This window comes from Muntiacus reevesi, chromosome 2 (assembly GCF_963930625.1).
Source record: "Muntiacus reevesi chromosome 2, mMunRee1.1, whole genome shotgun sequence".
NCBI classification, from domain to species: domain Eukaryota; kingdom Metazoa; phylum Chordata; class Mammalia; order Artiodactyla; family Cervidae; genus Muntiacus; species Muntiacus reevesi.
The window spans coordinates 207,294,313-207,871,028 of record NC_089250.1 but is presented as its reverse complement, the minus strand read 5'-3'; the positions used below and the strand labels follow the sequence as shown (position 1 = coordinate 207,871,028).

Sequence of the window (576,716 nt, the reverse complement as noted above, 5' to 3'; positions counted from 1 at the left end):
AAACACAGGACCTGAGAATTTGCTTATCTCAAGGCAGAAGCCATTGGATACCATATAAACTGGTAGAAGCATTAAACTAGATGTTTTAGTGTTTTGCTGGAGGCCAGATATGGACTAGGGCTTCTCTGGTGGTTCAGTGGGTATAGAATCTGCCTGCAGTGGGTTCGATCCCTGGGTTGGGAAGATTCCCTGGAGAGGGGAAAGCCTACCCACTCCAGTATTCGTGCTTGGAAAATCCCATGGACAGAGGAGCCTGGCGGGCTACAGTTCATGGGGTCTCAAAGAGTCAGACACGACTAAGCAACTAAGAGATACAGACTAGTTTGAGAGTGTGAGGCTCTGGGGGGCTGTAGTCATGTGGGCAGAGATTCTCAGCCTCTTTTGGGCTTTTCTTCCAAGAAACCCGCCAGGCTCTCACATGAAGGTTGGGGAAAATTTAGAGACACTGGCTGTAGGAGGGGAATGACAGGCACTGCTGAAACTCCACAGAGGCTTTTCTTCCTTACAAAACAAAGTGTTTTATTTGCAGGGGGATGCACATTGCCAGAGGCCACTCTACCCAGCCTCAGCCTCCAGGTCTCACTCCGGGGAAATAAAAACTGGAACTTAATTTGCAGGGATGTTCTCTTCGGAGACATAGATGGAAGATGTTGGAAGCTATTTGCTGCTGCAAGGGAAAGGATGGGGTAGAGGGATAAGACAGGGGAAGGGGGACAGAAACCATTGCTAAGGCTATGATCCAAGATAGGGCATACCCCCTGCAACTCCAAAGACTGAGACTTCAACAGAACATCAGAGAAGGCTCTCTGTGCTCCATACCTACCAATGTGCTAGCAAGCTTCGGGTAATAATGATAGTAAGTAAATAATAGTCAGCACACAGATGGGCGAGCTCAAGAGGCAAAGACAAAATCTTGAAAAGAACTGCAGAGGGAGAGAAAGAAAGAAAAAAAAAAAAACCTTGCTAACAGAGCAACAGGATATGGCAGTTTTCTCCTCAGAAGCCATGCAAGCAAGAAGACAAGGGAAGAACACCTTTAAAGTGTTGAAAGAAAAACACCTGCTGACCTAGAATTCTATATCCAGTGAAAATATGCTACAAAAGCAAAGGAGAATTGAAGACGTTCTCAAACAAAAACAGGGAATTCCAGCAGGCCACTATACAAAATATGTCAAAAGAGGTTCTTTAGGCAGAAGGAACATTATTAAGAGAGAAACTTAGATCTGCCCAAGGAAATGAAAAGGACTGGAAATAGGATAAAGGTAAAATACAATATTTTATCCTATTTGTAATTTCTCTAAAAAAACTGTGTAAAGCAGTGAGAACAATGATGTATTGGTGTTTATATCATACGTAAATGTGAAATATTTGTCCACAGTGACACAAAAGAAGGAAGGAGCAAGGAGCATTCTAAGGTTCTTTCACTACATGTGAAGTGATATTATGATAAAATATCTTATTGTGATAAAATTATTTAAAAAGTTATACTGTGAACCTTAAGGAAACCCCTAGAAAAGTCAAAGAGAAGTATAAGTAATACGTTAACAGAGAAGATAAAATAGAATCATAAGCTCATAAGAGTGTTTAATTAAAGACAGAGAAGGCAGGACTTCTCTGGTGGCCCAGTGGTTAAGGATCTGCCTGCTAATGCAGGGGACATGGGTTCAATTCCCGGTCTGGGAAGATCCCTCACGCAACCAAGCCTGCGTGCCACACCTGCTGAGCCCATGGGCTGCAACTACTGGAGCCCAGGCACCCTAGAGTCTGCTCTGCAACGGGAGAAGACCCTGCAATGAGAAACCAGGCCCCACCGACTCGAGAGTCGCCCCCACCTGCCTCAACCAGAGAAAGCTGGTGTGTCGCAATGAAGACCTAGTGCAGCCAAGAATAAGTGAATAAAGTTAAAAAACAAGAAAAACAGAGAAGACAAAAAAGGAGGAAACGAGAAACAAAACAAAAAGAAAACAGGAAGCAAAAAAGATAGATTTTAATCCAAATATTCAATAAGCATTTTAAATGTGAATGGTATAAACACACAGTTAAAAGACATTATCAGATGGGACTTAAAAAAATCAAGCTTCAACTACATGCTGCTCACAATAAACCTATCTGAAATATAAAGACAAGAATAGGTTAAAAGAAAAGGGGTGGAGAAAATCATTAATGAAAACATTAATGATGAAAACATTAACCAAAAGAAAGCAGAAGTAGTTATATTAATTTTGGATAAAGTGAACTTTAGAATAAAGATTATCAGGGATAGAGAAGGATATACATAACAATAAAAAGGTCAATTTTCTAAAAACAAATAACATTCCTGCACGTGTATGAACCTAACAATGGAGATTCAAAATCAGTTCAGTTCAGTCAGTTGCTCAGTTGTGTCCAACTCTGCGACCCCATGAACTGCAGCACACCAGGTCTCCCTGTCCATCACCAGCTCCTGGAGTCCACCCAAACCCATGTCCATTGAGTCGGTGATGCCTTCTAACCATCTCATCCTCCGTCGTCCCCTTCTCCTCCTGCCCTCAATCTTTCCCAGCATCAGGGTCTTTTCCAATGAGTTAGCTCTCCATGTCAGGTGGCCAAAGTATTGGAGTTTCAGCTTCAACATCAGTCCTTCCAATGAACACCCAGGACTGAGCTCCTTTAGGATGGACTGGTTGGATCTCCTTGCAGTCCAAGGGACTCTCAAGAGTCTTCTCCAACATGGCAGTTCGAAAGCATCCATTCTTCGGCACTCAGCTTTCTTTATCATCCAACTCTCACATCCATACATGACTACTGGAAAAACCATAGCCTTGACTAGACCGACCTTTGTTGACAAAGTAATGTCTCTGCTTTTCAAAATACTTAAAGCAAAAACTGATAGATCTGCAAGGAGAAGTAGCAAATCTATAGTTATAGCTGAAGACCTTAGCACTCCTCTCTCAATGATTGCTAGAACAAGTAGGCCAAAGGAAGAAGACAGGAAGAAACTTATCAACCAATTTGACCTAACTGACATTCATAGAACATCTTAATGACAGCAGAACACACATTCACCTCAAGTGTACATGGACCATTCATCAAGACAGACCGTATTATGGACATGAACTAAACCTTAATAAGTTTAAAAGAGTTTTTCTAGTCTTTTAAATATGTTCTCTTGTGTCACATCAAAATTAAACAAGAGATCAATGACAGAAAAATACTAGGAAAAGTCCAAATAACTTAAAAAATTAAATAAAATCCTTATAAATAGTCCATGGGTCAAAAAAGAAGTCTCAAGGGAAACAAAAATATATTTTGAAGCAAATGAAAATACAACCTACCAAAATTTATAGGATGCAGCAACACTGCAGGATATATTAAAAAGTATAAACATAGCACTTCTTTTAAACAAACAAACAAAAAATCATAGTATACATCCTGTTTTATCACTGCCTCTTCCAACTCACAGTATATTGTGACCGTTTTTCTAGGTGCATATTTTCAGTTGCGCTCTGGGTTGAAACCAGGATTGTGAGGACTCAGGAGTGAGAGAGCAAGGTGGAGGCTTGGAGGTGTCTGGACTAACTCCTCCACGAAACTCACTGCTAACAGGAAGGAGAAACATGGGGCGGCAGCCTGAGGACCCGCCAGATTGAGGAGTCATATTTTAAGGATGGATGAAACCATCCTCTTGAAGAGCAGAATACAACTGGGAAAGTGAGACGGGACTAAGGGGAGGAGGGAGGAGGGAGGCAGAGGGGAGGGGTGCTTTTGCCAGGAGATGAGAGTGAAGGAGGGCAGGGTGGGTGAGGAGACAGAAAAACTGATGCAGAGGGGATGGAATTTAAAGGAGTTTACTTTGTGAGATTCCAGTCTCCCCGAAGCAGATGAGGTCACCAGCTGACTGCAGTTGAGACCCATGCGTGTTTGGGGCCTCCAGGAAGTGGAAACATTGGAGCAGGGGCTCTGGGAAATGCAGCAGGGAGCCAGCCAGAGCAGCAGTGAGAAGCCTGAAGAATCTAAGCATCCACCCGGTTCTTTCCAGGACCACTCCTGACTTCCAGGGTGGGAAAGATGAGAGGGAGGCTTGGGCATGGCCAGGGTGCAGACAGCAGGGAGAGATGGGTACAGCACAGCCGTCTGGCCAACAGGAAGCACACTCTGGTGTCTGGAACCAGAGGAGAAAAGCAGGGGAAAGCTGGCTTTTGTGAGCACTGAGGTCTGCCATCTGGCAAGAATACTGGAGTGGGTTGCTATTTCCTACTCCAGGTGATGGCCTTCCCCTCCCCACCCCCCTCCATCCCCACAATCTATTTGGCCTTGCCTGGCTACCATCCTCATCAGTCCATCCTCCTCTTACCTCGGGGCTCCTGGTCTCCAGGTACAGACCCTCTTCATCCCCAGATCCCAGGGAGCAGGGAAATCAAGCAGTGACCCCCTGTATCCTTGAATTCTTCAGCAAGGGGCTTGGGTTCTCCACTGACCCTGCTCAAAAATGTTCAGACAGCTTCCCATCATCGCTAGGTCCCACCTGCACCACTGTTCAGATTGACAACGTCTTGAGCATCTTGGGAGTCAGGCCCTTTGCTGGGCGCAAGGGGTGCAGAGATGGATCAGCTCAAGCCACTGCTGGAACAGAGACAACAGGGGTAACCTCTAGCTCATCCAAGCAAACGATGCCAGCACAGCAGTTTCCAACACGACAGAGGTCTGCGGAGGCCGGCCCTAGAGGGGAGCCCCGTAGCACAGCGGGAGGGAACTGGATGAGTAGAAGGAACCCCAGGAGTAGAGGCTCAGATCCAGACAAGCCTGCAGTGTGGGGTCACCAGGATCAGGGCGACTAGAGCCCTGGGCTCCAGGGGCCTCCACCCGCAGGCTCGCATATGCTCTGCTGTGGGCTGGGCCCTGGTCCTGCCACACGAAGGTGTGACCAGGCAAGGCTTCTGCTTGGTCTTAGATGCTGGCCCTGCTCTCAGGGCTGCTCAGCAGTGCGGGGCCTAAGCCTCTGGAGTGGGCGCTGTGCTCTGCGTCCCCTCACCTGTATTCCTGCCTTCCTTTTCTCAATGCCGTCCTCCTGCCAAGGCCTACTGACCGTGGCGCGGGCGGACACCGGCATCCCTCAATCTGAGTTTAATGGAGTGCATTTCCCAGCAGGGCCGCTCCCTCTGCCTGTGTGTCGATTTCTTCACCCTCCAGGGAGAGAGGGGGCCCCCATTTGGGTTCCTGCACCCCCCAGTTTGCCCCACCTCACCCTCCCTCCTTCCCTCTGCTGAGCCTGCAATGTATCCTAATTCTCGCCAGGGGGACACATTGTGTACCACCGTTCATCCTATGCTAATAATGTAATTATGCGCTTATAGGATCAGGTCAGCAGAACACCAGTCAGAGTGGGGAAAAAAAAATCAAAGCTGGGTGTTGCAGAGAGAAGGTCCAAAACGTCTCTTCAGCAAGGCCTCTCTGGGCTCCCAGCCCGGGGCATGAGGCCCCTGGACCGGGGAGGGAATTTGATGCAGCTGCCTGGCTGTTAAATGGAGGGAGGGGTGGGTGTGGACAGAGCCAGCCCCTCCCAGATCAGCCGCCCTGGGGTCTAGTCGTCAACCAGCATGGAAAAATGCGGTCAGCCGCTAAGTGTTCAGCGACTTCCCTTCCAAGGTGGCCTTGATGTTTGTCTGGTGTGGTCCTCAAACCCCTGTTAAAGAGAGTAGAGAAGCGCCCTGAAGTACACTAACTTGTTAGTTAGGCATACTAACTAGCGCCTTAGTGCTTGACTAAGGGACTAGACCCTGGTCTTCTAAATCAGTTTTAGTTGCTCACTTGTGTCCAGCTCTTTGCGACCCCATGGACTGTAACCCACCAGACTCCTTTGTCCATGGGATTCTCCAGGCAAGAATACTGGAGTGGGTTGCCATTTTCTTCTCCAGGGGATCTTCCTGATCCAGGGATTGAACCCATGTCTCTTGCATCTCCTGCATTTCAGGTAGATTCTTTACTGCTGAGCCACCAAGGAAGCCCTCTAACCCCAGAGAGAAGTGATTTTCCCTCCACTCAATGTCTCCCCCAGTAAATGCCCATCGGTCTGGTTCCTTTGGCGCTAAAGAATGGCAGGGAGGAGATATGGATGCTCCTGCTGGGTTCACCCCCACAGGGTGCACGGACTCCCTCAGATAGCGCTTTTGATATGGTGAGTAACTGAATACCCATGACATCACTTTTCAATAGGTATCATTCTTCTGATCTCGTATTCATGAGCAAATTGAAGCCTGTGTAAGTAATAAGGTTGAATAAGCAATAGCTGACTCCACACACGGGACCCTGATCCTGCAGTCTATCTGCTGGAGTTGACTTTACGTCCATCCTGGGACCTCTGGCATTGCGGTGGCCTGCGCGGACCCACCTCCACCCTGCCGGGGAAGGCAGGCTTTGGTAGAAGTGGGTGGGGTATTACCGGAGGATGCTTACTCACCTGTGCCCCGTGTTTTCTGCGGCTGGCTTTCACAGATGCACAGGGACCGCCTCCCTCTCAACTGTGGGAAAGACTTGCTTATGGAAAAATGTAGCTTCCCTACAGTGAAGTGTTGGCTTTGAAGGGAAGGGTTCTTTGGGGGATGGCTTCAGACTGAAAATAAGTGAAAGCTGACTAGGAGAAAAGAAGAGAAAAAAATTCTAAGCACTGGGACTTCCTTGGTGGTCCAGTGGCTGAGACTCCCTGCTCCCAATGCAGGGGGCCCAAATTCAATCCCTGGTCAGGGAACTAGATTCCACATGCTGCAACTAAAGATCTTGCATGCCAACAAAGATCGAAGAGCCTGCATGCCACAACTAAGACCCATGCAGCAAAAAAAAACATAAATATTAAAAAAAAAAGAATTCTAAATATTAAGGAGAAATGAGTAGGCAGGTTCGGGGAGGCCCCTCTACCTCACCCTTGTGGCAGCTGCGAGCTTGGCCACAAAAAGCTACTCCTCAGCAACCCCCCCCCCCCCCCCCCCGTGACCCTGAGAATTCCACTCCAGGGGGCAGCTACAGAGGGGTGCTAAGCTGCTGATTTTTAATCACTAACTTTGGGGTTGAAAGGGGAAAGAAAGAAGATGAAAAAGAGGAAGAAATAAGATGTGGGGGTGGGTAGACAAGGAAGGAAGCAGACCCCCGTGAAACAGGCCAGGGGTACAGAGAGCTAAATAATAGTCATACCCCACTCATCGAGGCCCCTCACTTTCCTGTCTCTACTGGCAGGATGGGCTTTCCAAGGCCGGGACCATGAGCGAAGGATTTGTTCATGGAAATCCAAAGGGAGAGATAATGAGACTGGCCAGAGGCCCCCTCTCATCTCTTTTCTGGAAGCTCTCACTCCCAGGGGCCCCTTTCCCCTCCAAGAACCTCCCAGGGCCTGGATTTCATTAAATACCAGGAGGTAAAACACTTTCTAAGCATCTGTGAGATTTGAACTCTTACAGGCCCACATCAGTGGTTCTCAAAATACAAGCCTTGGATGAGCACCGTTGGCAGCACCTGGGGGCTTGTTAGAGCGGCAGAGGCAGCTGGATTCAATAGCAGTAGATTGGAAAGCATCTCTCCTTCAGTAGCTACCCTCGTCTGCTGATGCCCAGCTAAACTGCCCTTGTCCTGCAGAAGCAAGGACAGACCAATATTGACCAAGCACATCACTGTGCCAGGGATGGCGGCAAGCACCTCATTAAGACACCTCTGTTCTGCAGAGGTAGAGGCTGAAGGTCAGAGAATTTCAATGGCTTGCCCAAGGCTGCACTGCTAGGAGGTAATGGGGCTGGTGTCTCTGAACCCAGGTCTGACTCCCCTCTCTTCTGACTTACAGTTTTTCTAGAGAAGCTGTCTTCCTTGGGGGATCCTCACCACTGGGAAACTGACTTCAGGAGGCTGGTCAGCAGAGGTAGTGTCTTAAAACCCTTAAGGTCCTTTGAGCAGAGCAGCTGTTTTCATGTCTTTTGATTTGGGGGTATCTTTGCATTCTGAAAAATTATCCTGGACTTCAAAAACCTTCTTTCACTGTGTGTGTGAAACCCAGTGATGTTTGCCAGAGTAGAGACTGCTGCTACTGCTGCTGCTAAGTCGCTTCAGTCGTGTCCGACTGTGCGACCCCATAAGTGGCAGCCCACCAGGCTCCGCGGTCCCTGTGGTTCTCCAGGCAAGAACACTGGAGTGGGCTGCCACTTCCTCCTCCAATGCGTGAAAGTGAAGTCGCTCAGTCATGTCCGACTCTTCGCAACCCCATGAACTGCAGCCTACCAGGCTCCTCCGCCCATGGGATTTTCCAAGCAAGATGACTGGAGTGGGGTGCCATTGCCTTCTCCGAGAGTAGAGACCAGAGCTAAGCAATTCTTAAAATACTAATTAATTCAGTGAAGGCCTGATGCTGAAGCTGAAGATCCAGTACTTTGGCCACCAGATGCAATAAGCTAACTCACTGGAAAAGACCTTGATGCTGGCAAAGATTGAAGGCAGGAGGAGAAGGGGGTGACAGAGGATGAGATGGTTGGATGGCACCATCAACTCAATGGACATGAGTTTGAGCAAACCCCAGGAGATAGTGGAGGAAAGGGAAGTCTGGTGTGCTGCAATCCATGGGGTTATAAAGAGTTGGACACGACTTAGCGGCTGAAAAACCACAAACAACAATAAACCCATTAGATACCAACATAAGTAATGTGTTGGGGAAAAAAAGCAAATTAGATTTTTTTTTAATAGTGAGAAAATGGCATTGTTTCACAGTTTTGTAAATCTCTTAATATCTGGCTGCATTCTCATAACTGCATTTAATCTGTTGTGATATCCAATGTCATTTAGCTTCTAGAAAACTCTACTGTAGGCTTGTGAGAGAATGAAAGGGCAAACACATTCATATTACTGTCAAGTAGTTTTGAACTTGCAGACCCCCTGAAATGTCCTCAGGGACCCCAGAGCTCCCTGGACTACACTTTGAGTAGGGCTGGACTAGAGAACAGCTGAGGAATCATCTCGAGTGCTTTCAGATGTTCACCTTTAGACTCTATCTTTCATAAATAAAGACTGGATGATGGTCCCCAGTTTGGCTTCTGCCAGATTTTTTAAAAATTTTTATTTATTTTTGGCTGCATTGGGTCTTGGTTGCTGCACGTGGGTTTTCTCTAGTTGCGGTGTACCAGCTTCTCACTGCGGTGGCTTTTCTTGTTGCAGAGCGCAGGTTCTAGGGCGCATGAACTGCAGTAGTTGCAATTCATGGGCTCCAGAGCAAGGCCCAATAGTTGTGGTCCATGGGCTCAGTTGCCCTGTGGTATGTGGGATCCTCCCCAACCGGGGACGGAGCCGGCTTCCCCTGCATTACAAGGCAGACTTTCAACCACTGTACCCACCAGGGAAGCCCTCGGCCAGAATTTTATTTGGAGACTGAGAAAAGGGCTGCAGATGAGAGAGGAGGCAGGCAGTGCTGGGTCACAGAACGTGATGCTGCCCTTCTGAGCTGGGTCACCGGTCACCACCAAGAAAGAGTGGGTGGCTGGCAGCCTGCTGGGATCTTTGCAGGCCTTCCCAGGGATGCTGTCCCTGGAGGAGGGATGCCCAGCCCAGATCCAATGCCCATGACCTAGCTCTGGCCTAAAGTCCATCCCAAGACAGGCGTGTGTGGTGGAATCGCAGCCTCTAGAATACACGAGCTGGGTGGGGCCCAGCATCGGGGAAAGTAAGGCCCGAGGAGGACCACCTGCCTGAGATTTCACAGTGCTGTTCCTGGGAGAACTGACTGGGAAACCAGGGGCTGCTTCTGCCTGCTGACCTGAGGGACTCAATTTTCCAGCTGGGTGCATGCCTTGGGGGAAAACCGCTTCTCCGGGGGCAGCTCAGAGTCAGAGGAGAGAGAACTCTAGCCAAGGCTATTGTGACCATATGATATATATCGAAGTAACCTGTTCCTCGGGCTTCCCTGGTGGCTCAGAGTAAAGAATCCACCGGCTAATGCAGAAGACACAGGTTCAATCCCTGGTCTGGGAAGATCCGCTGAAGAAGATAATGGCAACCCACTCCAGTCTTCTTGCTGGGAAATCCCATGGACAGAGGAGCCTGGGGGGCTTTAGTCCACGGGGTCCCAGGAGAGTCAGACACGACGTAGCAACTGAACAGCAACAACCTGTACCTTCGACTCGGTTTTCCCTTCTTCATACTTTACCAGTATCTCTGGGGACAAAATGTCATTTCCACACTCAACCAAGTCCAACACATCACCGAGGCAATAAACAGAGAGAAAGCTTCAGGCCTCCCTCCGTGAGGTTCTTGGCTCTGCTGCGCCTCCCGCCCCCTGCACCCCCACACCCACGTGCCCTCCCCTCTTCACCAGGCGTGGCCCAGGGCCTGTCCTTCCTTCTTTGCCTCCCCTGGGCATTTGCAATGTCCCTTCTGCCACTGCTGCGGATGCGTCAACAGCTCGCGGTCCACGCCCTTTAAAAGCCCGTGATGCCAGTGGAGAGAGGAAATTAAAGGAACCATACGGATAGGGTGTGATAAATATTCCCCAGGGATAAGCAGGAAACAGACAAGGCCAGGCACTCAGCCAGCTGTGAGAACTGGGGAGATTCAGGGCACTGGAAAGCCCACAGCCTGGAATGTGAAGCCAAGGGGGTGGGCGTGGCTGGAGGGGGTGAGAAACTGGGGGGCAGGGGTGTCCCATGTCCTCACGGTCAAGGAACTGGATCCTTGGTGATCTAGGCGGCCCAGGGCTGCAGGATCATAACACCTCCTGCAGAAGAATTCAGTGTGGCTTCTCTAAGTTTTAACAGCCACAATGATCTGTCTGTCCCATTGCCGGGCAGGAGTCTGCCTGTCCCTTGCCCCTGGTGAAGTAGGGATTCTCCAGAGCCTAGACTGGGCTGATGGTGAGCCTTGTTCCAAGTAAGAGGAGATGAGGGGAGAGAAAGCTGGAAAAGGAGGGGCAGCTGGATCTGGAGGGAAGACTGATCTGGGCTCCGCGATGATTGCCTCCGGGTTAATTAGCACCTCTGGGCTTGTTATGGTGCCTGAGCGGTGCCCCTGCTCTCGGGGGACCTGGATGTAGGCCTCCCTTGGGGACTTTCAGAGCCAGGGCAGGAGAGCAATCTGCGTCTGGGTTGCTCACATCCCACAGTCCTCTCTCTCTCTCCACCAGGCATCTCCTTCCCTTTGGGTGGGATGATGGGGGAGGCTCCAACATCCTCCTTGGATGGAGCTCTCTCTGTCACAAGGGTTTTGTTCAGCTGTTTTTCCATTTCAACCTCTTTGTTTCCAGAAAGCTGTAAATTAAACATGCTTAGATTTACCCTGTTTTGAAAATCCCCCCTGGGTTAAGATGATCACCGATTACAAGTGTTTGGAGAATGAAAGTTTCTAAATCCCTGCCATCACGTGGCATCAACACTGAAATTCAACGGTGGGTTGTGGGGAGCTGAGTGTGGGTGCTTGTAGAACATGGGCAGAACTGGAAGGCAAACCCGAGGTTGTGTGAGTCACCCTGCCCCTCCCGTTTCACAGACGGAAACCTGAGGCCCCCTTAAGGAGGTTAATGACAGGTCCAAGAGCTTGTTGAGAGACGGTACAGGACTTGAAGTGGATCTCATAGCTGGCTGCTGCAAGGGCAGTCTCTGAGCAATATTAGGGGTCCCTGTGCCCTTTGAAGCCTCCCCATGTTTGTTGGGGGTTGGGCCTGACAGAGGACCTGTTGGCCTGATCCTCTGGACTAGTCTGGACTTCGGGGGCCCTGGTTCTAGACAAACGCAGTCCCGGCCCGAGGCTTCTGTCTGCCTTCAGTGTCTGTGATGGCTTCTTAGCAGAAAGACAGCCACCGCCCACAGTATCAGCAGCCACAGCTGTCACTCCCTGCCCACCTGCTGTGTTCTAGACACTCACTCTCTACTGTCCCCAAACACTGGACACACGCTGTCACAGGTAATTCTTACAACCCCATTTTGCAGCGTTGGAAATTGAGGCACGAAGTGGCTACAAGACTCACCTCAGATCCCATGTCAGTTCAAGGCACAGAATTGGAGTTGGATTCCATGTCTAGCCCTAAAGCCTTCTTTTATTTTTATTTTCTTTTTTTGCCATACCATGCAGCATGCAGGATTTTAGTTCCCTGGCCAAGAATCAAACCTGCACCCCTTGCCCTGGCAGCACTCTTAACCAATGGACCACCAGGAAGTCCCATAAAGGCTTCTCTTTTAATTGAAGAGTTGATTTACATTATTGTGTTAGTTTCAGGTGTGCAACAAGTGCAGCAAAGAATATAATATAAATAATATAAATATATTTATAATTTATTTATATTTATACACTTATTTATATTTATGTATTATTCATATTTATTATTATAATATAAAGAAATGAATCTGAAAAAGAATATATATATAAGAATATATATTCTTACATATAAGAATAAGAATAATAAAAATAAGAATAATTCTTATATATAATTCTTATTATAATTAATTATAATTATATATAATTATATATTATAATTCTTATATATAATAAGAATATTCTTATATATATGGAATATTTATATTCTTTTTCAGATTCATTTCCATTTTAAGTTATTATAGACATTGAATATACTTCCCTGTGCTATACAGTAAATCCTTGTGGCTTATCTGTTTTGCATATAATAGTGTGTTTCTATTAATCCTATACTCCTAATTTATTCCTTCCTGGCTCCCCTTTGGTAACTGTAGGTGTATTTTCTATGTCAGTGAGTCTCTTTCTGTTTGTAAACATTAATAAATTCATCTGTATTTTAAGTGATACCTAAAGCCCTGCTTTTAACGACTATGATAGAAGCCTCCCCCCCAGAGCCCAAGGAGCAGAGGCGACTCCCGGCTGGACTCTCGGGTGCACGTGCATGGGGACCTCGGGGCTGTGTAAGGCTTTCACGCCGCAGCAGCCTCATCACTCAGGGTCCTCCAGGAGCTAGACACCAAGACAGGACCTAGACAAGCAGATTATGGGGAAATGCCCAGGAGGGAAGGTAGGAAGGGAGTGGGCACGGGCTGGGGAAGACATGAGACTGTAAGGCAAGCCTGACCCCATGAAGCAGAGAGATGGAAGGGAAGAAGGAAAGAAGGTAGGTAGGTAGGTAGTAGGTAGATCTGGGGCTGTGTGTGGTGTTAACATGGCTCTGGCGAGGCTGATGGGGAGACTCAGCCAGGGTGCCAAGTCTCCCAGGAGCTAGCCTGCCTGAGTGTCCCCAGAGCACTCAGATGGTTAGAAACAGGCTTAGTGTAAAGGTGGTGATCATCTCTCTCAGAATGCACCAGCTGGGGCCCCAGAGGGGCTCTGCAGGGGTGTTTTCATGGTCACTCCAGAGCAATGCCTTTGCTGCTCAGAACCAAAGGCCTCTTGGGTTTGATGCACAAGGGTGGTGAAACAATCGAGCCGACGTACACAGGCAGACACAGTGATTCACCCAGGAAACCACTGGGCTCCTTTGCTTTCAAGCTTCAGTTGGACTCTCCATGGGCCCCGGGGAAACGCACCCTCTGAAGCTGCTCACAGGAGGAGGGCAGTGTTCCTGGGGACGATGATGGGAGCTGTCACACTGCCAACTGCCAGGTGAGGAGAGAGATGGATGCGGGACCAGCCACAGACATGGAGAGAACACCAAGTCATCCGAGAAGAGAAGGGAGCATGCCACCCAGGAGGCTGAGTCATGAGGAGGTAGGATAGGAAGGGGGTCCAGGGATATGGAGAAGCTGAGTCAGGCGCCAGGAGGAGAACTCGATAGTTGGACCATAACTGGACTGGAAAGCCAGGAGAAAGCAGGAGTGAGAGGCAAAGTTGGGCTTAGTGGAGACACACCAGGACACCCAAGGCTGACCACTGAACGCTATTCAGGCACATACACCAGAGAGAAACTGGTATGAGGCCTCATGGTATGTGTCCCCTCCTCAACATCTGGGAAAAACAGAAGGGCCTTCAATGGTCTAACTGCAAGTTCCCCTCCCTACTCTGCTCCTGCAGATAAGATGCCCACAGCCAAACCACCTTCCTTATCAAAGTGACCAGGCACGGTTCCTATTTATCCCAAGTAGTGGATTTCTGTTCCCTCCAGCTTATGGAATTATTCAAACAAGCCAATCACACCTTCCTGTGGGAACCAGGGTTCACCCCCACCCTCTTGATACTATAAAGCCTGCCTGACACAGCCCTTCCTTTTTCATTCAAGTGCCTGGTACAAGCCCCATGTGGTCCTGTGTGGTGTGAAATGTCCTCTCCCTCCATGCTGTGAGTACAGGTGATTCAGAAACTGTTGATCTCACCTGCTCAGTGTCAGATATTGAGTGCTTAACCAAGTCTGTAGTCCAAGGGCAGGAATCCCTCCTGCATCAATTGGAAGAATAAGAAAAGGGAACCCTTTTGCACTGCTGGTGGGAATGTAATTTGATACAGCCGCTATGGAGAACAGAATGGAGATTTTTTTAAAACTAGGGGAAAAACTACCATGTGACCCAGCAATCCCATGTACTCTACTTGCCATACACCCTAAGAAAAACATAATCCAAAAAGACACAGCTATTCCAATGTTCATTGCAGCAGTATTTACAATAGCCAGGACATGGAAGCAATCTAGATGTCCATTGACAGATGAATGGATAAAGAAGCTGTGGTACATATAGACAATGGAATATTAATGACAAAAAGGAACAAATTTGAGTCAGTTGAACTGAGGTGGATGAACCTAGAGCCTGCTAGACAGAGTGAAATAAGTCAGAAAGAGAAAAACAAATAGCATATATTAAAGCATATATGAGGCATATAGGTTCTTCTGATGAACCTATTTGCAAGGCAGGAATAGAGACGCAGATAGAGAGAAAGGTCTTCTGGACACAGCGGGGGAAGGAGAGAGTGGGATGAACTGAGAGAGTAGCACTGAAACATATATATTACCATGTGTCAAACAGATAGCTAGTGGGAAGTTGTAGAGACTTTGGGGAACATTTGAAAACTTCCAAAATAAAAAGTTAAACAGAAGCAAACAAAGAAAGCAAATTGGCAAATAATTATGAAGCTAAGGCCAGGGAACTACCATATAGGTTAGGAAACAGAAAACTGCCAGCTCCCCAAATCCTCTGTCAGACCCTTGCCAGACAGAACCATTATCCAGCTTCTGTGATGATCATTTCCCATTTCTTTATAGTTTCACTAAACAACAAAATCCAGTGTCGCTTGGACACTGACTCAATAGTCATGTAAATGGAATCATATAGTCTGTGTTCTGTGACAAGAGGAAGAAGGATGTGAAGATTGGGGGAGAGAGCAGGGCTGAACTGGGAATGGTTTGAGTCTGTCGTTGTATGATTTGGGAAACTGAAGTCCAGAGAGGTGAAATTCTCACTCCTGGGCTCACAGGAGAAAGAGGCTGGACACGAGGTCTCCTGACCACAGGGCAGAGCTATTCTGCTTACCTAACGTTTTTATTCGGGGTCATATGTTCAGCAGGAGGACTGGAAGAGGGCCATTATAACAGCTTGAGTAAAGTTCACGAGGACTTCTGGCCACCAGGTGGATCTTATGTGAGGCAGGTTGCTCAAGGTGGATTCAGCTCAAAGAGGTGTAGTTTGTGAAGGACCAGAATACTGTCACACAGAAGTGACAGAGAACACGGCCCCCAGGGAGCAGCCTTAAGGACAGGATCATAGGAAGGGGAGCCAGTGCTTTGCTTTACAGACTTGTACGTGGTGCTAGCACATAGCACCTCACAGCTCCCTCACAGCTCAGTCGGTAAAGACTCTGCCTGCAATGCCGGAGACCCGGGTTCAGTCCCTGGGTCGGGAAGATCCCCTGGGGAAGGACATGGCAACCCACTCCAGTATTCTAGCCTGGAGGATCCCATGGACAGAGGAGCCTGGCAGGCTACAGTTCATGGGGTTGCAGAGAAGTCGGACACGACTTAGCAACTGAGCACACAGCTACAGGTGCTGCTAGGAGTAAAGAATCCACCTGCCAATGCAGAAGATGCAAGAGACTTGGGTTCCATGTCTGAGTAGGGAAGAGTTCCTGGAGGAGGAAATGCCAACCCACTCCAGTATTCTTACCTGGAAAATCCCATGGACAGAGGAGCTTGGTGGGCTACAGTCCATGGGGTCGCAGAGTCGGACATGACTGAGTACATACATACATGCGATCTGTAACCTACAATGTAGGTAGGCTGAATAATGGCTCCCAAGCTGTCCATATGCTGATACCTGGAATCTGTAGGTATAACTTTAGCAAAACCTATGCAGGTGTCATTAAGTTGAGGATCTGGAGATGGGGAGATTTTCCTGCATTATATGGTGGTCCATAAATGCAAGCACAAACATCCTTATAAGAAGGAGGAAGAGGGATCACAGACAGAAGGGGAGAAGGCATTGTGATCACAGAGGTAAAGGTTGGAGTGATACAGCTGCAAGTCAAGGAACACCAGCCTCACCAGCGTAATAAGAGGCAAGGAATGAAGCTTTCTTAGAGCCCGCAGAGAGAGCACAGCCTTGCCAACACCACCTTGATCTGGGCTCAGTGAAACTGATTTCAGATTTCTGGAGACCTCTGGCCTTCAGAACTGGTGAGAGAAGAAATCTGTATTGTAGGCTACCAAATTTGTGGCAATTTGTTACAGAGGATGTAGGAAAATTATACAGGTGTATGTGTCAAATATCTATAGTTCTAGATACTTTTAATAAAAGAATAAATCAGCCTTAGCCCCTGATGTCAAGAATTCTAAATAGTCTGATGGGAGGAGAGATATGTGAAGGAAGGCTTCTTGGAGGAGGTGGTGCTCGATCTAAATCTAAATCCAATCTAAAAAGGATAAGCAGGAGTTAGCCAGCTGAAGAGAAGGAAGCACATGCCAAGGGGAGGAGCAGAAGCTATACTGTGACGATGCACAGAAGCTCAGGAAGGTCTGAGAACAACATGCAAACAGGAGTGATCCTCAAGGTTGCACTGTACAGCGGCTCCATGGAGACATGGCTGTCACAGTATGACACTCTTCCTACCCCTCCCCTGGGGACCGCATGGGAATCGACTCCTCGTGAATCAGGAATCAGGATTCAAAGTGCAGCTGCCACACCAGCTGCCAAATGACACCAGGTGTCCCCTGCTTCTTCACATTTCTAACTTCCAACTGGGAGCCCAGGCAGGGCACTTCTCTGAGCCTGGATGTGGTTCTAGGACTAGCTGCAAGGGAAGCAGGGAAAGTAAGTATCTTGCACTTTCAGCTTCTTGATAAAATGTGGGCTTGATTAAGAGAGCTCAGCAGCCAGAAAGAACAATTACCACAGGACTGGAAATGAGCGGATGGATTTAAATGGCTTTGCAGACTTCCTCAGAGAGAAAGTGCCTCAACAAGTGAAGGAAATTAGGAACTCCTGGTCATTAGGATTTTATTAACTCCTAAGGAGAACCCTCCACTGCTAAGCAGATGCTCTGGCCCTGCAAGTCGAATGCTGCTCTCAGCCATTGCATGATGTTTTATGATCACTGTATGTGAATGTCGTCCTTTAAAGACCACTGGCCATTATTGAAACAGTGAGTGTTTTCATCATCACTGCTTCTCTGATCAGTCCAACCTGACATTTCAAGCATTTTCTATTTAAACTGAGAAGGCCATGGTTCATGTCTTTATCCTGAGCATCTCAGAAGGCTGAGGAGATGAATCTGGGGGCTGCATCTTGCCTAACAGGGATGTGGGAGACCCTGGGGGCATCTTGGGTTACTCAGTCTTTGTTAGGAGGCCCTGGTTCTTAGAGAGATGCTCTCCCTGGAGGTGAATCTTTTCTTGCATCTCCTTCTGTGATGATTTCCTCAAGCTGAGACATTTGGGAAAGATTACCCTTTTTCCAGAAAACTTGATATCATACATCATCTTCATCATTGTTATAATAATCAAGTTTCATGGCTCAACAAGGACTATAGCATTCCTTCACATAAGACCACAACAGCCTTTGGAAGGCATATATATTGTAATTCATTTCCCTGGTGGCTCAGAGGGTAAGGAATCTGCCTGCAATGCAGGAGACTCAGGTTCCATCCTTGGGTTGGGACGATCCCCTGGAGAAGGAAATGGCAACCCACTCCAGTATTCTTGCCTGGAGAATCCCCGTAGACAGAGGAGCCTGGTGGGCTACAGTCCATACAGTCTCACAGAGCTGGACACGATTGAGTGACTAAGATAAACACATTGTAATTCACTACTTTTTTTTTGGTTGCACTGCAGGTCTGGTGGGATCTTGGTTCCCTGACCAGAGATCAAACCCTGGCCCCCAGTGAAAGCCCTGAGTCCTAAACACTAGACCGCCATGGATTTCTTTTTAATTCACATTTCAGATGGGGAAACTGAGACAATGAGAGATGATTAAGTGATTTAGGTAATGAGGGCTCCAGGGTGTGGATCAAGGCCAGAGAGAATTGTCTCTCTACATACTGAATCTCAGCTCCCGTCCCTCACAAGGACATAGCAGGGCTCCACACTCAGGTCCTGCTACAGTGACATAAAGAAACCCCCTGGGAAGGTGTGAAGAAATGCAAGGGTTTGCAGCAGCGAGATTGCAGTTAGACCCCTGACACCTTGAGAAATATTGACATCTGCTGTGTGTGTGTGTGTGGCGGGGGGGGGGGGGGGGATGGAGGGGGGAGGATGAAAGGAGGGGAATTAAGCAAAAGCCAGTTCCATATTCAAGACTTGGGACACAGGAACAATGGCCTCTTGGTCTTGAGTGGCAGAAGGGGCCATGGCCCTGAGATGCCAGCTCCTGGACAGTGGAGACTGGTCAGCAGGCGTAGGAACGGGCAGAGTCAAGGACAGAAGCAGCAATGCCAGGAGCATGGAGGGGCTTCTATCAGCTGTGAGGACTCTGCTCACGGCCAGGCTGGGGGCCCAGTGCCGCAGCCCGTGGGCGGAGGGTGTTGGTGACCCCTCTTGTAGCCACAGGCTGGCAGAGGCCGGGGTGCAGGCGGTCACAGCTGTGCTCCCCTTCCTCCTCAGTCTCTGCCGGCTCTTCTGTCTTTCTGCTGTGTCCCTCGCATTTATCTTGGCCACTCGCCCTCTGTGGTGCTCACCGCTTGACCCCTCTCAGACATAAACATTAATGCTGTGGGGAGTAGTTATTAATAGCTCTGAGTTGTCACACGGCTAATTTAGGGGAGATAAACGGCTTCGCAGCTTTCATCTTCCCCAAATGAGAGAGAAAGGGGGAAAAAAAAAATTGCCGGTACCAAAATAGATATTTCTGGATAGCAGCTTCTAACATGAGGACGATGCTGAGATTTCCCATTTATTTTATGTGCTGTGAAGTCAAATCATTTATAGGCAAAAACAAACACATTACTGAATTTAAAAAACAGATTATTTTAAAATGCTCTTTATATCTGGTAAAACTAATTGAGCAGGAAGAACGTGGGGGGAAAACATAACATCTGCATTTCAGAGGATGCTGGGCCCAAGGCAGGTGAGCTCACCAGGGTCTGGAACGTGCCCATCCCACCCACTCTGTCTTTCTCACCCTTCGGTATTCTCTCTGGCCAGTCAGCTCATCACTGCCACAGCTGGGTGCTAAAGAATACAGCAGGATACAAATCTTGGCATGTGGAAGGCATCCTGACCCACTGCCTGCTGGTGCTCTAGGCTTGGCCTTTAAGCCTCATGTGCCTTAGTTGTCAGTGGAGAAAGTGTTTCCCTCGTGGAAATAAATCAACACAGAGATGCTCCCTAAACCCAGAAGTGACTCATGTGGTGAGTTCCTTATGTCTATTTATTTTAAAAATTTTATTTATTTATTTTTGGCTGCACTGGGTCTTTGTTGCTATGCCTGGGGTTTCTCTAGTTGCAGTAAGCACGCGTTACTCTCTAGATCTGGTGCTTGGGCTTATCACTGCAGTGACTTCACAGTCTTCAGCAGTTGCAGGATACAGGCTGAGTTGCTCTGAGGCACATGGAATCTCCCCAGACCAGGGATCAAGCCCACATCCTCTGCATTGGCAGGCAGATTCTTAGCCACTGGACTACGAGGGAAGTTCTCTTATGTCTCTTAAGAGTGGAGGCCTTCCTGCTCTTCAGCCACAGCTTGCAGTCCTAGGCACTGCAGACCACTTAACCCACCTGCACGCATATGCTTCCCTAGAGGAAAAAAAAAATCACTCATCAAAATGAGAGAAAGGGCTCCTGCGGCTGGTGAGACACCAACAGGAAGCAAACAGTGTTAGCCTGTTGATTCGTTTCTGAAAATAAAGATGAACATAGCCAAATCCTAAACACAAGCCATGTTGCTGGGTCAGGAAACAAAAATAATAGCTGCCTCATTAGTCTGGGCTTTTTCTGTATGAGCGTGATGTGTTTCAGGAGACTCAATTTAGAGGCCAGCCTGAGGAGCCTCTGCAAGACTTCTGTGGACATCCAGGTTCCGCGGACATCCTGTGATCTGTGCAGCGTGCAGAGGCCATTAGCAGTCTACACGGCTGCAGGCTTGGTAATCACTTCTCTAGGGTCTTAGCTGAAAGTCTGGAGATGTGAGCCCTGTTTCAGACATGCCCACTATGGGAGCCAATTCCGCCAGAGCGGATTAAAGGTGTGAGTGGTAGGACAAATTTCTTCCTCTGTTAAAGCCATCTTATCCTTGCCTTTTGAAGATGACACTGCTAAGCCACAGTCATCAGCATGTAAACGAGGAGATGTTTTCCCAGGAGTGGAGGGGGATTTATCCTGTTCTGTCCACACGTTCTGGCCTGCTGCTTCTGCAAGATTTGTCAGGCACCTGGCCAAGGTCAAGAGAACTGTCTGTGCCCCAGAGCCTGGGATTCCATAAACTGGCTGAGAAGGGAGGTGTTGCTATGGGATTCTGAGCCAGCCTGGCTCATCAGACCCCAGAGGTAGAGGCAGACATGGGGAGGGGGAAGAACCCCTGGAGGAAAAACAGGTGACCCTTGGACAATGCGGGGTTCATGGGTGCCAACCCCTCGTGCAGTCAAAAACCTGCATGTAATTTTTGACTCCTCCAAACTTAACTGGGCTTCCCTGGTGGCTCTGGGAGATGGTGAAGGACGGGGGGCCTGGTGTGCTGCAGTTCATGGGGTGGCAAGAATCGGATACAACTTAGTGACTAAACAACAGCAATGAACTTAACTATTAATAGCCTCCTGTTGACCAGAAGCCTTACTGATAATATAAACAGTCGAGTAACACACATTTTGTACTTTTTTATATATATATATAGGTCACAGATTGAACCCACGTCCCCTGCTTTGGCAGGTGGATTCTTATGCACTAGACCAACCAGGGAAATCCCTTCAATGTATTTATAGAAAAAAAACTGGTATAAGTTGACCCACACAGTTTAAACCTGTGTTGATGAAGGGCCAACTGTACCCAGATTTGCTTCATTGTGAAACTCTCAAAATCATTCATTTTAATCATAGCAATCTCCATGCAGCTTTTAATCAATGGCCTCATCCTTCTTTTTAATAACATCCTTAGCACCTTTTTTGGTGAGAATGCTAAATGGACTGAGGAATAGAGGGACATCATGGTGCTGCTGATTGTACGAAATAGTCAGCACTAGAGAAGTTTTAATAGAAAAACAAATAAAGACATTTACAAATAACTCTCCCACACCACACCTCATTCTACAAAGGCTCTGAGGTAGTTCGCGTGCATACTCAGTCATGTCCAACTCTTTTCGACCCCATGGACCATTGCCCACCAGACTCCTCTGTCCATGGGATTTTTCAGGCAAGAATACTGGAGCGGGTTGCCATTTCCTTCTCCAGGGGCTCTTCCTGACCCAGGGATCGAACCTGGAGTTACTGCATCTACTGCATTGGCAGGGGGGTTCTATACCACTGAGCCACCTGGGAAGCCCTCTGAGGTAGCCTACAAGAATATAAATAATATGATAAATAAGATAAAATTTTAAATTATAGCTGGAGAAGGAAATGGCAACCCACTCCAGTACTCTTGCCTGGAAAATCCCATGGATGGAGGAGCGTGGTAGGCTACAGTCCATGAGGTAACAAAGAGTCAGACATAACTGAGTGACTTCACTTCACTTCACTTTAAATTATAGCATAGGAAAATATAGACATAATAAAGAGATACATCTCGTAGAAACACAGAGTTATATATGATTAAATAAAGCAAAAAGTTAACTATTAAAATTGGGGAGAGTTTCCCTTTACCAAAATAAATCACAAATATAATTTATCACAAATATCACTCTTTTGATCCCTTTCCCTTGAATTATATTAATTCTTCAGGCTAAAATTTTCTGGACCAGTGGGTCTAAAAATTTTTTTTGCCACATGGAACATCAAGGAAAAGACAAAACAACGGGTTCAACATCACGCCTGTAGTAATGCAGAAGTGGCTTTGTGCAGTAGCTTCTCATAACATTCCTCGATGTGAGCAGAGGGGCCACTCAGGAAAGGCTGTTTTACAAATCATTGAGCTGGAAGACAGAGTGGTGGAAATCACTGCCATAGAACAGAATAAAGAAAAAAGAATGAAAAGAAAAGGGGATAGTTTACGAGACCTCTGGAACAATATTAAACATACCAACATTCACATCATAGGGGTCCCAGAAGGAGAAGAGGGAGAGAAAAGGCCTGAGAAAATATCTGAAGAACAGAAATAGAGTCATAGACGTAGAAGACATACTTACGGTTACCAGGGGGTGAGGATAAATTGGGAGATTGGGATTGACATATACACATTACTATATATAATATAGATTACTAGTGAGAACCTACCATAGAGCACGGGGAACTCTACTCTATAAGGACCTACATGGGAAAAGAATCTTACGAAGAGTGGCTATATGTATATATATAACTGACTCACTTTGCTGTACACCTCACACTAACACAACATTGTAAATCAACTCTACTCCAATAAAAATTTTAAAGAAAGAGATAATAGCTGAAAACAAAGGAAACACTCACTCAAGTCAGGGAATCACAGACAGTCCCACATAGAATTAACCTAAGGAGGAACACACCGAGACACTTAGTAATCAACTGACAAAAATTAAGACAAAGAGAAAATGTTAAAAGCAACAAGGGAAAAACAACAAATAACACACAAGGGAACCCCCATTAGACAAGCAGCTGACTTTTCAGCAGAAACTCTATAGGCCAGAAAAGAGTGATGTGATATAAAGTGATGAAAGAGAAAAGCCTACAACCAAGAATACTCTACCTAGCAAGGCTCTCATTCGGATTTGACAGAGAAATCAAAAGCTTTAACAGACAAGCAAAAATGAAGACTCTTGAGATTCCCTTGGACTGCAAGAAGATCAAACCAGTTACCCTAAAGGAAATCAACCCGTAATATTCATTGGAAGGACTGATGTTGAAGCTGAAGCTCCAATATTTTGGCTACCTGATGCAAAGAACTGACTCACTGGAAAAGACCCTGATGCTGGGAAAGATTGAAAGCAAAAGGAGAAGAGAGTGGGAGAGCATAAGAGGGTTAGATAGCATCACCGACTCAAGGCACATGAATTTGAGCAAACTCCAGGAGATAGTGAAGGACAGGGGAGCCTGGTGTGCTGCAGCCCATGGGGTCACAAAGAGTCGGACACAATCTAGCAACCGAACAACAGCAGCAACAAAAGCTAGAAGGATCCAGGAAAGGCTCTTTTGCTGCAGGAACTAAGTAATATGTAGTTCACCACTGGTTTAGGTCGAAAGTCCCCAAGTACACTTGGTGTACCTAATGTAGATCAGAATTCTCTGCTAACTTGTTTAACAATATACGCAGATGCTCAGATTCAGTATCTTGTCATAGATTCAGACTCTATGAATTGAAGTGAGCGTCTCTATTTTTAATATTCTCCCCAGGGGCCTCTTACATCTTCCAAAGATTGAAAATCACTGCTCTGTTCTGGTCCTCAGACTTCATGAGCCTTGCCAGGGTTCTTCTCTGGGGCTTCTTTTTAGATTTGCTTAACATATTGAGACACTTTGGGTAATTGCTTCAAAAGACACCCCACTGGACTTCCCCAAGTCAACAACCAAATCAATAGTCTCTAGACATTTAAAGCTTTACTTTTATATTCCAGATCAGTGAGTGCAAGGAAACTTCGCCCGTGTCTTGAATTCTAGCAGATTTAAATTGTATTGCGTGAGTTAAAGTTGTATTCATTAAACACCAGGAAGGTAATTATGTTTGGGAAGATGTAAGTGCTTTCCCCCGTGGGTAGGAAGAAAGGCATATTAGAATCTCGACTGGATTCATTTTCCCTTCTCCTGGTAACTTTTCCCTTCCCAGGATGTTTTCTTTGTGTCTACATGGGGCTCCCAGTTCAACAATTTGGCTGAAATAGCTGGCTGAAAATGAGTTAGTTGGGTTAACAGAAAGTTAATTAAGTTCGTTTCTTATTAATTAAATAAACACATGTGTTTAACAAAAACTGGCCTTCAAAACCTACAGAACTATGACATGTACACAAAACTGTTCATTGAATCATTAAATATGTTAGTAAAATATACATTTAAATATTTATGAATGAAATTGGTGGCTAATTAAATTATGTTGCAGTCACAGAATAAACACATGCAGTCATTAAAAGTATTCCATTCATCATAAAAAGGAACAAAGTACCGATGCTTTGTGAATGAGCCTCAAAAATATTATGATGAGAGAGGGGAGTGACGTTAACAAAATGGCACAATAGGATGTCCCCAGCTCACATCCACACACACAAGTAACAATCTGTTGGCCGTTCATGAGGTGCCTTTGTGGGAGCTTTAGGAAGCAGGTAGAAGGCTGCAAAAACCTAGTGATGCCCAAGACCCAAGAGAGCTGCTTTGAGAAGGCATGTCCGTGTTCCAGTGGCAGGCTTACTGAATGTGGTCCCAGCTGCAGACTTTGGGGTTCCCTTCCTTTGTGGACACAGCTCTAGCTTCTCTTAGTCATGGACCTGCAACCAGCCCCAATTGCCAAAAGACCATGCCCCTGGTAAGAAGCTCGCTGACATTGGTTCCAACTGCAGATTCTGAATCAGTCCTGTGACCCAACTGCAGTCCCCATTTGACCATAGTCCACAGTCAACTCTGTCTCCCCTGGGATCCAGTGATGCCAGTCAGATGCCTGATATCAGGCTCACAGACCTCAGTCCTGACTGTGAATCCTGAAATAGCCCTTGGCCAGCTCCACCACCACTGTATTGAAGTCTCAGACTCAGTTCTGCCTGCCCAGGAGCCAATCCAGGGACTTGGGAGGACCTGGCAGGAGCCACATTCATCTGTGTCCCTGGGAACAGGCCTGCGTGCCACGCACCCATGGCCTCAGCAGCAGCTATAAGTCCATGCTCCAGCCCCACTCAACTGATCCCAGAGGCCATCTCAGTAGGAGAAAGCCTTTACCTGCTAACATCAGCCTATAAAGATGTGTTTGCTCCTTCAAATGCACAGACATCAGTGTAAGGTTACACGGATCATGAAAGAATCAGGCAAACATGACACCACCAAAGGAAACCAATAAAGCTCTGGTAACTGACCCCAAAGAAACAGAGATCGCTTTGGGATCTTTTGGCTAAAATCAAGTGTAGTACCTGGGAGCTTACCAGGTGGCACAGAGGTAAAGAATCTGCCTCTTAATGCAGGAGATCCAAGAGATGCAGCTTCGATCCTGGGGTTGGGAAGATCCCCTGCAGTAGGAAATGGCAACCTGCTCCAGTATTCTTGCCTGAAAAATTCCATGGACAAAGGAGCCAGGTGGGCTACAATTCACGGGGTTGCAAAGAGTCAAACATGACTGAGCTACTGAGCATAGCACACACGAACTGCCTGACAAAGAATTCAAGGTAATTTTCTGAAGAAGTTCAGTGAACTGCAAGAAAACAGAGACGAGTCAACAAATCAGGAAAACAAACAAAATGAAAATGTCCTCAAAGAAATAAAAATTCCAAAACTAGACAAACAGAAAGTCTGGAGCTGAAAAATACAGAAATGAAATGGAAAAATGCAATAGAGGTTTCAGAGAAGATGAAATCTGTGAAGAAAGTAGAAGAAAATATCAGCGAATCAGAAGACAGATCATTTGAAGTTATCCAGTCAGAGGAAAAAAAAGGAGAAAAAAAAGGAATTTAAAAAGTGAAGAAAGTCAGCAGTCGTGTCCGACTCTTTTGTGACCCTATGGACTGTAGCCTGCTAGGCTCCTCTCTCTGTCCATGGAATTTTCCAGGCAAGAATACTGGAGTGGGTTGCCATTTCCTTTTCCAGGGGATCTTCCCAGGCCAGGGATCGAACTCGAGTCTCCTACACTGCAGGCCAATTCTTTACCTGCTGAGATACCTGGGAAGCCCTAAAAGAACCATAAAGTAAATCAATTTAGTGATTATGAGATTCTTGAAAGGAGAAAAGCAAGATGAAGGAGCAGAAAGTTGATTTAAAGAAACAGTGGCTGAAAATCCTCAATCTTGGGAGGAATATGGACATCCAGCTTCATGAAAGTCAAAACTCCGTAAACCGGATCAATGCAAAGACAATTATACCAGATGTATTACAGAAGTATTGAAAGTCAAAGACAGAATTTTCAAAGCATCAAGAGAAAAGTGATTTGTCATACACAAGGGAACCCTGTAAGTCTACCAACAAATTTATCAGCAGAAACCTTGCTGCCAGGAGAGAGTGGGATGATAGAGTCAAGTCCTCAAGGATAAAACTGCCAACCTGGAATACTACATCCTGAAAATACTGATGCTACGCAGAGAACATAATAGATAACTGAGAACTTACTGGACTGTTCGCTGTTGTTGTTCAGTCATTCACTTGTGTTCGATTTTTTTTACGACCCCATGAACTGCAGCACGCCAGGCTTCCCTGCCCTTCACTATCTCTCCCGGAGTTTGCTCAAATTCATGTACATTAAGTCGATGATACCATCCAATCACCTCCTCCTCTGTTGTCCCCTTCTCCTGCCCTCAATCTTTCTCAGCATCAGGGTCTTTTCCAATGAGTCTACTCTTTACATCAGGTGACCAAAGTATTGGAGCTTCAGTTTCAGCAATCAGTCCTTCCAATGAATATTCAGGGTGGATTTCCTTTAGGATTGACTGGTTTCATCTCCTTGCTGTCCAAGGGACTCTCAAGAGTCTTCTCTAGTACCACAGTTCAAAAGCATCAATTCTTCAGCACCCAGCCTTCCTTATGGTCCAACTCTCACATCCATACATGACTACTGGAAAAACCAAAGCTTTGACTATATGGACCTTTGTTGGTCAAGTAATGTCTCTGTTTTTTAATAGGCTGTCTAGGTTTATCACAGCTTTTCTTCCAAGGAGCAACCATCTTTTAATTTCATGGCTGCAGTCACCATCCACAGTGACTGTGGAGCCCAAGAAAATAAAGTCTGTCACTGTTTCCACTTTTTCCCCATTTATTTACCATGAAGTGATGGAACTGGATGTCATGATCTTAGTTTTTTGAATGTTGAGTTAGCACCAGGAACTCTATACTCAGCGCTCTGTGTGACCTAAGTGGGAAGGAAATCAAAAAAAGATGAGATGTATGTATATGTATAGCTGATTCACTTTGCTGTACAGTAGAAACAAACAGCATTGTAAAGCAACTATAGTCCAATAAAAACAAGAAAAGAAAAGCTGTCCTACAGAAATGAGAGACAAAGACTTTATCAGATGAACAAAAGCTGAGTTCAGTTCAGTTCAGTCACTAAGTCATGTCCTACTCTTTGCCACCCCATGGACTGCAGCACGCCAGGCTTCCCAGTCCATCACCAACTGCTGGAGCCTGTTCAAGCTCATGTCCATCGAGTCAGTGATGCCATTCAACCATCTTATCCTCTTTTGTGCCCTTCTCCTCCTGCTTTCCACCTTTCCCAGCATCAGTGTCTTTTCAAATGAGTCAGTTCTTTGCATCGGGTGGCCAAAGTATTGGAGCTTCAGCTTCAGCATCAGTCCTTCCAGTGAATATTCAGGACTGATTTCCTTTAGGATTGACTGGTTGGATCTCCTTGCAGTCCAAGGGACTCTCAAGAGTCTTCTCCAACACCACAGTTCAAAAGCATCAATTATTCGGGACTCAACTTTCTTTATAGTCCAACACTCACATCCATACATGACTACTGGACAAAAATGTCATTATCATCAGACCTACCTTAAAAAATGCTAAAGGGGGTTCTTCCAGTTGAAACAAAGGGATATTAATTAATCACATGAAAATGTATGGAAGTATAAAACTCACTGGTGAAGGTAAGCACATTGGCTATATAATATAAAAAGATGTAAATTGTTACAACAATAATATAAAATGAGGGGGGAGTAAAAGTATAGAGTTTTGTACACAATTGAAGTTATAAAATTAACACAGACTGTTACAGTTTATTATGCTATTTTATGTATGACTCACGGTAACCACAAAGGAAAAAAAAAATCTCTAGTAGATACACAAAGATAAAGAGAAAGAAGCCAGGAACATTGCTAGTAGTCTAGTGTCTGGAACTCCATGTTCCTAATGCAGGGGGCCTGGGTTCAATCCGTGGTCAGGGAATGAGATCTCACATGCCAAAACTAAGACCCAGCACAGCCAAATAAATAAATGAATAAAAATAACTATTTAAAAAAGAGAAAGAAGTGAGAAACATACCACTACAAAAAATTACCAAATCACAAAGGAAGACAGCTAGAGAGGAAGAAAGGAATAAAAGAACAACAAAACATTCAGAGAACAATGAACAAAACAGCAATAGTAAGTCCTTGCCAACCATTAATTGCTTTAAAGGTATATGGATTAAATTCTCCAATCAAAAGATATACAGTGACTGAATGGGGGGGAAAAAAAAACAGATCCAACTGTATGCTGCCTATAGGAGACTCACTTGCCTTAAAGAAATAGGCCACTATTCTTTATATCCCTTTCTTGAAACTAAAGGGATGGAAAAAGATATTCTATGTAAATGTTAACCAAAAGGGAGTGAGAGGGGCTATGCTGATACCAGACAAAAAAGACTTTAAGTCAAAAACTCTCACAAGAGAGATTTCCCAGTGGTTAGTACTCTGCTTCTGCTGCAGGGGGCCCAGGTTTGATCCCGGGTTGGGGAACTAAGATTACATGTCGCACGGTGTGGCAAAACAAACAAAAGTGTCATAAGAGACAAAGAAGGTCATTGTATGATGATGAAAGGGTCAATTTAACAGGAAGATATAAAATCATAAAAATACATGCAACCAGCGTCAAAGTACCTAAACGTATGAAAGTATTCTCTAAAGGTAATCTGGACTTGGAAAAATACATGCTGAACTGAACTCAGTGTAGAGAAAAGAATACCACATGGTGGGTCAGGGGTGGGCTCTGTGGGGTGGCACTGGAAAGAACTTTAGCCCCTCCAGGCCTTGGTTTCTGTATTATTCAAGCTCCTCCCCAGAAACAGAATCAATAGGAGATACATATTACATACATAATACTCACATACCTATGAAATCATATAGGAATGGCTCATGTGATTATGGAAGCTGAAAAATTCCTATGACCTGCCATCTGCAAGCTGGAGACCCAGAAAAGCCTGCAGTGTAATTCAGTCCAAGTCCAAAGGCTTGGGGACAAGGAAACCCGGGGTCCTGTGGCAAGAGAAGGATGACCCAGCTTAAGCCATGAGAACAAATTTGCCTTTCCTCTGACTTTTTTATCTACTCAGGACCTCGATGGAATGAATGATGCCAGTCTGTGTTATTCAGTCCATTGATTCAAATGCTAATCTTTTCCAGGAACATCTTCACCGATATAGCCAGAAATCATGTTTCACCAGCTAACTGGGTATCCCTTAGCGTAGTCAAGTTGACATAAAATTAACCATCACAATCTCCTTTCTTGTAAAATGATAAGGTTGGAATTCAGTGATCTATAAAAGTTGCTCTTTCTGGAGCCAACATTCATTCTGTGGTTCTAACTCCACCACCCAGAGTGTCCTGCTAGCCCTGATCCTGTCTATTTGCCCTCGTCCCGCTCCTGTGTCCACCATCACCAAGAGCTTTACAAACTTACGACCCCAGTTGCATGCTGTTGCCTGAGTGTGCTACGTCTGCTCACTCTTCTGGGCCTGCTGCCGTTTTGTTCTTTACATGTCTGTGAGAGGAGACGGGCCCATGGATGGATCAGACAGCCCTTGCTCTGCCGACCCAAAGTCTGCCGCTAGGAAAATCACAGGTAGAGCCTCTGACAGCATCATTAGTGTGAGTCAGCGTGCTGTTGTTCAGGCCCAGGACAAAGGGGGGGGGGGAAGGGTGTAATTTCCCTAAACACGCGCTCTCCTGCAGAGTAATTACTTGGCAGCCCACATACTTTTGGAGGGCCAGAACTCCTCTTGAACCAAGCACAGCCTTCTTTGTCATATTCTGTCTGAAGAAAGACAACTGCTCCTTAGTCGAGGATGCAAGGATGAGAAACAAATGGAAAAACAAATAATGCGGGGAGGCAGGATTTTTTTTGCATCGTGTGCTGCTCAAAGGCTAAGTAGACACCCACATGCTTCACTGTTCTGAACTTCAGTACAAGCCCAAACAGGAGACCTCTCTAGCTTCCAAGCAAGTCAGTTTCTCCAAAGGACAGCGCTGCTGATGGCATATGACACTTTTACCTGTACATGTGTCTCCCAACCTTTGGAAATATGCCCAAGATTTCTCCCCACCCTTGTTCTATGTTATGGATCTGAGGTTTGGTCTGTGGGTTGACCACCTCAGGCCCTGGTTTCCTCTCTTGTAAAATAATAAGGTTGGAATAAACAACCTGTAAAATTTGTTCCTTCTAGAGCCAACATTCCATGGTTCTATCTCCATTGGCTAGGGTGTCCTGCTGACCCTCATACTGCCCCCTTGACCCTTTCCTATCCACTGTAGTTGAGAAGGGTGGATATTTGAAGACACTAAAGACGTACCACCATGGTTTCAATGATTTAACATAATACAGGAACAATAAATACCAGCCCAGTGAAGTTATTCCCATTACGCTTCCTTGACTACTCATATAGTAATGGATTTTGGGCTTCTGCTTTGGGCATGGTCTTGGAACTGGGCTCTATGAAACTGAAAAGAATCAAAGGTTCACTTGAAGATATTCAACCCTCATGAACTGAGCGGGAATGTGTGGGCTGACACAAGAGAATAAAAGAAGCCCAAAGAAGTGAAAGATACACATGGACAGAGGTGGAGAGAAGTACTTGGGAGCAAGGTGGGGTTGCAATTGGGCCTTCAAAGATGGGTGGGACCTGGATGGGCAGAAAGAACCCAAGAAAGAGGGGGAGGAGGAGACATTACTCGTGTTTAGGTGGCAGTAAAGACCCTGTCCTGTGATATTTGGAACAGAAATTACATGTTGGAAATGAGGTGAAGTAAAATAGAGGTGGTTATAATTATGCACATAAAGCACTTGGCCCATTAAAGAACTCTGTTGTTCAGTTGCTCAGTCGTGTCTGACTCTCTGTGACCCCATGGACTGCAGCACACCAGGCTTTCCTGTCTTTCACCATCTCCCACAACTTGCTCATTGAGTCAGTGATGCCATCTAACCATCTCATCCTCTGTCGTCCACTTCTCCTCCCACCCGCAATCTTTCCCAGCATCAGGGTCTTTTCCAACGACCCAGTTCTTCATATCAGGTGGCCAAAGTACTGGAATTTCAGCTTCAGCATCAGTCCTTCCAATGAATATTCAGGACTGATTTCCATTGGGGTGGACTGGTTGGATCTCCTTGCAGTCAGTCCAAGGGACTCTCAAGAGTCTTCTCCACACCACAGTTCAAAAGCATCGCTTCTTTGGTGCTCAGCTTTCTTTATAGTCCAATTCTCACATCCATATACAACTACTGGAAAAACCATAGGTTTGACTAGACAGACCTCTGTTGGCAAAGTAATGTTTCTGCTTCTTAATATGCTGCCTAGGTTGGTCATAACTTTTCTTCCAAGGAGCAAGCATCTTTTAATTTCATGGCTACAGTCACCATCTGCACTGATTTTGGAGCCCTCCAAAATAAAGTCTCTTACTATTTCCATTGTTTCCCCATCTATTTGCTATGAAGTGATGGGACCAGATACAATGATCTTAGTTTTCTGAAAGTTGAGTTTCAAGCCAACCTTTTTACTCTCCTCTTTCACTTTTATTAAGAGGCTCTTTAGTTCTTCTTCACTTTCTGACATGAGGGTGGTGTTATCTGCATATCTGAGATTATTGCTATTTCTCCCACCAATCTTGATTCCAGCTTGTTCTTTATCCAGCCCAGCATTTCACATGATGTACTCTGCATATAAGTTAAATAAGCAGGGTGATGATATACAACCTTGATGTACTCCTTTCCTGATTTGGAACATGGAACATGTTCCATGGAACATGTTGTTCCATGTCCAGTTCTAACTGCTGCTTCTTGACCTGCATGCAGATTTCTCAGGAGGTAGGTAAGGTAGTCTGGTATTCCTATCTCTTTAAGAATTTTCCACAGTTTGTTGTGATCCACACAGTCAAAGGCTTTGCAGAAATAGAGGTTCTTCTGGAACTCTCTTGCTTTTTCAATGATCCAACAGATGTTGGCAATTTGATCTCTGGTTCCTTTGCCTTTTCTAAATCCAGCTTGAACATCTGGAAGTTCATGGTTCACGTACTGTTGAAGCCCAGTTGGGAGAATTTTGAGCATTTCTTTGCTAGCGTGTGAGATGAGTGCAATTGTGCAGTACTTTGAACAATCTTTGGCATTGCCTTTCTTTGGGATTGGAATGAAAACTGACCTTTTCCAGTCCTGTGGCCACTGCTGAGTTTTCCAAATTTGCTGGCATATTGAGTGCAGCACTTTCACAGGATCATCTTTTAGGATTTGAAATCGCTCAACTGGAATTCTATCACCTCCACTAGCTTTGTTCATAGTGATGCTTCCTAAGGCCCACTTGATTTCACATTCCAGGATGTCTGACTCTCAGTGAGTGATCACACCATTGCTATTATCCGGGTCGTAAAGATTTTTTTTGTATAGTTCTGTATATTCTTGCCACCTCTTCTTAATATCTTCTGCTTCTGTTAAGTCCATACCATTTCTGCCCTTTATTGTGCCCATCTTTGCATGAAATGTTCCCTTGGTATCTCTAATTTTCTTGAAGAAATCTCTAATTTTCTTGAAGAAATCTCTAGTCTTTCCCATTCTATTGTTTTCCTTTATTTCTTTGCATTGATCACTGAGGAAGTCTTTCTTATCTCTCTTTGCTATTCTTTGGAACATTATATTCAAATGGGTATATCTTTCCTTTTCTCCATTGCCTTTAGCTTCTCTTCTTTTCTCAGCTATTTGTAAGGCCTCCTCAGACAACCATTTTGCCTTTTTGCATTTCTTTTTCTTGGGGATGGTCTTGATCCCTGCCTCCTGTACAATGTCACGAACCTCCGTCCATAGTTCATCAGGCACTCTATCAGATCTAATCCCTTGAATGTACTTTTCACTTCCACTGTATAATTGTAAAGGATTTCATTTAGGTCATGCCTGAATGGTCTAGTGGTTTTCCCTACTTTCTTCAATTTAAGTCTGAATTTAGCAATAAGGAGTACATGATCTGAGCCATAGTCAGCTCCGTCTTGTTTTTGCTGACTTATACAGCTTCTCTATATTTGGCTGCAAAGAATATAATCTTTAGGCTATCTCATTTAATTCTTCTATCATCCCTCTGAGTGGATCTTACTATCTCTTCTGTAAAGGAGAAGAAACTGTGACTCAGAGAGGTTATATAACTTGCCAACAGTCACACAGCTAATACTAGAAGGAGGGGTCATGGCTTCTGAATTTAAGTCCCTTTTCTTCTGCAATGCTTTGACAGCCAGGTTACAGCAGTCATTTACTGATAAGCCAGCCAGCAGGAGGGAAGGCCCGAGACTCCAGACTCACAGAAGAACCATTGTAACTTCTGTTTTCTCAGGTCGTCCCAGCCATTTTTACCTGATTGCCTGACTTGGCATAGAGCCACGGGCTTCGGAGAGGACAGCTGGAGAGCAGACAGGGCAAAACACATGTCCAACATGAAGGATTGGTCTGACTGGGAACTTGGAGGTAGACTAGACCAACAGTGGAGGAGAAAAACTCAGTTGGAGGAAGTTAATTCATGGAGAATGCACCACTTCAAGATTCTTTTCACACAGTAAGTGTTTTATTGAGTGCCTGCTCTGTGCTAGGCACTAGGTCAGGTACCATTTTCTCTTCTTTAGTGTCATGGTCGGCCACACCCAGAACATCTCATCATCTTTCAGCACTTTCCCTCTGTGCCCCCCGACTGTTCTGACTTTCCATCATAAATTCATTTTTTGATCACCTATAATGTAGTAAGTGCTATGTTAGGTTTAGATGAAACACACGCACAAATCACCTGCTCCCAACTTCCAGTAGGAAAATGAAAAAATTAACCAATGGGATAGAGTTAAAACTAGATGTCTCTGAAAAAAAACCAGAAGGCTCTGAAATAGACACAAAATAAATATTGAAATTTGAACTGTAATTGGAATGGCATTTAAAATTATTGGAGAGTGCTAAGATAGTACACAAATTGGAAGGCCTTAAACTTGGATCCCTAACCTATACAATAAATTCTAGATGGACAAAGAGTTAAATATAAAGAAGAAAACCCATAAGAAGAAATTGGAAGATCATGTTTCTCTCCCCTGAGGATGGGAGAGACTTTTCTAAGTGTAAAATCCAGGAAAGAAATCATATAAAAATATCAATAGATCTAACTTCACAATTTTAAAAAAATATACACACAAAGAAAAATACTATAAACAATATTGATGGAGGTCTTTCAGGGCAATTTGATGCTGTGAGTTCACGGTTGAACGATGTTCTTTGCGAGAAACTCAGCAATGATGGATAAAACACAAAAGGGAAAACTGAAAGATGGATTGGGGCTCAAATACAGGATAAACATCTTTGTGGATTGGACACAGCAGAAATACAAGCTGAAGCCATGGGCTTGCTGGATCCCGAGTCCAGAATCAGGCTGAGAGTGGGGTGTCTAAGCTAAAATCACTGCTCTGTTTAAAAATAATTGCTGAAGAGAGGCTTACAAACATCACAGAAGCAGGCTGAAAGCAAAATGCAACAGAATACTGCTGAAGGAAAACATTTTCAGGTCCTACATCTGATAAGAACTGGCATCAAGATCACATAAATAACTGTTATAATCTAACAAAAAGACAAATAGCAATTATACACGGGCAAAGGATTTGAATAGCTGTTTCTCCAAAGAAAATACTCCAGTGGCCAATAAATAAATGAGAAGGTGCTCAACTTCTCTCTTGAGTCATCAGGAAAATGCAAAGCAAAACTGTTTCATAGTCATTGTTACTGTTGTTTATTCACAAAATCCTGTCTGACTTTTTTGTGACCCCATGGACTGCAGCCCACCAGAGGAGCCTGGTGGGCTGCAGTTCATGGGATTTCCCAGCAAGAATACTGGAGTGCCATCTCCTTCTCCAGGGGATCTTCCTGACCTGGGGGATCAAACCTGGGTCTCCTGTGTCTCCTACATTGCAGGGAGATTCTTTACCACTGAGCCACCAGGGAAGGCCCCAATTAGCTTATGATTCTGGAATTCCATTCCTAGGCATATAGCCAAGGTGTAAATTCCCGTGTAAAAATGTATACAGAAATGATCATGGCAGGTACTGTGGACTGAACAGTTTCCCCCAAATTCATATGTTGGAAGCCCTATCACCCAGTGGGAGGATATCTGGAGATTAAGAAAGACTGAGGGCAAGAGGAGACGAGGGGGGTGGATAGAGGATGAGATGGTTAGATGGCATCATCGACTCAATGGACATGAGTTGGATTAAACTCCAAGAGATAGTAAAGAACAGGGAAACCTGGCACACTGCAGTCCATGGTGCCACAAAGAGTCGGACTCTCAGTGACTGAACAGCAACGAGAGTTGCGCCTCTCTGATGGGATTAGTACCCTCATAAGACACATCAGGAGAGCTTGCTGTCCATCTCTGCCATGTGAGGACCCAGCAAGAAGGTGGCCAGGGACTTCCCTGCTGGTCCAGTGGTTAAGACTCTGCAGGGGGTACAAGTAAGATCCCACATGCCACCCAGCACGGCCACAAAGTTGAAAAATAAAAAAAATAAATAAAATTTTTTGAAAAAGAGAAGGTGTCCATCTGCAAGCCAGAAGGGTTGTTTTCACCAGAACCCAACCAGGCAGGCACCCAAACTTAGAACTGCAGCCTCCAGAATCATGAAAAAGAAATGTGTAGCTTTAGCCACCTACTCTAGAGTATTTTGTTATGGCAGCCTGAGCTAAGACAGATTTTTAGAACTAAAAAGTGGGATGCGTGATGCCTGTGTGCTCAGTCGTGTCCGCCTCTTTGTGACCCTGTGGACTGTAGCCCTCCAGGCTCCTCTGTCCATAGGATTTTCCAGGCAAGAATACCAGAGCAGGTTGCCATTTCCTCCTCCGGGGGCTCTCCCTGACCCAGGGACTGAATCTGTGTATCCTACATCTCCTGCATTAGCAGGCAGATTCTTTATCACCAAGCCACCAGGGAAGCCCAAGAAGTGGGGTGCTGCTGTAGCAAATAGCTAAATACATGGAAGCAACGTTAGAACTGGGTAGAAGCTAAAAGAGTTCTGAGTAATGGGTAGAAGATAAAAGAGTTCTGAGGTCCATGTTAGAACTATAGTCATTATGATTCTGACATTCATTCCAATGTGTGGGTTTGTTTTTTTTTTTAACCCAAACCAAGCCCAATCAATTCTCTGACACAGCAGGGTGTCCTACAATTTAACTCGATTCTGATACTATCTACCTGGAAATAGAATCAGACCTCACAGGTTAAGGGCTCAGTTCCAGAAGACTGCTCACAATTCAGACGCCAATCACAAGTACAGGTTGTTACTTGTGCTTCTGACTGTAAATCAAAGGTTCCCAGGACCCCTTTCTCAGGTCTGACTCATTTGCACGGAACTTAGGAAACCAGTTTATACACTAGATTACCAGTTTATTACAAAGGACATTAAAGGAGACAGCCAGATGAAGAGAAATATAGGGTGTGGTTCTGAACAAAGAAGTTTCTGTCCTCATGGAGCTGGGGGCCTGGCATGGCAGCACATGGATGAATTCTGGTTCACCAACCTGGACATGCCCTGAACCCCCTCCTTTTGGGTTTTTATGCAGGCTTCATGACATGGACACGATTGAATAAATCATTGGCCACTGGCAGTTGAACTCGATTTCCAGCCTCTCTCCTCTACATGATGCCCAGGGAAGGGACTGAAGTTCTAATCCTCTAATCACATGGTTAGTTCTCTGTTGATTGGCCTAAGGTGACCTAACGGCTTTCCAAAAGTCACTCAGTTAACATAAAAAAGACACCTTTAAAGCTCTCCTCACTCTGGACATTCCAAAAATTTTAGGAACTCTGTTTCAGGAATAGGGATGATGATGAAATATGTATTTCTTATTACAAATCACAATATCACAGATGTTCATGGTGATTCTGGTGAGGAACCTGATGGAAATGAGGACCATGATGTTGAAAACTGAGGAAAGGCAAGCCTTGCTTTAAAGTGGCAAAGAACTTGGCCAACCTACGTTCTAGAGTTTCATGGAAGGTAGAACTTGTGAATGATGAAGCTGGACATTTAGCTGCAGAGATCATTCTAAGCAAAGAGTATAAGGAGCAGCTTGGTTCTTCCTGATTCCTTATAGAAAAATACAAAAGGAGAGAGAGAAACTGAAGAAACTGTTAAGCCAAAAGGAACCTGGCTTTGAAGACTTGGGGCATTCTCAACTGATACACATATTGCAAAACACGAGAAAACTTTGTTCTATAAAGAATACTAATGGTGTGACGGAGCAACCATTTGATAAAGAGATCATGAGTGCAACTCATGAATATAATCAACTATCTTGGAAGAAGCAGAAAAATAGAGATGGTACTATCCCGGCAAAGAGACTGCCACTTTAAACTAACAGGGACAGAGAAAGTGGGACGGAATTAAGGCAGGCTTTCCTACTTCTTGGATTCTACAGAACTAGACCAATATTGAAATACTCAGCTATGAACACGCACTGTTCTTCCTTTAAAAAGGAAGAATGACCATAAAGGCCATTCGGAGATCATCAGGACTGCCTCCTTGGTTTCAGAGTGAGGTCACTGCCTCAATTTCAGCTGGCTGGACAGCCTCCACTAGGGTGGAGGGCTGGATTGACAAGAACCTTGGAGGCAAGGCCTGAAGAGCTGGGGAGGCATGATTGCCACCTGAATGTATCATAAGGTCGGGACTGCCACCTCAGTGGGTTCATAGATGGGGTAACAGGCCAAAGAAGATTATGGGCCTAAAGATGGAATTTTCTTTGCAGAGTTTTGGACTTGCTTGGGACCTGTACCCCTTCATTCTTTTCTACCTCACCCTTTTAGCACAGCAATGTCTACCTTATCCCCTAATTATATTGCACATAATTTGTTGGGTTTCACAAGTTCACAGGTAGAAAGGAATTTTCCTTGACTGTGATGATATTTAGATAAGTCTTTAGAATTTAGACGTTAAAGTTGACGAATGAATTAAAGTTTGGAGGCCTGTTTAACATGAAATGAATGTATTTTTCAGGTAAGGAAAAAGTTGAGTAACCTTAATGCTGAGTAACGGTATTAAGAGGTCATTTGCAAGAAGAAGAATACCAATGACTTATGAACTTATGAAAGCAAATTTAACATCACGACATAAATGCAGATTGAAGCAGCAATGAAGTATACCTTTTTTTTTTTAAACTACCAAATTCTAGGCATTTTCCCTTAGGAAGTGGCTAGGAAATCTATAAAACTTTATTTTCAGAAATATTATTCATGGTTCATTAGAATGATGAAAAAAGATACAGCAATAAAGTGCATGCATCTGTCTAAACCAGGTATCTGGGAGAATTTTTTGATTCATGTTATCCTTTTACTCCCCATTACCAAATACTGATAGTTCTGCTCGCTAAATGCAATGTCACACGTTTTTGCTTCACATTTTAGCATCTGTGAAATCGGGGCATGTATTACAGCCACTGCCGGCCAGGGGACAGTCATGATGGAGTTGTCATCGTCTACAGGTGCTCATCAAAGCTTGTAGAAATAAATAGGTGTCACTTTCTTTTCATAAGCTTTGTAAATGCTATATAAACTTCACATGTGCAAACAAGCCGAGAAATGCATATTCATCTCAAAAGCACTGTCTTAGTACAAGTTAGAGCAAATTAAGATGAATCCAAGCAGGCTACATGCCTGCTAAGTCACTTCAGTTGTATCTGACTCTTTGTGATCCTATGGACTGTAGCCCGTCGGGCTCCTCTGTCCATGGGATTTTCCAAGTCAGAATACTGGAGTGGGTGGCCATTTCCTCTTCCACGGGATCTTCCCAACCCAGGGATTGAACCCATGTCTTTTTTTGTCTCCAGCATTAGCAGGTGGGTATTTAACCACCAGCACCACCCAACCCCTAAGCAGGTTAAGTGAAGCAATGTCAAAATCACACATTTATATCTAAGGTAACTTCCTAAGGTGGCACAGGACAAATCTGAACAGACTGTTTGAAACAAGCAAAAAATTACATTTTTAATTCAAATGGAATGGGAGTTAGGGTGAGCTTAGACAAAATTAAGCAGTTTGAGTCAAACAAGCTCAGAATCTATCAGTCTTCTTAAAACCAATTCCTTATGAGGCTTTAGGGCAAGTTCTAGTTGACTCTAAACAGTTTATATGAAACCAAGCTCAAAATTCCTTGTTCACATCAAACAAAAGCCCTCATTGCTCCTTAGAACTAATTAATATGAAACTAAATAGTTTATATTAAACCAAATGCAGACTCAAACATTCTTTTCAAAAGTAACATCCTAGGATGAGTTAGAGTGTGTGCCGTTGAAAATAAGCACTCTATGTGAAATAAGGCTCAAAATTCCCGATTTCAAACAAAACTTCTAAGCTTCATAAAGTTATTATGTGCAAACAAGACAGAAAAAATGTCTGTTGCCCTTCTTATCAAGGGGTCACTGGATATAGTGACCATGTGCTTCCCACCCCTTGGAAGTCAGAGCTGGATGCTTGGATGAAAGGATAATCTTAGCAGCTCCTTGAGGAAAGTATGTGAGGGACATGTTAAGGAGGATGGGTAGGTACCCTAAAGCAGGCATCGTCAACCTCTGGGATCTAATACCTGATGATCTGAGGTGGAGCTGATGTAACAAATAATAGAAATAAAGTGCACAATAAATGTAATGTGCTTGAATCATCCCGAAACCCCCTTGGTCCATGGAAAAATAATCTTCCACAAAACCAGTCCCTGGTGCCAAAAAGATTGAGGATTTCTGGTCTAAAGGAATGTACAAAGAGTGATGGGACAAAAAGTTAATATCCTCACTGTGTAAAAGGGCTAATGAGAATCTGTAGGAAAAACTGTGCGTCTCCAATAGAGGAGCCGGCCAAGAGCAGAGCTCACAAAGAAGGAAGGGTAATCAGCCAAGAAATATCTGAAACATATACAACCTCGAAGGAAATCAGAAAACGCAAACTAGGACAAGGAGTTAATTTTGCTTCTCAGATTACCAAAGATTGAAATGATAAACTCTCATTGTTGCTTCGGTTCAGTTCAGTTCAGCTCAGTCGCTCAGTCGTGTCCGACTCTTTGTCACCCCATGAATCGCAGCATGCCAGGCCTCCCTGTCCATCACCAACTCCCGGAGTTTACTCAAACTCGTGTCCATTGTTGCTTAGGTTACAGTAAAACAAAAAAACTGTTTTGTCCCCCTCCTGGGAGGGCTCATTGAAGCAGTCTGTCTGGAAACCCATTTGCTAACACACAAAAGGAGCCTGAGACACATCCAAACCTTGCTTATTTACGCAAAAATAAAAAATCTAGGAAGGATAAACCAAAAAGTAACCAAATTGGTTATCTATGGAGGGGGGGAGAAGTATAAAAAAGGGGAAAGAGGAAGGACATCTTAGGAACAGGAAGAAAAAGACCCTTGAATGAGTATATGTACCTTTTATATAGTTTTGAACTTTAGAAACAAAGTAATGCTTTACATGAGTTTCCCTGGTGGCTCAGTGGTTGAGAATCTGCCCGCCAAGGCTGAAGACATGGGTTCGATCCCTGGCCTGGGAAGATCCCCTGGAGAAGGAAATGGCAATGCACTCCAGTATCGCTGCCCGAAAATCCTCATGGACAGAGGAGCCTGGTGGGCTACAGTCCTTGGAGTCACAAAGACTCGGACACGACTTAGGGACTGAACAACAACAATGCCTGACGTCCCCCCAAGTTAATAATTAAAAATCATCCAGGATGTGGGGAGATTCCCAAACAATACAGATAGCAGCAAATGAATCTAATTATATTACAAATGATTGACCATACTGAACACAGTAGGGAAGAGAGGCGCTAACCTTAGTGACTCTGGAAAATATAATTTTGACTAGATATTGTAAGACTGAAGACCCAAAGAATGATACATACACTGTGCTCAAGTTGGTTAGCGTGTTTCCCTCAGGGACATGGGGTAACAACTAGGAAACTGTGTGTATACTAGGATGGGAGAAATAAATAAATACACTGCAGACAGTATCTGCAGGGCTTCTCACTGTCAGAGAAAGAAGTTGCAAATAAGGAAAAGGGGAAGACAGAATTAACTCTGGTTTGGGCTTGCAATGGGAGGTATCAATATGAACTCATAGTACTCAGACAGAAAAATGCAGAAATAAGATGAAATTGTTTGTATGTGTGGATTAGTATAGCTTCATAAAATTTCTAGCTTTTGTCCACCAAGAAGGCCTAGAGGCAGTGACACTCTGGTAGCAATGAGAACAATTAGCAACGAGACCTTCTCTTCTAAATACCCAGTGAAGAGAACCAGACTTGTTGGAGAAGTGAATGATTCCAGAACTGGGGCAGGGAAAAACGTAAGAGCCTGGAGCATCTTGCATTGCCAGAAATTAAGGAAGTGCTCAACAGGAAAGAAAACACTGAAGAAGCCTCTAATAGCCAAAGTTAGAACAGACGTAGCAGCAAACTCACCAATTGTTGGATTTTTAACTCTTAGAATGAAAAACAAAGAAACAAAGGAAAAAAAAGAAAACCTATGAGTCCAAAAAACAACTGAATAAATAAATTAATAGGAGTAAAAGAATAACTCCTTTTTACAGAAGAATTCCAATCCATGAATGTAAGAGGAATAAAGACAATTTTAAAAAGGCAAACACCACAGTAATAATTGTAAGTAAGTCCCACCAACAGATGCTAAAATTAGCAGAAAAAATTGACATTAATTGCACTTTTATACACTAGCAATAGGCTTCCCTGGCAGCTCAGTTGGTAAAGAATCCGCCTGCAATGTAGGAGACCCCAGTTCAATTCCTGGATCAGGAAGATCCGCTGGAGAAGGGATAGGCTACCCACTCCAGGAGTCTTGGGCTTCCCTCGTGGCTCAGCTGGTAAAGAATCCACCTGTAATGCAGGAGACCTGGGTTCAGTCCCTGGGTTGGGAAGACCCCTGGAGAAGGGAAAGGCTACCCACTCCAGTATTCTGGCCTGGAGAATTCCATGGACTGTAACAGTCATGGGGTCGCAAAGTGTTGGACACAACTGAGCAACTTTCAACAAAATAAAAACACTAGCAATGAATCATCTGAAAAGGAAATTTTTATAATAGCATCTGAAAAGAATTAAATGCTTTGCAATAAGTCTGCTCAAGGAGGTAAGAAATAAAAAAATATTTCCTAAAATGAATATGGAATCTGAAGGGGCTCAAAATAGCCAAAGTCATTTTGAAAGAGAAGAATAAAGTTGATGGACCCACACTTTTTGATTTTAAAACATTAAAAACCTACACTAAACAAAAGATACAGACAGACACATGGACCAATTGAATAGAGAGTCTAATAATAAATACTGAGTATATGGTCAAATGATCTTTGATAAGGGTACCAAAGCGACTCAACAGAGAAAGAAGTCTCTTCATACTATGATGCTATGGAAACTTGATATCTACATTCCAAAGAATGAAGTTAGGTCCTTATCTTATACAATTATTAACCAAAACTGAACTATAAAAATTCATTTTTAGTACAAAGTTTATCTAAAAATGAATTAAAGACCTAGATGTAATATTTAAAATTATAAAATACTGTTTTTAAAAGAAAATGTAGGGAAAAACCTTCATAACATTGGACGTGGCAATGATCTCTTGGATATGACATCAAAAACACAGGCAGTCAAAACAAAAATAGACAAATGGGACTGTATCAAACTTTAGAAACTTTTATGCATCAAAGTATACCATCAATAGAATGAAAAGGTAACCTACGGAATGGGAGATAACTGTCAATTGTATCTCTGATAACGGGTTAATACTCAGAATATATAAAGCACTACAACTCAACAACAAAATCAAATTGATCAGTTTAAAACATGGGCAAAGGACTTGAATTGAAATTTCTCCAAAGATGATACACAAATGACCAAGAAGCATATGAAAAGACAGTCAACATTGCTGGTCATCAGGGAAATAAAAATCAAAGCACAGTGAATATTACCTCATACCCTTCAGGACGGCTATTATTTAAAAGACAAACAAACAAACAAACAAAAAGCAAAACAAAACTGGAAAATAACAAGTGTTGACAAGGGTGTGGAGAAATTGAAACTTTGTACACTGTTGGTGAGATTACAAAATGGTGCAGCTGCTATGGAAAGCAGGTAGATGTTCCTAAAAAAGTTAAAAACAGAACTACAATATGATCCTGAAATCCCACTTCTGGGCATGTAGATTCAAATGAATTGAAATCAGAGTCTTGAAGAAGAGATATCTGCACACCCATGTTCATAGAAGCATTATTCACAACAGCCAGGAGGTGGAAACAATCCAATCAACAATCTGTTGATCAACAGATGAGTGGATAAACAAAATGGGGTATATACAAATAATGGAATATTATTCAGTCTTAAAAAGAAAGGAAAGCCTATCACATGCTACAACATGGATGAACCTTGAGGACATTATGCTAAGTGAAATTAAGCCAGTCACAAGACAGGTACTATATGATTCCACTTATATGAAGTGCCTAAAATAGTCAAATTCATAGAAACAGCAAGGAGAATGTGGTTACCACGAGTTAGGGGTGGGTGGGAAGTGGGGAAAATGGAGCTATTACTTAATGAGTTTAGTTTCAAATTTGTGGGAAAAAAAGTTCTGGAGATCTGTTTCACAACAGATGTGAATATACGAAATGTGAATGTGAACATACTGAACACTACTGAACTGCACACTTAAAAATACTAAAAATGGTAACTTTTATGTTGTGTGTTTTTTACAATGAAAAATAAAATTTGAGAAGAAAGAGGATATTTGCATAGAGTTAACAGATAAATGGGCTTCCCTGGTGCCTCAGTGGTAAAGAACCCACCTGTCAATGCAGGAGACCTGGGTTTGATCCCTGGATCAGGAAGATCCCCTGGAGAAGGAAATGGCAACCCACTCCAGTATTCCTGCCTGGGAAAATCCCATGGACGGAGGAGCCTGGGGGGCTGCAGCCCATGGGGTCGCAAAAGAGTTGGATACAACTAAGCACCAGAGCACAAGCACCTGTGTATCATCTGTTAAGATGCTGGATATGCACATACACACACACATTGACGTCAATTTGATTTTTCCCTTCTGGTTCAGAATCAAATCTAGGGCCAAATATTGTATTTGGTTGTGTCTGTATAGTCTCTTTCACTCAATTTGCCTCTACTTTTTTATGCTGCTGACTTTTTTGAAGAGCCTGTGTTCTTCAAAGATCCCCCAGAGCTGATCTGTCTTGCAGAATGCATTACATTTGCAGAATGCAAATCTGAATTTGTCAGATTACTTCCTTATAGTGGCAGTTGACTCTATCTTCCTTGTTTTCCTTCAGCTAGAGTTTATTTCCAGAGCCACACGGTACAACATGGTGGTTACTGGCCCCATGTGGCAACTGGGCCCTTGAAATGTATCTAGGGTGACCAAGGAACTGAATTTTTACTTTTCTACAGCTTTAATTAATTTAAAAACAGACACTTCTTACATTCTTTGGGAATTTTCAAAGTAGCATCACATAGTCACATGTGGATCTAGTTTTTTTCACTGTACATTATGAACACTGATTTGGTCATCTGATTCAGGTACAAAATACAAACTGAATTTTGAAGACTTAGAGATGAAAAGGAATTCATCCATCCATTCACAAATCTGAATTCAAATCGTGGTTAAGAAATGTAGTAACACACACAATTTAAAAAGTCAGAGAGGCATAGGCAAAAGCAGGCTGCAAAATGAATCACCAGGTGGGAATCCTCTATCTTTTACTCACCAGTGTATCTGTACTATCTGCATAATACTGGCATGGTGTGGGTAATGGATATTTGTGGAATAAATGAGAAAGAGGGAGGGAGTGGCCAAATCGTCTGGCCTTCAAGTAAGGAGGAATGGCTTTCTATCTCAGAGAGCTAAGGGGGCCCTTCCCAGTGGCCCAGCCAGCAAGAACAGGCCAACAGTGATGCCCTCATGTTATTATTTAAAAAGTGACTTGAAGGACTTCTCTGGTGGTCCAGTGTTAAGACCCCATGCTTCCACTGCAGGTTGCACAGGTTTAATCTCTGTCGGGGCACTAAGATCCCACATGCCGTTCCGTGAAGCCAAAAAAAAACACAAGTAACTCAAGTGAACAGAGGCAAGGAGGGCTGGGAAAACCTGGCAAAAGCCCGGGAGAGCATTCAGAGTCCCTGGCACTGACTCTGCCGATACAGCAGGGCTGCCAAGCGGGGCAAAGAATGTAATGGAATGAAACAGGACCTGGACTTCGGACGTTCTTAGTGTGGGCTTGTTTTGGCTAAAAAGACCCCTGGGGTGGGGGCAGCCCGGTGGGGTCTCCACTTGGGACATGGCTCCTGGCAAGCAGGGATGCAGGGTGACACTTGCACTGGCGAGTGACCTGGCCTGGGAATGACTCCTGGCGAGCTGCATCTGGCCTGCCTGTGCCCAGAACAGACACACACACACACGGACAGCAGCAGAGACCCTCCTGTCTCTCCTGGGCACCACGCTTGTCTGTCTTTCCTGATGGAGGGACTGGCAAGTTGGGAACATGTTTTATCCCAAGGGTTTACTGTGCCAAGTACTCGTGCTCCAGATCTTCTAATCCTGATGCAAACCTTGCAACATAGGTATTATTAGCCTCCGTTTAGAAAGGAAGACATTTGGTTTCAGACCGGTTGAATAGGTTGAATAATTTACCTAAGGTCACAAAACTGGTCAGGGTCTGTGCTGGCTTCTGAGAGTAGCTAAGCCCCAAATTGACACTCTTTTTTTTTTTTTTAATTCCCTAGCTTTCTTGAGGGAGAAGACTATGTAATTACAATTCCTGTCTGGGTTGTCTTTGCACAGCTCTGGTATCTGTGCCCTGCAATAATTCTGTCTTATTAAGTTGTGCTGCTCTGGAAGTATATTTGCCACTGTCTGCATTTATATCTAAACATAAATATTATATATGTGTATACTACATATATATTGCAGTTTTTCTAATTATATTATAGGAAGGAAGTCTTGCCATCCAAATGTCTGGTTCACATTACTAGAAGTTTGAGAGAAAACCTATTAAATCATAGCTCAACTGACACCAAGTGATTTCTCATAAAAATGTTTTTCCACATTTGAATCAAATCCGATCCCTCGAAAGGCATGGGAACTGTCTTCTTGGAAGACCAGCGTTTCCAATCTGTGTCAGGCCTTATTGTTTACTACAAAATTGTAGCCTTGGCTTGAGCTGCCAAATTCTGGGAAGGCAACACTATGCCTGTCTAAGTGCTTTTATCTAAACATTCTTCCACTGAAAGGTTGAGTGTTTCTGTTTGAGAGGACTTCAGTTTTATAATGATCAGAAAGGGGAGGGGGGCATTGACGCTCCGGCTCCCCCACGAGGAGCATGATCCATGGAGAGCATTTAAGAGACACTGAACAAGATCCACTTTAGAACCACAAATAAACTTCGTGGTGATGAGGTCTGGGAAAACCGTGTTTTGCAGAGCTCTTGAAGACTGCTACGTTAAAATGTGAGTTGAATGCCTACACTTATTTTCACTTCCTTCCTCAATCCCGCTGAGACTGTAGAAAAGAGATTTTAAAACAAATATGCAAACACAAAGGTATGGGGAAAATAGATGAGAGGATAGCAAAAAATATTTTGGCAGATGGATGGAAGCAGATGTATGTTTGGAAACCGACTTAGGAAATCCAATAAAGCTACATCCTAAGCCACGGGTGGGCAGAGCTGTGAACAATGCTGATATGTCTTGCAAAATTCTTAAGAGCTGCAGAAAGTGGTACCTCTGAGTGCAGGGGGAAGGCGGTGTCCAGAGTGAGAGGACTAGATAAAAACCAAAAAGATCCAAAAGGAGGGAAGTGGAGGAGACGTAGCTCTGGGACCTACATCCTCGTGTGTGTAGAATCCAAGGCCAGCCTGAGAGGGCTAAGCGAGGCGAAGCCTCCTGTGCACTTCTGTCCACATCGGTCTAACGTTAAACACACTAAGGAAAATTTGTTAAATGTCAAAAAGCAACTTTTTGTAAACAGAATGAGACTCTGTAGATTAACCATACATGTATAAGAGTTTGTGTGTTTTTCAAATACCGTATGGTGGCTCAGTGGTAAAAGAATCCTCCTGCCAATGCTGGAGACGTGGGTTTGATCTCTGGGACAAGAGGGAAGAACCCCTGGAGAAGGAAATGGCAACCCACTCCAGTGTTCTTGCCTAGGAAACCCTGTGGGCAGAGGAACCTGGTGGGCTACAGTCCATAGGGTCGAAAAAAGAGTCAGAGATAACTTAGTGACGAAGCAACAACATAGTAATGCATGTATGTGGAATCTAGAAAAATGGTCCAGATCAGTTTGTAGGGCAAGAAGAGAGATACAGACGTAAAGAATGGACATGCAGACACAGCGGGGGAAGGGGAGGGTGGGATGAACTGGGAGATTGGGACTGACACATATACCTTCGTGACACATATAGTAGCTCAGTTGTGTCTGACTATTTGCAATCCCATAGACGTACTCCACTAGGCTCCTTTTGCCCATGGACTATTCCAGGCAAGACTACTGGAGTGGGTTGCCATATCCTACTTCAGGGGATCTTCCTGACCCAGGGATCATACCCATGTCACTTGTGAGTCCTGCATGGGCAGTCAGTTAGTTCAGTCACTCAATCATGTCCAACTCTTTGCGACCCTACAGACTGCAGCACGCCAGGCTTCCCTGTCCATCACCAACTACCGCAACTTGCTCAAACTCATGTCTATCGAGTCAGTGATGCCATCCAATCATCTCATCCTCTGTTGTCCCCTTCTCCTCCTGCCTTCAAATCTTTCCCAGCATCAGGGTCTTTTCCAATGAGTCAGTTCTTTGCATCAGGTGGGCTAAGTATTGGAGCTTCAGCTTCAGCATCAGTCCTTTCCATCAATCCTTCCAATGCATTGGCAGGAGGATTCTTTACCACTAGCTGCTCCTGGAAAGTTCATATATGCATGATCCTGTGTAAAATAGATAGCTAGTGGGAACTGGCTATATACACAGGGAGCTCAGACTGATGCTCTATGAAGAGGAGTGGGATCGTGGGGTGTGTGGAAGGGAGGTGCAAGAGGGAGGGGATAGGTGTACACATGTAGCTGATTCAGTTTGTTGCATAGCAGACTAGCATAACACTGCAAAGCAAATATACTCCAATTAAAAAAAAAAGAGTTAATGTGTTTTTGTCACATCAGGTTAAATCCTTTCACTGACTCTGATGGTTGGTGGTGGGAAGTTTCTAAAGTATAGGACTCCGGGGAATGTCTCACATTTCTTACAACTAAAAGAAAAATCTCCACCTAAAGGCCACACAGCTGCTGATAGAAAAACTGTCAGCTTCCTAGAATTTCTTTCTTGCCACCAACTGCTATAAACGCCTTTGAGTGTTTCTGAAATTCATCAAGAATGATCTTCTAGAAATAATACTGAAAAGTCTTTGTCTGGGCTTGGCGGTTTGATTTTTCAGCTCTCTGAATTTAGTTCCTGGTCAAATATAGCAACCTGCCATAGCATCAGCACCAATGTTATTATCAAACGGCATGGAAATAATTTTTGTGACAGGTGTGAGTAGCAAACAGAGAAATGGCTTAGTGTGGTATAGCATTTTCTGATTTTAAGTAAAAGAATCTCCTTGAAAGGGAGATTAAAAAAATACCTTTCACATACCTCAAGCATTGACTCAGATTATTTTTTGTTACTGAAACACATACAAATGTTAAAACAAGACATGAATTCTTTGTGTTTATAGCTCTTAAGCTATATATAAAGCCTAAAGAGATACTCAAATGTGAACAAAATAGAGTAATTAAAAAAAAACACACCCAATACTTTTAAATTGATGGAGTTCTCTCTAGTTTGGATATAGAAGGTCATGGCAGGACTTCTTCCCTGGAGGTACAGTGGATAGGAATCTGCCTGCCAATGCAGGGGACATGGGTTCAATCCCTGGTCAGAGAAGATTCCACATGCTACAGAGCAACGAAACCTGCTGGCTGCAACTTTGGAGCCAACATGCTTCAACTGCGAGGTCCACATACCCTAGAGCCGGTGCTCCACAAGACACTGCAATGAGAAGCCCGAAAGCAGCCCCTGCTCGCGGTGACCAGAGAAAGCCTGCACGTCGCAACAAGGCCCAGCACAACCAAAAATAATAAAATAGATATTTAAAAAAGAAGGTCATGGCAGGTTACTGCTCTTGTCACAATGACTAGACAATAACTGGATAAAGGGAAACAACATTTTAAAGATTCCAGAGAGCTGTGAGTGCAAATAAATTTAAAAGAATAAATTCCAGGAAGGAGAAAGCCCTTCCTAGGTGAGCAGAGATCAGCAAGCTTCCTTCCTCACGGAATCTGCCAAGTTTGATCACAAGCAGAGGTTCCGGTTTACCAGAGGCAGGTAACTTACCAAAATCCATGTGGTGGAAAACTGGCAGGTGAGAAAAACCATCTTCCACTTCATGACAACCCACAAGGTCATTAAAAATTTCAATGGCTTCTCTCTTTCTCATAAAGTTTACTAGGGTAGTGGTTAAGACTAGGGTTTGGCTATAAAGGCAGAAGAAGAGTCCCTACAACCTTCTCATTTTGGGGAAGGACAATCATTGGAGGGGGTGACCCTGAAATAAACATAAGACAAGTCACACCCTCAATATACTTGAAAGCAAAAGAGAACTTTAACTGAACCTGAAACACAGACCCAGTGCAGCTCAGATCCTTCACAGAGAAAAGAGCATGTTTTGTCTGGGGAAAATAGCTTAGTCACGGTCTCTATGGCTCTTATACACAACATCTGGCAGACAATAAAGAATAAGTGATTTGCAAGGAAACAGTAAAATATGGCTCATAATCAAGAGAAATAACATTCTACTGGAACAGACATGCAGACAATCCATGTTTTAGAATTAGCAGAGGTCCTTAAAATAATCACAATAGATTTTTTTAAAATAAAAATTTAAAAAAATCTAGACAATGATGGACAAAAAGACAGAGAATTTAAACAAATAAACATAATCTATGCCATGAACCAAATGTTATCCTGGAACTTAAAAAATACAATATTTGGAAGGAAGAATGGAAGGGGAGGTAGGCAAGAGGGCAGACAGGGCTTCCTAATTGGTGGAGTGACAAGAATCAGCAAATCTTCTCCCCAAAAGCAACTCTAAAACTGGGCACAATTATCAATTACTGGACTCTGGAAATTGGCCAAAGTTACACAAAAAATTGAGTTGCGTTTTCTTTTTATTTTTTTACTGAAGGATAATTGCTTTACAGAATTTTGCTGTTTTCTGTCAAACCTCAGCATGAATCAGCCACAGGTACACATAGACGCCCTCCCTTTTGAACCTCCCTCTCATCACCCGCCCCATCCCACCCCTCTAGGCTGATACAGAGCCCCTGTTTGAGTTTCCCAAGCCAGACAGCAAATTCCCGTTCGCTATCTACGTTACATATGGTAATGTACGTTTCCACATTTGAGAAAAACAACTGGGCTTCAGGTGAGAACACCGGGAATCTATGGTGTTTCAGCCTGGAGCTTTTGTGCTGAGTTGCTCAGTCATGTCCAACTCTGTGCAACCCTATGGACTGTAGTCCAACAGGCCCTTCTGTCCATGGGCATTCTCCAGGCAAGAATACTGGAGTGGGTTGCCATACCCTCCTCCAGGGATCTTCCCAACCCAGGGATCGAACCCAAGTCTCCCACATTGCAGGCAGATTCTTTACCATCTGGAGCCACTTCCATATGCCATACTTCCCTCCTCAGCTCTACCGAGGCAGGCCAGGAAATCCTTCAGCAAGAAATCCTGCTGAAAGGGTCTGACTTGATTTGTGGTTAACACCAGAAAACTCCACACCCAGGGCATTCTTGAAAACTACAGCAATCATGGTAGCAAACCGTCAGAAAAAGCCAATGTTTTAATTAGCCTATTATTGCACTGAGAAACAGATGAGGCATCTTAGCCAGAAAGTGATCCAGGGAATGAGACAGCCATAATGGACTTTGATGAGCTTGCTAATAACCTGGAAATTTGTATGCATCCTCAAGAATGCTCAGAAATTCAGGAGAGATTGGGGAGGACCCTAATGGTCTCCCCTACATGTATAGAAGGCCCAGGAAAAAGTATGAACTAGGACCAGGACCAGCTAGATAATTTACAGAGCCTGTTGCAAAAGTGAAAATGCAGGAGTCCTTGTTAGAAAATTAAAATGAATTTCAAGATGGCATTAAACCATGAGGCCCTTTTGAGCAAGGGACCCCACGTGACTGTACAGGACACACACTCATAAAACTGGCTCTGGCTGGAGCTTTCATACAATCTGAGCTTTGATGTGTTTCCCAAACCATACAGAAATAGGTAAAAAGTAGATGATTTACTGGCTAAATGTAGGCTTAAACATAAATATAAACAAACGTAAAGCACTGAAAACTGAGCAAACACACTAGTAACTACACAGTCTATAAACTAATATGGGTAAATCACTAAGCAAACAGAAACAGCAACAGGATCTCAGGAGAGAACAGAATCCAGATTTGCTGCAATATATTACCTAAAATGTTTAGTTTTCAACAACATAAAAACTATGAGACATGCAAAGAAACAAACTGTGACCCATACCCAGTAAACAAAGAAGTCAACAGAAACTCTCTCTGCTAGGTTTAACTGCTGGTATTAGCAGCTGAGACTTGAAAGAAGTTACAAATAAGTTAAAAGAACAAAAGGAAACCAAGTTTAATAAAGTGTAATGACAATTTCTCAAAGGAATATCAATTAAAAAGACTTAAAAATAAAACACATGAATAAATAAGAACATGAAAACTCTGGAGTTGAACAGTCCTGAAATGAAAAAAATTCATTAGAGGGGTTAAAAAGCAGATGTGATATGAGTTGGCAGAAAACAGAATCAGTGAACTTGAAGAAAGACCAATAGAAATGATCAAAATTTCAGATAAGAATGAAGAAAACTGAACAGTGTCTCAGAGACCTGGGGAAAACCGTCAGGTAAAGCAAAGGGAGCTCCAGGCACAGAAAAGAGAGAGAAACGGACAGAAAAACACACTCAAAGAAACAGTGGATGAAACCTCAAATTGCATCAACTACATCCAAAAAGTTCCATGAACTCTGTTTATTATAAGCACAAAGATATCCAAACCTAGGTACATCAGAGTGAGGGAAATTAAAGATCTAAATAAATAAAGAGACATCCCATATTCATGTATTGGAGTATCAATATCGTTAAGATGACAGTTCTCCCAAGTTGTGCAGTAAATTCAATGCAATCCCTATCAAATCCAAGCAGGACTTTTTGGAGGAGAAACTAACAAGCTAATACTAAAATTTATAATTAAATTTTAAAAACTTAGGGTAGCCCAAACAATTTTGAACAAGAACAAAGTTCGAGAACTTCCAGTATTTCATAACTTTCATAACTTTTTATAATCAAGAAAGTGATATGTTAATGCAAGTATAAAAGTGAAAGTGTTAGTGGCTCAGTTGTGTCTGACTCTGCAACCCCACAGACTGTAGCCCACCAGGCTTTTTTGTCCATGGGATTCTCCAGGAAAGGTAGCCATTCCCTTCTCCAAGGGATCTTCCCAACCCGGGGATCAAACCCAGGTCTCCGGCATTGCAGGCAGATTCTTTACCATGTGAGCCACCAGGGAACATATATTAACGGGACTGAACAGAATGTCCAGAAATAAATCCTTACATTTACGGTCAATTGATTAGTGCATGCCTTAAGTGCGGGCACACTCAGCTTAACTAGATGCTTGTCTCCCCTGGTGGTTGGAGGATCCAGGCCTCTGCCTCAGTGGAAGCTTTGCTGGGAGCATGGACTGGGCTGCTGCCTGTGCCTAGACCATGAGGCACATTCAATATTTGCGCCTCAGTCAGACAGAGTGGGAGTTTGGCTGTGGCTCTAAGCAGATGGGCTTCCCCACTGTTAACCTTCCAGAAAAGCAGGGATCAGCTTCTGGTTCATGTGTTACTGGCCATTACTATGGCTGTACTGATGCAGGTAACTGAGATGTTCATAAGATGATAGTGAGTCTAGGAACCTACACTACAGTAGTATTAAAAGTCCATGAAAACTCCTAATACTTAATATATAAACAGGAGTCTATGGAGAAAATCCTCAGTGTGGCCACTTTTTCTGTAGTGTTGGAGAATGTTTAATACTACAGAGTAAAAAATATATATTAAGGATACATAAAGAATAGTCTGGGCTTCCCTGATAGCTCAGCTGGTAAAGAATCTGCCTGCAATGCGGGAGACCTGGGTTCGATCCCTGGGTTGGGAAGATCCCCTGGAGAAGGGAAAGGCTACCCACTCCAGTATTCTGGTCTAGAGAATTCCATTTACTGTATAGTCCATAGGGCCACAAAGAGTCGGACATGACTGAGTGACTTTCATTTTCACTTTCAGAGAATAATCTAGTTGTGTCGACTCTGCAACTCCATGGACTATAGACTGCTAGGTGCCTCAGTCCACAGAATTCTCCAGTCAAGAATACTGGAGTGGGTTGCCATTCTCTTCTTCAGGGGATCTTCCCGACCTAGGGATTGAACCCAGGTCTCCTGCATTACAGGCAGATTCTTAACCTCGTGAGCTACCAAGGAAGCCCCATTAGCCCATGACATATAACCAGAATTCCTAAGGAATGTGAAGTTCAGATAGCAAATAAGCAGGTAACCTGAAAGATATTTCCTCTGGAAAAAAAATGCAATACTTAGAAGTGTTACTTACGGGGAGAACGGGATGAAAGGAGGTACACATAGTGCCCACATTAGTATGACCGCTATTTTATTCCCAAATTGGTTATTCATTGGTGTACCCCACGTCTGACCCACATCTACTCTGCCCAAGAGATGCAGATGAAATTTCACAGGTGTTCATTACTCTAGTTGGCGCCTCAGCTGTAGGTGGGCATACCTGTCCCTGATTTTCCCTCATAGAGCAAATAAATGGGCTTTATTGACCCCAGGTTCCTCCATCCTCTTGCTTCCTCGTATGAAATGAACTGTGGTCATAGTAACCACAGCATGTACTGGGAGGGTTGATGTGGGAGAGAGAGGATGAGAGAGAGAGAGAGAAAACAAATGAGTAAAATCAGATTTCATGCTGTATTCTTCTCTACCATCTCCATCTCTTCTTCCTGGCTGCTTTCTGGGTGTTTTAAGCATCTTATTCTGGTCTCTGGGCCTTTCTGTTCTGTGACCTCTGGCAGGTTCTGCCAGATAACTCACTTGAGTATCATTTCCTCAAAGTAATTTCCCACATGACACCACTATTGGCCACCTCAAGCCAGAAACTATTTGTGATTGTTCAGACTCGCTTATTTTAGCAACTCAAGATAATAGGGAACTAAGATAGATTTACCAAACCATGAACAGATTTGCTGAATGTTTGAAACCTAAAAAAAATAATTTCTTCCTGGTTTCTCACTGCTGAGAAAATATCTTATTTTATTTGTTCACTGTTATCATGTTTCACTTCTCTCTCTACAGTCTAATTCTTGGTTATATTTTTAGACTGAAACAATTTCCTACAGTTGAAATTCATTTAAATGATATAATGCAGTATATTTTCAATGTTGTATTAAGCCCATATTTTAAGAGTATTAAGGAGATCAGTTTAAAATCCAAGACACTTTGGTTTTTCTCTCTCTCTCTCCTTTCCTTCCTTCCTTTCTCTTTGCTTGCCTAAACAATTCAGTCCTGAGGCCGTTAGATAGAACATAGCAATAGAGATGTCCATGATGAAAATCATGATGGACAGACTGGGGTGGGGAGGGTATCCATACAGGGATGGCCAGAGTGGGATATCAGAGCCCTAACAGGTTCATACATCAAATTTGATTCTAGGTTCATCATAGAATTAAATGTGAGAAATGAAATAACAAAACTTCTAGAAAATAATACAAAAGAATACTTTATAAGCTTGGAATATGGAAACATTTCTTAATCAGGGCCATGAAACTCACTATCATATTAATAAAAGAGATTAAACATTAAAAACAAGAACTTTGTTCAAGAAAAAGCACCATTAAGAGAACAAAAAGGCAATCAACAGAGCAGCAGAAGAAATTTGCAATACAAATAAACAACAAAAGGGCTTGTGAAAGAATATATAAACAACATCAGCAAACCGTTAAGAAAAAGTCAGGGAAAAGAAGATAAAAATTGAGAAGGGTCTTGAAGAAGTACTTCAAAAAAGAGTACTGATGAATTAATTTTCAGGGCAGCAATGGAGAAACAGACATACAGAACACACCTATGGACATGGGGGGAGGGAAGGAGGGAGAAGGGGAGATGTATGGAGACAGTAACAGAAATTTACCATACCTTATGTCAAACAGATAGCCAATGGGAATTTGTTTATGACTCAGGGAACTCAAACAGGGGCTCTGTGACAGGCTGAAGGGTGGGATGGAGAGGAAGATGGGAGAGAGGTCCGAGAGGGAGGGGACATGTGTGTACCTATGACTGATTCTTGTTGATGTATGACAGAAAACCACAAAATTCTGTAAAGCAATTAACCTTCGATTAAAAAAATTTTTATAAGAGTATACCCTCCAAAGAAAACATATATATGGCCAATAAACACATGAAAGGATGCTCAACACCACTCATTATTAGAGAAATGCAAATCAAAACTATAATGAGGTATCACCTCATACCAGTCAGAATGGCCATCATAAAAAAAAAATCTACAAACAATAAATGCTTGGAGAGGATGTGGAGGAAAGGTAATGCTTTTGGACTGTTGGTGGGAATGTAAATTGATACAGCCACTATGGAGAACAGTATGGAGGTTCCTTTAAAATGTAGCAATAAAACGACCATAAAATGACCCAACAATCCCACTACTGGGCATATATGCTGAGGAGACCATAACTGGAAAAGAGACATGTACCCCAGTGTTCTTTGCAGCACTATTTACAACAGCTAGGGCATGGAAGCTAGATGTCCATCAGCAGATGAATGGATAAAGAAGGTATGGTACACATATGTATGCATGCATGATCAGCCACTCAGCCATATCCAACTCTTTGGGACCCCATGGACTATAGCCTGCCAGGATCCTCTGTCCATGGGCTTATCCTGGCAAGAATACTGGAGTGGGATGCCATTTCCTTCTCCAGGGAATCCTCCCAATCCAGGGATCGAACCCACGTCTCCTGCAGCTCCTGTGTTACCAGGTGGTTGCTTAACCGCTGAGCCACCGGGAAGCCCCATGGTACATGCATACAATGGAATGTCACTCAGCCACGAAAAAAGAATGAGGTTGGGTTACTTGTAGTGACGTGGATGGATCTAGAGGCTGTCATACAGAGTGAAGTAAGTCAGAGAGAGTAAAGCAAATATATGATAATGCATATAGATGAAAACTAGAAAAATGGTATCGATGAACCTATTTGCAGGGAAGGAATGGAGATGCAGATATAGAGAATGGACTTGTGGACAGAGCGGGGGAAGGAGAAACTGGGACAAACGGACAAAATAACACAGACATACATACACTACCATGTGTGAAACAGATAGCTGGTGAGAAGTCGCTGCATAACACAGGGAGCCCAGCCAAGTTCTCTATAATGATCTAGAGAGGTGTGGTGGCAGGGTGGGGGGGGAGGCTCAAGAGGGAGGTAATATATGTATAATTAGGGCTGATCTGCGTTGTTGTACAGCATAAACCATCACAGTATCGTAAAGCAATTTTCCTCCAATTAAAAATAAATTTTAAAAAGGGCAAACTTAAACATCCAGTAATCATATGAAAAGATATTAAATGTCACTAGTAATCATGAAAATGCAAATTAAAACCACAAAGTTATACCACTACATATCTACCAGCATGGCTAACGTTTAAAAGTCTGGCAATAACACATTTGTTGGCAAAGACGTTAAGTAAGAAGAATTCTCCTACACTATTTGTGATGGTGTAAATTGTTAAAACAACTTTGGAAAATAGTTTTTTAAGATACATTAAATTTAAAGACACACATGACCAAAAAAATTCACTCCTAAAAATTCAACCCAATATGAATGCATCCTTATGTGTGCTAAAAGACATAAATAAGAATGTTCTTGAAAGCATTACTCATACAACATGCTAGTAATAAAGAACCTATAATCAAACTATATATAAATTCTTATGCACCAAGAAGAAAATAACCAACAGGAAAAGCATATAGCAGATAAACACTTTTCAAAATAAGATATACAAATGGCCAATAACATCTGAAAAGATGTTAACCTTGTTGATCATCAAGAAAATGCAAATGAAAACCAGCACTCAGTAACACTATCTACCTACTTGACTAGCCAAAGGCAACCAGACAAATTTGATTTGGTTTGACACTGAAACCATTTGAATGGTTAGAGCTCTCCTACATTGCTGGTGGGAGTTCAAGCTTCTCCAAATCAGATTGAACTGAAGTTAGGCACCAAGATATGTATCTCCCATGACCCTATGACACAGTTATTCTTCCACTTTTAGGTACAGACCTAAAGGAAATATGGACACATTCATAGCAGCCTTATTTTTGTGATGGTCCTAAAATGAGACAACCCAAGTCCCTAGATAAAACAGTTGTGACACAGTGATTCAGTGGAACACTTGACAGCAACAGAAATGGACAAACCAGACCTAAATACAACCACCCAAGTGACCTCATAAATATAATGTTGAAAGATGCAGACATGAAGAACACGTAATGTATGAACTCAAACAAACAGGAAAAAGGCCAAAAGGCTTTGCAGGCAAATTCTATCATTTAGAGAAAAGTTGATAACCTATCCTTCTCAAACTAGTCCAAAATTTGCAGAGGAAGGAACACTCCCATGTTCATTCTACAAGGTCATCATCACCCTGATTACCAAAACCAGATATCACACACAAAAAGAAAATAACATGCCAGTATCACTGATGAACACAGACACAAAAACCCTCAACAAAATACTAGCAAACCGAATTCAACAACACATTAAAAGGATCATACACCATGATCAAGTGGGATTTATCCCAGGGATGCAAGGATTCTTCATCCTACGTAAATCAATCAATGTGATATACCACATTAACAAATTGAAAAATAAAAAGCATATGATCATCTCAATCAGTTCAGTTCAGTCACTCAGTTGTGTCCGACTCTTTGCGACCCCATGAACAGCAGCATGCCAGGCCTCCCTGTCCATCACCAACTCCCAGAGTTTACTCAAACGCATGTCCATTGATTCGGTGATGCCATCCAACCATCTCATCCTCTGTTGTCCCTTTCTCCTCCCACCTCCAATCTTTCCCAGCATCAGGGTCTTTTCAAATGAGTCAGTTCTTTGCATCAGGTGGCCAAAGTGTTGGAGTTTCAGCTTCAGCATCAGTCCTTTCAATGAATATTCAGAACTGATTTCCTCCTCAATAGATGCAGGAAAAAGGGAAATGATGTGATTAGGGATGTGTGATTAGGTGGTAAAACTGTAAGAAAAAACAAGGAAGTGCTTACCATCAACAAAGACTGTCTCCTTGGCCAAACTCTGGCCGGGTTCCTAGGAGCCTCGTTTTGACTTCATCTCAACCTTGGCTTATAAAAACTGCAGACTGTCACTTCATTCCCTCACATTCAAAGGCTTCAATAAATACAAACATAGCTTCTTGCAGCAAAAGGCTCATCCCTAAGGTGACCTAAGTCCCCTTAAAGTGCCTGCCTGAGAAAGTGCAAGGCTGCCAAGAGGATTTACTGTTTGTTCTAGTCAACCCCTGAAGATAGGCCCCCAGCCATGATTCTTACAGCAGGAGCTAAAAATCCTTCCTCTGTTCCTTTGAGATGTATCTGTGTCTTTTACAGCTCAGAGCTGTCCTTCTCAAGCATCTGAAAGCCATTCCTTTAAAATGTGATCATCACAAAGCACAGAGGCCCAGTCTCGTGGGAGGAGGGGAATCCTAAGGATAATTGCCAGTGAACAGACACACCTGCCCTAATCAGCATTGACACTAACCAAGCCTTTGTAATGTTTCACTCATCTGACTCTATTGAGCCCCCACTTTCTCCCTACTCACTCATCCTTGCTTTAGGGCAGTGGTCCCCAATATTTTTGGCAACAGGGACCACGGAAGTTTCATGGAAGCCCATTTTTCCAAGGTCCAGAGTTGGGGGGAGGGGGGAGTTGGTTTTGAGATGATTCAAGTGCATTACATTGATGGTGCACTTTATTTCTATTATTATTACACTGTGATATACAATGAAATAATTATACAACTCATCACAATGCAGAATCAGTGGGAGCCCTGAGCTTGTTTTCCTGCAACAAGAGAGGCTGTAAATACAGATGAAGCTTCACTCACTCACCCGCCGCTCACCTCCTGCCGTGTGGCCCGATTCCTAACAGGCCACGGACTGGACCCCTGCTTTAATAGACAGTACCTAGTCACCTCGGTACAAATCAAACTTAAATTCCAGCTGGGCCCTCTTTCCTGCTTCAATAGCATATTGCTGGTCAAAGTCTGTCCTTAGCACTTTAATTGGTGTCTGGCTTTGTTTATCTCTGACATAAAAATGGGGGTAGAGGAGGCGGAGAGGGATGGCTAGGGTGCGAAGCTAGCTCCTGAGGCTGAACTTCTAGGTCTCAACTAAGGTGTTGGTGACACAAGGGGCTGCTTGTTGTTGAATCCTTGCCCATTTTTGATTTGTAACCACTTCTGTAGGTGTGCTACATTTCATCAGTTTTTTTTCTCTTTTGATTTGTTTTTAATTGAAGAATAATTGCTTGACAATGTCATGTTAGTTTCTGCCATACATCCACACAAATCAGTCATAGATACACTCTCCCTCTTGAATTTCCCTCCCACCTTCCCACCCCATCCCACCCCATCCCACCCCTCTAGGTTGTCACAGAGCTCCAGGTTGAGCCTGCTGCATCATACAGCAAGCCATTTTTGATTTGTGACCATTTCTGTAGATGTGTTATGTTCCACTATTTTAAAAAAGGATATAAAAAAAAAAAAGGCAAATTGACTCTACTTCCCCCTGGGAAGCTGGTACACAACCAATAGAATGTAAACACAAGTGCTGCTTATTATCAGCACCAGGAGAAAAACTGAGAGGATTTGGGTGTTGCTGATATGATTTACAGTAAGGAAGAATTAGATTTTTATGTATTTGCAACACTTCTGAGAAGCCACTTAAACTGTTGCTATTGACTCTTTCTACACATTTAATGGTTTCTTTACATTTCTTGAAGTGTGTATTACAGCATAGGAACCTCCTAGGGACTAGTATCCTAGTAAACCTTGGACTGTGAAGGAAGTTGTGTCTTGCTGTTATTCTTTGTTTTTTCTTTAAATAATCACCTCTTCTCACAACCACAGCAAAACTATCTGTAGCACAACCATCATTGAAAAAGACCAAAACCTATCAGAAAAGATCTTCTACAACTGAAGACGTAAAGACACCAGTCGGAGGGATGGAATCATGATATAATCAAGTCCCATAACCCCCGAGTGGAGTGACCCACAAACTGGAGAATAATTATAATGCAGAGGGGCTTCGCAAGGTGGCGCTAAGTGGTAAAGAATCTGCCGGCCAAGTCAGGAGACGCAAGAGGCACAGGTTCCATACCTGGGTTGGGAAGATCCCCTGGAGTAGGAAATAGCAACCAGTTCCAGTATTCTTCCCTGGAGAATTCCATGGACAGAGGAGCCCAGCAGGCTACAGTCTGTGGGGCCACAAGAGTTGGACACGGCTGAGTGACTGAGCCCAAGGAGAGGTTCCCCCACAGGAGCGAGAGTTCTGAGTCCCACCTCAGGCTCTCAGGCCTGGGGGTTCGGCCCTGGGAAGAAGAGGGCCCGGAGCGCTTGGCTCTGTAGGCCCCTGGGGCTTAATTTCAGGAGCCCCAGGGGACTGGAGGAATAGAGATTCACTCTTAGAGGGTGCACACAGAATCTCACACACAGTGGGACCCCAGGCAGAAGCAGTAACTTGGTAGGAACCTGGGTCAGATCTACATGCTGGTCTTAGAGGCTCTCCTGGGGAAGTCGGGGCAGCTGCGACTCGCCCTGGGGACACCTACCGTGGCGGCAGCCATATTTGGGAGCTTGTCCTACTGCGCAGATGCCGGCGTGGGCGGGGCCTACGGCTCAGTAGCAGCGAGATCTGACCCCGCCCACAGCCTGCTGGGTGTCCACCTGGGTGACGACACAGCCCCACTCATCAGCAGTTGTTGCTGTTCATTCACTAAGTCGTGTCTGACTCTCTGTGACCCCACTGACGGCAGCACGCCTGGCTCCTCTGTCCTCCACTATCTTCCAGCGTTTGCTCAAATTCATGTCCGTTGAGTCGGTGATGCTATCTAACCTCCTCATCCTCTGCCATCCCCGTCTTCTTCTGTGTTCAATCTTCCCCAGCATCAGGGTCTTTTCCAATGAGTCGGCTGTTTGCATCAGGTGGCCAAAGTATTGGAGCTTCAGCTTCAGTGTCAGTCCTTCCAATGAATATTCAGGGTTGATTTCCTTTCGGATTGGCTGGCTTGATCTCCTTGCTGTCCGAGGAATTCTCAAGGGTCTTCTCCAGTCCCACAGTTTGAAAGCATCAATTCTACCGCACTCAGCTTTCTTTATAGTCCAGCTCTCACATCTGTACATGACTACTGGAAAAACCATAGCTTTGCTTATATAGACCTTTGTCAGCCAAGTGATGTGTCTGCTTTTTAGTACGCTGTCTAGGTTTGTCATAGCTTTCCTCCCAAGAAGCGTGCGTCTTTTAATTTAATGGCTGAGGATGCTACCTAAAGTCTTCCCAGGCCCACTGCTGCCTCTGGATCTGTATCTAGAGGCAGCCCTGCCCACCCATCGGCCAAGACCCAGTTCCACCCACCAGTAGGGAAGAGCTGCCCCTGCCCCCCAGGAAGCCTGCTCTAGCCACTAGACCAGCCTCATCCACCAGGGGGCAGACACCAGAAACAGGAAAACCACAGTCCCACTGCCTGCAGACCAAGGCTGCCCACAGTAGTCTAGACCTTGCCCTGGGACCTGCTAGGACTGGCTATGCCCACTAGAAGACCAACACAAGCTTCAGTACACCCTGTACCCAAGTGTGTCAGAGCAACTCTGCACCCCACCCCCGCAGTGATCTGACACCACCTCTGGCATCCCAGGGCGCTGTAGCCAGACTCCAGTGTGCAGCTCTGCCTGCCAGTAGGCCTGCACTAACCCCAGGACCTGGCTTCACCCCCCTGTGGAGGGGGCGGGGAGGATCAGCCCCGGAGTCTTCTGGACCCTGAATCCAACCAACAATGATCCAGGACTATCCCCAGGGTTCCCTGGGGTTCTGCAGTCAGCCACTTCATGACCGAACCCTGCTAACCATGTCAACAGCATCCATACAAGGTATGGCCTGACAACACAGCAGGACAGGAGATAACCAAGCCTACCAGATATATTCACATTATAGGAGTCCCAGAAGAGAGAGAAAGGGGCTGAGGACATATTTAGAAAAATAATAGCTGAAAACTTCCCTACTCTAGGAAAGGAAACTGTCACCCAGGTCCAGAAAGTGCAGAGTCCCTTACCGGATGAACCCAAAGAGGAATACACCAAGATACATTGTAATTAACATGACAAAAATGAAAGAAAAAATATGAAAAGCAGCAATGGGAAAACAACAAATAACATACAAGGGAACTCACATAAGGCTATCAGCTGATTTTTCAGCAGACTCTGCAGGCATGGCACAATATATTCAAAGTGATGAAAGGGGAAAATCTACAACCAAGAACACTCTACTCAGCCAGGTACTCCTTCAGATTTGATGGAGAAGTCAAAAACTTTACAGACAAGCAAAAAACTAAGAGTTTAGCACCACCAAACCAGCTTTACAACAAATAAAAGAACTTCTTTAGGCAAAATAAGAAAAGGCCACAACTAGAAATGAGAAAATCACAAAATGAAAAGCTCACCAGTAAGGGCAAACATATAGTAAAGGCAGGAAATCGTCCACAGGCAAAGCTAACTGGGAGGTTAAAAGACAAAAGAGGTGAAGTTCTCCATGTTCACAATAAGCATTAAGGGATACACAAAACAATTGGATGTAAAATATGATGTTAAAAACAGTAGTTGTGAGGGAAGAAGTGTACAAATGCAGGGATTTAAAAACTCACTAGAAATTAAGAGATCAGCAACTTAAAATGTCACAGTGGCTCAGTCTGTCTGACTCTTTATGACTCTATAGACTATAGCCTGCCAAGGCTTCTCTAGCCATGGGATTCTCCAGGCAAGAATGCTGGAGTGGGTTGCCATGCCCTCCTCCAGGGGATCTTCCTGACCTAGGAATTGAGCCTGAGGCTTTTGCATCTCCTGCATTGGCAGGCATGTTCTTTACCACTAGAGGCACCTGGGAAGCATATATATATATATATATATATATATATATATATATATATATATATATATACACACACACACATATATATGTATATCACTATATTAAAACCTCATGGTAATGGCAAACCAAAAATTTGTAATAGATGTACACACAAGAAAGACAAAGGGATCCAAAGATAGTTGTCATGAAAGACAGTTGTCAAATCACAAGAGAAGAGAACAAAAAAGGGGGAGAAAAGACCTGCAAAAGCAAATCCAAAACAACTAGCAAAATGGCAACAAGAATACACGTATCAATAATTGCCTAATTATGATCTAAATGCTCCCACCAAAACACATAAACTGGCTGAATGGATATAGAAATAAGACCCCTATTGTTCTGCCCGTAGTCCAAGTCCCCGGTCGGGAAAGAAGACTTCTCGAAACAATGCAACTTGCAATAAGGGAATTTATTACTGCCTCGAGCCAGGGCCTCCCGCCCTCACCAAGGGTGTGAGGACGAAAAGGCCCCAAGCCCCAGTTCTCTCGGGTATTTATTAGGTCAAAAAAAGCAGCAGGTAGTTGGCGCAAGCGGATTGGTTACACAGTTGCAAGGCAATTTTTGTTGGCCCAACGTGGGCAAGCGGATTGGTTACACAGTTGCAAGGCAATTTTTGTTGGCCCAACGTGGGGCTTTCAGCTTTCCCCTGATAGGTTCCCTTTTTCTTGCTAGGCATATGTTGATTGGCTGGCTCCAGGAGGCCTGATAATTATGTTACCCTGGAAAACCAGGCCTACACCTAATCTAGGCTGCCTGTCATGGCGTTAACATGAGAATGAAGATAAGGGGATGCGAAAAGGTATCCCATGAGAACAGAAACCAGAATAATGCCAGAGTACCAAAACTTAGACAAAACAGACTTTAAAATAAAGACTGCTATGCCGCAGCATTATTTACAATTGTCAAGATTTGGAAGCAGCTCAAGCATCCATCAACAGATGAATAGATTAAGAAGATGTGGTATGTGTACACACAGTGGAATACTGCTGCTGCTGCTAAGTCACTTCAGTCGTGTCCAACTCTGTGTGACCCCACAGACGGCAGCCCACCAGGCTCCCCCGTCCCTGGGATTCTCAAGGCAAGAACACTGGAGTGGGTTGCCATTACCTTCTCCAATGCATGAAAGTGAAAAGTGAAAGTGAAGTTGCTCAGTCATGTCCAACTCTTAGCGACCCCATGGACTGCAGCCCGCCAGGCTCCTCCATCCTTGGGATTTTCCAGACAAGAGCACTGGAGTGGGTGCCATTGCCTTCTCTGCAGTGGAATACTACTCAGTCATAAAAAAGAATGAAATTTTCCCATTTGCTGCAACATGGATACTCTTGGAAAGCATTATGTTAAGTGAAATAAGTCAGACAGAGGAAGACAAATACTGTATGGTATCACATATATGGAATCTAGAATACAATAAACTAGTAAATAGAGCAAAACAGAAGCAGACTCACAGACATGGGGAATAAACTAGGGGTTGCCAGTGCAGGAGGGAGAAGGGAAGGACAATATAGGGAGAGGGGAAAAAGGGGGAGTGTTACATGAAATCCCCTGGATAAGGGAATGGCAACCCACTCCAGTATTCTTGCCTGGAGAATTCCACAGTCAGAGGAGCCTTGTGAACTACAGTTCATGGGGTCACAAAGAGTTGGATACAACTGCGTGATTAACACTTTATGTGAAATCGTGTGTGTGAAACTTTTGAAAATTGTAAAGCACTATAAAATTTAAAGAATCTTTTATTCTGTGAAATAAAGCACATGTCAATAACTGCATCAGTCATGCTTTCATCTCTGTGGACACATGATCAACAGCCATTTGTTGGCTATTGGGTTGGCCAGAAAGTTTGTTCTTTCAGAAAATTGCAGATTAACTTTCTGACCAACCCAATACTTCCATCAGTCTGCCCTCAAGTTTAACTAATAATATGAATTGAGTCCATTGTCAGAAGTCTTGGGTACTCTAGCCCCTTCCAAATTTCTAGCCAGCAATCATTTCCCTCCCCTTTTGCCCCCAAGGCCTGTCGTGGACCCCAGCCCCAAACAGCAAATAAACTTTGGATGAAGTTTCTGAAAACAGCCTTAGACTTTCCTTCGGGCTATATGCCTCAGGACCATTACAAGAGAGGGCTCAACCGATCTGTCCTGCAAAGACAAAGGAGAAAGGACTACTTGACTTTCAAAACCTCTGTTCCAACTGTGAGATTCTGCAGTTTCCTGATTAGACAGAATGAAGGATGGAAGCCTGGCATTTACCCATTAAAGCAATGACGAGTAGGTCTAATTTGTGGTATCTCTAACTGATAGTTTGCATTTTAAGGTTAAGATATTTTATGGCTTCCAGATGGTCAGCTAACTTCCAGCCAGAGGAACATTACTGCAGAGTTTAAGAATAGCTATGATGCAAAGAGAGATTTTAATTATCATGTAAAGGAGCTAATTAAAAAGACATACAGTAGTCAGCTTTTCACATGCTCAAGCCTATAAAAATCAGTAGTTTAAAAAATTACCTTAAGGAGGAAATTGGAAAATTATTCAATTTCAAGCAGAGACACTTGAGGAATTTCTCAAATTAGGGAACTGGAATTAGGTTAACTGCTTGTTAGTGGATGCCTTGATTTCCATGTTGTTCCTTCTATTCTGTTTTATGGCACAAACTCATGAAGCTTCTTTGAGTTTTTTGCCTCTTTTTTAGAAAAAAAAAACATTTATTTGGCTGTGTGAGGTCTCAGCACGTGGGCTCTTGCTCGGGTCACATAGGATCTTTTGTTGCATTGCACAGACTCTGCAGTTGTTGCGCATGGGTTCCAGAGCATACGGTTTCAGTAGCTGTGATGCTTAGGCTTATTTGCTCCATAGCATGCGATACCTTAGTTCCTTGACCAGGGATTGAACCCCTGCATTGAAAGGTGGATTCTTTTTTTTTTTCCCCCTGGCTATGCCAAGTCTTACCCCTGATGGCTCAGAGGTTAAAGTGTCCGCCTCCAATGCGGGAGACCTGGGTTCGATCCCTGGGTTGGGAAGATCCCCTGGAGAAGGAAATGGTAACCCACTCCAGTATTCTTGCCTGGAGAATCCCATGGACAGAGGAGCCTGGTAGGCTACAGTCCACGGGGTCACAAAGAGTCAGACACGACTGAGCACCTCCACTTTCACTTTTTCACTTTATGCCAAGTCTTAGTTGCGGCATGTGGGATCTAGTTCCTTGACCAAGGATCAGACCTGGGGCCTCTACATTAGGAAGATGAAGTTTTAGCCAGTGGACAAACAGGGAAGCTGCTGCAAGGTGGATTCTTAACCACTGAACCAGCAGGGAAATCTGTCTTTTTGCTTCTTTGTTAGTTTATTTCTGGGAAAAGGCAGAGTTTCTTCAATCGAGCAAGCAAGCAATTGATCAATTTCTATGTCTCTGAACTTGACATCTGTATTCAGATCCAGATTCTTCCACATACTGGATGACCTTGGGCAAAGCACATAACATCTCTGAGCCTCAGCTTCCTGGTTTTTAAAATGATAAGCCCTCTCCTTAGGGTTTCTGAAGCATACCATGAGGCAATAAAAGTTAGACACGTTGTCTGCAGAACTTTAGTATTTGCAGCTATCTACAGATGAGTTCAAGGACTGCAGAAGAGGGGTAACTAGTGGGTGGAATTCTACAGGCAGATATCCTACAAGGCACTGTCTTCTGTGTGACTTCCTCTCCTGTGACTTCCTTCTGCAGCACAGAAATATTTTGCAAGAGCATCAGAGGTTGCTGTTTGTAGGAGGGTTGGGCAAAAAATCTTGTTGCAGTGAACTGAACTCTTTGGATTCAATGATACAGAGCCAGAAACTATTGAATTGTGACACAGTGACCTTGAATCAACCCTGTCTCCCCACTTCCCTACATGAGACATCAAGACCTCCTGACTCACCCATCCCATTTTTTCTGTTTGGCACCTTGGTGCAGTACTGGAACAAAAAGCTAAAAATGGCCAGCAAAGTCAATTTAAAATAAATCCCATTCGTACTTTTTAACTTTGTGGACTCCAGTTGTCCTTTCTTTTTTTTTTTTTTTTTTGCCTTTTGTAAAAGTTGTAATACAGTTGATTTGCAATGTTGTGTAGTTTCAGGGAAGAGCAAAGTGACTCAGTTATACGTGTGTGTGTGTGTGTGTGTGTGTGTTTGGGTGTGTGTGTGCTCAGTCACTCAGTCGTGTTCAACTCTCTTGTGCCCCATGGATAGTAGCCACCAGGTTCCTTTGTCCATAGAAATTTCCAGGCAAGGATACTGGAGCGGGTTAAAGTTTTCTTCTCCAGGGGTTCTTCCCAACCCAGGGATCAAACCTGTGTCTCTTGCATCTCCTGCATTGGCAGGCAGATTCTTTACCTGGGAAGTCCTTTATTTTTTTCTTCAATTCTTCTCCATTGTAGGTTATTACAAGATATTGAAATAGTTCTCTGCGCTACACAGTAGGTCCTTGTTGTTTATTTTATTTGTGCTAAGTCACTTCAGTTGTGTCTGACTCTTTATGACCTCATGGACTGTAGCCGCCAAGCTCCTCTGTCCATGGGATTCTCCAGGCAAGAAGAGTGGAGTGGGTTGCCATGTCCTCCTCCAGGGGATCTTCCCAAGCCAGGAATCAAACTCTTGTCTTACCACTAGCGCCACCTGGGAAGCCCATCTATTTTATATATAGTAGTATATATCTGTTAATCCCAAACTCCTAATTTGTCCCTCCCTGCCTTTCCCCTTTGGAAACAGTAAATTTGTCTTCTGTGTCTGTGAGTCTATTTCTGGTTTGTAAATAAGTTTCTTTGTATCAGGCCTCTGGGTTTCTGAAAGTCGCTCTAGCCTCTCCATGTTTCCTTTCCCCGCTCCCCATTGCGACTTGACCCAGGGAGTTCATTTAACCTGAATAAACCTGAAGACCCCAAATATGTCAGTCCTGTTTAGAGGCTGATGTTTCTACAACCCAGTCTCCTCCATAGTTCTGCTAAGTGCAATAGGCTTGGCCAGATACTATGAAAGGAAAAACATCCCTTCTCCTCTTGCTCCTTGTTGGAAACCCTAATTTATTTGAGCCTAATTTATTTGAGCCTTCTTCTTGATGCATATAAGCCAACTGACAGTTAATCCACAACCTGTGGAATCTTTATGTTTCTGTAGGGTGGGGTGGTGGTTGAAAGCTGGAGGGGTGATGCTGTGGTGCAGAGGTGTAATGGACAGCACAGTGACTGGAGTTAGCAATCCTGTACTGAACACTGAACTTTACTAAAAAAATAGATTTCAGTTACTCTCATCACAGGAAAAAAAGCATATGAGGAGAAGTGTTAATTTGCTTAATTGTAGTCATCATTTCCCTTGCTATATATACATATATTGGAGAAGGCAATGGCACCCCACTCCAGTACACTTGCCTGGAAAATCCCATGGATGGAGGAGCCTGGTAGGCTGTGGTCCATGGGGTAGCTAAGAGTCGGACACGACTGAGCAACTTCACTTTCACTTTTCACTTTCACACATTGGAGAAGGTAATGGCAAACCACTCCAGTGTTCTTGCCTGGAGAATCCCAGGGATGGAGGAGCCTGGTGGGCTGCCATCTATGGGGTCGCACAGAGTCGGATACGACTGAAGTGACTTAGCAGCAGCAGCAGCAGAGGGGTGAGATGGGGGTGGAGGGAGGCCCAAGAGGGAGGAGATATCTGTGTACATGTGGCTGATTGACTTTGCTGTACAACAGAAACCCACACTACATTTTAGAGCAATTATACGCCAATGAATAAAATTAAAAAGAAAGAAAGAAGGAGTGAGAAAGAAAGAACAGGAAAGCACAACTCTGAACCCAAACCCATACACACAAACCAAAAATACTGCTAAGATTTCTGAGTGGGCTGAGGAATTACCATGGGGGAAAGGAACTAAAACAGCGAGAAGGCAACTCACCTGTACCAAATCAGAAATATTTCATGTTTCTTCGGGAAGAATTTTTTCCTTCCAGGAGAATTTTCCCCTCCAGAGTCATTCACATGCAGCTGTCTTTCCCCAAATTAAACAGTGGTCTGGCTGGTAAAGTTTGAAGGACAGACAGTGGTTAGGTGGTTCTCTATAAAATTATATCTATCAAGCTCAAGTTACTTGTAAGTGGCAGAAGATACAAGGAAATCAGGGATTTCTGAACTCAGAAAATGCCAGCTAACATCCCTTTATAGGTCTGCACTGAGACATGAATATTCTAAGCTTAGTGATGTTCTTGTGGGTCTGGAAGGCACAGGGCAGATGTTGGCTTTATAGATACCCACAAAGAAGTTCTCCCATGTATTGAACATAAAAAGACTTTCACCTCCCAGGAGACTCAAAAATCTCCTTTGTTCTGTTTTGTAGGAATAAAAACCTGTACATACAACAGCAGACACAAATCAACTTCCAGTGGAGATGCTCTGTATTTCAGGCTGAAGAATATAAACAAGGGCCACTGTGGGTTAGCCTTATGACCCGTTCAGACCAGGGTCTGTTCCTTTATTTCTTCCATTCATTAATTCACTTACTTCTTCACCCAATAAGCATCATGAAACCACTGTATGCCATGTGTCAAAGAGACAGGACATGGCTCTGACTTAAAAAAAAAAAATGTTCTTTATTTATTTTTTTTTATTTTGGGCTGTGCTGGGTCTTTGTTGCTGCACACGGGCTTTCTCTAGTTGCGGTGCGTGGGTTTCTCACTGTGGTGGTTTCTCTAGTGGAACACGGACTCTACAGCGTGTGGGCTCAGTATGTGGCACGTAAGCTTAGTTGCTCCCTCGGCTTGCGGGATCTTCCCGGGCCAGGGATCAAACCCATGTCTCTTGCATTGGCAGGCAGATTCTTAACCATTGGACCACCAGGGATGTCCCCCATTCTAACTTTAAATCTCTCACCGTGTGTTTGGTGAGAGCAGTGTGAACAAATAATCACCATGCAACATGATCACCGAGGTGAGCATCCACAGACCTGTGGGAATACAGACAAAGGAGTAATTAACACACTCTAGGCAGTTAGGATGATTTTTCACATGCAGACCCACACAGACACGCACACAAAGATACTCATCTGACAGAGATGTCTAGGACCAGTTTGGTGAGAAGCCTCTGACCTTCAATATTCCCTTCAACAACTGCAGTGAGTACTGTAACCAAGCAGACCCTAGGAGGCCTTCCCAAAAGACACTCCCCCGCTTTGTCCTCCACCTGCCTTTTGTCTGTAGAAAAACTTTAGTCAAAGAATAAATTTAATCAGAGAAGTGTGAAAATGCAGAAAGAGAAACAGTCAAGCAAGACAAAATAATAATAGTTTAGCCATTAAACAAAGTCAAGGATGCTTAGTTCTTCCTTGAGGACTATAGATAATATTCTGAGCCAAGTCCTTTTGAGCTGTTTTGCTGATACTGAAACCCCACCAGGTGGAAGAAGTTAGCTGTATGCTGCCTACAAGCACATAGACCCCTTTGCAACCCCATGGACTATACAGCCCATCGAATTCTCCAGGCCAGAATACTGGAGTGAGTAGCTGTTCGCTTCTCTAGGGGATCTTCCCAACACAGGAATCGAACCGGGGTCTCCTGCACTGCAGGCGGATTCTTTACCAACTGAGCTATCAGGGAGGACTTATGTAGACAACACTACCCCCCCACCCTGCCCAGATCAGTTGAAACTGGAAGGTTAATGATGCTATCTCCCAATTACCTCACTACCAACCAATCAGAAGAAGGTCCAAGAGCTGATCATGCCCTGCTCCTTGAACATTGTAAGAGGGCTCATTACCCCGTCCCCGGTGGGACACACAGTCTTGAGGGCATGAGCCTGCAGTGGTCCCCTGTGCCTGGCAAATAATAGACCCATTTCTTTCTAATTCACCCCAAACTCTGTCTATGAGATTTAATCCAGCCCCAGTGCTTCACGGGCCAAATTTTGGCAACAGTGTATCATCCGTGGATTACTCTAAACCCACCTAAACCTGAAAATAACAGAAAAATAAGTAAAGTTGTTCAGAGTGTCTCCAATTCCAGGATGAAGAGGATGGACAATCCTATTTCCATCATCATGTTGAAGCGTAAACCATCTTTTGGGTATGAAGAAAATAGCACTGTGGTATAATTTATTCATTCAGTTATTGTGTGTGGATGAACTTATTGATTCCCATTATGCAATTACACAGATACATTTCCCCCTAAATCCACAAGATGCTTGGATTTGCTTACATCATTCTTGACTTCCATTCTTCTTTTTGGCTTTCCTTTTCTCCTTTTTTCTTTGACATAACTTCAACCTACTTGTCCTTCTAGGCAGTTTGTTGTTGTTTAGTCGCTAGGTCATGTCTGGCTCTTTCAAAGCCCCATGGACTGTAGCTCACCAGGCTCCTCTTTTCCTAGGCAAGAATACTGGAGTGAGTTGCCATTTTCTTTTCCAGGGGATCTTTCTAACCCAGGGATCAAATCCACGTCTCCTACATTGGCAGGCAGATTCTTCACCACTGAGCCACCAGGGAAGCCCCCTCCTAGGCAAACAGGTCAATAGAAAAAAACAAGTCACTTGCAAATTTTGCAGTGACATTCTGAAAATGCAGGTTAATGATAGAGGACTCTGGAGCTGACTGTGTAATGGAAGAGGGAGGGTCCCACTCTGCCCACGGGTTTCTCCAACAGTGACCCACGGCTTCCAGCTGTAGATGCTTGATGTCTCCCCAGAGGCTCAGCTCCTTTCCTGGGGCTGGGAGCCAGCCTGGCTCTGAGTGGTCAGTGAGAGGCCAGGATGTGGGGGGGTGTATGGAATAAGGTTCAGGGACTCAGTCGGCATCTGGTGGGCCACGCTGCTGGTCTGGACACGCAGGTCAGCCTCTCCTTGCCCTCTGGTTCTCTCTCTGATCCCTGCCTGGTAGCTGTTAGTTCAGATGCCCTTCTTTTTTCCTGGTCGATCTTCTCTCCCAGGGAAGTAGTCAGGCCCCCGTCCTCCTAACCTGTGGCCAGGGATCTATGACCTGATAACAGACCCATGTGGTATGGATCAGATCCTTGACTATATTTCCTGTCCCCACGTGATCTGGGACTCAGGTACTGGACCTATCACGATTCCTTGGATACTGTGTTTTCTCTGCCTGCCTGGGCTTCCTCCATCCCCTGCTGTTGATTCTGCCCACTCCCTCCGTGCCTGCTGCCACACCCCTCTTGCCTCCCTTGAACCCTAGGAACACCATCCTGTGAATGGCACGCAGTCCCATCTCCACCAGAAGACTGCCCTCAGTCTGCCTGCTTCCCCTGGAGTTGGGTCCCCTGTATAGTGATGAAAAAGAGTTATTTGCAAGGCTTTCTTCAGTTTGTTTGGGACAGCATTTACTAAAGTGTGATGCCTAGATCGCTAATGGAATCTGATAAAAATGAGGTGGTCGATGGATGGGACATATTCTGTAAAAAGGTTAATCCCTCAATGTGCATTATGAGCAAAGATAGCTTTCAAAACAAAGCCATGAAGAACGGCAGTGGCCTACCGTGGTCCAGAGCATGAAGTCTAGGGTTAAACTACCGGGTTTAAACCCTGGCTTTTCCACTTACCAGTTGTGGGAGCTTGGCAGTTACTAAACGGCTCTGTGCCTCAGTTTCCCCATGTGTTAAATAGGCACGGTAGGGGCTTCCCTGGCAGTCTACTGGTTAAGACGCCACACTTCTAATACAGGGGGCACAGGTTCCATCTCTGGTTGGGGAACAAGGATCCCACACACAGTGGGGTGTGCCAAAACATAAACAAATAAGCACACACATCAACACCCAAATGACTTTTAAAAAGTGATAATAGTATCTGTTATAGGGCTCTTGCGAGAATTAAGATGAGTTAATGCATGTGAAACATTATATAAGTTAAAAAGCGTGTGTTAACAGAATGACACATTGTAAACATCTAATAAAATTGGCTTTTTTTTTTACTTTGTGGCTATTATTGTCTAAAATTCAATTAATTGAAGAGAAAAGTGAGTTTGTTTAGTTAAAAATTCTCTGCATAATAATACCACTGGTGCATGTGTGCATTTTAGTTGCTCAGTTGTGTCCAACCCTTTGCGACCCCATGGACTGTAGCCTGCCAGGCTCCTCTGTCTGTGGAATTCTCCAGGCAAGAATACTGGAGTGGGTAGCCATTCCCTTCTCCAAGGGAATCGTCCTGACCTAGGACCCATGTCTCCTGCATTGCAAGCAGATTCTTTACTATCTGAGCCGCCAGGGAAGCCCAATACAATTGGTATGTAAACAAGAAAAGACTTGTAAATATATTCATTAGCGATGGTTGTGGTTGCCATGAACAAACCCCCAAATTCAGTGGCTTCAAGTGTAAGAATTTTATTATTTTCTTGCAATACAGGCTAGCTGTTTCCAGTTAGCAGGCACATTTGCTCCATGTAGTGTCCAGGGCTCCAGGTCCCTCCATCCTGAGGCTCTTCCTGCCCCTTTGGGCCTCCTCATCATCTGCATGGTCAAGGCTGTGTTGCCATCTTCAGGTTCTAACACATAGGAAAGGTACGGAGAAGAGTGTCTTAAAGTCCTTGGCCCAGCAATTGCCACACCACTTCAGCTCACGTTTCACTGGCTCAACCTTATCTCACTCATACCTAACTGTCACGGGAGACCAAGAAGAGGAGTGCAGCTGTGAACTGGGGTAGTGGTTGTGTTTTTTTAAAGTGACCTATACGGGCTTCCCAGGTGGCTCAGGGGTAAAGAATCTTCCTGCCAATACAAGAGATGCAGGAGAATCAGATTCAATCCCTGGGTCAGGAAGAGCCCCTGGAGTAGGAAATGTAACCCACTCCAGTAATCTTGCCTGGAAAATTCCATGGACAGAGGAGCCTGGTGGGTTGCAGTCCATGGGGTTGCAAAGAGTTGGACATGACTGAGCGCACACACACAGACACACATAACTACTTTATAATTATGCAATTGTTTAATGTTGCCTTAGTTCCTTCTGTACAAAGAAGTGACTCAGCTGTATGTGTACATATATCTCCTCCATCTTGGACCTCCCTCCCACCCCACTCCCATCTCACCCCTCTAGGTCATCACAGAGCACCAAGCTGACCTCCCTCTTCTATAGAGAAGCTTCTCGCCGGCTGTCTATTTCACACATGGTAAGGTGTATGTTTCAGAGCTACTTTCTCAATTTGTCTCATCCTTCGCTTCCCCTGCGGCGTCCCCATGGCCGTTCTCTACAGCTGCATCTCTATTCCTGCCCCGCACAGAGATTCACCTGTACCATTTTCCTAGATGCCACATATATATGCATTAATGTACAATATTCGTTTCCCTCTTTCTGACTTACTTCATCCTGTATGACAGACTCTAGATCCGTCCACATCTCTACAAATGGCCCAATTTTGTTCTTTTTTATGGTTAATCTTCCATTGTATACATGTACCACTTTTTCTTTAGCCATCTATCGATGGTCTTCATCAAAAATCTACAAACAATAAATGCGAGAGAGGGTGCAGAGGAAAGGGAATTCCCTTGCAATATTGGGGGGAATGTAAATTGATACAGCTACTATGGAGAAGGGTATGAACATTCCTTTAAAAAACTAAAAACAGTACTACCATATGACCCAGCAATTCCACTCCAGGGGGTATCTCCTAAGAAAGCCATAATTTAAAAAGATATATGTACCCCAATGTTCATTGCAGTGCTAATTACAATAGTCAAGACATGCAAGTAACCTGAATGTGTCCCAGGTTTTGACGGGGAACTAGCTGACTCTGAGTATAACCAACCGAAATTTGGGAAACATTGCTCATGGGGAGCAGGGGGTGGGGGGCTGGCGAGATGGCAGGATTCTTTTTAAGACCAAGACCAAGAAGCAAATTGGTAGTTAAGGGATTCCTTGTGACAGGAAAGACCTGAAGAGTTTTGGGCCCTTGGAGAGTTAACACTGAGTTTTACTTCTCTCTGTTCTCCTTTATAATTCTCATGATGCTCTCTGCTCTTAGAGAAAACCTGTTACATACTTTCTTTGAATTGGGGGTGACTGGGATATGAAAGGTGGGTGATGGAGAGAATAAAGCCCCCTGCAACACCACAAACATGTTATCACCCTAACCCCCAGAGCCTATGAATGTATTAGCTCACATGACAATTTTATTATTTTTTATTTTCAAATTAAAATTTCTATTTCACTTGGAAAAACAGCTGGAAGTGGAATTACAAGATTGTATGGTAGTTCTAGTTTTAATTTTTTGAGGAGTCACTATACTGTTCTCCATGGTGGTGGCGCCAATTTACATTTCCACCAATAGTACACAAGGGTTCGCTTTTCTCTGTATCCTTGACAGTACTCGATGTTTCTTGTCCTTTTGACAATAGCCATTCTGACCAGTGTGACAGGATATCGCACTGTGGCTTTGAGTGACATTTCCCTGATGATTAGTCATGTAGAACCTCTTTTCATGTGTTTGTTGGCAATCTGTATGTCTCCTTTAGGAAAATGGCTAATTAGTTCCTTTGCCCATTTTTTCAATCGGGTAGTTAATTATTTTTCTTTTTGATTTGAGTTGTATGAGTTCTTTATATACCTTTGGATATTAAGGTATATACCTTTGGATATTAAGTGGGGTATTTTGTTTGCAAATATTTTAGGGAATTTGAATAAATGGAGGAAGTTTATGGCAATTTTTCACAGTGGCAAAAGAAAACTAATACAGAGACCTATGCCATTGGTCAAAAAAAATGTTGAAGAGGTGGCATGCAGATGTGGAAAAATATTGACTGGGAAACCAAGGGTTTTGAGGACAAGGTGACAAGTACAGCCAGGTAAAGATGAGCAACTCCCTAAGGTTAAGGAGTCTTAACCTTAGAAGGACTGGGAGAGGGCATTGAACTTCCTACAGCAACTGTGATGGAGGATATCAAAGAGTAACTGAGGAGCCTGGAGAACTTTGGGACAACTGGTTTTCATGTCCCTGGCGATGGAGTAAGTTAAGGATGCTGCTGCTGCTGCTGCTAAGTCGCTTCAGTCGTGTCTGACTCTGTGCAACCCCATGGACGCACAGCCCACCAGGCTCCCCTGTCCCTGGGATTCTCCAGGCAAGAACACTGGAGTGGGTTGCCATTTCCTTCTCCAATGCATGAAAGTGAAAAGTGAAAGTGAAGTCGCTCAGTCGTGTCCAACTCTTAGCGACCCCATGAACTGCAACCTACCAGGCTCCTCCATCCATGGGATTTTCCAGGCAAGAGTACTGGAGTGGGGTGCCATTGCCTTCTCTGAGTTAAGGATGGCTAAGACAAAAATCCCACTAACTTCTACTTATTTCAGAAATTCTGCCTGCACCGTGAGAACTCTAGTAACCTTGTTTTTCTCTAAAGTACTTGCAGAGTGTTTTGGGCTGTTCCACATGAACTATTAAAGATTATGCTTTCCTGAGTGTTTTCTCTAAACAAGTTGTCACATTCAGCAAAATAACCAAGGAAGTTGTAGTTTCCAAGGTTACCTCCAGAGATTTCATGGAAGCACCCAGCAGAGCTAGTCCTGAGATCAAGCCGCTACCCACTGGAGAGATGTCCTTGTTTTTTATCCACTGGCAGATACAGGTTGACTGGGGCGGGGGGAGGGGAAGTCACAATGTGAATGGTTTTATTGGGAGCAAAATGTACAACATGAGTCAAACTTTTATTGGGGGCAAAATGAGGACTATAAACTGGGAAACTGCATCTCAGATATCTCTGAGAAACCCTTCCAAAGAGCTGGGGGGAAGGTCAGTATATATATGATTTTGGTAAAGGAGGAATACATGCAATTAAGCACATATTATTTTTGCAGAAGGTTACTGCTAATCACGGAGAAGGCAATGGCACCCCACTCCAGTACTCTTGCCTGGAAAATCCCATGGATGGAGGAGCCTGGTAGGCTGCGGTCCATGGGGTCGCTAAGAGTCGGATACGACTGAGTGACTTCACTTTCACTTTTCACTTTCATGTATTGGAGAAGGAAATGGCAACCTACTCCAGTGTTCTTGCCTGGAGAATCCCAGGGACGGGAAGCCTGGTGGGTTGCCGTCTATGGGGTTGCACAGAGTCAGACACGACTGAAGTGACTTAGCAGCAGCAGCAGCAACTGCTAATCACAAGGAGCATACGTCCTACCATGAAGGATTTTAGTGCTTTTCTAGATAGAAGGAGATACAAGATTTGGGCTTATAAAATCAGCTTCTGAAAATACCTATTTGAAGACCTGTGCTGGCGGTTTTTCCCAGAGCACAGAGTACATTATTGCTGATCTCCACCCTGAACTCCTTTCAGGGGGCATTGAAGGTCAGCAGCTGCAAGAGCCCATGATTTAATCCTTGTAGAGGTAGATGGCAAGTGCCAACTTGTAGCTCCAATACTTTGGCCACCTGTTGTGAAGATCCAGCTTCCAGGTCCAGGAAAGGACCCTGATGCCAGGAAAGATTGAAGGCAAAAGGAGAATGCGGTGGCATAGGATGAGATGGTTAGACAGCATTACTGACCCAGTGGACATGAATTTGAACAAACTCCAGGAGACAGTGGAGGGCAGGGGAGCCTGGCGTACTGCAGCTCATGGGGACGCAAAGAGTCAGACACGACTTAGTGACTGAACAACAATTTGTAGTTGGTATATGTAACAATAAAGGCATTGTGCAGTGTTCAAAGACACATTTAAGATGACCCTGGAGAGTCAAGGTCAGATTATGGACAAGGGAAACAGCGTTCTAGTCCTTGAAAAAGAGGATGCAGCTCAGTGGTTGAACAAATGCCTCTAGCTGCCCTTCTGTGACCCTGAACACCCACATCTGCTGTTGTTAACTAGACCAGGACTCGCCAGGTAGGATTAGCGCTGGCGTGGGGGGCCTGGGGAGTGGCGCTGCAGAGTGGCGGGGCTTTGTGGCTGCCCCTCTCATGGCCAGGCTTTCCAAGAGGCTCAGTGGTAAAGAATCTGCCTTCCAGTGCAGGCAGAGGCAGAAGATGCAAGTTTGATCCCTGGGTCAGGAAGATCCTCTGGAGGAGGGAATGGCAACCCACTCGAGTATTCTTTTTTTTTTTTTTTCCCCATTTATTTGTATTAGTTGGAGGCTAATTACTTTACAATATTTTAGTGGTTTTTGTCATACATTGACATGAATCAGCCATGGATTTACATGTATTCCCCATCCCGATCTCCCCTCCCAACTCCCTCCCTACCCACCCAATCCCTCTGGGTCCTCCCAGTGCACCAGGCCCGAGCACTTGTCTCATGCATCCAACCTGGGCTGGTGACCTGTTTCACTCTAGATAATATACATGTTTTGATTCTGTTCTCTCAAAACATCCCACCCTCACCTTCTCCCACAGAGTCCAAAAGTCTATTCTGTACATCTGTGTCTCTTTTTGGACAGAGAAGCCTGATGGGCCACAGTCCACAGAGTCCCAAAGAGCTGGACATTACTGGGTGACTGAGCTCAAGCACAGTCTCATGGATGGTTCCAGCCCCTGGTCATCCCCGTTCTTTCCGAGCTGCCTGGCCACTCAGGCCAGGGTCCTGCTGATCCGTGTCAGCATCACACAGCGTCTATGTGGCCCATGACAAAGACCCAGTCTCTTGGCCTCTTCTCCACACCCTCACCCCACAGCCAGAGCAAGCACTGGTCCCATGAAGGTTTTTATTCATAGCAACAGCCAGCCATGAACAGATTAGGCTTCCTGGGTGGCACTAGCGGTAAAGAACCTGCCTGCCAACGCAGGAGACATAAGAGATGCAGGTTCCATCCCTGGGTTGGGAAGATCCCCTGGAGGAGGGCATGACAACCCACTCAGTATTCTTGCCTGGAGAATCCCATGAACCGAGGGCCTGGTGAGCTATAGTCCATGGAGTCACAAAGAGTCAGACACGACTGAAGTGACTTAGCAGATGAACAGACAGTGAAAAGTCACCTTCCTTGCTCCTTTGGAAGTTTCTCCTTTTTGCACTCAGAAATCTGACAGCTCTTTCGGTTGCTATCAATATTAATTAAGTTAAGAAAGATTGTTTACTTAAATACAATAGAGGCTTGTGCTTATGAAGGACTGGGGTAAGATTCATCTACACTTGAGAAGAATGTCAGGGCCCGGGTATTTTCCAGCAAAGGAGCCGTCCTTGGGAGGAGTGTGGGGGTCCCTGAGTGAGAATTAGAGAGGGTCCAGCAGCACATCGGAGGGAAGCATGTTACCCCAGCAGCTCCTTGGACTTTGTCCCCTGAAAGACTTCTGACTCTGAACACACAGGCCTGGCCCGCCAGTCCCCCAGCATTAGGCCTTGTTGTTTCACCGAAGTGTAATTTATTTATTTATTAAGATTTTTTTACGTGGATCATTTTTAAAGTCGTTATTGAACTTGTTACAATACTGCTTATGTTTTGGTTTTTTGGCCATGAGGTGTCTGGGATCTTAGCTCCCCAACCAGGGATCAAATCCATACCCCCTGCATTGGAAAAAGTTAGTGACTCAGTCCTGCCTGATTCTTTGTGACCCCATGGACTGTAGCCCTCCAGGCTCCTCTGTCCATGGAATTCTCCAGGCAAGAACACTGGAGTGGGTTGCCATTTCCTTCTCTAGGGGATCTTCCCCACCCAGGGATCAAACCCAGGTCTCCCGCATTGCAGGCAGACTCTTTACCTACTGAGCCACCAGGGAAGTCGTGGAAGGCAAAGCATTAACCACTGGACCACCCGGGAAGTTCCTCTCCTAAGTGCAATTGAGTAATTTTGGTTTCATGATTTGTTTGCTATTTGCCTCTACTTCACTAGACTGTAAGTTTCCTGAGGGCAGGGAATATGCGTCCAGAATACCCTGCAGGCAGTGGCACACAGCAAGTACTCAATAAATGCAATTAATGAATAAATCAAGGACTAGATACTTTGTAGATTTGTAGATATGTTTGTGGATAATTTTTCTATAAAAAGCTGCATATGTTCAGGCTCTCTGATCGGGTTCCATGGAGTGAGGACTGGGATGCTAAAAGGACCTTAAAAGGGTCTTTTGAGTTTTCAAAGGAATCTAACTTCTGGCAGCAAGGAAGCATTTTAGGGGAAAATACAAGCTGAGGGCTGCCATGAAACTTGGCCTGTAGGCAAGGATTGCTTCTTCATGTCAGATCCTACCAGGAAAAGATACGAAATGTGTTTGCCCATTATATGTATCATTATTTAAGTACAATTATTTAAATTAATAATATATGTATTTAAATTAAATGTATTTAAATTAATAATATATGTATACTTATTTAAATTAATTAATTTATTTGGGCACATGGCTTGCAAGATTTCAGTTTCCCACACCAGGGATTGAACTAGGACCACAGTGGTGAAAGCCTAAAATCCTAACCCCTTAGGCCACTAGGGAACTCCATATTTATCATTGCTTAGAAATTATATACATGTTTCACTGTCGTGTATATTTTCAGTATCAATATATGCAGATTTCTTTCTCATGAATGTTTGATGAATGTTCTAATATTTCATTTATCTAATATAGATGCCCTAATATTTTATTTCTGTGCCCTAGTGGGTTGTCTGATGCACCCACTGTGGAAGTCACTGCTGCTGGCTGATGAGATTATGGTCAGAGGAGTGGGCCCTGGGGTGGAGGGGGTGGCTTACATCTCTCAGACATGTGGACATGCTACCCACTACCTACTAACAGCAATAGCAACCAATATTTGGGTTTCCCTGGTGGCTCAGAATGTAAAGAACCTGCCTGCAATGAGGGAGACCTGGTTTCAATCCCTGGGTTGGGAAGATTCCCTTGGAGGAGGGCATGGCAACCCACTCCAGTATTCTTGCCTGGAGAACCCCCATAGACAGAGGAGCCTGGAGGGCTACAGTGCATGGGGTTGCAAAGAGTTGGACACACCTGAAGTGACTTAGCACAACCAATGTTTATTGGATGATGAGAGGTTGAAGTACAGGGACCAGGTCATGTGTGACTATAGAACTCTGCCCTCAACCTGTCCAGCAACCAGCCTGGGAAGCCCAAATGTAGTACCTGATACCAATGGCTCAGAGTGGTCAGGGTTTAGTCAGTAACTGCCAGCTTCTCTAATTTTTATTCCAACTTAGGTCCCAACTTAGGACCAATCAAATAAAGCCAGATATGTTCCCTTAACCAATCACAGAGGAAGCCCTACTGCTGGTCTTCCTGCCTCCACCTTCTCCAGGCCAACAGCCTCCAGTCGGGGCATATCTGAAGCCTCCCCTTCCCCTTTCCTTTCCACTGTAAAGCTTTGCCTCTCCTCTGCTTCTCTTTGAGTCTCTGCCAAACACAAGTGATGGTGGCTGACTCCTGTCAGTGAAAGAATGTTGCCTGCCATACCGGTAAGCAAAGGATGTTGCAGCCACCAAGCCATCAGATCATAGCTGCCCTGACCCTGAGCCCTGGGAGGAACTCAGGATAGAAACAGGATACCCCCATGAAGCCATCAGTCACTGCAGCCACCCTCCCCCACCCCCAACAGTGCACCCTGAGAAGACTCAGGATGGGAGAACATGGGATACTGGCCCCAGATAACCGAGGTGCCTATTAAAGGAATGATTTCAATGAGCCGAGACATTTGCATCTTCCCATATGTAGAAAAACACTAAATTCATTAACTTGAGACATCTGATTTTCTTTATAATTAATAGCAATCTTTTGATGTTCTGACTACCTGATCTTTGTTGCAAGAAAGAAAAGAAAGTGAAGTCGCTCAGTTGTGTTGCTCTTTGCAAACCCATGAACTGTAACCTGCTAGGCTCCTCTGTCCATGGGATTTTCCAGGTAAGAGCATTGGAGTGCATAGCTGCTCCCTTCTCCAGGGGATCCTCCCAACCCAGGGTCTCCTGTATTGCAGGCAGACTCTTTACCGTCTGAGCCAACAGGGAAGCTTCTACATACACTGGCTCCTCTCTTATTTCTTCTGAGCAATTTCTCAGAGTTGTCTGAGAGGCCACATTTTGGGCTTAAATCTTCTGTTCTGTCTTCCAAATAAAACAACTTTTAGGTTGTGAAGATTTTTCTTTCTACAAGCAAAGGCTGTATATTTAAATTGAATATACAGCCTTTGCTTGTCCTCAGTTGAATGATCTGGGTTTATTTCCATACTGTTGACTATATGCCTCTGCTGCGCTTAGGTGCTCAGTCGTGTCCGACTCTTTGCAACCCCATGGACTGCAGCCCGTCAGGCTCCTCTGTCCATGGGGATTCTCCAGGTCAGAATACTGGAGTGGGTTGCCATGCCCTCCTTGAGGGGATCTTCCCAACCTAGGGATCGAACCCGGGTCTCTTGCATTTCAGGCAGATTCTTTACCATCTGAGCTACCAGCGAAGCCTAGCCCTGTGCTAAGTGATTTATACATATTTTTCCTTGTAACTGGGCTTCCCAGGTGGTGCTAGTGGTAAAGAACCCTCCTGCCAACGCAGAAGATGTAAAAGACGCTGGTGCAGTCCCTGGGTTGGGAAGGTACCCTGGAGGAAGTTGTGGCAACCCACTCCAGTATTCTTGCCTGGAGAAGCCCCACGGACAGAGGAGCCTGGTGGGCTACAGTCCATAAGATCACAAAGCGTCAGACACGACTAAAGTGACTTAGCATGCATGCACACATTCTTGCAACTTCAGGAGGTAGCAGTATGGATATTATCCCTGTTTTACAGCTGAGGAAACAGGTGAGACCCAGAGAAGTTAGCTAACTTGCTCAGAATCACAGAGCTAAGTGGTGAGTCTAGGTGGATCCGTAAGGGGTGCCTGACACACAGTGCAGACCCTTGGCACACTCAGCTTGGTCTCTCCCTGTTCGTTTATCCCCCACATTGTAGTTCTTCCCCCACTGCACTGTGAATCCTTGAAGTGGAGGAAAGGATGGATTCTGTCTTTTTCTTTAAAAAGAAACTCTGGCATTGAAACATGCATATGTGAAATAGATCACCAGTCCAGGTTTGATGCATGAGACAGGGTGATCTGGGCTGGTGCACTGGGATGACCCTGAGGGACGGGATGGGGAGGGAGGGGAGAGGGGGGTTCAGGATGGGAAACACATGTACACCCTTGGCTGATTCATGTCAATGTATGGTAAAAACCACTACAATATTGTACAGTAATTAGCCTCCAATTAAAATAAATAAATTAATTTAAGAAAAGAATCAGTTTAGTTCAATTCAGTCGCTCAGTTGTGTCCGACTCTTTGCGACCCCATGAACCGCAGCACGCCAGGCCTCCCTATCCATCACCAACTGCTGGAGTCTACCCAAACCCATGTCCATCAAGTCGATGATGCCATCCAACCATCTCATCCTCTGTTGTCCCCTTCTCCTCCTGCCCTCAATCTTTCCCAGCATCAGGGTCTTTTCCAATGAATCAGCTCTTCGCATCAGGTGGCCAAAGTATTGGAGTTTCAGGTTCAACATCAGTCTTTCCAATGAACACCTATCAGGAAGCATTTAACAGGAGGCTTCCTGTGTGCTGTTTTGGATCTGTCAGGAATCCTTTGGTCCTTATTAATTCCTGAATATTCAGGAAATAAGAGGAGAGGCACACCTTTCCAGGGACTGAGGAATCCAGGCATTTCCTTTGTTAGTTTCTCATTATGGTGATAAGTACCCTCTTCTGTCTTCAATAGGGATCGCCTTGTGTTTTGTAAGTTTGGAATTTTAATCTTTCTCTTTGCTGAGAGTAACTACCTTGTAAGACAGTATATATGCCCACACCATGTTGATTAGAACACCTTTGCTCCATCAGAGCTTGGGTTCCTATGTCTTTCTTTCTCTCTCTCTCTCTCTCTCTCTCTCTATTTCTGACTGATCCCCTAGAGCGCGAAAACTGGCTGCGTAACCCAGGGAATATTAGCCTCTTTCCTTCTTTCACTCTCTCATCGTTGACTCTGGACCACCAGGTTCTGGTCCAATAAAGGATCAACAAACACCCAGGACTGATCTCCTTTAGGATGGACTGGTTGGATCTCCTTGCAGTCCAAGGGACTCTCAAGAGTCTTCTCTAACACCACATTTCAGAAGCATCAATTCTCCGGCGCTCAGCTTTCTTTATAGTTCAACTCTCACATCCATACATGACCACTGGAAAAACCATAGCCTTGACTAGGTGGACCTTTCTTGGCAAATTAATGTCTCTGCTTTGTAATATGCTGTCTAGGTTGGTCATAACTTTCCTGCCAAAGAGTAAACGTCTTTTAATTTAGAATAACAACAACAACAACAAAAGAATAACAACAACAACAAAAGAAACTCTAGTGGGATCCTTCCACAATGTATAATATCAAATTATCACTTGTATAATTTAGATTCTTAATTTTTTTTTGTCATCGATACTGCCAATAAAGTTGGGGGGAAATAAGCAAAAGAATAAAACCCCTCCAATGAAGTAAGGAAAAGCTAAATACTATGTAACCTCTTAATGTGAAATCTGAAAACAAAAACACAAACCTGGAATCCTACAGAAAAGAGATTGTGAGTTGCCAGACGTGAGGGCTAGTGGGAGAAATGTGTGAAGGTGGTAAGAAGGTAGACATTTCCTGTTATAAAATAAATGCCATGGGAATGTAATGCACAGCATTGTGACTATCATCAAAGATACTGTTTTGTTTATTGGTGAGTTGCTAAGAGAGCAGATCTTCAAAGTTCTCATCATAGAAAAAACACTTTTGTAGCTTGCTATGGTGATGGATGTTAACTAGATTTCTTGGCATGAACATTTCACAATATACACAAATATCAAATAATTATGTTGTACACCTGAACCTAACTTAATGATGTATGCCAATTATATCTCAATTAAAAAAATCAAATAACAACTCCAGTATCTGCTGCAATGTTCAGGCTTTTATGAGAGTGAGGGCTCAACCTCTCTGCTTCTAGAAGAATAACTAGATTGGCAAAGCCATAGTATAAAGATGAACCCCTGGTTTTCCTTGATGAACTTTCAAGTATTTTTGTTTTTAAAGATAAACTGGACTGTATTAAAATTAAAAGATTTCTTATTCAATAAAACGCTTTTAATAGACCTAAAATATTTACAAATAATTTTCTGATAAAGGACTTATATCCAAAATATATAATCTCAAAACTCAACGAGAAAACAAACAATTCAGTTTTTTAAAAATTGGTCCAAAAATTTGAACGAACATTGCACCAATTAAGATATTTAGATGGCAAAGTGTTTTTAACTTTGGTGATGGATTAGGGTGAGATGTGAGAGGTTTTTAACAGGCAAGCAAAAGTAACACAGTCCAGGCAAAGCTGCATGTCATCTGGATCATGGTTGACGAATGGAAAATGTATCTGGAATCAAAGCCCTTGGTGACCTATGGACAGAAATATTTCAATTTCCTTTCTTTCAGCTTGCTATACAAACAACTATGCTAATAAGCCTCTTTTAAAAGTGTGCATGTTCCCACATGGATATTGCCATATGCAAAACAGATGGCCAGTGGGAATTTGCGGTATGACGTAGGGAGCTCAACCCAGTGCTCTGAGACAGTCTAGTGGGATGGGATGGGGTGGGATGTGGGAGGGAGGTTTAAGAGGGAGGGGACATGTGTATACATGTGGCTGATTCATAGTGATGTGTGGCAGAAACCAGGACAATATTATAAAACAATTATCCTCCATTAAAAAAAATTTTTTTAATGTTTGTAGTTTAGCTGAAATTTATGCTTAGAAAGATTTTTGGAGCCATCAACAAGACATTTCTTATTTTAGAGTTGAGAATTGATTTGCTTCTTGGGAATAGGTGGAATGAAACCCAGATTCCCTGATGAGCAGGCCACACAGCCACTGAGGTCTAATTTTGTTGGTTTTACTAGCTGGACTGGGGGCAAGTGGCATGTAGACAGATGGCAGTCATTGATTGAGGGAGGTCACCCACACGTTCGGGAGCCTCTAGGCACAGAGCGATTGATGAGTCTGTAAACGGGCCCTTTAATCTCTGTGTATGTAGTTTAAGTGGCTAGGTGTGCTCCTTTTGGGTGTGAGAATTTACTCAGCAGGCAGAAGCTGTTTAGTTCTGTTCCTTCAATTCAATATTCATACAGCATGTTGGCTCTAGTCCAGAGTTTTCTTTCTTCCATCAAGACATGGAAGCAACCGGAGCGCTCCATCAACCTTGCTTGCCTCGACACCACTGATTTCATAAGCAGCTGCCTGCAATAAATATTCAGCTGCTTATGTTTTTGCATATCTTACATATGCCAGCAGGTTCTTCAAATTTTGGTGTCATTGACCACCATTGAGAATCTGATGGAAGTTATGAGTGTTTCCTCCCAGAATAATGGGTGTTTACAAACTTCTGGAGTCTTCTAGACATCTCTGGGGAGAGAAGCTGATTAGGGACATGGAACAATTCTTTTAAGCAGAATGAGGATACAATTCATGCTATACACCCTATATACCATCAGTTGGTAATGTCCCCACACTTTGGGGTAATGTGGTTTTCCCAGGTGACCTTTCTTGTCTGGGTGATACTGATTCAAAGGTGGGTATTTTTTAAATGTTTTATTTCAATTATTATTATTATTTTGCAGCACTGCTTGGCATGTAGGATCTCAGTTCCTGGACCAGGGATGGAACCCATGCTCCTGCAATGGAAGTGAGGAGTCTTAACCACTGGACCACTGGGAAGTCCCCAGAGATGGATATTGACAGGCTGGGGGCAGCAGGAGACCCTGTCTGTGAGTGTATGTGAATTGTGGCCACTCCTGGGAATTGTGTTTGAAATAAATGAGTGGCCAGATCTTGAATAACCAGGAAAGATACAGAAGGAGCTCAAGTGGAGATGGAAGGGCTTAGATGCTTGGGAGGCAGAGAGGGGTAACTGGTGGCTGGAGAATCTGGTTGGTTGGAATTGAGAGTAAAAAAGCAGTGGACACAGGGTGGAATTTCTGTGCAGGATTGCATGATGCAGCACTTCTGTGTGGTGACACGATTCAGGGTGTATCCATAACAGGGGGTCACTCAGTGGGTCTAAAGCGTCAGTTGTTACTTAGAAATGTAGAAGCTGTCCAGGAGGCATGTGGAATGTGAGGGGAAAAGCCTATAAGATTGATGATAGGGGATTTTGTGGTGGTCCAGTGATTGAAAATCCACCCTCCAGCGCAGGGGGTGGAGGTTTGATACCTGGTCGGGGAGCTAAGTTCACACATGCTGTGGAACAACTAAGCCTGTGTGCTATGAGAGATCCTGCATGCCACAACTGAGACCTGATGCAACCAAAAATAAAAAAATACATAAATATATATATTTTTAAAGATTCATGATAAAACCATCGGTTAATTTGGGTAAGGGACATCTCTGGCTTTAGAGGGATGAAAAGAAATCTCACTGGAGTTAAATCTTGCCTGGAAACTTTGTTCTTGTCGTTGTTCAGTCATTAAGTCTGTCGGACTCTTTGTGACCCCATGGACTAAAGCACACCAGGCCTCCCTGTTTCTCACCATCTCCCGGAGTTTGCCCAAGTTCATGTCCATTGAATCCATGATGATATCCCAACCATCTCATCCTCTGTCGTCCCCTTCTCCTTTTGACTTCAATCTTTCCCAGCATCAGGGTCTTTTCCAATGAGTTGACTGAGGCTATTTCTTCTGCTTTGCTTCCAGCATCCTACTCCTAAATATGCTTATGCTTGGGAATCAGACCCACCATGGTTTAGAACCACTTACCACTGGGCTCTAAGTTTCTGCAACAGAAGAAATAGAACTTTTCTATACCAGAGGGGCATAGGGGTGAGTTTTAGGTGAATTTGCTTGGCAGCGGTGTGAAAACCCTTCGTACAAGTTTTCAGTTTGGACAATCCTGTAAGAAGTGTCCCAGAAACCCCAGAGATGTCTGCACCGACAAGATAGCTTACAACTGCACATGCTAAGATTGTTTTGAGGCTGGTCTAGGATTAAACAAACTGGGATGGAAGAAGAGAAATGAGGGCTGTCCTGTCTGACTCACTGTACGGAGTTGCTGAGGGCATCTGTGCATGATGTAAGGCTCAGTTTCCTACTTGTTTGTCAGCCTGTGAAAGGACACTGAAATCACCAATGTCGTGCTTGTCCTTAGATGCTAAGTCATGTCCGACTCTTTGTGACCCCATGGACTATAGCCTGGCAATCTCCTTTATCCATGGGATTTTTTGTTCCAGGCAAGAATACTGGAGTGGGTTGCCATTTCCTCCTCCAGGGGATCGTACCAACCCAGGGATAGAAACTGTGTCTCCTACCTTGCAGGAGAATTATTTACCACTGAGTCATTGGGAAAGCCCTGAAATTATCAATAAACCTGTCTAAATTTGAAAAAAAAATGACAGCCCATCCATCTTCCAGTCTCAGGGTTACAGTTAGAATTAGGTTTAAGGCTCTAAACTGACATCTTAGCCCAATGCCTCAACCTTCCCACCTGCATCCCTATGGCTGAATGAAAGTTCAAACACTAATTTTTCATAAGCTTCCCTTGACTGGGCTAGCTTCCATCTGAATGTGTGGTTGTAATAACATTTAACTTAACTGGGTATTCAGTGAGATAACCTAGAGACTGTCTGGCCCAGTGTCTGTCTTACAACCTCTCAATAAACTGGGGTTTCTTTCTACTCGACTTCTTTTGTGCCCAACACCTGGGGTTAAAAACTGTCCCTTATGGCTTCTGTTGTGGCTTTTTCATCTAACAGTTTTTTAGTCACTTTCTTGTAGATATACAAAACAAAACCTATGGAACCTGGACACAGAGTACCAAGGGAAAGGAACTAAAAGATTGTTACATTTTTTCACTCACTTTTCAATGTTGAAAATCAACATTTAAAATAACAAATCAGCAAAAAATCACAACAGTAACATGAAAAAAACAAAAACAACTTTAATGAAATCGAAATAAGTAGAAACCACCAGATTTATTGGGCTTCACCGCCTGATCTAATCTTTGTTAGTTGACAGCCTGTTCTTTTTCAGGCCCAAGGAACCAAAGAGATCAGCGCGGGGTTTTGAATTTCAGTATCAGGAGCTCCTGACTTTGGGAAGGAGAAATTTCGGAAATCCAGTCGCCAAGATACGCTTCTTATGATAAAATGCATATAGAGGTGGGGGCTGGACACAGAAACCGTCGCCTGAACGGTGAGCGAACCCACCCAGCCCACCAACGCCCGGTCTGGCTCCCGAAGTAACGGAATCCGAGTCTCCAGGCCAGATTTTCCCTCTAGCCATTCCTGGCCACGCAAAGCGGAGCTGCGAGCAGAGAGAAAGGATGTCTTCATCGCCAGCCGGGATAGAACAAACCCGCCCGCTCGGGGAGTGCTGAGAACCAAAGGGTCCCTGCAACGCGGGCAGCCGTCAACATGACTTGACGGCCCACATCCCGCGCGGCCCGCACTCTCCCGGCGCCCCCACCCTTTCCGGGTGCGCGCGCACGAGCCGGCGAGCCGGGGAGCTGTGCGCCCGGCAGCCTGCGGGCGGCGGCGGCCGACTGGCTCGCGGGGAGAGGGGTGGCCAGGAGCGCCGGAGGAGGAGCTGGCGCTGCAGCCGGGCCCCCTCGGGCCGCGCCCCGCCTTCTGCCGCCACCTGCGCGTCCCCTCCGGGCTCTCGCGCCCCGGGGCCGTGTGGGCTCTCCCCGCCGCAGCAGCGGTATCACCGCGTCCACCAATTAGAAGACTCGGCGTTTGGCTCCTTGGGGCGCGGGAAGAGCGGCAGGCGCTGCCGGTTCTGGCGAGCGGAGGGTACGCCGGCGCGCGTCCCTCCCCGCCGCGCTCCCCGCGACGTTCGTGGAGGAGGGTACAGAACTGCTGTGACTTTTGAGGTCCGACTCCGCCCTCCGGCTAGCCTCCCGACGCGCCAGCTCGGAGAGAGGCCGGCGTGACCGGCAGGCCCCGAAGGCTCACTGCGTGGGCTCAGGACTTGGACCGTGTCCGGGAGCCCGCGGCGCTGTGCGCGCTGGTGAGTTTGGCGGCGGGGTGGGGTGTCCCCGGGCGCGAGGGGGCGGAGAGGACGTCGCGCTCTGCCCCTTCGCCCGCCCCCTAGTGCTGCCCCCACTTTAAGAGTAATTGAGACTTGAGCGTGACTGCGGAGCCGCGAGAATGCGGGCGCTGGCCACGGGCTATTCCTCAGCCCTGCGTGATGGAACGGGTCGGTGAGCGTAACAAAGGCGCCCGCCCCGGGGAGTCGATCCCCTGCTGAAGACCGCGGCCCGCGTGCCGCGACGGCTGCCTGCGGACTAGGGTAGTGGCTGTGCGGCCCGAGGCGCGGTGCGCTCCTCCGCGGGCGGGCGGCGAACCCTGAGCCCGACACCTGCGCGCCGCTCCCGCCGCGGCGCCAGGGCAGCCCCGCCTGCGGGCCCCTGCGTCCTCAGCCCCGCTCTTGGAGGCCGGAGGTTCAGCGGCGAACCACTTGCCGGTGCAGAGGAGAGACCCCCGGCCCCTCGCCGAGAAGCCGAGGCAACTGGTAGGGGCCGCGCGCCGAGGACCGAGAAGGCATCTTCGGGAGCACTTCTGCAGACCGAGGGCTTCCACGTGAGCCATCTCGCTCTCCCCGCGACCGCCCGGACCTCCTAACCGTCTCCGCTGCCCGAGCCTCCGCGCCGTGGGGCCGGGAGCGGCTGGGATCCTCGCCAGCCGTCCGGAGCGCTTGGCTCGCACGCACGGCCCCCGGCTGCCCCGCGCCTCGCCGGAGCCCGAAGGGGCGCGGGTCCGGGGCGAGGGCCGGCTGGGCGTGTTTGATGGCTTCACTGAGAAGAGTCAAAGTGCTGTTGGTGTTGAACTTGATCGCGGTGGCCGGCTTCGTGCTCTTCTTGGCCAAGTGCCGGCCCATCTCATTGCGCAGCGGAGACGCCTTCCATGAGATTCGGCCGCGGGCCGAGGCCGCTAACCTCAGCGCGCACAGCGCCAGCCCCATCCAGGATGCGGTCCTGAAGCGCCTCTCGCTGCTCGAGGACATTGTCTATCGGCAACTAAACGGTAAGGACGCGCGCGGATGCCCACAGTGTTCAGCGTGGGCATCCGGTCCACCCCCGGGGGCTCTGCGCGCGGGGCGGGAGGCAGCCACCTCCTGGCTCCCGCGCGCTCCGCTTTACTCTTCCTGCCCCGTCTCGGCCAGGAGGCCGGGGCTGCTGGAAAGAATTCCCGGCTTCTTTTCTGTGCTCCAGCTGTAAGTTTGCTTTTATCGTGGAAACACGTCAGCACAGCTGGCTCCGGGTCTCCGCGTGCAGGAATCATTACCTGGCCAGTTGGCCCCAAGTGCGGAAACTAGACGCGCGGCCGAATGGGACTGGAGGCGCAGGCGACTTAAGGGAGGAAATAGCTCTTACAGCTTAGCCTTTGGTGGGGTCTGACCGGGAGGGGCCATTGGCGGGCTTAAACGTCTGCAAAAGTCGAGGCCTTAGGTCTGGAGCTAACGCGCTTCGGTAGGGCGCTGGAGGAATGTTATCTCTCTAGGAGGCAGCCTGTTCAGCCAGTAACGAGGACCCCTCCCTTCCGGGCGCTGCCTCGGTGAAGCTGCTATTAAAAACTTCCAGATTCTCCCCGAGAGCTGCCTGAGGGCAATTGTTAAAAGTTCGCGGTGGGTAGGGAAAGCAGGTTTTTACGGAGTGTAGGGAAGAGAGGTGTGCCATCCAATCAGTGACAGTTGTAAGGATCTGTCCCAGCTAAAATGTTCTCAGTGCTTCAGGAGGAGAGGGAGACTTTTAACACCCCCTGGTTACATCTGGTCCAGGAGCTGATGGATTATTGGACATTTGCTGCCCCCAAGGTCAGAATATTACTCACTGGAGTATGGGCAGCTCTCCAAGGTCCATACGACTGGTGTCCAAGGCAGATTCAAAGCTGCCATCTCCCTTCCTGAGCTTCTAACTCATGTTCTTACGGTAATTCCCGAGCTGTGTGTGCTAAATCGCTTCAGTCCTGTCCAACTCTTTGCAACCCCATGGACTGTAACCCACCAGGCTCCTCTGTGCATGGGATTATCCAGGCCAGAATACTGGAGTGGGTTGCCATGCCCTTCTCCTGAGGATCTTCCCAACAGAGGAATTGAACCGGTGTCTCTTATATCTCCTGCATTGACTGTCAGGCTGGTTCTTTACCACTAGAGCCACCCTGGCAGCTCCAATTCCAGAGCTACTGATAGTCATAAAGATAATGATCATAATTATCGGTGAAGTTCTTACTGTGTGCCAGACACAGTGCCAAGAGGTTACAAGTGCATTATCTCATTGAGTGTTCACATCAGTCCAGCGTGGTTCTTTCCATTTCCCATATCAGAAATAAGACAAGAAGGCTTGGAGAGGTTAGTTAACTAAGTTGCCTGAGGTCCTGCTGCTGGTAAGTGGCAGAGTCAGAACCCCGTATCTGGTTGACCAGAGAGCCTGTGTTTATGACAGCTTCCATCGAATGTCTTCTCCTAATTATAAGGAGTCTTCACTTTGATGATGTTAGTAAGACCTGGCTCCGCTCAACCACTGTCCTCCCTGCAGTTGGAGCTAGAGACTAGCCTGGCGGCAGGCAGGGAGAAGGAAATCACCATACTGTCTTCTTCCCACTTCGCAATGATCCCTTCTGGGTCCTTCTAGGTGGGATGGGGTCAGATTTGCAAGCATCCTCTGAAAGGACCCCTTGAGCTTCTTGATACCACTCAACAAGTATCCAGGGGAAGCCTTGAACTTGTACCTGCAGTGGGATGCTGCAGTCCCGCTGACCTCTGGCAGACAGCAGGGTCTGGCTGTGGGTGTGGACTTGCTGTAGGTGTTGTCTGCAGGGGTCTGGTGGGAGCTCTTTGCCTGTGTGTCCAAGAACCAAGGCACAGAATGAAACAAAAGCGCACAATTCACTTCTGGAGAAATTGGATGCTTATGGGATGGGCCTTATTATTTTACACAGATCCGGACCGTAGACTGATCCATAGGACCCAAAAGAGTGCACGATAGCTGGTTCCCTTAAGTGTTAGACTGTACCCAAGGACACAGGTCGTTTCAATTAGGTAACAGAATATGATGTACACCCCATCAGTGCCCCAGATAGGAATAATAAAATGCTAAGTGGTATTTACTAAGTGCCACTGACACACCAGGACTCGTTTGGTCTTTTCCAGCAACACTAAGGATAGGTGCTGATACTCCCTTTAGGGGAGTATTCCCTGGCGGCTCAGACCATAAAGAATCTGCCTGCAATACCTGGGTTTGATCCCTGGGTTGGGAAGATCCCCTGGAGAAGGAAATGGCTAGCTACTGCAGTATTCTGGCCTGGAGAATTCCATGGACAGAGAAGCCCAGTGGGCTACAGTCCATGGAGTTGCAAAGAGTTGGACCCAACTGAGCAATTAAACTCCCCTTTAAGTAGCTTGCTCATAATCACCCAACTAGGGGGTGACAGAACTGGAAATTGAAGTTCTGACAGAACTGGGATAGTCTGGTTCCAGAATTGAGGTTCTCAGCTGCTTCACTGGCTTGTATTAATCTTTTTCTTTTTTTAATGTGGACCATTTTTAATGGTCCAAACAATAAAGAATTTGTTACAATATTGCTTCTGTTTTATATTTTGAGTTTTTGGCTGCAAGGTATGTGGGAGCTTAGCTCCCCGAACAGGGATCAAACCTGTACCCCTTACATTGGAAGGTGAAGTCTTAACCACTGGACTGCCAGGGAAGTCCCAATCTTTTGTGTGCCTCAGAGTCACAAAACTCCAATACTTTGGCCACCTGATGTGAAGAACTGACTCATTGGAAAAGACCCTGATGCTGGGAAAGATGGAAGGCAGGAGGAGAAGGGGACAACAGAGGATGAGATAGTTGGTTCTCGTCTCAGAGGATGAGATGGTTGGATGGCATCACCGACTCTATGGACATGAGTTTGAGTAAGCTCCAGGAGTTGGTGATGGACAGGGAAGCCTGGTGTGCTGCTGTCCATGGGGTTGCAAAGAGTCAGACGCGACTGAGCGACTGAACTGAAATGAGTGTCACATGGAGGGCCTTTTAAGATGTAGATTTCTAGGCCCCACCCAGAGTCTCTGATTCAGGAGCTTTGGGATCGGGGCCTCTGACTGTATCTCTGACAAGCCTGTGGCAAGAACCATGACCCAGAGTCCTCTACTGCTTATACCAGGCAGAGCAAAGAGGAAAACTCACTTGCCTGTTGGTGGGAATCAGAGTGAGGACTTTGGAAAGCTAAGAGTTTGCTTCAGATGGATTGGGGTCCTGGCTTCTTTCCCCGTGTGCTCTTCTGCCCTGTAAGCAATTTCCTGGAGGCGTGGGGATGTCCGCCACTGGGGACTGGTTGCCTGGGTTAGGAGGACGAGTTTTCTTGACTTGCAGCCTCTGAGGGGAAGCAGGCAGGAAGACTGGGTTTAGAGCTTTTCCTGAACAAGCCAGGAATTCAAGCTGCCATTAGATAGATGTTGTCTTTCTGGCTGACAAGTGTAATTTGCAGTGACCTTCCCCCTCTCCACCCCACCCCACAGTGCTCCATGCTCTGCCTGTGCATGTTTTGGGTAAAGTGTATCCCACCTGTTGATTCTGTAGGCCTGCCGAGGTCTCCTGCTGCGGCGAGAGGGTGCTGAGATGGGACCTGGGTTCCTGTGTCTACTTGCTCTGCAGCGTCTCCACTCTTCGATACTGAAGGAGGACAAGGAAACCTTGGCCTTGGTGCTCCTTACTGCTTGGGAGTTAATGGGAGGCTCGAGAGGGCCAAGTGCAGGGCGTACAGGAGGGGCAGGGCCACTTGGGTCCCGCCCCTTGGGTACCAGGTGGGAGCTGGTGATTTCATGATGTTCAGGTTTCTCAAACCTTTCCTGGGGACTCTTACCAAGTTCAGGCAGGAGACCCAGCACAGCCATCTGGAGTGTTCTCTCACCCCGGAAACAGGGGTGTCCTGCAAGGGCCCCTCTGGGCTTGGGGGGACGCCAGGGGTGATCCAGATTGCCTCCTAATGGGCCTCTCTGCTAAACCAAAAATGGTTGCACGCTGTTATTGTTTTGTTTTTCTTAATGCAGGCTGAGAAGGACCCTTTAAAGGGAAAGTGGAAAAGCGGAAATGGAGGGGAAAGCACCCTGAGACGAGTCTGTCCTCTCCCCTCTCTCACCTCTGCCCTTCCATCTTTACAGCTGGGCACCCACTGCTGCCCCCTTACTGCTGCCGTGATGCCCTTTAACCCAAGCCCCGGCCTCTGTTTTCTCACTCTCCTTTTCGGGCCTCTGGCTGTCTGCATGGAAATCACTGCTTGCCAAGGGCCCAAGACCTTCCCGGAGTTTTGTGTTTCCCGAGGAACTGTGATCAAGCCTGGAGGCTGATCGTCAAGGCCGACCACTGCCAGCCCACGTTCCCACCCTGGCCCAGTGCTTCTACCTCCTCCAGCCAGGCTGATCCACTTGCTGAAATAGCCCTGCATTTGTCTTAGGGTTGCACCCTACATGTTTCAGGTCCAGTCTTTGAGAAGTACTGGTTGTCCTGGGTTGCTCTCCGCACCCGCTTTCTACATTCATGTGTCCTTTAAAGCTTGACTCAAGGTCACTGCCTTGGGGGCGCAAGGTTGTGCCAGCTCCCACGGTCTGAGCTCTTCCTGCTCCAGGCTGCTGGAAGCTTTCTTGCCCGTGTCCATTGCACCCATGGCTTTGACTCTAGTGCCTCGGTAGCTTTATCTTTTGAGTTCAGAACTGGACTACAGGCGTTTTGAAGACTTGAACCATATTTTGAACTATTTAATACCATGCCCACCCTTCAGCATCTGTCATAACACCTTGTTTGTCATGTGGGCAAAAAGGTTTTTTGGTTGATTAGTTGGATGGAAGCTAGTTTTAGGAGGTAAGTGGTAACCACAGAGGAAATAACCTTGACTCCATAAAGACTGAATTATGTGGGGTGGATGTGGTTGGAGGAAGGAGTTAGAAAGACTTAGCTGGTGAGAGTGAGTGTGAGGTGCTCATCTTGTTTCTGCCATCTTGCCTGCGCCATCTGGAGGCCACCCCTGGTCCTTCACCAGACTGACTAAAGGGCGCTAGAACCTTCGGAGGAGCCTGGAAGTGAAGCAGTTAGCCAGGTTAAAGACCAGCACGGTTCAGCATGCTTTTTGTGAATGTGTGGTTTTATAACATACTGGTTTTATGTTCCTTTTCTCTCTAGAGTAGAATTAACTCATATTTTATCATGGAAATTTTAGAAAATCCAAAACCATTATGCAGAAGAAAATAATATTGTGTTAAAGTTTTTTTTTTTTTTTTTTTTTAAATGGTGATTTTGTACTGACGTTAGGAAAACAAACGAAGGGACAGACAGAGTTCTTGATAGAATTCCCATGTAACTCTGTTCAGGGCTTTTGGCTGTCTGTCACCTTCTGAGGAGGTTACTTGTTTTCTGTCATTTTAGAGCTGAGAAAGGGGAGACATAGAGAATACTGTGTGACTTGGCCAGGATGACAGACAGTGAGGGGCAGAGTCAAGATTCCAGAATATCATGGTCCTTTTCCCAGATTCAGCATCCCCTGATAGGTCAGGATGAAGGTGGTGGACAGTCATGTGCCCCATGCACGCCTTGAGCTCTGGCTGGTGACCTCATCCCTCATCCACGCCCTGGTGCAGGGACCCACAGGGCACATGTGATTACTCCATCCAGTGAGCCTAGGGCCCTGCTGTCGTAAGAGGAAATGCAATCGATTGAGGTTAGGTTCCAAATTTAGATTTCAGAAGGATACTGAATAGAAGCAGGGTTGCTTGAAGAAATTGAAAACCTTTGCGGGCATGGAGAGAAGTCAAAATTACACAGCCTGGTCCTGCCCCCAAGCCACACAGACAGATGAAGCTGGAGTTGGAGCTGCAGGAAACCGACACGTTCCCAAACAACCCACCTGCAGCCCACCCAGCCTGCCGCATCAGCCGGGCTCACCAGGCAGAGAAAGTGAGTGGGCGCAGAAAGTGAGTGGGCACAGAAGGCCAGAGGCAGAGGTGTGTTCTCTGGGCCTTTGAGGTGGTGTTGGAAGGAGAGGGATTGTATACTGAAAGCATCTCTTCCTGGATGCCAGAGCTGGCCCTGAATTGTTTCTTCTTTCCTGGAATATACGTGTGCTCATATAGACTGTTGAGCTGGATGGTACTAGCATTCCCAATGGGAAGGAGGTAAGGGGGAGAGAGCTGAGGGCACATGTTCGCATTAAAATCACTCCTTGCAGGTGAGCATCAGAAGGGTACCAGAGCAGTGTGAGTCTTAGGAGCTCCGTAGGCTTTCATCGGGGCTTCCCAGGTGGCTCGGTGGTAGAGTCTGCCCGCCAATGCAGGAGACGAAAGTTCGAGCCCTGAGTTGGGATTCTTGAATAGTGAAAGTAGGTGATTTATCCCAGGTGGCTCAGTGGCAAAGAATCTGCCTGCAATGCAGGAGGTGTGGGTTCAATCCCTGGGTAGGGAAGAACCCCTGGGGAAGGAAATGGCAAGCCACTTCGTATTCTTGCTTGGGAAATCCCATGGACAGAGGAGTCTGGCAGGCTCCAGTTCATGGAGTCGCAAAGAGTTGACACAGCTTAGCAACTAAACAACAACAGTAGGCTTTCGTCAGGGCTCGGTGGCCAGCAGAGGCCCGGGTGTGTGGAAGGCTGATCAGCAGAGCCAGGGCCTGGGTGCTGGAGGGAGGCTCACTTCTTTTACCTCCAACGGACTGATCACATCTGGTGGCTTCCAGAGAGATGGGGGGCCTGGTTCTTGGACAGCCTTGGGATACAGGCACATCTGTGCTGGCCAGTGTGTGCGCCGGGCACCCTGCCAGCAGGGACAGCTGCCGCCTGCCCGGCCCAGAATAACTGGGGAGAGGCCACCAGCGTGATTGTCGAGGAAGAACTCTGATGCCCTGACCTTTGCTGTTGCCAAATCTGGAGTGTCCTTTGTGGATGGGGAAAGGCTCGGCAATTAGAGCCAAGAGTCACAATGGGGAGGTGGAGCGTGGGCACAGTGGAGCCCATATTGAATGGAGAAACACCTAAGGTCAGACACCCCTGAGTCTTTAAGAATATAATATTGGAAGAAAAGGGTGTTCTCTTGGGCGGCAGGCGGTCTGGACTTGATGACTGGTTCTGTCACTTATTAACTGTGTGACCTTGGGCAGACTTGTGGGCACAGCGGGTGAAGGAGAGGGGGAACGAGTCGAGAGTAGCGTTGACATATATACACTATCGTGTGTTAAACAGATAGTGATAGTTTCACCACCGTTTCTCAACTGTGAAATGAGGATGCTGTGAGTCAGGTTGAGCAGGGATTCAAAATGTACAGCATGAGCCGCGGTGCCCAGTGTGTGGCAGCTGGGAGAATGCTTACTTTTTTTTTTTTAATTGGAGGATAATTGCTTAACACATGTTGTGTTGGTCTCTGCTGTACGTCAGCGTCCATGCACGTGTGTACTTAGTCGTGTCTGACTCTTTGTGACCTTGTGGACTGTACCCTGCCAGGCTCCTCTGTCCGTGGAACTTTTCAGGCAAGAATATTGGAGTGGGTTGCCATTTCCTCCTCTAGGGGATCTTCCTGACTCGGGGATTGAACCCTTGTCTCTTGTGTCTCCTGCACTGGTAGGTGGATTCTTTACCCCTGAAACACCTGGGAAGCCCTACAATGTGAATCAGCCATAAGTATACATATAGTGCCTCCCTCCCGAGCCTTCCTCCCCCTGCCCTGGCCCCCATCCCACCCTTCTGTTAATAGGTGGTCGCAGAGCACTAGGCTGAGCTCCCTATGTTATATGGCACCTTTCCACTAGCTATTTGTTTGACACACGATAGTGTATATTTGTCAATGCTACTCCCAATTCGTTCCCCCTCTCTTTCCGCCACTATGCCCACCAGTCTGTTCTCTACATGTGTGTCTATTTCTAGGTTCATCAGTACCATATTTCTAGATTCTGTGTGTATGTATTAATGTGCGATATTTGTTTTCCTCGTGCTGACGGACCTCACTCTGTATGACAGGCTCCAGGTTCACTCACCTCAGTTCACCTGACTCAAATGCGTTCCTTTGAATGACCCGTATTCCATTGTACATATATACCACAACTTCTTCATCTGTTTACCTGTTGACGGACCTCTAGGTTGCTTCGATGTTCTGGCTGTTGTAAATAGTGCTGTGGTGAACATTGGGGTACATGTGTCTTTTTGAATGAATGCTCACTCTTTGAGGAAAGGAGCCTTGCTTGTTTGTTCCTCTGATGCTGAGAAGTCCCCTGGCCCTTAATAGGTGCTCAGCAGATATTTCTGGAGCGAATGCATGAACAGTTGTGCTGGTCCTTGTTACCTGAGGTGTAAATCTCAAGATAGGGCAGGAAAGGTCTGTTTTGCTCTTAAGTTGCTTAAACTCTTTGAATCAACCTAGGATTCTTCTCTTTTTCATGTTTTTGTCTGAGGCTGAATTCTGTTTCTCTCTTCCTTCTCTTTTCTTCTTCCACATCTTCCACTTAACTTATAGTAGTGGTGCCTTTGAGGCCTGGGAGAAGAAATGGTCGCCTGTATATATCAAATCCCATTGCAGAGATGTTGGTCATTTCCATCTATTTGTGAGCACTTCTTCACTGTGGGGTGTGGGTTAGCTGCACAGATGCAGAGATGTAGATGGCACACCCACCTAGACATCTGTGGTCCAGTGGAAGGGGGGGTTTGTAGTTTCACCAGGTGTACACGAGGTTTTGGAGGGTGAATGAGTATGGGGGTGGTGAGACCTGACCTGGCACACAGTAGGTGCTTGACCAAGTACTGTTGAACTTGAAGGAGAGAACTCCAAAGTTTTAACACATAGACCAGAGGACCCAGGTAGTGAGACCACTTGGGGGCCTGACATGGAAGCAAATCATAGAAGGTGGTCAGGCAGGGCAATTGACACAGGGAATGAGTAGAGGCAGAGATGGGTGAGGGGACAGAAGGAAGGCCGTGTGACCTTCATTGGCCATGTGGAGCTTGCTTAGAGGACCGAATGGAGGCTGGACCCAGCCAGGCTTCAACCTCTGGCTGAGTTAGAGGTAGTTCTGTAGACGTGGGGAGCTATTGGATGAAGTGGTCACTGCAATGATGACATAAGGGATTGTGTTGGGATTTAGTGTGCACTCAAATAGGTGGGCAAGTGAGTTAGAACCCAGCAGTGGGTAGAAAGTTCTGGTGTCGCTGGCCCAGCCATGCCTCTGGTTCAGGACTCAATGAGCCCTCTGAGCCTCAGTGATTCCAGGTGCCTTTCACGTCTGACCCTTCTGCTTGGCCACATCCTGAGTTGGCCCTTTGGAAAATCAGAATCGGCCCTCGGCACTCTGACCTGAGTGCTCCCCATCCCGTGGGGAGCTCCCCACTCCATGAGTTCACAGAGGTGTACTCAGCCCTTCAGCCACGCCTGTTGCTCTCTTTTCCTATGGCTCCAACCTTTCACATCGGCCTGGAGAGGAATTCTCTTCCCAGCTCCTCCAGGATCCTCCCTTCTGTGCCCTCCGCTCCATCGACCTCATGACCCCCTCGTCCCGGATCGGCTGATCGCCAAGGAAAGGCCCATCCAGGCAGGTGTTGGCACCCTTGCCATGTTCTCTGCAGTCTTCGGTTGGCCCTGAGCTTGCCCAACACCTGCTGGTAGGTCTTCCTTTCTGTTCTGCTTTTGTTTCTGAGCCAAAGAGGAAGTAGGGGTGGACTGGAGGGAGTCTGTGGTGGCGATGGATGGGAAGAGCTCTGCTCCAAACCCGTCTCCTCCTGCCCCTCCCCTGCTGCTGCTCTCAGATCACCCAGAAGCCTGTGTATCTAGCTGCTGCGGCAGCAGCCCCCTGCCTGGAGGCTTTAGCCCAGCAGTGGCTGTTCAGCCACAGCCCCTACAGGTCTGCCTTCCGAGGCCACCAGTGGGCATCTGGGGCCTCCTGCGTTTCATGGATTCAGCTGGAGTGCCCTGTCCCAGGAGAAGACCTGCTTCCTGTGCCAAGGGGACCAAGGGATGGAACTCAGAAAATCAACTGGGGACTCTAGCTCCCCACAGGGTGGCCTTTGATGGGGGAATAGGAGCGCCCCATCAGCAGAGAAGGTGTTTCTGAATGCTGGGTAGCCCTTGAAAAAAGATGCAGGGCTCACTTGGTTGAAAGACCTTCCTCTGCTTTCGTTATGACACCTCGCAGGTCTTTAGACTGCTTGACATGTGGATGACAATTGGCTTAGCCACTGATAGAGAAGTTTTCCCTTTTAATAATGTCCCTGTCATGGCTAACTGCAGAGCCTCAGCCTCGGCATGCATGAGTAATAAACCGCTGCCGTAATTACAGGCGGCCACAGCCAGACGCCAACACATGAGCTTGCTGACAGTTAACAGGGTTCCAGAAGAGCCTCCTTCCAGCCCTGCCTCCGACACAATGGCTAATCGTGTGATTACTGTTTACTGAGGGCTGTCTCATGGTTACACGTGGCTTGTTAGGTGCTGTACTTTGCTGCTGGAAAGTGTGAATAACAGTCAGGAGACTGGGGTTCTGCTTCTCTGTATTTCTAGGGACCAAAATGTCAATAAGAGCGGCATGACTTTAGGGGACTTTCCTGGTGGTCCAGTGGCTAAGATTCCCCACTCCCAATGCCGGGGGCCCGGGTTCGATCCCTGGTCAGGGAACTGAGAGTTTGCATGCTGCAACTAGAGATCCTGTATGCTGTCACTAAGAGCTGGCCCAGCCAAATAAAGAAAGAGCTACGTGACTTTAGGGTCTTTTGACTTTCAGATTTTGATCTCTGGAGGGGAGATACTCCCCTCCTCCCACCCCATCCTATTAAAATCTCACGCATTCTCTAAGAACCAATTCAGATGTCCTTTATTCTTTGAAACCTTCCCTGCCACCTTGTCAGAATTAATTGTTCCTTCTTCTGGGCTCTTATGGTACTCTGTATGGGTCTAATTCTAGCTGTTGTTTATCTCTACCTTGCATTAGAATGAATCATTTACATGGTAACAGTTTTCAAGGGAATAGGTTTTATTCATTAACATTTTCTATTTTTATTTTTTTATTGAGTTACAGTCGATGTGTAAAAGTTACAGATGTACAACATAGTGATTCACAGTTTATAAGGGTCATACTCCAGTTTTATTATAAAAAGTTGGTTATATGCCCTGTGTTGTGCAGTATATACTTGTAACTTATTTATTTTATACAATAGTTTTTATTTCTTAATCTCCTATCCCTATCTTCCCCTCCCCAATTCCGTGTCCCCACTGGTAACCACTCATTTGTTCTGTATGTCTGTGAGTCTGTTTCTTTTTTGTTATATTCATTAGTTTGTTTTATTTTTTAGATTCCACATATAAGTGATATTATACAGTATTTGTCTTTCTCTTTTGGACTTATTTCACTAAGGCTAATACCCTCCTGGTCCATCTATGTTGTTGCAAATGGCAAAATTTTATTATTTTTATGGCTGAATAGTATTCCATTGTATATTTTAAAAGCCTTCTCTATGTCGTTTAGAAATTAATTCATCAGCAAGTAACTTGTTTTCACTTACCAAGTCCAGAAGTAGTGGTAACCGGCACTGGTTTGGAACTGTGAAGTCATCATGATGACATTATAATGTCATAATTCATTATATTTTCTTGGTCACTTCTTCATGGTTACAAGATGGCGGCAGTAGTTCCAGTCATTGCATCTTTATACAAAGTAGGAGGTACTCTGCCACTGGTCACATCTCCTATTGTTTAATCAGGGAAGAAAATCTTTTCCAGAAGCCTTCCTGCTAAGCTCATGTGGTCCAGAGAATGGCCACATGGCCAGCCTTGCTTCAAGGGAATAGTTGCTTTTCAGAGAAAGTAAATATGGTGGAGGCAAAAGAGAAGGAGAGGAGGAATGGTGTTGGCGTTGTGAAACGGTGGTATCTGCCATCTCTACACTCTCAATATCTTTTCAGCAAATAGTAAAATAAAGTAAGACTCTGTGCTGTCTAGAAATTCAGTGAACTCAAATATTAAGTCCTTGGGCATTCTGGTTAACTTGGATTTGATCTGAAGACATCTCATAGATTGAAACTACCATGTACAACCACATTTTGTCAGTGCTGAGATGCACATTTTTACATTTCTGAAATTGAGATTCACTTTATGATCAGTAGCATGTCACAGTTTAATTGGCAGCACTTTCCTCTTTTCTGGGTACATAAAAATGGTGCCGCTGACGACTAAAGGCATGTTAGATTTGATGAAATATAATATATGATCTTTGTAAATATACATGCATACCATAGTGTACCATATGCCGTGCTTTCGTTGGACATCTAATACATTTCCTAGGGATTCCCTGGTGGCCCGGCAGTAAAGAATCAACCTGCCAATGCAGGAGATGCAGGTTCTATTCCTGGGTTGGGAAGACCCCCCTGGAGGAGGAAATGGTAACACACTCCAGTATTCTTGCTTGAAGAAGTCCATGGACAGAGGAGCCTGGCAGGCTACAGTCTTTAGGGTCACAAAGAGTCGGACATGACTGAGCGGTTGAGTACCTGCACAATAATACATATCCAGTGTTTCGTGTTGCTTAAGTCCCCATCAAACCTGTGTACATCATTATACCCATCTGACAGTTGAGCTGAAACTCAGAGAAAGCAGTTGTCCAGAGACAGCCACCAGCTGCCTTTATCTGTCTTCGTTTGTGAAGTTGGCACTTTCTGACTTCCAGGTGGGGCTTGGTCCCAGTTAGCATTGGTGGCTGGTCCAGGGATTGCCGAGGGAGGCGCGGGGATGCAATGTCAGGAAGGCAGCAGGGATCCTGGCTTCCCTTAGGTTTAGCAGCTACTGGTGTGTGTAAATTTGTAAAGCTGTTAATTCTAGAGCTCTGAATTATGCTGTGTGAGCATTAAATCCAGACCATAATTAGAACAAAATGTGAGAAAAGTGAAATTGATATTAAGTTAATTAAAAGGCTTTGCTTATATTTGCAAGGAAATTAGCACAAGAGTGCTGACAAGTGCACATTGTTAATTTCTTCTTCGTTTGGGGAACTCTCAGCAGGCCTGGGGCAAGCTTTGTTCTTGGCTTCTGCCCTGTGCTCTCCCTCCCACTGAATCTCCATCTTATTGTTATCATGGTGGCTTTACCTGGGCAAGATGCAATATCCTCTTCTGATGGTCATTATTTAATGGATACTAAGCCTTGAAGAGGAACCACCCTGTCCCGTTGAGGGCTCAGTCCCTTGAGATTGTGTATATGGTGCTTCAAAGCTCTGTGTCGACATGTAGCCAATGCAATTGACAGAGGTGGTTCCTTCATGTCCCGAAGGTATTCCCTTTGGCCCAACACACCCGGGTCATTCCTGTTCATCATCCTGACCTAGGTCACAGATTGGGTTGGCATGTGCAGTGTAGAACTTTAATCTGGAATTCCTAGAAGGGTAGAGACTATCTTTCTTATGGAACTGTTTATACCAGATCAGGGTCTGGATTAGGGAGGCGGATATTAGGTAACCTAGAACTACCTTGGCCTCTAGTTGGGGTGTCATCGGCAATGCCGATGAGGGTCACTGAGAGACTGTTTTCCTCTTGCGCACAGAGCTTATCTTCAGGCTCCCAGCAGTTAGGTGAGGCGGGGTGGGGGGGAGGTGTGGGGGGTGGCTTGTGACTGAGTTCTGGGCATTGGAAGATAAGAGGAAGTGACGTTTGCCACTGTCAAACTTGGCCCACAAAATATCCCGTGGGGTCCTCCATGCCTGCCCTCTTTACCTTCCTGTGGTGGCCTTGGAGTCTACATCTTGATGGCAGAAAGGATGGAAGGATCCTCAATCCCTGAATGACTGTGTGAAACAGTAGCATCCTGTCTTCCCCAGCCCTCTCTTGATATCTCTGTGCATTGGATGTTCGTGTTAAGCCATTGAGATCTTGGAGCTTATCTGTTGTGACAGCTAGTGTTAATCATCCTGGCTAATTCAATTAGGCAGGTCTGGAACACTAGTCTCCCTGAGTCACAGGACAGTCTGTCTCCATCCTTGATGAATATGACAAGCCAATACTGAGCAATCAGTGGGCTGGGATAAGGTGGTTGAATTAAAAGCCACCTGGCTGCAGACCTTCTCTTTCTCTGCCGCTGGCTTTAAGAAAGCAGTCTTGTTTTCAGTGTCCCAGTGTTCTATTTACAGAATGATGGAATGATTATAATCATCTCCTACTTATGCTCCATGTTGGAGCTGAGGGCTAAGTATTGAAATATGGCTAAGTTGTTTGCAATTATAAACAACTAAATAATATATGCATTGTCTTTATTACGGCTTCAGCTGATAGGCACTGGCATTCTTCAAGATGAGACAAACTGAAAAGGTTAGTTTAAGAATTAGCAATTAAAAAAATCATGATCTCTGCTGCCACTGAATTTTAAATCATGCAAACATTTATGTTTGTGCCAAAGATCCACAATTTCCTTTAGAGCAATTACTGAAATGCATTCACAAGATAAAAATGGAGTTCGGGGAAGAATATTTAAGAGCTCTTTAATGATGTTAAAAAGTTTGCTAATTTGCCAAGTTGTTCTGAAATCCACTTCAATTTTTTTCCTGCCTACCCATCTTCCTGCAATTGAACTGGTTCCAGGAGATTTGAAGAAAGGGTCTGAAACGAATTTGAAAAATACACAAATCTCATGAAATATCGTTTCAAGAGTCTTTTCCTTTTCCTTCATTAGCTGAAGGTGAACACCGGGGAAAGTTTAAGAACCCTCGGGCTGTGTTTGCTTGCACAAAACAGTTTGGGGAGAAAACAAAAGCTAAACAGTAGTTACTAAGGGGTGGTTTGGATTAAACACGTTCCATTTATTACTCTTCGGTGGCTTGTATGTGTAGACCCTTAGGAAGGAGTAGACTGTCTTCATTTCTTCATCCTCATCCTCCTTACTCAGATCTCAGCTTGGCACAACTGCAGCCAGCGAAGGCTTGTGCTTCCCTCAGCATCCCTGGTCCGTGGGTGTTCCAGCTTCCCATGGGTCCTGGGGATCCAGATTTATCCTTCCTCTTTCCCACCAGAAAGGATCTAGTGTAATGGTACACATTTCATTAGTAAGTTCATGGTTACCTCTCATGGATGGATCTCTTGAAAGCCTAATCCTCAGTGGAGAAAGTACAGTAGCATTGAGTTCAAGGCAAGAGACAGAGGTGCAACTCTGAGCCCATCAGCTGACCCCACCAGTTACTTCCCTAACCAGATGACCTCTGGGAGGGTGGGGCGGGGGGAGAGGCACACAGTGGACTGAGTGCGGGCTTTCCAGTTAGGTGGATGAAATCTCAGACTTCCTTATGGCTACTTAACAAAGCCAAGCCAAAGCTTGGATTTAGGGCAGCTTACATAAACTGAGCCCCAGTTTGCCCATCTAGAAGACAGCCGCTGCGTTTAGAAGTATGATAAAGCTGGTGCAAGATGGTACTTGTCAAATACCTTGAGGAGTGCCTGTATTTAGGAGAATGTTGATAAACAGTTTTATTAATACCGTAGCAGTGTTAACCGAACCATTTCCTGCTTTTTGGAATAAATATTTAGTTCTTCCAAGACTCCACTTTCTCCCTGCTGAACTCTAGAGAAGATTTAAAGTCTGTTCAAGTTGTATAATTTTATGGATCAGAAAGGTAGTCCACGAATTGCAGTGTCTTCATGTAAACAATGGCTAGTCAGGATTGGTTAGATTTGCACATTCTGACAGCAATACAGAGTTCAATCTAAAGGAAGAAATGCTTTTCCTAGGTGTGGTGGTTTTAAAACCACCTGCAAATTTCTTTGACACCATTTCCAGCAAAAGGTGGAGTTGAATTCCCCTCCCGTCGATTATTATGGGTTGACCTGAGTGACTTCCTTCTGAGTGAGTGGAGTTGAATGGAGTTGATGTTGCATGACTTCTGAGGCGGGATCATGAAGGGTGACAGCCTTCCGACCTGATGCTGCCTCTGAGGACGTGCATCTCTGAAGCCTAGAAACTAGGCTGCGCTGAAGCCAGCACGCTGGAGAAGCACGTGGAGAGAGAGAGGCTGAGAGATGGAGAGGTTGGTCCAAGAAGTCTCACCTGTCGCAGCTCTCAGCTGGTCCTGTCTTCCCAGTGAACGACCCAGACATGTGAGTGAACAAGCCTTCGTAGCCCCAGGACCCCCTACCCCCACTGCCTTCCAGCCTCCCCAGCTGATGTCCAGTGGAACAGCCATGAGCCTTCCCCTCCCTATGCCCTGCCTGAATTGCAGATTCATGAGCAAAATAAATATAGTGGTTGTTTGAGGCCACTAGCTTTTGAGGTGGTTTGTTACATAGCAATAAATAACTGGAACACTGGGTCACTCTCCTTGTGTTTAATCAAGTTTGTTTTGTTTTTTTTTTCCTCCTCACTGTAAGAAATAGGGGACTTGATGATAACAGTGTTAAAAGTAATAAATGTAACAATAGCTAACATTTATTGTGCACTTGCTAAAAGTACCCAGCACCGTGCTGAAGACTGAAATGGACATAAAAGGAGATAATAAATATTTTCTCTAAGTCTTAGGTTTACATACCACTGATAGACTGCTGATAGCAGCCTGACTGTTGCAGATGGGGTTCGGTTGGCCAAGAAGCTGAGGCATCCTTTAACCAAGTTTCTGCTTTAGCCGGAACCACTGTATTTAGGTGGGAGAAGAAAGGGGCCCAGTCCTGGTGGCTCCCACTCACGTGGGTATCAACATCGTGTCCTCTCTCATGGACCCTTGCACCAGAGTTTCCAATACTGCGCTATTTCAGGTCTTTTAGCAGAAACAAGAATACAGTTGACAAAGCCTGTTTCTGTAGGAGACAAATGATTCCCTACTTTTTGGGGAGCCTGGAGAATTTGGTGTTTCTGCAAAGGATACACACTGCAAACCTACAGAATACCTTATTCTGCAGAACTTTCAGTAATACTGCAAACTTCTTTTATTCTAGTTAAGTAGAGTGGGACGTAGGGGCTTGTCTGCATTATAACAGAAGAAACAAGTCAACGTCCCACTTGTCCCAGAGTGAGAACATTTTTTATTTCAGTCTTAACTCGAAAACACGGTATCTATGGCATCAAAACTTACTACAGACTGAAACTGAAAGTGTTGCTCAGTCGTGTCTGACTCTTTGTGCCTCTGTGGAAGAGCTGTAGCCCAACAGGCTCTTCTGTCCATGGGATTCTCCTGCCAAGAATACTGGAAGTGAAGGAGGAAACAGACAGAACAGGGTCCATCTTGAAAGCAGGACTCCATCTTGGGCCGGACTGTGGACTTTGAGCTATGTGCCCTCTGCCTATGGAAACGGCATACAAACTGGAAAATCAGACCCTCCTGGATGAAGGAGCCTCAGGACTTGTACCTAGACTCTCCATCGCCTAAAAGAATATGCTGATTATCTCTGTAACAGATCAAAGTCATAAATCCCATTATGCTTATCGGGGTGTGACCATAGGCCTATTGATAAATGTCCACTGTTTAACTATCTAGGCTTATGACACATGAATTGTGGGTTAACTTTGATAGTATCTCTCTTTTACCTTGTCCAGACTAGTTTCAAGGAATTTGGGGAGGTGGGTTTGAGCATGTACACTTAGGGTGTATAAGGTTTTACAGAAGCTGGTCGGGGTCCTTGGCTAAGAGGAGACTCTGCCTTGGGCCCGCCGGCGAAATAAACTGCACTCCAGTATCTGCACTGTCCTTCTGAGTGAGTGTGTTTCCCAGAACGCGCGGCTACAACAGAAGGGGTTGCCATGCCCTCCTCCAGGGGATCTTTCTGACCCAGGGATTGAACCTGGGTCTCCTGCATTGCAGGTGGATTCTTTACTATCTGAGCCACTAGGGAAATCCTGACTACAGACTAGGGGATGCCATAGGTCAGTGGTTCCCATGCCTGTCCGAGCTTCCTGTTGACTTAGAGAACGTTAGGAAAAACGTACCAGTTCTCAGAACCCTCTGCCTGGAGGTTCACATTTGGCAGATGTGGGGCAGGACTTGGAAATCCTTATTTTTCAGAAGCTCGGTGGGTGATTCTGAAGTGCAACTGGGAGCCACAGGGATGGTCGACTTCTGCACTTTGAAGTACTTTCTAGTCCTTTCCTGGTGCCAGAAGCTTTAAAGCCTTCGTACCTGTGAACTACTTCTTGGAGGGTAGCTGTCTATCACTGCTTGTTTCAATGTCTGCATCTGCAAAAAAAAAAAAAAAAAGTCCATTTTATAGGGCTGTTAGGAGGATTGTGTACTATGCCATCCTTAGTTGCTTGGTCATGTCCAACTCTTTGCAACCCTTTGAACTGTAGCTTGCCTAGCTCCTTTGTACATGGGATTTCTCAAGCAAGAATGCTGGAATGGGTTGCTATTTTCCTCCTCCAGGGGATCTTCCTGACCCAGGGGTCAAACTTGCATCTCCTGTATTGGCAGGCGGATTCCTTACCTGCTGAGCCATTGGGGAAGCCTGTTGGGAGGAATAGATGAGTTTATGCACACAGGGTGTCTCTTATATTCCTGGCTTCTAGTAGATGATGATGATGGCTGTGATTGGTGATTTGCTTTCTAACATCTGATTAACTTCATTACCAGCATTTGCCTGTTAATTTCAGGATTTCAAAAGTCACTTCAAAACTAATTTCTTTTTTTTACGCCCCTAATTAAAAGAACATTTAACATGAGAACCTACCTTCTTGATACGGGCATTGCTATGGCTAGTGTTTTGGTGGTTCAGGCAGTTGGCACCCCTTTTGGGGCTTATGGCGCCTTCTGTTCTGCCAGCACTGAACCTTCATCTCTTGCCAACTGGGGTGTCTTTTGTTTGATAAGCTGAATCTGGGTACATATATTTCATTCTGTTTGCTCAGAGAGCAATTTTTTAACTTTGCATGTAAAGCCTGTTTTTCCTCTCTTTAGCGACTAAGTCATGTCCGACTCTTGTGACCCCGTGGACTGTAGCCTGCCAGGCTCCTCTGCCCATAGAATTCTCCGGGCAAGAATACTGGAGTGGGTTGCCATTTCCTTCTCCAGGGGATTGTCCCAGTCCAGGAATTGAACCCGGGTCTCCTGCAATGCAGGCTGATTCTTTACCAAGTGAGCTATGAGGAAAGCTTTTCCTCTACCATTTCCTAAATCCGGGTAATATTGATCTTCTGGCTTATTCATAAACAGGTGGTTGTTGTTATTGTTCAGTCGCTAAGTCGTGTCCGACTCTTTGCGCCCCATGGACTGCATGCAAGGCTTCCCTGCCCTTTACCATTTCCTGGAACTTGCTCAAACTCATGTCCATTGAGTCGGTGACGCCATCCAACCATCTCATCTTCTGTCGTCCCGTTCTGCCTTCAGTCTTTCCCGGCATCAGTGTCTTTCCCAATTAATCAGCTCTTCGCATCAGGCAGCCAAAGTATTAGAGCTTCAGCTTCAGTATCAGACCTTCCAATGAATATTCAGGGTTGATTTTCTTAGGATTGACCGGTTTGATCTCCTTGCTGTTCACAGGACTCTCAAAAGTCTTCTCCAACACCACAGTTCGAAAGCATTAATTCTTCATAAAGAAGGACCCTCAGCCTTCTTTATGATTCAGCTCTCACATCCATACATGACTACTGGAACAACCATAGCTTTGACTGTATGGACCTTTCTCTGCATAGTGATGTCTCTGCTTTTTAATATTCTGTCTAGGTTTGTCATAACTTTTCTTCCTAGGATTTAGGTGTTGTGTTGATTTCTGCTGTATAGCAAAGTGACTCAGTTATACACATATATACATTGTTTTTTATATTCTTTTTCATGATGGCTTACCCCAGCATATGGAATGCAGTTCTCTGTGCTTGACTATGAGTTTGGGTTTAGTCGACACAAACTATTACATATTGAATAGATGAATTACAAGAAACCTTCCATATTTTAGAAACTTTTCCAAATGTTTTGTGGTTGTCTTGCCCACAGCTAGTTGTCTACCTTCCTTTCTAGCTGTTGAGTCTTTCTGAAGCATTCGACTTGATTTTCAAGGAAACAGTCACTCCCTTTCTTGTCTCACTCATAATGTCATCAATTTATGGAATTTAATAGAATTACATAATTATAGTAACAAGCACAGCTGGCATGAAGAGGTTTGAGGAAGAAACCAACACACTTTTGGCAGGTATACAACTCAATGGGTGAGAGGAGAAACAGGCTCATTGGAGAGAGGGGTGCCTACCAGCCTCACCCACAGTGCCCGAGGTGTCTGCCTTTATTCTCTTTTACAGAGGTGACACGGAGAGTGTGGTTTCCAGCATCGGTCACGAGAGCCTCTATTGTGTGAAATGAGCATGTTCTCTGTGGAAACAGGGAGAGACGGAAATGAGAAAATAAAATTGTCATAATAACTCTACAGCATTAAAATAACAATGTGTGTGCATGTGTGCACTCAGTCGTGTTTGACTCTTTGTGACCTCATGGACTGTAGCCCTGCAGGCTCCTCTGTCCAAGGAATTTCCAGGCAATGATATGGAATGGGTTGCCATTTCCTACTGCGGGGCATCTTCTTGACCCAGGGATTGAACCCGTGTCTCTTGTGTCTTCTATATTGGCAGGTGGATTCTTTACCTCTGAGCCACCTGGGACGCCCCCAGATAATAGCATTTTGCTGCTTTTTGCCCTATGAACATTTTTACGTCTTTAAGATCAACTCTTATTTATTTATTGAAGTATAGTTGTGTACATTATCATGTTAGTTTCAAGTGTACAGAGATTCAATTATATACACACACATATATGTAGGTTATTACAAAATATTGTGAAGAGTTTCCTGTGCTACACGATAGGACCTTGTTGGTTATCTGTTTTTATATATATTAGTGTGTATATGCTAATCCCAAACTCGTAATTTATCCCTCCCTTCATCACCTTTTCTCCCCCTTTGTCACTGTGAATTTGTTTTCTATGTCTGTGAGTCTCTTTCTGTCTCATAAATAAGTTCATTTGTATCATTGATCTTCATATTTAAACATTTGCCTCCTATGCTTCCTCTTAAAACATTGTTATATAAATATGTCCCCACATTATTAAACATCTTATTAACATTAATTTTAGTTGTTATATATCACTTTCATGCAATGGTTTGACCCATAAGTCACTTTCTCAGTTCCCTGTAGGCAGAGATATACATTACTCTATTAGAAAAAACTCTATTTTCTTCCTGAGCAGGCAAAAATTCACTTCTTTCCTCCTCTTTCTCTCCTTTATTGCCCTCACAGAATACTTTGTTGTAATTAAAAATTTTTTATTGGAATATAGTTGATTTACAGTGTTGTGTTAGTTTCAGGTATATAGGAAAGTAAATCAGTTATACATATATCCACTCTTTGTTTTGGTTTGTTTTTGATTCTTTTCCCATATAAGCCATTACAGAGTATTGAGCAGAGTTTCTTGTGCTGTCCAGTAGGTTCTTATTAGTTAATCTGTTTTCTGTATAGTGGTGTGTATATGTCGATCCCAATCTCCCAGTTTATCATCCCCCGACCAGAAATCCCATGAACAGAGAAGCTTTGTGGGCTAACAGTTCATGAGGTCGCAAAAGAGTTGGACACGACTTAACAACTAAACAACAACGAAGAATATTTTAAACACTTGGTCACCAAATGGGTGGAGGTTTTCCCGCACCAAACAGTTCTCTGTGCCACCAGCTGGGTATCCTACAGTTCAGCTCAATTCTGACATTGCTGCTGCTGCTTCAGTCGTGTCCAACTCTGTGACCCCATGTAGCCCGCCAGGCTCCTCTGTCCATGGGATTCCGCAGGCAGGAATACTGGAGTGGGTTGCCGTGTCCTCCTCCAGGGGATCTTCCCGACCCAGGGGTCAAACCCACATCTCTTGTGTCTCCTGCATTGGCGGTTGGGTTCTTTAGCACTGGCGCCACCAGGGACGCCCTAATTCTGGCATTACCTTGAGATAGAATGAGATTCTGCAGGTTAAGGGCTCCTTCCCACAAGGCTGCCTTCCCCCACCTCTCACTTCAGCTGCTAGTTGTGAGGCCAGCTGGGCTTCTGAGCAACTAGCTATACACCAGAGGTTCCAAAGCTCCCTCCTTGGGTTTGATTAGTTTGCTAGTGTGGCTCACAGAACTCAGAGTAGCATTTTAGTTACTTTTACCTGCTAATTATAAAAGGATATTCTGAAGGGTACAGATGGACATCCAGATGGGAGAGTTGAGTCAGTCGAGATGTGTGGGAAGAGGTGAGGAGCCTCGGGGTCCTCCCCACCTACCATCCTCCCAACACCTCCAAGTGTGCACCAACAGGGAGCTCTCTGAACCTTATACTTTGGGGCTCTTATGGAGGTTCATTATCATCTCATTAACTCCATTTTCAGCCCTTCTCTCTCCTCAAGAGAATTGTGAGTGAGCTGAAAATTCTAAGCTGCTAATTGTGGCTTGGTCTTTCTGGTGACCAGCTCCCATCCAAGAGCCATCCAACAAGCACCTCATTAGAACCAAAAACACTCCTGTTACCCAGGAAATTCTAAGGGTTTCAGGAGATCTGTGCCAGGAACTGAGGTCAAAGGCCAAAATCAGCACAAAAGATGCTCCTAGTGTTCTTCTCACTTAAGAAATTCCAAGAGTTTCAAAAACTCTTCCAGGAATTGGAGGCAGAGACCAAATAGATGTTTTCTGTTATCTTACAGTTGCTTTCAGATTTTATTATAAATAATGATCTGATAAATATCTTTATAGATAGAACTTTATATCCAGTGTCAGAAATACCCTCAATGTGGAATAATTAAGCCAAAAGGTATGGGATTTTTAAAGGCTCTAGACATATTTGCCAAACTGATTTCCATTACACTTTTACCGTTTTATACTTTCACCGATGGGGTTCCCTGGTGGCTCAGGTGGTAAAGAGTCTGTCTGCCTATAGTACAGGAGACCCAGAGTTTGATCCCTGGGTCAGGAAGATCTCCTGGAGTAGGGAATAGCTATCTACTCCAGTATTCTTGCCTTGAGAATTCCGTGGACAAGAGGAGCCTGGTGGGCTACAGTCCATGGGGTCACAAAGAGTCGAACAGGACTGTTACTCACCAATAATGCACAAAAAGTCCTGGTGTTACCTTATCCTCTTTCACAAGGAGTAGATATTGTAATTTCTAAAACCTTGCTAATTTGATAAGCAATCACGTCTTCTTGTTTTAGCGTGCATTTTCTTGATTGGTATGAGATTGAATATTTTTCCCAATATTATTTATTTGCATTTGCATTATTGTAAAAATTTTAAGTTCTGATTGATCTGTTAAAAACAGAATTTCTCTGTTGATTAGTTCGATTGTTGATTTGCATTTTCTTTTTTTTAGGTAGTGAAGAAATGATCTCTGTGTTCAGTGGTTATTATAAATAGGCTTTTCAAACTGATTGCTTACTTATTCATGTTGATGATTTTTTGGGGACGGGTTGTATAGGTTTTACATTTTCATAGAGCATTTAATCTTACAAAGTTTTTTTCTCATTCAGTGTTGAAAAATATTCACATATCTTTTTCTGGTTTTATTTAAGAATTAAGTTTAATTTTTAGCATATGACTAAAAATACATGGGAATTATGCTTGGAAATTATCCTTGAGACTTGAGGTTCTAACTTGATCTTTTTCACTTATTTAAGTTATTTCAGCCCCATTGGTTGAATAATGCTTCCTTTTCCGTTGATTTGTCATCCTCCTTTATCTGCTCTCAATTGTTAGATATAAAAAAGATAATGTTTCTGAGATGTCTATTCTGCTGTAGCGCTATATCTGTACCTGAATCATTACCATGGTCTATTAATTGTGTGATCATAATTATCCCCATCATTTCTCATTTCTTCCTTTTTTGTTTTCTTTTTAAGAGACACTATTGCTGTTTCTTTTTGGTCACAACATCTACATATTGGAATTCTTACTTTTGTTTGTCTTTCAAAGACCAGTAACCTTCCCAAGAGAGAAGGTACATGGATGATACATTTTCAGAGATATTGTTTGGTTTATTCTTTTTGCCTTTATGTGTATCTATATATACACCCTGACAAACTATAAAATTTCTTTGTCAGAATCTTTCCTCTGAAAGCTGTGACATTTAGTATTGCAGTGCATAAGTCCAGGTAGTCTGTCTGTCCATCCATCCATCCATCCATCCACTCATTCAGGATGAGCTATATAATTTATGTGAAAGTTGCTTAGTTGTGTTCGACTCTTTGCAACCCCATGGACTGTAGCCAGCCAGACTCCTCTGTCCATGGAATTCTTTAGGCAAGAATATTGGAGTGGGTTGCCACTCCCTTCTCCCGGGGATCTTCCTGACCCAGGGATCAAATCCAGGTCTCGTGCATTGCAGGCAGATTCTTTACCATCTGAGCTACCAGGGAAGTCCAGTAATTTATGGGGCCCAGTGAAAAATGAAAATGCAGGTACCATGTTCAGCAATTATTAGCAGTTTCAAGATGGTGACAGCAGAGCGTTAAACCAAGTGCCAGGACCCTTCTAAATGCAGGGTTCTGTGTGCCTGCATGAAGTCCCTGTGGAGTCAGCCCTGCAGCCATCCATTTTATGGATATTTATTGAGTGTTTCCACTTTGTTCTGTGTGCTTTAGGGAAAGAGCCCTCCAGATACTGAGAGTCAGTGGAAGACACAAGCAGGTCAGCTGTGGCATCATTAGTACTTGATGAAGGTTTGATGAGATCTGTGGATGCACAGAGGAGAGCGAACTCCACCAGACCAGCTTCGAGAGAAAGTTTCTGGAGGAGATGGTGCTTGTAGATGTCCTAAGACTTTTGCGCTGAGTGATACAGGGAGCCTTTGGAGGGTTTCGAGCTCCAAGAAGTGACATGCTCCAATTCGAATGCTTTTAAGAGAACACCTTGCTGTATGGATATGATGCTTTAGGAGACCAGGGTGAAAGCAAGAGTGGAGGCAGTTAGGAGGCTATTAGAATACTCCAGGCGAGGGAAGGTGGCAATGGCGTCTGGACCTGTTTGGAAAAATGGAGGTGGTGAGAAGCAGTCATGGTCTAGATATATTTCGAAGACAGCACTGTGACAATCTGTGGGTGAAATAAATATGAGATAAGAGAGCAAGAGCAGTTAAGGATAGCTCTGAGTTTTAATTGAATTAGAGAAATGGAATCACCATTCACTAAGATGGGGAAGACTTGCAGGGGAGCAGGTTTGGTGGGGGAAGATGAAGCATCCAACATGAGCTTTAGATACTGACTAAACATCCTACTTAACTGTGAATACACCAAACAAAATGTATCCTATTAAACAACATACTTATTAAAGTGGAGATGCTGAATGCACAGTTGGATGTGCAAGTCCAGATTTGGATTTGATCAAAGGGAGGGAAGAAAGAGGCTTTGCCAAGGAGGTTGTTGAAGAGAGAAGATAAGAAAGACATGGTAAGTAAAATGTTCTGGTGACTGGATACAGAGAGAAGACAGAAACAGATTTAGACAACTGACCAGCTTTTAAAGGACCTTTCTCCCTCATTCATTAGCCAAAGAGGGGTCTTGTGGAATATGGGGTCAGGATTCTTTCTTTTGGAAAAAGCCAGTCTTGAAAGTGTTTCTTCTTGGTCAGATTCCTGTGGGAGATGTTGAAGGTAATTTCTTGATATTTATTTATGATCAAGACAGAATTACTGGCACTTAAGTGTTGCATTATTAATGATTTAGGAGGAAATGACTTCTTTCAGAAACACCAATTCTGAAGGCCTGTTCGATAGAGGCCAGGTAGTAAATTACTTTTCAGTGACCCACCCAAAGAGTTGATGCATTTTTGAAAGGGATTGCAGTGATTACCTTCTATGGGTTGGGTCCAGGCAGTCAGGATTTTGGAAGCAAGTCTAGGGTCAATTTAATTATGACACTTCAGCACATTTTATTTTATTAAAAGATTTGCTTATTTATTTTAACTTTTGGCCACCAGCTTTCTGTATTTTCAGGGAGTGGGGAGCTGCTCTCTAGTTGGGGTGCACGGGCTTCTTCCTGCAGCGGCTTCTCTTACTGTGGAGCACGGCCGGGCTCTCGGATGGCCGGCTTCAGTAGTTGCAGCACGCAGACTCCGTAGTTGTGGCCTGTGGGCTCTAGAGCGTGGGCTCAGCAGTTGTGGCACATGGGTTCACTTGCTTATGTGGGATCTTCCGGGACCAGGAAGCCAACCCATGTCCATTGATTGATGGGTGGATTCTTAACCACTGAACCACCAGGGAAGCCCTCAGTGCATTTTAGAATCTCATCTTTGCTTATAGTCTCTATCGCTCTGGGATTCATCTGTTACTAGGGAGAAATTGGGCCTTCTAGAAGCTATAGATTTGGACCTGAAACAGAACATTTCTAAGACACAGGAAAGAGCCAGCTGGGTACCAGGCCTTTCTGGTCTGTTTGGGTGTCCGACTGTCTAGTTCCAGGCAGGGTGGTGAATTATACGGGGGAAAAATGCACATCCCCTTTCAAACTTTAGAGACATTTTTTTGCAGAGAAGGGAAATCTGGGAGAAGTGCCCTGAAGTGGGACTTGCCGTGTGTATTCTGACTCCAGGAGGAAACTCGGTAAGGGGACGGAGACCACACTGATAAACTCAATGAGGTGCCCAGGTATATTCAGGGAGCCCGGTGAGTATGGGTGTGTGATGTGACAAGGTATTTCTGTTACCATCATCTCAGTATTTCACTCGCTTTCAAAGGAGAGGTTAAGTTATCTGAGGACATTTTTGCTGTGTTCTGAAATGGATTAAAACCCGTCTGTGTTTCCAGTGAGTGATTTAAATATTGTATAGCTCATTTATAATTGAATAAGAATGTGGTAGCTCTTTCCAGATTTTGAAGGCATTCTCTGCGAAAGGGCTGTTTTGTTTTCTCCTTTTCAAATAAACATGAATTAGCATAAGAAATAAGGAGACTGTGAAAGGAATCAATAAAATTAACTGGAATTGGATTTCACACTTTGAATGCCTTACACGTTCCTATTAGGGGAGATACGGAGAAACAGGTAATCAGTTCAGAGAGAAGCTCGAGCTCATAAAAGAGTGACCTACTTCCAAAAGATGAATATTTAAAATAAAAAAGGCTTGAAAAATAATTCGCTTTACACTGATGGACCACAGCTCCAAATAACTGGGAAGCCTAACAAAAAGCTTTTTTTTTTTTCCCCTGGGATTGGGAAGGGCCAGGCTGGCATTGTTGTAGGGGTAGCTCAGAAGGGTGAAGAGGAAGACTGGGCTTGGAGTCTGAAGATCTTGGTTTGAGTTCTTTTTTTTTTTTTTAGATTTTTTTTTTTTTAATGTGGGCCATTTTTAAAGTCTTTTTTGTATCTGTTGCAGTATTACTGCTGTTGTTTATGCTCTGGTTTTTCGACTGAGATGCATGTGTGATTGCAGTTTCCTGACCAGGAATTGGACACTAACCCCCTGCATTGGAAGGCGAAGTCTCAACCACGGGACCACCAGGGCAGTCCCTTGGTTGAGTTCTGATGCTGCTGATTATTTTATTTCAAATATGTGTTTTAGTTTCGACCTGGAAACTCTTTTCCTTTGTATTGCAAATAGAGTAGACTAGGTTTTTAATGTTGGAATCTCACCTGTTTCATTTCTTAGATGTAACAGTGAAGCCGGAATCTAGGAGTTCAGGGCAAGCTTATAGAATCTGCCTGCAGTGCGGGAGATGTGGGTTCGACCCCTGGGTCGGGAGGATCTCCTGGAGAAGGAAATGGCAACCCATTGCAGTATTCTTGCCTGGGAAATCTCAACAGTCCATGGAGTCCCCAAAGAGTTGGACACGACTCAGCAAGTAAACAACAGCCATCACAACCACCTAGTGTAAATATTTAAGGAGGAACTTGGTGAATTGTCTTCCTTCTGAAGAGTTGTCCTGAAAAAAAAAAAAGAGTTGTCCTTTGCAGAGTTGTCCTAACCTCATCCTTAAATCGTAATGTGCCCATCTGTGGATTTTTCTTTTGCAAGTGAATCTTCGCGGTCAATGTCAAGTGGCTTGATAGAGCCAAAAATGAAGCTGTCTGTTTATCTAAGTAATGCTGTTTCCTCCAGAATAAAATGGGGATACCCACCTTATATGTTCAGAAATCTCCATTCCTCTTTATTTACTTGGACGTTTTATAAGCTTTAAATTATTTTTAAAAAAACAATTTTTTTTTTGACTGCACTGTATGACTTGTGGGACCTTAGTTCCCAACCAGGGATTGAACCCATGCCCTCAGCACTAAAGTATGAAGTCCTAATCACTGGATCACCAGGGAGTTCCCTAAAATTAAAAAAAAAATAGCTTGAGGTGTAATTAATATGATATAAGCTGCAAATGTTGAGTGGGTATGATTTAATAAGTGTTTATGTATGCATGTGGGCTTAGTTGGTGACTCAGCTGGTAAAGAATCCTGCTGCCAATGCAGGAGACCCAAGAGATGTGGATTCCACCCCTGGGTTGGGAAGATCTCTTGGAGAAGGAAATGGGAACCCACTCCAGTATTCTTGGCTGGGAAATCCCATGGACAGGGGAGCTGGGTGGTCCACAGTCTGTGAGGTAGCAAAGAGTCAGACACGATCGAGTATGCGCGTGCATGTGCGCGCGCGCACACACACACACACACACACACACACACACACACACACACACACACACACACGATGTATTCATGCACCCCTAAAACCATCCCCACAATCAAGTGAATAAACATATTATTACCCCCAAAAGTTGCTGTGTGCACTTTTGTAATTCTGTCCACCTGCCCCTTCCATCCGTCTTTCCCCAGGCAATTACTTATCTGCCTTCTATCACTGTAGATTAGTTTGCATTTTTCCTGAGTTTTACATAAAGGGGATAATATAGTGTATATTCTTTTTTGGCTGACTTCTTTCACTCAGCAAAATTGTTTTGAGACTCATCCATGTTGTAGTGTGTATCAATAATTCATTCCTTTTTATTGCTGAATAGATTCCATTATAGGGATAAGCCACAGCTTGTTTATCTTATTGATGGACATTGGATTGTCTCCAAATTTTGGCTATGCCATAGAAGGCTGACAGGAGCATTCGTGCACAAGTCTTTGGGTGAATGTAACTTTCATTTTTCTCAAGTAAATACCTAGACTTGGAATGGCTAGATCATATAGTAAATATATATTTAATTTTTAAAGAAACTGCCAACCTTTTTTCCATTTCATATTCCCTCCAACAGTGTATGAAAGTTCCAGTTCCTCCAGATCCTTATCCACACTTTTACAATTTAGTCATTTGAATGTGTGTAGTGATACTTCTTTGTGGTTCTCGTTTGCATTTCCTGAATGACTAATGATATTGGACATCTTCTTGTGTGTTTATTTGCCATCTGTTTACCTCTGTGGTGAAGACTCTGTTCAAAACTTTTCATGTATATATCTCTCTCTTTTTTCTTTTATTATTGAATTTTGAGAATTCTTTATATCTTCTGGATAGAAGTACCTTATCAGATGTGTCACTTACAAATATTTGCCTCTAGTTTGTGACTTTTGTTTTCATTTTAAATATCTTTCCAGGAGAGGTTTTATATCTTGATGAAGTCTGCTTATGCATTTGTTCTTTTATGAACCATGCTTTTGGTCCTATATAAAAACTTTGCCTAACCAGTTGACACCAAAGTTTTCTTTAATGTTTTATTTTTTACATTTCCTGGTTTTAGGTTTTACATTTAGATCTACAATCTATCTTGAGTTTGTTTTGGTATATGAACAAAGTTATGGATTGAAGTGCATTTTTTAATCTTTGTGGATGAGTATCCAGTTATTCCAGTATCATTTGTTGAAAAGATTATCCTTTCTTCTTGAATTGCTTTGGTACCTTTGTTGAAGATCAGTTGTCTGTATATGTGTAGGTCTATTTGTGGACACCTTATTCTGTTCCATTGCTGTGGTCATCTGCATTTGCAGTAATGCCATGCTGTTCTGATTACTATAGTTTTATAATAAGTCTTGCAATGGATGGTATGAGTCCTCCAACTTTGTACTCCCTTAAAGTTGTTTTGACTGTTCTTAGTCCTTTACATTTCCCAAAGAATTTTGGAACCAGTCAGTTTCTGCAAGTGGGGATAAACCCCAGTTGGTCATCTATTAATTTTGTAATTACTTTTATTTTTTAGTTGAAATATAGTTGATTTACATTGTCAGTTTCAAGTATGCAGCAATGTGATTCAGTTATACATATATATGTATATGTGTATATTCAGTTACACACACGTACACATATATATATATACACACCCTTTTCAGATTTCCATTAGAGGTTATTACAAGATGTTGAATATAGTCCTCTGTGCTGTGATACAGCAGGTCCTTGTTGTTTATCTATTTTATATATAGTAATGTGTATCTGTTAATTCTGAACTCCTAATTTATCTCCATCAGCCATCTTTTCAACTTAGTGCCATATTTGATTTGCTAAAATTTCATTTATAATTACTGCGTCTGTGTGTTGACTGGTAGCAACGGACATTTTTTTCCTGGACCTTTATGAGTTCCAGGTACTGTTACCTCTGATCCTTCTGGGAAGTTCTTTCCCCAGCCTTGGATCCTTTCTTCACCAAATGCACTGACCAGTCTTCAGCTGACCCAGGAGGGTCCCCTCTGCAGATCCCTGGAATTCTCTCTCTGTTCGCCTCTCTCCTCTGCCTTGGCTTCCCTGGACTCTCGTCTTTATCCCCTCAGCTCAGGGAAGCTGCCGGCTGCCTGGGTCCCCCCCGCTGCACTGCGGTCTGGAAATGCCTCTCACGGTGATGACTCACCTCATCTGTTTCCTGTCCTTTGGGATCATTGTGCTTTGTTGCCTGATACCCAGCGTCTTGAGAAGGGTTCTCTTTATATGTTTTGCCTTTTTTGCTGGTTTCTGGTGGGAGAGTAAATTTTGTCTCTGTTACTCCATTTTGGTTGGAAGTAGAAATCCCTTACTTGGGTTTTACATCATGATTTCTTCCATTGTTTTGTTTCCTTTTTAAGTGGGCTGTCGCTGTGACCAGGCTGTCTGACCTTTTTTATGTGAGTGCAAGTTCTGTTCATCCAGACTCCTTCCTTTGTGTTACATTTACAACACCTTGTCTTAAAGCCTGGTTTTTTTTGTTTTGTTTTTTGTTTCTTGTTCCTGTTTGACTATAGTCTCCCTGTGGATTATGACTGAATTTTATTATTTATGTCTTGCCTTGATAGTAAACGTGCGTTTATATAATGAGTGAATGAATGAATGAGAATGAAATTTTCCATTTCCATAAGAATAGATAGGATGTTGTTCTCCCCTCCCCTCTCAAAGAAGTGGATCAAAAATGGGTATGTTCTAAGATTGAAGCTCTCTTTAAAATTTAGCTTATTTTGAATTTTAAGTGTGTGTTCAAGTGTGCGTGCATGCATGCATGCTGTTATGATGGGGTGCTTGGTGTTCTAACACTGGTAAAGGGATGGCTCGTTGGGAGTTCAATTGCCTCTCAAATAATTCATGGTGTTTGATAAATTTCTCTCCAGGCAATACAGGCCTGGGAACATATGGTCCTGAACTTTGCTTTTTAATGGACATTTACTAAACAAATGCCATTATACTTTATAGCTATTTTAAATACTCTGTGCTGTTTGGTTCTTTTTTTTTCACTTTTATTGTTAAATGGGATAGAGGCAGATGATTACATAACTACATGATACATGATTAGTGGAAAGTCTTTATGGGAATTTTCTGTGTTCAGGGTGCCTAGTGATATTGAGGGAAGAACAGTACTAGAGAAAAAAAATTTAGTAGAGGGAATATCTCTATGAGTAGTTACATTAGAAAGAAAATGTATGTCTCAGAAATATGCTCGTTAGAAATTCTTGATTTCTAATTACCTGTAAGATACTAATTTAAGAGGTGAATTGCCATGTACTTTGGTCAATTCTTTGTGATTTGTGCTTATAGCTACTGCAGAATGTAAAATGTAAAATGAATGCAAGCTGGGTTTTTAATCTCTTTGAACAGTTTGGAAACTTGCATCCCACTGTAATGGAATTTGCTGTGTAGTGCCAAAGGATTTTTTGATTCTAAAGTTTTTGTGCTGTTTACTTTTGCTTTATGTGAGAAAGGTGCTTGGATGTTTCCAGAGACCACTGGGAATTGCTTGTGACTATATTAGAAATACAGGCTTCCCAGGTGGGGTTAGTGGAAAAGAACCAGCCTGCCAATGTAGGAGAACATAAGAGATGTGAGTTCAATCCCTGGATCAGGAAGATCCCTAGAGGAGGGCATGGCAACTCATTCCAGTCTTCTTGCCTGGAGAATTCCATGGACAGAGGAGCCTGGAGGGCTACAGTCAATAGGGTCACACAGAGTTGGACATGACTGAAGAGATTTAGCACACACACGTTAGAAATACACACGATATGGCTGAATATGTGAAAGTGAGGGTGTGTAGGTTGTAAATCATTCCTCGAGTTATTGCTGGGCTTGGAAATGATTTTTCTTTAACTGATTTTTGTGATCCCATTTGTAAAGAGAGATTGTGAAGAATGCGGGATTATAGGGGGTTTGCAGCCAGGGCGACATGAATGAAAGTTTCTAGAGTGTTTTCCTTGACTAGCTTTGATTTTCCATTTGGTTTGGATTTATCTTCTGGAAAGAATGCCTGCCTCTGCGCCCCCCACCCCCCCCCCAGTCTTTTTGCTTGACTTTTCAGTTGTTGGCATTACCTGTATATGCTAAATGTGAGAGAGATTTTATGGAAAAGAAAGATATTGAGGACTCGATAGGAGATAACCCTGTGGGAAAAAGAAAACATGATGTAGGAAGAATTTCGTAAGAGGGCAAAACATGAAAAAGAGAGTTGAAGGTGTATGAGTTCATCAGAACCATTGGTAAAGTTAGCCAGGTTCAGGAATGGATTATAAGAGCCCTGAAATAATCCTTTTCTATCTCTAGTTTTATCTAAGAATCTTGGCTATGCCCCAAAGCAATGGATAGATGCTTTTTTTTTTCTTAATAAGTATTATGTCATTGAAAATTTTTTTTTGTTTTTTTAAAAAACTTACATTGTATAGTTGATTTACAGTGTTGTGTTACTTTCTGTTCTATAACAGAGTGATTTGGTTATCCATCCATACATAAATATTCCTTTCCATTATGGCTTATCAGGGGATATTGGATATAGTTCCCTGTGCTCTACACTAGGACCTTGTTGGTATTGATTTCTCTTTCCTGCTGAAGATCTCATAAAGACAAAGCCCTCTAGAATGAAAGCAACCTGAGGACAAGACTGTGTTACTATTGCCTAGTTTTCACAATGCTTTACACATTGTAAGAGGTTAATACATGTTTACTGAATAAATAAACATCCCTTAGCTTTGGTGTGCTAAATCGCTTCAGTTGTGTACAACTCTTTGTAACCCCACGGACTGTAGCTCCCCAGGCTCCTCGGTCCATAGAATTCTCTAGGCAAGAATATTGGAGCAGGTCACCATTTCCTTCTCCAGAGGATCTTCCCAACCCAGGGACTGAACCCTCATGTCTTATCTCCTGCGTTTGTAGTCAGGTTCTTTACTACTAGCGCCACTGCTAGCTTTGGAATTGCATGCACACCTCGTGGTTTTTTTAATGAACAGAGTGTACTGATTACTCAGAAAAGCAGTTTGGGTGACTTTGAGATGTCTTGGTGCTTTGCGTTTGGTTTAGAATGAGGATGTTGTTCTGTCCTAAATGCAAAGAGAAGAGAGGTTATGAAGGAACTGATAGCAGGACAAGGAAATCCAGGAGAAGATGGGGATTTGGGTTTTATGCCACTGCAAGTGACTATATATTTCTTGTTATCGTGATTAGGATTGCTCTGTTTTAAGAGGAGGAAGACTTTTCCTTTTTTTTTTTTGGTCACAACACAACGTTCTGTGTAGCTGTTGGACTCTGTCTCTGGACACTGTCTTGCCTGTCTAGGAGAACCTGGGATGATGATATACGATGATTCAGTTGTTTCTGTGAGCCTCAGATGGGGAAGGTGGTGCAGGTAGCGACCTCAGGAATTCTCAGGATTTGGTGGAATGGTTCTGGATTTGGATCCTGGAATCCCCAGCCATGTCAGTGGGAAACAACATGGTGGGGTCGCCCTCCTGGGGTCATGGGATGATCACGTCTTTCAACTCTTGGGTTGTGCATATTTTGAGAAGGTGCTATGTGTCATTGCTTTCTGGGATGAGAGAGTGTTTAACCTAATGATGTGACTAAATAGTTTATCTTTCTAATATTTTTATCTTTGCTATTGAAAGGAAGCCACATGAGCACAGGGGCTTTTGTCTGATTTATTCTCTTTGTATCCTCAATACTTAGAGCAGTACTTGGAAGAGAGTATGCACTCAGTAGATGCCAGTTGAATTTGAAGATTCTAAAACTACAGTAAATGGGGATCAGGTGAGAGCAGGAGGGAATGAGGAGGACTGAGTACCCTTGAGCCGAGTTCTGTCTGAGGTTTTTTCCTTTGAGACAACTTAAGAGACTCTAGTGCTTTCTGTGTCCCAGTGAAATGAAGCAGGACCCCGTGTCCTCCACCTGCCTTTTGTCTGTCAAAAAACTTTAAACAAAGAATAAGGTTAATCAGAGAAGTGAGAAAATGCAGAAGCAAAGAAAAGTAGGACAAAATAATAATAGTTTAGTTGGTAAGCAAGGGCTTCCCTGGTGGCTCAGATGGTAAAAAATCTACCTACAATGAGGGAGACCTGGGTTTATTCATTGGGTTGAGAAGATCCCCTGGAGAAGGGAATGACTACCCACTGAAGTATTCTTGCCTGGAGAATTCCATGGACAGAGGAGCCTGGTGGGCTACAGTTCATGGAGTAGCAAAGAGCTGGACACAACTGAACGACTAATAGACACACATACACAGTAAACAAAGTCAGGAACCTTTAATTTCTTCTTAAGGGCTATAGATAATATTCTGAGCCATATCCTGTGAGCTGTTTGTGGATACTGAAACCCCTACCAGATGGAGTAAGAGCTTCTCAAGGGCAGGGCAGGGTATCACCCATTGGTCCACTTGATGCCTCACGCTGCGTTGGTGTAACCAAAAGTTGGGTCTGGCTGCTCACCACTCAAAAGCCAATAAAGAGGCAAGGTTAGTGGAAAGGTGACCAGACTTACCAGACTTACATGGTGACCAGACTGCAGCCATAATATAAGCTGACTGTAATTCTGAGAATTGGCCTCAAGGAAGTGGAAGCAAAGCACCCCTGGAACTGAATACTACCCATACTTAGAACAATCAAAATGGAACTGATCAGACCACTGCATGACCAGTTTCAAGATGACCTTCAGAGCTGACTGTGCTGTTTCTGCATGTAGCCCCCTGCTTCCATCTATAAAAGCTCTTGTCCCCTGATTATCAGGGGCTTCCCTGGTGGCTCAGGTGGTAAAGCATCTGCCTGCTGTGTGGGAGACCCATGTTTGATTTCTGGGTCAGGAAGATCCCCTGGAGAAGGGAATGGCTTCCCATTGCAGTATTCTTGCCTGGAGAATCCCATGGGCAGAGAGCATCCTGATGGGCTGCAGTCCATGAGTTTGCAAAGAGTCAGACACAACTGAGCGACTAACGCTTTCACTGATTAGACGGCCTTTGGACAGGAGTCCATCCTTCCTCCCCCCCACTTCCGCACCCCCCCCCGGCCCCCCCAGCCACCAGCCGCCCTGGTTGCCAGCATCCAAAATAAGGCAAACATTCCTTTATGCTAACCTTGCCTCTTTTTTGGCTTTTGAGTGGTGAGCAGCCAGGCCCAACTTTTGGTTAAACACCAGCACAGCATCAGGCATCAAGTGGACCAATGGGTGATACCCTGCCCTGCCCTTGAGAAGGTCTTCCTCAAGCTGGAGTGAAATGATGGAGAGTAAACCATAGCCACTGGAGTGCTGCTATGGGGTCTGCTTGGAATACTGGGGGAAGAAGGGGGCGTCTGAGCTGAGTGTTGATATTTTCATAGAATGACAGAAAAAGAAAACAGAGGGGAGTTCCTCTCTGCAGAGTTCATACCCAGAGCATTGGCACCAAGGTGTGAGATCTTGGCCGTGAGGTTGCAGAAGAGCTGGACGTGGCTTAGCAACCAAACAACAACAATTGTACACCTGTTACAGTACCGTACTATATAGCCGATTGTGATAGTCGGGTACCTAGTTGATTTTGTTGGACTTACAAACAAGTTGTACTTATGAACATGCCCTCAGAACAGAACTCACTTGTATGTAGTGGACTTCCTCTATTGCTGTTGACCCTTTTTTTGGAAAATGTAGTCTGTCTAAGGGCTGAAATGACAGAATTTGTAGTTCAATGTGGGGGGAAAAGGAAGATCAAGGAGTCTGAGATGACACCTAGACATCTACAGTGAGGGTCGTCATTCATAGAAAGGCAATATATTGAGTTGGCCAAAAAGTTCATTTGGGTTCCATACCTGAACGAACTTTTTGGCTAACCCAACATATAGAGGGACAGACCCCACCAGGAAAGGGGAGATGATAAGGAAGAAATTTGAGTTTGGGTCCCATTGATTTGTCAGTAAAACCTGCATCAGAATAGCTTTATAAGCTGTAAAGCTATGGATGCAACATCGTTCTAGGACTGGTCAACTGTGTTTCCTAGCAATAGTTTTCTGATAGCTTTGAACCGAGTTGGGTTTCCTGGCCTCTCTGCCTGCTGAGAGTGCTGTGACTCTCAACATTTGCTTCCTTCAATGGAGTCAGAGCTCCAGTCAGAACCCAGCACTTACTGAATTCATCCACCAGGCAATTATTGAGCACCTGTGGTATGCTGGGACCGAAAGACTTCAAGTGTAAACTGAAGGCCAACATTGCTTGAGAAAGCTTTGTCTCTAGGAGTGATGATGCCTGGGGCTACGTGTTGATCACCAAGCTCCAATTATACAGAGCTCTGAGCAGAAGCAGATGTAAAATATGCCCACTGGGCTGCTCCTTGCCTCGGGGTTCCGCATGGTGTGTGCTGTTGCTGGTGTCTCTTGGCGCATGTCTACTTTTCCCCGAAGGAGAGGGCAAGCCACACAGTATGGGATACTGATAGACACTCGGCTTTCTTGATTCCCAGGTCAGACTCAGGATCAACAAGGTTCCACCCCCTCCTGCATCCCCAGGGCAGAAAGCAGAGCCAGTGCCCAGATGGCCCTGAGCAGTATCACTGTCTCCATCCACCCGGTGTCCCAGAAAGCCTGCTTCCCTGGGAACACTGCACCCTACTCCTCACTCCTGGCTTCCTACCTCTGGAACCTGATTTAGTATCATCCTTCCTGGGCGGATTCTGGTACATATATATGTTTGATATTTATTTAGTTTGGGGCTGTGTTGAGTCTTTGTTGAGGCATGTGGAATCCTCACTGCAGGTTGTGTCACGGTTTCTGGTTCATGGGCTCAAGTAACTGCAGCGCATGGGCTTAGTGGCTCTGCGGCATGTGGGATCTTCCCTACCCAAGGATCCAACCTATGTCCCCTGCGTTGGAAGGCAGATTCTTAACCACTGGACCGTCAGGAAGTCCCCCTGGTTCTGTTTATTCTGCTTAACTGTAGCTTGTACATAAATGACTCTCATGCAAGCTAGAAAGCACTGAAGCATAGGAAGAGTTCTATTGAAGGAAGGAGCCTCTCTGCCTAGAGAGAAGAGGGAAGTTTCTTTGAGAAGGCAGTTGAGCTATACTTTGAGAGTCAGAGTTGGGTATCTGAGATGACAGAGATGATAGAAAAAACATTCCAGTTAAGAGTACCAGCTTGGGAAAAAACAGAGAACAGGATAGAGGGATGTTTTGTTCTAAATGATTTTTATCAGCAATCTGCTTAAAGAGCACATGGATAATTTGTGTGAGGTTATTTATGTCTTGAAATTCTTATTAAAATTATTGTGTCTTGCCTGTATACAGACATTAGCTTTTATCAGGAAACCTGAGTAGATCCACTCAACTGAATTTAGACTATAGATTATGTCTTATTTGAATAGGATCATTAAATTGGGAACATTTCGCCAGAACAGTTTTGCTCGAAACTTTTGAGATGTTTTGCAAAGAGTTGTAGCATTTTAAAATCAACACTAAAGTTTGATATAGAATGAATATTTATTTCTGTTGAAATTAAGGAAAATAAACCAGGAGGGTAAAGTTTGCTTGCCTACAGATTTGAGTGATCTTCTAAACTATGTATTTTCCATCATCCTCTGTTTTTAATTCAGAGACCATTGCATGCATGTCATTTTCAGTGATATTCATGCCTTTCTGTAGATTTGAATTACCATCTGCAGTCATTTTTCCTTCAGGCTGAAGAACTTCCTTTAGCATTTTTGAATCACAGGTCTGCTTATGATAAGTTCTCTAATTTTATTTGAAAATACCTTTATTTCATTTTCATTTTTGAAGGATGGTTTTGCTGCATGTTGAATTCTGGGTTGAAAGGATTTTTGTTCAGTATATTAAAGATACCATCCCACTGTCTTCTGTCCTCCATGGTTTCTGATGAGAAATTCATCATTTGAATTATTTTTATTGTTGTTTTCGCGGTCATTTTTATTATTGTTCCCAGGGATGTACCATGTCATTTTTCTCTGGTTATTTTCAGGATGTTAACTTTATATTTTAGCAGTTTGCTTGGATGCAGTTTTCTTTATTCTACTTATGTTTTGTTGAGTTTTGTAAATCTGTTTGTCTTTCACTGAATTCGGAAGTTTTACATTTATTTCTTCAAAAATTTTTCCTGCCCCAATATCTGTTTTCTCTCCTTCTGGTACTCCAAATTTAAGTTGAACTGATTGATTTGTCACACAAATTTCTGAGGCTCTGTTTATTTTTCTTCAATTTATTTTTCTGTTCTTCAGGTTAGTTTCTATTGATCTATCTTGAAGTTCACTGATTCATCTGCTATCACCAATATGCTGTAATATCATTCCAATTATTGTTAATTTCTATTTTTAGAATTCCCATTTGGTTCTGTTTGCACTGTATCTAATTTTCTGAGTTCTCTCAGTTCAGTTCAGTTCAGTTCAGTCACTCAGTTGTGTCCGACTCTTTGCGACCCCATGGACTGCAGCACGCCAGGCTTCCCTGTCCGTCACCAACTCCCGGAACTTGCTCAAACCCGATGTCCTTCAAGTCAATGATGCCATCCAACCGTCTCATCCTCTGTTGTCCCCTTTCTTCTCCTGCCTTCAATCTTTCCCAGCATCAGGGTCTTTTTCAGTGAGTCAGTTCTTTGCATCAGGTGGCCAAAGTATTGGAGTTTCAGCTTTAGCCTCAGTCCTTCCAATGAATATTCAGGACTGATTTCCTTTAGGATGGACTGATTGGATCTCCTTGCAGTCCAAGGGACTCTCAAGAGTCTTCTCCAACACCACAGCTCAAAAGGATCAATTTTTCGGCACTCAGCCTTCTTTATAGTCCACCATGCATACATGACTACTGGAAAAACCATAGCTTTGACTAGAGGGACCTTTGTTGGCAGCTGAGATCTCTCAGCTGCTTATTAATTGTTGTATGTATTTTCATTAAAAAATTTTTGAACATTCATACAATAACTGCTTTTAAGTCCCTGTTTGGAATTTGAACATGTGGATCATCTTTGAGTTAATTTAAAAATTACCTTTGATGGATTATATTTTGCATGTTTAGTGACTTCTAAAATCAGTTCTTGGACATTATGAAATGCATGTTTTAGAAATTCTGGATCCTGTTCTGTTCCTTTCAATAAGATTTTTGTTCTAACAGTTGACTTGGCTGATTTCAAAGTCTAAACTCAGAGCCTTGTGCTGGGGAGCAGTTGACATCTCCACTTATTTCATTTCCAGCTGCTGCTTTTTCAGGTCACCTCCTGAGGTCTCTTACTTCCATGTATAGTTTAGAAGTCAGCCAGAAATTTGGGTGAATTTGCACACAGATTTTCTGGGCTCACTCAATCTATAGTTGCTTTTCTCCCAGTATTTTACCTGTAACTTTTTGGCTATTCTTCTGACCACTGAGTTTTCCTCTGATGCTTCAAGCCAGTTAAGGCTGTGGCTTTTTGCCGTTCCTGTGTGTGTGCTAAGTCACTTCAGTCATGTTTGACTCTTGTGACTGTATGAACCATAGCCAACCAGGCTCCTCAATCCATGGGATTCTCCAGGCAAGAATATTGGAGTAGGTTGCCATGCCCTCCTCTAGGGGATCTTCCTGATCTAGGGTTTGACCTTGAGTCTCTTCTATATCTATTGGCAGGTGAGTTCTTTACATTAGTGCCACCCGGGAAACCCGCCATTCCTAGATACATGCAAACTGGGTAGTGCCTCCCTGGGTTGGGAAGATCCCCCGGAGAAGGAAATGGCAACGCACTCCAGTATTTTGGCCTGGAAAATCCCATGGACGGAGGAGCATGGCAGGCTATAGTCCACGGGGTGGCAAAGAGTCGGACATGACTGAGCAACTAGCACTTCTAGCAAAAGGCTGCTGCAAATTTACAAATCTCACCTTCAGCGATTGTCCTTCACAGGTAAACTTTTTTTTTTTTTCTTTTTTGTTAGTTGGAGGCTAATTACTTCACAACATTGCAGTGGGTTTTGTCATACATTGATATGAATTAGCCCTGGAGTTACATGTATTCCCCATCCTGATTCCCCCCTCCCACATCCCTCTCCACCTGATTCCTCTGGGTCTTTCCAGTGCACCAGGCCCGAGCACTTGTCTCATGCATCCCACCTGGGCTGGTGATCTGTTTCACTATAGATAATATACATGCTGTTCTCTCGAAACATCCCACCCTCGCCTTCTCCCACAGAATCCAAAAGTCTGTTCTGTACATCTGTGTCTCTTTTTCTGTTTTGCATATAGGGTTATCATTACCATCTTTCTAAATTCCATATATATGTGTTAGTATACTGTAATGTTCTTTATCTTTCTGGCTTACTTCACTCTGTATAATGGGCTCCAGTTTCATCCATCTCATTAGAACTGACTCAAATGAATTCTTTTTAATGGCTGAGTAATATTCCATGGTGTATATGTACCACAGCTTCCTTATCCATTCATCTGCTGATGGGCATCTAGGTTGCTTCCATGTCCTGGCTATTATAAACAGTGCTGCGATGAACATTGGGGTGCACGTGTCTCTTTCAGATCTGGATTCCTCAGTGTGTATGCCCAGGAGTGGTATTGCTGGGTCATATGGCTGTCCTGTTTCCAGTTTTTTAAGAAATCTCCACACTGTTTTCCATAGTGGCTGTACTAGTTTGCATTCCCACCAACAGTGTAAGAGGGTTCCCTTTTCACCACACCCTCTCCAGCATTTATTGCTTGTAGACTTTTGGATAGCAGCCATCCTGACTGGCGTGTAATGGTACCTCATTGTGGTTTTGATTTGCATTTCTCTGATAATGAGTGATGTTGAGCATCTTTTCATGTGTTTGTTAGCCATCTGTATGTCTTCTTTGGAGAAATGTCTGTTTAGTTCTTTGGCCCATTTTTTTGATTGGGTCATTTATTTTTCTGGAATTGAACTGCAGGAGTTGCTTGTATATTTTTGAGATTAATCCTTTGTCTGTTTCCTCATTTGCTATTATCTTCTCCCAATCTGAGGGCTGTCTTTTCACCTTACTTATAGTTTCCCTTGTTGTGCAAAAACTTTTAATTTTCATTAGGTCCCATTTGTTTATTTTTGCTTTTATTTCCAATATTCTGGGAGGTGGGTCATAGATCTTGCTGTGATTTATGTCGGAGAGTGTTTTGCCTATGTTCTCCTCTAGGAGTTTTATAGTTTCTGGTCTTACATTTAGATCTTTAATCCATTTTGAGTTTATTTTTGTGTATGGTGCTAGAAAGTGTTCAAGTTTCATTCTTTTACAAGTGGTTGACCAGTTTTCCCAGCACCACTTGTTAAAGAGGTTGTCTTTTTTCCATTGTATATCCTTGCCTCCTTTGTCAAAGATAAGCTGTCCATAGGTTCGTGGATTTATCTCTGGGCTTTCTATTCTGTTCCATTGGTCTATATTTCTGTCTTTGTGCCAGTACCATACTGTCTTGATGACTGTGGCTTTGTAGTAGAGTCTGATGTCAGGCAGGTTGATTTCTCCAGTTCCATTCTTCTTTCTCAAGATTACTTTGGTTATTCGAGGTTTTTTGTATTTCCATACAAATTGTGAAATTATTTGTTCTAGTTTTGTGAAAAATACCGTTGGTAGCTTGATAGGGATTGCATTGAATCTATAGATTGCTTTGGGTAGAATAGCCATTTTGACAATATTGATTCTTCCAATCCATGAACACGGTATGTTTCTCCATCTGTTTGTGTCCTCTTTGATTTCTTTCATCAGTGTTTTATAGTTTTCTATGTATAGGTCTTTTGTTTCTTTAGGTAGATATACTCCTAAGTATTTTATTCTTTTTGTTGCAATGGTGAATGGTATTGTTTCCTTAATTTCTCTTTGTGTTTTTTCATTGTTAGTATATAGGAATGCACAGGATTTCTGTGTGTTAATTTTATATCCTGCAACTTTACTATATTCATTGATTAGCTCTAGTAATTTTCTGGAAGAGTCTTTAGGGTTTTCTATGTAGAGGATCATGTCATCTGCAAACAGTGAGAGTTTCACTTCTTCTTTTCCTATTTGGATTCCTTTTACGTCTTTTTCTGCTCTGATTGCTGTGGCCAAAACTTCCAACACTATGTTGAATAGTAGTGGTGAGAGTGGGCATCCTTGTCTTGTTCCTGATTTTAGAGGAAATGCTTTCAATTTTTCACCATTGAGGGTGATGCTTGCTGTGGGTTTGTCATATATAGCTTTTATTATGTTGAGGTATGTTCCTTCTATTCCTGCTTTCTGGAGAGTTTTAATCATAAATGAGTGTTGAATTTTGTCAAAGGCTTTCTCTGCATCTATTGAGATAATCATGTGGTTTTTATCTTCCAATTTGTTAATGTGGTGTATTATGTTGATTGATTTGCGGATATTAAAGAATCCTTGCATTCCTGGGATAAAGCCCACTTGGTCATGGTGTATGATTTTTTTAATATGTTGTTGGATTCTGTTTGCTAGAATTTTGTTAAGGATTTTTGCATCTATGTTCATCAGTGATATTGGCCTGTAGTTTTCTTTTTTTGTGGCATCTTTGTCTGGTTTTGGAATTAGGGTGATGGTGGCCTCATAGAATGAGTTTGGAAGTTTACCTTCATCTGCAATTATCTGGAAGAGTTTGAGTAAGATAGGTGTTAGCTCTTCTCTAAATTTTTGGTAGAATTCAGCTGTGAAGCCATCTGGTCCTGGGCTTTTGTTTGCTGGAAGATTTTTGATTACAGTTTCGATTTCCTTGCTTGTGATGGGTCTGTTAAGATCTTCGATTTCTTCCTGGTTCAGTTTTGGAAAGTCATATTTTTCTAAGAATTTGTCCATTTCATCCAAGTTGTCCATTTTATTGGCATAGAGCTGCTGGTAGCTGTCTCTTATGATCGTTTGTATTTCAGTGTTGTCTGTTGTGATCTCTCCATTTTCATTTCTAATTTTGTTAATTTGGTTCTTCTCTCTTTGTTTCTTAATGAGTCTTGCTAATGGTTTGTCAATTTTGTTTATTTTTTCAAAAAACCAGCTTTTAGCTTTGTTGATTTTTGCAATGGTCTCTTTAGTTTCTTTTGCATTTATTTCTGCCCTAATTTTAAAGATTTCTTTCCTTCTGCTAACCCTGGGGTTCTTCATTTCTTCCTTCTCTAATTGCTTTAGATGTAGAGTTAGGTTATGTATTTGGCTTTTTTCTTGCTTCTTGATGTAAGCCTGTAATGCTATGAACCTTCCCCTTAGCACTGCTTTTACAGTGTCCCATAGGTTTTGGGTTGTTGTGTTTTCATTTTCATTCATTTCTATACATATTTTGATTTCTTTTTTTATTTCTTCTATGATTTGTTGGTTATTCAGAAGTGTGTTATTTAGCCGCCATATGTTTGAATTTTTAACAATTTTTTTCCTGTAATTGAGATCTAATCTTACTGCACTGTGGTCAGAAAAGATGACTGGAATGATTTCAATTTTTTTGAATTTTCCAAGACCAGATTTTTGGCCCAGGATGTGATCTATTCTGGAGAAGGTTCCGTGTGCACTTGAGAAAAAGGTGAAGTTGATTGTTTTGGGGTGAAATGTCCTATAGATATCAGTTAGGTCTAGCTGGTCCATTGTGTCATTTAAGGTTTGTGTTTCCTTGTTAATTTTCTGTTTAGTTGATCTATCCATAGTTGTGAGTGGGGTATTAAAGTCTCCCACTATTATTGTGTTACTATTAGTTTCCTCTTTCATACTCGTTAGCGTTTGCCGTACATATTGCGGTACTCCTATGTTGGATGCATATATATTTATAATTGTTATATCTTCTTCTTGGATTGATCCTTTGATCATTATGTAGTGTCCTTCTTTGTCTCTTTTCACATCCTTTATTTGAAAGTCTATTTTATCTGATATGAGTATTGCGACTCCTGCTTTCTTTTGGTCTCCGTTTGCGTGAAATATTTAATTTTATAATTGGAGTATAATTGCTTTACAAAGTTGTGTCAATTTCTGACATACAACAAAGTGAATCAGCCATATGTGTGCATAGTAATATATTCCCTCCCTCTTGAGCCTCCCTTCCATCCCTCTAGGTCATCACAGAGCCCCAAGCTGAGCTCCGCGTGCCTTAGAGCAGCTTCCCACTGACTGTCTCTGTTACACATGGTAGTGTATACACGTGTTCTGGGCTGAATTGTCCCCCCCACCACCATCCTTACCCCTGACAAAGTCATATGTTTGAGTCCTAACTGTAGAGCCTCTGAATGTAGTTGGGAGGTAAGGTGTGTGTTGTTTAGTCGCCAAGTTGTGTCTGACTCTTTTGTCACCGCATGGGGTGCAGGCCACCAGGCTCCTCTGTCCATGGGATTTCCCGGGCAAGAATACTGGAGTGTGTTGCCATTTCCTCCTCCAAGGAATCGTCCTGACCCAGAGATTGAACCTGCATCTCCTGCATTGGCAGGCAGATTCTTTACCACTGAGCCACCAGGGACACCCCCCCTCCCCGCCCCGAAGCCTGCTTCCAAACCACTAAATCAACACTTCCCCAACTGGCCTATGCTTCGAAATCACCCCCTGAGGCCTGGAGTGCATCCCTTCCCCTGATCTGCGTTTCTAACAGGTCCTGCTGAGGCTGCAGGCTCAGGGCCATACTTGGAAGAAGTAACTGCCCAAGGTCAAGGGAACCTTTGCGAATTCTGCGGTCTGCCCTTTCTTCTTTGGGGCTGGCTGTATGTGAATGTGTTCCTCCCAACCTTGTCGACTGCAGTCGACAGTCACAGAGGTGTCTTTGGGATCATTAATCATGATTTAACATTTGTAAGAAATCTACTTTATGACTTCGCTTGAACTCTGGAGTCTTGTTTCTGGAGCCTCTCGGGGAAGGTTTGGAGAGCATCGCGTGTTCTGCGGCAGATTCTTCGTGAGCAGAGGAGATAGCTTTCCAAATGGTATAGCAGCGGCCGTGTCCTGGGGAGGGCAGAGCTGGCTGTTCTGGCAGCCGACGCAGTGGGAGGTTCTGAAATTCTGTGATGCTCATTAGATTATCTGCAGAATCTTTACAAATCCTGGGGAGGGTGTCCTGACATCTTCCCAGTTTGTTGGGTTACTTCTTGGGTTGCCCTTTGGATTGCAAAGAAAATTATGTGTCTGTTTGTGAATCACTTAATGTTTTCAGGCTTTGCAAGCTGGGTCTTTGGATGCAGAGGGTAATTGATTATTTCTTAGAACGGACCATGTGTGTTTCATGTCAGGGCTGTTGGGGCACTGTGGACCTTGTGGAATGCCATGACTCTTCTGTGATTTTAAGACTCAGATGTGCAGAGGGATGGGTTCAACTTTTTTTCCATTTAGTGTCAGTTTACGGCAGGAGCCATGCCTGAGACATGATGGTGTCATTTCCCCAGGAACTAAGCCTGAACCATTGGCAGCACACCCACTCTCTGGCTGGACATTTAACCATTTCACCCATCTGGTCCGGGGTAGCTTTTGGCTTTGCTGGCCGCATCCATTCCTCCCCCAGCCCCCAGTGCAGTGCTTTAAGACAGGAAGAATCACCCTGAGCAAACAACACTGGCCTGGACCAGTGGTCCAGACCTTGACATTTTCCCAATTGTTACCTCCCAGTTTGGACGGTATGTGTTTTACGAAGGCTCCCCAGGCCTGTGTTTTAAAGATCCAGGGACCTTACAGGGTTGTTGAATTCCTCCCAAGGAGTTTCCCCTTTAGCATTTCTCTAAGTGAGAGCTGATTCTGGGTTCTCCAAGACCCTGATGTCTGAGCCCTTCAAGAGCTCATCTCAGAGTTGCACCCCCAACCCTCCCCCTCGGCCAGGGTCTAGTGTCTGCTGCTGCTCATCTTTAAAAACCAACAGACGGATAAATGACAGCGATAACCACACCTTCACTAAAGAACCGCCACACCCTGTGTTCCGGGCTGAGCTGTCGCTCTTTCCCCGCCCCCCGCTAAAGGCATATGTTCTAAGTCTTAGCCGTAGAGCCTCCGTGTGGAACCGTGTTTGGAGGTAAGGTCTTTCCTGCTGTTGTTTAGTCGCTCAGTCGTGTCCGACTTTTGTGACCCCAGGGACTGTAGCCTGCCAGGCTTCTCTGGTCTATGGAATTTTCCAGGCCAGAATACTGGAGTGGGTTGCCATTTCCTTCTCCAGGGGATCTTCCTGACCCAGGGATTGAACCCACGGGTCCTGAATTGCAGGCGGATTCTTTATGACTAAGCCACGTGGGAAGCCGGGGTAAGGTCTCTAATGAGGTGGTTAAATTGAAAAGAGGTCTTTAGGGTGGGTCCTAATCCAGTGGGACAGAGTCTTTATGATAAAGGGGAAAGGTGGACGCAGAGGGAAGCCCATGTGAGGACACAGTGAGGAAGTGACCATCTGCAAGCCCAAGGAGAGAGGCCTCGGAAGAAACCCACCCCGCCCATACCTTGATCTCACGTTTCTAGCCTCCAGCCTGTGAGAAAGCAAATGCCCTTTGTTGAAGCCACTGAGTCTGTGGTACTTTGTTACGGCAGCCCTTAACAGGATTGGCAAAGTTTCCCATCTGGCGCTAGTGATAAGGAATCCACCTGCCACAGGTTTGATCCCTGAGTTCGGACAGATCCTCTGCAGTAGGAAATGGTATCCCACTGCAGTGTTTTTGCCTGGAAAAATCCCATGGACAGAGGACCCTGGTGGGCTACAGTCCATGGGGTTGCAAAGAGTCGGATGTGACGGAGTGTGCACACACACACACACACACACACACACACACACACACACCCAGGCTAGCACACTGTCGGGAACTCCCTGGGAGTGCAGTGGTTAGGGCTCCGCTTCCACTGCCAAGGACAAGGGTTCAATCCCCAGTGGCAGACTAAGGTCCTGCATGCCGCATGGTGAAAACAAAACAGAAAAGCCCCCAAACCACAGTGTCCTGCCACTGAAGGAACCCAGATCTTTCAGATGATTTATCGCCTTCCTGGGCTTGGATGCCAGGGCCCGTTTATTCCGTCTTCTCCAGCTCTGTCCCTTAGGCCTACGTGGAAACCTGTAATCAGACGCAGGCTCTGCTGGCTGCTGTCTCCACTGGCACACTTGGCCTTAGGTGACCCTCCCCATTTTCAGCTCAGCCGTCTAAGAAACTTACCTCTAGGGAGAGGCTCTGTGGGGTTGGAGAAGGCCCTCTTTGACTAAATTTGCCAACTTTGCCAATCCTCGGCCCAGCTTTCCGACTTTCTTTTCTTTTCTCAAGGTGGAGAACAGCTGGTTACTTAGAAAAGGCCGTGAGATTGGGGCTACGCATATACATTACCGACACTGTGTATAAAATAGGTAACTAATGAGCGCCTCCTGTATAGCTCGGGAAACCCCACTCAGTGCTCTGTGGTGAGCTAGATGGGAAGGAAATCCAAAACAGAGGGGATATATGTATACGCATAGCTGATTCACTTTGCTGTATGGTAGACATTAACAGTGTAAAGCCATTATACGCCAATACAAATTAATTTAAAAAATAAACAATAAAGGGCATGCCTTTAAAAATAAAAGGCCTTGCCCTTCTTTTGCTTCTTGGCTTTGGTGTATGGCAGGTATTATTAGAGACCCATTTTACATGATTCTACGAGTAGCCATACCTGTAAATGCTGAGCCAGTGGCGTTACCTCGAACTCTAAATTGACTCTTACCGCAGCACTAAAAATTGCCTGGGAAGTGATAGAGGGCAGTTCAGGGCTGAATTTGGAATCAGCCAGCCACGCAAACTGTGGAAATAGATGACAGGCATGATCTCATGTTCTGTAACTCAGCTTTCATGTCTGCAAAATGGGGGGTAATAATTACAGTCAGTCAGGGACTCGCCTGGTGGTCCAGTGGTTAAGAGTTCCCCTTTGCAATTCAGGAGATGTGGGTTCGATCCCTGGTCAAGGAAGTAAGATTCTACATACCACACAACAACTAAGCCTGAGAGCCTCAACTAGAGTCCAACAAAAGACTCCACATGCACCCCAACAAAAGACCCCACATGCTGCAACAAAGACCTGGTGCAGCCAAATAAATAAATATTAAAAAATATTAGAACAATAATTACAGTCATCCATAGGGTCATTGGGTTTCCCAGATGGCACTAGTGATAAAGAACCTATCTGTCAATGCAGGAGACGAGATGCAGTTTCCATCCCTGAGTCGGGAAGATTCCCCTGGAGGAGGGCATGGCAACCTACTCCAGTATTCTTGCTTGGAGAATCCCATGGACAAGGGAGCCTGGTGGGCTACAGTCCACGGGGTTGCAAAGAGTCAGATGTGACTGAAACAACTTAGCATGCAAACACACACTCATAGGGGCACTGTGTATTTCTCCACTTAGAATATATGAAGCAGAAGCTCTACCAGAGTGAGCACTCAGGAAAACTTATTTAACTGTTAGCATTATTCATAGTAAAGACCTCCAGGCTAATTCAAGATTCCTATGTGCCCTCTGAATCACCAGAGATATGTAAAACAAGGGTGGTTATAATCTTTTTTTTTTTTTTGCAGTTTTATTTTTATTTTTTTTTGTACTAGAGCATTTGTTCTTTATCTTTGCGACCCCGTGGACTGTAGCCCACCAGGCTCCTCCGTCCATGGGACTCACAAGGGTGGTTATAATCTTTATGTTAAGTATCATTTATTCTATTTAGGATCTCCAAAAATGGTAACCCATGTAATTGGATATGGAACCTGTCTTTGAACAAAGAGAATTCATCTTTTTTTGTGGGGTCTTAAGTCCTTCAATGTGTATTTCCTGGTTAACTTCCTTTGTTATGTAGAACCAGAAGCTAAAATTGCATCTCTTTCTAAATTTTCTTTCTCCTCCCCAAGGTGGGGAAACACATATTTGGGTTTAGAATCTAGGACCCAGATGTTCACGGTGAGCTGGGTTGTGGCAAAACCTTATGCATAAGTGTATGACCTCTTTTGCTTTCTCCCATCCAGGCTGAGCTGGGCTGTGCCTCCTGGGGGAGGCCTGACAGTCTTAATGTCTTTGCTCTTCTCCTGTGGGTGCTCCATGGCTTACATATTTTAAGTAGAGTATAAGAGCTTGCATTTTGGGTTTGGGCTTAGCAGATGGAAGAGACTTTTAGAGCTCTGTCCAAGGACTTCTAAACCAACCAGCTTTCACTTTGCATTGGCCATTGCCTTTTTTTTGTGTGTGTGTAGATCCGACTCTTGTGACCCCATGGACTGTAGCCTACCAGCCTCCTCTCTCCGTAGGATTCTCCAGGCAAGAATACTGGAGTGGGTTGCCATAGCTTCCTCCAGGGGATCTTCCAGACCTACGGATCGAACGTGCGTTTCCTGCATTGCAGTCGAATTCTTTACCACTGAGCCAATGGGGAAGCCCATGATCTCCCTGTGCAGTACCAAAATGAAAGTGGGATTTGAGCCGATACAAACAAACTCAGCTATCTAGTCCTGTAAGGCAAGATCAACACTGTAATGGAAAATAAGTATTTTTCCCGAGGCAAGAAGCAAGAAATGCTGGGCTTGTTGCATCCTGCAACCCTTTCCCTCAGGACAGAGCCTGTGTTTTTCTTATTTTCTCTTTTTCTCCCCAAAGATAAACACCCAGGCAGGTAGCTGCCCCCAACCCTGCTCCCTAAATCCCTTTCCTGTTTTCTCTGGATTTTGTATTTAAGAGTCTAAGTCGTAAATCCCTGACAAATGGACCTAGCCACAGGGTGAGAAGGCATTAACTGCAAAAAAAAAAAAAAAAAAAAAAAAAAAAAGACAACATTTCCAAGTTAGTAGATACTTTAGAATGATTAATTAAACAAGAAAATCTGGGATAAAAATATGGTGAAACTTGCCAGGGACAAGTAGAAATCTCTCCTGAATTATGCTCACTTTTGTCTGCTTTGTCTGTTTAGATCATTGTTGTTAGTTTTGCTCAGTAATTTTGTTTTCAGAGAAGCCACAAACATAAGCTGTTTCCTAGTATTATTTTTTCCCTCCTGCTCATTTTCCATCATGGGATACTTTGTTCTTTTGAGAGTATTTGTTTTTGTTTTTCAGGCTCTTGGTCATATCTGAATCTTTGCAGCCCCACAGACTATAGCCCTCCTCTGTTCATGGGATTTTCCAGGCAAGAATACTGGAGTGGGTTGCCATTTCCTTCTCCAAGGGATCTTCAGGAGCCAGGGCTTGAACTTGCATCTCCTGCATTGTCAGGCGGATTCTTTTCCATTGAGCCACCAGGGAAGTCCTTTGAGAGTGTAGCTTGTGCGTAAAAGTCAAGAGTTTCTGTCCTGCCAGTGTGCCGAAGACAGTGCTGCTTGCTGAGAACCATGTCACTTTACATGTGGAAATGTCTGTAGCAAAGCTCTGGGCACATCACTGGGTCACTGGACACAAGTATATGTCACAAGAAATGGGTTCTGGGGGTATGAAGATGCAGGGGAAGCCGTATCCCCTTTCTGTAGGGAATCTCGGTTTAAATGTAAAATACCCCTGGGTATATTAAGTATCTGTGTATTGATTCATGTCCCATAGGTCATAAAGAAGATAAAACAAAGTTTTGAAACAAGAAAGAGAGGAAGGCTGTATGTGCAGAAGGGTTTGATGCTTCCTGGAAGACAGCCTTTCTCATGGTCCTTCACTCAAGTTGTTTCTGCCAACACAGATGATAGGGTGGCATGCCTGGTGTGTAGATGCCAGAGGGGTCCACGGGAACTAGAGACTGACGGGTCTGCTGTCTCAGTTCCTGGAGATGATGGGCAGTTGGAGAGTGGGAGGCAGGGGCGATCTTGGCCGTGAGAGCTGACCGCTCATTGTGGTCCAGTGCTGGCTGCAGGCAGAGATCAATGATGCAGGTCACTGATGCTGTGGCCATGCTCTGAAGAGGCCTCTCAAAGGATGTTTTGGGTGAGAAGTCGGGAGAACAGTTGCCCTGTCCTCACCCCTGCCTCAGGCAGAGCATCTTTACTTTGAACTTCTTATGTTTTGGTCATGTCTCATAGGACTGTTTGAACAAAAACCATAGATAAAATAAGGTTAACAACCACTTCTGAGGAATCCCAAAAGACTTGAGGCTTGGTCATTAGGAACAGCTGGTCATTAAGGAAAAGCAGCTGCACAACATGAGTTTGAACTTGAATTTGAAATGTGAAGCTACGAATGCGCAGAGTCCAAAAAGAGGGAGAGCTCAATTTAGAGCTAAGATCCCACCCTTCTGTTTCTTTAAAAAAAAAAAAATTTTTTTTTTTTTAGTATTTCTAAATTGGGGTGTAATTTACATATAGAGTGAAATGCACAGAACTTAACTGTACAGTTTGATCAGTTTGGACAAATCTGATTCATTTGTGTAATCCACACCCCACCAATATGTAATAGAAAAATTCCATCATACCAGAAAATTGTTTGTACCTCTCCCTGGTGAGTTTTCCGCATCTACCAGAAACAAGCATGATTTTGATATTTTTGGTTATAAATTAGTTCCCCCTGTTTTAGAATTTCACAGAAATGAAATCATAAAGTATATACTCTTTTTTCTTTACTCAGCTTAATGTTTTTGTGTTTCTCTTTGTTAGGGGTCTGTAAGCTTTTTTTTAAAGGAGCAGATAGTAAATATTTCAGACTTGCTGGTGGTCACAAGGTCTCTGGCAATATGCAAATAACTGGGGGCAGTTCTGTTTCAATAAAACTTTATTTACAAAAATGAGTCGCTGGTTTGCAGGCATAATTTGCTGACCCCTAATTGGTGTCATTTTGTTTATCTAGAGTCTTGGCCCTTTTTATTTCTGAGAAGTATTCCATGTATGGATATATCATAGTTTATTTATTTATTTTCCTATTGATGGATAAGACCAGGCCCTTTCCAGTTTGAGGCTATTATAAATAAAGCTGCTATGAATGTTTTTGTGTAAGACTTTTGTGTGCCTCAATTTTAATTTCTCTTGAATAGAAATTGAGGAATGGAATTACTGTGTCACCCACTCTAGTAATCTTGCCTGGAGAATTCCATGAACAGAGGAACCTGGCAGGCTACAGTCCACGGGGTTGCAAAGAGTCAGGCATGACTGACCAACTGTCACTCAACTCTTGAAAGAGGAGCTTCCTGGGTGGCTCAGTGGTAAAGAATCGGCCTGCCAATGCAGGAGATGTGGGTTCTATCCCTGGGTCTGGAAGATTCCCTGAAGGAGACAATGGCAACCCACTCCAGTATTCTTTCCTGGGAAATTCCATGGACAGAGGAGTCTGGAGGGCTAGTCCATGGGGTTTCGAAGAGTCAGACACAACTGAGCAACTGAGCACATATGCATGCAAGTCTTAAAGAAACTGCCAGATGGTTTTACAAGGTCATCTTACCAAGATACACTTCTGTCAGCGACATCTGAGAGTTCCGGTTGCTCCTCACCCTTGCAACATCCAGTGTTGTCAGTCTTTTTCACGTTAGCCGTTATAGTGGGTGTGGAGTGGTGTCTTATACTCTGCCTGCTTCTGGACTGGTGGGCTTCAGTCCTAGGCATTTGTCTTTATTTCAAGGCACACCTTTTACTGTTATTAACCTCCCAGGCATTCAATAGCCTCTCCTTACAGACAGAGGGCTTCCCAAGGGGCTCAGTGGTAAAGAAGCCACCTGCCAATGCAGGAGACATGGATTCAGTCCCTGGGTTGGGAAGATCCCCTGGAGGAGGAAATGGCAACCCACTGCAGTGTTCTTCCCTGGGAAATCCCATGGACAGAGGAGCCTGGTGGGCTCCATACAGTCTGTGGGGTCACAAAATGTTAAACACGACTTAGCTACTGACCATAAGCATGAGCACCTTACTCAGAACCTGTGCAAGTAAGTGGCGTGTGTTGACCCAGAATTTTTGACAGTGTGTATTTTGGTCTTTAATGATCGTCTACTTTAATTGCCCACATGAATCAGATTTTATACTAATACCCGTTTGCCTTCTTTGCTGTAAAGACCCCACTTCCTTGACTCAGTTGATGGAACAGAGCTGGGAGAAAGAAGGCAGCAGTGACGTCATTCCTGGTTTCACAAATCCCGTGGTCTTTTCTTCCTTCAGAGTTTTCAGACCAGGCTGGCTCTCATTTATTGAAATACTCAGTCAATTCCTTCCTGCCATATGGTTGATTTTTCCTGAGGGTGAGGGAGAAGATTGAGAAAAGAGACTCATATGCTGCTGGTTATTCTGTTGTGTTTGGATGTGGAGTTTAATTTGTGTTGGAAAATAGCAGTATTCTTATTTCATTGATTTCTTTCTTCCTTCTTTTATAAAAGGAAAGAATGAAAGCTGGGAAATTAACTACAGAAATAGCAAGTGAATGATAAAATCATGAGTTGTTGGTACATGTGCAGTTAAAAAAGGAAGAATGTTTTACTTTCTTTTGATGTGAATTGACAAAAAGCACACTGACTTATTTCAGTGCGGTTCCTTAGATATAAAGCTTTATGTATCTGCTCTCTTACTCACTAATAAAAATAACTCTGTGATGTCAGATTACGATGCTCCTTTCATAAGTGAGGAACCTGAAGGTCACAGGGGTGTGGTAACTTGTCCGTGGTTGCTTAGCCTGGACTATGGTCCTGGTTGAATAGGAATTTGAAATTGCAAATTTCAAGGTTTGTTGTGACATACTTCAGAGAATTTTTTTTAGAATGACTAATTTCCCCCCTCATTTTGGAAAAAGAGATAAGGGATCGTAAAAGAAAAGTTTTGCATCTTCAAGGTCAAATAATGCTAATGTAGGAAGGTATAGTATTGAAATTATCGGAAGAAGAGAGAACAGGTAGATTTTGGGGAAGTGATCTTGACTTAGAAATTCATCCAAGTGATGAAAGAAAGCCTGTCTTTGGCATTGGTGCCTACCAGTGGGGACCTGATGTGATGGGGTGACAGTCTGGGCTCTGATGAACAGTTCTGATGGAGCATCTGTCTCTGGAGAGGTCATTTAATCCCTCTGTACCTCTGTTATCTCATCTGTAAAATGGGTTCTTGGATATGATCTTTTCTCTTTCCATTTCTAAACTTTACTCAAGATCTGATGTAACTTTAGTTGCTCCCTTGAATTGAAGAGTGATGTCTTTATCATCCTTTGGTATTGATGACCATCAGTGTCTAGTGCTGCCTCAGATTTGTATGGTCCTATTGGAGTAAAGTTCTTAAGGAAGGAATTAAATGGACCAAGAGATGGATAAGAGCTGTCTGTTCCTGTGTCTGGAGACACTGTAATGGACTCTGGCCACAGCTTCTGACTCTTGAATCCATCTTTAGATCCAGGGCTATGAGTTGATACAGAAACATGCTTGCCCAGCTCTGGCCTGGAATGGAGGGAGTAAGTGGAGAGGCAATAATAGATAATAAATACGTTATATATATACATCTATATGTATATACACATACATGTGTGCTAAGTCACTTCAGTTGTGTCTGACTCTGTGCGACCCTATGGACTGTAGCCCGCCAGGCTCCTCTGTCCATGGGATTCTCCAGGCAAGAATACTGGAGCAGGGTGCTGTGCCCCCCTCCATGGGATATTCCCGACCTAGGGATCAAACCTGTGTCTCGTAGGTCTCCTATGTTGGGCAGGGGGGATTCTTTACTAATAGTGCTACCTGGGAAGCCATATGTGTATATATAGCCTGTGCCTGGTGCCTGCTCAGAACTTAACATTCATTACTTACCTTATTGAAAGTCGCTCAGTTGTGTCCGGCTCTTTGTGACCGCACGGACTATACAGTCCATGGAATTCTCCAGGCCAGAACACTGGAGTGGGTAGCCTTTCCCTTCTCCAGGGGATTTTCCCAACCCAGGGATCGAGCCCAGGTCTCCTGAATTGCAGGTGGATTCTTTACCAGCTGAGCCACAAGGGAAGCCCAAGAATACTGGAGTGGGTAGCCTATCCCTTCTCCAGCAGATCTTCCTGACCCAGGAATGGAACTGGGGTCTCCTGCATTGCAGGAGGATTCTTTACCGACTGAGCTGTTAGGGAAGCCCCACTTACCTTATTATCTCCTCACAATAACTCTGGGGGCTATGATTAACCCTATTTCATGGATGAAGTCTTCTAAAGCCGTAAGGTGCCAGAGCTGGGATCTGAACCTAGGGTGGGTAACTTTGGAGCCTAAACTCTTAACCATTATTTCACAAGTAGTCACAAAATAATAATATTGATAAACCAATGTTTCTTGCTGCTCATTTTGGCCAGATACAGTGCCGTGTACTATCCATGTATTAGGAAACTGAGGGGACAGGGGAAGTTTGGCTGGCAGGATGGACCACCTACTTCCCTGTTCTCCTATCCATCTTCCTATCTGCCCACCTATTCTCCCAGATATTCAGCCACCCAACCAGCCATCTACCCAACCAGCCAACCATTCACCTGCACACTCAGCTACTGAGCCAACTGTTTACCTATCCCTCTAGCCACCCATCCTGCTATCCATCCAACATCGTATACTAGCAAACTGTAGAGTTATAAAGAAGAATAAAACCTCTTGCCTTCTCTTAAGAGGTTGATGTCACTGTAATAGAAACTCCCTTTCCTGTCTTCATTAAAGTAAAACGTGCGTTTCTTCTTAGTGAGTTAATAGTCGATTCCCTTTGGATTAATACTGCTGCTTCCCTGTAAACACGTATTTCCCCAGCAGAGAAAGCTGCTGATTTCTTGAAGTAACAGCACAAATGTTTTTAACTCAGTACCTTGTGTTGAAAAGCAATTCCTTCCAAAGAAGCTTTCATAGCTTCTTTGTGATAACGGCAGGTTATTCTTGGAATAAGGATGCTTCCTTTTAGAATCCTCCGCTATGTAATCAGGTTATCTTGAAATGTCTGTGCCTTACCAGTGGTTCTGGGCAGGCAGTGTGTGGAAGGTGTTTTTGCAGTGATGGATCACTTCAGTTTGGTCTGCCTATGCTGTGTGCTCGTCGCCATTATGAGCACCCCTGTAAATAATTCCAGAATACGTTCCTTGGGACCCTGTGGCCAGGTACAATTTTGGCCTTCACTGCACATATCTGTGGGTGTGACATGCTTTAACGATTTCTCAAAGCCAGCTCGGAAGAATTTAAAGTGGTGTATTTGCTCTGTGTGTACTTTTATCCTGCAGAAGTGTTTAAAAAATTGCATTATAAACTTCTATTACTGTGTCCAAATTATTTTCATCTCTCCTTGTCCTGATTCCATCTTTATTTAAACACATGGAACTTTTTACATGGTTAAAATTATTATGGATATTCAATTTTTTCAGCTTCACATTACTTGGTAAATGTTCTCTCTTGCTTCTACACGGCTGTAATGACCCTGTAATAGTCCATGGTTTAATATACCTTTATTGCTTTTCCATTTTCTATTGCTGGATTTTAGATCATTTCTATCTTTTAAAATAACCAAATGCTTCTTTCCATTCCTAGCATCTGTATACGGAAAGGGTAAAAAAAAAACCACAAGCAAACTCTTTTTTTCTTCTTCTGAATATTTACATACATTTATGTGATTGGGCTATTGTCATATTTTTAATTACTCTTTATATAACTAGTCAGACTTTCTTTCTACAGAATTGAGCCAATTTACTCACCTCCCTGCCAAAGACAGGCTTACTAATTTTTCTTTGTTTTTCCAATTTAATAAATTTTCAAGAATTTGTCCACTGTTTTGACTTGCATTTCTGTAATTACCAACACCATTAAACCCATTTTCATTTACCATTTTCAGTTACTGTTTTACTGAAGGAGTTTGCTCACCCACGTGTTCATGTTTGGGCTGCAGACTGGTGGAATGTTTTTCCTCTGTCTGAGGTATTTGTATATATGCGGCTTCCCTGGTGGCTCAGTGGTAAAGAACACAATTTAGCAACTCAACAGCAGCAGTTTGTATATATACTGGTTTTTTTTTTCTCTCTATGTGTGTAATAATAATATTTATGTCTGCGTTTTTCAATGCGATTGTCTTCCTTTTATTTAAGGTTTTCTAGGCTTAAAAGCTATAGCTATAACATTACATGTAATAGTAACTGCTGCTTGCTTAGTACTCAGATATATATGGAATGAATGAATATTTATCTTTTCTTTGAAATCTCTTCTAATAATAATACCTTTAAAAAGCCTTTTATTTTACTCTTCCATTTAGTTAATTCTTTAGAAGTCTGGGTCTACTTCTGGGGTCTCTCTTTTGCCTCAGCAATCTGAGGCTTGGCTTTAAGCCATTATTACTGTCTCTGATATGTTTGCTTTGAGCATTTTCTAGTATATAATGGAGATAATTCCCTTTATTCATTCCTTTTTATTTATCCTTTCCCTCTGATATTAATATATTTCTCTCTTTTTTTGCAACTTTTAACTGGATTTTATATAAAGCAGTATAAATAAGTAAGAAAAAGTTTTTTTGGAGCCAAAGGATTATAAAGGGCAGCTTTCCCTTCTCTAGTTCCAGTGAAATATAATAGAGAAGTTTTAGTTATATTTTAAAAAATACAACATACATAACTGATTGTGGTAATCTATATACACACACATATATAAATGTATTTATTTATATATAATCATTATGTTGTATACCCAATGAATACAATGTTTATGTCAGTTATATCTCACTAATAAAGAAATCATCACCCAGCTGATACTACAACAGTAGTAAAGCAAATAAAGTGGAAAGCTTACAGTCACCTTGAAGTCACATGGCGACTTTCACTTTCTTGAAGTGCACCTGCGTGTGACCTAAATCTCCCAGTCGTGTCTGACTTCTTTGTGACCCCATGGACTGTAGCCCACCAGGCTCCTCTGTCCATGAGATTCTCCAGGCAAGAAGACTGGAGTAGGTTGCCATTTCCTTCTCCAGGGGATCTTTCCGACCCAGGGATCACACCTGTGTCTCTTATGTCTCCTGCCTTGACAGGCAGGCACCATCTGAGAAGCCCCAGGTGCAAACAATCCTGTTTAAATGTACATGAAATTTTACACAGTTTTTAATTTTAGCTTAATTTAGTTTCTATTTTAAATTTAGCCATTTAACTTTATATTACAAAGATTTCTCTGTATTATTATGCTTTAATAATGATTGTTTTACATGAGTCAGTAAACTATTACACTGAGTCATTGGCAATTTACATAACTAGTTCTTTTGCTAAATAATTCAGCTGTTTCTAACATTTTGCTATTATAGATAATGCAGTAATAAACTTTGTAGTCCATATGGCTTTTTCTTGTTGAGAATGATTTTTTAGGATATGTCACCGGAATAAAGTCACTAGGCCAAATCATATAGACATACAAGTGTTTATAGAATTGCCACATTGCTCTCCCAGTTTGAGAATATGTACAAATTGTGTAATGTAAATAAATGCTTGGTGAATTTTACCACAGCTTTGCTTTTTTAGAAAATATATATTCGTAAACATATACTGCTATATATATTTCATAAAATATATATTCATGCATATAGCTATCTATATAGCAATATATATTTTATATGATAAAATATACATTTGTATATTACTATAAACATTTCATAAATGTATATTCATACATATATAGCACTATTTATATCAATATATTTCATAAAACATATTCATATATGTGTAGCAATAGTCATTCTTGTATGCATGAAATGAGAGCTTCCCAGGTGGCATAGTGGTAAAGAATCTGCCTACCAATGCAGGAGACTTGGGTTCGATTCCTGGGTTAGGAAGATCCCCTGGAGCAGGAAATGGCAACCCACTCCAGTATTTTTGCCTGGGAAATCCCATGGACACAGGAACTTGGCAGGTTACAGTCCATGGGTCACAAAGAGTCAGACATGACCGAGTGAGTGACTAAGACACGCACACATATGTTGTGTGTGTGTGTGTGTATTATGCATACAAGATGACCACATAATTTCAGTTTATGTTTCTTCGAGATTGAACATTTCTCCTTTTGTTCAATTACATGGAAGTTCCCTATTTATTTTTGGCTGCACTGGATCTTTGTTGCTGAGTGGGCTTTCTCCAGTTGTGGCAGCAGGGTCTGTTCTCTAGTTGGAGTGCACGGGCTTCTCGTTGCACTGGCTTCTCTCGTTGGGGAGCACAGGCTGTAGGTTCACAGGCTTAGGTAGCTGCATCATGCTGGCTCAGGAGTTGTGGCGTGTGGGTTTAGTCGCTTCGAGGCCTGTAGGATCTCCCGGACCAGGGATCGAATCCATGTCCCGTGCATTGGCAGGCAGATTCTAATCCACTGTCCACTGGAGAAGTCTAGTGATATTACTCTTTGAAGTGAAACTCATTCCCTAAATTCCTCCTTAGGCAGTCCCTCCTAGGCAATATGGAGCCCTGATTCTAATAGTATTATTTTATTTTTAGGGTTTTCTCACCAGTGATGACATTTCTGTGAGGTGTAGGGAGGGAGAAGTTCTGTTGTCAGGACAGCCAAGGTGGTGGTTTTTAGGGTAACTGTGATGAAGTCTATCTGGGCAGACTCCTTTATATCTCCGGCTATAGGATGCTGACCATCTCTGCCTTCTTCCACTTACTCCCTTTGTTTTTCTCTCTTTATTCAAGATCCCCATCTTCTCCTTAAGTCTGCTCAGTGAAGTTCAATCTATCTAGAATCTACCAGTCTAATTTGTGATGCCTTTCTCTCCTCCCATCAAAGAGAGCCTTTCTTTGAGCCTGCCTTCGATTGATTGTTTTGTATCTTAGGAAGCAATCTAGGTTTTAATGCAATTTCAATGACTTCTTCTTTTACAACTTTCGAGTTTGTTATATTGTATCTTTGTTTTATTTTTGACATCATGTATTATTGTGTGGAGCTTCCAGGGTGGCTCAAGTGGTAAAAAAATCCACCTGCCAATGCAGGAAATGCAGGTTTAATCCCTGGGTTGGGAAGATCCCCTGGAGGAGAAAATGGCCACCCACTCCAGTATTCTTGCTGGGATAATCCCTTGGACAGAGGAGCCTGGTGGGCTATAGTCCACGGGGTTGCAAAGAGTTGGACAAGACTGAAGCTACTTAGCATATGCGCATACATACATTATTGTGTCACAGCCCTTTTCTTTCCCATCACCTGCCCCCACCTTCCGATCTTCTGCTATACAGAGTCAGAATAATTTCCTTTACTCTCATCTTCTGTAATGATGGAGAAGATAGATACCATAGTCCATTCGTCTGTTACTGTGTTCTAAGGACTAAAGTGAGTTCATCAAGCAGAGTGGATGGTAGGGGTGATGGAAGCTGGTCTGGGTGGTGGTGAGGTTAGAGTAGGGTACCTGTCATGTCAGGCGGACAGTCTGAGCAAAGACTTCCAGAGGCAAGACTCAACATGCCACCTTCCGTGTCTCCAGTGCCTGGAGTGGAAGGAGGAGGTAGTGAGAAATGGACTGAGAACCAGTCCCCGGTCTTTGGGGGCCATGTGTGCCATGCTCCTGGATGTGAATTTGATCTTTGAGGCATGATGATCCTTGGGAGAGAAGCCAGCATCTTTTCGAAATGGAGGAGCAAATGTTCATTGTAGAAGGTTTTCTGATCACTGCCTTTGCCTGGGCGTTTGTCATAGGTGCAAATTTGAGCCATTGGTGTACATTCAGATTATGAGATGGATACACAGTCATAGTTCAGTTCAGTTTGCTCAGTCGTGTCCAACTCTTTTCGACCCCATGGACTGCAGCACACCAGGCTTCCCTGTCTATCACCAACTCTTGGAGCTTGCTCAAACTCATGTCCATTGAGTTGGTGATGCCATCCAACCATCTCATCCTCTGTCACTCCCTTCTCCTCCTGTCTTCAATCTTTCCCAGCATCAGGGTCTTTTCAAATGAGTCAGTTCTTTTCATCAGGTGGCCAAAGTAGTAGAGCTTCAGCTTCAGCATCAGTCCTTCCAATGAATATTCAGGACTTCAGGATTGACTGGTTTGATCTCCTTGCAGTCCAAGGGACTCTTCTCCAACACTACAGTTTAAAGCACAGTCATAACTGTTGATTTAAATGTGATGGTCCCCAGAATAACAGGGAGGGAGAATGCCTCCTCCCACAGAGAGATCAATCATGGGAAGATGGTGCCTCCCCTCCAATAATTACTATAATCAAAACAAATCAGGCAGACTGACCCATATAGACAAATCCCCCCAAAGAAGCATATATGACATGGCTTTTGCACTGCATTTTACTTAATGTAGTAAATGCTTATAAAGTCATACAGTGTCTTTTATGTAAGCTGTTTCATATTTTATGGGATAATATGAGCTTCTAGGAATGAAATCTCCATTTGTAACATTAAACTCACAGGAAAGACATCATTGATTTGAAATTATTTGACTTGCTACCTTTGTCCAATAATTGATTAGGTTGAACTGGCAGACTTCTGAAAAGGGCTGGAGAGTAAATATTTTCAGCTCTGCAGGCCATATGGTCTCTGTCACAGCTGGGCAAGTCTGCCACTGCATGTGAAAGCAACCATAGGCATTTCATAAACAAAAGAACAGGGCCATGTGCCAGTAAAACTTTATTTTCAGACAGTGAAATTTCATATAATTTCCATGTATCACAAAATATTATTCTTGGAATATTTTTTCAATTCTTAAAAATATTAAAGTATTCTTAGCTTATGGACTGTACAAAAACAGGCAGTGGGCTGAATTTGGGATCAATTTACTGCCCCCTTAGCTTGGGCTTCCCTGATGGATGACTCAGATGGTAAAGAATCTGCCTGCAATGCAGGAGATCTGGGTTTGATCCCTGGGTCCAGAAGATCACCTGGAGAAGGGAGTGACAATGCATTGCAGTATTCTTGCCTGGAGAATCCCATGGACAGAAGAGCCTGGTGGGCTACAGTCCTTGGGGTCACACAGAGTGGGACGTGACTGAAAGACTCACATTTTCACTTTCACTTAGCTTAGATTGTAATTCCCGGGGGGTCTGGATAGTTAAGATTTACTTAACACATTCTATTGCTTGGTAGTATGCTTCATGCTTTTCATAAATCAGTGTACATAATTCTTAGGAAAACTCTGAATTGTGTATTTATTTATTTACAGGTGGGAAGACTGAGGCTTACTGAGGTTAAATCACTTACTTGCCCAAGGTTAGGTATAATGTTGCTGTTTCTGAGGAATTTACAGACTTGTGGGAATGCAGTGGGTAATTAAGCTATTTTGTAATTGTAATAGGATGTCATTATCATTCAACTAATAAATAAACTCCCTAGAGACAACATATTAATAAAGCCTGGTTTGAGCTTAGTTGTTGGGTTGTCACTGTTGATGATGGAGACAGGAGATGTTGGAGACAGGAGAGCTGGAGTATGAATCTGGCTCTACTGCTTGGAAGTACAGTGGCCTTTGAGTTATTCATCTTTGCTATGCCTATTTCTTCACTTGTAAACAGAAATACAAATCGTGTTTACATTTATTGAAATTTACTGTAGATCTTTCAGTCTTTGGAAGGGTTTTGAGTATATGTGTCTATATATGTATAGTTTTTTTATTTTCCTTTTTATAATTGCTTGTTTTCTCCCCAATTATTTTTTCTTTTTACAATTTTTTTTATTTTTAATTGGAAGATAATTGCTTTACAATATTGTGTTGGTTTCTGCCATGTATCAACACGATCTCCCCAATTACTGATTTGTTTAAATTTTAAATTTCTCATTGGCTTGTGTTTTAAAGTTTAAAATGGATGACTGAATTCTGAGAGTATGATTTCATGGTATATCACTATAACAGAGACTCTCTGACGTTCTATACGTGGGCAGTCTGTTTTTATGTATTTTATCAGCCTTTATTATTTGAGCAATGTTCAGCATTCTCTGGTTTTAAGTTCTCTATGTGCCTTTATAATGACCATATATAATTTAATAAATTTACACCAGAAACTAGCACAACATTGGTAATCAACTATAGTCCAAAATAAAAAGTTTAAAAAAATGAAAAGAAAAAATTAAGTTAATTAAATTAGTTAACGTTAATGTCAATTAATTTTAACTCATATACTTAGCAGTCTAGCCATTTTTGCTTTTAGAAAAAATCTGGGGACTTCCCTGGTGGTCCAGTGGTTGAGACTCTGTGCTTCCAATGCAGCAAGTACGAGTTTGATCCCTGGTTGGGGAACCAGAATCCTTCATGCCACTTGGCACAGCCAGAAAATATTTTAAAAATTAAAAAAAATCTGCACACATCCTTTTGCATTCACTTTTGGTTCATGTGTAATAGATTTTGCTGTTTAATCTAGCCAGACTCTTTCCTCCCAACCATGGGATAATAATTACATTCTTTTGTATTTGCTGTTACATTTGGATCGATCATCTTCTGTCATCTTAATTTTTATTTTCAGTTTTATAGTTGTTTTGACATCTCTTTCCAATTATGACTACATAATCCTGGCCGTTCCTCAACAGCCTTACTCCTTTTTTTTTTTTAAATCCTCCTATTAGCTTTATTCTTCGAGTAACCAGACTCTTTGCACTGTAATATTGCTGAATCCAATGGATTAGCAAATGCTCATTTCTATGTATATATGTTTAAATTTTTAGCCACTTAAATCAGCAACTTTGATTTAAACCAGCACCTTTGAAAATTTTTGTAAACAAAATTATTCATGTGTAAGATGTACAACATGACGATTTATTATACACACACATAGTGAAATGATTTCTCCAGTCAAGCTAATCTGATCTATCATCTTCTTCCAGAGTTACCATTGTTTATGTGTGTGTGATGAGAGCTCCTGAAATCTACTCTTTTAGCAAATTTGCAGTATCCAATACAGTATCGTTAACTGTAGTCTCCATATTGTACACTAGACCCCCAGAAGTCACTCATCTTACAGCTGGAAGTTTTTACCATTTGACTGACATTTCCCCATTTCCCCTACCTCCCCTCCCCTGGTAACCTCCATTCTCTCTGCTTCTGTGTTTTCCAAGTTTTATTTATTTATTTTTGACCATGCAGCATGTGGAATTTTAGTTCACAATTAGGGTTTGAACTCATGCCCCCTGCATTGCAAGAGTGACATCTTTACCACTGGACCCCCAGGGAAGTCCTTTAACTTTTTTAGATTCTACATAGCTTCCCAGGTGGCTCAGCGGTAAAGAACCTGCCTGCCTATGCAGGAGACATGGGTTCGATTCTTGGGTTGAGAAGATCCCTTGCAGAAGGAAATGGCAACCCTCTCCAGTATTCTTGCCTGGGAAATTCCATAGACAAGGAAACCTGGTGGGCTACAATCCATGGGGTTGCAAAAAATCAGACACGACTTAGTGACTAAACAACAATGTCAGCAATTGGGATGGTCTCCATGGAAGAAGAACAACTGTGGTCCCCAGCTCCCCGCCCTGGCCCCAGCCTTTCCTCCATCCATTTAAACTTCTGAAGCTCAGGCAGCTATTTTCTTTCCTTCTCAGTAGCTTTGTCTTTGAAGCCACACTAGGCATGGTTCTCATTGATCTGTGATTGTACTCATTCTTAGAATTCCTCACCATGTGGCAGCCCTTCCCATTAGTGCCCTGTATTTATCTTTCAGAGTTAGCATTTCAACTCCGTTGCTCTTTGAAGTCATTTCAGAAGGGAAATTTGTCAATAAGAGGTGTGAGCAATAAGCAATGCCTTCAGGCATCGGACTCATTTAGGTCCTTTTGTTGAAGGCCTCTGAAGTGACAGCTTTGCAGGGTAAAGACCTGAAGTCTCTGTTTTTATTTTTGAGGGTTTATGCCTATCGCTAAGGTCTAAAACAAGAATGACGAGAAACGGCTTATTTGCCGTGCTTCTTTGGATGTGACCTGCTCTTTGCTTTTAGTGCATGAAGGAGACATTTGGGGCTTCCCATGTGGCTCAGTGGTAAAAGAATCCACCTGCCAATGAAAGACACAGGAGATCATGGTTCGATCCCTGGGTCGGGAAGATCCCTTAGAGGAGGAAATGGCAACCCATTCCAGTATTTTTGCCTGGGAATTTACATAGATAGGGGAGCCAGGCGGGCTACAGTCCTTGAAGTGGCAAAGAATCGGACATGACTGAGTGTGCTCACATGAATCTAAGGAGGCATTTCCTGGGAGAGAGATTAGTGTCTTCCTTCTTGCGTGTGGATTCTCAGAGGAATGCATGAGCCCCTTTCATCTCCAACCTAAGATTTTAAGCAACTGGTTCCTTCTAGGACACTTTTCCTTCCTCCTTTATTTTTTTTAAAGAAAGAAATGGAAACTTTTATTTGAGTCAGATTAGTTTCCCTGGTGGCTCAGACAGTAAAGAATCCACCTTCTATGCGGGAGACCTGGTTTCTATCCCTGAGTTGGGAAGATCCCCTGGAGGAGGGCATGGCAACCCACTCCGGTATTCTTGCCTGGAGAATCCCTATGGACGGAAGGGCCTGGCAGGCAGAGTTGGACACGACTGAGTGACTAAGCACTCACAGAGGATTATAACCTGGGAAGAGCATCTCAGAAAACTCAGAGAACTCTTCTGCCTGTTAGAAGTACAGGCACAGTTATCTAAGTTTTTTTGATACAGAAGGTTGTTCATTAAATGACATATTATTGACCATTTACATGACTCAGATCTGCAAGTACAGAGTGGTTGGTCATTGTGACCCTTTACAAGATCAGGAAGGAGTGGGTTATCTTCTAAGTTGTCTTATGGGTGTGATGAGAAAGTCTTTATTGCAAATGGGTTGATCAGGTATTTCTGCCAAAGGGGGAGGTTTGGTCAATGCCTAATGCAGACACATGGTACACAGTAAAGTTTCTTGCTTCTTGATTCATCTTTTAGAGATGCCCTTGCCCATCTTTTAGAGATGTCCTTGCCAGGCTTCCCATTGCTGCATAGTTTATGTCTCTCCTACATTGGTTTAGTTTTCTTCCATCCTCCAGAGTATTGCTCCATTGATGCAGCATTTTGCAGAAACACTTCTACTAGTGACTGCATTTCTGGAATGTTCTTAATTGTGTTATCATTTTATCATAGTCTTCTTGGAAACTCCAGGCTAATATTGATTGATTTTTGTAATGCACTCTTTCATCTCTATAAGAAAAGATGCCAACTGTCTGAATGCCATTATTGAGTCTGGTAGTTATTACAGTTTTGCTTATCAAATGTGGTTCCGGTCCCATGGGCCCACCCATCCCTAGCCAGCTCCCAGGGTTTTGCACTAATGCCATATATAATACATTTTCATCCATCCTGGGTTTTTAAATTTACTTTTACTGTGCTCAAATTTATTTTTTCCATTTTGTTTTCTGTTTTATGAGTATTGTTAATGGAAGAGCCTGTTTTGCCATTTGAAAACTGTTTTCATTATGATTTTTTTTCAGAATGGTCGATTATTGTATTTGTATTTTTTCCTAATGTAACTATTACTGTAAATGATTGAGAGTTTATTATGTTCACTTTTATTTTAGTTGTATTGTGATAATAAAATTTAAAATTCTACACAGAAGTACAAAGGATTATATAATGCTCCCCCAGGTACAGCATGTATAGACCCATGTACCATGCTGCTTTAGTAACGATCAGTTTTTCTTTCTTGCTTTGTTCCTACTCCATGGACTTCCCTTGTTTGTTCTGGAGTATTTTAAAGCAAATCTCAGATACCTTGTTGGCCTTCCCAGGTAGCGCTAATGGTAAAGAACCTGCCTGCCATAGCAGGAGATGGAAGAGATGCAGATTCCATCACTGGGTCAGGAAGATCCTTTGGAGGAGGGCATGGCAACCCATTCCAATATTCTTGCCTGAAGGCTCCCATGGACAGAGGAGACTGGTGGGCTACAGTCCACATGGTAGCCGAGAGTCAGACACGACGGAGCGACTTAGCATGCCTGCAGATACCATGGCATTTCACCTGTAAATGTCAGGTATTAGACTCCTGGGCATGGCTGATGTTTCTTCCATTTCTTCACGGTGTCATTTAATTTGCTCCCTTAGACCCTGTGTTGTGGTTGTTGTTGTTTTTTCCTCAAGCCATGTGGCTTGTAGGATCTCAGTTCCCCATCCAGGAATTGAACCCAGAATCCTAACCACTAGAGCACCAGAGAACTCCCGTAGATCCCCTACTTCTTATAAACTGGGAGTGGGATCAAGGGCAGGGCTTCTTAACGTCTTTGACCTTATGACCCCTTTACAATCTTAAAAATTATCAGGGACCCCCCAGATTCTTTTATTTATGTGAGTTGTATCAATAGATACAATATCAATAGTATCAATAGATACTATGTTAGAAATTAAAACAGAGGCTTCTTAAAATACAACTCGATACAAGCTCACCCTCCAATGACTGTAGATGATGCCATCATGTGTCATGTGGCTTATGTATACTTCTGAAAACCCCACTGTATACTTGGGAGAGAGTGAGAGTGAAAGAGACAATGTCTTCATATTATTAAGAAAATATTTTGGAACTTGTGGAATCTGTGAAGTAGTCCTGGGGACCCCCAGAAGTCCCAGATCACAGTTTGAGGACTGCTGATCGAGAGACTTGAGTACATTCAGATTCATCCTTTTCTGGGTGAAGAAAGGCAAGAATACACCTAGGTGATACTGTGTGTTCTTACTGAATCCTGTCAGGGGGCAGGTGCAGTCTGATTGAGCTGTTACTGATGCTGAGGTTGATCTGAGTTACAGGTGAGACCCTATTTTGGTGATGGTTTCGTGTACCTTTGAAAAAACAACATATTCTTCTGTTTCTCCTGTTTAAAGCTTATAGTGAGTTAGTTCTACTTTTTCAGTTGCTTTAAGTATTTTAATTTTTCAGTTGGTTACCATATTATTCTGAGTATTATAACTTGGCTCTATTTCTTTGAAAAATATTTTTTCTAGAATGTGTGACATTTTTGCCTTTTATATATATTACTATTATAGTGTTTGGGGATGCAACTTTAATATTTTATTCATTTTTAGTACTTTACTGTTATACACTTTCCTTATATTCATATTTATTTAGTTTATGTTTTTACTTAACTTTTCTGGATTAAATATTCATATGTGAGTATAATGTTGCACTTGCTTTTGATTAACCCAGTTTTGTATTTTAATCTTGGGAGTTTGTTTCCATGAGCCTTCTGTAATCAGCATATTCTTGTGTCTTACTTACCTCGATGGAGAATTCCCTTCTTTATCGGACCAATTAGATTGTTAATATCTAAGGCTGTGACTCTTATATTTGAAATACCTGGTATCATTCTAGTTTTTACACCTTTTATTTCTTACTTCTCTTAGTCCTGTCTTCCTTTTTAAAATTTTATGTTACAGTACCTAACTCATATGTACATGCATTGTTATTGAGAAATCCCAGTAATAGGGAAATGAAAAAACAAAAACCCTTTCCTAAACTTCTCCCCACCCCATGCAAATTAGCACTGTTGATGGTTTAGCATGTGCCTTTCCAAAACTGTTTCTATGCAGTTATCCACAACTATTGGCCCACGTAGACATAAAAATAAATGCTTGGTTTTTTTTTCTCATGGTTTCAAAAAGTGATAAATGGGTACGTGCACGGTGTATTTTTCTGCAACTTTGTCTTTTAACCTGACAATATGTCTTGAAGATCTGTCTCTGTTGGTAAAATCGCTCTGAATGATTCTTTTAAGATGCTGCTTGGCCTGGTATAGATTCACTACAGTTTATTTAACCAGACACTGTTGATGGACTCTAAGATCTCTCCATTGTTTTCCTATAGCAACCACTGCTGCAGTTCTCATCTTTGTTGCAACTTGTTTGGGATGTTTATAGTGTTTCTCCGCATAGAAACCTAGAAATAGGAATAGCCAGTGAAAAGTTCTGTATATCTTGGAACAGTAAAAGACACCACCAAGTTCTCCCAACTACACCAAAGTGATAAATTCTCTGTTCTCACATCTTAGCCATTTTCCCATAGGGTTGTTTGTAGGCATGAATTTTTTATTTAAAATTTATATGCCTCCTTCCTTTATTTCCATGACAAATATTTGCTTCCAGTGTTTTGTGTGGCTTTTAGCTTCATCTGCATGTTAAATGTTTTAATCTTTTAGGATTTGTTAATTTCTTTCTGCAGTAAAATTCCTCAGTCCCTTTAAAATGTTTTCTGTTTGTCTTTTGCATGCAGTACTTTAAAAGCTTTAATGTCTTTTGACATCTTTGAGATTTAATTCCAACACCATCGTCACTCATGCCAGACAGATAACCTTGTTACTCCAGATTTCTGGAGAGGTCTGAGGAGAAGGGTTAAGCGCACGGTGGTGGCGGGGGCTGGGGGGATACAGGACCCTGAATCTGGCTCTTTTCTTGTGCTCTGTCCTCATCTGCCAGTATCTTGTACTCTTTAATCTCTCCATGATGTTTGATGCCTGTGTTGGTATATGTGTTATTTTCCAGCTGAAACGGACCCCACTTTTGTTTGGCTGCTGTTTATTGAGTGATAGGAACATGCAGGGCACCCTGAGAGGCACATCAAATATGTCATCTCTGCTGCTACTCACTCTCCTGCAAGGGCCAGTATGGTCCTCTCCAAAGGCGATCTTTGATGCACCATTCCTCCTCTTACCCCGCCAGTGCCTAATGCCCTCCCACACTGGAGTCACGCTGGCTTTGACTCGCTCTAGCCAGTACAGCGTGGTGAAGTGAGGTCATGCTGATTCTGGTTGTTAGCTTTAAGAAAGTCAGTGTGCAAAGGAGTAAAGCTATAACTACGGTAGACACATCGGACAACCATTGGCCAAACTTTATCTGAGAAAAATAATGGTGCCAAAGTCAAGTAAGTTGGGGACATTCTACTTATCATTTCTCTGGCTTGGATATTTACAATGGGGGTTAGCAGGTGAGATACTGGGAGAAGTCTTAGATTTTAGAAATCTGTTTAACCTTCTCTAATAGAACATTTTTGCAAACCTGCTTCAATTTATTGCTAAACGTCTTTTAGAAGTATGATATATTGGACTTCCCTGATGGTCCAGTGATTAGGAATCCACGTGCCAATGCAGAGGAAATGGGTTTGATCCCTGATCTAGAAAGATCCCACATGCCATGGGGCAACTAAGGCCCCGCACCGCACCTACTGAAGCCTGTATGCCCTAGAGCCTGTGCTCTGCGACGAGAAGCTACCGCAGTGAGAAGCCCATGCACCTCAAAGAAGAGCAGCCCCCACTCACTGCAACTAGAGAAAACCTGAGCGTAGCAGTGAAGACCCAGCACAGCCCAAATAAATAAATTAAAAAGAAAAATTTTAAGACATATGGTGTGTAGTTTATAAGAGAAAGAGTCATTTGCTTTACCTGGAAGTTGATAGTATGAAAGATGGGAGGCTGTCTAATATACTGAAAGCGCAGACTTTGGGTTCAGAAACCCTGGTTCAAATCCTTCAAATCCTAATGTACCTACTGGCTTTGTGGCCTCAGTGAGTTACTTAATCTCTCTGTGCCCTTTTTTTTTTTTTTTTTAATACTGTCTTACCTGTTTGTGCCTTTGTAAACTGAAAATTGAATCTGCTTTTACTGCTAAGTATTTTATTTCTCACTCATGTGAAATATCTTGATGCAGAATAAACAGTAGCCATGCTTTTACTTAAAAAAAAAGAAGGCCTGTGCATCCTTGCGTAATTGGGGCCACTGTGTATGAGAGAGGCGCTGATTCTAATGGGAACAGAGAAGGAGAGAAAGGCCACGTGTGCCAGTCTTCAGCTGAGCCCATGTTTCTGTCCATCCCAGCCCAGGTCCCCAACTGTTAGTGAAGCTCCCTTGGGTGCTTCAGCGTCATCCCACATCTGACTGTAGCCACAGAAACAGCAGGAGAACTGATCAACTGAGCCCAGCCAACACACAGACTCATGAGAAATAATAAAATTAGGGTGGTTTTAAAATGCTAGGTTTGGGGATGGTTTCTTATGCTGTAAGAGGTCACTGAAACAGTGAGGCATAAATAATTGCTTTAAGTATATTAGGGCTAGAGACTAAAGGACAGCTAGTAATAATGTTAACAATAGCCATCATCCAGTGAAGTGTCTACAGTGGTCCAGGCATGGTGTAGATATTTGCATACATTCTGCATGGTAAACTGCTCCATGCCCTTCAGGGATCATTAAAGCTTTTATAAGAACATGAGTATTAGCAGCTACTATTTACTGAGCAGCTAAAACAGGCTGGACAGTCTCTCTAGGTACTTTGTGTGGGTTATTCTCTGGCCAAGTCCAGCTCATCCTTTAGGACTGTGTCTGCAGGGAGGAGTTAGGTCACTACAATGGCTGAGTCACGTCCCTGTCTCCCCTTCCTTGCAGGGCAACTGCTCCACAGCTGCGAGCTTGTAGCACCATGACCTGTCTCTCTGCTCCCTTCTCTTCTGGTCCCCGCATGTTATAGTTTTTGTTTGCATCTGTATTTAGCCTTTGTCTTCTTATGACTCTATATGACTTGCTCCCCAGTAGCCCCGGGAACTATGGGAACATGTTGAATCTTGTACAACTTCTCCAGTTGATAATTGCCTCACTTTTCCCCTTTCCTTGTTGGGATGTTTTTGTTTGAGCTTTTGGGTTTACTATGTAAGATGCTCTAACAAAATTGTAACCCCCTCTGAATGCTCTTTTCCACATGGTCAAGCACACTAATTCCATTTTCTTTTGTGTTTTTGTCCTTTCCTTGGAGGTGATCTTCCCAGTGCCCTGGAGTGCCTGGTGGACAGCCTCCTGGGAATTCCTGGGAATTCCCTCTGCCTCTTCGTGGGCTCAGTGCCCAGTTTCCACGAGCCACTCTTGTTCTTTCCCTCTCTCTCTTTTTAAATTTGCTCCCTTGGGATCTTTGGTTCAAGTATGTATTCCTTTATTAAATATTTACCTCCTTTGTTTTCTCTGTTCTCTATTTTCTGGGCTGCTTCTGCATCAAATGCTAAGCTTCCTTGCCTGAACTATGATGTTTCTTATTTCTCGACTTTTCGGCCTCTTTATCCAATTTCCTGGGAGATTTGGTCTCCCAACTCTTAAAATGTAAACATTTTGCTATTTTTAATTCTGAAATATTTTCTCATTCCTCAGTGAACCTCTTCTGAACACCCTTTTTCTATTTTGTGAGTGTTGTATCTTTCCCTTGCGTCTCCGAGCATTATGGGGGTGATATCCCATGCTCTGCACAAGGTCTGCATGTTCCACCTTCCGAGGGTCTGTCATCTGTTGCCTTTGGCATCTGCCCTCTCGTCGTTAATTTTCCTCAAGGCCTGGTGATGCTTTCTTCTTTCCTACTGAGGAGGAAGGTGCAGAGAACATTTGGGTGTTTTCTGTTCATTGTAGGGTAGAACAACCAATGGTTCCCACCAGTGGGCAACTCAAGCAGGTGGGCTGCTGTTTCCTTGGATGTGATGGGCTGAACTTTGCCTCTCCCTAAATTCATTTGTTGACATCTTAACCCCCAACACCTCAGAATGTGACTGTGTTTGGAGGTAGGACTTTGAAAGAGGGAGTTAAAGTCTAATGAGGTCATTAGGATGAATCCTAATCCAGTCTGACCAGGGTTCAGATAAGGAGAGGAGCTTAGGACACAGAGGCCCACAGAGGGAAGACCATGTCAAGGTTCAGGGAGAAGATGACCGTCTAAAACCCTAGGAGAGAGACTTCAGAAGACACCAACCGTGCTGGCATCTTGATTTCAGACTTCCAGCCCCCAGAACTGTGAGAAAATAAATTACAGTTGCTAGAGCCAGCCGTTCTGTGGTACTTTGTTATGCAGCTTGAGATGACTGATACACCTGAGGACGCTCACATGTCAGTATCTGTAGCTCTTTCCTCTGGGGCCATTCAGTTTTTCTGGAAAAGACACACCCAACCTTGAGCAGGGTTGTAGGCCTGCCTGTGTGTGTGTGGGAGCTCGTGATGGAGTTCAAGGCAGGGAGCTAGATTTCCGTGAGACTTCCTTTCCCTTTGACCCCTCACCTTCCTCTATGCCTGAAGCTCTGGTACTGGAACCTCTTGTGGGAAGATGCAGTCAGCTGTTTGGTTGGAATAGGCACAAGGGATGGAAGGTTGAGGGCAGGGGCGTAGTTGTGCCTGATATAAAACCACAGCCATTCTTCTCTTGTAACCCAACACTCTGGAGCCTTCTTTCTGGAGTTCTGGACATGAACTTGTATCTTCCTTTGTTATTACTTGATCTTCCACTCTGCTGGATCCTCCTCTCTCTCTCAAATTTCAGTTCGTGCTGCCTATCTCTAGTTCAGTCTCTCCTACTTCTTGTCCTTGTAAGTATAGATTTCCTTGTAAGTATAGTAAGTAGATTTCCCCTCTGTGGGTAAGAAGGGAATTTATTGGTTCGAGGCAGTGAGTAGTCCAGGGGTAGGGCGCGTCAGCATCCTTATGCAGTGGACAAATGGGATCTGAGACCTATTTCTTTCCATCTCTCCATGCTGCTGCCCTGGGATAAGGTTCATTTTTAACTCTCTATTTTGAAGCAATTTTAGCCTTTCTGAAGAGTTGTAAAAATAGTACAGTGAGTTCCCTAATGATGACATCTTATATAACATTGGTATGACTAACCAAACTAAGAAAGTAACACCGGTACAACACCAAACTGAATACTAAACTAAATCTGATAACTAAATGGTAGACCTGATTCAGGTTTTATCAGACTTTTCAGTAAGGTTATTTATTTCCCAGATCTAATCCAGGATCCTACTTTGTATTTGTCCAGTTTTCTTAGTCTCTTCTAATCTGTCAACTTCCCCTGTGTTTCATGACCTTAACACTTTTGGAGAGCTCTGTATTTTGTAGAATGTCTCTTAATTTGGGCTTGTCTGGCATTTTCTTATGATTTGACTGAGGTTTGGGATTTGGGGGAAGGACACCACAGAGGTGATGAGCCCTCCCAGTGCCTCATATCAAGAGGTACCTAATGTCTACATGGCCAGTGATGTTCGTTTGATCACTTACTAGCGTGGTGTCCACCATGTTTCCCCTGTAAAGTTCCAGTGGAGGGCAAAGATTTCTTCTTTTAATTAACACATATTTGGGGGATACTTGGAAGCAATGCAAGCATCCTATTTCTCCTTAAACTTTTGCCCATTGTTATTTTAAAAACTATTTATTTATTTATTTGACTGTGCCTGGTCTTAGTTGTGGCACCAAGGATATTTGATCTTTGCTGCAGCATGCGGGATGTTTGATTGCAACATGCAAACTCTTAGTTGTGGCATGTGGGATCTAGTTCCCTGACCAGGGATTGAACCCAGGCCCCCTGCATTGGGAGCTCAGAGTCATAGCCACTGAACCACCAGGGAAGTTCCTATCCCATTATTTTTAGCACTCATTGGTGAACATTGCCTGCATCGATGATTACTGTGGTTTTGAAGAGAGATTTTCTTTTTCCTCTCATTCCTTCCACACTTCTTAAAAAAATTTTTTTTATTACAGTAGAGTTAATTTACAATGTTGTGTTAGTTTCAGATGTACAGCAAAGTGAATCAGTTACACATATAGATATAGCCACTCTTTGGAAGATTCTTTTCCCATTTAGGTCATTACAGATTATTGAGTAGAGTTCCCTGTGCTACACAGGAGGTCCTTATTAGTTATCTATTTTATATACGGTAGTGTGAATGTGTCCATCCCAGTCTCCCATTTATCCCGCCATTTCCTTCTGGGTTCTTATATCTTTAACTCTTATTTCTGTTTTGTAAATCAGTTCATTTGTATCTTTTCTTTTTTTAAGATACCACATATAAGCAATACTATGTGATGTTTTTCCTGCTCTATGTGACTGACTTCACTATGTATGATAATATTTTAGGTCCAGCCACGTTGCTGCAAATCACATTATTTCATTCTTTTTGTATGAGTGAGTAATATTCCGTTGAAGATATGTACCATATCTTCTTTATCCATTCCTCTGCCTATAGGCATTTAGGTTGCTTCATGTCCTGGCTATTATAAATCATGTTGCAACCTTCCACCCTTCTGAGCTGGAATTCTTCTGTCAGGAAAACTTACCCCTTCTCCTCCATTTTTTTGCTTATCTCAATGATTTCTTTATATCAGTATATTTTGAATATTTTGAATATTTTATTCTTTGGGCTATATTTAAGGCTATGTTTGTTTCTCTTTTTGCTCACATTGTTGTAGCATTGGTTATAGGTAGCTCATTCAGGTTGTCTTTTTTCTTGTGTCCTTTCAATGTGACTCTAACTTTTTTTTTTTAACACTTCCTTACTGACACCACAAGATGCTTCAAGCTTATCTTTTATAGTCCATAGACTTTAAAATGTTTTAACTTCTGTTTTGATAAGGAGGCAGAGAAGAAGCATGTGTTCAACAAAATGTTTTCCTTAAATTTTTTGATTGTAAAGATTTTCTATTTCTTATGATGTTATGGTTAATTAATTTATATTTACTGTTGTCTAAATAAATAATCTCTGAGTAGACATCTGTTTGAAGGAGTGCATCCAGTCCCTGTCTTTCCAAAACAGTAACATGAATTTCCTCACTCATCCTTAGCCTGGTGCTCTTGAAACTAACCATGCCTCTAAGTCCCGCACAGGACCCTACTTGATTCAAGATATCTGGCACATTCCATCTTGGTTAGAAACACCAAACCACAAGAAAACCTTTTTTAGGATTTCTTGGAAGAAGCTTTCTCTTTCTTCCGTAGAAGCAACTAGAAGAAATGTTCTCTCTTTCCTTGGATGGTGGTGTGTTCTCAGATCTGGAACTGCTGCAGCCATTTTACCACCACGAGTTAAGAGCTGGGAGCTGCTCCAGGGAGCCATCCCTAGGTAGAGCCTGAGGGTGAAGTCCACCCAGGAAGGAGAAAGAGACTAAAAGAACCAACACATTAAAAAAAATTAATCTGTCTTATTTATAATAGTGAGAAATTAGAAATAATCAGTCCCTCAATAAGGGCATGGCAGATATAGCCAATGGTATGTAACCTAATGGAATAAGTGCAATGATTAAAGTATGCTAATGAAAATTACAATTAAATCAAATGACATAAAAATTGCACATGACATTATGAGAAGTGAAAAAAATTAGGTTACAAATCCTGATAAATTTAACCCTGATTTTTTAACTCTGCAAATAAAAAACACTGGTTTTGTTTAAACAATTGAATTATGAATTTTCCTTCGTTTTTTTCTCTACATTCCAAATGTAATAACATAACAAAATTCAAACATTAAAATATAAGGCCTGAAACTTAACAGAGTTGCCAAACTACCCACTTTTCTTTATTTTGTCAAGTTATTTAACAATACAGAAAAGGTTAGGGACTTCCCTGGTGGTCCAGTGGTTAAGAATCCGCCTTGCCGTGCAGGAGACGTGGGTTCGATCCCTGGTCCAGGAACTAAGATCCCACAGGCTGCAGAACAACTAAGCCCATGGGCCACAAATAGGGAACTTGTATGCCACAGCAGGAGATCTGTATGCCAAAACAAGAACCAAAGGAGGCCAAATAAATAAAAAATATTTTAAAAAACCTTAAAGATATATTTGAAAAGTTTATATTGAATTGCTGCTGTAGGACGCTTCACCTGAACTCTGTTCCGTTTGGTCATCCAGCTCATGAACCAAAATATTCCCTTTATTGTTGAAGCCAATTTGCTCATTTTCCCGGCACCTTCATTTCTAACTAGCATAATCTCATTCTCACAGAAATTGGGCTTCACTGCCTTAAATGTACGAGAAGGGCATGCTGTAGAGATAGGTATAATCTTCCCTGATCTGCACCTAGTTTTGAGCGGTCACATTTTATTTTCCGTTTCCAGGTTGGTAAGTGGTTTCTGCTGCGTTGTAATGGCAGTGATGGCTTTGGATCTGCTGCTTTGACATCTGAGACGTTTGTGGCTATAAACTCACTGCCCTGGGCTTTCTCGTAGATAGGTAGCATTCAGTCCAATCTATAAATAGGACTGCATGTTAGTTTTCACCCACGAAGCTGTTCTGAACCATGTTATTTAAGAAATTTCTCCAAAAATCTTGTTGCAGTGGATGACACAGTTGACCCTTTGACCAAGCAATTACATCTAAGGAAATTATCTCAAGGAAATAAGCAGGCAAGTGTGTACTACACAGGGAAAGAATGTGCCTGAAGGTTATTTCAGTGTTGTTACTACCCAAGAAAATTGAGTATGGCATAAACGGCCAATAATGGGTAATTGGTTAGGTAAATTATGGCACATTCATGCAGTGGCATGCTATGCAGACATTCAGTGATGATGTTGATGTATACTTTTTGACATGAAATGTTGTTTATGATGCATCGTTAGGTAAAAGTTACATACAGTAAGTATAATATGATTGCATTTTGTAAAAAACTATATATAGTAGATAAGAAGTTAGAGATTCTATTATAGGGTATTTTTGTCCTTTTGATTACTTGTTTATTTTTCTGAATCAAATAAATATCACTTATGTGTATTATTAGTAAAACTTGTATATTAATAAAAGAGTAATATATTAATTTCTATGTAGTAATATGCATGCGTGCTCAGTCGCTAAGTTGTGTCTGCCTCTTTGTGACCTCAAGGACTACAGCCCACCAGGCTCCTCTGTCCATGGGATTTTCCAGGCAAGAATACTGGAGTGGGTTGCCATTTCCTTCTCCAGGGGATCTTCCCAACCCAGGGATCGAACCCATGTCTCTTGTGTCTCCTGCATTGGTAGCTGGATTCTTTACCACTGAGCCACCTGGGAAGCCCATATAGTTATAAGTGTGTGTGTGTGTGTGTGTGTGTGTGTGTGTGTGTGTGTGTGTGTGTGTGTGTGTGTGTGTGTGTGTGCATGCATGCGCTCAGTTGTGTCCAATTCTTTGCAATCTAGCAGTATATTAATTAAAACAAAAATGAGTTATATGACACAAGTGTCCTTCTTTGGGAACTTACATTTCTGAGCAATGAGTTAAGTGTGTAAGAGGTGATTAATAAGTGATCATTTAATGAACTGTTGGGCTTCCCTTGTCGCTCAGACGGTAAAGAATCTGCCTGCAATTCAGGAGACACGAGTTCAATGTCTGGGTTGGGAAGATGCCCTGAAAAAGGGAATTGACTACCAACTCCAGTATTCTTGTCTGAAGAATTCTGTGAACAGAGGAGCCTGGTGGGCTGCAGTCCATGGGGGTCACAAAAAGTCAGACAGAACTGAGCGACTAACACTTTTTAGTAAACTGTTAAAGTCTTAATTGTCTGTAAGTAGGATAATTTTCCTACCACTCACTTGCCCTTCTGGGCAGTTGGCTTGAGCAGCCGGGGGTGGGGAAGCGAGACCTCCTTGGGGAGCAGCAGAGCAAAGGTGAGTATAAAAAGCAATGACCTGGATTCTCACTCAGGAACTTTCATTTCCTGTCTTTGTCATCTAGCCCCCGGTTACACTGGGGCAAGGAAATGGCTTCTCGGCTTCATAGCAGTGCAGTAACAAGAGAGGTAATTTACTGAAAGAGCCTTACAAAATGTCACTGGAAAGCATCTGTGCACCTTTCAGATGTTGTTTGGAAAAGAGCTGCGATGTCGGCCGTGTTCGTTTCTTAGGTTGACTCTGTACCACCCCATTCTGCCTTCTTGTGCAGGGGTCCCCAACCCTGGGGATCTAACGCCTGTTAATCTGAGGTGGAGCTGATGTAACAATTGTAGAACTCAAGTGCATGATAAATATAATGCTCTTAAATCATCCTGAAACCACCCCCTTCCCCAGTCCATGGAAAAATTGTCTTCCATGAAACCAGTCACTGGTGCCATAAAGGTTGGGGACCATTGTTCTAACGAATGATGATGCATCATTGGAATGGAAGAAGCTGGGGCATCATCATCATCTCTCTATTCTTTGAGCCCCTCCCCAGATTCCATCTTTCAAGCATTGAGTAGGGAGAATCTGGAGGTTGAGTGGCAGGTTCCTGGGAGAGTTCAGGGGAGAACTCGGTTCTCTTGAGGTCAGTCTGTCTGCCTCCCTTAGGCATCTTGTCTGAATACCTGCCTCATCCCCCTCTACTGCTTTGCATGGATATACAATTTGGATGCTTCAGGCTCTTCATAAGCCATGATTCTGTTCCTTTGGCAAGAGACCCCTGTTATTCTTCCTACCCTCTCTGCTTGATGGCTTCATGTCGTTTGCTCCCACCATTTGATGTGATTTGATGGTGTGCAGCATGAGGTTCCTCCAGCCATTTCTGTCTGTTAAGCAAGCATATATTTCTGGGATTGATGTTTTAATTTAATGAAACACATTCTAATGAGGGTCAGCTGCAGCCTTGAATTTTTAATGAATGATTTGCTGAAAAGCACTTCAAATGGCAACATCCTGTGTTTGGCTGAATAAGTCCGAGATTCTGAGTTCCAGCACGTGGATTGAATGAGACACAGGGCGAGATTCCACTGGCGTTGGCTCCTCAGGCTGTGTGCCACGGTCAGGTCCTTTGCATCTATGATGGTGCCTCTTGGATGCCTCTTGCCCAGGGCTCCCTTTCATTGTAATAAGTAGAAAATGTTCGGGGTCCTTCAGCCCAGAGGAGGAGGAAACAGTGATCCCCAGAGGATCCCAGCTTGGTATTTGCTCCAGGGACCCACCTTCAGAATATAACAGGGCAGATCATCAGGAGGGCCTTGCTTGATGTAAATGTGCGTGTGTGCATGTGTGTACACAGACACACGTATGTGTGGCTGACTCAGGTTCGGGGGGAGAGTTCAGAGTCTCAGTGAAGGAACCTGGGGCTGACACAGCCGGTGTCCTGCTGAGAAGCCACTCTCGCTTGTATTAATTTCCTGCGGCTGCTATAACAAATAATCACACACTTGGGCTTAGAACAGCAGACACTGTTCTCTCGTGGTTCTGGAGGCTGGTGTCCAAAGTCATTGGACTGAAATTGAGGTGTCAACAGGGCGCTGACACCTCTGGATGCTCCAGGGGAGAGTCTCTTGCTTCTTGCAGTTTCTGTTGGCTGCCGGCATTCCTTGGCGTGTGTCCGCCTCTATTCTTCGAGGCTAGCATCTTCACATCTCTCTCCGCTCTGCCTTCATCTCACCTTCTCACCTCCAGTGTGCGTCTGGTGAATTTCCCCCTGCCTTCTTCATGGAAGGACACTTGGGATTGACTTTAGGGCCCACCTGGATAATTCAGGAGAACCTCCCCATCTTGTTAACTTTACCACATCGGCGGGGATCCCTTTTCCAAACAGATTTTCTTCGTAAGTTCCAGGGATTTGGGCCTGCTGTTTGGGGGACATCCGTCAATGTGCAACAGTCCTCCTTTCTCCCTGGCAAGGGCCTGATTTGATCCTGCTTGGCCAATTCCTCTTCCCAGGTGGTACTAGTGATTAAAAAAAAAAAAAACCCACCTGCTGATGCAGGAGACATAAGAAAGGCAGGTTTGACCCTTGGCTTGGGAAGATCCCCTGGAGGAGGGCATGGCAACCTACTCCAGTATTCTTGCCTGGAGAATCCCATGGACAGAGGAACTGGGTGGGCTACAGCCCACGGGGTCGCAAAGAGTTGGACACGCACACCCGGCCAGTTCCTCTACTGAGGTCTGTTTCCTTGCATCTTGCTGGTCTGGGAGGTGAGGGGCACATTGACATTAGGCGTCCAAGATTTGTTTCTGTCTTTGGCAAGGACAGCAGCACAAGCAAGGTATCCATTGCTCTTTCTTTTCTGTTTTTTTTTTTTTCCTCTGGGTGCTCTGTGAACCTGACTCTCCGGGGTGATGTAGCCTTTCTACAGTCCTGGTAGGATGTCTGAGAGAATCGCAGAACTCAGGCAAGTCTGCCCGCCTCCACGTCTCTCTGGCTTAAGCCACTGCTTGTTGAGAGTTGCAGCCAGAAGGCTGTTCACTGACCTGGAATCCACTCAGGAGGCTCCTTCTGCCCTGCTGACAGGCCAGCCTGACCTCAGTGGCCTTGGGGCAGGATCAGGTTACCACAGACCCAGTCTGCATCCCAGAGTCATCTCTTGGAGTATTTTTAGGCTCTCTCAGTGGCCAGAGCACAGTTGAGCAGCAGCTGTTGGCCACACGGTTTGGCCACAGGCTGTGTTTCTGAGGTTTGCTGTCTGGTAGCCAGTGGGTCAGAATGATAAGGTCAAGTCAGGGAAATCCACGTGTGGAAGACAAATTTTGGGGCTTTTATGAGTCATTTCTCTTCTTGGTGTGGAGGGAAGTCCCCAAGCTATCCCCAGCAGCCTCTGGTGTCCAGGCAAACAGAAGGACAGGATGCCCTGACTCTTCAAAGGTTTCTGTATCAATTCAGCAGATGTTAAGTGTATGCTGGTAGCTGGGCCCTGGTCACAGGTAAGGGCTGTGAGATGCGGTGGGGATCCACCCACACTGTTCATAAAGTTTGGTGTCTGTGACAAGCTGTGCCCAGGGTGGGACCGGTTCCTTTTTAAATCACCCCACAGTCAGAAAGAAAAATAATGGGATGGAGCCAAGAGCAGTATCCTGCATCTCTGATGGGCTCAGGCTGACTGAGCCAAATGCCAGCTCACCCTGACTCCCTAACTTTAACCCTTAACCCTAACCCTAACCCTAACCTACAGAGCAGATTTTAGGCATTACCCAGTTTAGACCAAAAACTGCCTTGAGCCGGTGGCTGAGGCTTATGGAAGAATGGCCTCAGGGAGTAGGTCCAGTTGAGTAAAGAGACAAGAGAATGGAGTGGGTGTGAACTGGAGAAGAGAAAGCCAAGGCTGTGTCTTGTATTATTATTGCTGTTTCTGCTCTGTGCATCTCCCCACCCCCACCAATCTGTCAGCATTGGACAGAGCTGAGTGTCCAGATATGAGATAATTGGTTAAAATTAAAATAGAGTCATATCAGTTAAGAAAACACTCAGCCTCAAGAAACAGAAAACCAACTAACAGCAACGTAAATAGGGAATTTGTTTTACCCAAGATTGAGAATTTGGGAATGGGCTGCTACTGCACAGAGTCAGAAGTTGAATAGCAGAGATTCCCTCATGGCCACAAAGAGGCTGCCGCAGCTCCAGACATACAACCTGTGTTCAAGAAAGAGGATTGGAAGTTGGCACCAGTGTCAGGGTAACAACAGCCTTTCTCAGGCATCCCTCCCTATTTCCTGCATTAGATTTTTTTCCTGGTCAGAACTTTGTCACCTGGATAGTCACAGCTTCAGAGGAGGGTGGGATGGTGAGTATTTGGGGTCTGGCATAACACTGCTTGTGGAGCTTTAGTATCTGGGCACCTGCAGGAAGAGAGAATTGTGAGTAGTGAACCCTGCCAAGGGGGCAGAGATTCCATCCCTGGGTGTAATTCAGATGCTATAATCTTCTGGTTCTGCAGTTCCCCCCCTCCATGGGTGTGTCCAGAGTTAGGCCACATAGGACAGTGGTTCTCACAGTGTCCCTAGAAGAGCATGATCAGTATCACCTGGAAACTCATTAGACGTGTAAATTCTCGGGCCCCTCCTGGACCTCCTGGATCAGAAATTCTAGGGTGGAGACCAGGGCTCTGTATGTTAAGAAGCCCTCTGGGTGATCCTGGTCCACATTTGGATTTGAGAACCACTGATTTAGGGGTGGGAAGGTCTGAGATCAGGATGCCAGCAAGGGCAGTTTCTGGTGAGAGCCTTCTTTCTGGCTTGTGGTCACCAAGCCAGAAAAGTCAAGAGGTCACCTTCTTGCTGTGTCCTCGTGTGGTGGAAAGAAAGAGATGGAGGGAGACCCTACTTCCAACCTCATCACCTTCCCACCATCATCACTTTGGGGATAGGGATTCAACATGTGAATTTTCAGGGCACACAAACATTCGCTCCAAAATGATGGGATGATAGGGTCTGGGTGGCTGGCCTCCCTTGTTACATAAGAGGGTCTTTAGCATCCCCAGCTCTAAGTCAACATCCACTTTGGAGAATTCTCAGATTACCATGGTGACCAGTGAGCAATGGGAAGCTTAGTGGTAGGGTCGTCAACTAAATCCCCAAGGCGAGCACTCTGTTGCCTTCTCCTCTCGGACTTGACTTCTTGTCCCCCTTTATCCAATCATCCCCATCGCACTGGGGCAAGCTGATAGCATCTCTTGGGGCCTTAGTGGTCAGTGTCAATGGAGGGCGCAGCCTTTCAGAGCATGCTGTACCTCCACTGACCACCCCAGGGTCCCTTGTATTTTAGCAGAGGTCCGGACGGGGCATCAGAAGGAGTGGGTAGCTAGGGGGGTGGGATTTCATAGGTGATTTCACATAGTGATGTATGTGTCCATGTGCGTGTGCTAAATCCCTAGGCCACCAGGAAATTGCCCTCATACCTTCCTTTTTGAGTGTGGAGTCTGTGAGTTATTGAGCTCTGAGCTTCATGGACTGCAGTCCCAGGTTGAGGACCACTCCCCACTTTGTAGTCTTGCATCCTGTTTTCACAGAACTGGGATGAGAGATAGGAGGGAGAGGACGGAGCTGGAGCTGGGGAACACGTTTCCTAGACCGCCCATCCTGGACCCCCATCTTGTCCTCTGATCTGAAGGCTCCAAAGGCGGCGGCCGGGTGAAGGACTCATTAACTGGAAATCACATTCAATAGAAGTAGAGCCTAGTCTATTCCAGTGGGTTAAACTGCAAAGAAAGCTACAACTCTGGTTTATGTTGGCATGACCAGCACAAGGGCTTCCCAGGTGGCGCTGGTGGTAAAGAACCTGCCTGCCAATGCAGGAGACTTAAGAGACATGGGTTTGATCCCTGGGTCGGGAAGATCCTCTGGAGGAGGGCATAGCAACCCACTCTGGTATTCTTGCCTGGAGAAGTCCATGGACAGAGGAGCCTGGTTATGGGTTACTGTTCAGAGGGTCACAAAGTCGGACATGACTGGATCGACTTAGCATGCATGCATGCACGACCAGCACAATAGCTCTCTGTTGACCATATGGAAAGCCAAAGAATAACAGACGATTACTTTGTGAGTCTGGAATCCAGACAAGGGAGCCAGATGAGTCAGTGTGTGATGGCCCCCATCTAGGACAGCTGTTGCATCTATGTTGCCTCCTGGAGGGATGATCTTGTCTTTGGGGCTCTCATTCTGGGATTCCAGGCTGAGCTTGGTTCTTTGGCGTACACACTATGGCTGTAGCTGTTTAACACAGTGGACCAGCCTACTGTGTGGGAGCCATCCTTTTTCTTTTGGGTGACTTTGCACATTCGATTTCTTGAGTTCACATGTCCTGACATTACATTTAATCTTGGGGGACAAACAGGATGTGAAGGGCGGGGTAGGGTGAAGGGAGGGAAATGAAGCTCTAACTCCGGTGCGCTGGTCAAATATTATGGAATGGATCTTCATCTATGGGCGTAGCTAACCGTTGCTTACGGAGCTTTCTGCGATGATAAACCACGGAATTGGACCAGATGACTGTTCCCACTATTGAAGCAAGCTGCAGTATGGGATGCTGCTTGCTGAGGGGGACAAGTTTGGGGACAATTAAATGGCTTTTTGTGCCTTGACTTCCCCTGCCTAGGCACTGTTGGGTCTCCTGCCTCAAGTCCGAGAGGAGAAGGTAACAGAGTGCTCGTCTTGGGGATTTAGTTAGCAGACACTGGAGGCTTAACTTTGCCCTTAATGATAAAAACTCAATCTACTCATCTTGGTTCAGTGCTTGGTTGGTAAAGAGACCCTCTCTCCAGGCTTTGAGACTTTGCTACATAGCAGCCTCCCTTACTCTGCGTCTCTAGTCTTCACACTGCAAAAATATTTCATTTTGCTGTTTCTGTTTGCTAAGGACCTGAAGTGACTTGGGTGAAATTAACGCTGGAATAAATGATGTATGAAATGAGAAATCTTTGTCCGGTTCCGCGCGGGGAAGGGAGAGGGGGAAAGAGGGCCATTGATAGAAGCGCCGCTGTACAGAATTAGTGCCGATGAGACGGAAAACGCAGAAGAATGAGACAAAGGATTGTCAGTTTCCTTCTTTTTTATTGAAAAGTCAGGCTTTTATCAGTCTCCCATCATGCCTCCCTTTCAGGCTCTCAGAGGTGGAAAGTGGATCTTAACACTAAATGAGATCCTCTTAGTCCAGCCACTGCCCTATGTTTTGTGGGGGCCTAGCACAGGGAAGGATTTTGAAGGTGTATTTTTCTCCTTTCAGCCCTTCCTTCCTCTTGGGTGACCCCCCTTCCCCTGAGTTATCAGTAACCCTCATCCTTTCATCTTTTTTGCTTTGAAAAATCTGCTCTCTAAGAAAAGGAGTTTACAGACTCATCCGCACTGAGGTTTACATTGTGGATAGGGATTCATTGCTTACTTCTCTTGGGGTATTTTGATTTCAAATGGTGTGAAATCAAGATCCAAAAGCTAAACTTGGGAAACTGGAAAGTTCTACACCAGAAAGCAGGCCGTATCTTCTCGGGGAGCACATCCTTGGGGTTCAGCCACACGACCTCACGTCTCACAGCCTCTTGGCTGGATGAACCCCATCTCCTTTTGGGGGTGCTTTCCCCATGCTCTGCAAACCACACATCCTGGGTGGCCACACCCTCTCTTGTTTGTAAGACTGTGTGATTCTTTATCCAAGTTTTACCCCAGAGCTCCCGCCTGTCCCACCTGGAGGGCTGGCTGAGCTGATGTCCCCTCCGTCACCAGGTGCTTCTGAATCTGCAGATGAAATCTCCAGGCTGTGCCATTGATCTGAACCAGAGCGACACTAACAAGAAACATGGAATCCGGGCCAGCCCTTGGCAGGGGGCACCTGCCCTTGACCTCGCTCACAGCACTTCTGTGTGGTGTTTACAAAAACTGCACCTGCTGCTTCGCTGATGGTCGTGCTGGGGGAAAAAAAAATCATCATCTAAACGGTTGGAAGGAGAGAAGAAAAGAAAGCTAGTCTTAGGAAGGCAATGAGCCGTCCTCTGCTCTATTTTTGTCTCTGCTCCATGCTCGCTGAGTGTCCTTGAGGGACTTGCCTCCCTTCTTTGTCTTGGTTTGTTCCTGCCCTGGCAAAATTTCATGCATTGCTCGCCAGAACTCCCAGGAAGTCTTGTGCATTCCTGACAATGTACAAGCTCATGCTTCATGGGGGCCAGAGAGTGGGAGGTGGGGCCATTGGTCATGAGAGGGGAGCAGCAGTGTCCAGGTTCATCAGACTGTAAGCAAATTGAATCCTTCTTTGTTCTGCCCTGAAAGAGGGCCTCCTTGTCCCCATCTGTAACCTAGAGAGGCTTCCCCTTCATGAACCGCATGGTGGGCAGAGTAGCTGTCACCTGCTGACTGGTTACTGTATATTCTACCCCAACTGTGTGTGCGTGATTTTACTTGCTTCCTATTTTTAAGTTGAGAAGATTGGCACTCAAAGGGATCCAGTTGTTTTCCTGGAGCAGGATGGGAAGGTCTCTCATTTTTAGGCCCCAGCCCACAGCCTAGCATGTAGTAGGTGCTCTACAGAAAGTGAAAATGTTCGTTGCTCAGTCTGGTCCAACTCTTTGCAACCCCATGGACTGTAGCCCACCAGGCTCCTCTGTCCTTGGGATTCTCCAGGCAAGAATACTGGAGTGGGGTGCCATTTCTTTTTCTAAGATATCTTCTCAACCCAGGGATCGAACCAGGTCTCCTGCATTGCTGGCAGATTCTTTTTTCGTCTGAGTCACCAGGGAAGCCCATATACATACACAGTGGACGGCGAAATCAGAATTGGGGACCCTGGGGGTGTTATCTATCCATGCTCTGCCTCTGCCTTGTGGTGCCTTGACTTATTAATATTTGCCTGTAAAATAGGTGTGTGGACCAGATGCCTGGATCCCAGGGTGTGAGGGGGGATGGTTGTCAGCATCCCTGTCTACCCATCCTGAGTTTGAAATCACTTGAGAGAGAAGCATAGAAATCAGGATAGTGGAATTAAAAAAACAAACATATACTTTATTAGTGACAGAAGTTGGCTGGAAGGGTGTGGCTTAAATCTGTGGCCAGAGTGTGTTTTCTGCTATTTCATCTTACCTGCAGAACACAGCCAGAGCTGGTCAACTTCCCTGTGGAACAGAGTTAGTTCCATTGGTAGAGCACAGACCATACCCTGTCTGTGGCAGGCAGAGGAGAGAGAGAGAAAGAGCGCCCCCAGGTAGGCTGAGCCAAGAGCAGTGGTTTTCTTCCCTACTCTTTGCATCGGGTGGGTCATTCTGGTTTTGGGGAATGTGAGGCGTGGGGGAGAGGTGACTTCTGAAGCTTTTCAGCTTTGCATCTGGCTACATTCAGTATCTGTTAAACTGATGGGCTAATTACAAAAGGCTGGGGGACTGCAGGTTCCCCAGCCATAGGCATCTCTCAGGTTCCGTCTTTGCTCTTGACCCCAGTAAAATGATGAAATGACACCTTACTTTATATGCAGGTAAAGCCCTGCCATTATCATCACAAGGACGTCATGATAAGCAGCCTTTGAGGTGGCCCCCAGGATCCCAGTCTCCCGTATGTACACACTTGTGGAGGAGGGCATGGCAACCACTCCAGTATTCTTGCCTGGAGAATCCCATGGAGAGGAGCCTGGTGGGCTATAGTCCATAGGTCAGCAGAGTCTGACATGACTGAAGTGACTTAGCATCCATGCATGATCCTCTCTCCCAAGGGTGGTAGAACTGTTGATTCTAATGAACACAGTATGGTGGGTATGCCATATAACCCTTGTGAAATTAGATTATAAAACGACTGTGGCTTCCATCTGGGGCTTGCCCTCAGATCACTACTCACCTGGGAGAACCAGCTGCCACGTCAAGATGCAGCCCCATAGAGAGGCCCATGTTGCCAAGGATGGAGGTCTGTCAGACACGCACGTGAGCCTAGAAGAGCCTTCATCCCGCTCATCCCCACGCTGAGCTTTCAGATGAGACAGCAGCCCTGGCTGACAGTTCGATTGCATCCCAGTGAGAAACCTTGAGCTGGAGTCACCAAGCTAAGCTGTGCCCAGATCTCCGACCCTGAGAAGCTGTGAAGTGATAAATACTATTTAATTTAGAAAAATATTTATTTATTTGGCTGCATCAGGTCTTAGTTGTGGGATGCAGGATCTTCGTTGTATCATATGGATTTTTCTTTGCGGTGCTCGGGCCCTCTAATTGTGGCGTGTGGGCTCTGGAGCTTGTGGGCTCAGTAGTTGAGGTACACAGGATCAGTTGCTCCAAGATCCCCAAGGCATTTGGGATCTTCATTCCCTGACCAGGGATAACACCCACATCCCCTGCATTTCAAGGTGGATTCTTAACCTCTGGACCACCAGTCCCAACAAATACTATTTTAAGCCACTACATTTTGGAGTAATTTTTTTATGTGATGATAGATAACTAATACAGAAGTCCCGATAAAGACTATTTTTAAGCCACTACGTTTTGGAGTAATTTTTTATGCGATGATGGATAACTAGTATAGATGTCCCAATAAATACTATTTTAAGCCACTACATTTTGGAGTAATCTTTTATGTGATGATAGATAACTAAGACAGAAGTTCCCTCTCCCTGCACAAGAGGTCCTATAAAGTATTAATAGCATGGCCAGGAAGGCCCAGTGAAGTCTTAACCACACTCTCTTTTATTCAGAAAGAACCAAGAGTGCCTACTTGAATCAACTCAGCCAAACCACACCCAGAATTTTTTGTTTTGTTTTGTTTTCACCCCAAACCCCAGACTGGGGACACACAGCAACTAGAGCATGTGATGAGGTTCTGCAAACAGGTTTAAAAATTACATTCCTAGCTCACACGATGAAATTTAAGTCATCCATTTAGGAAACACTGAGCATAGCTGGGAAAATGATTTTTATGTTATTACTCTTCAAGAACCAAGTGATAAGTGACTTTGGAGTTGGAGGAGGTGGTGGTTTGCAGAGTTTATGAAAAATAAGCTGTCATCTTCGCCCTATATTACATCGGAGTCGCTGGGAGTTAGAACTCAGTTTTCTTAAATTTGGGTGTTTTAAGGGACCTTGGACATATTGAAATAAAAGGATGCCTCACAGTTATGCAGAAACGACTTTTCGCACCTCTTTCCTTAGAGGATGGGGCATTAAAAGCATGCTCGCAAAAAAAAAAAAAAATAAATAAATAAAAGCGTGCTTGCTCACCCTTTTAAATTCTTACCAGGTAGCTACTGTGCAGTGCCTGGGGAAGAGATGGAAATAGACAGAGATACATGTGTATTGCCCCAGTCTCCTGAGCCCAGACTGGAGGAATTGTCAATTATATTTAGATAAAACATAGCTCAGATATCAGAGATACTTTCTAGTGGCATTTGGGAGATCTGGTTGTTCTGTTTCCCTGTCTCTGAGTTTGTCCATAAGATCTTGGAAAGTGTCTTCTTTTACCTATATATGTAACAAAGCTATTCCCAAAAGTAAACATTCCCAAGGAGACTAATGCCCTTGGGTGACCCTTTGCCTTCTCGTTTCCTCTCTCCCCCCTGGTTTGGCTGATCTGGGAAGGGCTGTGATGGGAGAGTTGTTTGGGTAAATGCGCTCTTTGGGGACAAACATCATACTTCCTTTGTGTCCTTCACTTTTTGCGATGAGGATTGTTTGTGGTCCCCCAACCTGGCTTTTGAGCCCCCCATCTTCCCTAGATATAGATGCTTTATGGCTGGATACACGGCTACCTGGAAGAACACTACATTTCCTAGCACTGTGGTTCCAGAGATGGGAACTGATGGGATTTGCCCTGTGCTGTTTCCACACTTGCCCTCAGTGGAAGGAGAATGCATTCCTCTCCCCCCTCCCTGCTGGCTGGAATGCACCTGTAGTTTTGAGCCACGTTGGACCACAAGGAAGAGGGTGACAAGTTAAGTGTGGTGCGGAAGAGCAAAACAAGATTGCTACCTGCCTTGCTTCCGCCCCCGCCAACGTCATTTCCGGTCTCCATCAAACACAGTAGGTAGCATCCTTACGCCTACCGCTTTATCTCCCCCGGGATGCCTGGAGAAGGTACTCAGGGTTCGCTGAATTACAGGGTTGGACACAAGTCACCACTCTGGGTAAAGACAACCTCTACAGATGACCTCTGCCTGCCTTCTTCAGTAGGTAGCCTCCAACCACTTAGATCATTAGACTCTTAGGGTAGGAAAGAATCTTCTAGGTCATCTCTCTAGTCCCCCCTTCACTAGCATCAGTTTCTGCATGTTTTTCTTGGCCAGTCTAGCTCCCAGCTTGATGATGCCTAACATTACAGGGCAGTCTTCAGGATTTTTTGGTTTGTTTTGGCTGAACCTCGCGGGATGTGGGATCTTAGTTCCCTGACCAGGGATTGAATGGATATCCCCTGCAGTGGAATCTTGGAGTCTTAACCCATGGACCACCAGGGAAATCCCTGTGGGGCAGTTTTTTAAAAAATGATTTATTTATTTATGGCTGCACTGGATCTTCCTTGCTGCGCTTGGGCCTCCTCCAGTTGCGTGAGCAGGGCTCCTCTCCAGTTGTGGTGTGAGGGCTTCTCATTGCAGTGGCTTCTCTTGTTGCACAGCTGGGGCTCTAGACCCACAGGCTTCAGCAGTTGTGGCACATAGGCTTAGTTGTCCCACGACTTGTGGGATCTTCCTACACCAGGGACTGAACCCGTGTCCTCTGCATTGGCAAGCGGATTCTTCACCACTGAGCCACCAGGAAAGCCCTACGGGACAGTCTTAATTATACCAACTTCCACCTTTGATCTTATCCATGTTTTCCCTTTTGAGCCCTCTCCAAACAATACACTGGGGGCAGATTTTTCAGGAGGCAGTGAAAAACAGAGTGCAAGCTCATGTAAAAATGAAAAATGTCCATTAATGTCAGGACTGAAGCACCTCTATTGGACTTGACAGTTTAGAGGTCATGGGTGTCCTTGGCCTCTGAAAAAAGGGGTGGCAGCCAGATGGAAGTGGGCTGAGATGTGAGGTGGGAAAATGAGCAACGGGAGCTGATGGATTGAGATCTGATCGGAAGAGAGTTGGAGGCGCTGGGTTACGCGACGTGTCTGCTGTGTCTTTCATTAGGACTCGAGGGAATTGAACTGATTTGGCAGCTACGAGAGTTCAGACTGAGGGGAGAGGAAAAGAGGCAGGGCAGAGAAGGTGTGGCTACTGGAGTGTTGTCCCTGGAGAAGGGGGGAGGACAGTGGGAATGAAATTGGGCTGCTCTACTGTGAGCAGATGGAGAGACATTTCATCCTTTGCGACCAGAAGGAGGGAGAAGAGATGTGCCAAAGGGGATTTGCTATGAAGCCCTAGCAAATCTTTTTTGTTCAGAAGCCCGGGGAGATAAGCTTGGTGGAATTAATGAGGTAGGAGGCAAGGTTGTGTGCCGAGCACAGGGGTGAATTTTCAATAAGAAGCTGGAGTAACGTGGTGACAGTTTGCAACAGTTGTGACGGGCGAGGGAGGGGAAGCCTTAAAGACCTGTATGAGGGCTGATCACGGTGCCCAGCTGACGTTCTAGAGCTTCCAAAACTCACTTGTAGAGACATTTCACACGATGTGTGTGTGTGTCCATGGTGATACAGGCCCAGAGGTTGTGGATTTTAGTTTTCATCCGAGAGTTGGGTTGGGTGGTACCCTGTAAGGCCAGGGTTGCTTGGGAGTGGAAATGAGAGTGAAAGAACAGTGCATGGGACTTCCCTTGTGGCCCAGTGGTTAAGACTTTGCCTTCCAATGTAGGAGGTGCGAGTTTGATCACTGCTCAAGGAGCTAAGATTCCACATGCCTTGTGGCCAGAAAACCTAAACATGAAACAGAAGCAATATTGTAACAAATTCAATAAAGACTTTAAAAATGGTCCACACTAAACTTCCCAGGTGGCGCTAGTGGTAAACAATCTGCCTGCCAATGCAGGAGACGCAAGGGACGCAAGTTTGATCCCTGAGTTGGGAAGATCTGGAGTAGGAAATGGAAACCCGCTCCAGTATTCTTGCCTGGAAAATTCCATGGACAGGGGAGCCTGGTGGGCTCCATCCATGGGGTCACAAAGAGTCGGATATGACTAAGTGACTAAGATGCATCAAAAAAAATATTAAAGAAAAAAGAACCTTGCAGGGGCCAACCTTGGGCTCTGGGCACGTAGAGAAAGAACACTAGAGGAGATGCTGTCTTGTTAGGGCAGTTTCCCCTGAAGGGAGGGGATGTATGTGGGGAGGCGGAAGACTCTGCCCATATTTCTTCCAGATGTGGACAGGGAACATGTCCTTCTGGTCCCAGAAGATGCTGTCTTTGTCTCATTAGGACAGTCCTATGTGTTTTCCTGCCCATCCACTTTTGGTCTTCAATCTAGTCTCTTCCTTGAGTCTCCTGACCTCCCCTCTGCTCCCACCCCTGCCCCAGGGTCCAGCCCCCACCACTCCACGCCCATCCCCATTCAGTACAGATTTCTCTTGGCTGTGCAGGCATTGTCTGGACTGTTCTAGATCAGTTCTTCTTGGCGCTCTTACCCTGGGTCTGCTGTCATCATGGAGAAAGCGCGCCATTGTTATTCTGGCTTTGACTGAGCACCCAGACCTCTTAGCTCTTCCCAGCACTCGGAGATCTGAGACCATCGCATCTCATTCTGGGGCTTGTTCATTCTGCTAGGAGAGAGTGAGAGCTTGGAGGGCAGGAGCTGAGGTTTGAAGTCATATAGACACAAATTTGACCTTCACTCGCTGGGCTACAGCCCATGGGGTCGCAAAGAGTCAGACACGGCTGAAGCGACTCAGCACGCATGCACACAGTGCCCTTTATTAGCTGTGTTGAACTGAGCAAATTATTCAGCCTCTTTATTCCCATCTGTAAAATGGTGATAGTACAGGTTCCAACTTCTTAGGCTTGGGGTGACGAATAAAAGCGTTTCCACGAGAGCTTTGTGGGGATGAAGCTCTCGAAATGAACACAGCCTGTGGGATGCCTATCATTGCCAAAACTTGGATTAGAAATCAACCAAAGAAGCCATCCATCTGTTGGGAAGGACTGCCCCATGAAGAAATGGGTGTTTCTAAGGAAAAGCAATTCGTCTGTGTCCCACAGCCCCACCCTAGACACTCCCAGATTCCCCAGGTGTTCGTGTTGTTTATGGAGTCATAGACAACAAGCCATTCAGTAATTACATTCCAGTCTTGGGCATCCAGTCACCCTCGCCGTCTCCCCACCAGCTGGGTGGAACCTTTGTCACAGCCCACAAATCGTGTGATTGCGATCTGTGGTTTGTTCTAACTGAATGCACTCTGCATAGTAATTGAGAGGCTTCTGGGGTGGCCCTAGTGACAGTATGTGCTGGAAAGATGGGCTCTTTTCAAAACCAACTTGCTCTGGGGACCGCTGGGCCAGTTTTTCCTTTGCACTGCCTGTCACCCAAGATGTAAAGGAGGGCAAGGGTCTGAGGTTGTCCACATTGATGGAGACCCTGCAAGCAGATCCTTGGGCTGCTGGGAAAGGAGGAGGCAGGCAGAATATACAGCCCCAGGCTGCAAGCCTTTGGAGAAACACTGTTTGGCTGGGGAGGGGTGGGGACCCTGAAGGCTTACGTGTTACTCCTGAGTTTCTGTGGACGGTTCTGTGGATACTGGGGACTGGACCAGTTGGGTCTTTGGGTTTTTTGGCTCTCTGATGGGCAAAGGCTAGAGATAATTAAATGAAAGCCTGTGTGTAAATCGGTATTTCAAATTAGCTTTCTGGAGGTGAAAAAAATTGAGGAAAAATAAAGGGCAGAAAACACTCAGTAAAAAGCATAGGAAACCAGTAGGTGAAGGCTAGTGTGAATTGTGAAATCTAGAGAGAGGAGAAATTTTTGCAAAGAAATACTTGTTCCCTGATATAGTTAAAGTTTTGCCAGGACCCATAGGCTCCCAGCATTCTGGTGGCCTTGTAAATTTAGAGTCACACTTTTGAAAAGCCATTTGGAAGTGCATCTCATGAGCCATAAAAATATTTCATACCTTCTGAGCTAGTAATCTCCCTTCTGGGAATCTATCCTAAGGCCATCAATCTGAAAGAAAAAAAAAGTACCACATGCATAAAAATGCTGATTGCCTCATTGCTTTTGATATTAAGAATTTGGGAGCCACCTCAAAGGCCAACAGGAATGGAATGGTTGTTGAAATGATGGTATATCGAATCACAGAGTATCATGCATTCATTAACATTATAATTATGAATACCATGTAGAAGCATGCATATATCTGAAATATTAATAGCAACCTCTTGTGAGTGAAAGTAAGCATAATGTAAGATGCTGTCCGAACTGTGATTTATTTATAAAGATTTGTACATATGAATAGGGCCTGGAAGGAATGTGCAGAAAATGAGAATGAAGGCTTCATGGGGTGAAAAAAGGAGGGCTTGTTTTTCCTTTTTGAGTATCTTCAATATTGCTGCTAGAGGCTGGATCCTAGTTTTGTCACAGGCTCACGTCAGTTTTGTCATCTGTAAAATAGTGATGTTACCACCTCATCTCCCTCCCCGTTCTGTTCTTGGCCCATCCATCCATTCTTTTAGACTTCTCTATCCCCGTGGGGTGGGTACTTATAGACAGGCAGGAGAGCTTGGACTTGTAAGTCACTGGGGGTGGGGCTGGACTTCCAGATTCACTTGATTTGACTCCAGAGGCAGCACCCTTACTTACCTCTCCATCCGATCTGCTTCCCCTCTGCTTTCCTGACACTTCCTAAGTGTGCTGTGAGAGCGGAGGTAATGTATGCTCCCTTTGGGCCCGGTATTTAGTACAAATTCAGTAAACAGTAGCTGCTAATCACCATCCTCATTATAATGTTTGCATGATAAAGTAATAAGGAAAAATAGCAAAAGTAGAATTGGTACCTTGGGGTTCATGGAGATGCTGAGTAAAACTCCCAGATAATATTTCCAGATACCTGTCCTCTTGCAATGAATTCTTAAGGTCCATCTTTAAACCACGGCATCTGTTACAGATTTTCTGTTATGTGGGATAAGCATAACTTCTACAATGATACCTAAACTATTGCCTTAGTTCAGCAAGGCCTTATTATAATGAATACCGGATACTTTCAGCTTAGATGAGGCCAAAATAACACTGATTTTTGACCAGCTGGGTCAGAAACAATAACAGCTCACTCTAGTTAGATCTTTCTCTCTCTCTTTTATAAAAAGTATTTATTTGGCTTCTCCGGGTCTTAGTTGCGATGCAGAATCTTTTAGCTGTGGCACGTGGGATCTAGTTCCCTGACCAGAGATCCAACCCAGGCCCCCTGCATTGGGAACACGGTCTTAGCGGTCTTAGCCACTGGACCATCAGGGAAGTCCCTCTCTTCTTTTATGATGCTTTGTCTTTCTTTGACACTCCACCCTTCTATCAAAGCATTTTCATGTTTATTGTCTTCTCTCCTGAAGTTGGTAAGCTATGTGGTTGGTCTCCCCATTTGACAGATTGTGCGCTCTCATTTAAAAAAAATTTTTATGCAGATTGGTGAAAATTTTTGAGCATACTCTCTAATACCTGTATATTTGTTGATTTATACATTATATGCACAGACCACAGTACTGCGGGATCATCTGTAAAGGCATGAGATGATAAGATGAAATAAGCAGTGTTTAAAAAATAGTTTTCGTAATGTTTTCTTTAATAGCATAGGAGACCTTTTTGTTCTCATTAAAATATCATGACTAGTCATATTTTCAATCAGAGCAGTGTGAGTCGATATATTTTACTATTTTCAAAATCTTGATTTAGTACTTTGTGTTACAGTAATTCAGATGTCTGGTTTTAATTCACTTATTCTTGGACTCAGTAGCTGAAAAGGTTCCTTGAGATGTGTAGAGTCAGGTGGAAGAAGTTCATAGATGACGGTGCTTACTAAATTATGACTCTCATTTTTCAATCTCATCCATGTATTATGCAAAGGTTTTTGTTGAAATTCAGCAAGTAAATTTCCATTTCTCATGATGTCAGCCACTTGTTCTTGTAAACTAACTGAAAGGTGCCATATTTTAATATTTTTAACAAATGGGTTCAAAGCCTGTCGAAATTCTTCATTTGGAAAATGTTTAAAAGACTAGACAAATCCATTTCCAAGTTTTTGAAGTGTGCAGATATGAATTTTTATAAATCAAACTACAGCAGTTTCAGCCACAAATCATTAATCACAGAAATGTTTCTCAACGTCCATTTTCAAAATGCCTCTCCAATAGAACACTTCTCTTTTTTTTGGGAAAAGATTGCTTTCTCATCCACTGTTAAAATGTCATCCATCTGTACCTTGAGGGAACAAATTAAGTATGTTTATTTTTTCTGAAAATATCTTCTGGATGCCATATGCTCTTGATAGTCACCTATCTTCTAAGAATAGGCCATCAAATTTTGAACTTAAAAAAAGAATGCATAATATATTTTTATATTTGCAACTCCTCTAAAGTTCTTTGACACTTGATAACCAGCAAACTTCTGGGTGTCTTAGAAGATAGAGGTCACTACCCGTTTTATTTACAAAGTTAGGTAAAAATGCAACTGCATTGGGATTTCTCTCGTGGTTCATTGGTTAAGACCTCGCCTTCCAATGCAGGGGGTGCAAGTTCAATCCCTGCTTGGGAAGCTGAGATCCCACCTAGCTTGTGGCCAAAAAAAGCAAAGCATAAAACAGAAGCAGTATTGAACAAATTAAATGAAGACTTTAAAATGTTCCACATTAAAAAAATCTTTAAAAAAAGAGATGCAACTGTATTTTAAATACCTTGTGGGTTTTTTTTCTTTTTAAAATTTTATTTATTTAATTTATTTTTAATTGGAGATTAATTGCTTTATAATATTGTGTTGGCTTCTGCCATACAACAACGTGAATCAGCCCTAAGTATACATAGGTCCCCTCCCTCTTGAACCTTCCCACCCAGCCCCCCACCCCCATCCTACCCCTCCCGGCTGTCACAGAGTATGGTTGAGCTCCCTGTGTTATATAGCAACTTTCCATTAGCTATTTGGGGCTTCCCTGGTAAAGAATCTGCCTGCAATGCCGGAGACCCAGATTTGATCCCTGGGTCAGGAAGATCCTCTGGAGAAGGGAATAGCTACACACTCCAGTATTCTTACCTGGAGAATTCCATGGACAGAGAAGCCTGGTGGGCTACAGTCCACGGGGTCGCAAGGAGTTGGTCACGACTGAGTGACGAACACTTTCCTTAGCTATTATATGTATGGTAATGTATATGTTTCAATGCTACTGTCTCAATTTGTCCCACCTTCTCCTTCCCCTGCTGGGTCCAAAGTCTGTTTGCTATGTCTCCGTCTCTATTCCTGCCCTGCAAATAGGTTCATCAGTCCCATTTTTCTAGATTTCATTTGTATGCATTAATATACAATATTGTTTTTCTCTTTCTGACTTACTTCACTCTGTATAACAGGCTCTGGGTTCATCCACCTCACTAGAACTGACTCAAATATATTCTTGTCTTTTTATAATTGACATCCTGAAGGCTTTGGTGCTACAATCTTGCTACAGTCACTAGCCGGGGTGATGGAGCCAGTGAATTTCTCGGTGCTCCTAACTCTGTTACTTTGTCTCCCAAACCCTGCCTTGATTCATGCAGAGCAGCCCCTGCATCAGGAGCTACATTCAGACAGTTTCCCTCTGGAACTAGGTTCTCATTTAAGAAGCCGTTCAGTTCTGAATATGAATTTACTGTGAATCTTCCCTTAATCGACTCACACAAAAGCTTTCACTTTGTGCGTGTCATTACAGAGATGGAATCTAGCAAATGCCACAGACTGAACTATGTTATTAACCCATCACCCCAGAGAACCGAGTCAACCCGCATGCTGTGTGAATCTTTCTCGTGTTTCTCTCTTCAGATTGTCACCAGTGTTTTCCATACATTTTTCAAAGGTATTTGCTGACAAAGACGTGCATGCATTTAATTTGTGGCCAGATCGCGGCGCTTGTGATGGCTCAGCTAGTTCTGCTGCTGGGAGCACAAAAACCTCACCCAGGTGGCTTCTCTGCCGTTTGCAGTCGAGTCAGAGACCTTCAGAGAGAGTCAAGATGTTTGTATTTGGTTGGAGGAAAATTTGGAAGGTGCTTGGATTGTGTCTGGTGTGATGTTAAATATCACTGAAAACATTGTGAGATGTGTCTTCACTTTCTGTATGTTTCATTTTTAAATGTCATCTCAAGGGAGACAGTTTCTTGCTGTCTCAAGGCACAATCTGTTCTTTCTCTTTGTTCTAACATAGTATTTAACATAGTATTTAAATTTTTATTTTTTGAAAGTTTTATTGGAGCATAGTTGATTTTCTCTGTTGCGTTAGCTTCAGGTGTACCCCAAAGTGAATCCTTAAACATATCCCTGTATCCATTCTGGTTTTAGATTCTTTTCCTAGATAGGTCATTACAGAATATTGAGTAACAGTCCTTGTGCTACATAGTAGGTCCTTATTAGTCATCTATCAAATTTGGCTCAGATGGTAAATAGTCTGCCTGCAATGCAGGAGACCTGGGTTCAAAATTGGGGTTGGGATGATCTCTTGATGAAGGGAATGGCAACCCACTCCAGTATTCTTGCCTGGAGAATTTCATGGACAGAGGAGCCTGGTAAGCTACAGTCCATGGAGTCGCAAAGAGTTGGACACAACTGAGCGAGTTTCATTTATTAAATTAATTAATTAATTTTAAGGCCGTCTTGTGCAGCATGTGGGATCTTAGGTCCCCAACCAGGACTCAAACACGTGTCCCCTGCATTGAGAGTAATGGGTCTTAACCACTGGACTGTGAGGGAAGTCTCATTATCTATTTTATATATGGTAGTGTATATATGTCCATACTGATTTCCTGATTTATTCCTTCTCCCACTTACCTGCTAGTAAGCACAAGTTTGCTTTCTACATCTGGGGCTCTGTTTCTGTTTTGTAAATAAGTTCATTTGCACCCTTTTTTTTTAGATTCTAAAGATATCGCTGACTCAATAGACATGAGTTTGAACAAGCTCCGGGAGATGGTGAAGGACAGGGAAGTCTGGTGTGCTGCAGTCCACGGGGTCACAAAGAGTCAGGCACGACTGAGCGATTGAACTGAACTGAACTTTCAGATTCTACATATAAGCAATATCATACGATCTTATCTTTGTATCTGTCTGACTCCCTTCACTTAGTTTTCTTAAGGTTAGGGTCACTGTTTGATAGTACACATGTGTTTAAATACTTTTAAAATTTTTATTGGGGTATAGTTGCTTTACAATGTTGTGTTAGTTTCTCAATATTCTTCTTGATGCTTCCTTTTTTTCTTACCAGACTTGTCAGATTATCATTGTTTTGACCTTGTATCCTGGCTGTGGCTTCCCTGGTGGCTCAGTGGTAAAGAACCTGCCTGCCAGTGCAGGAGACGTGAGTTTGATCTCTGATTTGGGAAGATTCCCTGGAGATGTGAGTGGCTACCCACACCAGTATTCTTGCCTGGGAAATCCCATGAACAGGGGAGCCTGGTGGGTTACAGTCTGTGGGGTCACAAAGAGTCTGACATGACTTAGTGACTAAACAACAGCAGCATTGTGACCAGCTCCCATCTGCAGGAAGACCGTCGACTTTGCCCTGTTGGGTTGTCGTCTTGTGTTTGCCTTCCTCAGTGACCAGGTTCTCGGCCAAAATCTTTTAAGTCTCTGATCTGTTTGATCGGGGCTAGTTTTGTGAAACCAGTGTCCTAGAATCTATCTGCTCACTGCACAGGAGTGTATAAATTGCATGTTCAGTAGAGGCTCTGATAGTATCTGAGCAGGGGTGTCCCTGTTGCTTCCTCCAGGCTGTCGAGTTACTGGACTCACTGGGAGTAGCCCATGTTCTTATCATACATGACATCGCCCCCAGAGGGATGCCACGCCCAGTGTGTGCTATATTCAGTTAGACCCAATATCCTTCTCTTGTTTTCAGATCAATAAGCATTACTCTAACAGAAGTTGTAGTAGAGGTTTTGGTAGCCTTTTATCTGCAATTTTGAAACTCAGAACTGATGCTATCTAAGCTCCCAAAATGTACAATCCCAAGAGTGAACCCTCATGGAAACCAAGGGCTTGGAATCATAATGATGTTCAGTGGACATCCATTGATTGTGACAAATGTGGGGAATGTTGAGTGTGGTTGGGGAGGGGGGGGCAGTGCCTGTGTGGGGGCTGGGCATATATAAAATATCTCTGTACCTTCCTCTCTATTTTGCTGTGAACCTAAATTTGCTCTAAAAAAATAAAAATTGTTAATAATGATTTTTAAAAAGGTAATAAGACCTAGTCCTAACTGAACAAAAGGGTATTTATAGTATGCCTTTATTCCATTTGGCATGATTGTGTTTACTATATATCAGGCAGGAATATTCACATGTGAATCTGGGGTGCTGGCCGAGGCCCATCAAAGAATATTAGGTCTTATAGTTTAAAGTAACACATTGGGACTTCCTTGTGGTCTAGTGGTTAAGAATTCACTTTCCAATGCAAGGGACGTGGGTTTGATCCCTGGTCCGGGAAGATCTCACATGCCTCGGGGCAGCTAAGCCCACGAGCCACAACCGCTGAGCCCAAGTGCCCTAGAGCCAGTTCTCTGCCACAAGAGAAGCCACTGCAGTGAGAAGCCCATGCTCTGCAAAGAAGAGTAGCCCCCTCTCACTGCAACTAGAGAAAGCCCAGCAACAAGGACCCAGCACAGCCAAAAATAAATAAATAAATGTGTAAGAAAATAAGAGTAACATCTTTCTAAAACCTCAAAAATTCTAGTCCTGAAGTCCAACTGGACCCAAGGTTTTGGATGCAGGGCTGTGACTCCCTGTTCTCTTCCTGTAGCCCTGTGGGCTGTTCCAGTCTCCTTGGACCCAGTGTTTATCCTATGGACACTGAACCCCATGCCCAGGGGAGTTGCTACTTGCTCCAAGTCAACCAGCATTTTCTGGAAACAGAAAATGAGACTGGGGCCAGGGCTGCTTTCTCCGAATCCCACATCCTGTTGCCCATTTGAGGAGAAGATTCTGGGTCTGCTTGAAACCCCAAGCTTCCCCAAGAGAACATGTATATGTCGGTGGCCTTCTGCCAAGACAAGATTTCATTTCCTGCCAGCATCAGCTGTGAGAGGTGCCGTCAGCAACTGAGAAGAATCCAAAGTCACAGAGTGTTCAAGTCGGAACGTTTTGTCAATGGATTCATTTCCATTTCACTCACCCATTCAACAAATTATTTATTGATCCTCTGCTGACACTGGAACTGAGGTTGGGGGTGTCAAGAGGAAGAGTCTGTTCATCTCTGCCTGCCCTGAAGGTGTTTGCAGTTGTCTGTGGGACAGACATGCAGATTGCAAGTATACAATTCCATAACTGCTTGTGGAGTCGGGGGAGAGAGCATTCTTCCTCTGTGGACAGGTGAGCATGGGCTCAGGATGGGAAAAGAGCTCTTTACTGGGAGCTGGCTGGTTGACCAGGATATTCTCAGGTCAGTTGTCTGGAGAAGGCATTCCTGGTGAGGGAGCAGCATGGTATCCACTGGGCAGAGAAAAGCACAACCTAAAAGTTGAGAATTATTATTTTTTTTCTTTTGTTATTGTTGTTTTTTAAATTACTGTTCTTATTTTTAAAGTTTTAAAAATTTATTTTTTAATTTTGGCCACCATATGGCATGCAAGGGATCGAACCTGCGTTGTCTAGAGTAGAGGTATGGAGCCTTAACTGCTGGACTACCAGGGAAGTCTGAGGATTATGTTTTATTTGGCAGACATACTGAGGACTTCAGCCTGGGAGACAGCCTCTCAGATAGCTCTGAGAGATTGTTCTGGAGAGGTAAGGGAAGAGCCAGAATCTATAAGATCCTGTTGTTTTGCAAAGAAACAAAAACCAAAAAACAAACCAAAAAACACCCCCTAAAACAAAAAACAAAACAAAACAAAAACCCAGGTAGTCTCAGGACATCAAAAGATGTCTACTAGGAAAATAAAATGAGACATCTCAAGTTAATGAATTTAGTGCTTTTCTATGCATGGGAAGATGCAAGAGCCTGGACTCATTGAAATCATGCTTTGATATTCACCTCAGGTATCTAGGGCCAGTATCCTGTTTTTCTCCAGCCTGAAACCCCAGGGCTCATGGTTGGGGGCAGCTGCAGTGGATGATAGTTTGATGGCCGAAACATTCTTCACTGTTAAGGCAGGTGACTTTTGTCCTCCACGGTAGCTAAAGCCATGGTGGCCGGCTGGGAGACATCTCAGTATATCTTTGTATATTTCAATAACTCAGTATTATTGGGGGTTAATGTGAGAAGTGAGAGAGGTGGGAGATTGAAGCCAGCCTGGTTAACTTGAGTCCTATTAACCAGACCCTGTGCCAAAGGGGTGTAGATGTCCAACATGAACCCCTTTGAGCAGGGAAGAACTCATTTGTCATAAGCGCTCCCTAACACTTGGCTATTGCTGGAATTCCTTTTTCAGCATCCCTGCTGGATGATTGAGTGGCCCCTGCTTGACCACTTCTAGGGGATGTTATTTGGTTAACACAGAAATTAATTTCTTTTATGCAGCTTCCAATTTGTAACCTGCAGTAGTTCTAAAGGCTGATATTTTAAGCCTGTCGGCACAACTTCAACTTGTTCTTTTTTGGGAAATGGGTGCGAGATACTTCAATTAAATTCCTTCTGCATTCTCATTTTTCACACCAGTTGTCTTATTATTCTTAACTATTATTAAAAGGAATGATAAAAAGTAATTAACCATCTGGAACAGATTCGTGCCTCTATTAGTCAGGGCATCCATTATAAAACCTCCCCAAAGTTCAGCCTTGGAAATAAATTCTCCAAGTAGGTGGATTAGCTAATGAATTTTTCTTCTCCAAAGGCAAGTGTATTTTTCCCAGCACAGTCAGAACTTCCATTGCCCATTTGTCAAAGAGGGAAAAAGTAGAAGTGAAAACTGAAATGGCTTGTCAATATAGTTTACCAAGTAAAAGCTGTAGAGTTGATGCGGTTTTTGTAAGGCTTCTGCGTTATACTTTTCCACTAATATTGGTGATTTAGTGTGACACTTAGCATTGGGTTTGCGAAGATAACTGTATTCAGTCAATGCTGCCTTCAGCGCACCTGGAAGGCACCCCTGGTCACTTCTGGTCCACGATGGAGAAGCTGGAGATGGGTTTGGAGCAGGAGTGTCAGAACCTCAGTTTGTTCCCGTGCAGGTCTCACCATGAGTTTCAGGAGGACTTGGAATTTGACAGGAGGAGGAAATTACATTGCTTGGGGGTCAGCTTTGCGTGCTGCCTGACTTCAGTGAATCTCTCGCTCCCACGCCGTCCTGGGCGTGGTCAGGCTGTCTGACTCCTGGAAGACCCGTGTGGCACAGTAGCCCTAGTATGTCGACCCTCCCTGTTAGCCTTTTGTGTTCAGTACAGGTCAGCCCAGATGGTCACTTCCTTCTGCCGCCTCTCTGGCCTCCCACCATTGCTGACACCCTGAAACTGACATAGAATTCATCATCAGTGCCTCCAGGCAACTCCTCCAGATTCAAGGCTGCCTTGAGCTTACATGAGCTCAGACCCCAAAAGTCCATCCTTGGGGAGAAGTAGCTGCCTTCCACTGCTTCTTCCAGGATATAAAACACAAGGCTAGACCTCTACAGGCCATGAGGCTGACCGCCCTCCCCCACTGTCTGTGTCAACAAGACGCATTTGCTTGTTACCAGATCTGAAACCCTTCGTGAGGCTCATGATTTCTCAAAAGTGGTCTGTGTCCAGGAATGAACTCTGCCTGCTTCATGAACTCTTTCTCAGTTTTGTATTAGCCTGATAAGGCTTAACTCTAGTATGATTTCTTTCATGAACCCTGGCTAATGCTAGCTTACAAGTCAGTTCTATTCAACAAATGTTTATAGAGCACCTTTTGTATTCCGAGCTGTGTGCTGCACTCTGAGGATCCAGGGTTGAATGAAGCATGGATCTGTCCCCAGGGAGTTCTCAGTTGGCTGATAGATGCCTGAATGGAAAGATTAAAGATAAACAAGCGAATTGCTGGAGAGAGGTCTCAGGCATGTGCCACGGGGACCTGGAGAAAAGAACACCTTACCGTCTACTTGGGAGGCTTAGAAAAACCTTCAAAGGGAGGATTATATTTATGCTGGCTCTTGATACATTCACAGGAGCTTGCCAAGTTGAAAGCAGGATGAGGGAGTGGGGAGGATGGTTGAGGTGGAACGGACACAGACAGAAGCAAGACTTGAAATGCCATGGGGTGGGGGCTTGGTGTATTTCTGGGGACTGATGCTCGGGGTGTAGGTACAGGGAGCAAGCTTGAGGCTGGAGCCTCTCGTGAAGTTGCGGTTGCCTTAGACACTGAGCCTGGTACACGGTCCACTGGGCGGGAGGGGCCCGGTTGCGGACCCTGGGTGAGCTGGAGCATGGAGCTCCCACCTGCAGGAAGAGGGACGAAATCTGAATTCCTAGGTGAGCCCGAGCCTAGAAGTGTCAAGATAGGGGTTAAAGCCACAGGTCCCTGAGTGAGAGGAGGGAGTGAAGTATGAGGAGAAACAGAAGCAGGTTGTTTTTGCCAGGTGTGAATGAATGATTGCCTTTTCCTGTTTCATGCCTGGATGCCTTCTCTGTTCATATAGATTACATGCTACTTGAAGGTAGGGGGATGGTTTTAAATTACTTTTTAAAATGCTTTTTTGTTTTTTCTTTAATGTATTATTTGTGTGAAAAGTATTGTAAACCTGTTACATGCATGCCAAGTCACTTCAGTCTTTGTCCGAATCTTTGTGATCCCATGGACGGTAGCCCGCCAGGTTCCTCTGTCCATGGGATTCTCCAGGCAAGAATACTGGAGTGGGTTGCCATGCCCTCCTTCAGGGGGATCTTCCTGCCGAGGGGTCAGATTAAATCACGTCTCCGTTTCCTACGTTGGCAGGTGGGTTCTTTACTACAAGCACCACCTGGGAAGCCCTATTACGGTACAGTACTATATGGCCAATTGTGTTAGTTGGGTACCTCAACTAACTTTGTTGGACTTATGAACAAATTGGACTTATAAACGTGCTCTCAGAACAGAACTTGTTCATATGTTGGGGACTTACTGTGAGGCTCCCCAGACAAGAGGCAGAAGCTGTGGGAGTGTCATCAAGGAGCCTCCTCCTCTGGGTGGGAGATCCCAGCAGCTGATCGGCAATAGTGTCTCTTCCAATTTGGGGGTTCTACACATCTCTTGATGTTTCTGTAATTCTGCCATTCTCCCCTGGCTCCCAGGAGAGGCCTGACTCTGAAGACATGAGAGGATGAGAGGGTGGCTGACTGACACCCAGCCTAGTCCTCATTATTTCAGTGCGTGGGAGCCGTTTGCCAAAAGAAATTGGGGAAGGTATTTTTAGCCAAGGCATTTGCTTTCTTGGGACCTGGTTTCCTAGAAATGCTCCATTCCTTCCCTTTCGGGTCACACCTTACTGTCCCCCAGGATTCTTTCTCCTTAGGGTGCTATTTGGATAATTTTCTTTTTCATCTCTTAAGCCCATTTGATTCCAGAAGGATTAAAACACAGGTGTTGGATTTCAGGACTTCCCCTAGTGGCTCAGCGGTAAAGAATCTGCCTACAATACAGGAGATGAAGGTCCCATCCCTGGATCAGGAAGATCTCCTGGAGGAAGGTGTGATAACCCACTCCAGTATTCTTGCCTGGAGAATCCCATGGACACAGGAGCCTGGTGGGCTACAGTCTGTAGAGTTGCAAAGAGTTGGGGCTGAGTACGCAAGCACACATGCTGGATTTCAGGATATAGAGACAACACCTTGCAGTGTGCTATCGACTGTCACAGAAAATACCTCCTGCCAAGTGGGCTGCTGGCTTTGGAGCAGGGCTCTCAGCCTTGCACTTTGGAATCACTTGGAAAGTGAAAGTCACTTACCACGGACTATACAGTCCATGGAATTCTCCAGGCCAGAATACCGGAGTGGATAGCCTTTCTCTTCTTCAGGGGATCTTCCCAACCCAGGGATCAAACCCAGGTCTCCCGAATTGCAGGTGGACTCTTTATCAGCTGAGCCACCAGGAAAACTTAAGAATATTCTGGAGTGGGGAGCCTATCCCTTCTGCAGTGCATCTTTCCGACCCAGGAATTGAACTGGGGTCTCCTGTATTCTAGGCAGAGTCTTTACCAGCTGAGCTACCAGGGAATCACTTGGGAACAGTGGAAAAACTCCTAGTGTCCAGGTGGATGCAGACTGGTTGGATCGGAAACACTGGGTGGGGTCCAACATCAGAGGGTTGTAATGCTGGCTGGGTGGTTCCAGCATGTAGTCAGGTCTTAGAATCACAGCTTAAGATACATTCTGGATTCCCCCTGGCAGGACCCCTTGGCTCCTGTTTAAGTTTGGACCTAAAAGGCATTGAGCAAAGTGGCTTGTGGTTCTCCCACCTGCAGCCCATGTTCCTTGAGGAAGTGATTTGACTTCTTGGAGCCCCTTAAGGTTGGCCATTCTTCAGGGTCTGAGCATTCAGTAGAAGTTTCCTCTCTCATACACCCTGTTATAGCCTGTATCTAGTTTTGTTGTCAGTCATTCTCCCAGTATTGTTATCATTCCTGTCTGTTCTGGTCTCACCTGGGCAGGTACATCCCTGGGATTACAGAAGTCATGAAGGCAAACAGTCCCTTAAATGGCTATTGTAAAAATGTGATAAATTCTGAAGACATTCTTTATGGGGAATACTGTGTGATGATAGAGTGCAGTGTGGCTAACTTTGCATAGGGAGAAAATAGAAGGCTGAACGCAGGGAGCAGAATCACAACGGGAAGATGACTGATGAGCAGAGATTTTCCTGGCAGAGAGGAAAGCTCAAGGTACTGTCATCTGAGAGGGGAGCATGTGCAAAGGCCCTGGGTCTGGAAACAATCTAGCCTTTTTGGGGAAGAGTTATGGAGTTCAGGTTGGCTTGAAGCATAAGGTCTGGGGGTGGAGGCCTGGTGGGAGCCGAGGTGGACGAGGTAGGTCGGTGCCACCTCCGTCTACTGTGGGTTTATTTATCTTTTAAGAAATGAGGGCCTGAACTCCCCTGGGAGTCCAGTGGTTGAGAGTCCGCCTGCCAAAGCACGGGACACAGGTTTGATCCCTGAACCAGGGAGATCCCACATGGCTCAGGGCAGCTGCTGAGCCCACGCCCTGGAGCCTGTGCTTGGCAACAAGGGAAGCCATGGCAATGCTCCGCACCACAGTGGGGAGAGTGGCCCCCGACGGCCGCAACTAGAGAGAAGCCTAGCAAGGAAGCAAGCCCAGCACATAGCAAGGAAGTCCCAGTGCAGCCAAAAGTAAATAAATAAATAATTTTTTTTTAAAAAGAAATGAGGGCATGTATTAGTCACATGTCATATTTCTTCCATAACAAATGACTACAAACTTAGTGTCTGAAAACAACCCAGATGCACTCTTTTACAATGATTGTGGTCGGGAGTCCGGAATTAGTCTTACCAGGATTTAAATCAACGTGTTGGTGGGGCTGCACCCATTCTAGAAGCTCCAGAGGAGAATCGAATCAGTACCTTGCCTCTCCCAGCTTCTGGAGGCTGCTGGCTTTCCTTGACCATAGCTACATCCCTCTAGTCTCTGCTTTTGTGGTCACCTGGCTTCCTATGACTTTCATTCTCCAGCATCCCTCTTTAAGGACCCTCGTGATTACAGGGGGCTCAGCCAGACAACCCACGATAATCTCTCCAGCCCAAGATCCTCCACCTTCAAAGCTCCTTTTGCCACAGAAGGTAACATTCATAGGTTCTGGGCATTAGAATGCAGATACCCCTTAGGAGTCATTATTCAGCCTAACTTAGGGCATCTGAAAAATGCTAAGTCACCTGGACAAGGGGAGACAAATCCAAGCTCTGCTGGTCCCCAAGGCCTTGTAAGGATTGCAGAGGGCCTGAACCTAAAGGGTGTGTCATTGGGAGTGGAGAGGAAATGGAGACTTGAATTGGGAGGAAAGAAATTGGTAAGAATTCAGCGGTGGAGGCTGAAGACATAGAAGACACTGAGGAAAACTCTGAGGTTTAAGATGGTGTCATTACAAATTTTTTTGCTTCTTTTTATATTGAAGTATAGTTGATTTACAGTGTTGTGTTCATTTCTGCCATACAGGAAGGTGATTCAGTTATATACATATGTGGCTTCCTAGGTGGCATTAGTGGTAAAGAACCCTCCTGCCAGTGAAGGAGATGTAAGAGACGTGGGTTCCGTCCCTGGGTCAGGAAGATCCCCTGGTGGAGGGCATGGCAACCCACTCCAAGTATTCTTGCCTGGAGAATTCCATGGACAGGAGCCTGGCAGGCTATGGTCCATAGGGTCACAAAGTGTTGGACATGGCTGAAGTGACTTGGCACAGTATATACATATATATATATATATATATATTCTTTTATCATATTCTTTTCCATTGTAGTTTATCACAGGGTATTTTTTTTAGATATTTTATTTATTTATTTTTTCAGTGGGTTTTGTCATACATTGATATGAATCAGCCATAGAGTTACACGTATTCCCCATCCCAATCCCCCCACCCACCTCCCTCTCTACCCGACTCCTCTGGGTCTTCCCAGCCCACCAGGCCTGAGCACGTGACTCATGCATCCCACCTGGGCTGGTGATCTGTTTCATCATAGATAATATACATGCTCTTCTTTCGAAACATCCCACCCTCACCTTCTCCCACAGAGTTCAAAAGTCTGTTATGTACTTCTGTGTCTCTTTTTCTGTTTTGCATATAGGGTTATCGTTACCATCTTTCTAAATTCCGTATATATGTGTTAGTATACTGTAATGTTCTTTATCTTTCTGGCTTACTTCACTCTGTATAATGGGCTCCAGTTTCATCCATCTCATTAGAACTGACTCAAATGAATTCTTTTTAATGGCTGAGTAATATTCCATGATGTATATGTACCACAGCTTCCTTATCCATTCATCTGCTGATGGGCATCTAGGTTGCTTCCATGTCCTGGCTATTATAAACAGTGCTGCGATGAACATTGGGGTGCACTTGTCTCTCTCAGATCTGGTTTCCTCAGTGTGTATGCCCAGAAGTGGTATGCTGGGTCATATGGCAGTTCTATTTCCAGTTTTTTAAGAAATCTCCACACTGTTTTCCATAGTGGCTGTACTAGTTTGCATTCCCACCAACAGTGTAAGAGGGTTCCCTTTTCTCCACACCCTCTCCAGCATTTATTGCTTGTAGACTTTTGGATAGCAGCCATCCTGACTGGCGTGTAATGGTACCTCATTGTGGTTTTGATTTGCATTTCTCTGATAATGAGTGATGTTGAGCATCTTTTCATGTGTTTGTTAGCCATCTGTATGTCTTCTTTGGAGAAATGTCTGTTTAGTTCTTTGGCCCATTTTTTGATTGGGTCATTTATTTTTCTGGAATTGAGCTGCAGGAGTTGCTTGTATATTTTTGAGATTAATCCTTTGTCTGTTTCCTCATTTGCTATTATTTTCTCCCAATCTGAGGGCTGTCTTTTCACCTTACTTATAGTTTCCTTTGTTGTGCAAAAGCTTTTAAGTTTCATGAGGTCCCATTTGTTTATTTTTGCTTTTATTTCCAATATTCTGGGAGGTGGGTCATAGAAGATCTTGCTGTGATTTATGTCGGAGAGTGTTTTGCCTATGTTCTCCTCTAGGAGTTTTATAGTTTCTGGTCTTACATTTAGATCTTTAATCCATTTTGAGTTTATTTTTGTGTATGGTGTTAGAAAGTGTTCGAGTTTCATTCTTTTATAAGTGGTTGACCAGTTTTCCCAGCACCACTCGTTAAAGAGGTTGTCTTTTTTCCATTGTATATCCTTGCCTCCTTTGTCAAAGATAAGGTGTCCATAGGTTCGTGGATTTATCTCTGGGCTTTCTATTCTGTTCCATTGGTCTATATTTCTGTCTTTGTGCCAGTACCATACTGTCTTGATGACTGTGGCTTTGTAGTAGAGTCTGATGTCAGGCAGGTTGATTTCTCCAGTTCCATTCTTCTTTCTCAAGATTACTTTGGCTATTCGAGGTTTTTTGTATTTCCATACAAATTGTGAAATTATTTGTTCTAGTTCTGTGAAAAATACTGTTGGTAGCTTGATAGGGATTGCATTGAATCTATAGATTGCTTTGGGTAGAATAGCCATTTTGACAATATTGATTCTTCCAATCCATGAACACGGTATGTTTCTCCATCTGTTTGTGTCCTCTTTGATTTCTTTCATCAGTGTTTTATAGTTATCTATGTATAGGTCTTTTGTTTCTTTAGGTAGATGTACTCCTAAGTATTTTATTCTTTTTGTTGCAATGGTGAATGGTATTGTTTCCTTAATTTCTCTTTGTGTTTTTTCATTGTTAGTATATAGGAATGCACAGGATTTCTGTGTGTTAATTTTATATCCTGCAACTTTACTATATTCATTGATTAGCTCTAGTAATTTTCTGGAAGAGTTTTTAGGGTTTTCTATGTAGAGGATCATGTCATCTGCAAACAGCGAGAGTTTCACTTCTTCTTTTCCTATCTGGATTCCTTTTACGTCTTTTTCTGCTCTGATTGCTGTGGCCAAAACTTCCAACACTATGTTGAATAGTAGTGGTGAGAGTGGGCATCCTTGTCTTGTTCCTGATTTTAGAGGAAATGCTTTCAATTTTTCACCATTGAGGGTGATGCTTGCTGTGGGTTTGTCATATATAGCTTTTATTATGTTGAGGTATGTTCCTTCTATTCTTGCTTTCTGGAGAGTTTTAATCATAAATGAGTGTTGAATTTTGTCAAAGGCTTTCTCTGCATCTATTGAGATAGTCATATGGTTTTTATCTTCCAATTTGTTAATGTGGTGTATTACGTTGATTGATTTGCGGATATTAAAGAATCCTTGCATTCCTGGGATAAAGCCCACTTGGTCATGCTGTATGATTTTTTTAATATGTTGTTGGATTCTGTTTGCTAGAATTTTGTTAAGGATTTTTGCATCTATGTTCATCAGTGATATTGGCCTGTAGTTTTCTTTTTTTGTGTCATCTTTGTCTGGTTTTGGAATTAGGGTGATGGTGGCCTCATAGAATGAGTTTGGAAGTTTACCTTCATCTGCAATTTTCTGGAAGAGTTTGAGTAAGATAGGTGTTAGCTCTTCTCTAAATTTTTGATAGAATTCAGCTGTATCACAGGGTATTGAGTATAGTTCGCTGTGCTCTATAGTAGGACCGTGTTTTTTATACATTCTCTATAATAGTTTGCATCTGCTAATCCCAACCCTCTCCTTCATCCTTCTCCCATCCACACACCCGCCTTGGCAACCACAGGTCTGTTCTCAAGTCTGTGAATCTGGTTCTCTTTCATAGATAAGTTCTAAAAAGGTCACTCTTAGTGATCTTGTGACCCAAGAGAAGGGGTGCAGGTCCTTTCATCTCCTCTTCTGCCTCACTTCTCTGGCCTTGAGAACTTTCAGGATCCTCCCCTGGCATGTGGAGTGCTACCCTCGGATTCCCAAAGCACCCCGCCCCCTGCTTCTCGTTAGCCCACCCCATGAGGTCTGGACATCAGGCTTACTCACCTGGCTCATGTGTTAAGCCACAAGTTTCTTGAGCAGCTTGTGAGATGTTGGCTGCCTAGCAGGCTCTGGTTCTGGTCTGTTGAATTCCTCCATTTGTATGTAGAGGTTTGAACTCACCTACACAGCCCTGAAGCTGGGAGCCAAGAGATCTGCTGTTGCTAAGACCCCGATTTCACCTTTATGCCTTCCCAGAATGACAATAGGGGCTGAGTTATTAGCCTTGATCTCACCGGTTATTAATTCTTTAGTTTTCGCCCCTTCAGGAAGTCGCGTATATTCCGGGATGTCATGAAGTCTTTAAAATGGGTGTAAATAAACCTAATAGCTGGAAATGATGTGGAAGTCATTGATCAAGGAGGAATAATTCAGCTGGAAATATGAGAAGGCAGTTTTCAAGACAGCTTGCCTGAGTGTTTCCAAGAAATGTGCTCTCCCTCGAGATGCTACTTCTTGCATCTGCTTCAGTAAATATCTGTTTTGTTCACTTGCTGATGGGTTTTTGAACCTCTTTGTCTCCTGTGTGTTCTGCCTCTTTCTTAGCCTCCCTTCTCCTGCTTACTCCTTAAAGCCATGGAGAAGAATAATTTCCTTTATTTAGAAAGCAAGGAATGGGATGCTGAAGAGGACTTTTCCTTTTGCTTGGGAGTTCAGGTTTCTGCCCTCAAGCTGAGAGTGATCAGGGAGAATTTTCCATTATTCACAGAAAAGATAGAGCCCTTAGGGGAATATCCATCCCAACATAGCAAGATTGGTCCAGCACTTCAACAGCCTCTCCCCTGTAGAAACAAGATGAGCCCATGAGTTCATGGAGGAGACAGTTGGAGGGGAGAGAGGCTGTTTCTGCTTCTCTCCCAATAGGAGTGAATCCCCTCCAGGTCAAGTGGGACGATCTAAGCAGAACACGCGTAGAGACCGAGGGTACCCTCCTGGAGAGGAGGCTGGTGTCTCCCTCCCTGGCTGGATGCTTGCTGAGTTGCAGCTCTCATAGGTCCATTTTTGGACCAGTGAGCAGAGTTTGATGCAGATGTTCCTGGGAGTCTCTGAGATGTGGAGGATAAACTGACCTGAGTTCCCTGGATTGGGGGGACCTCTATGGACATGGGGAAATTCTAAAGCCAGGAGGCTAGCAGAAAGCAGGGTGGCTGCCCTGCCCGATCACCCCCTACCTACACGGGAAGCCAGTGTGAGTTTCCTGGGGATACCTGGAGGCCTGGTGGGGGGAAGAGACAGCCTGGAAAGGGGGTCTGCTCTGGAGCAGACATGGGCACCGAGACTGCCAAGATCAGGTCCAGTAAAATTCATGGAAGAGTGAACACCCCTGGTGGTCCAGCGGCTAAGACTCTGCACTCCCAATGCAGGGGGCTGGGGTTTGATCCCTGGTCAGAGAACTAGATCCCACATGCTGCAACTGAGAGTTTGCATGCTGCAACTAAAGGGACCCTGCATGCTGCAACTAAAACCTGGTGCAGCCAAATAAATAAATATTAAAAACAATTCCTAGAGGACTTATCCCCATATCAGGGAGCACACAGTGGCAGGGCCTGGACGGGCCCCTCAGATGTGCGCTACAAGGAAGCCCACCTTCGATCGCCTGCCAGGGCGTGATGACAGACAGCAGCTGAGAGGCAGGTGGGAGCAGGGTAAGGAATTGGGGAGGACAGGTCAGCAGCCCCCCTGCCTGTGCAGGTGCGCGCCCCTCTCATGGGTCAAAGCTGATGGGAGGAAGGAAGCTGGGAACCGGATGTAAGTGGAAGGGTTCACGCTGGGCTGCGCCGCAGCATTTAAATCTCAAAACTGAGTCATAATTTCCTAACGTATTTTGTTCTTGTAACTGAACATTGAACGGGAGGTTGAGGGGTCTGCTCCAGATTATCATCGGGCAAAGGGGGGAGATGGCAGATCGCCACAGAGGCAACGAGGAAAGAAAAATGGAGCCATTTGCCTTCTTACTCCATGGAGTGCAGCCCATTCAATAAATTTGTTACAAAACCTGACAGGAGCACAATGCAGGGTATCAACTCAGGCTCACAGATTTAACACAGCCTATCACCTGCTTTGTACTGATTTAGAGGCTTTGGAAATATGTGTCCATGCAAGCATGTGTGTGCACGCATGTGTGTGTGTGTGTGTGTGTGTGTGTGTGTGTGTGTGTGTGTGTATCATGTCTCTATGTAATAACACAGGGCAGGTACTTTTAAATGTCTCCCTGCTGCCCCACACATGTAATAAATGTGCTTTAAGCTCATTTAATCCTCACAACAACGTTATGAGTTGATACTGTTATTAGCACTGTTTTACAGAGAGGAAACTGAAGCGCAGAGAGGTTAAGACACTTACCTAAGGGCACACAGCCAGTGTGGAGGAGCAGGGATCCGCTTCTAGACCGTCTGGCTCCCTGAACCATTCGGTCTCTTTCCCTCTCTCTCTGCGCTTTTCCACTCTCCCCCTCCCATCATCTCCATCATCTCTATTTTTCAATTTCTTCTTATAGAATTTTACAAACATACAGAGTGGAGAGAGTAATATAATGAACTCAAGATACACTCACTCAGCCTTAGTGATTCTCAATTTATAAGCTGTGCTCCGAACCCCCACGCTCTTTTGCCTCTTTTAGCAGATTTGTTTGAGGTGGTGGATATTTGCTGAGTGGATGGATTAAAAAAAATAGTTGAAGAGTAATTGCCATTTGATACTGAACAGAAGGGCTTAGCTTTGGTTTAAGCTGTTCATTTCCCCTCCCACATTCTGAAGTTCAGCTGCAGGAAAAAATAAAAGTAATTCAAGTAATTTAAATTCTGCATGCTGACTTAGTTTTGTCCTCATCTTATCTGACCTTATTTAGTCAGACAAGAAAGGAAAAAAAAAGAAAAGGAAAGGATCAGGAGGGCATTTTCTGAGGATTTCATCCTGACCCTTTAAATGAATCTTCCATTTATACTTATATAATTGTTTCATATTGGATAATCTTAATAATATCAAATTTCATTTCTAAAGCAAGCTGACAGAAGCTTTTAAAGACTCACTCATTCAAATGTGTTAGAGAAGCTGAGAATAACAATTTACTGCCAGTTCATTTCCTTTCAATATTTTCTGCCTGAGGGTACTGCGCTTTTCTTTTAAAGAAAACCCCATAGTTACAGTAAAAATCACATACCCTGGTCCCAGATCCCTGCCCCGAATCCTTTAATGTAAGAAATGACCAACCCCTAGAATTTGCTGGGCAGCGCTGCAGTATCTTCCTTGCTCTTTCTGTGAGGGTTTTGATGCTCAAAGAGGAACTGGGGCTCCCAAAGGGGCATCACTGGCCAGAGCCACATAACACCCTGGTCATCCCACCCCACATCCAATCTCCGCTTGCTCTCAAATATCGTGTATCTAAGAAGCAGGCTTTGCTAAAGTGCCAGAAGGAGTTTTTGAAGGAGTGTGATCTTACCGGAGTAAGTTTAAAAACATCTGACCCCTGTTCAGGTTTTTCCCTTTAGGTGAAATTTATCGAAGACTAATTTGCATATGTTGTTGTTCAGTCACTTAAGTCATGTCCTACTCTTTGCGACCCCCATGGACTGCAGCACGCCAGGCTTCCCTGTCCTTTACTGTCTCCTGGAGTTTGCTCAAACTTTTGTCCATTGAGTCAGTGATGCCATTCAGCCATCTCATCCTCTTGTCGCTCCCTTCTCCTCCTGCTTTCAGTCTTTCCCAGCATCAAGGTCTTTTCCAGTGGTTCTTCGCATCAGGTGGCGAAAGTATTGGAGCTTCAGCTTCAGCATCAGTCCTTCCAATGAATTTCCAGGGTTGATTTCCTTTAGGATTGACTCGTTGGATCTCCTTGCTGTTCAAGGGACTCTCAGGAGTCTTCTCTAGCACCACAGCTTGAAAGCATCAATTCTTCTGCACTCAGCCTTCTTTATGGTCCAACTCTCTAATTTGCATGTAAAATTTGCCTTTGTTGCTGTATAGTTTCATGCTTTTTTACAGTGAATGCAGCTCTGGGACTTCCCTGGTGTTCCAGTGGTTAAGTTTTCATGCTCCAAATGCAGGGGACATGGGTTCAATCCCTGGTCAGGGAACATCCCACATGCCACATGGCGTGGCCAAAACAAAACGTATGCAGCCACGTATCTCTCACCTCAGTTGAGAAGGGAGCAGTTCTATCACCCTACAAACTTCCTTTGTACCCTGCTGCAGTCAGGCCTCAACCCTGTCCTCAGACAGCCACTCATCTGCTCTCTGCATTTGTGATTTTCACTCCCACTATGTCATAAATGTGGAATCCTACAACATGTAGCCTTTTCTTTATCATCTGAGCCACCAGGGAAGACCAGCATGTAGCCTTTTGGGTCTGGCCTCTTTCGTTCAGTTAAATGCTTTTGAGATTCATTGTCGTGGTTGCATCTATCGGAAATTCATTCCCTTCTTATTAATGCTGAGTAGTTTTCCAGTGTATGGATGGACATTTGGGTTGTTTCCTGTTTGGGGAGATCATGAATAAAGCTGCATCCGTAGACAGTCTTTGTGTGAACATCTGTTTTCATTTCTTTTGGATGGACACCCTTAGTGTGGAACTGCTGGGCCATCTGGTGCGTGTTTGTTATTCTCAGTGGTAATGTATCAGGGTTCCAGTTGCTCCACATCCTTGTCAGCACTTGTTATTATCTGATATTCTTTTAACCATTCTATTATTGTGTAGATGTCATGCAGATTTTTATATGTGGGAGGGCCGGGATGCATTGCTAAAATGTTAGTGTCAGTTATTGCCCTATAAGCCTCTTTCTCCCGTGTGCGTTCAGCTTATAGTTCAGGAACTTGACTGCGGGCTTCCCTGAGGTCAGATATCCTCTGTGCCCCCAAAAGTGCGGCTTCAGTGAGAGACTTTGCTGCAGAATGCTTGGTGAGGTGGGCAAGGCAACAGGGCTGATGAGGGCCCATGTGGCTGGGTGGTAAAAACATACTCTCAGAAGCCTGGGACCAAATTCCCTTTCTGCTACTTATCATGCCTCTGTGTGTGTGTATATATGTATGCTCAGTCATGTCCTACTCTTTTCAACCTGACCCCATGGACTGCACCCTGCCAGGCTCCTCTGTCCATGGGATTTCCCAGGCAAGAGTACTGGAGTGGGTTGCCAGGGGATCCCCCCAGGGATCGAATTCACATGTCTTGCATCTCCTGCATTGGCTGGCAGATTCTTTACCACTGAGCCATCATGCCTATAATATCCTACAAATCTTTTAAAGCCCGCACCTGTCTGTCCCCTTCTGTGAACTGGAGATAATCCTAGCTTGCTTTCCCTCCCTCCTGAGACTGAAGAAGAGCCTTGAAAACAAAAAGTACAGTCCAAAGAAGAAAAGAGGGCATGATTATTTTTATTGTTAGTCAGCCATTTTTATTGCTGTTGGCTGAAACCCCAGGATTGAAATAAAGCATTACTGTTATTAGCAATGAAGGTCGACAAGACTGTTTTTCATTCGGTTTGTTATTTTTAACCATTTTATAGACATATAATTCCATGGAAATGTCACAAAGGCTGCTTGGAGTAGAAGCTGCATATTCCATTGTGATTTTCAATATAAAATTCACTTTAGGGGTAGGCGACCTCTTGTAATCACTCACCTTGCTTCCCGGATACCAGTCCTCTGAAATGTTATTGGAGACCTTGCTCTAATTTCAAACACTGTCAACTCTTGCTCATAAAAGGAGCTGTTTATATAGTTTGTGGATTATTCCTTTTCCCTCTTGGACCATTTGTTTTACTGTTCAATGCCAACCTCAGTTGGTTCAGACAGGAGAAATGGAAGATCATGAAATGTAGGCTGGATTATCTTCTCCCTGTTTATGGCTGTAGTTGAAACTTTGGCGGAAATGTATTTTTTGGGGTCCTCTGGGGATTTAAATTATTCATGCTCTGCCCCCTTTCTCTGTTCACAAAGTCAGCGAAGAGTTGACGAAGGTGGACAGAGACATATTCTCATCTGTGGTCTATGGGATCTGTGCTCTATCCACCAGAACTGTTCAAAGAGATTACGAGGTGAAATTTCTTAGAGAGCTTAGTTCTCCTAAGGGACTTTGGAGGCAACAAATATTTCTTTCTGGGAAGCAGAAAAAGGAGGCAGAATAAAGAGCCTTTGGCTGAGCATTCTTTTGATCAGCTCTGAAAAAAGTTTGATTGTTACTGATGGTCAAAATAGTGGCATTTCTAAACAGTTTTCTCTTAACATGATTATGTGTGTTTGTGTGTGTGTGTGTGTGTGTATGAAAGAGAGAGAAAGAATCATAGGTTTCCAGTGACCTCCGTTTTAGTTCCAGAGATTCATTTTTGAAACATCCACCCCCAGAAAGTGCCTGACTTCTAAGCCCAGTGAGCACTACATTTAAGAATACTCATGTTCTTGTCAAGAGTGCTGTTCTAGCAACAAACTCTCCAGTCGGAGAGGGAAATAGGCATGTGGTGGTGGTGGGAGTCGGGGGACTTGGTACAAATCTTCCCACCATGGTCCATCTCAGGCCTCTAGTGGTTGACAGCGGTTTGCAAAGCTTCTGCATATTGAATAGCCAGCTTTGGCAGAGCCTAGTCCTGCCCACGCTCATTTCAAGGGCCGTTCTGCTTCTCTTAGCGCTCCACTGTCTGGGGTTTAATTTCCCCCCATAAGACATCTGTCAAGAACATAGTACTTGACGTCAGCGCGCATGGTAGTAGGTTAAAGGACGTTCAGAGATGTCCCCTGACTGGTTTCAGTGGTCTGATGGGAAAACTCCCTCAGGTCTCGTTGCCTTTGGGTGGCTGCACCGGGCCTGTGATGCTGCAGGAGCTGGGAGAGCAGGAGAGCTCCGGGCTTTCTTCTGATTTGCATTTCAAAGGGAAGACCGGAAATCCTTGAAGAAAAAGTTATCTGATGGGCAGTGTGGTTATCGAGGTAGTGATGGGGACCAGCCTGGGCCCTAGACATCCACAGCTGAGCAGACCCCAGCCCCTGCCCTCTGGTCCCTGGTCTCCACAGAGGGGAGTTGGCAAGGCTCTCAGGGCTGGTCCGAGGAGTCAGGGCCCCGAGCTGACTGCTGTGTGATATCAGTGCTGGGGGGCCCTGCTGAAATGAATGCAGGAGTAATGTGCTTGCTTCCTTCCCTCCTATCAATTAGTTTAGTTCACAGGGTCTCTGTTTCCTTCTTGGTCAAGTAGGTATAGTAATCCTTCTCTTTCAGGGGAGTGGGGGTCCCCAGATCTTCAACAACAGCATCACTTGCCAATTTCTTGGACGTGCACAACCTCAAACCCCAGAACTGAAGCTCTTGAGTGGACTCAGCAAAGGACCTATGTTTGCCCAGTCCTGTGGGTGATGCTGGTGCCCACTCAGGTGTGAGACCCACTGAGTCCTGGAGCTATTTGCAGATTGCTGTAGCCCGGGTGTGAATTCTTAGCCCAGTGCCTGGCATGGGTGTGGGCTCTGCCCCCCGCAGCTCCAGGAAGGACACTGAGGAAGATGACATTTCAGGTGGTCTGTGGGTTGAGGAAGGGGGATGGATAATGGTACCAGATCTGTGGTGGGGACTTTGCGTGAAGGTGGGGCCAGGAGGGGAAGGAAGTAGGGTTACTTTTACAGGTCACGTGAGAGAACCCCCCTTTCTCAGGTGTAGGTTGCTTCACTCCATTCTTGCCAAGCTTACAGAGCTCCCTTGAGTAAGTTGGGGACAATGCTTTCTTCTGACTCACAGAGCCCCTAAGAGAACTTGGCATCCATGGAATCAGAAGATGATTGCTTCTTGGTGGGAAAGCTGTGAAAAACCTAGACAGTGTGTTGAAAAGCAGACATTACTCTGCTGACAAAGGTCTGTATAGTCAAGGCTATGATCTTCCCACTGGTCACATACGGTTGTGAGAGCTGGACCATAAAGAAGGCAGAGCACCAAAGAATTGATGCCTTTGAATTGTGGTGCTGGAGAAGACTCCTAAAAGTCTCTTGGACAGCAAGGAGATCAAACCAGTCAGTCTTAAGGGAGATCAACCCTGAATACTCGTTGGAAGGACTGATGCTGAAGCTGAAGCTCCAGTATTTTGGTCATCTGATGCAAACAGCTGACTCATTGGTATGGGCATAAAGACAGACATGTAAACCAGTGGAACAGATTAGGCAGCCCAGAAATAAACCCCACACATACAGTCAACTGATCTTTGATAAGAGTGCCAAGAACACACAATGAAGAAAGGATAGTTTTTTCAATAATGGTAGTGGGAAAATTGGGTATCCACCTGCAGAAGAATGAAACTGCACCATTATCTTACATCATATATAAAAGTCAACTCAAAATGTATTAAAGACTTAAGACCTGAAACTGTAAAACTCCTAGAAGAAAAGATAGCAGAAGATCTTCTTGACATTGGTGTTGACAATGATTTTTTGGCTATGACACCAAAAGTAAAAACAACAAAAGATGACTAGACTGATGTGACTACATCAGACTAATAAACTTCTACACAGCAAAGGAAACACATCACAGAATGAAAAGGCAACTTACAAAATGAGAGAAAATATTTGCAAACTCTTATCATATGTGTGATAAGAGTTTAATATCCAAAAATACGTAAGGAACTCCTATGACTCAATAGCAAAAACCCAAAATAATCTGATTAAAATACAGGCAAAAACTTGAATAGACATTTCTCTAAAGAAGATATACAAACAGCCAACACATATATGAAAGAGTGCTCAGCATCACTAATCATCAGGGAAATGAAAATCAAGTGAGATATCACTTCACATTTAGTAGGATGGCTGTTGTCAAAAAGCAAAAAAAACAACAAATGTTGGTGAGGAGATAGAGAAATTGGAACCTTTGTACACTTCTGCTGTGACATAAAATGGTGCAGTCTCTATGGAAAGCAGTGTGGACATTCTTCAAGAAATTAGCACTAGAACTACCATATGGGTTAGCAGTCCCACTTCTGGGTATTCACCCACAAGAACTGAAATCAGGGTATTGAAGATACACCTGTACTGCCATGTTCATTGTAGCATTATTCAGCCAAGAGGTGGAGACAACCTAAATATCTATCAGGAGGTGATTAGATAAAGAAAATGTGATATATATGTATAGTGGAATTTTATTCAGACATTAAGAAGAAGGAAATTCTGCCATATATGACAACGCGGATACACCTGGAAGAGATTTTGTTGGTGAAATTGGTGTCACAGAAGGACAGATAACACGGTATTTAAACTAGTCAAACTCATAGATGTGGAGATTAAATGGTGATTGCCAAGGGATGGGAGAGGGGAACTTGTTGTTCATCGAGTATCAAATTTTGATTATGCGAGATAAGTTCTAGAGATCCGCTGCACAACATAGTACTTGGAGTTAGCAAAACTGTTCTGTGTACTTAAAAAAATGTGGTGAAGAGAGTAGATTACATGTTAAATGTTCTTTTTACCGCCACCTCCCCCCAAAAAGAAAAAACAAGGGGGCACAGGAAGCATGTTTATTACCTGGATTATGGTGATTGTTGCATGAGTGTATGCATGTGTCCTAACTTATCATATTATGTATGTTAAAATATGTGCAGTTTTTGTATATCAGTTATACTTCAAGAAATCTGAAGAAAAAGAAAAAAAAGAAAGGAAGGGAGGGAGAAAGAGAGAGAGAGAAGGAAGGAAGGAACAAGGAGGGAGGGAGGAAAGGAAAGAGGAAGAATGTAAGAAGCAAAGGGAGAAAACAGCTATTTGGGAGGGGAGCAGGTTTTCTCCTTTTAGGACTAATGATGAGAGCAGCATTTCTCATCCAGTCCCCATCTGGGGTCTTGATTTTCATTTATCTCCATGCTGCTTTTGTGCCCCGCTTTTTCCCTCTGAAAGAAAGCATCTCAGTTACACAAAAGGGAAGGAAACTTGAAATCCATTGTTTCTTTTTAGTTAGAAAAATTAAATTGCTATCACAGCTTGTGTCTGGAGCCCAAGATAATTGGGAGTTTTTCCCCATAACATCTTTTTTGATAGTGCTTAAGAAAAAGGGTTTCCCAGGTGGCTCAGTGATAGAGAATTCATTTGCCAATGCAGGAGATGTGGGTTTGATCTCTGGGTCAGGCAGATCCCTTGGAGAGGGAAATGGCTACCCACTGTAGTATTCTTGCCTGGAGAATCCCGTGAACAGAGGAGCCTGGTGGGCTACAGTTCATAGGGTCGCAAAGAGTCAGACATAACTGAGAACTAAGGCATGCACGCGTGTAAGGGCAGGAGTCAGGGAGGGATGAAGGATACGTCTATAAGTAATAATAAGAACATTATATATTATTATATAAACATTATATAGTTATTATATTTTATATTTTATGTTACACAATATATTATTTTTATATTATATATCTTGCTGCTGCTGCTAAGTCACTTCAGTCATGTCCGACTCTGTGTGACCTCATAGACTGCAGCCTACCAGGCTCCTCCGTCCATGGGATTTTCCAGGCAACAGTACTGGAGTGGGTTGCCATTGACTTCTCCAATTATATATCTTATGCATTATGTATTATAGCAGATATAATATCTAATAATTAATAATAATGCAATTAGTATATATACAGTAGGTATTAATAATATTGCTATATATATAATTATATAATATATAATATATACTAATTATATAAATATCTATAATGTAATTTATTAATACTATTACATTTAATATATGCCAGAATAATAATTGCATTTTATTAATAATAAATTATTGTTTGTATTGTAGTTATTAAATTATATTTATTAATAGAATACAATTATTATTATTCCTTATTATGTATGTATATAGATAGAGGAAGAGAGAGAAAGATATTTATTATAGGAATTGGCTTGAGACCCAGGTAAGCCAGTGGTATGATTCAGTCTGAGTTCAGTGGCACGGGAACCAGAGGCGCTGATGGTGTAAATGCCAGTCCGAGGGCAGAAGATGAGCTGAGATGTCTTGGCTCGAGCAGTGAACCAGGAAGGGAAGGGACACATTCCTCCTTCCTCTGCCTTTTGTTCCGTTCAGGCCCCCAGTGGCTTAGATGATGCCCAGCCATGCTGGGGAGGGTGCATCTCCTTTCCTGAGTCCGCTGAAGCAAGTGCTGGTCTCATCAGAAGCAGTCTCACAGACACGCCCAGAAGTAATATTTGATCTGGGCGTCATGGCCAGCCAAGTGGACACATGTAATTAACCATCACGCCATGATTTTGCTTAGTCCTCTTGACAGCTCTATGAGTCAGTCTTATTGTTAGTTTCTCTGTTCACAGAGGAGGAGGAAGCCAAGTCCTGTTCCCACAAGCAGGGGATTGATTTGCTGCACAGATAAGAGCCACACATGCCCAGAGTTGTGGTGATATAACCAGGAGAGTAGACGGTTCAGCCCAGGAATCACAAAGAGAAGGAAAAGCAGAAAGCACAGGACTGGCTGTTGGGAATACCCAACATGCAGGTCTGAGGAGCACTCGGAAATAAGGAAGACCCAGTTGAAATAAATGCCATGTTATTACACAGTATTAAGTGCCAGTAGGAAGCTCAGGCACCACCTCTGGGCACTGTCTGGTCTAAGACTGTATTCAGGTGGAGGCTGTTCTAGGCAGCTCAGGCTGCTATAACAAAAACACCATAGACTGGGGAGGCGGGTCTATCTGTCCATCTGTCTGGCGGGACTGTCTGTCCTCTCTTGAACAACAGACATTTGTTCCTTACAGTCTGGAGGCTGAGAAGTCTGAGATTAGGGTGCTAGCATGGTCGAGTTTAGGCTTCCCTGCTGGATCAGTGGTAAAGAATCCACCTGCCAATGCAGGAGACGTGGGTTTGACCCCTGAGTCGGGAAGATAGATCTGGAGGAGGACATGGCAACCCACTCCAGTGTTCTTGCCTGGAAATCCCATGGACAAGAGGAGCCTGGTGGGCCACCATCCATGGGGTCCCAAAGAGCCAGACATGACTTGGCGACTGAGCACGCACACACACACGAAGCTAAAATTCCTCATGCCTCATGGCCAAAATACCCAAAACATAAAACAGAAGCTGCATTGTAACAGATTCAATGGAGACTTTAAAGAAAAATGGCCTACATCAAAAAACTCTTGAAAAAATATTTTTTTTCAAGGCCTGCCCAGCCATCCTCAAGAGCTCTAACTCCAGGAGAAATCCACTCCCGACTCTAAGCTCTGGTTGATTTCATGTCCTGCTCTCAGCCCCAGAGTGTGCAGGTGGTTGGTCCACAAGTAGAGGCAATTGTGGTGGCCTTCCTGATGTTGGAAGGGAGGTGGCCACCACAGAGCTCCAGCCCAGGGCCATCTTGCCGAGGAAGGAGAGACAAAAGAAGGCCATTTAACTCGAAGGAATTGGCTCCCTTGACTTCCAGCTCCAGTGCAGATGAGAAAATAGTGCTTTTCCTGGAATCAGCAAATGTCCCCATGCAGATGCGTGGGCTGGAGAAAGTAATTTCAGCACTGCTCCTGCGACTTTGATATGATTTGGCTCCCACGTGCTTCCTGGCAAGTGACAGGGTCCCAGAAACAGCTTCTCAGACGAGCTCTAATGAGCATCAGGGTAGAAATTCATTGGCGCTTTTATTTGTGACCTTCCGCCATCTCTCACCTTTCCTTTTGTGATCACATCACGGAACTGAGACCTTTCCATAGTCAACTGTAGTGTCAGGGTGCCACTGTTTCCTTCTGCCAGGGATGGTGTCCATGGTTTTGAATTTGGAAGGAAATTATATGTTCTCTGCTATCAGAAAAATCCATTTTGACCCAGTGAAAGTGAAGTCGCTCAGTCACGTCCAACTCTTTGCAACCCCATGGACTGTAGCCTGCCAGGCTCTTCTGTCCATGGGGTTTTCCAGGCAAGAATACTGGAGTGGGTTGCCATTTCCTTTTCCAGAATAAAGAGGTTTTCCCTAACCGGGCTTCCCTGGTAGTTCAGCTAGTAAAGAATCCGCCTGCAATGCAGGAGACCCTGGTTCAATTCCTGGGTTGGAAGAGCCTGGAGAAGGGAATGTCTACCCACTCCAGTATGCTTGGGCTTCCCTGGTGGCCCGGTCAGTAAAGAATCAATCTGCAAAGTGCAAGACCTGGGTTTGATCCCTGGGTTGGGAAGATCCCTTGGAGGAGGGCATTTTGACCCAACCACTTCACTATTGTTCCCTGTTGTGGAAACAGTCTATGATTTTCTATTTGTTTTGAAAATTCAGTTGGAATTTAAAAAAAAGTGACCCATAGATGTCATGTTAGCTTCCTGGGATGAAGATGGGTCACCTGCCAGAGCTGATTCTACTCTGAAACAAACCTGATTCCTTATCATCCTTACCAGGGTCTGGGTCACAGGACCCTATGTGTTAATAGTGATGTGTTAACTGTTTCTCAAGGTTTGTCAAGCTTCCCTTGGTGAAGAGTGAGAGGGCCCTCTTCCACAGGCTCTGGGGTCTTTGCTGAAGCTTCCTTTCATGGGGCCAAACCCAAGAGGCATCCACATGGTTCAGGCCACCAGATGAAACCCCACACACTCTCTCTGTGGGATGCGTTCTTTGATGAGCTCAGGCTCAGGCCAAAGTTCATTCATCCCAATTATAGCTGGTATGCGTGCAGTTCCCTATGGCGAGAGTGGGACCAAAGTGGGCTACTTTATTTTCAGTCCAGTTTAACAAACCTTTGGGGTTTGAGACACAGCCACGTGAGGACCTTTGATTATGCTGGGAGAGACTGGGGGACCAGCAGAGTGTGGGGAAGAGGAGTGCTAGGGAAAAGGGAAAGGAAAGGGTGGTGTTCTTCTTGGCTCCCATCAGAGCATCTAGCACTATGTCCCAGCATCTAGCGCTATGTCAGGCACATGGTGGAAGCTCTCTCCATATGCACTGAATGGATGGTGGATGGATGGATGGATGGATGGATGGATGGATGGAAGGGCCTCAGCCAGCCTGGAGAGCCTGGAACATGTATATACGCCAAAAAGAAAAATCCTGCACAAGGGTGGAGGAAGGAGGAAGGCTTGTAAATAGATTAGGGATTCGGGAGAATGTACCATGTGGACTCAGGACTTGGGTGATGAGTCCCCCTTAGGGGAGAGTTGCCTGCCTCTGCGGGGAGGGTCAGATTTCAGACAAATAAGCTGTGGGGAGGGTGTGTGGCAGAGAGACCTGAAACCATCTGGAATGACCTCTTCTGGGAGGGTGTCTGAGAGGCTACCTGGGGAAGGTTTGCTGGGAAGGAAGAGAGGTTTGCTGAGACGGAGGGGCAGTTGGCAGGGCGGGGTGAGGTTCACGAAGGAATGATGGCAGGAGGGGCTCTGAGCCTGACCAGGACACACAGGTGGTGGGATGGGGGGTGGCATTAGCTAGAGGAGGAGTCCTAGACCCAAGGTTGGATGAGCAAGCAGCTGTGATGTTTCTCAGCCATGTGGTTCCCAAGAATCATTTCTTCTCCTTCCTTTCTCTTAAAACCGTGGTTCCAGTTTGGTGGTGGTTGAGTCGCTAAGTCATATCCGACTCTTGCGTACCCATGGGCTGTAGCCTGCTAGGCTCCTTTGTCCATGGGATTCTCCAGGCAAGAATACTGGAGTGGGTTGCCATTTCCTTTTCCAGGGGATCTTCCCGACCCAATAATCGAACCTGGGTCTTCTGCATTGCAGGCAGATTCTTTACTGACTGAGCTATGAGGGAAGCCCATGGTTCCATTTGGTCTTGGATTAAAAGTCCTAATTGTGTTATACCATAAGCTACCTTCAAATTATTCTCAAGCTTAAAAAGCCACACTCATCTCAGAGAGTCAGCATTGATGTGTACCTGGGTAATCCCATCTATTCCAGAAAAAGCATTTTCTTAAAGAGTTCTTGACAAAGGGGTCTGTGAGTTTTGTGGTTAGAAGATTCTCTTCCTTCTGTGCAGCTGTGCTACCCATTGTTGTTCAAATCCATTTTCTTTTGGTCCTTGGTGGAGAGGCTTTAGGATCAGTGCATATTTTTTTTTGAAAGGAGATTTTGAGCTGTTTTTCATAAATGAATAAAACTGATGGCAATGAAAAATGTTCGAGTACTAAATTAGGAAGCTTGGAATTCATGGTTTATTGGGGCTTGAAGCTTATACAATTTCATGTCCTTTTTTGAGAAAAAGAATATAAAATTAGAAATACAGAATTAGGTGCAAAATAAATATTTATCTAGAATGAGAAAAAAAATTGTTTAAAAAGTGCCAAGTTAAAAAAGCTGACAAATATCAGCAGCATCAAATTCCCGGAAAATAATGTTTTTATTGGCTACCCTGCATACCTCGATAATCTTTTCTTACGTTTATGGACTACATGTTATTTGACTGACTCTTCATATGACAGCAATCTGGAATATCCTTTTCTGTTGAGAGAATTGAGAGGCAATTTGGTCTTTCTTTCAGGATGGTTGACTGATACTTCTGTTTTAAAGAGTTGATACTTTAGAAAATGAATTTTAGCTTCACAATTCAATATTGTCTACTTCAGGTGCCTTTGTGGCATGGTTGTCAATTTAGGGTGACTTCTCTCCATTTGCTATGCCGGCTGTGCTGGGAAAGATTGAAGGCAAAAGGATAAGGGGGAGACAGAGAATGAGATGGTTAGATAGCATCACCGACTCAATGACATGAGTTTGAGCAAACTGTGGCAGATAGTGGGGGACAGGGGAGATTGGTGTACTGCAATCCATGGGGTCGCAAAGAGTTGGACATGACTTAGGGACTGACGACAATATTCAGTATATTTTGAGTTGATGACATCAAGGAGTGTTCTTGGAAGCTGTTGATATTCCAGGGAAGCTTAATAAAATCTGGGAGACTGGAAATGATTGTAAACTTATTCCACTCAAGCTAAACCAAATGTATTAGGCTAAATTTCCCAAAGGCAAATTCTGATAAACTGCCCCTCAGCAATTGCCACCCCCTGCCACCAGAATTGTGCTAGGGAGCAAACTGGAGTGATGAGAGACAGTCATCTTAGGGACTTCCCTGGTAGTCCAATGGTTAAGACTCTTCTTCCAATTAAGGGGGCGTGAGTTTAATCCCTGGTCTGGGAACTAAGATCTTTCCAAAAAAATAAAAGAGAGAGAGAGAGAGAGAGAGAGACAGTCATCCTAGCAGATTGCAACAAAAGTATCTTGCTTTTGCAAATGTTGCAGAAAAAAACTGACCCCCTGCACACACCGCAGGGGCTCTTTCAACACCTTGGAAGGAGCCAGTGTAAGCGAGGGGCCCCCAAAGCTTAAGCTTCAAAAGCTTGGTGGTAAATCCGGCTCTGTACCCTTCGATTACCACTGAATGTGAATATTTACTAAATCCCTGGGCGAGGAACCTGGGATAGCACATCTTGGTTTTTTCTCTTCTCTAATAGACCTTTAAATATTCAAAAAAAATTTTTTTTCCCCTTGAAATAGGCATTAAGAATCCTTGCCTAAATGATAATGACATTTCCTTACATCTGTGTGGTGGTTTTACAGTTTGCAAGGGTTCACAATGCTTGATTTTATTTCATCACCACTCCAGCCCTGGGAGCTAGACAGGGCCGGTTTTATTCCTGTTTGCAAATAAGGAAGCTGGCTCTGAGCCTGCCAGGGTTTTTTCCATCTGCCTCTCAGGAGGAGCCTTTGCAGCAGGAGGTATTTAGGTGTGATTAAGGACCACCGGGCACCATTCCACAGGCCTGGGACCACGCCAACTCCAGCACAAGTTGCCCCGAAGTTTTTGTCTTCAACCTTCCCGGGACTCACTTTCCTGATTCGTCACCGAGAAATGACCTCCCAGAGGTCACCTTTAAGGCCTTTTTCCTACACTCTCCTCTATTTCAAGGGTCCCCAGCCTCCAGGCTCGAATGCCTGATGGTCTGAGGTGGAGCTGATGTAATGATGATAGAAATAAAGTGAACAATAAATGTTCATCCCCAAAACCATCCCTTTTCCCCGGTCTGTGCAAAAGTTGTCTTCCACAAAACTGGCCCCTGGTGCTGAAAAGATTGGGAACCCCTGCTCTGCTTGACCAAGAGGTGGGTTGCTGCCTCTTGTCTGACATCTAAAGAGGAGAAATGGAGATTTTACTCTCCTCATCTCTCTGACTCCTGATATCCTTTTGCATCCTGGCGTCGTTCTGACTTCCTGTCAGTGTCTGTTTTCCTGACTGTAAGCCCTGAGCTGGCTGGGTCATTGCGGAAATTGTTTTCCTGCTTCTCTGACTTCAGAAGCAGAGCTTAGATGAGCAGGTATTTAAGCACCTGGATCTCCCCCAGATGGCCCCTTCGCAGGCTCCTGGGCCCCGTGGCATCGTGGGGGCCCTGCCCTTTTGGACAGTTCCTTGACTAGGGTTCTGCTGTCTTGTCCCCTTTTTCTTTTCTTTTTCATATTTATTTATTTGGCTGCGTCGGGTCTTGGTGGCAGCACGTGGGCTCTTCTTTGCAGGGCATTGGCTTCTGTCTAGTTGCGGTGTGCAGGTTCCAAGCGAGTGGGCTCTGTAATTGCAGCATGTGGCTCCAGTTTGCTCCAGCTGCTCCGAGCACGTGGGAACTTAGTTCCCGGACCAGGGATGGAACTTGAGTCCCCTGCATTGCAAAGTGGATTCTTATCTATTGTATTGCCAGGGAAATGCTTTATTCCCTGCTTCAGTGCACGCATTTACCTGGAAATTCAGAGGCTCCTACAATTTCAGAGCTGGGTTAGGGGACACACGTTGTTAGAGGAAGTCCCCCTGGAAGGTGCAGGAGAGGGGAATCCCTTGACCCCGGAAATATTTTATCTATATTTACTTATTTATCTATATTTACTTACTTAATTTCACATGTAAATATAAAGTTATATTTACATGTAAATATAAAGATATCTTTATATTTCAGTATTTACATTTAAGTGTTTCTTTTCTTAGTTTTTTTTTTAAATTTTCTTTTTCCAAAATGTTATATTTTTATTATGACAAAATTCACATAACATGAATTTCATCGTTTTAAAGTGTGCAGTTCAGTGAATTTTAGTGTTTTCACGATGTGGTGTAACTGTCACCACCATCTAATTCGAGAACATTTTCTTCACTGCCAGAGAAACTCCATGCCCATCAGCTGTCAGATACTACATTTTGTAAAAGATTTGCTAAATTGTGATGCCAAGGGTGTGCTTCTATGTGTGTGTTTCTTCCTCTGAGGGGTGGAGTGGTGTCTGTCCTGGTGGGAGGTTCAGGAGTGATTTTCTTTCTTGAACCTGCCCTGAATTGCAAAGCCTTCTTTCTCATTCGTGGTGGCTGATGCTGTAAGAGGGAACTGGGGAAGATGCTCTCTGTGCGTGCTAAGTCATTTCAGTCTGACTCTGTGACCCTGTGGGCTGTAGCCCGCCTAGCCCCTCTGTCCATGGGATTCTCCAGGCAAGAATACTTGAGTGGGTTGCTATGCCCTTCTCCAGGGGATCTTCCCCACCCAGGTATCAAACCTGAGTCTCTTACATCTCCTCCATTGGCAGGCAGGTTCTTTACCTCTAGGACCACGTGGGAAGATGTTCTAGGGAGGCTGTTAACAGCTGCTGTCGGTATGGTGGATGGGGAGGGAGAGTGGAGCCCAGGGACGCCCCTCTGCTTCCTGAGCCCCGATGAGCCAGACTCAGTGTAGCAAGCAAGAGAGTCGGGCTGCAGAGGGGCTGTCTGCAGAGAGGCAGCGGGCCAAGGTCCTGGGTGGCTGGGCTATTAAAAGCTCCCTCCACAATTTTGACAAAAGCACCAGTGTTGGCTGGTCTCATCCTGATTTAGATCCTTAGCTTCTGTTTCTGGAAAGCCTCCCTCAAGGTCCATTTGCATGTGTTCTTCTCACTGCATCCGTCTGCTGTGGATTATCTACTCCTCTTCTGCAAACTTGTATGTGCAAACTCCAGAGATCTGCATCCGTTTCTAAAAGGTGATAATTGGAAACAGTATGGTTAGACAGATGTAATGCTGATAGACGCAGTGCTCTTCTAGGCTCTCTGCCTGCTGTGTGACCCTGGCCAAATCACTTAGCCCACTTTGGGCTTTGGTTTGCCCACTTTTTGAAATTTTTATTTTATATTGGAACATAGTTGATTAACAATGCTGTGTTAATTTCTGCTGTGTACGGCAAAGTGGTTCAGTTTTAATATATACAATGGAGTAGGAAATGGTACCCCACTCCAGTATTCTTGCCTGAAAGAGTCCATGGGCAGAGGAGCCAGCCTGGTGGGCTATCGTCCATGGGATCACAAAGATTCAAACACGACTGAGCATATACTTTTTCAACTATTCTTTTTCAAGTTCTCCTCCCATTTGGGTTATTATGGACTATTGAGCAGAGTTCTCTGTGCTATATTATAAGTTCTTGTTGCTTATCTATTTTAAATATAGTAGTGTGTACATGTCAGTCCCAAACTCCCAATCATTTTTAAGTGAGTTGGTTGAAATAGATGATCTAAAAGTAACAATACCTACTTCATAGGAGTCGTTGTCAGGATTAAATGAGATAGTACATGGAAATCCCATTGTCACAATGCCTGGCACAAAGCTTAGGTGCCCTCAATGGTTATTCATTGAAATATACTTATGATTATTAGTATATTGACCTTAATAAACTGGCTTATCCATCCAGAGTTAACACCCAGTTTCCCCAGCTCTGTTTGGTAAATAATGGAGTCCTTAATTTGTAACACCTTTTAAAGATCATATATTACATTTTTTTTAAATTAATTTTTCTTGGAGTATGGTTGCTTTACAGTGTTGTTAGTTTCTGCTGTCCATCAGAGTGAGTCTGTGTGTACACGTATATCCCGTTCTTTTGACTTCCTTCCCATTTATTTAGGTCATCATGGAACCCTGAGTAGAGATCCCTGTGCATTGCAGTAGGTTCTCATATCATATGTGACAAGTCTTATGTATCCCTGGTCTACTGCTGAACTGGTTCTGTTATCTTGGTGTGTTTGATCATTTTATTAGAATAACATCATTTTAATGATTTTGGTTTAATGTCTTGGAGCCATGCTTCTCACAGTTTTAAAAGAATTTTGACTCTTCTTACCTTCCTGTTCTTCTGTATATTCTTAAGAACTATTTTGTTGGGTTGCCTCCAAATTTTATTGGGAGCGATTAGCATCTAGGTCTGTTATATCTACGTCTTGGTTTGTGAAATCTGGCTTCCTCACAATATTGTCTGACCATCTGGAAAGAGGGTGTACCTCTTCATTGGTTTAAATATTTTCTTTCTAAACATTTGTCACCAGGGTTATTCCTACACACTTTTTAAAATTGAGGTATAATTGACAATATAACATTACATTAGCTTCAGATAATGACTATATATATGATTATATATAATTATATGTAATTTGTGTAATTATATATAATCTATATATATTGCCAAATGATCACCACATTAAGTCTAGTTATAGAAATATATGTAGTATAGTGCACTATGAAAGGTGTGTGTATGTTTATATATGTGTGTGTACACACATGTTTTTTTCTGCTGTGTGGCATGACCTTGGCCCCCATCATGGCACATGAACCTGCCGTGCTAGCAGATTCCTCTTCTCAAAGCCACAGCTGTCAAGAAAGGTAGGACTCTGGTTCTTCAGCCCAGTCCCCACTTGCCTGCCAGCATTCTTATACGGTTGCATTGGTGGGTGAAGGAGAAGCCTCTCCTTCCTTACCCTTATTGTGGATGAAGTGAGAACTCTCGACTCTTCTTTCCCTTTAGGAAGGCACATCTCACATGGGGTGCTGCTACAATCTCTGCCTTTGACCACGCACTTTCTTGGCAGTCACAGTCTCAAAACTGATCTTATGAAACAAGAAGGATTTGGATCAGACTCTCCGTAGGGGTCTTATTCAAAATAGCCCTAATCTGGAGACAACCCCAGTGTCAATCAACAGGCAAATGAATAAACAAACTATTATAATCAGATTATGGAGTACTATTCAGCAATGAAAAGCAATGAACTACCAATGTGTGCAACAATATGGGTGAATCTGAAAAGTTTCACGTTGAACAAAAGAAGCACCTACAATAGGATTCCATTTTTAAAGCTCTGGAACAGCATGCATAAGCTCTGGTGATAAAGTGACCCTGTGGTGTTTGTCTCTGGGGCCATATGGGCACTTTCTCATGGGCTGGAAGTGTCCTAGATCTTGTCTTGGGTGATAGTTACGCACCAGGTCTTTATAGTTATCAAAATGCATTCAACTTTCGATCTGTGTGTTTTATTGTAGGTAAGTTTTATATCCACAAACTACATGGTCATGCTTTTGTAAAAAAGGAAAAAATCGGAAGGATGAGATACTATTTCACAAGCCCTAGGCTATAGTCAAACAAGCAGAAAATAACATACTGGTAAGGATGTGAAGAAATTGGAAATCTTGAACATTGCTGGTGAGAATGTAAAATGATTCAGTCACATGGAAGAGTCTGGTGGTTCCTTAAAAAGTTAAACAGAATTAATCTATGACCAAGCAATTTCTCTGCTAGGTGTATGCCTCAAAGAACTGAAAACAGGTATTCAAACAAATACTTGTACACAGACATTCATGAGCTTGTACTCAATTGCTTCAGTTATGTCCAGCTCTCTGCAGCCCTGTGGACACAGACCGCCAGGCTCCTCTGTCCGTAGGATTCTCCAGGCAGGAATGCTGGAGTGAATTGCCATGCCCTCCTCCAGGAGATCTTCCTGACCCAGGGATCGAACCCATGTCTGCTGTGTCTCCTGCATTGCAGGTGGATTATTTTACTGCTAAACCACCAGTAGAACCCACAGACATTCATAGCAGCATAGTTTACAGTTACCAAAAGATGAAAGCCATCCAAGTGTCCCTCAGTGGATGAATGGATAAACAGGATATAGTCTTCCCATACAATGGAATACTGTTCAGGCAAAAAAGCAATAAAGTTCTAATGTACTCTGCAATGCAGATGGACCTCAAAAACATTATGCTAATTGAAAGAAGCCCCCCTAAGTCACATATTAATTGATTTCATTTATGTGAAAAATCTAGAAAGCAGATTAGTGGTTGCTAGTGACTGGGGGAGAGAATAGGGTGTGACTGCTTAGTGAGTGTGAAGGCTCCCTCTGAATGATGCAAATGTTTTGAAAATGGGTGTGTTAGTTATATAGTACTGTGAATGTATTAAAAGAAAGAAGGAAAGATAGTGCTGTCATGTCTGACTCTTGCGACCCTATGGACTGTAGCTCTCCAGGTTCCTCTGTCCATGGGATTCTCCAGGCAAGAATCCTGGAGTGGGTTGCCATTTCCTTCTCCAAGGGAATATCTGAATTGTACATTTTAAAATGCTTAATTTTATGTTACGGAACTTCACCTTAATTAAAAAATCAATACAACATGAACAAAAAAAAATTAAGGGAACAAAGAAATATGGTAGCCAAAATAAAATATGAGTTTGATTCAGGAAGAGATATACTGAAGTAGAAGTTGAGAGCCTGCCTCAGGAGTCAGGAACGAGTCTTAGCATCTCCCAGGGTTGGTCCTGTGTAGAAGCTGTGCCTTCCCTTATTTGGTTCAGGCCCTGGGTTTTCCCCGAGTCAGTGAAATACAGCCACAGCCAGAGTTTCCCGTCTTCCTTCCGGGTGACTGGGTTTTTCTTTTTCTCGGGGTAAAGGTGTATTCAAATCACTGTTTATATTTTTCAGTCTATCTCCATCATTTGTATATCATCTCTATTTCTAGTGAATGTAGTGTGTGTGTGTGTGTGTGTGTATGTGTGTGTGTGTTCACAGACCTCTATGCCTTCTCTATTGATGGAAATTTATTTTGGGCACAGGGCTGCCTGTTTCAGAGGTGGCAGACTATTTTTAACCCCATGATATAGAATATGACTTTAAAAGGACTTCCCTGGTGGTCCAGCGGTTAAGAATCTGCTTACCAATGCAGGGGACATGGGTTCGAGCCCTGGTTCGGGAAGATTCCACATTTCATGGAGCCACTGAGCCTGTGAGCCGTAACTGCTGAGCCCGCGTGCTGCATCTCCGGAAGCCTTTGCGCCCAAGAGCGGGTACTCCCCAGCAAGAGCCACTGCAGCGAGAAGCCCCCGCCCCGCAACTGGAGAAGAGCTGCTGCTCGCCGCAACGAAAGCAAGCCTGTGTGCGGCGACCAAGACCCAGCGCAGCCAAAGGTCAATAAATAAATAAAATGTTAAGAAGGAACAGTAGCTGCCTGAGGGAGCTGGCCAGGGAGACAGGGTTGAGGGTGTGACAGTGGGTCTGCTCATCTCTGGGAGGGGGGGTTTCATGCCAGTGACCTGTGGCTGCCGAGTCACTTCGCTTGTAACTGCCCAGCAGAGTTGTGATCACGAACGGGTGGAACCTCTCAGTTACACAGGCCTAGAAAGGGAGGCTCCGCTCGTGGACCTTAGAGCAGCTGGGCCCACCCCTCAGTGTACAAGTGAGCAGCCTGCCTGCGAAGAAAGGTGAAGAACCTTGAGAAGAGCCCCATGGTTGCACCAAGACCAATGCTCTTGGCATATTACTAACCTTTCTCCTGGGAATGTTTGGGTCTGCCTGTACTTAATCATTCTGTCCTGAGTCCTTATGTCCAGAGAGCATGGGAACTGCCATTTATGAAGTTACCTCCAATGAATGAGGTGCTCATCACACTCATGGATTCCTCCCAGTGGACCTATGAGGTGGGGATTATCTGCCCCATTGAAGACATAGGAAAAAATAACTCCCTGGTGGTTCAGACGGTAAAAACAAAAATCTGCCTGTACAGAAGACCCAGGTTCAATCCCTGGGTCAGGAAGATCCCCTGGAGTAGAAGACGGCAACCCACTCCAGTATTCTTGCCTGGAGAATCCCATGAACAGAGGAGCCTGGCTACAGACCATGTGGTTGCAAAGAGTCAGACACGAATAAGTGACTAATGCTGCCACTTGAAGAGATAAGGAAACTGAGTCTTACACCAAAAGGATTTGTGACACAAGGGTCACCCACCTCCCGACCCCTCTGCGTCATAATATTACAACCTTGTAGACTCTGTTACTCAGTCGTGTCCAGCTCTTTGCAGTCCCATGGACTTATAGCCTGCCAGGCTCCTCTCTCCGTGGGATTCTCCAAGCAAGAATACTAGAGTGGGTTGCCGTGCCCTTCTCCAGAGGATCTTTCTGACCCAGGGATTGAACCTGGGTCTCCCGCATTGCAGGCAGATTCTTTACCATCTGAGCCACCAGGGGATGTCGCTCCAAGCCGGGCACTGGGCACACACGTTTTGCCCTCAAGGGGTGTGCGGGCTGCACCAGAAGGCAATCTGTGCTGTTTCCTCCACAATTGGAGAATCAGTGGGTTTAGTGCAGACATGATGTGTGGTGGACAGAGTGCCAACGGTCAGGGGAGCTGTGAGTCCTTCTCATGCCTGTACGCTTAGTTCTCTGGCACCACCCTCGTCATCACAGCATCACAGAGCCTGCCCTTCCTTCAGGCCTGGCACCAATGGAGACAGATGCCTCCTCCATTCAATCAGACTTTAGAGGGAGATGATTTAAACTGCTTTGATGGCACCTTTGGAAGTTGGGGCTTCTTTTAATAATTTAGGGTGAAAGAATATGTGCTTTCATTGTAGAAAGAAGGTGGACCTGGGCTCTGGCCTTGAAGTCGTTGTTTCTACAAGGAGACTTGTTGAGTTAAAAAATCAAGAGGACACAGAAACGCATCCTGGAAAACAAGAAACCTGTCTGTCTTTTTCCGGCATGTCCCTCCCTCTCTGCTAGACTGAACGTGGCTGAGCTTTTCCGAATCACTGACTATTGGACGTTCATGGGCTTAGACAGGAGAACAAATGGAAGAGGGTTATTTTCTGTTCCTAATAAGTGAGAAACAGCTGTTCTTCCTAGCTTGGGAGGCAAGTCATTTGTTTTCTCCACACACACTCTCACACATATGTACACATCGTTACCCACATGCTACAAGGGAAAATTAAAAATTGCAAACAGTGTTTCTAAGTAAGCTTTCTTTTTTTTTTTTTTTTTGGCTGCACAGAAAGTCACACAGGATCTTAGTTCCCTGACTGGGAATCAAACACATGTTCTCTGCAGTGGAAACTCAGAGTTATAACCACTGAACTATCAGAGAAGTCACACATAGTGTTTCTAAAGGGGTAAGGAGAGGAAAGAGATTTTTATCAACCATGATTCGCATTGGTGCATCTCCTCATAGTGTGCACACTATGTGTTTACATTCTGAGCGTGTTCATGCGGTGGACTTGAGGCTGGTCTTGAGCTTCCAGAACTCCCTGCCAGAGCTGAGGAGACATAAGCTGCTTTAATGGCCTTGGAAACTGGAATAGGTCCTTTTCCATAACTTAGCACCGGCCACTTTGTGCCTACATGCTCCGTTGTGTCCAACTCTTTGTGACCCCATGGACTGTAGCCCGCCAGGTTCCTCTGTCCATGGAATTTTCCATGCAAGAATACTGGAATGGGTTGCCGTTTTTTACTCCAATTTCACTTGGTTATTTTTAAAATGAGTAATGTTTACTTTATTAATGTTTAAAGTAATTATTGATAGGGAAGGATTTGCTGTTGCCATTTTGTTGTTTTCTGTTAGTCTTATAGTTCTTTTGTCTGTCTTTCAACAGGTGTAAAGTTTCTGTTAAGCAAGATGAACATGTTATAGAGATCCGCGGTACCACATTGCACCTGTATTTAGCAGTGCAATATTGGACACTTAAAAGTTTCTTTAGAGGGTAGATCTCATGTTAAGTGTTCTTAGCACAATACAGTAAAATTTTAAAAAAGAATTATGTAAATGGTAGATGAATTAAAAAGTATGCATCAGTGAAAAAGGAATTTAGCTCAATTTGATTTAACAGCTTATTGGTAGCTTCTACTTTTTACTGAGGAGAGGAAGATTAAGAACTTGCTATGAACAGTAACTTTGATTTTTTGTGAACTTTTTATTTTATATTGGAATATAATTGATAACAATGTTGTGTTAGATTCAGTTGTACAAAGACATGTATCCATTCTTTTTCAAATTTCTTTCCATTTGTGTTGTTACGTAATACTGAACAGATTTCCCTGTTCTATATAGTAGGTCCTGGTTGGTTATCCATTTAAAAGATAGCAGTGTGTACATGTCAGTTCCGAACTCCCTAACTATCCCTCCTTCCACCCTGTCCTTCCCACCCACTAACCATAAGTTCTATGAACGGTAACTTTGAAAAAGTAGTCTCAGTAGATATGAAGCATGAGCAAAAACAATGAGATCGTTTCTTAAACACAGACTAAAGTTTGTATTTCAGAATATGCATTCTCAAAGTTAGTTCTAATTAACTTTGATCGTGGTGTAATATTATACAGTCATTTCAAAGCTTGAAAGATAGAAATATACAAGTACTAGGCTATATAGGCACAAACATCCTCTCTTAGTTATTCTTGTCACTTGAGTCTTCTTGTTCTTTGCTACAAAACCCAGATCCTGTAACCACATAGAATGTTACTGCAGTGGGGAGAGATTGCTGGACTGAGTTGGTGGAAACCTGGAAATACTATTTACTGAGTTTTATTAGTTTTGGTAAATATATTATTTTCTGAAACATAACCTGACTCTGCTGTTAAAAAATTTGTCTAAAATTGAGACTCTGTTCAACTTGCCTGGTTTCATGCATTTGTTAATCTGGAGCAGCAATTTTCTTGCACATAATTAGTATACTAAGATCTTTAGAAATATGATGGCTTCTGTAGGTCAGGCATGGCAGGTTTATTTATACCTCTTAATTGCTTTCATTTCATTTTCTTCACAAATTACACCACAGTGAAATCAGCCAGCCCATTTGGAGTGAGTGATCCCTAAGACTGAATTGGAGGGGTCTGTTCATGACAGCAGCTTGAATCCACATTGGGTTGCTTGAGGGGGAAGTGAGCAGGGTCAAATACAAACAGGGTCATTTTTCCGACTTGTGCTGGAAAGATGTCTGACTCTAATCTTCCTTGTTAATGCGGTAATTACAGATACTTAGCCCACTGATCTGTTGCTTGGAAGTGGTTCACACAGCCTCTGGTATCAGGGAATTACTCCCTTTGTTTCTGTGTGACTCTGATTAGGTTGGACTCCCCTGTAAAGCCCTGGAGAAGGAAATGGCAACCCACTCCAGTATTCTTGTTTGGAAAATCCCATGGACAGAGGAGCCTGGCAGGCTATATAGTACATGGGGTCGCAAGAGACAACACGATTTAGCAATGAAACCACCACCAGTTCTGTAAAGGGTATTCCCAGATGGCGCTAGTGGTAAAGAACTCATCTGCCAATGCAGGAGACTCAAGAGACATAGGTTTCATACTTGGGTTGGAAAGATCCGCTGGAGGAGGGCATGGCAACCCTCCCCAATTTTCTTGCCTAGAGAATCCCACAGACAGAGGAGCCTGGCAGGCTACAGTCCGTGTGGCCGCAGAGAGTCAGTCATGACTGAGTGAGCATACACACACCCCCTTCTAAAAAGGAAGCCCTTAAATTTGATAAAGAGTCACATTCCTTGCAAAACTTGACCCCGCACATTTGAGATTAGCCCTTGGCATTTCTCTTTTCTAGAAGTCCGACAACAAACCTTGGAGCCTTTTTCTTTCCAGGGTTCAAATAATAGCTAAACTCCTCAGGGACAGCTGCGAGGCAGGTGTTTTAAAAACAACCACATTAGAGTTGTCTGGGTCTGCAAACAAGAGTCAGCTCTTATTCCTCCACACTGGTCTCAGGGAACACATGTGTGGAGGCGGGTGCGTTCAATTATGAAACGAGGATCTCTCTCAAGAATGGATGCAGAGTTAATTTCTCTGACTCGTCTCTCAGGCACACCTTGCTAGGCTGACCCAGAGCACTCCTTGTTTCTGCTCTTTTGCATGCACGCTCGGCCGCTCAGTTGTTTTCAGCTCTTTGCAGTTCTGTGGACTGTATCCCACCTCCTCGGTCTGTGGGATTTCCCAGGCAAGAATACTGGAGTGGGTTGCCATTTCCTCCTTCAGGGGATCTTCCTGACCCAGGGATCGCACCTGCTGTCTCCTGCATGGGCGGGAGGATTCTTCCCCACCGAGTCGCTTTATTTACTCTTTGGGTAGCCACAAGCTTGATTTTTGCAAGTACTCCTTCCTCGGAGAATCAGCAGTAGTCAAGCAGTATTCATTCATTCACTGGTTAGTTTGTTCTTTTACCCAACAAATAGTGATTGAGCATTTTGCAAAGTGCCAGGCATGCCTTGGGCTCTGGGAACACAACGTTCCGGGCCTCTAAAGCTTATTTTCTGGGGAGACTGACAAACAAATACCTACGTAAGACGGGGATAAGGGCTAGAAAGAAAGGAGAGACAGAGCAGGGAGTAGAGAGTGCTGGGAAATGCTGCCTTCTTTTTTTTACTTATATGAATACTTTTTTTTTTTTTAATCAGCAGTACCTCTGACTCATTCACTCACTAAAATGCTCAGTCGCAGCTCTTTTGTGACCCTGTGGACTGTAGCCCACCAGGCTCCTCTGTCCATGGGATTCTCCAGGCAAGAATACTGGAGTGGATTGCTATTTCCTCCTCCAGGGGATCTTCCCGACCTAGGACTGAACCCACATCTCTTGTGTCTCCTGCATTGGCAGGCAGATTCTTTATACTCTAGGATACTTTATTTTTATTAATTAAAAAAAAATATTTATTTTTTTGCAGTGGGTCCTTGTTGGCTATTTATTTTCAGTACAGCAGTGTGTACATGTTAATCTCAAGGACTCCCCCTCTATCCCTCCCCCACCCCCACCCACCCCCCCGCCCCTGGTAGATATAAAGTCATTCTCTCAGTCTGTAAGTCTGTTTCTGTTTTGTAAATAAGTTCATTTGTATCCTTTTTTTTTTTTTTTAAGATCCCACATAAGCATCTTCTTTAGAGTGACATTTGAGCAAAGATCCCAAAGTAGCCAGGGAGGAAGCCATGCAGGCATCTAGGGACAGGGCACTTTAGTCGGAGGACACAACACTCGCAAAGACCCTGAGGCAGGAGCCTCCTTGGCATCGTTAAGGAACCACAGGGTGGCCTCTGTAGTTTAGGGAGGACAGGTGAGGGAGATGAGTTAGGGAGGTGGCAGAAGGCTATGTAGACCTTTGTTGTACCTCCAAATGCTGGACTGGGCTGTCAACTTAAAAATAATGCATAACGCGAGAGTTGAGAGTTTTATTTGAGTTAGGCAGTCAGTTCAGTCGCTTAGTCATGTCCAACTCTTTGCAACCCCATGAACTTCGCACGCTAGGCTTCCCTGTCCATCTCCAACTCCCAGAGCTTGCTCAAACTCACGTCCATTGAGTCGGTGATGCCATCCAACCATCTCATCCTCTGTCGTCCCCTTCTCCTCCTGCGTTCAGTCTTTCCCAGCATCAGGGTTTTTTCTATTGAATGAGGACTATAGCCCAAGAGACAGCATCCCAGGTAGCTCTGAGAAACTGCTCCAAAGAGGTAGGGGGGAAGGTCAGTATATATGTGATTTTGGTAAAGGGGGAGTACGTGCAATCAAGCATGTATTTTTTTTCAGAGGGTTTCTGCTCGTCACAAGGAGCAGACATCACCATGAAGGATTTTAATGCTTTTCTAGATATGAGGAGATACAAGAATTGGGTTCCTAAAATCGGCTCCTGAAAACATCTATCTAAAGACCTGTTCTGCCAGTTTTTCCCCGAGCACAGAATGCCTCATATCTGGTCTCCACCTTGAACTCGTTTCGGGGAGTGTTGAAAACTAGAAGCTGCAGCGGCACATGACTTAATCCTTGTGGAGCTGGATGGCAAGCGCCCATGGCAAGTGCCAGCTTGTATTAATAGTTCACAGGGCCATGGTAAGGACTTTGGCCTTTGCTCTGCGTGAGTGGTAAGGAGTGTGACCAAAGACGTGTCATGATCTTATTCATACTTTAACAACATCACTCTGAATTCCGTGTTGAAAATTTTGTGAGAGGGAGCAAGAGGTGGGAAGTAGGGAAGATGGGCGGACAGTTTTTGGGGGGAGATGGTGGTGACTGGGTGGGAGGAAGTGGTCAATTTTGGGAGTGTATCAAAGGTGGGACAGACAAAGGTTTCCTGAGCCCTTGGTGGGGGTGAGGGAAGGAGCAGAGACCAAGCCAGGTATCTGTAAGTGCTATACTGCCCCCACTGAGCTGGGAAGGTAATTCTGGGTGAACCTAGGAAGGGCTTTGGGGATTTGAGTTTGGAACGCCCGCCCGTTAGACACCCAGGATGAGATGTTATGTGCACAGTTGGAATTGAGGAGAGATGTTTGGAATGGATGGATCATCAACATATAGAGGACGTTCAGAGCCATGGGGCTGGCTTTAGGGACTTAGAGGCTGAGAGTGTCCTGAGAAGAGGAGAGCGCTGAGCAGAGCCTGGGACCATTTTTTGAAGCCGGAAAATGAGAAAGAATTACCAAGGGAGACCTCATCCATGACAGTTTATGCCTTCAGAAATAAATCCCTTTTCAGAAGTTCGATTGAAGGGATGGGGTTGGGGAGAGGACAAAATTATATGTGTGTGTTTAGTCTGCTGTGTTTACCCAGAAATTTAGTACTTTTTTCCCCACTGAGAAAAGACAAAACACAGAGGTGGGGAAGAGAAGTTAGGGAGAAAAAATACCAACTTCTAATTTGGAAGAATCAGTACTGGTATATAAAGATCCAAAGCTAAATTAAGTGAAAAGGGGTGAAGAGATGAATCAGGGATTCATCTATGTGTAGGTGGAACCTGAAGGCTCTGGGATTGGGGGAGGGGGAGATGACAGCATTGGTTCAGGTGATGGATCTCTCTCTTTGCAGCTTGAATGGCCTTGGGCAAATTCCTAATGATTCTCAATAGTGACAATGTTAGTCACTCAGTCGTGTCTGACTCTTCGTGACCCTGTGGACTGTAGCCCACCACGCTCCTCTCTCCATGGAATTCTCTGGGCAAGAATACTGGAGTGGGTTGCCACTTCCTTCTCCAGGGCATCTTCCCAACCCAGGGATCGAACATGGCTCTCCCGCGCTGCAGGCAGACTCTTTACCTACTGAACCACCAGGGAAGCCCAATGATCCTCAGTAGGTGTCTGTATATTTTTGGTTACCTTCAGTCAATGGATAAAACACTGAACATAGAGAGAGCTTTGATGACATAGGGTTACTTGCATGTTTTTGTTAGAAATACTCCAGAGCATCATTCTTAGGCTATTTTAAGGTCTGATCAACTGGGAACCACTCAAGTTTTCAGGTCTCCCAAGATGCAAATTACCTGTGTTTGCTTACCTGTGCCAAGGGAATACTTGCAGTTTGGAGACCTTTGGTTCGTGCTTCTTTTCCCAGTGTTTGTGTTGAAAAATGATCTACTAAATGAGCATCCATTGCTTGTTCATTATTTTAAGCTTAGAAATTCAGTATTTTTCTTCTATGGGTGTTATAGACTGAACTGTGCCGCCCTAAAATTCATATGTTGAAGCTCTAACACAAAGTACCTTAGAATGTGGAGCTTCCTTGGTGGCTGAGAAGGTAGAGATTCTGCCTGCCATGCAGGAAACCTGGGTTGGATCCCTGGGTCAGGCTGGGTTGGGAGGATCCCCTGGAGAAGGGGATGGCTACCCACTCGAGTATTCTTCCCTGTAGAATTCCATGGACAGAAGGAACCTGGCAAGCTACAATACATGGGGTTGCAAGAGTCAGACACGACTGAGCAACTGTATTTGTAGATAGAGTCTTTACAGAGGTAATTAAGTTAAAATGAGGCCATTAGGATGGTCCTAATCCAACTCAATCTGACTTGTGTCCTTATAAGAAGAGATTAAGACAAAGACATGCAGAGGGAAGACCATATGAGGAGACAGGGACGGCCATCTGCAAACCAAGGACAGTGGCCTTAGGAAAAGCCAGCCATGCTGGCACTTTGATTTTGAGCTTGTAGACCTCCAGAACTGTGAGAAAGTAAATTTCTGTGGTATAAGCCCCCCAGCCTGTGTGGTATTTTCAGATGAATACAATGGGGAAACAAACAAAAAAAGAAGTTTGCGATAGAAGTAGATGAAGATATAGATACAAGTGTATGGATATTTAAAATTTAAATACCTTAATCCCTAACTTCATTATTTTTCTCCTATCAAACATAATCCGATTTGGCAAAAAAAGCTTTGAGCACATTTTAATTTTGCTGGTTTCTTAAGATAGGTTTATTTATCTATTTTTTCACACTCCTGCTCCCAGGATTAGTCAATTAGTAGATGCAAATATAAAACTTTATATATTAGCAAAACTTGACCCGACGTCTTTCTTCCTGGGGTGACTCTCCTTAAGTTGTAGATCAAATCCAGTTCAAGGCTAAAGGACCACAATTTCTCTTTTCTCTTCCTGGCTGACCCACTGCAAGAATGCATTTTTCTTTTCTTTAGTATGGCAGACTCTGTCCTGGAAATTCACAGGACGAGTGACATCGTTAGCAGTTGTTCTTAAAATCTGGCCCTATCTTTTTTTTCCCCCAGCGATGTGTCTCTGACCTGCCTTTGAAGAGTACAGTTGTCACCTGTGCACTTCACAACGCCAGGTTTTTGGTGGATGTCTGGAAGTCAGCCAGGGCAGGGCCTCGTTCGGATACTGTCCTCTCAGCTCCATGGGGGTCAGTGGTCATGGACACTCCAGGCTGTTTATCTGGTGTCATGGGTTTTGACCATGGAGCTGGAGAGTGTCCGTGTTTCAGCTAACAGTCAGATTTCAGGAGCGATGGATTTAGCCGACTGGCCATTTGATCCAGCTGTCCCACTCCTATTATAGATATATATGAAAGAACTGAAAGTAGGATCTCAGGGAGATATTTGCATTAACATAGCACATTATTCATAGCAGCATTAGTCACCATAGCCCAAAGGTGGAAGCAACCCAAATGTCCATGTAGGGCTGAAGACCATTTCCCTGACATTCTGCCACTTCTTTTTCAGGCTCCCTAGAAAGCCACTGGCTGTTATAAACAGGAGAGCGTCTTGACTTAATTTACATTAAAAATTTTTTAAATTGTGGTTAAAATATACATAATGTATATGTAACATAAAATTTACCACCTTAATCATTTTAATTGTGCATTCACATAGGTGTTAAGTATATTCATATTGTTATGCAAGCAATCACCAGAACTTTTTCATCTTCCTAAGCTGATACCCTGAAGGAAGAAATGGCAACCCATTCCAGTATTCCTGCCTGGGACAGCGGAGCCTGGTGGGCTACAGTCCGTGAACTCGCGAAAGAGTCAGACACGACCTAGTGACTAAACAACAATGACAATCTATTTATCTCTATATCTATGTCTATATCTATGTCTAGGTCTGTATCTATATCTATCTCTATATCTATGTCTGTCTCTATATCTATGTCTATGTCTATATCTATGTCTATGTCTATGTCTATGTCTATATCTATGGATGTATGTTCAGTCACTGCAGTTATGTCTGACTCTTTGCGACCCCATGAGTGTAGCCTGCCAGGCTCCTTTGTCCATGGGATTCTCCATGCAAGAATACTGGATCAGGTTGCCATTTCCTACTGCAGAGCATCTTCCCAACCCAGGAACCAAACTCACGTCTCTTGCGTCTCCTGCATCAGCAGGTGAATTTTTTACCACTGCACCACCTGGGAAGCCATGTCCATATCTATATATCTATATCTATGTCTGTATGTCTGTATCTATCTAAAAGTGGAATTGCTGGATCATATGGTATATTCTATGTTTAGCTTTTTTGAGAAACTGCCATACTGTTTTTCACAGCAGCCGCACCATTTTACATTCCCACCAACAGGGTTCAGGGTTCCAATTACTCCATGTCCTCGACAATACTTGCTATATTCTGTTTTTCCAGCACAGCCATCCTGCTGGGTGTGAGGTGGTATGTCACGGTGGTTTCTGCCACGATTTCAAGGGCCTGATGTGTGTGCATTACATCTTCAGATGTCTTACTCTGCAGAGACAGTAAGACCCAGTTCCTGCCACAAGGGACAACTCTCATAGGTCTGTTGATGAAGAGAGGCAGCTAGATAGAATATTGTAACACAGCATGACAAGTGTTGTGATGGGGACAAGCCTTAAGAGAACACAGAGTGGATGCAATCAAAGAAGACTTCCCAGAGGTGGTGGTACTTCTTTTTAAATTTAATTTATTTCTGTCTGTACTGGGTCTTCAATGCTGCACATGGGCTTTCGATATTTGCAGCGAGCAGGGGCTACTCCCTAGTTGCGGCGCGTTACCACGGTTCTCATTGTGGTAGCTTTTCTTATTAACAGAGCATGGGCTCTAGAGCATGTGGGCTCAGTAGTTATGGACCACAGGCTTAGTTGCCCCTCGGCATGTGGAATCTTCCCAGACCAGGGATCGATCTGGTGTCCCCTTCATTGGCAGGCAGACTCTTATCCACGGAACTACCCGGAAAACGTTCAGGGGTATGTCTTAAAGCATTCTCTAAAGCCTACTTTGGAACAAGGACCTAGAAAAATGAGAAACTAAACTTAAACTCTCAGCGGTTGATGGATTTGGGTTAGAGCCATATATATTTTTTTGGAATAGAATGACGTTTGAGGCATTTTTCCTCTCTGTCTGTGTCTCTCTGGCTCTGAAATGTTGTAAAGGTCCCTTAATTGGGATACTTACTTTACGGTTTCTGGTTATCAGAAAGAAGCCAAACTCAGATCGCTGGGGCCAGTAAGTAGGTGGGAGGTGCTCATGGAGCCTGACCCAGGTGAGGTATGTTTGGTATTTCATCCATTCTGGGGATGTTTGAAGGTTCTGGGTCCCGGGAGTCTGTCACATGGGGGTAGGTGCTGTGACAAGATATGGATAGAGAAACAAAGCATATAGAGGCTGCTATTTAAGAATAGTGCTATTCTTATTGTGGTGACTCACACTTGTCAAACCTTTGAGGCTCTCTGCAGAGGAAGAAAGGGTTGGATTGCAGCTTGGAGGTGGGCAGTGTGGCTCCCGGTCCTAGGGTGGAGGCTGTGTGTGATCTCACCCATGTTTCTGCCCAGGTAGCACTAGTGGTAAAGAACCCACCTGCCAACACAGGAGACAGAAGAGATGCAGGTTCAGTTCCTGGGTCGGAGAGAACCCCTGGAGGAGGGCATGGCAACCCACTCCAGTATTCTTGCCTGGAGAATCCCACGGACAGAGGAATCTGGCAGAGTACAGTCCATGGGGTCACTCAGAACTGGACACGACTGAAGTGACTTAGCATGCACGTGCTACATTTTGTAAATGAGGAATCTGACTTCCAGGGCGGTGGAGAGGTTTCCCAGAGCAGCACAGCTCATCTATGTAGAGCTGTGAAGGGGAAGTCGTGGGAGAACCTTCCCTGGACTTATTCCAATTCTTGAGGTGGGCTAAGAAGTAGCTGGAACATTCATTTTAAAGGCTGAGGATGGACATGCTCAGCGGTCACTAAGTGGGAGGAGCAGAGGAGGCTTCAGCCTTGGCTTCAGCCGAGTAGCATCTTGGTGATCGCTGCGATGGGAGAGAGCATCAGTGAAGAGGACCACTCTCCTTCCCACACCTCCTGTCTTGTCCCTGTCTCTGCTTCCGCCAGTTCCTTTCATCATCACCTGTGTACCTGCATCGAAATCTTGATGTTAACTCCTGCTTCAGCTTTACTGGTGATAAAAAGTCCTAGAAAATTTAGCAGAGTTGTCTGTGATTATGTATTGATTTGCTACGCCTGCTATAACAAATGCCATAGACTAGGTGGCTAAAAGCAGCGGTCCCCAATCTTTTTGTCACCAGGGACCTGTTTTCTGGAAGACAATTTTTCCATGTACCAGTGCAGGGATGGATTCAACATAATTTAAGTGCACTACATTCATTGTGCACTTTATTTTACATTAGCTCCTCCTTGGATCATTAGGCATTAGATTTCAGAGGTTAGGGACCCCTGGCTTAAAGAACGGAAATGTATCGTGTCACAGATGGTAAGCTGGAAGTCTGAGATTAACATGTGGGTCCTGAGGCCTGTCTCCTTGACTTGTAGACAGCCGCCCTCTTCACATCCCCATTCTCTGTGTGCCCGTCCCGTGTCTCTTCCTCTCCTTGTAGGACACCAGTCAGATTGCATTAGGGCCCATCTTCACAGCTTCATTTAACTTAATCACCTCTTTGGAGCCTTCTCTCCAAATACAAATACCTTCTGAGGTCCTGGGAATTGGGACTTCAACATAAAACAGCAGGTACAGGGCATGCTACCTGTTCTCTTAGCATAGCATCCACCTCACCTGTTGCACTTTACTTAACTGAAATGAGTTACTTGTATAATTAGGGACTTTCCTGGTAGCTCAGCTGGTAAAGAATCTGCCTGCAATGCAGAGACCCCAGTTCAATTCCTGGGTCAGGAAGACCCACTGGAGAAGGGATAGGCTACCCACTCCAGTATTCTTGGGCTTCCCTGGTGGCTCAGCTGGTAAAGAATCTGCCTGCAATATGGGAGCCCTGGGTTTGATCCCTGCATTGGGAAGATCCACTGGAGAAGGGGATGACTACCCACTCCGGTATTCTGGCCTGGAGAATTCCATGAACTGGGTAGTCCATGGGGGTCACAAAGAGTCAGACACGACTGAGTGACTTACACTCTCTTGTGTAATTAGTTGCTTAATATTCATCTGCCCCTTTAGGCTGGGCTTGCCTGGTGGCTGAGTTATAAAGAATCTGCAATGCAGGAGACTTGGCTTCAGTCCCTGGGTCAGGAAGAAATGGCTAACCCACTCTGATATTCTTGTCTCGGAAATCCCATGGCCAGAGGAATCTGGTGGGCTACAGTCCATGGGGTCACAAAATAGCTAGACACTACTTAGCAACTAAAGAACAAACAAGCCTTTAGGCTGTAAGAGGCATGAGAGTAGGAATTGTGTCTGTTTTACTTGTGGCTGAAGCTCTAGGTTTGGAATGTAATAGATGCTCAATAAACCTATATTGGTTGAAGGCAGGGATGAATCTCTTCCTCTCTGTTGCATTTGCTGTACCCTTTTCACATGTCTCCTCCACCCACCCACAGCTCCCTTCCTACCTCTGCTTACTAGTGGGGCCCATGTTGGCCATGCTTATTGAACATGGCAGGTAAGGGCTTCCTCAAAGAAAGATCGATAAAATCTCAACTCAAGAGTCCATGCTAGGGAGCACTGCAGACATTTCCACTTGTTGAACTAGGACCATCATTTCTTGCCATCCTTGAATATTATGACCATGAATATGTTATTCTAAGCCTATATGGACCTCTCAGTTCTCTGAATCATCCTAAAAATTATTTTCAGGGAGTCTGTATTTTGACCACTGAAGCCATGTGGATGCATCTCAGCTTCCTGTCCAGACTGTAGTTTCCAGGAGAGCAAGGCTGTATCTCAGGATGCTTCTTCCTTCCAGGTACCCAGGTGTCACTAGAGGTAAAGAACCCGCCTGCCAGTGTAGGAGATGTAGGAGACACAGGTTCAATCCCTGGGCCAGGAAGATCCCCTGGGGGAGAAAATGGCAACCCACTCCAGTATTCTTGCCTGGAGAATCCCATGGACAGAGGAGCCTGGTGGACTACAGTCCATAGGGTCACAAAGAGATGGGCACGACTGAAGCGACTTAGCACACACACACCCATCTGAGTGCCTGGAATGACTCTTTTTTTCAGGAAGTTGACATTGGAGAGATTAAATGAGAAAAGATAGTGATGGAGAAATAAAGATTCTTCCACAGCTTGGCCAACTGTTCAAGGCAACGAGGATCCATAGTACTTGTTTCTCTTTAGGATAGAAGAACGATAAGAATGAAAGCAGTCTCAGGGGAAAAAAAAAACAACTTCCATGTATCAGGTGAATATTCTGCAAAGGAGACTTTTTGACCTTAAAATATGGTGAACTATAGCTCAGTCAAAGCTCATGAGGGGAGAGAGCAAACTAGTCTGGGGAGAAAATGCAGATTGACTCAGAGTTTCTTTCTCCCAAGGCAATTTGCATAACAATGATTACATATTGGGTTGGAGGCTCTTTGGCTTTCTTCCAGAGCAACTATTGTGGATGCGGAGCCCCTTTAGAAACCTGGTTTTAAAAGGAAATTAAATGTGAAGGGTAGCATTGCTGTCGCTGTTAGCCTTGGGAAGGGATTAGAGGGGACGCTTTGTCATGCGAAATGTCGGGAAAATTCATGAGGAGATCCGCAGGTTGTCTACTTGATAAAAAATCTTACCCCCCTAATGGATTTTGAAAAAGGTAATTTAATTTTAGCTCATGATTAGCTATCATAGGCAGGGGCGAGGCGGGTAATGCCCTTCATCTTCCTGGGGACTGTGAGTTTTTCTCCCTTTATAAAATAAAATGCAACTGAAATACAATTTTTGTCTGTAGTTTATGACTCTGCAGATAGTGAAATGGGAAAGTTTATAGTCATTATTCCTGAAGAATAGAAAACTGTGTGTGTGAGAGATCATGACACCAAACAGCTTCTAATTTATTTGGCACGCGTAACTTATTGGGCCGGCTTCCCTGGTGGCTAAGTGGTAGTGAATCCACCTGCAGTGCAGGAGATGCAGGAGACATGGGTTCGATCCCTGGGTTGGGAAGATCCCCTGGATTCTATGGACTGAGGAGCCTGGTGGGCTGCAGTCCATAATGTCACAAAGAGTTGGACACAAATGAGCAGCCCAGCAGCTTATTAGGATAAAGTTAGAGAGCTGTGCGGAGGAAAGGAAGGATAAGGACAGTTTAGGTGCGTGATGTACAGATAGATGGAGAGATAGGTGGATAGGGAGATGGAGTGCTGGAAGAGATAGGTGGATAGGGAGATGGAGTGCTGGAGCTTGATCTATATGTCCCAGTAGTGAAAGAAGCAGAGACCTTGGCTGTGCTAGTCTCAGGCAACTGTGTTAGGGCCCAGAGAGGCTGCTCTGGGCTTGATGATCATCAAACTTTAATGTGAGCACAAAAAGTTGAGGAAAGAGGAATAGAGTCCTTACTATTAGGTTGGCCAAAATGTTCGTTTGGTTTTCCATACCATCTTACAAAAAAAAAAAAAAAAAAAAAAAAAAAAAAACCGAAGAAACTTTTTGACCAGCCTAATTGTTTTTTTTTTTTTTTTTTTTGCTGCAGATTCTCTTTTTACTATTCTATTTTTCTATTATTTTTAAAGATATAATTCACATGCCTTAAATTCACCCTTTAAAAATATACAAATCACCACTCGCTAATTCTAGGGTGTTTTCATCAGCCCCACCCCTGCCAAACAAACTTCGTAACCATTAGCAACTCATGTCCCACCTTGCCCCTGGTCACCACTAATTCTGTTTTTCTTTCTCTATACTTTTGCCTCTTTGGGACGTTTCATATAATGCAGCCATACAATATATTTGATTTTCTGTCTGACTTCCTTAATGTGGCATATTGTTTTCATGGTTTATCCGTGTAATAGTGTGTATCAATGCTACATTCCTTTCTTTTTTTTTAACTTAACACCTTTAATGGTCCAAATATTCAGGGAAATACAAAATAAGTGTCTATGTTCTTGAGGAATTATATCTGCAAGGAACACACTGAAAAATTCAATTATTTGGGCAAGATGATTGGTAGGAGGCAAGAAATACACATTGAATTTCTGTTGTTGATGAGGGCTTGTCCCCAAAGTCTTCTCTATGAAGTGGGAATAATATAACCTGTCTCATCCTTTTTAAAAACTCTATATTGTTGAGGTATAATTGACATGTGACCTTATATTAGTTTCAGGTGTATGGCATAGTGATTCACTGTATGTATACATTGTGCATTGGTCATTCTTTTTAATGGCTAAAAGCATTCCATTTTATGGATGCACCACATTTTCTTTATTCAGTTGGTGATGGATATGTGAGCTCTTTCCACTTTGGGTCTGTTGTGAATAAGGCTGCTGTGAACATTTGTGTGCAAGTGCTCGTGGGAGAAATGTTTATATTTCTCTCGAGTGTACATCTAGGAGTGGGATGGCTGGGTCATATGGTAACTCTGTGTTAACCTGTGAGGAACTGTTAAACTATTTTCAAAAATAGCCACATGATGATACTTTCCAACCAGTGATATACAAGAACGCCCTTTACTGTTTGAGCCCCTGCTGTCTGCCAAGCAATACTATCCTCTTGGTGTGTCTGTCAAATGAGTTTATAGTCTTTGTTCCTTCTTTACAGGATAAGAAATGGAGGCTCTGAATGCTTAAGAGAGGGAGAGACAGACTTCACTGGTCGTCCAGTGGTTAAGACTCCACACTTCCAATGTAGGGGGCATGGGTTCCATCCAGAAACTGAAATCCCACATGCCATGCCATGGCCAAAAAGAAAAGGCAGAAAAAGAGAGATAACTGAAGTTATTGTTATGTGACCACATGTGGGATCTCCCCCAGGACCGCACCCCAAATTCCTGCCCCAGGACTTGGTGGGGGTTACTTGAAACCAGCCCCGTATCAAGTAACACAGTAAACCAGCCTTGGTCAGAGGCACTGCGTCCAGCTCAGCGGCAGGATCTCTGCCGAGTAACTAGCCTTTCTGCTGTGTCTGCGGCTGGACCAGGGCAGAAACCAAGGAAAGCCGAGAGCCTCACAGGATATCTGGGGCCCAGGAGGACGCTGTGGATCAGAACCAGAGGAAGGACAGAATGGGCTGGACTGGTCCCTGACTGTGATCCCTGGAGCTCCACTAGTTGGGAGCAGCTGGCCATTCTCAAGGCTAACCATCCGTACAAAGTATCTGCTGTCTCAGGTCACACCCACCCACACCTGCCTTAGATTAGAAACCCAAATAGTATTGATCCATGATTTCGTTTTGTCATTTCTCAGTTATCATTCTCCACATTCTTGACTTTTGGCTCTGTTATTGTTATTTTTGCCAAATGGAAGAATATAAAGAAATATATCCCAAGTGAAAGAGCTCTTCAGCCCAAGGCTAATGAGCACCATCTTACCTGGCTACCTCCTCAGCAGGGAGGAAAGGCTGGTGATGCCACCCACGCCTGGGCAGGTCTTGCCTCACATCTCCCGAAAGTTCTGGTGCTGGCTTGGGGTTAACAAGTCCTTGGTTTGCTGGGGAGAGTGGCCCAGATGCCAGAAAGAAGAGCAATGGAAACACTCCTTCTGTCTCCCTTCATGGCAGCCCTTTGGAAATGAACACTGGCATTTCAGAGTTGGGGCCTATCGGAATAGACATGTTCTGTAGGTCATTAATCCCTCCAAGGCTTCTAGGTCTTCCCAAGCCAAGAGCAATACTTTTCAGGGTATTTTCCATAGATTGTTTTCCTCAAACTCTGGCTCTAAAGGTTCTTTTCTAAGAGGTGGAGACTAGCTGGGACTTGGAAGTGTATGTGTTTTCTTTTGAGCTCTTCTTGCCTCTTTCATCTTTCTTTAGTGAAACCTGCAAACCATGCTGCTGCTTCACCTGCATAAACCTGCAGCCTCCAAGCTGAGCTGGGCAGGTCTCTTACCCACCACGAGAGACAGGTGTCTGTTTCCCTATGGAATACTCATATCTACTGAGCCTGTTCTTCTCATCTGAGAGTTCTATCAAGGGAAGAGAGCATAGCCATATGGAACCAGGGAGGAGCAGGAGAGGTGAATTGGAGAACAGTGAAGATGGAGAAATCCATCCTGGTCAGAGGATGTCTTGAGCTCGAGGGATCGTGGTGGCATTGACAGCTCTGGAGTGCTGGGGAATTGGCCTTTTCTTTGTGTTCAGGGGAAGAATTAAGACTAAAATGTGGAATATATCACCATGAGGCTGATGTTGACTATTTAGAGAACATGAAAATGAGCCCCATGGAGGAGGCTGTTTGGAGGGCTCACCAATGAGTTTGTACCTCTGGAGGTTTTTAGAATGAGGCTGGACTTCATTCTGGCATCAATGTGGAGGATGTATATTGCATTAAGAAAGGACCAGAGTGGCCCTGTGTGATCCGGAGAGTTTAGGTGTTTGCGTATTTGATCAGTTCATATTTATTGGTGGGGGAACTATTTCGTATCTGCTGAATTCATCAGTTCTCCAAGAAGTTGGATTTTACCCTGTGCATTTCTAGTGGATGTGTTGTAAGCTAGTGTTTCTATTACTATACCTAGGCCCACCAAGATCGTGATGAAGTTTCCCTCTTACTTCCCTTCTTCTCGTTTCTGGGGTTTGAATCAGAGACGTCACAATTTTCCACCAGGAGCCACACAACCACTGTAAGAAAATCTGTTGATTTCCGGATACAGTCACGTTACTCCACGGTTCTCATTTACTGATGGGTGTGCTTTCTTTCTGCGTCCTCATTCTGTTATGTATTTTTCACACTGGAGCTGCGGAGAGAGGAGCTTGAAATCTGAGAGCTCCGAGGGGTCCAGACACTCTTTTGTCACGTCCCTGTTTTACATGCATTTGCTTTGCGGCGGCAATTTGTCTCAGGCTGTCAGTGACTGGGGTGGAGATGGTCCTAGGATCTACAGACCCACATCCCACTTGTGCTGACCTTTATTTTTTCTCTCTGTCAGGGTAATTGTTTTTCTGTCATGATCCCTAGAATAGAAGCAGCACATTTCTTTGCTCTCTTTGACAGCAGACTCCTTGGAAGAGTCTGGACCTCCAAGTCTGCCTGGACCTCCTGCTTTCATTTCTTCACCTCTTGTTCCCTCCTGAACCTACTTTGGGCTTTGGTTCTCTGAAACTGGTTCTGCAAAATTCACTGATTCTTCAGTATTATCCAATCCAAGGGTTGTTTCTCGGGCCCCATCATTTCTAGGTGTTCTGTCTACATTCCTCTTGGTTTTCCTTTCTTGGCCCTTCTCCTTCTGGTCCTCAGGATTCAGGCTTCCTTTTCTCTTTTTTTCTGTGTTGCCTTGGTGACTCCTCAAGGACTGTGTCTTTAAATTCCCTTTAGATACTGCTGAATCCCAATTTTATGTCTTCAAACCTGACCTCATCATATCAGATGCTTGATGTTTCCATTTGGATGTCTCATAGGCATCACAGATCGACTATATCCCACCCAGACTCTTGATTCTGGGTCACACCACTTCATACCCAAATCTTTTCCTCCCTGTTTCTCCATCTTAGTCAGTGGCACCAACATCTAGAAGTCTCTGTTAATCAGGCCAGAAATGTGAAAGGGAGCTATTCTTGAAGCCTTTCTTTCTCTCATGTGTCTTCAGATGAATTGAGGTTTGGCTGATCTGTGCTGAGTTTGGCTGGGCTTGGTTCTAAGCTACACCCTGGATCCAGCTACCCCATGTGTCTCTTCCCTTCTTTGGACCAGTAGGCCACCCAAAGCATGTTATCAGGATGATACCAAGTTGAGGAGACCAAGCCCAACAGTGCAAGCACATTTCAAGCCTCTACTGATGTCATAGCCACTAGTGCCTTTTTGGCCTAAGCAAGTCTTATGATCAAGCTCAGAGTTAAGGGTGGGGAAGTACGCTCTGCCCAGCCAGATGGTCAGGCTTAATGTTAATGAGGTGGGATGGGTACCCCTCCCAGGGGTGTGAGGACAGAGAGTCTATATATTTGTTGAACAAAAGTTCAAGGTACCACCTTGGGGATGTGCTAAGAGGAGAAAAAAATTCCCATTAGAAGCAAATGGAATCTTGTCATAGGGTCTTTTTGTGAGAAACTGGATGTGTGTGTTTTAAACTTGTGGTGCTTCTGAGTAGCATAGGTATCTTATTTTAAAGTTGAGAATAGGTATCTTATTTTAAAGTTCTGATGGTTTATGAGGAATGATGGTGGTGGTGGTGGTGGTGATGATAGTGATGATGGTGATGGTGGGGTGTGTGCGTGTTTGTGTATGTTGAAGAATGGTGATACTGATAATTTCGGTGGGTGAAGGAAGTAGCGACATTTTCTTAGGGTGGTTCGTTCTTGTTTGTCTTACTCTTCCTTATTGTTTCCTGAATTCATAACTTACTTTCTGTGATATGAACATGGTGTCATGTGGATCTACACATATGATATTTTTAAATTGTATGCTTTTTGCAGAATTTGGTGAAGGTTAGTGTTGCTAATGTTCACTGTCCTCTCGCTCTCCTCTTTAACCCCCTCACTAGGAATAAAATCCTAGGTGGGCTCGGGGCATGAGAAGGGAGGAGAAGAATTTCCTCTGAAAGCCATCAAACCCGACAGGTGCTGAGCGAATGTGGCAGGTGGCCTGGTCTGCAGAATCTTGTGCGTGTTTGACGCCAGCAGATTTCTTAGGTTGTGGCAGAGGGCTTTCTTCAATTCAGCATGTTTCCTATGCAGCCCTGGGTCAGCTTTATTTTCCTTTTGTGTAGTTTTGTAAGCGATGTGCGGCTAAGTGACACAGTTAACCTGCACAGCCAGGGTCTTTCATCCATCTGCTCTGAGCAGTCCTGACAATTGCCAAACTTTTCTTTATTTTGTTAGCAATACTCTTTTCACTTCCACACTCAGGCAGATGCATCAGCCAGAGCCTGGGCCAGACCAAAGACATTTATTTATCACCTCCACACACAGGGGCTTGTTTATGCCAATGTTTGCTTGGCATCGAGAGGGGGATTCAGGACTTTTTGATCCTTTTCATCACAGTGGCATGAAATCTGAGAGTGCATTTCATTAAGGCATGCTTGGCAGCCTGGTATACAGAGACCCAGGATCTGTATCCACCCCTGGCTACTTTCAGTGACCTGAAGAACATTCTTCATCCTCATTGGGCCTCTCTTCTCTTATATGCTGGCTGTGGATGGGGCTATTCTTAGGCTCAAATTAAATGATCTTTGTAGAAAGATTCCGGGAAGTCTAAAGTTCATAATACATGTAAGACATGTCATTTTGAATAAAACTGCAGTTTGAAAATTTATAGACAGTTTGTTCCAAAAGGACTTCAAGCAAATAACAGTGATTCATGTCTCTTGGAACTGTAAAGACTGCATGAGCAGTTTGGATAATGGGCAGAAATGTACTTCCAGGATTCTGGCTCCGGGGGTGGGGAGCACATGTCGAGAGACTTATTAGTCATCACTTTGTCTTCTGGGACAGAATCCAGCAGTGGATGGCCATCTGTTATGGAATGAAGGTGTGTGTTCCCCCCACCCCTCCGGTTCATATGTTGTGACCCTAACCCCCCAGTGTGATGATGTTAGGAGGTGGAGACTTTTGGAATTAAATAGGGTTAGATGAGATCATGGTTAGATAGCATCACCAACTCAGTGGACATAAACTTGAGAAAACTATAGGAGATAGTGGAGACCAGGAAGCCTGGCGTGCTGCAGTCCACGGGGTCGCAAAGAGTCAGACACGACTTAGAAACTGCACAGTGACAGTGAACAAGATGAGATCATGGGTTGGGTCCCCTGATGGAAGTAATACCCTTATAAGAAGAGGAAAAGACACACGGTTTGCTCCTTCTCTGTCATATGAGGACGCAACAAGAAAGTAGCTGTCTGCAGGCCCTCACCAAGGACCCAACATGCTGGCACCTTGATGTTGAACTTCCCAAACTCTGGAATTCTGATAAATGTCTGTTATTTAAACTGCTGCTCGTCAGTCTTTTTGGCACCAGGGACCAGCTTCATGGAAGACATTTTTTCCATGGACCTAGTTTTGGGGGGATGATTTCGGGATGATTCAAGTGCATTATATTTATCATGCACTCTATTTCTATTATTATTACATCAGCTCCACCTCAGATCATCAGGCTTTAGATCACAGAGGTTTAGGACCCCTAATTTAAGCCACTTAGTCTTTAGTATTTTGTTATAGTAGCCCAAGGAGGCTAAGTATCAGAGAAGTTTTGAAAACATGGTTATATAAAGGTGGTTGAAGGGGAATGTATATGTTTAGTCTGGACAAAATTGAAGACAGGTCATGAGAGTGTCTTGACCTATTTGAAAATTACATGGAAGTGTAATTATTGCATGATAGGTATAGAAGAGAGAAGTAGGACCACTGAATAGAAGAAGCCAAGCTACACATTTCTTAAAAATTCAATTGATTTAAACCAGAAAATAAACACAACAAAAACAATTCACCTATTTCTTCTACCCCCTACCTTCTGCCTCTGACAACCACCAGTCAGTTCTCTGCATCAGTGAGCTTGATAAGTATGTGTGTATTTGTAGATTTCGGTCTACTGCCATACTACCCTGAATACACTTGGTTCCCATCTGTAGATTTCATGTATGATAGAGATCATATGGTATTTGTCTTTCTCTGTCTGATTTATTTCATTTAGCATAATGCCCTCAAGGTCCCTTCATTTGTTGTAAATTGCAAGATTTCATTCTTTTTTTATGGTTGACTAATACCCCGTTTTGTGTATATAATGTATATATACCACAGCTTCTTTATCCATTCTTCCATTGATGGACACTTAGGCTGTTTCCATATCTTGGCTATTGGAAATAATGCTGCAATGAACATGATAGTGCAGTTAGCTTTTCAAGGTATTATTTTCATTTTCTTCAGATAGATACCCAGATGTGGAATTGCCAAATCACAGGGTAGCTCTATTTTTAATTTTTTGGTGGAATCTCTTTACTGTTTTCTGTAGTGGCTGCACCAATTTACGTTCCCACCAGCAGTGAACATGAGTTCCTTTTTCTCTACACCATTGCCAGCAGATGTTATTTCTAGTCTTTTTGATGACAGCCATTGTAATAGGTGTGAGGTGACCTCTCATTGTGGTTTTGATTTGCATTTCCCTGATGACAAATGATGTAGGCCATCTTTTCATTACCATAAGTCCCCTACATACAAACCTTCAAGTTGTGAACTTTTTCAGAGATGCGACTGTACATTCCATCAATGTCAGGTGTGAGTGAAATTGCAACTTGCCTTCCATCCCCTTTTACTGACAATCCTTCAGCTCTACCATGCCTCACCCCCTTCCTCCACCAGTCAGTAACTCTTCACGCCTTTTCACTCAATGCCAGCTCCTATATACCAGCTGTTGTACTATCATACTTCTCAAGGTACTGCACTATAAGATTTAAAATGTATCCTTTATTTTTTGTGTTTGCTTTTTAATGTACTACTTGTGTGAAAAGTGTTATAAACCTATTACAGTACAGTATTATACAACTGATTGTGTTAGTTGGGATACCTAGGCTCACTTCGCTGGACTGACAAAACGCACTCTCAGAACAGAACTGGTTTGTGTGTAGGGGACCTACTGTATTTGTCTTAGAGAATGATTTATTCAGTTCTCTTCCATCAGGAAGCAACTGATGTAACTGAACTCCTAAGCCTTCATTGAAGATATTAAGACTAACATAACGTTTGGACATCATGTCTGGGAAGCACTGAGCATACAGGACAGAAAATGTCAAAATCAGCATAATAATGCAGATGTCAACAGATGTCAAGATCATCATACTAGTATATGAACTGGGGAATCAATAATGATTTGATATGAGTCCATGAAGCAGTGTTTACCCATTTCTGACATGTCTCCAGGAGATTTCTGTATCAACACTAGAACCTGGTAATATATTTGGCCAGCCCAGCTTATCCTGCACTTGCTCATTTATTCACTTGCTTTTTGCTTATCTGTCCATTCATTCCTGTGTACAACATACACGAGGTGCATGTGTGTGCCAGGCTGTCTGTAAGACGCAGAGCTGTCTTCCTGCTCACAGGAACCTGTGTCCTTGTAAGTGAACAGTCGAGGACACCTGTGATAGAACAGGAGTAAGGATGTGGCTGAGACTTCTTACCAAGGAGCAGCATCTGATTTTCTGGGCTGGGCAGTCCTCTGCAAGGGTTTTCAGGGTTGTACAGAATAACAAGAGTGACTGCCAGAGGCTCTGAGGGACAGTGTAGAAGCCTCAGGAGAGGGTGGGGCAGCTAAAAGGATGCAGCAGAGAAGGAAGTGGAATATGAGGCTGGGCAGGGAATCAGCTGGTGCGTGACTTTGTATATTACATGAGAATTTTTGGAATATTCCCCCCATGGGCAGCAGGAATGCACTAATGAATTTTAAGCAAGCAGTGGTCCGTTGTGTATGTTAGAAAGCTCACTTTGCAAGACACAGGGTTCTGTGTTGACTGCAGTAACTCAAGGAAGAAATGACATGCCTTTGAATCTGGTGACAGAAGGGATGGAGGGAAGGAACAGAGACCAAAGATAAGGGAGGGACTTCCCTGGTGGTTCAGTGGTTAGATTTCTCCTTCCAGAGCCGCGAGTTCGATCCCTGGTTGGGAGCTGGGACCCACATGCCTTGTAACCAAAATACCAAGGCAGAAAACAGAAGCAGTGTTGTGGCAAATTCAATAAAAACTTTGAAAATGATCTACATCAAAAAGATCTTAAAGAAAGAACTCCCAGAGACAAACAAAAAACAAATATAGGTGAGAACTAGCACCAGGGGTAATTTGAGAAATGAATTTGAAGTATTATAGTTAGATAGATAGATATAGCAGACATTTATATAGTTAGCATGTATGTTTAACACTAATAGTGTATATATATTATATATATATATAAAATAATTAAAGTCCTTAGTATAATGCTTTGTGTCTAATGAAAATTTGTCTGTAAAACTAACAGTTGTATCCAAAAATGGTGCTTCCACTCTCTTTTGGCAGTGTTTCTAGGCAAGCTTTTCTGTTCCATTGATATTCCTGTCATTTCTTGTTTCATTATCTCACTGTCCTTTTAAAAATTAATTTTTATTGGAATGTATTTGATTTACAATGATGTAATTAATCTCAGGTATACAGTAAAGTGAATCAGTTATAATGTACCTATATCCACTGTTTCTTAGATTCCTTTTCCATTTAGGTAATTACACATATTGAGTAGAGTTCCAGGTGCTACATAGTAGGTCCTTATTAGTTACCTGTTTTATACACAGTGGTATGTATGGTGGCTCAGCTGGTGAAGAATTTGCCTGCAATGAGGGAGACCTGGCTTTGATCCCTGGGTTGAGCAGATCCCCTGGAGAAGGGAACAGTTACCCACTCCAGTATTCTGGAGTGGAGAATTCCATGAACTGTATAGTCCATGGGGTCACAAAAAGTTGGACATGACCGAGCGACTTCCACAACATGTCAGTCCCAATCTCCCAATTTATCCCTCCCCCATCTTCCTGCTTGGTAACCATAAGTTTATTTTCTACATCTAGGACTCTATTTCTGTTTTGTAAATAAATTCATTGTACCAGCTTTTCAGATTCCACATATGAGTGATATCATGTATTTGTCTCTCTCCATTTAACTTCACTGAGTATAATATCTGAGTTCATTCATGTCACTGCAAATGGCATTATTTCTTTTTGTGACCAAGTAATATTTCATTACACACACATGCACACGCATGCACACATATGTACACGTTATCTTAGTTATTAGAGCTTTTCAATAATTAAATAATAAATTTAATAATTTAATCAACTGTAAAAAACCTGTAACCTACAGGTTTCTTGGTTCCTCTGCACAAACTTATCAAGTATCCCATCTGTCTCTGTAGTCACATTGGCTTCCTCAAGCCACAAGTGGTCCCCTTACTCTCCCAAGAGTACATGGAATCCCAAGAATAAATCTGGAATTATTGCTCACTACTTATGGCTTATGGCTGCATCTTCCTGATTGTCTGTATATTTTATCAGTTTTTCAAATACTTTAGTGTCATGTGGAATCTCCCTGGGACTCTGTGACCTTCAGGAGGCATTAGGGCCTCTGTCAAGACCCCCCACCACATGCTTGCCCACTGGAAGAAGGCCACGCAGCATGCTAGGCTCTTTGGCTGTGTGTGTGTCTGCATGTCTGTGTGCGGTTTCCCTGACACTAGGCTGTGGCTGCCAAGATGAAGAGGAGCTTTATGAGTTGACAAGGCACCAGATTGCATTGTGTTTTCATCTCTGTCCTGGAGTTTGTGTGTCTGTTGTGAGTCCTGATTTCTGAAAGAATAATGCTGGTTATCTGTAAACTCATCAGTTTAAACTGTAACCCTGGAGAAAATGATGGCCTTAGTTATATGGAGGGAGATGGGGAGGCAGCTGGGAATGGATTTACAACCTGGGTTCTTTACTTTTTGCTGCCACTATGGAGCTTTTGTAGCTTGGGCCAACTGAAGATAGAAGTGAGCAGAGTGATTTACTCTCGCTGGAGGGTTATCAAGTTATCAAGCCAGGGCACCTCGGGATTTCTGGGCTCCTTGTGAGATGGATGAAGCCACTTCCTCATCCACACGAGGTATCCTACAGAAATTTAGTATTGACTGCACTAGAAAGGAATTTCTAAAATTCCAGAAGTGGAGGTTATTTTTATTAATGTTTGGAAAATTGAATGGCTATTTGAGAGAGATATATACATACAGTTTAGAGCCTTACCTCTCTGCATCTATGTAAAATTTCCTCCTAGTCACCATATAACTTGAATTATTATTGCATTATTTCTTAACTTAATATCGGATAGGGCACCCCCTTTCATTTTTCCTTTTAAATAAGATGTCCAAGTGTTATCACCTCTGTGTTCTTCTGGATTAATTTTAGAACCTTTTGTTCTGTTTCAGAAAAAGATTCTATTTGGAATTACATTAGATCCACACATTAAAAAGAAGTAATGGTATCTTTGTAACATTCCATCTTCTAAGTAAAAATACATATCTCTCTCTCTCTTCTGTTTATGTGTGTTTTATTTCATCCATTTAATAAAATTTCATTATTTTCCTCCTATTGTTTAAAGTTCTAAGTGCATTGTAATATTTGTTGCTTTTACAAATAGAATTTTTTAGATTTTAGATTCTGGTTGATTACAGCCAGAAAACAAAATACTGCCCTGGAAGTTCTTTTGTCACTGGCATGGCCATCTCCAAGGTCACTAGGGCCCTTTTCTCTGCCAAACCAAATGACCTTTTTCAGGCTTGATTTCCCTGTGACATTCATCAGTGTGAACTCTCTTTTTCTTTATGAATATAAATGTACTATAATATATAGTCTTAATCCCTCTTCTCTTCTCCTAGTAAATGTCTTTTTTTTCCCCATGTGTATTTAATTTTCTTTCTTGACATCACTTTTAATAGATGACTCCAATTTCAGTTTCCAGATCTCATTTCTACTCATCCATATGCTCAACCATTTGGAGTTTTTTTTTTTTTTGAACTTTTTGTTGTTGTTGTTGTTCTTAGTTGTTGCATACAAGATCTTTAGTTGTTGCATTCAAACTATTAGTTGCAGCATGTGTGATCTAGTTCCCTAACCAGGAATTGAGTCCAGCCCGCCTGTATTGGACGCACAGAATCTTAGCCACTGGACCACCAGGAAAGTCCCTCTTAAGAACTTTCTACAGGTCAGGCACTAGGGTGACGACATGCCTGCCCTTAAAGAGAGTATCTAGTTGTGGTATCATGGGAGAAATCTTCCTGTGGGTATGAGTAAGATGCTATATCTGTCAAGATCCCAGCCGGAAACAAGTGGCACACCCAGAAGGGCTGACTGAAGAGATTTTAGCAAAACATTTACAAAGGTTTGGGAAGTGGTAAGGGAAATCAGCAAGGCATGGCCAGGCATGGTGTATGACTCCAGGGCTAGCAACAGAAGAGGAAGCAGTTGCCATGCCAACGCCTGAAGGGTCCGGAGGAGAGCATGGTTAATAGAACACGGGACTGGCTCTAACCCTAGGCTAACCCTAGGCATCGGAGATGCCTGTCTGAACATGACTGTGCCACAGAAGAATGCAGTCTCCACCAAACCACACCTGGTCAGGAGGGAGCTGGGGGACAAACACCCCAACCTCTCTCTCTTCTCGACCATCAGTCTTCTCAAGGTACCTCCTGGTGGTTAAGCCCAACCCAAAGCCAGAAGTCTAAGGGAACCCTTGATACTGTCTATATAGGTGTTATCTCCTGGGGCGTGAAGCAGAGTAAAAGGGTGGAGAGAAACACGAAGAATATTCAGTAAAGGTGCTAGGGGATGGCAGACCTCAATTTGTTCTTCTTTCTTCCTCACCTTCAACTTCTCGCCAATACCGTCCCTTGGCTTTGCAGTCTTCGGCTACAGTAACTCAGGAGGCAGCGCCTAAGGGACAAGAAGGCAATGCCAAGTCCTCTCCAATATGGTCCCAAGCAGTCACCCCATTCTCTTCCCTCGTTCCCCTCTTTCTTCTTTTTGTCAGTTGCGGCTTCCATGCCTACAGGTTCACATCCATCTGCTGTGGCTACAGTTGCTTCTGGCCAAAAAGTACAAGGCACTTTCAGAAAAGAAAGTTCCCTAGGTGCATGGAGGCATCTCTTCCCAGCTAAGTAAAGACCAACCTGAGTCTTGTTGATGAACTTGAACTTGTTGTTGCCAACTGTTTCCGGGGCCTGCTAAATAAGCACATTAAAATGCCAGTGAACATTTTTGCCGCTTTGTTGAACCTTTCTGGCAGATTCAATTGGGGGGAAAATGGGAGCACATGGACCACAAAATATATAATTCGTAGTTGTCAGATTGCACTCTGAAGAATGATCTTTTTTGAGACTGCTACGTGGGTGCCTTTCATGATGGAAGAAATAATGCCTCAGAAAGGGAAAAAGAAAATCTCACTGGGAGGTTTCATTCCGAAGTGTCAGTGGTAGGATTAGCCTGTATTCCTAGTCTTAATTCCTTAAGTAATAAGGAATTTCGTAATAAATTCCCTCCCTGGCTTCTCTGCCTGCATTGGAAAGGCTGCCTATGGGAGGGTGCTGGGCAAACACAGCTGAGATACATTGTAGCTTAGAGGTGGCATTTAATGACTAGGGAATGGAAGATATCTATTTAGACTGGACAAAAGAAATGCTGGATAGCCAAGGAGAGAAAAAGGAGTTCACAGATGAAATAAGTAAAAGAATCCGATGCTTTCTGTGAAAGCTGTTGAGTTATGTTGGAGGTCAATCCTGTCCCACTTGGGCAGCCTCCCTCCTTGACCCTTGGGTTCCATGCTGGCCAGAAATCCACAGAGGACTGTGGTTGTGGCTTTCAAGAAAAGGCTGCACCTATTGGGGAGGGAAAGGGAAACCCAGGATGAGTGAGTGAAAGTACACAAAACAAGAAGAAAAACCCACAGAGTATAGTCTCTTTTTCATCTGTTAAAATTATGTCATATTCCATACATCACATATAGGGCTTCCCAAGTGAATTTAGTGGCAAAGAACCTGTCTGCCAGTGCTGCAGACAGAAGTGGATTTGATTCCTGGATTGGGACGATCCCATGGAGGAGGACATGGCAACCCACTCCAGTATTGTTGCCTGGAGAATTCCATGGACAGAGGAACCTGGTGGGGTACAGTCCACGGGGTCGCAAAGAGTCGGACATGACTAAGCGGCTAACACAGCAAGGCTCATATAAGGGTTCTGACCACATTTAAGGTAGGCTCGGCTGAGCTATGATGTTCAGTAGGTTAGATGTTTTAAATGCATTTTCAACTTAACGATGTCTTCAATTTATGGTGGATTTATTGGGATGTAACTCTTTTGTAAGCTGAGGAACATCTGTACTTCATTCATTTTTATTGCTAAATATTATCACATTGTCCGAATATACCACATTTTATTTTATTCATTTGTCAGGTGATAGACGCTTAGCTAGTGTGAATAATGCTTCTCTGAACATTTGTGTACAAGTTCTTGTGTTTTCTTTCCATTTTTCTTGGGTATATACCTAAAAATGGAATTGCTGGGTCATATGGTACAACTATACTTAGCATTTTGAAGAACTTCCAAACTGTTTTACAAAGTAAGTGCACCATTTTGCATTCCCACTAGCAACGTCCTTTCATGAGTGATTTAAAAATCCAACACAGGTGTCTGTCCTTGACATTTGAAGAGTTTTTGTAGATTTTGGAGCACAGCAAAGGTGATGTTATTGGAGTGGTTGGTGTACAATCATGTGGAATGAGAGGTTAAAGACCAGGAAGCAGAAAGTGTTGGAGTAGTCCAGTTCTCAGTTGTTGGTTCCTCTGTTTGGATGGTGACAGGCAGAAAAGACGTCAGGGTTCCTGAAGAACACAGTGGACAGTGGAAAAGATTCTTAGAAAAATGATGTTCACTTGAGATCAACCCCGAGCTGCCTGCTTAAGCTTTGCTTTTTGATTTTGTATCACAGAAAATAAATTTCTAGTTTCAGAGGAGTGAGAAAGAGACTACAAGTCTTTCCATTTTGGGGTAGAGAACCACCATGTGACCAGAGCAGACTTACTGGTCTTTAACTTGCTTGGGAATGCTTTCCTGGGAGGTCAACATCCTCCTCGGCTCCGTGGGCTGCCCATCATGAAAGCTGAGGCTGCTGTTGACACCCCTGGTCCATGGTCTTCCTACCAGTGACAGCAAGTGGGTCTTTTGTGGACAAAGTGTGTGTGTGTGTGTGTGTGTGTGTGTGTGTGTGTGTGTGTGTGTGTGTGCGTGCGCGCGTGGGCGTGCATGTGAGCACACCTGAGGGTGGACAGAGTAGCTTGAACATTTGAAACAGTGAAAGAGAATAAGAGCCCTTCACAACAAAAGTTTTCAAGCCAAGAAATAAAACCTCCCATAAACTGTAGGATTTAAAAATTACCCATCAAGCTGTTTATCGTATAAATGGAACAATAGGTATAAAGCTGCCACCATCCCCGGAACCCGCAATTGCTCAGTGAAGCTTGTTACAGAGGCCTCCTACTCTACTTGGCTCGGTTATCACCCTTATGGGCTTTTCTTCTCTGTGATTTATTCTCAAACACTTTTGTATTTCCTTTTGCCATTTAGATGAGATTTAAATAAAACCATTAGGTATAGAACAGTGTCAGACAGCTACACACTTTAAACTCATGATAAAATCAATCTGTATATTATTCTTTGTTCAAATGAAGCAAAAATACCTGCTGTCTGGCAGTTCCTTATTACTGGCTGTTCTTATTCTGCATTGTTACCGGGCATCTCCCGGAAGATCTCGCCTTGTGGTAATTGCTCATGAAGACAGGAAATTGGGCAGGGATGAGAGGCCCTGTTCTGCCCATTTTTGGTCCTCATGTGCTCTGCTTTTGGCAGTCTCTCCCCTTTATAGACACCGTCCTGATACCCGATCCACCCTAGTTCCCAAAAAGAGGGAGAGGTTCTTCCTGAGTGTGACCAGCCTTAACCCCACACCTCGTAATTGTTTTGTTGTTGTTATTCAGTTGCTCAGTCATGTCAGACTCTTTGTGACCCCCATGAACTATAACACACTAGGCTTCCCTCTCCTTCACTGTCTCCTGGAGTTAGCTCACATTCACGTCCACTGAGTCAGTGATGCCATCCAACCTTCTCATCCTCTGTCGTCCTCTTCTCCTCCTGCCTTCAGTCTTTCCCAGCATCAAGGTCTTTTCCAATGAGTGAGCTCTTCACATCAGGTGGCCAAAGTGTTGGAGCTTCAGCATCAGTCCTTCCAATGAGTATTCAGGCTTGATTTCCTTTAGGATTGACTGGTTTGATCTCCTTGCTGTCCAAAAGTCTTCTCCACCAACACATTTGGGAAGTGTTGATGCTTTGGAGCTTAGCCTACTTTATGGTCCCGCTCTCACATCTGTACGTGACTACTGGAAAAACCATAGCTTTAACTATACGGACCTTTGTCATTGCTTTGACCTTCCTCTTCATCTAATTTTTAATTGTCTTTTCTAGTCTTTACTCAATTGTTACAGTATTAGTTCCATTTTTTTGTGTTCTTTTTTTTTTGCCCCAAGGCACATGGGATCTTAGGTCCATGACCAGGGATCAAACCCTCGCCCCCTGAAATGGAAGATCAAGTCTTGACCCGTGGCCACCAGGGAGGTCCCCTTCCTCTCAGTTTAAATGTGCTCGGGGCATATTCCCAATATTGATAAGTTGAGAGCATAATCTTTTCTGCAACGGGTAATGTTAAAATTTCCACTGAAGCTGTGTCTTAGCCTGAATAACATATCCTGGTATGGTGGTTTTCAACTAATTCTCTTTTTTCCCCCTCTCTCTTTTTCTAGGTTTGTCCAAATCCCTTGGGCTCATTGAAGGTTATGGTGGACGGGGCAAAGGAGGCCTTCCTGCCACCCTCTCCCCTGCTGAAGAAGAGAAAGCCAAGGGACCCCATGAGAAGTATGGCTACAATTCCTACCTCAGTGAAAAAATTTCACTGGATCGTTCCATTCCGGATTATCGTCCCACCAAGTAAGTTCTGATTCGGTCGCTCAGAGGAGTTGGCTTTGTAGTGTAAACGCGTGTTTATGACATTATCTCCTGCTGTTTTGTAACTAGTGGAGAAGCTTTTACCTCATGAGTCTCCTCTGTAATCAATAAATGAGGCTTCCCAGGTGGCTCAGTGGTAATGAATCTGCCTGCCAACGCAGGAGATGTAGGTACCTCCCTGGGTTGGGAAGATCCCTTGGAGAAAGAAATGGCAACCCTGTCCAGTATCTTACCTGGGAATCCTATGGACAGAGGAGCCTGGCAGGCTAAAGTTCATGGAGTCACAAAGAGTCGGCCACAACTAAGTGCATATACATGCAAACAAAATCAGTAAATAGTGTAATTGATTATGAAAATAAAGCTAAGTAAATTTTTTAAATTTTAATACAGATAGTACAGAAACATAATCCAAAAAATTTTTAAGTAAAAATAAAAAAAAAAACAACTACCATGACATCATGACCTAGAGGCAGTGACTGGTAAAATCTTAGCATCTTGTCCTTGAGTCTATTTTTCTATGCAGATTATGAATCTATATTTCTTTTATCCTTTTTTCATGCAACATTATTTCACAAGCACTTTCTGGTGTTATTAGTTATGATCATTGTTTCTATTGTTGTACATTTAGGTTTTTTTCTAATTTTCTTTATTATAAATAACACTGATGAATATCTCCCCGCTCAAATCTTTATGTATGTTGATATGATATTTATTTTCATTTTTTAAAATTTTATTTTATTTATTTGTTTTTGGCTGTGCTGGGTCTCCATTACTGCTCTCGGACTTTCTCTGGTTGCAGCCAGCCGGGCCTGCTCTTCATTGCGGTAGCGAGGCTTCCCATTCTGGTGGCTTCTCTTGTTATGGAGCAAGGGCTCTAGGCACATGGGCTTCAGTAGTTGTGACCCACGGGTTAGTTGCTCTGCAACACGTGGGATATTGCCAGACCAGGGATGGAACCTGTATCGCTAACATTGGCAGACGGACTCTTATCCACTGCGCCATCAGGGAAGTCCAGATATTTGCTTTCTTAATCCACACTTCTAATGGTATAATCCTTAGATCACATTGTGGCAATACTTTTGGAGGCTCTAGATACACGGAGAGATGTTTTCCTCCAGAAACTTTATGGCAGTTTCTGCTACTATTAGAATTTTACCTGACCCTTCCCAAACTAGCATTTCAATAATGCTTTTCCTAGCTGGTAGGTAAGAAAGTACATCCTATGATTGTTTCAACATGTAATTTTTGTGTGCGATTCTTACCTTTGAAACAGTTTGTTTGCATCTTGGTTGGTTTATGAGAGGTCTTTGTTCTGTGCCCTCAGATTTTTCTCCTTGGGAAAGAGAGAAGAGAGATTGGTGGGAAAATCAAGATGCTGGGGGAAATAATCCTATTTGCTAGTCAGTAGTCCTCCTGGGCTTCTTAAACAGTTGCTTCATCTTCTGTTAGATTTGTGGTATCTCTCTTTTTTCATTTAGAGTGTGCCCTTGCTTAGACTAGATTATTTCTTTTTCAAATGGATTTTGTACAAATCAGTTAAGTATCCTGGTTACTGAGAAAAATAGATTCAAGATAAAGAAAATTATCTTAAATGGATTTAAAATTGCAGCATTAGCTGAGAAACCTGTTAAATCTCTCTCTCTGCCTAATAAGCATATCTTCATTTCGAATCACTAGGAAATCATGCATCACCCCTGTTGCAAGCTGTTTTGCATTCCTGGACTTTTGCTTTGAAAAACATCTGGCTGTTTTTATCTCCTGGTGCTCTCTGATTAGCCTTTCTTATTTGGACGTTGGCAAATAAACACAGCCGTATTTTTGTACTCCTTTGAGAAAGAAGATGCTTCTAACATGGAGCTTAGTGGAAATGGGTCAGTTGAGCAGTATCAGTGAGCACCTATTATGTGCCAGATGGTTTTCCCCACGCTGGAGACAGAGCTTTGGATAAGACGGTCCTTGCCTGCTTACTATCTTGTCTAGGGAGGGAGACAGATGTACAAGTAGATCAGTCCAGCACACTGTGATCTATGTAGGTATGTCAGGCCAGAGACATACACAGTATGTACAGGGAAGACCTTAACCTAGAAGACCTTAACCTTGAAGGTCTGTGAAGGACTGGAAAATTAAAGAGAGGAGACAAATAAAGACAAGAAAGTAGGGGAACATCAAGAGCAGCATTGGGGATGCAGATAAAAACCTGGCTCACCCAGGGAGGAATGTAGAGCTCTGTAGTGTTCTTTAGTGTCTCATGGTGGCTTGAATAGACCACTTAGATCTGGTCCCTCCAGAAAGTTTACTAACATGATAGTAAAAGACTAGAGTGGCAGCCTATAAGGGACAAAAACAGGTTAGGCTCTCATGGCAGGGAGGAAACACCCACAAAGATTTGGAAGATGGAAAGAGGATGAATGAATGGTAACTGACCGCGCAAACTGAATGAGGCTGAGACCCATCCTTCTAGTATGATGGGAAGTGTAGTGGGGAGGGCCAAAGAGTGTAGCCTGGTCACACCTCAGAAACCAGAGACTTGGGAACTGGAGGTTCTGGGTCCTTCTGATGACTGAAGGGAGATTTGAATAGAAGGATTACAGCTATGTCCCCAGATCCTTTCCTCAGCTTTACACAGCTAGAGACTGCCCTTTGCTATCTGGTGGAGTATGGGAGGTTTATTCTCTGGAGAAGATGGGCTCTGGGCTTTAGTTCATAAGATGACAGAGGATGCAGGTCAAGAAGCTACAGTTAGAACCGGACATGGAACGACAGACTGGTTCCAAATTGGGAAGGGAATTTGTCAAGGCTGTATATTGTCACCTTGCTTATTTAACTTATATGCAGAGTACATCATTTGAAATGCTGGGCTGGATGAAGCACAAGCTAGAATCAAGATTGCCGGGAGAAATATCAATAATCTCAGATATGCAGATGACACCACCCTTATGGCAGAAAGCAAAGAGGAACAAAAGAGCCTCTTGTTGAAAGTGAAAGAGGAGAGTGACAGAGATGCCTTAAAACTCAACATTCAAAAAACTAAGTCCATGGCATCCAGTCCCATCACTTCATGGCAAATAGATGGGGAAACAGTGGAAACAGTGGCTGACTTTATTTTTTTGGGCTCCAAAATCACTGCAGATGGTGACTGCAGCCTTGAAATTAAAAGACACTTGCTCCTTGGAAGAAAAGCTATGACCAACTTAGCATATTGAAAAACAGAGACATTGCTTTGCCAACAAAGGTCCATCTAGTCAAAGCTATTGTTTTTCCAGTCGTCATGTGTGGATGTGAGAGTTGAACTATAAAGAAAACTGAGTGCAGAAGAATTGATGCTTTTGAACTGTGGTGCTGGAGAAGACTCTTGAAAGTCCCTTGGACTGCAAGGAGAATCAACCAGTCCATCCTAAAGGAAATCAGTCCTGATCACTCATTGAAAGGACTGATGCTGAAGCTGAAACTCCAGTACTTTGGCCATCTGATACAAAGAGCTGACTCATTGGAAAAGACCCTAATGCTGGGAAAGAGTGAGGGCAGAAGCAGGGGACGACAGAGGATGAGGTAGTTGGATGGCATCACCAACTCAAGGACATGAGTTTGAGCAAGTTCTGGGAGTTGGTGATGGACAGGGAGGCCTGGTGTGCTGCAGGCCATGGGGTCGCAAAGAGTCAAACAGGACTGAGCGACTGAACTGAACTGATGACAGAAGATAGGGCTGTATACTACGTGAGGACACCCTTGGCTTCATTACCTGTGCAGGTGTTCACACTCCTATAGTCAAGAGTTGGAAGAAGCCACTCTAAGAAGTCATCCAACCTAAGAAAAAGGCCTGTAGATCCAATAGTTCCCTTCCATCCCTGAAATATCTGGGTTCCGCTCGTTAAACATACCTAGACCTATCTTACTCTAAAATCAGAAAGGAGAACCAGGATCTGTAGACATTTCAGGAGAATATTATATAAGACCCTGATGACAACAACTGCGATAGAAAAGGCATTTGGAGGAGAGAGACTAATAACAAACTTTAAAACTATAATTAATGTCTTAGTTCATGAAATGTTTTGTTTTATTCACAAAACAAAGATCAAGTGCTATGTTCAAGTAATAATCAGAGAAAAATAGAAATCTTGGAAGTTAAAAGTAAGATAGAAATAAATAGTTCAACGAAAGGTTAGGTAAATAAATTATTGTGGTGATATAAATTACTGTGGTGATCCCATCACAAATTATACAAGTATCAAATCAATGCACCTGAAACTAATACAATGTTAGCCATGACTTGCTTGTGTTATAACTGGAGTTTGTACCTTTTGACTCCCTTCATCCGTCACCACCCACGTCCCATCTCACCTCTGGCAACTATGATCTGTTCTTTTGCTTTTAAAGAGCCTGCATACAAGTGAGATCTTACAGCATTTCTGTGTCTGGCCCACTTCATTTGGCATAATGCCCTTAAAATCTATTCATATCATTGCTTTTGAGATTTCATTCTTTTTGTGGCTGAATAATATGTATATTTATGTATCACATCTTCTTTATCCGTTCATCCATCAATGGACAGTTTCCATATTGTGGCTTTTGTAAATAATGCTGCAGTGAATGTAGGGAGGGCAAATATATTTTTTGAATTAGTGGGTTTTTTTAATGTGTAAACACCCAGAAATGGAATTGCTAGATCATATGGTAGTTCTATTTTTAATTTTTTGAGGAAATTCCATGCTGTTTTCTATAGGGGCTATACCTATTTACATATCTAGCAACAGTGCACAAGCGTTCCCTTTTCTCTACATCCTCACCAACACTTGTTATTTCTAGTTCTTTTTTTGTTGTTATTAATTGCCACTCTGTAATACCAGGTGTGATAGCTCATTGTAGTATAAGAAAATTAAATCTTCATGGTCAGAAACAGAAAATCAATTGAAAATGTCTAAAATTTAAACATCAGGAAATAGTAGCATAACGATTGCTATTTAGAAACATTGAAATTACAGAAGTGGGATGAGACTGTATACATCTTGGTTTTGTTTTTGTTTTTGTTTTTATAGGCAGTAAATTTTATTTTTTTCTCTTAAAATTAGCCTTTCTTTTTTTTTCATTTATTTTTATTAGTTGGAGGCTAATTACCATCTTGTTTTAATAAAGTAAAAGTTTAGGGACTTGCCTATCGGTCCAGTAGTTAAGACTGCTTCCCAATGCTGGGGTCGTGGTTCCTATCCCTGGTAGGGGAGCTAGCATCCCACAGGCCTCATGGGCAAAAAAACCCCAAAACATAAAAAGAAACAATATCGTGACAAATTTATTAAGGACTTTAAAAATGCTCCACATAAAAAAAAAATCTTAAATTTTTTTAATAAATAAAAATTTAATGAAGTAGTAAATGTAAATCTATACCAAAACATTAAGGGCAGGATTAGGAACGGTGAAAGTATGATAAAGGAAAGAGGAGAACTGCATTGAAGAACATGACCACCTCTGCCTTTTTAGAACCTGGGGAGGTATATGGAGGATGAATTGGAAGGTGAAATTAAAGAGGAACTTGAGAGCTTGCCCACATGCCATACATGGGCGACCAGAGGTAGCATTATAAATTCTAGGCTCCACAGCCAAGGACACCGAATTAACCTTGGTTAATTACAAATTAATCCTTGCCATCAAATGGTGGCAAGTGCCTTGCCTGTAGAAGCTGCTCCTCTGATATTTGAGCCCGGGGCATATAAGGGAGACAGCTGTCTAGATCCAGAGTAATTCTCTTCCTCCCCCTGCAGCCTGGAGAAATTGTGCCCCCACAGGCAAGACCTTTGTTGTGACACGCCCCAAAAGCTCTCTGAGGTTTAGAGAATTTAAATGAGCTAATTTCATTGCATTTTTATACAGAACCTCAAGTTGCTTTAATTCTTATTGTTTTATTATTCTACTACTCTCGACAGAATTGTTTCTCTCATAAATATGAATGAACTGGGGGGTAATTGTGGGATTAACCATTTGTCTGTCATATTTCATGCAAATGGATTCCAAAATGTGTTTTAATTCCATGATTTTTTTTCTTCCCCTGGACAGATATTTTAAATTTGTATGAACCCCCAACTGCCAGTCTTTCCATTTTTATTTCTTCACTGCTTTAAAGGAGAGAAAGATCTCATCTCTCGGAATACGGATAAATATTCTGCTTTGTTTTGTGTTCCTTTTCCATGACTCTTACATTTTGCTCCTCCATCCATCTAGAGTTTATTTTCGATTATGGTATGAGGTATGTATCTTTTGTTTCAAATGTCTGTCCTTTATTTTTTCAAAGCAGCTTTTTCAAAATGATTTTGGAAATAACTCTTTCTCTTATTTGGAGCTGTTCAATGGAATACATTTTGTACCTTTTTATACACAAGTGGGCTTATTTTCTAGGCTCTGCGCTATTTCTTTGGTCTTTTTTGTTGTTGTTGTTGTTCATTTTCTTTTGTTTGTTTTTTTGGAATGAGGAAGGAGGCACACCTTGGCCCCTGGGAAGTCAGAGTGAGTGGGGCAGTCAGGTGGTGTTTTGCAGTCCTTTGAGTTGTTTTCGGAGGACCTGAGACCCTAAGGAAAGGTAAGGAAATGCACGTTTGTGGGAGAGTCAGAGTGCAGTGAAGAGGTGACCTTGATCTTAATGGTGGGCAAGGGTTCTCCCTCTCTAGAGAAGACAAAACATTGGAGAGAGCGAGTAGCACATGCAGGAGAACTGGGGAAGTTCTTGATTTGGGGGCTGGGGAAATGGCACAGAAACTTTGGGTTGAGTGACAGAATCTCCAGAGTGAATCATGGAAGAGGTTGGAGAGGAAGGAGGAAGCAGATTGTGGAGCATGTTATGTGCCAACCCCGCCTTGGGTAGGGACTTTCATCCTTGTCATTGGATGCCAATGAAGGACTTGGGGCAAGATGGTATTATTGTGATGTGTATGCTCAGTCATGTCCAACTCTTTGCGACCCCGTAGACTGTAGCCCACCAGGCTCCTCTGTTCATAGGATTTTCCAGGCAAGAATACTGGAGTGGGTTGCCATTTCCTTCTCCCGGGGATCTTCTTGACCCAGGGATTGAAGCAGCATCTCCTGTGTCTCCTGCATTGCAGGCAGATTCTTTACCACTTGATCCATTGGGAAAGACCATTGTTGTGAGTTTTTTTCTTTAAAAATAGTGTTCATCTGTGGCAAGAATGTGAGAAAGGTTAGAGGAGTTGGAAGCTGGGAGCAGGATGGCTAAATAAAATCTCTTCTTTTCCCACTCAACACCTGGTGAGTGCCAACTCTTTGCTAGGCATTGCCTGACAGAAGAGAAAGACTTTGGATAATATGGTGAGTGTTTTATAAGGGTCCCATTCCTTTCACAGAAGTGATTTTTCTGTAACAAACAGGGGACTAAGACAGGTTAGAGTGGAAGTTCCAGAAAAACTCTTAAGAATCAGCAAGATGAGTCAGTTAATTGGATAGAGGGGAAGAGGGTGCAATCAGAAGTTTCTAGCTTGGGAGACAGTGGAAGTGATTTCATTAAGCGAGAGAGAGAATCCTGCAGAGAGGTTCATGTTTTGCAGGGAGGCAGTAGAGGGGAGAGTAATGCTGCTTGTCCAGGGGTCCCCATAGTTATGGCTTTCTTGAGGGAACCATGAAACGAATATGTCCAGCTTGGCTTTATTGATTATTTGACTGTGTGTGTGCAAGCAAGGAGATGATGTTTGCAGACACCAGAAGCCAGGCAAGGTTTTAGTAACCCCCACTCCATTCCCTTGCCAGGGTATCTCATTCTATATCATACCATGACATATTAATTATCCACTTGCCCACTTATCTCGTAATATGGGGGAGGGGCCAACCAGCAGCACACAAACCTGTCTGAGCTTATTAAAGCCACAGCTGAGATCCCTGCCTACATTTTATGGCTTGCTTCCTTCTCCCAGACCATGTAGGTAATTTACGGGCAGTTTCTACTGCTGTTATCTTCAATTTCTCCTTTGGTCTCCTGCTTATAAATCCCTGATGTCGAGTTTCTTTGGAATTCATTTTGCTGCACTCACAAAGTCTCCTTTTCCCTTCATTGTCACCATTTGAAGCTGTTACAGGCCACCAGTGTCTGTTTTGGACATAGACAGTATGAGATGTCTGTGGAGTATCTTCAAGTCATGTCTGTCGGACAACTGTGTGTTTGGGTCTGAGGATCAGGAAGGGTGCTGTGGCCCAACCACGGAGATTTTGAATCATCCAAGTCCAGTGGGTATTTTAGGCTGAGTTTGTGTGTGTATGCGAGTTATGGTGTGATCATTTAGTGGAATGCATCTACTCATTGTTCAAGACCCAACTCAGGTTGTCCATTTCCTGTGAAAAGGACATATTTGATAATTACAGCTGTGACTGGGCTTTTCTTCCCTGAATTATTCCTCTGAGGATACATATCCTACATCTCATATGCTGGTCTTCAGATAGACTGAGAGCACCTTTAAAAGCTCAAGAATCTTATGTTAAAACTTTCTCTTTCATAAACGCAGGCACAGAGGGTAGTCGTCCAATAAATCCTTGTTGGTTGAAATAATAAGTAGTTGCCTGCTTAGGAGTGTCTTTGAATCACTAACCACAATAATTATTCCCTTTTATTGACCGCCTTTTATGTTTTTGTCACTGGGCTGCATGTTTTATTGATCTCGTTTGAATTTAACCACTCGCCGAAGTAGCTGTGACCATGTCTGTTTTGTAAATGAGGGAAGGGATGCTGGAGCAGTGAACCAGCCTGCCTGAGGTCACACAGCCTGAGCGTGCTGGAGCCTGGATTCGAACCTTGCTGAGCGGGTGTCCTCAGGATCTGTGCCCATCCCCCCACACAGAGTTGCCTCTGCCTACTGATCCGTATCTGTGTGATGGAGCTTTCTATTCCATGCTGGTATCACTAAAAAGAAAAAAATTCCGAGTCTTAGAGATGGGACTGTTCCTTCAGGGAAGTGCGTGTGTGTGCATACATGCACACCTATGTGTTTGTGTGCGTGTGTATGTGTGCGTGCGTGCATGTGTTTAGTTGTGTGTGTTCACCTCCTACATTTTCTTTGCTTGTTTCCTGTTTACCACTTCCAACTCTACCAAAATTCCACTACCAGAGGGGCTGTATCTTTTTTTTTCCCAAGACATAAGAGCTGAATTAAGTTCTTTTAATAGATTGCATATATAGATGTTTAGTCTGTATCTTGAATTTGATTAACTATTGCCTGTTAAGACCTCCTGGTGCTGTGCTGTACTTAGTTTGACGGTTTGTGACCCCATGAACTGGGGCCCACCAGGCTCCTCTGTCTATGGGTATTCTCCAGGCAAGAATACTGGAGTGGGTAACCTATCCCTTCTCCTGGGGATCTTCCCAACCCAGGAATTAAACCAGGGTCTACTGCTTTGCAGGAAGATTCTTTACCAGCTGAGCTACCAGGGAAGCCCAAAACCTCCTGTTATATACTGTAATATAGTTGAAATCCTCTTTAAGGGATATGGTATTTTGAGGGGGATAAAATTCAGGATAAATAACTATTGTTATTAGGTTCAGAAAGTGTCTCACCAGAGAGTTAATTTCACCTGGCTAGGTTTGGTTCTTACCTAGTTTGGGGAGTGGGAGTGTGATGAGAAATCTGAATGGGATGGGGGGGGGCTTTCAGGACTCAAGGGTAGTAATTCCTGAAATATTTGTTAGTGAATGTTTGTCCCATTTTCATGAGTTCCCCAGGTCTGAAGAGTGTGCCTGAATCACTTAAAAACATTTAATGAGAGTTTTTCATGGAGGTCAAGAGCACAGATTTGGAAACATGACTGAGTCTAATCCCTGCTTTGTGTTTTAAAAGCTCTGTGACCTTGGGCAAGTGATTTAACCTTTCTGTGCCTCAGTTTCCTCATATGTGAAATGCTGATATTGACTTCATAGAATTGTTATGAAGAGTAAATCGGTCCTTACACATGACCTGCAGAGAGTAATATACCAGGCATCACTTTGGGACCTTCTCATGAATTAATGATATCTGATCAGTAAGTGTTAGTTGTGAGTATTTTTCAAAAGCTCCTTTACCTTACATATCCCTTATCCTTAAAATGCCATGAAGATTTAATGACAGAATCTTTAGGAAAGTGGGGCTTCCCTTGTGGCTCAGTTGTTAGAGAATCCTTCTTCAATCCAGGTGACCTGGGTTCGATCCCTGGGTTGGGAAGATCCCCTGGAGAAGGGAAACCTAGAGAATTCCATGGACTACAGTCCATGGGGTGGCAAAGAGTCAGACATGACTGGGTGACTTTCACTTTCACTTTCTTTAGGAAAGTATCTACCCAAATGAAATGTGGGTACATCTGTGTGCCTCGCTCCAATATGGAAAACACAAGTCTACAGTAATGGCCATTCCCTTGTCCCCACGTCAGCACGGAATTCCAGGGCACCTGGCCTGAGACTGGCGCCAGGCTGTGGTGAGCAGCTGGGAAGGAATGTTTGCTTCCTAAGGCTCTTCCAGGGCCAATCAGGAGGCTTAGCTTTGAGATTCACCGTGGTTCCCATATTGAGGAAGGCCAATTAAGTTAACCTTAAAAATGCATTCCAGTATACAATGTTGCTGCTGCTCAGTCGCTTCATTCATGTCTGACTCTGTGCGACCCCATAGACGGCAGCCCACCAGGCTCCGCTGTCCCTGAAATTCTCCAGGCAAGAACACTGGAGTGGGTTGCCATTTCCTTCTCCAATGCATGAAAGTGAAAAGTGAAAGTGAAGTCGTTCAGTCGTGTCCGACTCTTCGAGACCCCATGGACTGCAGCCTACCAGGCTCCTCCATCCATGGGATTTTCCAGGCAAGAGTACTGGAGTGGGTGCCATTGCCTTCTCTGCCAGTATACATTAGGGGCAGACAAATACTGTTGATTCCCTTTATACAAAGCACTTAGAATAGTCATATTCATAGTCAGAAAGTACAGGGGTAGATGTCAGGGGCCATAAGTGAGGGGGTGACGGGGAGGGCGGTGGCTTGTTGCTGTTGTTCAGTCGCTAAGTTATGCCAAGCTCTTTGTGATCCCATGGGCTGCAGCCCGCCAGGCTTCCCCATCCTCCACTATCTCCGGGAGTTTGCTCAAACTCACGTCCGTTGAGTTGATGATGCCATCCAACCATCTCATCTCCTGTTGCCCCCTTCTCCTCCTGCCCTCAGTCTTTCTCAGCATCAGAGTCTTTTCCAGTGAGTCGGCTCTTTGCATCAGATGGACAGAGTTTCAGTTTAGGAAGGGGAAGAATTCAGGAGATAGATGATGGTAAGAGTTACATAACATCAATGAACTTGGTGCCACTGAACTGTACAGTTAAAAAAGGATAAAAGTCGTATGTTTCATATTATGTGCCTTTTATTACAATCAAAAACAATTTTTTTTAAAAAAAAGAAGGCTAGTGGAGTGAAGGGCAGTTGCCTCCTGTCTCCATTCAGCCATCATCCATAGTGATCAGACCCAAAAACACAGTATAGTGTCTGTTGTTACTTTTTCACAAGTTGAAATGGTTATTTTTCCCCCAGCTATGAAAATCATCTATTCGATAAAAAGGACTGAATATTAAAAAAACAAAAACAAAAACAAAAACCCACACGTGTTAAAGTGTTTCACAAAGGGAGGTCTTTGGAACTTGTTAAAAATGTAGGTTGCTGGGCCCTTATGGACTTCCTGGGCCGAAGTCCTGGCTGCTTTCTATGAATTAACTCCCTCTATTGAGACCCTCTGAGATGGTAAGGAGAGTTTTGAAAGAGCAGGCATTGTTCAACTGTGGTCTCCGCTGAGGAAAGCCTGTATGCTCGGTGAAGTTTTGATTTTTTGAGGCTTCTGTGGAGCTGCTCCGATGTGAAGTTTGACTGGGCCTCAGAAGCCGACTGTAGGTGAAGGGGGATGGGTGGGGGTAGGGAGTGCAGCTGGGAGTGGGCTCCCCCTTCCAGGTCTTACTGGGGTCTGGGTGGTGCAGGGACCACCCTTTGCTGCCACCACGTGCTCCTGTCTTAGTGCTGGAAACTGTTACAGTCAAGGGGCAGATGACTCCATTTCCAACACTTCTTGCCCATTACACAAAGATGGGAATCTTAGAATAACGATGATGATTCAGACAAGGGTCTGGATTGTTCTTGGGGTAAACGTGTCAGAAATTTCAAGAGGGAGATGTAGAAGCTTGTAGGGGGCCTGCATTCCTCCTTGGTTCCCCAACTCCCTCCATGGGAAAGCCTGACCCAGATGCTCAGCCGTCAAGGAGCAGTGACATCACCTGGGCGTGTTTAACTTTGGGAACCCAGACTCCACCCCAGAGTGTATGCATGGATTCAGAACCCCTGGATACAGAGGACTATTGTAATTAAATCAGAATCCTTGGGAGTGGGCGCTCAAGCATCAGTATTAATTTCTATTTTCATGCTTTTAATTCTTTTTTTTGGCTACACTAGGTCTTTGTTGTGGCATGCAGGCTTCTCTAGTTGCTGCGCTCGGGGCTTAACTGCCCTGAGGCTTGTGGGATCTTAGTTCCCCAACCAGAGCCCCCTGCATTCCAAGGCGAATTCTTAACCACTGGACTGCCAGGGAAGCACCTCCATTAATTTCTTGTTCATAGGCTCTCCAGGTAACTTCTGAGTACTTTATGTGGGGATTGACACAGGAGAATTGTAGGAGAACATCTCACCTCGTGTCATTCTGAGAAATTCCCATAATGCCTGTTACTGGGGACTCTAGATTTGAAACCTACAGCCTGTTTGTTTCTAGGGGTTTCCCTGTCTGCTTAGTCCCATATTCTTGCACTGTGTTCACATTCTTCCACTGTGTCCTATATTCTTGCAGTGTACGCTGAGATAAAATGACCTCAGGCAGCAGACACATACACACACAGGTGCACAAACACACACACACACACAGACGCACACGCCCTGTAAGAAAGCCTAGTCTCAGGCAGCAGACACACACATTGTCTCAAAACATGGAGAACCACATTCTTTGCACTGGAATCACCAAGGCTGCTGCTGGCAGATTTAAAGCGTCATCTTGGCCCAGCTATAGAGCTGGTAGACTGGGAAATCTGCATTGTTTCACAGGATCCCTGAATGATTCTTATTTTTAAATTTGGAGGATCCTAGGGCTCTGTCGTTTTCTGAGATTCTGTAGAGGCAGGTGGAAGAGGAAATGAGGGTCGGAACAGGGTAAAGATTCCCATGCTTGAGAAGTTCCTGTTCTTTGCTGATTTATCTTGTGTCCTGTCCTTCTATATGGCTTCTTCCTTTCCATCCCATAGCCTTGAGTGCATCTGTTTATTTAGTGAATGAAAATGAATAGAAACCGACATCATTTTGAATGACTTTCCTTTTAGAATTTCATTATACCCCATAAAATGGTTGAAACACTCTGGGGGTGTTTCAGATGCAGAGATTTAGAGTAGAAAGATAAATATGAAGCTAAGATACTATCAGCATTATGAGGGGTGTCATTAATATGATGGGGATCAAGGACTTAGCTAATTTCCAGGAAAGTATTCTCATGTCTCCTGAAGATAGTGCCAGCCTGGCTGCCCCCAAGTTTATGAATTGGCAAAGTTAATTTAATTTTTTATTGGGAATCTGAAAAGATTCTCGTCTAAACGCATTAAAGTGAGGCTGCGGAAGAGTCCCCTTTATTTCTCTGTTCTAGAGAGCTTTTTGGACAAGTTTCAATTTCTTTCATGGGGATCTTGCAAACAGTAGGTAGAAACCAACGTGAACCTTGTCCAGTCTGCGTAAATGGATCTGCTCTGTGGTCTGTTTACAACCAACAGGGTCATAGAATTCTAGGTTCTCTTTCCCCACATGTAGATGTGACTATGGGAAATAGAATTCTCATAAATGAACTTACAGCCTTGAATCAAACCAATGTTGGGATTTACAGCAGTGGCGATTCTTGCTTCTCAGCCCTCTGAGTACTTTACGTGAGGATTGACACAGAATTGTAGAAGAACAGCTCACCTCGTGTCATTCTGAGAAATTCTCATAACGCCTGTATGTTTCCCAGGGGGTTTTACACACACACACACACACACACACACACACACACACACACACACACACACACACACACACACCCTGGAAGAAAGCCTGCTCTAGCCTATACAAGCCAGTTTTAGCCAGCCCACCTAATTCCACCCTGATGTGTCCAGTGGATAGTTACCAGGGGGTTTTACACACACACACACACACACACACACACACACACACACACACACCCTGGAAGAAAGCCTGCTCTAGCCTATACAAGCCAGTTTTAGCCAGCCCACCTAATTCCACCCTGATGTGTCCAGTGGATAGTTACCAGGGGGTTTTACACACACACACACACACACACACACACACACACACACACACACACACACACACACCCTGGAAGAAAGCCTGCTCTAGCCTATACAAGCCAGTTTTAGCCAGCCCACCTAATTCCACCCTGATGTGTCCAGTGGATAGTTATGTGAACTACCTTTCTGGAAACATTTGTTTCTCAGTCATGAATATAATCAATAAGGCAAACATCTCTGCCATCACAACACCTTTTTATGTGTGAAGTTGGTTGTTTTTGCTCTGTGAGTGGAGTAAACATCCCCCAAAGTGGCAGCAGGAGAATACCACAATCCTTTGTAACAAGGTGAGATTTACAGCGCCCTAAGAGCTGAAGGGATGAAAAAGGCTTCTGGTGGAACAGGCAAAATGGGCTAAATTCAGGCATTAATGGGTGTGTTCTATGTGCACTGGAAAGGGAGACAGGCTCATCAGTATCACAGATGGAACGTCCTCAGAGTTAATTTAGAAGAAATTCTGATCAGCCAACAGAACTTTGAGGATGGATGCAGCGAAAAGGAGACTGTGGCATATGGAGAGAACATATTTGTTCTTGCAAAATCAGTAGAAAATGTTTAATGTCATCATAACCTCATTTGCATAAAAATAGTCATCGGCAGCAAACCAAATGAAAGCAAAGGAAGACGTGATGGAACCAGTGCTGTTTGTGTTTCATTTCATTATGAATAATATAAATAATTCAATTGAATAAATAAATACAAAATTGCTTCGAGTAGATGTACTGCAAATTATTATCCTTAGAAAATTCCTTTCATTGGTGTATGTTGTGATGATGAAGTCATGTGATCTGCCTCCATGGGCATCATCTCCTATATACTTGACTCCTGATAATAATATTGAACCCTCCATAACTCTCCAGTGTTTTGTGGATATGAATGAATTTTTTAGGAGCACAGTCCTATTTCATACCATAACCTTGAAGAAGTTAAATCACCCATGGCTTATCATCATGGTGAATCTAATCCCACTTTGCACGTGGATCTGCTTGAGCAATTTCTGGTAACGGGTGGTGTGATGAGTCTGGGACTGTGCCAGGCTAGATATGTAATTCTTACTAAATATTTGGAACCCTAGTGGCAAAGTTGGAGCTGTTGTTTTTGTCTTACAAAGTCTTATCCAGAGAATTCTTGTGTAAGTATACTTTGTGACATGGAGAAAATGGATGGGATTTGTTAGCTGATTGATTTGAACCAGCATTTTGAAGGACCATGTAGGTAGCCTTGGGAGTTATAACAGTATGACACAGTCCCTGATGTGTTTGAATTTATCATCCCCTCTGTAAATATTCATTGAATAGCTCCAGTCTACTAGCATCTATGTTGGATGCTAAGATGGCAATGCAAACCAGAACAAACACAGGTCAAAAAAGCAAACACAGGTCCTAATAGGTTGTGATAATTGCATTAAAGTAAATAAGCAAGATGCATATATTTGGAATAGGTAGAAATGAGGGTATATTTTAAAGAAGTTCTACTGAGAAAGTAGAGGAGCTGAGGATGGAGCCAGCAATGCCAACATCTGGCAGAAAAACTCTCCTGACAGAAAGAGCGGTCCTTAGAAAGGCCCTGAGTTTGTGGATTTGGCTTTATTTAGGAAGTGATAGGAGATACTGGCAAATGATTTGAGGAGGATGGAGAAGTATGTAGGAACCAGATGGTGAAGGGCCATGGGCAATGATAAAAAATTTGGGATATATTCCATCGTGGGTTGAAACTCTGTCTGGAATCTTAGGAGGTGACCTTATTGTGGAACTAGGGTCTTTGCAAATGAAGTTAGTCTAATGAGGTCATACTAGATGAGGGTGTGCCCTAAATCCAGGATGACTGCTGTCCTCATAAGGAGAGGAGAGGCACAAAGATGCAGATAGACCCAGAGGGAAGAAGACTGTGGGAAGACGCAGGCAGAGATTAGAGTAATGCATCTAGAAGCCAGGGAACACCAAGGATTGTCAGCAATATCCAGAAGCTCTGAAAAGCTCTGAAAAAGCAAGGATGGATTCTTCCCTAGAGCCTTCAGAGCCTGGCCCTGCCAAACACCGTGATTTCAGACTTCTGGCCTCCAAAACTGTGAAAGAATAAATTTCTCCTGCTTAAAGTCATCCAGTTTGTGATACTTTGTGATGACAGCCCTAGGAAACTCATGATAATAGTAATGGAAGCCACTGCAGGTTTGATACAGGGAGGTGTCGTGATCTGGTTTATATGCGTCTTTTTAAGAAATTTGTTTGATGTGGACCTTTTTTAAAGTCTTTATTGAATTTGTTACAATATTATTTCTGTTTTATGTTTTGATTTTTTGACTGCAAGGCATGTCGGATCTTAGCTCCCCGACCAGGGATTGAACTTGCACCCCCTGCATTGGAAGGCAAAGTCTTCACCACTGGACCACCAGGGTAGTCCCTGGTTCATATTTTTAAAAGATCATTCTGTTTGCTGTTGGAGAATGGGATACAGAGAGCAAGAAAAAACAAGGAGACCAGTTGGGAGGATAGTTCAGGTCGGAGGCAAAAGTGATTCCAAGTAGGGTGAGCATAGTTGAGATGGAGAAAGAAGACAGGGATTTACATTGGAGTTAATCACAGGAGACTTCTGGGTTTCAGATGGAAATGCATGGGAGAAGGTGGTGCCATTTACTGAGCTGAGGAAGACTGGGAAACAAACAGATTTGGGGAGATATTTTTTACGAATTCTACTTTGAATATGTTAAGTTTGACTTGACTTGCAGTCATGAGATTGGAGATATCAAAGAAGTGACTGATTGATGATTGTGGAACTCAAGAGAGAGGTGGGAATTGGAGACATGCCTTTGGAGGCCTCAGCATAGAGATGGCCATCAAAGCTGAGGTCACTTAGGAAAGCTGGAGATGTGGCTAGGGCTCAGTGCTGAGTGCCGTGTCATTTCAACTTAACGCAGAGAAGTACGAGAGGACTTCAGCAGAAGATGTGGAGAAGGAACAGCTAACAGGAGGAAGAAATCCAGGAACATAGTGACACAAAAGAGAGTATTTCTAGAAGGAAGGAGTGGTTCTTAGCAGTGACTGGTACAGAGATGCCAGAAATGATCAGTGTATTTGGCAACAGGAAGTTCTTTGATGATCTTGGCGAAGATATTTAACCTGGATTGGGGTTGGTTAAGGAAGGAATGGGAGGGAGGAAATGGAGAGAGCAAATAACTAGTCTTGATGGATTTTATTGTGAAGGGGAGAAGAGTAGTGGGGTTGGGCCTGAGGGCTTTGGGAATCAGAGGAGATTGTTTTTATGATCATTCTTATTTTTAAGTTTTCATTTTTATATAACTTCAGACTTACAAAAATGTTGCAAGAATAGTACAAAAAACTTCTACATACCCTTTACCCCAATTCCACAAATGTGAACATTTTACAGCCTTTAGATCTCTAAGAAAGTGAAAGTCACTCAGTCATGTCTGACTCTTTGTGACCCATGGACTGTAGCCTGTCAGGTTCCTCTGTCCATTCCTGGAATTCTCCAGGCAAGAATACTGGAGTGGGTAGTAGTGTAATGTTAGTTGCTCAGTCACATCCGACTCTTTGTGACTGCATGGACTGTAGCCCACCAGGCTCTGTCTGTGGGATTCTCCAGGCAAGAATACTGGAGCGGATTGCCATTCCCTTCTCCAAAGGATCTTCCCAACCCAGGAATTGAACCTGCGTCTCCTATATTGCAAGCAGATTCTTTACCTTCTGAGTTACAGGGAAGATCTTCATGGATCCACTGGATCCATGATCCAGATCTTCCCTGGATCCATGGAGTGGTAGCCACCGAAGTGGGTAGCCTATCCCTTCTCCAGAAGATCTCCCTGACCCAGGAATTGAACCAGGGTCTCCTGCATTGCAGGGGGATTCTTTATCAGCTGAGCTACCAGGGAAGTCCTATGCATGTACTTTTTTCCTGAAGCATTTAAGAATAAGTTCCAGACATGTGCCCTTTTCCCTCTAAATGATGTGCATATCCTAAAAACAAGAGCTTTCCAGGTAGCTCAGCTAGTGAAGAAGCCTGCAGAGCAGGAAACCCCGGTTCGATTCCTGGGTTGGGAAGTTCCCCTGGAGAAGGGATAGGCTACCCACTGCAGTATTCGTGGGCTTCCCTGGTGGCTCAGATGGTAAAAGAATCCACCTGCAGTGCAGGAGACACCTGGGTTCGATCCCTGGGTTTGGGATGATCCCATGGAGGAGGGAATGGCAACCCACTCCAGTATCCTTGCCTGGAGAATCCCCATGGACAGAGGAGCCTGGTGAGCTACAGTCCATGCAGAGAGTCAGACACGACTGAGTGACTAATCACAGCACGGCACAGCATCCTAAGAACAAGCACATTTTCTTACATAACCACAGTACAATATGATAATATTGTAGTATCTACCATCTGTAGATCTTATTCCGATTTCAGCGTCTCAGTAAGGTCTTTTATAGAAGAGGAAAGTCCTAGATCAGGTATTACATTCATTTGTCATGATTTTTTTGTTTGGAAATGGTCCTACAGTATTTCATTGTCTTTCATGACAGTGACAATTTTGAAGACTGCAGTCCATTTTGAAAAATGTCTCTCCATTTGGATTCATCTGTTTCTTTGGAATTAGATTCAGGCCATGCTGCTGTGCAGGAATGCTACAAAAGTGATGTGTTTATCTTAGTGCATCTTATGAGGATGCACATGGGATCTATTTGTCTCATTCTTGGGGGTGTTAATGTTGATCGTTTGGTTACAGGTGATGTCTGCCTGGTAGTTGATTACATTTCCTGATTCCTCTAGTAGAATGTTGAATTAGAAGAGCAAAGTGGCACCCATGCCTTATTCCTGACATTATTAGACCTTAATACAAGTGCCTCTTGTATATTCCCATTAAAATACTGGCTTTATAACTATGATATAGTTGTTTACCATGTTAAGAATATCCATCAATTCTTATTTTTTGTTTTTATTAAGAGAGTCGGATTTTTGAAGGTTTTTAAAGTACTTTCACTATCTAAACAAATAATCATAGATTTTTTTTTTCTCCCCATATCTATTACTATTGTGTATTAGACTATTGGATTTCCTAATATTGAACCAAATTTGCATTCCTGGAAAAATTTCTACTAGGTCATAATGTAGTTTTTCTTAATGTAATATTCATTAGTTTATTACCTAAAATTTTGCAGTAATAATTATAATTCTCTCTCTTTTTGTACTGTCCTTAAGAGATTTAGATATAAAAAATTACAAGAAGAATTAGGAAGTTTTCTTTCCTTTTCAATGCTCTGAAACAGTTTTTGGAGCATCAGGACTGTAGAGTCTTTGAAAGTTGGGTAGAGTTCACCTGTGAAACCATCTGGTCCTGATGGTTTTTAATGCAGTAATTTCTTGATGATTTCCTCTATTTCTCCTGGGGCAATAGGTCTGTTAAGGTTTTCTGTCTCTAACAGAGTCAACCTTGGCAAACTGCCTTTCCCTAGGAAGTTCTCCATTTCATCTAGGTTTTCAAATTTATTTGCAGACATCTGCAAATTAGTCTCACTTTTAAAAAACATTCTTGTTTCAATGGTTATTTCTCTTTTTTCTTATTTCATAAGAAAATTTATAAATTAGCTAAAAGTTGTCTTATTTTGATGATTACTTTCCAAAAGCCAGAATTTTGATTTATTGATTGCATTTTTTAGTTTTCTTTTCTCCCACTCATTGACTTCTGCTTTTATCGTTTTACTTTTTCCCTTGTATTCCTTTGGTTTACTTTGTTGTTCTTTTCCGAGCTTTCTGAACTGGTAAGGAAGTTCAAGTATTTTTACTGCTAAAAGTTTTTAAGGCTTTGAATATTCTTCTTATTGCTTGAAAGTGTCCTGATTTTTCTATGTGGTGTTTTCATTGTCAGTACTTTAGAAATGTAAAAATTTTGGTTTGCATTTAACCTTGGTCTCAAGATTTGTTTACTGGAAACTTGGTCTCGAGCTTCCAGGTGGATGACTTTAAAAAATTATTAATAATTTAAAATTTTATTGCATTTGGATCAGAGTGTGTTTGTAATATTTCTATTCTGTGAAACACTGATGTTTCCTTTGGAACTGTTTTTTATAACTCTTTCCCTGAAGTTGAAAAGAAGGTATATTGTCTATTTTCTGAGAGTAAAGTTTGAATATCTGTAAGTTCTATCTTATTGATTATGTTACTTAAATCTATATTTTTACTCATTGTCTCTTTGATTCGCTTATACTAAGAGTGGAGCATCAATATCTACTATTATTATGGGTTCTGCCCTCTGTCTTTTGTATCTACTCTACTGATGCATAAAGAGTGTTGTTATATTTTTTTGGTGCGTAAATATGAAAACTTGTTATATCTTCACTGTGAATTGTGGCCTTTAGCATTTAAAAATGACCTTTGTCATATTTAATTTGTTGCATTTAATACTTTTGGTTTGAATTTTACTTTTTGTGATATATTAGGATAACCACCCCTGCTTTCTTATTTTTTTACTCAAAGATAATCTGAAGCTTAGGGGTTTCTCTGTCTTATAGTAATGCGGTAATTTTATGGGCCATAGCCTGCCAAGCTCCTCTGTCCATGGGGATTCTCCAGGCAAGAATACTGGAGTGGGTTGTCATGCCCTCCTCCAAGGGATCTTCTGACCCAGGGATCGAACCCATGTCTCTATGTCTCCTACATTGGCAGGTGGGTTCTTTACCACTAGCACCACCTGGGAAGCCCATTTGTCTTTTAAGCCATTATTTGTTACTTTTTTATGTTATGCTAGTTTTTAAAAATTATTTGTAGATATTAGATTCAAGATTTATACTGATGGGATGTTTACCTACATCAGTGGAACAGCAGCATCAAAGTCCCTTGAGGCTCTTGCTGAATTACAGATTCCTGGGCTTTATTCCTAGTTAGTACCCTGAATTGACTAAACTAGAATCTCTGGAACCAGGGCTCAGAAATGTGTATTTCAAGTAATACCTCAGAGGGTTCTCTTAGTCTCTGGAGTTTCAGAGTTACTGATACAGATGATAAAAAATATGAAGTCAGATATAGAAATGACTGCTGTTGGCCACAACACTGCAAACAGAAATTTGGGTAACTCACACAGTATTTATGTGTCCTATTGTGTTGTTCATTTATATATTCATTCAACAAGAGCTTATTGCCACCAATGACTTCTATCAGGATCTTATGCTTCTTGATGTGAATGGTAGCCATTGGATGCTTGGTAAATGAGAAAGAGAGAAACAAATATATTAAGTCACATGTATGGAATCTACAAAAATTCAGGTGAACCTAAATGAGATGGCTGAATAGAGATGCAGACAGGGAGAACAGACTTGTAGATGTGGCAGGAAAGGGGAGGGTGGGATGAACTGGGAAACTGGATTGACGTGTATACACTACCGTGTGTAGAATAGACAGCTAGTGGGAAGCCGCTGTGCAGTGAAGGGAGCTCTCTCAGTGCTCCATGGTGACTAGATGGTGGGATGGGTGGGGAAGGGAGGCTCAAGTGGGACGGGATGTATGTCTATGTATGAGTCAGCTTAAGACTAAATATTAAAAAACCGAGATCATGGCATCCGGCCCCGTTACTACATGGCAAATAGAATGGGAAAAGGTGGAAGTGGTGACAGAGTCCCTCATCTTGGTCTCCAAAATCACTGTGGACGGCAGTTGCAGCCATGAAATCAGAAGACAATTGCTTCTTGGCAGGAAAGCGATGACAAACCTAGACAGTGTGCTGAAAAGCAGAGACATTCCTCTGCCGACAAAGGTCTGTATAGTCAAGGCTATGGTCTTCCCTGCGGTCATGTATTGTGAGAGCTGGACTGTAAAGAAGGCAGAACGCCAGAAATTGATGCATTCCAACTGTGGCGCTAGAGAAGACTCCTGAAAGTCCTTGGACAGCAAGGAGATCAGACCAGTCAATCTTAAGGGAGATCGACCCTGAATATTCACTGGAAGGACTGATGCTGAAGCTGAAGCTCTCCGGTATTTTGGTCATCTGATGCAAACAGATGACTCATTAGAAAAGTCCCTGATGCTGGGGAAGATTGAGGGCAGAAGGAGAAGAGGGCATCAGAGGATGAGATGGCTGGATGGCATCACCGATGCAATGCACGTGAACTTGGGCAAACTCCTGGAGATGGTGAGGGACAGATAGGCCTGGCATGCTGCAGTCCATGCAGTTGTAAAGAGTCGGACAGGACCGGGCGACTGAACGACAGCACATAACTGATTCATGTTGTATAGCAGAATCTAACAGAACATTGTAAAGCAATTATACTCCAATTTAAAAAACTTTAAGTTTAAAATAATCTCTCCATATATGTGTTTTACAGCTTTTTATTAAGAGAGAGGGACAAATGGCAATCCAATATCTGAGAGTTAGTAAAAAAAAAAGCATTTTCATCATCTGTCATTATAAACAGATCAGGACAATTTCCCATGTCTTGTCTGCCTGTTGTATTTAGAGTTATAAATGATGCTTCACAGCCATGCTCCTGGGAACTTGGAAAATGATTTTTCTGTCACAAACTGGTTCTTCCTTCTGGGTTCCTGCTTCAGTGATTCATCTGAACTGGAAGTCACATTTCTTCCTTTCATGAGTCATGAAGGTGGAGATCATCTGGACTGGTCATCTTAATATCTGGATGATCAGATGAAATAATTTTTAAACAAAGGAGTTCAGTAAGAGTCCTTATAAGACAGCAAATTTATCAAGTTGTGTTTAGTCAATTTAACCTTCAGAATTGTGTGGGTTTTCATTGTGTTTGGTAGAGCAATGTGAAATTGCCAGTTTGAGCCAGAAATGGCAGTTTTATATGGGGCAACCTAAACCTTCAGTGTTTTTGCAGCTTGGCTCTGTGTATGATTTAACTAGTGACTCCCCATTAATCTGAATAGTCAGGTAACCACAGTGTGCCTTTTTCTCCATTATGGATAAATTATTTACTTAGTGACAACTTGTCAGATTTTTTAAAAAGTTCTTCTTATGCACCAAGGGCTAAATGAATTATTTCACACTTGACTGGGAGACCTCAAATGGTTTCAGTGATATAAATGGAAATCAACCCAGGATTGGATTAGCATTAAAAAAAATTGAGTTTTGCATTTTCACTGAGGTTTGGGAGTCTGCAAGCTTCATCAATGTGTCTCTCATGGCAAGTTTCAGTCCTTAAAACCTACTAACACCATTTTCCAAGTCCTTGAATGGCCTCAAAGTTCCTTTCCCCTTTTCATGCTCTTTTCTGTTCCCTGTTGGCTCAAATGGTAAAGAAGCTGCCTGCAATGCAGGAGACCCGGGTTCGATCCCTGGGTCTGGAAGATCCCCTGGAGAAGGGAATGGAGTATTCTTGCCTGGAGAATTCCATGGACAGAGGAGCCTGGGGGGCTCCTCTGTGTCCATAGGGTCATAAAGAGTCAGACACAACTGAGCAACTAACACTTTCTGTTCTTTCTTACTGCAATTCTTGGGAAGAATTCAGCTTAACAAACCGTGATTGCATCGTTATGATGGGGTAAACACAGAGCTAAGAGCTTGAGGAATGAAGAAATGAACAAGACATGCTACCTAACTGCAAGGGGTTTTTAATCTGGTATGGGAAGTGGGCATGTATGACTGTAATGCTTGGCAGAATGAAATAGCCTTGACTTTGAGTTTCCATTGAGCCTTTACTTCAGTTGGGTAGATTGACTATCTCTGGCTGCAGGTTGCAAATCCTTTTGACTACAGCACAAACAATATATGTCATAAATAGCATTGCATCTTGACTGCAGATGAACTCCGAGAGAGAATGGGCAGAGAGGAACAGGAAAGGTTGAACACAGTTTGGCCATTTGTTTGTGAGATCGAACTGCATCCTGCTGCTGCGCACGGAAGAGGCAGCCTCTTTGCCTGTGTGAGATGTTGCCTCCGTGACTGAAACACTTCTGGTGAGTGTGTCTGTGTGCAAACTCCCGTTCTGCCCGTAAGCGTGTGTGTTCATGCTTAACTGATTCAACGACTCCGTTTCCCCAACATATTACACCAAATGTACTTAACGGCAATTAGAATGTTTGCCGCCCGCTGTGTGCACATCTTCCCAGAAAACAAAACTCTCCTAAATGGCAGGATAAGTAATTCTGAAGATTAAAGCCGGCGATTTGCAGAGTGCTTGGTTCGTTTGCTTCCTGCAAATATCAAGATTAACAAAGAAATCCACTGATCCCATTTTGCCTCCTTGGAGCTGATGCATCAGCCTCAGGGAGTCCAGCACACATGGCTTTCCTTTCTGGCCAAGATGCTGATTTAATGGCATTTCTCTTGGCAAAGGTGTCTCAAGAAAACAAATCAGTTTATGTATATTTTTAGAGGAAATACTCCACCCAACTCTTTTGCAGTGATAGCCTTCTCTATGGCTTCTGAAGAAAGCATGGCCAGTTCATAGCCATTGAAAGGGCAACTCAGGTCCCGACTTGGAGAGCATGCCCTGCCTGTGATGCTGGCTGGTCCCAGCCACCCTGGACATACTTTCCTCCAGCTGTGAACACTTGCCCTTAAACCAGATGCTTCCATCTCTAACATCATTAGTTTACTCAAGAACCAATATATATGGCATCTGGTCCCATCGCTTCATGGCAGATAGATGGGGGAAAAAGTGGAAACAGTGACAGGTTTTATTTTCTTGGGCACCAAAATCTCTGCGGAGGGTGAGTGCAGCCACAAAATTAAAAGACGCTTGCTCCTTGGAAGAAAAGCTATGACAAACCCTAGAGAACGTAGTAAAAAGCAGACAGATCACTTTGGTGACAAAGGTCCATATAGTCAAAGCTATGGTTTTTCCAGTAGTCAGGTACAGATGTGACAGATGGAGAATAAAGATGGCTAAGCGCTGAAGAATTGATGCTTTTGAATTGTGCTGCTGGGGAAGACTGTTGAGAGTCCCTTGGACAGCAAGGAGATCAAACCAGTCAATCCTAAAGGAATTTTATCCTGAGTATTCATTGGAAGAACTGATGCTGAAGCTGAAACTCCAGTACTTTGGCCACCTGATACAAAGAGCTGACTCATTGGAAAAGCCCCTGATGCTGGGAAAGATTGAGGGCAGGAAGAGAAGAGGGTGACAGAGGATGACATGGTTGAATAGCATCATCAACTCAATGACATGAGTTTGAGCAAATTCTGGGAGATAGTGGAGGACAGGGAAGCCTGGTGTGCTGCAGTCCATGGGGTCACAAAGAGTCGGTCATGCCTGAGCGACTGAACTTCAAGAGGAAGTCAGATAAGGAAGACAAGTCTTTGGAGCCAGCCCCCTGCTTCAGGAAGGCATCATATGTATCAGGACAGACGAGACTACTGAGAGGTAGCTTCCCTGGGGCTGGGGTCTTCCTTAGTCTTGACCTTTCAAACCAGGCTGTCAGCCCCCTCTCATATGCTGGCTGGTCCAGGTATTGAGCTTCCTATTGTGAACACTGGATGCAAACTCTTGGCTCAATATACTGATTTCTTAACTCCTCAAACAGATTTGGTGATCTGCCATCTCGGTTCCTGGCATTTTGGGCTTTTGTGCTCCTATACAGTTAATTTTTCTTTGCCAACTCTGTCTTAATGAAGTCTTTTGCTTAAGCCCTAAACCTCACAGGACTTGGTGGCCTCCATCAACATTCCACTGAAGCCTAAGTCAGCTCTGCTGCAGTGAGATGTTGATGTAGGGGTGGAATTCCCAGTGGAGCACCATTTTGCCCAGGGGTGGCATGCCTATAAATATTCCTTGAGACCAATATGCAGACAGTTTGCTACATTTTTTTTTCATTAGAACTCATTTGTAATTACTCATTACAGCAATTTTTAAACACCCACACGGACACAGAATCAGGGCATAAAGTGTCTTAGGAAGAGAAGAGTTGGATGTGTAGACATTGATTTTGAAAACAAGTTATTATTTTGCCTGCTAGACCTTAGCATGCTTTCTGCCCACAGTCAGGCCTCCTGGCAAAAGGAACAAGATTCTTTAAGGATGTAGGTGCGCAGGACCAGACGAACTCATTGGCTGGGACCGAATGCCAAATGAAGATTCCTCTTTTTATTTTATTTCTTTATTTAGCTATGCCAGGTGGCATGTGGGATCTTAGCTCCCCAACCAGGAATCAAACCTGCAACCACTGCATTGGAAGGAAGAGGTTTAACCACTGGACAGCCATGGAAGTCCCAAGATTCTTCTTTTTAAACCTACTTCCCTGCTCCTTCCTTTCCTTCCACTCCCAGTCTTCTGGAAGGACTCATCTTGATTAACTGGATCTGTCATCCCTTCCAGGACTCTGCATAGACCTCAGAGATATTGTGGGTTCTGCTCCAGACCCCTGCAAATAAAATCAATAACACAAAAAATCAACTCACACAACTTTTTGGTTTCCTGGTCCATAGAAAAGCTATACTTACATTATACTGTAGTCTATTCAGGCGTTATGTCTAAAAAATGGACATACCTTAATTAAAACTACTTTATTGCTATAATATAAATGTCAGTCACCATCTGAGCCTTCAACGAGCAGTAGGTAACCTTTTTGCAAGCGTTAACATCAAAGATCACTGATCACAGATCATCATAACAAGTATAATAATAATGAAAAAGTTTGGAGTGTTGTGAGAATGACCAAAATGTGACATGGAGACACAAAATGAGCAAACGCAGTTGAAAAACAGTGCCGACAGCCTTGTTGGACGTGGAGATACTGATGGACGGGGGAGCCTGGCGTGCTGCAGTCCGTGGAGTCACAAAGAGTCAGACGTGACTTAGCAGCTGAACTGCAGCAGCATGTGTTGTTGCATCATTTCCCTGCTCAACAGTCCTTGACATCCTGGCTTCCCACTGCTCCCAGATTGCATCTGAATTTTATCTTCTTTTACTTTATTTTTGTTATTTTTTTCTTAAAGAGTTTTTTGGCCTGGAGGCATGTGGAATATTAATTCTCAAACCAAGGATTGAACCTGCAGCCCCTGCATTGGAAGGTAAAACCTCAAGAGACGCCCCCAAGTCTCAATTTTATAAACTACCTTCAGTATGCGTGGTTTGACTGTTTTCTTTTTCCTCACTGCCATCGCCCTCTGAAACACCTATTTCTATTTCCTGTCAGTGCACTATACATTTTCTGTCCTCTGTTTTTGCACATGCTACTCATGTCATTTTGCTTCAAGAGTTTCTCCCTTAGTCTTCTCTCTCTCTTCACAGGCCCTCACCTGGAAATTACCTCTTCATGCTTCATGGCCCAGATCAAATTTTATCTCCTCTGTGAACCTTTCCTGGGTGGGCCCCCATCTATCTCCTCGCAGGCAGAACCAAGCTCCCAGAGCATCCTGAAGAGACCTCCCTTGTGACATTTATCATCCCGTAATCATAATTATGATTTGCCTATCTTTTCCCCTTACGGAACTATGAGTTTTCCCAGGGAGCTAGGGAGGTCTAAAAAAATTTCTCTATATTCAACACCTTGCTGGTCCGTAATTGATGTTCAGTGTGAGCAAATGTCACAGTTAAGCTAATGTTTCCTGGTGATACAGATACACTTGTCCTTCGGTGTGTTAAAAATAAAGGAACAGGCTTTTTGGGTGAATACACGATCCGTGTTAAATCATGGGAAAGGCTTTGCCTTCCATCTGTCATAAGCATTGAGGTGTATTTGTACTGCTTAGTTTTCTAGGAGCTTTCTCTCTCCTGGATCTTGCTAGTGGGGCAAAAAAAAAAAAAGGTTTGGAATGAAATAAAGTCACCATCCTCAGCCAGGTGGGCTGCTTCTACAGGGATCTGGTGTGGCAACTTCAAACGGGCAAAGGAGGTACCCTGGAGGGGACTCTGTTTTCTATGATTGTAGATTCTTATTTTGGGGGGAATAAGGCAAAAACCTTTTAATGCAATTTTTCTTACTTGTAACAACATTCAAATTAATGTTCACAATGTAATAGCAGTACTCAGGTTTTTAAAAACTATTTGCACACAGGTTCCCCAGTGCCTTAGCAGGTAAAGAATCCGCCTGCCACTCCAGGAGATGCAGGTTCGATCCCTGGGTCACAAAGATCCCCTGGAGGAGGGCAGGGCAACCTGCTCCAGTATTCTTGCCTGGAGAATCCCATGGACAGAGGAGCCTGGTGTCTATAGGGTCGCACAGAGTTGGACATGACGGAAGCTACTTAGCAAGCATGTGCTATTTACGCATGTCTGAGAGATGGTACAAGTGGCAAGAGGAATTCTACAGGATTTTGAGAAACCAATGGATTTGAGATTGAAAGAGAATTGAAGTTTCTTTTCAGGCCATTTTACTCCAGAGCAGAAGTACACCCTCGGGTTAAAAATTGGTCCCCCATGGTATTAGACTGTTTTATAAATGGTTATTAACAGGTAAGACTAGAGACTTGGAAATCTCAGTTTGATGGCTCAGTTTCCTTATATAATGCCCAGGCTTGGGTTTCTGTTCCTTGTGGAGCATTTATTCTCCTTGTAAACGGCAGTTCCCATAACCTTAAGAAATTGGCATATGGCTGGAGCTAACTGGGTTTTTATCAAGTGACAGTCATTTGATGTTGAAGTTTCTCATGGCTTTTCAAAGCCACACGTTGTCTAACAGAGGCAGGTCTGTGAGTGATTGACTTTATGTTTATTGTACAAGGCCATCGTGAAATAGCTTCGGATAGAGAAAAAGTTAGAGGCCCATTTCAGCGGCAGGTATGCTTGTTTTCTAGAATGAATAACTTGGAGGTCAGACCATGTCATCTTGCTCCCACATCTGCCTTTGAAAAGAGAATAGTTGTGATTTTGGTTTTGACTCAGAATTCTATTTCCAATTGTGGTCTCAGAGAGCAAGCTGTGGGATGGCGTGGGGGTGTCGATTGTTTAAGCCAATTGATGTCACACTCTTGCAAAAATCCAAGAGAGTATAGCCAAGCTTTGCTGTTCCCTTTAATTTTGCAATATGGTCCTGTCATCATGCATTAATCTAAATTGATGTGTTTTTCTGTGTTACACTTGCTCACTCTAAAAAAATAAGAACAGAAAATGTATAAAGAAGCCAGAAAAAATTATTGATAATTTCACCACCCAGAGGCAAAATGACATCTCATTATTGTTTTAATTTTAATTTCTCTTATTACTCTTGAGGGTCCACCTCTTCTCATGTTTATTTGTTTCTTTTGTTCTCTGAATTGCACGTTCATGTTTTTTGTTTGTTTACCTAATTATGTGCTTTGGGTTTTCATTATCTTTTGTTCTTTTGTAATTGCTGTAAATTATTTTGCAATTTGCTGTTGTCTTAATTTTATTATTTTTGATAATCAGAGGTTTGCAACTGTTGTCAAACTGTTGCTTCTTCAACCAGAGCTTATATGGACGTTCATTTTCTTTCTTTCTTTCTTTTTTTTTGCTTTCCTTATATTTTTCTCAATTTAACTTTTATCTATCTAATGTTTATTCTTCAGCGTGTTTAGAGGGGCACGTGGTGCTTTTTCACTCAGTCATGTCTGATTCTTGCGACTGCCTCCCAGGCTCCTCTGTCCATTGAATTTTTCAGGCAAGATTACTGAAGTGGGTTTCCATTTCCCACCCCAGGGGATCTTCCCAACCCAGGGATCGAACCAGTGTCTCTTATGTCTCCTGTATCGGCAGGCAGGTTCTTTACCACTAGCACCACCTGGGAAGCCTATTTAGAGGGGGAACTCTTACAATTTTACTCAATAGAGAGAGAGTAGTCCTAACACATGTTTTTTGAATGATTCTTTCCCTACCCTTTTGTCTGTGGTGTGTTCTTGGCATAACTTCTCTAAGATCAGCTTTGTTTCTGGTCTTTAAGTTTCACTTGTCAGTAAACTTGTTATTGATTAAATTATATTAGCTTTATATTGGATTTTAGCATCGTGTTTGTCTCAGGGTTTCCTAAATACCCTTTTCCCCTCAGCAGTTTTGTTATTTTTTCTTACCTATTTACTCTTTCAAGTTAGTGTTGAAGTTACATGTCAAGTGCTATAATGATTTTCATAGGAAGCTTTCAAAAAGTAACATTCATAGTGTTTAAGTTATAAAAGTAATAGATGTTTGGTGTGGACAGTGGAGACTGCAGTGAAATACAGAAGAAGAAACAGATGCTATTAAAATTCCTCCACCTCAACCCTCCTTGATAAGCCATTTCTTTTCGCAAAGACTAAAACAAGGGGCTTTGCAGTCAGGGAGATCTGGGTCGAAAGCCTCACCTTGTCTACCACTCACTTGTCTTTGGGCTCGTGACTCTGAACCCCAGTTTTCCCATAAGCAAAATGGGAATACCTACATGAGTGGCTCATTGGGAAGGTTTTTGACAAGATAATGTACACTCTGTAAAGTGCTTGGCGTGGTGAGCAGCTGTGCTGGCTGGGCTCACACATGCCAGTGTGTGTCCTGTGCTATTTGTCACTTTCTTAGCACCCAGCTTCCATTCTCATCTGGGACCAGAGGGCCAACCTGGTGCTTCTTAGATGATGGCCAAGGGCATAAGACTCTCCTGAAGGTCATGCTTGGAGCTGGCACGAGCACTTCCCCTTGTCCTGCTAGTTGGAACAGGTCATGGGGCTGAGCTCAGATTCAATGGGTGGAGAAATGGACTTCGCCTCTTTAGTGAGAAAGCTTCAGAATTATGTGGCAAAGCACCTGACTACCTAGGCGGGTGAAGAATTGGGGGCATTCATACATTCTGCCTGCAGTAGAAACAGGATCTGCTAAGCTGCTTTAGTGGTTCAGAGAGGGAGAGGCATTTTCTTTCTAGTAAGACGGGTACCTCAATATACAGAAAAGATCATGGCATCTGGTCCCATCACTTCATGGCAAATAGATGGGGGAAAAAAATGAAAACTGTGACAGACTTTATTTCCTTGGGCTCCAAAATCACTGAGGACAATGACTGCAGCCATGAAATTAAAAGATGCTTGGTCCTTGGAAGAACAACTATGACAAACCTAGACAACATATTGAAAAGCAGAGACCACTTTGCCAACAAAGGTGCAAAATGGTCAAAGCTATGGTTTTTCCAGTACTCATGGATGAATGTGAGAGTTGGACCATAAAGAAGGCTGAGCACTGAAGAATTGATGCTTTCTAACTGTCTTGCTGGAAAAGAATCTTGAGAGTCCCTTGGACAGCAAGGAGATCATACCAGTCAATCCTAAAGGAATTCAACCCTGAATCTTCATTGGAAGGACTGATGCTAAAGCTGAAGCTCCAATACTTTGGTCGCCTTATGCGAAGTGCCGACTCATTTGGAAAACACCCTGATGCTGGGAAAGACTGAGGGCAAGAGGAGAAGGGGACAACGGAAGATGAGATGGTTGGATGGCATCATCGACTCAGTGGACATGGGTTTGGGCAAACTCTGGGAGATGGTGAACGACAGGGAAGCCTGGCGTGCTGCAGTCCATGGGTCACAGAGTTGGACACAACTGAGTGACTGAACACCAACAACAGCAAAGACAGGCAGGGCTGAATTAGGACTAAGCTGAGACTGGAGGGGCTGGCGTGTTGGATTTGACTCAGAACGAGGAGGGCTCATCCTTGAGGAAGACTGTATGGAAGACATTTTATCAACGATAAAAGTAACAACAGTAATAAATTAGGGATTTGGGATGAACAGATACACACTACTATGTATATATACATGTGTGCTCCATCACATCTGACTCTGTGACTCCATGAACTGTAGCCCACCAGGCTCCTCTGTCCATGGGATTTTCCCAGGCAAGAACACTGGAGTGGGTTGCCCTTTCCTCCTCCTCCTCCTTCTCCTTCCTGACCCAGGGACTGAACTCACATCTCTTACATCTCTTATATGTAAAGTAGATAAGCAACAGGGACCGCCTTATAGTACAGGAAACTATATTCAGTATCTTACAATAGCCTAAAATGGAAAAGAATCTGAAAAATAATAGATATATAACTGAACCACTTTGCTGTATACCGGCAACTAGCATAACATTGTAAGTCAACTATACTTGGATTTTAAAACTGGGGATGGTGGAAGTAGGAGGGGGAGTAACAATAATGCCAAGGACAAGAGGGCTGGCCCAGATGCAGGAATAAACAAAAGTGTTTTCAGGGTTAGTGTCAGTAGAAAGATGGGCTTGAGTGGCCAATTTGGCCTGAACAATTAAAAGGAAAAATGGAAAAATAGCTAGTTTGATCATATGTGTCTCGTTGCTATGCTAAAATGACAGGGTGACGACTTTTAGAACGAGATTGTCATTCTGTGCGAGGGACTGGGCATGGGCAGGGGGGTACTGCCTGAGAACAGAGCGCTGTATGGCCCTCAGTTTCTATGAAGAATCTTTTTGACCAAATTTTGGATCTACTGGGCTTTGGAACACCGCTATTTATTATTTCTAATCTGAGTATTTTGCAATGTATTCGTGTCCCTCCTGTAGCACTTGGGGTGGTCCCCTCTCATTCCACTCCGCTTAGAAAGGTTATAGGATAAAAACTAGGTGTGAATGACTTAGGCAGCATTTCCTGTGTCTTAGGAGCACCCAGACTTTCTTAGCTGTGGCCTGAAACTGTCTGCATGAATTTACCCTTAATTGTTTTTAGAAATTCTCCTCCTGAGCCATTGCTTAACCGGACTTGAGGGATTTTCTTTTCTTTTTCTGTTCTCTTCAGCTGAAGACAGCATGAGAAGCTACATCATACCCAGGCAGATGCATCCACCAAGCGGGGAATCTGAACGGCGCCCCTGCCCCGTATGTGTGATTCCCCTTCAGTTTTAGGGAGAGCAGTGCTGCTCAACTCAGGGGGCTGTGATTGGAACTGAGGATAAAATGGTGAATGAACCCTTTTGACTTAAAAGAGAAAACTTTGGAGGTTAGAGAGAGACAAGTAGGATTGGTTTTTTTTTTTTTTTTTTTTTTTGGTTGGTTGGTTGGTTTTTTGTCCATGTTGGGACTCTAGTATACTTCAAACTGGCATAGTTGTTGCAGTGTTGAGTCTCAAGAATTTTCTGGCTAATGATGATTGCCTTGCCCTTGGAAAAGCAACTCTTTACAACTCAGAGAAAGAGACTTCCCAGGAAGCCATGGAGCCAGTAGGTATTCAGTCCAAAAATCAGAAGTGCTTTGGGGAATAGTCCAAAATAAATATTTGTAGAAACCAGGCTGGCAGGGGAGGCATAGAGCTTTGTTGACCCCATGGTGCTTGAAAACAGGGTGTGGGTCTGGCACTGGTCTTGACCAGGGCGGGGGGCTGCAACTCACAATGGTCCTCTCTGCTGTATGGCCTGGGTTCTTCCCCTCCCACTGTGCTCCTGTGGGAAGCCAGTGGGGCCCAGAAAAAACAAATCCCCCTTCACCCACAACATCCTGTATCTAATTTCTGGAGCTTTTCCTGGGTCTCCCTGGACCCCAAGGTAAGACCACTTGCCATTCATGGAGCAGGCTGAGTCTTGATTCATGAAAATTTTGCCCTAATACAGCTGATAGGCAGGATGCATGCAGACTCAAATGCTGAAGTGGGCAGTTCGTCTCGGAGACTGCTCTGTGTGGGAAGTAAGTTAATGAGGTGTGCTGCTCCTTCCTGGATGAATTGAGCTCAAGCAGAGAAAATTAAGCCACTCAGCAAAGTGTGCATTTTCCCTAATAATGAGAGGTCCAAAAGAGGGGCCTCATACATCTCATTTATTCAGCCCCATATCTTGTTTTGCAAGGTTTGCTGTTACTAAAAATGATATCCCTCTTTCCTAGGAGTATAGGCAGGGCTTGATGAGGAGGGAAGAAAAAAAAAAAAAAAGAGAATTTGGGCCTGGTTAATGCACTTGACCCCAGCAACCTTCAGAGTTTGAGTTCAGATTAGTCAATCAAGGGAGACAGTAGGCAGTTGTGTTCAGGATGCTATCTTTTTTAAGTGTGGAGGTGCCATCACCAATGTTCTAATTGCAGGAGGAGATAAGTGATACCTTTGATCATAAGAAGAGTGGAGGGAATATATTGGGAAGACAGGAGGGTTTTTATCTGTTCATTCACTAGCTGTTTATCGACTATTTTGCTGAGCTCTGGGGAAATAGAAAAGGAAGATGACCCCCTGAAGAAGACCCCTTGGCCACCCTGCAATGCTAGAGTGAAGAGTGACAGGATGACAGGGTGTAGAGGGAGAGAAAGTGACAGAGGGGCCTGACATGCTGCTGGGAGTCTGGGAGAACTGCCTGGAGCGGGGCTGAGGGAAGAGGGCAGGCTCGGCAGGAGGAAGGGCACTTTGGGCAGAGAGAAAGGTGTGCGAACTGAGAGGCAGCATTTGTGGTTCTGGGAAGTACAAATATTTACCCTTCCAGGGAGGAGATGAAGTTGGAGAGCTGAGCCAGGGGTCTGAACTTAGATGTCATGCAAAGACGTTTGAAGCTAATTCCGAAAGCTACCAGGAGCCAAAGAGATAGTGGAAATATGAGTAGTAGGATTGCGTTAGCATCTTAGAAAGATCATTCTGCTAGTGGGGTGGATAGAATGGGGTTGAGTTGCAGATAGACAGGCTGGAGACTGGGGACCAGTTAGTTAGGTGGCCTTGAGTATCATTCAGGAGAGACTGAGATGAGTAGAGGAGTAGAAGTAGAAATAGGGGTGGAGGGGAGTGTCATAAAGAGATCCTAAAGATGGCAGAATCTTTAGGACTTGATGACCAATTGGACATGTTGAACGTGTCGTGATTTTGACTTGACTCCCAAAGAGAAAGAGTGGTACCTCTCAATGAAGATGGGGAGGTACAGAGAGAACAGGTGTCGGTTTTAGGAAGGCTGTATTTGGGGTGCTGATGAAACATCCAGGTGGAGAAGCCCAGTGGGAAACAGAAGCCTGAAGCATCTAGAGATGTGGATTTGAAAGTTGATGGCATCAGGGTTGGAGTCATAAGCTGGGATGAGGTCACCCAGGAAGGGTTGATCAAGTGAGAATAGCAGAGAGTGGAAGACGGAGCCTTTAGGAATTTCGGAATTTGGAGTATTAGCAGAAAAGGACAACCTTTGAAGTGGACAACTGGCCAAGGAAGATCCTCCAGTGGAAGAAAAAGCAAAGATGGGGATGAAAATGGCAAGGGTGCCAGGATCCAAGGGTAAATACCATTTATGGAAGGGGAGAGGCAACCGTGTTAAACACTGTAGAGAGGATCATCAACTGTGGTGAAGTTGGGAAGTCTCCATTGATTCTGGCCACCTCGCTGTCACTGGAAATTAACAAGAGCAGTTTTAGCAGAATAGGGTAACTAGGAGGTAAATAACGGTGGGATGGGGGATGAATGGCAGATAAAGGAGAGAGCCGAAGCTGGGGATTAAGGCAGTGGGGCAAGGGAGTTTCTGAATGAAAATAGGAAAGACTTGGGCCCCTTCTTTGAGTGGAAGAAGTCAGTGAAGGGAGAGTGAAGCTAGAGGAGAGAGAATAATGGATGAAGCAGGGCATTTGGGGGGGAGGAGGATGAAGAATCTACAGCACAGATGAGGGAGTTACCTCTGACCTCCTGAGCCTGTTTCCTTCAAGGCTGAGTTCAGAGGTTGATAGATTTGTAGGTGGTGAGAGGGGCCAGGGAAGTGCTTCTCACATTTCCACGTGGTGTGCAGAAACCACTTGCAGAACTTGGTCAGGATCTCTGAGCCAGTGGGTCTGGGTGGGTCGAAAATGTGAGTTGCTTTTAACTTTTTATTTTGTATTGCTATATAGCCAGTTAACAATGTTGTGACGATTTCAGGTGGACAGCAAAGGGATTCAGCCATGCATATACACATATCGGTTCTCCCCCAAACATCCCTCCCATTCAGGCTGCCCCATAAGGTTGAACAGACTTCACTGTGCTCTACAGTAGATGTTTGAAAATGTGCATTTCTAGCAGGCTGCCGGGGAATGTTGCTGTTATTACAGGCCTGTGGCTACACTTGGAAATTCCTGCTGGTGGCCTTGATTCCCTCTGTGGGGTAGGAGGGACCTGCAAGAGGGAGGTTGCCTGGAGGGAAGGGGAGAAAGTAGAAAGAAGGAATGGGGCAGGGTTGGGGGAACTGAGAGTTCTGACCTGCCTTGAAAAGAAGGATGCAGGGCAGCTCCCAGGGCCCTGGGGGACTGGAGACCTTGGATGTGTCTTGTCACCACTACCTTGGTGGGCCTTCTTCCTCCACTCCTGTGTGTGAAAAGGGGAGGAAAGTCAGATGGACAATTGGTTCCCAGCTGGGGTTCTTCAGGGATGGTGAGAAAGCAAGTCAGGGAAGTGAGCGGAGGATGAAGGTAGGGGTGAAGGGAAGTGTGGAGATTTTAGCTGAGCGAGAGCACGAGCAGAGCTGATATACTAAGTGACAACAGAGTGGCCCAGGACCGGGAGGTCTCATCGAGGTCAAAGAGTGGGTGTTTGGGGGACACACAGTGGGCAGAACCGGAAGGCAAGGAGGCTGTGGCTGTTGGAGGTGGAGACAGTCTTGGTGCAGCGGCTCTGGATGGTGAGAGGCCATGGGAGTTTTGAGATAATTCCACTGCCCAACTTGGGGGAGGGGTGTCCTTCTGGTTATCTGTCATCGTGTGCCAGAGGCTCCCTTCTGTCCTGAGGTGGTGTCTGAGGCTGTGACAGGAAGGAGAGTTTGGAAAGACAGGGTTCCAATGAGACCTGACACCTCAATTTGGTGCAAACTTGTTTTCCAAACCACCACAGGGCAGTGTATCAGTGAGGGTCCTCCAGAGAAATAGAACTAATAAGATATCTGTCTGTCTACCTATCTACCTAGCTGTCTGTCCTTCCATCCATCCATCCATCCATCCATCCATCCATCCATCCATCCAGAAGCTCTCTAGTCCAGGAAGGCTGGTCTTTCCATTGGTGGGTACATTGCATTTTCCCAGGGCTCTCAAATCTGAGCTCACCTGATCCTTAGAAGGACCTTAGCCAGGCACCCAGAGCTAACTACGGTAAGGATGATGTGGACAGTTTCAGAGATGAAGAAGCATGAGCCGTATGCCCAGGGTGACAGGTTCAGCGTGTGGCAGAGAGCTTTTTTACCTCTGCGGTGCCCCCACAATTTACTGAATGGCCACCTTGACCGTGAAGGGGCAAGATCAGGGTCCCCATTCCCCAGAGGGTCCCAGGAGTCCCGCTCAGCAGAGGGAATTGCCTGCTCCAGCTGAGAGGCTTAACCCACAACTCAGCCTCAGTGGCAGCCTGATCCCATTGCCTGTAGCTGGAGAAGATGCTGCTGCTGGTACAATGCCATCTGGCCTCTTTGCATCTTCATTTCCAGGGCCAGAATCTGATAAAGACAAAAGCCCAAAGAAACCAGGCCTGGGAGTGCATGCTCAATAGGTGGGTGTGTACGGTGGGGGTGCTTGCGTGTGTGGTGAGGAACGGCCTGGGAGGGAGCAGCGCCAGCCTGCCAGCTCAGGATGGCTGCCGGCCACATCGAGGAGGCTCCGAGGGACCTTCTGGGATGCGCCCCCTCCACCGGATCGGCACAGTAAATGAGATGATTCCCTCCAACAGCCCGCGAGCCTGTCAATAACCACTCTAATCTCCTCGGCAGCGCCCAGAAGTGAATTTACAGTGTCGTGGTAAAAATGAGGCTGCATGATCAATGGATCCCCAGACAGTCTCCTCCAGGAGACACAAATGTGCATTGTAACAAAACTTTATTTTCTTCTGAAAATTGCCTACATGATTAATATGGCCCGACACAGCCCAAGCTGTTGAGCATAAAAAACAGCTGTATTTGCTGCTCCCTCTTCAGTGCTGCTTCCCTCTCACTCCATCCCTTCATCTTGTCCTCTTTGTTTTGCTCTGGAACGCATTGTCTCATACATTGTACAGTCTCACACATGCAGGAAGAAGATGCATTTGAAATGCACTAGCTCTGTCTTCCATTCTGCTCTGTTTCCACTTGGTGTTTCAAAGTGGCTCAAACTACACGTAAAACCCAATCCCCCAGTGCTCCAGGGAGAGAGCGCTGGTGCTTCCATCACTGAGCCATGCAGAGCCAGCCCCCAGGGTACCAGTGTCATCTCTTACATCATCAGGTGCCTCCGGGGAGGCCCTAGCTCTACACCTCAGAGTCCAGCCTGGATAAGAACATTCTTCTCTTGAACCCCAGGGCTTCCCAGATGGTGCTAGTTGTAAAGAAATTGTCTGCCAATGAGGGAGACATACGAGTTGCGGGTTCACTCCCTGGGTCAGGAAGATCCCCTGGAGGAGGGCATGGCAACCCGCTCCAGTGTTCTTGCCTGCAGAATCCCATGGACAGAGGAGCCTGGGAGGTTACAGTCCAGAGGGTCGCAAAAGAGTTGGACACGAGTGAAGTGACTTAGCGCACACTTGAACTCCTGCCTTCAGAGATGGGGAAGTTGCTGGATGTTAGGTCCCATTTCCGGCCCCCAGGCAGATTCTAGGAATGCTTGCAAGAAGAGTTAGGGTGTGTCAAGCAGCACAGTCATAGTGGATAGAGGACCCTCGTCCTTGATTTTGATTAATTTCATGTGTGTTTCATGTCTCTTCCCAGTGTGTAAGCTCCTTGAGAGCCGAGGTCTCCTGTATAGTGCTGGGTACTTCGTAGGTCCGAGAGATATCTTAGTTTGGGTTCTCCCACAAACCGACTCTGAAAACAAAGGCTTGAGAGCATCAGTTTATTTGGGCAGTGAAAAGAGCACCACTAAGGGGGAGTGGAACTCGGAAGGGAAGGCATCCCCCAAAGTGGGTGTTATATATAAATTGTGGGTGATGGAGATTAATCCCGCAGGGGGAAGAACTCGAGGGGTCCATGTAAAACCCACCCCTCAGAGTCAACCAGCTCAAGGACTGAAGCAGCTGGGGGTATTTATATTTCATTTCCCAGCCACCTCTGGATGAGAACTGATGGTGGTGTTAGTGTGCATCAATCAGTCATGTCCAACTCATTGCAGCCCCATGGACTGTAGCCCGCCAGGCTCCTCTGTCCCTAGGATTCTCCAGGCAAGAATACTCAGAATAGGTATGGGTGTGTGTGTGTGTGCTGAAATGAGACCAGGTGGTCCATGTGGGTACGGCCTCCAGGATACAGTCTATGTGTGTCTAAGCCTCATGCTTCCTATGGGGTGGTAAACTTGGGAGAAGTGAAGCTGGTTTTCTTAACTGTCTCCTCCTTAGGTTTTTTTTCTCAGCTCTTAGCCAAGAGAGGCCCAGAGGGAACCAGCGATTCTCGGCCTGGGAGAACATGTACCAGGATCCAGCTGACATCCTTACTGCATGCAGCCTCAGTGCCTCTGCCTTTCTCCTTCCACTGACTCTGCTCTTCCCTGCTCTCTTCCTCCAGGTGTAAGGAGCTGAAGTACTCCAAGGAGCTGCCCCAGATATCCATCATATTTATCTTCGTGAATGAGGCCCTGTCGGTGATCCTGCGCTCAGTTCACAGCGCAGTCAACCACACGCCGACCCACCTGCTGAAGGAAATCATCCTCGTGGATGACAACAGTGACGAAGGTATGGGAGCCATCAGCCTGCAGGCCATTTTTTGAGAAGATGCAAGCACCCAGTGCATAATGTCAGCAGGGGGATGTGCCCTTTATTTCATTCCATCCTGAGCCCAAGTGTCTTTGTCTCCCGTCTCTGGGGCATAGCTGGGGAATGGGGGCTGTTTGGGGGGGGAGTAACTCAAGCAAGCGCTAGTTCATTACTCGAGTCCTCTAGGGCAGGGATCTCCCAATCCCCCCCAGGCTGCACAGCAGGAGATGAGTGGCAGGCCAGCACGTGAGCAAAGCTACATCTGTATTTACAGCCACTGCCCATCACTCACGTTACTGCGTGAGTTCCACCTCCTGTCAGATCAGCGGCGGCATTAGATTCTCATGGTAGCGCCAACCCTACTGTGAATTGCACATCCACAGGATATAGGTTGCATGCCCCTTATGAGAATCATCTGGAAACCATCCCCATCTCCTCCATGGAAAAATTGTCTTCCACAAAGTCCATCCCTGCTGCCAAAATGGTTGGGGATCACTGCTCTAGGGTTCTTAAGAATAAGTAACTGGTTATGTGTCTAGACTAAGTCCCCTCTTCATGTTACCTAAAGTAGATGACATGGAAGAGCTGAATTCTTCTGCAGTCCCCCAGCCCCATCTCCCTTGTCCTTTTCTGAGAAGCAGAAGAAAAAGGAAAGTTCTGTCCTGTGATGGGAACTGTTTATCATATGTCAGAATTTCCTTCTGTGCCCAAAATGACTGTCGGTAGAAGTGCACCGTGTTTGGCAGATCTTTTGGCGTTCAGTTCTGCTAGGAATGGTGGCTCAATTAAAAAATATAAAACAAGCAAATATTGGATGGCAATAACAAAATGCCTTTGAAGTCCTTGGAGATGGAGATCTAGTGTCAAGGTGGTTGTAGAGGGCTTGCTTTGGCTAACTGTGCCTTTGTTTTGCCTCTCGGCCTACAAAACTCAATGCAGGGAGAAACCCACACAAGCTGAGGACCTCAAATAAAGGCAGCCAATGTGCGTGCTTAAAGCCATGGAGGTTTATCTTCTGAGAAACTAAAGGATTAGGGGCATACTGAACTCCTTGCTTTTGGTGTGATCAGTAGAGGATTACCCTGTGCTCCTGGGTCAGGAGAAGGTGAGGTAAAGGCAGGATGGTGTCACGGACCCTGTTGGAAACCTGATTATCTTCAGGAGTGCTGAGGAGTCTATCACATTTCATCAGCCCAGGAATTGAAGTCCCGCTGCCCCTTCTGAACCTGCTGACTGTTATCAGGGAAGGGTTTGAGTAGGTCTGGACCCAGTAATGCACCCTCAGGGCATCACCATCTTCCGGGCCTCCAGAGTTTGAGGACTAATGAGTCATTTGCTGGATTTTTCATATCCTTATTTTCTCCCTTTTTCTCTGGCCATTTCATGATCTATTTTCTTCTAAAACTGACCTTGAGAGTCTTCTTTGGGAGAAGGCGGTTCTTTCAGTTCCCTGAAGCCTCGTAAGTCATGGCTCCAATGGCTTTCTTTGCAACCTCTCAGCTTGCACCTGCAGACCTCTGGCTTCAGACATACTTCCAAGCTCTCTGCAAGGAATCCTGGCTCATACTTCCACTCCATTTGCTGGCTAAGTCCCGCTTATTCCCCAGGTGTCCCCTATCTGTCACTTCATGGGAGATTCCTTTGTTGACATCCTGAGACACTTGCTCTGTGCCGCCTCAGCTCCCTGAACCCTCCTGTAGCACACAGCACGTGAGGTCACTGTGTCCTACACAGCTGGACTCCTTACGCTGGGCAGGATCTGGTTTCACAGGGCCTGGCTGGTAGCCAACCCGCTGTGAGTCTGACCCTGTTACTGAGCAAAAGTTCGTGTGCCCGACACACAGTGAGGTCAAACCAGCAGAAACACTGGAGTTTGGAGCAGACAGGGCTATGCAAGGAGACAGGTGGCTCATGCTTAAAAAGCCCAAACTCCTGTTAACATTTCAGCAAAGCACTTTTAAAGGCAGGGGAGGGAGGCACCAGGTTAGTTGTCACAAACTTCTTGGTGTTGGAATCCTTTGTTCTTGCAACTGTCCACTAGGCCAGGTCGGGATGTTCCTGTAAACCTCCAACAAGACTAATGTTATTCTCTGTTCTACAACTTTTATCTCTGGTTGAGTGGAAAAATGGTATACCCTTAAAGGTTAGAGCCTTGAAAATAGGCTGTCTTGTATGTTTCAGGCTATAGGCAACATTCTTTTACAAAAGGTGCAGAGCCAGCATGGCTAAGCATGACAGGCAACAGAGCACAAAGGTTAAAGTAAAAGGAACAGATCTAACATGGAGTCAGATTTGTTCTTCCATTTGCAACTCAGCTGGGCAGTAAGCAGTGAAGCTGAATAGGGCTTGGAAAGGGGTGTTAGGGGCTAGCAGTGAAGTGACCAGAGGTGGTGCAGAGCAGAGTTAGAAGACCCAGAGAAGAAAGCAGACAATAGGTGCTAGACTGAATTGGGGTGAGGACACACCATCTTGGGGCTCCTTCCCCAAGGGGAGATCTCAGCAGACTCAGCCTGCGAGGAAGACATGGAAGGACAAGCTAGTGTCAACCAGAACATGAGCTCTGAGAGAACAGGGGTCTCCGATAGATGTCTTAGTGTGAGTTCCCCCAGAACAGCCCCTGAAACTAAGATTTGAGTGCAGTAGTTTCTTTGGGAAGTAAAGTGCATCATCCGAGGAGTAGGGAAGTAAGACAAAGAAGGGAAGGCAAAGCCAGAGTAACGCCCACCCCTCAAGAGTCCATGTACTCAAGGGTGAGGGAGCTGGGGTATTGATACACTTTTAGCATCAGATGCTTTCACATCAGCACCTTCTGGAACCCTGACTTGGAAGAAGTTCTGCATCATGAGGTCTGAGGTGGGTCTAAGAATTTACATTTTTCACAAGCTTCCTGATATGCTACTGGTGTAGGGACCACACTTTGAAACCCACTGGGTTAAGTACCATTTCAGTGGTTCATACTTCAGGTCTAAATGAAGATGTTTAGTGTGTGAGAAAAAGTGGGGAAGAGGTATTTGTTTCAGTCTGAGCTTAAAGTTAATTCTCATTCATTCTCCTCTGTCCCCTGAGATACCTAGGCAACCCAGAATGGACTACATTAATAGAGTTTCCCTCTTTTCTGTCCCAGGTCTAGCGTCTATATTTTTCTCCAGGCTAAACATGCCTTCTCTTTATCTGAAGAGGAATTTAACTTTTTTTGTCTTTGTGACTAGTATTAACAGATTTTGTAAATGTTCTATACACACTTGAAAAGACCCCCCCCCACACACTGTAATCATGAAATTGAATTCCTGCCAGACATCAATTTTGTGTATTTAGCTAGACTATGAGTTTATTTTCTTAAGTCTTTTTGATAATGGTGTTTTAAAATCTCCTCCTACAATATCTATTCCTTCCTGTGTTCTTAATAACGTTTGATTTCTGTATCTTGTTGTCAGTTTCTGTGGCAACTATAGATTTGTATCTGCATGGCTTCACTGTTAGCAGTGGTTGTTACCATTATGTAATGCTCCCTTTATCTTAAAAACATGCTTTTTTTCCCCATGCAGGAATATAGTTTGTCTACCATTAATATTGTTATCCTTGCTTACCTTCTGTTTGAATTTGATTAAAACACTTTTTCAAGCCTTACCAATTTTTTTCCGTGATCTTAAAAGTAATGCATGCTCTTTGTAGGGACATTTGAATCTATCAAAAAGTGCATATAATTGGACAAAAACAAATACCAAAGAGACTAACTAGAAGCAACTGCTCATTTACCCATGTTCTCACCTCTTTTTTTAATGCATGTTTTACATTAGGTTCCTATAATAAAAACAAGTTAATCTTTTTCTTGTTTTCCTTCCGTGAACTGTGAAGCAGAAATATCCCTTTTTATTAAAAAAAAAAATTCTGCAACCATCATTTTAATGAGGGTAGAATGGTTCTTTCTCAGGCTGGTAAAGACCAGCTCAGGTGGGAACTGTAGCCCTTCACTTCCATGTTATCACATACATTCAAGGAAAAAAAAATAGACTTTTAAAGGAATTAAAAAAAAAAAGACTGGTTCAGGGAAAAGGGAGAATAGTCAGGTGACTCTGGATCTGTGTACACAGGTAAATCAGGGACTTTCCTAATTAGTTTTTTTCCTAAGTCATTTTCATTCACCTTGAATATTGACATTGGCCTACATTAAGCCCAAGGAAGGGGCAATTCTTTGTATCCTTGTGAGTTATTATACTGAAATCACTCCTATGTGGCCACATCTGACCTTGCTAGCAGCTTCCTTCTTGGCATCTTTCTCATCTGGAGGCCCTGGCACTACTGTCTTCTGATTGTTCTCCAGTCTTCCTCTTTCTGCTTCAGTTGGGATCATTCATGGTTCTCCAGCTTTCCAGGTAGCTCAGCTGATAAAAAAAAATCCTCCTGCAATGCAGGAGGCCTGGATTCGATCCCTGGGATGGGGAGATCACCTGGTGGAAGGCATAGCAACCCATTCCGGTATTCTTGCCTGGAGAATCCCCATGGACCGAGGAACCAGGAACCTGGTGGGCTACAGTCCATGGGGTCACAGAGAGTCAGACACGACCAACTGAACAGCAACAAAGGCTTACAAAAGCTTCTTCTGGGGAAGGCATCTCGGTCATCAGTGATCCCAGAGAAGCACAGGGCTCCCCCTGGTGGGGGCACCTGGTGGGGGCACCTGGTGAGGCTACTGTGTGAACCAGATAGTGGGTATAAGGCAGAAAGCTGGACAGATGGAATGGACTGACCTGTGTTTTCTGCTTCTGACCTCATCAAGGTGTAGTGCCTACCTTCAGGGGGAGGTAGAAGGATGAAATCAATGTCCTCACCTGATCCAGGCAGCAGGTGTGGAGTACCAGCACACACTTAGCCTCTGGTCAGAACATCTAGTTATGGGGAAGAATGGGGACCAGACTCATTTGAATAATCTACCTGCAGCTTTCAGTGTGGTCAGGTTGCAGGGGAGATAGTAATAATAGCCCTCAACACATCTGCGTCCAGTCACACCACTCCCATAAGGACAGTTGGCCGTGGTGCATCTAGCTCTCTTCCTCCTCCTCCTGGAGCTCTCATTTGCCCCCCACTTATGTTGGATTCCATCTCTGTTTCTTGGTTTACGTTCTTATTTTGGTGAAACTCAGCGCCTCAGGCTTCCTGAGAAATATTATAAGGAAGATAGAATCTTTTGAGATCAACCATGTGTGAAAAAAGCTTTGTCCTAATCTTTCTTAGGACAGAAAGATGATGTGTGAATGATGACCTGATTGAATTAGAGATCACCTTTTTTTTTTCCAGAATGTTGATGGGCTTGCTCCATTATTTTCCATCTTTCAGTGTTTTTTAGAAGAAACAGAAGAGTCCTGATTCCTTCATCTTTTGCATGTTTCTTTCCTGAATCTTCATTTTGTTAATGGAGGTTGGAAATTCACAATGATGAGCCTTGCTGGGTTCATTTTTATCCTTTGGTCATTCAGTGGCATCAGTGGAATCTACTGTCAGTTTTTGGAAAATTTCTTGGAATATTTAATTGGTAATTCCTCCCCATTCTTCTCAATTCTCTCTTTAGGCATCTCTGACTGTATTCCATTATTAAAACTCCTAGATGGAAATCCTTTATTTTCTTATCTTCTCTCTGCTATCTTTCCTTATCTTTTTGATATGATATATTTGCTTTCTTCAATTTTATTTCCTTTCCCTTCTTTTCAGTTTTTTTTTTTTTTATTTCTGCTATCACGATTTTGCTTCCAAGTCCTCATTTTTATTCTCTGGAAGTTTCTTTTTATAGTGTATTGTTTTTATTTAATGGAAGCAGTATGTTTTCTGATCCCTTGGAGGATATTAATAATGTCTTGTTTGGTTTTTCAGCTTTCTCCCTGTGTAGTCGGTTTCCACAACATGCTTTCTTTTTTTCCTCTTTGTTATGTAGTTTCTGTCTCCCACCTTGGGGGCTTACTTGCATGTCCAGCTAGCCTATTGTCTGCTCATGATTACCTCTTAAAAGGTGATTAGACAGTCAGGGGCTGGAGGAGAGAAAAATGGGGCATTATTGTATCATGGATTCAGAGTTTCAGTTTGAGAAGATGAAAAAGTTCTAGAGATGGATGGTGGTGATGTGCTTGTACAACAATGTGATTGTATTTACTCTCACTGAACTGTAAAGTAACATTTCACACTATAGATACGTTTGAACACACACACACACTGAGTGTTTAGACTTCCTAGGTTTGACAGCAGCGGCGTCAGACACACCTGTCAATCTGTGAATCCCCTTTCCAGGCTCCCTAGCTTTGTGGTTGATGTCTCATCTTGTATCTTCTCTGACCTTGAAGGTCATAGGTTTATTTATTTATATTTGAATCCATTTCCTATAGTCTTCAGCAGAAGACTGAACACTGTCAAATATAACACTGTCAAATTCGTGTTATATTCATCATCTTATCCCAGAAATTCTATATTCATTTTTAAGAACTTTCATAGAAATTGAATTTGTTCTCCAAATGCTTGTACTGTCCCATGAAAAGTATGTGAAAGTGTCTCTTTCTTTGTATCCTCACCAACACTAGGCCTTATTCATCTTTGTCATCTTTGCTGTTCTGGTGAGTGACAAATGCATATCATTTTTCATTTTTAAATCTGCATTTTTGGAATGTTAGTGGTGTTGAACACTTTTTTGTATATTTGACCACATTTTCTTTTTTAATGGATTTGCCTACTAATGAGACTCATTTTTTTATTAGAATAGCTATCTTATTGATTTGTAAGAACTTTGTATATATTAAAAAAATTTTTTTTGCCTTAATCTTATAGATACTTCTCTCAATTTGAGCTCTCACTTTAATTTATTGACAATGCTTTTAGACAGGCATAAATTTTGCATTTTTATATAGTGAAATCCATCAGTCTTTTCCTTGAGTAATGTCCTAAGGAAGTTATTTATAATCCTTAGAAAGTACAAATATTTATGCATATTTTCTCATAGGTAAACATTCCTTTTCAAAGTAAATTCCAGCAAACTAAATATTTTTATGTCAGGTCTGAGAAAGTTTTAATCTAGAGACTCTTGTCTGAAAGTATGGTTATCTAGAGGTATTTAATAATTCATCCTCACCATTTATTTGAAATATTTGTTTTCATATGGCAAAATATTTTAGATTTGGAAACATGGAGGCTGAATCACATGAAGACTGATTGGTTATGAAGGAGGGTAAACAAGAGGGAGGGGTCAGAGAGGAGTCCCAGGGTCCTGGTTACAGTGACAGGACAGGTTGATGCTCTCCATTAAGATACAGAATATGGTGGCACAGTGGTAAAGAATCTGCCTGCCAGTGGAGGAGACACAAGAGACACAGGTTCGATCCCTGGGTCAGGAAGATCCCCTGGAGAAGGAAATGGCAACCCACTCTAGTATTCTTGCCTGGAAAATTCCATGGACAGGGAAGCCTGGTGGGCTATAGTCCATGGCATCGCAGAGTCAGACACGACTGAGCAACTGAACCACCACCAGGTTTGTGAGAGGTTCTGAGTTCATCTTTTGGATATGTCAAGTCCAGATTCCCCTGGAACTTTGCTGTGCCTTCCAAACTGAAGGGTAACATTAACCATTAAGTTGAAATGATATTAGAAACTTCTTCATTTCCACTATTATAATCTTTAATGCATAAAATTATTTGCACAATACATGTCTTATCAGTAATTTTTAACTATTTTTTAAAAACTTTCTTCCTCTTTTCCTTAAGTAGTATGTGGAGGTCTTGGCCAAGGCACCTACCTTTTCTGAGCTTGAGTAAATTGTGGGTGATAGTGGCCTTTATGCAGAGTTTAAATTATGGGCTTTCTTGGTGATACTTGTAAAGCACATTGTATTGAGTTGGCCAAAAATTGATTCAGGTTTCTCCATAACGTAGTATGGAAAATCCCGAATGAACTTTTGGCCAATCCAGTAAAAGTTCTGGCAGTATAATAAAACGTTTAACTATTGAGTGTGCTTGTGGTGTTACTTGATTTGCCAACTCTAGCTTATTCCTCAACATCTACTTTTGCATCACCTCCACTGGGAAGCCTTCCTGGATGTCCTAGATGTAGCTGGGTTGGGGACCCTCTCTCCTCTGCTCCTGGGCATCAGTGTATCATTTGGCTCAGCTCTCTGTATTATCCCTGTGCACTTGCCCACCTCTCAACTCTAAGATCCTTGAGGGCAAGAACCAAAGCCCTTCTACACTTGTGTCCCCTATGTCTTGCATACTGCCAAGTTACAGGGCTGGCTGGATATGTTCCTTTAAAGGTATGTGTGCAAAGCATCTTTTGTACTTCCCCTGGTATCATCCTGGGAGTTTTTGGGTTTAGCGTTGTTCTATTGGATTGACCAAAAAGTTCATTCAGATTTTTCCATATAAAAAACCCAAACTAACTTTTTGGCCAACCCAATACATATCTTGGCTTCAACGCCCTTGTTGTTTTCGTTTAGATCTCAAAAGCCACCTGTCTCCAGTCATCAAGATTTGCGTCTCTTGGTGCCCTGGGCGGCCGTAGACCTCATCACTCACAATTCCCCGTGAGTGAGCACCCCCGATCAAGCCCTTCTCTTGGTTGTGTGTTCACTGTTTGAAAGCACAATGTATCGAGTTAGAAAACTCTTTTCAGTGGAAGGCTCAACCCTCTGGGCTTTCAAAAGGGATTTTAGAGAAGGCATACTGGCATTGTTTGCTTTTATTCTTGGTTTATCATTGCAGAGATAGGAGAGGTCTTGTGTTTCGGGAAGATAACATTTTTCCTGTGTTGAGGCTCTGAGTGAAGTGGCCGGGGGACACCTTGTTATCACACTGCTCCATACTGGGCCAGGCTTCCTTATTGGAACAGCACCTGCCTCTCCCCGACCTGTAAAGAGCCTTCCTAATCGGAAATAATACTTGTTTTTTTCCCCAACCAGATCACTGCAATGTGACAGCATTTGCTCTGTGGGTCTGTAATCACAATTAGGTTGTACATTTGCATTTCTCCCTGTGGTATTTTCAGGCCATGGGGAGGAGAGGAGGAGTGAGTGTGTCTTTACACTAGAGATAATGTGAGAACCTCAGCTAAACCTTCCTATGTTAACTGCTTAAAAAAATAACACCGTAAAATCTCGTTATTTTCAAATAATTTAAGATTCACAAAAAGTTGCAAAAATGTACAAGGAGTCTTATGTGCCCTTCTCTGAGTTTCCCCCACTGGTAACCTCTTGAAAACTACTACAGGGACTTCCGTGGTGGTCCAGTGGTTAAGAATCCTCCTTGCAATGCAGCGGATGAAAGTTTGACCCCTGATCAGGGAACTAACATCCCATGTGCCACATTGCAGCTAAAGAGTCTGCACTGCAATGAAGGATCCCCAGTTTGTTTAGTCCTTCATCAGTGGGAGGAGATTTGGGTGCTGTGAACATTGGTGTACAGATGTTGATACAAAAATAAATTTTCATTTCTCTGGGATAAATGCTTAAGGGTCTCATTGCTTGAATTATGGTAAACACACGGTCACTCGAACCTTCTGGTCATTTATTCCGTCTATGTGACAACTTGTCTTTAAAAATCAGATTAGTTGTGTGTCTTCCAGCCAAACTTCCAGTGGAGGAAAAGTTTTCTGTTTTAACCTTGGCGACCTTGACTGTGGTACCAAGGGAAATGGGTTGCATTCCGATAGAACCAAGAGTAACTAAAAAAGTATGTTGAGGGACTTCCCCAGTGGTTCACTGGTTAAGACTCTGCACTTATAGTGCAGGGGGCGCAGGTTCGATCTCTGGTTGGGGGACTAATATCCTACATGCTGTGTGGCCAAAAAAAAAAAAAAAAAATTAAAAAACAAACAAACAAAACAAAATGTATGTTGAAAGTTTTGCCTTGAGATCAGATTTGGGTTTCCATTAGATAAGACCCATTGGGCTTCTCAGGTGGCCCTAGTGGGAAAGAATCCACCTGCCATTGCACAAGATGCAAGAGACTCGGGTTCAATCCCTGGATTGAGAAGATCCCCTGGAGGAGGAAATGGCAACCCACTCCAGTATTCTTGCCTGGAAAATCCCATGGACAGGGGAGCCTGGTGGGCTACGGTCCATGGGTTGCAAAGAGTCAGACACGACTAAATGACTAAACACACACACACACAAGACCCAACAATACAAGGTCCTGGAGGGGCTTATACACCCCAGAGATGAGAATGAGGCTGGGCCCAGGGAAGGTGAGGCCCAGGCACTCAGACATAATAGTGTTCTTCTTCCCAGGCTCTGCTGTCTCTGAGCTCCTCCTTCCCCTGTTGGCTTGGGAAGACTGGCCACCTCCAGTTTTCCAGGCCATCTGGAGGGAAGCATGGCTGCAAAGATGGCCCAGCATTGACATTGTAATTACAGCTTCAGTCATTGCAGGGGGACAGGACCACCTCTCCAGGGGAATCCGAGGGAAGGGAACTGGTGCTCTAGTTTGGGTCAGATGGCCTTCACTGGACCTGCCAACTGTGGCCAGGAGGACAGGGTAATGCATAGAACTACCACGCTCCAGTAACCCTGGGGGAAATCTCAAGAAATAGAGGGAGCAGCGTGGACAGGCACACCATGGACCTTGCATGTTGTAACCACATCCACGGATTCACGCTTGGGGTTCCCACAAGCTGGGGAAATCAGTGAGGCCTCTGAGAAGGATGTGGCGCTTGAGTTGGACCATGAGAGATAGTTAGAACTTGGACATATGGATAGGAGGGAACAGCAGTGAAGGGAAGTAGATGAACCTGGATCTCAGGGCACAAATGCTTGGAACATAGAGATGTTACAGACCAGGGTTCTTGACTTCCTTGTGCTTAGTCACTCAGTCATGTCCGACTCTTTGTGACCCCACTGACTGCAGCCCACCAGGCTCCTTTGTCCATGGGGATTCTCCAGGCAAGAATACTGGAGTGGGTTGCCATGCGCTCCTCCAGGGGATCTTCCCAACCCAGAGATTGAACCCTGGTCTCCCACATAGCAGCCAGATTCTTTACTGTCTGAGCCACCAAGGAATAGAAGTTGATCAAAGGCCAGACAAGAAACTCAGGCAGGGCTTTATTGGGGCCCCTGCTGCAGCAGAGGGGAACAAGAACAACCAACAGGTTCCCTTGCTTGCTGGCTCCCTGAGGTGGGGGTCCAGCTTATTCCTTACGTGGGACGAGGGCAGGAGTGGGTGCAGGGGTGGTTAAGCTAGTTTGCCCACCCCTTAGGTGGTGTTGTGTGCAGGGGGTCTGTGCAGTCCCCTGCTTTTGCTCCAGGTTCTTCCAAAGTGGCAGTTGGGTATTTTGGTCTCCTTGTAGCTTTTGTCCAGAATTTGCCCCAACTGCACTTTCACACAGTCATTTTTAGTCTCATGCAATCTTTTTGTATTCTGTTGCTCAAGGAGAGGTGGGTTCAGATGCAGGCATTGCAGCACTGCAGCAGAGGGTCCCAACTCCCAGCCTGTCCCAGAGAGGAAGGTGGGCAATGGGATTCAACATGTAAGAATTGATGGAGTTTCAGAGAGAGAGAGTCCCAGTCAGAGATGGGGGACTTGCTGAGTCACAGGATTGGCTCAGAATTGCCCCTCACAGAAGAGGGGCATCATGATCACGTCCTATGACGATGCTGAGCAGCCTCAGAGCAGGAGGGATTAAAAAAAAAAAAAAAAAAAAAGCTCCTTGAACAGCCTGACTGGGGATAGGGATCAGGGAAGCTGACTGGTGAGACAGAGGGAGAGGTAGGTCAAGGAAGCCCAGGGGTTGGTGGAAATACGGTCAGAAAGGCCAGACATGGCCATTTTCACCTTTGTTCCCCAAGGAGCAGTGTTGGAGCTTTAATCTTATTTTTTTTTGGAAAAGTGAAGTGGATCCTGAGTTGACCCTGATGAGAGAGTCTTTAGATCTCTTTAGCTCTGAGCTCTGGGCAGTTTGCTGGGCAGAGGCTCTTTGGCCTCAGGCTGTGCTGCAGAGTCCGGGAGAGTCTGGCACCTGCACCAGGATGGAACAAAGCCTTCCTTCTCTCTGACCCTCGGGGCACGATCTGCCTTCTGAATCCTGATGGCCCCGTCCTGCCTGACCGCTCCTTTCCTTGTTTTATACACAAAGGAGGACATCTGGCTTCAAGGGGGTCTGCTAGTGAATGATCCCTGAAGGAAGTCAAGGAGCCCCAGGGTGGGGGCCCTAAACACAGAGGGACGCTGACATGCCATTCACCCTCCTGGGCACAGCTTCACGGTGCTAACTGAGCCCACACAGAGTCTAGACCACACCCTCTGACACTGGGAGATGTTCACTGATACCCATGTGAAAAAAAAAGTTTATGGCCCTAGGGGCTATCATACAGAGTCAGAAAGAGCAAAACAAATATATATTAGCACATACATGTGGATTCTAGAGAAATGGTGCAGCTGAACTTATTTGCAAAGCAGAAATAGAGACACAGACGCAGAGAACAAATGTGTGGACCCCAAGGAGGGGAGAGGGGGTGGGATGGATGGGAGATTGAGACCGACATGTTTATACTACTGTGTATAAAATAGGTAACTAGTGAGAACCTGCTGTCTAGCACAGAGAATTCTTCCCAATGCTCTGTGGTGACCTAAAGGGGAAGGAAATCCAAACAGAGGGGATGTATGTATAGGTATGGCTGATTCACTTTGCTGTGCAGTTAAAACTGAGGCAACTTTGTAAAGCACCTATGCTCCGATAAAAAGAAAAAAATGAAGAATTTGCAGGAGTCGGGGTCCTACTCAGCCATCCTGGTCCTGGAACTAGGACTCTGGAGGAGTCCCTGGCAAGGGTCACGTCTCTCTGTGCTCTCCTTCCTCCTTCTGGTTCAAGACTCCCTCCCCACCCTCGAAGCCCTGCTGTCCCCTCGCCAGAGTCATCCCCTTGTTTCCCAAGACATGTCTATTCTCTGTTCACCCGTACACAGAGACACATCCAATGAAAAGTGAGTAACAAGTTTAACACGCATTGAGTGTCTTCTGTGTGGCGGGCCCTGAGCTAAGTGCTTTGCCGGCATTCTCTCATTTAACACCCTAAACAGCCCTCTCAGGTAGGGGCCACTGTTGTTCAGTCGCTAAGTTGCATCCGACTCTGCAGCCCCATGGGCTGCAGCACACCAAGCTTGCCTCTCTTTTCACCATCTGCCAGAGTTTGCTCAAACTCACGTCCATTGAGTCAGTGATTCCATCCAACCATCTCATCCTCTGTCATCCCCTTCTCCTCCTGCCTTCAGTCTTTCCCAGCATCAGGTTCTTTTCCAGTGAGTCGGCTCTGCCCATCAGGTGGCCAAAGTATTGAAGCTTCAGCCTCAGCATCAGTCCTTCCAATGAATATTCAGGACTGATTTCCTTTAGAATGGACTGGTTTGTTCTCCTTGCAGTCCAAGGGACTCTCAAGAGTCTTCTCCAACACCATAGTTCAAAAGCATCAGTTCTTTGGTGCTCAGCCTTTTTTTATTGTCCCGCTCTCACATCTGTACGTGACTACTGGAAAAACCGGAGCTCTGACTGAACGGACCTTTGTAGGCAAAGTAATGTCTCTGCTTTTTAATACACTGTCTAGGTTTGTCATAGCTTTTCTTCCAAGAAGCAAGAGTCTTTTAATGCCATGGCTACAGTCACCGTCCACAATGATTTTGGAGCCCAGGTTCCATCCCTGGGTTCCAGAAGACCCCCTGGAGAAGGCAATGGCAACCCACTCTAGTATTCTTGCCTGGAGAATTCCATGGGCAGAGGAGCCTGGTGGGCCACAGACCATCAGGTCACGAAAAGTTGGACACAACTAAGCGACTTTCACTTCACTTCCAAGGACCCGTACTGCCTTTGACCTTGGAGAATTCAGGGCTCTGAATACAGAGGTCCCCAAAATACCAGAAAAGGGGAGACTGACCAGATAACTTACTCTTATTCCATTCCTGGCTGACAACTACATTTAAGGAAAACTCCAAGAAGGGACCAAACGCTGGGCTCTGACCCTGATCTCTCCAGGGTTTCCTGTGTGCCATTTTGCTCCCCATGAGCACTGCCTCCCCCTCCAGATGGTGAGTTCGGTTATTTCAGAGAAGAGATTTGCCAGCTTCAGAGAGTTCAGAATCAATATCACAGTAAATAAGAAACATAATGAAAGAAAAACACACTCCAGGCTGTAGACAAATTTTATCGCTTAAATTCACATGTTATTATTAGAATCAGCTGCAAGTACCAGATTTCCAACTGCCTTTTGATGGGGTGAGATAGGGGAATGCTCTTAATTTGGGGGAGCAATCTGGAGCCACCCCCAAAGAGGCATTACGGTATTTTCCCGTGGGGTTGGGCTCCTTGTATTTATTTATTTTTTAAGGTGAAATTTAAATGGAAGAAGCAGTAGAGAGGGATGTCTTAACAAAGGAATAAAAGCAGAGATGGCTTTCCTTTTCAAAGTCTCTCTCCTGAATGCACTGCTCCATGTGATATATTTAGTTTAACACTTTGGTATTTTGCACCTCACGTCTTTTTTCTTGCTTCTTTTCGTCTTCTGCTTTCTTTTCTCCTTGCTTTGATCTCACTGTGGCATCGCCTTTAAAATGCTTTCATACATGCCGAAAGCATCCCTTTTTAATCTCCCCCATTCTTCCTGAAGTTTCTAGCTCTCGCCTCACCTCTTTTTTCACTCCCATAGTCAGACAATGCATTATTTAAGTCCGCAAAACTGAGAGATGCCCAGAGAATAAAACATGCAATGTAGCCGCTGTCTGTGTTATTTTGTCTTGTGTTTTCACATGCTTGCTCTTGCTCTCTCCATGGATGTTATTTTTTAACTTTTTATTTTATATTGGAGTATAGCCAGTTAACAATGTTGTGATAGTTTCAAATGGACAGCAAAGGACTCAGCTATACATATACAAGTATCCATTCTCCCCCAAACTCCCCTCCCATCCAGGCTGCCACATAACACTGAGCAGAGTTCCTTGTGCTCTACAATAGGTCCTTGTTGGTTATCCATTTTAAATACAGCAATGTGTACATGTCCATCCCAAACTCCCTATCTATCCCTCCTCTGCATCCTTCCCCCTAGCATCCGTAAGTTTGCTCTCTAAGTCTGTGAGTCTGTTTCTAATTTGTAAATAAGTTCATTTGTATCATTTCTTTATAGATTCTTCATATAAGGGATGTCATACAATATTTCTCCTTCTCTGACTTATTTCACTCGGTATGACAACCTCATGGATGTTCTTGTGTGCATGCTAAGTCACTTCAGTTGTGTCCAACTCTTTGTGACCCTATGGACTGTAGCCCGCCAGGCTCCCCTGTCCATGGGATTCTCCAGGCAGGAATATTGGAGTGGGTTGCCATGGCCCTCCTCCAGGGTAACTTCCCGACCCAGGGATCGAAACTTTGTCTCTTACATCTCCTGAATTGGCAGTCAGGTTCTTTATGACTAGTGCCACCTGGGAAGTCCATGGATGTTCTTAACGGCTAGGATTTTGGAGACAGGTTCATGCAATGGAGGGTGGTACAGGGGCAGAGGAGGGGAGCAGGGGCTGGGGGTACCTCTTAGGTTATCACTGTCCCTTCAGAGTTTGGTGAGAGGAGGAGTTTTGATGGCATCATGGATGATTCACACATTAAAAAAAAAAAACTCATAAAAAAGCACTGCAGAAACATAGGGCATCATGCCCGACGGCTGTGCTGAACCTGCATTAAGGACGGTGGTTTTCCCCTCTGCTAACTCAAGACCCCCAAGCACGGTGAGCTGGAAGTTTCCATCAGGGATGGGGAGAAAGGCTAGTGTCAGAGTCAAGGGAACTCTAGGGGTGTGAACACAGATCCAAAGGTTGGATCCTCCCCTCAGAGAAACCAGAACCCCCTTTGATGAATCTGGAGGGGTTTTGTAAATAAGCTTCCAGTCAACCAAATAGCCAAAATGGGGATCAAAAAAGCTAACAGGCAGCAGAATGAGGAATCAGACCTTCAGTAAGGCCAAGGGATTTAAAGTCACACCTTAAAAAAAAAATAATCACTTCCTCTCACCTTCACAATCGACCAGGACTTATAGATACAAAAAGGCCACATCTTGTTGTGACTCCAGTTTTTGAAATATCCAGAATAGACACATTCATAGAGATGGAAAGCGGATTAGTGGTGCCAGGGCCTGGAAGATGGGCCAGACATGGAGAGAGACTGCTTAATGGATGTGGGGCTTCCTCTGGGAGTGATGAGAATTTCTGAAACTAGATAGGGGTGTTGGTTGAGCCACAATGCAAATGCACGTGATGCCGTTGTACACGTTAAAATGGTCAGAAGGTTAATTTTTTGTTATGTGTATCTTAACATGGTAAAACCAATGAAAGAAAAAAAATCAAGCAGTGCCTTTGAGAAGTTCAGGGTTTGTAGGAGAATCATCTGGGCTTCTGGTCAGCCCCACCAAGCCCAGTAAATTAAATCCGTTTAGGGCAATCCAGGAAGCTGCATCACCTGCCCGGTGATTCCTGGGTAGAGAGGAATCTCACACTCCGCAGAACAATGGCTTTGAGGCAGATGGTTTTGTTTTTCGGTTTTTTTTTTTTTTTTAATTGGAACATGCCATATGTGCTATTTTCTCGTCCCAGCTGTCACAACCCATACATTCGCAGTGAGCAGTATGCCCACACCTCAGCAGCTGTTGGCGGGGAGGAGTGTTGGTTCTAAGTGGCTGTGGTGGTGATGGTGCTGCTGACGGCAGCAGAAGCAGTGTTGGTGGAATTGTAGCACTCATTGTCGCAACGGATTGTGGGAGTGAGAGCAGAGGCCAGGAACACCCGGGTCCTTGTTGAAGGGCTTGATGGGGAGGGGTGGGTGGGAGGATGCCATCAGGATCCCAGTTTGGGCAAGACAAACCCCTCACTGTCTAGACTCAAGTCATCTCCAAGGGGCTCCATCTCTCAGACAAGGTGGAACAAGAAGGCCCGGGCAAAAGCAGAGACTAGCCGTGGCCAACACTGGGATTATGGAATGTCTGCTCATTTCAGAGAAGACCTATTTCCTGAGCAGGGGTTAACTCATCACAGATGGGGTTGGATAAGGGACTGGCTCTAAGTCAGAGCTACTCCAAGAGTGTTCACCAGAACAGCAGTGGCAGTCTCATGGAGCTTGTTAGAAATGTGAATTCTTGGGCCACACCCCAGACCTACTGGCAGTTCTCATGCATATACATACATACATACATACATACATACATACATATATATATGCCATATGCATGTATATATACACATATAGCTGATTCACTTTGTTGTATAGCAGAAATTAACACAACATTGTAAATCAGTTATGTGTGCTAAGTTACTTCAGTCATGTCCAACTCTCTGTGATGCTATGGACTGGAGCCCTCCAGGCTCCTCTGTCCACAGGTTTCTCCAGACAAGAATACTGGAGTGAGTTGCCATACCCTCCTCCAGAGGATCTTCCCAACCCGGGAATTGAACCAGCGTCTCTTATGTCTCCTGCATTGGCAGGTGGGTTCTTTACCACTAGCACCACCTGGGAAGCCCAACTATATACTCCAATAAATTTTTTAAATTAGTGCATAAAAAAAAGAAGAAACAACATCTAAACTTGGGCTGATTATCTTGAGGAGAATTACACATTCAGTAAGTCTCATTGTCAAGACTTCATAACTAGGAGGGTTGAGAAGTACAGATGGAGCCCAATCCCAGACACTGTGGCCACTTCCAAGCTCACATCCATGTGGTGTCCAGGTTCATGCACATGTTTTGGGAGCACATGGAGATGAGTCTTCTAGGTCAACGCTTTTCTCTGAAAAGAGTTTAGAGTCAAGGCACTAGACTGATGTTTTATTCTCCAATAACACTGAAATTGCAGGATCTGGATACAATCCTGTGATGATTTTTGCTTTCCTTCTCACTGTTTGTAACTTTCTTGTTGCAATATGTACTCCTTAAGTCTGGATGATGGCTGTTCCTTTTATTGTGAAGAAGCAGAAAGGTCTCCTTTCTGGTCCCTTCCCATCAAGGGCAGTAGTTGCCTCTCCCCTCTTGACCTCAAATGTTATTGATCCAAACCTTAAGAAACACGAGCATTCCCAAATGGGTCTAGACTGATTTAGGATTGGATTTGGTAACACTCATAGGTAAACATTTATTTTTGCAAAGTTGCTGTTTTAGTACTGAGTCGTGTCCAACTCTTTCGTGAGCCTGTGGACTGTAGCCTGCCAGACCCCTCTGTCCAGGGAATTTCCCAAGCAAGCATACTGGAACAGGTCTTCACTTCCTCCTCCAGGGGATCTTCGAGACCCAGGTGGATTATGTACCACTGAGCCATCAGGGAAGTCCATAGAAGTGAGTTTTTATTGTCTTCTCTGAGTCTGCCAGTGAGAAAAATCTTATGTAAAATGTTTTTCTTGCTGTCATTATAACGTCCAGAGGTGGTTCCGTCTGTTAAGGATGATAAAGGATCTTAGGTGATGGGTGTGACATTTCTTACTGCTGTCAGGTTGAGGATTTGTTTCCTTCCATGGTGAGCCTAGGGGCCTTATTTTTATTCGGTTAGCTTGTGGACTTTCTCGCTTTAAACTGAAAAGTGAAAGTGTTAGTCAATTAGTCGTGCCCAACTCTTTAGGATCCCAGGTGCCTCTGTCCATAGAATTCTCCAAGCAAGAATACTAGAGTGGGTTCAGTTCAGTTCGGTCGGTCAGTCGTGTCCGACTCTGTGACCCCGTGAATTGCAGCACGCTAGGCCTCCCTGTCCATCACCAACTTCCGGAGTCCACTCAAACCCATGTCCATTGAGTCAGTGATGCCATCCAGCCATCTCATCCTCTGTTGTCCCCTTCTCCTCCTGCCCTCAATCTTTCCCAGCATCAGGGTCTTTTCCAATGAATCAGCTCTTCGCATCAGGTGGCCAAAGATTGGAGTTTCAGCTTCAGCATCAGTCCTTCCAATGAACACCCAGGACTGATCTCCTTTAGGATGGACTGGTTGGATCTCCTTGCAGTCCAAGGGACTCTCAGGAGTCTTCTCTAACACCCACAGTTCAATAGTGTCAATTCTTTGGTGCTTAGCTTTCTTCATAGTCCAACTCTCACATCCATACGTGACTACTGGAAAAGCCATGGCCTTGACTAGACGGACCTTTGTTGGCAAAGTAATGTCTCTGCTTTTTATTTTTTTATTTTTGTCTCTGCTTTTTAATACGCTGTGTAGGTTGGTCATAACTTTTCTTCCAAGGAGTAAGCATCTTTTAATTTCATGGCTGCAATCTCCATCTGCAGTGAGTCTGGAGCCCAGAAAAATAAAGTCAGCCCCTGTTTCTACTGTTTCCCCATCTATTTGCCATGAAGTGATAGGATTGGATGCCATGATCTTAGTTTTCTGAATGTTGAGCTTTAAGCCAACTTTTTCACTCTCCTCTTTTACTGTCATCAAGAGGCTTTTTAGTTCTTCACTTTCTGCCATAAGGGTGGTGTCGTCTGCATATCCGAGGTTATTGATATTTCTCCCGGCAATCTTGATTTCAGCTTGTGCTTCCTCCAGCCCAGCGTTTCTCATGATGTACTCTGCATATAAGTTAAATAAATAGGGTGACAATATACAGCCTTGATGTACTCCTTTTCCTAATTGGAACCAGTCTGTTGGTCCATGTCTAGTTCTAACTGTTGCTTCCTGACTTGCATACAGATTTCTCAAGAGGCAGGTGAGGTGATCTGGTATTCCCATCTCTTTAAGAATTTTCCACAGTTTATTGTGATCCACACAGTCAAAGGCTTTGGCATAGTCAATAAAGCAGAAATAGATGTTTTTCTGGAACTCTCTTTATTTTTTGACGATCCAGCAGATGTTGGCAATTTGATCTCTGGTTCCTCTGCCTTTTCTAAAACCAGCTTGAACATCTGGAAGGTCACGGTTCATGTATTGCTGAAGCCTGGCTTGGGGAATTTTAAGCATTACTTTACTAGCTTGTGAGATGAGTGAGTGGGTAGCCATCTGCTTCTCCGGGGGATCTTCCCAACCCAAGGATCAAACCCACATCACCTGCATTGCAGGCAGATTCTTTACCATCTGAGCCAAGGAAGTGACTTCTAAATGTCAACACCCTGGTGCCCTCAAGCTGTCACATCTCTTTCCACCAGTACCAGCTTTTCTAGAAATCAGTCCTGAGCTATCCTGCTCATTGACTTCTCCCTAAACTCACCCTGTCTCCAAAGGACCCAGTTGTATCCAGAAGGGAATTCAATTTTTTTCTCACTGGTCCCGTTAGGAATCTACTATTTGTCTAGATCAAATGGCCTGTTCTTAGCTCTCATTTTCTCTAACGCATTTGACTTTCCCAACATTGGATGTTGACAACTCTTCGAGAACAGGGATTGTGTCGTTGTCAGCCATGGAGGCGCTCTGTAAATATTTGTGACATGAATGTACAGCTTCTCCTTTCGGAAACTCTACCCTTGATTTGGGCTTCCCAGGTGGACTAGTGGTAAAGAACCTGCCTGCCAATGCGGGAGATGTAAGAGATGCTGGTTTGATCCCTGAGTCAGGAAGATCCCCTGGAGGAGGGTATGGAAACCCACTCTAGCATTCTTGCCAGGAAATCCCATGGAGAGAGGAATCTAGTGGGCTATAATCCACTTTCACTTTCATATTGTGAAGTAATTGCTGCAGCAAGCTTAGTTAACATCCTCGTCTCATACTGCTATTAAAAATTAGAAACAAAAAATGTGGGTTTGTTTTTTTTTTTTCCTTGTGATGAGATGATGATTCTCAGGTACACAAGAGTATCCCTTTATGACTGGGGAGTTAGACACATTTGGCCTGCGATTCATCTCTTCTGCTCCTCGGTTGTACCCTTGGAACAGGTGAGCCTCCCTAAGACTGTTCTTTCTAAGAATTGTTTATTTATATTTATGTATTTATTTATCTTTGGCTGTGCTGGGTCTCCGTTGCTATGCAAGGGCTTTCTCTAATTGCAGACTACAGGAGCTACTCTAGTTGCTGTGCAAAGGCTTCTCATTACAGTGGCTTCTCTTGTGGAGCAAGGGCTTCAGAGCGCAGGCTCAGGAGTTGTGCATGAGCTTCGTTGCCCTGCAGTTTGGGAGGTCTTCCCCGACCAGGGATCAAACCCGTGTCCCCCGCATTGCACGGTGGATTCTTCACCACTGGGCCACCAGGGCAGCCCACTTCCTAAGACTGTTCTTAATTTGCAAAGTGGAATTCATCTAGTAAATTAATGGGATTAATCTAGCAACCATCTAGGTTGCTGTAAGGATTAAGTTAGATCATATAAGTAATGCACTTTGTACCACCTGCTGGTGGCAGAAGGGAGCGTGTTCAATCCTGTTGGCGTTTCTTTTGCCATCACGGTAGCGTTTCTACTGCTGGGCAAAGATTTTATATCCTCTGACCAAAGCACAAACCCTGTTAATGTTGTGTCCAGGGTGTAACTACGGGTCTGGACCTCCCAGAACACATCCTATGAGGATTAGTGTATGTGCAGATGGAAAAAACCATATAAAGTGGATCAACAGGACCCAGGAGACAGTGCGAGCACAGAAATGCTGGCCAAGGAAGGAGGGAGGAGCAGAAAGAAAAGAAATCTCAAAGGACATCAGTCAGAGATGCCTTCTGACTCACACAGACCCAGTTGTCCTTTTTACTAAAATGACCAACATGCAGACTTTTCCGCAGTCTCTGAACTATCTGAAGATCTGTTGGCCTCACGATGGGTTGGATGCACATTTGACATGTTTATGGAGCTTCCTGTGTTTTGTCATTTGCAGAGGAGCTGAAGGCCCCCTTGGAGGAGTATGTCCACAAACGCTACCCTGGGCTGGTGAAGGTGGTGAGAAACCAGAAAAGAGAGGGACTGATCCGAGCTCGTATTGAGGGCTGGAAGGTGGCCACCGGCCAGGTCACCGGCTTCTTTGATGCCCATGTGGAGTTCACCGCTGGCTGGTAGGTCACAAGCTAAAACCTGGAGGCACTTGGCACCTGCAGCATGGTCAGGAGGTCTGGAGTCTTGGGAGGTGGGGGCACTTTGCCTGTTTCTTCCAGGGCCCCGGGAATAATGGAGAAGGGTGGGCGAAAAGAAAGTGAGACCGTAGTTTGGGATAAAACTGGGAAGCAGGGAGAAATACATCTGCTGTTTACTGTCTGTCATCATCATCATATCATTACCATCATGAAAATCCCTGTGAAAATGATATATTAGACAGAACTCAAGATGACCCTTGCTAAGGAGACAAGGCAGTCATATTTCTGTTGTTCTCTTTTGCTGATTTGTTTGTTTCCATTTCTGGGGAGGATGGTTAACTATTACGGGGTGGGGGGAAGAAAGATTCATTTATAATTCTGCCTACTCAGGCAAAGCTTCCTAGAATTTATGGGATCGTCTTTAACATCATTTAGAGGAAGAGAAGGGTTTCTCTCTGCCAATATGCCCCGTCCAATTTCCTGGTAAAAAGAACAATAAGAGAGAAATTGGGGAGCACACAGGGAGGAGAAGATTTTGTATGTAAGAGTGAAGCATCCAAAATGCCCAACTCAGTCCATGAGCATGTTAAAATTAGGTTTGAACTTTACAGTCATATGATTGTTTCTAACTAACCAATGGTAAATCAAGTCAGAGGTTAAATCCCTATGCCAGGTTGCAGAGGGTTAGTAAGAAGCAGGGTCTTTAACTTCATTAATGTTTATCTGTGCTCAGTGATACTGTCTTGAGGGACTTCCCTGGTGATCCAGTGGTTGATACCCTACACTTCCACTACAAGGGACCCACGTTTGATCCTTGTTTGGGGAACTAAGATCCCTTGTGCTGCCCAGTACAGCCAAAAAAAAAAAAAGGAATGATACCGTCTTGACTATGAGCCGTCTCACAGTACCCTATTTGAAAAGCCCATATCCCATCACTAATTAAATACTGAAATGTCTAGCCTTCATTTGAAACCAACTTTACAATCCTTTTAATGGCTGGATAAAAGGATGGTTTTGCACAGGAGCACACAGTGGTTTGGAACCTGGGGTCACCGTTAACACTGGCCCTTTCCTGTGCACACAGGCATCTGTTAGCATCTCAGAGCCCAGTTTTCTTCCTTGTTTATTCCTGCTACTATCAGACCCTCATACACACAGTGGTTGGTCTGCAGCCCTAATCTCCCCTGAGCCTCGTCGTTATCTCGTAATCATTCTCAAAGTGTGGTCCCCAGACCAGCATCATCTGGGAACTTGTTAGAAATATATATCCTTGGGTTCCACCCAGACTGACATCAGAAGCTCTAGGGGTGGGACCCAGCAATCTGCTTTAACCAGCCCCCACCCAGAGACTCTGCTGCTCACTCAAGTTTGGGAACTCTTGAGCAAGGATCCTTCTCAACACATGGAGCCTTCGCCTTGCCCTGTCTCACCTTTTCCTCCACATCATTCTCTCCTCCTTTCTTTCATGTCCAGTGGGATGGCACCACCCATGGCCCCATCACTCAGTTCTTCTCTCTCCATCATGTTGTGTTAACTTATCCAATCCCCCTCCAGCTATAGCTGTTTTTGCCTTCTATTTCACATGTCCACCTGTTCCTTTCTGTCTTGACCTCCACATTCGTGGAGAGCATGTCATCGAAGTGACTTGAATATGGTGGAGAAGATGGTCTAAGAGTGGAAGGGATGAGTTGTCTACTGGGAGAAATCAAGGCCGGCTTCTTGGGAGAGGTGGCACTTGATTGGAGAAGACTATGTGGGTGGCTAGACTTCCTGCTCATGCACAAGGGCATTCCTGGAGGACAACAGCAAGAATGAGGACTTGGAAGGGGCAGAGCTCTGAAGCACATCTAGAAATTGTGAGAAGTCAGTCCCATTTGGCATCAGCTTGTATGGTGTGTGCAAAAGTATCAGAGTCAGTAAATGGCTCTGGGTATATTTTATTGCCCGTTTTAAATAGAAAGATGAGATGTGCCAACAGGTAATTCAATAGCTGCAAATGAAAAGAGATGGGATGGAGGCCGAGCTTTCTCATTATTCTTCCAAATAATGCAGAGGAATGGGATTTTCACTTGACTCCCTTCCAAAGCCTGCGCTCTGTTCTAAGCAGGGAGATTAATGCCCTGGTTTCTGAGAGCCATCTTTTCCTTCTCAAATGTGGGAAATGATCCCTTCCTACATCTGCCTCGGAGAACACACACTGGCAAGGGTGTCTGGCCATCTGCTTTCTCCTGAGCTGGCAGGGCTGTGCCTTGAACCCTGAGCCAGGTCCCTGCCTCTCTCCTGCTGCAGCCCCGAGAAGGCAGTCTCGCTGAGAGGCAGGATTCTGCCCACTTTTGCTTTCAATTAGTTCCTGCCTGCCATCTCTAACCCATCCAATTAGATGCCTTTTAGGAAATCAATTAAATAATCAATTAAAACAACTGAAATAGTCCCACGCACAAAGAAGCTAGTGAAATGCATATTGAAACTAGGCAATCAAGGGCAGAAGTGACCTATTTGGGGAAAGACAATTCAGCTCCTGCAGAAAAAAGAAAACCGGAGGCATCGGCCAGTGCCAAAGGGGAAACTGAAAACTGTCGGAAACTGCAGGGCGGTGCAGATTCTCTCAGGAGGGCCTGGCCTTGACTTAGACTCTGTGGGTATAAAAGACAAGCCAGACTCTCTGGGGCAGTGGCCCTGGGGTTCTCAGTTCTCGCGTCCGGCCTTGCAAGCCAGCACAGGTGACAATGTGGTGACCCCATAGGGGCGTGAGCTTGAGCTACAGGCCACGGGGCTCGTTTAAAGCCACCTGATCCATCTAGAGCCGCCACTCGGGAGCCCGGCCTCCCTGTGAGTTCCAGCCTGCCCAAAGCCCAGCCTTCAGCTATGATGCTTCTATTCATTGTGGTCTTGAGGTCTGGGCCAGTGGGGGTGCAGGTGAGCCGCAGGAGAGAGATTTTTTAAAAATTGTATTTATTTTATGTTTTGGCTGTAGTGGGTCTTTGTCGCTGCACTCAAGCTTTCTCTAATTGTGGCGAGCAGCAGCTACTCTTCATTGGGTGCACGGGCTTCTCACTGTGGTGGCTTCTCTGGTTGCAGAGCACGGGCTCTAGGGAGCCCGTGATACTAACTTGTGACCTGAGTTGATATTGCAGAGTCTGCTAAAGGATGCTTCCCAGTAGTTGCAGCTCCCGGGCTCTAGAGCACTGGCTCAGTCATTGTGGTACCCCAGCCTAGCTGCCCCTCCGCATGTGGGATCTTCCCGGACCAGGGATGGAACCGATGTCCCTTGTATTGCAGGGTGGATTCTTAACCACTAGACTACCAGGGAAGCCCAAGAGAGAGGTTTTTATTTCTACTTCTCTGTGTTTCAGGGCCGAACCGGTCCTCTCGCGGATCCAGGAGAACCGGAAGCGTGTGATCCTTCCCTCCATCGACAACATCAAGCAGGACACCTTCGAGGTGCAGCGCTATGAGAACTCGGCCCATGGGTACAGCTGGGAGCTATGGTGCATGTACATCAGCCCCCCGAAAGACTGGTGGGACGCCGGGGACCCTTCCCTCCCCATCAGGTCTGTGCCAAGTGCGCGTGCTCCAGGGGCCTTTGCATCCCCAGATCCCAGGCGAGGGAGGGAGGGAGAGAGGCTGCGAGAGACCCCCTGGGGATGGAGCTGCGGTGGGGAAAACAGTTGCTTGAGGATTTGGGATGTTTTCCCACTCAAGTTTTCTTGTTGAGAAAGGATGCTGCATTTTGCTTCTTTTTTCACTAAAAATTTTCTGCCTCAGCTTATCAAACAGCAGTCCTGAAGGATGGCAGTTGATAAGAATGCTGACACTTTTTTATTCTTCCTCATATTCTGTTGAACTGTGTTCAGGAGCTTTTAAGCATGAAGTTGAAAAGGTATTAATTCCTGGGACTCTTCTCTACTTGGATGCTTTACAACTGTTGTGATGTAGGAACATGTAGAAAAGGACATTTTTTGTGTGGCACCTGGCCCCCCCCATGGGTATCCCAGGGCCTTTGGACAGTTTGGTAAGACTTTTGCCCCAAACCCCAACCAGCTTCCTTTGGAGGCAAGGAGATAGGTCCTTTGTGGTGGACCAGTTGGGAAGCTGAAATATAAGGGATGGTGAATGAAGTTGGTAGATTTTGATGTCATATTCATTTCCTATGGCTGCTATAATAAATGAACACGAATTTACTGGCTTAAAGCTGTGGTCCCCAACCTTTTTGGCACCAAGGACCTGTTTTGTGGAAGACAGTTTTTCCACAAACTGGGAGTAGGGGAGATGGTTTCAGGATTATTGGAGTCCGTTACATTTATTATGCACTTTGTTTCTGTTATTATTACATTGTGATACATAATGAAGTGGACTTCCCTTATGGCTCAGATGGTAAAGAATCTGCCTGCAATGCAGGAGACCGAGGTTAGATAACTGGGTCAGGAAGATCCCCTGGAGAAAGGAATGGCTATCCACTCCAGTATTCTTGCCTAGAGAATTCCATGGACAGAGGAGCCTGGTGGGCTACAGTCCATGGGGTCGCAAAGAGTCAGGCATGACTGAGTGACTAATGCTTTCACTTTCATATAATAAAGTAATTATACACCGTATACACTATTATTCACCATAGTGCAGGATCAGATCATTAGGTGTTAGGTTATCATAAGGAAGCACACAGCCTAGATCTTCACTCACATAGTTCTCAGTAGAGTTCAAACTCCCATGAGACTCTAATGCCTCCTCTGATCTGATGGGAGGAAATGCGAGTGATGGGGAGCCATTGTAAATACAGGGACGCTTCGCTCACTCGCCTGCCTGCAGCTTTCCTCCTGCTGTGTAGTCTGGTTCCTAACAGGCCACAGACCGGTTCATGGCCCAAGGGTTGGGGACCCCTGGCTTAAAGCACAGAAATTTATTTTCTTATATCCTAGAGGCACTGTAGTAATCCGCAGTGAGCCTTACAGAGCTAAATGCAAGGTGTGTGCAGGCGGGTTCTTCTGGAGACTGGAGGAGAGAATCCATTTCCTTGCCTTGTCCAGCCTTTTAGGTCGTTATTCCTTGGCTCGTGACTACTGCATCACTTCCCCCCTGCTTCCTTCATCACGTGGCCGGCTTCTTCCCTTGACTTTCCTGACTTCCTCCCTTAGGGGCCTTTGTGATGACAACTGGGATCCATGTGAATAACCCACAACAATCTCCCTCTTCTTCCTGTGCTTTTATCATATCTGTGAAGCCCTTTTTTCCATATAAGGTAATGTTGGCAGGTTCCAGAGATGAGGATATGGGTATTTTTCAGGAGGAAAGGGGAGGGGTTATTGTTCAGCCCACCATACATGCTTTGATTTTCAAAGAAGTGTTACCCGAGTTATGGTTCAGTATTTTCTATGAGTTCTACATGAGAATCAAAACTGATTTAATATCTTCATGGTTGTATGTTCAAAGAGATGGAAGGGACCATCTTATTGATATTTTGCCCTTGTTTTGGGGCTGTGTTTGTTGGTATAAAGGGGCAACTGTGGAACAGGAGTGAGGACTTTCTACAAGGATCCATGAAGTTCTTTCTTAGTTTATAAAATTTTGATAAACCAGAGTAGGGTTTTAAAATGGACAGACCCCTGTTCAAACCACTCAGTCCTAAAGGAAATCAATCCTGAATATTCATTGGAAGGACTGATGAAGCTGAAGCTCTAAAGCTTTGGCTACCTGATGCAAAGAGATGACTCATTGGAAAAGACCCTGATGCTGGGAAAGATTGAATGCAAAAGGAGAAGAGAGTGGCAGAGGATGAGATGGTTAGATATCACCACCAACTCAAAGGATATGAAATTTGAACAAACTCCAGGAGAGAGTGAAGGACAGGAAAGCCTGGCATGCCGCAGTCCACGGGGTCACAAAGAATCAGACACGACTTAGTCACTGAACAACAACAACCCTTGTTCCATATTCTCTTGTCTTCTAGCAGAAATTGAAAGCTGACAGACTGTATTAGTGTAGAGCTACCCATGAGCTGATTTTATGCAACAGAGCAGATAACCTTTGGGGCTAGTAACTTGCTCAGCTGGGGATGTCTCATAGCTCAGTTCCCATCCCAGCCTAGATGTTCAGTGGCTTTGTGTACTGTGGCGGGGCTGCACTCTCAGATTTCTGCAAATAATAATGTAGACTCATCACTAAGGTATTATCTGAAAGCCAAAGCATAACCTTAACAGATATTTGGTTGAGACATCCTTTTACATCCATCAGGATGGCTGCCATAGTTTTTAAAAAGGTAAATAACAAGGGTTGGCAAAAATGTGGAGAAGTTGGAATCCTTGAGTATTGCTGATGTGGAGATAAAAAGGTGCAGCTGCAATGGAAAACAGTGTCATCGTCCTTAAAAATTAAAAATAGAGTTATCATATGGGCCAGCAGTTCTGCTTATGTGTATATACCCCAAAAGAGTTGAAAGCAGGGTCTCAAAGGAATATTTGCTCACTCATGTTCATAGCAGTGTTACTCACAATCAACAAAAGGTAGAAGTAACTAAATGTCCATCAACAGATAAATGGATAAACAAAATTGTAATGAAATATTATTCAACCTTAAGAAAAAGAAGGAGGACTTCCCTGGTGGTCCAGTGGATAGGGATCCGCCTACCACTGCAGGGGACACGGGTTCAATCCCTGGTCTTGGACGATCCCACATGCTGAGGATCAACTAAAGCCCATGCGCCACAACTACTGAACCTGCCCTCTAGAGCTGCAACCACTAAAGCCCATATGCCCTAGAGCCCTTGCCTCTCAACGAGAGAAATCACCAGAATGAGACGCTCACGCACCACAACTAGAGTGTAACCCCCACTCACCACAACTAGAGAAAGCCCACATGAGGCAGGGAAGATGCAGTGCACCCAAAAATAAATAAATAAATTAATTAAAAAAAAAAAGAAAGACAGAAATTTTGACACATGCTACAACATGGATGACCCTTGGGCACTATATGCTAAGTGAAGTAAACCAGTCATGGAAAGACAGGTACTATATGAGTTCATTCTTATGAAGTACCTAGAATAGCCAAATTCAGAGAGACAGGGGGTAGAGTGGTGGTTTCCAGGGGCTGGGGAGAATGGGAAAATGGGTACTTGTGATTTAGTGGGTGTAGGGTTTCACTTTTGCAAGATGAAACGAGTTCTGGAATCTGGTTGCACAGTCTGCAAATGTACTTAACGCTGCTGAACTGTACACATAAAAATAATTAAGAACAGTACGTTTTATGTTATGTGTATTGTAGCAGGATTAAAAAAAATGGGGCATGCCTAAAGACCCCAAGGCCTTCAGATCTTGAAGGGACAGGGTTCAGGCGATGGATTCAAAGTCAGTTTCATATTTCTGGCCACGCACAGCTTCCTCCCTGACACACAGGGAGGCTGACCTCCAGCCGTGACAGATAAGGGAATGAAACTGTGACAGTGGAAAAGAAATGGATACAGTGCACTGCTTTGGGCTTCCTAGGTGGCTCGGTGGTAAGGAATCTGCCTGCCACTGCAGGAGATGCAGGAGACTCCACGTTGATCCCTGGGTTGAGAAGATCACCTTGAGGAAGAAATGGCAACCCATCCCCATATTTTTGCCAGGAAAATTCCATGAACAGAGGAGCCTGGTGAGCTACAGTCAATGGGGTCACAAAAGAGTCGGACGTGACTGAGCTACTGAGTCCACAGACACACACACACACACAGACACACACACACACACACAGACACACACACACACACAGACACACACACACACACACACACACACAAAGTGCTTTGTAATGCCCAGAACACACAACTATCCCTACATATGTGAGGCACTAGGCAAAAACTGATCTTGTATATGTAACATTAAGATGGTTAATATGCATTTTAAAAAGACTCAAAAAATGGAGTCATGGTTATGAGTCATTAACATGACATGCATCTCTGATGTACACAATAGAATCAAATATTAATGATCTCTTTTTAATGTATCATAATTTATGAAATGCTTAATTTGTTAATAGTTGATGGAGATATTTAATTGAAGGAAGGACTTTTTATGGCCCTTCTGATGTTCTTAAGCAGATAGAATACTCTTTCTTAAATGTCAGGAAGTGGGGGTTTCCCCTTCTCCTTGTGATCTCAGTATTTTAATAGTAATGATTTTAATCTGGTAAAGGTAAAGGATGGGGTGAGGAGAAGGTTTTCACCATCCATATGGCATTAGATTGGATGACTCTTTAGCTATTGAGTCTTCCCAGTAGGCAATACAAATATAGGAGATGCTGCATTCAGGGGATGTATGTTCTTTCTGTTTTACTCTTTTTTTTCTCTTTCTTCCTATGTATCTTTTTTCCCTTTCTTCCTATGTATCTTTTTTCCTTCCTGTTTGGTAATCAGGGCCAAAAAACAAAACACACAAAAAAATACTGCTAGATATTCAGCCTGTTTCCCCCAGGGGAAGATCCTTTCTTTATCACGCTTAATTCGTTACTAGTCTACATGCTTTATGAAGCCAGGCCTGTAGCTTTTCTGTTGTAATTCCCTAGAATAATAAGTACTTAGCACTTAGCAGGGATACTGAAACTATTTAGTGAATGAACAAATGGATGAGTGATGGATCAACATCTTTTCTGCTTCTGTATCTGGTTTCCAGGATTCACACATCTTTGTCCTAAATGGGAGGAGAGGGGCTACTTCCACACACAGGGTCCCCATCTGCCCCACCAGCCACCTTTCCCTTGCTTAGCATGAGTCAGGCACCAGTGAGGGTGTTTCTCCACTGCCAGGATCGCTGACCACCAGGCTTGGGTGGTCTTAGATGGTAGGCTTAGATGGTAGGATACCACCCTCTCTCCTTGGAGAGGGGGATTCAGGGTACAGCTCACTCCAGAGAATCTCTCCAGACACGTTCCTCTCCCAGACTTCACTTACTCACTCTCATTTGTCACCTAGCTGGTTTTTGATTATCTGCTTTGGACCTCTTTTTGCATGATTTCTTGGAATACAGCGTCTATCGCCCGAACATCCTCAGCCCCAGTACGGACATGGCGGTGGTTTTGTCGCTGTCGTATCTGACTCTTTCGACCCCATGGACTGTAGCTCGCCAGGCTCCTCTGTCTGTGGGATTTTCTAGGCAAGAATACCAGAGTGGGTTGCCATTTCCTTCTCCAGAGGATCTTCCCAACCCAGGGCTCGAACCCAGGTCTTCTGCATTGCAGGGCGGACTCCTATACTGCACGTGGATTCTTTACCAACTGAGCTATGAGGGAAATACAATATGGGCATAATAGGTCCCCTTTTAACACAGTACATACAGCCGAGGGCACAAAGCAAGGAGAGATGGAGGTCTGAGGACACAGAAAGGAAGGATGGCGCTGACTGGGAAAGGACCCTGAAGAGGGAGTGGGGGAGTCAAGGACATGAAGAGTGGTTTGGTCTTGAGCTGGAAGAGAGAGCTTATGCTGGGGGACCCACATCTTCCTTATGAACTGAGATGAAATCATTGCTGAGAGTAAAAGGTAGATCTTGAATAGGAGCTACAGAAAAGAACGACAAGTCTCTGAGGTGGATGAGCCTAGAGCCTGTTATACAGAGTGAATTAGTCAAAAAGAGAAAAACAAATATCGAATATTAACGTGTATATATGGAGTCAGGAAAAAATGGCACTGATGAAACTATTTGTAGAGCAGGAATTGAGACACAGACATAGAGAACAGGCTTGTGGACCTAGAAGGGGAAGAAAGAAAGGGCTTGTGGACATACTGGGGGAAGGAAAGGGTGGGATGATTTGAAAGAGTGGCATTGAAATATACACACTACCATGTCTAACTGTTTAGCTCAGGGAGCTCAGCTCACTGCTCTGTGATGACCTGGGGGGGTGGAATGGGGAAGGTCGGTGGGAGGGAGTCTCAAGAGGGAGGGGATACATGTATATTAATGGCTGATCCACATAGTTGTATGGCAGAAACCAGAACAACATTGTAAAGCAACTATCGTATTAAAAATATGTTAAAAAATAAAGATCTGGAATAATTGCCAAGAGGAATGGGAATGGGTGAGCTGACCAGGAACCCCCCAACTAACTGATGACTGCTTTGGGGGCCCAGAAATGTAAAATCATTAGATTTTCTGTGATGGTTTCTTGACAAAAAACTACTATGAACTCCATGGTGCTTTAATGCCAAGTTAAATTGTATTATTCATAGCATTATGTCCATAGATGTGAAAAATAGTAGCAACGATAAGGAAGAGGGATATAATATCTTTAGCCTGAAGGCACCATGAATTCCTGGGCACCTGCCTTAGCTCAGCAGCCTTCAGAGGTCTGTGGCTCATGACTTGGGAACCGCTGATCTTCACAGTTTTTTCCAGCTGTATAATCTCATGACTTTGACCATGGGACGGAAGGGTGTGTGGAGCTGTCAGAGGAGGGATGTTTTACAGCACGTTGCTTTCAGGGCACTGGCTGAAGCTGAGTCATCAGGCATCTTCTGGGATGTACCAGTGGTGCCTGCCTGCTCTGTGTTAGGTGACCCTGTAATTAGTGACACTACTCATTAATAACTAATTCAAGCTGGTGATTAACAATTAGCAATCCTTAATCCAACATATAATTTGATCATAAATTACAAGCTACAGGAACCATTAGAGCCTGTTAGACTCTGAGAGTTGAAAGGGCTATCCTGGAAATGTATAGCTGCTGGAATCTCAAATTCTGTGTGCAAATGTATACAAAAGGAGAAGGTAATTTTTTTCCTGTAGAGGAAGAATGACTAGCTTACAGAGAGGAAATCTTTAAGTGAAGAATCAGCTTTTCTTAGACTTGGAAATAACGCTGTCATTCCTGATAGCGCAGTTGGTAAAGAATCCACTTGCAATGCAGGAGACCCCAGTTCGATTCCTGGGTCGGGAAGATCCGCTGGTGAAGGGATCGGCTACCCATTCCAGTATTCTTGGGCTTCCCTTGTGGCTCAGCTGGTAAAGAATCCTCCTGCAATGTGGGAGACCTGGGTTTGGTCCCTGGGTTGGGAAGATTCTCTGGAGAAGGGAAGGGCTACCCACTCCAGTATCCTGGCCTGGAGAATTCCATGGACTGTATAGTCCATGGGGTTGCAAAGAGTCAGACACCACTGAGTGACTTTCACTTTCACTTTCCTATGCATCAGCAAATGCATTTTAGGAACCAACTGTGTTCAGCCTTGTGGTAGAAACTTCCAGGGGTGGGGCTTCATAATGATAAATTGCACAATCCTCTTAGGGGAGTTCCTGGACTAGAGACACGGGGCTCAAGTGTGCATAATCACACATTAGTGCAGGTAAATGTGGATTTGTTGAAGGTGGAAAGCTTTGTGAGTGCAATGGTTTTGGGTGTCTGTGTGTGTGTTCATTTGCTTAGTCATGTCTGACTCTTTGCGACCCCATGGACTGTAGCCTGCCAGGCTCTTCTAACCATGGAATTTTCCAGGCAAGAACCTTCTTCAGAGAATCTTCTCAACCCAAGTATCCAACCCACGTCTCTTGTGCCTCCTGCATTGGCAGGTAGATTCTTTACCACTGAGCAACCTGGAGTGATTAGGAAAGCTTATAAAAACCATCAGTAATGCTGGAATTTTCTATGTGCCGGGCATTTTTCTTTTGTTTTACACCATACAAATCCATGTACACCTCCTACTAGCCTCACGAGATAAGTATTCTTACCATTCTCATTTCACAGGTATGGCTACTGAGGCGCAGGGGTAGCACTTTATTCAAGATTGTACATCTAGTGACAGATGAAGCTAGGATTTGGATATTATGGGTTCAGAGTCTATGCCCTTCCACACTGTGCTCTTTCTTTTGGAAAGAGGGTGACTTGTTGAGTCTTGCAAGCTGCAGGGGATTTTCCCTGGCAAAGTATATGGGAGATGATGCAATTAGAGGTATGGTAGTGAAAATGAGTGTGTTTTAAGTGTCCATGACCACCCTTGGGTTTGACAATCCACTAGGATTCATACCACTCAGAAAAGCAATCATGCTCATGGTTATGGATTATTTCAGTGAAAGAATATATATTAGAATCAGCCAAGCAAAAAGAGGCACATGGCTGAGCCCAGGAGAAACCAAATGTGAGCTTCTGGTTGTCCTCTCCCTGTAGAGTTTCAGAGATAGTGCTTTAGTCTCCCAGAGGTGACATGTGACAACACATAAGGTGTTGCCAACTGGGGAAGCTCACTGGGGCCTTGGTATTCCTGGTTCTTACTGGGAGTCAGTGCTGTAGGCATGGAGCACCCGTGTGATTGAACTTGGCTACTCAGTCTCCACTCCTCCCCACCTCCCTTGCAGAAGTTGAGCTAATTACAGCATGAGCCAGGGCCTCAAAGATACCCTTATTGGGCAGGCTGTTCCAAGGGTTTAGTGGTTATCTTCCAGGAGCCTGGCAAGGGTCAGTCCTTTCTTTGGGATGTGCAGGGTTTGGGCAGCTCAAGTCCACTGAGTTCCTCTACTGACAGCACAGCAAAAATGTTGTGGATGTTTAGGGTCGGGTGTGGAGACAAAGGTAGAGAATGCGCATTTAAAAATGAAGGGGAAAATAAAGTAGAGGGAAGATGGAAGACTGAGTAACTTGGAACAAGAGATCCACTTTATGGAGAGCCGAAAAGAGGAGTCCAGGCTCCTTTCTCTGATCCAATGAGCCAAAATGAAAATGAAGAAAAAGCTAATTGGGAGAGATAAAAAGTATATTAGTGGTTGCCTAGGGGTGGGAGATGAGTGGCGAGAGAAATGACTGTTAATGAGAACAAACAGGGTTTGGGGGGCATAATGAAAATATTCTAAAATCGATTCTGGTGCTGATTGCACAACTCTGTGAACATACTGGAATCTGTTGAATTGTAGGGTTTACATAAATGGATTGTGTGGAACATGAATTCTACCTTAGGACCTGGTGGCCATCGACAGATAGCAGATGGCCAATCTTGCAACAAGATGAAGATAGTCAGATATTAATTCTTGGCTCAGAGTCTTGTGTGGTGTCCCCTTTGGGGGGCAGGGGAAGTGGCAGGACAGGACAACACAGACAACACAAAGAGATAAAACTGGGATCCAATTCCAGAGCAGCAGAAGTTGTCATGGCTGACTTGCAAGCAGGGATTCAGAAGCCATGGCACATCCTGGGCAGAAGTTGAGTATCTCACAGAGACAGACCCACCATTACCAATGACCTCCCCGGATGGTATATAGGATGCTGGCAAAGTGCAGTGCATTGTGGGTAAAGGACTGAGTCTGAAGACCATGGTGGTCGGGACTTTGATTTGAGTCTAGGAAAGGAGAGTCAGGAAAGGAGTCTAGCACAGGATGCCAAGGGAAGCCTGTCACAATTCAGGAAGAGAAGAATCACGGTAGAAAAGCTTGCCATCCTCAACCTTCTTTTCCTTCCCTCGACATTTTTCCAATATTAGGAATGACTTGCTTGATTTCGCCACCAACAGGGTCTGTGTCATTAGGCAGGTCACTCACCATCTGCATAAATGAGCTTTTAATTTTCTTATCCATAAAACCTACCCAGCATTTGAAGGTATATTGTTCCTATAGTGGAAAATTTTCATAACAAACCTCTTGGTCCCTTAGATGAAAAGCTCTAATTGTAAGCTCTCTTGAGTTTATGGTGTGAGGTGTTGTAGATAATTAAATGTTTCGGTTAATAGAGTTCTACAGCAGAAGCAAGACATGGGAAAATTTAGAGCTAAAAATCCTCTACAGAATTCTACTTGCTTTCTTCAGGGGACAGTCATAGAGGAGCCCTGTTGATAGAAGGGTGTTGATTCGGTCAATACTGGTCAACTGTGCGGATTCATGCTCCCCTAGTTTCTGATGTACAGTAAAGTGAATCAGTTATACATACGCGTACATCCACTCTTTCTTAGATTCTTTTCAGAGTATTGAGTCGAGTTCCCTGTGCTATACAGTAGGTCCTTATTAGTTACCTTTTTTTATATATAGTAGTGTTTATATATATAGTTGTGGGTGTTCAGGGTCTGGTATGGAGATAAAGGTAGAGTAGTCCCAACACCCCCCACCGTATTCCCGCTTTTACCCCTGTGGTAACCATAAGTTTATTTTATACATCTGTGACTCTGTTTCTGTTTTGTAAAAAAGTTCATTTCTACCATTTTGTTAGATTCCACATGTAAGCAATATTATATACCTGTCTTTGACTTAATTCACTTAATATGAAAATCTCTAGATCCATCCATATTGCTGTAAATGACATTATTTTATTCTTTTTGATTAGTTGTACATTGTATATATGTATCAGATTTTGTTTATCCATTCCTCTGTCAATGGACATTTAGGTTGCTTCTGTGTACTAGCTATTGTAAATAGTGCTGCAGTGAACATTGGGGTGTGCACCTTTTCAAATTATGTTTTCCTCCAGACACATGCCCAGGAGTGGGGTTGCTGGATCATGTGGTAGCTCTATTTTTAGTTTTATAAGGAACCGCCATACTGTTCTCCATAGTGGCTGCACCAATTTACATTCCCACCAACAGTGTAAGAGGGTTCCCTTTTAAGGAGAGGCATTTTTAATGCCATGGGGATTTGCACAGTAAAATAAAGGACCCCCATTTGCCAAGTCAGTCTCTTGAGGGAGGCTGTTCATTATAGAATGAACTATGCTTTTACGATGGTGAACACACTGCTTTTGGGAAATGAATGGTATTTCTTGACATCACCTCTGTACCTTCAATGCCATCTGAGTAGATCAGCTTATCTTTTTGCATGACACCCTGATATCGCTGCTAGACACTTTTCCTTTGGAAGCAAAATTCCTAGGCAGTGCCCTGGAGCGAGCGGGGAGCTTGCAGGGTAACCGTTCTCGGCGTTGACAAGCATCATCTTGCCTCCATCAACCAAAGTGTGTTGTGACAGCTCACAGCCGCCACAGAGTTGAATCTGAATAGTTGGGAAGGTTTTCTTCTTCACCCACAGAGAGGTTCAGTGTGGTGGGCTGCCAAGAGCAAGTGGGTTTCACTTGAAAAGTGAAAGTGTTTGCCGCTCAATGATGTCCAACACTTTGCAACCCCATGGACTGTAGCCCTCCAGGCTCCTTCATCTGTGGAAGTTTCCAGGCAAGAATACTGGAGTGTGTTGCCATTCCCTTCTCCCGGGGATCCTTCTGACCCAGGGATTAAACCCAGGTCTCCCACATTGCAGGCAGACTCTTTACCATCTGAGCCACCAGGAAAGCCCCTACAGATTTTTTTTTAATGGAAGACACTTTATCTCTGAGTTAAATACCTTGTTCCTGAGTTATTCCTGGACATGAATAGGGGAGGAGCAGTACTATTAATTTTAGCAAATTGATCTGGTAGGGAAATAACAGTAGGACTCAGGTTCCTCTTTGGTTGGGCCTGGATGGGTGTGATTTCAGGTATGTCGGGAGAAGTGGGCTCCAGCCTTTAATTCTAATAGCTTTAATCCCTCCTTCTTGATGATTCCAGACTGTATTGTCTTCTGGGTTCTTTTTCTTTTGTTGTATTTATTTATTTGTTTTGGCTGCTCTGGGTCTTCGTTGGCAGTGCGCGGGCTTCTCGTTGCGGTGGCTTCTTTTGTTCCGGAGCAGAGCTTTAGAGCGTGTGGCCTTCAGTAGTTGTGGTGCAGGGGCTTAGTTGCCCTGCAGCTTGTGGGATCTGCCCAGACCAGGAACTGAACCTGTGTCCCCTGCATTTTGAGGCAGATTCTTAACCACTGGACCACCAAGGAAGTCCTTCTGGGCTATTTTAAATTCCTTTTCTTCCCTGCCCTTTCTTCTCATTCCTTTTTTCCACTCCACCCTCAAAGCTCAAAAAGTAACTGGACTCTCAGATTGAGTTCAGAGCGCTTGGGGAGGGTTTCTGTCTTCTAAGACTGGTTAGTCCCTATCAGGCCTCACCAGTTGGCACAGCCTTTATGTTCAAGGCTCCACTTGGAGCCTAGCCCTCATCCATTTTCACCCCTCTTTTATGGAAATTCAGGAACACAGGACTCATTTCTCTTAGATGGGAGAGAAAGCAAATAGCATTTTCTTTCCAAGCTCGGGAAGTTCATCATAAGCACTGATGGCAGAGCCTGTAGTGACTTTTTCTACCAAATAATGAACTGTCAGCAGCCCTGCGTACACAAATGACCATTTGCTATTACCTTCCTGGACACGGAGACATTCTTCATCCTGGGAACCCAGCACCGTTTTGAAAGCTGCAGGAGTTTTTACCCAGACTTTTTCAAAGTAGGGAGATTCAGGCTGACACTTTTGCAATCTCTCTCTGGAGTTTTAGGTCACAGTTTTCACTCTTTTTGCTGCCAACGTGGCTCTAAAAATAGCTTCTGCAACCAAGCACAGGAGAAGTCAGGGGCAATGAATTTCATTTTCTCCGAGAACTCGGGGCTCCTGTGTCTTCAACCACCCTGGTGGCATATCCTCATAGCAGCAGAGAGGCTGTCCCCAGCTTGCCTTGCTGTGTTGAACAATGTATCTACCAGTTCTGCACGATGAAGCCCCTTCAAAGTCTTTTGAGAACAGGTGGCGTGGGAGGCCCAGGAAAGCTCACCCGCCCAGGGGGCCCTTTATAGACTTGGTGGGATGCTCAAGTCGGCATTTTGGAGTCTGACTTCTGTGCATGAAGTTCAGTGGACCCCAGGTTCCTAAGAAGTTTAACTTAAAGGAAAAAGGAGAGAGATATTCCTCGAATGTCTTTTATTAACACTGAATTTTCAACTGTGGCATGCGTGGTAGCTGCAGGCGGTTCCGTAAACAGAGCTGGCTTGGGGGGTGAGCCATTCCCATGCTCCAGCCATAACCTGAAGTTTCAGGTGGAGGGAAGGGTTCTGAGAATGACTCCCAGCAGGTGGCAGCTTTTCACGTTAGAGGTCAACCCCATCTCCAATCCTAATTCAGTTTATCCTAATCCAATAGTTTGGTGTCTATTTATTTGTTCATCGATTCATTCATCATTCATGTAATCATTTATTTTGCTCGAAAAACATTTCTAGAAAGTTGCTTTCATCTGTACTGAAAAACAAGCTGACAGTAACTCTTAATCCAGATATTACAGTTCCTTCTCTACACACAGCCCCATCCCACCCGCTGCAGGGCATCCCAGCAGTGATGTATGCTGAGGAAGTAAATGGAAGTGAAAAGGCCATGAGGCCAAAGAAAGGTGGTGAATGTGAACTTTTTCTCTCCTTCTCTGGTATCCTCTCCTCAATTAAATGCTCTGATATGGAGATGAAAGATAAATTATCACTTATAAATAAGTTATTACAAAATTTCTAAAGTTTTAAATCTATGTCTTGGACAGGGAAGAGCAGACTACTGAATCATTCATTCACTCTCCAGCAAATACTGATTAAGCCCTTACTACACACCAGGCAATCAGTCCCCACTTGTCCTCCAAAACTTTACAGCAGTAAGGACCCATGTCTTCGATGAGCCCTGCCCTCCAATCCCCAGCTTGTTCTCTCTCTGGCTTCTCTGAGATCCCTGCCACACTGTCTGGTCTGCACACCCAGCCCTGCTCTAGGTCCTGGGCCAGGACGTCTGACATGGGGGTCAAAGTGCAATTCCAGTGACTGCACTGTGAGCTGAGAAGCTGGGTTCCCATCTTGAACTATGAGCCATTGAACATCCTAGCCAGATCTCCTTCCTTCCACTTGCCACCGCTACTCCCAATCTACGCCCTTCTATGAGGCTCTGGGCTGGTGTCCCCACGTTGACACGCTCTGGTCCACCAGGGTGCCCTGTTCATAGACTCCTGACTTCTGAGAGCTGGGGCCTTTCTGACTCTGGGCAGTCGGTCACTTGGGATATCAGCTATGCAGTGAGCCCTAGGCTTCTGGAAGTGTCTGCAGTGCCTGCCTGCCTGCCCTGGAGTCACACCTCTGAATCCTGCTTTCTATTGCCCTGGGGTACCCCCTGCCCCAGCCACAAGATGGCCCTTTGGATTCCTAGGTCCCAACGGATCGCTGAGCTCTGGCTGTAAATTGCTGGGACCCTCAAATGCAGTGATTTTGCCTGAAGGGCTGCACTTTTTCAGACCACCTCTGTGCCTCTGTGGCTGATACATAACATTCCTTGACTCCAAATGGCTGCCTTGACTTTTCCAACCCCTGTCTAGGTGTATCCCCTTGAATATACATGCTTCTAAGTTGTGCACGAGGGTGGTCTCATTGACTGTGAATTTTTATGTGACCAGGACATCTGTATTCTCCTCTCCCAAAACCCTTTAGTAGTTTCTTAAAAATAACTATGCATAGAAGAGAAAAAAAGCCTTAAATCTTGTTATCTCTGAAAAACTGGAATATTGGCTTGAAGAAACTCAAAATTGCAGAGACTTCAAATCCTAAAGAATATGAGGAAGGAGGAGCTGAGGCTGACAGCCATGAAATTAGAGCTCTATAATTTGTCTATAGGCTTTCAGGAGTGGAAGAAATAAGAATAATTTTCTGCCCTGCTTCTAATCCAGATGTTGTCTTCCAGCCCAGCAGAGAAGAACAAGGGCAGTGACGAGTAGACTAGAGAATTTTAAAATCACATTGTAAAAATACCTTTTTTTATTAAGTATTCATGGTAAAATGCATTATGTATGCATTGTAAGTTTAATATTCATTAAAAAAATTTAAAAATAAAAAGGAAGATTAGATAATCACTCATAATCACACCACCCAGTGATAACCACTATTAATATTTCATTAGTTTCTTACATGTTTTAAATTATTTTGTAGTTTTATAAAGATTATAGATGGATGTGTTTAAAAAGTCAAACATATCTTCTACAAGGCTCTGCTCATTCTTTAGAGGCATCACTCTCCACTCTTGTAAATGATCCTTTTGTTTACTTCTCTGTCACCATACTTACAGTTCTACTTCTTGTTTTTTGAGGTCTAAGTGTGATTTCTTAACTTCCTACTATGAGAGATGATGTAGTAACTCTTTGTCATTCACCCACACCCAGTTGCATTTACACATCTTTCTCATTCTTTCCCCCATCCTCCATTATAATTATATTGTAATTTTGTTCAGATCATTTATATTTTTTTAAAGACATTATTTTCTTATTTTTATTTTTTTGGACATGCTCTGTGGCATGTGGGATCTTAGTTCCCCAGCCAGGAATGGACCCACATGCCCTGCAGTGGCAGTGTGGGGTCTTAACCACTGGACCACCAGAGAAGTTCCTAGATCATTTTGAATATTTGCATTATTATAATTACCTGCAGCTTATTCAAGTGGTATACTTTGGTTATTTACCTTTTCCTGCACAGCTTTTTGTTTTCTGTGTACCTAATTATTGCCTTTTTCTTTTTTTCTTACTTTGTTCTCTGTATACTTTTCACTAACTCCATCCCAAACCCTCTACCTCTTGTCTGAGTTCTCACTCAATCCTCTCAGTCACATTAGATATTCCTTCCAGTTCGTCTTTTTGAAAGAAAACTTTCCGGAGTGCTCTGACCCTTTCCCTCAGAACTTGCTGCCCACTGGAACACGGGTTCTTAGGCTCCCTTCACTTCTCACCTATATTGTATCCCCTATGTTCTGATGTCAGGTCTTTTCTTTTTTTTTTTTTTTCTTGGCTTATTCCCTCATTTTAGCGATGCATGTCTTCAAGCAAATCTTTTAGTCTTTGTGTATCTAAAAATACCTGGATTCCCCCTTCCCAGTTGAAAAGATTTTCCCTCCTATGTTCCATTTTCTCCAAACTTCCAGAGTGGCTATTTGGAAGTCCAGGGTCATTCTGACTGCTGGTTCTTTAAAGGTGGTTTATCTTTTATCTCTTTAGAAATCCTTTTATCCCAGGTGTTCTGAAATTTCAAGATGATGTGCTTTGGGAGAGATTTACTTTTTATTCATGATACTGAACCTTCAGTAGAACCTTCCAGTGGAAACTCATGTTCATGGTTGATATTCTTGTTGTGTGTGTGTGTGTGTGTGTGTGTGTGTGTGTGTGTTCTCCATTTTTTGCAGCTCTTTTTATTAATATTTGGGTGTTGAATCTCTTGGACTGGTCCTCTGATTTTCTTATCTTTTACTTTCTTATATTTCATTTTGTGTGTTTTGACTATACTTTCTCGGAAATTTCCTTAACATTCTTTTCCTGTTTTTGCATTTCAATTTTCAAGAGTTCGTATTGATTCTCTAACTGATCTTTTGTTATAGCAACCGGTTCTTGTTTTTATAACTACAATATATTTTCTGAGGATATTAATGCTACATTTAAAAAATAAAAGCATGCATATCTCTCAAGCAAAATATTAAATCAAAGAATCCAAATCCCAAAGAGAATACATAGTTTCATTCTTTTATATAAATTTCAAAATCAAGCACAACTAGGCTACAGTGTTGTTACTCAGGATATGAGCAGGCAAGAAGGTCATGACTGAGAGGGTACACAGAGAGATTCTGGGACATTCTATTTCTTGACTTGATAATGCTTAAATGGATGTATTCTATTTGTGAAAACTGATAGAAGCCAAACGCTTGAGATTTGCACACTTTTCTGTCGGTCTGTTCTACTTCAATAAAAAACTTTTATTAGAAATAATTCTGAAGTCTTTGTAATTCTAATAATTTTTGCTCCTTTTCTTGTTTTTATTTTTCAAGGTTGTGAACAAATAAACATAATGGTGCCTGTTTTTCTCCTTTCACTATATTTAACTTTTTTATTGCCTCCATTGAAATCTACTGAGCAATACTAAATATGAATGGTGACAGCAGATCTTTATTTCATTTCTGACTTAATGAAATCCTGTGAGTGTTTCACCATTATGCCCAAAATTGGATATTTGTCTTAGAGAGATAGCCAGTTAGGGAAATTTTCTTTCTAATTTAGCAGAAGTTTTTCTTGGGAATACATATCGAATGCTTTCACATGGCTTTTTTTTTTTTGCATTTATATGTTTTTTTCTTAGTTTATTAATATTTTCAATTACATTAATAAATTATCTAAGATAGGGCTATTGAGTATCCCTGAAATAAACTCTACTTGATCCTAGTATGTTAGTTGTTAGATTTTGGTTAAAAAATTTCAACATTCAATTAGTGAAAGTTATATGTAGTCTTCTCTTTTGTGTGTTCTTTTTTTTTTTAAATAACAGCATTGTTGAGATTTAATTCATGTCATCCGTTATATCTATTTAAAGTGTACAACCAAATGGTTTTTTGTATATTCACCAAGTTGGGCTTCCCTGCTAGCTCAGTGGTAAAGAATCCACCTGCAATGCAGGAGACTCCAGTTCAATTCCTGGGTTGGGAAGGTCCCCTGGAGAAGGGATAGGCTACCCACTCCAGTATTCTTGGGCTTCCCTTGTGGCTCATCTGGTAAAGAATCTGCCTGCAATGCGGGAGACCTGGGTTTTATCCCTGGGTTGGGAAGATCTCCCAGAGAAGGGAAAGGCTACCCACTCCAGTATTCTGGCCTGCAGAATTCTATGGACTGTATAATCCATGGGGTCGCAGAGTCAGACACAACTGGGTGACTTTCACTTTTTACCAAGTTGTGTGATCATCACCATGATTTTAGTACATATTCATCACCTTAAATCTGTTACTCATATCCCTTGACCCCAACAGTCCTTAATCTACATCTTCTGTCTCTGTGGATTTGCCTGTTCTGGACATTTCATATAAATAGAGAAAGTGGTATTTTGATGACTGGATTCTTTCACTTGGCATAATGTTTCCAAGGTTTGTGTGATGGATTTACTGCTTTTATATCATGAGCATTATACCTGCTTGGAGATAATTACAAACTTTTGCATTTTCTTTTATGTTCTGGGCTACTTCAGATTCCATGGTATTTTTTATTCCTCAAAAAACTGACAGAATGTGCTTGTAGTACAATCTGGGTCTAGTGCCTTTTTGGATGATAATTCTTGATGACTTTTCCGGGCTTTTCAATGACTAGTATGTGCCAGCGTGTGCTTCCTCTCAGAAAGCTTTCCGTAGTGACATTCTGCCATTCATTTGTCATTAAAACATTTAAAAGCTTTTTTTACAATTGTAGTCAAAGCCCTTTTCTCAGTCCTCATGGCATTTATATGGTTTTTATTTCCCCTTTTAAAATTAGATTTAATTTTAAAATCTATTTCATTGGCCTTTTCAAAGAACCAACTCCTTATTTATCCATTTTTTTCTTCCCTGTATATGAATTCTACAGTTTGTTTTGTCTCTTCATCTGTTACCCTAGCTTTCTTGCTTTTATGCTTCTTAGTTGAAAAGAAAAATCAGTTCATTTGTTTTCCTTTTGTCTTGCTTAATAGCAGAAGCATTTACTGTAACGTGTTATGTGTTTTTCTCTTGAGCACAAATCTTCCCACACCTCATAAGTTTTTATATTTGAGTTAGAATTGTCACTATTTCGTAAATAGTGTAAAATTTCAATTTTTATTGCCTCTTCAATCTAAAAATTATTTAGAAGTATTTTTTATAACCCAACATTTAAATGTTAGTTTTTCAAAATGTTAAGCTTCTATTCTTCACTTCTTGCTTTAACTGCATTATGATGATTTTCTAAATTTTAACTACTTATTTCATTATTATTAAGATTTTGGATCAGCATTTAACATGATTATTGGGAAAAAAGTTGTATTTTCATTGTGTGGTCCACTGGGGGGGAAAATATCATTTTTCACTCATTGGTTTTTGCTTCTGGTTTGTCCCTGAGGAGCGATACAAGCTGGGCTGAGCTAGAATGGTCTTCTGTCCATTTTCAATATCTTATGAGGGTGAGAATCTCCAGTGGGTTCAGGTCCAGGGGCTCTAGAACAAAAGTCAATTCACGCTGCATTTTTTTTTCTAACAAGTTTTGTTTCATAAAGTGTGAAAGTGAAAGTCACTCAGCCATGTCCAACTCTTTGTGACCCCATGGACCATATAGTCCATGGAGTTCTCCAGGCCAGAATACTGGAGTGGATAGCCGTTCCCTTCTCCAGGGGATCTTCCCAACCCAGGGATCAAACCCAGGTCTCCCACATTACAGGTGGATTCTTAACCAGCTGAGCCACAAGGGAAGCCCAGGGAAATAGTCACCAGGGAAGTAGTCAGCATGTTTGCTCTGCTGAAGGCTGGGTTCCAGTCCCACCGTGTGGGTTCAAGCCCCAATCTGAGTTGCATGGTTTCAGAGATACATAGTCATGGGTGTTAGATAAACACTTAAAAAAAAAAAAAAAAAGTCGAGTAAGAAATGGAGACTCTTGACAGGATGTAAGAATGGGCCTTTCATTTTTCTTAAGCAGAAAGTGTTGAAACAGATTGTTGACCCACTGCACTCTCGTCTCATTAAGAAACCAAGTATTTAATGACTTCTAAGTATTCAAGACAGGGAGGTGATAGTAGAAGGATTTCTTAGAAGTTGAGAAAAGCAGTCCTCATCCAAAAGGCTTCAGAAGAGTACTTGTACAGTGATTGCTGAGAACTGTGATTCTTTCATGTGTGTATTAATTCACTGTCATTTTTACTTGGTGGGGCATGAACATACATCATTTAACTTAGCATAAAAAGTCAGAAGTGGGACCTCCATTATCATACCCTCAGGAGGGAGTGAGCACGTCCCACAGGATTGCCTGATGCCATTGCCTCCCTGGAGCTGGGCAAGCCTGGCCAGGACCACCTGCTGACCCCTTCCTGGTTCTCTGCCTTTTGCCATCAGATTCCAGAGAGTCATCCCCACCAAGTTCTTCATCTTAGTACTTTCCTCTACAGATGCCCCAGTGAGGCTGGGTTCTTTATCATGCAACTGCTGTGAATCTGTTGCCTGATTCTCTGGGGCGAGAAATGACTCTTTGGTTTGGGGATCAATTGAAAACCGTCTTAATTAGCTAGACGTGTGAGAAATGTCTTTATTTACCTTCCCTGTTGCCACCTATTTTATCAAGGACACGAAAGTCCTGGGAAAGCACAACAGACCCTTGTGCTCAGTCACGGTGGGGATAAGAGTGGCTCCAGGTTACAGACCCACCCTTTGTGTCGATCTGAAGGACGCTCCCTGCTGCCCAACCTTCCAGAGACATCTGTGCAACCATTCCTTGTTGGGGCACAGTGGGGTCCAGGGCAAAGGTCTTCTGTACAGTCATGCTCATCCACACCCCAGCCATTCATCCCCTCCATTCAACGGGCACTAAAATTGATTCTGATGTTTGTTTAGTGATAAGGAAGACATTATCTGAGACTATTGCAATAGGAGTCAATTCTCATAATAGGGGAGAGAGGCCAAACTCAGCCCTGAATACAAGGACAGTGGGGATTTATAGCCAAGAAGCAGAGTGACAAGATCAGTTCAGTTCAGTTCAATCGCTCAGTCGTGTCCGACTCTTTGCGACCCCATGAACCGCAGTACACCAGGCCTCCCTGTCCATCACCAACTCCCAGAGTCCACCCAAACCATGTCCATTGTGTTGGTGATGCCATCCAGCCATCTCATCCTCTGTTGTCCCCTTCTCCTCCTGCCTTCAATCTTTCCCAGCATCAGGGTCTTTTCAAATGAGTCAGCTCTCTGCATCAGGTGGCCAAAGTGTTGAAGTTTCAGCTTCAACATCAGTCCTTCCAATGAACACCCAGGACCGATCTCCTTTAGGATGGACTGGTTGGATCTCCTTGCAGTCCAAGGGACTCTCAAGAGTCTTCTCCAACACCACAGTTCAAAAGCATCAATTCTTCGGCACTCAGCTTTCTTTATAGTCCAACTCTCACACCCATACATGACCACTGGAAAAACCATAGCCTTGACGAGATGAACTTTTGTTGGCAAAGTAATGTCTCTGCTTTATAATATGCTGTCTAGGTTGGTCATAACTTTCCTTCCAAGGTGACAGGGTCAGTGGATAGAAAATTACTAAGAGGAACATCAAGAGTGGTAGGATTCTTTTTTTGTTGTTTATTTTTATAGGAGCATGGTTGCTTTACAATGTGTTAGTTTCTATTGTACAGCAAAGTGAGTTAGCTATATGTATGCATATACCTGTCTTTGTTGCATTTCCTTCCCATTTAGGTCACCACAGAGCCCTGAGCGGAGTTCCCTGGGCTATATAGCAGAAATCCCAATCTCCCAATTCTTCCCACCACCACTCCTTTCCAAGTGGGAGAATTTTTGCTAAGCTGAGCTAATAGGTTCTTGCAGGCAGGCCAAGGATATAGACATGAAAGATATGAGAGGAAGAACTTAATCAAATAATTCCTCTTTACAATGACTTCTCAGCATCCTTGTGTCAACTGAAAAAAAAAAAAAAAGCACAACATGAGAGTTGTGTAAGTGAAAGTTGCTCTGTCGTGTCCAACTCTTTGTGACCCCATAGACTGTAGCCCACCAGACTCCTCTGTCCATGGGATTCTCCAGGCAAGAATACTGGAGTGGGTTGCCATTCCCTTCTCCAGAGGATCCTCCTCACCCAGGGATCGAACCAGGGTCTCCTACATGGCAGGCAGATTAACATCTGAGCCACCAGGGAAGTATTTGGGGTAAAATGAGGACCCAGGAGAGAGCATTCCAGACAGCTCTGAGAAACTGCTCCAAAGAGGTAGGAGGAAGGTAGGTATATATTTGATTTTAGTGAGTGATAGGGGGTCGTGCAGTCAAGCACATATTTTGGCAGAGGTTTGCTGCTAGTCACAAGGAGCAGATGTCACCATTAAATGATTTTAATGCTTTCCTAGGTAGGAGGAGATGCAAGAACTGGTCTCCTAAAATCTTCTCTTGAAAATATCTAAATATCTGAAGACCTGCTCTGCCAGTTTTTCCCAGAGCACTGAAATGAACGACTCATTTTTGCTCTCCACCCTGAACCCCTCTATCAGGGGGTGTTGAAGGTCAGCACCTGCAGCAGCTCATGATTCAATCCTTGTGGACAAAGATGGCAAGTGCCAATTTGTAGTTGGCACTTGCTGAAACTGGACTCAGCAAGGATGGGCACAGAAGGCCAAGGTCAAGGCCTGGTGAAGAAGAGGACTCAGAGGAGCATGATTAAAGTTTGGTCAAGGAGAGAGTCTTTGTCAAGGGACGTCTGCCTATGGCCCTTGCCCTCCATGCCCAAGGTAGACCTGACCTCTAAGCGGGGTGCACTGGGGGCTTTCTTTACAGATGCCCCTAGATCAGAAAGGAGCTCTTCCACTGACCCTTGGTTCCCGCACCCCCAGCACAGCTTTCAGGCCACAAAGATTTGCTGGGAAAACTATCTTTTCCTTCTTTCCCATCCCCTTGTGCCAAGACAAGGGCAGAGGTTAAAACACTCCCTGGCCCTCCTTTCATGTTTCTCACATCTGACTCCTGTGTGGTCCATGGATGGCATCAGGATCCTTGAAACCTTGGTGCTGGGGACTGATGAGAAGCAGAGAGGAGATGACTTTCTTTTCTGATTGTTTCCCTTCCTCCTGTTATTGTCTCCAGCCTCCTAAACACACTTCAGTTCCAGAGTTCCAACATAAGCCAAAGAGGAAAAGCTTTAAGGAATCTTAATTTAACCTACTCAGCTTGCTCTTTTGAGAGTTTGCCAGATCTATTTCTTCTTCTTCTTTTTTTGGCCAGGCTGCATGGTGTGTGGGTTCTTAGCTTCCCAACCAGGGATTGAACCCAGGTCACCCCTGTGAAAGGACAAGGTCCTAACCACTGGACCACAGGGAATTCCCCAGATCTACTTCTTCATACATGAGGCTTGATAGCCTTCTTTGTACCCAAAATGACTGTGTGATAGACACATATCAATGGGATGAAGCTTTCCCACCCTACTGTTCTGTCTCCTCCTACTGTGTCTAAGCTACCAGCAACCGACATGGGTAGGAATGAAGCTCCCAAACAGCTTCCTTCTCTCATCAGGGCTACTTAGTAGAAGCATTAGCTCTTGCTCTGCTTTCTACTCACCGGCTTGCTTTCTTCCTCAACTCTAATCCCTCTTTAATGTTTCATCTCTACATAGTTCTCAGACGGACAGCAGTAATGGCTCCAGGATCTATGAAGTCAGAAAGCTGTCCTTTTCCACCCCAAGGACAGTTGTCTGGTCGGAAAGGGGCTGGGGTTGGATTGAGCAACATGTCTTAGGGCTGTTTGCACATCAGCTCTGCACATCAGGAACGTGAGCTGTGTCTTCTAAATAGGCTTTTATTCACATAAGACCCACAGGAGATGGAGTACGTGCTCATTGTCTGTATCACAAAAACATTGCTAGGAACAGTTGGGTTAGTTTGGGCCATTGGGGGACACAGCCATGACTGCAAAATGGTGACCGTCAGTAGAGAAACACAAGGGCAGGAAGCCCTCTTTTTCATGCAAAGTACAGAATCACCTTGTTTTACATGAGAGGTGTGTGCTTGGAAAAATGACCTTTGAGATGCTTTCTGTACTTGAACCCTATCTCTTTGACCCCTTCCTCATGGCAAGATTCAGCTTCATGAGCTACCAGCTTAGTGATGGAAAGAGGTTTGGGATTCTGGGGGCCTGCGGCTTGTACTAAGAGTTCCGTTCTAGAGAACAGGAAATATGGAAAGCCAAAGAAACATCAGTCATTGGGTAGACCTGAAGTCTAAGTGAAACCGTGTAACTTTGACTGGGACTTGAACCAACAGTCTTTTGACTGAGATCACATGCTTGGTTTCAGGACTTACTGAAGCTCAGGTTCTTGATGTCTCACTGCAGAAAGAATTCAGTGAGAAAGTGATAGATAAGAAGTGCCTTTGTTTAGAGAGAGAGACACACTCAACAGACAGACTGTGGGCCATCTCAGAAGGTGAGAGAGGCCTTGAAATTTGGTGTGGTTGGTTTTCACGGGCTGGGTAGTTTCATGGGTTCATGAGTTGGCAAATTATTCATTTTGGGAAGAGGCAGAAAATAGTGGGATTGGGCCTGCCCACTTTTTGGCATTTGATGGTTGGCCTCAGAACTGTCATGACGCCTGGTGGGTGTGTCACTTTGCTGATGTATTGCGGTGGCTTCCCAGGTGGCTCAGTGGTAAAGAATCCACCTGCCAATGAGGAGACGTGGGTTCGATTCCTGGGTCAGGAAGATCTCATAGAGGAGGAAATGGCAGCCTACTCCAGTATTCTAGCTTGCGAAATCCCATGGACAGAGGAGCCTGGCAAGCTGCAGTCCATGGGGTCACAGAGGGTGCACGTGGTGAGGCTCAAGGTCTACTGGAAATCACATATTTTGCCATCTTGGACCTAGTTGATTCTAACCAGTTTTCGTCATATCCTATGGCTATGTCATCCTTTTTAAAGTCTGTGTCCTGCCCCCTTCTCTCCTGTTGCATAAATGCTGGGAAAATCAGACGTGGATGGCAACTTGCTGGGGTTGCCATCAAACCGAGGGGTTTCAGAGTCAAGGCATCCAGGGTGGTGTCTGCACAGACTGGCAAAATGACAACGGGGTTCTCAGTAGGGCTTCTGCACCAACGGGACCTTGTACCTGGCTTTTGTGATTTAGCATGTGGGAGTGAGCGTGGGTATGTTCTGGGGGCCATTCTTGATATCACAGATGGACTCCTCCGGACTCTCACTGACTTGTGCTGCTGACCTGGCAGCAGGGGAGAGGAAGGAGGATGGTCTAGGTTCTGGGAGGGAATGGTCAGTGGAAGTTTGGAGCAGGGGAGGGGAAAATAGCAGTTTCTAGAAACTGCTAGGGGATCAAGTGTTGCTGAAGGGATAGAGGAACCATGTAAAAGAAGGTTCTGGAGTCCCGGAGGCCTGGGTTCAAATGTTGGCTCTACTGTGTCACTTTGGGCAAGTTATTTAAACTTTATTAGCCTCAGATTTTGTCATTTGTAAATTAACACTAGTACCCCCATGGTGATATACTGCATTATATACTTGAATATTTGAAAGAGAGTAGATCTTACATGTTCTTAGCACAAAATAGAAATTATAGTTAGTAATATAAATTTTAAAAATTTTTATATGACTGTGCTAGCTCTTAGTTTCAACTTGGGTGATCTTAGTTCCTTGACTAGGGATTGAACCCAGGCCCACTGTGTTGGGAGTGTGCAGTCTTAACCACTGGACCACCAGGGAAGTCTCTAAATTTTTTTTTTTAAAGATAGTTACGTGAGGTGATAGGTATATTAACTCACCCTGCTGTACTAATCAGCTTTCAGTTTATACATGTATCAAATCATTACTTTGTACACCTTAAACATACACAGTGCTATACATCAATTTTATCTTAATTAAGCCTTGAAAGAGGACTTGAGAAGGACGTGGAAAGGACAGGGCAACCCAGTCCAGTATTCTTGCTTGGAGAATCCCATGGAGAGAGGAGCCTGGCGGGCTACAGTCCGTGGGATCACAAAAAGTTGGACCAGACTTAGTGACTAGACCACCAAGCCTCAAAATAATAGTAACGGTAGCACCTATCCCTCGAGCCATAGTATCAGCCACTATTTGTGGTCTTTAAATAAAACTGAGGCCAGGGACCAGAGGACCAATGGGACTTTATCGTGCAATTAGAAATATTGTTCATCAGAAAAAAAAAAAGTTGGTCTCAACATCTTTGGTACCCTTGCATTTACGACTGTAGTCTGAGTAGGAAATTAATAGCAATGATGTACTTAAAAAATAAGAGTTAAGATATAAATACAATGTTAAGATTAAGGGGGGGTGGGGATTTGAGTTGGTTGATTAGTTGGTTGGTTTTTGGTTTTTCTAGTGATTGAGGGAGAAACACCACTGGAAGTGGAAGCCAAGTTGAAGGGCACACTTGGTTGGGAAGTCCTTTGGTTTTGGCCAATTGGTAGATTTCTCTCTGGTTATTCAGACCCAGTTTCAGGAAGAACTCTTTTCAAACTACAGGTTTTTAAAGATGAAAAGAAACTGATCCAAGCAGAGGGAGCAAGATGATGCTAAAAAACCACAACCTAGGCAGATATTTAAAGTGAATTGGAAAACAGACAGACTGGAGAACTTGCTCAGCTGAAAGACACCCAAAGGAAACCTGAGTTCTGAAAACAAGTGATGGAGAATCACAGACGAAGTCATCTGTCTGACTTGTGGATTTCAGAGAGTGAGGGTGCATGTTTTGCGTATGGAGTAATACTTGGACTGTTTTTTTTTTTTTAAATAACAGCCCAATCATTGATTCTCCTCTTTGCTTTTTATTTTTTGCTTTTTTAAATGCACATTCATTAAATTTGAGATGCAGTTATGGCCTGAAATCCTGCCAGTCTGATTCCCTGCATCACAGTTAATCCGTTGGACATTTTGAAAAGCATACGTATAGTTTTAAAATATAATTATGCATGGTCCAACGTGACTGGGTCCCTGTTTTTATCCCTCATCCTTCTAGAAGTAGAGCTCAGCACTGAATCTTGCGAAAACAAACTTGGCTCCACAGAGCATGTTTTGTGTAAAATAGATTTCACAGGCAATTAACACGAGAGGTATTGTAGAGAAGGCCATGTCACATGCCACATTAGAACTAGACATAATTGACATTAAAACCTGATTCTACCCTTCAGTTTCCTCACTGGCTCCCAGTTACCTCCCCCTGCTCCCTCGATAGCTTTCTCTGCTTCTCTGACACTAAGTACATTACCTCTTAGCTTTTCCAATCTGATTTTCTCAAGCCCATCATCTCTTTCAGCAAACAAAGGACCCTTCTAGAGCTCCATCCTTAGCAGTTGGGGATTTTAAGTAACACATAATGCTTTTCTGTCATTAGATGTTTACTTTTCAGTTTGCATATGTATATTGGCTCAATCCTAATATTTGCATTTGATGATTGTGTTCTGAAGTAAGAGAAAAATACCCCAGCTCTCCTCAACCAAATCAATCACTGTATCTAACCTTAGGAAGCCTTATCTGTGCTTCATTTTTCACATGGTTTGTCATTGAAGATGTTTCCTGAACTCGCAAAGCAAACGCCAGGCATTTGTAGACTCATGGCAAAGCCGATTTGATGGGACCTTACAGGTTTTTTAGTCTGAAAGTGAAAGTTGCTTAGTTGTTTCTGACTCTTTGCCACCCCATGGGCTATACAATCCATGGAATTCTCCAGGCCAGAATGCCGGAGTGGGTAGCCTTTCCCTCCTCCAGGGGATCTTCCCAACCCAGGGTTCGAACCTAGGTCTCCTGCATTGCAGGTGGATTCTTTACCAGCTGAGCCACAAGGGAAGCCCAAGAAAACTGGAGTGGGCAGCCTATCCCTTCTCCAGTGGATCTTTCTGACCCAGGAATCAAACCAGTGTCTCCTGCATTGCGGGTGGATTCTTTACCAACTGAGCTATGAGGGAAGTGAAAGTCGCTCAGGCCTGTCCAACTCTTTGCGACGCCATGGGCTATACAGTCCATGGAGTTCTCCAGGTCAGAATACTGGAGTGGGTAGCTTTTCCCCTTCTCTAGCAGATCTTCCCAACCCAGGAATAGAGCCGGGGTCTCCTGCATTGCAGGTGAATTCTTTACCAATTGAGCTCTCAGGGAAGCCCCTAGCTACCATTATGACAGTACAATACAGTTGCTTCCCAAGCCACATCATCCTTCCTAGCTGTGTGACAAATCTCTTGACCTCTCTGGAACTCAATTTTGTCATCTTTATTTTTTTTAACTTTTTATTTTGTATTGGGGTATAATGATTAACAGTGTTGTAATAGTTTTGGGTGGGCAGCAAAGGAACTCAGCCATACACATTTACATGTATCCATTCTCCCCCAAACTCCTTTCCCATCCAGGCTGAATCTTATCATTTTTAAAATCAGGAAAAATAGAAGCACCCTTCTGATGGGCTAAGCCATGAGGATTAATGAGTTAATATTACAGAAGTATAATTTTCAAAAAGGTATAATTAGGTCTTACCTGTAAATATCAATTGAAAACATAACATTTTATTCAAGATGTTAATTCATGGAAGAATCAATAAGATGTCAAGTCCAGTTCAAATGAAATTTTGATTTGCCAAGATTTATATTCTTTCCAGAAAAAAATTTATCACAAGTGGCATCTGCACTGTTCTCAGTTTTCTAGAATGTGGCAGACACTTCTGCAGGGGGTGGCTGACTAACACTCCCTCGCCCCCCCACAACCAGAGATATCCATATTCATTAGGACTGTTGCCCAGAACCTGTGACTGTTACATGGGAAAAGTGATTTTGCAGATGTGACTGAAGTAAAGGTTTTGAGATGAAAAGATTATTCTTGATCATCCTGAGTGTTATGTGCTAAGTCACTTCAGTTGTATCCAACTCTTTGTGACCCTGTGGACCCTCGCCCACCAGGCTCCTCTGTCCATGTGATTCTCTAGACAAGAATACTGGAGTGAGTTGCCATTTCCTTCTCCAGGAGATCTTACTGACCCAGGAATCGCATCCACGTCTCTTAACGTTTCATGCATTGGCAGGAGGGTTCTTTACCACTCGTGCCACCTGGAAAGTCCTAAATGGAACCACATGTATCCCAGAAGAAAGCAAAGAGAGATTTGGCATACACCCACGTGTCCACACACACATACACACACCAGGGAGTAGTGTGACCTCAGAGGCAGAATGGAGTGCTGTGACCACCAGCTAAGGAATGCCAGCAACCGTCACATTGGAAGAAACAGGAATAGAATATCTCTTGCAGAGTGTGAAGGGCAAGGTCATGGTTTCAGCCCAGTGAAACTCAGAATAAATTTCTGTTGTTTGAAAGTCACCCAGTTTGTTACAGCAGCCCCAGGAGTTGACTGCAGTTGTTAAATAGCTCCCTCAACAGAAAGTCAGTCAAAGATGCCCACTCCCCAGAGGTTCTGCTGGACCACACCCAGCCTTTCACTGAAAGGATCAGGAATCTCCTAGCCATCCCTAAGTTTGGACAATTCTTCCTGGTAGTCCTGGGATATCTGTAAAGTCTAAAGCGCTCAGAGTATATATAAAACATCTGACTCATAGTAAGGTTTACTATGTAAGTCTTTCATTGTAGTTACTATTCAGTTGCTCAGGTGTGTCCGACTCTTCATGAGGCCCTGGATTACTGAACACCAGGTTTCCCTGTCCTTCACCATCTCCCAGAGTTTGCTCAAACTCATGTCCTTTGACTTGGTGATGCCATCCAACCATCTCATCCTCTGTCGTCCCCTTCTCCTCCTGCCCTCAATCTTTCCCAGCATCAGGGTCTTTTCCAGTGAATCTTTTGTTAATAATAATTATCTATCATTGTTGTCGCCATCATCATAATTGTTACTATCATCTTCATTTTCCTTCCTGTTCCCAGTTGATCCTTTTCAGTTGGTGGACTGTGTGGTTCAGGACCCAATGATTCAGTTGGCTGATGGGGATCTATGACCCATGGAAGAGAATAATGAATAGGATTATGAGGGAAAGGATGATTGCTCTAGTTGGAGATTATGGCTCCAGGTCTTAGGTGGGGGTGGAAAGTGTTAGCAGTGATGTGTTTTGTGTTATCCAAGCCTCTCAGCTGCTGGGGAGATACAGACAGCAAAAAGGACAATTACATGAAAAGATGCGTGATTTTCAATGAGCAAAAGTCATGGAGCATGCCCATAGGATATAAAAATGCTTGCTCACAAATCCCCTCAATAGCAGAAACAAGTGCCTCATTGCCAGCTTAAAAGGAGATTGTGGTTTTTTTTTTAACGAATGAGGATAAACCACAGGTTGATGAGAATGCTGAGGAAGTGGAGTGTGACATATAATAGAATTTTGAATCAGTGTAGGACTCTGCTTCTCAAGGGAGTGGGTGAAGATTTTGTCCTCTGAGGGACCTTTGCAATCAGTAGATGGTGATAATTTTGGCCATCACAGCTAGGGGTGCAGCTGGCATCTAGTCAATAGAGGGCAAGCATGCTGCTAAACATCCTGGCAGGCACAGGACAGCCCATAACAAAGAGTTACACAGCCCAAGATGTGAAGAGTGCTGAGGCTAGGAAGCTTGCATCCAGGGTGAGCGTCTGAGACTCAGACTCAGAGCCCTGGAAGGAAGTGTAGAAACCACAGAGTCAATGATTTACAAATGACATTGTTCAGGTCCCACAGGGTGTGATGAGGGGGTCCCAGTGTCCATAGTGGGGCCAGAGGGGAGGGGGAGAGGTTCTCCAGGCATCACCCCATCATCACCCCTCTTTCCTCTGCTCTTTTGTTGCTAGCAGATTGCATATTTCAACTGGCCCTCCTGCTGCTCAACAGAAGCTTGAAAATAATTTTTGTGTTTTAATCCTTCCACTTTGTAGCTGAACAAGAGGCCTTTGATGGTTGTAGCACAGGTCACAGTCCCAGGTGGGGACCCAGGGTCCTGGCTTCCCCTGGGCTATCACTCACCCTCTCATGTATCCACTCTGACTCTGTTAGTAAAACCTATGGGGTTTCAAACCCATGTCTGAAAATCTTCCAGGTGTGAACTGATGCAAGTTTCTGACCATAATGAACACGTCAAACTGGATGCAATGAAAGAGTTCTTCATTGATTGAGAATCTTATTGAGACCATTCACTGAGAGGTCACCTGTGCCTATCTGTACTTGGCTCTGAACACTTAGAGACTCTAGTATTTGCAGCTGAAATGATCCAATTCCAGTACACACTCTGGAAGTTGGAGTTTTACATAAATCCGCAGCTGATGCTTTTGCCTCTTCTGAGCCACAGAGGGGTAAGGGCCAGAAAAAATAAGGACCCCCTCGGGGTCCTGCTGTCTGTTGTCTGTTACCCTGCTTGGTGACTGCCTAGCACCTGGGCCCACCTTCCTTATGTTTTGGGGGAGCTTCCCCTGTGAGTCTCTTCTTTCTAAGCTCAAAGTAGAAACTGGCTTTCCCGCCTCCCTTGCAGCTAAGGCCAGTCTGAGAATCATCTTCTCTAATCAGACTCAGCTACCGGGAGCTTGGGGAGATGGTGAGAGGAGGAGGTGTCATGACTGTTCTGGCCCCAGGGAGGAGAAGCCTCTGATAGGAGAAGCGGTGCTTGTCTTTGTTGTGGTGTCTTGTTCTCACACAGAGTGTTCACTGAGTTCACGCATCCTTTCATAAATTCCTGTTCTGCTAAGCGAGCTAAGGTCAGCTGTAGATTGGAACTCAGAAGCCCACCAGCTGCAGAAGGAGGAAAACAATAGAACCGTCTCAGAGGCCAGATCCCTTTGCATTTCTGCATTTTTGGGAAATACTCACTGTAACCATCAGACAAGCTTTCACAGCTCCAATCTCTTCCCCTGTTGCCCACTGTCATGAGGCAGCCTAGGGGAGAACAATGTTAACAGGAGTATCTTGTCTGTGCAAGAACATTGTCTTTATTTGCAGCAACTAGGGTGGATGTAGAGATTATCATACTAAGTGAAGTAAGTCAGACAAACACCATATGATATCACTTATATGTGGAATCTGAAATATGACACAAATGAATTTCTCTACAAAACTGAAACAGACTCATACATAAAAAGCAAATGTATGGTTGCCAAAAGGGGAAGTGGTGGTGGCAGGGAGAGTGGAATTAGGAGTTTGGGTTAGCAGATACAAACTATTATATATAAAATAAATAAACAACAAGGTCCTACTGTATAGCCCAGGAAACTGTATTCAATATCCTGTAATAAGCCATAATGGAAAAGAATACATATATATGTATAACTGAATCATTTTTGCTATACAGCAGAAAGTAACACATTTTATAAATCAACTATACTTCAGTAATAATAATAATAATGATAGAAGACTAATGGCTTTATGACAGAGTCTTGCACAGCCCATGGTGACCAAATGGATGACTGTTTCACTCTCTATACTTGAATTTCAAAAAATATTTCAAGTGAAAAAACCAAAAAGTTATTTTTTTTAATTATTAGAAAAAAATTTTTTTTAAGTTTTTCACCATATTTCTCAACACATAGGGTTTCAGGTGGGCTCTGTCTTAGGTTCTTGGTGGAAGCCACAGAGAACTGGCCACGACAGGCTGACAGTGCTGCCTTGATTGCAGCTCAGCATGGCTTCAAATGACACTCAAGGAGTTCATTGATGTAGGCGAGATATTCTGTGAGTGATTAACAACACAGACATTTTCTTTTCAGCTGGTCATTGAGAAAGAAGTCTCCCTAATTCGGTCTTAGAGGAGGACTCTTTTTTTTTTTTTTCTTGCTGGAGCTCATTCATTTGCAAATAAAAAGACTCTTCAGTGTCTGTTGAAATGTCCAGAGATTGTAACATGAAAGATTATGTTTGCTGAGATGAGGTCTAACTCGCACTCAGATGCATAACAGCATTGCATTTGAACGGACTGGGGCTTGAAGGATCTGCTCTGGGTTACTCTGATGTCCTCAGCCTTCAGGGTCCACTTTGGGGCCGCTCCAGCTGTTTTTCTAGAAAGTGTTCCAACGGAGACACTGCACCGGATCTGCTTTTGTGAGGAGCGTCGTCTCTCACGAGGCTGATGGGGCCATGTTCTTTCTCCTTTGAAGTAATCCCCTTCTCAGCTAACCAGGTCTCTCCTTTGAGAAGACACCTTTGGTACCAGGCGTGCTTTGGTCCTTTGAGGACTTTAACTCATGTTTTCTAGGCTGTGCTAAATAACACCATTGGGCTGATGGTTAAAATTTGGTCCCAGGGATGGTCAGAGGCTCTTGGGAACCCCACTGAGGACTCCCGCACAGTTCTGGCAGGGTCATGCAGTCCTCCTTGCCACCAGCACGATGCCCTGCACTTTTCTCTCCTGATCCCCTGTGGGGTTTATCCTGTGTCTTTGATGCCCTAAATGCCAACACCATGGGTAGGATGGTGCCTATGGCTGGCACAACTGTTCACAGTCACCCAAGGTGCTTTGGTGACCCATGTGGCCTGTCAGTGAAGCCACTGGTCTTTGTCCCTCTCATCGTTGCAGAAGTGGCCAGTGCCTACCCTGCTGAGGCCTGTGCTTTCAAAACCCATCAGAGATTTTCCTGAAAAAGCCCTTTCACTGCAGCCTGGTCAGCACAGAGTCCAGGAGCAGGGAGCCTTTGCAGCCTGCCTGTGAAGATCATAAAGCAAAGACACCACATACCCCGGGCTTGCAGTCACCTCTCTCTTTTGAATGTGGTCTCCCAGCTTTGTACAAAGCCAGTGCACTTTCTCAGGAGGTACCTCGGAGTCCCTTATGAAAGCCCACCTGATGAGTCCTTCCAGCGGACGCAGCTCAGATAAAAGCAGGGTGTGGTGGCTTGGGGATGTGTTGGCTTGGCTCAGCTAACTATGCGTCGTCTGATTCCCTTCTTTGAGTGTCTTCCAATAGGATGGACCACAAGACAGATTCCTAGGGGAGATACGAACAATGGAGGTGAAACAGCAGCCCTTTTGTGACTCATGTACATTTTCGACCCTCTGCTGCCTCCTCTTGTTGGCGGCTCCGCAGCTGCTCCGCCTTTCCCAAGAGCCTCTCTAGTGACTACAACTCCTGGACCTGGTGTGTATATGTTTAGCTCCATGATAAAGGATAGAGGCAAGGAGATACTTTGATGAGTTTCATTCGTCCTTCTGGGCTCCAGCTCATGCTTGTGGTCTCCAGCTTGTCCTTTTTAAAATTTTTTATTTTTATAGTGGCGTGTAATTGATTTACAATGTTGTGTTAGTTTCAGGGTGACAGTAAATTAGTTCAGTTATACACACATCTATTCTGTTTCAGATTCTTTTCCCTTGTAGGTTATTACAGAGTGTTGAGTATAGAGTTCCCTGTGCTATACAGTAAGTCCTATTGATTATCTATTTTACATAACAGTAGTGTGTACATGTTAATCCCAACCTTCTAATTTATCCCTCCCCCCACCTTTCCCGTTTGGTAACCATAAATCTGTTCTCTATGTCTGTGAGTTTGTTTCTGATTTGTAAATAAATTCATTTGTACCTTTTTTTTTTTAAGAATCTACACATAAGTGATATCATATGATATTTGTCTTTCTCTGTCTGACTTATTTCACTTTGTATGATTATCTCTAGATTCATCCATGTTGTTGCAAATGGCATTATTTCATTCTTTTTTATGCCTGAGTAATATCCCCTTGTATATAGATGCCATATCTTCTTCACCCATTCATCTGTCCATGGACATTTAGGATGTTTCCATGTACTGTTGTAAATAGTACTGCAATCAACACTGGGGTGCATGTATTTATTTTAAATTATGATTTTCTTTTGCCCAGGAGTGGGCTTGGATTCCAGCTTGTTCTTGCTTCTTCATCTTGTAACCATCGTCTTCCCTTCCTGACTATCTACTCTGTGAGATTCAAGCTCCAACATCAGACATGAAGATTACAGCCTTCCAGAGACTGCCTAACCATCTCCCATAGTTGTGCGTGGTCAATTCTCTGTAACAAGCTGTGTATCTATCTATCTATACATCTGCGTCTCTGTCTCCTAGTTGCTCTCCTTGTCAGCTTGAACCCTGACTGCACTGAGCACCCTGCTTCCGATATTTTAGAGCCTCTCGCTCACTAATTTGACATCTTACTTTGGCCTCTGCCTTCAATCTGATCACAAGTGTGACAGTCCTAGTTTCAGAAACAGACTGATCTCATCAATGGAATTTGGAGTCAGGTGTTCACCATGGGGGGTGACTCACATGCTCTAAGCCTTGTTCTTCATCTGAACAAAGTTCATCTGAATGCCCGTTATCACCAACGGCGGTTGTGAGAACTGACAAGAATTGACTGAGATCAAGTATAGAAGGTGAGGTGCTAACTAGAATAAGTCCTCACTAGACAGAATGATGGCAAGATAGAATAACTAGATAGAGTGGAAGAGAACTAGAGAGAATGATCAGATGATGGAATAATGACAGCAAAGCCCTGTAGCATTTGTAGAGCACAAGGTGGGTGCAGGCAGAGTAGGACAGCATCTTGAAGGACCAGTTTGGTGTTTCATGGGCAAGGGGAGCCAGTCCCTTCAAAATATTGGCCTCTGATGCCCTGGGCTCTATCTGCTGCCCCTTCTCCTGGGTCTTTTTGATGATGCTGAGTATCTGGAGGACAGGTGGTGGAGGTGGTGGAAATGGTGGGAGTGGAGGCAGTGGAGGTGGGTTTATATTTCCTTAGAGAATATAAGAAACTGTCAGGACGACTGCTTTCCACCAGTTGCATTTTACAGCTCATGATTTGTAGTGAGGGCTATCCTGGCCCAAGAAGCACACAGCATTATTTATATGTTTGTTCCCTGCCTTGTTCTGCAGAAGATTTAAAGCAGCCGCACACCCTGGTAAATCAATCTACTCTCTGTGCCAGGGGAGAGGCTGGGTTCCACTCTCAGCTCAGGAAGGTTGGCCAGGTGGAAGTGGCCCTTGGTGGCAGACCCCAGTGCCGTCCTGATGCAGTTGGAGAAGACGCCATAGAGTGGCTATGCAGAGGATCTGTTCACGCACAGGTTGCTGCACCCCACACAGAATTTTCCAGTGTATTAGGTCTAGGGCAACACTGTTGTTCAGTGGGTAAGTCCTGTCCCATCTCTTTGTGACCCCATGGACTGTAGTATGCCAGGCTTCCTTATCCTTCACCATCTCCCAGAGTTTGCTCAAACTCATGTCCATTGAGTTGATGATGCCATCCAATCATCCCATCCTCTATCATCCCCTTCCTCTCCTGCCCTCAGTCTTTCCCAGCATCAGGGTCTTTTCCAGTGCGTTGGCTCTTTGCATCAGGTGGCCAAAGTATTGGAGTTTCAGCTTCAGCATCAGTCCTTCCAGTGGATGTTCAGGGTTGATTTATTTTAGGATTGACTGGTTTGATCTCCTTGCTGCACAAAGGGTTTGCATTTCTAATACGTCACTGGATAATACTGATGCCACTGGTCTGGGGACAAAGCTTTGAGAAGCACTGACCTGGAGAAATCTGCACTGAGATCTTTCTTCTATAAACAGGAGCTGGATCCCATGTCCATGCTTCCAGGGGTACCTGGACATGTCTTAGGTCCTCCTCCCTAGCCCAGAGCTGCCTCACTTGTACCCATTTTCCTGAAATGCACCCTGTGCTAGAACTTTCCAACCTTGACACCCATAGAAGCACTCAATTCTCTTTTTCTTTTTAATTGTTATTTTTTAGATTTATCTGGCTGCACTGGGTCATCGTTGCTGCAAGTGGGCTTTCTGTAGTTGTGGCGAGCAGGGGCTACTCTTTGTTGCATTGCACGGGCTTCTCATTGTAGCGTCTTCCCTTGCAGCTCGCAGAGCACGGGTTCTAGGGCTCGTGGGCTTCAGTAGTTGCAGGGCACAGACTTAGTTGCCCACCATATGTGGAATCTTCCTGGATTGGGGATTGACCAGGGAAGTCCTGGCCTCATTTTAATTTGATTACCTCTTTAAAGACCTGTCTCGAAACGTAGTCACATTCTGATATACAGGGTAATAAGGAACTTATGTGAATTGGGGTCGGGAGTGGGGGTGCGCGACTCAGCCCACATCACATGTGGACCCATCGTGCCCTTTGAGAAGTGTGCTGTTTTCCTGGAGCGTGCCCTCCAAATGCTGTACACAGCTGGCCAAGGTCAGTGGTAGTCACTGCTGCTACCCACACCTGCCTTCACTGCTGTGGACCAGTGGGAAGCCGGAAGTGATGGGATATCCTCTGTGGGGTACCGGCAGGAGCGGCTCGCTTAGGGAACCCAGGTGCTCACTGCACCGATTCATCCTGCAGATGCCTGGGACTTGAGGAAGAAGCACGCCCACTCTGTACTATTATTCTGTGTAAAAGGCAGTTTGCATAGCACACAGTGCCACATGATTCTGCTTCAAAAGCGTGCATGTGCACATGGGCACATGTGATCACGCCTCTTATCTGTGCATGCAAAGAACTCGGATGAGACAGCCCACAGTGAGGACAGAGGTGTGCTGGAAGATGGGTGATTGCCATTTCAAAGTCCTTACTTGTGTTTTCCATGGTTTCTATCACGCGTCTTGGTGTACTTTTATAATATAAAAGCAAAAAAGGGTTGGGGACCCAGAAAATGGACGATACGGAAAAGGTAGATGTTTAGCCTCAGAGTTGGTGTCAGTGAATGGAATTTGGATTTCTGAGCCAGGACTTGAAATGTCAGAGTGATGGGCAGTGGGGTACAAGGAGAGAATGGAATGTACGTTTGCCCAGAGTCAGGATGAAAGGAAGCAGAGGGTCAGAATATGGTGGAGGTCTGGGAGCAGAGGACCCATAGATGTAATTGCAAAGCTGTGACAATGAACTATTAGGTTGCCTTAGAAAACCCTGGAGATGGATGTTCCAGCAGGAGCCAGGTAACTGCATCCAAGAGATGAATAGGGCTGAAATAGATGGCATTTAAGGGTCCTCCTAACCTTGAGATTCTGTGGTTCCATGAAAATGCAAAACCCCTGAGTTAAGCTATCTTTGAGGACACGGTGACATTTGATGCTAAGAGCATCTGTTGATATTTTCTTTCAAATCTGCACTCTGCCAACTCCACCTGTAAGGATGACCCACAAGACTTTGAAATACTTTGTGAATCTCCATAGCAACTCTTTCGGCAGAAGTATATTCTTAGGAGGCTCCAGAGGCAGGAAGATAGTGCGACACTATTTTTTTTTTAATCTCTGAGCGTCATGTCCAAGTTAACTACCATTTAATGAAATGTCATTTCTTTCTTAAATCTTCCTTTTTCCTCCTTAATACCAGTCAACAGAATTTGTGGATGTTTTAAATGTGGGGAAAGAGAAAAGGGTGACAGAGGATGAGATGGTTGAATGGCATCACCAATTCTATGGACATGAACTTGGGCAAACTCCGGGAGATGGTGAGGGACAGGAAGGCCAGGCGTGCTGCAGTCCACGGGGTCACAAAGAGTCAGATACAACTTGGCGACTGAACAACAACAAATGTGGGGAGGATGAAGATGAGAGAAGAATCGAGAATCTCTAGACCCTTAGCTTGAGCCTTACGGTGAAGGGTGGGGATGCCATTTCCTGAGATGGCAGAGACTTGAGGGGAGGTATACTGGAGGGCTTGCTGTGGCTCAGTGGGTGACTTGCGAGTTTTATCTTGGCTGTGTTGAATCTGAGATGCCTGTTGGACATTCACGTGGACATGCTGAAGTGGGCGGCTAGATATATGAGTCCACAGAATTCAGGGCTGGTGTGAGAGATTTGGAAGCTCATTATCATTATTTAAACTTGTGAGGCTGAGAAAGATCGCTTAGAGAAGATGGAAAGTTACATAGAGGGAAAAATAGAAAAGAAACAGCACGCAGAGTGCTGGGGACACTCATGTACAGAGAAGGATTAGCCCAAGAGCACAGAGGAAACCCAAGAGGGCGCAGGGTACCTTTGACCAAAAGAGAAAGTGACAAATCCTGCCCCCCAGCCAGAATCACTGTCCTTGACGCCTGCTGTCCCTCAACTTCCATGTCCCATTCAGCTCTCAATGCTCCTGAATCTCTCTCGTCTCTGCTTCTCTGCCTCTAGTGTCGGTGCTGCAGCCACCCTAGACTCAGCTGCTTCCTCTTTTCTGTGCCCTTCTGCTGTAACCTTCAGACTGGTTTGCCTCCATCCCTTTCTGACATTCTCTCAAAATGCCTGGGTTTTTTGTCAAAATGCAAATTGGATCACACCCCATGTGCTTGAGTTCTCACACCCTACACAATGCAGTGGGTTAGCTCAGCTTTTAGGGTTAGAAGCCTCATCCTTTACTTGACCCACAGAGTCTGGGTGCCCTGGTCATAGCTACCTCTCCAGCCCCGGCTGGACAAATTTGGCCCCTCATTTTGTTTGGTCTCACCCCACCGGCCCTCCTCCTCTTCTTCCTGCCACATCACTCACTGCCCCAGGGCCTTTGCACATGCTTGTCCCTCTCCTGAGATGCCTTGTCTTCCCTCTTCCACCAGTTAATTCCTGCTCATCACTCAGAAGTCAGCTTCTCTGGAGAACCTGCAGAGCACTCCTGTTCAGAGCAGATTCTACTTAGGGCTTCCCTCGTGGCCCAGTGGTAAAGAATCTGCCTGCCAATGCAGCAGACGTGGGATCAGTCCCTGGTCCTGGAAGATCCCACATGCCGAGCAACTAAACCCGTGTACCACAACTATTGAACCTGTGCTCTAGAGCGCTGAAGCTGCAACTACTGAAGCCCGCCTGCCCCTAGAACTGGTGCTCCACGACAGGAGAAGCCAGTGCTTTGAGAAGCCTGCACGCTACAACTAGAGAGTAATCTGCTCACCACAAGTAGAGAAAGCCTGTGCAGCAACAAAGACCCAGCACACCTCCCCCCAAAATTAATTAATTAATTTAGAAGATTTTTTAAAAGCTTCTTCTTATATGTTCTTAGCTTGTGCCTCTCCTTTGGAGTGTCCAACTCCAGCAGTTCTGCAGTTAATTGTGTGATTATTTGATTACATTTTCCTCCTGCATATGAGCCCTTTGAAGTCCCTCTGTAGATGCCTCTTCTCAGAGAACTTAACAAAAGATGTGAGGACAGAGAGAGAAAGAAGCAATGGCGTCTGCTAACATTTCTCTTAGCTCCTTTGTAAGCGTTTCAGGATACGTACCTGAAATGTGGAATCCACAGGCTTCATTGCTCTAGTTTTTTTTTTTTTTTTTTCCCCTTTTTCTGCATCTTGGATAAAGCAAAACCAAGAATCAAAAGCAGGCAGGAGGCCACACCAGCTGAGCTACAGAAGGAAGGCTTCAAAAAGCCATGTTTGTTGCGTGAGAAGGTGTGAGGTTAGCCCACCCCTCCCTCCCCTACTCGGACACACAGTTTTGACCCTGAGCTTACTTGGGAATTTTGTTTTTAAGATAGGTTGGTCAGAAAGTTCATTTGAGTTTTTCTGTAAGATCATGTGAACTTCAAAAACCTGAACTTTTTGGCCAACCCAATACGATGAAAATGAAGTTCAGCCAAAATGATGAATAACACTTGGTATTTATGTATGCCACTGAGGTGTTTCTGGAGAAAACCTTGTCATAGGTCTGGAAAATTTTTTAAATGGTTCTGCTGAAAGTAAACACTTACCCCAGCCCCTTTTGGCCCTCAAGTTGGATTTTTTTTGTGGCTTGCCTTGATACACAGAGAAAATCAACAGGCTGGTGTCTGTGCACACAGCTGGGTCCCCGAGCCAGGGTGTTGCTCAGTTATCCAGTCGTGTTCCTTTAACGCAGTAGTCACTTGTGTCTGATTACCTGCTTACTACCTGCTGGATAAAAGAATAGTCTAGAACATTGCACGTTTTCCCACAGGAGGAAAGGAGCTACAAGGCAGATCTGTGTGGCTGGAAAGTGTTTGCAGAGGGGATGAGGGAGAGAAAGGAAGCGTCTCCTTCTAGGATAAGCCTAATTGTTTTAAGAAGGAGGATTTCAAGTTCTGTACACCCGGGATTGGCATTCAGCTCATAGGCTTTGCTAAGCTTGTGTGACAGGATAATCTCCTTTGTTCAATGCCCGAGAAGGGTATTTTCTGCATTATTAGACAAGTCAATGAAGATAAAACAAAATATTAACTATTTTAAGCTGCTCTAGTCCACCCCCAAGAAATTAAGCTGCTGCATTCTAATCGTGCCTGGCTTTTCTTATCCTAATGAGATAAGAAACGGCTAAGCTAAACTGTGTGAGGTGGGGCTAAGTTGCCAGCGTGAGATGTTGAGTTTGCGAGGGTCCACTGCCTTCCCCCAACTTGTTACAAGCAGGCTTCACCTTTTCTCTGCTTTGCATCTTTCCCTGGGGTGACCTGTAGTACTCGGGGACCTTGTTTCCAGGCCAAGAAAGAAACGAAATCTAATTGAAACCACAGGGGTGTCACATCCATCAGCATATTTCTGAAAGACATCTTAGGAGTCTTTTGTGACTATGATAAGGTAAGCCAGCTAATTCTGGGTCTAGGTTTTGGCAACTTGGAAACATCATAGCAAATTCCTCAAGCAGAAACTGCTGGTCCTGGATTTGCATCAGTGACTCTGCGCCATTTCCCACTGGCTATTTAAGACAGAGACGCGATACAGAGCCTTGCCCGTTTTTCTGGTTCCTTCGAAGTGGAAGCAGCCATGAAAAACCAGAGGGGTGAACACACACAGCCTTTTCTGGCAGGTCTGCTGAGCCCTGGTGTTTGGTGGTAGCTGCTGTCCTTGGTTTAGGTGACTGTTTATGGTCCCTACCAGCACCAGCCTTGATGAGCCAGGTCCTTTGGGTCCCCAGCCTTGCCCAGCTAGGGGTTTTGCAGGTTAGGAATCTGTAGGCGTTGTGACAGTCTTCCTGCTTCACTGCCCTCCAGAAGATCATGATTCCTTCCCATGACAAGCCTCAGACCCAAGAACTGCATTCTGGAGCATCTCGCATTCCCAGGAAAAGACCATGAACGCCATTGTGTGTGTGTTGAGTGCATCATGCGTGTGTACACGTGTGTCTGTGTGTGGACAGCTCCTCATCCAGCTGCTCACCAGTCCACCCCACTGCCTCCTCGCTCTGTTAGTTCTTGTGCTCGGCGATGTTCTGGGTGTTTATATTTGCTGTCTTATTTAATCTTCACAGAAATGTTTATAAAGTGGGTGTAATTATCTCTGTTTTGTAGCTAAAGAAACACTTGGTTTCCCTGAGTCTTAAACTTGTCCAAAGCTAACAAGTTTGTGACAGAGCGAGGATTCCAACCAGAGCCTATGTCTTAGTGGGCAGTGCCCCCAAAGACCCTGAGGCTGGGATTTGAGGCAAGCCATTTGCAAGGGGGGAAGATTCCAGAAAGCATAGGGGAAGGGAAGGAGGTCAGGGAGGCTTTTAGCAAGTGAGCCTTTGCTGGGGGTGATGGAGCTCAGCCTTGTGGGAGCCTAGAAAACCTACATGGAACATCGTCAGCATTTTCCCAGGAGGGAAGAGGACTCGGGGTCTTTTTATTAAGAGCTTTATTGAGATGTAATTCATATGCCAAACAATTCTCTCATTTAAAGAGTGGACCTCACTGACTTCTGCTGTATTCACGAAGCTGTGCATATATATCACCACAGTCAACTTTAGAACGCAACCAACATCCCAGAAAGAAACCTCGTGCTTGTCAGCCACCATCCTCCGCCTCCTACATCCCTCCCAGCCCTAAACAACCGCTGGTCTACTTCTGTCTCCATGGATTCGTCAAACACTGGGGGTTTTGCTCAAATTCTGTCCTCCATCCCTTGGATCACTGCTGGGTGTTGATTCACTGGCACATCTGTTCTGTCCAGAGTGCAAGCTCACAGGCCAATCTTATGTCCACCCAGAGAACACAAAACAATCCACCCGCAGGCAGAGAGGCCTGGAAGCTGAAGACCCCAGGAGGTGGGGGTGGGGGCAGTGCTCTGGGCTGTGGGCGGGTTCCGACAGCATCTCCTTACCATGGTGCTACCCTCTGTTGCCCGCGGTCCTCTTCCCATTCAAGTTATCTTTGCTTCTTTCCCATTAGGGAAAGATCCAGGAAGACTGTCGTGAAAAGTCTCCCCTCGTGTTTGTTCCATTTACTGCATCCTGTTCCCAGGTGGGAGGGTCCGTGACTTGAGAAAGGGTCATGCGTTTCCTCTCTGAGATCTGGGAGACTGGACAACTGAGCAAAGTTCTCAGGGAAGAGCATCCACAGGCAACCGGGGGAAGCAGGAACAGGCTTGGAGTATGCAAGGCTCAGGTATCAAACCAGAGGGCTGGAGCTCCTGAGGGGTGAGGGTGATGAGGAAATTTGGAGAGAGGGTGGGAGTAAGATGCTGCACTCAGACTCTTGGTGACCTTGGTAAGATGTTTGGATTTTGTTCCAGAAGCAATGGGAAGAGCGTTAATTAGCAGGGATGAGACCAGGTCTGACTTTCTGTTAGGACCTAGTCCATCTGCTTGCGACTTCATCCCTTTAGCCCTGGATTCCTGTTAGCCTTCTCCAACCCCACCTGGTCCTCATCAAGTCATTAAACTCCAGCCCCATCATATGTCACTAGCACCCTTGTTGACTCAAACACACTTTGTGCAGATTAGTAAAAGGTATGAGATATTTTACTGCCATCTGCTGGAAAACCATCATAATTAAATTACACATCTGTGGTAGTTCAGTCCCTAAGTCGTGTCCAGTTCTTTTCAACCCCACGGACTTCAGTGTACCAGGCTACCCTGTCCTTCACTATCTCCCAGAGTTTGTTCAGATTCGTGTCCACTGAGTTAGTGATTCTATCTAACCATCTCATTCTCCGCCGCCATATTCTCCTTTTGCCTTCAACCTTTCCCAGCATCAGAGTCTTTTCCAGTGAGTTGGCTCTTCCCATCAGGTGGCCAAAGTATTGGAGCTTCAGCTTCAGCAGCACTCTTTTCAATGGATATTCAGGGTTGATTCCCTTTAAGAATAACTGGTTTGGTCTCCTTATGGTCCAAGGGACTCTCAAGAGTCTTCTTCAGCACCACAATTCAAAAGCATCAATTCTTCAGCACTCAGCCTTTGTTATGGTTCAACTCTCACATCCATGCTTGACTACTGGAAAAAACATAGCTTTGCCTATACCGACCTTTGCTGGCAAAGTGATGCCTTTGCTTTTTAATACACTGTCTAGGTTTGTCATGGCTTTCCTTTAAGGGAATAAGCGTCTTTTAATTTCATGCCTGCAGTCACCATCCATGATGATTTTGGAGCTGAAGAAAATAAAATCTGTGGTGGTGCCCCCTAAGTTTGGGCAGTGCACAACCTGTACCTACATGTGTGGCAGCCCTGCCTGCCCCCCAACAGACTTCTCTGACTCTATTGCTTGGAGTAGTCAGGGTTCCCTTCTCTTGTCAGACATCCCAGTGTCCTGCTTCTGCTAGACGTTTCTGATAGTCACTGGCATGTGCCACTGTACTCCCTCCTGGAACCCAGGTCCCATCTCCCTATATACAAAGGAATTCTTTCTTTCTTTTTTTAAGATAGTAATTTTATTTATGTATTGTCTGCACCACGTAGTACACAGGATCTTCCTGACCAGGGATCAAACCCATGCCCCCTGCCATGGAAGGAAGGAGTCTTAACCACTGGACCACTGGGGAAGTCCACTTGCTTTCTTTTTTTAAATGTATTTTTAACGTGAATTTTTTTTTAACAATATTTGGACTGCAAGGAGATCCAACCAGTCCATCTTAAAGGGAATCAGGCCTGAATATTCATTAGAAGGACTGATGCTGAAGCTGAAACTCCAATACTTTGGCCACCTGATGAGAAGAACTGACTCATTAGAAAAGACCCTGATACTGGGAAAGATGGAAGGCAGGAGGAAAAGGGGAAGACAGGATAAGATGGTAGAATGGCATCACCAACTTGATGGACATGAGTTTGAGCAAGCTCCGGGAGTTGGTGATGGACAGGGAAGCCTGGCGTGCTGCAGTCCGTGGGGTCACAAAGAGTCGGACATGCCTGAGCGACTGAACTGAACTGAATTTTATTTTTGGCCACAACTTGCAGCATGTGGGATCTTAGTTCCCCAACCAGAGAGCAAACCCACACCTCCTTGCATTGGAAGGTGGAGACATAATCACTGAACCGCCAGGGAAGTTCTTAAATGTATTTTTATTGAGATATAGTTGAAATTTTTTAACTTAAATGATTTTTTTTACCTGCAATAGAGTTCATTCCCTCACACTGACTGTATTACATCCAGCTCAATTGGGGTCCATTCTCCTGGCATCACTGAGGTCACCCTTCCTTGCCCAGCTGTTAAGCAGTGTGACAGTGAAAAATAGCTTAGACAGTGGTCTTTCTAGCTCTCACCTCATCACCTGTGTGGACAGCCCCTGGCTTGGAGCACCGAGGTCAGCCTGGCTGCCTGGACCTCACGAAAGACCTGCAGGCTCCACCTTTCAGGGAGCTGCCTTGTGAGAAAATATCTGCCTGTGTTATTACACAGACGTTCAGAGGCAGCTTCGAGTTCAGTTCTCTGCTTCCTTTTTCAGGGGGCCCTTCATAGGTGGAGGATGAGAAATATTTTGAGGCTGGGGATATTTTCCAGGCTCTCAGCTCCACCACCTGGGAAATGGCCCACTTATCCTGTTCGGCTTTGCCCCAGTTATCCTGAGCTGTGCTCCCGAGCTGTGCTCCCAGTGCTGCCTTGGGCATTGGTTTCTCTCCCTTCTGACAGCCAGGCTCTGTGTGTGTGTGTGTGTGTGTGTGTGTGTGTGCTGGGGATGAGGGGTGGTGCAAGGGGTGCATGGGGAGAAACAGGCCCGAGGCCCAGGCCGCCTGTCAAGGGGAATATTTCATTGTTGTCAGATGGGCCAAGATTCCTTTAGCTACAACCTGTGGCTTCCTCTTTCAGAGCTCTGCGATTTCCCAAAATGGCACATGGAAGCTAAAACACTACATTAAATAGCATTTCTATGCAATGAAAACACATTAAAATGGCAATTAAGTTTCCCAAACAGCCTTCTCTGTGTCCCTGTGTTGATTTGGCTGTTTGTGGAGCTCTTCAAGGATGGTCTGTTGTAACTAAAGGCTGAGTCGTCTTTTTAGGGAATGAGCCTCATGCCACGGGAGGCGAGGAACCCTGAATTCTAAATCTTTTCTTCTTCCCCTGACGATTTCAGTTTGTTTTTATGTTCAGCTGTTTATTATGGAAAATTTCAAGCATTTGCAAAAGTGGAGAGAACAGTACAACTCCATGGACCCATCACCCAACATCAGCAATGATCAACTCACGGGCCATCTCCCTTGGGTTGTTCTTCTTTCCTGAAAGGTATTAGTTATCATTTTTCTAAAAGAGAAAAACCATGTGGGACATGGGAAGAGAAATTGACATGGACTAAAAGCTTTCTGATAAACTATAATGGAAAAGAATTGAAAAAGAATATATATACATATATATATATATGCATAACCGAATCACTTTGCTATATACCTGAAACTAACACAGTATTTAAATCAATTATACTTCCATAAAGATAAATAAATAAAAGCTTCCTGAGGACTCCCCTAGTGGTCCAGTGATTAAAACTTCACCTTCCAATGCAGGAGATGTGGCTTCAATCCCTGGTAGCGGGGCTAAGACCCCACCTGCCTCATGGCCAAAAAACCAAAACAGAAAACAGAAACAATATTGTAACAAATTCAGTAAAAACTTAAACAAACAAACAAAAAGCTTTCTGGATCCCAGGACTGTGAATGCAGTGATTTCTAAGATAAATGGTACCCAGGCCCTAAGGAGCTTAAGGTTTGGTTGGGTAAACTGATGAGTCAACTATAGGAAGTTATGACGTGATTGGTGTTATTGCCCCTGCAAGGCATTAGGGGATCTTGTGGGATGAAGGGTCCCTAACCTAGCTGGAGAGTGATCAGGGAGGCATCCTGGGCAAACGTGAATGGGTAGGCATTAGCCAGGTGAAAGGTAAGAGCCTTTTGAACTGATAAACAGTGTTCCTTCCTTTTCAGGACTGGGGGTCTTGCTGTCAGAGATGCCTTCCTTGGGAGATGAGGTGCTGGGTCCTATTGGCTTTGCCATCAATAATCTCCACCATCTGTCCGCTCTCCACCTGCGCCTTCATCGGGTGCTCATCCCGTCCCTCTCTCGTGGCAAACTGACTCATTCCTCTCAGCCTCATACCTGCTTAATGTTTTTGAAACCTGCTTTCATCCTGTCGTTACCTCGCTCAGGCTTGTTCTGCCTGCAGCCACATCCCTTCCTGCACGTGATCTAAGTCCAAGTGCCTTGGTTGAGTCTCCAGATTTAAATTTCTTGCTTTGGTCTGTTTCATTTGGACAGTGAGACTTCTCCCACTGGATTCTCACTACCCTGTGGTTCATTTGCAAGGGAGTGAAATGTCGTGGTTCATTAAAGGGAGAGAAATGTCATGAGCTGGTGAGGAGCTGGAGTTGACATCCCCCAGAACTGCACCTCTCCCGCCCCTGACTCCCCTGGGGTGGTGCGGCTGCCAGGAGACCCCCTAGCTAGTGGTCACTACTTGTCTCCTGTCAGAGCTTGTCCGTGTATAACAGGCTGTATCACCCCCATTTCTCCATGTCTTTCCTTTTGCCCCTTGTGGTCTCTGTGGTCTAGAAAGGACTTCATTAGTGTTTACAGTAGGGCCTTTTGAGGTTGGGCTTCTTAGGAACATTCCCAAAGGTTCTGACAGGACCTCTGATGGTCCCCCCCTCTCTCCTCAATCAGGGATGTAGGCCCTCTTTAATTGGATCATCTTTTGTTTTTCTCCTTTGCTTTCCTCACAGGGAGAGGAGAGATACTACCTTTCTCTTCCTGATAGTTAAGGAGTTGAGTAATTAATTGTTCAGCAGAGGAGGATTAGGACTTGGGTCTCACTGTCTCGGAGGAGTCATGGAACGACCCTCAGCCTGTGTTCATGGGGTCATGGAGTCGACTGTAGAATCCCTTCATTCTAGAAAAATTCATCTGAGGGGTGGATAAACAGCCTTTTTCTGCTTCTTCTCCTTGCCTGCCTCCTGGGGAGCTTGCTACAAATTGCAGGGCTTCCATCAGAGAGGGCAGAGGGGCCAGGAATGCATCTCATGCTCCTTGGTATGGGGGAGTTTCTCGGGGAAGATGGAAACAGGCAGAGGGTAACTGAGGTCAGCCCACAAGTTTGGCAGAGCAGCCCCCTGCCAACCCTGCCAGGGCTGGCACCCACTTCTCCTGCTGTCGCCCTCTCACCCACCGCAGAGTCCCTGTTCATCCCAGGATTCCTGCTTTGTCCTTTGGGGCTGGAGATACCGCATTCATCCTAGCTAGGAGCTACTCTCTTCTCCGTCTTGCCCTTGGTGTCTTCAAGCTTTGAGCTCATAGCGCCCCCCTCTGGGGTTTCCTGGGCCACCTGGGATGAATGTCCTCTTGACCAACGTTATCTTATCTCTTGCATCACTATTTCTCAGAGCCTGAAGTCACCCCAGGGGCAGCTGACAATTGAGTAGGGATGTCAGAGCCTCGAAGGGGACTCTGCTTCCTCTGCTTATTTGCCCATCTTACTGATTTTCATGTGCAAATGGTTTAGGAATGACACTTCAAGGTGTCCTTTTTCCAACCCACTTCATCAAATTCTCATTTTAGTTTTGTGGTGGTTATTTTCCCTATTAGATTAGACATCATTCTGTAAGACTTGAGGGAGTCTGGGCAGGATAAATTAGGTGTTTGGGATTAGCAGATACAAACTGCTGTATATAAAATAAACAACAAGGTCTAACTGTATAGCCCAGGGAACTATATTTAATATCCTGTAATAAACCATAGTGGAAAAGAATGTTAAAAAATATATGTATGTGTATAACTGAATGTATATAACTGAATCACTTTACTGTATACTAGAAACTCATACAACATTGTAAATCAACTATACTTCAGTTTTTTTTTTTTTTAAAGACTTAAGATTAATATAGGATGATTCAGGTCAATCATTTAATAAAAAATATTTATTGACTGAAACTACCGTAGTCTGTCCTTCTCCATGGGGGATACATTCCAAGAGCCCCAGTGGATGCCTGAAACAGTGGATGATATCAAACCCCGTAGAATGACCTTTTTCCCTATATGTCCAAACCAGTGACAGAGTGTAATTCATAAAACAATTACAGTAAGAGATTAGCAACAACAACTAACAATAAAATAGAACAATTCTAATAGCATATTATAATAAGAGTTATTTGAATGTGGTCTCCCACTCAACACATCTTATTGTAGACATTTAATGCCTTTTCCATCTTAAACACGTATCACCTACTGTGGCCCTAACTTTTGCGATCTGAAGTGTGACAGCAAAACTAGCATGAATTTCTTTTCCCTTCGTCACAGGCTCACGGATAGGAGATTCTGTCTTCCTGTGGATCTTAGCAGCCTCAGCATATGCTTTTTTCTCCCTTTCATTATAAAGCTGAGAAGTTTCGCCTTTTCACTTAAAGGGAGCACTTTACGGCTTCTCTTTGGCACAAATTGCCAGCATCGCTCCTCATGTGCTTTGGGGCCGTTATTAAGTAAAATAAGGGTCACTTGAATCTAAGCCCTGTGACTCCTCGGCAGTCCCTCTGATAACTAAGTGCCTGAGGGGAGGGATACACGGAACAATGGAGCGATTCACCTGCCAGTTGGGATGGAGTATGAATTGTTTGTTTTTGGAGTTTTCCATTTAGTGTTTTCTGACCACGATTGACCACAAGTAATTTTTTTTCCACTTTTTATTTTGTATTGGGGTATCGCTGATTAACAGTGTCATGATAATTTCAGCCATGAGTCTCCAACAAAGGGACTCAGCCACGCCTATACATGCATCCATTCTCCCCCAAACTCCCCTCCCATCCAGGCTGCCACATAACCCTGAGCAGAGTTCCTTGTGCTCCACAGTAGGACTTTGTTGATTATCCGTTTTAAATATAGCAGTGTGTACATGTCCATCCCAAACTCCCTAACTACCACTACCTCCCATCCTTCTCCCCTGACCATAGGTGATTTAATCTCAGAAGACGAAGCCCTGGATAAGAGGGGTTGACTGTTTCTGTGCCAGGGGCTGTTGCAGATGTAGGGATCTCAGTGGTGAAGGATACAGAGAACCCCTCATTCCCTGGTGCTTACAGACAACAGTAGGGAAAGTCATGGAACCAACCAGCCCCAAGCAAATTAAAACAGAAAACCTGAATTCGTGATCCACGTTCTGTAGGAAATTGAGTAGATCGACATGAGTGTGAGATGCTTTGGGGAAGGACAGGAAGGACTGACCATGGAAAAAGGGACCAAGAGTTCTCGTCTCCCGGGGAGCAGCTTATGAAAGCCACCCCATGGAAGAGAGCGATTGGAGCCTCGTGGCAACTCGAGGAGAAGCAGTGAGGCTGGAGCGATGGGGGAGCAGAGAAGGTGGCCAGGGCCAGATCGGGGCGGGGACCTTCTCTGCCAGGGCAAACAGGGAGTGTTTTATTCTTAGCTCAAGGAGAAGCCTTTAGAGAGTTTTCCACAGGGGCATGGGTGATCTGATTCAGTTTATAAAAATAGAAATGAAGCGCCAAGGATGCTCATCCGTAAGGACCAGCCTGTGTATATTCTCTCTTATTTTCTACTGATTCTACTCATTGGTTTCCCTTGATTTCTGCAGAAGACAGTTAGTTGGTCTTCATGTCATCATTTTAAACTAGGCTTTTCATTCTAGATTTCAGGTTCTCAGCCAGAAAATTACTTTCCCCATGGAACTCTGGTAGGGTGAATTGCCATGACTTCAAGTCATCTTAGGGCTTCCCAGGTGGCGCTAGTGGTAAAGAACCCACCTGCCAATGAAGGAGACACAAGAGGTGCATGTTCGATCCCTGGGTCAGTAAGATCCCCTGGAAGAGGGCATGGCAACCCACTCCAGTAGTCTTGCCTGGAGAATTCCAAGGACAGAGGAGCCTGGCAAGCTACAGTCCATAGAGTCCCTAAGAGTCAGACATGACTGAAGTGACTTAGCATGAATGCAAGTCATCTTAACCCTCTCTGTTTGATTATGGAGCTTCTGAAAGTCCTGAATAAGTCATGAGATGTAATCACTCAAGAGCCACAGTCTAGCCTGTGCTCCTCAAATCAATATGGCTGGAAATTGCTATTTCCAGAACATCTTCTCACTTGGTGACTCACCAGGAAGCTTCAGGATAGCTGTAAATCTCCAAAACATCACAGTTTTCTCTAAATATGATTCCAATAGACTCTCACATGGCCCTAGGGTGGGAGGAGAAAAGATGGATGTTCTGAAAAACACATCTTTCTGAAAGCCCACTGCCAGGCAAGATTAAAACCTTTGTCTGGAAGGAAATTGGAAGATTCTCTGTGTTCCATTAAATGGTTCCATGACTATTTTTAACCTGTCCCTTGCTTAGATTAGGTCAATGGTTTAATCAGTAAACACTGGCCAATTCATTCATTTATTCTCACACTCATTCTTTTGGTTACCGCACACCCTGCCAGCTGTCCTGAAAAGTGCCAAGAGCAGAAAGACATCATTTCTTCCCTGCGAGAAATCACAGAGACTCTTCAGGGTTGTGGCTGAGAAAATACAGGAATATTCCTGATTTGTAAATTAAAGTGTTAACATCAGGTAGGGGGGGATGCCTTCAGAGCTGGAAAAAAAAAAAAAAGCCGGGTGGAAGCAGTCAAGTTGGCCTGGGGGTGGGAGGGAGACGCTGGTGACAAGCAGAGACGTGTGATCCAGAGGTGGGTTCAGCAGTTATTCTAAGGAGATGCTTGTAACTACCATGTCAGTGTGGATGCAGAAGGGGTAGGAAGGATGAAGATGCAGAAGTGAGCTGGGGGACTTTCCTGGTGATGGTTGAGAATCTGTCTTGCAGTGTAGGAGATGTGGGTTTGATCCCTGGTCCAGGAACTAAGATTCCACATGCCACAGGGGAGCTGAGCACGTGTACCCCAACTACTGAGCCAAAACTCCTGAAGCCCGTGCGCCTAGAGCCTGTGCTGTGCAGCAAGAGAAGCCGCTGCAATGAGAAGCCCGTGCACCGCAAAAATAGCGGGGCCCACATTGTGCCACAGCAGAGCCTCAGTGCAGTCTTAAATGAAGTATTTTTTTTTAAAGAAATGAGCCAGGGCCATTATATAACCAGAAGGCAACAATATTCATCCATTCAGTGAACATTTATCTTGCAATAACTGTGTGCTGGGCTTCATACATGGCTCTGAGAAGTCAGTGAGGTGCAACCCTGGCCCACCAAGAGCTCACAGTTCAAGGGGGAGACATCCATTTAGATCGGTAATTATAAAGCAGTGACATTAGACTGTGGCAGATTTAGACACAGTCCCGTGAGGACCTAGAGTTGGGGGGCTTCCCATCCTATGTCACCTCTCCAAGCCTCTTCCTAGAGTTCCATGTTAAGGGAGGCGGGATGGGACCAGCATAGGCAACGAGGTTGGAAGCAGGATGCTGTGTGTGGAAGCTACAAACACATCTTTGAAGCGGATGATGGGAAAGGCGGGTAGATGCAGGGGCCACCCTGCCTTGCCTTGGATCCCAATGCCATAAGCTGATATCTTACTCTTGGTTGGGGTGATTCCTGGAAAGATTACTAGGTGGAGGTTGAGGTTCGGAGCCTGCAGCAAACATGGAGAGAGAAGATGGGGTGTGGGTTACAGGGACCCAGCAAAAGGACTGTCAGGAATAGAGATGAAGAAAGAATGAACGAAGATGGCTTGGATTCAGTTTGACTGAGTGGTGGTTGATATCCTTGTGTTTCACCGTGGAACTTACAATAAAATCTGCTAAGGGGGTCAGGGGGATCTTTGGACCTTCTCTTCAGGTATGTGGGGGTGCGAAATCTCTCTGAAAGAATGAGGGAGATTCCTGAGGGCCATGGAGAGCTTGATGGTTCTGGGTGTGTGTGTGTGTGTGTGTGTGTGTGTGTGTGTGTGTGTGCACACGCACAGTGGGTGCTAGGAGTTCAGAATGTCACATATACCTCTTTGTGGCACAACAGAGCTGTGACTACAAATGACCGGACAGATGCCAGCTGTCTTTCTGAAGGCAGGTTCCAGGGCTGACATGCATTCCCTTCTGCGTTTGTGTGTACTAGCGAGTCAGACAAAGGCCAGGCTTGGCACACCTGTCCCCAGGTGGCCAGAGCAGCCAGATGGAGAGGTTGCCTTCCCTGTTCTTGCTCACCTGCCCAGGGAACCTCCTTCAGCCCCTGCTTACCTTTCCGTGGGATCAGGGCCACAGATTTGCAGGGCCTGCCTGGGACCCCATCTCTGTATTAACCAACTGCTGCTGCCCACACCTTCTCCATGGAAAGCCCTTGGACTGTGGGACCAGCATGGCGGCCTGTCTGCCCCCCTGTGGGTAAGAATGGCCGTTTGTTCGGATGGCAGTGGCTGGACCCAGCTGCTGACATAGTTTCTCCTCCACTCTCTTCCTCTTGAACTTCTCATGTCCAGGCTGCAAGCCCAGCATGTGTCACCGACCTGGCTTTCCGGGAAATGGTTTCTAACTGACACATTTGGTGTCGGATTGAATATCATCAATCATACTGTAAGGAAAAGTTGCAGATTACTAGTTGATGGCACTGTTGTGTTTATGACATATCTGAAACTGGAACAGATGGTCCGTATTAAAAGTGTAACTGTAGAGTAAGTACTCCCACAATCCTAGAGACTGTTTTCCCCTCAAGTTTTGCTTCTCGAAGGAGTCATAGAACATTAGACCATAAGGGCCCCTGGAAAGCTTCTCGTCCAGATGTCCCATTTTGCAAACAAAGAAACCAGAGTCCCATGATGGTGAGTGATTTGCCCAAGGTCACTGAGCTACTTAGTGATGAAGCTGAGAATAAAACTGAAGCCCCTGACATTCAACCCAGTGTTCTTTCTGCAGTACCCTGGGACCTGGGGATCTGGGGTCTTTTTTCAAGAGGAAAGAAAGCAGAATATGCCAGAAGCCCACAGGGTTGATGTGTTCCTGGCACAGCACCAGCTCTGAGCTGCAGACAGTCCTTACATCCTTTCTGCAGTGATACAGGTGATTCTTAGCACCTCGGCTGGCGTGACCTGATCACACAGGTTCACTAGCCCTCTCCTCAGGCCAGTGAGGTGATCACAGAGCCCAGGCCTCCTCGCTGGTGGAATCTAGTTTCACCTGGGATGGTTCCTTTATTTTCTTTCTTTTTTTAATATTTGTTTATTTTTGGCTGTGCTGGGTCTTCATAGCTTCACTTGGGCTTTATCCGGTTGCAGTACATGGACTTCTCAGTGTGATGGTTCCTCTTGCTGCTGAGCCCAGGATCTAGGGCACATGGGCTCAGTAGTTGTGGTATTAGTTGCCTTGAGGCATGCGGAATCTTCCCGGGCCAGAGATCAAACCTGTCTCCTCTGCATTGGCAGGGAGATTCTTATCCACTGGACCACCAGAGAAGTCCCTGAGATAGTTTATTGATTCATTGAGAATGTTTGGATCAGTAGGGGAATAAATTATCCAGGTTAATGGTTCTCAAAGTTTCCTTCTTGGACCAGCAGCATCAGCATCCCCTGGAGACTGAATAGAAATGCAGGTCCTCAGCTCCTGTGGCTTCCCTGGTGGCGCAGACGGTAAAGAGTTTGCCTGCAATGCAGGAGACCTGGGTTCGATCCCTGGGTTGGGAGGATTCCCTGGAGAGGGGAATGACTGCCCACTCCAGTATTCTTGCCTGGGGAATTCCATAGATAAAAGAGCCTGGCGGGCTCCAGTCCATTGGGTCACATAGAGTAGGACATGGCTGAAGCAACTTAGCACACATGGACTTGGAGAAAGATGTCCAAGGAAGTGAAATCATTTTGTTCCTGAGATTATAACTCCTCTGCTTTAATCTTATGAAAAATAGTGAAGAGAGCCTTCTCAAGGCAGCTCTCTGGTTTATGTGGGAGGAGCAGGCACTGGCTTTCATTATTCTGTGATTAATGCTGCCTCCCTTTGCTTTCTTTTTGTTTGTTTTGGCCCGGTAAACCTTTGCCCATCTTTTTAACCTTTCTGTGTCTTTCTGTTTTCAGCATGTTGCTTGTGAGTAGCACGTGGGTGGATTTTGTTTTTAAACTCCGCATAAGAGTTTTTCCTTTTTAGGATAGGGTCCTGAACTCAGGAAAAAACACCATCGCCCTTATTTTGTGTTCTGGTTTATGCCTTCTACCTGCATACTCCCTTGGCCTTCACTTTCTTTTTCTCTGCTGTTTTGTTTGTTTTTATCTTCTCCAGTGATTTGGAAAACATACGTTTTGCTTTGTGTTCTGTTACTTTTGTTTATATTTTCAAAAATACTTGAAGTCTATATATATATATATATCTAGTAGTCCCATTTTATTTATTTATTTAAAAAATTTTATTGGAGTATAGTTGATTTACATTGTGGTGTTTCAGATGTGTAGCAAAGTGAATCAATTATCCATGTACATATATACCCTTTTTTTCAGATTCTTTTCCATATAGGCCAGAGTATTGAGTAGAGTTCCCTGTGCAGGTTCTTATTAGCTTCCGTATGGATGTGAGAGTTGGACTGTGAAGAAAGCTGAAGAATTGATGCTTTTGAACTGTGGTGTTGGAGAAGACTCTTGAGAGTCCCTTGGACTGCAAGGAAATCCAACCAGTCCATCCTAAAGGAGATCAGTCCTGGGTGTTCATTGAAAGGACTGATGCTGAAGCTGAAACTCCAATACTTTGGCCAGCTCATGTGAAAAGCTGACTCATTGGAAAAGACTCTGATGCTGGGAGGGATTGGGGGCAGGAGGAGAAGGGGACAACAGAGGATGAGATGGCTGGATGGCATCACCGACTCGATGGACATGAGTTTGAGTAAACTCCGGGAGTTGGTAATGGACAGGGAGGCCTGGCGTGCTGCGATTCATGGGGTTGCAAAGAATTGGACACAACTGAGTGATTGAACTGAACTGAATGTGTCTATGTCAGTCCCAGTCTCCCTATAGAGATTAAATCATTGTATAGTCAGGTGACTTTTTTTGTTAAAAGCATATCTGGAAAGGTTTTACAAGTTAGTAAATATAGATTTATTTCAGTTTTATCTGTTTCATAATATACTATAGGGTCAACATTACACAAATCTTATTTTATGAACTTTTATTAGGTTTTAACTATTTTTATATTAAAAGTAAAGATATAATGAATGTTTTCCTTTTTGTTCACATACGTAACATATTGTCAAGTTGACTTGCTGAAGCCTATATTTTTTTAAGTGATCACACTCAAGAAGAAATCCCTATTGGTTGATTTCTTCCCAAATAAGGCAAGGTGTTAAACTCATTTAAATTTGTCCTGTCATATCTCTTCTCTGCTCCATTCGTTCTCTCTATTAACAAATATGAGGATATAAGCCTACATTATTGTCAGTTTATTAATTGTTACATTAGTCATCTCTTTGAAGAATAAGACTGAGTTACAGGTACCTCTGTCATCACATTTATCATAATTATGAGACTTACTTGTTTAAATGTTTTTAGTGCCAGCACACAAATTCTTTTAGTCCAAAATTTTTCCACTTTTCCGTTTTAGTTTGGATTCTTCTTTTAGTAGGATGTTTGACTTTTTTCTCGGAAAAGAGTTGATTGACTGCTGCTTACAGATGGTGCCAGAAATGGCAACAGGACCTGGGTCATTTTGATTACCTTCTCTCTCTCAAACACTGACTTCTTTACCAGAATCTACAGTCAATTCTTCACACACTGGTTGAACCTACCCAGATGACCAGGCAAAGCTTCTCACTTTAAGATGCAAAATATATTCTTTTGTTAAACAGGAGTCACACCGATTTCTCAACATTTCCAAACTCTGCCCTGCCTCACTTAGTTAACCAACAAGGTCACATCTCCTTAAAATGCTCTTCTTGCCTACCAGTGCACAGAAAGGCTTAGCTCTCCTGGTGCCACTTCCTCCAGGAAGCCCACCTTCATCTCCAAATTTGATACCATCTTTCTACAGTCCCTCCATCTGAACCTCCCTTATGTCAGTGATCATTTTCTTTGCTTTATTAGTTATTAAATTTCTTATCCCTATCACTTCTGTCAACCCCTGAGTTTTGAGAGTCTTTCATTAGAGTTTTAAGATAAAATACAGTCCTATTTATTTTTGTGTCCAGCCTATATCTAGCACAATGTATTGCTCATAAAAGACACACCATCCACTGTTGTAATAATTATGATTGTTGATGGAGATATTCAATAAACTCTGAATGAAGAACTTTAATTCACCGTTTGTGGGAACATCCCTTCAGTAAAATGTTAAAAGGGAAGGAAGGTCTAAAGATTGTTCAGTATGATATATAAAGATCACATGGAAAAACCATTATACAGATCATTAAGCAATACAAATCCACAGAAGAGAAAAATTAAAACCAAGTCATCACGGAACGCCATTGTTTAAGTGTGAAGAATTACTGGTTTCCCCCTGATTATGTGAGACCAGCCCTCTGAGAATGTCATTAGGTTTCTTGGGAGGTAATTGAAAGAGGATTGAGGATTTCAAAGCCATAACTACATGGAGATCCATTTTTTCCTTCAACTCTGGTCTAATTATTGTCCTGTCTTCCACAGGCTGATGTTGAAGCCTCACTCTACTCCTGACTTCAAGGCTTGTGTAAACTTTTAACTGTCTTTTCTCACTGTGCTCATTTTATAGTTGGTTTGTTAATAAATATTTGCCATCTGTAGCCAGTCTACAGATGTAACAAAATCTTAAAATGTCTGCAGTAAAAAGTGAGACAAGGAACCTGGCATTTCATCACAAGAAACCTTAATTTTCTCCTTGAAAATTGACATATGTGTGTGTACTCTCTCTTTCTTGCATATACACATGCACACATACTCACACTCCTTATTGCCATTCCCCTTTTGTATTTATCCTTTCTCCACTTTTGAAATATGACTGCTGAACCAAGATTTTTAACCAAAATTCCCTTCCATTTTGAGGGCCCAAATCATTGAGGCCAGTGTGCCAAGCTCCGAGGGTCTCTGCAGAAGAGATATCAACCAGGCAGAGAGCCCAAAAATAACTCAAAACAGGACGGGGGCTCCACCCTCTCCTCACCATCTGGATCCAGGATTATGGAGCCCCCTTGGACTTCATTGTTGCAGTTTTTGGTATCACCTCATTGTCTGGGAATTCTTTCTGTTTCTCATACTTCTGTTTTCTTGGCTAGAAGATTTCAGGCAATTGTAATACACGTTTGTGTCTCTGACCTTAGATCTGGCATGGTGTCCCATGAGCTGATTTCAGCTTGGGATGCTCCCTCGGATGGGGCCAGTATTCCAGTCTTTTGCTTTTGCATCAGCAACAACCAAGTTAGGAAGAGTGCTTATGCTCGGTTATGTTGCATAACCAGTGACCTTGAATCTTGGTGGCCTCACCAATAGAAGGTCATTATTGCTCATGTCACACGTCATCTACAGGCAACCTTGTAACTCTTTCTCAGGCTGTGGATTGACTGGGAATCTGTTCTATGTCTTCTTGTTCAGGGACCCAGCTATAGAGTCATATCTGTGGGTACATGATATTCTTACAGAGTGGGTAGGAGCAGTTGGAGCACAAGGGCACCTGCAAATCCTGTTTGAAAATGGCGTGCGTCACCTCCATTTACACACCATTGACCCAAACAAGTCATATGACCAAGTTCACAGTCAGTGACGAAGGGAGTACCCGGGAAATCATGGTCATAATGGTGACTAGATGAACAATTTTGTCCAATTAGTTCAGTCCATCTCCCTTTGTAACTCTGATATGTTTAGGCGGAATTTAGGTACCAAATCGTAGCTATTACCTGCAGCTCCAAAGAGTAGTTTGGTTGGATGAGTGGATGAATAGATAAATTTATAACTATCTGTTTGTAGAAGAAATGTGAGGAGACTTACAGTAAAAACACAGGTATCCAACACTTAAACCATGCGACTTAAGATTAAATGTATTAAAAAAAAGATGGAATATAAAATAAAGTATGTTTACATATAAAACATATGAACATGTTTGCAAAGCAGAAGCAGAGACACAGATGTAGAGAACAAACATGGATACATGGGGGATGGGATGAATTGGGAGATTTGAATTGATACATATATACACACCATTGGGTTTTTTGGGTTTTTTTCTGTTTATTAGTTGTGTTGTTGTTGTTGTTTTTTGATGTGGACCATTTTGTAAAGTCTTTGGTGAATTTGTTACAATGTTGCTTCTGTTTTATGTTTTGGTTTTTTTGGCTGAGAAGCATGTGGGATTTTAGCTCCCCGACCAGGGGAGCTCCCAGACAGAACGCACACCCCCTGCATTGGAAGGCAGATGTCTTAACCACTGGACCAGACTGCCAGGGAAGCCCCTATATATACTATTGATGCTGTGTATGAAATAGATAGCTGATAAGAACCTACTACACAGCACAGGGAACTCTACCTGGCACTCTGTGGTGACCTATATGGGGAGAAAATCTGAAAAGGAGGGGAAATGTGTATATGTGTAACTGATTAACTTTGCAGTACAGTGGAAACTAGCATGACCTTGTAAAGCAGCTATACTCCAGTAGAAATTAATTTTAAAAATAAAATGGAAACATGATGCTTCTGTGATAGAAATGGCCCCTGCCTCGAGGTCAGGGCCAAGAAGGAGGAATGGAATACCCAGCTGTCGTCTGGTGCTGGTGAGGTGTGAGCAGGCACGTTACAGGAGACAGCTTTTCCCAGCTCTGAGCTTCCGGAACATTTATGATCCAGTTCTTTGCAGAAAGGGAATCAGCAGCTCTCGACTCAGTAGCAGATTTCACATGCTGTGTGCATCCCGTCTGTAAGTGGGAAGGTCGGGGGCATGTGTTAGAGCACCGCTAGGTAATTAATAATCCGTGAATTTTAGTCCTGTTTACTTTACTGTTTGCAAAGCTAATTACGCAATCAAGAATTCATTGTTACAAACATGCTGTTTAAGTTTGACTCCAGGGCTTCTCTATAGAAAGCTTTTGAAGTATAAATACCAAGAAAATGTAAACATACCTTTGTTTAAAAATAAAGATTAATTGTGATCATCAAAGTAGAACATTTGCAAAACAATGAGCTTTGTGCTTAGAAAGGTCAACAGGAATAGATAAATTGGTTTGTGACTCAGGCTACGTTTAGCTCCTTTTTCCTACTTACCTGGTCACCTGTCACATAATGAGATTCTGACTGAAAAGGTGGTAAGAAAGAATCCCTTCTGTCCCTTCAGGACAGTTAATATATTCCTGGTAATCTGGGTTAACAGATTTTAAGTTGAAGTCATCTCTAAAACTATGATTTCTGTTATTCTGATTAATTGTGAGAGAACAGGTTTTATGTCGATCTGTACAACATACACACAGACTTCTCTTAAAGACATTTTAGGAAGAATGTTAGGAGGTAAATACCTCATTCCCCATCTCAGTTACTCTTAGAAAGTGTGGTTGGGGAACACCCACATCAGCTCACTCGAGGGGCTCAGTTAATCATCCCTGATTGCACAAACCCTCTAAATCAGCATCTTTTGGAGGAGTTCAGTAATTCTATTTTTAACAAGCTCTCCAATTGATTCCTAAGCACATGGTGATCTAGATAAGCATTGTCCAAATAGAACTTTCTAACTATGGTGAAAATGTTCCATATTTGCATCGCCCAATATGGTAGCCACATGAGCCCTTGAAATGGAACCAGTGCAACTGAGTAACTGAATTCTTCACTTAGTTTTATTTTTGTTAATTGATTTTAAAATTTGCATCTCCCCATGTGGTCAGTGGCTACTGCATTGGAAGTGTAGAGACAGATGACAGTTAAGTAATAATAGCAGATGTAGCAATAGTAGTACCAATTGTATATGAGTTGACTCTTGGACTTTTCAAGTTTACCAGACGTCAGACACTAGTCTAGGTCCTTTCCACGTAGTAACACATTTGCTGCTACTGCTAAGTCACTTCAGTCGTGTCTGACTCTGTGCGACCCCATCCCTGGGATTCTCCAGGCAAGAACACTGGAGTGGGTTGCCATTTCCTTCTCCAATGCATAAAAGTGAAAAGTGAAAGTGAAGTTACACATTTTAAACCTCACAAAATTCTAGGATATTTCCTAAGGGTAGTGGGTCAGTCAGGAACATGGTAGCCAAGCCTGTTATTGCAGAAGAGATTCGTAGTGTTGTATTAGCTTCTCCTGCACAGCAAAGTGAATCAAGATACACACACACACTCACACACACACACACACACACATACACACTCACACACACACACACTCACACACACACTAACACACACTCACACACACCACACTCACACACACACACACACACACACACATACTCACACACACACACATACATGAGCTTCCCTGGTGGCAGGAGACCTGGGTTTGATCCCTGGGTCAGGAAGAAGGAAATGGCAACCCACTCCAGTATTCTTGCCCAAAATCCCATGAACAGAAGAACCTAGCGGGCTACACATGGGGTAGCAAGAGAGTCAGACACAACTTAGCGACTAAACAACAAGGGTATATGCACACTCTTTTTTAGATTCTTTCCCATATGGGCTGTTACACAGTATTGAGTAGAGTTCCCTGTGCTGTACCCCAGGTCTTTATTAGTTACCTACGCTATATATAGTAGTGTGTATACATCAACCCCAGGCTCCCGCTTATCTCTTGCTCCCTACCCCCTGGTAACCATAAGTTTGCTTTCTCCACCTATGACTCTACTTCTGTTTTGTAAATAAGTCCATGTATTCAGTTCACCTGGGGATGCAGTGCAGGTGGTACTTGACCTCTGAGGTTCCCTGGAATTTGCAACTCTTGTCTTCCTTTGCTTCTTGAGTGATGCAGCTCCAAGCTGGAGACAGAAAATGAATCCTATTTCCTTCTCCTGACGTCCAGCCTCCTGCCAGTGCCTCCCATTGGCAAACATCTAATTTTATGGCACATAGGATCTGTATAACCTAATTTAATCAGAATCTAATCAGAAATCTGATCAGAACATAATCAGGCAAAGGGATCTGGGAAATGTCATTCAGAGACTTCCTGTCCCAGTATCACAGTGCCGTATTGAGAAGTGTGGGCTTGGCATTGAAGGAGACTAGAAAAATCACCTGAAGAGAATTTCTTGATTAGCACGTCTCTCTCTCTCTCTTTTTTTTTTTTGTTGGGGGGTGCGGTCAAACCACAAGGCCTATGGGATTCCAATTCCCTGACCCAGGGATCAAATCCAGGCCTTCTGCAGTAAAAACTCAGGGTCTTAACCACTGGACCACCATGGAATTCCCTGGCACTTCTCTCTCTTTTTTAAATTAAATTCTCTCTCTTTTCTCTCATTTTTAAATTAATGTTAATTGGAGTATGGTTGCTTTACAATGCTGTGTTAATTTCTACTGCACAGCAAATGAGTCGGCCACACATATAGATGTATAAATCTAGGCCCTTGCTTTTGGCCTTCCTTCCCATTCAGTCACCGCAGTGCATTAAGTAGACTTCTGCGCTAAACAGTGTGTTCTCATTAGTTGTCTATCTTATGTGTGAGTGCTAAGTCACTCGGTTGTGTCCGACCCTGTGGAATATAGCCTGCCAGGCTCCCCTTACTGTCTATATGTCAATCTCAATTTCCCAATTCTTCCCATCTCTCCTTCCCCCCTGGTATCCATATATTTGTCCTCTATGTCTGTGTCTCTTTCTGCTTCACAAATAAGATCATCTATACCATTTTTATAGATTCCACATATATGCATTCATATACAATACTTGTTTCTCTCTTCCTGACTTACTCCTGTATGACAGTCCCTAGGTCCATCCATGTCTCTGCAAATGACCCAATTTTGTTCCTTTTTGTGGCTGAGTGATATTCCATTGTATGTGCTGCTGCTGAGTCATTTCAGTCATGCCCAACTGTTTGCAGCTCCATAGACTGTAGCCTGCCAGGCTCCTCTGACCGTGAGGATTCTCCAGGCAAGAATACTGGAGTGGGTTGCCATGCCCTCCTCCAGGGGATCTTCCTGACCCAGGGATTGAACCCCTGTGATCAAATCTCTTACATCTTCTGCATTAGCAGGCAGGTTCTTTGCCATTAGTGCCACCTGGGAAGCCCCAATCCATTGTATATATGTTCAGAATCTTCTTTCTTCATTCTCTGTTGATGGACATTTAGGTTGCTTCCATGTCCTAGTTATTGTAAACAGTGCTGCTATGAACATTGGAGTGCTTGTATCTTTTTGAATTATGGTTTTCTCTGGGTATATGTCCAATAGTGGGATTCCTAGCACATCTCTTAAACCTGCACATATCTAACTGTGTGAATGACATCATCAGTTTCCGAGCTCAGTGGCACAGATCAGACCATATCTCCCGAGATGGTTTGGGTCTAAAGAACCAAATCTTGACTGATTGTTAATTTCCACATTACATTACCCTCAGTGGGAGTTTGTGCAGAAGTATAAATGCACAAAAGGGCTACCAGCCCCTTTCATGGATATTTCATCTCTATTTTTCTAACTGGTTTCTTCTCTGATAAGCTTTGAGGAGTCTCTCGTGCAGAGCTTAAAGCTTTAGAGGCAACTCCAAGGAACCTGCTTCTTGCTTTCCCCTGAGTCAACTTCTATCCATAGCCCTCTAAAGCTTGCTGCTCCCTGTGGGGAGGAAAAAAGGCATGAAAAATACGTGGAAGAGAAGTTGCCTCTTGCTTCACCTGTCTACAGTTTCTGTGCTTCTCCCAGTAAAAGGTCAGTTGCCTTAGTAGGACCTCTCTGTCTCCTCCTTCTGGCCAAGCTCTTCATCTCCAGAGATGGACCAGACAGAGCGTGTACCCCCACCTCCACCCACAAGCCCCTGTAGGGACCAGAGTAGCTGATGCTTGAGTTTCTCTTTTACCAACACTCGGACTAAACATTCATAAATATACTTCTTAATAAAAATTTCTCTGAGAGAGCTGGAAGGGAGAGGGATGGACTGGGAATATGGGGTTGGTTGTTGCTGCTGCAGTTATTGTTCAGTCGCCAAGTTGTGTCTAACTCTTTGAGACCCCAGGAACTGCAGCATGCCAGGCTTTCCTGTCCTTCACTATCTTCCAGGAGTTTGCTCAAACTCATGTCCATTTAGTTGGTGATGCCAGCCATCTGACCATCTCATCCTCTGTCATCCCCATCTCCTCCTGCCTTCAATGTTTGCCAGCATCAGGGCCTTTTCCAATGAGTCGGCTCTTCGCATCAGGTGGCCAAAGTATTGGAACTTCAGCTTCAGCATCAGTCCTTCCAATGAATATTCAGTATTGATTTCCTTTCCCTGGAGTTGGTAGATGCAAACTATTACATTTAGAATGGATAAACAACAATGTCCTACTGTAGAGCACAGAAAACTGTATTTAATATCCTGTGATAAACTATAATGAGAAAGAATATTAAAAAGAATGTATATATGTGTGTAGCTGAGTCACTGCCACAGAGATTGACCCCACATTGGAAATCAACTATAAGTCAATAGAAATAAATTAAAAATTTTAAAGTACATAAGGGAACTTATCTTCATCATATGAATTAAAAGTTCCCATGGAAGTGAAGCTAAGGCATTGAGATAGGAAGCAACAGGAGTCAGTAACATGAATGACCAGCTCATGAGTTTATTTAACTGGGGGGGAACAAATATATGTCCATCGTCCCTGCCAGAATTTGTAAAATAAATATGAAGTATAATATCTTAGAAAATAGACATGAAATCAGTGGACTAATGCAGCGGATAATGACTAACTTTTAAATTGCAATTTCTGGTTCCTGTAACCAATAATTTCAGAGCTCTACTCTTTCTTGGGGACTTCAGGAAAATATTCTCTTTCCCTTGCATGGCAGTGTTTCCCCACAGACTCTCATCCTCAGGAGACGTGCTGGGCAAAATGGTTGATTATCTTAGGCTTGGGTTGGCAGTCGGAGCCTGTTTTCCATCCTTACAGCTGGAGGCAGAAGAATGCACACAGATCACGGGTGTGCATCTAGAAGCTTCATTTCTGAGCCTCTGCTGGGCTAAGGTGACTCCGTATCTTTACCCCATGCCTGGGGCACTGAGCATTTGCTTTTGCATGTTTTGGGGGGAGTTCTTTGCATGCATTTTTCATATTGAGTCTCAATGCTACCTTCTCCCTTCTCTGATCACTTGGGAGAACTACACTTCTATGATACAGTACATTATGTCCCTTCTGGCCGTATTTCCAACCTCTAGTTTTTTGAGAGTTTTAGTCTCCTAAGGGAGAATGGTACAACCCAGTGTCTTTTCTCCTACAATAGTAAGAGCCAAGCTGCCCAGTTTTTTTCCCTCTCTACCCCTGAGCCTTTTTGCCAATGGAAAGATGGTGAGGAAACATCATATAGCTTTCTCATCATCCTTCAAGAGGTCAAGAATGCTATGTTCCAAGAGAGAGGCCAGAGTTACGTTTGTCCATCCAGCCCCACTGGCTTGTGATTATTAACTATTTCAGTCAAATTCTGGCCATAGCTTGCCTGAATCCAAGCTTTGAAATGACTAGAAATTTTTAGGTTCTTCTGTATTTTCACCCATCTCACTACGTGGCATGGTGGTTATTAGCCAGATGCTAACTGACCTCTGAATCCAGTTCATACTCTTCTTATTCTTCTGTCTCTTTGTTCTGAAATATTCCCCGGGTCATGCTCCCTGGCAGAAGAGGACACCAGGTTAGATCTGCATGGAAAAGAGGAGCAGTTGAGTAAAATGTGGTACATTTCCTTTAATTTCTAAGCATTTTTACTGTGAAGTCAAAGTCTATAAAAAATCTTTTGGGGGACCATTGCATTCTGCTCTCAATGGATAATTGTACAAACAGTAAGTCATCCCACTTTGTGATGCTTCCTTCTAATGTATGGCTTGGCGATGACCACACTGTCTTTGTCTCTAACACGTGCATCAAGCATCTGTGTTAGGAAAAGTTCTGGGCATGAAATCTGCGGTCGTGTGGTCACGATTTCATTTTATCTGCTTATTAAGAAGACAGATGTCATTTCTGAACCAGTTGTCAAGACCCTACCAGGGGTTACTTAGCAATTGGATAGGAGTTGGTAAGCATTAAGTATTTCTGCACCTGAGACCGACCTCCCCAAGGCAATTTAATTTGTAGAAATAAATGCATTTAATTTCCAACAATTGGAATTTTTTGACTCTGTGTACAGTAATGTTGAAGCTGTATCTATATAACACCCCAGCCAGGCCATTATCCAAGCGTGTTTAGTCATAAAACCCAATGAATTCAGTCTAACAACTCATTTTATGACTCAACTGACTGTCTTAACAATCAGTCTCTTTAGGTATTTAGCTATCAGAGATTAAAGACCAGACATCAATGGCTGTTCATAGCAGGAGAGATTGTTTATCAGCTTTAGTCTCTATGCTTTTCATGAGATTCTTTTTCCTGGAGATACAGGGAGCCAGCCTTCATTAGTAGACTAATTCCTCCAGGTTTCTCATTCTACCCAATACCCTGCATTTGGGGGGCTCCCACATCTGGGCCTCCTCCTTTGTCCAGACACAGCTGGAGCAGCCTGACCCAGATATCCAGCCTCGGACACAGTCATTTGTTCATTGTTCAGGGGAAGTGGGGAGGACAGACCTTCAGTCTTAAAGAGCTCCTCCTGTAATGGGGTGCACACAGATATAGATGAGTTGGAAGTGACTAAAAGTCAGCCCTTGAAAGGCTTGAGTGATGGCAAGAGCTTGGAAAGACATAGACTTGGAAGAATCAGATCCTTCACATTCCGTTTGAAACCCTGGAAATCAGAGCTACCCAATGCCTTTCCAGCACTGTACTCCATCCTTCATCCTTCTGGAAGGATGAAATGGCCTCATTTCTTTAGCCTGTAAAAGCCGACGGCACGTGGATGTCGACTGCACCCTCTCTGCTTTGTTCTCAGTGAGGATAAGAGACCAAGAGTTCCACATTGAGCCTTCCTGTCATCCCGATTGGACGTGGCAGATTGCAGAGCAAAAGTGCACGGAAGAGACCATCAATTAACCTAATAAAGTTGATTTAAAGGCCTTTAAACTTGAGAGTGAGATCAGTGTCTGTGAAGCTCTTCCTAGTCCCTTAAAGTGATGAAAGAAAATGATCAATCGCCCTTATCAACCTCCCTTTTTTGGGTGATGTGGTGGCAGAAACAGTTTCTCCATTGGCAAATTAGCCCTCATTTTAGGAAGGGTTTTCCCAGTCCCTTCACTTGCTGTGAGTTCGGGATCTGAGTCCCTGAAATGAGTTCTCCTTTGTCCCTCACCTCGCATCCGATTGGAGGGCTGGGAGGAGCAGCACGGATCAGCAGTGCTTCTGACTGCCCTTTAGGTACTGGCCCTGGTCCTTGGAGCTGGGAGATTTGCTTGGAGGCTGAGTTTTGTGTTGTTGTTGTTTTTTTTAATGTTAAAATTACAAAAATGGAAAAGTGTTTGTTGGAGAATTGTGTAAACTGAAAGTCACTTATCTTACCTCCTTTCTTTGTGCGCTCAGTCACGTCCGACTCTTTACGACACTATGGACTGTAGCCTGCCAAGCTCCTCTGTCTGTGGGATGTCTCAGGCAAGAATAATGAAGTGGGCATTTTGCCATGCCCTCCTCCAGGGGATCTTCTCGACCCAGGGAGCAAACCCTGTCTCCTGCACTGCAGTCAGATTCATTACCCACTGAACCACCTGGGAAGCCCTCCTACCTTTGAACTGTTTGTATATAGTCTTCCAGACCCTTTGTGCATTTACCAATAAGTGTACCTATGCATGTAGCGTATACCTGTGCTCATAAGCATATATAACACATTCCATGTAAATTCAACAAATATCTTCCAACAAATATATAATATATATACAAATAGATATATATATATATATGAGCTTCCCTGGTAGCTCAGCCGATAAAGAATCTGCTCACAATGCAGGAGACCCTGGTTCGGGGTCAGGAAGATCCCCTGGAAAAGGGATAGGCTACCCACTTCACTATTCTTGGGCTTCCCAGGTGGCCCAGACAGTAAAGAATTCACCTGCAATGCGAGAGACCTGGGTTCAGTCCCTGGGTTGGGAAAATCTCCTGGAGGTTGGTATGGCAACCCACTCTAGTGTTCTTGCCTGGAGAATCCCCATGGACAGAGGAGCCTGGCGGGCTACAGTCCATGGGGTCGCAAAGAGTCGGACATAATAGAGCATCTAAGCACAGCACATTTTTAGATTGAAGTTTAGTTGATTGACAGTGTTGCATTAGTTTCAGATGTATAGCAAAGTGAATCAGGTATGCGTGTGTATGGGTATATATAAATAGATGTATATATAGGCACACATTTCTTTTTCAGATTCTTTTTCATTAAGTTATTTCAAGATCCTGAATATAGTTCCCTATGCTATACAATAGGTCCTTGCTGTTTAATCTTTCTTATGTATATGTGTGTGTGTGTATGTCAATCCAATCTCCCAACTTATCCCTCCTCCCCCCCTTTCTTCCTTGGTAACCATAAGTTTATTTTCTGTGTCTATGAGTCTGTTTCTTCCAACAAATACTGGGTTGATCAGAAAGTTCATTCGGAGTAAGAGGTTATGGAAAAACCCAAACAAACTTTTTGGCCAACCCAATATTTTGATGGTACCTGCAATGTGCCAGACTCCTAGTGAATAATCATTCACATTATTCTGCAGCGTGCCTTTTTTTTAACTTAATATCCATCAAGGACACATATCCATAGCTCAGTAATTATGGCTCATGGGCTCAGTTGTTCCATGGCATGTGGAATCTTCCCGGATCAGGGATCGAACCTGTGTCTCCTATGTTGGCAGGCAGATTCTTCACCACTGAGCCACCAGGGAAGCCCCTTGCCCTGCCCTTTGGAGAATTAAAATATAGAACAGATGTTTTGCAAGTAGATTTATTCAGACTCTGTTTGCCAAGGTTAATGAATCCAGAGGCTCATCAGATTTAAGATCCCACCTGGGAAATGTGTTGAATCCCAATAACTTATAAATTTGGAATACCAGAGTATAGAAATCAAGCCTGTTTGATGAATGAGGCATGTCTAAGGAAGAAGACAACTGTATAGTTTGTTTCCATGTCTCTGGGGGCAAATGCTTGACCTTTTAAAAAGAGAGCCCATGCTCCCAAAGAATTTCATTTTTCCTTGCCCTTTGGTCAGAGAGTTGCAGTCACCCATGGTTGACTTATGGTTTCAACCTACGGTTGAGAATATGTTTCTTATCTTGTGCCCTGCCTATGAAATTGACCCTGACATAGTTTCCATCCCGCTCATTTTGTCTTAAAATAGGGAGGAAATGAATGGAGCATTGTCTCCCTCCCACCCAGAATGATGAAGCCCAGAGTGGTAGGAGTTCATTCTGAGAACTGGCCGAAGTCAGCAATCCACATTTTTTTTCAAGCCAGCCCAGGCTAGTTCTGCCTAAGCAGAAAGAGTTAGTCTCTTGGTACTGGCCGACTCTTTGCAGCCCCATGAACTGTAGCCCGCCAGCTCCTCCATCTATGGAATTCTCCAGGCAAGAGAACTGGAGTGGGTCACCACTCCCTTCTCCAGAAGACCTTTTTGACCCAGAGATTGAACCCAGGTGTCACCGTCTGAACCACCGGGGAAGCCCTAAGCAGATAGAGGGGCTCTCAAAACCAAGAAGCAAAGTTGCTTTGTGGTTCTGACCTGAGGCTGTGGTTGACGTCACACTATGGAGACTGAGTTAACTTGGCAATTTTTTTCCATTATCATCCTTTTGGCAACTCCTGTAAGTCTGAATTTGTGTCCCCCACCCCCAGCCCTAGATTCATATGTTGTAATGCCAATGCCCAGTATGATGGTTTTAGGCGATGGGGCCTTTAGGGGGTGATTATGTACAGTATTGAAGGCAGGGCCCTCATGAATGAGATTGATATCCTTATTAAAAAGACCTGAGAACTCTCCTGTTCCCTCAACTATGTGAAGACACTGAGAGGTTTGCAACCCAAGAGAGAGTTCTTACCTGACCATAATGGTACCCTGATCTCAGACCTACAGCCTCCAAAAATGTGAGAAATAAATTCTGTTGTTTATATGCTACCTCGCCTGTGGTACTTTGTTATAGAAACCCAAACAGACTAAGACAGCATCTCTCTTTCATTAAGAAATATTCATCAACGGGGGAAGACTCGGTTTTTGAAGATCCTCTTTGATTTCCAACTTCATCATTGATGAGCTGTATGATTTTGTGTAAGTCCCTCAAATCTTTCTTAGCTTCCATCTTTTCATCTGTAAGATGAGTAATTTAATACCTGTTAATACCTGTACCTTCATCGAATGGATTTTTTAAAGATCATGTGAGTGATAGGAATTAACCTCTAAAGCTTTATTTATAAATTATAAAGCCTTATTCGAATGTAGATCACTTAGTAATTTGCAATGCTGTTGGCAACAGGGGGAAATTGCCCAAGCTCCAATAGCTTGCTGGCTAACATTGGCATATGGCAGGAGCCAACTTTCATCTCTCTTAATCTCTTTTGCATATTTTCCATCTCTTTATAGGCTCTAAGGGTAATTTCATCAGTCTCTCCCTTTGTTCACTCTATTTCTCTCTTCAGCTATATAATTTACTATTTGACTTTGCTATTACAAATTTATTATTTACAAATTTACTAGTTGTTTGTATAGTTAGTTGTCTGCTGTGTTTTTAATTTCAGGGACTACATTTCTCATTTCTGGAGGTTTTGTTTGGTTGTTTTTCACTTCTGCTTATTTTTCATAAGGTATTCTTATGTTTTTGATCCTAATTTTTATGTTTTTAATTATTTTGAACATTATTTTACAGTCTCTGATACTTGAGTAGCCATTTTGACTTCTGTGGCTGGACTGATAATAAAATGGACACAAGATAGATTATCAGGAGAAAAAGAAACAAATTTTAATTCGTGTGCGTGGAGGTCTTATAGAAATGGAACCTCAGATGTGGCCAAAGCAGGCAGCTTTTAGCTTATACAGTAAGTTTGTGAAGGAATTGATAAGACAAAATAACTTGGGTTTTGGGTTCCCAATTAGTGGAGACTCTAAACAGAGTCTGGGCTTAGGGTAGCAAATTAAAGAAGTAACAAAGGTTGTTATATCTCAGCCTGAATTCCTTGTCTCTGGCAATAAGGGTGGTCTTCTACCTCCAGACACAGGGAATGCCCCTCTCACTTGAGAAATCTATTTCCAGCTTTCAGGGAGACCAAAAGGGAGGTTGGGGTGCCCCTCTTATATTGGCTTTTTTTTTTTTTTCAGCACAGCCAATTTACTGTTTGTTTTTACTTATTTATTTGGCTGCACTGTCTTGCTTGTGTCACGTGGGATCTTTGATCTTCATTGCAGCATGCCAGCTGTTGGTTGCAGCATGTGAGATCTCGTTCCCTGCCTGGGGATCAAACCCCGGGCCCTCCCTGCATTGGCAGTGCAGAGTCTTAGCCGCTGGACCTCCAGGGAAGTCCCTGGACTCTTAAGTCACTTTAATTCAAAATAATCAACACAAGCCATTGTGGCACATTCTGGGGTGGTCTGCCCTGAGCCCCAGGATAGTTCTGTTATCTCAAGCCCTCAGGGGTTCTGATCCTATTGTATTCTCTGACTGTCACTCATAGTAGATGGTTTCCTTAGACTTTTGTAATTTTAGATGACTGGGTTGAATGTGGGTCTCTCCAGTGAGGTTTTGCGTTTGTCTTTGCCAGTCACTCCTAGTTGTCACCAGCTGTGAACTATTAGGTCTCATGTAAATTTCTAGACTGCTTGTTTGCTGACTATACAGCTAATTAAATTAAAATCGCAAACCCCTTTAGGGATACTGTGAATTTTCAGGGGGCACTTTTTTTATGCCCAGAGCTCAGGAGGAAACAGACAAATTTCCTTGCGTTTCCTTGGGACTTTGTTTAGAGCAGATTTTTCTGAATGCAGACAGCCTACTTAATCGTTGTGTTGAGAGTCAGAGAGCTTGGCATTTTCTTAGTTGTTTTAGAGCAACGCACCCAACTTCTCTGAACTTCAGTGTTCCCAGTCCTCAACAACAGGTACTATTACTCATCTAAAATCATTGCTATGAGAATCAGATGGGATCACGAATATATGGTGAAACTCATGACCTCGGAGCCTCCATAGAAAAAGCAGATCATCAACGGGAGCTGTTCTTGGTCTCTTGAGTGCCGAGGTGAGAAAACTTCAGACCCAGAATGACTCAACCATGGCACCACCAGATGAAGCATACACATTTATGTGTATTAGCCTCTTCTCAAAAACCCTTTCGTGAGTCCACTTGACCACATCTAGGTAAATTTGCCTGCCTTTAAACATTAGAAGAGCTAAGCAGTTTAGTTTTGTCTTTGTCACTGCCTTAAATTCTGTCCCAAACTTAAGAGTTTGGTCCCTGGTGTCTCCCTGCAGCAGGAAGGAAACTGAAGCAGAGAGAGGAGGGACCATCACCATTTTCATTGATAATGAAGGCAATTTTCGGATGGTAAGGAAAGCATAATAAAAGCTATCTCACGTAATGGCTTTCATTACCCATTCTCTCCTCTTTTCTAAACAATAGGTTATTAGCCACATGCAACAAGGGCAGAAGCTAATTGTTCTCTGTATTTTTCAAATAAAGAAATGAGTCGTACACAGATATTTCTTAAAGACACTTCTAGGGCTAATTGTGAATTGGTTTAGTTGAAAGCCTCTTGGAAGAGTTCAGAGTTCATGAAGACTTGAGTGTTCTGTTCATCTTTTAGTTTTCTTAAGCAGTAGAGATACATTCCTGTCTTGCTCTACCCCCAAATGATGGCAAAGACACAACCTTTTCTAGTTGTTTTTTTTTTTTTATTTTTGGCTGCACCCCAAGCTGGCATGTGGGAACTTAGCCTCCCCATCAGGGATTGAATTCATGCCTCTGCGTTGGAAGGCAGAGTCTTAAGCATTGGGCCACTGACACAACTTTTCCGTACATCTCTATGCCCAGGGTTATCTAGATGTGACCTTGCACCAACCTCCATGCCTCTTTTCTTTTCTCTGTCGAGAGGGAGGAGATTGGCTGGTTGTGGGATCCAGCATTTCCAATCATTTTCTCAGTGACCTAGAAGCAAGCATCTTTGACCTGCTGATCTGTGAGGGGATTGATTCCTGACTTTCTCCTCTACAAGATTACCAAGAGACTCTAATAAAATAGGTAAAATGGGAATTTGGGATTAACATATACACAGTGCGGTAAAGGGGCTTCCCAGGTGGCGTGAGTGGTAAAGAACCCACCTGCCAATACAGGAGACATAACAGATGCCGGGTTGATCCCTGGGTCAGGAAGATCCCCTGGAGGAAAGCATGGCAACCCACTCCTTTGGTATTCTTGCCTGGAGAATCTCCATGGAGCCTGGCAGGCTACAGTCCATAGGGTTGCAGAGTCAGATGCTACTGAAGTGACTTGAAATGCACACACTACTATATATAAAATAGATAATCAACAGGGCCTCCTGGATAACACAGGGAACTCTACTCAATATTCTGAAATAACCTATATGGACAAAGAATCTGAAAAAGAGTGGATATATGTATATGTATAACTGATTCAACTCAAAAGTGTAAATCAGCTACCCTCCAATATACAATAAAATTTAAATTGAAAAAGTAAAATAGGCAAACTTGGAAAGTGAGGAATCTGGCACAAATAGAAAAGAGAAAAAGATTCAGTTGGGATGTTATATTATCTGTGTTGGATTGTGTGGTTAACATAGCAGGTCTCACCGTTTATTCTTAAAAAGGCCTACTTAAGGGGACTTCCTTGGCGGTCTAGTGATTAAGACCTCACTTCCAGTGCAGCCGGTGTGGCTTCGATCCCTGGTCGGGGAAATAAAATCCTGCCTGACTTGCCGCAGAGCCAAAAATAAATAAATAAAAAAAGCCTGTTTACAAGGTTTGCCCTTGGCCAGGATCTTGGGTATCTGATACGTGTCACTCACTGCACCTACACTGTTTGAACAAACAGTATGGTTTATGCTGAGTGCCCGCTTGCCCTCTGGTTGGCTGGAATCTTGGTATTTGCTAAGGATCGTCACCCTCCGAGTAAACCCCCAGGTACTGAGTCACTGATGAACCTTCCTGGTAGATGGCATTTCACACCATTTCATTGCTGGGGAAATCATCTACTGTGTGACTCCACCAGGAGAGGATCTTGAGAGTGTATGCCTGGTTTCTCCCAGACTTTGTTCCTCACCCCTTTCCTTTGCTGATTTTTCTTTGTATCTTTTTTATGTAATGAATCATAGCCATGGGTGTGACCATATGTTGCATCCTATGAATGTTCCTAATGAACACTCAAACCTGGGAGTGGTCCCTGATACAGATGTCATTAGAACTGAGGCTGGAGTAACAGTGCCCTGGACCTGCCTAATCTTGTTCATCGTATCCTCGACCACACAGAACTCAGAGCACAGTCTGCGATTCTCAACAGGGCTTGTGACTCAGAGAAAGAACTAGGAGACAGGGGGCCTGGTGGAAGCTGGAGGAGCTGGGAAGGTAGATGTTCCCTGGAGACCAGAGACCAGATTCTGGAAGGTCAGGGAGATGCTAGAGTTGGAGGGAGGAGTGGGCAGGAAGAATCTGCCTGATGGAGCACTTGCCCCAGGGGAGGACCAGCCCCATCACTGCTCTGTGGACCACTCCTGTAGTGTGGTCCTCCCCAGGAAAGGGCCACAACCCACCCAAAGGTGATGCAAAGAGGGGGAGAAGGTCAGGCGGAGAGAAAGCTCCAAGAGCCTTACCTGAGAGATCCCAGGTTCCTGTCCTGGCTGTACCACCAGTGGTTTGCTACTAGGAAAATGATTTACTTCCTTTGTTTCCTCATCTTTAAATGGGGATATGAATAGCCTCTACTGCGTAGGTTGTTGGGAAGATCAGGAGAAATAATGTCCGTAAATGCCTAGAACAGTGCCTTGTTGTTGTGGTTTAGTTGCTGAGTTGTGTCCAACTCTGCCACCCCGTGGACTGTAGACTGGGGCTTCCCTGGTGGCTCAGCGGTTAAGAGTCTGCCTGCAATGCAGGAGACAGAGGAGACGTGGGTTCAAGCCCTGAGTTGGAAAGATCCCCTGGAGGAGGAAATGGCAACCCACTGCAGTGTTCTTGCCTGGGAAATCCCATGAACAGAGGAGCCTAGGAGGCTATGGTTCATAGGGTTGCAAAGAGTTGGACACAACTGAAGCGACTTGGCGTGCACACACACATGCTGTAGATCGCCAAGCTCCTCTCTTCATGGATTTTTTCCAGGCTTGAAATACTAGAGTAGGTAGCCATTCCCTTCTCCAAGGGATCTTCCCAACCCAGGGATGGAACTTACGTCTCCTGCATTGGCAGGTGGATTCTTTACCACTGAGCTACCAGGGAAGCCCAGAAGAGTACCTAGGGCTTGGAAAACACTCAATTAATGTGAGCTGTGATGGCATTGGTGGCAAAGCAGCAAATTTAGTGCCTTGAAAAGCACTGACCCTCAGGTAGCAGAGGCTCCTCACAGTGGACAGGGGAGGAGAGGTACCCCCAGGCTCATAGAAACCAGCTGAAATGGTAGCTGCCCAGACAGTCCTGGGGGGTTACACTTCTGCTCTGATTTTTACCCTCCGACTCCTCACTCTGGATCTGGACTTGACTCTGACCCTGGACTTGGATTTTCTGGCCTCTTACTGGAAAACGTTGAGAACCTTGTCTTTGAAACTCTCAGCCCAGTTGGGCTGCCAGGCACATCCCAGTCCTGTACAGAAGACTAGCCTCATGCCTGATCTCTGGCTTCCATCTCTGCCAAGCTCCCTCCTCCTAACCAGCTGCTTCCCACGAGTTGAAACTGTTCTCAGTACCTCATTCCTTTCTGGACTCCTTTTAAAGTCCCCAGTGACAGAATTATTCTGCTCTTTTGGACCCCACTTGATGTGTATCGGATGGCAGGGATGCAGTGCAGTCATCATATCCGTTAAAAGCTGACGTGGGTGCTACTGTTGATTCGTGGTACCCAAGCTCTCCCATCACCGATGGCTGCAAGCGCTATGCCTGATTAGGAAAAGAGCAAGATGGCCATTTGCCTGTGGAGGCAGGGATGGGAAGACGCGGGGAAAATGAAAAACCAAAGGATGGTTACAGACCACAGGTAGTCTAGAGGTGGAGAGCCACGGTGCTGAGCTGACCAAAGGATTCGTGGAGGCAGAGGGGCTGACATGACGTGCGTGTGCTCAGTCGTGTCTGACTCTTTGCGACTCTGTGGACTGGAGCCCACCAGGCTCCTCTGTCCTTGGGATCCTCTGGGCAAGAATACTGAAGAGGGTTGCAGTGCCCTCCTCCAGGGCATCTTCCCGACCCAGCCACTGAACCTGAATCTCTTATGTCTCCTGCGTTGGCAGATGAGTTCTTTACCACCAGTGCCATCTGGAAAGCCCAGACTAAATACAGAGGAGGAGACAAAAACTGCTCTTGGCCTTTGACTCAGGACTCCCAGAAGGGACTGTAGATAAGAAATTTGGAAAACTGGGAAGGGTCCAGATCTCTGCCAGCCTGAAATGTTGCCTGGGAGTTTGAGATCAATCAGGCAGGTGTTGGGGAGACCTTGAAAGTGAGCATGAGAGTGCCCCTTGAGAGGCTATTGCTCGTGTACTGGAAGGTGGCTGGAAGGAAGCATTTCAGGGATGGTGTTTTGCAGCTGAGCCAGCTGGTCTCATTGTGCTTATAATCAGTGTCCTGTCTCTTCTTCCTCTGAGCAGAGCCCTTTAAAAAGGAATGATTTCATTAAGGAAAAAAGGCAGCCAAAATCCCATTCCTGTAGCATATTGCTTAATTACATGTGTTACATCTCCATGTAATTATCAGCTAATCAGCCTTAGAAGGAAATAATGGACTGTGATTGATTTCACTGAGCCAGGAAGAGCGTGAGGGTGTGTGAGAGGCCACTTCTGAGTTTCTGGGGGTTCTGGGTCCAGTGAAGCCCCTTGCCAACCTTTGGACACTCGTGACCTCTCGGGTTCTATGAAAAACCCCTTCCTCATCTCTGGCACAGTAGACAGTGTGGTCCACGTTTCATGTGCTCTGGCTGTTATTTTAATCAGTCTCCTACATACACTCCAAGTCTGGTTGGCCAGGGTTATCAGTCCTTCTGGACACCTGCTTCTTTGTCAAGTTGATTCCTGAGTGGAATTCCAGAGGCTTTTATGTACTTTTTAAGTGGTGTATAATTGCAATGTTGCGCTAGCTTCTGCTGTATGATGAAGTGAATAAGCCACATGTGTACATATATCCCCTTCATCTGAACCTCCCTTCCCGCATCCATGCCATCCCTCTAGGTCATCACAGGGCACTGAGCTGAGCTTCCGGTGCTTTGCAGCAGGTTCCCACGAGCTATCTCTTTCACATGGTAGGGTATATATGTTAATGCTACTCTCCCAGTTCATCCCACTCTCCCATCCGCCCACTATTTCCACATGTCCATTCTCTACATTGGGAACAGGTTCCTGCCTATTCCTGCCTTGGGAATAGGTTCATCTGTACACTTTTCTAGATTCTACATATATACAAGGGAATATTGTTGTTGTTGCTATGTCCAACTCTTTGTGACACCATGGACTGTGTGTAGCCTGCCAGGCTCCTCTGTCCGTGGAGTTTCCCAGGCAAGAATTCTGAAGTGGTTACTTGTTTCCTTCTCCAGAGGATCTTCCTGACCCAGAGATCAAACCTGTGTCTCCTGCGTTGGCAGGCAGGTTCTTTACCCCTCAGCCACCAGGGATGCCCACAATAGAATATTACTCAACCATAAAAAGGAATGAAGTTGGGTGGTTTGTAGAGATGTGGATGAACCTAGAGTCTATCATTCAGAGTGAAGTTAAATCAGAAAGAGAAAAAAAAGGTCATATTAATTCATATATGTAGAATCTAGAAAAGTAGTCCAGAGGCTTTTAGACCCACGGGGGTCGAAGAGGTGATAGGAGAAAGTTTTCCTTCATGAGCTTCTAGGTCAAGCATCTATAAGACCATGAGAAAAGATCATAATATAAACCTGATTATAGTATAAGACTTAATATGTCTTCTTATGCTAAAGAGTGTTTCTTTTCTCTCCTTGAGTTGTGTTGGAAATGCCCTCCTTGTTACCCCAGCTGGGTCTATCGCAGGCCCAGGAAGGGATGGGGCCATGCCAGAACCCTGAGAGAATATTTGTGGGAAAAGAATTCCATCCTATTACATGTTCTTTTGTTAGGAGCACGAAAGAAAAGATTTAGAGGGAAAACTTGGCAGTCTGTCCAGAGAAGAGCAGCTGAATACTAACCTCACTCAAGTAAAACCATATTTGAACTCTAACCATCTCCTGTCTTGCAGTACATTAACGCCAACATACTTAAGAATAGAATAATTAGCATGTGACCTATACAGGGTAAGTGTAGCTCACTTCTGTATTCACTGCTGATGTTTGCGTTCCTAGTCCTAATCTTCAGACCAAAAACGCAACTTTAAAAGGGGACTCAGCTTCTCAGTCCCCTTTCTGGACTAGTATGTACCTCCATGCACAGAAGAGCCTGGCTTGCAAAGAGTTGGACATGACTGAGCAGCTGACACACACATGTACCTCCAAGCAGAAGCAAACCCTCTCTTGGATTTCTTTCTCTTACTTCCATTCTCAGTCAGATCTCAACTCAGTAACTTCATTTGTTCCTCTTTATTAAGATTTAAATTTTTCGCCCAGTTTCTTCCATGGTTTTCAGCTAAAGAGTTGTCCAGGTCACATAATCTGATGTTCTCAGAGGCAGACATCATTATGCCTCTCTAAGGTGTATTCCTAAGGATGGTATTTCTAGGTCCAATGCATGTCCATTTCTGAGAATTCTGTAACATATAGCCAAATTATTTTTCAGAAAGGCTGTTTTTCCTATGTGATTCCTTTGTTCTTTTTTCTTCTTAGTGTTCTGCTGATATCTTAAGAGCCCGTTTATTCTTCTAAGTACTCTCAATACTTCTAAGTATTCCGTTGTTGTTATTTAACCAAGTTGTGACCAGCTCTTTTGTGACCCCATAGACTGTAGCCCACCGGGCTTCTCTGTCCATGGGATTTTCCAGGCAAGAATACTGGGGTGGGTTGCCATTTCCTTCTCCAAGGGGATCTTCCTGACCCAGAGATCAAACGTGTGTCTCCAGCATTGACAGGCAGATTCTTTACTGCTGAGCTACCAGGAAATCCCTGTGGTTTTAAGTTGTGGTTGCAAGTCAGATGTAAAAATATTGACTTATTTTTTCATATTTGAATTTAACTTGGTCTCCTGTTTGAAAGGATTTAAACTTGAAACTCCTGTTTCACTGATGATGGAAGAGGACACTAATCTTGTCACTTCAAGGAAACTCAGTTTCTTCCAGTTTAATCTCCATCTCTTTGAAGTCAGTTGCTCAGTAAAATCAGAATTAAACAGTCTGTATTCTTTGTAAGGGCCCCGCTTCCTCCTCACAGGATGTCCTCCTGCTTCCGTCTTGAATAACACCTCCCCAGGTGGCGCTAGGGTAAAGAATCAACCTGCCAACCCAGGAGACATAAGAGGCAGGGTTCAATCCCTAGGTTGGGAAGATCTCCTGGAGAAGGAAGTGGCAACCCACTCCAATATTCTTGCCTGGAAAATTCCATGGACAGAGGAGCCTGGCGGGCTAAAGTCCATGGGGCCACAAAGGGTCAGACACAACTGGGCACACCTAGTCAGGGCGAGGGGAGCTGGCCTTGGGGAGAAGTGCTGGGCTCCAGGCTGCCCTCTGAAACCTTCTGGCCCCTGCTGACTGATGCAGCCCCATCTTCAGATTCTATATTCACTGCTGATGTTCTTGGTTCTGGTCCCCATATCCACCCAGGTTGTGTCGTCTAGTTTCTTGCCTCTTTGTGACCCAGCCTGCTCACTATTTCGCCACCCTTTCCCTGGGGAACGCAGGAACATCAGGATACCCTGTGATGCCAGGAGCTGGCTCTGAGCACTGGGCAGGTCTGCTTTCTGCCCCAATAGCTCTCCATCGTGTCTGCCCCACTCTGGGCATAACCTTCTCCTTCCCCGCAGAGTGCTAGGCAGCAAGCAGAGCCCCATCTCTGCTGCCTTCCTGGCCTCAAGTCTATTTGCAGGCTTTCCCTCCCTACCCTGACTTCCAACCTGAGCAGTGGGACCCCAAGAGGTCTTCCCTCAGGTCTGTTCTTTTCTCCATTCTCCCTTCAGCCTTCAACCCAGGAAAAACTAGCCTCCTTTGAGGATTGCAAACATCCCGTCTTTCACGGTTCTCAACCCTCATTGCACTTTGGACTCAAATGTGGAGGTAGAACAATTGAATCAGAGGATCTGGCAGAGAGCCCGAGCACAGGTCATTTTTCAAAGCTCCCAGGTGAGCTTAAGGTGAGCGAGCATCGAGATCCATGATCCCGTTACCTCCTCATCCTCTGGCTTTGCCTGACTGCCCTCCTCAGTATTTTCAAGGGATGCTCCAAGTTTAGAAAATACTTTCTCGAGTATATGGTTCATGTTCTTGAAATCCTGGCTTTGAGACTGTTTCAAAAGTTAGCTTCAAGGGTCGGTTTTATCAGCACGGTGAAAATTGAACATCTTTCTACTTTTTTCCATCCTAATCTTAAAGCATCCCACTCCTGTCTCAAAGCTGCTGATCTCAGGTGGCCTCAGCCTGCAGCGGCTTGAAGCAGGATTTTGATTTCCCTCCAGAGACTGAGGCTGGGTCATGGCAGTGAAAGTGCTGAATCCTGGGCTCCCCTGGTAGCTCAGCTGGTAAAGAATCTGCCTGCAATGCAAGAGACCCCAGTTCCATTCTTGGGTCAGAAAGATCTGCTGGAGAAGGGATAGGCTACCCACTCCAGTATTCTTGGGCGTCGCTTGTGGCTCAGGTGGTAAAGAATTCGCCTGCAATGTGGGAGTCCTGGGTTCAATCCCTGGGTTGGGAAGATTCCCTGGAGAAGGGAAAGGCTACCCACCCAGTATTCTGACTTGAAAAATTCCATGGACTGTATAGTCCATGGGGTCACAGAGAGGCAGACATGACTGAGTGACTTTCACTTTTCAGACCACAAGGGACCAGTGGCCAGTGACAGGGCCCCAGGTCATCAGCTGTGTAGAAATGAATTCCCAATAAAGATGGAAAGTAGTGAAACATACAAAGTGTTTATTAGGAAGAAAAAAGAATACATGTGGATAGACAGACTCAGAGAGAATCACGCCCGTGGTAATTTTAATCACTTGTATGGGGCATTTCTTCCAAGTTTCCCTTGGCCAGTTATCTTTGCTTTGCTGGCTTCTGAGTCCATATTGGGTTTATCTCAAGATCTTCCTATTTGTGTGCGTGCATCTCAACCAAGATGGATTCCAGCAAAGAGGTCTATGAGTAGGTTGATATCACCTGCTATGGGGTGGTGCCCCCTCCCTTTTTGACATTCAAGGAACCTTTCTTTGCCTGTGTAGTTGGGAAGGTCTCCTTGACCTTGAGAATGAGAAATATGTGGCCTCTGACTTTTATGTGGGCAGGGCTCAGCTTCTCCTCCCTCCTGCTGTTTTGGAGTATCTGTCCACAGGAAACGACCTCCAGCTGATCAGCCTGAGGTCCAGGTATCTCCTGTCTCACTGTGACTGCCTCCTGATAAACGGCAGATCTGGAATAAAAAAGTCCTCTCACATACTTCAAAATACAGTATTATTCTACTTGACTATTTTTTGGTAACTGTTTTACTACTAATTTAGCCCTTAAATAAGCAAGGCCATCAGAAAGCTATGTTCTTATGCTGACCTCATTTTGCCCTTGGAAACAGTTGTTCTTATCCTATTATACTTGGGTAAATGCTGTGAGGGTTTTCCCGTGGCTCAGATGATATAGAATCTGCCTGCAATGCAGGAGACTGAGGTTCAATCTCTGGGTCAGAAAGATCCCCTGGAGAAGGGAATGGCTGCCCACTCCATTATTCTTGCCTGGAGAGTTCCATGGACAGAGGAGCCTGGTGGGCTACAGTCCATGGGGTCACAAAGAGTCAGCCATGACTGAGCGACTAACACTTTCGAATGCTATGAACCACTGCTAAGGAGTCCTTTAAGAGGTAGATTTGTGGAGCTTGTATTACTGAAGTGGTGTTGTGAGGAAATTGCTTATCAAGTTATTTAGTAGAGAAATTTCTCTTGAGTCTTCATGGCCAAGTAGTGTGCGTGCGTGCACGTGTGCTAAGCTGCTTCAAGCTCAGTTGCTTTAGTTGTGTCTGACTTTATGCAACCCCATGGCTCTGTGTCAGACTGCTTTGTCCATGGGGATTCTCCAGGCAAGAATACTGACGTGGGTTGCTATGCCTTCCTCCAGGCGATCTTCCCAACCCAAGACTTGAACCCACGCTTCTTATGTCTCCTGCATTGTCAGGCAGGGTCTTTACCACTAGCACCACCTGGGTAGCCCAGCCAAGCAGCTGTGTTTCTCTTAAAAAAGATCTTTTAGACACTGCAGATCTTGCCAGTGCTTCTGTCTGCAGTGACATGGAGCTGACTTTGTGGTCTCCCTTATTAAGCAATTATTTTGTGTACCAAGCTCACCCCTAAGCTGTCATCTTATCCTGCTCATTTCCCCTTTGTCCTCTTGTTCCTATTTACTTATGTTTTAATTTTATCTTATCCCATAGTGCCTGCGTTTATATAGGATATTCTAAAGCCTTCTTAAGAAAATTCTCCAGCATGCGCAAGTATCAATACTCTTCCTTTTGTACAGGAGGAAAATTAATTTTCCCTCTACCCTCCTAGGTTCTAGCCTGAGAACCGCCCATCCTATAATAAAAAAGATTAATAGGAGAAAAGCATACTTCTGTTTAATACCTGGTATGCTTCCTATATACATGAGAGATACCCAAGAAAACCGAGTCATTCCCAGAAATGGCCCAGGCCACCACCTTAAATACCATCTCTGGTTAAAGACAAAAGAAGATGTTAGGGAGGGAGGGAAGGCCTGTTAATGGGAGGTGACCAAGAAAAGCACAGTAAACAAGGGTGAGGTTTGTGACATAGAGTAAAGCTAGCATCGGTGTCACTGCTGAGAGTGTCTAAAGATTTAGGGTCATCCTTCTGCTCCTGGTGTTCAGAGAGAGATACCCTTACAAATGGAGATTTCTTTTCTGAGTGTAAATTTCTCTTTCAAAAGAGTAACTTCTAGACTTTTCTGAGCTTCTAAGTCTGCTGTTTCTTAAAAAATAACCAGCTCAAGATAATCCCATGCCCAAGAGGCGTATTTTGGGGTGGCATATTCTGCTAGCCCTTCACTTTCTTTTATAGAACAAAACACGTGTCGCTAGCCTGATGCCATTTTCAAATGTATGGCCCAAAGCATTTATCAAATGTGTTCTTACATCAGCCCTGAAAGCTAGAGCAAGGCTGTTATCCGCCATCCATCTTCCACATCTTTCTCTCTCCTGAGCCCCTTATCTGTCCTTTTCCAAGTTACCTTCTGCCAATCGCCATGTAGGTACAAGTTGCTCAATGTGGGCATCTGCACTCCCCTCTACAGCTCTTGTTCTAGAACAGAATTCAGCAAAAATTTTTCTGTACAGGGCAAAATAGTTGGTATTTTTAGGCTTTAGGAACCAAGAGAAGCTAAATCAAAGCTATTATGGATACGTACTTCTAAACAAAAGGAAAACCAACCTCTACCAATATTTTACTGGTGGAATTAAAAATATTATAATAATGAGTTCAATGTTTTGGAGTCTGGGTCTGCTAAGGAGGAAATGAATTTTTTGCTGGCAGAGGGGTTATATTTTGCCTCACTGAGATTCATCATCTTCAAATGGATTATAGATGTTCATCTGTGAAAAATGTTCTTAGCGCTCTGGCTGAACAGAAACAGTCAGAATCTTGTTCTGGACTTTTCTTCTTTTTCTCTTTCCCAAATAGCCACTCAATCTATGTTTCATCTCACAAGATAGCGTGTGTGTGTGTGTGTATGTGTGTGTGTATGCCATATATACATCGATGGCTGATAATTATTTAATATCTTACCACTTCTTCGGAAACTTGATGCTTTCACCAAAATCACTTTCAATGAATTCTTTGCAAATTGGTTTCTCAAAGCCTAAACAAACTATGATTAGCAAGAACAAAAGTGTCATGCTGAGAAAATTACTTATAAGAAATATCTTACTGCAGAGTTTTGAGAGGGTCTCCGTTTTAATAAATCCAGTCCAGGCAAATCAGCGAGCCAAGGAAAAGCATTTGGGACTGACAACTTCAATCCCCACTGGCGTTTTCTGCATCTGTGAAAAATCACACCGCAGAGAGATGAGCACTGCCTTTAACCTCCGCCAGAAAAGGCTCTTAATACCCAGGCAGTCCACTTCCCAATCTGGAGGAAGTTGTTGTTTCAGAGTGAATTATCTTTTGAGCCACAAAAGGGAACGTGCTCCCTCCGTTTAACAGGCAAAGCTCTGGCCTTTGGGTCCCATTTTCTGGTGTGAAATGTGTGTGCTGGATCCAGCATTTGATTTTTTAAAAAGGCAGCGGTACTTACCCTTTTGGTATTTATATGTAGAGCAGAAGCAAATGGAACTCTGAGTATTAAATTACTGTACTGTGCCAGTTGAGAATTCTGTGCGAGCCAGCCAGCTCCTTCCCCCAAATTGTATTTTTACTGTTCAGCAGCTGCAAGTTCCCAGAAATCTTCAAAGCGGGACCACTTTATTTTACCCAGTGCAAGAGCTCTTAGCTGCTGCCGGTTTTCACTGATCTTGTCTGGGAAGCAGCAGGATACCTAGGACAGTGTGGGATCAGACATCAGCAGTTTGCTTCTAACTCCATACTTATTTGCATGTGTCTACCCTTGGACAGTTTTCCCTTAACCTCTAGCCTCAGTTTCTTCAGCTGGAAAATAGGGCTAATAATAACTACCAAGTAGAGACACCAAAATCACTGTGGATGGTGACTGCAGTCATGAGATTAAAAGATACTTGCTTCTTGGAAGGAAGGCTATGATAGACCTAGACAGTGTATTAAAAAGCAAAGGTATCATTTTGCCTACAAAGGTCTGTCTTGTCAAGGCTGTGGTTTTTCCACTAGTTGTGTACAGATGTGAGAGGTAGACCATAAAGAAGGGTGAGTGCTGAAGAATTGATGCTTTCTAATTGTGGTGCTGGAGAAGACTCTTGAGAGTTCCTTGGACAGCAAGATCAAACCAGTCCATCCTAAAGGAAATCAACCCTGGATATTGATTGGAAGGACTGATGCTGAATCTGAAGCTCCAGTACTTTGCCCACCTGATGTGAAGAGCTGACTCATTGGAAAAGACTCTGATATTGGAAAAGATTGAGAACAGGAGGAGAAGTGGGCGGCAGAGGATGAGATGGTTGGATGGCATCGCTGACTCAATGGACATGAACTTGGAAGAACTCCAGGAGATGGTGAGGGACAGGGAGGCCTGGTGTGCTGCAGTCTATGGGGTTACAAAGAGTCGGACACGACTTAGTGACTGAGCAACAAGAAAAGAGCTACTCTGAGGATTAGAAACGGTTATAAATTGTCTTCCTGCAGCACCAGACACATCTGCTCCTCAGTTCAGGGCATTGTTGGTCTGGGTGCTGAGCTCCCTATCAGGTTCTCCTCTCTCACCCCTGCCCTGCCTTTTGGTCACTTTAGATACCAGTGTCTATGCCTGACATTCACATCAGGAACTTGTGCTTATTAGGAAATGGTATAAAAGAACTCACGATGTGCGATGTTGTAACAAAATGCACTGAAGTAAGTGCATTTTGATTAACCAAGCCACTTATTGCCAGAAAAGGTGATGAAACCCCTAAAATACCCAGTGCTGCTTAGACCCTGAGAAGAAGATTTGGCAGAAATTCATACAAAGACAACCCCGGGGATGGCGTTGAGTTGTCTGTGCTTCTACAAATGGGGCCTTGGCGTTAGAAGATGCTCAGCTAACAGGCCTGGGTATTAGCTGAGGCAGAGCTGAGACCAAGGAAAATGGCAGGTGTTTGAGCCTGAGGTCAGGGAAAGGCAACAAGGCCCAGAGAAAAGATAAAATAGAAAGCAGTGTAATCTCGGGACCCGTGGCTCCTGAAGCATCAGCCAGACATGCATTTGGAGACATGACCACCCAGGGGGCTAGCTGGGAGCTCCAAGAGCGGCAGGAGGCACGAGGTGGGGAGGGCACAACAGGGGACAGACTGACTGTGCAGCCCCTGTAGCCCATGGTGATGACGACAGCCAGCCACGCGGGGACACACATACACCCTGGTATTGTGGTCGGAGCAGTAGATGGAAAGGGGTGGGAGGAACGCCCTTCCCGATGAGGGCTTTGTTCTGAAGGCAGCTCATCGCTTTGTCCACAGACCACAGATGCACAGTCTTCATTTTCTAGCGCCTTCTTTCCCCTGTACCCGCTGGCGTTTGCTCCTCCCACAGCCTCGCTCATGCATACAGATATAGGTATAGGTATAGATGGGCTTCCCAAGTGGTGCTCGTGATAAAGAACCTGCCTGCCAATGCAGGAGATATAAGAGACGCAGGCTCAATCCCTGGGTTGGGAAAATTTCCTGGAGGAGGGCACGGCAACCCACTCCAGGGTTGCCTGAAAAATCCCATGGACAGGGGAGCCTGGCGGTCTACAGTCCTCAGGGTTGCAAAGAGTCAGGCACAACTGAAATGACTTAGCACATATGCATAGGTGTAGATGGGCTTCCCTGGTTGGTCAGACTGTAAAGAGTCTGCCTGCGATGAGGGAGACCCAGGCTCAATCCCTGTGTTGTGAAGATCACTTGGAGAAGGAAATGGCAACCCACTCCAGTATTCTGGCCTAGGAAATCCTTAGATAGAGGAGCCTGGCGAGCCCTAGTCCATGGAGTTGCAAAGAGTCGGACACAACTGAGTGACTAACACATAGGTATAGGTAGGCTTCTCTGCCCGTGGGATTCTCCAGGCAAGAATGTATGGAGTGGGTTGCCATTCCCTTCGCCCGGGGATCTTCCTGACCCAGAAATCAACCTGGGTCTCCTCCATTGCAGGCAGATTCTTTATCATCTGAGCCACCAGGGAAGCCTATAGATATAGACATAAAGATATATAGCTGTAACTCCATAACTTCAACCGGAAACCATTTTTACTAAGGAACAACAGGAAATAGTGTTTATGTTGCTGCCCCATTAGGATAATCTCCTGCTGATTTTTTTTATCTCCACAAGTACTCAGCACTGAGTCTAACAAAAGCATTCTCCATTGCCTGGCACTGCTGGTTGACCAGATGAACAAATGCAGGGACGAGCAGGCACACTTGACCCCTATTCAGCTCCTTTCTGTGCAGCGAGGATAAGGTGCTCAGTTGAAGAGGTGCAAGGAGCATCAGGGAGGGGGCATCTCTCACAGACAACACAGTCCGGGGCACAGACTCTGACCTCAGGGTGGAGAGGAGGTGACCTCAGGATGGGCTGGGCCATCTATGGAGCAGGCTGGATGGGCAGTTCTCTCGGGGCCACTGTGACTACTCCCCTCTCTTCCTGGGGTGTTTTTACAACCCACCCTGACACTGACCTCAGACTTCACACCTTTATACCACATGGTGTGCTAAACTTTCTTATTTCTCTTTCCTCCTAGAACTCAGCCCTCCTTCCCTGTCCACCTCATTCTAGACCCGAAATAGACCCTGGAGTGACACCGTTTGCCAGGATACCCCCTCACCAGTTCCTCCCTCCTTGTCCCCTCTCCCTCTGTCCTTCATCCTTCTGCCTTCCTTTAAGTTCTTTTTTTGTAATATTTATTTATTTGACTGCGCCAGGTCTTGGCAGCATACTGGATCTTCCATGTTTGTTGTGGCATGTGAACACTTAGTTGCGGCATGTGGGATCTAGTTCCCTGATCAGGGATTGAACCTGGGCCCCCCTGCATTGGGAGCGTGGAGTCTTAGTCACTGCACTACCAGAGAACTCCCTTTAAAGCTTTTGATAACACTTCACACGTGTTGAGTACATCGTGCTGCATGGAGACCATCTGTTTTCATCTCATCAGATTCTCACCACGGTGCTTTTAGGTTTTCAGGGCAAAGTCTTATGCCCAGTTTACCGATGAAGAGACTGAGTCCCAGATGGTTGGATGACTGCCCAGGCAGGATGTTTAGATTAATGTGCTTTCCCTGAGCCCTAGGACCCTGTGTCCCCGCCCGCCCTAGAGTGAGCATCGCGGTGCTGTGCCCTTGATCCCAGATTTAAAATACGGTGTTTGAGTTAAAACTGGAAGTATCTTGGGACCTTATCTCTAGAGTGCTAGAAAATCTGTCTCCATGAATAGAAGGTCAGGATGGAGGTACATCCACTCCTCCAGTCTCCTGCTTTCTCGTTGCAGTTGGAAAATTTATGTTCCCATTTATAATGGGAATCAAAGGAAGCTTACGGATTGTTATCACCAGCTCCACATTTTTTTACTGAGGTAAAATACTTAGGCAATTTATCATCTTTAGTGTAGAATTCAGTGACATTAAGTACATTCATAATATTTTGCAACCATCACCACTATGTACTTGCAGAACAGTTTCATCTTCCCAAATGGGAAGCCTGCATCCGTTAGGTGGTCACTCCCCACTATCCCCTCCCCCTTGCCCTTGGCAGTCACCAATCTGCCTTCTATCTCCATAAATTTGCCTATTCTAGACATTTCATACAGTGAAATCATATGTGACCTCCTTTCTTCTATTACTTAGTGTAATATTTTCAGGGTTCATCCATGTTATAGCCTGTCTAAGAGCTGTTATCCATTGTATGGGTGGGCCACATACATTTTGCTTATCCATCTATCCATTGGTGGACATTTGGGTTGTTTCAACTTTGTGTACATGTGTGTTCACAGCAGCTACTGTGCAAAATGCTGCTGTGAACACGCATGTACAAGTTGTTGGAATCTCTGTTTTTAGTTATTCCTGGGAGTGTTTTCCTGGGGGTGTGACTGGAGCCGAGAGTGCAAGGAAAAGCTGAGAAACTCAGACTGTCTAGATGGAGCTTGGGAAGATGTTGTGAGACCCTAGCTTTTACTCTGAAGGAAATGGGGAATCACTGGAGGGTTTCTAGCAAACGCATAGCCTGAGCTGACTTACGTTTCAATAGAGCCTTGAGAGTCGATTGTACGAGAACAGAGTGGAAGCCCGTTAGGAGCCATGGTGATAATCCAGGCAATAGAATGATGATGGCTCAGTTGACATGATGGCAGGGAAGATGGTGGGAGATCATCAGATCCAAGATTTATGTGGAAGGTAGAGCCATAAGGACTTCTGATCATTTGGCACCAAGGCCAACACCAAGGTTTTTATCCCAGCCCTTGGAAGAGTGGAGTCAACGTTGCCTAAATAGGAAAGATAGGTGGAGTGGGCTTGAGTGGAGGATAGGTTAATGATTCCTTTCTAGCCACGTCTGAGGGATCTCTTCGATGTAATGAGACCCTGAGCAGGCAATTGGATGTACCCAGTCTGGAGTACAGAGGAAGGATTCAGACAGGAGTGTATATTTGGAAACTATTGGAATGTAAATGCTTTGAAAGCCAAGAAAGCAAACATGATCATCAAAGAGTGAGTGTAAATGGAGAGAACCAAGGACTCTGTCCTAGAGTCCTCCTCCTCTGAACCTCAGAGAGAAAAGCAAGAGTCAAGAAGGAAGATCGGAAGGGGCATCTAGGAAGACAGCCAAGTGTGGAGAGCCTACTTGCAAGGAAAGAGGATGATCTGCTGTGTCAGATGCAGCTAGGGAGCTCACATGTGATGAGGACTGAGAACTGGCCATTCAATTTCAGATGAGTCATCTCTGACTTTGACAGATGGACTTGCAGCGGAGTGGTGAGGATGAGAGCCTGCTTGAGTGGCTTAGGAGAGAACGGGAGAGAAAATTGGAGACATCGGGTGTAGATAGTTCTGAAAAGGGGCTTTGCTGTAAAGGGGAGCAGAAAATGAGGAGAGATAGCTGTAAGGAGAGTGGGTCAAAAGAAAGGGGATTGTAGACTATGTGAGTGGCTTGGAACGAACCAGCCAAGAGGGAAGATGTTAACTGTGGGTGTTGTTCTAAAATGTACCCAGGATTTTAAAATTCAGAGATGGTGAGGACAACAAAGTGGGAGATTATTGCCATTAAAAAGATAGGTTGTCACTGTTTTCAAGAGAAAGAGGCCTGCCATGTCGTGCAGTGCCATTTGGGGAAGAACCTGAGGCAGTTAGGAGGAGAAGCAATGAAGAGACAGTGTGAGCCGAGGCCTTTGTTTTTTTCAATTTATTTTATTTATTTATTTTTGGTTGCATTGGGTCTTCTCCAGTTGCAGTGAGCAGGGGCTACTCTCTAGTTCCGATGCAAGGATTTCTCATTACCGCGGAGCATGAGTTCTAGGAGCATGGACTCGGTAGTTGCAGCTCACAGACTCTAGAGCACAGGCTCAGTTCTTGGACCACCAGGGAAGCCCCTTTTCTTATTTTCTAAATTCTTGATGCTTTGGCACTTAACTGGGGAGAGACCACCCCTCCCAGGACTAGCCAGTTCTAAGAGAGTGCAAAAGACCCGCTGAGAGCATGCCTTTCCTCTGCAAACTAACCAGCCCGAGCCCACATTCCCAGCCACCTCCTCTACCTTGTCGTTTCACTCCAGCAGACAACAGCCCTCTACCCTGGGAGGCCGGGAACCAGACAACGGGAGATAGCTCCCTAACCTCCAAATATTCCAACTAGCCAGTCATAAGCCAGATCAGCTGCTTAAGGTGCCTCACCCATTTCTTCTAGAGGAAACTACAATAAAGACTCTGAGCTCAGACTTCCCTGGTGGTCCACTGGTGAGGAATCTGCCTGCCAGTACAGGAGACACGGGTTCGATCCCTGGTCCAGGAAGATCCCACATGCCGTGGAGCAGCCAAGCCCATGCACCTAGAGCCCATGTTCCACAACAAGAGAAGCCAGGGCAATGGGAGCCTGGGCACTGCCACGAAGAGTAGCCCTTGCTTGCCACAGCTAGAGAAAGCCTGGGCAGCAGCGAAGACCCAGCACATCCTGAAATCAATAAGGAATTAAAAAAAAAAATTTGAAAGTGAAAGTCACTAAGCGTCCGACTTTGCGACCCCATGGACTATAGAGTCCGTGGAATTCTCCAGGCCAGAACACTGGAGTGGGTAGCCGTTCCTTTCTCCAGGGGATCTTCCCAACCCAGGGATCGAACCCAGGTCTCCTGCATTGCAGGCGAATTCTTTACCAGCTGAGCCACAAGGGAAGCCTGTGTGGAAATAAGGAAAGATATTTAATATAGGTGTGAATAGGGGAGAGAGGATTGCAGGAGTGAGGACGGGAGTAGTGAGAGTAAGGATGAGTAAGCAAGAGAGGATGGGAGGAGGGGTTGGCCTCAGCTAAGAGCAAGAACAGTTCAATTACAGCAAAACGGTGACCACGCCACTAAGTGTGTGGATGTGAGAGGTGGGGTCATTCTCTTTTGTTTGCTGGTTTCTCAAGGAAATAAGAAGCAAGGTTGCCGGTTGAGAGGGAGGAGAGGGGAGGAGGTGTTGGAGGTTTGCTGGGGCAGAGTCTTCTAGGAGTGACCGAGGAAGAACTCGGGCCCTGGGGCAGCTCTGAGGGCCCAACGGACACACACAGAGCCCTGAATTTAAGGAGAAGTCAGCCAACAGAGAGATGCAATTATTGACATCAGTTTTGCCAACAATGCAAAGTGGGAGTGGGGAAGCCAGGCCACTCTTAAAACAACCAACCATGGCTTTGGACTTGGGGGACAGGGAGAACTCAAGAGGAGGAAGTCCGTTGTCAAGGTGGCAGGGCCAGTGGACTGCGGGTCCCAGGGGAGTGGGAGGAGGGATGAGTCTGGTGAACTTGAGGAGATGAACTGGAACAGCAGGGGTTGGATGGGAGAGTGGAGTGCTTATGGCCAGAGAACACAGATGATTTTTGTTTGTTTTCTTATTTTTGTCAAGCTGTATTTTCTGTAAGACATGTGTATTTTTTTCACAAAAGATAAATGTGTTTTTAAGGGTGTGGGTAGGATTTGGACAGATGGAGGTGGTCTTGTGGAGGACATTTCTGGAGAAGGACGGCCGGGCGTAAGTTGAGATGCATTTCCTGAACAATGAATTGCCCCATGTAACTGGCTGTGGACTCTATAGGGCCGATGGCAGGAGAGATGTTGAGGAGGGCGGAGATGCTAAGGAAGAACTTGTACTTCACTCAGGAGAGGGTGGGGAGCCAGTGAAGGGGTTTGAGGGTGGACACATCACCGACAAGGAGAGCAAGCAATGACAGAGACAAAGCTCTGCATATCTGGGTGGAAATTCCTGGGTCTGCCTCCCTGTCTCTCTCTTTCTTATCTCTCTGTCAGCTGGAACAGTTGTGGTGTGTTGAGTATATTCTTTGGAACAGCAACAATAAAAGTGATTATTTTTAATTTCTGCGCTTCTCCTCCGTAATGGAGCTATTAGACTTTGGCAGATCCCTTAATATGATTATCCTTTTTGAATGATTTCAAATTGAAATGTTTGCGCTGATGGTGGTAATTGCAGTGGAGTTTGAAGAACGAGGCTGTGGACTCACGTTCCAGGAGCTCATCGACTGTGGCTCGTGCTCCTGGGCAGGTGGGGACAAAACCCCGGAGGGGTCATGGGACCCTGGCGACTTCTTGGTTCTGGTTATAAGGACGGGTCTGGCTCACCCTGCCGACGGTATGGCAGGTCCCGGTAGGGCTGGGCAGGGGCTTCCCGTTGAGAAGACGACAGCTATCTATCATCAATCCAGAATTCAGAGCAGGCATCCCCCTGAGATTGCCAGCAATGCTGACTGGCCCAGCCGAGGTGAGGATATGCCTTGTAATGATTTATTTCATCTCCGCATCAGCCAGTGAAGCATCAGCCACCTGCTGGAGCCTTTCTCTGCTTCCAGCATCGCAGGGTTGCCTCAGAGTCCTTCTGTTTGCAAGACCGGGGTCTTGGCTTAGCAGGGAGGCCACCCCGCAGGGACTGGTCTCCCAGGCTGCTTCCAGTCCCTCCTCTGCACCATCTGTGTCAAGCTTGGCCTCAGTAGGACACCAGGATGTGAACCGATACCTGGGCACCCTCTTGACACTGTGACAAGTTGTTGTTGTTGTTTTTTAATATTTATTTATTTATTTGACTCTGTCAGGTGTTAGTTGGCAGCAGGTAGGATCTTCACTGTCGTGCAAGGTCGTTCGTTGCCCTGCATGGACTCTCTAGTCATGGTGCTTGAGCTTCCATAGTTGCAGCATTCAGGCTTAGTTTCTCTCTCCCCAAGCGTGTGGAATCTCAATTCCCCGACTTGGGATCGAACCTGCATCCCTTGCTGAACAACCAGGGAAGTCACCTTTGGCAGGTTTTGACCATGGCCTTCAGGGGACCTTTCCACATGCCACCGATGGCAATAATGGTCACACGCTCATTTCGCACCTTCGATGCACGGGGACCAGCCTCCTGCCCTTCTTTATCTTTGGGTTTTGGCGGCCTGCCAGCATGCAGACAGTGGCCTGCTTGGCTGTGGCCTCTTGGTGGGGCCTCGTGCCAGCTGGGTAGCTGCTGTGGCTGAGTTTTAATGAGGAGGCCCTAGGGGACCCCTCCTTCCCGTTGTGGGGAATCCTGGAGCTTCTGTATTTTGATTGAATACACTGAACCGAGCTGTGAACAGCAAGTGGGGAACCCAGAGGGACTCATACAGTGAATCCATCTCTCTTTGCCACCGCAACCGAAAAATAAAACATCATCCAGGTAAAGCCAGTTGCATGAAAAGAGCAGGTTGCATGGTGGCAGAAGATGTTTCCTAAAGGGCGATGTGAGAGATGCCGGGAGGAAGAAGCAGCCGATGTCCTTGACAGTGAAAGGCTAGGGCCTGAGTCCTCCCTGCCTCTCTGCCTCTTCTCCTCCATCTTCCTCTCCTCCCTCCTCCATCTCTTCCCCTCCTTCCCTCCTTCTGCTCTGTTTATCCATCTGTCTCTCCCCCTAGGAACTGCACACTCCCCCGCTGTCCTTGGCTTCAAGTTTAGGTCAGCCAGTTCGTCCCTGGGACATCATGGAACCCTTCCCCACCAGGGGTGGTCACCAGATCTATCACACTCATTCATTCATTCACCAGCATCTGGCTGTAACGTCAGCAAGGCTCTGGCTCCTGGGAATACAATGAGAAATTAGAGGAATAATTTCTCTGCTCTTGGAGACCTGATGGTTCACGAGGGAGCTGGCTCTGTAGGATGGTTCTGCTGGTACAAACACGGATTCCTGAGTCCCGTCTCTGTAAGTCTGGTTCCGTAATCTGGGCTGCACCTGGGAAGCTGCATTTTTCTAAGGAGCCATCCTGGTGATGCTGATGGATCCTAGGCCAATCTCAGGGAAACCTTCTTTTCAGCCTTGAGGCTGTGCCCAGAACCACCCATTCAGGAGTGTTGGTTGACAGCTGTGCGCTGTGGTTCTAACTGTCCCGCTGGCCCTTGAGTGGTTAGAAAGTGCAGTGTCTTAGAGAAGGATCTTACCACACATGGGTGATGATGTTGGGAATTTTCAGATGTCACACTTCAGTGTTGGAGAGTATTCTAACTTCTCAGAATTTCTTGATGTGCTCAGCAGTGGCTCTCTAAAAACCTGGGGTGACCCCACTGCTCCCTCCCATTCCCCCTTCTCTGTAGATTCCCGACCTCCCTGGACCACCCCTCCCACCTCCAGGCACGCCTGTCGCTGGCTTTGCTCTGTCTCCCGGGTGACACTGACTTGTAACTCTCCCAGAGGGAATCTTCTCTGCAGTTTGCATCTTCTGGCCGTCTGATGAAATATCCATCCTCCCCCAGATCAGAAATGGTGGGGAGGAGAGATTGTTGTCATTGTTCAATTGCTCACTCGTGTCTGACTCTTTGCGACCTTGTGGACTGCAGCACGCCAGGCTACCTAGCTCTTCACTATCTCCCGTAGTTTGTTCAAACTCATGTCCATTGAGTCGGTGATGCTATCCAACCCTCTCATTCTCTGTCGCTTCCTTCTCTTCCTGCCCTCAATCTTTCCCAGCATCAGGGTCTTTTTCAGTGAGTCAGCTCTTTGCATCAGGTGGCCATGGTGTTGGAGCTTCAGCTTCAGCATCAGTCCTTCTAATGAATAGTCAGGGTTGATTTCCTTTAGGATTGACTGGCTTGATCTCCTTGCAGTCCAAGGGACTCTCAAGAATCCTCTCCAGCGCCACCATTCAAAAGCATCAATTCTTTGGCTCTCAGCCTTCTTTATGGTCCATCTCTCACATCTGTACATGACTACTGGAAAAACCATAGCTTTGAGTAGATGGCTGCTTGTCAGCAAAGTGATGTCTCTGTTTTTTAATACACTGTCTAGGTTTGTCATAGCTTTGCTATTCAACTGCAAAGAACAGAAACCTATCTAACACATCCCATTTAAGTCAAGGAGGACAGATCACAAAGACACAAGGGGCTCTCACATCACCCAGGGGCAGAGTGCAGAGCCAGGCCAGTCAGCAAGTGGGCAGCCCAAGACTCCAGCCTGCCCTGCACCCCCTGGTCTCACCCTGCGAGGGACATCTGCCTCCCTCTGCTCAGCCATCCGTGTGCACAAGGACCAGTAGAGCTGCCCCCAAACGGCAGCCTGAGCCCTCCAGATGGCTGAGACCCTCCAGTTCTAGCTCCTGGCACTGTCTCAATCCCAAGTTTCAGAAAAACATAATTTGATAGACCCCATTCGGGATCCATGCTGACTTCTGTTCAGTTAACTGAGACAGGGGCTGGACTTCATATGCTTTTCCAGAAGAGGGGTCAGCTGCTTCTCTGAAAGGGGCCAAGGGCTGCAGGGAATGCTTGACAGTTAAAGTGAAGCCGTTGCTGTTCTGGGGTAGCTAGTGCCCCGAAAGAGGGCGATATCCTGTGTCTATAGACGTGCTTGGTGTGAGATTCCTGGGAAAACACGGAGGACGAAAGAGCACTGTTACTGAGCTCCTGCTCTCTCTGCACTGGTCTCATTGCATGTCTTTTCACAGCGATGCTCTGCAGAGACTTCACTGGGATCCAGAGGCTCCATTCACTTCACGCAAGTTCAGTTTCCATGGCAGCACCCGCATTCATCAAACTTGGTCCCTTCAACTCTCAACACTGGTCTTCCCATTGACACCACTGCTGCTGCACCACATGGGTACCAAGAAGTATCCCATGAAGTCAGAAATCTGGACCTTAAAGTCAAGCTCGAGATCTGAAGGAGCAGATAAAGATCTATTGTTGAGATCTCTAGTTCAGTTCAGGAGAATCCCACCTAACAGCTTCCTAGAAGTCCCAGTGGACTTTCATGGGGCTTCCGATATGAGACGTCTCTATCGCCTAGGAAAGCATCTCACCAGCATTTCTGGCCTTTGGCAGACTGGCTTTTTCATGAAGCCATTTCTGAGGAATGCAGTGAGGCAGAAAGACTGAAATGAAGGGCTTTGAGAGGCGAATGGTCCTGGCCTCTGCTCTATGATTCATGCTGGGTCGCTAGTTCTCCGCGGGCTTCAGCAGGAGAGGTCCTCCCCCTTTCACACAACCGTGGGGGTTTTTAAATGAGACAGTGCGTGAAATGTGCTTTGCGCTCATGCTGGAGACAGTAATCACTCAATAAATGGCAGCCATAATAACAGTAATAATAATAACTTAGTTGTTTGAATGGAGGATGTTTGTCTGTCCCCTACAGCACCAGTAAAATGCCTTGAAGGAGGCTGCCTGCTTCTATTTCTTCTTCCTCCCCCTCCTCACCCTCTTTTTCCTGTCCCTCTTCCCTTCTCCCTCCTCCCCTCCTTCTCTCCTTCCTTCCCCTCCTTCCCCTTCTCCTCCTCCTCCTCCTTCAAGTGAGATACAATTGGATAAGGTGGTGCAAGTTTAAAGTAGATACACTTTCTAAAACAGACTTAGAGAGTTAAGTGATAGAGTAAGCACATGCATTATTCAAAATCCTTAACGTATTTTATCTCATTTGATTGTCATAAGAGTTCGGACACGATTGAGCGACTTTCACTCATTTACTCACTCACTCGATGGCCTCATGGGATACCTACCCCATAATTCCTGTTTTACAGAGAAGGAAACTGAGACTCAGAAAGGTGACGTAACTTGGTTGTTACATGTTAGTTAAATGAAGGGCCCTTTTGTCTAACTTCAGGATCTTAAGCCACAGCTCTGAAGCTGACTGTAAGCTGAATTCGGTCATACAATGGGGTTACCTTAAATGCTCATGGGATTTTCAGCTATATTAATAGAGGCATGGTATCTAGAATGATGGAGGCGAGAGTTCCGCTTCCCCTGCCCTGAAGATAGCTCATCCAAGTGTTTAATTCTGGGTCTTGCAATAAGGTAACCACCATAGCATTAGTTAATGCCTCTGTTGTTTAGTCGCTAAGTCACGTCCGACTCTTGGTGGCCCCGTGGTCTGCAGCACACCAGGCTTCCCTGTCCTTCACTATCTCCCAGAGTTTGCTCAAACTCATGTCTATTGAATTGGTGTTGCCATCCAGTCATCTCATCCTCCACCACCTCCTTCTCCTTTGCCCTCAGTCTTGCCCAGCATCAGGGTCTTTTCCAATGAACTGGCTCTTCACATTAAGTGGCCAAAGTATTGGAGCTTCAGCTTCAGTATCAGTGCTTCCAATGAATATTCAGGGTTGATTTCCTTTCAGATTGACTAGCTTGATCTTCTTGCTGTCCAAGGGAGTCTCAGGAATCTTCTCTAGCACCACAATTGAAAAGCATCAATTCTTCGGTGCTCAGACACCTTTATGGTCCAGCTCTCTAACAGGTCACATACTTATCATTTCTTTTTTTTTTTTTTATGGTGAGAATATTTAGTATCTACTCTTAGCAACTTTGAAGTACATAGTACACTATTCTTAATAATAATTACAATGCTATGCATGAGAACCCTGGAACTTGTTTATCTTCTCACTGCAAGTGTAGACCCTTTGGCCAATATCCCCCAATTCCTCCACCCTGCCCCCAGCCCCTGGTAAGCACTCTGAGTACATTGTATGAGTTTGACTTATTTAGATTCCACATATAAGTGAGATCTACAGTATTTGTCTGACTTATTCCACTCAACATAATGCCCTCAAGGCCCAGAAGTGTTGTTGCAAATTGGAGAAAAGGATTTCCTTTTCTCGTGGCAGAATAATATTCCATTTTCTATGTATCACGTGACTATCATTTCTCTCTCTTTCTCTCCTGCAGGACACCAGCCATGATCGGCTGCTCGTTTGTGGTCAACAGGAAGTTCTTTGGTGAAATCGGTCTTCTGGACCCCGGGATGGATGTGTATGGAGGAGAAAATATCGAACTTGGAATCAAGGTCTGTGACATGGTGTCCTTTCTTCTTGGTCCATTTATGTTTGTGAGCCGAACTACCTGGTAATTTTTGATGTGTGTTTAAAGCTTCCTTAGCTGGGTGAATGACAGAATGGTTCACCCCACTTCTGTTCCTAAAGATGTTCCAGCAGGATTGGTACCCACCCCCCCTTAGACAGGAGAGATCTGAGCTTTACCCGCTTCAAGAAGTTGAACAATTTGGCCATGCCTGGGTGATCCAAATTAGACATTAATTAGCTAGAGAATATGGTTCCTACTCCCATCCAGTTTCATTCTCTCCTTAAATCTTTCTTAAAATTAAATCATCTCCTTAAATTAGAATTTCCAGCCTACATATTTGGACAGTTCATGTACATAAAATAACCATAAGATGCCAGAGGAGAGAAGGATCGTGTTCTGTGGGACTCTCCTGTTTCTTAGAAAGGTTTCTAAGGAGGCTGATGGGGAAGAGGGAAGAGGAAGAAGATTGCAGAAGGGGCTCTTGCTGGCCCTACATTCAGATCAGCTCCATCGATTCAGCCAGGTTTTGTTTAAAATTCTGTTTGAAAAATGATTTTCACTGTCAAAAAAAAAAAAAAGTTGGGCATATTGATGCATTCCAACCTCTTTGTGTTAGAGTTAAGATAAATGGACCTCAGTGAAGGTTTGGGTGAGGGGACTCCTTTAGGACCTGGTCACCACTTAACTGGTGTGTCTTCCTGCATACCACAAAGAGGGGGCTCCTGGGGGTGCCCATTTAGGGTTGCTGGGCCCTCACTGGCCCCTGTCCTGAACTTTTGCATACCTGGGAAGTAAGCTTGTTGGAAACGACTCGGACACAATTGTAAAGTTTAAGTTTATTGAATTTCTTCCTCCTTCCGCTGCTGGAATCTCCTTTTTGTACTGCCAGGCAGGTACCCAGCACAGAACCCCTTCCCACAATCGAAGCCTGTTCTCCGTGTCAGATTTCACTCGTTATCCCTAATTGCTCAGAACCTTTAAGATACCCCGCCAGCCCCTCATCTACACTTACACCCCCCTTCATGGAGTGAAAGACTTCGTGTTCTTATGATGAAATGAGCGTCCAGGATGCAGGAGCAATGGGGATGGTGGGGACCTTCCCTGCACCCTCAAGTCACTCCCTTTTGGAGACTGCAGACTCTTCCTGTATTTTCGGTTCCAGGCTGGGTTCTTTCCTAAGTGGAATTTACATAGAATTTCTTTGAAAGCCCAGCAATTAAAAATCCCATGGATATGTGATCGCAACTAGTGTACTCGGCAATTAATCCATTTGGAATTTAATTGATGGAAAAGATCTGGACCCAGAATGTTGAACTTGGCCTCTGACTTCAGTTTCTACCCTGGTCTCATCTCCTCATTCTACCATCTTCCTTAGCTCTCATCTGCTTCTAGCATGCCAGGGAATTATGACTTTTTTATTATGTATATTGTATTTCTCTAACTTTACTAGCCAGATTGCAAGCTTTACGGGGCACAGAACTTCATGGTGCTCACCTTTGCATCCCAGGCACATAGAACCATGCTTCACACATGGCTCAATAGGTATCTGTTAGATTCATGACTGACTGAGCTTCTAAAGGGACCCAGCATTCGTAGAAGCAGTGAGACATTGTGGAGACAAGCCCAGTGGTTAAATGGAAGATGATAACTTACCCAGGTACTTCCTTGTGAAAGGAAGGAGCTGAAGGAAGCCCTGCATTGAGACGGTTAAGCTTTCTTAAATGTTTCAAAATTTTATGATAGTTTATAAAATCATGTGTTTATTTATATATAATGTTTATAAAATTAAAATTTATGACAATTTGATAAATTGTTGATTTTAAAAATTTTTAATATTTTATTAAGAGGGATTTGAATGTCTAATGGTGTGAGAAGGAAGCCTGTGGGGGTAAGACGACACCAGCAGAGGGGAGAACAGGATGATGGATGGAGCACTGTCCTCACGGAGGCAGGGGCACAGGTGGAGGGGTTATGGGGACAGGAGGGACCCCCAGATTTGATTGCCACAGCAGGCTGTGCTCTGTGGAAAACAGGTGGAAACATCAGGCCCACTGCTAAGGCGCTCAGATGTTGGCCTCCCCACGCGTGAAGGTATTTTCTGTGCATCGACCTGGACTCCGCAAAGGTCTGGGTGTGAGGCTCTGCCGGGCTCCATGGTGGTGGCGGTGATGACAGCCCTGCGTGGCTGCCCTATCCCTGCAGGAGGGGCGGAGCCTGTCAGTTTCGCCCTGCGGCAGCGCCACCGAGTACAGCACCGCCCCTCGCCACCAGCTGAGGGCGCCCGTGAGTTCCGCGCCGCACCTCCAGGGGACAGGCTGGAGTGATGGGTTCCAGAGCCTGCTCACTGGCTTGTCTTCTACTGGTCTTCTCAGCACCGGGCTGCTCTCCAGACGTCTTTGTGAAGGCGTCGGATGGAGGAGCCCGGATCCTCCCCTAATGTACAATCACCAGGCTCTTATTCCAGGCACCTTCAGCATCCACGCTGGAGATTTGGGAATGTTTATGCGCTTAGCTATTTCTGCTTTATTGACTACGTCAAAGCCTTCGACTGTGTGGATCACAATAAACTGTGGAAAATTCTGAAGGAGATGGGAATACCAGACCACCTGACCTGCCTCTTGAGAAACCTGTATGCAGTTCAGGAAGCAACAGTTAGAACTGGACGTGGAACAACAGACTAGTTCCAAATAGGAAAAGAAGTACGTCAAGGCTGTGTATTGTCACCCTGCTTATTTAACTTATATGCAGAGTACATCATGAGAAATGCTGGGCTGGAAGAAGCACAAGCTGGAATCAAGATATCAATATCAATAACCTCAGATATGCAGATGACACCACCCTTATGGCAAAAAGAAGAGGAACTAAAAAGCCTCTTGATGACAGTAAAAGAGGAGAGTGAAAAAGTTGGCTTAAAGCTCAGCATTCAGAAAACTAAGATCATGGCATCTGGTCCCATCACCTCATGGGAAATAGATGGGGAAACAGTGGAAACAGTGTCTGACTTTATTTTTTTGTGCTCCAAAATCACTGCAGATGGTGACTGCAGCCATGAAATTAAAAGACGCTTACTCCTTGGAAGGAAAGTTATGACCAACCTAGATAGCATATTAAAAAGCAGAGACATTACTTTGCCAACAAAGGTCTGTCTGGTCAAGGCTATGGTTTTTCCAATGGCATGTATGGATGTGAGAGTTGGACTGTGAAGGAAGCTGAGCGCCGAAAAATTGATGCTTTTGAACTGTTGGAGAAGACTCTAGAGAGTCCCTTGCACTGCAAGGAGATCCAACCAGTCCATCCTGAAGGAGATAAGTCCTGGGTGTTCATGGGAAGGAATGATGCTGAAGCTGAAAGTCCAATACTTTGGCCACCTCATGTGAAGAGCTGACTCATTGGAAAAGACCCTGATGCTGGGAGGGATTGGGGGCAGGAGGAGAAGGGGACGACAGAGGATGAGATGGCTGGATGGCATCACCGACTCAATGGGCATGAGTTTGAATAAACTCCGGGAGTTTGTGATGGACAGGGAGGCCTGGCATGCTGCGATTCATGGGGTTGCAAAGAGTCAGACCCAACTGAGCGACTGAACTGAATTGATGCGCTTGTTTCCCATAGCCCAGAGGTCCCCAATCTTTATCACACCAGGGACTGGCTTTGTGGAAAACAGTCTTTACATGGATGGTGTTGGGAGTGGTGGTTCAGGTGGTAATGCAAGCAGTGCATGCCTGCTAAATCGCTTCAGTTGTGTCTAACCTTTTGCAGCCCTACTGACCATAGCCCACCTGGCTCCTGCATCCATGGGATTCTCCAGGCAGGAATACTGGAGCGGGTAGCCATTTCCTCCTCCACTGGGATCTTCCCATCCCAGGGATTGAGCCTGGGTCTCCTGTATTGCAAGTAGATTCTTTACTTTCCATGCTCATTTTAAGAAATCACTGTTACCCGATGTAAGATAAAACACACACATTCATTGTACACCATTCATCGTGTGTATGTGTGTATTAGGTGTTCAGTTGTGTCTGACTCTCTGCAACCTCGTGGACTATAGCCCACCAGGCTCCTCTGTCCGTGGAATTCTCCAGGCAAGAATACTGGAGTGGGTAGCCATTCCCTTCCCCGGGGTCATTCACCATGATATGAGTCTGAATCCTTTACCCAGGACTGCTGTGGAGCCTCCTGCAGAAGTTGCACCAAAAGGAAGGTCCTCAACAGGATCTTCCTGTCTCAGGGATTGAGCCTGGGTCTCCTGTATTGCACGTAGATTCTTTACCGTTTGAGCCACCAGGGAAGCCCTCAGCTTAGCCAACTTCCTGGCACATTCGTATCTATTCTCAGAAAGGAGCCCAGGCAAGAGTCCACATTCTTCAAGACCCCCTCTCTTGAAAAATACATTAGCCATCCCTGCTGCCTGAGATAAATCAGAGCTTTATGTAATATATACACTCATATATACATATGTAAAATTGTATAAAGTGTACACACATACATTTATACAGATTAACCTATAATAACCTGCAAGAAATGACATAAAATCATATGCTTTAGCTATGCGAGGAAATTTTAATTTGAGAACACTTACCTTTTCTTTGTGATTTCTTTGACTAAGAAATAGGTCCATTGGCGATCAAACTATTCTCTGACATTTTTCATTACCTTTTAATTCCATCCTCAGTAATTAAAGAGTAGGAAGAACTGAAAACCTTACTGTGGTTCGGGAGAGGGGGGAAAACAGCAGGGTTTACTCTAGGGCTCTTGCTTGGATGAAAGGCAAGCTTTCCTGTGACCAAAATAATCGATACAGTGGGGGGGGGGGGGCAGTGCTTTCTAGGACTGAGAAAATAAATGAGATAAAAAATTGAAAGGTTTCCTCGTGTTCTGAGTAACATTAATCAGCAATTTTAACGATGTATATTATGGTAACATGTCTAAATGGTAAGAGGGAAAAAATTCAAGGAGAAAAGACCAAATAGATTACTTTTAAATAGTGTCAGATGGCCTCAGGTTTCTCCAATATATCCATCTTCTTGGGGATGAAAAGGCACTGTCTTATTCTGAACCCTCATGTAAAAGAACGACTGACACACACCATTACTGAGTCCTGCCTGCATGAACCTGAAAGAAAGGCAATAGAAATGCTGTCAGGTCCTCCAGCCATCAGGAAAAGCCTTAACTCGTCAGGAATCTCAAGGACTGAGTAAAAGGCAGAATTCCTATGTGTGCTCATTGTTGTTGAAAATATTTTTGAGACCAGCGACCTGTGATGGAGGTGAAGTCAGCAAGAGGGTGGTGGGTGAGAGAGGAGGACACAGGCATGATAACCCTTCTTACCTGGCCCAGCCCGGCCCCCAGGACCTTCCTCCTGGCGCAGCTTTTGCAGGAGGCGCCACAGCAGTCCCGCGTAAAGGATTCAGACTCATGTCCTGGTGAGTGGCCCTGGGGAAGGGAATGGCTACCCACTCCAGTGTTCGTGCCTGGAGAATTCCATGGACAGAGGAGCCTGCGGGCTACAGTCCATGGGGTTGCAGAGAGTCAGACACAACTGAGCAACTAACACACACACACACACACACACACACACACATGCAGTGAATGCGGTACAATGAATGTGTGTATTTTATTTTATACCAGGTGAGAATGATGTTCTTAAAATGCAGAGTTAGAGCTTGGTGCCACAACTGCTTGTGGCATAGTTCACGATACCCCCAGACCCCCATTTTCCTGAGGAGTTGGGATGCCATTCTTAGGACCCAAGTGGGCCCAAGGTTGGCGTCTCTGCCATCTTGCCCAGCCCGGTGCACTTGAGCTGACGGCACTAAAGACCTGCAGGATAGCCCACAGGCTCAGGCTCTCTGAGGCCCCGTGCCAACGGGGATACCTTCAGCAGTAGATTTGATAATCAGGGGGCAGATGGTATAAACAGTCCTGGTCTGACTCTGAAAGTTCAGGTATCACGAGTACCAGTGTCTGAGAGTGGAGATGAATATCTCAGCTCAAGTAGAAGACATGAAACGGCTCTGACCAGCCCTGTTGATGGATGCTCTGATCCCCACCCCAGGCACTCCTCTGTCCACGGGCTTTGGGACTTATCATCCAGCATCCATTTTAACCACAGAAGATTCTCCCTGCCTGCTCTGAGACCCCTGACATCAGAATCCCCCACGTCCAGAAGCCTCCTCTGACCTTTGTCTTCCACTGGGATCTCTTGGGCTTAAGTCTGCTCTATCTATTGGATATTGTAGTTGGATAATGGTCACTCCTGAAAGCAGACCACCAGTTCAGTCCCATTTGCCTTGTCCTTAGACTGCATGAGTCTTTGGTCCTCCTTTCTCTGCTGTTGATGGTCATCTCTGACTATGGGAATATCTTCACAATGTAAGGTTAGAGTATACCCATGATAAAACTCAGAGCAAAAGTTCTTGGTCTTGTCTAGATAGGATCAACTTTGGGGTTTCACAGACTAGTCCTTAATCTGGATCCATACATTAATATTCCAGGTGACCAGCAGTTCAACTGAATGCTTTTGGATATAATCGGGAGGCATGTTGAGAGCCTTCTCTGCTGTAACAGACACTGAACTAGGAAGACCACAGTAGACATACATAGCTTCTATTGCCATAAAATTTATGGTCAGGCAGAAAAATCATTCATTTAGCAAATAATAACCACTGTAATAGGTGTGAAAAGATAGGGCAAGAGGAAAATAAGAAGAAGATAGCAAAAGAATATAACCTACTCTAGGCAGTTGGGAAACTCCTCCTTAGGGAAATGAGGTTGAAGACTTGAAAATGTGTTGAATTTAGATAGGTCAAAAAGGTGTGGGAATGGAGTGTAGGAATAAGAATATTCCAGACAATTTTAGTTATATGAGATTATTAAGTTCTAGAGATTTATTGTATAACATAGTACCTGTAGTTAATAATGCATTGTGTACTTAAAATTTTGCTGAGGGTAGATTTTATGTTGTGTTCTTTTCACAAAGTGTTTGTTTATTTATTGAGATGTAATTGACATACATCACTGTGTACACTTAAGGTGTACAGTAATAATAAAGAATGCAGGAAGAAATGTTTGGAAATGATATGTATGTTGATAGCATAGATTGTGGTGATATCCCCAGGTGGCAGAGTGGTGAAGAACCCGCCTGGCAATGCAAGAGACTCAAGAGATGTGGGTTTGATCCCTGGATCTGGAAGATCCCCTGGAGGAAGGCATGCCAATCCACTCCGGTTCTGTTGCCTGGAGAATCCCCATGGACAGAGAAGCCTGGTGGGCTACAGTCCGTGGGGTCGCAAAGAGTCAGACACGACTGAACCACTGAGCGCACACACACATTGACATGATGGTTTCCCAGGGCTATGCTTATTTCCAAACTCATCAAGTAGTTTACATTAAATAGGTACAGCTTTTCAATATCAATCATGCCTCAATAAAACGGTTTTAAAAGGAAAAAAAGATATTTCAGGCGGAGACAAAACATGTGCAGAGGTTTGGCATTCTGAGAAGGAAATGTATTCTGAAAACTGAGGTATTCCAGGGGGCTGGAGAAGGTAAATGTTAGGGAAAACATATTAGATGCAGTGGCAGCAATCTTGAGTGGCATCTAGATTATGCAAGATCTTTAAACAGGTATTTGGCTTTTTTTTAAGGACCACTGTGAATATTTTGAAAGGAAAAAAAAGAAGACATGTGATAAAGAAAAAGACATCTGTGTGTGCGTGTGTGGTGTGTGTGTCTATATATATATAGTCCCATGTTGGGCCCATAACCAAGATCCTTTGGAAGCATTTAAGGTGACTGTGGCTATCAGCCTTTTTTTATATAAGAAAGATCATTATTGCCATGAAAAGACCTCGATTGCCATGTCGAGAATGAATGATAGAACTGAATGGACTCAGAGGTGAGGCGGAAGGAGAGCCTAGACTGTGGTTGGGGCAGCGGGAGAGAAATGGGCAAATTCAGAAAGCAGAAGAAACAGGACCTGAGGGTGGAGTGTATAGAGGCGATGAACGCGAGTGGGGGGCAAGGCAGACTCCCGAGTTACTGGCTTGAACAATTGGGAGATGCTGGTGCTCTTCTCAGAGATGAGGCAGTCTGAACAAAGGCGCGAGATGATGCTTTCTCTCTGAGAGGGGTCCTGACACCATCCAGTTCATCCAGCGGGCAGTTGGGTGTGTGGAGATTAAACAAAGGAGAGAGGACAAAGTGTGAGATAGACTTGGGCATCTTCTGTACATAGATTATATTCGAAGTTGCAAGAAGGAAGGGGTTGCCTAGAGAAAGGAGGAGAGGGGATAAGACGGAAATCCAGAAAAAAAAAAAGCCACCTTTAGGGCGTGGAAAGGGTAGTTGGAGAAACAACTAAGAAGAAACCCAGAGGAAGAGAGAAAAATAGAGTGAGGGAATTTGTGGCAACTGAGAGAAGAATGTGTCTGCCTACCCAGAGCAGGCAGGGAGAGGAAGGGGTGTATCCAGGTACCATTCAGGAGGCATAGTGAACAAGGACCTGGTGATGACTCAGCGTGAGGAATGAATGGGAGGAGAGTGTGCTGTACCTCCCTGGTCTCGGAGCAACTGGATAGATTCACTTAGAAAACACTGGCAGAGAAGAAGGTGTATACGTGAAAATTCGAGGAGTTCCATTTTAGGAATCTAGAGTACTCTGTGACTTGGCCACAAGATGTTGAAGGAACATAGGAGTAAGGTGGGGTTCCAACTGAGAGCAGGAATTGGAACAGGGTTCTAGGACCAGTGTGGAGTGTTCACCATCCCATCCCGGGGTCTACTGGACCTAAGCAGGGCTTAGGATTTGGGCTGACTTAACAGCAGTAGGACATGGTGATTCCTTTCATGATATGAGCCCATGGCTTACAGCAAACAGTAGCCATATGTGCTATCCCTAAAGAATTAAAGAGTTAGGAAAATAGTGTTGTTTTTTTTTTAATTGAGGACTCATCTCTTTTTTTTCTGAAATATTTTGGGGAAAAGATGTTAGTTTTTTTAAGATGTTGAGAACTTTAGAATCTCTGCTCCATACTCCAATTTCATGCAAGGATGTGAGTTTCCAGGTGCTCATCCAATCCTCCTCCCTTTGCCTGTTTGTAGGCACTTCCCAAAAGGAGATGGTGAAGCCATCACTGGATGCAGAGCTCGTCAGCCACCTACCGGTAAAGACTTAAAATCTGCAGTGACGTGTGGTTGTCCAGCCTTCACTGTGACATATACCTCTCAGTACAGATGGTGCTTTGTAGGGAAGAGCAGGAGAGGGTTCATTTAAACAGAGATTGCTGGCATTAGACAGCAGGACCATTTTGCTGTCTTTATTGAAATGTATTGCCATCCTCTTAAGTAAGAAAAATAGTCATGTATATATATATATATATATATATATATATATATATAGAGAGAGAGAGAGAGAGAGAGAGAGAGAGAGAGAGCTGAAAAAACACACATGCATGAATACACACACACACACACACACTCCAAAAGAAACCTTCCCCGAGAGATCTTACAAAAGACAGCCAGCAACGTGATGTCAGTTGTAGAATAAAAATGGTTTCCATAGAGTTTCTAAAATTCTTCAATTTTAGAAGAATTGTGTACAGGCTGGGAATTCCACCCCTAGTGGGTGAGGGGTTTAGATAATATTGTCTCTTGCTATTTTTTCCCCCACAAAACAAATTGGAGAATGAAGAACTGTCATTACATTTTATGTTAGTTCCCTTTATTTTAATTCAACATTTTATTATGGAAAATTTGAAACATAACAAAAATAAAACAGTCTAATGAATCCAAATGTACAAATGATTTAGCTTCAACAAAAATCAACATTTTTCAGCCACTGCCTCTCAGCCTACAAAAAGCAAATCCCCAGACATCGAATTGTTCTGCCTATAAAAGTTTTAGAGTGCATTGCTAACACAGAAGGACTTTTTTAAAGCACAGGCTCAAAATAAATTTACACGTAGTAAAATTCATTACCCAGTTCATGTTTCTCAAAAGTATTTCTCAAAATTCTGTGTGATTTTTCTCAATAACAATATCATTGATGACTTGTTCAAGCAAGGTTCCAAACAAGGTCTACAAATTGTATTTGACTGATATCTCTGTTTTCAATTAAAATTTTTTTTAATTTTTAATTGCAGTATAGTTGTTTACAATATTGTGTTAATTCCATGTGTATAGCAAAGTGATTCAGCTATATATATTTTCAGGCTCTTTTCCATTTTAAGTTATTGTAAGACATTGAGTAGAGTTCCTCGCTGTTGTTGTTTAGTCGCTAAGTCATGTCCAACTCTTTTGTGACCCCAGGAGATATAGCCTACCCGCTCCTCTCTCCATGGAATTTTCCAGGCAAGAATATTGGAGTGCGTTGCCATTTCCTTTTCCAGGGGAATCTTCCCAACCCAGGGATTGAACCCACGTCTCCTTCATTGCAGGCAGATTCTTTTCTACTGAGCCACCTGGGAAGCCCATGCTATTCAGTAAATCCTTGTTGTTTATGTTTTTTATATAGAGATGTGTTTCTGTTAATCCCATATTCCTAATTTATCCCCCCGAACCATATGCCTCTTAAATATCTTTTAATCTGTAACATTTCCCCTTACTTTTATTATTCTCATGTCATTCATTTACTGAAGATACCAAACCATTTGTCTGGTAAAAGTTTACACACTCTGGACTTGGCAGATGATCCTACTTAAAGTCTTTAACATGTCCCTGTCGTCTCCATTTTCTCTAAACTGTAATTAGATCTGGAAGGTTGATTAGACTCAGTTTCCTTCATCTATCCCTTCCTTCTTTCCTGCAAGAACACTTCAGGTGATGCTATAAACTTCCTATCACATCACATCAGGAGATACATACAATCTGGTTGTCTGGATTTAAAGATGTTAAGATTCAACAGTGGGTCCATGTGTTTTCAGCCTGATTCATCCATTGTAAAATTCCCCATCAGCCTTTCACCTAATGATTTTAGCAGCCACTGACAATCCTTGCCCAGATCCATTATTTCATTAAGGCTTACAAATGGTGATTTTAAAATTTTACATTCATCCTGCATTTATAAGCCATAATTCTGTTACTAAAAAAGAATTTACCCTCATCACCTGTTTGGATACGCCCAAATATAGTTCAAATAGGAAAGGCAGAATAAATGCTTGATTCTTTCCTTTTATTTAAACAATTTTAGAATAATAAGCTGATGACATAGCAGCCTCCAAAGGTGACCAATGGGCTTTTCTCCAGTAGAATTACTTTTAAAAATAAATATTTTATGTTTCTAAACCCATTACAGTCATTATTCATTTTTTATTCATTTTGTATGTTTTTATTAAAGCCTTACTTAATACAGTAAAATGCACAGATTTTCAGTCTTCAGTCTAATGGGCTTCACAGTTATGTACATCCCAATAATCGCTTCCCAAAACATGATATTGGACATTTCCTTTGTCTGTGAAAGGCCCTTGTTGTCATTTCCTATCTTTTCTCTCTACTTCCTTATATCACCCACTTTAGGCAACCATTTTCTGGTTTTCATCACCATAGGTTAGTTTTGTCTATTCTAGAACTTCCCATAAATGGAATCATGCCTCATATACTCTAATCCTCAACTATGCTGTTGTTATTTAGTCTCTCAGTCGTGTACAACTCTTTTGCAACCTCATGGACTGTAGCCCACCAGCCTCTTCTGGCCATGGGATTTCCTAGGCAAGAATACTGGAGTAAGTTGCCATTTCCTTCTCCAGGGACTCTTCCCAACCCAGGGATTGAACCTGGGTCTTCTACTTTACAGGAAGATTCTTCACTGCTGAGCCACTCGAGAAGTCCTTAAGCTTCCAGCTAATGAATGTTTATGAGTTTCCTCCATGTTGTTGTATCTACCTCAGAAACTCATTCCTTTTTATTGTTGAGAATTACTCCATTGTATGGGCTTCCCTGGGAGCTTAGCTGTTAAAGAATCTGCCTGCAATGCAGGAGACTGGGGTTTGATTCTTGAGTGGGGAAGATCACCTGGAGAAGGAAATGGCAATTCACTCCAGTGTTCTTGCCTGGAAAATCCCATGGATGGAGGAACGTGGCGGACCATAGTCCATGGGGTCACAAGAGTCACAACTTAACGACTAAACCAACACCACTCCATTGTATAAAAATATGATCATTTGTTTATTCATTTTCCTGCTGAAGGATAATTGGGTTCTTAACAATTTAGGACTGTTATGAAAAAACCATGTTTTTTGGACATATATTTGGATTCTGTTGGGTAAATACATAAGAATTGAATAGTTAGAATATGGGAAAGATGTATGTTTAACTTTTTAAGAAATGGTCAAACAAGTGTCTAAAGTGTTTGGGTCATTTTCCACTCCCACCAGTTATTGTATGAGAGTTCCAGGTGTCCCCATTTTGCCAGCATTTGGTGTTGTCGGTATTTGTTTTAACGAATCCATTAGGTTTGAACTGGTACCTCAGTGTTGTTTTCATTTGCATTTCCTTCATAGCTGATGATATTGAACACTTTCTCTTGTGCTTAAGAATAATTTGCACAACATCTTTTACCCATTTTAAAACACTGTTTTATTTTGTTTTAGTGCTCATTTATACAGATTCATTATGTGTTCTGATTATGACCTCTTTTTCAGATATATAGTGTATAAATATATATGTGTGTGTGTAAGTATATGTAAGCCAATTTATGGCTTATCCATTTTCCACTATGTTTTCTTCTGGAAGCTTTATGGCTTTAGCATTTACATTTACGTCTATGATCCATAAAGCCTTGAAGAAAACAAAAGAAATGGTTTTGTTGGGGTTTGCAGTACTTTTTAGACTGGATACAAAAGCATTAACAGCTTTTAAACAAAGTGCTAGTTTGAATTTAATCAAAATTTAAAATTTCAGCTCATTTAAAAAGATACAGGCAAGCCACACACTGAGAAAAATATTTACAGTGGCTATATCTGACAAAGGAATCTTATCCAGACTATATATAATGATATCTAAAAGTCAAGACCAAAAAAATGACAAAACATCAGAAGAGCCACTTCACAGAGCTTCCTAGCTTTCTGGCCCAAGAGGTTTCAGTTTTGTCCTATATATTTCATGTCCCAAACCTGGAATCAGCCATTTCTCTAAGGACCTCTGGCTCCGCCTCATGGGAAATTAGAGACCAAAGTCTCGTCAGTGAAGGCGCTCATTACTTCTAAGACCTTTCAGAAAAGCTGGATAACACTGACCTTTTTAGAAAGAAAAATGTAAGTCATTCTTTCATACTAGTATTTCCAATTTAAATTTGTGATTACAGAAGTTTTACTTCTTTGATTTTATGCTTATCTTTCACTGAAAGCTTTATTCTAATTGATAGAATAAGTCTGACTTTTATTGACATACTTTCTCATTTGCTTTATCCCACTATATGTATTATATATGTATATATAGTGTATGTTCTACTCTCTCTCCATATATATACATATATATACACACATATATGTATATATATACATATGTATATGTATATATATGTGTGTGTGTATATATATATATATATGATTTCAATATAAGAATGCCAGCTAACAAGTTGACTGAATGAAATTCAGTATTTCTTTCTTCTTTGTTTTGTCCTTAGGATTTATTTCTACTAGTCATGTGTGGTCAGCACTCTGTTTTAAAGGTGTTTGAAATCATTTTTCTCTGTGTGATTATGCCACTTCCTTGATGTAGGATGTTAGAGCTAAATTTCAATGAACAACAAAGTACACTTTTTTTCTATTTTACTGAGGTTACAGGTCACGTAACTGAACTTATTTGACTTAAAGTTTTGGCTAAAGAGCAGTTTTATATTCACAGGAAAATTTACAGGAGAGTAGAGAGATTTCCCCACATATGCATAGCCTGTCCCACTGTAACATCCCTGACCAGAGTGCTACATTTATTACAAGAGGTAAGTCTACACAGACCTACCCTGATCACCCAAAGGCCATAGTCTACATTTTGGTTCACTTTTAGTGTTGTACATTTTATGGGTTTGGACAATGACAGGTATCAATCCTTGTAGTGTCCTACGGTTTTTTTCACTGCCCTAAAATTTTACTGTGCTCCAGTTATTCATACTCCCCTCCCACACCTGCTAACAGCCACTGATCTTTTTATTGCCTCCATAAGTTTGCTTTTTCCAAAATGTTTAGTTGTAATTTTACAGTATGTAGCCTTTCCAGATTGTCTTCCTTCACATAGTAATTTGCATATGAAGTCCCCCCATGTCTTTTCAGGAATTGATTGCTCTTTTTTAGTGCTGAATAATATTCCATCATTCGGATGTACCATAGTTTATTTATTCATCTATTCATCTTGGTTGCTTCAAAGTTTTGAAAATTATGACTAAAACTGCTATAAACACCTGTGTGAAATCGGTAGCATTGTATATTCATGGCAGTGTGTACCAAGCACTCTGCTTCTAGGCTGATTTCTACCCAACACCCTCCCTGGCTTTTGGTTTTGTGATATCCAGAAATCCATACTGCCAGAGAAGCTGTGAGCCTGATCCGCTACTTCACATGGATTCATTTGGTGTGTAAATCATCCCAGTTCACCTTCACCGAGGCTGAGCTTGTGTATCTGATTCACTGTAGGCTCTGGAATTATTACTGTTGTTAGAGCTTTGGGGAAAAAAATCCAACAACTGCTAAACATGAAAAAATACGCCCCCACCTCATCCCCCGCAAAAAAAAAAAGAAAGAAAAAGAAAAGCATCTTATTGATTGTCAAAGTTAAATTAAACCCTTGCATACCAAAGCTAAGCCAGAGAGGAGAAATTATCCAGATAGTGATAAAGACAGGGCCCCCAAAATTCTGAATGTGGGCAGAGAATGTCAAGAAACACCTCCACCATTATCAACAAGTAAAGGGACCCCAGAGAGAAGAGAAGGGAGGCGGTGGTGAGCAAAAACCACAGGCTGGACCTTCTCTGTAACCTTCACTGTTGCAGTATTTTTTTGCACCATAGTCTGTACTCAGTGCGTAAGAAGAAGTTTGGGCCTTTCCCACACATGCATTTATTTTAATGCATATTTATTTGTTTATTTATTTGGCTTCCTCGGGTCTTATTTGTGATACACGGGATATTCGTTGCATCACACGCATCTTGCGTTGCAGCAGACAGACTCTCCAGTTGTGGTGTGCGGGCTCAGCAGTTGTGATGTACAGGCTTAATTGCCCTGCAGCATGTGGGGTCTTAGTTTCCCAACATCAAACCCATCTCCCCTGCATTGTAAGGTGGATTCTTAACCATTGGACCACCAGGCAAGTCCCCACAAATGCATTTAAATGGGAGAGATAAGCGTTTCAAACTAATATCTGCTGTCGGTTGGCACTAAGTTTGTGGCAGACACTGTGCTCATAGGCGCTTTACAAACATTCGATTCTTCAGTCTTCATGAGAATCGTGTAAATTAGTCATTATCGATCCCATTTTACGGATGATAGCGGGATTGTTAGAAGGCAAGTAATTTGTCCAAGATCTTACAACTGATAAACAGGGGAGCCAGAAGTCAAAGCCAATTTGTCTGACTCTAAAGCTCTCTGAGGTTTTCACTCACCTATTGCTTAGAATATTTATTCATCCCAGGTGCTGCATCCCTCCACCCTTAGGATGGAGGTGATAACACTGGCGATTATGTAACGATGTCATTATATAGTAGATGCTCAAGGTGTTGACTGTATATAATACATGTCATAAAGTACTTCCATTTGCAGAAGATACAATGCTCATAATTCCCATGTAGACACGCAAGTAGATCCCATGCCCATTCATCTCTATCGTGTAATACTCTGCTTCGTATATAGAGAACTGTAGTTATGCAGTAAACACAAATGTGTTTGAAACAGCATGAAATTGGATTTCCTCATCCATAAATTGTGTTATATTTATGTCTAAGTTATAGCTGAAGGAACAGACCCATGATGTTGATATTTTTATAAATGGTGTCTAATGTATTTCTATTAAGGGGAGATATATTTGCTGTGCAGAAATGTATTATCATAATAGCCAAACCATTTACCCTACCACTGGAAAATAGTGTGGTATTCTGTCTGGAATTTCGCTTGCCTGCTCCCAGACTGCCAGATCTCTTGTAAATTATCGTAGGCGTTTGTGAGTTATTTTATAGGAAGCATCCATCTATTTTTACAACTCTGAAAAGTCTGTCACTCTCATTCATCTCCCTGGGAATAAAGCAATAATTTGATTCTCTATAAATGTGAACCTGAATTTACACCATCCTCTCCAGGTGCGACTATAGTGACGTGGGTGATTTATAGCTCTGGGTTTCTGGGGCCGGGGACAGGATGGTAGTAGCATCCTTGCCCTGTGTGTTTGTTTCCATTTTTCACTATTTTTACACAAAAGGGGTTGGGAATTAGCCTGTCGCGATTCTATTTAGGGCACAGTTGTTTTGTTCCCTGGACCCTGCGGACTTGGTGGAACGCCATGCCACAGAGAACAGCCACCAAGGTCCTGAGCCATTCCGTTCAGCCCTAGGTCTAGTAGTTGGCTGGAGGTCTGCACACGCGAGCCTTGGGCATGGTGATGTGCTCAGTCTTCAGGAAAACTGCCATTGCAAAATTGTCAGGGCTTCCACAGGAAAATAGTTGGCTATCTAGGGGAATCTCAGATATTTGCTGTCAGATGGATAGCCCACTGGACAAACCCAGGTTATCCATCTTTGACGTCCCATCTTCTGGCCCATTGAAGGAGAGCTTGCCTGGGGAATGTCAGTGTTTTTTCCCCTCTTCCTTCGCTGAGATGCCAAGGTGGGAGATGTCCTTAGCTGCCTGGGATCCTTTGAGACCAAGGCTGTTTGGGCTTGGAAATCTGATGCTTCCAGAACCAGGGACATGGACAGTGGGAAGAGAACTTGAATAATCACTAGAATGAGGAAGTAGGGGCATGAGGAGGAACTGGGGCTGGAATGTGTAGCCAGAGAAAATTGGAGAGCCAGGAAGACTAGAGGGAGAAATGATGGACCAGGCATGAAATATGGGAAGAAATCCCAGAAGAGTTCCTGAGACAGGGGGGTTCTGGCGCCCTGGGCTGGCTCCCCCATGTATTCTGAAGCATTTTGCTTGGGTGGGATGGCTGCACTTAAAGATCATTGGAATAGGGCAACCCTTCATTCAGCTGCAATACCCACTGAGACCTGGATTCAAGCAGGAAAGCACCTCTGGCATCTCTTGATCACGTTCTGAATCTGAAAGGTTTGTGCTGGATCATGCATGCATGTTCAGTCGCTCAGTCGTGTCATTTTTGCAACCCCATGAACTGTAACTGGCCAGGCTCCTCTCTCCATGGAATTTTCCAGGCAAGAATACTGGAGCGAGTTGCCATTTCCTTCTCCAGGGGATCTTCCCAACCCAGGGATCAAACCCATATCTCCTGCACTTCCTGCTTTGGCAGAAGATTCTTTACTGCTGTGCCACCTGGGAAACCCTTGGGCTGGGGGCTTTCCCTAATTGGAACCATTTGTCCTTAAAGGTCATTTCCTGTGATAAATATTGTATGCCAGGCTAGCTCTCAGCAAGGAAACTCTTTGTTTATGCTAATAGCCATTATTTCTGTGGAAACTCATTTAAATTACTGTTCGTTTGGAAATATGGTGGATGGATTTGCTGATGGTGATCCTCAGCTTTGAAGCTACCGTCTACCCATGTGCAAAGTGCCTTGTGTGGGCACATCTTCCAATGACAGCCACGCGTAGTCACTGTCTGCTTCACAGAGCATGAAACGGTACTCTGTTTGACTATTTCATAGTTAATTCCCTCCCCTTTGGAAAATCTAAAAGGGAAATATATTGTGCATTTGACAATGCCACACATTTTAAAGTACTCAGGCTTGGAAATACATCTATGTGTTTCCTCTATGTGACAAAAATGAAAAGAATTAAAAACCTCAGATATTTTTCAAAGCTTGCATTTACTGTCTTTTTAACCTTTTGGAGACACATTCAAATTCCATTCCTCCTACTTGAACAACCATGTAGGAAATTACAGAGGTCCATTCTGTTGATGCAAAAGAGGCCGAAAGAATGTGCAGATTTCAGTGAAAGGCTATTATTTTCTTTTTAAAATGGTTTTACCTCCACTGATGCTCACTCCAAGTTCTCCTTTATTTATTTATTTTTTCTTACCCAGAAAATCAGCCAGTCCTTTGGGCTTGGAATGGTTATAGCAAATTTGGAGCTCTTTTTGAGAAAGTTATCAAAGAAAAATTAGCCCAGAGGCAAGATGCTCAGGCTGCTTTAAAAACTGGCAGCTATGAGAAACTCTAGCAAAACTGTTAAGATAGGAAGAGATCTGTAACCGGGCAGGAAAGTGAAAAGCCCAGCTTCCTAAGATCCAGATGATGGAAGAGTTGAATGGCCTTGAGGGAGTTATTTGATATTCCAGTTCTAGCTGCATGGAAAATAGTCCCTAAAAGAGTGACTTAAATAATAACCGTCATTTCATTGTCCCTCTTGCGAGTGAAGAATTCGGACAGGGCGCAATGTGTTATGAGATGAATTGTGGCCCCCTCCAAGGGATGTTGAAGTCCTACTTTCCTGCACCTGAGATTGTGACCTTATTTGGAAATAAGGTCTCTGCAAATGTAATCAAGATAAAATGAGGTCATTAGGACTGGTTCTAGTCTGGTATGACCATTGTTTGGATAAGAGAGGAAGGACTTCCCTGGTGATATAGTGGATGGGAATCCGCCTGCCATTGCACGGGAAATGGGTTCAATCCCTGGTCTGGGAAGATTCCACATGCCACGGAGCAACTGATCCCCTGGGCCACAACTGCTGAGGCCACGCTCTCGAGCTTGCGAGCTGCAGCTACTGAAGCCTCCAAGCCTGGAGCCCGTGCTCTGCAATGAGAAGCCACCGCAATGAGAAATCCACTCACTGCAATGAAGAGACGCCCCTGTTTGCCGCAACTAGAGAAAGCCGGCACACGGCAAGGAAGACGCAGCGCAACCAAAAATAAAATAAATAAACAAATTACAAAAAAAAAAGAAGATGACGCAGACACACAATGAGAACACCTTATGACGACAGCAGCAAAGATGGGAGCTCTTCAGCTACAAGCCAAGGAAGGCCAGAGAACACAGAGGGCTGAACTGATGGCTCAGATGGTGAAGAATCTGCCTGCAACTCAGGAGGCCTGTGTTCGATCCCTGGGTCAGGAAGATTCTCTGAAGCAGGAAATGGAGAGGAGGAAGGAAACGGAAGGAAACAGAGGAGCCTGGCGGGTTACAGTCCATGGGATCGCAAAGAGTTGGGCATGACTGTGTAACTGAACACGCACCCCCACCCCAGCTTGGGTGGATAGATACCTGCCATCCAAGGGAAAGAGACTGGGACAGCCTCTGTAGTCTCTCCTCCCTCCCTTCCCCTGTGGGCCCTGCCGTCTCCTTTGTGCGGTGCCCCTTCTGCCACATCTGATCCTTGCACCCTTGGTCTGGTCTTCCAGCCTAGAAGGAGTGGCATTTAGTCTAATAGGCATTTCTGTGTGCAAGACAGTGAGCTGAGCGTTGCATCAGGCGCTGTGCTGGCAGAGAGGAAAGGCTGGGAGCCTCGTTGGCAGCGGTGGTGTGGTCTCAGCCAGTCGCTCACGGAGCCCTGAGTTCACGTCTTGTGCTGTCACTGCATGACTCCATGCCATCTTAAGAAAGGCCCTTCCACCTACGAGACCAGCTCTGAGACCAGCCACAGCCCGGCTGAATTTTCAACCTAGAAGATTTCTTCTGCTGGCAGTGAGGCTCTTAGAGGTCTCAAGGGTCAGGGTTTCTCACCTGGACACTGTTGACCTGTGGGGCTGGGTAATTCCTTGTCTGGGGTGGGGAGGGGGTGTCCTATGTGTGGTAGGCTGTTTAGCAGCATCCCTGGCCTCTACCCACCCCCACAAGTGCCCACTCCTCACCCACCAAAAAAGTCTTCCAAAGTTGGCAGATGTCCCCGGGGAGAGAGAAAGGGAATAAAGTTGGCCTTGGTGGAGAACCACTGATGGAGATCATGCCTTCTCCCTGGAGCAGTGTGGTCCCCGTAGTAACACTGATTCTTTTCTTTTTAAATATTTATTTATTCTTTATTTATTTGGCCATGCTGAGTCTTAGTTGCAGCACATGGGTTATTTTAGTTGTGGCCAGTGGGATCTAGTTTCCCAACCAAGGATAGAACCTGGGTCCCCTGCATTGGGAACTCAGAGTCCAGAGTCTTAACCACTGAACCACCAGGGAAGTAACACTGATTCTTGAAGGGGGCATATCTTAACTATTACAGTGGTTTGTAACCAACCCTTCAAAGGGCCACAGTAGGTATACAAACAGCACATCCATGGTACTCAGAGAGGAAGACAGCAAAAGGGGGAGGCAAAGGAGTGATAATAAAAGACAAGATTGAGAAGTACTGATTTAGACCAAAGGGGAGCCAGTGTTTCCGGAGGCTGTATGAAAGGAATTTGGAGATTGAAATAGGGAACCAGCGATCACAGTGAGCACAGGGGACCACTCATCACCACAACAGCTAACTCGAGTCACTGACCACGTGCCGGGCACTGGGCCAGCTGGTTTCATGCACACAAGCAATGCCATGCACAATAAGCGCTCTTATTTGTTTCCCACTTTACAGCTGGGAAGCGGAGGCACATGCAGAGTAACAGTGAACTCTGAATGTCCAGAGGCCATGCCCTTGACTTCAGTGGTCAGAGCCAGTTCGATGAGAAGGGGTTGCCCCTTGGAGTGTAATTCGGGATCAAGAGAGCAGGGATGCTCTGGGACACGATGGACACAGAGCTGGGAACAGGGGAGAGGAAGGCATGACTGTGGGATGTGAATCAGAACAAAACTGCACATTGAGAGATTAGGAGGGAGGCAGGGGAGCTGAGGACCCGCAGCATGGAATGAGTCAACCTCAGAGTTCAGCGTGATCCTTCACTTGACCTTCTCCGGGTGCCCTTTTCACCCTGACAGCTATAGAGCTGGGTTGAAGCAAGTTTGGCGAAGCTAGCTGCAAATGAATTCTTTCCCAGGCAAGGCTGGCCTTGGCCTGACCTTTCACACCTGCTAAGTAAATCAGGATGCCTCCTGACTTCCCCCTGGGCCTGTCTCAACTGATGTCTTTCTTTTCCCAAGCTCAAGGTCTTGTAGGGGAGGAATTCTGTGAGCATCCCTCATTTTTTTAAAAAAATAAAATAGAGTATTTCACACCCAAGCTATATTATCTACAAAGAGAAATAACACTATATCATGCTATTTTGGGGGGGGGGTGCAAATGGGGCTTCCCTGGTGACTCAGATGGCAAAGAATCTGCCTGCAATGCAAGAGACCTAGATTCGATCCCTGGGTCAGGAAGATCCCCTGGAGAAGGGAATGGCTACCCACTCCAGTAATCTTGCCTGGAGAATCCCATGGACAGAGGAGCCTGGGGGGCTACAGCCCATGGGGTCACAAAGAGTCGGACGTGACTGAGCAACTAAACACAGAGGGGCACAACCATTACTCCCTCTCAGACTCCAAGCTTGAGCTGTTTCTATTCAGTTCAGAGCACCCATTGCTGGGGAGGCAGCTCCCAGCGCCCCACTCCCCCACCCGGCACCCCCTTCAAACAGATCAACCCTTCCTTGCTCACCAGCGGTGACCCGGGAAGACAGCAAAAACTGCATCTTTGATGTTTCAACTTTGAAAAAGTTGCTTTAATGTAGAGTAATTAGAGCATTTCAAACTAGGAATGGAATTATGATAATTGACTGTGTGTTGCTCTCTCCTAGATGGTTCTTGCACACAGATTAGCATATGGCTCCTCTCTCTCCCTCTCTATCTCTCTAGCTGTTTGAAGGGTCCAGAGTGCTTGCAGACACGTTCCAAGGGAGATACCCCATCAGATCACTTTCAGGCTCAGGTTCAGTGTAGGGGTCTTTGGGGAAGGACCTAAAAGTTTGTATGTCAGCCTGTACTTGATTTCCTCTGGTGACAAGGTGTTCATGACCTGACACCTCTCCTATCGCCAGACTCATCAGACCACTGATACTAGTGCTACAAATGGCTCACATGGAAGCCAGGTACTGTGCTAAGTGCTCATCACTTTATTTAATGCTTAGATCTGCCCAGTGAGCTCTTAGTATCACCATTGCGTAGACTGGAAACTGAGTCACAGGGTGAGCAAATGGAGAAGCAAGACCTCAGACTCAGGCAGAATGACCATCATGCGTTATCACTGTATAATTTATTTCACAGTAGCTTTAATGCAGTGTCTCCCTGTGGGTCTTGTTTGGGGCATGGTTGTACCCACTGGAGCTCCACCTTGTAAGTTCAGTTCCTCTTCTGACAAAATTCCTTCAGATAGAAGACCCCAATGGCATGCTCTCCCCCACCCCATCCCCTGCCACTCCCCTCTTCTGTAGGATAAACATACCCCGTTCTTCTCTGGTTCTGATCTCATGTTTTGAATCTCCTACCATCCAGGGCCTTCTCCTCTTGTATTGCTCAGAAAAAGCGCTGTTCTTTTTTTTTTTTTCAAATATATTTATTTATTCGGCTGCCCAGGTCTTAGTTGCAGCATGCGAGATTTTCAGTTGCAGCATGTGGGATCTAGTTCCCCCACTGGGCATTAGACCTAGGCCCCCTGCTTTGGAAATATAGAGTCTTAGCCTTTGGACCACCAGGGAAGCCCCTGTTGCCCAAAAAGAACCTGACTCTTCATATATGTCCAAGATCTGGGTGGGGGCAAGGAATATATCCTTTTCCTTATTCTCGAAGTTATGGGTTAGGCTTCAGATTACATCTTACTGTGGATATTGAGTGGATAAACCCACCTGTTTTCTCACTGAAAGAAACAGATGTTTGGGGGAATTCCCTTCAGAGCTACTCACCAAAGCTACATTGAGAAGATCTGAGTCAGGGATACCTAGAAAGCTGTCCCTATTCTTCACCCTCAGACTTGACCAGTCCTTCAACACTGTGGGTTTTTTGGTCTCACTGGGTCTTTGTTGCTTCTCGATTTTTCTCTAGTTGCAGTGAGCAGGAGCTATACTTGGTTGTGGTGTATGGGCTTCTCACTGCAGTGGCTTCTCTTGTGGGGCACAGACTCTAGGGACACAGGCTTCAGGAGTTGGGGTGCGCGGGCTTAGTTGCTCTGTGGCACATGGAATCTTCCCAGAGCAGGGATCGAACCAGCGTCCCCTGTGTTGGCAGGCAGATTCTTATCCGCTGCACCACCAGAGAAGTCCCTAACACTGTGTATTTAAACTTATGGAGGACTCGCTTTTGTGCCAACATTACGTTTATTCATTTATTCAATATTTACAGAGCAGTTTTGCACCTAGTAGGTTTCAAGCAGAGCCCTGAGTTTGAGGATATACTGTAAGGAAGTTATAGGTCTTATTCCCGAAGAAGAAAAAGAAGAAATCCATACTTAGAAGAAAGTGTGATGAGCCCCATATTGCAGATGTGACGAGGATTCCAGGGTTGGGAGGTCCAGAATCACATCTTACACCCTAAAAGACACCTGGGGGTAATGGGGTTCCAGGAGGAAAAAGGCATGATCAGAGAGACGAGAAATTCATTTAGCCTAAGGGATGCTCTCCAAGATCAAAGGAGGCAAGTTAATAAAAATCGTATTGGCAGAGGCTTACCAATTTAAATATTTATGGACTGCACCTAAGAGTGTGCATTCTTTCAGACACTACTCACCTCATTCTGAGTCCGTCACCGTTTGTGGCTGGTGTGTTCCGATTGCCAGCATTTAACATGAAGAGAGTAAAAGAGACTCACGGCTCATGGCAGTGTTATCTTTTTGTGAAACTGTCCTTTCTCCTTCCACTGGAGGGATGTTCTGTTTTTATTGATCTTTTGTACCATCTGATCTTATCTCACAGCAGACATGGTACGTCTCAATTTTCGCAGAGTATGTAAAGGTTCTTACTTGTGGCATCTCGGTGTCCTGATCATAGTGTCTCATCACTCAGTTGGCCTGATTACCCGTCTTTCTCACCCTCTGCTTTTCTGATATATCAATGGTCGTGTGATTGGTGGATATTTCTTAGATTCTTGGTTTTGCTGAATTTACTTCTGTCAGTTTTAGCCATTGTTGTTAACTTTCATTCATGCTCACACACATGCCCACATGTACACACACGCACACAAATCCTGTTTTGATTTATCTTGCTCAACATCTTGGATTACAAGTCTCTACAACACAGTGAGATAGACTGATACATTCAAGATGACACAGGCAATATTAATGGAGCTTATGATGAATCTGAAAAGAGGGACAGTGTCGGGGAGAGACAAACCTAAACACTATTCGGTGGTCAGAAATAAACGACCCATTTCTCCCCAGCTGGATGTTTTCTTAAAATACAGGTTGATATGACCCAAGATGGTGATGTGGTGAGAAGCCCATTAAAAATACTTCTAATAGTGCCTAAGAAATAAAAGAGTTTTATCATCAATTCAGTGGACTCGAGAAAGTATGTGGACAAAAAGAAAAAAAATCTAAAGCCTATGAAAGCATTTTGTAACACGAAAGAATAAAAGCTTACAGGTACATCTAAATGATTTCTTACTTGAAAAGGTAGGAAACCATTATTACAAATTCTCAATGAGACAGAGGGGGGCTTTATATCTACTCATAAACAGTGTGGCACATAAGAAAACGGAGTGAAAACTGTAAGAAACCATGCGCTGTTTCTTTGGTTGGGTTAAAAAGCAAAATTAACCCTGAAGAAGATAAAGAGATAAAGTTAAATATTTCCAGAAGAATGTAAGAAAAGATGACTGGCATGATAATAAAACATAGAGACAGAATCTAATAATGAAAGAAGTTCTCAAAGAAAAAGAGGGAAAGACTCCTCAGATGAAAGGAGTATAAGAAGAATTTCCTGTCTCTTGATTTTTTTACTCTTCATTTGCTGCTTGCTCAAAAGAGCAGGGGACTTCCCACGTGGCTCTAGTGGCAAAGAACTCACCTACAAAATGCAGGAGACATAAGAGATCCGGGTTCAATCCCTGGGTTGGGAAGATGCCCTAGAGGAGGGCATGGCAACCCATTCCAGTATTTTTGCCTGGAGAATCCCATGAACAGAGGAGCCTGTCAAGCTACAGTCCGTGGGGTCATAAAGAGTCAGACACAACCAAAGTGACTTAACACACACACACGCATGCCACAGAGCAGACCAAATATGAACCAAACTTCCTTCCTTCCAAGGAGACACAATGATATTTCCTAAGGAACCATATCAGTCAGGGTAATATAAACTGTGCTACAATAACAACTATGCCCTGAACTTTAAGTTGCTTAACACGGAGAAGTTAGGGGACTTCCCTGGCTGGTCATGGTTAGGATGTCGTGCTTCCACTTCAGGGGCCATGGGTTCAATACCTAGTCAGGGAACTAAGACCCCACATGCCTTGTAGAGTGGCTTAAAAAATATTTCCCTTGACCACTGACCACACAGCTTCTGAATGTGTCTCCACCTCTTTATTTTCCTTCACATCCAGTTCAACCAGGAGTTCCTGAGAACCCTCAGACTGTCTCTGAGCAGCACCTGCTCTCTCTGCCCTTTGCCTACCCTCGTTTATACTGTTATTTCCACCCCCTGAGATTTTTTGCCAGCTCCTCTTTCTGAAATAGATAAAGACCTGCTGTTCCTCTTGTGAGAAACATTTACTGTATCCCGACTGCTGTCAGATTGAAATCTGTCCTCTGCATGTGGGCACTTAAGATCCCTTTCCCCAGAGGACCCCAGTTCAATGCACTGATTTCAAGATCCAGCTCAAGAGCCAGTTATCTCCAGTTACAAGTCATCACTCATCCCAGCCCCAGATGCCCACCCTTGCCCATAGACGGTGTGACATTATTGTATCTTAGACAAACACATTTCTGTTGCCTTGTCTTTGTTCCCAGTAGCTGTTATAAGCTTCCTTCCCATGCCCGCTCTACTGCCTTCATGAATCTTTTTGCCTTCCCTCTTCCTCACAATAGACCCCTGGGTGGCTCAGCTGGTAAAGAATCCGCCTGCAATGCGGGAGACCTGGGTTCGATCCCTGGGTTGGGAAGATCCCCTGGAGAAGGGTACGGCTACCCGCTCTAGTATTGTGGCCTGGGGAATTCCATGGACTCCTGTCCGTGGGGTCACAAAGAGTCAGACACGACTGATCGACTTTCACTTCCACTTCACTTCCCTTCCTCGCGATGCCCGAGCACAATGCCTTTAGCACAGAAATGCAAGACAAATGTTTGCTAGATGACGGAGAATCCTTCTCAGGGCCAGTTGTAGACACTCAGAAAGCCTTTACTTGCCTGTTGGCATTAATGTAAGTAAACATTTGGGAAAAGGAAAATGAAAGTCACTCAGTCATGTCTGACTCTTTGCAACCCCATGGACTATACAGTCCATGGAATTCTCCAGGTCAGAATATTGGAGTGGGTAGCCTATCCCTTCTCCAGGGGATCTTCCCGACCCAGGAATCGAACCAGGGTCTCCTGCATTGCAGACGGATTCTTCACCAACTGAGCTATCAGGGAAGCCTTGGGAAAAGGAGAAAATGGCATATTATCTGCTGCCATGAAAATGCAAAAGGCATTCAGAGAAAGAGGGAGACAGTAATGTGGAATAACCCTGCTGGCCTTGCAGAAGGGAAAACCTTGGAACAAGCGGTTAGGAATATCTGCCTAGATGAATATGACCCAGAGCAGGGAGCCGGTGTGAGTGAGGGGACAGTGGAGGGAACAGTCCCCAGTGAGGAGCACGGGTTAGTGTGGAGACACAGCCAGCCACAGTGCGGGTGATAGTTGGCCCCATCTTGTGTCTCTGAAGCATCACTGGATGAAGAAATTGGTATCATTAAGACCAAGGAAGGTCTCTTTGTTCTTGGAAAATATTCTCAACTGGCATTAACCTTGTCAATGAGTTCAAATGGAACATTCCCCCAGTGTAGAAAACTTTACTGTTTGCAGAGTTAGACTAAGGGTGTAGAGGAATTTGAGGTCAGACCCTGAGACAGTGTGAGTGGGAGAAGAGGGAATTTGACCAAATTATTTGGATTTTTTCCTATGCTGGTTTTCATCCCACAACAGCTAAATCTAGCCTGACATACACTCCATTGAAAGTGCTATGCATATGGAAATAGCCCTTTAGATGCTTAGCATTAGTCATTTTACATGGTGCATAATTACTCTGCCTGCATTTCAGTATGGACTACTGGCCATCAGCATGTGCCCTTTGTGCGCCTTGTTAAAATTGGTTAAATCAAAGGAATGCGTGGAGAAGAGATGGTGTTTAGCCATCTATTATGCTGATGTTCTGATTAGGCATAAGCCTTTTAGCATACTGTGTCAATGAGATGCGTTGTTGTATTAATAAGCTGTAAATTCTAAATAATTGCTTGATAGAATGAGAATCTGAAGCGGCAGTTTCCTTTCCAGAATGTTGATTATTCTTCTCAGTCATAGAAGGCAGGGGAAAAAAAGAGAAGAAGACAGGGGGAAACCCACATTCATTTCCCTTTGGAAAGGAAAGGGCGTCTTTCCTGGCATGTTGATGGAAAGCACTTAAAATATCCTCGGTGGTTCTTTTGTCTCCCTTCATCTGAGCTTCTGGTTTGTCAGATATCAGCTGGGTGACGTGAAGACTTCCATATGAACCACTTAAGTTTCTATCTGCTGATCCCCAAGAATGACAAACAGGGATGCTTTTTTCTGGTCAGAGAATGGAAATTTTGTTTCCTAAGCCGGCAGAGTCCCCAGGCACAGAGGCAGCTTCCCCTGAGAGTCGTAACCCGAAGGTGGGGGACTTGGCCCCTCTTCCCCTCATCTCCAGGCTCCAGCAGACAGTTCTGATGCAGGGAGGCTCAGCTCGGAATCCAAGCCAGCCCTGGTTGTTGGTTCCAATTAAAAAGCAGTTGCAGTCCCAGCAGTTCAAGGCTGAAGCTCAAAATACCACATGTTCAAAAAAGCAAGAACTTCTTTTAAGAAGCAGTTACTCCATAAAGGGCTAGATGCTGCCAGGGAGGGCTGATGAGCATCCATGTGTAGGTGATAAAAATTTTAACGTTCAGAGAAGAAACCCAGAGTAGATGATTTACTTTGCAGTTGTTTGGAGATGGCAATCAGGGTTTTCTGTTGTTGATTCCCACCCCACCACCACCGTTAAATAGCACATTTATTAGAGGACAAATAGGAATTGACCTTTTACTAGGTAGCGAGGAAACAGAGCTATCACATTAAGGAAATCAAATGCAAAAACGCCAAGGGGTCTGCATTAACCAGCCCTGGGAAGCAGTGTCATTCTCCAGGCACATCAGCCGAAGCAGCATCCATCTTTCCTTGGGCAGTTGCCGCTTTCCGCGAGGACCGATGAGGACCCAGAGCTGGAAGAGGCATTCCAGATCACTGCGTTCAGTCTCCTCCACTGGTTGAATGGTTATGTGTGGATATTTTTAGTCAACCCCCTCTATCTTGTTTGGCTCCAGGACACATAATTTCAAAAAAAAAAAATCAAGTGTAAAAAAGTCAAAGCAGTGAGAGTCAAGAATCCTGGTTTATTTCGGGTCTGGCTCATTCACCAGCTAGAAAACAAGTCTTTGAACCTCTCTGGGCATTGGAAGTACAACGAGCCAGTTTTAGTTTAGTCCTGACAGTCCAGGGTTTTATGGTAAAATCCTCTAACCTCTACAGTGCTTTATTAACTCAATCTTCCTTGCCACTGTAATAAGTAGATTACCATTATTATCACCATTTTTTCCCAGATGAGGGAACTGAGGCACAAACAGATTAAATAACTTGTCTAAGATCAGACAGAGCTTGCAGGAAAGAATCTACCTGCAATGCAGGAGATGCAGGTTCGACCCCTGGATCAGGAAGATCCCCTGGAGGAGGACATGGCAACTGACTCCAGTATTCTTGCCTGCGAGACTGAAGCGACTAATCACGCACGCAAGCTAAGATCATACAGCTGGCAAATAGTAAAATGAGTTATTAACACCACAATTTCAGAAGTTACATGCTATGATATGTGGAGCTAGAAAAACCTCCAAGTTTGGTTTAAAAAGGACTACCACCTTATTAAGAAGTTGTATAAATAAATATCGCTGACAAGTTGTTTTTAGAAAGTTAGTGTTTTTAAAACTTAGTGTTTCATCACAAAGTTATTGTTTCAAAACCAAAAAAAAAAAGTCTCTTAATTCCCAGTTATTTTTAATGTGAATATATTAAGTTATACCAATCCCAGTTTTTCTTCTAGAGCTCATTCCTGGGGTTATTTCCATCCTCACCCAATTTTCCTTCAGGGAGAAATCATTGACAGCCTGTTTCAAGACCAGTGTGACTAGCAAGAATCATCTGGCACCAGTGTGTTGGCTTCTGGGGGAGAGGAGCGTTGCCCGGAAGGGATAGTGCTGGGTGGCGGGGGGCAGGGGGTGAAGAGGCAAGAGTGCCAGCAGAGCTCACGAGGCTCATTCACTGCCAGTGCTCTGGTGCAACTAAACAGACTGTTTAACCTCGATTCCAGCTCTAAGTGGTGCTTAAATGCGCACTTCCACACCTCTGTCACCTGGAGTGTCTGGCCAGCTGATCCAACGGGTGGATGGGACAGGAGGCCCTTGAGATAATACCTATTGGGGCTCCGTGTAGATATTGTGATAGTTTTAAAGGTTATGCTCCACTTACAGTTATTACAAAATATTGGCTCTATTCTCTGTGTTGCACAATCCATCCTTATCGCCAATCTTTTCTTACACCCAGCAGTTTGTACCTCCCACACCCCCACCCTTATATTGCCCCTTCTCTCCTCCCCACTAGCAACCACTAGTTTGCTCTCTATGTTTATGAGTCTCTTTTTTGTTTTTTTCATTAGTTTGTTGTATTTTTTAGGTTCCACATGTAAGTGATACTATAGAGTATTTGTCTTTCTCTGTCTGACTTATTTCACTTAGCATAATGTCCCTCCCTGTCTATCCATGTTGCTGCCAGTGGCAAAAAATTTGTTCATTTTTATAGCTGAGTTGTATTCCATTGTGTTTGTATATACCACATCCTATTTATCCACTCGCCTGTTGCTGGACACTGCACACACATGTCTGGCAGGTGATCTCCCACTGCTGCCTCAACCAGACACGAATGGGGCTCTCATTAAAATCTGGACCTGTTCTTGGAGCCTGAGGTGGGCAGTTTACAATGGCGCCTCAAGGCAAGCTTGAAGTCGGCTAGAACCAAGATTTCTTCCCCTTTTTCCCAGGTACTATTTTGCATCTTATAAACTGTCTAGTCTCCTCCCCTTTGAGCTCTGGTTTTCCCTTCTCTTCTCATCTAGACTCCTGGAAATAAAAGATGGGCTTTACATACCACTGCCCTTCACCTTCAATGTTCCTCCATCTGTCGACCAAGAAAACATTAGTTCTCCAGCCGCCTCTACCCAGGGACTCCCATATGGAGCCCAAGGTGAGGCCCTTGTCACCCTCTTTATCACTCATCTTATGAATAAGATCCCAAAACAAGGAGTAAAGTTTCCTCCCTTCCTCTTTATCCTTAAAAATTAGTTGAAAGTGTGAAATGACATAGATCCCTTCACATTGCCTTTGGTGTTATATTTTGAAGCAAAATGAACCTTTCTGCTTTCTTTTTTATCAATATATTTCTCATTGTTCACCGTTTCTGAAAGTTTTCTTGAGATCATTTTTCTCACCCAGAGAGTAATTTTGAAATAAGGTGGTGAGAAAATAAGAAAGGCACCAAATCTTTTTGGCGGAAAAGAAATAATTGTCCGAAGCGTAAAGCCTACTCTGGGTCAAGTTTCTGCTGACCTCTTCAGCTATTCTAGTTGTCATTCTTTTCTGGCACCAGCAAGCATTTTTTTTTTCTCCTTTGGATAAGTATCAGTTTCATTCTGATTCTCAGTTTCCATAGGCTTGCAAATTCAGATCACACTGAAGACCAAATTACTGGCTTTGGGACAATGGCCTTTGTCTGATTGCTAATCGGCCATTTAGTGTATAGCTCAAAGGATGGGATTTGGGTCTGAGATTTTACTGGGTTGCATTTTTTTAAAACTCAGTTAATTATAGGCTTAAGTCGTATATTTGAATGCAGATAAGAGAGATACAGCAACCCCACATTTTAATTGGATCCTTAGGTACAGAGAGCTTGAGCCAGGTATTAATTCAGTGTGAACAACTTCAGTGAGAACACACTTCCTTTTTAAATGCCTGACTTCCTTTTTTCTCCCTTGCCTTACATCTGTGCTCTCATGGCGCCCAGAACATCTTTTTCTTCTCAGTGTGCTTGAAATACTTTGTAATTGCTTCATCAGTTCCCTCATCTGTTCTACTGCAAGCTGCCTAAGAAGAGGGCCTGTGTTTGTCTTAATCGTAAATGTATCCTTTGGGCAACCTCATGTGGTGCCTGGCATGCCATTGGCCTTTAAGAAACTTTTGTAGGATGGATGGAAAGATGGATGAATGGATGGAAGGACAGATCAACAGATGCATGGATACATGAATTGATGACAGATGGATGGATGGATGGATAAACAGAATGATGAATGGATAGATAGACCAGTGGATGAATGGACAGATCAACAGATGCATGGGTATATAAACTGATGGATGGATGGATGGATGGATGGATGGATGGATGGATGGATGGATCAACAGAAGAATGAATGGATGGAAAGACCAGTGGATGGATGGATGGATGGTAAGATGGACAGTGAATAAAAAAATATTTATTTTCCTATCTTCTTTTTTTGGAAACCGTGATAAGATCATAGCATCTTTGAGTAGAAATACAACCTTCATTTTGTCTTAAAGGGTCCCCTGGGCCTATCTTCCAGATTGGCTACATGGTGTATCTCTAGGAAAGAGCTCTTGTCTTCTTTAGTCAAGTTCAGTGAAATATCTTCCTTTGACTCTGGTTTCTGGGGCTTAATTTTTCCATCTTTCAACCAGAAAAAGAGAATGTCCTTCCTGGATAGATGCCTTGGAACCTGTTTGTTTTTCATCTCCTTGGGAGATGAAGAACTGGTAGCCCCCAAGTTAGTCAGCTCAGCTCCCTTGCTGGAGGAATTTCTGACAGTTGGTACTTTGGAATGATGGCTTCAGAGCAGATCATATGGGGTAAAAGACAGCACAGAATCTACACGAATGGAGTCCCCAGAGGATGCAACGTGGTGGCCCTGCTCTTGGGCAGGCAGAAGGCTTGTTGTGCAGGCTAACAGTATGAGGTTGCTCTATTGTATCCATCAAACCGTTTTAGGTATTCTTTTTCTGGGGCTTTCTGAGCACATAATGATGGTCTCACTGTATATATGGGAACAGAAAATGAGAGCATACTTTCCCAAGTGGGAGGACATCAGTTCAAATGCTGGACACAAAGGTTGGTAAGATTTACTGAGAGTGGCTGGACCCCTGAGTCTTCAGAAGAAATCCTTTCGTCCTTAGGATGAGTGGCCTTTGTCCACCAGCCCTCTGTGGGCCTGCTCTCACTCACGCCTTTGTGTCTCTTAGCTTGTGCTGGCTTTATTCTCCATGCATCCACCTGCCCTGACACCTGTCTGGCCTCACTACAACTTGAAGCTTCTCTTCAGGTTGTTTCAGGATCTGACACTTTCTGGATGTGGTATCTCTCAGGAGCTGACCTGACTTTGTCTGGTTTGGGCTTGATCACTCCCACTCACAAGCTGAGAGGCTGCCCTTTGGGTCTGGTTTGAACCAGGAGGCATTAGAATGACTGGGGTGATTGCAGACTCATCAAAAAAATCCTCCATAAATGTGGATTCTCCCAGCCAGTCTTAAGATGCCGTAGCAGTGGGGAGTGGGCGGTGAGCTCTTTGGTAGTGTTTAGAACACCTCTTGTAAACTCGGGGCTGGACTTGGAGGATTCACAGGGAGTTGGGTCAGGGTCTTCATGCCTGGACTTGCCTGACTGGCCCATCTGCTCATGACACCCTCTCTCTGCCCCTCCTTGGCATTTTCTCCTGTCTGCATGCTCTTCCTCTCCATATCCAGATTCTCCCCTTTGCATGAGTGCAGTGTTTGACCTGCAGCACAAGTCACCTGCCCCTTCCCGTCTTCCTGGATCTGGACATGACCATTCCTTTCAAACTCTGAGCTTCTCTGCCCCCTGAGAATTGATGTTACGTCGTATTCTGTCTGTACAGCATAGCCATAAAGAGCCTGACTCTAGCATCAGGCTTCCTGAATGCAAACCCTTTCTCTGCAGTTTACTAGCTGTGTGGCTTTGGGCAGGTTACTTAACCTCTCTGTGCTTTATGAGATGAACAAGAGTACCCAGTTCCCAGAGTTGTGAGAATTTAAATAAATTTGTTGTTGTTGTTCAGTTGCCAAGTCATGTCCGACTCTTTGTGACCCCATGGACTACAGCACCCCAGGCCTCCCTGTCCCTCACCATCTCCCGGAGTTTGCTCGAACTCATGTCCATTAAGTTGGTGATGCCATCCAACCACCTCATCCTCTGTCATCCCCTTTTCCTCCTGCCTTCAATCTTTCCCAGCATCAGAGTGTTTTCCAATGAGTCGACTCTTTATCAGGTGGCCAAAGTACTGGAGCTTCAGCTTCAACATCAGCCCTTCTAATGAATATTCAGGACTGTTTTCCTTTAGGATTGATTGATTTGATCTCCTTGCAGTCCAAGGGACTCTCAAGAGTCTTCTCCAGCACCACAGTTCAAAAGCATCAATTCGTTGGTGCTTTTATTTATTTATTAAATAAATAAATAAATGCATGCAATGACTGAAACAGTGCTTGCTTGGCACGGAGGAAATGCTTAGTTGGTGTCGGCTCTGGTCCCAGCTGCCTGGCACGGAGTTCCTGGGAAACATGCACTCAGTGAGCCTTTGTGTGTGTGCAAATTTGCACGCACACAGAATCGTGGGGCTTGCACCCTTGCTTCTCAACCCCATTTCCACCATCTCCCTCCTCGCCTCTCCCATCACCAGGCGATGGCAAAAGGAAAGAGCAAAATTCAGGTTGCTGAAAGACCTCAAAGATGAATCTATAGTGAACCAAGAACCCTCATCAGAATGAGAACTCAGAATGTCCCTCAGGACGTCAAGGAAGCTGGCAGGAGAGGGCCTGCCACAGCTGGAGCAGGACAGGGCCTCCAGGGCACGTCTTGATGGCTTTATGGGGTGAGAGCCCTGCAGGAAGCTCAGAGGGGAACGTTTCCCAGATTCGTGTCTTCTGCGCAGCACCAATGACCCACACTCTGGAAGGAGCTCCCCAGATGGCCCACTGGGCTCTCCCTGGCTCGCCTGGAGATATCCGGATGATACGCAGTCAGTGGCTACAGGGCAAATGATCAGCAGAGCTAGAACACTGGGGAACACCGGTGGGCATGACCACAGCCGCCTCCTCCTCATCTATCAAAGAATCACAAAACCCGGCAGGTAGATAATAGATAAGGGAACCTACCAGCATCCATAGTTTAAAAATCAGCATACTGCCGTATCTGTAACGTACAAGGGAGATACAGGAAAGGAGATTTACAAGAATAGGTGTATTTCAATGCTTGGCACAACAGCTAGCTGACAAGAGCACCCGCACAGATTTCCAGATCCCTCCTGGGGGCAGCGCCTGCCTCACCCAGAACCCCAACAGTGCTTCTCAAGCTCTCCATGCCATGCATTCTCATCAAGAGTGATGTGGTCCCCAACAGGGTGAAAATTGGCTCTTGGAGGGGAATGCGAAAAGGGTACTATTCTTTCTATGTGTAAATCACAAGCATATATACAGCCCACAAACAGATACACAGAGCATCTCTGGTGTTAAAAATTCATGATGGAAGCAGAGCGGGTGGGGAGAGAGGAGATCTAAAACGCTCTGCAGGAGGGCAATAGTGGAAAAAAGGGTTGAGAAACGCTTATTTCTTATTTCCAATCTATTGCAAACTGATATATACTTTTATAAAAATGCAATAAGCATGAATTACTAGAAAAATAAAATGGGGAAAAAAAAGAAACAAACATAAGCCCCCAGTTTGTATTACTAGATTCCACAGATATAAAATTGCTCAGAATTGCTAGAAATGCTTTTAAAGCTGAGGGCTCAGTGGTAAAGAACCCACCTGCCAGTGCAGGAGACACATGTTAGATCCCTGGGCTGGGAAGATCCCCTGGAGAAGCAAGTGGCAACCCACTTCAGTATTCTTGCCTGGGGAACCCCATGGCCAGAGGAGCCTGGCAGGCTGCAGTCCACAGGGTCACAAAAGAGTCAGACACGACTTAGCAACTGAACAACAACAGCACACGCCCCAGCAGAGTTGTCTTTTTTTTGCAGACTCTTGTTGGATAGACTGTGGCCACACGTCGGGAAGCGCTAGCATGGGGGTGCTGGGGAGAGAGAGAGACACCCCAGCACTTATATTTTGTGGACTAATTTTTTGGGGAACTTCCACTGGATGGCAACAGGGCCCCTCGGACCAGAATGCTGCTGGAGTTTGTTCGGATTGGAACATACTGAGTGGGCAATTTCATCAGTGATTGTACGAAATGTAAAAATGAACCGGCAAGTAGAAACACAGCCAGAGAGGCAGCTGGGATAATTGGCCCTCACGAACACACAAGAAGTGCTCTTCTAAAAATACTGGGGTAACACTGAAAAGGCAGGCCTGGAACTCGACTCAGCAAGAGTTGAAAATGGCAAGGGCAAAATGTTTGCATCTTCCCGCGCTATCCAGCAGCCGTGGAACTTGGCACTGAGGACTCCAGAGAGGTGCCATTTTGGATGTTAAGAAACAACGGAGTCTGGTGTAGGCTCCACGGTTGGAGCCGAACCCCAGGATTCTTGGTGTTGATGATTAGAATGTAAACGCAGGTGCAGGGTCTTCATCTGAGCATTCGCTCCCTCAGCAGGTATGCACTGCACACTTGCTGTGTGCCTGGCCATGTTCTGACACCAGCATGCACGGTGAACAGAACAGACGTAGTGCCTGCCCTGATGGAGCAGACGATACATATTATGGAGCCCATGGGGAGACATTGGGGTTTAGGGGAGACACTGTTTTTTTTTTTAAATATGTATTTATTCATTTGGCTGCATAGCATCTCAGGTGCAGCTCAGTCATTGCAACACGAGGGCTTTAGAGCGCATGTCTCAGTAGTTGCAACATTCAGGCTTCGTTGCTCCATGGCTTGTGGGATCTTAGTTCCCTGACCGGGGATCGAACCCAAGTCCCCTACATTGCAAGGCAGATTCTTAACCTCTGAACCATCAGGAAAGTCCCAGAGAGACGGTGCTGAACATTGTAGACCAGGAATATTTTTAGGATAAGGAAGTATTAAAGTAGTAGACCCGAGTGATGTCAAGGGAAAAGTGATGTGGGTTTCTGGGAGAAGACTGCCGCGTGGTTAAGTCCCAGTCAGTGCAGAGGCCCTGTGGCGTGAATGAACTTGGCCCAGCTGAGGAGCAGAGGGAGGTCAGTGTGACTCGAGGGACGTGAGCAGAGGCCAGAGAGGAGATTCAGGGCAGAAGAGGGCAGACCGTCAGCTGTTGTCTGGACTGTGCTGTGTCCTCTGAGTACAGTGGGGCCTGGGGAGGGTTTTGAGCAGTGGATGGATGAGTTTGACTGATGCTCTGAAAGGATCCGTCATTGCTATATGGGGATTCTACTGGGATGAGAGCAGAAACAGGGGTCCAGGGTGGCAGTCAGGGTGGTAATAATCCAAGTAAGATCAGCAGGTAGCTTCAACTCAGACGGGCAACTGGAGGCACTTGAAGCTGATGGCAAACTTCAAGGAAGAGAAAAATTAGCCAGCAATCCCTCTAAAACACTTTGAGGTCCCCAACACCCTCTCCAGGGGCCCAGGAGTCACATCAAATGGGGATCCTTGAAAGGATCCAGAGATGTTTAGCCTCAGGAGAAAAGAAAAAAGATGCCTTTATAAGGAGGACCATTATAGCTTTAGATCAGAGCCTCTGTCCCCCAAGCTCTCCCACCATGGAGCAGGCTGCTGCAGCAATGGCAGACTCCCGTCACAGCCCGTGGGACCCTCTCATTAGGATGCTGTGGGCACTGGGAGCCACTACAGATCAGAGTTGCCTGCGCGTGGCTTTATCCGTCTGATACGCATGAAGTTCTCTTGCCAGTTACTGGGGTTTGAATATTGAGCAAAATCCCGTCCCATCCTTCAGAGAGGAAGGATGTGTTGGTTGTTCTGAGTGGGTGGGGGTGTTCCTAAGCGGCTTCCATCAGGCTTAGGGTGAAGAGCGTGATAGCTGTGGCCAAGCTTGGAAGCAGAAGCACTGTTAGCCATGTAAATGATCTCTGGGTCTGTGTGCATTGGGGAGGAGGAGAGAGCCAAGTACATCCTGGACATAGAAAATATGACCAGAGCTTGGTAAGTGAGGAGGAGCAGTGGGGGATGCAGAAGGTGCCTCCATCTCCTGGATGGACTCATTCTCTGAAGTGGAAACTGGGGGAGGCGTGCGAGGTGACCCGAGCACCTGCGGGGTGGGAAAGATTGAAAGTGTTAGTAGCTCAGTTGTGTCCGACCCTTTGCGACCCCATGGACTGTCACTCACCAGGCTCTTCTGTCCATGGCATTCTCCAGGCAAGAATACTAGAGTGGGTTGCTGTTTCCTTCTCCAGGGGATCTTCCCAACCTAGTGATCAAACCTGGGTCTCCTGCATTGCAGGCAGGTTCTTCACCCTCTGAGCCATGAGGGAAATCCTGTAGGGTGGGGGTCTGTCTTTATTGAACATTGTGACATTTTGCTCATCATGGATTTTTTGTGTGTTATTTTTAATTTTTAAAATATTGCATCAGAATCTTATGTATCTCCATCCTTGAGTTTTTAGGACTCCCCCTAAATGTTATGTGCAGACAGTCCCTCGCTCACCTCACTCCAGGCTCAGTCCTGCTCTGGTTTGAGGAGGCTTCCCAGGGTGGGGCATTTGCAGGCAATGTGGGAAGTTTTCATGGTAGAATTGGAGGAAGGGGCCTTGAAATCACAGCCCATTTATCCTGACACTTACAAACGGGCAGAGAGGCTAGCAGAGTCCTGAAGTTGGCTGATGTGTTCAGGGAGGGCTCCCTGGGGACGCCTCTGAATCAGGAACAAAGTTCTTCTACACAGGTGGGAGCACAAGAGGCGTCAGCGGCCGAGGAAATGAACGCGGCCGTCGGAACGTGCCACCTCGTTATTTGTTTATTTAGGAGGATTGCTGTTCTCGCTGCTAATCTTCATATCACATGCCTCATTGCCCTCTGAAGGCCCTGAGAGGTTTCTCGTAGCATTTATTTGGCCGTGTTTGTTCTTGAAGTCCTATTTCTGGTTTCTCATTGCTCGCCTGCCTGGAAGTATCAGAAAGGAAGGGAATTGTAGGAGAGAGGCAGGCCGGCCGATGGCACATCCAGGGCCATTGGCCATTGACCTTGGCAGGTAAGAACCGAAGGACAGAAAGCCCTTTTTTTTTTCCTCCCTCCTTTCTGTTTGAAACAAGCGCTCGGCTCCACCAGGAATTGTGAGGGCAGGGCGGCAGCCCTGGGTGGGACAGAGAGGGGGAGATTGGTGCCCGTGCTTGGAGGGGGACCTCAGCGCAGGGAGCCTCCCCTTAGAAAGCACCTCTCCGTCTCTACCTGGGTTCACAGCTGCCAGGCATACTGGCAGGGTCCCCAGAGGCCTGGAGAGAAGACCAGCTCCCTGAGAGGGGTGATGCCTTGGGCACTGGTCAAGGAGGCGTTGGCAAGGGTGACTGTCTCGACAGACGGGTCTTCTCTGAGAGCCCATGAGCTGGCCCCCGCGTGTTCTGCATTCCCCGCCTCCCCCGACCTCAGCCCTAGGCTGGTCCGCCCTCCGCTACTCTTTCGGCATTGATGCTGAAAGATTACATTTTATGGGCCATGGGATTATTTACAAATGTCTCAGATCCTGGTGGGAGACACTCACCCTCTCTGCCCTTTCTCTGCAAGACTGTCCTGTGCCCGGGATCAGGCCAAGGTAGCCAGACAGTTGTCTTCAGCCCTCTGGTGCTGAGTTCTTATTTATAAATAAGCAGCTTTAAATTTCATTAAATTCTGTTTTCTCCCTCAAAACCTAGTTCCAGCAAGATCTGTTTCCTGCCCCATGTGGCACTCAGCTGCCATCCTTGGGTGGGGTGAGGGAGTGTGGTGCAGTCCTGCTCTCTGCCCTGAGGTTGGAACTTCTGGGGTCTGAAGTCCCAGGTGCCCAGTTGGGGTCACTTTCTGCAAGAAGGGCCCACCAAAGCCACTGATGAGATCTCAGCATCAGAAGCCCCCTTGTTACCAGTGAAGTTGAGGTTCTTGGTTCTTTGCGAAAGAATTCGGAAATGAAGTAATAGGTAAGAAGTGGATTTATTTAGAGAGAAACACACTCCATAGACAGAGGGTAGGCCATCTCAGAGGGCTGGAGAGCGCTTCAAAATACGGCGTGGTTAGTTTTTATGGGTTGGATAATTTAATAGGCTAATAAGTGAGAGGATTATTCCAATTATTTGAGTGGAAGGGGAGGAGATTTCCAGAAATTAGGTCATCACCTACTTTTTGTCCTTTTATGGTTAGCCTCAGAACTATCATGGCGCTGGGGAATGTATCATTTAGCATGTGCTAGTATATTACAGTGAGTGTATGATGAGCCTCAAGGTCTACTGGAAGCCAACTCGTCTGCCATTTCAGACCCATTTGGTTCTGATCAGTTTATGTCATGTCCACAAGCTGTGCTCAGTCATTTCAGCCCTGTCCGACTCTCAATCATGTCCGACCCTGTGGACTGTAGCCTGCCAGGCTCCTCTGTCCATGGGATTCTCCAGGCAAGAATACTGGAGGGGGCTACCATGCCCTCCTCCAGGGGATCTTCCCGACCCTGGGATCAAACCCTCCTCTCCTGTGTCTCCTGCATTGGCAGGCAGGTTCTTTACCACTAGCACCACCTGGGAAGCCCATAGGCTATGTCATTCTTCTAAAGGTGGCGCCCTGCCTCCTTCCATCCTGTTTCACCCTCAGAATACCAGGGCTGGAGCGTCAAGTGGCCCCAGGACACTTGTGAGATCCTGGCAAGGACCACATGTCCACCCCAGCTTTAAGGGCAGAGGAAGGCATATTTCCTTACGCTGAGGTCCAGATACAGGGAATTTAAAGCTATGCATGCCACGAATAAAATGTATTCGGGAAGAGGTTTGAGAAATTTGGGGGATAGGAGAACAACAGATAAATTGGGGAAACAAGGATTATTTTTCCTGCGTGTTGAGGACTACATCATGGGGGGTGATGATGACTCACAAATCCAAAGTGACGGTCCACATCCTGCCACTCCTTCACTGAGCAGCAGAAATTATTTAACTTCTCATAGCTTCGGTTTTTCATTTGTAAAGTGAAAAGTATAAAAGTAATTTGGTAGAATAATTGTGAGAATTAAATGAAATAACCTATAAAGTACCTACTTCAAGACCTTGCACAGCAGAGACGTAATTATTATTTTTTAGATTGTAATGGTCATGCTCATGAAAGATGTTCCAGCCTCATTGTCAGGCCTCATGGATCATCAGACTGACTCGGGGAACCACTTTTCTATTCAGAAACCAGGCTTCCTGAGAATCCTGGCTCTGATGATTAATTTCTGCTTATTCAATAAATGCCTGCGATGTCTGAGATATCCCCTCTATGCTGGGGTTCTGATGAGGAGTCCGAGGTGGGGCGCCAGCCCCAGTGACCTGACAGCGTGATGGGGACGTGAACAAGGAAACAGCAGGCAGAATGGAGATGCTGAGGCTGGAGGAGTAGGGGAGGCCTCTGTGGGGGATGCAGCCCTAAAGGGGAACAGGGAGGGAAACTTCTAGAGAGGACATCTTTGTGATGGGAGCTGACGATGAGGGGGAGGGATGGGAGTGGGTGAGAAGTCTTGTCATCAGGCAGAATTGCAGATGGCAGGGCCCCTGGGCCACAAAGGATGTTCTGGGAGGGGACAGAGAGCCTTTCACTGTGGCTAGGGCATCAGTCCCCTGGAGAAGGGAATGGCCACCCGCTCCAGTATCCCTGCCTGGAGAATTCCATGGACAGAGGAGCCTGAGGTCACAGAGTAACTAACACTTCCGCTTTCAGGGCATCAGTGGGTAGGGAGGTGGCACAGGAGCAGATCAGCAGTGACCTGCCAGGCTTTGTGGGTGGATTTTAGACCTTCTCCCAAGGTCGCATGGAGCCCCTGGAGATGGAAGATGGGCAGAGCTGAGGTGTGTTGGGCTCCTTGAAAGCTCACTCTGGCAGGGGTGTGAAGCACGGGTTGAAGCGGGTCATGACAGAGATGCAAGGAGACCAATCAGGATGGCCCTGTGGTCCTCCCGGGAGGATGCTGGGTGGGAAGTGGCAGTGGGGATAGAATGAAGCAGATGCTTTCAGAAGCTGTTTTGGAGGCAAGCTCACCAGATCCTGGTGACAAGTTGGCTTTGCTGTTAAAGGAGAATGAAGCTCCCAGGTTTCTTCTCTGAACAGCTGGGTTAGGTCTTGGGTTCTGTTCCCTGAGATGGGCTGAGCAAATTTATGGTGAGTTTGGTACTAAGTGTCTGAGGTCTGTGACCCATGCAGACAGAGGGATGAGCAGACCATTGGATTTACTGGTCTGATGTTCAATTCCCCAGCAGCAAGCTGGCAACTGACCAGAGAGGACTTGGGAGAGGAGCCCTGGGTACCCCAACATGTAAAGTCCAGGGGAGATCCCTTCTGGGAGGCTGAGAAGGAGCAGCCAGCATGGCAGAGGGGACCACAGGAAAGTGGCCCCATAGTAGCCGAGGAAGGGAAGAGTTCCAAGAATCCAACCACCTCTTGCCAGCTCCCTGCTCCCTTCTTGGCTGAGTCTCCTTCGCCTCCTGCCTGGATCACCACAGGAGCATCCTCTCAGGTCTCCCTGCCTCCACCCAGATTCCCACAGTCCATCTCAACACAGCAATCAGAGCGATGCTCTTACCGTTTAAGTCAGATCACAGCTCTCCTCTGCTCCAGAACCATCAGTGGCTCCCCATTTCACTCGAAGTAAAAGCTAGAGTCCTTTGAATTTCCTAGACAGACCCTCTGAGAATTATCTCCATCTCCTCCTCTTCCTCCCACCTTCACTATTGCAGCCCCACTGACCTCGACATTCCTCCAGCTCCCTTGGCAGGCTCCTACCATCAGGCTTCTGATGTAGCTCTTCTCAGCATCTGGAGTGCTCTTCCCACAAAGATCTCTTACCTCCTTCGTGCTACAGCCCCTCTCATCTCCTGCCCACACCCCAGCCCTGCCGAGTCCCCCACACCACTTTACTTCTCTTTTCCATAGACTTCCCGCCTTCCAAGGTACTATATAATTTACTTACGTATTGTAGGTATTGTTTAATAAATATCTGCCCTTGCTAAAATATTCACTCTCTGGGCAGGGATCTTTAGTGTTTTTTTCCACTGGTACTGATACAGCTTCCCTGGTGGCTCAGATGGTTAAGAATCTGCTTGCAGTGCAGGAGACCCAGGTTGGATCCCTGGGTTGGGAAGATCCCCTGGAGAAAGGAAAGGCTACCCACTCCAGTATTCTGGCCTGGAGAATTCCATGGACTATGTAGTCCAGGGGGTTGCAAAGAGTTGGACATGGCAGAGTGGCTTTCACTTTTCACTTTCAAGGGGGAAGGGGGAGAGTGGTAGGAATTGGGAAATTGAGATTGACACATGGACTCTATTGACACTGTGTATGAAATAGATAACTAATGAGCACCTACTGTGTGGCACAGGGAACTCTACTGAATGTACGTTGGTGACCTGCATGGGAAGGAAGTCCAAAAGGGATGGGATATATGTGTATGTATGGCTGATTCATTTTTCAGTACTTTAGAAACTAGCACAAGATTGTAGAGAAACCATAAGTGAAAGTCACTCAGTCATGTCCGACTCTGCAACTCCATGGACTGTAGCCTGCCAGGTTCCTCTGTCCATGGAATTCTCCAGGCAAGAATACTGGAGTGGGTAGCCTTTCCCTTCTCCAGGGGATGTTCCCAACCCAGGGATGGAATCCAGGTCCCCCCAATTGAAGGAGGACTCCTTACCGTCTGAGCTACCAAGGAAGCTACTGGAGTGGGTTGTCTTTCCCTTCTCCAGGGGATCTTCCTGACCCAGGGATCGAACCCAAGTCTCCCCCATTGCAGGAGGATTCTTTACTGTCTGAGCCACCAGGGAAGTCCAAAATACGGGAGTGGGTAGCCTATCCCTTCTCCAGGGAATCGTCCCGACCCAGGAATTGAACTGGGATCTCCTGCATTGCAGGCGGATTCTTTACCAGCTGAGCTACCAGGGAAAGCAACCATACTCCAATAAAAATTAATTTTAAAAGAATAAAGAAGCGTCAGCTGAAAGTGAGGGGTAGTGGAGACTGGAGGAGAATCGGGAAGGTTGAGATAGCAGCCATGAGAACCAAAGAGAGGTCTTCCCATGGAGACCTACTAGGCTTCCCCAGCAGTATTTAGTGCTCCCTCGAGGTTGATTACTTATGTTTATGGAGGCAACTCTGTGTGCTTATGAGATGTTTCTCCAATAGTATTCAGTACTTTGGGTATTGGTGCAGGCAGTACAGACTCTTGGTCTGATCCAACCTAGTGGTTTTGCCAAGACAGTGCAAAGAAGAGTGGAGATGCAGAGGTAAAATGAGAGGGTTCCAGAAAGAATTCCAAGTGATGGAGAATGGACTAAGCTGAGCCGAATTGGAAGACCTAGGCAGAGCCCAAGTAGGAAGGATGAGATGTGCAGACAGCAGGGTTCAGACACCCCAACTCAGTTACTTCCTCGCTGGGCGATTGTGCCTCAACTTAATTTATAAAGGTGATAGAATGATGGCTCAGGGGGACCAATGCCACTTAAAGAGAAGTTTACTGTTACTCACACTTCTCCTAGAAATGAGGGGTATGCCACGTGTCGGGAGGCAGAAGGAGCGAAGGGAGACCTGGCCAAAGACTTTACTGAGGTTCCCACCAGGATGGCTCATGGGGCAGGTAAACAGTTTAGGACTGGCTGGTTTGAGTAATTCCAGCAGCCTGGGTCATAGGGGCTGTCCCGAGGTGTCAGGCCCTGGGTGATTTAGGGCAGGGGAAACCTCCTCTGCGTCTGTGAGAGTTAAGTAAGGAGATGGATCAGAGTATGGGCCCTGGCTGGCAGGGAAGAGGTTAAAAATGTGGCTGTTAGTTTGGTGCCATGATTAATGGATGCTACACAGACGAACAGAGACAGAGTCTAAGAAAATACAGTTAGGACACTTGGGTGTCTTTGGGTTTTTGAGGGGGAAGTTGTTTTATTTAAATTTATTTATTTAGGCTGTGCTGGGGTTTGTTGTGGTGCGTGGGGTTTTCCCTGCAGTTCAGAGGATTCTCTAGTTGTGGCATATGGACTCTCTAGTTGTGGCCTGTGGGCTTAGCTGCTCTGTGGCATGTGGGATCTTAGCTTCCCAATCAGGGATCAAACCCACGACCCCTGCACTGGAAGGTGGATATTTTAGCACAGGACCGCCAAGAAGTCCCATGGATGCTGGGTATCTGTGGACAACTTGCTAAAACTCTCTTTGCCTCACTTTCTTTGTTTCTAAAATGGGGATCATAATAGCACGTTCCTCATTATGTTATTATGTGATTGAGTTAGTAATTAATAAATGTAAAGTGCTTACAATACAGTTAAGCTTTAACTCTCATTACTTTGTTATTATTATTTCATCAGTATAGGCGTCATGGTCTGAGGCCCCTCCTTCTGAAAAGGTTTGGTGGGAGTAAGTGAATGAGCGAAGCCGAAGCAAAGGAGCCTGGGGTCAGGGTGGGTCACTCTGCGTTGGCCAGGAACTGTGGAGCAGGATATTGTCGTAGAGGGTGAGGATCAGCGGAGACAGGGAGTTTGGGATATTTCTCGGCACTGGCTCTGTATGCAGCTCACGAGTTGGCATCATGTGCAATGTGCCCGTGCACAGCCCGCATTTTAGACCATCTGCTCCATCTGTGAAATAGTGGCACAAATAAGGAGTATTATTATAGATGAGGAGAGGGGGCTGTCCCTCCCTTGGAGGGTTAGGAAAGTGCTTCCTGGGGGAAGAGGGGAGTTCGCTGGGCCTTGAAAAGTGGGTGGAATTCAGGGCAGAGAAGACAGGAGAGGAGGGGGTTCCTGGTGTGGACACAGCATGGGCAGTGGCTGAGTTTAGAATAGACAGGAGAGCATACAGTGAGTGTAACTGGGATGATGCAGGAGGTGAGGAGTGTCGGCTTGGGCTGGAAGAACACATGGAAATAATGAAATGGACCTTTGATATTCAGTTTGGGTATCTGCCATCAGTGTATGCTGAGGCCTCTAAGTCTGGATCCTGGGAACTGAGACTTGTGATGCTATGTGAGGGAAGAACAATGCTTTGGGAAAGGAGTCAATAGAAAAAAAGATCTGAGGTGTGAGTGGCAGTGGGCAGTTTTATGAGAATCTTCTGAGGATGAAGCTGTGTCTGGGCGAACCATACCCTCATCTCCAGAGTGCAAACCCGGGAGAAGGACTCCACTGTCTCCTCTCCCGGCAATTTGGTCTGTGCCCACTGGTGTCCTGGACACAGCAGCTGTCATCCTCTTCAGGCAGGTGTTTCTGTCCCATCACCAGAGGTTCTGATGCAAGGTAGTTGTACAAGGAAGCCCCTGGGGACAGCTCCCCTCACTCCAGCAGGTGGAGCTGAACTCCTTTTTCCCTCTGTCATGGAGGTGATTAATTGTGAGCAGCCCGAGAAACACTGCAACCCACCTAAAGTGCAGTACGCAACTGAAAATGGCAAGCAAGAAATGCTCCAAGCTAGGGAATGTATTGTGAGCATCACAAAAGCCTGTCACCCCAGGGTCTATTGCAAAGCTCAGCACAGCAAGCTTTCCAGTGCCCATAAACCACTGTTCTTAGTTGCAATGTGAAACTTGGAATTTTTGCTTTATCCAGCTGTGCTTAGTTGCTCACTAGTGTCCAACTCTTTGCGACCCCATGAACTGTAGCCCACCAGGCTCCTTTGCCTATGGGGATTCTCCAGGCCAGAATATTGGAGTGAGTTGCCATGCCCTCCTCAACAATGGGTGAACCAGAGTGGATAACCGGGGCTTGTCCGGGACATGAGCCCGGAATCCCACGCACCCGAAGCAAGACTCATATCCCTAGACCAATGAGCCACCCCTTTATCCAGTTGAACCTTCAGTTAATCTCATCAGAGGGGGATGTGCTCTGACAAGGCAAAGGGGAGGGTGGTTGATGGCAGGTTGAACGTGGCCCTTTTCACGAATAGATCTCTGGCACCGTTCACACTGAATAAGGATAATCATTCCTTGCAATCTGGGAACCGTGTTATGTAGAAAATTGGGATAAGTACAATAACAAAGCAAGGGTGGAAGAGAAAACTAACTTTCATCTTAGAATGCCAGAATGCTGACAAAGAGATAAATCATGCAATATTTTTCCCTTTTGGGATTTGCATGAATGTGATTTCTTGTGGTTACTATTCCACTAGCAATCGTTAATTTTTAAATCAATCATTTAATAGAATCCCTTTTGCCTGGAAGAACAAATCAAAATACCCACATAGGCTCTGCATTGCCAAAGAAAATCACGTACCTCTTCAACTTGATTCTGCCTCTTGGAAAACCTGTTTGTGGAGAGATGAAAAAAGAACTCTTGAAATCTACATTTTAAACTTTTTAGATGGTAGCTGACTGTAATCCCCAAACAAGGGTGTTTAGCCTGGAGTCCCCATGTCTCTGATGGGTCTGATAAGATAAGGTGGTTTAGCAGCTTGGTCAGGAATGTCAAATGTATGTTTTATGTTTACTCATCTCTAACTGACATTAGCAGTTATTTCAGTTATGAATGGAGGCCATAGACCTCTGGACCATCAGCCATACCATGCTTTTGTCTCCAGTAGTACAGACATGCATATATCACACCCTAGTTCTTATTGCTATTCCGTCACTCAGTTGTGTTGGACTCTTTGTGACCCCATCAACTGCAGCATGCCAGGCTTCCCTGTCCTTCACCATCTCCCGGACTTTGCTCAAACTCACGTCCATTGAGTCAATGATGCCATCCAACCGTCTCATCCTCTGTCACCCTCTGCTCCTCCTGCCCTCGATCTTTCCCAGCATCAGGGTCTTTACTAATGAGTTGGCTCTTTGCATCAGGTGGCCAAAGTATTGGAGCTTCAGCATAGTCCTTCCTGGACAGGCTGACATGTCACTAGGAGTACAAGGTTCAGGGCTGTCTACTGATGCCCCTTCTGTGATGCTAAGAAAGCAGCATCCCTCGTGCTACCCCCACTTCTTCACTTGGAATGTAACGTCTCGTTTTGTGGAAGAAGCCCCTTCCTGTCTGCACGCCAGAATGTACTTCTCCCCCATATGGAAGCTCTTTAACCAAAGCTCCTCTGTTTCCGAGAGGGGATTTGGAAAGGTTTCCCAAAGCAGGCCTCTAAGCTAATGACAGAAGGTGCTACAATTTCATGGGCAACTAACGACTTCAAGATGAATTTTTTTTAAGGAATGTTTTCCTTTACAGCAGCTGTCTCCAACCTTTTGGGCACCAGGGACCGGTTTCAAAAAAGACAATTTTTCCACGGACCAGCTTGGGGAAGGGGGATGGTTTCAGGATGATGCAAGCCCAGTGGGGTCTCTGCTCTTATGAGAATCTAACACTGCCACTGATCGGATAGGAGGTGGAACTCAGGTAACAATGTGAGCGATGGGGAGCGGCTGTAAATACAGATGAAGCTTCACTGACTTGCCCACAATTTACCTCCTGCTGTGCAGTCTGGTTGTTAACAGGCCATGGACCAGTGTCAGTCCGTGGTCTGGGAGTTGGGGACCGCTGCTTTACAGAATTGCCCTGGATTCTCCGCAGAAGTGCCCTGGGATGAAATCCAGAGAAAACAGAGAAGGGATATTGTATTCGTTTGCTAAGGCTGCCATAGCAAAGCCCTGCAGTCTGGGTGGCTTAAACAACAGAAGTGTTCTCACTCTCCTGGAGGCTAGAAGTTCAAGATCAAGGTGTCAGCAGAGCTGATTTCCTCCTTGGTGTGTAGATGGAGAATTCCCTCTGTGCATTCCTATGCTGCTCTGTGTGTGTGTGTCTTTGTCCTAATCTTTTGTTTTTTTTCTTTTGTTGTGGACCATTTAAAAAATCTTTATTGAATTGGTTACAGTATTGCTTCTGTTTTGTTTTTGGTGTTTTGGCCATGAGGCATGTGGGGTCTTAACTCCCTAAGTGAAAGCTGCTCAGTCATGTTCGACTCTTTCCAACACCATAGACTATACAGTCCATGGTATTCTCCAGGCCAGAATACTGGAGTGGGTAATCTTTCCCTTCTCCAGGGGATCTTCTCAACTCAGGGATTGAACACAAGTCTCCCACATTGCAGGTGGATTCTTTATCATTTGAGCCACCGGGGAAGCCCCTTAACTCTCCAAAACCAGGGATCAAACCCGCAACCCTTGCATTGGGAGGCAAAGTCCTAACCACTGGACCACCAGGGAAGTCCCACCCTAAGCTTATAAAGATACCAGTCATTTTGGATTAGGGCCCCACCCACCCTGATGACTTCAATAAACCTTAAGTTGGCTTCCTGTGACTCAGCTGGTAAAGAATCTGCCTGCAATGCGGGAGACCTGGGTTCGATTACTGGGTTGGAAAGATCCCCTGAAGACGGGAAAGGCTACCCACTCCAGTGTTCTGGCCTAGAGAATTCCATGGACTGTATAGTCCATGGGGTTGCAAAGAGTCGGACATATCTGAGTGACTTGCACTCACTCACCCATACCTTAAGTTCCGTCTTTTAAGTTTCTGTCTCCAAATTCAGTCACATTCTGAGGTCCTGGGAGTGAGGACTTCAATGAATAAATTGGCCAGGGGTTAGGTGTGTGTGTGGAGGGGTGCAGTTTCCCCACAGCAGTCATGATTCCTTCCTGCTCCTGGAGCACTCGTCCTAGGACCCAGGGGTGACAAGAAAATGCAGGAACACAGGGCATCTGTTAAGCATGTCAGACACGTGAACTTCAATCACGGGCTGGGTTGTGTTTCAAATTCTCCAGGACAAAGGCCTGGAGGCGGCCTTTGAAGCAACCTGGAGCTGCTGGTTCTTTAAGGTGTCAAGATCAATGCCATTCGCTGGCATTCTGAGAACTATCAAAACCCAGCCCCACACATCCCAGGATTTTCACAAAAGGGAAAAGATACATTCGCGATAATACAATGACATTCCTGTGTTTTCTCTGAGCCAGAGAGCGGATAGACATAGTGCGGTCAGGCTGGCCTCTTTGGACCATGCTTTCCGTGAATGGGAAGTGAGTTCACACATTCGGTCCCACGGACCCTGTGGGAGCCCGGCCACCAGCAGCTTACAGCCGCAGAAGCCAGCAGGTAGAGGAGATGACATTTTACAATTGTTCCAAAAGACCCCAAGCCTGGCAGATATGCCGGACACCGCTTTCGGCGAGCAAGAACAAAGCAGTGCTGGGGAGAACTGTTTAAAGATTTAAAAGACTATTTCCCTTTATCCGCGCTGCTGCTGGCCAGACGTTTCAGCCACTTGCCAAACATGAAAGTGACCCCACGCAGGGCAGGGGACCCCGTGAGATGGGGGCACATCCCAGCCACCATCAGCATGCAGATGCAGTAACCGGCCTCCAGGGATGCTCAGAAGTGGATTGTTTTCTGGGAGAGAAACAGAAATGAAATTACCAGGTTGGAAGGAACCTCTGGGAGGCCACTTGCTCCAGGCCATCTAATCCATTCAAAGCCTGGGATTCCTGTAGACATTTTCAAATTCTACACACTTTCAAGTCAAAACAAGGGATGGGGTGTCTCTAGGGCTGGTAATTCTGGCTGCTAGAAAAGGCAAACCTCTTAATCTCACTGTCTTCACTGAGAGTTTCTTTTTTTAAGTATTTTTTAAAATTTAGTTTTGGCTGCCCTGGGCTTTTGTTGCTGCATTGCAGGCTTTCCCTAGTTGCCGCGAACAGGGGCTCCCCCTTAGTTGCATCGCATGGGCTTCTCATTGTTGCCGAGCACTGACCGTAGGAGCAGGGGCTCAGGGGTTGTGGTGCACAGGCTTCGGTGCTCTACGACATGTGGGATCTGCCCAGACCAGGGGTCAGGTTCATGTCCCCTGCATTGGCAGACTGTCAACCACTGGACCACTAGGGAAGTCTCTCTTTGAGGATTTAACAAAAACCCATTGTGGATTCTCAGGGTGGAAAGGTAGCCTTCCTTGTGGTCACTTGGGGACTTTGGCTTCTTCTCCATGTGGCTTCTCCACCTATAACAGGTGACTTCCAAGTCCCTGGGCAGTGGGAGACAGAGGTTGAAGAAAGCACACCGGCTTTTCAGCCACATCACCCTTGGGGGTTGCGCCTCCCCTAGGCTCTCATGTAGAGTGAGAATGAGTCTTAAGGCCGAACCTCTGGGGGTGGGGTGGATGGAGATTAAGGCCACACCTCCCAATAGGCCGTGCTGCCCAGGTTACAGCCTTTGTGGTGGAGTCTGCAGGAACCAGTGCTGACACTGGCAAAGGTTGGCCCCCCCTTTGCCATGAATGGTGCCATGTTTGGGTTTGGTTTGTCAGCCGACAGTTACGTGCCCAAGGAGAACATCCACGATTCTCTGGTCTGTCTGACACCAAAATAGAAGTTGGAATTCATTAAGAGGAGATTCATCATCTTCTTGGCATATGAGTGTCCCCTCCCATTGTAAGAAACCTGTCCTGATCAAAGTCCTAAATTTACATCAAAAAAATTGAAGAGATGGTGAAATCTACTGATGCTGTAACCCATCAGGCCCCCGGCTGCCAGCCTCAGGCTCAGATTGACTCAGGAGGGTCACCTGATGGTTCTGAGTTTCCTTTTGCGCCCAGACCCGAGTGAACTGGGATCTGCATTTGTCTTTCCTTGGCTCTGAATCATTCAGCATCTCCAAGAGCATTGACTGGCATGATGGTCTAGAATTTCTGGTCTTTAGACTCGGCTATGGTGGCAGCATTCCGGCTCCTAAGGCCAACCCTGTCTGGTTCCTGTTGGTTGTCATAATGACTGGACCCCAAGTCCCTGGACCCTCATGCTCTATCCTGTGTCTTTCCTGACTCACAGCTTATCGTCAGTCTCAGAAACCCCACACTTCCCTGATATCTGTGGCTCCTAACCCAATTACTTGACAACATTTTAAAAATTAGTTGACATTTTTGGCCAATGATGGTAACAGACCTTAAAAAGTTAGATGTCTTAAAAAAAAAATATATATATATATATATATATACACACACACACACAACTTTACTTCAGTAAAAAATAAAGATTAAAGAGAAAAAGAACTGAATTTAATTCACTGTCCTGTGGTTAGCCTGATTCTTCCACATCCTACCAGCTCCTCTTTGCTGCTGCTAAGTCATTTCAGTCGTGTCTGACTCTGTGCGACCCCATAGATGTCAGCCCACCAGGCTTCCCCATCCCTGGGATTCTCCAGGCAAGAACATTGGAGTGGGTTGCCATTTCCTTCTCCAATGCGTGAAAATGAAAAGTGAAAGTGAAGTCACTCAGTCATGTCCGACTCTTAGCGACCCCATGGACCGCAGCCTACGAGGCTCTTCCATCCATGGGATTTTCCAGGCAAGAATACTGGAGTAGGGTAGCTCCTCTTTAATCGCAGGCAGAATGCAGACTGGATGATGGTAGAGCATGGATGCATACGTGGAGAAATGAACAGGATGTTACCACTGCCCCACCCTGCCACCTCCTTGCAGCTGCTTCCACCCCAGGGTTCTAGAGCAGTTCTCAACACTCTGCTGGAATTCCAGTTATAAGCTCTGAGGACAGAACAAAGACTATGCGTAGGTTCCATGTCTCAATTACCTTTGTATCCCTGGCAGCATTTAGCTCCAAGCTCTGGTCTTAGTATACATGTATGTAGCTTAAATGACTAAGAGAGGGAAATTGCAAGAATTACCAGTTGGGTGCTGGGAGTGCAAAGATGGATAGAATGCTTAATATCTATCTACTTGGTCAGAGCTGCTCTTTGCAAGGAGGGATAGGCCAAAGGGAGGAGTCTGTAAAGCGGTCAGAGATGCAGAGAGCCAGAGAAAGCCAGTGTGGGGCAGTCTTAAGTACAGGGAAAGAGAGAGAGGCGAGGGATGGGGGAAGACAGGGCCAAACTGACCCCAAGGGGGCTGATTGAGGCTGCTTTGAGCTGTTTTTCTAACATAGAAGCCCAGACCTCTCTGACAGTTACATGCTAGCAGACTAGCTAGTAAGGCTGGGAAGAATTTTAAGTTGATGAGCATAAACCTGATATCATTTATTTTCCTCCCCAATATTATTCTTTTACACGCATAAGCAACAGCAACAAAAATCAAAAGAAAGGAACAAAAAGCTTTCCCAACACTCTTTTCATGCTCCATCAATCAAGCTGCTTTCAATATGCGTTTTTCTCCTCCTGTGAAATCACATGTCATTTGCCAAGCTTCGTTTTAATTCCTCATCTTGCATTAAGAGAAATGACTTGGATCAACTGGCAATAGAATTCAGGTATGTTAGAGGTTTTCGCCTCTGTGGCATTTAAATTGAAATATGTCTTGAGGTCCATATTGGTAAATCCTATTTCTGAGAAACAATCATAAATAAAAGAGAGGTTTGAAATTGAATTTTTGGTAAAGGACTTGTGAAGGAAAGGTAGTATGTGTCCATCCAATTTAGTGGGATGGAATGTGCATTTAAACTGGGAAAAACCAGCTCACCATCTCCAGGCTGGCAGAGGGGAGCACCAAGGATCAGGGGTCCATCTGGGAAGTGGATTATCAGGGAGTCTCGAAAAAGATTGGAAAGACAGAAGTAACAAAGTAAATGTTCTCTTAGTCAGAAATCTGCTTTGTTTTGAACAGATCTTTGCCGACAGACAAAAGGCTAAAATTTGCAAGCTCTTGGGTCACAGACGGGGTTGTTGATATAATTTCTCCGTTGAGCACTCCTCCAAGGCTGCTTTTAATGTTGTAAATAGGTTTAAATGGTTTCCAAAGTGACTTCAACCTGATACCAGGAAGAATTCCTGTCCGTGGGGAGGAGACATTGAGTGACCAGCTCCAGAGCTTTAGGGCTTCACTTCCTGAGAGAGAGGATGAAAGGGGGGCCCCAGAACTGGGCTTCCAGGTTCTCAGGGTCTCATACTAGGCCAGGCCTTGAAAGGATTCCGTGGAACTAAGTACTCTGGAGGTGAGGGTCGGGGGGATTCCCCCGTCTCCGATGGGATGGAGTGTTGGGGTTACAGGAGCGTAAGTGGCCCTTGAACACCTTTTGATCCAGATTGCAGGATGTGGTCACAGGAACCACATCAGTTTATTTAATTCTGGGTTCTTTGACTCCCCTCCCCTCACTTTTGTAGGGGTAAACTTTTTTCTCTCCTCTATTCCAAATCTACATGACAAAATCTAGAGAAACGTCTCTTGTCTCCTCTCCTGAGATGGAGAAAGGTGCCAGTGACGTCTCCTGTTACTCCAGGTATCTGTCCTCATGAATTGGAATGGAAGCTTGCTAAAAACAGACTGGAGGCCTTCACAGAGAAGCCCGCCCCTTTCCGGCTGGCTGACCTGTCCACTGTCTGGAATTCTCTCGTTGGAGTCCTGGGGTTCCTTATTCTCATGCTGAGAAAAGCCAAACATGACTTACTTTACGATAAAGCAGCGTTCTGCAAGACAGCAGCGCAGGGCACCGCTTCATCCCTGGATGACCGCGGAGCTGCAGAGCTGCCTTGCTAGGTTTGACTGAGACCCCGGGAGGAACAGTCTTGGGCACCTGATGGGGAGGGGGAGAAAGGGACTTGTTTGATGTTACAGCGAGTTTTTGGAGGAGGCAGAGCAAGAATGTTGGCCTCCGCCGCCTGGTTCATTTCTCTGCACCTCACTGCCCTCTCCACGCCAGCCCTACATAGAGTCCGTGGAAGAGGCTGCCCATAAGGAATGATCTGAAAGACCTTGCGCGTTGGAATCCAAAAAAATGATGAAGTGCAAGATGAGAGAGAGGGAGAAAAGACCCTGGAAGCCAACTTCATTTTCACCCCGAGGCCTCAGCTCATCATATAAAGACAAACGGTCCAATTAAAACTTGGGCGGAGGGTCTGAATAGACTTCTCTGCAGACAGACAGATGGCCAAGAAGTGCAAGAGAAAATGCTCAACATCGTTAGCCATCAGGAAGATGAAAATCAAAGCCACGATATGATGCTACTTCACACCCACTAGGATGGCTCTAATCAAAAAGATGGACAGTGACAAGGGTTATTAGCAAGGATGGGGAGAACTAAGAACCTCATTACACTGCTGGGGAAATGTAGAATGGTGCAGCTACTTTGGAGAAGTCTAGTAGATCCTCCAAAGGTTAAACATTGAGTTACCCTATGACCCAGCAAAGCCACTGGTAGGGTAGGTACCAGGGGAAATGAAAACATGTATCCATATATATAAAAACCTGTATATGAATATTCATGGCAGGGTTATTTTTAATTGTCAAATGGAAACAACCCGAGTGGCCATCAACTAATAAATATATAAAGAAATTGTAGGACATCTATACAATGGAATAGTATTCTACTGTATGAAGCAATGCAATGATTCATTGCAGCATGGATAAAATATGAAAACATGATGCTAAGAAGAAGTCAACCATCTGAGATCCTCACCAAGCTCAGCTTTGCTTTTTCCAGTCCTCCAGAAAAGTGAAAGTGAAAGTCGCTCAGTCGTGTCTCTTTGTGACCCCTTCCCTCCCCAAACTGGAATCCATCCCTTGAATCTTCTTTTCCCCATCTCTCTGTGTATACATTCGTTTGTCTATTTTGTTACAGCTTTGTTGAGATATTCACACACTGTTAGAGTTCACCCATTTAAAGTGTCCAACTCATTGGTTTTTAGTAGATTCAAAAAGTTTTCCAGTGTTCGCTATAATCAATATTAGAATATTTTCATCACCCTAAAAGGAAACTCCGAACCCACTAGCAGTCACTCTATCCCATGACCCTACCTGCAGCCCTTGGCAACCATCGGTTTACTTTCTGTCTTTATGGATTTTCTTTTACTGGGCATTTCATATAAATGGAATCAAATGATATACAGTCCTTTGTGACCAGCTGTTTCACTTATATCATGTCAGAGTTCTTCCATGTTGTAGCATGTGTCTAAATTTTGTTTTTATTATTAAATAATATTCCATTGTATGAATGTACTATATTTTGTTTATCCATTCATCAGTTGATAAATCTTTGCCTAGTCCTAGGTCATGAAAATTTACTCCATGTGTTCTTTCAAGAGTTGTATAGTTTTGTCTCTTATATTTAGGTCTTTGATCCATTTTGAGTTAATTTTTTAAGTACTTATTTACTTATTTGTTTGTTCCATAATGTCCACAGCAGCTTTCTTTGTAGTATAACTAAACTCAGAACAACTGTCAAGAGATAAATGGAAAAAAGCTCTAGTATATCCATACAAGGGAGTATGACTCAGCAATAAAAAGGAGTAAACTACTGACATGAACTGAAGTGGAGTGGAAGTTGCTCAATCGTGTCCGACTCTTTGCGACCCCGGGGACTCTACAGTCCATGGAATTCTCCAGGCCAGAATATTGGAGTGGGTAGCTACTCTCTTCTCCAGGGTGTCTTCCCAACCAGGGATCGAACCCAGGTCTCCTGCACTGCAGGTGGATTCTTTACCATCTGAGCCACCAGGGAAGCCCAAACTATTAATATATGCAACTATAGAGATCAATCTCAAAATACCTTTGCTGAATATAAGCCAGACAACCAAAGAGTACATTTGGCTGCACCTGGTCTTAGTTGCAGCACACAGGATCTTCTGTCTTCATTGCAGCCTGCATTAGATTTTAATTGTAGCATACAGTATCTTTTGGTTGTGGCCAACAAACCCTTAGCTGCAGCATGTGGGATCTAGTTCCCTAACCAGGGATCAAACCCAGGTCCCCGGCATTGGGACCGCCAAGTCTGAGCCACTGGACCACCAGGGAAGTTCCCATTCTGCATTAATTTTTGTATATGTTATGAGACGGTGGTCCAAAATCACTGTTTTGCATGTTGTTCCGGAATAGCTTTTGTAAAACTATTTTTCCCCCACCAAATTGTCTTGGTACTATCCACAGATGTGAGGGTTTATTTCTGGACTCTCAATGGATTCTGTTCTGTTGATCTATATGTCTTCCTCATTGCAGTACCACACTGTCCTAAGTATGGTAGCTCTGTGATAAATTTTGAGATCAGAAGTGGAAGTCCTCCGAGTTTGTTCTTTTCTAGGTTATTTTGGGCCCCTTGTATTTCTGTATGAAATTTAGAACCAGTTTGTTAATTTCTGCCAAGAAGCCATTGGGTTTTTTTTGTTTTGTTTTTTTTGGTAAAGATTGTGTTGAATATTTAAATCCATTTGGGAAGTACTACTAACTATATTAAGTCTTCTCATCTGTGAACATGAGATGTCTTTCCATTCATTCTCATAATCTTGAAACTTTCCCGGGTTGCATATCCTGGAATCCTATGTATTTCTGTGTTGTCCACTCCTGGGAATTTAGCCACCTTCTTTTACCACATAAGGTCTCTTGCCCTTATTTCCACCCACAGACTTCTTGCCATATTTTGCTTCCCTGACTTGGCTCCCTTCTACTGCCAGCAGCTGGGTCTGTCCCAACTCATGGGAGCATCTAGTTGTCAGGTCACAAATCAAACTAGTCTGGACCAGCCAGTGTCTACAGTCTCCTCCTTGAAGAAACAGGCAAGGTGAGGATTCTTGGTTATGGTGAGAGTTTTCCGTCTGTATCATTTCCCTGTGGGGTAGCCAAGGTTGGGTAATAGAAACAGAAGCACATGCACGCGCGCGCACACGCATGCACACACACACACACACATTTGCATGAATTTGCCACTAAATTCAATCAATAAAGGCCCAGAGGAGGTGTGCAAACACTCAAGAAGGTCCCAGTATCCTCACGGAGGGAGTTTGGGAAACTAAAGGTGGAAGAGCTTGAAGTGGGTCTGTGCTGACTTGAAACCCTCACCCGCAATCTCATTTACAGAGCGTATACGAGAGAGTCTCACAGATCCCTGGAACTTCTCCGTGTCTTCTTCCTCTTCTCCTTCATCAGTACCAGGAAGTTCATTTTTACAAACTAGTCCTTCTTTTAAAAAAAAATTCTTTATGTATTTTATTTTTGGCTTCACTGGGTCTTCCTTTCTGCACGAGGGCTTTCTCTAGTTGCGGCGAGTGGAGCTGACTCTCTAGTTTCAGCACGCAGCCTTCTCCTTGCAGTGGTTTCTGTTGTTGCCCAGCATGGGCTCTGGAGTGCGTGGGCTCTCTAGTTGTGCACACGGACTTTGTTGCCCTTCAGCATGTGGACTCTTCCCAGACTAGAGATGGAACCTGTGTCCCCGGCACTGGCAGGGGGGGATTCCTAACCGCTGGACCACCAGGGAAGTCCTAACAAATTAGTCCTTCTTGACAGTTGGAAATGCTTTGTTTATCCTGCCTGGGACCAAGAGAAGTTAGATGGTCCCGTTTTCCTCTGGGAGCAGGGCCATTTGATCCTGGAAGCCTGCTGTGCCCTTGAAGAAGATGGCAAGTTGTCACCTCCTTGGATGTTTACAGCTCTTAAAGGAAATTAACATTTCAGCCTTCCACTTAAATATTCCAGCCACAAGTGCCACCTGTATATGATGGCACTGGGGTGGATGCTTCCAGCAGGCCGGGCATCTGTGCTTTTAAGAGACTCCAAAATAGAGCATGTTGATAATGTAGAATTAGACCATTGTACCCTTTGTGCTTCTATGAATAAAGATGGTCTGTTATTTTAGTTTGAATTTTCCCTTATAGTTCTATAGGGCACAACTTCAGATTGGAAAGAAAACCTTCACGGGCGCCAGTTGTGCTTTACTGGGAAATTCAGAAAACCCATGTCACTAGGGGCACCTCACATGTATGGATATTTCTTAGGAAGAGATAGATTTTAATATTCTGAGCCACTGTATCTGTAAGAGAAATTCCTCCAGATCTGTTTTTCTACCAGTTTTAGTCAGGTGAGGTTAAGCTCTGCTGCAGTAACAAACCAACCCCCAAATCTCAGTGGCTTTATATAATAAAATACATTTCTCACTCATGCTGCCTCCTGAACCACTGCTTTCAAGTTGAGGGTTGGGGTGGGAAGCAGTGGTCTTTGGGAATTTCTCTGTTGGGCTGATGAAGTCCTTGCCCCGCAGGTGTGGCTGTGTGGGGGCAGCATGGAGGTCCTGCCTTGCTCACGGGTGGCCCACATCGAGCGGAAGAAGAAGCCGTACAACAGCAACATCGGCTTCTACACCAAGAGGAATGCTCTGCGGGTTGCCGAAGTCTGGATGGACGACTACAAGTCTCACGTGTACATAGCGTGGAATCTGCCGCTAGAGGTAGGACCTTCCCCATCACCCTAGAACATTGACCTTGTGCTTGACCTGTCACTGATCCCTTTACTAAGCCGATGCTTCCTCTCCAGAAAGATGCACACCCTTGCAGGATTATAAATAGACTTTGAGGTGGCTCACAGACCTCCAGGTTTTAGAACCCCTGCTTTACATGGGGATTGGCACCATGGAAATCTCTAAATCCATTTACAGAGATTAGAAGGACTATAGTGTGTTAATTCTAGTCTCATTATATTCATCTGGACACTGAGTGTCAAGACCTGCTCCTGAGCGGGCACTGTCTCTAGAAGATGCTCGCCCAGTTTTTGGCACCAGACTCCATCATCCGCTCTCGCTTCCCGCAGAGCTCCAGCTGCCCCGTGATGTAGGTCCCTGCTGCACGCTGGATCCTTGCTTACACGGCTCTTCAGTTATCTTCCGTATTCCACCCAGAATATAATCTAGGAAAATTCCCATTACTACAGCCCCACAAGAGCCTTGTATGGCAGTTGTGCCCAGGCTTGTTTGGAATCCCAGCCTGGCCGCTTATAATTATGACATGTTGAACAAATCTAATTATCATCTCTATATCTTAGGTTCCTCAGTTATCAAATGGGGATTATAGCAAGCCCTCCTTCCTTTAGGTCGATCGTGAGAACTAAATTGGAAATACTTAATCTGAGTATTAAGTGCTAAAGCTAAGGACGTGTGATGTACTTGGAGCAATGCCTGGCACAGGATGTGAAATGTTGGCGAGCATTTTTGTCCTCCATAGCCCAGTTTGCTGACCTGTACTCTCAACCATAGTCGGGTTTATCTGTTCAGCTGGAGCTCCTGTAGGTGTCCGAGCCACAGAATTGTTCTCACTGAGAAATGGCAGCCCTTGTGTTTCAGGAGGCTGGAACCCCAGACAAGAGAAGTGCAGTCGAATATGTCTAGGTTTGTGGATAAACAGGATACAAGTGAAGAATTTTTTTATCATTGTTGTTACAATTATTAAAATGATGTTCCAAAGCACTGAAAACCCCCTTCCGGCCACATAGCACTTTATAGCCATTAAGCTAGAAGTGATTTTCCACATTATTGTATAAAATAGCAACCTTTGCTGAGCCCCTTATACTGTCCCAGGCACTCACTAAGGTTCTTGTTTGCAATATCTTGTTTACCCCTCATAACAACCTCTTGACAGAGGAACTACCTGCCCTGATGTCCTCATCTACAGAGTCCAGATTGGTAACCTTGATCTCACAGGGCTCCTGGGAAGATAAACATGAGACTTAAAACAGAGCATAACAAATACTGTGTTCAATAACTGCTAGTTTGATGTGAACCTATTATGATGTCTGTTTTATAGATGGGTAAACCGCAACTCTGGCAAGTTAAATTGACTTGCTTAAGGTCCTACACCCGGCACATCCCAGGGCAGGGATGTGAAATGGTGTTTTCCTTCGGCTCTGCCTACAGCCCTGTGACATCACTGGAACAAGTGCTGTTATTTTTCTTGTTTGAGATGAGAGCAGTGACCTAGGCTGGGGATGTGACTTTGGGTCAGAAGAACTCAAGGCTGATCTCCCAATGCTTTCTCCATCATTACAAACCACCTCGGGTCCCTAATGCCAGTGTTGCTTACCTGGCTTTTCACAAATGACCATCCTCATTAATCTTGCTAAGTATAGTAAAATAAAGAGTTAAAATATCACTGCCCAGGTTTGCCTTTGAATGTTAATAAGTTTGACATTTAAAGGGACTTTTCTTTTAAAAATCCCTGTTCAGCTGCCGAAGAAGAAATCTTAATGAAATCATTTAAACTCTTCTCCTCTTGCTCTAAAATGCTCCTTGCCTGCCCGTCATAGTGAAGGGGTATCCTGTCTCTACCGGGTCAGAGCCGTCTTGGCTGACTCTGGAGTCATATTTCAGCTACTTTATTTTCCCCTGTCAGCACACAGCAGCCCATTACAGGTTCATTTCTGTAAAAGCAGAGTGAATTATTCATTAGAACATCATTACAAGCTTTGCAATGGAAAATTATTTTCACATCTGCATATAATGAACTTCACAAAGAGCCTGCAAAGGGGGGAAGGGGGAATTACACATGTACAAAAAGAGAAAGGCAGGAGGTGGTTATAGGCATTTCTTTTCTCGTCTTAATCAAATAATTCCTGTAATAATTGGGTCTGAGAGTCACTGAAGAGATGGCAGAGATGGAGCTGGGAAGGCAGGTTGTCAGTATCCCAAGTATTGCAGGATCCCTTTCATGGTGATGAGGAAGGCTGGCTTGGGGGGCTGCATACAGTGCCCAGGGAGACAGTACTGGCTAGCTCAGAGCGAAAGAATCACGTACAGGCTTCAGATTTCTCTCTGATGGTTTCCCCGAAGGTGACACTGCCCGTCCTCTGCTCTGGCCAGAGCCTCCCAATCACTAAACCCTTTGCTTGCTTTCAGAATCCAGGAATTGACATAGGCGATGTCTCCGAAAGAAGAGCCTTAAGGAAAAGTTTAAAGTGTAAGAATTTCCAGTGGTATCTGGACCACGTCTACCCAGAAATGAGAAGATACAATAACACCGTCGCCTACGGGGAGGTAATGAAGACCACACTTGCTCTCGACTTGGATGACTGTGCAGGGGGCTGTGGATCACTTGGCTGGGGATGAATGACAAAGTCATTCACTCATTCATTCATTCAGTGATTAGTTCTTTTAGAGGTGCCAGCCTTCACAGCAAGGCTCTCACCAGCTGGTTTGAATGAATTGTGAATTGTGAGTGTGTGCTCAGTCGTATCTGACTGTTTGCAGTCCCCCCGGACTGTAGCCCTCCAGGATCCTCTGTCCATGGAATTCCCCAGGCAAAAATACTGGAGTGGGTTGCCATTTTCTTCTTCAGGGGATCTTCCCGGCCCAGGGATTGAACCCTCATCTCTTTGTCTTCTGCATTGCAGGCAGATTCTTTACCATCTGCCTGATGGTACCAGGGAAGCCCCACCAACTGGTGGTGAGATACATGTAATAAATGTCACAATGGGGATGTGGGCCATCATTTGGCTCATGGTGTGGAATGGACCATAAATTCTGTTTAGGGCATTTGAGGTACCCTGGGACCTGTACTGAGACGCTGAGCGGCAAGTTGGATGTAAAGAGAGGCGGAGACTATACCTATCTGTCCAGGGCCCACTGCCATATGCACCAGGGTCACTTGCTGCCAAAGAAAGGATACAGATGCTCTTCTCAGATTTTCTATGCTGAGACAATGTCACTTTTCTGAACATTAAAACAGATTGACCTTTCTTATAGTAAAAATGCCATAAATTTGCATTTTGAAAATAGCAACAATAGCAGTGAACACTTAAAATGTGCTGGTACTGTTCTAAGTGTTTTTCACATATGAGTTCAATCATCCTTACTTTATCAGGTAGTAGTGTTATTCCCATTTTATTGATAGGAACACTGAGACTTGGAGACATTAAATACATTATCTAAAGTCTCATAGCTTATAAATCACAAAGCCAGGATTAGACTTAAGCATTCTAACCCCAAAGGTAATGTGTACATTTGGACGTATGGTCTGATTTATTACATGTGTGTTTATATTTCTTTATACTAAAAATATTTATTTTTATTTAAGTATGTGTGTGTGTGTGCTCCATGCGACCCCATGGACTGTAGCCTGCCAGGTTTATACATATACTTTTTATATACACATCTATTTGTATTGGTATATGTATATATATATATTTTTTTAAACTAAAACCAGACTGTCCACAATGCCTTATAATTTTAAATGTTACTAATAATAGAGAATATTTTCCTGTGTCCTTAAGCACTTTCCTGCAACATTATTAATGGCTGTATAAGATGGTATAAATATACATATATATGTTTTAAACTAAAACCAGGCTGTCCACAATACCATATAATTTGAAATGTTACTAATAATAGAGAATATTTTCCTGTGTCCTTAAGCACTTTTCTGCAACATTATTAATGACTGTATAAGATGGTATTAAAAAGTATATAAGTTTTAAACTAAAACCAGGCTGTCCACCGTGCCTTGTAATTTGAAATGTTACTAACGAGACAATATTTTCCTGTGTGGTTAAGCCTTTTTGTGCAACCTTGTCAATGGCTGTATAAGATGGTACCTTTTGTGTATGACTGTGTTTTGCTTGAAAACATAGACATTTCCATTGTTTCTTTTTTTTTTTTTAACATCGTAAGCAGCACTGCTGACCATGTGCGTGTATGTAAGCGCTGGGGCATCTGTCCCGTGACATCCCTGTGTTTTTGGATGAGGGATTAGTGACGCAGACTCTGGTCAGACCTCAGGGAGCCAAGTGCTTTGGACCCAACAGAGATGCCCCACTCGCTCTGCATTTGGGTTTCTTCTCAGGGCTCCCTGGAACTCCTGAAGCTGAGAAATCCTCACGGACTTGGAGCATTTCCTTTTTCTGCAGTTGTGCCTTTTTCTGTTTTATGGGAGAAAGCTTTTGGAGGAATTAAGTCAGCCCCAGGTTAAATCATCAAAGTGCGGGCAAAGTGTCCCTTCCGAGCTGGAATATGGATGCGGAGCTTGCTTCTTACAGGGCTTCCCAGGTGGCTCTGTGGTAAAGAGCCTGCCAGTGCAGGAGTTGCAAGAGACGTGGGTTTGATCCCTGGGTCGGCAAGCTCCACTGGAGGAGGAATTGGCAACCCAGTCTAATATTCTTTCGTAGAGAATCCCATGGACAGAGGAGCCTAGTTGGCTGCAATCCATGGGGTCGCAAAGAGATGGATAAGGCTGAGCAACTGAGCATGCATGCTCACAAGTGTAGTGGTTGGGGACGCACGAAGATTCGAGAGCCAGCCTGCTGGATTCAAGCCCGAGTGGCTCCTTTTAGCATCTGTCCCCTCATCTGTAAAATGAGGGTGTGAAAGTAACTACGTCGTGGGGTTGTTGGGAAGATGAAAAGCAAGACGCCATATACAGACTTCTTAGAACAGTACCTGGCACGTCCTGCTAGCTATTAATAGGTGCACACAGCCTTGTCTTCCTCAAAATAAAAACATGTTTCTTTTTGTTTTTGGTTTTCAAATATCAAACATAAAGATCGCATGGAAAAACAGTGGGCGGTGAAAGGATTATTCATAAGACAATTGGGTAAATCACCCAGCTCTTTGGAAAAGAGAACAATTTAGATTCTTAAAGCAAATCCCAAAGTATATTTCAGATGGACTATAAGCATTAAATGAAAGAAAAGAAACCATAATGGAACCATCCAGAAATAGATATGAATCTGAACTCTTAAAGGGGAAGGGCTTCCTAAGAGCAAAAGCTATGGAAGAAAATAAAAAGGAAAATGACATTTGATATGGGCTCATAAATATTAAAATAACCTATATATCAACCGAATGGAGAAATAATATGCCAAGGTGGAAGTCTGTATATCATAAATACGATAGATGAATGGATAATATCTTTAATGTATAATGAACTCTGCAAATAGACTTTAAATGAAATTTTTTATTTAAATGAGAAAACATCCCCAAAGAAAAAGAGACAAAGTGCAAGAGAAAATACAAGTGGGTGGAATTTTTATATTTATTTCATAATCAAAGAAGTTAAAACAAAATTTAAAATACACTGGGGTAAAAATAAAATAAAATACACTGAGGTAGCATTTTGTCTTACACCAAAAGAACAAAGATTCATTTTTAGAATATCTGTTGGTGCTTCGCCAGCCAGGTCTTGATAATATGAAAACCACAGATCCTCTGATGAGAGTGCAAATTGAAACAAGCTTTTTAAAAAGCAATTTGAACCACATGTATTAAAAGGCTTACTTCCTCTCCACTCTATCCCAAGCAAATAATCTGAAATGAGGACAGAGATTTGCCAGTAACATTGTTCATCTCAGGGATTTTTGTTTCTTCGATCAAACATTTGAATTTAACTTGAAGGTTAGTTAAATTGTAGTTTGCAATATTTTGCAACATTTCAAAAGATATATACAAAAGTTTGATGCAAGAAAAATATTGATAATATAAACCTTAAGAGAAAAAGTCAGGATTATGAAATTAGATTAGCCACTATTTTAGATTAGTAGTAAAGAATCCACCTGCAATGCAGAAGACTTGGGTTCTATTCCTGGCCCGGGAAGATCCTCCAGAGAATGAAATGGCAACCCATTCCAGTATCCTTGCCTGGGAAATCCCATGAACAGAGGAGCCTGGTGGGCTGCGGTCCATGGGGTCACAAAAGAGTTGGAGATGACTTAGAGACTAAACAATAAAGTAAGACAAGAGAATGGGAGGTGAAACTTCTACATAGGGGACAGGCAGCTTTTAATGTGGTATTTTCTCATGTTTCCTCAATTATCACTAATATTTATATGATAATTTTATGATTAGAAGAAAAACAGTTACAAAAAGAGAAACAATAAAAATGTAAAATGCTAGGAGGCTAGGGCAGCGTTCCACAGGCTGTGCACTGCACATTTCATGTGAAACAGAATGTAAATGACATCTCTGGAGCTGAAGGTTGGAATGGCTTTAGAGGTAACATAGAGATCATAATCTGATTTTTGGAGGAGGGAAAGCTTTTGTTTTTGCAAAATTTTCCTAACTTTTTTAAGTAATAAATTCAATACATACAGTATACAGAAAATATGAAGATAAAAACAAAGCTTATTTCAGATCCCAATTCCCAGCTATGATCAGTATTAACAAGTCAGGACTCTGGCCTCCTGTTACTCCTTCTGTGCTTGCTGAGCCCACTATATACTGAAATATATTTCAGATGGATGACAGTATTAAGTGGAAGACATCAAACTGAGTCAAATTCAGTCTAGTAACAAAATCTAGCCTTATTCAGACAACTCTGATTTAACATTCCTATGGGTTGTTTTCACTACACCCTGCCTAACCACCTATTCTGTGTGTACTTTCTGCTTTTTGTTTTTTACCTACGATTCTATTTGAGTGTTTTTCCGTAGGCCAGTGAATATTTCTGGTTTTAATGCTCCAGTTTCTTTCCTTAGTTTTTAACTCGCTTGTTTGGAGGCTTTTTAAAAAGCTTTCTAGTTCTGTAAACTCTATATATCCTGTTCTTAGTCACATTTTGGTAACTTCTACTTTTTTAAAAAAATTCTAATTTAAAGAGTTTTTAAAGCTTTTTTTGGCAGTGCCCCGTGGCATGTGGGATCTTAGTTCCCCTAGCAGGCAAGGCACCAGTGCCCCCTGCATTGGAAACGTGATTTCTAAAATGACATTTTAAATTAACTCTACTTCAGTAAGGCTTCCCAGTTGGCGTTAGTGGTAAAGAACCTGCCTGCCAATGCAGGAAACTTAAGTGGGTTCGATCCATAGATTGGGAAGATCCCCTGGAGAAGGAAATGGCAAACCACTCTAGTGTTCTTGCCTGGAGAATCCCATGGGCAGAGGAGCCTGCTGGGCTACAGTCCATGGGATCCCCAAGAGTCGGAAATGACCGAAGTGACTGAGCATGCACGCATACTTCAGTAAAAGCTGAAGCTCCGATACTTTGATCACCTGATGTGAAGAGCCGGCTCATTGGAAAGACCTTGATGCTGGGAAACGCTGAGGGCAAGAGGAGAAGGGGGCGACAGAGGACGAGGTGGTTGGATGGCATGCATCACTCACTCAACAGACATGAGTTTGAGCAAACTCTGGGAGGTAATAAAAGACAGGGGAGTCTGGTGTGCTGCAGTCCATGGGGTGGCAAAGAGTTGGACATGACTTAGAGACTGAACAACATACTTCAATAAAAAGGAAAAAAAAGTAAAAAGAAAGATATGCAAATATGTTATGTCCTGGCTCACACATGTAAGATATTGTCTTCCTAATGCACTAGCACTTCGGTGTGCACAGAAACATTAAGCCACCAACTCTTGCTCAAAATTCTGTGCTTGGCTCATATGGAAAAACCTCTGCTCCATAGTTCACTTTTGCTCATCTTTTTTTTTTTTTCTTTAAGCATTATTTATATGAAATACAGCACACATAAAATATGCGTAAACCCAACATGTGCAGCATAATAATATAAGGTAAAAATCCATGTAGACATCCCCTGAGTGAAAAATAGAACATCATTAGCATCTCTTTTACTTAATCCTTTTTAGCATTTAGCTCAGGAGTCACCTCCCCTTAGTCTTTGAAGCCTCAGGTGGGGTGAGGGCATTCTCTTTGCTGCCCTGGCATAATTCAGTTATTGTACTCGCTCTTCCTGTGTCTCTCTCTCTCTGCAGCCCATCCTTCAGAGCAGGCACTCTTGGGTTTTTCAGTCTTTGTGTTTGTTAAACTTAGCACAATACCAAACTCTTAGCAGCTTCAGGAAACATATATTAAGTTACTGCACAATAGATTTGTTTGCATAAACATCAGGAAAAAATTTAAAAGACTAGCATTCTGATATCATTGTGTGGAACATATATGCCCTAAAAACATTAATATTCTTAATATGTAAAGAGCCCTTACAAATCTATAATAAAACCACTTTGAGATCCCAATGGGGAAATAAGCCAGTAATTCTCAAAAAGGGAAATAATTGCTAAACATGAAGCCTTCCAACTTACCATTCAGTGTAAATTTGTAAAAATAGGATATCTTTTGTTAGTCTCCCAAACAATATTTTGTTATTAATTTTATCACCTCTCATTTTTACTTTACATTTTAAAAACTTTGTTAGACTTCATTAGACATTTCTACCATATTGCTCTTCTGTATACAAAAAAAAGAGAAGAATACAAGTAAAATGCCTGGGTAAAAGTATTGCTAAAATTTCATCACTTTCAAAAATCTAACTCTTCTGAATTACTTTTTTACTCAGAAGTTGTCTGAGTTTTTCCATCTCTTTGTACCACTGAAAGCACTCGCAGCAAGCATTTCTTAAAGCATCTATTGATATAAAGGAACGAAAGTTGTGGGGCTAAGTTGTGGTCTCCTAAGTTAGCTTTGCCATTCTTTAAAGATTGCTTGCTTTGGACCATCTTTGGAAATGTCTGATTCATCACTTCTCTCTACACCCCTCTTTATGGACTTTTGGAAATGTGGGTTTAAAAGAATGCATCTCTTTAAGAAAAAAAGAAAAAGAGAATCCACCCTAGGTATTTCAAACACAAGTATTTAAGACAAAGAACTGGTTCCAGGAGAAAAGGGGTGATATTCAGCTATCAGAAGCTGTCTTTCCTCTGGCTTGAAACCAGTAGGCTACAAAAAAATGCTCCTCTATTGATTTTTTTTCCCCAAGCTGGTGTTCTTTTTCTTTCTCTCTCTCTCTCTCTCCAGCTTTATTGATCTGTAATTGACATATGAAAGTGTTAATCGCTCAGTCGTGCCGTTACTCTTTGCGACCGCATAAACTGTAACCCACCAGGTTCCTCTGTCCGTGGGATTCTCCAGGCAAGAATAGTGAGTGGGTTGCCATTCCCTTCTCCAGGGGATCTTCCCCACCCAGGGATTCAACTTGGGTCTCCCCATTGCAGGCAGATTCTTTACTTTCTGAACCACCAGGGAAGCTAATATTGTATAAGTTTAAGTGGTACAGTCTCCACAGTAACAGTCGCAACCACCTCAGATCGCCCCAGTTGCCATCTTGCGTGAATCTGGCGGGAGCTGCAAGATGAACTAGCCAGTGGGAGACGTGCGTTTTTCGCAGCTCTTGGGCCCTGTGTATCTTAGTCGCTCAGTCCAGCCTGATTCTGTGTGACCCCACGAACTGTAGCCTGCCAGAATACTGGAGTAGGTAGCCTGTCCCTTCTCCAGGGGATCTTACCAACCCAGGGATCGAACCCAGATCTCCAGCATTGCAGGTGGATTCTTTACCCGGTGATACGCAAATGAAGCCACAAGGGAAGCAGATTCTTTACCATTCGAGCTACAGGGAAGTCTGGTTCAGACTTCTGAACTTCTGGTTCTGCCCGCAATGCAGGAGACCCGGGTTCAATCCCTGGGTCAGGAAGATCCCCTGGAGAGGGACATGGCAACTCACTCCAATACTCTTGCCTGGAAAATCCCATAGACAGAGGAGCCTGGTAGGCTACAGTTCGTGGGGTCGCAAAGAGTCAGACACGACTGAGCGACTTCACTTTAAATGGTACAACTTGTTAATCTGATACCTTTACGTATCGCAAAATTACCACCATGAAGTTTGCTAACATGTCACATATGCTGAGAATGAGGGATTATGCGCTTGGCGGGGTACACGGTCACAGGCAGAGGCTCGGTGCCCACACCACCCACTGGAGGACTGTCTTTCTTGCTATATGATCTCGAAGATTCAAGCTTTGGTCCTTACTTGGAGGTGGGGATGTGGAGGGGAGGTCTCATGGCGTCTGCATTAAGAAGTCAGAACCAAGTCGGGGTGGAATGGTGGGTGGGGAACAGTTGCTCCGCCAGACAAGGTCTGATGGGTCCTGTTTGACCTGTTCCCGCAGCTTCGCAACAACAAGGCAAAAGACGTCTGCTTGGACCAGGGGCCAATGGAGAACCACACGGCGATACTGTACCCGTGCCACGGCTGGGGACCGCAGGTAGGAGCCCCATCTCTGACCAGGAAGGGAGGAAGTTCACTGTACCTACTGGGGATCCGTAGGACTTCTGGAAACTTCTTTTGTCCTCTCCTTTGGTAGTTGCTGCCTGTTCTGAGCAGGCGAGGGGCTTTCTGGTGATGTCTCTACAGGAACGAGGGAGAAGATTCACAGGTGGCTGCATCAACACAATTATTAAGAGGATAAAGGGGCACATTTCCCACTGAAAGGAAACTGTGCTTACATTTTGGTGTCATTTGCTCATAGGCAAATAGATGTCACATGTACGTATGTTTACTGATAACCAAGCAAGCCTGCTTACAACATCAAAGAAAGAGTTAGCCACTTCCCTCATGAGAACCTGATTGGTGTGTCTGTTCTGAAAGGCCATTGTAAGCTTTTCTTTAATGTTTATTTAGCTATTTAGCTGCACTGGGTCTTATTTGCCACACACAGGAACTGTAGCTGTGGTATGTGGGATCTAGTTCCCTGAGCAGGGATCGAACCCAGGCCCCCTGCATTGGGAGCGTGGAGTCTTAGCCACTGTCATCAGTTTGGTGGTGAGTATGTCCCGGTCTTCAAGCACTGGTACAAGTGCCGAGCACTGATTGGGAAGGAGTAATGTGCTGGCAGTAACACTTTAAAGAATACACGTGTCTTCTGGTCTCTCAGGAGATAGCAAAGATAACCAAAGAGGGCAAAACCATGGGCCGACACAGTAAGAGTAGAACTTGGTAAATGAATTTCCTTTGACAGCTTTGTGTTAGCCCATGGTGTGCACGCGCATGCATGCGTGTATGGGCGTGTGCACTGGGAGAGTTTAGCAGGTCCTCTAGAACTGGGAGAAAACAGATCCAAAGACATCATGAGACTTGACATGCATAAAAATGTAAAACGCTTTTATGTTAACCAGTAGTAATAAAAGGCAGGCCGCAAACCGGGAAGACATATTCAATTTCAGAGGCGCACGAGATGGTTGGTTCTAAGCCTTTTGTTCGTCTATGAAAGGAAGACAGTGGACACAATGCCCCGTAAGGTCCCTTCATCTCTCTCATGTTCTCTGAACACACACGTTCACCAGCAAGCTCACGTGCATCGGGCACACACACATCCTCTCACGTGCATTCATGGCCACGGGCTCGCTCTGCTGCGGGCGCTTCTGCTTTCTTGTTAAGCTGGCATCTGGAAAGAGACAGCCGTATTTCCTCTGCTGTCACCGCAGGTAGTTCTCGTAATCCAGACCCCCGCTCCCTTCATTGTGCGACCGGTCCTCTGAAAGTAATTCCAGGCAGATTGAATCCTGAGTCGTTTGCTCCTTGTGGTCACTCTAGGAGAAAAGCAGGCAGCGTGAAAAAACTGAGGCATGGAGAAGGAGTGCCTGTGAGCAAAGCCGACCAGAACCTAGGCATTTTAAATTCAAATCCAGTCCACTGAATTCAAGATCATTTCTTGCCTACTCCCTGCCCAGACAGGGAGTCTGGTCACCAAATTCTCCTCTCTTGCTGGGAGCTTGGTGGCCTTCAGAGCCCAGTGCAGAAAATATCTAGAACGCATCTTTTACCCATCCCTTCTGCATTCACAGACTTTTCCAAATGGATGCTCCTGCCACTTCATTGATGATGGAACAGCAAACCAAATCAGGCTCATCCTTAATCCTCCCAATTCTGGGAGGAACACCTGTTGGCATGGGCCATGGTTGTTGTCCATCAGCTGATTTTGTGAAAGCAAATATAATATTTTTTTTTCTGTTCTACCACATGTCCTGAATTAGAGTGCAGCCTTGGTGCTGCTTGCTCGCTACCTGCCAGGCTGCCTCGCCCCTCGCTCATCAAGCTTCCCTCCTATTCCTTCCCAAACCCACTCACCCTAGGCTCGGAGCGTCTCCCCACCAGTCACGTGCCCTGACATCCTTTTAAACCACCTGGTGAAGTGCTGTGGGCAAACTGCATCAAAGCTCCTGTAACTAGGCATGTTCCACAGACATTGTTAGCTTAATTAATGGACTCTGTGTTGTAATTTATTATCAGACAGCAATTAAACAGAGATAAAATAGGCACTGAGGAGGGTAATTTCCTGTCTTCAACATGTGTTTGTCAACAAGATGGAAATGGTTCCCGGCCTCTCAGAAGAGCCTGCTCAATCACGAGCTGGTGCCCAGCCTTGCTCTGGCCTGGTTACTAAATTTGCATCAGACAAACGTCGGTTTCTTTTCCGAGCCAGTGTTTTGTTTAAAGCTATTTTTCTTTAAACTGGCTGTCTTTTATCTTAAAATTATTTTAAAATAAACTTTATATCGCAAGCATAGAAAAAATAGATGTCAAGGGCACAGCAGCAGCTTTTGGTGTCAGCTCGAATCTATTTAGAGTGGGAGGTCTTCTCTAAGGAGGCCCAGAGCTCCCTGCCCCAGCTTTTGCCATCTTGGGCCCAGGTCTGGCGTTGAGGGGGTGGGTGGTGGGGTGACTTCACTGGAACAGCTAAGGTCTCCCTGCCAGGATACCGGCTGTGGGATTGTCCTCCTCTGCCAGCCCCTTCTTGCTCTCTCTTCCAGCCTACTTGGTCAACCTGTCAACCCTCCCCATTCTGGAAGGCAAAGACCAAGAAGAGAGCACAGAGTGGGCAGCCCTGGGCCCAGGGCCTCATTCTTTAATCCCCCTCCAAAGGCTCTGAGGCTTCTCTCAAGACCCTCGAGCTGCTGCCTGAGGTCCCAACGATGCAGTTCATGCCAGCCCTCTGGCCAGTGCTGTGGCTGGCTTGAGACAAGGAACAAAATGTTGACGATAAACCCAATTCTGGTTTGGGCAAGGTTTAATCCTGTACCCGTCAGGCAGGTAGTGACCACCCTCCCCCCAGCTCCCTTTGAAACTTGAGATTCAGGCTATGCCAGGCCACTTCTCAAACTATCCTGTGATCTCTGGTCTTGAATGCTGGGCTCTACCATCTGATTCATGGCAGGAGACCTAGCTCGTGTCTGTGAGCCCCCAGCGTCCTCTAGTTCACAGCAAGATGTAGAAGGAAGGCTTGAAGCAAGCGTGGAGGCAGTGCCAGACAAGTGTAACGTAAGAGCAGAGGTGTAGAGGTGGGGGTCGGGGTGGGATACGGCGTGTTCAGGGAAACATCAGTGCGTGGCTGGGGCCTGTGATCCAGGGCAGCCGTATATGTGTGTGCGCTCAGTCATGTCTGACTGTTTCCAACCCATGAACTGTAGCCCACCAGGCTACTCTGTCCATGGGATTTTCCAGGCAAGAATGCTGGAGTGGGTTGCCATTTTCTACTCCAGGAGATCTTCTCCACTCAAGGGTCAAACCCGCATCTCTTGTGTCTCCTGCATTGGCAGGCAAGTTCTTTACTACTGACACCACCTGGGAAGCCCTATGCCTCGATACCAGCCAATTTTTTTTTCAATTTATAATGCTATTTCAGTTTTTCTATAATGTTGTTTTCACTTTTAAGGTTAATTCATTCTTTTTATAATGTAGCTTTGCAAGTTTCTTTTAAAGTTTTATTTTCAGTACTTTTTAGTATTTCACAGGACTTTTTGCTCTACCCCTCTGTGCTTCCTTGAAAGCCACAAGAGAGAACAGTCTTAAACATTTGTTTTTGATGTGGGTCATTTTTTAAAGTCTTTATTGAATTTGTTACCATATTGCTTCTGTTTTAAGATTGGGAGTTTCGGTCATGAGATACATGGGATCTTAGCTCCCCGACCAGGGATCGAACCCACCCCTTCTGCATTGGAAGGCGAAGTCTTAGCCACTGAACAGTTAGGAAAGTCCCAGTTTTGCAAGTTGTTGACAAAACATACGGTCAGGTAACCCCACCACAACAAGAGCAGTTCTGCACCGCCCCAACACTCCCCTGAAGCCCCTCCTCGTTTGTCCCTCCCTCTGCCCCCAAGTGTTTTTATCCACATCCAACCTGAGGATCAGCTGCACTGAGGGTGTTTCTATGGGCCATTGTACAGCCTCACCGATTCCAGTGCCGTCTCCTCCTCCGGAGCTGAGGACCACAGCGCCGAGCAGGCACGCCATGGACAGGGCGTGGCCAGCACGGGTTCCGAGGGCAGGGGCCCTGGGGACTCCACACAACACTCTTTGAAAGAGCTCCAAGCTCCAGTGGGACCTTCTGAAGATGAGGTATGCCCCTTGGGGAGGAACTGAGAGGAGTCAGCTCTGTTTAGGAACTCCCCAGTGCGTTCCAGGGAGGGTATCACAGGTCTCCCCTGTTTGTCCGTCTGCCAGCACGTTTAGTCTTCCTCTTCCCTCTTTTCTGAGAAGCACACATTCCCTCCTCCAGCTAATTCATCAGCAGAGTGATAGATGAGAATTCCTTTATCCCGTAATTAAATGTAATCTGATCTTGGGCTTCCTCTTTGATGGCTTCATCGTTTAAGCGATCCATCATTCAAACACCTTGTCACGATGATGCATTTTGCCAATAAGGCACTAGTGCCCCCATGGAGTGACGGGGCTTAGAGTGTGGAAGGCACTTGGAACATGCCAAAGTTAATGACACCCAGCAGCCTCCGCTTCCAGATAAAGTTGTGTAAGTGGTGGGGCGCAGGGGACGGATCCTCGGAGACCACGTTGGAGTTTGCACCCCAGGGTGAGGTGGCTTTGCTCCAGTAAGGAGGCTCGTGATTCTGGGAGCAAACCGCTCGCCTTCTGTAAGAGGCAAACCGCTCAGTTCCTGGAAACCGCTACAAAGCAGGGAAACCTTAGCTTTTGAGGGAAACCAGTGTTGGAGAAGCGAGGGCAGGTATTTTTTTTATGTCTGGGAAACCTATACACACACAAAAGAGGCCACAGAAAGCAGGAGAGACCATACTCGGGACACCCTGAAGCGGGACACCCTGGAGGGTCTGTGCTGCGGTCTTTGCACTTCCTGTCTCTTATGCAATCTTTTGGGCTCCCTTGGTGGTTCAGCAGCAAAGAATCTACCTGCAATGCAGGAGACTCGGGTTCGATCCCTGGGTTGGAAAGATCCCCTGGAGGAGGAAATAGCAACCCACTCCAGTATTCTTGCCTAGAAAATCCCATGGACAGAGGAGCCTGGACGGCTACAGTCCATGGAGTTGCAAAGAGCTGGACACAACTGAAACGACTGAGCGTGCACGCACCTGCAATATTAAAAAACCTCTGCTTGCGTTCCAGTGCATCACTATAAATCTGTGATGCCTCGCTGCAGATTCTCTTTTTATTTTGCTGTTGTTCTTCTAACTCATCTTCTCTCAAAATATTCAAAACGTTTCTGGGTTTTTTATGTCAGGGCTCTGAGCTCTTGCCTCTCGGGCTGTCCCTTCATCCAGTGCTCGCGAGCATCCCTCACGCCCACCCTCTCTGCAGACCTGGGAGACGAGCAGAGTTACTTCCCTCCTCTGCTCTCTGAGACTTTCCTGAGACTTGGCAGGGGACCCCAGCCTTTTTGTCTGCCATCTGTTTTGCTTTTCTATTTCCAATCCCTAGTTCTCGCTTTCTAATTACCCCTGAAAAGTGGATCTCGCAGACCACATACAGAGAACAAGTGCTTGATGTCTCAGATGGCATGCAGAACTGAAGGCACGTGTATTTGGTTTTGCTTAAGGGGTCCTCCAGGTTAAGGAGGAATTCTTGTACTTCTCCTTTCTTGCCAAAAGGGATTGATGAGCTCCTCTTTCCAGAAAATCAGAGTTACAATCATAAGTTGTTTTCCAGTGGAGATTCTTGGTTAAAATGTTTACATCTCCTTAGAAGTTGAGTTGATCTTCCTCTAAACACCAGAAGTGATCCAGGCAGGTTTTTGTTTGTTTTTGGCTGCAATGCATAGCATGCAGGATCCTAGTTCCCCAACCAGGGATCGAACCTGTGCCCCCTGTGTTGAAAGCACAAGTGTTAGACACTGTTCCACCAGGGAAGTTCCAGGCAGGTTTTTGTGTTACTGTTAGGCTTGGAATAAGGAACTCATACAGAACACTAGGATGGTGGCCACATGAGCACCTGAGCCTGCCTACCTCACCCAGAACTATTTAGTTCAAAGCGAGTCACTCCTTATCTTTTTCTTGTTTCCTAAATGCAACACCTAATTGGTGAATCTGAAAAAGACAAATTTAAGTCATCTATAATCCTACCACCTTCAAACAACCATTGTCATTTGTGAGGCTTGCTTTCAGCATTTTTTTCCCCAGAGAAATATGTTGATTTCTTAGATGGTTTTCATATCACTGAGTTAGTAAGGAAACAACATCGCTGCTTCTGAAGGATGACAAGTGGGGGAAGGTGAAACCACCTGGTGAAAAGGTCTCTGTGTTCTTAGCACCATGACACGCAGCAAAGCAAGTGCAAACTGTTCAAATAGCCTCATTCCCTGACTGTTCGGTTCAGACAGCTTTGAACATTCCAACTCGGTGCTGAGGGCAGAGCTGCAGAGGCCGATGGGGCTCTGGCTATGTCCCAGGGGACAGCAGCCTAGGGGCCCTGGAACAGAACCCTAGTGCAGCTCCGTATTTGGTGGGTGATGGAGCCAGAGTGCTGGACCCCAGAAAGGCAGGTGTCTCCCCATTCATTGCAAGTAGCAAGTGCATTGTCTGGAAATATCGCACTTTAATCCAGCACAGCAGGCCTTCCCTGGTGATCCAGGGGTCCAGTGGTTAGGAATCCGCCTTCCAGGGCAGGGGACGTGGGTTCTGTCCCTGATCGGGGAACTCAGATCCCACATGCCACAGAGCAGCTAAGCCCTCACAGCACAGCTAGAGAAGCCTGCAATGAAGAACCAGCACGGCCAAAACTAAAAATAAAAATCCAGCATGATAAGTCATAATGGTGAGGAGAGAGGCCTTGGGGACCACCACTCCCCTAGGATCTGACCCTCTCTACAGGAAACACATCTAATTCTATAGCATGCCTTTAAGCTCCCAGATCGATTTTTTTTTAAAATAAGGATTGTTTATTTTTTTTGGTTACATTTGGTCTTCATCGCTGCGTGTGGGCTTTCCCTAGTTGTGGCGAGCGGGGACTACTCTCTGGTTGCAGGTATGGGCCTCCCATTGCCGTGGCTTCTCTTGTTGCACCGCGGGGGCTGTAGGGCCCCCAGGCTTCAGCAGGTGTGGTACGCAGGCTTATTGCCCCCACAGCATGTGGCAACTTCCCGGACCAGGGATCGGACCCATGTCCCCTGCATTGGCAGGCGAATTCCTACCCAGTGTACTACCAGGGACATCCCCAGATAGATTTTTCAGTCAACTTCGTTGAAGGATAAGGTTGGTACAGTAAATTGCATCTGCGTAAAGTGTGCAGTTGGCTGAGTTCTGGCAGGAGTACACACCTATGAAATCCCTTGCTTAATCAAAATACAGAAAGTTTCTACTGCATTTCCATTTGTTTTCTTATTTTTAATTGAAGAACAATTACAATACTGTGTCAGTTTCTGCCATACATCAACATTGATCAGCCGTCGGTATTATATATGTCCCCTCCCTCATGAGCCTCCTTCGCAGCGCCCACTCCATCCCACCTTTTCTCTAGGTTGTTACACAGCCCCAGTTTGAGTTCCCTGAGTCATAGAGCAAATTCCCACTGGCTATCTATTTTACATATGTTAGTGTGTATGTTTGCATTTCTACTGTTGCCCCTAAAGATTCCTCCTGCTCCTTTTCTCCACCCCAGATCCTAGGCAACCATGGTGCATACACTTGATACAGTTGAAAATATTTTTTTTTTCTGTATTGAATTGAGTTCTGGCATGCCCTGGACAGTGATGAAGAAAGTTTGTTTGTTTTTAAAAATGTACACGTGTACTCATAGTCCCCAGAAACCACTCTTGTGGCTTCAGCCCCACAACAAACAAATAAATTCACCTCAGAGCAGTTCTGAATCAATGGAACCCATCTCTCTGTCTCCTGGGTAGAAGCTAGATAAACTGCATTTTTCATTTACCAACGGTTTTCTACCCTGACTAGGCTTGATTTTGAAATGATGAGAGAGACCCTTAATATGAAAGCAATTGCAAACCATGTCTTTATTGACAATCCGATAGATTTTGCTGTGTTCCAAAGTCATTCCACAATTATTTGGCTGGCTTTTGTTTATTTGGCTATAACCTGCATATTTTAGTTTTCCCTCAAGGCTGTTAAATGTGGGTTAATAGTTTTATGCACCTCTTCGATCATTTCAAATAGAAAATTCCTTTTTCTCCTAAATGAGAATTAATTGTATTTGAGCTCAAAGGGTTTTTTTTTTTTCCTAATGCATTAGGGTTGCGGATAATGACATTTATTTCTCCTCCTGGGCCCAGCAGCCAAATCTAAAATAATTCTGTTCAATTCAAAAGACATTTATAGAGCATTTGCTTTTTGTAAGATACTTTTCTTGGTCCTTATGGTATGTAACAATGAGTAGAATGCTGCGGTTCTGAAACAACAACAACAAAGACAAAAGTCTCTAACAGGGAAAGACACATTAATAGAACACAGAAGTATATAAGTTGAAATATATCACATGGTGGGGTGGCTTTGTGGAAGGAAGGGAGATGGGGTAGGAGAAGGTATAATTGGGGGGGATTAGGTTTCAAAATAAGGATTTTTTAAAATAATTTTATTCATTTTTGGTTGTGCTGGTCTTCCTTGCTCTGCACAGGCTTTCTCTAGTTGCAGCAAAGTATTCTCTAGTTGCAGCGCACAGGCTTCTCTTGATGGGAAGCAAGGGCTCTAGGGTGAGTGGACTTCAGTAATTGCAGCTCGCAGGTTCTAGAGCATGGGCTCAGTACTTGTGGCACACGGGCTTAGATGCCGTTCGGCATGTGGAATCTTCCTGAACCAGGGCTCAAACCTGTGTCCTCTATAGGGGACAGATTCTTAACCCATGGACCACCAGGGATGTCCAGTGTATATTTTATACAGGGAAGATTGTTGGCTGTTTTTGAGAAACTTCAAGTCATCTGTCAGACTAAGCCAAGAAACCAAGAGTTAAGACTGAAAAGATGAGTTGGGGGACCTATAGTAGAAGATCATGGTTGAGAAAGTGTGTTCATAAATCTGTGGGCAGTGAGAGCCACTGAGGGTGGAGGCAAGGAATGATAGGATTTGAATGTGCAGGATCGGGGAGGACAGATGGAAACTGGGAAGGGCTGGAGGGAAGAGGACCAGTCACAAGCCTACTTCAGCAGTTCAGGTCCCACAGTCTCAGCTGGCATCTTAGGAGGAAATGCATAAGAAGCTGGCCCTTCTTACCTGTGGTTCCAAACCTGCAGAGTGAACCAACCAATCATATTATACATATGTCTTGAAAACATCCACGTATAAGTGGACCTGTTAGTTCAAACCTGTGTTGTTCAAGAGTCAACTGTATAACCAAGAGGGGACTTCGCTGATGGTCCAGTGGTTGAAACTTCAATGCAGGGGGTGAGGGTTCGATCCCTGGTTGGGGAACTAAGATCCCACGTATAGAGTGGGCAAAAAAAAAGAGAGAGAGAGAGAGAAAACTCGTATAACCAAGAGAACCGATGTTCACACCAAAACTTATACATGACTGTTTGTAGTGGTGTAATTTAGAATAGCCCCAAAGTGGAAACAAACCAAACATCCATCCCCTGGTGTGAGAAACCGCCCTCCCCTAGAACAGAAATCCTGCAGTACCCTCCTCTCCTGCCCTGCCCACCTGGCTGGGGGCTGGGGGCTGGCCTTTACAGGTCCCGGAAGTCTGGGTCTCCCTGTTTTCATGGCCTGGAAGACCTCAGAAAGGAGAGCTTCTAATCCCAGTGGCATTTAGCTTCGCTCTTTAAACATCTGGGTCACAGATACGCTCAGTTAATTAATGTTCTTAGCGCTGCTCGTGTGCCTGCTGGATAATAGATTGATTCATAATTTCAATAAGCAGCTGTGTATATCTTTCCCCCGAACATAAAGGCAGCTTGCTGTCATTCATCACTTTGCATTTGGTGAATTTAAATATATTCAGAGAGACATTGTTGAAGGAGGGATGGGGGAGGGCCTCTGATTTTCTTTCTTTTTTTTTTTTTTTTACCATTTTGCCTGTAACAATTACTCTGATTTGAAACTAAATTGGGTTTAAAACACATGTTAACCACATCTCTCTTTCAAGGGCATTTAATAAACTCCCTGTCACTTGTTTCTGAGGAGATCAGGAAGACTCCCTTTGGGGATCAGAGCAGAGGGTTTCTGAGCAGTTTTCATTGGAAGAGAAATCCCTACAGAGGATCTTATCCCCTAGAGAAAAGGCACATGTGTCCCGGGCAGAGCTGTTTTTCTGCTCCATTTCTGGCCAGAAACGCCCAGGATCTCAGAAGCCCAGGATCAATCTGAGAGGAGGTCCCTCCGCTGCTCAGCTCCTGGGCCAGGGCTGCCAACCACTGGGTCTCTGGGAACCCAAGGATAGAAGCTAGGACCTAGCCAGGTTGACCAGATGTCTTCAGGCTTGTTTCCTCTTCTTTGAAACAGGAAGGGTAGCAGCACCTAACTCATAGGTTGTTGTAGAAATTACATTATTTCTTCCCTGGGGCCAAGGATGCCTCCAACACATGCTGGCTGGTAATATTATTTTGTAATGGATTAGGGGAATCTCTTGTTTATTAATGATCATCACTGCAGCTCCAGCCCCTCATAGGATCGTGAGAACAAACATGAAGGTCGTGCTTGCATCTCACCAGCCTGCACTGGAATCATCTCAGTGGGAACACAGCCTCCTGCTTGTATTTCCACTGCCTGTCCCCAGGCTGGGCACACAGAGGACATGTTTGTGGAGTTTCAAGAAATAGCCATGGCTGCATTTTGTAAATGATGTTCATCACATTTGTCATGTGCTTATTCACAAACATGTCAGGAGCCCTTGGTCTGTGATTGTCTCCTAGAAAGGAATGAAATACATTAGACACAGTCCCTGCCCCCAAAGGAGTATGAAAGACAGGTGAATGTATTTGTCCAAAAATTGGAATATAGGGATTTACACAACATGAGCAGGCAAGAGAGGCCAAGACACCAAACTAGTATGGATTCACAATTAGTTGTGCAAAGGGTTGGCAGACAGCATCATCTGTGTATCAGATAACTGTGTAATAATTACCCCCAAACTTTAGTGGCATAAAACAGTATACATTTATTAGTACTTGGAGAAGGGGACAACAGAGGATGAGATGGCTGGATGGCATCACCGACTTGATGGGCATGAGTTTGAGTAAGCTCCGGGAGTTGGTGATGGACAGGGAGGCCTGGTGTGCTGCGATTCATGGGGTCGCAAAGAGTTGGACACGACTGAGCGACTGAATTGAACTGAACTGATGAGTCTAAAGATCAGCTGAGTGGTTCTGTTATCTGGACCAGGCTCAGATGATTTGGGTTGGACTCACTCGTGTGTCTCCTATCAGCTAGCAGATTGGCCAAACACTGTCTGATCCTTGATGACCTCATCTACTTGTCTGATGGTTGACCAGCTGGTTGCTTGAACCATGCATCTACCATCCTCTAGCAGGCCAGCCTGGGCTCACTGCCACGGTGGCACTAAGGTTTCAGGAGGGTGGAAATAGGCAAACTGTATACCAGGAATAGACATAGCCTCCTTTCTGCTACATTCTGTTGGTCAAAGCAAGTCACAAGGCCAACCAGTATTCCAGGATGAGGAAAGAGACTCCACTTCTTAATGGAAATTACAGCAAAGTCATGTCGCCCAGAAAGATGTGACCACTTTGGGAATCCACCCCATGCTACCTACCATTTGTTGCAGTACATGGAGCACAGGGCAAGGCCCAGCACTGGACTTCACATTTAGGATATTTCTGCCTTTTCATCATCAGAAATAACATTGCAGTAAATCCCCTGGAGTAGGAAACACCAACCCACTCCAATATTCTTGCCTGGAAAATTCCATGGACAGAGGAGCTTGCTACAGTACTTGGGGTCACAAACAGTCAAACACGACTGAGTGACTGAGGATGCAAAATACCCTGTATGTAAATTTTTTCTTCCAGCTTTACTGATGTAACTGGAATACAGCCCTGTATAAGTTTAAGGTGTGCAGCATAATGATTTGATTTATATCTTGAAATGATTATCAGAGTAAGTTTAGTGAACATCCATCAACTCACATGGATACAAAATTGAAGAAATAGAAAAAGAAAATTTTTTTCTTGTGATGAGAACTCAGGATTTGCTGTTTTAACTTTCATATGTAATATACAGCAGTGATAATTATATTTATCATGGTGTACATTACATCCCTAGTACTTATGTATCTCATAGGTGGAAGTTTGTACTTCGTGACTGCCTTCATCCTGGTCCTCCTCGTCCCCCACCCTCCCTACATAAACTTTTGTTTACAATTATAATTATTTTCTTGGGATAATTGGAAGGTCTTTTTGTTTGGTTGGGTTTTTTTGTTTGTTTGTTTTTGGCTGTGCCACATAGTTACAGGATTTTAGTTCCCCGATCAGGGATTGAACCTGGGCCCTCAGCAATGAAAGCACCGAGTCCTAACCACTGGACTTCCAGGGAATTCCCAAGATTTTTAAAACTAGATTGATTGGATCAAAAGAGAGAAACATTTTAAAAGCGCAAAGTTCATATTTTGAAATTCCTTTTCAAAAGGTGGTAGTCATTTATCCTCCCTCAAGTCCATCTTAGGCTCACCTTGACAAAATACAAATAATCTCTTTTTTTAAAATATGGTGTCTCATTGTTTTGATTTTTATTTATGTTAACACCTAACATGTTGAATGCTTTTTAACATGCCTGTTTCTTTTCAGTGAGCTGCCTCTTTGGGCCCTTTTGCAGCAGGGTAGATTTAACTGATCCTGGTTAACAAATGAGGAGGAAATGGAGGCTCAGAGAGGTCAAGTGACTTGTTCAGGTTGGCCCAGCCAGCTAGAAGCAGAGCCAACATTAGAATTCGAATGTCCCGTTTTTTCACTTATTCCTGCTTCCCATGTGGTTGAACAGAAGGCCAGACTCCTGAAACACTGACCATGGACATGCTTAGGAAGAAGTCAGAGGGGGCCAGGGAATCTGTGTCCAGGCTTGGCAAGCCGAGGGCCTCCTGGGCGGGGTGCTCCTATGAGAGGGGTTGGGGTGGGTCGGGGGCAGCTCCAGGCCTGAGACGGCGGCCAGGACTGCAGCCCGGACAGTCGTGGGGCACCCATGGCCCCTCGTGGTCTCCCCTCTGCCTCCCACGGCCCTGCCGCTCTGCTTTCTCCCCAGCTGGCTCGCTACACCAAGGAGGGCTTCCTGCACTTGGGCGCCCTGGGGACCACCACGCTCCTCCCCGACACCCGCTGCCTGGTGGACAACGCCAAGAGTCGGCTACCCCAACTCCTGGACTGCGACAAGGTCAAGAGCAGCCTGTACAAGCGCTGGAACTTCATCCAGGTGAGCCCTCCATGGACAGGCTGGGCAGGCGGCCCGGAGCAGGTGAGGATGCCACGGGCTTCCCTCGGAAGGGCAGCAGCAAAATGCAACCCAAGGCCTCCCAGCTCGAGGCCAGCCGCTAGACTCAAAGCGTGTTCGGGGGGATCCCAGGGGCCTCTCCCTCTTAATGCCAGGCTCTATGGTGATGATCTCTTTCTCTACCCACTCCCCACCTCCTCTTCTTGTCTGCCTTTCCCTGCCTCTCTGTGTGTCTCTATCTCTGTCTCTGTCTCTCTGTCTCTCTCTCTCCATCGCTATCTGTCTCCCTCTCCTCTTTCTGTCTCTCTCATTCTCTGTATCTCTCTCTGTCTCTCTGCCTCTCTGTCCTTCTGTCTCTGTCTCTGTCTCTGATGTCCATCTTTCTCTGTCTCTGTCTGTCTCTGTCTCTGATGTCCGTCTTTCTCTGGTCCTGTTTCTGTCTCTCCATTGCTGTCTCCCTCCTTGTCTGTCTGTCTCCCCTCCTCTCACCCCCGCATCCTCCCAGAACGGCGCCATCATGAACAGAGGCACCGGCCGCTGCCTGGAGGTGGAGAACCGAGGCCTGGCGGGCATTGACCTCACCCTCCGCAGCTGCACGGGGCAGAGGTGGACAATCAAGAACTCCATCAAGTAGTGGGGGGAGCCAGGCCCCCGGGACAGGGCCTGCCGTCCTCTGGACCAGCCACACTGGGAGAGAAACAGCGAGACACCGGCGGGGGGTGCTCAGGGGGACTTCTCCAGGGCAGCCCCGGGCCCCGGGTGGAGACTCTGCATCTTCATCAGGCATCCAGTTTCCTGAGGCTCATGCACCCTGGGAAAGGCCCCTGACCCTTCTCTGGGAACCCAGAAGCTATGTCTTCTGCAGCCCGGATGTGGACCTGGTACCAAGGAGCAACACATCACATCTCCTCTTGGTCATCTTCCCACCCGCCGTCAGGACAGGACTGGCAGGGGCCCCTCCTTTTTCTCACCTCACAGCAGCTTCTCCGCAGCCTTCAAAAAGGGGAGGGGCCTGGGCCACATCCTAGCTCCTCCTCCTCCTCCAAGAAGGCAGTGAGTCCCTGGGACTCAGTTTCCCCCAGGCTGCCTCGGCCCAGATGCCCGTTTACAGCCCAAGATCACCGCCCCAATCCTTTCCAGCGGGTGGCCTTGGACTTTGCTGGACTCCCACCCCTGAGATGACGCGGGAGGATGCTTCCCTGGTCACCTGGGCACTACGGTGCCTGTGTGCCAGCTCTTCCGCCTGTGTCCTCAAGAGGGAGCCAGAGAGCACACGGCCGGCCTCGGCTGGGAGGGGCCCCAGGCTGGAACGGGCTGTTCCGCCCTGCCTGCCCAGGGCGGAGCATCCCCCAGACGCGCCGTGAACTGCCGCAGCGGAGGCGGCAAACAGCCTCCACCTGGGGCTTAAGGACTGCCATCGGCACGGCCCAGGGGGCCAGGGCCCTGGAGGGTGCTCATCTCGTGTCTCCCCGCACTCTGCTGGCTGACGGGAGAAGGCAGCTGAGTCCTCTCGGAAGAGTAATAATATTTTTCCGATTGCCCTCTGGTTAGGGTTCACTTATAAATCAGAGTTAATATATGGACGCGTGTGCATGCGTATGAGGGTGTGTGCCTGGTGGGGCGCGTTAGTGCGTGCATGGGTGTGTGTGTGTGTGTGTGTGTGTGTGTGTGTGTGTGTGTGTCTGAGTGCATGGTAGCGCAGACGTAGAGGTGTGGCCCTGGACTTGTCGCTTTATTGCCCACCCAGATCAGGTCAAGGATGCGAAGAAGCTTGCGGGAGGTGGGGAGGGGGTGGCCACGGCCCTTGGCCGGGAGGACGTGGCTGGGCCTTGCCCGCTGTGCCGCCCCAGATGGAAGGCTGCCCTTCCGCCGGTTCCCATCTGTCTCCCTCATGCTGTCCGGACAAGCCCGGCCCAGAACCAACCTCTGTCCCTGCCCAATTTGGGGTTCACAGTGTCTCATCTGGTGGCATCTTACTGGTGAAAGTCCCCCTCCCCCACTTGTGAAATAAATACATGTGAGCAATTCCCAACTCAGTCTGGTTCACTTTTTTTAAATTTACTTTTAATTGGAGGATAATTTTTTCATAATGTTATGTTGGTTTCTGCTGTACACAACATGAATTAGCCGTAAGTATACATATGTCCCCTCCGTCTTGAGCCTCCCTCCCACCTTCCCCCATCCCACCCTTCTAGGTCATCACAGAGCCGCAAGCTGAGCTCCCTGTGTTACATACCAGCTTCCCACTAGGTATCATGGGCTTCTCTGGTGGCTCAGTGGTAAGGAATCTGCCTGCCAATGCAGGAGACATGGGTTTCATCCCTGGGTCAGGAAGATCCCTTGGAGAAGGAAATAGCAACCCACTCCCAGTATTCTTGCCTAGGAAATCCCATGGACAGAGGAGCCCGGAAGGCTACAGTCCCTGGGGTTGCAAACTAGTCGGACACAACTTAGCGACTAAACAACAGCTAGCTAGCTACTTTATACATGGTAGTGTATTATGTCAATGCCACTGTCTCAATTCATCCCCCCTCCTCCCCTTGCTGTGTTCATAAGTGTGTTCTCTAATCTGCCTCTCTGTTCCTGCTCTGCAGGTAGACTCATTGGTATTTTTCCAGCTCCCAGGCCAGGAAGCAGTTCCTGGGACTTGGCAGAGGGCTTCTGGTTGATTAAAGGCAAAGATGGTTCACCCCGTGGGGCTGGGACACAGCCAGCCTACCCTTGCACTCGTCTCCGCCCAAAGCAGGACAGAACTTGACATTTGGCCTCCGCTTGCTAACTCCCTGTAGACTCCAGATTAGGAGGGTCAGGTAGGTGAGGACAGCTGTGTGGCAGAGGAGGGTTGCAGGTGACCCAGCTGAGCACTCTGATCTGCCCCTTCCTGCTCTGCCCACAGCCACTCCATCTCTCGAGACCAGGGAGCCCGCGGTGGGAGCATCTGCCCCTTCTGTTCATGGAAAAGTGAAATCCGAAAAGACAGGAGGCCTTCTGTCCTGAAAATGGGGCTGGAAGGAAATGGGCTGAAGTCCCCTCGGCGCTGACAGCCCCCAGCCTCTTCCCTCCCAGGAAGCCAAGAAGATCTAGCTTGTTGGGTGTCCCCCGACCCCCAGACATGCATGTCAGTTGCCCTTTGGGGGCCTCTGTGAGAATCGGGGTCCATGAGCACATTGATGGAAAATTTTGCTGTTTGGTGATGAGGAATTCATCAAACCCATTGTCAGGAGACTTCCCTGGGTGTCTGGTGGTTAAGACTCTGTGCTTCCATTGAACGGGGCACAGGTTCAGCCCCTGGTTTGGGAGCTGAGATCCCACATGCTGCAGGGCAGTCAAAAAATAAATAAGATTTTTTAAATAACAAAAATTTTAAAAACTTAAATGTCAGAATCTCAGGGTAACTATTAAGCCTGAAGAACCAAGGATCAACAGGTCCCAATGAGGAGTCAAGGGGGTCTTCAGGTTATGTTCTAAGGTTGTGCTTTGGCTGGAGTAGGGGGGGGTGGGATGGGGGTCCTACCCTGACTGAGCCAGCCTCCCCCTACCCGCCATGGGCCTCAAGGTAGAAACTCAAAAAAGGCAAATATTCCATTTTACCATTAGCTGAAATGTTGAGCCTAAATCCTCTTGAGGTACCCAAAGAGCCCTCGGGGGACCCTTCATCCTCCAGGAAATGGGCCAGAACGGACTCTGACCAAAGAAGCACAAGACCTGTTCTCTGTCTCCCAACATCCAAACTCTGGTTCCCCAGTGGAGTCGGAGCCCCCACCCTCTGATATGATCACTGCGTGTTGGGCTCCTTTGTACTCCCCAAGGCTGCACCTCTAGCCTACGGACAGCAGGAAGCGCCCTGGAGTTTTCCAGAGATAATTCCTTCTTCTTTTTTTCTTTTTTAAAAAATGCATTTATTTTTTTGGCTGTGCCAGATCTTAGATGTGTCATGCGGGATCTTCAGTCTTTGTTGCAGCACGCAGGATCTTTAGTTTCGGCATGTGAACTCTCGGTTGTGGCACATGGGACCTAATTCCCTAACCAGGGATCGAACCTGGGCTCCCTGCATTGGGAGCTGGGAGTCAGCCACTGGACCACCAGGGAAGCCCCGAGAATGGCTGCTTTCCTTCGGGGTCACAGGGTAACAGGCAGGATGCTTGGGTTTACTTGTTTACATGGGGGTGGGGAACGAGGGTGCTGGTTTAGGACCGTGGGAGCCTCAGTCTCCTGGCACCAGTACATGTGCTCCAAATCCTGGCTCTGCGCATGGGTTCCGGCGTCCAGGAGGCCTGGGCTGTCCATTCATATCAGCACTGGCTCCTCCCAAAGGGCGGAGCCTGAGGCTAGTGTCCAATCAGCGTCCTCTTCACCCCACAGCCTCCCCCATGGACCTGGAGGTTTGAGGGTGGCTGGCCAGTGGCCAAGGCAGAGAAAAGGAATTAATCATAGCCAGAGGAGGAGGAGAGAAAAGACAAGCAGGGTCCCTGGGGAGCCTTGGGTCTCAGTGCTTTGGGGGAATGCGGAAGTTCCAGAGACCCTCATCTCTGCGTGATGACAGCAGGCTGCAAGCATCAGACTTGAGTTCTGACAACCCTTGTGCATCTCCCTCCATCCACACAGTCCCCTCACATGGGCGCTGCCCACTCTCCTGTCTGGTGGCCAATTCCTTCTCTTTCATTGTTTCCCCTCGATTTATATGGGGGGGGGGGGGGGAAGTAACAGAGATGGTATTCCTGATCCAGGCCCAAGCCATCAAAGCTGATGCCTTTGAATGTGTTACTTCTCAAGTATGTTAGTCGCTTAATCATGTCCGACTCTTTGCAACCCCATGGACTGTAGCACACCAAACTCCTATGTCCATGGAATTCTCCAGGCAAGAATGCTGGAATGGGTAGCCATTTTCTTCGGGGGAACTTCCTGATCTAGGGATTAAACCCGGGTCTCCTGCATTATAGGCAGAGTCTTTACCATCTGAAGAATTGATGCTTTTGCACTGTGGTGTTGGAGAAGATTCTTGAGAATCCCTTGGACAGCAAGGAGATCCAGCCAGTCCATCCTAAAGGAGATCAGTCCTGGGTGTTCATTGGAAGGACTGATGATGAAGCTGAAACTCCAATACTTTGGCCACCTGATGCAAAGAACTGACTCATTTGAAAAGACCCTGATGCTGGGAAAGATTGAAGGCAGGAGAAGGGGACGACAGAGGATGAGATGGTTGGATGGCATCATCGACTCAGTGGACATGAGTTTGAGTAAGCTCTGGGAGTTGGTGATGGACAGGGAAGCCTGGCGTGCTGAGGTCCATGGGGCTGCAAAGAGTCAGACATGACTGAGCAACTAAACTGAACTTACCATCTGAGTCACCAGGTAACTGATTCAGGGGGCTAGAGAAGGAGAAGAAACAGAAAGGACAGAGACACCTCAGTTTGGGCCAGAAGCCACCATTGTTAAGCCACGACTCCAAGCCCTTTGACTTGGGTTTCTGAAGCCATATTTTTTCAGCTGATTATTTTTTTCATTAATCCTGAAAAGTAACCCTTTTTCACAAAGGACAAAAGTCAGGTCTGGGCAGAGCAGGCAACTTCCCCAAGGCTGTCCAGTGATCAGTTGTCCCTGATTTGCATGCAGTTTTGACTCCTTCCACTTCGCTTTCAAGGGCTGCTCTGAGAGTGACTGAGTGCCAGCAGCCCAGTGTGAACTGGGGAGGAGCTCAAAGTGCATGAGGAGCCAGGTGGTCCAGGGAGTCTGGAAACTGCCAGGTGGCCAGACTCAGGTTCCGGATCCCCACTCACTGCCAGCATGTCCGCCTCCTGCTTTGATTTGAGCTCCACAAGAGCAGCTGGGCTGGCTGATCACTGACTCCTTATCCGCTGCCCCTTCCTCTCATCCGGAACACAGATCTCTGAGTCTCTCAGCACTCTGCTTCCTCACTCAGGTTTCAGAGAGCTCCATAGAGGGACTGGTTATTGTTGTTGTTCAGTCGCTAAGTCGTGTCCAAGTCTTTACAACCACATGGACTGCAGCACGCCAGGCTTCCCTGTCCTTCACCATCTCCCGGAGTTTGCTCAGACTCATATCCATCCAGTTGGTGATGTCATCCAACCGTTTCATCCTCTGTCGTCCCCTTCTCCTCCTGCCCTCAATCCTTCCCAGGATCAGAGTCTTTTCCAATGAGCCGGCTCTTCTCATCAGGCGGCCAACATATGGGAGCTTCAGCATCAGTCCTTCCAATGAATATTCAGGGTTGATTTCCTTTAGGATTGACTGGTTTGATTGCCTTGCTGCCCAAGGAACTCTCAAAGACTCCTCTCTGGCACCATAATTCAAAAGCATCAATTATTTGGTTCTCAGCCTTCTTTATGGTCCAACTCTCACATCCGTACATGACTACTGGGAAAACCATAGCTTGACTGTATGGACCTTTGTCAGCAAGGTGATGTCTCTACTTTCTAACGTGCTCTCTAAGTTTGTCATAGCTTTTCTGGACCCCAAACTCTGGTTCAGTTCAACAAATATATTGGACACCTATTCTGTGTCCTTTTTAAGACTACTTGGAGGGAGGGAAGAAGAAAGGGAAGGAAGCAGGGAGGGAGGGAGAGAGGAACAGAGGGAGGAAGGAAGAAAAAGAGGGAGGGAGCAAAAGAAGCAGCAGCAGTTCAAAGACACTGAGCAAGTGGAAGGCACTGTGACAAATGATGACTGTCATGGTCTTTACCCTTTAAAGCTTATATCTGAAAGAAGAAAACAGACACAAGATATTGGGCCTCGCCGCCCCTGGAGCTGGGGCAGTCATGAGACAGGGTCTATGCCTATTGCATAAATGGGTTCTTGGCATGTTAGCAGATTCCAGTGTTCTTTTCCCAAAGAGGCTCCAGTTTACAGGTGTGGCTCTCACTTCTCTTCATCTGCTGCCTACTGATGAGGCCCCCAGCCCCGTTCAAGGAAGAGGATGTGAGAAAGCCAGACAGGCATCACTGAGGCTGCTGCCGGTTCCAGGACCCCGGAGGCTGTCAGGCTTGCCAGTCAGCATCACCCTTAATAAATGGTTGGGCTTTCTTGTTACTCCAGGGTCAAAATACCGTCTATTTCACTCTCCCATTGGATGTCCACCTACCTATCCAGGTAATTATTCAGCATCAGCTTGATAAACTCTAGAGTCAGCTCATCCTAGGGTGGAAAACTCTGACAGTGAACCAAGCAAAGTCTGAGTCTCACTAACCACTTCCCACTGTTCTGAAAACAAGATCAGGTATGAGAGAGGTGTGTGTGTGTATGCTCAGTCATGTCCGACTCTTTGCAACCCCATGGACCATAGCCCACCAGGCTCCTCTGTCCATGGAATTTTCCAGGCAAGAATGCTGGAGCAGGTTGTCATTTCCTCCTCCAGGGGATCTTCCCAGTCCAGGGACTGAACTCACATCTGTTGCACCTCCTGTATTTGCAGGCAGATTATTAACCACTGAGCCACCTGGGAAGCAAAAACAAGATTCACTCCCCTTTAACATCTGCCTGGCACCTTAAGTCAGGGCCCGCTTGGAGCTGTCATACTGCCGGCTGTCTCTGAGAAAGAAGCCACTGGTATTCTCCTGGCGGCAACTTTATCACGGACAGAACTCATCTCTGCCACCTGGTAAAGTGGTTCCCTTCCTTGGCTGGGAGGTCACGTTCCATGGGCCACAGACTGAAACCGCAATAGCACCAAACCCTGTGTTAGACTATATTTTCCCTATCCATACATACCTGTGACAAAGTTTATACATTAGACACAGTGAGAGATCAACAACAATAACTAGTAGTAACAGAACAGAGAAAACATCCCTGGTGGACCAGTGGTTAAAACTTTGGCTTCCAGTGCAGAGGGTGTGAGTTTGATCCCTGCTTGGGGAGTTAGGATCCCACATGCCTCCTGGCCAAACAACCAAAACATAAAAACAGAAACAGTGTTATAACAAATGTCCAGGTTTTTATTAAATGTACAGGCTGCTCGGCTTAAAACTTTCTCGCTAGACTTTTTTGCCCTAAAAAACACACAAAAAAGAGAATGCAACTTCCCCATGCTGGCCCAAGTCACCAAACCAAGCTTCTGGTGCCCAAATTTACGTCTCCAGGTTTCTCCGCATCATTCAAGTCCCGACCTCTCTAATTCAGGATTCCAGATACTTGAGTCTATGTTTGCCTGGACATTTACTTTTATGAGCGAAGCTTAGAAAATGAAGGCTATTTAGCTGCATGGCTGCAGAGTGCCCCCCGAGGCCCCCTTGGACATACGTCCCACCACTCTGATATTTATACCCACTTCTTGGATGTTCTGTGAAGCGTGTCCCCCATCCAGTGCCAAGGTGGAAACCAGAAAGAAGTTCCGGTTCCCATGTGGACTGAGAATATATCTCCTTCCCACTGTATCACAATTCAGGGGCCCTTGGCCCCCAGAAGCCCAATCCTAATCTACCATGAATTTTCCCAAATAAGTGAGATCCTCAATCTGTCTTGGAACTGTTTCTAGAATTCATTTCAAGGATGGAATTGTTGCCCCAGCCCCTGGAGTGAACCTGCATTTCTTTCTGGAGCATTTTGCATGAGGTTCTCATCAGTAACCAGCACAGCATTAGGCTGGAAGCAGGCAGGGAGCAGAGGAAATTGGTTCTCTGGACCAGCCTGGGTGAGAAATGGCCAGAAACTTCCACCTCCCATCCACCCTGTGCTCCGGTGGTCCCCAGCCTGACCCTGACCCTGACTGTGACCCTGAGGGGGTCTCAGTTCTGGTGGCTCTCCCAGTGCCCGTGGCAGCCTCCCAAAGTGTCAGACAGGTCCAGCACTTGACAGCTGCGGGGCAAACGTGTGTGATGCCCTCTCAGTGGAGATGGCATCTCTGCGGAGATGGCAGAGGAAGTAGCCTGCGCTTTCGGTCATCGTGGTGGGAAGTTTGTCATTGTTGCCATTCTTTGGTTTTGTTCGGGGCTGAAGTTCTGGGGTTTAATTTTAAGTTTGCTGCTGAAAAACCTTTCTTATTCCCCAAAGAATTATCCAGAAGGGTGAGGAGGTCTCCCACCGGTAGCTAAATTGGGCAAAGGTGAGCGTGGGCAAGAGTCTCTTTCAAGCACAAAGAGTGTTTGTTTTTGCTTTAGTTTTGCTATTTTTTGTTTTTTTGTTTCTACTGCTTTCCCTGGATTTTCACTGTTGCTGGGCTGGTTTCCTCACCAGTCTAGTGCTAACTGCTGATTCTGGGTGAGGGTCAGGGAGGGGGTGGGATTTGCTGGCAGGACAGGGCCAGCCATGTGCGTGTGAGTGGGGCACGAAGAATGTCATTGTCACCATAACTATGATGACCACCTCTATTTAAGCATGTGCGGTGTGCAGGCTGTCGACAAAGGCTTTTTTTTTTAACTTTAATTTTTAATTGGAGAATGATTACTTTACAGCACTGTGATGGCTTCTACCGCACATCAACATGGATCAGCCACAGGTATACACATGTCCGGTCCCTCTTGAACCTCCCTCCCCATCCACCCCCCTAGGTTGTCATGGAGCACCGGCGTTGGGTTCCCTGCATCATCCAGCAAAGACTTTTACAAGCACCCTCTCTCTTGATCGTCCCAGCACCCTCCCGGCCAGGATGATTGTTTTCCCTTTACAGGCGAGGACACTAGGGCTCAGAGAGGTCCATTCCCGAAGTCACGGAGTCTGGAAGGAGCAGGTTTGCAATTCAAAGTCACTCAAAAGCACTTGTTCCTAACCATTAGGCCACACAACCTGCCCATCAGCTTTGCTCCAAGGCCTCTCTTCTAACATGAAAGGCTCTGAGAAGAGAAGAGGAGGAATGATGCAAATTAACTTATTTACAAAACAGAAACGGACTCTCAGACTTGGAGAACCAACTTATGTTGCCAGCGGGGGGAAGGCAGGGGAAAGGGACAGTCAGGGAGTTTGCGATGAACATGTACACACTGCTACGTTTAAACTGGGTAACCAACAAAGTCCTTCTGTATAGCACAGGGAACTATATTCCATATCTTATCATAAACCATAATGGAAAAAAATATAAGAAAGTGTATATGTATATATAACTGAGTCACTTTTCTGTACAGTAGAAATTAACACAGCATTGTAGATCAACTATACATCAATAAAATAATTTAAAACTAAAAAAGAAAAAAAAGAATCTCACCATCCAGAGAGACCCCCTCAAGCTATTGTTTTTGTTTTTAAAAAACTTTTAATTTTGAACTGGGGTATAACTGATTAACAAGCCATGTTGTGATAGTTTCAGGTGGAGAGTGAAGGGACCCAGCCATACAAATACATGGATCCTTTCCCCATTGCACTCACGAACATACTTTCCTACCTTTTCCTTGCATATGGGTAGCTATAGCTTCATGGATACCACACACAATGGGGTCACGACACAATGAAATATAATGGGATAAGTTGACGTTCCTGTACTTTGGTCTAAAAAGCCAGCTGGACCAATGCGTGCTGGGGGAGATACAGCTTAGCAAGCACCAAGTATAAAACGAAACGGGCTTTATAAAATAGCTGCCTCGGTAGGGGTCAGCAGTCTCCAGAAGAAGTCAATGGGATCTTAGGATCTTAAGAAAATCCAGGAGGAACGGGGGTCCTGCAACCTTGGAGTCCAGTGAAAGGAGGGAAGCCGGGGGAGGATAGAGCCTGGACAGCGTGTCTCATTAAGGAAGAAACCAAGTATGTTGAACTTGGAGGAGACGGTCATTTCTTTGAAGACTCAGTGCTATGGGGGCGGGAGGAGGCGAATACCCATGGGAAACGGCTTGGAATTCTTTCTTTTTATGACCTGGAGATTCAGAATGGGGCCAAATGGATGGAAGCCAGGCTACAGCTTTGAGCTCACGGTAAGAATCTGCGTTTTAACAGAGCCATCCACCCAAAGCTGGGATCAGGTCTCAGGAGGGAGCGAGCCATGTTCCTGGAGAAGTTCAAGCAGAATAGGTGCCCTTTAATGTCACTGCCAGTCCTGTGCTTATGAGAATCCACTGGGGAACCTTCTGATGGCTCCCCATCACAGCTTCCAGCGCTGGTAAGAAGGTGAACTATGTGCTGGTTGACAGAAGCGAGTGTCAGAAGAACGTCTTTTCGTGAAGATACACATGACAGCTGAGAGATCAAAGTTATCCTTGTCACATGTCACTTTTGACGAGAAGAACGCTTTGACAGTTCATAGTTTATTTAACAGGCTGACTCACAGAGAAGAAAATAAAACATCATTTTTTTTTCCAAAAGACATTGCTACATATTTAATGATGGGCCAAGTCAAAATATGCATTCCTAAGTTTTTGCTTTCAAAAAATGAAACAGGCTTATTTTAGGTCTAGCAGTGAAAAGAAGAAATGATCACAGACTCATAGTTTTAAAATTTCTCCATGGGAAGAGGCAAATCTCATGTACAGAAGAATTCCAAATAAATTATGGAGATTCTTCACTCTAAGAAGAGGGAGCCTAACTCCCCACTCCGTATTGTGACATCCTTCCAAAGAACACAGTTTGGAAAGCAGAGCGGGGAGAAAAACTTCACAGTGGAGGAAACTGACCAACACTGCAGTAGGCAGGCGCTCAAGGTCAACGTGAGCAGAACAGATCCTGTTGACCACATAATGAGAAGGGCACTTTACCTCTCTGGTCTTCACCCAAAAAACCCACAACCACAGTCAAATCATTACTTTTCAAAAAAACCTTTAGATGCATAGCACTACAGGAGCATCTGAAAAATACCGGTCCAGCCCTCCTCAGAAACTATCAAGGTCATCCAGAACAAAGATTGTCTGAGGAACTGTCACAGTCAAGAGGCACTTAGGAGACTAAGTGAAAACTAAATGTAATGCGATGTCCTGGATGGGCTCCTAGAACAATAAAAAAGACATTGGATAAAAAAAAAAAAAATTAAGGAAATCTGAATAAATTATGGACTGCAGTGAATAATGATATCAATATTGATTCATTAGTTATAACAAATATAATAATGTAAGGTGTTAAGAATAGAGGAAACTGTGTGTTTGGAGGTATATTATGAGAATTCTGTACTGTCTGTTTCATTTTTCTGTAAATCTAAAACTTTTAAAATAAAATAAAGTTTAAAAAAATGTGTGCTACTAAAATAAAGTTTAAAAAAATGTGTTCCATAACTGGAATAATCAGGAGTAGAGAAGAGTCTTTGGGAACATTAAACTTTGGGAACAAATCAAATGTTGGTTGCAGATTTCTTTGATGTGACCTTTCTAACAAAAAATGATATGATATTACAATAGGCATCTTCCTTATTTTACAACAGGATCATAATGAATAAGCTTTACGAAACATTCAGTGGCTTCATCACTTCCCAAGGACCCTTCTGGATTCCTGATATTCCAGTTACAGAACACTTTTGTCTTAATAGAGAACAGACTGGGGATTGTGGAGGTGGAGGGGGGTGGGCGAGGGATGGATAGGGAGTTTGAGATTAGCAGATACAAGCTATTATATACAGGATGGATAAACAACAAGGTCCTACTGTATAGCCCTGGGAACTATATTCAATATCCTGGGATAAACCATAATGGAAAAGAATATAAAAAAGAATGTATATACATGTATAACTGACTCCGTTTGCTATACAGCAGAAATTAACACAACATTGAAAATCAATTATACATCAACAAGAAAATGAATTTTAAAAATTTAAAAAGACATGAGCATGGTCTTATCCAATCATCTCAGGCATTGGATGCCAGAGTCTGGGAAGTGACTGTCCATTTGCCCGGGAGATAGCACTGCCACTCTCTTATACTTGGCCACTATTAGCTGTAATAAAGACACAGTGGCCTGGGGATATCCTTCAACAGAGCCGTAAAAGTGCAATGATACAGACAGTTTAGTCAATACCATTAACGGCTATTACAAAACAGCCAACTGGGATTTGGGTCTATGGGAATCTATCGTTCTGCCCCTGTAGGCAGTGAGAGGATGTATTAGAGACTGCCATCTGCCTCCTCAATGTCCCTTCTTCTTAAATAATAGAAGGATTACTGTGTAGAACAAGGTGCCCAGCTAGGAAACCACATTTTCCAGTCTCCTTTGAAGACAGAAAATATTCTCTAAAGAGGCCCCTTCAAGTTGGAGAGGTACCTTTTGGTCCTCGCCCCTTTCTCTGCTGCTTGGAACATGGATGTGATGGCTGGAGCTGCAGCAACCATTTTACTACACTTGATCTTAGCCAAAAGGCCGAGAAGCGATGCAGCAACCATTTTAAATTAGAAGGTGACTTTGAGGGTACTGTGGCAAAAAATAATGGTACCTGGGCTTCTAGTGAAGTCATCATCCTAACCCCAGGTTGCCTACTTAAAGATTTCTTTACATGAGAGAAAAATAAAGTGAAAAAATAAACCTCCTGTTTAAGTTCAGTTCAGTTGCTCGGTCGTGTCCAATTCTTTGCAACCCCATGGACTGCAGCACGCCAGGCTTCCCTGTCCATCACCAACTCCCAGAGCTTACTCAAACTCATGTCCATCGTGTCCATCCAACCATCTCATCCTCTGTTGTCCCCTTCTCCTCCTGCCTTCAATCTTTCCCAGCATCAAGGTTTTTTCCAATGACTCAGTGCACATCAGGTAGCCAAAGTATTGGAGTTTCAGCTTCAGCACCAGTCCTTCCAATGAATATTCAGGACTGATTTCCTTTAGGATTGACTGGTTTGATCTCCTTGCAGTCCAAGGGACTCTCAAAGAGTCTTCTCCTACACCACAGTTCAAAAACATCAATTTGTTTACGGCCATACCACCCTGAACACGCCCGATCTCGTCAAAAGCATCAATTCTTTGGTGCTCAGTTTTCTTTATGGCCCAACTCTCACATCCATGCATGACTACTAGAAAAACCATAGCCTTGACTAGACGGACCTTTATTGGCAAAGTAATCGCTCTGCTTTTTAATATGCTGTCTAGGTTGATCATAGCTTTTCTTCTAAGCAGCAAGTGTTTATGCCACAGTTATTTGGCTTCTTGATATATGAATCCAATCTTTACTAATTTTGAAACAAAATATCTGCTGATTCAGGAAACCTGATTTAGATTGGTCTAAAATGTCCGGTGCTCAGGCTTCTCTTTGCAGCAGCTTCTCTCGTTGCAGAGCAGGCTCTAAGGTACGTGAGGCTTCAGTAGCTGTGGCTCATGGGCTCAGCAGTTGCTGCTCCTGGGCCTTGGAGCACAGGCTCCGTAGTTGTGGCTCACGGGCCTAGCTGCTCCTCACCATGTGCGATCCTCCTGGATCAGAGACCCAGTTCATGTATTTTGCTTTGGCAGGCAGATTCTTTACCACTGAACCACCAGGGAATCCCCCTGCCTTCACCAATCTTCCTTTCCATTTCTGGGCTGGATGCAGACAACAGTGGGGTCTTAAGGAACAGTGGAACCTTAAAGTGGAAGGACTCTCAGGCCCTTAAGGATTACATAAGACACCCTCTCATTGACCTGAATACTGACATAGGATGGTTTCACTGAGCCATTGCATGTTTAGGACTATTTGTTACTGCACTTTAGCCTACCCTAGCTGATACAAGATCTTTCATGTACTGTGTTAGTTATTTACTGCTGCATAGGAAACAATCCTAAAACTTAGTCATATAAGATCATACATCCATGATCCCACGGCTCCTGTGGCTCAGCTTCTGAAGGCAGTTGAGCTGGTCCCCTGCTTCAGGACCTTTAGGCTTCAGTGAAGATGCTGGCTTTTGCTGGAATCATCTCAAAACTCAGCTGATGGACAAGATCCTTCCAAGATCCACGGTTATTGGAAGGATTCAGTTGGACTGACGGCTTCAGCTCTTTGCTGGCCGAGTTCTTGGCCCCGTGGTCATCTATATAGGAAGTTCATGACCTGGCAGCTTCATCTGGGCAAGCAAGCAAGAGCACCAGAGAGAAAAAGAGTCAGCAAGATGGAAATCACAGTCTGGTGTAGCCCAGCCTCAGAAGTGAAAGCTCATCACTTCTGCCGTATTCCATTTGCTAGAAGCACTCACTAGATCCGGTCCATCCTCAGGGAGGGGGTACACAGGGCCTGGGTGTCAAGAAGCAGTGATCACTGAAGCGGCCCACCAGGCATATTTAGGCCTCCCAAGAATCCTACTTAAATCCACTATTTACTCTGACTTGCTGAGGGCGCTGAAACGAGGAAGCTGAGCCGGAGAGGTTCTGGAGCTTGTCCAGGGTTACACGGGTCCTTAGTGGTAGACGGAGAACCAGCTGTGGGGGGCCAGCACCCGTGTTTGTCTTCCCACGGCCCCATCCAGGCTGCAAGTGTATCAACCCCAGCTGTGAGGCTGCCAGGAAACAGAAATCACTCACCTAGGAGCCCTGAAAAAGAGCGGAGCGACTGCCCACCCACCCCCACCCCGCAGCATAGACTCTGCTTTTATGAGCTTCAGGGTTGGCCCCCAGCCCCAAAGAGCTGACTGCAGCCTTAGGGGGGAATCACGAGGGTGTGTGTGTATGAGAGAGAGAGAGACAGAGAGAGAGAAGGAGGAAGGGAGAAGAAAGGAGAGAGGCAGAAAGAGACATATATAAGGAGAAAAAATAGAGAAGGAAACAGGCTCAAAATGACAGGGAGAAATAAGCAGAGTATTAGAAACGGTCACGAGAGAGACATTCCTACAGTAAAGTGACAAAGAGAAGAAGAAAAAACAAAAAGATGGAAGAGAAAGAGTGAGATAAGCAGAGAGTGTGATGGACAGGCAGATATTTAAAAAAAAAAAAAAATAGGAGACAGCAGGCTGGCCACCTCCGATCTTTCAGGGCACATCTTTTCGGGGAAGGAGAAACGCAGGCGGCTCTCCTCGCACCTGCACGCCCAGCGCCCCCTGGTGGAAATTTGAGCTCCGTTCCTCCGCCGCAGGGACCCCGCGTCCCCCCGCCACCTGTTGAAAGGACAGAGAACGGTGCGGTCGGAAGGGACAGAGGATTGTAAGCCGGTTCCGGTTGCGGTGGCTCGGTCTGGCCCGTGGCTCGCTCTGGTGTGAGGTGGTTGCCATGGCTGCCAAGGACGGCGGCGCGCTGTGCAGCGTGGGAGGCGGGGAGTTGGTGGGTGGACGTGTGAAAAGATGCAGTCGGGCTCTGAGGCTGTCCTGCCTCCGTGCAGGCGCTCGGAGCGATGCGGCTGCACCCCCTGCCGGCGCCTGGCATTGATTTCCACGGCTCCTTTCCTCTGAAATGAGTTAAAGGGAACCAGGGGAAGTTGTGTCCCTTGAGCGATTCCCCGGGAGGTGGGAAGGAGGAGCGGGTCAAGGAGACCAGCATTCTCTGGGACCTTCGTGTGCCCTGGCCTCTGATCTGATAGGTGGTACCAGCCTTGGCTGACCTTGTCCCTTCTGGCATTGTAGGGCTTGCCAGGGGCGGTTAACCTTTTCCATGCCACAGACCCTTTCGGCAGTCCATGGAAGTTTACAGACCCCTTCTTAGAATAACGGTTTAGAAATGTGTGAAATAACATACATAGGATTACCAAGAAACCCACTTAGAAATATACAAATGTCAAGATATAAAAATTTATACCATTTTATTAATACATTAACTAAGGTACATGACATCACTATAACTTATATACTTATAAAGTTGTATGGATTTAAGTATTATCAGATTTCTGCAACAACTAATTTGACATGAAGCTATCTGTGATTTCTATTGGTGATTGAGGTACAGGTACTTATCACCTACTGTGATTTGTTATCTACTTTCACACTTGATTAGCAGTGTTAATTGCTCAGTCATTTACGACTCTTTGTGACCCCATGGTCTGTAGCCCACCAGGCTCCTGTGTCCATGGAATTCTCAGGCAAGAATACTGGAGTAGGTTGCCATTCCCTTCTCCAAGGGATCTTCCCGACCCAGGAGAACCCAGGTCTCCTGCATTGCAGGTAGATTCACAATTGAAGGAAATGCTAAATTTCATTTAGAGGTAAAAGAAACCAAGAGCATCATTCTCTTCTTATCTGAGTTCACAGGCTCCTGAATCCTACACATGGAGCCCTTGGGAGTCCATGAACCTGAACTTAAGAAGCTGCATAGACAGGAATCTTGTTCATATCTCATCTCACCAAGGCACCACATGGTACAAGACAGGTTTTTTTTTGAGTCATAACTCCCAAGTAAGTTAAAGGCACGCAGTGTTTCAGTGAATGGACCCCCTGGTCACTGATAATAAAGTAGCAGTGTACACCTAAGGGAAAAAATGGCAACCAGAATGTCTTATGTGCCAATACCATGCAGAAGCCTTTATCTCATTCAATCTGCCCACCCCAAGCTCTGTCACCAGTCCAGATAATTTGACAATATTCCAGCTAATTTCCTGGGTCATCATGGCCAGCCCCCAGCCCCAGGTCCCCAGAGGATGCAGGCCAGAAGGGGATCTCTTAGCCACTGCTAGAGGGTCTCAGCCTAGACTTTGCTCTGGTAACTGACCCTCCTGTTCTTTGCTCCCAGCCTTCTGGGTTCAAAATCCCACTTCGCCACACACTGGACCCCAGAGGCTGGCGTATGTCACCTGATTTGATGACAACTTTCAGCACGTTGGCCTTTGTCCCTCGGGGGCTCAGTTGCTCAGTCGTGTCCAACTCTTTGTGACCCCGTGAACTGTAGCCTGCCAGGCTCCTCTGTCCGTGGAATTCCCCAGGCAAGAATACTGGAGCGAATTGCCACTTCCTATTCCAGGAGACCTTCCTGACCCAAGAATCGAACCCAGGTCCCCTGCATTGCAGCAGATTCTTTACCACTGAGCCCCCTGGAAAACCGCTGGATGTGAAAGCCCACCGCCAGAAAATGGTGAAGCAAACACTGCAGCAGTGCCATCTAGTGGACAAGAGAGGAAGTGTCACAGTTCTCGGATGAGACTCGAATTGGCCCTTGAGTTTCAGAGGACAGAAAATGCTGACCTAGTCCACCTTCCCAGGCCCCTCAGCTCCACTAAACTTCAGAAAAAGTCCTTCCTGACTCTAAGCCCCTGACCTCCCTTTTCTTTTTCAGCCTCAGGATCATCATGGATGGTTTCAGCTCTGATAATCAGAGGCACCTTCTGGGCACAAAGGGGCCATCTCTATGGCCACCTTATCCTGCCCCCAGGCTTCTTCTGTACCATCCATCAGTCCCTTCACTGATTCAGGGTCCCCACAAAAGTGCCTGCAGAGACTTCTGGGCTTCCTACAGGCCTCACCGAGGCCATGGGGAAGAAGCCTTATCTCCCTTGCTGGGCTGGGGGCTGATTCCACGGTGCTCTGGTCACGTGCTGGGCTTCCGTGGTGGCTCAGTGGTAAAAAGTTCACTTGCCAATGCAGGAGACTGAGGTTTGACCCCTGGGTGGGGGAGATCCCCCAGAGAAGGGAATGGCTACCCACTCCAGTATTCTTGCCAGGACAATTCCATGGACAGAGGAGCCTGGTGGGCTACAGTCTGTGAAGTTGCATAGTCAGATACAACTGAGTACATTGTCCCTGGCCACGTGCTGATCCAGGGCATCCTGTGGGTAGTCTGTTCCCCAGGAAATTCCCCACGAAATTCCAAAGCCCTGTCTTCTTTGGCTTCTTCCTATTCTTCCTCCATCGCCAAATCTCCCCAGCACAACTCCATACTTGAAAGAGAAAGGGGGCTGCGGTCCCTCCGGGGTGGGGAAAGGGGAGCAGACAGGACCTCCGTGTACCGGAAACCACAGGAAAGGCTAAATTCAGACCACCCAGCTTTGCCCTTGCTTTGTGAAGGGAGGCTGTTGGAGCCTAGGAATCCTCTTCTCTGTCAACAAAGCCTACAACTGTGAGCTTCCTATCCACCCAGAAAAGTGTAATTTGAAATACAGAACTAAACGAGGATGTGTCTGTCCCGGGCTGCACTAACCTCGCTTTGAAGCAATGACCCCTCTTATTTAATATGTGAGGGAGAGACCGGCGCAAGCAAGAATTAGGGGTTACTGAGAATGAAAACACAGTGGTTTATTATCTAAGAAAATGTGAGCCCTGGTTAAGCGCAGCTTTGCATGTGTGTCCATTTGGGGGCAGTGGGGGGACGGGGAAAGGAGTTCAAAGTGTTTATTAAATTCTCAAAATATCAAACTGCCAAAAAGTTAAGAGCTTCTGTTTTAAGGCATCTTTCTGACTGGTCTTGAACGTGTACTTTGCCCCACACGTTTGTAAAAGCTGTTACAGTTTCGATTTATAAAAATTAATTATAATTACCTTCTTGCACATTGGAGCCCCCCAGCATCTCTTCGTGGTGCTCAAGGCAGCATTATCCCCTCCCCCCAGCTTTACAGGTGAGAGAGCCAAAGCACTAATTTCCTCATTCTGGTCCAGCAAGCAGGGCCGTTGGCTAACTTCAGAAAAGGCATCAGAACCTAGAACATCAGACCGGGAAGGACCTTGGGGGATATCTCGGCCAATCATTTTTGTTTTTGGAGGAGAAAATGAAGTTCCATAAGAGAAAGGGACCTGTGTCCCTACCCTGTCACGACCAGTGACCAGACAGACTGGCAGCCTCATAAATGGATCAGTCCTGGAAATGGGGCGCAGAGAAACAGAAACTCTAGCATCCTGGAAACAGAAGACCTTCTTGACAGTTTCTGTACCTGGAAACGTGGTTGCCAGCCGTAATTGGCAAGATCAAGGTTGGAAGGGGATTAAAAATAGTATTAAATACGTTAAAAAAAGACATAGCTAATAAAAGTTTTGTAAGGAATCTTGTCTCAAAACAAGTCAAAGTCCTTGGCATTAAAGACAGTCTTGCAGATAATCCTTTTCCTGAATCACTATCTTTAATGGCTCGGTAAATGCCAACGGCATCATGATCTGCTAAGGCAAATTTTCCTACAAGTGTTATATAATGCAGAGCAAATTCTCCCCCCACCTTTAAAAAAACGTTTTTGTAACAGTCGCTGGGGCTTCCCAGGTAGTGCCAGTGGTAAAGAATCCACCTGCCAATGCAGGAGATGCAAAAGACACGGGTTCGATTCCTGGGTTGGGAAGATGCCTTGCAGTAGGAAGTAGCAACCCGCTCTAGCATTCTTGCCTGGGAAATCTCACGGACAGAGGCGCCATGGGCCGAAAAGAGGGGGACACGACTGAGCGCAACAGTCTGAGCTGGTCTGAAAGTGAGTGTTTCTTCTATTGCACTCCTCTTTCCTCTCTCTCCCTTCCTACCTCTCTCCTTTCTCCCATCTCCTGCTTTTTATCCTCCTTGTTACTTTTTCCCTACAGGCCACTGCTCAAGGTTGTGATCCCGTAGGTGGCTTTTCATGACTGCAGCGTGGAGGTTCACGTCGCTGACTTGGTCTTGTCCTGGAGCTTGTAATCGAACACAGCCTTCTTGTCCCTGATGCCTAGTCCTTCCAACAAACTCCACAAGGTGGCGCACCGCCTTGATCTTGAATGCTTTTTTCCCACCGGGGCTAAACGGAGTTGTCTACAGTACTATAGGTTAAGAAAAAGATTTAAAATATTTGGGGTAGGCATGAAACCGAGTTATTTCAAAATTTCCTTTGGAGAAGGCTTGTGCCTCCGGCTTGGTCTAACAGGGCCATTGGTAGATCCCATTGCTGCCCCTGGGGTGCTATCATTAATAACAATTCCTGTTCCTGGGCCCTACCCCAGTCCTACTGGGGAGAATCCCCGGGGACGCAGGCCCGAGAAACTGCTTTTATCAAGTTCTCCAGAGATTCCTAGGGGCTTCCCAGGTGGCGCTAGAAGTAAAGAACCCACCTGCCCACTCCAGTATTCTTGCCTGATTCCTATACAAGAAACCTCGAGAGCAAGCTGGTGAGAGTCAATCAGAGACAGCATTGTGGGTTGCCACGGATCTGGTGGCGCCTGAATGTGTGTGTAAGGTTGGGCGGAGGGGAGTGGGGTGGAGACAGTGGGTGGAGTCGGGGAGACAATAGAATGGGGGGGGGGGGGACCCAGAGCAGGCATTTCCTTCAGGCTCCATTTCAGCCCCTCAGGCAATCGGCCTGGATACCAGGATTTGAGCCCTGTTCTCTAAATGCACCACTTGGTCTGACCGCCCCGGTGGCTTCAGAGGGCGTGTCCCAGACTCTCGGGGCTCGGGCTCCCATCAGTTTGATGAACGGAGTTCTGGCAGCAGGTCAGAGAGCTTACTGGAGGCCAAGTGCCTCGGCGGCTTTCCCCTTAGCCGGCCGCCTACTTACTGGGTGACCACAAGACAGCTCTTCTCTCTTCAAGTGCTTTGTATAAACCTGATCGGCCTCACGCTCACCCTGTAGAACAGTGTGTCGGGAACCCCCAGATCGCCCTTGAGCTCGATAACTCACAAGATGGGCTCTCAGAATCCAGAAGATGATTGTCCCCCCCATCCCCAACCACCAATGAAAAGACACAGATGGAAATCAGCAACAGAAAGAACGCCGGGAGGGCAGAGGCCCGGAGAGATCAGGCCAGGGTCAGGGCTCACTTTAGCCGGGAGGCTGGCCTAAACACGGCCCAGGGCACAAGCGTGCGCCAGCCTGGCGCCAGGCAGTGCGTGTGGCTGTGTACACACACAGGGTCGCGCTCTGCGAGGCTGGCGGCAACCGAGCTGGGCCGAAGGTCCTCTTTCTTTCCTTTTGCCTGCGGTATTGTTAAATTCCTGCTGTGATAACTGCTGCCTCAGTCCATCTGGTTCGTTTTTTAAGTTTTTCAGATTTTTTTGTAAAGGATATGTGTTATTATTTAATAAAGACAAAAATCTTTCACAGCGCAGGGTCCCAGGGAGTGCAACCCCGCGACAGCAGCCAATAGGAGCGGGGCCAGCGGCCGCTCAGTGACGGGCTGGGGGTCAGGGGTGCGCGCGGGGCGGAAACGCAGAGCTGCCGGCTGCGGGCGGCAGGGAGCACTGCTGGCCGCTAGAGGGCGCCGGCGGCCGCCGCGGGAAGCTGCTCGGAGCAGCCGGATCCCAGGGGGCGGCGGGAACGCCCCGCTCCCTGCAGTGTGGTCCTCCCGGCCCACCGCCCCGCCCACCGCCCCGCCCTGGCTTCCCACCAGCCCTCGCGCTCTGGGCCACTCTGGCCCACCCGGCCCGGCCCCTCCTGAGGTCGCAGTAGGCGGGCGGGGGGCCCCGACTCGTTCAGGCTGGAGCACCTCCCCCGTGCAGCCCTCCTAGTCACACTCCGGACCTCTTTTGAGGTTGATCCCAGGGGCTCCTTACTGGGGCGGTCGGGCCATCTGCCTGATTCTGTGCCCAGCCATGGGTTCACACCTTTAGGGATGACACCTGGCAGAATTGGGCACCCGTGGCTCAGAGGATGGCTCAGAGAGTTAATTGCATCCCCTGACGTGCCCACGCTGCTGGTGTGGGCAGAAATCTGTGCCAGTAGACACGGAGGGCCCCTGCCAGCCCCAGTCTGCCTTCCATCCTCCAGCTACTCAATGTCATAGAAGAACGGAGCAATCCTCTTAAGTTAAGGCCAGTGTCCTTAACTCCCGGCTAAGAAGGCAAAGAGAGGATGCTGGCTAAGAACCCCTTCTGCCACAGAAATACCTGGAAGTCCACCCACCAGCCCTGAGAGAGGCCTGCTGTGTCCCCATGGGCGGGTACCCCCCTTCCCCCTCCCCCCCCGCAGTCGTTGTCTTGTGTACCTCAGACCCCATCTGTAAAGTCTTAATTTTAGTATATGATTTTCTAGGGCACTTGGGGGGGAAATCTCTATGAGGGCAAGCTTTGAATAAAGGTCATATAGAAAGAAAGAAGGAAGCAAGGGAGAGAGAGAGAGGAAGCCTTGTGCCAGAAGCCCCGGCTTTGGGGACTTCGTGCCGGGACCTTGGGGACAGAATGGTGAATCTGGCAGTTCACCTTGGTGCCAACAAGTCCCTCATCCTCCCAGTGCCTCTCCACTGCCTTCTCGGACCTTCTAGAGGCAGCCTTGGTGGAGGAGCCAGCAGAGTGACCCTCCCAGCCTGGTCTCTGCCACGAATTCCCCAACTAGCCCTTCTCTGGGCCTCAGTTTCCCCCACCTGCCAAAAAGTTTCTGCTGATTTCTAAGTCCCTTTCTGCTGACATTTCAGGCATTCAAATGGTCCATGTTCTCGGCTTTGCCTGGTCCAGATGAAAACTCCCTGGGGAGCTTTAAACTCTTATGGCCTGGGCACTCCCCACCTCTTCCCACCCCCACCCCACTGCCTTTCTGATGTAACTGGTCTGCGGTGGAGCGCAGCATCTGTACTTTTTCAGAGTTCCCCGGATGCTTTGAATGTGCAGCCAGGGCCGGGAAACCTCTGGCATCTAATTCCTGCCAAGAAATGTCTGCATTCTCATAGAGACTCATCTGAAATCACTGTGGACAGTAACTATAGTCATGAAATTAGAAGATGCTTGCTCTTGGAAGGAAAGCTATGACAAACCTACACAGTGTATTAAAAAGCAAAGACATCACTTTACCCACAAAGTATAGTCAAAGCTATGGTCTTTTCAGTAATCATGTTTGGTTGTGAGAGTTGGACCATAAGAAGGCAGAACGCTGAAGAACTGATGCTTTCAAAACACGGTGCTGGAGAAGGCTGTTGAAGAGTCCCTTAGACTGCAAGGAGATCAAACCAGTTAGTCCTAAAGGAAATCAAGCGTGAATACTCTTTGGAAGGACTAAGGCTGAAGCCGAAGCTCCAATACCTTGGCCTCCTGATGTGAAGAACCGACTCATTGGAAAAGATCCTGATTCTGGGAAAGACTGAAGGCAGAAGGAGAAGAGGGCGACAGAGGATGAGATGGTTGGATGGCATCACTGACTCAATGGACATGAACTTGGGTAAACTCCAGGAGATGGTGAAGGGCAGGGAGGGAGGGCTGGCCTGATGCAGTCCATGGGGTCGGACATGACTTAATGACTCAACAACAACAACAAGGAGACTCCTGGAAACAGAAAAGTCTCCACTCCACTCAGCCATAGTGGTGGAATAACAGGCATCATCATGACAGGGAGCAGCCCCCCTGAAAGGCTCGAGTCTGTTGAACCGCCAAAAGCTTTGGGTGGACAGAGGGCAGGACAGCAGTTTGAATATGCCATCCTACTGGCTTTGAGTCTTCAGGATCTCTCATAAGGAATCAGCCATTAGGTCCTAGTTTCTGTTTCCCCTGATGAGTTCAAGGAGAGAATAGTCAATGTCTCTAGGGTGCAGAGTTTCTGGCTCCCTGAAAAGCTGTAGGAAGTAGTGGCTAGTAGGGGACCCTTATTATGTCAGAGAGGTGCCTCTGTGCTGTAAGCTGGCTGAGGAGTCGCTACCAGCTATAGCGTGGCAGAGTTGTCATGGCCCGGAACGTAGAATGTGAGTTGATTTCATCTGTTGTATTTCTTTATTCAATCTCACTGGTTCTGTGATTATTAGAAACTACCCTTTAAACTCTTTTTCAGTGCTGTATTTTTCCACTTTTCCATCTTCATGATTATTTGAATGGAAATGGGGAGAAGGAAAATGTAGCATTATCTTTTAACCACGCTTATAACTTCTTGAGTGGCTTTGACACCTGGGGTTGCAAAGAGTCAGACACGACTAAGCGACTAACACACTTGAGAAGTAACACAGCAATGAAGTAAAGAAAAACATGGAGAAAACGGCCATGACAAGAAACTGGAAGGTGGTTCCCTGTGAATGGCTGCCTTTCTGCTTCGTGGAATGGCGAACGGGAGGCTTGTCAGGCAGGGCCAGGTCCAATCTCTGTGGGTGTCTATATCTCACAGTTGAGCTAAAATATATTTGAAAACTAAGGAACAGCCACATAAAGCCAGAAGACATTCCAATTATCAGGTTGCGCTGTGAGGTCTCAAATTTTTATATCAGCTCTTCCTAAAGGTTTCTGTCCTGACAGATGAGTGTAGGGACTTCCCTGGTGGTCTAAATGGTTAAGAGTCACTCTGTTCAACGCAGGGGACACGGGTTCAATCCCTGGTCTGGGAACTAGTATCCCACATGCCACAGGGCAACTGAGCCCCTGGGTCACGACTACTGAGCCCATACACCTAGAGCCCATGCTCCACAATGAGAGAAACCACTGCAATGAGAAACCCATGCACCAGAACTAGAGAAAGTGTGTGAGCCACAGTGAAGACCGAGAGCAGCCAAAAATAAATTAATTAGTTAATAATAGCCAAAAATGTCTTTAAAAAAATAGGTGTAAAATGATTCTCAGAGTCTTTAATATGCAGTTGTAGTGACAATGCTTGGGAAATGGCTCAGCGTTTACACTCTCGTAAAAATTCTGAAGTCTCCCAACTGGCGGAGAGATGAAGACAGGGACAGTGGTCTTGCCAAAATGACTCAAACAAAGAACTTTCACTCTTTTATTTTTACCTCTGGGAAGGGAGTCCAAAGCATGTTTTCTTGTGAAATCCGAGCAAGGGAAATTCGCTCCCATGCGATGGAGATTTGATTTTCTAGTTCTCGGGCAAGATAAACTCTTCTTCTGTGTGGGCTGATGCTCAGACTTTTTTTTTTTACTAGCCAACATTCTATTTGAGTTTAATAGGATAGATTACCTCGGAGCTTCCTGGAGTCAAAACAAGCAACCCGCAGTGGTTATGGAAGGCAGAGCTGTGAGACCATCCAGGAATCACAGAGGAAGCTCAAGTTAAAGAGCAAAACCACACAAGTTCAACTTGATTTCAACCTTCCCATTTCCTGGAAATCATTTATGAAAACCCCAGTTTGGCAAGGAATCTGTTCAACAATAGAGCAAAGGTCAAGATGAATCATGTGTGTGGCGGGACAGTGGGGTGGTGGACCTGGGTGTGATTGACCAACCGCATAGGTGTCTACGTTGTGAAAGGGCTTCCGGGCATCTGGGTGGCCTCTGTTCGCCTGAACGGAGCAGAGCAGGGCTCTGAGTGTGACCATCTGATCCGACATCTACCACCTCGGCCTATTCAGACCCTAGGAAATCCCTGCAGCATTTCTCCCCCATTTAGACCCTAGGAAATCCCTGCAGTTTCTCCCCTATTTTTTTTCTTTTTTTTTTGCAAAGCCGTCAGTGATTGCAAAGGAACAATGACAAAGTCAGCAGCGGGGTCTCTTGCCATGTGGGCAATTGAGACGCCATGCTGTGTCCCCAAGGCACCAGCCTGCTTAGCACAGCTCAAAGACTTTCTTCCCACCTTCTAGCCAGCCACTCACATGAAACTGTCTCATCGTGACAGTTCCTGAAGAGCCAGTGTGTACCAGTTCTCCACGATACCAAAGAATTGAAGGGAAAGTGAGGAATCCCTTCACAGGAGGCATGGATGGATACAACTGAACGTTTCAACTGTGGAAACCGCCCAAGGCAGACTGCGGTTTTCTCTCTGGCCACAAGGTGGAGAAGGAAGAACTGGATGGGAGCGGTTTGAAAAACTTTTCTAGTTGGGTGCCTTTCTCCTCTAGAGGGATAGACAGACCAAATAGTCGCTTGTGTTTTGTTTTGGGAGTTGCAAGTTAAACTTTATTTGGGGCAAAATGAGGACTGCAGCCCAGGAGACAGCCTCTCAGAGAGCTCTGAGAGACGGCTCCCTGCTTTGTTTTCTGCAGCAAAAGTGATATAACCCAGATAGATCATCTGATCATCCGTAGGATACGCTAAAGGTAGCCCCAGTGAATCACGATCAATTAAATCCATGTCTCCCCCAACCCTTCTCAAACCAGAAAGTCGTGTCATCCCTGAGCCATTCTTCTCCATCACACCACACACCAAATCAGTCCCTGAGTCCTACTGACTCTCTTTCCTCAATCTTCCCGGGTCCTGCCCTCTTTCTCCACTCCCACTCTCCCCTTCTGAGCTTGGGTCACCATCGTTTCTCCTCTGGATTAGTACAAAGGCTTCACAGCTGGTTTCTCAGCCAAGTGTGCCAGGCCTCTGGGCCTTGCACAAGCTGACTCTCTAGCTGCAAGTTGCTGTCCCCCTCTGCTCTGCGGACTTCTTTGTCCTTCAGTTCAGTCGCTCAGTCGTGTCCGACTCTTTGCAACCCAGTGGACTGCAGCATGCCAGGCTTCCCTGTCCATTACCAGCTCCCAGAGCTTCCTCAAACTCTTCTCCATCTAGTCGGTGATGCCATCCAACCATCTTATCCTCTGTCGTCCCCTTGTCCTCCTGCCTTCGATCTTTCCCAGCATCAGGGTCTTTTCAAATGAGTCAGCTCTTCGCATCAGGTGGCCAAAGTATTGGAGTTTCAGCTTCAGCATCAGTCCTTCCAATGAATATTCAGGATTGATTTCCTTTAGGATGGACTGGTTGGATCTCCTTGCAGTCCAAGGGACTCTCAAGAATCTTCTCCAACACCACAGTTCAAAAACATCAATTTTTCAGTGCTCAGCTTTCTTTATGGTCCAACTCTCACATCCATAGATGACTACTGGAAAAAAAACCATAGCTTTGACTAGATGGACCTTTGTTGGCAAAGTAATGTCTCTGCTTTTTAATAAGCTGACCCAGTTGGTCATAGCTTTTCTTCTAAGGAGCAAGCGTCTTTTAATTTCATGGCTGCAGTCACCATCTGCAGTGATTTTGGAGCCCAAAAAATAAAGTCTCTCACTGTTTCTACTGTTTCCTATTTATTTGCCATGAAATAATGGGACCAGATGCCATGATCTTAGCTTTCTGAATATTGAGTTTTAAGCCAACTTTTTCACTCTCCTCTTTCACTTTCATCAAGGGGCTCTTTAGTTCTTCTTCGCTTTCTGCCATAAGGGTGGTGTCATTTGAATATCTGAGGTTGTTGATATTTCTCCTGGCTATCTTGATTCCAACTTGTGCTTCATCCAGTCCAGCATTTTGCATGATGTACTCTGCATATTAGTTAAATAAGCAGGGTGACAATATACAGCCTTGACATACTCCTTTCTTGATTTGGAACCAGTCTGTTGTTCCATGTCTAGTTCTAACTGTTGCTTCCTGACCTGCATACAGATTTCTCAGGAGGTAGGTCAGATGCTCTGGTATTCCCATCTCTTGAAGAATTTTCCAGAATTTGTTGTGATCCACACAGTCAAAGGCTTTGGCATAGTCAATAAAGCAGAAGTAGATGTTTTTCTGCAACTCTCTTCCTTTTTCGATAATCCAACAGATGTTGGCAATTTGATCTCTGGTTCCTCTGCTTTTTCTAAATCCAGCTTGAACATCTGGAAGTACACGGTTCACGTATTGTTGAAGCCTGGCTTGGAGAATTTTGAGCATTATTTTGCCAGCGTGTGAGATGAGTGCAATTGTGCAGTAGTTTGAGCATTCTTTGGCATTACCTTTCTTTGGGATTAGAATGAAAACTGACCTTTTCCTGTCCTGTGGCCACTGTTGGGTTTTCCAAATTTGCTGGCATATTGAGTACAGCGCTTTCACAGCATCATCTTTTAGAATTTTAAATAGCTCAACTGGAATTCCATCACCTCCACTAGCTTTGTTCGAAGTGATGCCTCCTAAGGCCCACTTGACTTCACATTCCAGAGTGTCTGGCTCTAGCTGAGTGATCACCTGGGTGATTATCTGGGTCATGAAGATCTGTTTTGTACAGTTCCTCTGTGTATTCTTGCCACCTTTTCCTAGTATCTTCTTCTTCTGTTAGGTCTATACCATTTCTGTCCTTTATTGTGCCCATCTTTGCATGAAAGTTCCCTTGGTATCTGTAATTTTCTTGAAGAGATTTCTAGTCTTGCCCATTCTGTTGTTTCCCTCTATTTCTTTGCACTGATCACCGAGGAAGGCTTTCTTATCTCCCCTTGTTATTCTTTGGAACTCTGCATTCAAATGGTAATATCTTTCCTTTCCTCCTTTGCCTTTTGCTTCTCTTCTTTTCATAGCTGTTTGTAAAGCCTCCTCAGACAACCATTTTACCTTTTTGCATTTCTTTTCCTTGAGGTTGGTCTTGATCACTGCCTCCTGTACAATGTCACAAGCCTCCATCCATAGTTCTTCAGGCACTCTGTCTATCAGATCGAATCCCTTGAATCTGTTTGTCACTTCCATTGTATAGTCATAAGGGATTTGGTTTAGGTCCTACCTGAATGGTCTAGTGGTTTCCTCTACTTTATTCAATTTAAGTCTGAATTTGGCACTAAGACGTTCATGATCTGAGCCACAGTCAGCTCCTGGTCTTATTTTTGCTGACTGTATAGAGCTTCTCCATCTTTGGCTGCAAAGAATATAATCAATCTGATTTTGGTCTTGACCATCTGGTGATGTCCATCTGTAGAGTCTTCTCTTGTGTTGTTGGCAGAGGGTGTTTGCTATGACCCGTTTGTTCTCTTGACAATACTCTATTAGCCTTTGCCCTGCTTCATTCTGTACTCCAAGGTCAAATTTGTCCATTACTCCAGGTGTTTCTTGACTTCCTACTTTTGCATTCCAGTCCCCTATAATGAAAAGGACATCTTTTTTGGGTGTTAGTTCTAGAAGGTCTTGTAGGTCTTCATAGAACTGTGCAACTTCTTTAGCATTATTGGTCGGGGCATAGACTTGGATCACTGTGATATTGAATGGTTTGCCTTGGAGACAAACAGTTCATTCTGTTGGTTTTGAGACTGCACCCAAGTACTGCATTTCAGACTCTTTTGTTGACTATTATGGCTACTCCATTTCTTCTAAGGGATTCTTGCCCACAGTAGTAGATATAATGGTCATCTGAGTTAAATTCACCCATTCTGGTCCATTTTAGCTCGCTGATTCCTAAAATGTTGATGTCACTCTTGCCATCTGTTTGACCACTTCCAATTTGCCTTGATTCATGGACCCAACATTCCAGGTTCCTTTGTCCTACCCCTCCAAAAATCCCTCTACAGAAAAATACAGATAGGAATGATCAATTTCAGGAAGGTGGTCACATCAAATGAAGAAGGGGGAGGAAAAATGATAGAACCAGGCCAAAACATTAGCCATATCTCTAAGGTCTTAGTTCTTAAAAGAGAAACAGATGTCTCAGTGAAAACAGTCACGGCTGTTACATGTGGGTGATGAATGTACTATTGTCTGTTATTTTGTGTGTTTGAGATATTTCATCATTAGATTTTTTTAAGTTTTAAAATGAGCAAAGCTCATTTTGCCTCCTTTCTGTAGTGAATTTTTCCCTAGGTCCTCTGACCCTGGGCTGTGATTGCAGGATTACTTGTCTGTCTTTTCTGCTAGACTAGAAACTTGCGGTGCTTTGCTTATGTTTCTCTTTGAATCCCATCAGTACCTGGTAGACATTTGCTAGTCTCTTAAAGGAGCATCAGCCAGATAGTGAAAGCTGGTGCCGCACAGTGGGGCTGGCCGTTGACAGGTGTGATTCCGACCCCAGAGATGAGAGAGAGTTGAATAGAGCAGTTGGCAGGACCACATTCACCCCAGCCTGGGAGGGTGGTGTGTTTGAGGCTTGAAGACCTTAAGATCCCAGCATCAAACCAAACCAAGGGGACTGATGCTGTGGCTTTCAGGAAAGGTGATGGGCTTGTCTTCCAGCCAGAGGGAAGTCGAGCTCTGTGGCACCAAAGGCCAGTTGGGAGCACCCTTAAGAAGAAACTGAAGGGGCTGAACTTGGTTCTTTTTTTTTCTTTTTTAATATTTATTTATGTGTTTGGTTGCATGGAGTCTTAGTCGTGGCACGCAGGATCTTTGTTGCGCCTTGTGGTTTTGTTGCAGCCTGCAGGTTTCTCTCTAGCTTGGTGCACAGGCTGCAGAACATGCAGGCTTAGCAGTTGTGGCACCCAGGCTTAGCTGCCCTGAGGCATGTGGGGTCTTAATCCCTCTACCAGGGATGGAACCTGTGTCCCCTGCATCACAACATGGATTCCTAACCGCTGGACCACCAGGAAATTCCCTGAACTTGGTTCTTCAAAGAGGATAAAGAATTTCTGGATTGACTGCAGGAACTAAAAGCAAATAAGCCCTGTAAAGACAGGGCATACCTGGTTTTGACAGAGGCGGGGAACCAGGGGCATGAGAGGACAGGAGATAGAGGAACGCAGCTAAGAGAAAGAGGGCCCGGGAACATTGAGCCACTGGAGAGTCTGAGGATCTGAACACGGTGAGCTAATCTGCTGTGTTTATTCCTTTAGCAAAGATTTATTGAACACCCACTATGTGATCAGTGCAATGCCAGGTGCTGGGAACACAAAGATGAGCAGAATAAACCGTCCTGTGGCTCAATAACCTTATGTTAGTGACATGACTGAAGTCATTGTCCTTCCAGGGTCCCAGATAAACTGGAGTCTCCGCAGAGCCTGTCCCTGCCCTGTACACACAACCCCACTTCCTCCCTTTGGGTGGCACTGCAGACACCTCCAGGGCCTCCTAACCCCCACATTCTCTTTCCAGAGTAGACACGTCATCCTTAGAGGAAATGGCTGGCGGAGGGATGGAGGGCTAGCCCTGGAGGGACACAGACCAAGGAAAAAGCAGCCCATGTGGTTCCTGGACCCTCACGAGGCTCAGGCCGGGTCCTCTTCCTTCTGACGGGGCCGGGAAGAGCTGAGGCTGAAGGATGGGGTGCTCGTGCCTGGCCGCATTGCTTCTGAGATGCAGGACTTTCTGCCTGAGGCAATCGGGAAGCGCATGCCAGCTGTCCCAGGTGGTGACCCGAGGCTGCCAGACCCACAGGCGGCTCAGCGCCATCCCCAGCCTTCCAGCTCTGGCTTCTCTTCCTCTTTCAGAGCTGCACGTGTGCTCACGTTTTATCACAGCTTTAGAGAGATGTAATTCACACCCCAGGCAATTCACTCCTTCTTTGTGCTCAGTTTTATCCTGCTCTTATCCCGCTGAACCTTAGGGGAACGTGGGAGGCCGTCACTCATCCTGCATGCTCCACCCCCACCCCCTGGCCTCCTAGCGACAAGCCTGGTGGCCGTGGGTTTGACATCAGAAAGTCACTGAGAGCCTCCGGTTTATAAGCCAATGGAGAGCAGAGATCTCTGCAGTCCACATGAGTCTCAGCTCTGTCCTGAGGGGATGTGGGCTACACTGCAGGTGATGACCTGGGGACCACACCCAGGGAGTTCCTCCTGAGACCCAGGTGCTGGGAGCATTCCTGCAGGGCCACCAAAGAACATGAGGTGGTTGGACAGCATCACCGATTCAATGGACATGAGTTTCAGCAAACTCCGGGAGACTGTGAAGGACAGGAAAGCCTGGCATGCCGCAGCCTGTGGAGTCGTAAAGAGTCAGACACGACTGAGTGACTGAACTGGCTCCTGATCATGGCTTTCTGCGTCTAGTTGCTGAGCTGACTCAAGCTCAAACCTCCCTTCCAAATATACCCGGAGGGTTGCTGAATGACCCCCACCCACAACCCTTTCTCCTGAGGTTCTGATCCCATAGATGTGCAGTGAGAGGCCCTGGCATTTCTACATCTATAAAGCACCCAGTGACTCTGATCATAATCATAATTATATATTGATTCTGCCGTCCATCATTGTGAAAAACAGTGTCACTAAGAAGGAGGTGACACTGTTGAGGGACATCACCCTCCAAATCACCTACAGGGCTTGTTGTCTGTTTCACCCCCAGAATCTCAGATTCTATAGTCTGGGGTGTGTAGACCTAAAAAAATATTCACAACCTAAAATTGAGCTGTTGTTGTTTAGTTGCTAAGTCATGCCCGACTCTATTGCAGCCCCATGGACTGTAGCCTGCCAGGCTCATATCTGTCCATAGGAATCCCCAGGCAAGCACACTGGAGTCGGTCACCATTTCTTCTCCAGGGGATCTTCCCAACCCAAGGATTGAACTCGTGTCTCCTGCACTGGCTGGCAGATTCTTTACCACTGAGCAACCAGGGAAGCCATAGTCGTGTTTTACTCAGTGGGAATTTTTAGGACTTCAAGCATGGGAGGCAGCATCTCAAGTAACCCTGAGAGAACTGCTTGGAGGAGGCTAGGGGAGGAGCCAGGTTGTATAGAATTTTTGTGACAAAGGGCAGATAGTCTGAATATCAAAAGATGATTGTTAATTAAAGAAACTCAGGTAGTCCAAATTAAGGAATTTAGGACTTTTATATATATGGGAAGATGCAAGAGTTTGGGCTCACTGACATCATTCCTTTGATATGCACCTCAGCTGCCTGGGGCCAGTATCCTGACTTCCCTTAGGGCTCACAGTAGGGAGTGGCTGTAGTCTGATGGCTGTTGATGGCAGGTGTTTTTTCCTTCCCAAGTGTCTCAGAGCTCACCGGCTCACGCTGGAGGGTCACAATTGCTGATGATTGTGACATCCTTGTTCACTGGTAAAAAGGTGAAAGTGAAAGTCGCTCAGTCATGTCCAACTCTTTGAGAACCCATGGACTGTATTCTCCAGGCCAGAATACTGGAGTGGGTAGCTGTTCCCTTCTCCAGAGGATCTTCCTGACCCAGGGATGGAACCCAGGTCTCCCGCATTGCAGGTAGATTCTTTACCAGCTGAGCCGCAAGGGAAACCCAAGAATACTGGAGTGGATAGCCTATCCCTTCTCCAGTGACTCTTCCCGATCCAGGAATAGAACCAGTGTCTTCTGCACTGTAGGTGGATTCTTTACCACCTGGGCTATCAGGGAAGCCTCCTGCCCTGTTTCATGTAGCCTGAGGATTTGCCTTTCTAACAAGTTTCCAGGTTCTAGTTAAGGGACCACAGCTTGAAGGCTGTTGTGCCGAAAGGTGGCACTAGGAGCACAGAATCTGCCTCCCAGTGCAGGAGACACAAGAAAGGCGGGTTCCATCCCTGGGTCGGGAAGATCCCCTGGAGGAGAAAATGGCAACCTGCCCCTATTTGCTTGGAAAATCCCATGCACAGAGGAGCCTGGCGGGCCACAGTCCATGGGGTCGCAGAGAGTTGGACATGACTGAGCGACTGAGCATAGCACAGTGCTAAGAGGACTGACCTGTTTCTCTGGAAATGTCCCAAATCAGAAAGAGTAGGAACCTACTGCCCTGGTGCTTCACCCTGATGACCATCACCTGGAGAGCAAGCATCCCTGAGCACAGGCTGCATCCCAGAGTGATGGAATCATGGTATCTGGGCCTGGTGCCAAGACTTTGAATTTTTTTTTTTAAAGTTCCCCAGGCAATTCCCATGTGCAACCAGGGTTGGGAACCGCTGCCATGTTTAAAGCTCAGTTAACTTTAAACTATCTTGACAGCATAGAAAAAAAAAAAAAATGGGGACAAAGGTTATGAGAGCCAGAGTGGGGCGCCAAGCCCCAAAGTGTCTACCAGCCCGTCACCTTGGCACAGCCCTGTAGCATCAGTGGTACATTTACTTCCTCATTCTAGGAAATTCAGAAGTGAGAGTGGGGCCTTGCTGCCTCTGAGCACTGCTACAGGGCTGGAGATGTCCTAAGTCAAAAGTCTTGTAGCTACACACTGGCCTGTGTTTGGGGGGTTGGAGCATGACCCCACATACGATGGATGCCCCAGGACCTGGGGACGATTAGCCAGTGGGCTGGAGAACAGCTACGTCCTCTCTTGGACCATCACCAGTGAGGGAAGCACATATGTACGGGGTTGAAGTAAAATCAGGGAGGGTGAGATCAACCTGGAAACATGGCCTTGGGTCCTCCATCAGGGTGGCCACTCATCCTTTGTCGTTCAAGGCCAGGCAACCTGCTACAGGTAGGCATTTCAGAACTGGCAGGAGAAGCGATGGGCACAGCTTTCTAGTTTTTTTTTTTTAAGACTTCTGACATGGACCATTTTTAAAGTCTTTATTGAATTTGTTACAACATTGTTCCTGCTTTTTTATATTTTGGGGTTTTTTGGCCACAAGGCATGCAGGATCCTAACTCCCTGACTGTGGTTTGAACCTGCTCCCTCTGCATTGAAAGATGAAGTCCCAACTACTGAACCACCAGGGAAGTCTCCAGGCACGGCTTTCTAATTGTGCACAGGGCCTCAGACATACCTTCGTTTGAAAGAAAAGCCTTTGAAATTCACTTACCTTAAAAAAAGAAAAAGACAAAGGCATTCACTTATCACCAGAAGTATGGAAAAATCCCAGTAAATTCAAAGATACTTTACCTTCTAAGGGATAGCTTTGTTTTGCCCTGGATATTATCTCTGAGCCTTCAGGCTTCATGATCTCCATGGTCATGGGTCATACTGGAGTTCTGTTCTCAGCCCCCTGGTGGGTCTTTTGTCCTGAAGGACACCCCCTGCTGGGTTAGGTACCCAGGAGAATGAATATTCATCACTAACTATTCCCTTATAATAAAAAATAATTCTTAAAACCCAGATCAGAGACTATAAAACCCAAGTTATTATCTCAGTGGAATTTGCCAGAGGCCCCCTTTAACAGAAGGGGAGGGGGAAAAAAAACATGTGCTTTTTGTAGAATGCTCTATATTTAGAATTTTTAAACAAAAAGCAAAGCTTAGTGATTTTACCTTGTTAAGTTTCCCCTGAGAAGGTATATAAGTTGCAGTAATCCAAACAGAGGACCCTGAGACACTGGGAGATTCTATCTACAGGAAACTCAAGATTTTTTACTTAAGACATTTAGGAAGATCTCCTGGAGTAGGAAATGGCAACCCGCTCCAGTATTCTTGCCTGGAAAATCCCATGGACAGAGGAGCCTGGGGGGCTCTAGTCCTTGAGGTTGCAAAGACTCGGACATGACTGACAAAGTATATAGCACAGCACATTTCCTTATATATATTATAAGGGAGTGTGTGGTTTCTTTTTCCTATGCCCAAGAAGCTTAACTAACATTAAAAATTCCAAATGTTTAAGCAAAAGCTAAGCAGTGCCTGAATACTAATATTGGGAAGGGTTTGGCAAATGGAATCCCAGAGGCTGACACCATTAGTTTGGGTGTCTGCAAAGGTTTCTTAATGAGACTGTCTGCTCCCCAGCCGGAAGCTGGTTCCTATTTCTCACCATATGCTCCGTAGCCGGCTTCCTGCCCCTGCTGTCAATCACTTCCCCTCGGAAGCCCCGCCAAAGACCAGATCCCCGGCAGCTTTGTCGCAGGCTCCTTGCTTCTTGGAAGGGGGTGATGTTGCTGGCCAGTCATCAGACAGGTCTGGTTGCCCTTCAGGGTCATGGAAATGAATTTCATGACCCTTTTGCAAATCACAGCCCCAGATAACAAGCTGAATCTCTCATCAAAAGAAAAAAAAAACTTTTATTTTTTTCTATTGCATAAATAATGGTAAATTAGACTCTTTTTTATACAGATTATATATTTACAGACAAGTTTGGTTAGAGAAATCATCTGGTAAATATGGCAGTCAGGTTTCCTTTATACACTAAGATAACATAATAATAATATGTACTTCATGAGATCAGTAAGTTGCATGCCAAGTTAATTTATATTAATATTTACATTTTATATAAAGATTTTCTCCTGACTAATCTGCTGACTCTCTCATTATTTAATAGCAGAAATCACCAATGAATACTGAATGGAAAAATAAAAGAGATGGAATATGAATGAGGTAAATGGGAAGATTGTGACCCAGGATTGCAGTCTTAGTGGCCCATTCTGGATAGGAGATCTGTGAAGCTCTGGTCATTCTACTTGTAATAATCCTCATCTGGGTTCCGATTTGCATCCCGCCATTTACCACTGTGCTTTGGAAAAAAAACTCATGTCTCAATTCTAAGGACTCCTAGGATCACAACAACTCCCACCCCCAGCAGATGATAGCTTGCCAACTCATTCCCCAGTCGGATTTTGGGGCTGATTTTCCTCCAAAGGCATTGTCTTTGGTGAGTCCTTGAACAAATAGCTCCTTCCTAGGTTTACAATTGGGGAAGAAAATCAAACCCCACTAAGAAGTCATTCAAAGACCCCCGAAGCCTGACTTCCAGATTAGAAAGAGCATTCTTTGATTTTCCTTGGAGATAGCTGACAGTGACTTGTGTCAATTTCCACCAGGAGCTGAGAGGACCCTTCCCTGGCCAATCTAGGACTTTGCAGGAAAGAGCAGTTGGGGCTCCCTAGAAAAACAATGACTGGGATCTCCATTTACTTCAGGAAAAGGAAAAAAAACAAACAGGAGAGAGACATAGGACTTTAGGTTGTCTTGGGCGGAAGGGCCGGAGACTTGTGTGGACCCTGCAGCTGCCCTCTCTCTGCCCTTTATCCTTCATCATGGGTGGGTCGCTTCTAACTCAGGCACCTGTGCTCAGCATCACAGCAGCCATCTAAGGACCGCTGCCGGTGCCTGTCTCCCCAGACGGTTAATCGAATTTCTAACAATCCCCAGAGACCGCGACTCTCTCCCTTCAGCAGTGGTACAAATAATTACAAGCCACTATCACACGTACGGGATCTGCGGTTCCAAGGGTCAGAAAAATGAGCAAAGAAAGAAATGATCAGAAGTTGTGCTCTTTATATTTAGTAACTTCCAGTCAGGCTTTTTCAGATGGGGAAACTGCATCTTTTCCCAGAATCTGGCTTTGTTTTGCCCTCCTTAGTCAGGAATTCTGATCCACGTGGCCTGTGGTACGGTGACCCCATGCCCTTCACTTTGACACTGGCTCAGACAGGACACAAAGCCCTTTTTGGATGTTCCCTTGAATCAGCAAGTCCTCAGGGAACAAACAAAACCTCCTGCCTACAAGACACACTTGACAGAGGCCTATTTGCATTGTTTCATCTACAAAGGACACCCGGAGAGATGCTTTATTACAAAAGCGTCTGGGGATTTGTATTAAAATAAAAAAGTTAATACAATTCATAGGGGACATAGGAACCCTATCAAGTGTGGGCATTCACTCTGATTTGTTTCAGATAGTCACAAGAGGAGGGCTCTTCTGAGTCATCAGGTTGAACTTTCCTCTTGTTTTAGAGATGAGAAGACTGAGGCTGGGAGGGGAAATTGCTCAGAATTATCTGACGGGTGGGTGGCAGAGGCACCTAGGGGCCCTACATCCTGTGATCTTTCTGGCTGACAGAGTTGCTTACATATCTAGTGCTAATGTCTTCTCTCCTAGCCTCAGTTCAACAGGTCTGAGCCCAGACAGAGCACTCTGGAAAAGGCATTTTGGGGTTTGGCAAATCAGCATCCCCCAAGGAAAGGTCCCCTCTTGAAGTTCCCAGTGCATGTGGTTGGGATCAGGTTGGTGGGCAGCAGCCCTATGGCACTCAAGCCCATCTAGGCTCCCAGGGTAGACCAGATGTACATGGAAAATGTTCAGAGATCAACCACAGCCACCGTTTAAAAACTTTTTCTCTCCCAGGTACAGAGATGAAGAAACATCATACTTAAATTTTGCATTCCCTGGAATATTCCTTCCTAATTATCCTGCTGCTCTATTCCCCTGGAAAATTCCAGCTTCTGCCTTCATTTCACTTGGACAATAATGTGTAACGATGCGAGAAGCATGGGTTTGAAAGCCAAGCCAGCTTTCTCAAGGAAAAGAGGCAGATGAGAGCTATGCCCAGTATGGGGGGCACAGAGTTGTGGCGGGGGGTGGGGATGTGTTCAATGGATAAGCTACCCAAGGCAGGGGCAGGAAGGCAGGATACTTGGCAAGTTTTTCCCAACTTCAGAGGACTGTCTTTGGGGGACTGGCAGAACCTGATTCTTTGTGACTATATTTCAAGTCAACTGAATCAAATTAATTTTACCTCCAAGGCTTTTTGAGTATTGTTATCTGGTCTCTTGAGACCTTATAAAGAGGGTCCTAAACCAATATTCACTAGAAACCATGGCTATTTCAATGCCCATGGACTTAGCACAGAGCATAGGACACTAAGAGAAGTGCTTGCTGGTTTGCATGCCTGACCTTTCCCCTCCAAACCAAGTGTCTATGACAAGGCCACATAATGGAGGACAGTCCCCTGAGTGACTTAGTCAAAGGAAGGAAGAAGTGAAGCTGAATAGTTCTGACATTTAAATTGTCATGGAGACAGTGTCCATAAGAGGCAGCCTGAACCCTGCTCTATTTTTCCATTGCTTTAAATAATTCAAATTGAAAACCTTAGCTGTGGAATAATGTTTCTTTTCTGTTCCTGATGGATATTTTTCCCCTTCTGGGGGAGTTGAGGTGGTGGTGAGGATGGCTAGAACCAGATCTTTAGGTTATGAACTCTTCGCCCTGGCGTGACTGCAGAAGAGGCCAAGGAGAAATCTGAGCTCATTTCAGATAAATGATCTCCAGGGAAGATGGCTCCACCGTCCTCCTGGCAACACAACCAGTATATTGCCCAAGTTTAGAAGCCCAAGTCCGTCTGTATCATCATGGTATTACAGAAAACGGGGTCCCTTCTTTTTGCAGTTGGGTTCCAGACCTTCTGTGTATCTTAGTGGAATAGAATGAATAACACGATCACTGCAGGCTTTTGGACAAAGAGTCAGCACAGTAAAATGACCCAATGTGGTTTGAGGAGCAGAACTCAGTAGCTTCCATGGGGATAGAGCACAGAGTACAGCAGAACAGGGCTTCAAGGCGCGCAGCCACACACGGCCACGCCAGCCACGCCGAGGAGCCTGGTGGTCACACCCTGCGTTTCTGATCATGCCCTCATACTGTCCCAGGGAGGCTGCTAGCTATTGGTTAAGAGCAAAGCTCTCTTTGATTTATGACCTGAGTCTGGACTTAAGCCGAGAGAAGGCGTTTGGAATAAAGGATAAATTTCTCTTTCCCAGCTCTTCGATACATCACTTTGTGATTTTGTGGATGGGAGGTTGGGAAGGGGACATGATTATCAAAATAAGTGTGCGATCTTTCATTAGGTTCTTTTGGCTTAACGGCAGACAGGAGACCATTTGTCAGGTGCAAACTGAGACAGGAAGCAGGTTTCAAGACAGAAGACACGTTGTACAAATCTTGTTCTTGGTAAATCAAACACCTAGAAACTTCTGAAACTACTGGACTGGCCGAGGACCACATGTAAACCTCAGTTCACTTTAGGTCACGTTTCTGGCTTGTGGGAAAGCTTCTCAACAGGCAAACAGATACTTTTAAAGATGGGCTTAAAATATTTTTGTTTTCCAGATGGCATTCCTGCCTTTTTGCCCAGATTCAAGGGGTCTTTGCTCTAGGTTCTCAGAGGTGGGGAAGGTACCACCTGGCTCCTGTTATCCTGAGCAAATAGAAGGACAGGTCCAAACAGAAGAGAAAAAGGCAGAGCTTCTTTCAGGCTAATTTCTCCCACCAGCGGGCTATGGATTCAGGGAGTCAGGATGCAAGCAGGCTGAGCCCAAGTGTTTGTTCTTTAAGGAAATGTTCCCTATTTTTGTGTGCCTTGGCACACTCAGGGTGGAATGCAAGGGTTGTCATGACAACGCCTTTTTTTTTTTTTTTTTACAGATTGGTGGTCATGTGGGACCCACGCACATGCTGGAAGCCACGGTTAATAGTTCCCGGGCTGGGTCCTGTCTGGGGGCTCTGGGAGTGATGGGAGACAGCTTCTTTGGGGATCAGGGTCTGTACCCCTTGTCTCTCAAGCAAATGACTCCCGAATCATCACTCGTGTGGTCGGAAGAGGTGGTGTAGAGGGCGAGAGTGAGCCAAGCTTGGTTTGTCAGTCACTCAGCCACCCCACAGGAGACTCCTAAGTCTGTTCACCGGGAGGACAGTGTGAGTTGGCTTACTCTCTCTCAGTTTCTGCAGAGGTCCCCTCCATCAGGGGCCACATGGCACACTGGAGGCCCGGGACTCCTAGAGTCTTCTTCCAGGCACCCAGGAACTCCCACAGTGTGGAAGGTGTTGACTGGCTTGGGGTAGCATGGGTGTGGACAGGACTTGGAGTGGGACAGTGGGAAGCCAACATCTTACACTCAATACCATTGACAGACCATCCAGGCAAAGCTGCCAGGGTGCAAGCTCTTAGCACCCAGAGCCTGCGGGTTGCCACTCCTCTGGGCTGTTCCCACACACTCAGGACCTGGCACAGTGTGTGAGGTTACCACGGTAGGAGGTTAACGTCAAGCCCATCAAAGAGAAGTCTACAGCTTCTTTCTTGTCCTCTCTCCTTAGCAACGTCGTTAGAAGTCACCCTCTCTAGGACACCTTCTCCTAGACTTTCTCCTGGGTAGGATGAACTTACTTCCTGGTCACTAGGAGAGATGAAAAGGATCCTCTTTAGGAAGAGGATGCTGAGGACTTGTTGGGAAACAGGCTGTCGGTGTCTTTCTAGATTTCCTTGCTTACACAGCGGCTAATTTCTCTTCTAATTTCTCTAAGGTTTAACCCTCATATCCTTAAAGGTCCCTTCCCCCCAGGAGGAGGCAGAAGAACTTGTACTTTACAGAAGTACTCTTTTTTTCGCCCTGAAGTCCAGCATCACCTGCAGCACTGCCCTCTCATAGGGCAGGGTCCTTTAAGAATCATCCCTGGGGTCTTGATCCAGTCTACCTGGTGTCTCTCATACCCCTTTCCCCAGGAGGACATGGCTGAGTCATTCATAGAGTCCCTTTTACTTAAGTCCAGTTAAAAGAGAGAGAGAAGGAGCAAACTGCTTAGGGTGGAAACTAATGATGAACTTGTCCTGCACATTCATATTCTGCATTTGCACCTGTTCTTGTTCTGAAGTCTGGTCTGGAGGGATGGAGGTGAGTCAGGCAAGAGCGGAGAGGAGAGGCAGGCAGACAGACACACAGTGTCTGGCAGGGCTGGGCGAGCAAGAGGGATGGGCAGGTCACTGCCTTACTTGGCCTGGATGTGGGGGACCCCAGGCATTTTCACAGAGGGACACACTCACAACCTCCCAGGCTCCAGGGAGCTGACTCCTGCTCCTCCCTCCATGCTATGGCTCAAACCCTATTTCTACTTGTGCTCATTGTGGATATTTGCAGTGGGGAAATTTTGAGAGCTGCTCCCAGGCTGTTGTCCAAAGTGCTGGCAGGGGTAATTTGGAAGAAGACCTCAGGCTGACAGCTTGGACGCTCCAAGTCTGAGAAGATGAGAGGAAGAGGGCAGAAAGGGACGGGAAGCTTAAGGAGGGATTCCAAAACACACACCGCAACCCCAAACCACTTGGTGCAGCAAAAGAGGAGTCTGGCATTTACATACTGAATGAAAAGGGAAAAGGGAAGGAGGATAAGCTTGTAGCTCTAGGATGCAATGGAAAGAAAGAGGAGCAAGACAGTCCCACCACAGAAATCAAGACCTGAGCTTGGAAACGTACAAAGGAAAGTACTACTACGAAAGATTACTGGCTAATCAGACTACTCGAGCTTGGGTGAGTGATGGCGGTGAATATGGCAACTAGGAAAAGTCCGGAAATCAGAGACTTGAGATGGGGTTGGCTTCACTTCCCTTCCCCAACAGAAGTGTTTTACTTGTGGAGTCGGCTGAGCTTATTAGCATCTTTTTGTTTTCTCGTGAAAATGAGTCAGTTGCAGAATCCAACTGCAGGACCACGTTACATAAAATACAATGGTTGAATCCTTCCATCTTTCCCGTTGGGATGGTGTTTCTCTCTCTATCTGGGAAAGACAGACTAACAAAGCAAATCTGAAGATGAGAAAAAGGTGAGCGGCACAAGGACCTTGACTTACAGAGGTCTCTTACACATGGTGATGTGTTCAGACTCCATCACTTTGGACAGCTGGGGCGTGACTTGCAACAAACACCTCTTTCACCACCAGCCGCGGCCCCTCCCCGTCCCCAGACGACCCACCCCAAGAGGCAGGGATGTGCGTCGGAGGACAGGCTTCTATCAGCAGTAAAGCGATGAGGGACGATGGATGGATGTCACACCTGAAGAAGCCCGATAGATACGTCTGTCTGTCTAGGTTATAGAGATGCCCACGGCTATGCTTCTCTGTTGTCTAAATGGCAGCACAGGCGGCAAAGCTGGGAGAAAGGCTCTCTGCAGATTCCAAAATGCTGGTGCGCAATGTGCTCTAGGAACAGAAAGCCAAGTGCCGACGGAAACCGAGAGCTCCCCAACTCTGCCAACAAGAGTCCCGTAGAAAAGGCAGTAGACCGGAAGCGGAGGGGGTGCACCCTGCAGACCGCCGGGGCGATGCACCCCCTTCAATGGCTCTCCCCTCACGTCTGGGCGGGGAGGGGGCTCCACTGGGTGGAGGAAGGAAGCCAGGGTGGGATGGGAACGTCCACTTCTGCAGCAACCCCGAAGCCAGCCTCTTGGGACTTGAGGGTCGCCCTGGGGTGGGGGTGGAGGTGGGGGGGAGTCTCCAGTTGACCCCTGGGGAGAACGAAGGGGGCGCCGTGGTGACTGCGTGGTCAGCCTCTCTCTTGCTCCCTCACACCGCCAACTTGGATGGCCATGGGAATTCCGAGATGAACGTTAAGTTTCTCTTTACGAGGTCCTACCGGCGTTTGAAGCGGTCGTCCGGAACTCCTGGCTATTTATTGCATTTGGAAACAAGACCATTAAAGCATTGAAGACAGCCCTTTTGTGTACCTGCCAAGGGGATGGAGTGGGTTTGCCACGACACGGGGTTGCACTGCAACCTTGGGTTCTGCGCCGGACGGTGCCGCGTCTGCACCGTCCGCATCCGCTTGTGTGGAGGACGAGTCTGCCCGCGGGGCAAGCACATGCGCGGAGCCGGGAGCGCAGCTGCTGGGGAGGCGGCTACTCCATGCCGCTCCGGAGGATCTGGTTGGCCGCGATCAGCATGACGCTTATGATGAAGGCCATGGCGAAGGCGCAGATGAGGCTCTTCCGGACACAGGTCTGTCTGTTCTGCTTCTGGGAATGCACTGCGGGGAGGAGAGGAGAGAGGGGAACAGCGGGTCAGGAGGCGTGGAGGGAGGGTGGGGAGGGGAGAGAGAAATGACACCGTGAGAAGGGATTGGGGACCCGGCACCTCTTGCTCAACAAGCCCAGGGACCAGCCCCCAGCATGAAGACTGGTCACTTCCAACAAAGCATCTTCAGGTCAGCTCTGGGAGGACACTTGGCATTCTGTGTCCTGGTAGGTGGTAGAAAGTGGCAAAGCTTCTAGAACAAAAATCATGACAGATGTGATGTTCAGAGTGAGGTACAGGCTTCTGGATGTGATAATGGAGCTACAGCGATTTCAGAGCGAGAAAATGGGCAACCTTTTAGAGTGAGTCTCACTAAAAGTCTCATTCAGGCCGGCTGTGCCCTTTCTTTGCAGAGCGCCTGCCTCCCGTGTCTGAGGCAGCTGGTACAGACAGAACCAGGTTCCAGGGCTTTGCCGTAGACTCCTGCGGGGCTGGAAGCCACTTACCTTCCCTAGGATTGTTCCTAGGGTGGCTGGTGGTTGAAATGACTCTAAGCAACTTACAGCATTATGGCAGATACACCTGTCAGTGTCTCGAGAACAGGGTTCCTGGGTGGGCAGCATGGCATCATCAGGAGCTTATTCAAATACAGATTCTCAGGCCACCCCTGCACCCGCAGATCTACTGAATGGGCGATTCTGGGAGTGGGGTCTTCCCAGGTGGCGCTAGTGGTAAAAGAACCCGTCTGCCAATGCAGGAGACATAAGGGACTTGGTTCGATCCTTGGGTTGGGAAGATCCCCTGGAGTAGGAAATGGCAACCCACTCCAGAATTCTCGCCTGGAGAATCTCATGGACCAAGGAGACTGGCAGGCTACAGTCCATAGGGTCTCAAAGAGTCTGACACGACTGAAGGGACTTAGCATGCATGCATGAGAGTTGGGCAGTGATCATCCGTGTTTAACCAGGTGACCTGGTGCCTGATGAAATCTGAGACGTGGGGACCACGAGTGCTGTGGACAGCATGAAGCAGGGAGGCACAAACTCCTCTCAGACTTTTCGGAGGCAGGGTGTCCCTGCCCCCAGATTCTGCGGCCCCAAGGGTCTAACCTTGGATCCTGGGGTGGCACTCTCTTAATCTTTTTGTTGGGCTAGGTCTGTGTCACCATTTTTATAAGACCCACAAGAAACCATTAGTTAGTCTCGATCAGGAAGCATTAGCGAATATGGGTTATGAACATAGGCCAGAAATAGGGAAATGGAAATAACAAGAAAGGAAAAGCTTTTTTTTTTTTTTCTTGGCTGCTCAGCGCATGGGATCCTAGCTCCCCAACTAGGGATAGAACTCATACCCCCTGCATTGGAAGCAGAGTCTTAACCACTGGACTTCCAGGGAAGTCCCAAGAAAGGAAAAGCTTTGAAAAAAAGAGGGACAGGTCTCTCCTCCAGGCCTTGTTTCCCATGACAGAATTTCTTTTCCTCCTTTGCCTCTTTTCATCTCCACCTCTTTCTCTGTCCATTCCTGGTCCTGCAGTGACCTTGATACACAGTTTCCCACCTACCTTGAGGCAGAAATCCCTTCCTGGGAGGCTGGTGGGAAGGCTCCCTACCTCAGGGCTACTCACTGGATTAGCAGATCAGCACCATCTGGGAATTTGATATCAATGTGAATTCTCTGGCCCCTCCATAGAATGACTGAATCCAATCTGACTGATCCAATGACTGAATTCAGTGTGTGTGTGTGTGTGTGTGTGTGTGTGTGTGTGTGCGCGCACGCGCATGTGCACATGTGTGCGTATGCATACAAGCATTAGGGACATGGGGATGGGGGTGGGGTATTGTGGAAACCCAAGACCAGGACATTTTCAGATTATCTTCCATTTTGCAAAGGGGTCCTTCTGCTAGACATTCTATTGTACCTTGGTTTTTCTTTAGGCCATATTAAGTGGAGAAAAGAAATAAAATTTCCCTTAAAATTATTCTCTGCTGGAAAGAAGCGTGGCAAAAGAAAACGGTCAAAGTAGGGTCCACATACCTTTTAAAAAAAACCTAAAAAAAAGTTCAAGTTCCTCTCCTCCTTGACACTCAATGGCTCATCTAAAGCCCTAGAAATAGCAGAGAAGAAGCAGGTAGCGTGTGATGTTTCTAGCTTCCCCTGAGACAAGGCGTCAAGGGGCCTCTAAAAATTACATCCACCAGAAAGTTCCTCTAGCAAGCCACACTTCACAGAGACCCAGCGCCCCCAGCACAGCCTCTGTCACCCTCCCCAAGACTTGTTGGTTATTTCTACCTTCGTCTATTAGGCCTCGTCTTGTTATCTTTAATCCTTCTGGGCCCACTGGGCCTCTGCTTCCCTCGGGTGATTGAAAGTATTTTTGGCTCTGTTCTCTACCACTTGCTCATCATGCCTGGGTCTTAGAATCTTATAAATTCTTACCTGGAGGAAGAACATTTCCTTGGTGCAGAGATATGCCTGCCCCTAGGAATGGGCAAAACGTGAAAAGATAGCAGCCCTCAGGAAGGAAAAGGGAGGTAGCATTTGGGAAGGAAAGGACCCAAGCAGAAAATAAGATGAGGATGTGGAAGTGGCGTATCTCACACTTTCTGAAGACTAGCTAATTTATTCTGAGCTGCTCCTCAGCACAGAAATGCTTCTGAAGGCAGACTTCTACCTTCCCTATCCTGAGGGCTGGCGAAGGCTTAAGGGAAAGAAAAACTGTGTGACTGGGCTGAGGGAGGCATTTTTTGCCGAAGTCCTTCTTGGTGAAGGACACTCAGAAAACAAGGTTACAGGCAATAGGATTACCCCCCAGGATAGCGGCTGCACCTTTGATCTAAAAATCCTTCAAAGCGGTGGGAGGGGAGAGATAAGAAAGGAGGAGGCCTGAGGACCTAATATTGGTTCCTGAGGCCTTGTGAGTCTGGATCCAGACCCGAGCTCTGTGAGCAGAGGGAAGCCTCCAGCTCACGCCTGGATCGCTCTGAAACCCCTCATCATAGGAGTCTGTTTTTCAGACTCTGGACAAGAAGGAGACTCCTTTCACATCCAGCTTTGTTTTTTTTAATATAATTTCTCTACTCTCTTTAAAAACACATATTTATCTGTCTGTGTCAGGTCTTAGCCGCAGTATGCAGGATCTTCATTGCATCCCACAGGATCTTTCCTGGAGGCACACGGATCCTCCAGTCGTGGGGTCCAGGCTCAGCAGTTGTGGTGTGTGGGCTCCGTGGCTCCATCGCTTCTGAGACCTTAGTTCCCGGACCAGGGACCAAACCTGTGTCCCCTGCACTGCAAGGCAGATCCTTAACCACTGGACCATCAGGGAAGTCACTCGCAGGGAAGTGGTGTGGCAGAGTGAAAAAGTCATGACTTCTGGAGCCAGACCCAAATCTGAACCATGATTGTATTATCCCACACAGTAGCTGTGTGACCCTGGGCAAGCCAAGTTCCCTGGGCCTCGGTTTCCTCATCTGTAAAATGGGGGTTAATAAGACTACCTTGTGGTGAGGACCAAGAACATAGGGAGGTACTGGGATGTTGTCTGTGCCCAGTGAGTTCTAATTCCCTTTTGTAAACCTTGAAAAAACTCTTAAGTTAGTGAGCACCCACATTAGTGGGCAAGGTACACATTAGGTGCTTTATAGACGTCCTGGCAGAATTGAGAGCGATAGTCCTTCATGAGTTGGGTACATCATCCTCATTCAGTAGGCGAGGGCTCTGAAGCTCAGAGACGTAGAGTCCAGGATCATTTGACAAATGAAAAAGGTGGGATTTGGACCCAGGTCTGATTTTAACATGCAGGTTCAAAAGGTCTATACAAACTCTTGATTGTTTGTTTAGCAATAGAAAAGTACGCCCATAGAAAGATATAAAGAAAATGCTTCAGTCTTCCCAAAAAGAGAATGTTAACTACATGCTGCTTTCATTTGTCTCAATTTTTAAACTTTAATTAAAAGGAAATGTACTTCAAACACTTGGTCAGCAGTTTAACCTGGCACTAATTAATATGCTTGTTGATAATAATTGAGTGTCTGTCTTTGGCTATCACATATTTGCCTTGCGCTATACTTTGGTGTATTTATTCTCCATGTCTACGCGTGGTTTCCCCAACAGGATGGCAGGTCAGCCCAGGATGCACTGGGAGCTGGAGACGTGACTTCTCACTGCACTGAGGAAGAACCCTGGGCAAGAGGCTGAGCTTCTTTGCTGCTCAGTTTTTCTCTCTGTAAAAGGAGCCAGTGATAACTGTTCTGCTAATATCAAGAATTAGTTCTGAGATCAACCAGCTCATAATAAAGTAAAAGCTAGGTACAACCGTAACTTGAAATGCACAGTCTCCTCCCTGTATCCTCTGAGGATCAGAGAAAAGGGGTGTTTTTCCCCCTGTTTCCTGCAGCCTTGAGTCCCTTGAGCCTACAGCAGTGCTCCCAGAACTTTGCCTTGGTCTCTTCCTGATTCATCCTGCACTGCAACCAGACTCACTGTCTTGGAGCCATGCTTGCTGTGCGTCACCACGCCCTGCAATCTCCCTGCAAAGCTCCCTCACCCCCTGCCTAGCTGGGGGAAGTAGTTCTGTCTAGCTCTTGAGCTCGACAGGTAGGACCATAGGTCATCTCTTATCTCCTTCTGTTTTGAGACCATAGCTCCTTCCCTCCCCCAGTAACCTGTCTCAGCCTAGCAGGTTTCTTCTCTCCCTAAGACTCCGCAGCACTGTTCATACCTTTGCCTCTGCTAACGGTGCTTACCTACCTTCCCTCTCATTTCTTCCAGACCTAATCCCAACTTTACTTTTCCATGAGGCATCTCCTGAACATCTGTCCTACTCTTAAAGTGCCTTATATTTAAATTTTAAAAAAAATAATGGAGCTCTTAATCTCTGAATTAAGAGACTACCAATGCAGGAGACATAGGAGATGCAGGTTTGATCCTCAGATCAGGAAGATCCCCTAGAGAAGGAAATGGCAACCTGTTCCAGTATTCTTGCCTGGAAAATTCCATGGACAAAGGAGGCTGGCAGGCTATAGTCCATGGGGTTGCAAAGAGTTGGACACAAAAGACAGGAGTGTTCTTCTTTGTACCAGCTCTTAATATTTACTTACTTTTAATTGAGGTAGAATCTATGGCATAAAATTCACCCCTTTAGAGTGTACAATCCAGTGGTATTTAGTACATTCCCAAGGATTGTGAAACCATCACCACCACCTAATTCTAGAATGTTCTCATCACTTTAAAAAGAAACACCAAACACATTAGAAGTCACTCCTCATCCCCTGGCCTCCCCAGCCCCTGGCAATCACTGACCCACTTTCTGTTTCTATGGATTTGCCTTTTCTGGGCGTTTCATATACACTGAACCATACAGTATGTGAACTTTTGTGTCTGGCTTCTATCACTTAACATCCTTTCCAGGTACATCCATGCTGTAGCACTGATGAGTACTCCATTCCTTTTTGTGGCTGAATAATATTCCATTGAATGGATGTGCCACATTCTGTTTATCCACTCACTGACATTTGGGCTGTTTCTATTTTTTTGGCTATTTTAAATAATGCTGCTATGAACATTCATGTACTGATACAAGTGTTTGTGTGGACATGTCTTCAGTTCTCTTGGGTACAAATTTAGGAGCCAAATTGCTGGGTCATATGGTAACTCTGTGTTTAACTAAGAAGGAATCTATTCCTTCTTGGATCTTATTGAACACTGAAAATGGCAAGAATACATCATGCTGCTGGTGATCTTTTCTATGTCTTTCTCCTGAGTGTGTGTGTGTGTGTGTGTGTATACATATATATAATTTTTTGGCTGTGTTGGGTCTTAATTGCAGCATGTAGGCTTAACTGCAGCATGTAGGGGCTTCTTTTGTTGCAGAGCATGGACTCTAGAGCCCATGGGCTTCAGTAGTTGTGGCACGTGGGCTTAGTCACCCTGCGTGGGATCATAGCTCCTGGACTTAGTATGGGGTTGAACCTCGGTCCCTGGCATTGGAGAGTAGATGCTTAACCACTGGATCACCAGGGAAGCCCCCCAGGTGGATTTTGACCTCTTTCTACATAGTACATAGATGTCGCAGTAGGAGTCCAGAAAATACATAGGGATGAAATGTGCATTGGGGGAGGCTGATGCAGGAGGACACAGAAGCAAGGTGTCCTGTTTTCTCAAAAGCTCATCAGTCAGTCTGTGCCCCTCAGCAGACTCCTGGCAGCTGTGACAGGACCTGGGTGTGTAAGGGTCTAGGGATAGACTGTTCCTTCCCCTTCTTATTTTAACAGAGATTCACGCAGCTCCACTGGGCAAATGCCAGGCAGTGGCTCTTGAAGTTTTTCCCAGAGACAGGAGTGTACACAGGAGTGTACACCAATTTTGCCACTGATCAGATGGGTGATCCTAGATAGAATGGGTTCAAAATCTTTCTGGCTTCAATTTTCAGAGACACAGGCTCCCAAGTAAGGCAAATCAGGATCATAACAATTCTGACTAATTGCCCCAACATAGATCTACATAAGTGATAGCCCTGGCAGGGAGTTTGGGGCCCAAGAAAATGGTAAAACAATATAAAACCCAGCTCAGGTGATTCTCACTCATAAACCAGACCTAGCAGGCCTGGGAGCTATTAGAGGTCTGTGATCCTTCCAAGTCTGACACTTTATGATTGTATGAAATTGGATAGTTCCACAGCCTAGAGTGGAGCTAATTAAGAGCTCGTGAAAGACATTTTTTTCTATACGTCAGTGATAACAGAAATGGCCAGGCACCCACATAAGACCTGAAGTTAGAGGGGGAGGATGTGGCCTCTATGGAAACAGGATTGTGCATTTCACGATGCTTTTGTAGGAGGAGGACAGGCCATCTGTAATTGTGTGGGTATGAGCTGGTCTCTTCTCCACAAAATCTTCTAGGGTTTCTAGAGGTCAGACAGCTGTGTCTGGCTTTGCGGGTCCTCCAGGGATCCTTGGCATGGTGTGACCAGGTGTTATTGTGGCCTTTCCAGTTACCCTTCCCCCTCATGTAGCAAAATCCATCTTTTGGTTTAGGGATCTCTGCCTTCGCACCTGGTGGAATTCTCAATTCAGGCCCTCACCTTTCCCCCATAACAAACCAGATTGGCTAGTAGAGTACCCTGAGCTCTTGGCTTAGTCCAGAGGTAGGCACACAGGCCACGCAGATTTGATAGGAGTCTCTTTTTGGAATGGAACTGACTCTTAACAGAGAGAACCCTGTTGACCTTGGGGAGAGAGAGCCTGCCCAAGAATGATGCCAAGAGAGAGGATAGAACAAAGAGAGAGAGACAGCAAGACGAAGGGAGGGAGAGAATGTTGCTTGAACTCTTTGGGTCCAAGTCAACCAAAGCTCATCCCTTTGACTTTCCCTATTATTTGAGCCAGTGCCTTTTAGTTTGCGGGGGTCTGGGTTGTGTTTCTGTTACTTACAAGCAAAAGTGTCTTGACCAATATTCATGGGAATGCCAGTGTTGGCAAGGACTTGACTTTACACATCAAGAGGATATGGTTCAAACCCTGTAAATTTGGTCCCTGGACCATTTTTCAAAGATGTGGCATTCCAGCATTGCATACTCTGCAATGTCTCCAGGTTGAAAAATACAAACAAACAAGAAGAGAACTGGGGCCAGGGACTGGTCAGGTTTTTTTTTTTTTTTTTAAATTGTGCTCATGTTCAGTCGTGTCTGCTTGTGACTCTTTGGACTGTAGCCTGCCAGGCTCTTCTGTCCATGGGATTTTTCAGGCAAGAATACCAGAGTGGGTGTTGCCATTTCCTTCTCCAGGGAATCTTCCTGACCCAGTGACTGAACTCTTGTCTCCTGTGTCTGCTACACTGCAGGCGGATTCTTTATCAGCTGAGTCGTGTGTCAGGCACTGTACTAAATACTTTCATGTGGAGAATAGCATTGAAACATATACATTACCATATGTAAAATAGATGACCGGTGTGAGTTTGATGCATGAAGCAGGGCACCCAAAGCCGGTGCTCTGGGACAACTTTGAGAGAGAGAGTGGGGAGGAAGGTGGGAGGGAGTTTCAGGATGCGGAGGACACATGTATACCTATGTTGATTCATGCTGGTGTATGGCAAAAACCACCACAATATTGTAAAGGAATTGTCCTCCAATTAAAATAAATTATATGCTCATAACAACCATGTGAAGAAGGTCATGATATTCCCATTTCATAGGTGAAAATAATTCAGCTCTTAGTATTTAAGTACTTTGCTCATGTAACCTGTATGTGGTGAGGCAAGATTTTAAGAAAGCCCGGTCCAGAGCTCAGAGCAGGAGTTCTTAACCATCATACCAATTTATCAAAAATAAAGAGAGCATGCGGAGGGTAGAGACCGCCCCAGGACTCTTTCATGTATCTCAGAATCTCCTCACGCTTCACTCATGGCTCCAGAAAAACCTCCCCACAGGTTTGCTTTGATAGGTCCCCAAATAGTAGAAGAAAAATCTTTTTTTTTTTTCTGTCCAAAGCCCCAACTTTCTTTCAAACTGTCTCCTGTCTCACTACCTGCCATGGACCTCACCTACCCCTTAACCTCCAACACCTACCCCAGGAGAACAGGTTTTATTTTAGTAAAGTTATCACCCCTGCTGAGCTGGGAGCAGATGGTGTCGATGACATGTCATGCCCTTTTCAGCTGGATGGGCATGCAATACCCAAGGTGCATGGCCAGATGCACCTCCAAATCCAGATGTCCATCTGACATCCAACAGAGACACTGTGACTTCAGCAGGGATGACTTAAGGAGACACAGCTGCAAAATTCTTTCTGACCTTTCAAGGAACCCAGAAGTATGTGAATCTAGTTGTGACCACCATTCTCCAATCTTCCCATGGGATGGATGAAAAAAAAAAAAAAGACTCAGAAAGTTTTATTTTTTTTCAGTCATTCAGCAAACATTTATTGAGCACCTGCTATGTGCATCATTGTGCTAATTGCAGGGGATTTTTTTTTTTTATTTTATTTTTCATTGGAGGATAATTACTTTACAATATTATGTTAGTTTCTGCCATACATCAAAATGAATCAGCCATAGGTATACATATGTCCCCTCCCTCTTGAACCTCCTTCCCATCTCCCACCCTATCACACTCCTCTAGGTTGTCATCAAGCACCGGATTTGGGTTCCCTGCATCATACAGTCAATTCCCACCAGGTACCTATTTTACAAATGGTAATGTATATGTTGGGATTCCCTTGTGATCAACTGGTAATCTGTCCACAATGTGATAGACCTGGGTTCGATCCCTGGGTTGGGAAGATCCCCCGGAGAAGGGAAAGGCTACCCACTCCAGTATTCTGGCCTGGAGAATTCCACGGACTGTATAGTCCATGGGGTTGCAAAGAGTCAGACATGACTGAGTGACTTTCACTTTCAATGTATGTTTCAATGCTGCTCTCTCAAATTGTCCCAGCCTCTCCTTCCCCCACTGTGTCCAAAACTCTGTTCTGTGTGTCTGCACCACTCAGAGAGTTTTAAAGTGAGTTCCCTGGGTCACACAACCAGTCTACGCAGGGAAGAGAACCCAAATGACTGCATAGGAATCCTCTGAGGCCACCTGGCCTGGGTCACCCTCTGACAGTTGTTTCTCCTGTCCATCATGTTGAATGGTACGGAGGACCTCTGCTGTGGCTTTCAGAGAAACTATTTATTCCCCAGTTGATGACTTTTGCTTGATTTCCCTCTCCCGTGCATGTTGTCAGAATGTCTACAAAACCCTGACAGCTGGTATTCCATTTAGGGACAACACTTGGGGATGTGTCTTGAAAGGGCTCACACACAGATCTTGCTGCATGCACTTCTGCTCAACTTCCAGATCTGTTAATAATATGATTTGATTCGAAGAAATGGAAAAGGAGTAAGGACAGTGAAGAGTCATTCTGTAAAGTGTCTTTGAAATGCCTAAGCTTGGGGAAATGACCCAGGACCACAAATGGAGAGCCAGGGCATGATTTGGTCAGATGGACCCGGATTCAAATCCTTACTCGCTGTTTGACTTTGGATAAATGACCACCTTGCTGAGCCTCGGTTTCCTCACCTGTTGCCTGGGGGCCACAGAACTAATCCCTCAGTCCCTGCCTACAGGTCAGTCCAGTGTGTTAACAAATGAACAGCACTTGGCAGGCATGCCAGACAGCCATCCCTCATCCCAATCCTCCTGGAGTGGTCCATGTGAATGAAGCAGTAAACATTCTGGAAGCAAACACTACTGAACTTAACATCCAACATGATTTACCATGAGAACTCTGAAAAAGGCATCAGTGATGGGAGAATAGAGGATTCAAACACAAGGCCACTTAATTCCATATATGTCAAGTGACTGGAACCCAATAATAAAATGTGAAATTTGTCTCTTGGTATCACCAAGCGTATGTTCTCCAGAGTCAAAATAGCCAGTGATTACAGGTGGTCCAACCAAAGCAAACCATCTTAAACCTCCCTTATTAGCATGAATGGGTTTCCGGGGTGGCTCAGCGGATAAAGACTCTGCCTCCAATGCAGAAGGGTTTTATCCCTGGGTTGGGAAGATCCCCTGGAGTAGGGCACAGCAACCCACCCCAATATTCTTGCCTGGAGAGTCCCATGGACAGAGGAGCCTGGCGGGCTGCAGTCTACAGGGTCACAAAGAGCTGGGCATGACTGAGTGACTGAGCGCGCACAATTGGGATGGATGGTGAGTGGGCACTGTGAGTGGCCATGAAGTCTCATATCTGACCTGTGTTGGCAGATGCTGACCTATTTATTCCACCAGATAACTGGGACACAAATACTGACAACACATTAGTACATCGGTTTATTCTATCTTAGTAAAGGAATTTTAAAAATGAGGGGTTGAGAGGGCCTGGAAGTTCAACTTTTAGTGACATAGTCTGCTTGGATTGGGGACACAGAGACTGCCAACTCTGGGTAACACCAGGGGGCCCCTGAACTTGGTGGGGTTAACGACCTGTTACCCAAAGCACCCAGGGTATGGATTGACACCTGGCCAAGTGTCTGTCTCAAGTTGATGATTTTCTCCCTATAAACCAGGTGTGGATGATGGGAAGTCCACATCAGAATCTTTGTGTTAGATTCTTCCAGAGTCTCCTAGTCTCTTCTCTGCCTTCCTGGGGTTTTCTGTAAATGACTTCTTCTGGGGCTCTAGGAAAATCTACCCATGCTGTGAGGCCCTAATTCAGGACTTCCTGAAGATGTGAGGAAAACTTTCCTTATATGTAACTGGGAATTTCATCCTATTTCCTCTTGTCCTTTCTGTGGGAGAAGATGAGAAAAGTAATGCTTACCTAATGATCGCAGAGCCCTACCTACCATGACGATAAGGCAGATCAGATTGTGCGAAGGGCTGTGTGTGCATGAGGTGGGGTGGAGTGGGTTTGTTGTTTGTGTTGACCTAAAAATCCAACAAATAAAATGAAACTAAAGTAAAATGAAACCTAAAAAGTAGACAACTGTCCCCCTGAAACTTCTCCCATCAGAGGCACCTCACCCTTCGGACTCCTGACCTGTTTCTCCAGATTTTTCCATTTGTGTGGAATAATCAATACTTCCTAACTAAGGATCAGAATCTGAACACATTTGTGAAAGTATCAGACCCAAGATTCATGAAAGTGAAAAATATAGCAACTGAGGGACTTCTCTGGTGGCTCAGTGACTAAGACCTCAGGCTCCCGATGTAGGGAGGCTCCCGATGTAGGGAGCACATGCCACAACTAAAGATCCTGCATGCCTCAACTAAGACCTGTCACAGCCAAATAAACACACAAATATGTATTTTAAAAGCCTTCAGTGTTAAATGGGCTTCCCTGGTAGCTCAGATGGTAAGGAGTCTGCCTGCAATGCAAGAGACCTGGGTTTGATCCCTGGGTCAGGAAAATTCTCTGGAGAAGGGAGTGGCTACCTACTCCAGTATTCTTGCCTGGAGAATCCCATGGACAGAGGAGCCTGGTGGGTTACAGCCCACGCGGCTGCAAAGAGTCGGACACGACTGAGTGACTCACACATTTTCACTGTTAAATAAATAAATAAAAGGCTAGTGCCCTTTAAAAAAAATACAGTCACTGACATAAAATGATGCTGACAGTCTTTGAAAACCCTCCTGTTAATTTCTAAGGGACTCACACTACAGCATTTTCAAACTTCCTTCACACTCCAGAAGCTCCAGCGTTGCTGAGCTCCAAGACATCTGACGTGGGCTTCTTCAGATTCCGACTCTGCTGCAAAATGCCTCTTTCCTTGGCTATCTCCTCCTTCTCTGCTCTGAGACAGATGTACCCTTTCACCTTTTTAAGGCAAAGACTTCCTGCATCTTTAGGTTTTTATTCCTCCCTAATTCCTTCCTCTGATACCAAATAGAGCAGAATTTCCAAGCACCATGGATCACCCAGCTTTACAGGCGAGCTAATCAGCATGGGAATATGCTGGCTTCAGCAAAGCTCTAAAAAGAGGAGGAGGAGAGAGCATCCTGGGTGATAGCAGAAAGAGGGGAGGTGGCCTGGGAGCAGGGCTCTGGGGTCTGGGGGAATGTCCCAGCTCCCTTTCTCCATCGGTCACTTGGGGTTGCTGAGAAGATAAAATTTGGAGAGAGAAGAGTTCCATCGAGGGACTTCCCTGGTGGTCCAGTGGTTAAGACCCCACATGCCAATGCAGGGGACAAGGGTTCGATCCCTGGTCCAGGAAGATTCCGCATGCTGCGGAGCAACTAAGCCCATGTGCCTCAACTACTGCACCTGTGCTCTAGAGCCTGGGAGCCGCAACTCCTGAAGCCTGTGTCACCCAGAGCTCATGTTCTGTAACAAGAGAGGCCATTGAAATGAGAAGCCCGTGCACCGCAACTAGAGAGTAGCCCCCACTCGCTGCAACTAGAGAAAGCCCTTGAGCAGCAACGAAGACCCAGTGCAGTCAAAAATAAGTAAAGAGGTCCATCACTGAAAGAAAGACAGGAAACCACCATGTCCCTTCAGAGTTAGATGCTGCATGTACCAGCCAAGATGTGTGGTGGTGGATACTGCCAGGTTGGAGGGGGATTCTGAGATGTTAGCTGCAAGCTCGCCTGTCCAGTCACTTCACCTGTAGCCTGGATCAAGGGTGAGAGCAGACAGGAAGAGGCGGAGCGCTGGAGGGATGCATCAGCCCAAACAGCTGCAGGTCAAGAATATTCAGGAAGCACAAGCCATGCAACTAGGCCACCAGACGGTGGTAGAAGCAGGGAGAAGCTCAAACTGGCAACAGGCCCCTGTTTGTGGGCAGCAGGCATAGGGAAAAGATGGAATGGAGAAGGCCAAGGTCACCACAAGGTCTCAAATGGACTCTCTCACTCCTAGGGCACCAGGGTGAATTCTGTCTGTGTGTCCGTCTCTTTCCAGACACCTTTGCCCAGAGTAAAATCGGGGAGGCTCCTTCCTGAATCTGGGGAGAGCTGCAGGCATTAAATAAATGTACTGGTGACATGGATCATATCCCAGGTTGGAAAAATCTTACCACTAAACACACGAGGTTGTGTTTGGGGCCAAAAAGCACTGACATACTTTAAAAACCCTCTCAGCCATGAAAATACATAAAAGGGATTGTGTAATCAAGGTCACATAGGTCACTCAAGAAAGCAAGGTGCTAATTACAAATAATATTTCTTTTATTAAATAAGACCATGAATTTTAAAGCACAGTTTCCCGGTCCTTATCAATCACCCTTAAATGGGAACTGTGGCTAATCCTATATGTACTAATCATTAAAGCAGACCCAGGAAACCCCTAAGTCAGCCATTTATTTTATTAATAGATGAGCTTTTGGGTAATAAAAAGACAGTGCTTAGAGTTCAGATGATTTCCCAGGGCAGTCTGACCTTTCTCAAATTACTAAGACTTGTGACATTTCTCTGAATAAAACACCGATCCATAAACAAAGGCTCTTGTGGAAAAAAGCAGTGCCCAGAAATACTCTTCCTACCCGTCTCAAGAGTGTGTCTGATAGCTGGGGCCCACCCCCCAGTGCTTCTACGGTTTGAGCACTGAGTCTATCAGCTAAGAACCAGATGGAACGGAGAAGCCAGGCCTGCTGTTATCCCAAATTTTAATCCAATCCCTGCCCTCCTCACCCTTGTTCGTCCTCCCTCTTCCCCTGCCTGCCCAGCTGTAAATGGCATTGGCTGTGACCTTCCTGCCCTAGTGTGGTCTGTGTGGCTCCAACTCCAAATGGAGTCACTGATGCTATGGCCCAGGTCCCAAGCAGGGTGACCAAGCCACCTTCTGAACCACAAGTGGGTTTTGTTTGCTCTACACAGCATGCATGCATGCCAAGTCACTTCAGTTGTGTCCGGCTCATAGCAACCCTATGTGCTGTAGCCCGCCAGGCTCCTCTGTCCATGGGATTCTCCAGGCAAAAATACTGGCGTGGGTTGCCATGCCCTCCTCCAAGGGGATCTTCCTGACCTAGGGATTGAACCTACATCTCCTGCATTGGCAGATGGGTTCTTTACCTCTGGCACCACCTGGGAAGCCAGCACTTTTGAAATCTTTAAATGTGAACACCTTTAACAAGGATGCATTGCTCCTAAGTTTACCCCAATCTCCTGCCTAGTTCCCAGACTTCAGATAATATTGCCGTCACGGAGAATAAGTCATTTCCTGCCAACAGTTCAGCCCAGACAGGTCCCACAGGTGCCCAGGACTAACTCAGCCCCATGCTGTCTTCCTGTTGTGGGGTTCAGCCGCTTCTAATGCAGCAACTCCAAGACCAGGGAACCAAATTGCATTCTGGACTTTCCGTGACAGCTTACCATCTGCACATATTGGCTTGTTGCAATATGTTCAGGAAAAAAAAAAAAATAGAAGAAAGTAGTAGACCTTTTTAAAAAATCTCAACCTTAAGTTAAAAATTGCTGGTAGCCTGCTATGCTGTTTTAAGGTAATTTTTAAAAATATCTGTACATCAGAGTTTTAACAGCTCTGACTTTCAAAGTTGGAAAGAGGGACTCAATTATTTAACTTCCCTGGAACTCTTTACTGATTAGGGAATAAGGTAGGCTTTATTTTTCTTTCATGAACCCAAGAGAAATGACCTCTCATGATCTCATTTTTGGCCCTAGGAGAACCTATTTCTTCTGTAACTACTTGGTAGGGTTCATCAAAGTTTTTCTCATGAGGATGGCTTTTTTTTTTTTTTGGCCAGTGCGTTCAGAGATCATAGCATAAAAAGTAATCCATTTCTAAGGATCTTGTGAAGTAGATGTAACTATCCTGATGTTTATGGGTGAGGATACACACTCAGAGAAGCTACACCCCTTGCCCAAGGTCACACAATTAGCTACTGGACTTGATCCAGTGGCTTGATCCAGGTTCACCAATAGCTCAAACAGGCTCTTTGCACCACCCAAGCGGCCCCCGCTAACTAAAGGCCCACACCACTAAGCCCCTCAGCAGGTCACAGACCTCAGTCACCAAAGGAAGGAAGGGTCAACACAAATCTTGCAAAAATGCGGAGTTTGGAGAAAAAAATAGAAAAAAAATAGAAACCTACTACATCTTTGCACAAAGGATCTTTTAGTTTTGGTCCTGGACTTGTGCGTCCCATCCACGGCCACTTCACCCCAGGAGTCTGTAAACACATATTTCATCCAGAGGATGTGGAGGCATTGGCCTCTTCCAAAGCAGGCAGAGAACAGAAGAAAAGGTATTTACCGGGAACTTCCCCAGTGGTCCAGTGGTTAGGAATCTGCCTTGCAATGTGGGGGATGTGGGTTCAACCCCTGGTCAGGGAACTAAGTTGCTCCTACATGCTGTGGAGCAACCAAGCCCAAGCACCTCAACTACTAAGCCTGTGTACCACAACAGAAGATCCTGTATGATGCAACGAAGACCCCACATATGTACTTCATCGCTCAGTCATGTCTGACTGTTTGTGACCCCATGGACTGTAGCCCACCAGGCTCCTCTGTCCATGGGGGTTCTCAGGCAAGAATACTGGAATGGATTGCCATGCCCTCCTCCAGGGGATCTTCCCAACCCAGGAATCGAACCCAGGTCTTCCACATTGCGGGCATATTCTTTACCATCTGAGCTACTAGGGAAGCCCAAGACCCCATGCAGTCAAATAAATAAATAAATATAAAAAATAAAATAAACATTTGCTTTTTAAATGAAGTACTGATGATTTTAAAAAAAGGGTACTTACCACCCTCAAACTCTGTCTGGCAGTTCCCCGAGGTCTCATTCAGGCTCTCCTCCTCGTTGATGATGATGTTCTCAATGTCCTTCATCGTTAAGTGGTCCCGGAAGGCATGATAGAGGATGTGCTTCAACTCTTCCAGAGTTATCCTCTGCATGTCGAACTGTGGAGATAAAAGAGGCATGAGAAGGTCTGGGCACACGGGGGTGAGAACTCAGCTTGGGGCATGACTGTGTATGATGCGTAGTTGCTTCAGTCGTGTCCGACTGTGACCCCATGGACTGTAGCCTGCCAGGCTCCTGTCCTGGGATTTTCCAGGCAAGAATCCTGGAGTGGGTTGCCCGGCCCTCCTCCAGGAGACCTTCCCCAAAATGTGTCTTGCAATTCAATCTTCTACATCTTACATCTCCTGCCTTGGCAGATGGGTTCTTCATCACTAGCGCCACCTGGGACATGACTAGCAAGTTCCAAGCCTCCTCTATGCAAACTTGTCCCAGCTTTTCAAGACATCAGATGAGCAGTTTTCCGCCACACTCAGCTCCAAGCACACTTGTGAACTTGTAGGAACTTCTCAGAATTCAGGGAGTGCGACATTCCCCCCTCCGTCGAGACTCCTGGTGAAAAACACGCCACCTGCTCGTTTGGCTTCTTCCTGCTCATCCAGCCATCTGCTGTCACCCCTCCACACCTCACGTACTTTGGAGTTGTGTCACACTTCAGACAATGCATATGTCTCTAGAAAGTTTTAAACCTTCCAAGAAACCAGCAACTCTCATCTTACTCTAAGTATGTATCTTGTTCTAACAAGATAAAATGCACGTTTGCACGTTCAAAGTCATGCTTATGAAGAACAGCTGAGAAAAAGGTGTAACGTTTCCACTTATGTTCTTCCCCTACAAGGGAGATTAACCTTTCCACTCCATTTCTATCAGATTTGCTTCTATCACTTTTTTGGCCAATGAAATGAGAGTAGAACTCACATAGGGTATTATCGATTAGACGCCTTAAGGGCCGTCATGTGGTTCTAGTTTGTGACCTTTTCCTTCTGCGATGAGAACAGCATGCCCTAAAAAGAACAGGTCCCAGAATGAGGATAAAGTGGAGAAGACAGCCCATAAAGGAAAAGTAATGTGAGTAAGAAATGTCCTTTGTCATTATTAGCCACAGAGGTTTGGGGCTTCTTTATTACCATGGTATAACTTGGTTTGAGTCAACAATACAAAAATAAGTACATAGAACTGAGAAGCTACCATAACAAAAATTCTAAAATATGATGTGTGGATTCCTGGGTCAGGCAGGCAGTGGGAAATAAGAAAGCCGTATTGGGGGCTTCCCTGGTGGTCCAGTGGTTAAGAGTCTACCTTGCAATGCAGGGGATACCAGTTTGATCCCTCGTCCAGGAAGATCCCACATGCCTCGGGGCAACTAAGCCCATATTCTACAACTAGAGAGTGGCCCCTGCTCTCCGTAACTGGAGAAAGCCTGCACACAGTGACAAAGACCCAGTGCAACCAAAATTAAAGAAAAAAAAGAAAATGGTATTGGTGTCTGGGAAGATAACAACCCATGTTACGCAGTAGCAAAACATTTGGTAAAATTGTTGCCTGTGATAACTCAGAGGGTAGATACATATTGAATGAGTCTCTGGCTTTAGGTGAAAGTTTGGGAGGCAGCAGGGTCTCCTTGCAAGTTGCAAGCAGTTGCTCATCTATAAGAAATAAATGAACTCAGAGTGAAATAAATCAGATTTGATACCTCATTGTAGTTAGTAATGTGGAGCATCTTTTCATGTGTTTATTGGACATCTGTATGTCTTTTCTGGAGAAATGTCTGTTTAGGTCTTCTGCCCGTTTTTTGATTAGACACTTTGTTTTCCTGATATTGAGCTGTATGAGCTACTTATATATTATGGAGATTAGCCCTTTGTCATATTGTTTCATTTGCAATTATTTTCTTCCATTCTGAGGATTGTCTTTTAATCTTATTTATTATTTCCTTTGCTGTGCAAAAGCTTTGTCACCTCACACCAGTCAGAATGGCCATCATCAAAAAATCTACAAACAATAAATGCTGGACAGGTTGTGGAGAAAAGGGAACCCTCCTACATGACTTACACACTTGTGTCTGAGTCTTCATGACCCCATGGACTGTGCCCTGACAGGCTTCTCTGTCCATGGAATATTCCAGGCAAGAATACTGGAGTGGGTAGCCATTCCCTTCTCCAGGGATCTTCCCAGCCCAGGGAATGAACCCAGGTTTCCTGCATTGTAGGCAGATTCTTTACCATCTGAGCCACCAGGAAGGCCCTCCAAAAAGTGGAAGCTGCTCAGTCATGTCCGACTTTGAGACCCCACAGACTATGGCCCACCAGGCTCCTCTGTCCATGGAATTCTCCAGGGAAGAATACTGGAGTGGGTAGCCATTCCCTGCTCCATGAGATCTTCTTGACCCAGGGATCAAACCCAGGTTTCCTGTATTGCAGGCAGATTCTTTGCCACCTGAGCCACCAGAAAGCAGAACTAGGGTCTAATCTAATCAAGTAACATCCTTCACCCCAAGGTCTGTTCAACAGGATTTCAGAATTGCTCTGAGGCTTTGACTGACGTGCATCTTCCATTGTTTGTTTTCTGGATGAGAATGTTCTTGGTGGTTAGCCCAACTCTGCCATTATTATACGTGTGTGTACATGGTGGCGGGGGTGGGTGATTTGTCTCTGTAAGTTCATTTGTCTCCAGATCAAGAGAAGTCATGTACTTCTTGAGATTCTAGATCTTAAGTCTTCTGTTGTCATCAGGTGGGACTTCTGAGTGTCTTCCTTGGGGAGGGGATGAATACATTTTGTGGCCCAAGGGAGGGAAGTGAATATTTAGGAGCAAGAGTGTGGGCTGTAACAGGTTATATTATTTCCAATGATTTCTTCCCCTTTCCTGTCAGAGGCTCTCCCCCTGCCCATTAGCACCAGGCTTTGGCCAATAAAATGAGAGTGAAATTTGTATATGAAAGTGATGGAATTCCAAGGAAAAGTTTCAAACCCATCAGTGTGTTCTGCCGTTTCTCTCTTTCTTCTGCTACAAAAGCACATAAACAGGGGCTGTTCCTTCATCCTGGCTCCCAGAGTGAATGCAACATGGAGCTGATCCACAAGGGGCATGTAATTTGAGTGAAAAATAAACCCCTGGTTGTCAGCCACCACGCCTTTGGGATTTCTGCAGTATAACTCACCCAAGACTGAATACAGAAGTCAATGATTGAAGTTAGTCTGGATCATAATGAAAGGAAGTTAGAGACATTTTTGGAAAATGTCTTTTAAATTGTCTTTTTTAAAAAAGACATCTTTTGTTCTCCTTGATTTCTTTGTAAAGCGATTGCCACCTTGCTTTCAAGAATTTAATTGACAAATTAAATTGGGTTACTGGAACTTGCTGGAAACCTAAAAGACTCGAGCTGAAAGCCATTTATAAGAGTGAGAATAATTGAAGGGGGAGTGTGTGTTTCAGTGGATTTGTTTTCTGCATCACAGTTTAATTGACTGTGAAAGTGAATTCCGAGATACACTTAGGGTTGACCCATGACATCATCTCCCTTTAGATTTGAGAGGAGAACGTGTGGTTGTTAGCCTGGATGTTGAGAGAAGCCTGGAAAAATGTATGGTGAGGATGATGGACCTCACAGATGGGAAATTTGGGGTCCTTCTGCCACGGTTAGAGACTGAGAATGACAACATCAGAGAGACTCTGAGAAAATGAGCAGCCAGTTCCTGGAAGACCAATCAAAGGACTGCAGTGTCTGAAAAATTCTCCCCAGCTGAGAATTTGCTGAAATTCAGGTATTAGGTGAAAAGAACTTCAGTGGCTGTAAAAAGAGAAGGAAAAATGGAGATTCCAGAAATCTATAGTTTTCCTTTTATTTGGTTCTCTGGGTCAGGTTGAATGTTAGAATACTATGATTTAAGCAAAATCAGTTGAGTAGAATTCCATGTTTTCTATATTGTCATAATAGATCTTTTACAAGTTTGAAAGAAGTCACTATAAAACAGTATGGGCACAGTGCCAACAGTATTTTTTCCATCATGGGCAATCCATTTTTCCTGAGTCAATTTTGAAATTATGTCCTTTCTCAGAAAACCAGCAGAAAGGTTTTCATTATTGTTGGCATGGAACTATGCACAAAAGTGCCACAATTTAAAATTTCTCTCAATACTTCTTATATCTCACTTTTTATTTTTAACCCTATTTGTCTCCCTTCTAGGTTTGATTTTTGTTGTTTCTCCTGTTTCTAGTGGATCGTGGTTAAAGAATGTAACCTGAACATCTGTTGTTTTTAGGACTCTAGGGAGTTTCCTATTACGGTAAAGTCTCTGTAGAGTTAATTACACAAATATAGTTGCCCTTGTTAATTATATTATGTAGCCTTATAATTATAATCTGTATCTCCTGTAACCTTATTTTCTTTGACTTGATTTGTCAAAGACCATGAGTAACACATTACAGTCCGTAGAAAAGAATCACATCTCCAGATATTGTTCTCTTAGTCCTAATATTTTTTATATGAGGCCTTCTTTATAGTAAGAAGACTGAGTTCCTAATTCAACAAATGTTTATGGAGGCCAGCTCCACACCAGACACTGTGTGGAGACACAAAGATGAATAAGACATTGATCCTGCTCTCAAAAGACAAGCAAACGAGTGAGTTCAATTCAGTGGGATAACGGGCTGTGACAAGGGCGGCCCAGGATGGCTTGGAAACCCCTGGGAAATGTCCATCAAACAGCCGTATGTTGAGTTCATCTAAGGACTTAGAGCAGAAGGTTTTCGGGGATGAGTCAGAGTTGTGGTTGAGGTGCTAGTTGATAAATACCTGTATGCCATGATGAGGAGCTCGGTTGGTGCTGTGGTTTCTATTGAAGTCTGGTTGATTCACAGTGTTGTGTTAGTTTCAGGTGTAGGGCAAAGTGGTGTAGTTATACACAGATATCCATATACATACACATGTGTGAGTGTGTGTGTATATATATGTTCTTTTTCAGATCCTTTTTCATTATAGGTTATCATAAGATATTGAATATAGTTCCCAGTGCTATACAGTACATCCTTGTTGTTTATTTTGTATATAGCAGTATGCATCTGTTAATTCCAAATTCCTAATTTATCCCGCCCTCCTGCTCCCCTTCAGTACCTGTAAGTTTGTTTTCAATGTCTGTGAGTCTGTTTCTATTTTGTAAATAAGTTCATTTGTATCTTTTCTTTTAAGATTCTACACATAAGTGACATCATAGGATATCTGTCTTTCACTGTCTGACTCACTTCACTTAGTAGGATAATCTTGGTCAATCCATAGCTTGGCTGTTTGTTTGTCTTCCTGACTCCAGGGATTGAACCCGCATCTTCATGACTGCATCTCCCGGATTCTTTACTGATGAGCCATTGGGGAAGCTGCCAGGCCCAAGGTGAAGCCACTTCTACCTGAGGCGTCACATTAACAAATCAAAATCTACATAACTTTCATGTCCCTGTAAACACTTCTCTTGACCAGAAACCCAGGATGTCCAGTCAGCCAATTCCCAAATGCCAACCCAACTCTGGGCCTTCTCATCCCAAACAAGGGTGACCTTGTTACCCCAGCCAATCAGCTATTTCCTATGTTTCTCTTCCTTGTTCTTTATTCTTATCTTACAAAAGCTTCCTGCCTTCTGCCCCATGGTGTTGTTCTTAGAATGGGGACTGTCTGCTTCCTGAAGCATTAAATAAAGTTTGCTGGTATCACCGGAACTGTCTTCTTTAATAATTTTTTTTTTCTTTAATCATTTTTTAACTGTGGGTTATGGCGACAGAGAACATGCAAGAGCTGTGTGTGGAATCTGAAGCTGAATGAACCGGTCAGGATAACACCGGGTTTTATGTTCAGCTGAATGGGAACAGAGGGAGAACAGGCTTGAAGAGAAAGGTGACATGTGAACTTGTGGATGTGGGCATTGGAGGAACAGAATAGCCCAAGAGGCAGTAGGTCACAATAGATACGGGCTGATGACCTGGAAGTCATTCACATACAGATGAAAGTAATAGTCATCAGAAAGGATGGTAACACCTGGGAAGAATGTACTGAATATGAAAAAGCCCAGGCACTGGGAGGATATCAAGATAAACAGATGGGCAGCCTCCATTACAGAATGGGCAAAGTGTGCATGATATTAGGAATTATCTGTCCATTGTTCCTGGCTCACAGCTCCTCAGACCCTTGGAATTTCTTAAGTGAGAAGAGCAATGAAGTATCTTTGTTACCATATTTGGTCTCTTGTCCTCAGTTCCTGAGAACCATAAATGGGTATCTGGTTATTCGTAACAAGCCCCTGTCATCCACAATGGAGTTTATGTTACTGAGGTGACTTTTGGTGCCTCAGACGGTAAAGAATTTGCCTGCAATGTGGGAGACCCAGGTTCAATCCCTGGTTCGTGAAGATCCCCTGAAGAAAGGAATGGCAACCCACTCCAGTATTCTTGCCTGGGAATTCCATGGACAGAAGAGCCTGTAGGCTACAGTCTATGGGGTTGCAAAGAGTCAGACATGACTGAGTAAATCTCTGACTGACCAACAAAAGATGGAGATGGTCACCAGGAGAATCAGTCATAAATAGCTGGAACTCTCAGTCTTATCTCCTGCTATGCAGGGAGAGGAGAAGGGGTGGATGTTGAATCACTCACTCATGGCCAATGATTTAATCAATCATGTTTATGTCATGAAACCTCATAATAATTCAAAAGGAAGGGGTTCAGAGAGCCTCTCAGTTAGTGAACCAGGAATGCATCCATGCTTTGCCATGCCAGGCCCCCAGCTCCATGAGGATAGATGCTTCTTTGTTCCATATATCACCGTATGCATCAGGCCATCAATTTGTATCCTTTAACAGCCTTGTAATAAACTGGTAATCTAGCAAGTCATGAGAAATGCTGGGCTGGATGAATCACAATCTGGAATCAAGATTGCCAGGAGAAATATCAACAACCTCAGATATGCAGGTGATACCACTCTAATGGCAGAAAGTGAACAGGAACTAAAAAGCGTCTTGATTGAGGATAAAAGAGGAGAGTGAAAAAAACTGGCTTAAAACTCAACATTCAAACAGCAATGATCATGGCATCCAGTTCCATCACTTCATGGCAAATTGAAGGGGAAAAAGTATAAACAGTGACAGACTTTATTTCCTTGGGCTCCAAAATTACTGGATGGTGGATTAGTGGATGGTGACTGAAACTATGAAATTAAAAGATGCTTGCTCTTTGGAAGGAAAGCTATGGCAAACCTAGACAGTGTACTAAAAAACAAAGATCACTTTGCCAACAAAGGTCCATATAGTCAAAACTATAGCTTTTCCAGTAGTCATGTACAGATGTGAGAGTTGGACCATAAAGAAGGCTGAGCACTGAAGAACTGATGCTTTCTATTTGTGGTGCTGGAGAAGACTCTTGAGAGTCTCTTGCACAGCAAGATCAAACCAGTCAATCCTAAAGGAAATCAATCCCGAATATTCACTGGAAGGACTGATGCTGAAGGTGAAGCTCCAATAGTTTGGCCACTGGATGCAAAGAACCAACTCATTGGAAAAGACCCTGATGCTGGGAAAGATTGAAGGCAGGAGGAAAAGGGGATGACAGAGGATGAGATGGTTGGATGGCATCACCGACTCAATGGACATGAGTTTGAGCAAACTGTGGGAGAAGGTGAAGGACAGGGAAGCCTTGTGTGCTCCAGCCCACTGGGTCTCAGAATTGGACACAACTTAGCGACTGAACAACAAATAAGTAAACTGGTTTCCTGAGTTTTGTGAGCTGCTCTAGCAAATTAATAGAACCAAGGAGTGGGTGGTGGGAACATTTGATTTATAGCCAGTCAGTTAGAAGCACAGGTAACAATCTGGACTTGTGACTGGCATCTGAGGTAGTGGAGTGTGTGGGCAGTCTTGTGAGATCAACTCCTTAACTTCCAGAATCTGATACTGTCTTTGGGTAGATAGTGTCAGAATTGAGTTGAATGGTACAACACCCAGCTAATGATGGAGAATTGTTTGGTGGTGGGGGAAAAAATCCACACATTGGAAATGGGTATAGAATTGTGGTATGCCTTGTTATCAATATACCCAATTCATTATTAAAAATATTTGAGTGCTGTTTGAAAAAGTCAGTTTTTACATCAACATGGCTATGCTTGTTTTCTCTCTGTGTGCATTTTCTTTCTTTTTTTTTCATTTATTTTTATTAGTTGGAGGCTAATTACTTTACAATATTGTAGTGGTTTTTGCCATACATTGACATGAATCAGCCATGGATTTACATGTGTTCCCCAACCCGATCCCCCCTCCCACCTCCCTCCCCATCCCATCCCTCTGGGTCTTCCCAGTGCACCAGCCCTGAGCACTTGTCTCATGCATCCAACCTGGGCTGGTGGTCTGTTTCACCCTTGATAGTATACTTGTTTCAATGCTGTTCTCTCTGAACATCCCACCCTCGCCTTCTCCCACAGAGTCCAAAAGTCTGTTCTTTACATCTGTGTCTCTTTTTCTGTTTTGCATATTGAGTTATCGTTACCATCTTTTAAAATTCCATATATATGCGTTAGTATACTGTATTGGTCTTTATCTTTCTGGCTTACTTCACTCTGTATAATGGGCTCCAGTTTCATTCATCTCATTAGAACTGATTCAAATGAATTCTTTTCAATGGCTGAGTAATATTCCATGGTGTATATGTACCACAGCTTCCTTATCCATTCATCTGCTGATGGGCATCTAGGTTGCTTCCATGTCCTGGCAATTATAAACAGTGCTGCGATGAACATTGGGGTGCACGTGTCTCTTTCAGATCTAGTTTCCTCAGTGTGCATGCCCAGGAGTGGTATTGCTGGGTCATATGGCAGTTCTATTTCCAGTTATTTTAAGGAATCTCCACACTGTTCTCCATAGTGGCTGTACTAGTTTGCATTCCCACCAACAGTGTAAGAGGGTTCCCCCTTATCCACACCCTCTCCAGCGTTTATTGCTTGTAGACTTTTGGATAGCAGCCATCCTGACTGGCGTGTAATGGTACCTCATTGTGGTTTTGATTTGCATTTCTCTGATAATGAGTGATGTTGAGCATCTTTTCATGTGTTTGTTAGCCATCTGTATGTCTTCTTTGGAGAAATGTCTGTTTAGTTCTTTGGCCCATTTTTTGATTGGGTCATTTATTTTTCTGGAATTGAGCTGCAGGAGCTTAAAGTCAGGAACAAGACAAGGGTGTCCACTCTCACCACTACTATTCAACATAGTTTTGGAAGTGTTGGCCACAGCAATCAGAGCAAAAAAAGAAATAAAAGGAATCCAAATAGGAAAAGAAGAAGTAAAACTCTCACTGTTTGCAGACGACATGATCCTCTACATAGAAAACCCTAAAGACTCTACCAGAAAATTACTATAGCTAATCAATGAATACAGTTATGTAGCAGGATATGCATTCCTATATGCTAACAATGAGAAAACAGAAAGAGAAATTAAGGAAACAATACCATTCACCATTGCAACAAAAAGAATAAAATACTTAGGAGTATATCTACCTAAATAAACGAAAGACCTATATATAGAAAACTATAAAACACTGATGAAAGTAATCAAAGAGGACACAAATAGATAGAGAAATATACCATGTTCATGGATTGGAAGATTCAATATTGTGAAAATGGCTATACTACCCAAAGCAATCTATAGATTCAATGCAATCCCTATCAAGCTACCAGCGGTATTTTTCACAGAACTAGAACAAATAATTTCACAATTTGTATGGAAATACAAAAAACCTCGAATAGCCAAAGCAATCTTGAGAAAGAAGAATGGAACTGGAGGAATCAACCTGCCTGACTTCAGGCTCTACTACAAAGCCACAGTCATCAAGACAGTAATATAGAAAAAAAGACAGAAATATAGATCAATGGAATAGAATTGAAAGCCCAGAGATAAATCCACGTACCTATGGACACCTTATCTTCGACAAAGGAGGCAAGGATATACAATGGAAAAAAGACAACCTCTTTAACAAGTGGTGCTGGGAAAACTGGTCAACCACGTGTAAAAGAATGAAACTAGAACACCTAACGCCATACACAAAAATAAACTCAAAATGGATTAAAGATCTAAATGTAAGAAACTCCTAGAGGAGAACATAGGCAAAACACTCTCCGACATAAATCACAGCAGGATCCTCTATGATCCACCTCCCAGAATATTGGAAATAGAAGCAAAAATACACAAATGGGACCTAAAGAAACTTAAAAGCTTTTGCACAACAAAGGAAACTATAAGCAAGGTGAAAAGACAGCCCTCAGATTGGGAGAAAATAATAGCAAATGAAGCAACAGACAAAGGATTAATCTCAAAAATATACATGCATTTTCTATTAAACATCTCTCTTCAGTTCAGTTGCTCAGTTGTGTCTGACTCTTTGCAAACCCCATGGACTGTAGCACACCAGGCTTCCCTGTCCTTTACTATCTCCTGAAGTTTGCTGAAACTCACATCTACTGAATCAGTGATGCCATCCAATCATCTCATCCTCTGTCATCCCCTTCTCCTCCTGCCTTCAATCTTCCCCAGCATCAGGATCTTTTCCAATGAGTTGGCTCTTTGTATCAGGAGACCAAAGAACTTCGGCTTCAGCGTCAGTCCTTCAGTGAATATTTAGAGTTGATTTCCTTTAGGATTGACTGGTTTGATCTCCTTATAGTCCAAGGAACTCTCAAGAGTCTTCTCCAACACCACAGTCCAAAAGCATCAATTCTTCAGTGTTCAGCTTTCTTTATGGTCCAACTCTCACATCCATACATGACTACTGGAAAAACCATAGCTTTGACTAGATGGACCTTTGTTGGCAAAGTAATGTCTGCTTTTTAATACACTGTCTAGGTTTGTCATAGCTTTTCTTCTGAGGAGCAAGCGTCTTTTAATTTAATGGCTGCAGTCACCATCAGCAGTGATTTTGGAGCCCAAGAAAATGAAGTCTGTCACTGTTCCCATTGTTTCCCCATCTATTTGCCATGAAGTGAGGGGACTGGATTCCATGATCTAAGTTTTTTGAATGTTGAATTTCAAGTCAGCTTTTTCACTCCCCTCTTTCACTTTCATCAAGAGACTCCTTAATTCCTCTTTGCTTTCTGCCATAAGGGTGATATCATTTGCATATCTGAGGCTATTGATAGAACTGCCTCTTGTGTTATATTAAATACATTTCTTTAAAATGGTATGATTCTTGGCATAGACAGAACAAATGCATGGATACCAAGGGGAGAAGGGAGGGTGAGATGAACTAGGATATTGGGATTGACACATATACACTACTGATACTGTGTATAAAATAGGTAACTAATGAGAACATACTGTGTAGCACAGGGATCTCTACTAGATGCTCTGGTGACTTAATAGGGAAGGAAATCCAAAAAAGAGGGGATACATGTAAATGTGTAGATGATTCATTTTGCTGTATAGCAGAAAATTAACACAACATTGTAAAACAACTATAGCCAATAAAATTTTTTAAAATTCAAGTTCCATATATTAAATGATAAGAAACATGTTAATAAAAATAAAACATTATTTATTTTCATAAAAACCAGGAAACAATTTACAATCAATGAGGACAACATATAAGGAACACCTAACTTACTAGGTAACAGGTATTATCCTAAACATTGAAGGAAATAAAGAACTCATGAGAATTAAGCTGAAAAATAAAAGGTATGACCCTTGGGAGGGATAAATTAGGAGTCTGGGATTAAAACATATACACTACTATATATAAAATAGATAACCAACAAAGACCTACTGTAGAGCACAGGGAACTATACTCAATATCTTGTAATAACCTTATAAT

General features: G+C 44.7%; 2 protein-coding genes across 3 annotated transcripts in view; one reads left to right on the top strand and one right to left on the bottom strand.

The window, feature by feature from the left end:
• The first annotated feature begins 90,215 nt into the window (after window positions 1-90,215).
• Window positions 90,216-507,164, top strand: GALNT17 (polypeptide N-acetylgalactosaminyltransferase 17). Its single transcript, XM_065920375.1, has 11 exons — window positions 90,216-91,879; window positions 259,372-259,555; window positions 299,157-299,323; window positions 321,089-321,263; window positions 324,635-324,832; window positions 422,686-422,803; window positions 481,084-481,269; window positions 483,706-483,843; window positions 491,688-491,783; window positions 504,955-505,122; window positions 505,646-507,164. The coding sequence occupies exons 1-11, from the start codon at window positions 91,642-91,644 to the stop codon at window positions 505,772-505,774; spliced, it is 1,797 nt and encodes a 598-aa protein (XP_065776447.1). The 5' UTR covers window positions 90,216-91,641; the 3' UTR covers window positions 505,775-507,164.
• Window positions 507,165-548,537: 41,373 nt separating this feature from the next.
• Window positions 548,538-576,716, bottom strand: part of CALN1 (calneuron 1) — a 459,261-nt gene continuing 431,082 nt past the window's right edge. For both annotated transcript variants that reach the window (XM_065920373.1, XM_065920374.1), the window contains exons 5-6: window positions 564,835-564,991; window positions 548,538-548,665 (exon numbers count right to left, since the gene is read on the bottom strand). In XM_065920373.1, the coding sequence (XP_065776445.1) occupies window positions 548,538-548,665; window positions 564,835-564,991 (285 nt within the window). The remainder of the gene's footprint in view (window positions 548,666-564,834; window positions 564,992-576,716) is intronic.

What these genes read in the sequence shown, in the direction of transcription:
- GALNT17 (XM_065920375.1), top strand. Translation starts at nt 91,642, where the DNA reads ATGGCTTCACTGAGAAGAGTCAAAGTGCTGTTGGTGTTGAACTTGATC. An exon ending in ACACCGTCGCCTACGGGGAG is followed by an intron (nt 483,844 to 491,687) that starts GTAATGAAGACC and finishes CTGTTCCCGCAG; the next exon opens with CTTCGCAACAACAAGGCAAA. An exon ending in GCCACGGCTGGGGACCGCAG is followed by an intron (nt 491,784 to 504,954) that starts GTAGGAGCCCCA and finishes CTTTCTCCCCAG; the next exon opens with CTGGCTCGCTACACCAAGGA.